The sequence below is a fragment of the Chelonus insularis genome, unplaced genomic scaffold, assembly GCF_013357705.1.
Source record: "Chelonus insularis isolate UGA/USDA-ARS -01 unplaced genomic scaffold, ASM1335770v1 contig_24_pilon, whole genome shotgun sequence".
In the NCBI taxonomy this organism is placed as follows: domain Eukaryota; kingdom Metazoa; phylum Arthropoda; class Insecta; order Hymenoptera; family Braconidae; genus Chelonus; species Chelonus insularis.
This window is the reverse complement of record NW_023276446.1, coordinates 1,038,059-1,517,916: the sequence shown is the minus strand read 5'-3', so window position 1 is coordinate 1,517,916 and position 479,858 is coordinate 1,038,059. Positions and strand designations below refer to the sequence as shown.

Sequence of the window (479,858 nt, the reverse complement as noted above, 5' to 3'; positions counted from 1 at the left end):
GTCAATGAGAAATCGATATTAGTTGAAGCTGTTAATTATGTTAGCACACAATAATAATTAAGGTCGTTCGATAGAAAGTAGTGTTTAGGTTCAATACCTATATTTTATTGACTTATTTAAAAGATTCAAACTTTTTTCATCTACAAAAAGTTTTACAAAATTTTTTCGTAGTTAATTTATTCAATATTTATAATTAAAAATTTTAAAAACCAATTAGAGTGAGAGAAAGGTCAACACACAAATACAAATATTTGGTTTTCTCTTGAAAATGAATCGTTAAACCTTTGCTAAAAAATTTTTTAGTACTTTTGTAGATACTCAATCTTTATGACTTGAAAATCGTTGAACGTTCTTGTGCTTTGTCTTCCAGAAATATGCAAATAATTTACAGCTTCTATCTTTCATCTCTGTCTTTCATGTCAAACTTAGTCGAGTCATGTTTATATCAACGAAAGTAAAGACGTTTAATAACATTAATTAACACATCATATTACTGTTTTGCTATATAATATTTAATTTCTTATTATTCAATTTTTTTGACTATTTTTAATAGTACTTCATTTGACTAACTGCTGAATGTCATTTACGTTAATTAATAATCTCTTCAAGAAAAAAATAACTATTCAACTTATGTTATGTTTATGTTTATTGAAAGATTAATAATTATTACGAAAATAATAATAATACTTGTAGATCATATTTATTGTTCAATGTTTAATATTGGAAATAAGCAATTGTATGATTATATTCAAGATGATTAGTTAAATTTAGTACTCTTTGAAGCACTAAAGGGATTTGTTTCTCTTCGGGGCATTTATCGAAGCTTTCACATTATTCTCAGCGTATGGCGCATGCAAATTTCAAGTTTCCTAAGGTAATTTATACAACCAACGATAAATATTCTGAAATGGTTTAAACGATGTATATTTTCTTATAGTAGAAGAAGAAAGGAAAGCACAATGTTGGTAAGAATTGTATACATATTTTTGATCAAAGCATTATTTCGCTTGAAAATAGAGATTATATTCTGATTAATTATCTCAAATACGTTGCATACTTTCGACTACATTATTAAATAAATATTTCTGCCACTTAAAAATTAATTAGTGCAAGGAAATATTTCAAAGTTGATCAAGTGTTTTATTTTCGTCAACAATTTTTTTTTATCGAGTCTAGTACGAAAACAAGAAAAAAAACCTGCTGGAGAAACAGATCGATCTGTGTTACTATAGTTATTATATATGAAAAAAAAAACAAGAAAGGCTGAGGCAGCTAGAGTAAATATCTGTACATGATAAAAAAAAGATGTTTCGATTAAATTCGAGTCAGAAAACCGTTGTTGTTTTTAATACTTTATAAATAATTCTGGTTTAATTTGATTTCTGATTTTTAATTGATATCAAGACTCTTTAGAGTAGGAATCGTTAATGATTCAGCTAATGTTCAAAACCTTAATCATGTTATAAAGGAATGTTCTAACTTTAATGCACAAAGAGTGGCTCTGCTTCAAGATCTCCAAGAAGCAGGAAAGAGGCTTCCATCAAACATAACCGAACTTTTAAATATAACCTTAAGATATAAAAAATACAAATAAGGTCTAAATTATTTCTGTTAATGTAATTATTAACCCATAAAGGTTGAATATTTAAAAAAAATGTTAATATCAAGAACATTATTGGAAAAAGTTGATGAAAGTTTTAGAATAGGTTCAAGGTTTTCTGAAGTGCATCGTAACGGTAATAAAATAAAATGAATCTAAATTTCCTTTAAGACTCTAATAATAATAAAAAAAGAAGTTTTCTTGGAATTTATAAGTTTCAATTGAATCCATGACCAAAATGAAATCAAATTTCGTACTACAATTCTGATTATGCCGCAGACTAAATTGGCCGATGTGTGCTGCCAACTGAAAATGGAATGCCGTGGCAATATTCGGTATATATTCCAGTAAAGTTTCAAGAACCAAATACGATAGTACCAACAAGTATAAGTGTGAGAGAAGCTCTGTAGCGTATGCTTTTCCCCTTCAGGAAGCGTTCACAGAATTCGGGATATCGTCTGACTGCTTTCCACGAACATACCAGTGAAATTCATTTGCAGCACAAATTCGCTCTCCAATTGGCTAACTCAAATGTAGAACCGCTTCCTGTGCTATTGTTAATTAGACTCAGAGAATATGGATAGTAATAAACGGTTGCTTATTCAGACTTTCATCAAAGTTACGAAAATTTTAAGGATTCTAAAGATATTCATTCCAATTTTATCTTTTTTTTTTTATCAACGTCATATTTTTTTTCAATACAATAATAATGATTTTTTTTATCTAAATTATGTAGAGTATATTTTTTAAAGAAAATTGTGTATTTAATTGGAGCTAGTTAAGTTCATTGAAGCAATTAAAAAATTTTTACATTTATTTAAATTCAACAGCTTGTAATAATTTTTTTGAAAAGTGTACTCGGTAGAGCACAACAAAAAAGTTTCAAAATGTTTTGTTAGATTCAGGAAGAATTTTATGAAATATACTTTTTTATAAATGTTGCAATTGTTGTATTGTTCTGTATGTCTTGTAATTAAAACTTTAGTATCTAATTAAATACACTTTTTAATTGGCTTTTTACAATACACAAATTATAGTATATCCAATGTGAATAATAATTTTTAACAACTTTCCTAAAAAATATTTCCAATAAAATATAGATAAATTTTAGAACTGCATCTTGATGTAAACTATAGCAGGAAATAAACTTTTACTTTAGAAAAAGAAAGTGACGTCATTATTTTTAGATATCTTCATGCAAGTATACATAATAATTGCATGTTTTTTATGAACAGACATCTAAAGACAATACAAACATGCTTGTTACTTCGAGCCACACCTGTGCTACTTTCGCTGATTATTTACAGATGTATATAAATCAAATGCTGTCTAGGCGCGGTTGAATTTCATTAATTAAAAGCTAACTAAATTTACGATATTAATATAATAAATAAGAAAAAAAAAAAATCTAAATATTTTTGAATATCTAAGTTAAAGAATTTTATTTTAATTTTTTAATTAACATACTTATAAATGCATTGGAATTTTTTCATTTATAGAAATATTCTCCATTATAATGAGTAACATTTACAAGCACTCACAGAGCAGCAATTATTTCCTACTTTCTCACGAGAGAAAACACAATTTACTACTGAGTAATGTTAATTTTCAAGCGATTTTTTCGTAACTTTATGTTTGTGTGTACAACATAATGTATATTTTTCTATCTAAATGTACATAGTGTTAATACAATATTAACTTCATTAAAACACATTTAAATGATAATTCAATTTTATTCTTTCATTTACATTTTATCATTTTATACAAATATATACATATAACTATTAAAACAATCTTAATCGAACGATTGCAATTATCAATGAGTTTAATACTCAACAGGTGACAGTACATGGTTGCAATCTGCTTACTCAATTTCCGATACATTGAATCCAATCAATGTAGAAACGAAAATAACTAGTTATTTATTCATTACTTTTTTCTTTTTTTTATTTAAACAAATTTTTATTTACATATTCACTAAAGAGTCATTCAACGAAAAAGTAATCATTATACAGGGAATTATTTAATGAATATTAAATGATTGGATTAAAAACAGTATTAATAATCAATAATAATGGAATTTTTGAACAAATTGATGATTAAAGTTGAATATATTCTGTAAGTATGAATGACAATAGGATTATAATAATAATAATAAAGAAATGTTGATGAAGTGACCTTGCTTATTGTGCCAGTGACAAGGTAATCCTCTCACTTTGCTCTTTTTAATCTCCTTGCAATCAATTGAATAAAAGAAAATGACCAAAAGTACAGGTTGGGCCACTTTCTTGCATCAAACTCTCGGCGATCTCTGTGTATATCCGTTAGCGAATGTCTTTTCACCCCAGGGCAAAAATATCTAGAACATCGAGAGCTATCGACAATTCTAGCAAGATTGAATCTTTCTAAAAGCGCTTCTACCTCCGTTTATTACATCGGAATGTTTTTTCTTTCTTTTATACTCTCTTTTTACCTTTTTTTTTTTCCTCCTAAAGTAATGACAAATATTATTTGTTCACATTAATGCATAGGAGATGCTTGTTATTTTTTTTATGACAATTAATAATAACTAATTAAAAAGTACTGGTTGAAATAGTAATTTAAAAAAAATCTAAAATAGAACAGATTTAAAAGTAACAGTTGAACCAGACAATTATCACCATTTCTTCTCTTTCCTTGAAATTCGTTTTCCTCTCACCATTTCTCCCAGATAATTTTCATCACTTTCTCGTCATGTATTCCATTACCTTCCTTTCTCTTGATTTACTTCAACAACCTTTCTCTCCACTGGTATACGTACTTGTATCTGTATTTTACAACGTTAGCGTTGGTGGTTTTCTTCTCCAACACATATGAAAGGCCTTAAATCGTCTTCAGGCGTGGGGATATCTAGAGCTTCGAGTCAAGTCAAGTGGATCATGCTGGACCAATGTTGTGTTTGGTGTCTCACTACAGTGTCAGCGACATATCGAGTTCTGTTTGAAGATTTTTAGTTTTCCTGAAACAGTGATACTCTTTACAATTTTTCAGTGAATATTTGACTTTTATTTAAAATTAATTTTATAATTATATTTGAGTATCCAACAAGTGCCATAAAACATCATCATCATCTTTATGTACCAAAATGTCATTTAATTTAGTAAGTTTACTATTCTGTATTAACTTATTTTAAATAATTGAATATTTACTCATTTGAAAAACAAAGTAGAATAAACTTGACGTCAATTCAATTTTAATTATATATTTAAATAGTTATTTTAATTGACATTTACTCAGAGTATCTTACTCTACTACATTAAAATAGATTGAGAAAATGAAACTCGTGGTTATGGTTTTATCTTTTTAATCAAACTTGGCAATAAGAATTCTCTTCAATGTCTCTTTCATGATTAATGGATTCAAAAATTCACCTCAACTATAAAAGATGCATAATAAATAAATGAATTTCATCATAACATAAATACCATAGTTTTACTTCATAAATTTATCTTAAATTAAAAATATAATTATTATTATAATGATGATGATTTAAATAAATTAGATTGAAAGGAAGATGATGATTTATTGCATCTATGATTATTTGAAACCAACACTGAGGAACACTTGAAGATTTTTCGAGCTTTTTCCACCTTTGAAATAGCTGTGAAAAAGAAAGCTACAATTTCGTAATCTCAGTAAAGTTGCCGGGTAAAACGTAAAACAGACTGCTAAGTGTAGGAGGAGTAGTGTAATGTGGCCTGTGTCTGTACGTCGACCCTGCATAAAGCCAAAGGCGACGACGGGGATTATGGCTCTAAAGGCGAAGCTATGCAAATCACGATGTGCTTCACCAAATTCACAGAGAATCTCATTTACCTTGTTGGACGCAGCAGCAACAGCAACTACGCGTGGTGCACCATTTCTTTGAGATATACGCCCGGAGAAATTCCCACTGATAGTTATTAGAGAGTTGATATCTCAACCCCTATGGAAATATACTCTTCTCTTCTCTAATTATACTATGAAATATTCAATCTACGTATTTAATAAATATCAAATTGCGTAATTAAAATGAAATAAATATCTTAGTAAATAGCTTATATTTTATTTGCTTTCTCCAAATTCTAAAATATTTTATCACCTTTCATGGATATTTTAACTGAGAAAATTTTATCTAGAGAAAGTTTCAATAAATTATGGATATATTAAACTTTAAGTATAGTAATATAATTATTTAAAATAGTTTTAAATTTTATTTATGAGGTATATCTTAATAGAGAATTTGAAGAATTTTCTGTAGAATATTATTAGGTAGTTCACATTTATTATTTATATTTAACTTTTCGTATTATTTTTGAATTAAAAAAATAATAGCGCTATTAAATTTGCTTTAATTAATCAAAAATAAAATTATTTAAGTCATTGAAATGACAAGAGTTAATCTCTTGATGGAATTTACAACAGTAAATGAATGATTAAATGATAGCTATTTGGTTTATTTCAGGTTACACTTATTTTGGGAATATTGATCACATCGATTGCCACTACTCCATTAAACCACAATGAAAATCATAATGATAAGAACGACGTAAGTTATTTTTTATGATTCCTCTTGTTTATGAATTCGCAATGACGCATGATATTGGTTAATAATCAATAATTATCGAAAAGTGAATTACATTTTTTTTTAGATTAAAAAATTCAAATTATCATGCAATCATCGGCATGCATTTTGTGCAATATATTCTAGTATAAATAATTTTAATATTGAATAATCTTTATTCAAGAAGGCACGTAACTTTCTCTCTTTCTCTTTCGAATCATTGAAACTTGTATATTTCATCAGGATTATAAAGATGTACATGTTGAACGTAATAACATTTTGAGCATAGCAAAACATTACAATCGTGTAATATAACGTTAGTGGATACGAACGAGATTGTGCAGAACTAAAGTGTTTACTGCAACACTCTTACTCGAAGCAAATATATGTGTATATATTTGTTAAGTATGTATGTAGTGAGTGAAGAACCCATAGCCGGGAAAACGTGACAAGCGACTTAACTAGTGGAGCTACGCTTACTCAAGTGACTGAGATGTGAGTGAAATGCGCCTCGGTCCCTATCTCTTCTATTCTCTTGTCTTTCTCAGCACTATAGCAACGTATCAACTGATAGAGATAGTTATACTCATGAAAGCTAAACAAAGATGGAAATACAACCTGTTCATGTCTCCGAGCATTCTCGCCGATCAAATACACATGTACGACTTGGTGCATTACATGTTAGTACCATCACGCTCCAACAGCCAGTCTATAATCTAATTCATCTTAGTTAGTGACGTGGAAAGGTGCACCTGGGTCAACTCAACTACCAACAGTGGCTGGTGCCAGTAGGCAAAGACGGCTACAAGTAGATCTAGGTTACAGATTTCTATGCCTGAAGGTCGAGGGCATTCACAAATTTTTATTCATCTCGTTACTTTATGTCATTCTAACGTATTCTCTTTATTATTGTTGGAATTTTTCCTTTTTTTTTAATTATTACTTTTTTTTCAATTTACTCATCGAGGTCTAACTATTAGAATCATGGCATGGCTAATAAAATATTGTTGAAAAATTTTATAATTTTTTTTAATTGTTTTTAAAAAAAAAAATGAACTAAACAATTTTTTTTATTTACTGTTTTTTGCGAAATCTATTTGTTCCGTCTGATTCTACGGGGAAAAATATGAAGAAATCACTAGTTACAATGTTTATTTTTAATTTTCTAATATGAAAAAAAAATTATTAAAAAAAATCGTTATCGATGAAGAAAAATTTAAATAACCTAGAATTTTACAGAAATTCCTGAAACAAATTCAACTTTATGATAAAATATAAATATATATGATTATTACCATGTAAATAAGATAGTAATGATTCAATCTTTATTTTATGTTGTAGAAAGGAAGTTAGGTAATCAATAACAACTATGAAAATTGAACACAATATTTGATGTATTGAAAACTAAAAATAAAAAATCTCTAATGATTTTAAATGGTCAAAAACCGAAATACTTGATAGTTATAATTGTATTATAATATTGTTAGAAACAGTTGTCTGAAAATACAGAACATTTTGAGTGTAATTAATATATATGTATATATATATATAGATATACCTTTGAATTAATTGGCATGAAATTTAGAAACAAGTTGAATTAAAATGTTGTTCAAATTGAAGTTGATTTTAGTACTGAATTTTGGCGAACTATTTTAGTTAATTTTGAGACTTGTGGGCTAGTAAAATCGTTCTCAGAATTGACATGGTTAACCACAAAGTTTCAATTAAAACCATTTGGTGACGCAAGAACGAGAATAGTAATTAAATTCTGAATGGTAATTTACACCGAATGGAAGAAAAATTATCTGAAAAGAATATCGATTCCTATTTATATATAGATATACATATATCTTTCATTAATTAGTACTAACAAGAGAAATATTTCAAATGAGAATTTTCAATCATTAAATTATTATAATAAATTTAATTTCACAGCCATTAATTATTAAAAAATGTTCATTTTTTATCTACTCAAATCAAATGTTAAATATAATACAATAATTTAAATAAAATGAATAATCAATGTTCTAAAATTAAGTTTAAATATTTTTAACACTATTTACATACAATTTGATTAAAAAATAATGCATAAATTATTTGTTCTTATTTACAGAGAAATTTAAATTATCAATATGAATATGCAGTTGATGATAGTAGTGGGCAAATTCACGGAAAAGTTGAAACGAGATCTGGTGAATTGGCTAGCGGTCGATACTTTATAAACGACGACCAATCATCGACGGATGTGAAATATTTTGCTGATGAATGGGGCTATCATCCCTGGGTGAAATACCGCGCCTCAAGCGAACCGGGTACAGCAAACACACACTTAACTTTTGATACCGATGGAACACAAATACCGGTAAATAATACTAACATCGTTAGTGTATAAAATTTATTTTAAATTCAATTTATTTCTTTTTTTTTTTATTCTGTAAATAAGTGACGTAAAGAATATTCCATTATTTTTATTTTTCATTTTATTTATTTACATGTAAAACAATTAGGGAAGAGAGAAAAATTTATTTAATTAATTATTCTAGGATGAGGTCAATAAATCGACTGAACCAGTGCAAAATTTTGCAACTCAAGCGATAATGCCAATTAGTCAGATTGAAAATACGAGCAAAAAGTCACCGTCAGTCACAAATTTACCAACAAAAACTGAAGCTGCTGAATTTTCAGATATTCTAGAATTTTCACAGAAGACAATTAATAACCAAAATCAATTACAATCAGAAATTAAATCACCACCTATCAATGATTCAATTCAATTTGTCGAAACATTAACCAATAAAATCAGTTCTAGTGATCAAATAAATGTAACTTCTCCTCCACCTTTAGAGGAGGAGCTTTTGAATGAAAATACTGGTAATTTTGGTCAACGACTAATTGAACGTTTCCATGACACCAATATGATACAGAAATTTAATAATAATTATGAAGATAGTGCAGAATCTTCACAATCACTTGTCTACGTTTCAGAAAAAGACGATCCAAAAGTCCATCAAAAAATCTCAACGAATATAAAAGCTTCAAATGACAATTATAAAAGTGCTCTTGCGAATTTTCAAGCCAATCTTGAATCACTTCAAAAATCTTCTGTAGATTTGAATGAATCAGATGATATTCAAGAACAGACTCGAGAGGTATTGGATTTTCCAATGATGAACAATGATAAAAATAATACTATTCAATCTGCTATTGAACTTGAGGGAGAATCTTTAGAAGCTATATCAACAGGATCAAATTTAGCTAAATTTTCGAAACCTATTGTTGTTGTTGATAATGTGAATACAGAGAAATTCGAATACAGCACAACACTACCATGTGATGATGAAGATACTGAATCAATACCATTACTTGATGTAAACAATCAAGACATATTAGGTGACATGATATATTCTATACCCACAATACCAGAATCTGAAAATCCAAATCATATAGCAATATCTTCAGTGGTATTGAAGCCTATGCAAGCAGAAGTCGCTATGATTAATTCAGAAAAAAGTCACCTTGAAGGAGACGAAATGTCGTTAACAGAAGCTATCAATGAAAGTGGATTTGACGACTCGACAGATGGAAGTCAAGCATTAAAGCAAATCGGAGTTACGAAAATGTCTGTAGAAGGAACTCACAAGGAAATAAATCCTGTAGTTGGTGGTGATAAATTGGAAAAATTGACAAGTGTCATGCCTACATCTGTCACAGATCAAGAAGTCGAAATTCAAAAGTCACTAGAAGTATATCATAGTGCACCCGTCCATGAAATACATTATCCAGCTCAAATAACGTCTCAGGTAACTTCCATCGATCAGCAAGTTGAAAAATATCTGACTACACAGAAGCACACGAATACAAAACAGGTACCATTCAACAATGAGAACGTAAAGTCACAAACACAAATCGATCTTGCTAGCAGTAACAGCAATAATTTTGAATATATATCGATTGAGAGTCAGCCTTTAATGCTTTTACAAGAGTATCAAACTGTTCCCAATAGTAACAATCCTTCTTATGTCTCAGCTGTAGAACAAAAAGTCAACGTTAACAATCTTCCACCAGAGAATTCCCAACGTCTCGTTCAAAATTACGTAGCACACGAAGATCCTCAACGTACCAAAGTACCTCAAGAGAATCTAACTAAAGACGAGAATTTCTTCTTCAAGTCACGAATAAATGGGCAGATACCGTCACCCATGTTTGAAAAGTTGTCTCACGCATTTGTAACAGATCCATGGAATAGAATAAATGACAAATCAATCAACCAAAATGTTCAAGTCTCAACAGGTCAAGTGCAATCGCAAACACAATCAAATATCTCAAGAATTCCTGGTGAGTTTACTAATGTTGTTCAACGTCTTGAAACTGATCAGTTAAACTACCATGATGAGAATCAATATCATCAACAAACGAACATCAATGAGTTTGAAATTGGATCGAAACTTAATTATCCTAAATCACATATTAATTTGACGCGCCAACAAATTCCAATTTATACTGATCAGCTATATGCGGAAAGTACGAAAATTGTTGATAATACTATTCCAGTAATAAACGCCCAATCAACATCAAAATCACTTGGAAATAAAAATCATTCTATCAATAAATATACACCGAATGCCTATGGATTAAAAGCAGGAGCCAATAATTATAATTATAATACGAATAATAAAAATAATTTTATTACTAATATAAATCATCAACAGTTACCTATTTACTTTATGGATAAATTGTCTGAAAATCTATTTAAACAACCATCAAGTTTACATTTGATGCATCCAGAAGAACAAGTGTCAGCTTTCCAAGCCTATCCAGTTACAGTGAAAAAGATAATGGAGAAGAAAATGCCTTCGTCTATTCAAAAGTTTTCATCTCAATCTTATCCTATCCACATACTTCAACAATATGTCAAAGAAAAGTTTATTGAGAAACCTCTTCAAGTTCCATCAGAAAAGAAAATCCAAATTCCAGTACCATATTCACTTGGTAATCCACTAAAAATTTCACATTCTCCTGGACAGCTAATCTACCCTGAAAAATCAGCACATCTACCATACAGTGGATCTCAAATAATGCATCCAACATATGCTGTATACAAACAACTTGAAATAAATTCTCTTGATCAAAACAATCATGACAATGATACTTTTACTATAACTAAAAGTAATAGCTTTGAACAGCATAATAAACCATATTTGTACAGTGGTGATTCAATTAGTCCATCAGTGTCTATTCGATCTGGATCAAACATTAAATATGGTTTATTAAATCAAATTCCCATTAATAAACAAGCAGTTTTTAATTATCATGTTTACCCAAAAAAATCCCACATAAACCAAATGTCTCTTTCGACACATCCTAAAATGATTGATCATCCAGCTTTATTATATCAATATCACATGATGCATCCAACCAATGAAAAACAAAACCATCAAAATGTACAAATTGTGAGATCTGTATCACTACTACCCCAAGTTTTAAAACATTATCAACAGAATCAAGCTTTACATCCGGTTCATCAAGAACTCCTTCCCAACATACCATCTATTTCTTCTTCAAGACGAGTAAGAAAGCCGGAAGCCCATTTTCCCAGTCAGACGGGAATTTTCAGGCAATCAAAAATGGAATACGGATTTAAACCACCAATTGTACCTTCTATTCAATATGATGAAGAAACAGCCACCAAAGTGGAAAATTAATATTTTATATTTTTAGTGAAATTCACTTATCATAACGAAATTAATCATAAGCTTAAAAGATCATATATTCTTCTCATTGATTCATCAAACATTGATCACTTTTAAGATAACAAACTAAAGACTAAACTAGAATTAAATTATTTTTATACTTTTATATCTTCGCCATTTCATCTTTGTTATTCATGTTATTATTTTAAGATTATTTTCTAGATAACTGAAATTAGATTGTAAATTATCATGTTATGAGATATTTATTAAATTATTCGGAATAAATAGTAAGAATGTTTGTTTTTTTTTTAGAATAAAAATATAAAGTTTTTACAAAATTTTTAAATCACTTTTATGCAGACAAATTAAAAGTAGTTAATCCCTTCCGGCAAATTTTCAAATGCATCCACTAAGAAGATTACAATTCCAGTCAGGATCAAGTTTTTTTTCTTTTTTTCTTTCTATGGAGAAAAAGAAGATGGAAAAATAGTAAAAGCCAACGAGCACTTCGATAAAGTCGAGACTGAAGAAAAGAGCCAAGTTAGAAAACAATAATACGAGGTCAACTTATAAGAGTACTAATTCAATATTATCTTTAATTGTTAACTCGATTCACGTGATATAAAGTCTAGGATTCAAGTATATCTATCTGAGTGTAGAGCACATAAAAATAAACGGACGATAAGAAATATACCATCCTCAACGCCATGATTTTTCCGTACTGAAAGAAAGTTTACTCGCCACCTCTTATGTTGAAATCAATAACTTTACTTAAAACTTTTCGTTGATATTAAACACCAAAAGATATTAAATTTTATTTATAATCTTGGGATAATAATTTTACTGTTATAAAATATTTTAATACAAATTATGAATACAATGAAAAAGTAAAATATTTAATGTTTAACTTTTTTGAAGTTATCATTTAATTTGTAATCTAAATATGCTTTTATAATAATTCTTATAAAAATAAAGAGTAAAATTTGTAAGGTAGAATTATGTAGATAAATGTAATTAAAACTTAAAGTCAAACTTTATTTTACATTTTTACAAAATTCAATTTGTAAGTAAATATTAAATATTATCTTATTCCGATTTCATTTTAAGGTACTCTTTAATAATTCACTAATAATAATGAGGAAATCGGTAAAATGTAAATGAAGGAACGTTAATGCTTTCAATAACTGCAGTCTGCTGAAAAGTCATTTTACAAACCTCGTTCAATCTTGATAATGTACTTACTAAAGTCGAGAAGAAACAACATTAAGTTTTTTTTTATTGGATGCACTTTTTCTCTTAAACAAGAATTTGTAATTCAATGTTTGATTTGTTGGAAAAAAAAATGTCATCAATAATTACATCAATATCAAGCTGATTTACTTAACCTGGCAGAATGTCTGACGTAAGGTAAAGTTTACTACTTGATAATAGGCTAGAATTTTTATTATCATTTAATTTAGAAAAATGTATATAACACTAAAGTGATATATAAATGAAATTTATTTAGATACATCAATGAGAAAATTTCGTACGAGTAAGTTGTACTAAGTAGTTTTAAAACCTCAAAGGAACAAGTAGATTGGTTAAGTGCCATTACATTTATGAATTATTCAAGCATGTAGTTTATTTGTTTCATGCACATTTTCAATTCAATTAATAACGAAAGTTCAGAACAAATTATTTGTCTAAATTTTCGTTGTTGTAATTTCAAATAGAGGGATGTTGTATCAATTATTAGCTTTTAAAGTTATGCTGTATTTCTTATTATTAAAATAATGAATATTTCATAGATTATTTATTGAAAATAATTTTAATATCATTGAGTACAATATTAATGATGAAATTCAATTGACTTGTAATTTTGTCATATTTTTACGTTTTGAAACATTTGAAAGCATATTAGAAGGTTTAAAAGTTCATGGACGTACGGACAAATGTACGTACGTATGTGAGATGTTTTTTCTTTTCTGATATCTTGAAAACCACTGAAGATATTGACTCCAAATTAATTTTATTTGGAAGATAATACAATAAAGAAAATCTAAGAGGAGTTTGAACAAGTCCGGTTCAGCTGTTTTTTTTTTATAACAAAAAAAACTGTAAAATAAATGGAGTAAAAAGCAATAGAAAATTAACTTTACTTATTTTTTATGATAAGAATTTTTGAGAAATTTGTTTAATATCGATGAAATATTTTTATTGATCACTTTATAACCTAGAACGATTGTATATTATTTATAAAAAATTTCATTTGTTATAAACAATTTAAAAAAATAATTATAAATGGTCAATGGGAATGGGAAGTTGGTCGAGTAAGCACAAAATGCATCCAGACCCATTTTTTGTATTAATTAATTTTTCAAGTCAATTAAAACAACTCATTGTACTTAAAAAAATTTTATGAGCTTTTAAATCTACACAGAATCTTCTAAAGTTATTCTGCACACCATTCTAATATAATAAGAGATGCTACAAGGAAGGATTAAAAGTACATTAAACATGATCTCAGTATAACTATAGTATTAGGTGATTCCACAAATGATCAGTAGACTACGGTTAACCCCAGCAAATAAAGATAAAACCAAGAGTCAAGCGTATAATATACTAAGTTAAAAATAAAACGAAATGAAAAGAAAGACACTGTGTCGCCCTCGGCACATTTTTTATCGGCCGCGGGTTTGCGTGTCCTACTGTTTATTACGCCTCGGTGAATTAAGTCCGGAAAGTCCAACATACGCGCTGACCTTAGGAAAACGTGCAAAATAAAAATAAAATATAAACAACTTTAATCGGATAACGAGCTTGTATAGAGAAAAATGAATTAACTACAAGCTGAAAGATCATAAAATAGAATGTTGTCTACTTTACGAAAAACTTTTAGTAGTTGTGAAATTCTGATAACATATTAATAAAGTACCAAATTGTGAAAGTAGTAAATTTTCAAGATAACACAATATTCTGATCATGAATTAGCTGCGCTGTAAAAATTATAATTTACAATAACCAGTCTAAAGACAATATGTCATTTATTGATAATTAATTTATGTTTTCGATTTTACATGGCTATCATTAAATTGAATATTATGTGCGTGTGTGTGATTATTTAAATAATGTCAAAGATAAATGTTTGGAAAAATTGATCAAAGGAATAATTTATTGTACGTTATGTTTGAAATGATTGCGAGAAATAATAGAATTACGTTAATAACCTATTAAATAAACATCCGTGTTATCTTGTGTAACATATGTAATACAGGATATACGATGGATCCATATCTACGCGCAAACTCATTGTAAATATTGTCATTTAATGGCATGATTATGATTATTGTTTATCTACCGTTGAATGATCCACAATCATTATCATTTCATAATAATAAATTACGAATTATAAATAGATAAATAATGTGTTTTTGAGGTAATTTTAGTGATTTAAAATAAACTCATGGAAATGTTGATGGAATTAAATTATTGTTCGTTTATTTTAATGAATGGATAAGTCTTTGAAAACATACATATTCTGATAACAAGAATTGGAAATATTTGCGACAGAATATTTTATTCAATTTAACGAAATTTAGGAAAACCACATGGAATATAATCTCAGGATCTGTCAAAGTATTCATAAGCATCAGAAATGATAAAATAAATTCTCCCTGAATGTTGCAAACCTCCCCCATTAATTTCATTTACCCTTTTACTAACGAAAAGCAATTGATGTAATTTTAAAGGCCCTTGACTAAACCATTCTGAATTTTTTTAAAATAATTTTTTTACAATTAATTATTTTTTTCGTTCAAAATAATCAAGCATCATGAAAAGTATTTTTTTAATAAATTATTTTAATTAACCGTCAAAACTTAATTTATAAAAATTGAAAAAAAATATTACTAGTTCACAATAAATTTTTTTTCAATATACATCAAATACATTCTATAGAATTTTTATGAAAATTATTCAATGCTATTCATGAAGCTATAACGTTTTATTAATATTGTTTATTAACAAAAAAGTGAACAAAAAAATTAAAATAAAGTGATGTAATTTAAATATTTATTTTAGTCATTTATAGCTATTACGTAATATAATGAATTAAATTCAAAATTCTAATGTTATTAATTGAAAAAAATATTATTTATTCACAATAAATAAATTTTTCAGTGTGGTAAATTAAATCAAAATTTGATATGAAATTAGTTGGTACTTGAGATCCAAAAGTGGAGCATATTTTACTTCGTTTTATATTAAGGTTTTATATAGGAGTTGATTTTATAAAACCTACAGTACTATCTTTAGCTCCTTGAAGAGATTTCAATTTGCTCCAAAGTGGTAAAGTAGCAGTTGTAGGCGCAGCAGTAATAAAGTAGGAAGTCAATTTTTTTTTTCTTACAGAATATTAATGGTTCAAAATTTACAATTTAATGAGTAATGTAAAATAATACGGCCGGTATAGTCATTTATATATAACGAAGAAGTTTCTTATTCTATATTTCTGCTGTTATTTCTTCGTCTCTCTATTCTGCTAGTGAAATATTCATGATGGCAAATGAAGCAGGGTGTGAAAAACAATGTCCGAAAACTTATCATTTACATATACAAAATGTATTTTAACGGATGCATTCGTATTCATTTCGTCCAAGTATTACCATTGCAAATAGAATAAACACAGAAATTTATAAATATTAATAAAGGTTTTTTTTTTTACTTTTTTATTAGCTATAAATTACTTCTTTTCATTCTTCTTATTTGTACTTAAACATATCATATTTACTTCATAAATTTACACAATGCGATAAAATGAAATTCCTCTTTTTATTTTCCATCTATTTTTATTCCTATAGTTAAAAGATATATTTCTTTATTTTCTTACCTGTCAATCTTCCAGTCAATTTATGTGAAAAAAAATAACGTGAAGACGGAAACGACGACCAGTAATACGACAGGCATAATATATCTAAATGGATGAATTGAACGTGCAAGTGACAGTTTACAAGACAAGTAATTAAAGAAAAAAAAATCATTGTTAAAGTCAAATAAAAAATTCATCAAAGAATATATTTTCTTTTTTTTTACAATTTCGCGTGATTAAATATCAAAAGAGTTGATTTATTTGCTTAATGATGATAAAAATTCTCTTAAAATAATGGAAAATAAATTTTCTTAATTATTCTTATTCGAGATTAAATGGGGAATTTTTTTGTGGTTCTTATCAAATAGTAGAACTCGAGAGGAATTACTCAGCAATCTATAAAATAAATTGATCGTGAATTTTTCTGATTTAGCTCATTATAAATGTTCATTTAACCATATAATAACAATTATTATTATTATGATCTTCTTAAAGTTTATCTGTTATATAAGATTATAGATTTTTATTAATGTAAAAAATGATAATCAAATAATTCCCCTTAAGGATTTGAAAAACTGAATATTTCCGGTAAATTAACGGTCACATATTTTTATTGGACTTTTACTGGATAAATACAATTTTATTGTGCAATTTTTTAATTGATATATAATTTATTTGAGTTTTCAGAAAGCTTGAAGGATCTTTGAAGATGTCAATGATGTATGTATTATTAAAAGCAACGTAGTATTGAATCTATCTGATCGAGAAATAAATTAAAATTTGATTTTAAGTGACCGTATCTGTAGACTATGTTCGCGTTTGTTGTAAAATATCCTTCTAATCAGCTCTTCTCTAACGAAGGTTTAAAACTAACTTAGCCCTGTCTGAGTACGCATCTGGAATATGCAAAGTACTGTAAAGCACGAATTAAAATAATTCAATGAATTTGATCATTGGTTATACATACCGACATTCATCTGTAATCATTAATTGAAAAGACGAGAGAGCTCTAGCTTCATTAGAACTTTGAAATGAAAAAGAGAATGGATTCTGCGCATTAACATCATTTAATGTCAAAGGCTAATTCCGAGGGGGAGAAAAAAATTTTGCACTAGACTTGTGTAAAATGCATTGAAAAATCCTGAGTGAAAAAGACATTAACGACATCTACCTCTCTCATCATCTACAATAACATGAACCACACCACCAGATCTACCTTTTATCGACTTTTTTCGTGTCACTCTTAAAGAGGATATTCCATCATGATGAAATAATATACAAAAAAACACTATGTTCAACACTACTGTGATTTTTATTGAAAAGTATACAGTCCAGTAACTTTCGAAACTACATCAGACTAATGTTGTCACAAGAGGACTTGTTGGAGTATTCTCGAAAATTTCCTTGCATCTTAGTAACTTAACAAGAGCCTTACGAATATTCAAAATAACTCAACGAGCAACATGAAAATCAATTCACCAAGCATTCAACTATTCTAGTACAAGCCAGCTTTAACAACCCCTATCAAACTTTTGATTAAGGGAAATTATGCACCTGAGTAAATGGAATATCATCATTGATTTCAATATCAACCAACACAATCAGTTGGTAATCAATATTTGCTTACTTTCAAGTAATATTTTTTTCAATTTATAAAATCAAAATTTTGAAAAGTCACAATGAAATATTTTCTCGGAATTGACATTCTTATTGATTCAATTCTGATGATTACTTTAAATAATTCATTGGACAAAATACACGTTTATTATGCACGAATATTTTGAATAAAATATCAAGTTTGAGGGAAAGTAATTAAACGATATTTAGTATGATGTAGTATTCTAAAAGTACATACAATGTGCCAAATACTAGGACCCAATTCTAAAGCTGTTTGTTATTATATTTAGAGATGATTTAACAATCATTATTTTTCATGAATATTTGTCTGTTAAAACCTTTATACGCAAATTACATAGAAATACGTACCTATGTAATATGATAAAATGTTCATGATATTCAAGTGTATGACAGTTGATAGTCATCCCAATGAGATTTGTCGACAAAGCTAAAATATTGCCAACACCTTTTGTACTTTTTGACTGGAGAATTAAGTAAATCCTTGGAGATGACTAAAATGAAAAAACATGAGAACCTTGTATTTAACGTTAGTGACATTATTGAAGTAAGTGAGACTAGTAGCATAGAGAGAAGACTTCTCTTTTATAAGGTCTATCTTTGTGAGTTTCATATCTAGTGGCTTTTGTTTTAGCTTTTGAACTTATCGTCATTCCATTAATATTTCATTCATCTTTTGTACTTATTTATATGAACATAACAGTCAGAGTTAAAATTATTTTTTAAATGAGATACTTTCGAAAACTTGATGAATTATTGGTGTAAATTATTAAAATTAACTGATATTTAATAGTACTTATTGTTTTTTTTTTTGTGTATCTACAGATGATTTGAAATTTTGATTGGTGTTGAAAGAATGTTCTTTGTGAGAATCGATCAAGCACAAAGACGCATGCTCAAGAATGGTTTAACTTACAATCCAAGAGCTTTCGTGTCTAGAAACGCAAAGCAACGGGTGACGTGAAGCAAGAGTTAGCGCATAGAATCTCCGGTGTATGGCTGGCTTGGCCACCCGTTGCAACATCGTCGACCCACTTAACGTTATCCAACTTTGCTGATCCGACAAGAACATATGCGCACCGGATTTGGCACGAAACTCGGCTAGAAATTATTCAATGAATTGCACTTTGTGCCACTCGACCCTCATCACGAGACTTGTTGTCATATGTCTTTCTAGCTTGTCCAGATACTTATTACACTAATTAAAAGTTTTTTTTATTCTTAATTATTATGCATCATTTCATCTAATACTTATTTATTATAAATCTATCAACCCAGGTGAAAATAAAAAAATAAACTAGAAATAGACTGATTTTTTAGTGTTAGAAAATAGTTGGAAATTTAACTTAAGGATGCATATATTTTAAATTGAAGCTTTAAAAGTAAAATTTATAAAAGTGCTATACATTTTCAAAGTAGATTGAGGTAGTGAATAAGAGACAGAAAGTGATGAACGAATAAAATATTTAAAATGATTGGAAAATGGATGAAAACTTAAACAAAATCTGACTGAAATATATTAAGAATAAGTATGTGAAACTTACTTTTAATAATTAAATCTAAAATAATAATTTGTATTCCAAACGGTATTCCTTTTAATTTCACAAATATTATCACAATTAATCATTTAAAATTACTTGTCACTAGCAACAATTTAATACGTCTTTATAATTCGATTGCTTCAGCTAAAGTATTATTTTAATATATTTATTTTTAATATTCTTTTTCATTTGTAATGAAATATTTTTGCGAACAATGCTTTTGACGTTTTATGTTTCTTTGCATACTAAATTTCATCTAAAGCATTATTAAACGCAATATTAATTGATTAAATATAATGAGAAATATTTTTTGAAATAAATTCAATAATTAATAATAAATTTTGAAATTTAACATTTTAAATAAAGACTGTATGAGGGCGTAGTGGTATATGATGTAACCGAATGATATGGTCAAGTACGATATGGACAGTGGAATAATTTAATGCAGACGTGTCTTATCACTTTCAATTCAACAGAGAGTCAGAGGGTAAATTTGCTGCCTCGAGAAAGATTCCAAATGACGCTGTAACTGCAAAAAGATCTGAAGACACTCTCACAAGAAATTTTATGCACATTAATGAAGTGCAAAGAAGCAAAGAGGAAGGAGAGCATAAGTGAGAGAAAGGATAAAAAGAGGTGAAGAGGTGTCTTTCGTAATTTACACAGCGTGAGAAAAGCGGACATGAATGTAGGAATTCTCTCTACTTACGCGCGGGCATTTCGCAAAACTTACCTTCCCTCTCAATTATTATATACTATTGAAATATTAGAGAAGCTGTTCATCCGCGTTCTCATGCAACCAATATGTATCAAGACGTACATTTGGTGAGGAAAAAATGACCGAGAAACTAACAGGTTGTGTGTATGTTATACACTCATCATCTGAAGACACTAGCAAGTTTAAATTTCCCTCAATATATGCATAATCCACTTTTCTTCCGAGATGAATGATTACTGCTGCAGTTCTGGTGAGGCTCACCAGTAGATTCACCAGAAATTGTTATGAAACGTCATTTTGCACACTACACGCTATCCTCCGTAACTAGAGAAATCAGTTAACAGATGCCTCGCGTGCAAAGTACCTAAGTGGTCGACTCGCGAGTCAGTCTACCTCAAACATTATACTCACGTTCCGCCCCTTCTTGTCCAATATACAATGCAAACATGCTTTATTAATCCGTAGTGAACCGAGCCAATTTACAAGAGGCTCTGCGATTACGGAAATTAATTAGGCCACACAGTCCGCCTTGAACAGTTATTATTATCAGTTAAACACATTTGTAGAATTGTCTGGGAGTGGTAACGCGCACGCCCGGAACTTGGGCAATTTGTAAAGTGCCAGACTTGCACTTGGAAAACTTTTAATGGACTGACACATCCGAGATGCAATCGTGTTTGTTCTTTGGCTTCCAACTTTATAACGTGGCTTGTCACGTGACCTCCTGTCTATGTCAAACTTCCATATGTCAATCCACCAACTAATCATTTTCACCAGCTCCACAATGGATAAAAAATAAATATCCAGTCGACTGTTTCAATCAAAACGATCATACCAATAATTCATTACAATACATTCATGCAATTGTTTCATTGTTGAACTCACAATAATACTTTGTGTAAAAAGTTGCGTGCTTCATTTCATTTACACCTATTATATTGTTTAAACGGCCTACTTTTATTATTATCATGAATAATGCAGTCGAGTGTTATAATTACTCTGTAATAATGTACAACAAATTCAAGAATTAAAGCAGTTTGGCATTGACTGGCTCACAGTTGACAATCCTTTTTTTTTTAATCGATCTGATTATATTTCTTCTAGTTAAGACAGAAAAAAAAAGATTGTTCTACGATATTATTTAAGGGAAATAATTACTTAAAGTCATACAAAAATACACGAACTCTTATGACTATCTTTATTCAATTTTACCGGAAGTTGATGATTTGTTAAAAATTGACGCAGTTAATTCTCATTAAAAACATCTTAATATCATAAATAGATAAAAATAACTTTAAAAAAGTAATAGAAATCTATAAAAACTTACCGGCATACTTAATAATTTTTTGTAAAGCATGAAACTTTTTTTAGAACTGAAAAACACTAAAGAACACAAATAATATAACCTATAAAAAAATTCCCATCATATCGCGCAAATCGTGTTTTAAAAAACTGAACTTTATAAATTAAAGTTTTTCTTTTTTATTTTTTACTTAAAAAAAAAATCATTACTATTTTGATCACGAATATGTTGATGGTAAACTAATCTTAAATAGTTGCTGATCACAGCAAGACCTCAAATAAATATAATCGCAGTTTAAGTGTCAGATAAATTCGAGCAATTTTGCAAGTCAATAGTTTTGCGAATTATTTGACCCTCGAGAAGCATTCAAAGGTCAACTCTATTGGTACGGTGGTAAAGTTAAGGGAAAGAAAATCGTTTAGGAGCAAAGTTGGGAAAAAGAGAGCGAGGAAGGAAACTATAAAGGGTGACTAACAGTACTATGATACACTGAAAGAAAAAAAAAAACGTAGAGAATTATTGCAATGGCACACTTATGTACACAACACAACTTTAAGAGTAAGATTGTATCTAAACTAGCGGAAGTAACGTGTAATGTATGTGCACAGTCACAAGACAGTAATGTTTTAACGTGACTTCCGTCTTATTGTTGACTGTTAATCTACTTAAAAATTTAGACTGAATAAATATAATCTATGATTGTTTGATAATTTACTGACATCATTAATATAAAGTTAGGTAATAGTCATTGAACTATTGCGAAAAGCTTTTCTGAGTGTCAATAGAGACAATGTGGCGCCAGGCAATAATCTTAAAGGGAATGTAATGCTCGAAAGCACTAAGTTATGGCAGTTAAAGGGACTCTTATTATTGTGTATACGGTAATGAAGGTAATTGAACAATTAAAGCTTATACTGCGTGGCTTACAATAGTAGACTATACTCTTGGACGATTCACTTTCTCTCCTCACGAGTGAACCGATTAACTCGAAATCACCCGTACCGCGTGATATTATCTCGTTTAAATTTGACGCTACTCCGCTCTCATCTATTCCCGACCTCTTAACGTTATATTGCTTAACCACTAATTTCGTAATAACGAATAACAACTATGAAGGGTCCTCTTCATCAACAACTGGCAAATATACATACTCTGAGGTAGTCAGCATAATTAAATAACGTAATACTCACGAAATGTATTAAACGAACCATGACCCTCTCTCTGTTTGTGTCTTACAGAATGAAAATTCTCAACAAAAGTAACACTCCCTAGGAATTATTATTATTGTTATTATTATTACCATGCGTTAAATTCGCACGTAATTATACAAGAGACATTACAAACGTGAGTTTGGTAGAGCGTTGCTGCGTAAAAAAAACTTGTTGTAATACTATTAATAGCCAACTTTGCAGTTTTAATTATTTAAATTAATATTTACATCAAGACTATAATGATAATGCATTGGGAAAACTTTTTGTCTCGTTTTTTTTTACGAAATACCGGTGAATAAAAATAAAATATAACAGTATTAATATATTTAAATATTTTATTTGTTTACTTTTAACATATTATTTATAATCTCTAATAGAAAAAAAATATGTGTCATTATAAGTATATAGCTATGTCCATAAAAAATTTTTATATCAATAAAAAAAAAACTAAAAAATGATACTAACGACGAATAAAAAATCCCAAATGTTTTTTTTATTACTCGAATATATTTTGGATACATTTAACTCCTCGATACATTATTGATACATCGGATTACATACCAAATGACTTTAATATAAATTTAAAAATAAAAAAAAACTAAATTATTAAATGCTAATTATTAAGCTATAATATTTTATTTATTTTATTTATTTATTAAAATGAATGTAACTGAATTGAACTTAAATATTTCTCTTAATAATTTATTACTACCCAATAATATAATAAATTAAATTTATAGAATAATTTTATTTTGCCTCTTTTTTTTTAGCAAGTTTTTAATTTATAGCAAATTTACACATACCATTTGTATTCAGGAATGTTTAATTAACGAACAAGTGGAATAAAATTAGTCTATATAACGTGAAACAAGTGATAGTAGTGGGCTTGATTTAATTAAGTTTCAATTAGCCAATTAGATAGTTTGGGTTTAAGAAAAAATATAAAGGTACGCAAGAAGGAAAACGAAGAAGCTACTATATTGCACGAGCTTCTCTCACGATATGAGGTAACTAGCTTTCTCCTATAACAGACGCAAGTTAGATTTAACCTCCTACTGCGTTGGGTCGTCTCCCGAAATTACACGGACGCATGTAAAACAATAGATTGAAATAAAGAGCAAGTTTTTTCACACTGTGTGACTATATTTGCCCCACTCTAAATATATGCTAGCCTGTGTGAAACCAGTGCACACGTATGTTTTATTCGTTTGATGCATGATCTTTCCCTCATGTCTACATCTTACCATCATAACATCACCAGCACGAATGAACAACTATGTAATCCACACAGGAAACGAGGTACAGTGGAAGTAAAGCCGCTTGTATAAAAGCCTCGTTGAGATCTCTCAAATCTTCACAATTCAACTTTGATCCAGTACTGATGTGTCTCAAAAAAATGAGAGCAGTACGACAGGTAACTGCCGAGTGTTAATCACATCTCAATAATTTTATTAACATCTCAGGTTTTAGATAGTGATTACATGTGAATTTAAAGTGAATTCGTGCAACATTTATTTGATATTAAATTTTCATATTTTGATGACTCATTTGAATTTGAACCTAGTGTATGTCTGTCCGAATAAAAGGGATTGATGTTTTATTGTGATTGTCATGTGGAATTTACATTTCTGTGAAGTAATATAGCTATTAACTATTGATATATTTCCGTGAATTATCGAGTACCATTTAAATCCAATAAAAAAGCAAAAAAAAAAAAGGATATTCAATTGAATAATTTACTTAAAACAATTTTTAAATTGATTATAATATTAAAAATCTTTTTAATGAATAAAATATGAAATAAAGGGAGGTTCAGGAGTGATTGAAATGATCAATTATTTTAAATAGCACAGCTTTATATTAAATTTAAATTTACCCACACAAACATTTGATTGAGTAATTTGATAGTTGCAGCTATATTGACAAAACTAATTGATACGATTAGTTCTAAGGGGATAATTGAATAATCTGAAACTGTAGTAAATGGAATCGATAAGAGCAAACTGAAGATCTATTGCTACCAATTTAAATCAATATAAACGTCGAGTATATCGGCCATTAATTTCTGTTGTCTGTATGGTAGATATCGCTGACATTGATGGTAAGTCTAGGAGTAGTTTACGGCGAACCACCACTGAGCAACCAGTATGGTGTTCCTGCAAATTTGCCAGTAAGCAGTAACAATCACGAATCTCATGGAGGCATAACGAATAGCTATGGTGCTCCATTGGGATCGAATGGTCACCATGATGAACATCAGGATTACATTGACAGTCAGGTAAAATTATTTGTTTCAAGGCTACAATATGGTAAGCAGTAAAGCTTTGCCATTCTACAATAATTACTTCGTGTCAATCCTAATTAATCACATAAACGATCAATGAATTATTGATGAATCTGCACAACTGTGAACAAGCTTAAATATTGAAAATTAATTAGTGGGAGAATAATCGATACATTTCCAATTCAATTACTTAGAGTCTTTATATTATAAATAATTATCATTACCTAAATTTCTAAAATTAATTATTTAAATCTATTTAAATGGTTGAAAAGAAAAAATAATAATGAATTTAAAAAAATTTCTTACAGCCAAAATCTTATGAATTTGGATATTCAGTTAAAGACTCAGCAACTGGAAATGATTTTGGTCGACAAGAGACCAGTGATGGTGAAACTGTCCGTGGAGAGTATCGAGTACAACTTCCAGATGGACGAATTCAAATAGTCACGTATATGGCTGATTGGAGAACTGGATTTCATGCTGATGTTAGATATGAAGGCGAAGCATCTTATCCAGATCAATATAATAATGGATATAACAATGAATATAATAATAATAACAATAACATCAATAATAACAATGGTTATAATTCTGGTTACAATAATTTTAATAATAATAACAATAGCCCTGGTTATAACTACAATAATCCAAATCCTACCAATGCATATAACCGAGGTAAATATTGACGTTTTTATTTACTACAGTAGAGATATTGAAAATTTATTATCTTCAAAAAAATAAAAAAAAGTTTCATTTATAAAATCGTTTTAATGTTTTGCAGGCAACTTTAATAATTACAATAACAATGGATACTTTAATAATAATAATAATAATAATAATAATAATAATAATAACAATTACCAGCAATATGGACCCCCAGGCAACCAGTATAATGGATATAGTGGAAGTAACACATTTGGATCTCAAGGGCCTCAACCAACCTATAGTACACCACAGTTCAACTAAATAGAAAATAAATTTCTCATGAAATTCACTTTACCTAATCTTCAAAATGGGGTCCAATGTGGTGAATACGAATGATCGTAGTTATTTGATTGTGGTTATTGGAGTATTCACTTGGGTTTTAAAGCCAGTGCAATAGTGATATCAAAGAATTGTATGAATGTGTATTATACATATCTTAATTCTCACAATACATTGATGTATGAGTATTATTTCTAATGTATATAGTAGAAGATCTAAATTTTCACAGGCCTAATGATTTAATATTTGATGATATTTTTTTATTACTTTTTTCTATGATATTTTTTTGTACAGGATTTTTTATAATTTTGTAATAAAATAAGATAATATTTCAAGAATAAATTTAAATAATATGAATAATTTTATTAAACATAAATAAACAATAGATTTATTTAAGTTCTTATGAATAAAATTAAATATTAAAGTATCCCATTTTAAATTGTATAAAAAAAAAATCTAATAAATGATTAAATGGACCTTTGGGAAGAGAGAAGATAATGTGGATATTCAAAGGAACATTTTCTTCTGGTATATCTGATTATTACGTAGTTGAAAAATGAATAAAAATAAATGATACCAATATATATAGTAGCAAACGAATTTTGTCTCGTCATGGGATCTCATAAATGCATCTACTTGAAACTTTCGCTTGGTAAGGATGTAATTTATTGCTCATGTGCAAAGCTGTATGGTACACCGGTAATATAACTGACCATCACGTCTGGTTTTGAGGTCGTACGAGCGTACCAAGGGTCTTGTAGTAAACTACACATATCGTTTCGTCTGAAAGCTTGCTCTGATGACCCTTCGTTGCTCTGGTCGTTTCAACCAAAAGCATCCTCTCGTCTACACGTATAGAATAAAAATTCTTGCTCTGTTTCACGCTTTCTGGATGGCCTCACTAGCGATGAAATCACAATTTTATATTCATGAGATACAACCAAAACGACTTTTTCTAACGCCACTGCAAATTCCATTGCCCCAATCCAATGTGGTCTTTTTCATGCTTGGCTTGTGGAATTGATTCTGGTGGACCAAGTCAATCGTGAACAAGGTATCTCGATTCTTCAATAATTTTATAGTTAATTAAAATTTTTTAAATTGGAAAAAAATATATCTTCAATCAATAAAATACATTATTTGTATTTCCATCATTCTTTTTCAATTCTTCAAATTCGATTGATAAAAAAAAAATCTTGAAACAATAAAATAACAATGGAATTTTTGAATGTTTAAATTAATTATAGTACGAAAAATTGGAAATTTATAAATTAAACTTATTGATATAATTCTATTATTAACATCCATTGACACTCTAGCTAATAATTCTCTCAATTTTTAATTAAAAGACACCATAAATATTGCAAAGTATTAATGCAACTTTATTTAAATAATTGTCAATATATACTCTTATTATTTATATATAAAAAATTGCTGAACGCGCCTAAAGAAGTTTTCATTAAAAACTGCTAAATAAATAAATAAAATAAACGTGATACTTTTCTTAATGAAATAATGGTAAAATAAAATATCATGAGTTGTTTGTAATCGGTCATAAACTTTGCAATCGTTCGTCACATACATTCTCATTAATTGCACAATTGAGTTAGATCACTTTTATACCAGAACGGTCTAATCTCTCATAATCCTCTTCACCACTTGCATCATTTTGGTATTCGTGCCACCCATTAGAGCAAAATCAGCTTCATTTGCGTGAACTTATTTAACTATGAGGTTGCTGTTTTCCTCACTATTTCTCATCTGTCTGACTTTAAGTATTTTCTAACAACACTAAATTGATGATCGATTGATCCATGGAGCAATGATCTCATAAATTCTATGTCCAGCATGATTCAACAAAGTTAATTTAATGATTTACGTGGCTGAAGGTATTTCAGACCAATTAGTTACATCATCAATTGTATCAAGATGCTGTAATTATTATCAAGATTTTTGTCCTTTCTCTTTTATCTATGAAATCTCTTTTAAATACTCGTTGAATGTATTCGGATTCTACAAATCATAAATAATTATGTTTAATTTTCAAAAAATAGAATTATATTAAAAGTTACTTACTACGTAGCTTTATTGTTAATTTTAAAACCACTTAGTTTTATAGAAGACAATTATTGTTCATGGCAAAATACATTCCATGTCAAGTACCAAACAATGAACATCAAATGGGCTTGTTTCTGGTACTCATCTCGTGTTGCTCGTTTACGAGCAATGAATGAGCACAAGTTTTGTGCTGGAAAATAAGAAAGTTTAAAGCACTATTTTAATTTTAACTAATAAACAAACTTGTAAAAAAATACGAGAATTAATTGTAGCTATTTTTTATATTTAAAATAAATGATATCATTTGATATATGAATGTATTTATAATTATAACATACTTGAATGAAATTTGACAGGTATTCAGCTTATTGAAGACTTCGATTGGTCCACATTATATTACAATTAATATAAATTATAATAGTAACTTCAATAAACTGATTATGTTAAAGTTATATTACCTGTCATACATGACAGTCTGTATAAGTTTGCTAGGTAGATTTAACTTTATGTATTATAGATAGATATTGACATTTATATCTAGAATAATTCATAATCAATTTCCTGATCAAATATCTTATAATAACTTTATTGAGGAATAATAATAATAATGATGATAATATTAATTGAATACTTGAAGAATAGTTGAATTTATAAATAAATTACGAATTAACTCAAATTCCACTTCACTACATAATTTATATAAAATTAAATAATGCAGAAAATAGTTTGATGAATGATTTTCATATATAAAAATGTAAAATAAATACTTTGAAAATTCTGAGATACAAAGTTCCGTATAATTCTAATTTATAAATTTGATGAAACTTTGTTTAACTAGTCATCAATCTCATGCATGCATGTCAAAGTGAAACTCTAATGCATAAATTAATATTAAAGCTCTTTAAAATTCTAATCCCAGTTTTTGACAAACAAAATAAAATCAATTCATTTTTTTTAAGTACTTCTATTATTATGTTCCAATAAATTATTTATTTTAACATTAAAATTCATGGGAAACTTTTTACTTAAAAAATTTATTCATCTCAATGCTGATTTTGAGGTTTATAATGCAGCGTTATTTATAATAAATCAACTTCTCTCATCGATATGATAATATGGAATTCTATCAGTGCAAAATCAATGTTAGGATAATAGAGGTAATTTTCGAAATATTTTATATGAAACGTATTGTATATTTAAGTCAGTTATTCGTGATGCTGTAAAGGTGCAGTTGAATTTGCGTGATAGGTGGATAATTTACTTAAAGCAGGAGCACGCACGCGCAATCAATTAAATTCTTGGGGCTATGTAGCGTCATCATCGAAAGAGGATGATCTGCTTGAAGCCGTAGTCTGACGAGTGAAGGGAAGATTATTATTTCATAGCTCCCTCAATCTTTCTCACTCTTTCTTACTCTGACACCATGTAACTATAATCTTACGACTATTAACTATACACCAACGCAACACAATACTGATAAACTGTAACAAAGATTCACCTAAGGTATAAAAGCATTACCGTGAATCATCATTTCAGTTCTTCAAGATTTCCTGATAGAGCGATATGACTCATATCCAGGTTCGTAAAATTATTTTAATTCGCGATAAAAGTTATTCCGAAAATTTATAATCAAGTGAATTGTGTAAAATAATATTGAATCGCGACATGAATAATAATATATATTTTATATAAGAGTTCACACAATTTTCCATATAATTCCGAGCGCAATTTATCGAAACTTACTAGATAGGAGCCAATCGTTTGTCATTCACTTCGTGAAACGAATACCCTTTTGCTTAAGCGTGCAAGATCGTTTAGAAGTTCGTGAATGAATGTATACCTTCCTCCTCTTTTTCCTTCTATCTCAGAGAAATTGAAAAAACGCGTGATCATTTTCTTTTTGCTCTTTTATTATTATTTTAAGTAGACAGTTATTCATTGCAAGGTTTTTGAAAGAAAAAATTTCATCTGTCTATCGAGCAACATTTGAATATCCATACAGTACAAGTTGCTGGAAATAAACCATTTCTTTCAGGATTAAATTTTAAATCATTCCAAATTTTTCTGCAACAGATTTCAATCTCACTATATTGATAAAATAAACTCTCAAAGCACTATTACTAACAAATTTAAATGTTGATAATAAAACTTTTTTGATGTACAGATTATCAATATTTTATTGGCGCTGTACTGCGTCAAGTATTCAGTCTTGGCTGGATTGTTACCAGAAGGTAACAACGGTTATCAATATAACAGACCGAGTGGGGGAGCTTTTAGTTCATCCAATGTTGATCCTAATAGACGAGGCTACCCTGTTGATACGCCTGAACGATTTGGTTTGAATCCCATCACTACTCCTGGTGCCAATGTATATGACTTTGGAGGCAGACCTACAACTTCGTATGGAGCTCCTGGCTTCGGAGGTTTTGGAAGTGATATCGGGTTCTCTAGAAGACCGGTTGGTGCGTTTAATGTTCCTGGTGGATACAATACCATTGGAAATTATCAGGGTAGAAATGGTGTACTTGATTACAACGGAATCAGTGATGCTTATCGTAATCCTTTTAATATAGAAGATAATAGAGTAAGTTTTGGAGCCCAAGTTATTTTATTTATAACATATCTTCATGAACTTTGTGTATTTAAAGAATGAAAAGCGATATCACATTATGAATAATTCAAAGATGATATTTCTATTGTTTCAAGAAAAGATGATTAATCCGGTTGGTCAATCTGATTGCCAGTTTATTTTGGGATAATTTCGAGTTTTTATGGCTCAAGAAAATATTAATGATAATGTGGTATCGATGAAGTGTATTAATAAGCTAAATTTACAATGGAAATCGAGGAATCTATTTTCAGTAAGAGTTGAAATTTATGAAAACGTCATGAACATAATCTACATCAATATTTTATTAGAATTAATTAATATTATTTGATTTTTGAAAATGTAGGTTATGATCGTTGTACGTTATGAATAATTTATCATCATTACGATACGTGTAGATTTCCGAAGTTAATTTATAATGAAAATAATGACAATTTTCACTTAAATTTAGAATAAACAGTTACTTTAAACTTTATTATCACTTTGCTTCATAAAATTCATATCAAGAGAATGATATTTTTTGGAGTATATAATAACAAAAAATATCTTTATGTCACAATAAAAATCAATAAAATATAATTCGATGTATCTGGTCATGATGAAAGAAGAAAAAAGGCAGAAAATTGTGAGGTATTAAAATATTGGAATATGTGACTTTTAATCGAGTCCCTGGAAGCAAATCGTACGTATGGGAATACAAAAAAAAATAGTTTGATAAACGAATATTAATGACATGTTTATCGAAGCGAATATCGCAAAACTCGGTGAATCGTGATAATAATTCGATCGTTCAACAAATCGTTCAATAGAAGAGGATACATTATTGTGGTATCAGTGGTGAGCCCCGCGGGATAGAACGTTGCCATCGATGTCGCACGAGAATGGAATGGACCGAGAAGAGCTTTCTATCGCGTATTGTCCATTCGACAACCGACAGCCGATAGCCACCAGAGGCACTTTTTAAACCATCCATCGTTTGAACCTTTTGTATTTTTACTAGTTTCGTTTTTCTTTAATTCTTTTTTTTTTATATTCCTTTGGTAATATAGCCACGGCCATACAGCTTCCAATACGAGGTACGGGATCCACCGAGTGGTAATGACTATGGCCAGCAGGAAACCAGTGATGGAAATGTGGTTCAAGGAGAATATCGAGTTCTTTTACCAGACTCGAGAACACAAATCGTAAAATATACTGCAGACAATGTGAACGGGTACAATGCTGATGTTCAGTACGAGGGTCAGGCACAATTTCCAAGACCTGGTGCTGCCTCAGGCTATCAATTTCCTGGTACATCCGAGACTCCTTATCAACCTAGCTTTGGTCTTATACCCTATCAAGGTCAGTATGTCATCTTAATTTCCAACTATACAAGCTACTGGTCAAAAGTAAATACTCGAAATAGTTATAACATTTGGAATTGTTCAACACAACTATTGTTACACATTTATTATTTGGTGATGGTTGCTAGACATTTTTAGTAGAATAATATATGCTAATTTTCTTGAAGAATAAATATCATAAAATTTTCACAGTATTTATTTGCTTTATAAACAAGTCATAATTTTAATTATATCTTAATAATATTTTTGTCAAGGTAAAACGAATTTTTTTTGTTCAAAAAATTTATGTTCTTCTCATGCTAATCCTGCAACTCTGCGTAAAAATGTTTACAACCAACCCACCGACATGTTGCGTCATAAGAAGCACTATACAGAACATCACGTAGCGAAAAATGCAGTATCATAAATATAAATGCGATTTTATGTTGGATGACAGGTAGAGGCAACTATAACGGACCAAGTGGAGGAGGATTCACTCCTCGAAGTAACAGCATCTTTGGTAGTGGCGGCGGCGTTGGTGTAGGTACTGGTCCTGGTAATCAATACTTACCTCCCGGCGGTGGATATGGCAAATGATCGCAAGCAATACTCTTATCACATTTTAATTTTTTTTATTCCTCTTCGACTGCCACTCATCTTCATGTTCTTGTTATTTATCGTAAAGATGAATTTGCAGAATGTTAATCATGCTGTTGGTTCTTTCTTTATCTAGTAAAATACCTATTTCTACATAAATTAAAACACTATATTATTTGATTAAATATAATTATGTTATGATTTTATCTATAAAGCTTTAAAAATTATACTAATTGTGTATGCAACATGTAGATGTGTTTTATATCATGTTGATGACTCTCAATCAAAGATTTGCATTATCTGTATATTTTATACTAATAATACTTTAAATAAAATTTCCTCAATGACTTATCATCTATGAAATAATTCTCTTGATTGTTCAATAACATATTTTCAACAAAACACCAACACTTGTGGTTTAGCTGTAAAGGCAAACAAACTTCTCATGTGTAACAGAAGGAAATATCTCTAAGTTTATGCACCATAACACCGCGGTATGTTAAGAAGCTTCTTCATAGTTTGACGATGATATACTACACTTGGAAAGGTTCCTAAGCTATTTCAAATTACTCTAATTTGTCTTAAATGTGTGATAAGTATTTCTTGCTATTCAGTCTTGGCAATATTATAAACGTACATTGTTCTTACTGTTATTCAAACAAATCTTTGTTTTTTTTCAAGTCTCTAATGACCAGCATGTATAATTACTTGTTGCCATTTTGTTGCTTGTATTTTATAATTTAGAATATTTTTTACAAATTTATTAAGCTCAGGATAAATAGAGTTAATAGCTCTGTTCATCACTGACTTAATTAACTATATGCTAAAGATAATATTTAAATTTATTTAATCCTACTTAGTGTTAAACAACTAAAATAATGATCACTTTGAATATGTTTTCGTGTATTCATGATGCTAAACATAAGTGACATAAATATATGTATATTGCATCGCTGAAGAAGCTTATCAGACATTTACAAAGCAGGTAAACCACGGCATACCAATTAATTCTGTGCCAGCGTGAGTTATCCTCTCAACGATTCTTATCAATAAACACAAAGAATATCAATGCATTTGATGTACATGAAATTAAACAAATTATACCTACACGTAAATATTTTATAATAATTATTATTTATTTGATGTACTATTTTATTTTTTATCTTTTGAATACAAATAAGAGATAGATGATGTAATCTTAGTATGCATATATAACTGAATATGTAACTTTATCATATAAATTAGTCTGCGAGTTTAATGCGAAATTGTAATAAATGCAATATAGAAGAAAAAAAACATATCTGATAGAATATCATAAATAAAAATGATCTCATTTATCTTCTGTTACGAATAAATATCATAAAATATTTATTGAATAAAAGGAATAATTGAAATCAAATTTAAATATGTAAGTGAAGTAGACTGAGAAAAAATTTTTTGTTATACAACTCTGGTAAAAAAAATGGATGTTTAGGAATGTATTACTGTAACTGGTATTCAATTGAAATTTGAGTCAAGATTATCTTCAGCAATGGAAAGTTAAACTTGGGTTCTTGACAATTGTATGTTAGATGTGAAACAGTGTAGGAAGACGTAAAATTTAGTAGAATCTTTAAAAAATTGTAAAAAGCTGTATTTATTTCTACTTTATTTACTATGATTTGTTATTGTTTCCTACAACTGTTTATTTTTTATTAGGAAAAATGAAAAGTAGTAGTTTTTTATGGAGAAAGCAGTAGAAATTTTTTCCATCAGTAAAAGCACTGTCGATTTAATCGATAGGAAGAATTTGAAATATTTGTAAATAAAATAAAGTAAAGAAAAAACATTATCGATACCATGCATAATTTTTCTGAAGTTTATATATAATAATTGAAAAATCGAAACTTCTATTCGAGCAAAATAAATATAAGTAGTATAAAGCCAATATTGTCGGACAAAATCATTTGTTGAATAAATTTACTTAAATTTAAAAACAAATGTATTTCCATTTCTAACTTCAAAAGCATTTATTTGTAAGTTTACTTCACAGTAAGTAGTCGCAAGAGTAAACTAAAGTTTTCTATAAATATTTATAACGATGGAAAAAGAAGTTTTTGGTGCCGTCAGCTATGCTATAATCTTAGATTCATAGATGGAATAGTACTGTACGAAGGCGCCTCTCTCGTTGAAAGTAGTAGACATTAACTACAATAGTTTTATGTCGGCAAAACTATAGACTTGCATTATTTTTCAGAAATAAAAGTTTATATAAAAGTGTCATTTTTTAAAATGAGAAAAATTTCAATAATAATAATAATCCTTGAATCTGATGGTGGTAATGGAAGAAATTTAAATAGAAAAAAAGATTGGATAGATGAAGAATTGAAATCCATCATACTAATGAAAATGATTTTTTTATAAGTACTTAAAATAATATCCAATTGACCTCGTAGTAACGGCAATTACACTACAATACATCTGAATCCTTTGTATATTTAACTCGTTTCGGCAACGTTCCAAGTTTCTATCTGGCTTTGAAATCATTGTTTCCTCCCTTTATTTATCCCCCGTCGTTCATCACCGATATCCGAAATCGATTCAAGATACGTTGATATGCAATGAGAACAGCTATATCGCGAGAATCGAAATTGAGGCATTGTGCGGATCGTTACAAACGTGTTCCTGCACGGGTCATTATCGCCTTTACAATTACAGGACGTGCCGTTTCGTCGGATACTATATCAGCAGCACTTCGTAACCACTGCGTATAGAAACTATGTCCTCGCTACCATGTAGTACCAACTATTGTCAAAATATTTCGAAATTTTCGCATCTATATTTTTTTGACTCATTTCTCAATGGAGACTCGTTGATCACTGTCCATTTAAATGCGCCACGCCCAATGCGTTCATGGAATTACTACTTTTATCGCTACGTATTTAAATTGCAACACAAGAACCACGCGCTATCAAATTTTACCTCATTGAGTTATATTTATATCCTTTTAATACCCCACAAACTTGCAAAAAAAAAACTTTGCTAGATAAATAAAGCCACTGTTTTAGCTTCGTTCTGGATTACAAATTATAAAATTGTTTCGTTTTACTTTATTTACTGAGGACGAGACATTGCATTCCCAATTAATGTAAATCACCTTTTATTGTTGTTATTTATCAACTCTAATGCAATCTTCAATTACGAGTAATTTTATAACTAACTCCTACACATTTCCTGTACAACCATCATGACACTTTTATGCTTAATTTTTTAATATATTATAAAATAATAATAAGAATAGTAAAATAAAAGATCTTCTCCAGAGACCATATCCTTCTTAAAACAATTCTTCAATTTTCTGTGCACTAGTCCCAGTCGTAAATTAATAAAAAAAAATCAACCGTGCGTTTCTGTAAACAAATTCTATATAAATTTTTTTCCAAATAGTAATTTATTCCAGTGAAAAATAAAATTTTCATGAGCAATGGAGTAATAATTTTGTAATATCTTATTTGTTGATGTAATAAACTTTTTAATTAATTTTTTTATTTTCTGATCAAATTTTAGTAAAGCCTTTTTTATCAACAAAAAAATGCTTTTAGCTTTTAATGACACTTTGAATATTGTTGTATGATCATTCACTTAGGAGTTATAAAAAGTTGAAGCTGAAAGTGCTTTTTTTTTTTGCTTCAAGAGCCAACCATCCAGTCAATGAATAGTCTGCTAATATGGGGAAAAAGTGGGAATTCCATATGAATGTAAATGGTCAATAATTTTTTCATATAATAAAATTTCCTATCTCATAACAATTCAATCACAAATAAAAATAGTTGCAGCATTCTTATATGGGGACATGAAAATCTGATAAATTTTTTTTTAAATAATAGTTTATTTTTATTTTATCTAAATTTATAAAAATGATTTTCTCAAGCTAATTTTGAAATCTTTATTACTTTTTTCATTTTGAAGAAATTTCAGAAAAATTTTAAAAATAACTTTTGGTAATAATCATTAACCTAAATCCTTGAATTCTATTACCATTCATTTTTAACTTTGCTTAAAATATATTTAAAGACATTAAAATACATCCAAACATTACATTATGTATAGTTTGAGATTAAAAATGAGATAGAATTCATAGTAAATAGATGAAAAGTGGTGTAGATATTTTTTCTCCAGTCTGTACCACAAAGTTACTATGAGAATTCCTAAAGTGTAGAACTAGCCTTAAGCGTACAAACGTAGCGTAAAAGCTCGTAAATATGTAATGTGTTCACTGCACAGTGCGTATTTCTAAAGAATGAGATGCTGCTTTTCAATACGTTTGATGTTTCAAAAGGTCTTCTCTTGACTCTTTTATATCGTTATCTTTATGCTATTTCATTCTATCCACGAGTTCAATCATGGAAATTGTAGCAATCGATTCATGAAACTAGCAACAATTGCCAAAATGCTTTGACCCACACGAAACTTTGTGTCAGTGTTACGTCACACTCGATTAAGCGGTATTCGTGAAAAGCAGAATATGCTACACGCGGTAACAGCTTGATGCAGAGAGGTTCAACGAGATGACGGTACCGAGTTCACCAAAGTTTAGATAACTGCTTGTTGAGAACTCAACAAGCTTACTGATCAGTAGACACCTGGCAAGTATCCAGTCTATAGTAGACACCTTGTTATCTTAAATCGTAAATCATGTTTACATAATATCTAAACAAATTGCTCAATTTTTTTTCATCTTTTTAATCATATACAAACATGTAATATTCTTTTAAACTAACAAAATAAAAATTTTGAATAATCGCAATTAATTATTTTTTTTTAGAATTGTTATTTAAGATAATAAAATAATTCATTGAAAAAATACATTTTGTTGTGTTCGATTATTTTAAATAAAGATGCATTAATTTCCTGAGGAAAATATTATTCTTAATAATGCATAATAGATGGCGAGAGTACAAAAGTTCGAATTATTTTATTTTAAAAATAAATACGTATTTAAATATTATGATTTTTAATCTTTTCTATATAAGGGTGATCAATTTTAATCGATCACCAACGAAAAAAAAAACCTTTCTCTTCATTTCAAGCGATTCGATTGGATTTTTAAATGGAATTCGTTCACATCTATTTTAAATATCAGTAGATACTTTTCAGATGGATGAATTCGTTAGAATGAAATTATTTCAATGGAATTATCTCACATTTTTCCTGAAGTATTTTCATATCGCCATTATCCTATCTCTCTAATACATATATCTGCACAAAAAAATGAGAGTTTGTATAAAATATATGTACCGAAAATGTAGTACAACAAGTAATAATAAATAAATGTGATGTATATTTGTTATGAATATATTGAAAAGAAGAAATAAGTTATATGGAATGTATATATAGTGCCGGTGCAATAGCAATATTGAATTAATCGATGACAAGAGCACTGCTACCTCTCACTTCCTCCATACACATGTATATGCAAATTAAAACTAATGAAACGTCAAATGACTTTAGCATTACTATACTTTCATTCTCTGTTCATTCTTCATTCAATATTCAATCGCCGCCAATGAGCAAACGATAAAATTCTTGTCAGTAGTTAATGATAAAAATCATCACAGCTAAATAAATTACATGATTATTATTCAATGTCATTAATGCAATCTTTATTTTTCATCTTCAACAATAAATATATAAAACTGTTCATTAAAAAAATATTAATCCCACAGTGTCATCAATCTTCATCACTCCTCTAACACATTTTATAATTTTTATTTTATGTTTCAACAAAATTTTTTTCACCTCTCCAGACCAGAAGTAAGATGTTTGAACCGAGAATGCAGTTGTTAAGTTTCTGGCATCACAAAAGGTGCTCAATCTTAAGCAGTAACCTTTTCATTTCTATATAGTAGTGATCTGATGCGTTTGCAAGTGAAATAAATTTGTATACTACTATTATATATATATACCTTTAGCTAATGCACTTAGCTGGTTAATGACAGAGAATCCTGATGGAGTTAGCCAAGTTATTTATTATTTTTTACATTTACCATGCTATTATTTAAATGCTAATGGTAATTGACTCTTTCAGCAAATATATCTTTCGAAATAATTATTATGCATTTTTTAATTACACTAAAAAGTTTATCGTGTTGTTGTATATTTATGACAATTCATTATTAAAAATATTTTCATCTTCTTGACTCTTTGTCTTCAGTGATTAATCAGCAAATTTTATAATATTCTTTCTGACTATTTAAATTGTTGAGGCTTCAAAAAACAATTCATTCATCATCGTCAACGAGAATCCATTGAATTGTTATTACAGAAATCATTCATGTGTGATTATTAATTAATCACACTTTATTGAATTAGTTGAATAAAAATATTAAGATATACAATGCATGGAAATAATAAATATGTAATTTCTGAATAAATTTATGGCATTTTCGATACGCAAATAATCGTAAATCATTTCGATGATAGTTAGTACATAAATTTTAATTTGTAACTATAAAAATAGATGTATAAATGTATGGGGAAATAAATAACTACGATGGATACAATGTAATAAATTTAGTAAGTAAATGAGTATACAGATGGCGAATGATCAAGACAATTATTTACGCGTCAACAATTAACACAATTGTAATACGAGTGAGGAAATGAGTTAGAATAGTAAACTTGTCAAGTCAAGCTGACATAGTTTTAGAGATAAGTGAATTCATCAAGAGATTCAAGACGGTATAAATGTAATAATGAAAATCCTTAGAAATTTGACTATACCTGATTGTTAGTTCATTTTCATTCCATATATGCTCGTCATTCATATTACAAAATTCTGTACCCACAAACGACCGTGGACTCATCACTCGAGTAGGTCGATCTACGCCCTCGGGAACTGATGATGACTTTGCAAATTTTTCTTAACTTTAACGCATTGTCCTGTTTAATGATAAATAATTGAATAATATATTACATTAATTGACGTTAAATATTGTTTGTTGCAAATAAAGAAAAATTAGTTATGGCAACTTTAATACCCTTAAAAAAAATTCATTTAATTAGTAGAAAGAATAAAAATACCATATGTTCTATTTATCATCCTTTTTATTATCAATATTACTATTATTATGAGTTAATAATATTGGTATACAACAATATCTCATTTTTAATAATTAATCCAGAATGCTATTATTCGAATTTCATTATTACCGGGGTAAAATTGTATTATAAAATTCCTCAGATTTAATTTCTAACGATATTAGAGTCTTCAGACGCTTGAATGGAATAAGGAATGAGAGCTAAAAATAAGGACGACGCATGTGCAGAGGCATCATAATGCAAAAAAGTTGGTTTATGCGCATGTGTAGTCCTAATTCTTGGCTCTTATTCTTCATTCTATCCAAATGAGAAGGTCTTTATTGATACAATATAACCTTATTTAAGATTAATAGGTTATTATGTTAATTTTTTTTAAATTCAGGCAAATAAAGGAAAATTAGCAAAGATAATTTTACTACAATCTAATTGTCATAGTTGCATCAATTTGTAGAGATCGTTACATACAGTTACCCAATATAGTAGTTGAGATTAAGGTAAGGAAAAAAAAAATTCGTTTCATCTCATTTATCGTACGATCTCTAATTGAAGCACGCAAGATTTCACAACGAGAGAGACGAACACACTAGAGAATTAATGACATCGCGATATAGTAAGAGAATAATTTGAGTAACTCGTCTGCAATTATTGTACTGCTCCGACTCTAATTTTATCCAGGACATCAGTAGGGATGTTGTACAGTAGTTGGTGTAGTAAAGACACACATTGCAATTTCATAGTCCTCTCACGTTGGCTACCGTGCCCAGTATACTAAGTATCCTGTCCGTATGTCACGACAAATAATTCAAATGCTACATAGACTATTATAAAGAAAAATTATTACCTAATCAATGCGGCTTTTATTATCCAATAAAATCGAAATTAAAGCATCAAATATCCTTGATATAAAATTACTCAATATATATAAATATAAATTCTAGACAAATAAAAGAATAAAATTAGATATCAAGTTCGATGCCTGCATGCGTCAGCATAAAAGATGTTTTATAAAAGACAATGAACATACACCTACAAAGGACATTCTTGTTGAGTCGACTGCTGAGGCGCGGCTGAGGTCTTGACTGCCCATCCCGCGCTTGTTTCCTCTCGATTCTATCACTCGCATTCACTATCACTAAAGGTTTTTCCAACACATCACTCGTCAATTATTTTTAATTATTTTTACCATGAGAAAGTACCCACTTTACCACCATCTTCATTTACTTTTATGAGAATAAAGCTAAATAACGACTTTATTCAAATAAATCATTGTTAATAATATAAATAATTTATGAACATTATTTTTATATCTGTAAATAAATTTATTTAGCAACATTTTAAAATTATTTATAATTAACAAATATATATATTGATGATCTAATAATATTATTAGACAATAAAAATTGATTTAAACTGTTAAATAAATGATGAAATATAGACTTTCAAAACGATTATCAGTGATCAGTAATTAACAATAGTATCATTGTTAGAATATTTGATGAAGTAAAAAAGAAAAGTTTAGTAGAATTATGATATTGTAGGGCATGATATTTAAAAGTTGGTGTGATGTAAGGTTGGATATTAGGACATGTTAAATATCGAGGCAATTGCAAGATATCGATAGAATTTATAGATCAGATTGAATTAGAACTGGAGATCATTGAAAGCATCAGAAGACTATGATGCGCCCTGCATCCATGACATTAAGAGGGCACACCTAGATCTAGGCACAACCATAACGTTGTGGTCCCTTTGCACGCAAATAAAACCAAGAGTAAATAGTCGAGAGCAGATCCCAGAGGTATCGTAATACAACACTCTCTATACATATAATAATCACGCTTCTCTGGCAACGGCTTTAACCTTCCTCCTGGTTGACCTTACAACACCGTAGCACAATTCCGCGATGCTACCCGCGTCACTCTGATGTGCAGCTCTCGTGGCCGTATGATTTGCATAAGACCCAGACTACACTCAAGCTCCTTCTCACTGGCTACACTCGAAAAAAAATCAGTTGGATCTTCAACTAAAATTTGGAGCTGAATACAGTGAATTCATATTCTTAGTTAATTTAATAAAAAATTTAATTAAAATTCAATTATTATAAATAAATATGTAAAATAATTAATATTAATAATAGGTCATTTATTTCAACTTATTTATTTAAAAAAACATTTTATGTTATCTACAATTTTTCTATTTAATTATGTTATTATTGATATTCGTAATTGGATGGTACTTTGAGTTGAATTTTATTAATTTGCTTCAATAAATTTTTTACAGTCTCGGGGTGGGTTCGAATCTACGTTCTCTCGCATGCACGCGTATATATACACTAAAATTAAGAATAATTATTTATTAATGATCCAATTTAATTAATATAATTATTACATATAAATGACATAAGATCCTTAAATAGCCAATATGGCAATTTAATTACAAACAATATTGTTTATTATAAATAAATCCTCTCTTCAGTGCACAATTTTTTGAAGAATAATCTCTCGGTCTTTTCTTTCACTTTATGTGCCTGTAACCCAAGAGGGTGAATATTTATCTCTACATTATGGGAAGAGAATGTACGACTACAGAGAACGTTAACGCGAATTACGAGAGACGACTGCTCGTCGTGAATTTGGCTACCAAACTCAGCGATTTGGTCGTTGGCACGTAATTGTCTTTCTCTTCATCTCCATTTCTTGTCGTTTAAATGTTTGGTAACATAGTTGATGATTACTGCAGGTGAGGTAGCAAACGAAGCCTTCTTTAAACTTGTCACGAGTACCAAAGTAGTTCTCATAGTGTCACAGGGGAAATCATTTCTTCAGTCGTTTTACCGCTTCGGGAATATCAACTGCGTATGGAATATTTAGTTTGTTACAAAGAGAGAATGATACAGGAAATATCAAATTGTTCTCATCGCCCGTGACGAAATCATCCTCTTAGATATCGCGATTACGAAATTCTAACAAAGGGCTTGACGAAATATCCGGTGAATTTTGCCTCGTCGATTTAGACGTCTTTCAAATATATTTGTATCTAACAGCCAATATTACACAAGCCCTCTCTTCATTAACTATCGTGCTTGTTTAATTATCTATAATATACATCACTGATTTATTTCATATTTATATTCACATCATTTTTTTTTGCTTATTCTATTTTTCATTTAAAAAATAATTTAAATAATATTTTAAATATTTTTTTTTTATATAATGAATTAAACTCTCTATATATTGAGTGTTATAAAACCGTCTGTAAAATAATCCTTTTGTGTGTTTATGCCTCCTGATAAAGGGTGCTATCCCTCTAGAACAGTTTTAAATAAAATTTTTCCATTTTTTCTATTTGTAATTTTTATTTATTTAATTTGTGCAATCGACGTTTAAAAGAAGGATGAATTTAGATTATTTTATTTTGGCTAATAGATAAATAAAAATAAAAAAGATACTTACACGATTTGGATCCACGTGCACCAGTGGAAAACAAAAACAAAGAAGCGACTAAGAGAATGGCCAAGTCGAAGGGGGCACCTAGATTCTTAAGATGCAGTAGGTCATCCGCAAGCAAGTCAGCCAAGTTTTCACTTTCATCCACGTGGTCGAGGGAATGTCTTGGTTGAAGGCGCAGGGACGACACAAAGCGAGCAAAATGAGTGAATGTACTATCGGCATATTTCATTCATATACATACATTTTAAAATATCTCAATACATATATATATATATCATATAAAACTTCTACGTAACATCCGATACTTTGCCTCTCATTGAATTCACGACTCGTGCGAATTCTGTGTTCCGCTTGGTTTCCCCATTCTCTGTGTGTGGCGCCTCAGAGAAAGAGGCACAGGAAAGTCTCTCGATTTGCGCGTCTCGTCGTCTTGCCAAACGAAATTTTCGCCTCACTCTCTTTTACCTTTTTTTTTTCTTCTTCTTTCACTTTTCTATCTCCATTTCCTACACCTTTATATTCTTTATTTTCTACCACTTTTCCAAGTAGTATCGAGTTTCGAGAAAATTCCACCATGCGGTAACAACTCTGTTCATTGAAAAACTCTGCAATGGCTTAAAACATCGTACAAACTTTTTCAGTCTTCCAATTTGTTACGAGGTGACAATCTAGGTTTAGTCACTCTTCGTTATAACATCTCTTGTTTCACAAACATGCATTATCTTATCAACATCCTTCTTTTACCCTATTTCTCTATTTACATCCAGATGTAGTTTCTTTATCAAATTTATATTTTAAATGTAAAATTTAATGGATCTTTTTATAAATAATACTTTTTTGTTATTCTTAACTGCAAGTTCAATATGTAAATCATGAATGTAAAGAGAAGAGTTTTCATGACAAGTGTGAATTAACCAAATTATATCAAACAATGTCAGTCAGAACCTTGACCTTTCACTCAACGTATTCTACCGACCAACATCTTACTCCTTGACTTGTGATTACCACAAGATTAGTTGTGGTCTACACAATGATTGCTCTTTTTTCATTCTTATTGTTATTATAATTATTATTGATTACAATAAAGTCGTTGAAACACCAAACTTACCTAATCGAGGTATGTAGTTCAATGCAATAAGCGATGTAAAGTAAATTGTTTAGATATTATTGGATATGTTTACAGTGATGACCACTTGACATTAGATGATGTTATAGCAAGAATATGTAGGAGTATCCTATACTTAATATTATTTTTATATGGGGAATTATAGCTCAGTGATATGATGAATCTCGAAATTATTTAAATGGTCACTTGGTTCTCACGAGATATTCCTTTCACGTTAAATATCTCAAGTATTTTATTATATTTAATCAAGTATATTGCACTGAAAAAAAAATTTATTGGAAATAAATATTTATTTTGAACAGTATACCTTATTAACCTTATTAACATTTTTATTTTTATTTTGTTTATTCATTTATTTCTTAAAGAGAAAAAAACAGGGAGTGACTCAATGGAGGATCATCAGAGTACAGTCTACTCATGTCACCAATAAAAAAATCACATCATAGTCACTCATAAATGAAATAATAACAGATTGTAGTTTACTTAAAATAAAATTGAAAAACAAAGAGTGAGCTATAGAATCATCTGAATAATATTTATATTAACTAATAACAACAATAATTAATTGAGTATCTATGACTCTGCACAAATTATCTAGATTAAAAGTATCTACCCCAATTCACTATCAAAGCTAAAAATTAATAAAGTTCCAGGGGAAAAAGCACACATAATATTATCCCGTTAACTAACGTGAAAAACTTTGAGCAGAATAAATTTAAATTTTCTTGTCATTATGGTTTTTTTATTTACATTTTTTTCCTTCTTCATAATTCTCGGACGAAACTATTATCATGAAAGTTAGAACGTTGGTCCCGCAGGTATTATGCAGAAAGTTACATAAATTTATAAGGAAACATTATATTTTAGTCGTTAGAAGGATAATAGCCGGCTGTTCTAGAGGGATTTTCATTCACACCAAGGTAAGCGATAATGTAAGTTGGCATGGGCACAGCGCCCAACTGTGTCCGATAATGTCAGAATTCTTGAATGAATATAAATAAAAACTAAAAGAGTATATACCAACTTCTTAATCTAATACTTTGTCATGCAACTACACTGAAGCAAGACGAAAGATGCAACTTTTTCCATGTAGAAAACTCTCTTGCTACGTAGCTTTTTCAGTTCCATCAGGAAATCATCAGCAACAATTTAATTTGATTGACAGGATTAATTGTTGCAAACATGATTCAAAGTTTCTAATAGTTATAGACAGAGACAGAGAGACTAACTGTTCATCAACATCGCGTGTCAAAGTTGCTCACTTCAAGTCATGCACCTGCAATAACAAACCAAGGATCGATAGCATGGACATTGGGAATAGCAATAGAGAAAACAAACAGCTAAATTTATAGTGTAGTGGTACATCGTCATACTCTCGCTCTTAGTTGGATCAATAGTTAATGTTACGGTGCTTGAAGCAAAGCCAACGGTTTCGCTCGAAAAGAGTCACTACTGGAGCATTTTACTTCCGGAGGTTTCTCATCCACTGGTTTCATTTGTTTACCTGGTCTGTTTGCACACGAACGTGGTCGATCGGTTTTCAGTGGTCCCAAAAGAGCTATTCTATCGAGGTGAATCGTGTTCACGCACGAAAACAAATGAGTTCTGACACCAAAGACTCCTAGGACAGTTGGTGGCTTCATAGTTGATAGTCATCACCATGGAGGATTCAAGTGAGGATATTGAGAGTCAAAGCAGTCTCTCGCTTGGTCGATACTTTAAATGAAAGAAAGACTAAGGGGAGTTGTTGCCCCTCTATTTCAGCAGCACTGATCGCTGGTCCTCTCCTCTTTTATTCGCTCCCCTGAGACTCGTCGAAGGTTTGTCTTATTAGGCCCACGCTATATAAACAGAACATGACTGGATGGCGAACAGTTACGTAGTGAATCTCGCGTCGCTGTTGCCGTTGTTGGCTCGACAGCCTATGCATATTCATTTAATAAACGGCTTCTAACATTCCAACTATACAAGTTTATCCCTTGGTTCTTTTTTTTAAACATATCGCGTTGTCTTTTGCTAAATTGAACTCTGGTCATTTTTCTACTGTCATTTGTTTCAACTCTCCAGAGAATTTTTTATTCAGTGACTGTGTCAAATAAACTATTTGTGAGCTGCTCCCGTTTGGGTGCAACTCTGTACTTCAGTTAAAATAATTAAATATATTGAAGTTGAACTATGCTTCGCATTCAGGTACGTCCTAGACAGGACAAAACGTCTTTAGATATTTGTATTGATATTTCTGACACCCAGTTCGACTCACTGAAGATCTCCAAGCTTGCAATAAACATCCATTCGTGAAATATTTCAATGCACTGTCAGCCTAACCTTGTCTCTTCATCTGTTACATGCCAGACACGAAAATATGTGCTTTCGTGGAAAGGGGTTTGAAATAGTTTTTATTGAAAAAAAAAAATTTTGCTGGAAAATTTTTAATAAAAATTTTTTTTCATCAAATTATTTGAATTTTCTAAAAAATATTCGGGTTTAAAAGTATTGTTCTGGTATTTATTTATTTACTTGTTTTTTTTTTTTTTTTTGGTCTCCATTGTTATTGCTTTTGTTAATTTAATAGTTATTGACTTGTAGAAAAAAGTAAAATATTTTTTTTTGAGATCAAAGGTTCGACAAATGATTACCAGAGAATGTTCTATTCTATGTTTAATGGTACTAGAAAATGTGAATACATGAAGAAATGTGTGTTTGTGTGCAAATTCTTCTGTATACAGAGGCTTCAATAGGTCACATCTAAGTAGGCTAGAGTACAACTTGAGTCAACTATTCGATGAAAGGTGATGCAATACTCAATACACTGCTCTCGATCGTCCGGAATCTCTTTGCCACCCTGTAACCCCCCGTTTTTCCTAATACATAAACTATCGTTGAATCGTATTTTATTTCACCTGCTGAAGTTAAATATACTGGTGTGAATAAAAGCTTTAATTGTTTGTTTACTGCAAAAGTCAATATTTATGAGCATTCTTGAAACAAAGTTTCTTTTAGGACGTTATAAAGAAAAGGTAATCCATCTTCTCGCGCAGCTCACTTTTTATTAAATAACTCGAAAAGAACGCGTTGGAGATCAAGACGTGGTTCGGATGATTTTTAGAGAATTTTACGAGGAAAAGAATAAGACTAGTCTGGATTTTTTGCAATCAATAGTTTTAAAGTTATTTAATTTTTAATCAACAAAATATCACTAATATATATTTATAAACAATTGTAAATTTATGAAAAAAAATAAGATAACATTTATACTCAAGTTATATATTCTCTTGCAAAATACCTTGATCAGAATTTATAAATGAAGTATTTGTCAAATAGCATAAAGAACTCCGTTCCTACCCGGTGTCCTACGATACCACACGGTTTGTTTATTTTAATATCTCTAAAAAAATAAATAATTTCTAAGAAGAATAGTCTAGACTAATCGATAATTGAATACATTAATACTCGTGAATAAATAATAGACAAACATTAATGGATATTAGTCGTCTAGGTTGGAGATGATGATAACTGATGAATATGAAAAAATAATTGATTGACTAGGATGAATTAGAAATAGTGAATGATGAGGAGACATTAAGTAATTAGTATGATTTATCTTATGCAATGAGAGAGCAGTTGAAATATAACATCGACTAAGTGTGAGAGTTGACATAATAGTAGCAATTATTATTCCATCAAGGCGAATGAACTCTATACTGTTTTCGTATACTTTTAGCTCATTTTCAACGTCTGGTAATAAAATGATAATATTTATGAAAGCAAAAAAGTTATTTCAACGCAAACGAATGAATTACTCCAAACTCTTGCAGAAGAATTCACGCGTGCGGTTTATGAGAGTCGTTAATAATGAGTAAGGGAAAAGATAGGAGAGTGCATTGTTGCGACAGTTTTTATGAGAAATATAATTCATAGCTCTTCGCACGATCTGTAATATTTTGGTTTAATAAAAATATGCGTGTCACGGGTGTGAAACGTGACAGCTCACCAGTGGTCACTACAAATATCGACAGTGAACTAAAAATAGGACCATACAAAAAAATAAAACCATGGCAATACAAAAATGGAAATAAACATGACCAGTGTAAAAGAAAAAACAATAAATAAATGAAATAACAAATAAAAGTATATACTGAGATAAATATATATCCGATGATGTTCCGCTCAGTTGATTGCTTGTTCAACCAACAACTATTAGCTTCACGGATATTTCACCAAATGAAATTGTGGAGAACCAAAGAACTGTTAACTACCTCTTACAGTGTTTGTTGTAACTTCCACTATCGACCCAATTACTTGGTCTAATCACTCCCACAAGAGAAAGATGAGAAGCTACAAGACAGATTCAGTGCCAAATAGCAGTCATCTAATATGATAGCTGTTAATGAGTGACTTTTTCTCACTATTTTATACAATACTGTTACCTGCTATGAGAGTTACAAAGACTCATCAACACTTATTACATCATTCATTACTATCATCAACTCATAAAATTGTTAACTATCTGCTTCAGTTGATCCTGTTTGGTTTGATGGTGCATAATGTCCTTGGAGACCTACCACCAGGAACAAGGCGCAACACTTACTTACCTCCTGAACCAACAAAAGGATATAATTATAATACACCCTCTGTTCCATTCCCACCAAGACCAACTCCATCACCTTTCCCAACACCCAGACCAACACCATCCTTTCCAACTGGACCTACTAGACCAACTCCTACCTTCCCACCATCTCGACCTCCAACATCTAGACCAGGTTATCCAGGTCCTGGACCAAGACCTACTCCTGGCTTCCCTACTCCAGCTCCACGACCCACGGGATATCCTGGACCAGGACCCAAACCTACTCCTGGCTTTCCAGATTACACTCCACAACCTACTGGCAATCATGATCATTCTACAGTAAGTCATTTCTCTTCACTTAATGTACAAATATAGTAATAATTATTTCTCCAAGTATATTTTAAATTCAACGCTGAATTAATGTCGAGATCGCAATGAAAAAAATAAACAATAGGCTCTCAAGTAATTAATTGATTTCTTACATCACAATTGTTTTGTTTTTTTGTGTACAATGAATGATTACATGTATTTATGAATTTTAAAAATACTTTATTTATCATTTTGAATAATAACTCGTTGTCTGAAGTAAAATTAATTTTATCCTTAATGATATGTCATTTGATTGCTGATGATACTGTTTGAAAAGATTGATCTAAAAAATTCAAAGATGTGTATAATTGTAAAGAGTTAAATGTTACATAGTGATTAATTGAATAAGTAAAATAGTTAAATGAAGATAATTAATAGTTAAACTTGAATGTTGACAGGGTGATCATCACCACGAGCCTGGAATGCCATTTGATTTCAATTACGCTGTAAAGGAAGATGCATTTGGAAATGACTATTCACACAATGCGATTAGCGATGGAGACATTGTGAGAGGGGAATACCGTGTTCAACTTCCGGATGGCCGCACGCAAATAGTTCGTTACACAGCAGACTGGAAGCATGGATTCAGTGCTCAGGTCACTTATGAAGGAACTCCACGTTTGGATCTTCAACGGCCTCCTGGCACTTTCAGGGGTTATTAAAACTTGCTAAGCCGGTATTGTAATTACTGTGTTGTTAATTACTTTTAGAAACATGATTTCCCTGTAGACATTAAATTAATGATCAGTATACCTCTAATTTACATTATATCCATAAAATTTTTTCAGAATATCTCCTTATATCATGCTGGTTCCTATTCATCAATTTAACTTAATATATATGGGAATGCATTTAATTGGCCAACAGAAGTTGGGAAAAATTAGCATTACCGATTAAATGCAAATAATGAAATAAAATATTATCAATAATCGATAATAATAATTGCCAATGACGTGTCATACAGACTATGTTGTACATGCGACGATCGACGATTTATTGAAATCTCAGTGAACATTACATTGAAAGATTAATCCAAGTCACGAGTTGTTGTATTATTACAACGGCATTTCTCGAGCATAGTGAAATGATCAAAAGAAATATTACAGTAATGATGGCTATGTGTGCATCATAGAAACATTATTGCATCATTGAAATTGATCGTCCTGTTTAGAATTTCTTGGGAACACATGCATATACCATTACATTTTTTGTATTATTGTTAGCTAAATCACATGATAATTTAAACTTATATTAATCATTTGTTTAAGATATAAAATTGGCATTAATCTATAGTTTATTTTATTTTTTTTTTTGATTATTAGTCACACCCGTCGGTTGGCCAATATTGATCGACCTTTGTGAACAACAAGTAGGCAATAGTTATCGCATTTCTGCGGTGCAACGATTCAATCTCATCGAAACAATGAGCTACCTTGAATAGTCTCGACCGTAACAACTACAGTACACACGAAGGATCTTGTGGAGGAGTAAAGAGAAGAAGCATAGGCCAAAGTGTTGGTCGACACGTGAACTAATCTCCAAGGAACTCACTTTCACTGCTCCGTGGGAAGATCGAATCCTCGTTCATTACAGAGGTTTTCATTCTGCGATTCGTTCTCATCAATCTAACAATTGTGTCACCATACCAACAAATTTAAACATCCGCCACTTGTTTTTTCACTGTTATTATTATTTTTATTATCATTATTTTTAGATTATTTAATATTTTTTTAATACTTAATTATAGTTTTTCTTTTCGAAAAAAAAATTTCTTTTTTCAATGACACAATATTTAACATTTGTATTTAACTATTCAACTAAAAGAGGGATCATTTTGATTTAAATTATAAAAAAAGATGTGTCACCATTTTGTTAGCTATTAACAGAAAACATTGGGGTAGAATTCCGATTAAGAGACATATTCAAAAATAAATTAATTGTGTAGGGATGCACTGAAATAGTGAATAATTCGATTTAAGCCGTATGATGAAGGGAAGAGTACTGTTTGACGAATACAAGTATGATTTCAAGTGAAATATATAGACTGATGAAATAGCTCAACTGGTCTAGCAGTTGGCGCGCAACTAGAAGGGTTCCGAGTTCGACTCCCCTCGATCTTGACAAAAATTATTATTCGCTGAGAAGCGTCTTGGGCTAGTTGTGAAGTAATCTGTGTATTAAAAAATTAGAAAAGTGAATGTGTCCCTTAATTGTAACCTTATCCAAAAAAACGTTCTTATAAAAAATTTATTTAAAATAATTTTATTAAAAAAAAATTTGTTGAATTTTGATGAAAACAGTTTAGTTAACAAGTTTCTTTTTATAGGTGAATAACTATACAGTTGATAGCTGACAAATAAACACATCGTCTTTACCTCTCTTACTATCAAGATGTCCCTTATCGTATCTTAAAAGTGAAACAATCAATCAACTTAATGCACAGACAAAGAATTGACTCAGTTAGCAAAATAATTATTTCTCAATTTCCCTTCAAAAATTAAACTAAATATTTTTCATTATACCTTATGTAATGATGAACAAATCAAAAATAAATTTTATATAAAATGATTAACTTTTAAAGGATATTTTGTTTAATATATATATGTTTAAATTTAAAAATTCAAATAATTATCAATATTTTATTCAAAAATAATTTATATTTTTTATTTTTTTAATAAATATATATTCACGACTGCAAGAATAACTTTAACTAAAATTTAAAAAGTTACCTGAATCACTTGTCTATACAGCTTTATATATATATATATATATCGATGTGCAACAAATATAGATATTGCTCATCTACCCTCAAGCTTGAACCTGTCAAATACGCATGGATATACAACTTTATTAATATTCATCCCCGAGGTAACATTTGAATGATGAAAATTTTATGAATTATTCTTGTTTTATATCAAAATAATATTTTAATCAATTTATTAGAGATTACTTTCTTAAATAGTATTATTAAAAAAAAAAAGTAGTTTATTAAGAGTGATCAATAATTTTATAGGATACTCTAGATATATTTTTTATTTATATCCTTTAAAAATTTAGATTAGATTAAAACTATTTTCAAACATTTATCTTATTAATGATTCAAAGAAATTGAATAAATAATGATAGTTACGTATTTATCAAAATAAATTTATCGAATGTGGGGTTTTTTTTTTATTTCCATCTTCATCATCTAAATAGAAGTTTATTTTTAAGAAAAATATAACATTTAGTATCAATTCATTGTTTCAGATAATTCAAACAGAATATCCAATCATATATAAAGATTTGTAGTAAAAAATATTTGACAAGAATTTACGTATAGTTATATGATATGAATTGTTATAATTCCGATCATCCAAATAACTCATAACATGATTTATCACTATTACTCATCTATCGATAAACCGTTTGAGAAACGAAAATGTATGACGTTAAAAATTCGTTGTTATTTATATGATCGCATATTTTAAATTGGAAAACATAAAACTGCTCAATATATCATTTCCACGTTTCCCAAGTATTACTGATACTTTTAAAAAAAAATTTGCTACTAAAGAAAAATTTCATTATCCACCATGAAACTTTAGTAACTATTGATAAATTACTGGTTATTTTATCTTTCTTTCAATTGTAACGGTTTATTTCTAGTTTTAAACAGTGAAAAATTCAACATGTTAAAATTCCAATTACCAGATAATTTAAACGTTATTAATTATTGTAATAGAGCAATCAGAGCAATTAATATTTACAGATAAATATTTAAATCAGTTATCGATATAAATTCGCCTTATGTATTATTGGAGAATAGACGACTAAAATCCTTCTCTAGAATTTACAAATTCCTGTGCCTTCGGCCGCACAGTTAAAGAAAAAAAAATAACCCTGCAAGTACAGTGTAACTTTGCTCTGATTTTCATTTTCTGTTTCAAATAAAAAAAATTCATCAAAACTTGGCATCGTCGTGATTTCAAGTAATATCTTGTATATAAAGTCAGTGGCCTAAATAATACGTTGAGTCCAATGTTATTTTGAGGCCTGGTCTCAAAATATACACATGTCTCCAAATGATACGTTCTATCTCGATTTTGTCCCCAAAAAATACATCCCTTAAATTTATATTACTATCTATATATAGACATATTCGGAATCATGTTAATTTTCAAAATACAAATAAAACAATTTGTAAGGTGACCCATGTACAATAAATATTACTCCAGCTAGAAAATAGAATATTTGAAGATCAATCTCGTAATTAATAATTAAAGTGATGAACAATAATTATATCTCATGTTGAAACACTTTTCTCTATTATCAAAATAAAATAAATCAATGGAGAAATGTTGGAATATTATAAATAATAAAAAGATACTTAGAAAACACTAGAGTTTTCAACTTGAATATTTTTAGTGTCATCACTCAGAATTTTTTGAACAGTATCTTCCATCAACGTTCGATCAGCATACATTATTTGTAGAAATGAAAAGAAATTGGCTGAAAAATCGCTAAAGCAGACCTTCGTTCTTGAACGTGCAGTCCCAAAGAGAGTATTGAAATTCAAGAAAACTTTAACTGAACTTGTATGTATATAAATTTGTGATGCATGACGTTCGATACAAATCAGAAGCAAAGTTGGACTTGTCTGAAAAATCTCCGTTCAATCGTTTTCCCTAAAGACTAGTTTCATTCGTTTCGATACCACCTTTTGTACTTTTTCTCCCTACTTTTTTTCAAATTCTCAATAAAACATCAATACCTACAAGACTAAATTTATATTTATTGATATTAAATTTTTGCAACAACACTAGTGAATGATGTAACATGAAAAAAAAGCAGTGTATACAACCAACTGAAATTCAAGGATTGCCTGTTTTAGCATCAAACACACTATACCTCATCAAAGAGAATTTAACTCAAGTAAAAAGGTATGAGTGAGGTGCAAGTTGTGGCAGAACTCTCGCGATCCATTTGTGAAGGCGACGAGGCAATAAAGAATTCGACATGAAAAGCTTGACCTATGCAACATGGTTCACTCGTCCTTTTCAACCTTTCTCTATTGCTGACCACAAACTACAAGTTCCAAAAGTGATGCACCTTGGCTCACTTCAAAGTATTGACCAAGTAAAAATACTCTTTGATACGAGGCTACGTGTTTCTTTCCAAAAAATTGCATTCCCCAGAAGTTAGTATTTTTCGAGAGGTATTACACCTCTTGAATGTATTTTACTCGAAAAATTTGAAATTCAATAACTTGATTATGTAAGTTGATGTAAACATAATAGTTTGTTGTTCAGTTCTTTTTTTTTCTCGAGAACTTTATGGAGATAAATTTAAAGAATATTCATTAAATTCATAAATAAAAAAAATATTTGTTTTATTTTAAATATTTTTTGTTAAGGAAATAAATTTAAAGTTAATTTATTTGATTAAATAACTAATAACTCTGTGCTTTAGTAAAGTGAGTGACTAAAAAATCAAGTTGAAAAATATATGCTAGCTGGATTGCTATCAAAATGGATGGTGGATTTCAATCAATACAATTTTTACGTTAATACGGCCTGTAATGCAATAAACTAATCACAAAAGAGCCGGCTATTTGAATAAATTGTAAACAACAAATATAACGATTGAAAAAAATTAATGTACTTATATAAATCAATGTTATAAAATTATTTTTGTAATCACATCTATTAAATGTACCTTTGATTTGAATTTTAATAATGGCCAATTTTTGTATAATTGAAAATTGAGTTTAGAATTTTCTTCGTTTGTATTCGGGATAATATTTAAATAAACTATTAATAACAATAACAATAACATAAGGTATAAAAATGAATAAATTAAATTGAATATCTTAAAAAAAAGAAATTTTCTTGTATATAGTGAAAACCATATTTCTATATATGGATTAAAATAAACATTTTATTTCACCTGAGATTGGCCTGAGAAGTAAAAGAGATGCAGCTGATATGACAGTAGAATACGCAATGTACCAACAGTCGAGTTTGCGATGAGCATTTATATACTTGAGGATATAGAATGATTTCGTAAGGAAAAGAGACAGCTGCAGATCGATGTTGCCACAGTAAATTAGATCAGGTGAAGAGTATTGCTTAACTATAGCCTGTAAGAGAGCATCTTAAAGTAGTTTCCGTCTGAATGGCAGTAACCATCCAACTCTCATGCCACTTTTCCAATGTGAAATAGCGAAATTCTCGCCTGTTCACTGAGTTTCGTGTGAATCACTCGTTGATGAATTCCAGGACTCGACAGTAATGTGTTACTAAAATCAAGGCATATTTCAATTAACTATTTGCATGAACAAAACACCTAGACACTTCTTCATTTATAATTAATAATCATTATAATTACGTATAACAAACATTATTATTATGTCACATAATAATGTGTGATCATTACATTGAAAATTTACGTGATCAATATGATATTAAATTGATCATATTACATCATAGATTATTTATATTATCTATAATATAAATTATTCATAATTAATTGAAATCGATAATAATTACACAATTCAGGATAAGTATTGAAAATCGAGGTTTCAATAAACTCATTATGCAACGATGTATACAACATCACATCTTCGAGGTGCATCTCACGTTACCAAGCTCTACATCTTGCACGAGGTGGGATGATTGCACAAAAGTCTTTCTTGAGTGTACGAGAGACAAGAAGAACATGTTTTTTATCTAACTGTCGTTAAGATGATCCCAATATCTTACTCTCTTGTCACCCTTTTCTGAATTGCTCTGACGAAAGATGTGAATTATTTTTCTTTCATGTTAGAATCTTATATAATGATCAAAGGACCTCATTTACATTTCAAACGGAAATATGATTGATGCAATAATCGTTTTGTGATCATGTAAATATGACACCAAGTATTCTCTATGTTCTAGAAGATCATTTTCTAGTTTTTTTTTTTTGAATGGATATTTAAAATAGTCTAAATAAATGATGATGATGATGTTGGAGAACTTGGAGATGGGTTTTTTACCTTAAATATTGCTATTAAATGGTGAATATATAAAGTAGAGAACTGAATAGAGAATAAAGTTTAAGGTGGTCGATAAATTGAGTGTAACAGATCCGTATTTTGCAATGATTCCCATGTACTCGAGTACATACTACCGAGTGATTCCGGAGGTAAAATCAGAGCAGACAGTACAGTAATTCGTTATCTTGAGGATGCAACCAAGGTTCGTTCACCATGTGGTAGATGTTTCTGACCCCACTCTTTTGAAAAGAGATCTGCCACCGTCACCGATAGGATTCACCGGTGGCATTACGCGACTATGTCGATCTTGGCGGTAAATCTTCCCCAGCTGTACTAAATCCATGCTTCTAAATTGTGGATCGTCTTCGGGATATATAAAGCGGATTAGAACGACGAGTTTGTCATTCCCACGACACCACTCTCAAGTGGTGGGTTACTTATTCGCTGCAAAACGCGAGCCACAAACGATCATTTAATTTGACACTAGAAAATTTCCCATTCATTTCCCCCTTGTTGGGGAACACTAAACAACTATTGTGATTTCGTTTTTCCTGTTATACTTTATTATATTTCATCATGATTAAGGTAAGTGACAAAATAACGTGCGATTTTTCTCTTCCGTTCTACTTTTTTTCGCAATTTTCTTTTATTAAACTATTTTTTAGCTAATGCTAGTAATCTCGGTGCTAGTTGCGGTATGGGCTAAACCAGAACCACCAGTGAATTCCTATTTACCACCAGGAGGATCAAGGGGTGATTTTGGTGGTAATGCTGGTGGTGCTAGTAGACCTTCTGATAGTTATGGAGCTCCACCATCGGGAAATGGATTTGGCGGACAGCCCTCGAATTCGTATGGACCTCCAGGTAAAATAAGTTGTGAACTTTTATTTTTTTGTGATATTTAAATTGATTGTTGATCCTCTCTAATAATACTCTTTCTCGTAACAAGGATTAACTTTCATTCGACACAGTGTTTGGATAATCTAGTGATATAGCCATTAATTCCGTAAATTTAGGAATATTTCATATTTTATTTAATTTAGGAAATAATAATGGACGAGGAGGTCAAAATGGTGGTGGAGGTGGTGGTGGTAGACCGCCTTCAAATAGTTATGGACCTCCTGGAGGACAAGGAGGTGGTTTCAATGGACAGGGAGGTTCGGGAGGAAGACCTTCAAGTAGCTATGGACCTCCTGGAGCACAAGGAGGACAAGGTGGTGGATTTGGTGGACAAGGAGGTCCAGGAGGTAGACCTTCAAGTAGCTATGGACCTCCTGGAGCACAAGGAGGACAAGGTGGTGGATTTGGTGGACAGGGAGGCCCAGGAGGTAGACCCTCTAGTAGTTATGGACCTCCTGGAGGACAAGGTGGACAAGGAGACGGTTTTAATGGACAGGGCGGTTCAGGAGGTAGACCTTCAAGTAGTTATGGACCACCCGGAGCTGGTGGAAATGGTGGTGGATTTGGTCAAGGAAATGGCTTTGGTGGACAAGGAGGCAACGGTGGTAGACCCTCGAGTAGTTATGGACCACCTGGAGCACAAGGAGGACAAGGTGGTGGATTTGGTGGACAAGGAGGCAACGGTGGTAGACCCTCTAGTAGTTATGGTCCTCCTGGAGCACAAGGAGGACAGGGTGGTGGATTTGGTCAAGGGAACGGTTTTGGTGGACAAGGAGGCAACGGTGGAAGACCTTCTAACAGTTATGGACCACCCGGAGCTGGTGGAAATGGTGGTGGATTTGGAGGTAAAATTATTTATTTTTTCATCAATTAATATTTTCATTGGAATTAACCATCTATAAATATATTAATTTTTTTTTCTTATTTTTGGAAATTGAAACAGAAGTGCGTGACTTATTAAAAATAAAAATAAAAACATTGACAAAATTAATTAAAATACTAAATTAATATCAGCAACAGTAGTGCGTGATAATGGTGCAATTTTAGGTAACGGAGGTCCAGGGCGTCCATCTGATTCTTATGGTCCACCTGACAGTTATGCACCTCCACCATCTGGAGTTCAAGGTCAACCTGGCGGAGGAGGGGGTGGATACGGTAGCGGTGGGTCTGGTGGAGAAGAAAATAATGTAATATTAATATATGGAAATATAAATAAATGTGTATTCTTAGACGAGTGAACAACTAATTAAATTTCAGGAACCAGCGAAATATGAATTTAATTACGAAGTAAATGATCCTCAAACTGGTACAGAATTCGGCCAAACAGAAAGCCGTGATGGTGACAGAGCGCAGGGTATGTTTAATGTGTTATTACCAGATGGAAGGAAGCAAATTGTTGAATATGAAGCCGATCAAGATGGATTTAAGCCTCAAATTAGATATGAAGGTGAAGCAAATACTGGGGCTGGGGGTAGTGGTGGAGCTGGTGGATATCCATCTGGTGGACCAAGTGGCCCATCAGGTGGTCAAGGAGGTTATCCATCTGGAGGCCCATCGGGAGGCCAAGGGGGTTATCCTTCTGGTGGTCCATCAGGAGGCCAAGGGGGTTATCCTTCCGGTGGTCCATCAGGTGGTCAAGGAGGATTCGGAGGTGGAAGTGGCGGTAATGGCGGATACCCGTCAGGTGGTCCACCAAGTAGTCAAGGAGGATATCCATCAGGTGGGCCATCAGGTAGTCAGGGAGGATTCGGAGGCGGAAATGGTAAGACATTATTCTAATAATAGAAAAGAAACAAAAAATTTTATTAATATGCTATGACATATTTATGAAATTAATTTCATGCAGCACGTGGTTTTGGAGATTCTGGTGGCAGTGGAAATGAAGGTTACCCTTCTGGAAGACCTGGTAGTGGCAATGGTTTTGGAGGCGGAGGTGGAAATGGTTATCCTTCGGGTAGTGGTGGTGATGCTGCAGCAAATGGTGGATATCAATATTGATTTTTTCCATACTTTGACATTCAAAATGTACTTTCAAAGTAGTAAAATAGAATGGAATACGTTTTTCGATCTCTAATTTTAGTTTAGACACAAATTACTGATCTTATTAAGTTACTCTCGCAGAATGACATCCACAATTCTTTAAGAAAATCGACAATGAAGTAAACAACTCTTCTTCTTATGAATTAACATTCTGATAATTCATTTAATCTACTGATCTATAATAATCAAAGTTTCAAAGTAATGAAACTACACTTTCAATTTGGCATCAAAAGTTATAATTAAAAAGAATGCTTTAATTTATATAAAATTGGTAATATAACTGAGTATTTTATATTACGACTAAATTCCATTGCGCAGTATTACCTTATTTCGAATTTCATTATTTCTTTTTCACTATGTTATCTATAAGATTCATTTATTTAATACCTACTAAGTTCGTACTACAATGTATTTATATCATCAGTTATATTACAATTCACATTGATACATATGATCCACAATAATTATTATTTATTTTTATTACGTGGATCGTAACCACATTTTTTTACATTTATAAAAATTGTAGAATATATTGCAAATATATAATAAAAAAAATAGCTTATGTGTTTTATTTGTGTCCCTCCTACATCATGCTACGAAATAATATTCATCAGTTATATTATGTACGGTAAATTATTACAAAATTAATTATAGAAATGAATAAATTTGTATGACAATTATTACAATTGATTATACAAATTTATTCTCCTTTTAATAATTTACTCATTAAAAACTTAAAACTTTGAACATATTATTAGCGTTAAAACATTAATTCATGTTGCAGTTGATTAAAATTTTTTTAATATATCTTTACAAAAATTACTTCAATCTTCTCATTTAATTTTCTATAATAATCAAGACTCAACAGTTATTAAAACACGTGATTTTTTATCTATCAATATTAGACACAATAGTAGTTGATAGCGAAATTAATTACAGTTTTTATTTATACAAAGAAGAACAATAGTGTGTTCATCATTCACGAATAAAACGCCAAAATTTCCTCTTTGTAGACATAAAACCAATTGCTGTGTTGTCACAAATTTGCGGTTTCGTTATTAGATTTTATTAATGGTTATACATTGAGATTGTGTCTACAGCCAGCTGCTAAATAACTATCTTTATATTTTCATTACATTGCACGAGCAACCAGGAACCGAGTATAAAGGTGACTTGCGCTGAGCTATTCGCTTATCTTAGTTTTGTGAGAACCAAAGGGCCGTGCCGAACCACTCATGATTTCAAAGGTGAGTACATTTAAAATATTCCACATATTCTACATCAAATAATTTTAATAGAAAACTGTGTTCTTATCAAAAGAATATTTGACTTTGATCTGTTGAAAACCACTCACTTTTCATATAATGTTTAAATGATTTCGTTTTAATGAAATTAATTTTTCAATATTACTGGAGGTATTGCTAATGATTTATATATTAAATTTAAAAATAATATTAATAATGAAAATTAAAAATAATTGTTATCAATTAAGATGGAAATTTTTTAATCAAACTTTCGTAGATTTGATTAATATTTTCATTAGTTCTCTTACTATTAATAAAGTATTGGAACTGTCAAATATTCAGTTGGAAACCAATAATGCTGGGTGATAAATCAAATTGATCGACATTTGTGGATGCTACAGGCACTGCTTTTCGTTATGATGTTGGTGCAGATTCAGGGTGAACCGCAAGGTCCTGCATATTTACCTCCGAGTGGCAGACCAGCTGGTGGTGGATCTGGTCATCCTGATGATTGGGCTGGGGTAAAAAGTTACTTCAATTAAATTTTTTTCACTTGTAATTTAGCATAAAATTATTTCAGGATCCAGTGAATTATGAATTTTCTTACGAAGTTCAAGACACAGGACTTGGAGTAGACTTTGGACACAGAGAAAATCGAAAAGACGAAGAAGCAAAAGGATCTTACCATGTTTTACTTCCGGACGGTCGGACACAAATTGTCGATTATGTTGCTGATGCTGGGGGTTATCGTCCAATGATCCGTTACGAAGGAACAGCAACATATCCAGCATCTGGCTCTGGAGCTGATGAGGGTTACAAATATTGATAACCTACATAATAATCCTTTCATTTCTGTAATGGTCGTGATGATTAATAATAATCGTATAATATTAAAAATCAAGAGGGATAGAAATAGAAAGAATTACAATAACGACTGATAATCATTTAACGTATCAATAATTTTTTTTTTCATCGGTACTCCATTTATTGTGTCAATATGTTCGAATAATAGACGTGCTAAAAAATGTTTGCTTTTTTGTAGATATTATACAATTAATGTCTCATTTTAGCTGTCGAGTTTTATATCTTATTATATACTTAGCTTGACAACCGCGAGAGATCGACACTTGCTGGGTCTTTCACTTTCAAATCACCTCGCTTCGTTTAACATTTGCAACAGTTTTTTGTAATTTAAAAAATAAAATTTCTCAAACAAATAAAATCATTGATAATAAATTTTTAAAATATACATTATTATATTTATTTTTGTTAAAACAAATTTAATTTTAATTGTTTTTGTTATAAATTGAAATAAATATATTATTGGTTGCTTTTATCAAAGGTAATTTAAAATACAAAGTAATATGATAAATGTAATGAAATAAAATTTCATTGTATGACAACATATTATCATTATTATTATTATGAATTGTACACAAATAAAATACTCATATAATGACCGAAATGGAAACTTTGCAATTAAAATTCTTTATAAACGATTATCGACCACAATTAACTTCAACATAACCCGCAAGGCTTTCGTGATCAGTGCAAGATCCATTAAAGCTACTGTTGACATTTCCCTACTGTGTATATTTGAATTATTAATTTGTATCACCAGAGAGAATCAAATGCGCGACAGACGTATTCTACATTCTAGCAAAATTAGTAACGACTGAAACATTCACCAAGTCACTTGGAACATCATAGTACCATGACTTCTCATAAACCACGACAATCAAACAAAGAAAATTTTCCAGTTACTTGTTTGTCTACAATATTCGGTAGAATAAATTTATAAATACCAATTATAAAAACTTCAAGTGTTTAATAGTAAAACACTTAAAATTTCTAATAGCCGAACACCAAAATGTTTACAATGTTAAATGCAAAATACAAACTAGCATTTTAGTAAACGAGAAGAAGCGTTTAAAATTCGTCTACAAAATTTCCATAGTTTGTTAATGGCATTTAACAATGTAAACACTTTAAGTATTTGATTATTAGACAGTTGGATTTGCAGTGGATAAATAAAAAAAAAATTTTATTAATGAATATTTATTTGTTCTCTTTTAGGAATAAGACCTGCTAGATTATGTAAAACATTATGGATTGGTTATATCTACATGTTAATTGTTATAATATTGTATTATGTACTGTTTTACTCTACAATGGATTATGCAAAGGAACTTTATAATATTATGGAATGTGTTTCATTTACCGCAATTAGAGTGCGAAAAATAAGTACTATTTTTAATATATTCTTTTTGCCTCTGATGATAATTTCAAGTGCAATAAACTTCAATAAAGTCAGAAATTCACGTTTGGATTTAAATGAACTCGATCAAAAACTTCAACTATTCAATTCAAATATATATTGTGCAAAATCCATGTGGAAAAATAGCCTTTATGTATGTGGAATTTTGTTATTCACAAATATAATGGGATTGGCAGAATATTATAATTTAAAAAATGCAAACAGTAATTATATGTATAATTTGATGTGGCTTTCGAATATATTCCCTCAAATTGTCAATAGTGTTGCAATATCAGGATTTGTGGTGATCGTTGCTGATGTTACCAGACGATATCAGCTGATGAATGAAATTATTTTAGATCTAAGAGTAATAAAAAAAGAAGTTTCTGCTCTTTCACAAGACGTCAACAATGGTATTATTAGTTGATTTAATTAAAATTTATTTTTTATTATATCTTATAATTTATTTTTTATTTTCTCTTAATACAGTATTTCAGTTCAAACTTCTCAAACAATGCTACGTAATATTTAGCAATATTATTATAAAAATAAATGAAGCTTATGGATTTATTATATTACTGACAATAATAATATGTTGCTTTGGTATGTGTGCTCATCTTCTTGTTGTTGTTCAAACTTTTGGAGATAAGTCGTATCTAGTTGACTTCACTATCGATCTACTTTGGACATTTTTTTATTTCGGAAAGTTGGCATATATAGTCAATATTTGCCATCATTTTCAACTTGAGGTGAGTTTTAAATAAATAAACATACATATAACGTGACGGCAATAAAATATATATTTGATTTGATACTGAATTAATTAATTATTCAAAATTATTGGCAAACATTAAGTAATCTAAAAGTTCAATATTTCATGTTTCACACTAACATATTTTCTATTTAATATTTCATTGTTGAAATAAAATGTAAAAAAATTGTTACAACGTAAATAATACTTTATATCAACTATCTCCGTTATTTTGTAATCGATATTTACAAACATATAAATTTGTCGTGAAAATTTAATAATATTTTATCGCGAACACACTTTATGCGTGTTATTGTAACGCGGTTGTGAAATCTTGGGATTTGTAGGTTTTTTTTTCATGTACCTAAATTTGTCTTATCATCAACATAATTTTTTTTTTTAACATCTTGAGCAACAAAGTTTTAATATGTAAAAAAAAGTCTAAGATTTTTTAATTGATTTGAAAAAAAAAAAAAAAAATTGAATCGTTTAAAAGAATAAATAAAATGATAATAACAATAATGATAATATTGAAATGACGTTAAAATAATATTATTTGTCATGCGGGAGTAATTCGTGCGATGTTGATTCAAAAATGAAATAAATGAAAATGAAATGAATTAATTGAGTTAATTGATCTGAAATATAGTTGAATGTAAAATCCATTTAATCGTGGGCGAATTCATGATGATTTAAAAGGACATAGAATACGAATGTGTGTTCTCTCTTCCTTTTTCTCTTTTATTCTCTTTCTCGAAAAATCTATTCATCCGCCTAGGCGGTATAATATATAAAAATAAAAGCAATAGAGAGCACGCGATAGTATGGTGGTTGTATTATAAGACGCGACAAAGCTTTGACTCTTTTGTCGCACTGAAACTTGGGCAATTACACGACATTCACTTTGTCAACTATAAAATGAACGTGTCTGTAACAGGGAAAGCGTGCCAGCAAAATACTACACGAATACAAAGTGGACTCCGATAATCATTTGCTTAAGCAAGAGGTTAGTGCATCGCCATATTACATATATATGTATTATTATTAAGTACCATTGTTTCCTACCATCCTCATTTATCACCAATCATCATTTTTATTCTTTTTTTATTCTTCATGACATTCCTAATATTTTTCACTCTCTATAAATCTTTCACATTCCAGTCTGAGTCATTTGCACACCAAGTCCGAAATGTTGATGTTCAAATCACCGCTTGCAATTTCTTCAATATCGACTATCCACTACTGTGTAAGGTAAGATGATGGAATAAGACTCATCCTGTAACCTTGAGATTATTTTCAATCTTTCCCATTGAATCATGTTGTGTTACATTTCAGGTTGTCCTCGGTATGACGGCCTACGTCTTCTTCCTGTCGCAATTCACTCGTAGAACTCAATAAGATAAACACCAACGCTATCTTATAGTGTAGGTGAACAAAAGTCATCAAGAGTTATAGCAATCAATCCAACTGGATCATCAAGAATGCCATTGTTCAATAAATAAATTTTCAACATTTTAATTATGTAATTTCCAGTATGACCCGAATTATTTGCACGACAGTAGGACATTTGAGAAATTCAACTGATGAGTATTGTTGCCATTAAAATTATTTTTATCCTTCCTTATGTACACATTTAAGAATAATGTGTTTATTGCACGCGAGAACCTTTTAATTTCTCACTACCCACCAAATAATTTACCAAAAAAACCGGTCCGACGTGATATGTAAGTGACTTGAGCAATTTTTTTTCATGACAATGGGGAAAGGATTTTTTAGACGAAAAATATATATCGGTGCACAAAAATTCACAGTCAACAAGCGACAGCGGCGAGCCATCAAAAGACTCTACTTCTTTAACGAGTTCTCCTCACAAGATAAGAGATCTTAAACTAATAGCTCACTCTTTGCGTAATGGATACTCTCGTTTTCAACTTTTTCCCTTTACCACAAACATTAACAAATGAATATGCACTCTAAAGTTACTACTCGTATACTTTTTTATAAATGAACATTACTGTTATGTAAAAATTAAATAATTATCTATTACTTATCAATTGTTCATTCGTTTCAATAAAAACTCGAGTTTTATTCTCTTTGAAAATTTTCAATAGATATAAATTTATTACTTTTAAATGTAAAACTTGTCATTAAAATTATGATGTTAACAAAAACTATTATAAAATATAAATTTAATTTAATATTGTAATTATGGGTATATCAAATTAGATACAGTTTGAAACTTTATCTTGATAAAATCAGAGTAAAAAAAGTTCAATTATTTATATAGTTCTAGATAATTGACAATTCTATGGTTATTTGCATGTTGGTATTCCTAGCAATGCAATCTTTACAAATTACATTTTCCTTTTTTTTATTAGATAATATTTCTACATAAATAAATTTACATCAATATATCACAATTTTTTCATCAAAAATTTACTATCCACATAAATTATATAATCACTTAATAAACAAAAAATTCTAAACACATAAAGTGTTTTGAAATGGCGTCATCCATTTAATTAGCATTGTAATCCCTTTTTAAACACCTTCAAGGGTATTAAAAATGACTTCAACGTTAATCAAATACATGAGGCCACTTTAAAACACTTTAAGTGCATCAAAATAAAACACTTTCAAATTCGAGATTCGCCGTGTAAAAATAATATAACGGGGAGGACGAAAAAAATGTAACGATAAATGGAAAAAAAAAAAAAATAAAATGAATACTCTCATTAAAGTATAGTACGACACACATTAATCGATCCCACGGTAAACCTTTCATCTCTATAATACATATCACAGTCTTTTGTGCATCTCTTCCATCAAGAAGCGCGTTGAATTATGCAATCAAGAACATAGGGGAACGGCTCCTCTGAGGCTCGAACGAGCAGCCAAGTAAGTGCGGATGCAAAAAAAGCACGATTATGTAATAAGAGCTGTTTGAGGGAGTATATGAGTGTTTTAAATCCAACATCGTAATATGCGCCCTTCTGAACACATTATTCTTTATTATCTTTGTGTGCATTCACCTTTACTTATTCAAGTTTTTACTACTCGAATATTTTACGATGCCCGACTTTCTGAACTCAATCGAATTTTTTTATCATCATTAATGGAAAATCGTTTTATTGAATAAGAACTAATCGAAGTTAGGAGTAATAGAAGTATTGAAAAGTATTAGCTCATTAAGTTGATGTCAGAGAATGAACTCTATTTAAGCTGATAGAAACGAGGTTATAAAAGGTACTTAACATGAATATTTCTTTAATCCGTAATTAAAATTAATAGTTGAATAAGATCATGTTGGATTAACTAATATTAATAACTTTCAAACACACTATAGTACCATAAACTTCAAATTGAATGCACAGTGAAAGAAAAAAAAAACTTTTAAACTTTTGTATCCAAGTCATTTATTCTGCATTATTAAGAATAATATTTTCTTAATGTTTTCCTCAGGAAATTAATACTTTTTTTCCCTTCTATTTTATTATGATGATGAAAAAAGTATTTTATTATTTTATTAACATTGTATTGATCAGACAAAACATTATAAATGTTCTGGATTAAATAATAAATTCATGCGATGAAAAAAAAATGCCCCTATACAAAACAATGTTAATTTCATCGATAAAAGGAATTGGAATTATTTGCAATAAAAGATTTTATTAAAGTTAAAGAGATATATTTTGATATTTGATTCAAGATTATGATAATACAAGTGATATTAGATTTATTCTTCCATTCTGAGACACCATGGATCTTAAAAAAAATGATCAATTAAACATTAGAATAAACCAATACTTAGTTAATTTTATTTAAAACAATCAAGCACAATGTTTAAACGTAACAATATTATTGACACAACATATTAAATTAATTTTTGATTTTTTTTTTCGAGTAAAATTTAACTATTAAAAATATTGTTTTACTTTTTTATTTTTATCATATTTTATTCGAAATAATTTAGCAGAATGGAAATGGATTTTTCCAATGGATTATTTTTTTATTATTGTAATGAACAGAATCAGAATTTGATCCATAAAAATGTTACCATGTTAATATTCAAAAACACTTCATTGCGACTATTCATGATTTTGATTTTATCAATTAAAAAGAATATTATATGCTCACGATAAATTTTTTTCTCAATATATTTGAATGTTATAAAATTAAAAAAAAAATACATAAACGCCATTGAATAAAATATCTGATTAAAAATAATGGCAAATAAAAATCGAATAATAAAGTTACTGAAAGATAAACCCGAGATCTTTTTCGCTATCTAAAATTTCTAAACATTGGTACAAATTGATTAAATTGTTGATTGGATATGTGGCCAGTAGGGTGAAAACTATAAAACATATTGCAATCGGCGAGACTCTGATTTATGAGAATCGTGCCAAATGTTATGTGTGCAACTCATCGTCACGCACTGCGCGGTTCACTTGATATGCCACAAAAACCCACGTTCCATAGACTACCACTGTTATATTCTCGCGATTCATGGGCCACAACATATTAAGCTTGTCCCTGTATTCCTATGAATTCATAACGATTTATATGCCGCTACTCAACCCCCAACTCGAATTATTCATTCCTCTTTGTAACTAGTCGACGCTACATATAACAACCTCCATCTCTCACCAATATTAACCCTTTATTCATACAACCCTAGTATTCTTATCAATTATCCTCTCTTCTATTTTTTATACTCACTCAATCGTTTTAACTCTACTTTTTCCCTTTATCTCTAACATTCGATGAAATAAAAAAAATCATAAACTATTTTATAGAGGGTTGTTTTAAAAATTTTATTTATTTAAATTCAATCAATTCAAAAAGAAAAAAAAATTATTCCTCTTTATCATAACACTAGTGTAATTGTCTTCATTAAGTTATTGGTGCAATTATAAATGTGAATGATAAAACACATTTTGATATGCTTTCGATTAAATGTAGTACAAGGTTATATCAAAATCATCTCTAGTTTTATTAAATTTTTTATTCTAATCATTGCCATCCATTTAACATTTGGTGGAACAATCGAACATTTGTTGATCTGTTATGAATGATTAGAAAGCAAAAATAATGTTGAAACTATAAACTTAGTCATTTTACCATCAAAAATGTTTAATATTTATTCATATTACTTTTATATTTTTTTCATCCTTTTCGTATCCTTTCACTACGATAATTATATTCTATAGAATCCAACAGTGCGTATGACATCTTCATACACATGTACCTACGCATATAGATTGTAAGATTTAGAGCTACATTAATGTACCTTTATTCGTATTAATTTCCGAGCCATGTGCATATTTTTAAATATATGCAACTAAAGTTATTATTTTTTTTCTCTTTCGTCCTAAATGAAATCATAAATATTTATCTTGAATTACAGGGAGCATTAAAATTATTCTATCTAAATCAGTACAGTTACTTTTGTCCAAGATATTTTTTAATGTCATTCTTATAAACACAAAGCTAATTGTAAAACTTGATATTAACTTGAAATAATAAAATAAAGTGATGTACAGTTGGATAAAAAAATAATCTACTGTAAATTAAAATTATTAATTGAAATTGTTTTTTAGTAAGTAAAAGTATAAACACGGCAAATCATAGTGTTTTATTTCACTACACTTAAAGTGTTTTAAAATGACGTCATCTATTTGATTAGCATTAAAATTAACTATAATGTTAATCAAATGGATGATGTCATTTTAAAAAACTTTAAATACAGTGAAATAAAACACTTTTGATTTGAGATTTGCAGTAAGCAAAAAATGATAAGCTCGACAAAATATAATCATAAATTTATTGTTAGAATTAATGGCTTTGAATTAAAGCTAAATTTCACTCTAATTTAAATACTAAAATTGACTAAATAATTTTCTGATTTTTGAAAATGGAGCTAAACTAAACTAAAGGATAAAAGCCAACTAATAAATAGACGTTGGAGGGAAAATTACGATACACCCTCGATAAACTGACACGCTAATTTATTACTCAGTAACTCGTAACTCGCATTTATACTTTTCGATTGGTTGTTGTTTGGGGCCACTGGGTTACTCGAGATCGATTAGCGTAAAGTCGGTGTCTCAATTTCGATGGGTAAGAATTGCGTGATTAGAAAAAGTAAAGCATCGAGATGATGATCAAAGGTAATGTAATGAAGTTGGTGGGGATGAATGCGTATGTATAACGAGAATCATCCCCAAAAGATATGCGGTCCTCTTGTGTAAGAAAATCAGTGGCGCAATGGCCTTGCTCGTGATGTTACATATTGGAGAATGGAGGATGATCCTCGGGGGATCTCGCGAAAGTATAAAACCCGTCTAAAGAAGATGCTTCCTCACACTCAACACCATAGTCATCTCGCCATAAGCCACGCAGCAATATACTGCACGTCAACGAGTTGGCTAATCGTGTGTATCATCCGTGTACGAATTATTCTATTGATTATTCAATTATCGTGCCGTCACCACATATATCTATTTACCTAAAGGTAAGTTAATTATTTTATTTATTTCTTTCCCATCATATAATCATATATTTATTTGTCTTTTTTATTATTTAACATTACATGTGCATACTTTGGCAAAGGGTAGAATGATGTTGGGTGATTAATTGGCTAAGATAAACGGCTGTTTTATAACTAAATCTGTCAGAGGGAAAACATTTTCAATAGACATTTAAATTTGTAGAATTTAATCTGATTAGAAAGATGTGATTTTCATGACACATATTACGAAACGAAAACCGCAAAGACACGTATGGATATTCATAATTCATATTCAGGAGGCAGATAGAATGTAAGGAAGAGTAAGTATAAGCCTTGCGGCCGTTCTCAAGATCGAGAAGTACCTTGAAGATGCGTGATCGCATTACGCAAAACAACTCTATTGCGTTACAACAGATCTATCTTGAGCGCATCTTTTATAGTATTACGATCCTTACACTAGTATAATGTAACATTCTTTCGTACCGCTATACATTTTCTTTTTTTTTTTTTTGGTGAAATTATTTTTGCCAAAGTCATGTAATATTATTTTACAAATATTCTCTGAATTATTTAAATTTTCATGAATTATAATATAGTGAATATTAACTTGGAAATTAAATGAAAACTAACAATAATAATTAAATAATATAATTAATATTATTATGATAAATATTAACGTAATAACGCATTTAAATTCATCATAATCTTGAACCAAATATCAACATATATTTCATTAAATTCAATTAAATATTTTATTGAAAATATTTTATAATTTTTTTTGACTAATTAAAAATTGATATTAAAACTATCTATGACAAATTATTTTTTATCGAAGCTAGTGAAGTCTCAGTTGAGATTTATTCAAGTATACATAGAATATGTTTATTCTCCAAGAATAAATTCCATTGTTTTCATTTAATTCATCTATTTACATTTTGCTCAAAAACTAGACTTTTATATGACCGTGAAGCAGTATAAATTGACTACATATCCTGAAACGTCCAATAAAAAAGCCAAATTTATTTAATATTATTTCATAAAGTATTTAATATTCCATAAATTATAATAAAGTAAAATTTAACTTGAAAAATGAGTAATAATTAAGCATAATAAATAATGAGAACATAAAGATGTAAAGTAAAAGCATATACTGAAACATTAATAACACTTATAAATATTTGAGATTATTTTTAATAATTAAAAAATGTTCATGTTTGTGTAATAAAGTTATTATTGTACGGGGAAGTAGAATAATGTGCATAAATAATGCAAAAGATTTAGTAGTTTCTTCACGCCCAGGGGCGCATTATGCACGTACGACTTAGTGAGAAAGTTAATTATTATCAGGCCTCAGTATTAGACAGTGAAGGCGGTAGACCGTATAAAATCCTTACTCTTCCGTAACCTAATTCTAAGTATCTATACAGCAGATAGAATCATCCTGCTTAGGTGGATAGATGGATGCTGCTATAAACGTTAAGCCGCTTTGTCATAAACCTCTAATAACCAATTTTCATGTTCTTTATATACGTGACTGCACAAACTACGTTGCACAAAATATACCAAGCCATTAATCAGTATTCCAATTTACTGAGTGCCAAAATGTATCAAATGTGCTAATCAATAATGTGTAAATCGTAATATAAAAATATTTAACTATTACGACAGATGTTGGGAGTAACCGCGCTAACTCTACTACTGGCAACCGCAGTCTCGGCCAGACCGGAACCTCCTGTTGGGCAGTATCTACCGCCTGATCAGCAGTACGGTCCACCACGGAGAAACGGCTTCGGTGTTGGAGGGCAATCAAGTCAAAATGGTCCGGGTGGTACATTTGGAAATAATCAATATCTCCCGCCAAATCAGCAATATGGTGCACCAGGGGGTGCTTTCGGTGGATACAATGATGGATATAATGAGGTAAATGACTATTTATTATAATTATAACCTATATCACTTCTATTACTTACTATTTTTGATGGATTTTAGACTCCTGCCAAGTACGAATTTGAGTACATGGTGAATGACATTGAAAGTGAAAATGACTTTGGACATAAAGAAAGTCGTGATGGCGATGTGGCACGTGGTGTTTACTACGTTCTTTTACCAGATGGTCGACGTCAAACAGTTGAATATGTCGCGGACCAAAATGGTTTTCGACCAATCATCACTTATATGCAAGAAGGAACTGGTATTGGGAACGGTTACCGAAACGATGGTACCGGCTACCCAAGTGGAAACAATGGTTATCGTTATTAGTTTCGTAGACAGACTCAAGATGCCAACCTATTGTTATGTCGGTCGACAAACGCGTTTCAATCCACTACTCGTATTTCTTTTCAAAATATTTGTTTAATCTTACTTGGCCAATGACTTTTTGCTAATTATAATTTATAATTTCATTGTATTACATCGTTTCTTTTCAATGCTAAACTGTTTTTACAAAAAATAGAACCGTTTAAATTAAGGTTCTACTCCGATTCTCTACATATAAAGATCTCTGATAACTTCAAACTAACTCGACATTAGCATATTCCAATCAGCTCGATTGAAACTTTGCGGAATTATCAATCCACTTTACATATTATCGTAAAAAAATATATTTATATTGAACGTAATTAATTTGTGGTTGGCTGTAGTAATTCATTATAGTGAAATACTCAAAGTATTTTACATATATGTATCCTTGTAAAATAATAGCTCAATAGTTCTTCCTGAATAACTACAGAATATTTCATAATGGATTATTATTATTTGTTACTCCAATACACTCATCTATTGTATCAATTTTATGTATCATAAATTTTTTGATTAAATAATAAATGTATATAACCTACTTTACTTAAGATTTGTTATTTTATCATTTCAAAATAAAAATAATTAAAATAATATCAATTAACATAAGTTCAAAAAAATTATTGTTTATTAGATTAAATTACACAACTTTTAACTCTTATTCATTCTTCATGCACATATTCAACGATGAAAATGTTGCTTATGCACTCATAGTCTACTCTCTTATAAGCAGATATGCTCAGTTAAGCTATTATCTAAATATACAAAGTCAGGTATTTTATTTCATCATCCGTGAAATGTAAATGCATTATTTACAAGTATCTGAAAATGATTTGTATTATGTGAATACAATGTACTCTTGCTACAAACTTGGATAAACTCAATTTTACATAATATGAATTTTATGCACAAATTTGTAAGTTGCAAAACTTGACTTGACTTTTTGTCATGATCTTGAATGATCTGCTAAGCTAAATGGAATAATAGGTCTTAGGATATTGAAAGGGGTAAGTAAAGAGAGAGAGAGAGAGAGAGGAGAAAGCTCAGCCTACATTAAATAACGTATCTATCTTCAATCCTTGTTCGTTGTCTGTCCCCGCAGTTACAAATTTTAATACTGGTGAACTAATTTCACTCAGTGTCTTCCTCTTACGGTAATACGTAATATTATGATTTATGATCATAAGTTCAGTTGAATACAATAGTATTTCTCTACTGCCAAGTTTATTAATTATTACCACTGTGACTCACTGAGTGAAAGACAAAATGCAAAAAAAAGTCTTCTATTTCATAAATATAAATATATGTTTATTAGTATTGCGGTACAAAATTAATATTACTTATTTTTAAAAAAATTATCTCTAATAAATGCCAATGTTATCACCTATTATTAATTTATTATTACTGTCAATTAAATATGGCATGAATTTAAAACTACTAATACTGGTATCCAAGTTGTCCAGAAAGTGATCCTTCATAAGTAATTGTGGGTTTATAGCCATTACGATTAGCTACATAACGAACTATTTGCTTGCGACCATCAGGTAATAGCACTGTATATATTCCTTCAGTATTATCACCGCTTCTACTTTCTTTGTGGCTGTAATCGTTTCCCAAATCATCATTGATACGATACTCAAAATCGTATTTGGCAATGTTTGACTAAAAAATAATAATTATTTATTTATTTATCAACTTTATTAGAAAAAAAAAGGTCATAAATTGATTCATTCTTAAAGTAAAAGACCAAGGTCCAAAGAAGCTCCCTTTGTCCGTAGGGGATAATGTTAATAAAACCTATCACTTACTTGTTCACTGTTGTATCCAGTAAAGCTTTCAGGATAACCGCTAGAAGGATAATAGTGTCCAGCTGGCTGATTCAAGCTTGGATGGTTAGAGTGGCCAGTGTAACGATTCTGTGACAAGGATGAAAATCCAGACAATGAGCTCGAGAACTTGTTAGGCGTCAAATAGGTATTTGAGGGTGATACAACCGGGGTAGAAGGTTGATCGATTTCTCTAGGATATTGATTCTGCTTAGACGGAAGATAGCTTGAGCTTGGAATAGCCTGAGTAAATGTGTCGGGTCGTTGACTGGGTGGCAAATATTGCGACGAAATAGCATTTCTGTCAGGACTATGATGAAGTGTATTGACTGGTAGAGGACTTGGAGATGAAGTATGATCGGGTGATGAATTTTGTCCTACTCTAGTACGATGATGATGATGAAGCATACGTGGTAGAGGACGTAAAGAGGGTGGTACTTGCTGACTCGGTAAGTATTGCATGGGCGGCATAGCCACAACAGAACTGTGCGGAGTAGATGGACGGTGGTTGCTCGGTAAGTAGAGAGAATTTGGTATTACATTTTGGGATGAGCTCTGGTAACTTGCTGGAAGATAATAGGATTCTGGTGTTAGCGTTGGAGATAAACTATTCTGACTGGGTGGTAGGTAACGATCAGATTGGCTGTCAGAACCAGGTGGAGTATAACCTACTGGTTCTAAACTTGCTAAACTCACTGAGAAGACCGAAAAAATAATGACAATCTGAAAAGCAGTAAATACAAACTGATTATTTAAAGTGATTTAAACATTTTAAAAACAAGTTTTATAAATGTATTTAAATGAAGATGGTGTATAAAGATAAAATCGTTTTACCTTCATGTTTCTTCTAGGAGGGTACAAGTTGATTTGATTTAGCGAGGGGAAACTCTGCTTTTATATTGTACCGAGTTCTTTCGGATATTCGTGGTAGTCTTTGCATATAGCGCAAAAGTGAATGTTTCGTTGTCTGGTCATCCTTCCGAGCCTGCGTACTTGAAGCGTTATTCATCTTCCGCAGATGAGAGACGATGAGTGATGACCGCGACGTTAGCATTAGCCCAGGTTTCGTAACCCTCAACTGTAACATCGAGAGCAAGGCCAAAGTGGTGCGTAATACTTCACATGAGAATATAGATTGTCTACGTAAATATTATTTCTTTGCCCTATCGATCTCATCCTTGATTTTATAATTTCATCTCAAGGTTTCTCGCTAGTCATTCAGAACAAACTCCCTTACAGTCATGTCTCTATACAACATAATATTATTTAATAACCATTATATTAGAGAATTGTAGCCAACTGACTGTGCATTCTTTTTGATAAACACGTGGCACATTTTGATGAATGCTAAAGGAAATCTCACAATACCTTGTAGGAATGCCTTTGTGGTTGGTAAACTATAACAATCAAACATCTCTATCTCTGTTTATCTCTTTCTGATTATTCTCTAAAACTCTGTACATATGGTGAATAAAGTTGAGATGACCGGATCAAACATTCGTCTGAATCTCCATCGTACACAACCATTCCTAAATGGTAAATACAACTGTTTGAAGTGTAGTTCGCTATTTGAATCTCACAAATTTGCTTTACGAGCTTCCATTTGTTAACAATTAATATATTAAGGGCTTTTAGTAGCAGAGGAGATGGTAGTGTTAGAATTTTAATTAATGTAATTGAATAATAAATAATGTTGTACCATTCAGCCGGGTCTAGATAAGAAATGGTGAGAGGTTATTTATTTAATTAGGTATCTTTAAAAAATAAATATTACACTTACAGAAGCACTTTTTCCAGGTGTGGACGATAAATATGTATGGACTGTTGTTAAGAATATTAGCATACGCCCACGTAAAGTTGATTCACCTAATATTCTCATTAGCATAGATACGTAGGTCAAGATTGCATTTACCCTTCATATCCACGCTAACTCACATCCTCTTGTGGATCGTATTTCGCTAGCGTGACCTCGTGTCTCGCGAATAGCCTCGCGTTTTCGGCCTGGCACAGATTATGAATTGATAGTGATGTCGAAATTCTAACGAGTCTTTACGTACCAGGTCAAATGTTATCGACCGATGGTCTTTTTTAATTTTAATTAAACACTCAAGTACACATAAACAAAAAAATCATATCCACATGTTATAAACACGGTGATGATGTATTTATTGGAGTCACAACCGTTGTTACATTTATATTGTTTATATATGAATTCGAAAAAGTTTAACTGTTGCGCAAGTTTCAATTAGGGATCAATTAATGTCATGAAGATCCAAAAATAGCAACTATGTTGACAGCGGATCTTTCATCTCAAGTTTTCGGTAAACGAATTCGATCGTTGCAAACTTGAAAGTTTGCTTTTCAATTTATCGACTTTATTCGTCGGAAACGAGCGATTAAAACTTTTTCCGACTTGTCTGTTGAATAGATTGTTAAATTCTGACTCTAAAAACTATGTTCATGAATACAAAAGAATGTAATTTGGCATTCAGGAAACTACGAGGAACAAAAAAAAACAAATAAAAAAAGTTGATTCTATTTCCTCACATTCACAAATTATTCAACTTAATAATAAAAGCAATAAAAAAAATATTGCCCTGTAATTTCAAAACAGATGTGGATTAGTACTTTGAGTAAAAATATCATTTCACTAAAAAGTTGCTGTTTAATTAAAACTCAGAAGGAAATAAATTTTAGTGTAATCATTTTTCATTTGCATTTACATATATCTACATATTTAAATACCTCATATCTGATAAAATTTATAATTGAAAGGTTGAATTATTTTAAGGTTAATAAACATTCTACTAAATAATTGTCATAGATTGATAATTATGTCAGGTTAATTTTATTTGCAAAAATATTCCATTGCTATTTAGCAATACATAAAGGTATGTATGATTTATGATGAAAATTTATTTTCCATTTATAAAATAAAAAACAAAAAAAATATTTAATGTATTTAAAATTCAATCATATAATACTTTTGATTTATTCTTTATTTAAACTGTAAATTATTAACATTAATAAATTTTTATATTCATGTGTTTCAGTGAATTTAAAGTTCTACTGTATTTTTTATGACCATAAGTTCATTTATCAATGATAAAATACTTTCTATGATCCTTATAATTTCACTCAAATTACTCATTCAATAATAATGGAGCATTTGACCACTCTGATGGTGTAGAGATGTTCAAAAAATTCAATGTAGTGAAAGAATGCAGTTACTAAATGAAGTAGAAGAGAAACCAAATAAATTTTTTCACAAGCAGATAAACTAATGAGAGATGCAATTATACAACTATAACAGCAATAGATGGGAAATAATTTTAATGAGGATTTAAATTTAACATTTCTGATAATTAACATATCAACTACGAATAAAAAAAATGGTTCTTATCAGCTATCAATATTGATGATAATGAAACTTAATTATAATGACAAAACATTCTGAAAATATCTCTTTTGATGATTTCTGCTGATAATTAATCATAAAAAAGTATTGAAAAGTAAATTTGATTCATTATTTTGTTCTAAATGAGAATATTTACGTACTTATTTGAGTGAATTGTTTATCCAAGGACTTGGAATGAAAATGTGATTGAACGAACAATAGAAAATACGAAAGATAGTTAAAATAAGATTGATGTGGATTCAGTTACTTCATTGAAAAACATTTTTATTTTAATTCATATTTGATTGAAAAATCTCTATACGAGTCTTCATTGTTTTCATGCTTATTATTTCTATAAAACCTTGAACTTTATTTCAAAGTAGGTTGGAATAGAAGTAATCAAGAATCATGTAGAATTTCTAACTGTAATTAATATTATTTATTTTTTATTATTATTATTAAAGACCCAACAGTATGAGCTAATTACAGAGTCACACAAGTCATTTAGCAGAGTAAATAAAAAAAATATTAAAATAAAACTACAAGTGGTGGGGTAATTAAACAACAAATAAAAATATAACAAAATAATTAATATGGGAAAAATTTAAAGTAAAATAATTATACGATATATCACAAAATGATTCTAATTGTCTATTCTAAATCATAAAAATATTTTTAATAATTTATAAACAATAAATGTCATTAGTATTCAATAATAATGATAATTATTATTATTATTTTAAAGTAGAAATGAATTGATGAAATTATTATATTATATTTTATATTAATTCAAACAATAACAGAGATAAAGCAACGTCGTCATTCAGTTACAGTATTTAATCAACAATATCCTGCCACGTATGTTCATATTGTATGTTACATTACTTGTATTGGAATAATTTTATGACGTGTACCAGAAGATTGCTGTGTAGCAGACAGTGTGCCTTCACGCAATGTGCAATACACTACTTTAAGCTTTGATAATTTATCGTTTACGCAAATCTTTGCTTTTCTCTTATTTGGATAGTATCTCACAGGCAATCGAGCCAGATAAACGTGTATTGTAGTAGTTCGTTTTGTATTCAGAATAATAAAATACATTGTACATTTCGATATCGATTGAAAATAAATAATCACCAACAAATGATAGAGAGTAAAAAACAAAGTAAAGTTCAAGTGAATTTTTTTATTTGTTAAAGTGACTTTTAAACATCAAATCATTGTTAATAATAAGGAAAATTATTATTATTATTTTAACAAAATAATAAATTGAACAGTGAATGTGTGATTATTGGCATAAATGGATAAAAAATGTCTTCTTAATTAGATTGGCATGGATTATGTAGATTTAATAAAAGATTTGAGTGGTTTCCAATTTCAATATCAGAAGTTTTAAAGAGTGATTCATTAGTTAATGGAATAAATGCAATTGGTGATATTGCATTGTATAATAAAGATTAAATGAATACATTTGATTATACGTAGTACAATATAACTACACATTGAAGGATTATAAACTTAATCAGAAATGGCATCTCAAATATTGATTCAGCGATTTAACAATTTATCAAAACATTCTAGTACCATTAAAAGGTTTGTAAATACCGTGACTTATCCAACTTCTGCCAATGATAAAACTCAAAATGAGGAACTGCAATGGGATGATGCTAAACCATTTGAAGAAATTCCAGGACCTAAATCTTTTCCTATAATTGGCAATATTTTAAGATTTTTTCCAGTTATTGGTACGAATGTGTACTTTTTTTATTATCAGTGTACTCGTTAGTGGATAAATTTAAATTCTATACAATAAAATTAGGTAAATATGGAAATATGCCTCTTATGGATCAAATGAAATCCCTCAATGATGAGTATGGAGATATTGTTAAACTAGATGGAATTATGGGCAGAAGACCATCTATTTTCATTTATGATCCAGTCAAATGTGAAAAAATGTATCGCTCAGAGGGACCTTGGCCACTGAGAATTGCTATTGAAACAATGAAAAAATATCGAGAAATAAATTCTGATACTATTTATAAAAATCAACTAGGACTCATAGCAAGGTATGATATTGTTTATTTTTCATCTCTATTATAGTGATACATGACTGATAATTATATTTGTTTATTTCTCTATTTTTAGCCAAGGTAAAGCGTGGCATGACTTTAGAAAAAATGTGAATCAGCACATGATGCAACCAAGATGTATCAAACCCCACGTGACACAAGTTGATGAAGTTACCAACGACTTTATCACAAGAATACGAAAACTTCGCGATAAAGAAACTTTAAAATTACCACCTACGTTCAACAATGAAATGAATAAGTGGGCTCTTGAGTGTAAGTATATGTAAGAATAGTCAATGATTCTATTCTTATTCATCACTTTGATTGTATCAAAATTGTCATTAATTATTATCATTACACAGTCCTGTTCTCCTATATAATTTGTATTCACAACAAAACCAGTTTTTCTGACAATCAAAATACATGCATAATCATATCCTTGATGCAATAACATTTATGGAATGTCTGGAATGATAATTTCAAATTGAATTTTCGATATTAATTTTAAAAACAATTATATCCAGACGATACTCTAGAAACCTAATTGCCATTGACAATACAATACAACCTGTTCGCTATTAAGGTAGCCGTCTAAAGATTATAAGCTAGCTTAGCGACTGTTGAAATTATAGTCAAGTCATGATATTGGAATCTACAAAGCATAATTCATTAGAAACCATGGAATTGATTTCTGCACTGTTTGCATTTAGAATTCACTGATTCAAGTTTATATCAGTTATTAAAAAATGTATTATCCATATGATTATTATTTTTCTATAACACTCCAAGAGTAACTTTTATCAATATTTTTCGTTTTTTATTAGCAATATGTATGATTGCAATGGACCATCGGCTTGGATGCCTCGACTCAGATTTACCACCTGACTCAGAGCCACAGCAAATGATTGATGCCGTACACGAAATGTTTGAATTATTTTATCAACTTGAAGTTTTGCCTTCAATGTGGAAAATTTATAATACATCCAAGCTTAAAAAATTGTTTCGCACTTTAGATCGAATAAACAGGTTTATATATATATTATGTAAATTATTCACATCAATTATTCCAATTGACAGTCCATTCATAATGAAATAAAATTAATTGTCGATGACTTTTTTATCAAGAAACAAATAAAAAAGATAGGAAATAATTTTTCCTGTGCTTTTGCAGAAAGTTTACTTCTCCGTTGGAGATGAGTAGAACTTTTTGCACAAGTATGACAAGAAATATGGCCAATTCATCGGCCTACTTTCCCTCTCAAAAAGGGAGATAAACTATTTCCTAAATAAAAGCTATCTATCTGTGAATAAATATCATTTATTATTCATGACATTATTAGTCGATTTGTTAACTAAAAAATTATTTTATGTCATTTATTTGTCTTAGCATTGCTGGTAAACATATAGATAATGCAAAGATAAAATTTGCTAAAAACCCAAAGGATAAAACTGCAGACCGTAGCGTGCTAGAGAGTCTATTAAGTATTGATGAACAAACCGCACATGTAATGGCTCTTGACATGCTAACAGCTGGAATCGATACTGTATAAATGTTTAAATATATTTAATAAATATAGTAATTGTGAAATTCACTATAATAAACTAATCAATTATTGTTCTAGACAGGAAATGCTGCTGGTATGTTATTATATCACATAGCTAGACACCCAAGAGTACAAGAAAAACTACGAGAAGAAATTGTTAGCTTATTACCTTCCAAAACATCTCCAATAACATTCGATGTTCTTAATAATATACCATACCTCAAGGCTTGTATTAAAGAATCATTACGAATAACACCAATAGCTATTGGTAATCTTCGAACAATGCAAACGGATATTGTTTTATCAGGATATAAAATTCCAAAAGGGGTAAGATATTTTATAAATTGTTAAATTAAACTCTAATTAATTTTATTTAATTTAATGACCTTATTTATTAATTATTTATTTCTAGACAGATGTAGTAGCTTGTCACAGCGTTCTCTCGATGGACCCTAATCATTTTCCAGAACCAAAAAATTATATACCTGAAAGATGGTTGAGAAATAGTACTATGATAAAATCTTATAAAGAAGCACATCCTTTCGCATACATGCCTTTTGGCTTTGGTCCTCGAACTTGCATTGGCAGAAGATTTGCAGAACTTGAGATGGAAATTCTTGTGCTCAAGGTATTAAGCTTTAATCTATTCAATCATACTTATTAGAAATTTTGCATTTACAATAGAAGTAATTTTTTTTTCTTTTTAGATGCTGCAAAATTTCTACATTGAATGGCCAAATGAATGGCCTCTTGTAGTAAAAAGTCAATTTATTAACACAATGGGCTCCCCGTTGCAATTAAAACTTACGGATATTTGATGGTAAAAATCATTATGAAAGGATAAAAAAAGGTAGAACGAAAATAATAAATTTTATATTGCTTTTATCTTGATTTGTGTTTTTATTGTGAAGATAACTTATCGAACAATAATATAGATAAACAAATATGTATAAAAATGTAATATATATTTTTATATTGACGTTTTAATAAAATGATTTATTTAATGATTGATATTATCGTTTGATTTGGTCAACTTTTGTTTTCTTAAAGTCCAGGCTTGATGAATAGCCCAAATAGCTAAGGGTCTCATATAGCCAATAGATCTGTAGGCATCATTTTCATAAAGTGCTTCGGGTGTTTCAAAGGCCATACCGATTTTCTCCCACACTGTACGATAAACACCTTCTGCAGTACGAAAACCTTCCTCAATCATGCCCTGCACGCAAATGTAAATATTGAGACTATTAAAATCTCACGATGATTAATTGGCATTAACCTCGCAAATACCTCATGTATCATCAGTGCTGCTAGTCCATAACTAACTCCAGTCCACATTTCCTCACTTTGTACAGTCATAGTATCTACTCGGCCATTAGGAAGGAAACCATTCACTGCACCCTGATTTCCATTCTTATATTTCATCACGTTATTTTCGAAAATAGTTTTTAAAGCTGATTTAACTCTATTTTCAGGGAAAACCTATTAAATAAACGATTTTAAATAAATGTTTTGAAAACAAAAAATACAAATAAAAAAATATATTGGCAATTCAATTGCTTGCTTCTATATGCAAGTATATATAGATTTTTAATCTTTCTACAAACTTCGTTCTCGAATCCACAGGCTTTAAGAAATAATTGGCCGCAAAGTTGGTCACTCATAATACATTTTCTGTGATCCGATTTGCTACTATCAAAGTTGTAATAACGTCCTGAAAGTAATAAGTAAGTTTAAAAGCACAATAATCATATTATGAAAGTTGAATATATCAATTAGCTTGCCATTCCACAACTTTTCTTGAAACGAAACCTTTCCCTTCTCCAATACTTCTGAATACTTATTTCCAATTTTAATATCTCCAATAATTTTGCTAATTTCAATAGCACAACGAAGTGCTGCTAACCATAGACTACTGCAATAAGCACTGAAAAAAAAAACTTGAACAAATTCACTTCATTTCCAATAAAGACAATATTAATTAAATTTACCTTGGACCCTCCATTATCCAAGTATCGTAAGTTTGATCAGGAAATCCAGTATTTTCTATGAGACCATCATTATCAGTATCCCATTTAAGACTGTTCGATAAAATCTAGATGTAAATAAAAAGTCTTTCAATAGTATTTTAATAAATAAAGTTAACATCATAGTTAAAGAGTACTATTTAATTTTCAGTGAAGCATAATATTAAAACCAACTGATGGATCATCAACTATATACAAATAAATGTAATTTCTACCTCTTGGATATTCGACCAAACATCTTGAAGAAATTCTTTCCTACCAGAAATACAATAATCTCTGTAACAACTTAGAATGTACTTGGAATTTAAATCTTTCCAACGCGCAACATCATGAATGGGATATGCATTTATTAATTTAAATGCTTCTTCATCTATTAATTAAATAATGAAATGACATTAAAGATCGTAAAGCAATTAGCTAAAATATATAAATAAATAATTTTATAATTAACCTGGATCTCCAATATCGTGAGGCACGAAACCTTTGGATTTTCGTTCACAATATATTCCCTCATATAAAATTAATCGTAGAGAAGAATCTTCAAATTGGATTGCATCTCTAATTTCGTATTGTACACTCGCTTGTAAATTTGGCCACAGCTGTGCCAAAGCAAATGCAGCATAAAAATGAACATCATAAGTATTATACATTCTATACTCATGACCTTCTAAATATGCAAACCGCCCATATTCATTTCTAATTTAATTAAAATAATAATTAATCATTTATTAAGGATTTTTCAATAAATGTTTTAGAAGTATTTATTATTTATATTTAATTCACCTTGGATCGGTATTTGAAAATTGGTCATTATCATCCTTTCTTAACCAAACAGTACCTCCGTCTGCTACATAATATAGTTCATTGAACAACGCGCTTTTATACCAGTCAGGTAAATCAATATCTTCCAATACAGGTCGTTGCCAATTGTATATATCAGATTCCCAGGCATTGTAATGCATTAAAGTGTAATAACAGAGATCCGGTGCTACAGATTGCTTATCATTATAAAAATATTTGGTATAATATCTAAAATATTAAATATAATAATAATAAAATAATTGTTTTATATTTTTTAAGTCCATCAAAAAATAATTAATTCTTTTAACCGTAAATATTCTTTTAGTCCATTATGAAATCGTATTTTTGGCATATCCCAAACTAAACTAAACTCTATCTCACGCGACTTGTTTGACTGGACACGTACAAATGCACAAACAGCACAAGCGACATGATTTTCTGTAAGATGAATTAACTCCTTTGATAAGTTTCTAAGCTGGTTTATAGAATGCTTAATCCTGCTATAAATACTAACTGAAGTTTCTGATTAAGGCGAATTCAAGTTTGAGAATATTCTAATTTAATCAATTATTTTGTTCAAATTCAACACGCTTTCATGATTAAAATGATTAATCAAGTTTTCAAATCTATCATTGATGGCCAAAAAGCTTAAAGACAAATTGGCAACTTATCAAGTGTAACTTGATCGAAGATAAGACCTTACAATAAATATAGAAGATGCCTAACTGTCAGCTTCGTAGAGGCCATATCTTATCGATCAAATAATCCTGACCATCCAACTTGTGTGAGGTATTCGTTACCAACTGAAACCTCTATTGTTGAAACATTTATGCACAAAAGATCTTTACTAACTTTAATAAAATAAAAAATAAATCAAACACAATCAAGATATTAAATGTTATTGCGTCCGAAGATAATAAATATGAAATCTTATTAATATTTATAGTAGGATGTCAGTAAAATTTTATGCTAAATGTACTATACTTGTTGGAGCAGATTTTTCTTGACGATCAATACCAAGTTTGCCTGAACGTTCAAGAGACTCCCACAAGTCTCGACCATCGCCAAAGGGATTGAATACCAACATTCGTGAAATGTCAACGTCTACACTAGCTTTTGACGCTATACCATACGTGCAAGGCATACCCTTCAATTCTTGATGTATCATCACCCCCATAACTTTATTCTTAGATTCAAAATACTCTGTCCATTTTTCATCTAAAATAAATATCATAATAGCAAGATTCCACACATATTTTGACTTCATTTTTCTTTCGTTATTTTACCTGAACTCGCTGAACTACCCGTTCCACTTTGAAATGTAAAAGTTATACTAACATCTAAATCCACTTTATCTTCATTTATGATTTCCCAAATAAAAGCAGCACAAGGTAACGAGCTGTCTTTGTAATTATTTGGTATTATTGGAGATATTTGTCGACAAATAAGTTTAATGCCAACTTCAATTATGTTATATTCTGTCCATGATCGTGGATACAATGCAGTATACTTAGCATTTTTTCCGTTAAATCCCCATTTCCATGACGATAAATATTTGCCTTTTCTATTTCAATTTACATATCAGAATGATATTCAGTTCTATTATTTTATTAAGCAACAATAGAATATATATTTTGTTTCAATATAAAAGTCTTACGGTGCTGGCGATAATACTTGATGATATATAGTCTTTCCATTAGTATCACGAATAGTAACAATAAATTGATTAGTAAACACTGTATCATACTGATAAATCCCCGGAATTAATGAATATCTACAAAACTCTCCTTTAAATCCACGGCCGATTGTTCCAGCTCCAAGTCCACCTATTGGTGCACCTTTAAAAGTTGATAGGTATTTTTGTTGGAAATATGAAAAAAATGTTCAATTTATTACAGTCAATTCATCTACTTTGATTCATAAAAGTTTGTTAAAATTTCTTAAATTATTTAATTGAAAAAAATAAATATATTATGACTGAAAGCCTTTAAGCGATGGCTGATTGTAACCTGAAGATACTTTTCAGGTGATACTCAATCGCATTTCAAACAATTAAAAGTAGTTGATATCATTTCTTTCTTGATTTACTATTATCCTCATGTTTGATAATTAAAGAATTTAAATTTAAATATTACCATAAATCTGTTGGCCATTTAAAGGACTCAAAAAATCCATTAACACCATGCGTCCTTGTCGAGTTATCTGCCAGTAATAATACCAATACCTATAAAGTGACCATAAAAGCAAACTCAGCGCAATCATATAGATATTTCAGTATTTACTCACCGTAATGCTAACGGTATCATTCGAAAAAATTCTCTCCATCGCACTCGTAATGTTTGCTTCCATTTTTCTGGATATTTGTGGTTTAATGGCACAATGAAACCATAATGAGAAATTTGTTTAACATTCTTATCATTATTATCAGTCATTGGATCCATTGTTAACTAATATTGTTGTTAAAAAAATTGAATTAATTTCACTACTTTATTTCAATAATCAACATGCCACTGTCACACCGAAAAATTTCTATTCCAATGTAATTCAATTACTTTTAGTCATACTTTAGTATAAATGAGTTATATCATGGTTATAAATAGTTTTCAGCTTTTTAAACTAGTCATTCCGATTGATAGTATTTTCAGGACTACAAATTATCATTATGATAATTCTAATGTTAAATTTAAAAAAATAATAAAACGCGTCAAGTATCAATAAATATATTATTTAATGTAATATCGTATTGATATTGAAATGATAACCTTTAAATTCATTAAAACTTAAAATCCCAGAATATTTTAAAACAAAACATTTGATAATTATTTCGAATTATCAATTATTTTGAATATGAATTAATTAAAATACAAAAATTATGTTTACATACACTATGTAAATAAAGAATTTTGATTGAAAGAATAGTGTGTTTTATTCGAAGATAACCATGTGATTATTCTCAAATAATTGATATTGATTTTGTTATTTACAAAAACTATCGAATACACTTATTACAAACGCTTAATCCATCTTAGTTTAGTTATTTTACATGTAATTATAAAGATATTTTTGTAATTTCAAAAAGTTCATCGTACACATAACCATCAAAATTACTGATTTCATAATTCGCCACTACGTGGCGTGGTTTACAACACAGTCGAGTACGCATGCGTCGAATGTTAAATAAAAAATAGCGTTTTATTGAAAAAAACAGTGTATACTTGATTGAATAAAAAAACAGTAAAGTAATAGCATGTATGAAATGCGAATTACTTGCGTAATTCGTCGATGAGTGAACGTTATTATGGATATTTTAATTCGATTAAATAATGAAACTGTCGGTAGAGACAAAATAATAAGGTTAGATTATTGAGAAGTAAATAAATAAAGTTGAATGACTTGTATATTTTGAATCATAATCGCGGATATCGTCTTATAAAATTTATTTTTCAGATTATTTCAGTATGGAAGTCGAGCTGGATGGTACTATACGCAAGATTCTGTTGTTCATACTACTTCAAATGATATTTTGAAGAGTTTGGAGTACACATTTAGCTCATTTCGAAAATGTAAATATCGTATTATCAATTTAATAATTAGTTACTTTTATCATATATTAATAATGAAAATTAAATGAATATATATTTTATCAATACTTTGTATTTTTCAGTGTTAAGACTTGGAAGATGTCTAGACAGCCTTTATTCCGCCCTTCATACGATGAAGTACCCCGATTTAACAATCCGTTTGACATTGACCCTATCGAAAATAACTCACGCATTATTTTTACTTGCTGATCACATCATATGGACCGGAAGAGTTGGATTATTTAAAGTAAATCTTGAGAAATGGAACACAATTGCCAATAAATATTGGCTATTGACAATAATAATGAATTTAACAAGAGATATATATGAAATAGTACAGATAATAAAAAACAAAAATTTATCAAGTTTACTAAAAACTCGTTTACAATCGAAAAATTTTCATCAAAATAAATATCGAGCATTCACTGATATGACATCTCATAAAGATGTATTTTTAGATACTCTAAAAAATACTTGTGATTTTTTTATTCCATTAACTACACTGGGATACACTAAATTAAGTCCTGGAATGGTTGGAGTACTAGGATTTATTTCATCTGCAATAGGAATTTATTGTTTAATAGATCCTCTTGCAAAATTAACTCCAGCCTGATAAAGAATTCAACATGTTGTTTATTAAATTTTTGTTTCAATTATTTTTTAACGTCAATACAAAAGATAATAAATACTAACTAATCTAGCATTTAATTGTATATAAAAGTTTGATAAATTTGTAAAAATATAAAATATATTTTCTTATAACGATAAATTGTTAAATAATTGGTTTTTATAGTTATACTTGAATAATTTGTGTCGTTATAAAATCTTGATCTCTATTCCATAACATTCTACAGATGGAATTTAGTTGATACGAACAATCAAATATTTCTGGTCTTGCAGAAGTTTTATTTACATCCATCTTTATGACTTTCATATTCCATTTTCTTTCAAATTCTTTAACCTGGGATTCGGACACTGGTAATGATGACCAAGGTTTATATTTCGTACCAATTACAATATTTGCAGGCCTTTCTTTCATGTTAATCATTGAATTTATCAGATGAGGAATATCAGAAAAACTAGAATGATCTTCAAATGAAAATACTGCACAAATTGCATCCACTTTGTCTTTGCACGCCTAAAAGGACATTAAATTCAATAAAAATTATATAAATATAATTATGTAATTAATTTTTCTTACAGGTAAGATATGACTGTATTTTTTGATACTATTTTCCGAAGTATCCCAAAAATTGAGTTTAAATAAAACTACTTTATCCCAAATTTTTACAGGCCAGTAGATCATTGTTTTTCTGATCCCATTGAGTTCAGAATTCGTATAATTTTCTCCATTGGTTCCAGAAAAACGAGCAATAACAGATGACTTTCCAACACCAGGTCTTCCAATAACAAAAATTTTATAAGTTACTTCTTCAATGAAAGATGGAACTGCTGGTCGCTCTAAAATACCTAAAACAGTCAAATTAATGAAATAAAGAAATAACGAAAAAAAGATAACATAAATTTTGTTATTTTGAACTTTATGGAGCCAATCTTGGATCTCATTACCATAGTGTCTTCGTTTTTTTAAATTATGATCATAAAAATAAGGCAGCAATGATTCTCCTTCTACTGAATTCAACCAATTCATATTTATTGGACCACTCATTTTTTATATATCAATAATAATAATTATTTAAATATTGATAGAAAAGTTTGATTTAGTAAAAGTCATAAAATTAAAAAAAACTGTTATCACTTCACTAGTATCATTATGCAAAAGTATTCATCCTAGTAGAAAATATAAAAGTGATATAAAATTGTTTAATTAAGTACTTTGATGGATATGTATTGTATAATATTTATATTAGAATTTTCTTTAGACTGATAATCAGTCCCAATGTAAACAGCTTCTTACAAAATCCATTTGGTAGACTGTAGCGCTATATAAAAAATCTCAGCTGTTTCTAGGTAAACGCTTTTCTGCGATTGGATAAACTTTTGGAGTTCAGACTTCTATGCTATGGTGGTATTTTATGCCAGAAGTGGGGTTGTGACAGTTGTAGATGTCGTGATCATCACCAGATGATAAAGACGTACATTTATACTTCTCTTATTATTTTTATTTTTTGCAATTATTCAAGGCAAAAAATCTCATGCTAATTGATAAATTTATTATTATTACTGTTTAATTAAATTTCTATAATAATTAACTTCTTTTTTCATATATTTTTATGTCTATTTCATGTAATATTCATTTCTGCACATGTGAAATTCGACTGGTGAACAAGTTTAAATCACCAACACAGATCTATCATAAAGCCCACGTTGTGATGTATTGTTATTTTTTTGTGCTTTTTTTCTACATATGTTCGAACATAGTATTGAGCATACGATTAATTGAATATATTCAATGTTAGTTTAGCATTTTCTTTTATACATCAAATCAATGGCAACTCCAAAGATCAATGAGAAACTGTGCGAAGTGTTGGAGTTATTTCTTTTACCGAATTATGTTGTTGCTTCAACTACGTATTTGGATCTTTTACTGTCACATATTTCCAATTCAATCTCACAATGTAATTAGCATGTTCTATAAATATTATTCTATTAACATAATTAATTTTACAAATGAAGTATCAACATTCAATGAACATTTTGAATATGAAACTTTCAGCTAACACTAAAAATGATGAACTATCTTGGATTGTTAAGGAATGGTTATTAAAAGCTTCAGATACATGGAATACCGAATTTAAACCTTGCCAAGCAGTGATTGTTTTTACTCTAAAACTTGCAGGAACAATAGGAAAAAATAGCGATGATTTTGTTTATTTACAAAAAGACAGGGTATTTGATAAATTACTGGAAATATTTAATCTCGAAGAAAATAATTTACCAGCATCTATTAAGATGGCATATACAAGTATGTTATTAGATATTGTTGGATATGAAGAAGGAAGAAAGTGGATAAAAACATCCGGTATGATTTATTTAAATATGGTTTTTACTTTGTGAAAACATTCATTTTTTATTTAGCCAAATCTATAATTAAAATGATTTTATTTCTAAAGCTAATTCTACATTAGCTTTTCTCCGCAAAAATCCGAGAAATCATAAAAAAATACTTACTCCTCTTTATTTATTATTCTATAATTATTTACAGGTGTTTGGAAGGATATTGTAAAATTCTCACATTTGAATCATACAATGTATGTGACTCGAGAGAGCCACAAGTTTATTACAGAATTACTTATCAATGATTCTCAAAATATTCAATTTTGTACAGAAGTACTACAAGCAGTATGTGAACCAATTATCAACAATACTTTTAATCCTCAAATTCACACAACATTAGAGGACATTTATTTAGATCAAACTAGAGTACTTTCCACTACTTTAGAAATAATAACAAGTATATTAGAGAATACTCTATTTTTCAGTACAGATAATACTATTCCTAAATTATTAGTAGAGCTGATAGATTTGGAAGCTCGAGTAAAAGCTCTTCTAGAAGCTTGTATCAGCACGAAATTTCTATCGAACATTCAAAAGTTGTGGATTCTTTTAATTTTATATAATGTTAAATGTGGTTGGGAAACCAACAATGAAGGTAAAACTATTGTCAACCAAGAGCACTGGGACAAATTTCGCTTGGGTTACTGTTACATGCAAACATTGTTTATATCTAAGAAATACATAATTGAGGTAGCACGAACCAATAAATATGCATTAATTTATTGGAAAAAGTTAACAGATCTCAAACATTTTAGTTTACCTCATAAAGATCATCAATTTGAACATCAAGTGGTAGCATTGATGGTAAGTCATCGAAATATATTGTTTATTAACTCTAATAACTATTTGAATATTACCATATTTACAGATAACACCACTACTAGTATGTTTGAGAAAAGGGTATAAACACGATTTATTTGAAATTTTTATGGATAAAATGTTCAATATAACTTGTTTACCTATTTTAAGACTTACTTATGAAGTAAGAGATGTTATGCTTAGGGAAGATTTACCAGTAGAATTAATTTCTAAATCTTGCGTCGAAATGTTATTGGAAATAATTGATATTATGGATAGAGTATGTATATAGATATTTATTAATAAATTTTAAATAATAAATATAACTAGTGATAATGATGAAATTATTGTTTTTCAGGAAACGGCAGTAATTGCTTTTCAAAGTATGTGTCACGTTTTAAAAAATTACGTTTCAACCGAAAGTTATAGTAACTCCACTACTTTACAAAATCATAATTCTAACAATTGCTACAATAATTTGTCGCCGGAATTAATGATAGATGATACAACTGCTGAAAGCCCTATTTTACTTTCAGCTTTAATTCATGGATGTAATAATCATCATGAAGAATACTGTTCTAGACCAGCAAGTTATCAAAAAAATGATCTACCCAAATCTATACTTGATGGTGATCCTATTGTAGAAAATCCAGTATTACTATCAACGTTGCTACATGGAGTTGCTATAATGACGGAAAAATTTCAATTCAAATGGCGTGATTGTGTTGAAACAATTTGTGTTTTATTTCTCGCTCAAGGGATTTTAAATCATAGTGGAACGTTACCCAATGTAAGTTTTAATTATTTCTCAAATATAAGAGTTAAAATAAAATAGATTGATTAATTTTATTATAACATTTTTAGATTTGTGTTAAAGCTTTAAAATTATGCAAACTCGCTATAGAAAACTTCATGCCACCAAATTTAGCTTTATTAGTAAATAGTGAGAGTCATATGAATAATATTGGACCGACGTTATATAAAAGATTACATGATCCAAACTGGGAAGTTCGTGATAGTGCATTAGAAGTTCTTCATGTTATTGCAGACATTTCAGAAAATAGTATAGTACAATATTGTTAATTGATTGTTATTTTTTTATCACATGCTTTACCTACTTTTAATCTTATTACAGCATACCCAGCTTTTCAGGAACTTCTCCTTACCAATCAACTCATTCCATTAATAACTGATATGGCAATGAAAGATGGAGAGAGTTACGTTCGAGCTTCAGCATTGAAATTTATTGCTATCACAACACGAATAAATAATTTATGGGATCGAGAGTTATCTAGGCTAGATTTACTTGTACGAATTTTTCATGGGATAATATTTATATGACATAAATATTTTTAAACATATTTAATTGTTATTAATTTTATCTTTTGCAGGAGAAAACATCAGAGTTATTTAAAAATGAAAGTGAAGCCATTGTTCGAAAAGAAGCAATTGCATTAATTAAAGAATTATATGTCCACAGAAAATGGCCGTAAGTTAAAATATATACATATATTGAAAATTATAAGAATATATTATTAATAAAGTATTTTTTTATTGAATAGAAAAGCAACATTGAAAGCTATTAATGATATCATGGTTGAAGCAGCAATATTGGATCTTCATTGGGAAGTTAAAATAAATGCACTTAAATATTGGCGTCATCTTATGACTGTTGATCTCAATGATCAAGGAATGCTCGATGGGGAATTTCCAAATGTAACATTTTCTAAGGAGCATCGAAAAATAGTTACACTTGATGAAAGAGAAATTAAAAATTTGATCAATAAAGCAATGGATACTATGGCAAAACAAAATTGTCTTGGGGTAATAAAATAAGATTTATACTTTTCAAAAGTTTAATTTATTATGAATTTAAAAAATTTATAAATATATATATTTATCAACATAAAGGTACTTCTTCTTACATTGGAAGATGAAAGTGATTTTGAAGTATCTAAAAATGCAGCTAATATTATCCAAGAACTCAAAGGACTACTACTTAAATATAATGTTCATAAAGTTGGCGTAGATGAAAATATATTTGAAATAAACAATTCTACGCTTGACACAGTTTATGTTAATCAACCTTCTAATTCAACAAACTATCAAGAGAGTAATTCTTCAAATGATTTATCGCGGGTCATCGATGACATTATTGATTCAAATGATGCAAGTTTGTTGGCATCAATATATAAAAATGTCATGAAAATGGATGAAGATAGTGGGAATAGAAAACAAGAGATTTTAGAACGAATATCAAAAATTACGAGAGAACAATTCTTATCGACAATACTTAATTCAGATATTAATGCTTATATTGAAGAAAGATGTAGATGGTTAAATACTTATACAGTTTCATTTGATTCTGTCTTGGAGGATATTTTAACAGTATATCAACAAAAAGATATCAACACTATGGATTGCTATTAAAAGATTTGAAATAGATGTACATATAAATATATTTTTAATATTTTATTTCAATAAATGTGTGGTTTTTTATCCAAAAAATTATATTTCAGACTTGGAATGTAAAATGTACTTTAATTTTATTATTACTCTATGTTACATTTAATTGTTGCCGGGATCAAAAGTAAACAAGTAGCGACCTCTTATTCTCAGAATTTATACTGAGGGCTAGAAAAAAGGGAATCCAGTCTATTTGAAGTTCTCAGTGACTCAGTATATTCTTCGAAAGAAGAGTGTTATCTTCTGTCGAAAAGTACTTACTATAATGACGATAAGTACTTGCGCATGCAAGTGTACTAAGTATACGCTCTTACACTTGTATGTAGACTTGAATAATAATTTCACGTAGATTGGCGCGAGGCTTCAGTTACTGTTCACGACATGATAGTGTTGGATCTTATCATTCATCTAAGTTAAATTTTAAATAATTAAAGTGTTCAATTCTTCATAACTTGTACAACATTTGTACCAAATAAATTTATATTAGATGAAAAGTCTTCAAGAATTTGTATATTAAATATAAAAAATAGTATATAATATATAATAAAGTATAAAATAGTGAATGTATTTATACGAGTGAATGTGCATAACTAAGTTTATTTGAAATGTCACATTTTTTCCGTGAAAACCCAAGTTTCCGCGACAAATTTCAAGGAAACTCAGAAGACGATTTTCTTCAAAAATTTAGACAACATTTTGATGATAAAGTTTTTGATCCAATTTCAAGAAATTCACGAGACTCAAAAGGATTTAATGATAAATTAAAAGACCATTTTGACGATAACTTTCTTTCTAAATTAAAACAACACTTCGACGACGATAAAAATTTTGAATCGATTCCAAAGAACGCGCGAGATCCATTCGAACGACATTCAACTTTTTCTAAGGTAAACAGCACACATATTATATGATTTATTATTTAATTAGCTTAATAATTAACTTCTCATATACATAGATTTCTTCTAAATCTTATTGATCACTACATTGATCAATTAATATTATAATTTTTATCTATCACTAATCAATTTCGTGAATATCTATTAGAAAATCTGAAAACATCACTATGATTAAATTGTGTTATTTGCTGGAGATAATTTTAATTATTCGAATTATATTTAATTTTTTATTTTTTCAAGAAGTTCACTGATTGCTGTTCATTTTATATTGCTTATAATTATCATTATACATCCCATTAGTGCATAATTATTTTTTTATGATGATACTAGCTATTAAATATAAATTATTAAATGTTAGTCGTGCATTTATGTGGCATTTAATTAACTATAAAAGTCATTGTACTTCTTCCCTCTACAACTTTATAGTTTTCAACAGACAATAAGTAATGGAATTTTTTCCATCCCTCGGATTAAATAGTATTTCTTATTTGATACAATTCTTCATTTAAAAGTGAATTAGAAATAAACAATTTTTAATCACACTTGGAATAACTTAGATGATCACTGAAGAAAATTAGATATTACATTTAAACAAAAAATTTCTATCAGATTATTCAATTTTAATTTATCATTTTTGTTCTTGAGTTGTTGAATATTTTTTTCTTTTAAATGTCAATAGAATAAAACTAATATAAAATACAAATGTAACATTAATATGACATGACTCGACTAAAACAATGAGCTAATTTTATTGAGATTGAATAGTATTGCTCAAGCGGGGGCTGTTTCAAGAGTCCGTTGGCCAACAGAAGAACCGCAAAGAACGTTCTCGGCAGCTCGAGAGATCTCTCAAAATAACCACCATTGATCCTCTCTTCATTCCAGTATAAAAAAGTTCGATCCAAAATAATTTCAATATTTTATTCTCCCCTCTTATATTATATTGCACATACCACTATTTACCTACGACATACAGTTATCGATAACAAAAATTCACAGTAATCATCTGCTTCTTCGTATTGTAATATTATTCTAATTTAAGACTATTTAAACTACAACTCCAATCGTTTTTTTGTCATATTTTAGAACCAACGGTGACGAAAAATCTTTATTTTTATAAAAGAATGTGCTCAGAAAAAGAAAAAGTAATTTCAGGCTTAAGCTTTCTAGTTAATATTGACTTTTCCACTCTATCATTCACATCTTCTCTTCTTCTTTTCCTTATGAGTGTTGGAATTTTTATTCACATAAAGTTCAATCTCTTCTTTGTTGCTAAAGCTTAGAGCATTTTTTATAATAAATTATTTTGGTATTATATTTCAAAAAAGATTGAACAGTCATGATTTTCTACGGGTAATTGGCGCCACTAAGATCCATGTATATGTTCTGTTTCTCGTTTTGTTTCTTTACCAGTCTCTTCCTCCGACTGTGGCATGAGTTCAAGAACCTTGCGACACAAATGTTAAAAATTCTTAAATTGAAAACTCTATCAAAGAAAAGAGAAAAAAACTTGAAGAAAAAATATTTTAAATTCCTCTTTTCTAGACATGATAAATTAGTGTTATTACACATATCATTTAAAGTATTATTTTGTTAATATGCATGAAAGTGAAAATACTGTCATACTACTGGAATAACAATAATAGAATAACTTGGCAATGACTAACAATTAATCTGATGGGTGTGGCACAGTATAAATGATCACACCACTGTTAATCGATGTTAAAGATCCTAATATCTATGTTTATATATAAAATATCTAAATATCATTAAACTAATTCATAAAGTGCTAATATTTTCCTGAATTCATTACTTAACATCCATACTACTGATGACAGTAATTGCAAAAATGTTTTTAGTTAAACTATTCAATCACCTTGAAGTCAATATGTAATTATCAGTTTTTCCAACAATTAACAACTTGTTGCTAATTATATACTCTCGGCACCAAACGTCGACGACATCAAAGATTAAGATGTAATCGTCTCTTCAAAGACATTTGATTGTTTAGTTACATTTTTTATTATTACTGCATACCATTTATTCAATTGCCATAAGTATGTTGGTTATTTTTTATCACATAGTATTCTATTAATCTATTAATACTATCTGTTATTTCATTCAGTAAAATAATTCTATACATTATATTTTATCGTTAATCTTTTATCTATCAATTAAGCAATCATTACATGCTGAAGCGATGAGTTTTTACATATTGGTCCATCTCCATTCTTCGTAGTTACAATTAACACAATTCCTGCAACATAATTTTCCTGTTTTAATTGTGAAATATATAATATGATCTTAAAATTAAAGTGATTATAGTATATACCTAATTAAAATAGTACATGCAGTAAAATAAATTTTAGAAATAGAAAGTATAGAAAGAGAATAGTATAGCAAATAATACATTACATATAACGGAATGATCGCTCAGCCATCCAAGGTAAGAAACCTGTCTCTGGTGTTAGAATGACGTCATGTAATATTTAAACCGAGTGTAATATCGATGCTGACTAAATAGTATAGGTTTAGTCAACAAATACTCCTTCAGTTTGTTGGATTCCTGATAGCTCTATCGATCACTGTAGATCATTGATCGTCATCGAAGATGATTATGATCATGATTGCCATAAAATTTTTATCTCATTTGCATATGGGTATTAAACTTTGTTTACATTATATTGTTATGACTCATAAGTATTCAAGTTCAATATTATATTGATATGATCAAAATATAACAATGAAGATTTTAATGTGATAAGACGTCATTAGTGATGATCTAATCACATTCATTTTTAAATAGTCATTTATTGAAAAATATAAAGTTATGCAGCCAATTTTCTATTCGATTTTGATAAAGCAGTTATCAACATTAGTATTAGTTATTATTGAATAATTTACTAATATATAATGAAAATAAAAGGTTAAAAATTTAAAAAATGAACAACTACCTTAATGAGTAGACCTACATCTGATTAGTCTTGCTTAAATGTGCTTTTAATATTCGTCAGGTGAAAAATTTATCTACAAAAACCCAATCAGACTTTTCAATTAAGAATTGTTACAAATCTATTACATTTGGAATGGTGCCAACCTATGTGTGCTAATTTTCGTGGTACTTATTTAAAAGAGTATGTACTCATGACATGATTTTGGAATTAAAATTTTAGTCAGCTCATAAACCTTCATGACCAGCTACTAATATGTTTTTAATTAATATTCTGAAATATTTCCAATTCCGTCCATATTGGAATCTATAAAATTATATAAAGGACTCCTATTATTACTCCAAAATTAAATAATTCTAATTTTTTCATGTACTAAAATATATTGAACATATTTTATTTTTCTGATTAAAATATTTTTTTTTTATCTTTTTCTTACTACATATATATATATATATATATATATACAACTCTAGCGATCAATCTGTTTATACATAGATTACTTACAAAAACTTCAAGAAGTTTCTAGCAAATTCGCGCTTCTTCCACGCGCTCAATCATGTTTATACGCATTCACTCTGCGCATCTATATATACACCATGTTGTCCAATTACTAGCGCCATCTGTACGGATATATCAACTCAATATGAGTACTTTCAACTGTCAGTATCGAAATCGACTTGGTGTGACTTGTAATTGTCTCAACTTCACACTATTTATATAAATTTCTACCTAACAAATAGATAAATCGTGATACATAACTTATCATTAATCCATATTTAAAAAATTAAAAAAAGATTAAAGTGTTAATTGTTTCAATCGGAGTAAAACTTCAAATTTAATTGTGTGTTCACGTGTATTACGTAACAATAGATTATAAGGGAGAGAAAGTGAGAGAGAAAGAAAGAGGTGAAGTCAACGGTAAAATTCAACAGAATCATACAGAAGGCTACACAACTTTTGCCGGTAACTCTTGAAATATTGAAATATATGAGTGTGTCGCATACATCCCAGATTTAACAAAAACTGGCATTTTATACGCTTCTTTTGACAGCAAAAAGGACCGAACGAATATTAATCGCGAGAGGGGGGTGTCGTCTTGAAACTCTTCACACGTGCAACAGAAAATTCGCGTATCCAATCCATTAAATATGGACTCTCCTGTCATCGTGGATACAGCATCCAAATTCGGCCGAGATCTGGACCCTGTAAGTGTTTTTTTTTAATCCCCTTCGACATCATCTTTCTAATTATGTATACCAGAATTCAATTTATTTTCCCGTAGGTATAAAAAATTTTTGATTATCAGCTCTCTACCTTACTGATATAAAGGATTTATTGGAAAATGATACATCCAAATTTTTCCATTTAAACAAATTTTATTGATGACTGTTTTGTTTTCTTTTTACACAAACCGGACGGCCTTGTTTTGGACAACGTTTCGTACATAACTGGCCTCGACGCAGGCGTCGTCATTGATCAATGCGACCTATCAAGGTTGAGAAAACGAGATTATTCCAGAATTTTCGCGTAAAAGGTCATTCCTTGTCTGGATAATTTCCAGAATGCATCTCCCTCTACGATTAAATTCGTTTTAATACAATTATTTTGACTCAAACCGTTTGAAATCTACTAGCATATTGGTTTACAAGAAATGTAGTTTTTTTTTTCAACTTCGTAGAAGTTAACAAGCATTTCCATTATTAGAAAACATTTCATCGCTTCTTGTTACTCTTTACCGCTAATTCGAACAGCTCAAATTTATGCAAACATTAATTTTTTAAACTCTCCATATGTACGATCATAAATAATCCTTTTAACGATAATTCTTTTTGTTCAAATTTCGGCTAAATTTGATTTTAACGAAATATTTATGAATCTTGTCTTGTCTAATAATATCCCAAACGCGCAGTAATATATAGTCGTCATCGTCGAATCTAAGCACACTATACTAACCAATTCTGAAAGAATAGACCTGATATGAACAACGATTCTAAGATATTGAAAACTAGGTTAATAATCAATGGTTTAATTCACAAAACATTAAAGTAAAAAAGTTTAATTGTTCAAACGATTTATTCTTTATTTTTATTCATTACGGATCGACTCAAATTTTCTAATACTTGAAAATATTTCAGTAATTTCGTGACGTTTTTTTCTTATCGTATACTACGTTGAATGGTATTTTTAAAGAGAATTATTTAACGGGAAAATAAGGGAATATTACAACATTAAATTGCCTAACGTGTTTATAGGTGCATATTGCAAATAATCTTGATTCAAGTTTTCTGTACACCATAATAGTTCACATCTTACTCTTACATAATGCTATACTCTCAGTGAAACAAGATTTCATGAACTTAAGAATTGATATTAGTACTTTTACTTATGAGAACAACGATTATTTTACTATTACATTACATATCTTTTCAAGATAATAAGGAACTTGGAAAAAATAAAGTTTTTTTAAAATTACATATATAAAGTTAAAGAAAAATTAAAGGTGAAGCAAATATTGAATAATAAGTTACGTGAACTATTGCAATTCTTCTTATATTCATATATCCATCCCACGCATTTCTTTTGGACTTGACGTCATCATTAAACGTTATAACAAAGTTTTTATCGTACAAGCAAGAGAAATCGAAAAGATCATAAAAGGTAGAGATTGTAAGCAATCATGTTTCAACGTGAGAAGCTTGAGCTTGTTGATGTATTTAAAAAATACATACAGACAATTCCTATTCAATAAATCTTTTATATTACATAAAACATTAGACTTTATTATCAGTTAAATACTGCTACATAATATTCATAATAAATAATTTATTTTATTCAATAAAAATAAAAAATGATGATTCAGTTAAATATAACAAAACTAGTACAAATTGTATCAACATAACATCAAGAAGGCAAAGTCATAATTGCACGTGTTTTTTAATACGTAATCCAATGATTCATTCACAGTTTACCAACACAATTAAAAAGTATTTATATCAATTCAATGAATTATTAATAATGAATTAGGAATTAATTATAATCAACTATGTAATCGAACCAATTCGATTGTTATATTAGGGTTTATTTCGATTATTTAAAGATAATTAATATTTAAATTTGTTTTTAGTATGTAGTTATTGTTTTATCTCGTCTTTTATACTCTTTTTCCTCTCTGAATTTGTCACGCTGCACAAAAGGTATTATGATTAAAGTGTACTCGTCTCATTGCAGCTGTTTTTATTTTGCTTTATTATCTTTTTTTTTTTGCAAACATACATACTATTGTCATTACATTCGTGAAACATTGCCGAGTAGAAATGAAAATAAATGCTCTGTTATACAGTTATTGAATGACAAATGCACAAATATTAGTAATTAATTAAATTTTAAAGACAAACAGACTCGATATAAGGTTATTAAAAATATGTATTAAGAAAAACAGAAACCTGTGAATCATAGCTAAACCTCCGCATTAAACGCCGGAACCTGAGGTGCAAGTTTAGAGATCTTTAAATGGACACGAATGGAAATTCATTCTTTTTGTTACCAACTTGATGGAAAAAATACTTGGACGTCCTTGGTTGACTAGAGAATCAAATTATAAGAAATATGTATTATAATATAAAGTATGTTACATAGTGAAAGCCTAGATTCTAGATGCTAATCAGGCTAATATATAAAGGTGTGTGATTTCCGTGACGTTGCTTGAATTACACGTCCGAGGTCATGACGACAGTGAAGCGTGTCACCTACGCGTATATACGAATAAACACGATGAGTGGCTCTTTAGTATTTTTTTCCAGCACATGTTAAAAGTCGAGTTTCGTCTCCAGTATTTTAATTTAAGATAAAACTCGATGAGAATAATCCATTCTTAGATAAAATATTCTAAAATTAATAGTAGGATTTAAAATTCTAATAATTCAAATTAAAATAACTAATTATAATGAATTAATTATTCTATTTTACTTATAGGGTTTTCCATTTGATGACGAAGGTTTTAGCCGGAGGAGTGACATAAGGTCTCATTTAGACGACTTGGCAGCTCGACATCCAGAATTTGCTGAACATTTATTGGGTCCACCTTGGGGTGATATTCCTTTTCACGGTACATTGAGAAATCGTAGACGTGGCTCCAGTAGCAATTCCCACCAGGGTCATACAGACGACGATACGCGTAGTCAAGCAAGTGGAAGCAGTGCAGCAAGTGTAGCAAGTGGCGCCAGTGGTGTGAGTTCCCACGGAGAGCCTGATCATACTTACCAACAAGATACATCTACTAAAATTCCTCAGTACGGTTTACGCAATACTGTAGACATTGGTCAACATCATCACAATATGGAAAACGTTGAAAAAGGAGATCGAAGTCAAAGGTCAATGTCTGCTCCACCAGAAAATCGACAACAACCACAAGAACAATCACAACAACCATCTCAAGGTCAGAATCAACGATATATTAGTAGGGTAGACATCACGCCTCAATATATCGGTCAAAAAACTGATGATAAAAATTTCAATACAGCTAAACAACAACAATCATCACAACAAGCTCAACAACAAAAAAATCAAACACAAGGTAACGTCAGGCATATTCCAATATTTGTAGAAGGACGTGATGAACCTGTTATTCCTAAGAATATTGATGATCAACCAACATATACTAGACATCAATCACCTTCACGATTTTATCAGCAATCAAACTTTGATGCTCCACAAAATTTTCGAAATAATTCACATAAATCTTCACAATTTAATGACTTTTTTAATAAAAGGCATAGAGACTGGCCTTCACAATTTCAAGATCCTTTTCAGGATACTTTCGATCATCCAGAAACACGTAGAACCCATCAACAATCACGATCACCATTTAGACAACAAACAACTGAGAAACAGCGAGTGCCTCAACGTGATGAAAGTCCTATCCCAGTACCAGTACAAAAACAACAACAACATCAAGAGACAGAGTCTAAACAAAGGCCTACTCCTAAAACATCTTTAGAAAAAGTAGCTGCAGTTCAGAAAGAGGTAGATTCATTGACAGAGCAAGTTAAACAATGGAATGGGAATTCGCGGAAAGATAAACAGTATATTTATCTTGATGAAATGTTAACTCGAGAATTGATCAAGTTAGATGATATAGAGACTGAAGGTAAAGAAAATGTTAGGCAAGCGCGAAAGAATGCCATCAAAAGTATACAAGATTCTATCAGTTTATTAGAATCTAAAGCACCTCTTCCAGCACAAAACAATGAAACAATCGTTGATCAATCAATAACTGAGAATCAAACAGAAAAGCAACAAGACTCTGTTGAAAGTCAACAAATTATGAGTAGTAACGAAGAACAGGAAAATAAAGAGGTTATTCCTTTACCTATGTTATCAACAGATTCTTCATCAGAAGCTGTCGAGGGATCTGAAACACAAAAAGGTGCAACTCCTACTGAAGAAAAATTATCAGAAGATCAAAGTCTTCCTCAAAGTGATGTAGCTAGTGCTCCAATAGAAAATGTTTCAGTAAAAGATTCTAATGAAACTGAAGTTCAACCAAATTCGGAAGCTCAAAAAGTGTCAGAAAATGAACAAGTTAATCTCAAATCATCTAAAGATTCTACAGAAAGAAAGGATCATCAGAATACTCTTCAAAAAAAGTCACCAAAGAAATTAAAAAAAGCAAATCAACCAACACCAATCTCCTTAGAGCCAATTCCTTTGCCGGCATCGGAAAAGCAAAGTTAAGATGCTAAAAGCTTAATTAAGAAAAAAATTTGATAGAATTTCATCATAACAATATGCTGATATTGTTGAGGATCAACAGACAACTTATTTATTTGTATTTTAGGAGACTGATTTTCCTCTTGATTGCAGCTTGTGATTTCTCATGTTACGTTAGTACTTTAGATAATATAATATTTATTATTTGTAATCAGGATAAAAAGTTTACAAAATTTACTTTCATTAATAATAAATTGCAGTCAAGTTTAATTTACTAAGAACTGCACATTATAAAAAATATATTCAAATATTTAATTAAAAAACATTTTTATTGTATTTATGATTCACCTATGATACAAAATAATAAAAACATAAGAAAATGCAAAGCTATAATAAAAATTTAAAATTTTATCAAAGTACACATATTATTTCAATTATTATTCAATATCTCTTAATTTATTATTATTTTTTAATATATTTGAGTGTAAAGCGTTCATAATTAATAAAATATTCTACACTTTTTACTTATTGTTATAGTGAGTATTTAATTATTAATAAATTAATAGCAGAATAGAAAATACAATTTATTTGATTGAATATTTTGTATAAAACTGTTATTTATATTAAATTCTACCATTATATGATAAATTTAGATTTAAAAAAAATTTTTAATTTAATTTACGTTGAGTGGTAGTCTCAATGACATATTGTTTTTTTGTAAATAAATCGTAAAATATGAAACCTGCCAGATTGTTACATATTACTATCTGTTTACATTAATTTATTAGATCTTTAAGTAGAAAATATTTTTATTGTTCCTACTTCATTCATCTGCTATCATTTCCTCTACTCGTGGCCGTATACTAAGATAGGTAGAACATTTTCTAATAAGTACAGAGTGAAATAGGAACAGTAGTCTTATTCACTGAAAGATGAAAGAAATATTCAGAAATAAGCAAGCTATAGAAAGTTGTCATCATTCATGTAATGGATGCTTTAACATGAAATTATTTCATTTTTATAAGAATGATAAAAAATTTCTGCATTAATAATAATTCATGTTCATTAATAATTTAACTTACAAAAAGGAAGAAGGTAAATAATTTAACAAGTTGAATAAAAAATGAAAATTGGCAGCAGACAATGTGTAAGTATTTATAAATAGGTCTATCACTACAATTGCAGAGAAAACGTTTTGCGCTGTAATATTGTACAGAATATCAAGGTCATAAATGTATCATAAACAAAATTATTTGGCAAATCATTTTTTGCCACAAAAATTCAACTATTGTATCTAGATTACAAAATAAGATAAAAAATAATTAGAATAAAATAAGATATTTATTGTTAACATTACAATATTTAAGCAATAATTTTCTTATGCGTTTGGAGCTCAAATTCATCATGATTTTCATCAAAGCATTTTGAACAATAAAAATCGTTGTAACATCCACTACATTTAACTAGATCCTTTGTTTCTTCACACATTACACAGCTATTTTCCTCATCAGATTCTCGATCAACCTATTGAAAAAAAAATAAAATCATTAATATATCTTTAAGAAAGAACTTATAAAAGAAATTTCAATACAATTCTGTATGAAATATTTATAAATACATTTGTGCCTTCAATTTCCATATTTTCTATTTCATCTTCTGTGTTGAATTTTTTCTCTAAAGCAGCCTCTGCTAAAGCTTTTTCAATTAATTTTTTTGTCACATTTTTTTCGTCATACTCAGACGAATTGAGGTTTGACGATGACTTGGACGGATCTATTTCTTTCAAAGCATTTAATCGTTGTTCAATACTTTCTGTTGAATCTTTTGTTGGTGATAGTTGAAGTGTTTCTAAATATTCTTGTATTAAATCTTCTGTTTTTTCTTGATCTGATCTTGTATCTATTTTATAAATCTTTAAAAAAAATCCACTGTTATAAATAATAATTAAAAATAAATTAAATAAATGTATTTTAAAATATTCTTACATTTGTATGAGCTTGATCAGGATCTTGATCTTTGAGTAAGGCTAATCGTCTACGAATTTCATCAGTAGTTGGAGGTGGGTATTGTTTATCTTCTTCTTTTAATTTTCTTAATCTGTCAACAAGTGCTTGATCCACAGGATCTAAGCCGGACTTAAATTTATCCCATCGTCCTTGCTTATACATGACAATTGGTGGTCTCACTGGATTATCCAATGACTCTAATCTGTAGTTGAAAAAAATATTGTGCTCATAATAATACTAATTATGATCTAATTTTGATAATTTTTCGGTGTAGTAATAAGTCACGTACTTTTTTTCGACATCTATTGGAGCAAGAATTTCATGATGTTTTTCAATACTTGAAGTACTAGGTAATAATTGATCGTTTGTTGATTTATAATTATTATCCATTTTATTTGCTGCTAATCTATTATAACAAGGCCCACAAATTTTTTGCATAGGTTCACTAGATAATTGCCATTTGTACTTTAGACATTTATTGCAGTAAGAAAATCCACAACTAGGACATCCATGCTGAAAAAAATATTGAATGGTTTATTTGAAAATGATTTGTCATAAGATAACGTGAAAATAAAATTTTAGGATAAATACTTCTCTTGTAAAAAATGAAAATTTAGATTGACATGTAGAGCAAGCCATATTTTCATATAAATAAATATATTAAATTTGTAATTTGATTATAACTTTAGCTATTAAATTCCTATTAATAAATAAATTTCAAACTTGAATCACAGAAAATTTCCATTAGTGTTTTTGCGTGACGTAAAGTACACAATAAATTGCGTTGATTTTGTTGAGGTTATGTAGATGGTGGAAGATTGAGGTTGTGTTTGAATTTTATACCTCTTTGGCCAGTGTATATATGTATAGATTTATAGACGTAAATATTTAAATGTTCATTGTTATTTACCCATTTTTTAAAAGAATTTTATAAAAATGTCAGAATATGAAAAAGTGCGAACTGGAAAGCTTAAACTTAAAGGTGAAAAAAAGAAGTGAGTTTTTAAAATTGTTTTTAGTTGACTAACTCATGTTTGTTTATTCTCTGTATAATACTTATTGTTATTATTGTTGATTAAATTAGATCCAAAAAACGGAAACATAAACAACAATCTCAAGATGATAAAAATTTGGAAATCAAAGATGATGATTCAGCTCAACATGGTATGCTACTGGTATCTGTTAAATTAAAAAATATAATAGTTTTTATTTTGTTTAAGTACCTACATTTGCCATAACCTTTCAGTTGTTTAAATAACATGGTACCATTTATTCAGGTGGATGGTGGAAAATTAATAATTTTGGTGATATAACTGGAACAGTAGCTATTCAATTTGGTAATCAAACTTACATTAAGGCATTAGACAATGGTTTATTTACTCTTGGAGCACCACACGACGAAGGAGATGGCCCATCACCTGAAGAAATTCTCACTGCATTCCGAATTAACGATACGAAAATTGCACTAAAATCTGGCTACGGAAAATATATTGGAGTTGATAAAAGAGGTATGGTTATTGGTAGAAATGATGCTGTTGGAGCTATGGAACAATGGGAACCAATTTTTCAAGTAAGATTTACTTTTTTAAATTTTATTTCCAAATGAAAACATCTCTTGTATTTGATGTATTTAAATCTATTTTAGGATGGAAAGCTTGCTATTCTAGGGAATAATAACTGTTTTATGTCAATAACTGAAGAAGACGATGTAGTATGTACAAGTAAGACTGCTGGGTCTACAGAGTTTCTGTGTATTAGAAGCATAATTCAACGAATCGATGATCCGAACAAAGGAATACCAATAGAAGAGCAAGGATCAGTTGCAGAAGTTGAAGTTAATTATGTGTAAGAATATTTAATTAATTTTAATCATAGTTTAATACTCATTTGAGTGATAAAAAAATTTGTGATGTATAAAATATATAAATTTTTTCAGACGAAAATTTCAAAAATTTCAAGATAAAAAATTACGAATAAATAATGAAGACCGAGGAAAATTAGAAACAGCAAAGGCAGAAGGAAATCTACATGAAACTTTACTTGACAGAAGAAGTAAAATGAAAGCTGATCGATATTGTAAATAATATAAAAAAATAACTACCAATTGTTCATAAATTCACCATAATATGATATAATACACAGTAAAATTGGCACTTAACATTTTATTTTACTCAACTTGGAAATGTCAATTTATGTTGATGAACAATGATATAAAAAAATGTCCATTAGGTATCAATGTGTATGATAAAGTACAGATGTTTCTCATAAGTGAAATAAAACTTTTTTGCAAAAATCAAAAACTACAATTGTAAAATTAATTGAGCAACTTACGATATTTATAAAATCAGTTCTTGACTATAGAATTATTGAATACTAAAATTAGCAATTGATTGCTTATTCTATTTTCAAAAAGGTAATTTAATATTACATTTGATTACTTGTAATTTGTTTGCTTTTTTTTTTACAATTTACGGGATAATTAAAACTAGAATAGTAAAAAATATCCACGATCAATTAGAGCGAGAGTAAATTAATTTATTTAACTATTTAGAATCCACATCAATTGGGTCTTTTGTTTTGAGCATAGGCGAAGGTAAGCCCTAAAACCTGCGCACGTTGCACAAAATTTACTGATTGCTTTATGATAATAACGTAATCAATTCCGTATACTAATACTAATGTCAAGTCGTTATCAGTTAATACGCCGTTATTTACATGATTGTGCTCAAAATAGAGCAATAAATCCAGTAATTCACATATCCATCCAACTAAATATTATTTAAATATAACAGATTTGTTGGACGGTTTACATTTTTACATTTCTATCATGATAATGGTTATAAATAAATAACTAAAAATATTGATAACATCTTATAAGGCTGTTAATGCTTGAAAAATGGAATTTATAAGCACAACCATATATAGAATACACGGCGATACTAATCTCATTAAACTATGGGCTAGTACACTATTTAAACGAAATATTGGTATAATTATTCGTTCATTTGACCAAAAATATTTTTCATCATTTGATTTAAAGAAATTTTTTATGCAAATAATATTCTACTACAAATTTTAGATATAACTGAACATTCGATGCAACTAATTAATTATTACCATGATCGCATAGATGATTTAAAAAAGAACCGTAGTTTTTGGATAGAAGAGAAGGCATAAAATTATTGATTATAAGAGAGAAATAGATGTTGAATTAGGCGGGTATTTTTCGTAAAATAAAATTAATTTTAATGTGATTTTTCAGCTGCCTCGTACTCCTATTGATGTTACTTCACCTCGTTGGGCTTTTAACCATTCAACAAATTCATCAAGCATTACTGGCCCTGTAAAATAAATTATATTATTTTTAAAATTGTTTAATAATTAAACCATTGTATGGTTAAAATGTTTATACTAACACGCTCCATCTAAATCATAATTTGTTAAATCATGATTAATCGTTCGGGAAAATTCCAAGATGTTACACCACTGATCTTTATTGATAACTTTGTACTTGGATTGATCTAAAAATTGTGCAAATTGTGAAAATAAAGGCCAGTGTTTTCCTAATAATAACTGAAGCATTACTCGGGCAGTCTCCATATCCATACTACGTTGATCTTTATCCTAAACATAAATAATTATTTTTAAATCCAAAAATTTATTAAACAATCTCAAAAAATAATAATTAAATTATATTTTTACTCTAGCAAAATCGTAGGCATATCTGTAAATTCCTTTGAATGTGTGAGGATCATTGAGTAAATTTCTTAGATATTCAAGCTTCTGTTGTAATTTATTTATGGAATCACATTGAAGTTCCGACAGACCTTTTAACCATTCGCTAAGTGTAAAAAAACCCATTTGACGAGCGTTCATTTTGTATGCAAGTACAAGCATCACAACGTTTTCTGGTTCAACAGCGATATCTTCACAGAATTTTTCCATTCCCTCAGGGCCAAGAGTATCAGGATCATCTGGGACTGTATATTCTCGAAACCAGGCAATACATCTTTTTTGAGAGAATGACGATGCACTTGGAACATCTTCTGTCTTTGCACATCGCCTAGCACTGAAAGAAATAAGAAAAAAACATTTTCACCATCCATTTAATATAAATAACTTTCCATTTATTATTTTATTATCCAACATATTCGTTAATGAATTGTTACACACCCGTTGTCATCCATACACTGTCAAATACTATATAAAACTTTAATAAATACAAGAGTTTTCAAATTGATGTGACGAAAAAAAATATTTCATATGTCATATTATGATGATTATGTAATAAAAAAGAAAAATTAGTATTTTTTTTTTGTTAAATATTGTATAAATATTTAAAGAAAGCTTGAAAATTGAACTAACTACAGTGTCAAGGAAGGGCAAACTAAAATTGTGGACAGTCTATTTTAAACTAACTTCTATATCTACTTAGAATCAGTGGGTGCATCCAAAGAATAACCAACTTAAAATGTCTACCAACATTTTATCAAGTTGTTAACTACATAAAAATAAACTTATAAACATTAATGAAGATAGTGAAGAATTTTTTGAATTCTCTTGTCATAAATTCTCTAACTTATTACACTATCATAATGATTCTTTACAATTTTTTCTAATTCAATGGTCTCGTCTTGAATTATTCCATTGAATAATATTTAATGAATTTGTTTATTTACATCTAATAAATTCATTTCAAGAATGAAAATAATACTTAGTTAAAAGAAAATTACTTGGCTGTGTGTCTAAGCCTTTTGGAAGGATGTCTAGGCAATCCATCTTCATGGGCACTTGGTGACATGTCAGTAGATGCGTGATGATGATGGTGATTCGTACTGGAGGGCGCTCGGCGCTTACTGCGAGGCATCCCTCCACTACCCAAACCCGATTTCTTGTGTTTGCTGGAGCTTCCTGAGCTTATCTGATTCTCAAGGAATTGGCGTTTAACGTCTGAATGTTCGTAATCTTGACCTTGAATCAGTTCCGCTTTTCTGTCTTTCTTCCACCCGCTCTGAAAAATGTTCAAATATTAGAATAAATATTTAATATGAAAATAAACTAACCTTGACATCATTTGCAATTTCAAAAAATACAATCAATAAACAATTAATAAGTTCATTAGCAAAATATGATATTCATGAAACATCTCATTTACCTTGTAGTATTGGCCACTATTGGAAAAATTGAATAAACTCAATTGATCAGTAATATATTGAGTTTCACAATGAATATCCCTTTTTTTTGCCGTTGTTTCCACGTTGGATGAAGTCGAGGTTAAGTTCATCAATACATTAGAAGCTTATGAATTTTTAAACAGTTTCGGTTGCTTAATAACTAATATACAGATTGTTTGCCACGTTTTTTGATGAATCTTCAATAGATACTGCGTGAAATGATTATAAAAATAATTTATTTATACAAGACAGATGATGAAAAATGATATATCAATGTCTAATAATGTGACGGTTGGCATAAAGTCTAGAGGGGAAAAGAGAGTAAAGGGAGACGGTAATAAGGTTGAATAACTTTAAGCAGGAAATTGTACGTTAAAAAAAAATGATTAACAGACAATTTGTCATCCCTACCAAGACAAAAAGAGAACACAGTTCGATGCAAAGAGTATCCTAAAATTTTGAACAATTGCGTTTAAACATCGCAACCAACCTTGTCTACTTTGCCAAAAAAACTTCTAGCATCCTTACTCACTGTATCATAAAATGATTGAATTCATTATAAACAACGTATCTATACTACCTAAATTCTTATAATTATTTAATTCCATATAAAATTATCCACTAAACGACAATTTATCCAATAGTCTTTACTCTAAAACAGAGAAAAGACTGAGAAAATTTTGATACCAAAATATTTATTAATCATTCCTTTTTACGCCACCTGTTCTATCTTTTCATTGAGTATCCATTAATTCGCGAATCTTATTAATAAACTTTAAAGGTTATACCTTTGCACTGAAGATGTCATTCCACGGTTTCGCCAAGCCGTACACAAATAAATCATAAGTATTAATATTATAACCGGCAATAAAATATTGAACATTAAGTAAAAATATATTTAAATCATTTCATATAAAAGATGGCTTTAAATTATATTAATCAAATTAGGTCTATAATATTTCAATCTATCAACAGAAATTCATTGAGGTAAGTTTTATTGCATTATTGCTTACTAAATTTCATCATTTAAATTTTCAAATTAATATATCTGTTTTTAGGAATACTAGTCGAATTAATAGATGTACATTCAAAACCAAAAGTCAAACAGATGTTGATGATGAAGAAAATGAAGATCAACCTATAAAATATTCAACATCTCCAGCTGCTCAATGGGCAGCACGTTACAGTCAGGCTGGTGCGAATACTGATGATGAACCTTGGTATCAACCGCACATAGTTATTTGGAGTACAGTTAGTGTCCTTGTTTATTTTGGTCTCTTCAGAGAACCGAATGATTTAGATGAAGCATTTGATAGGGAATTAGGAGATTATTTTCCTCAATTAACTGAAGAAGAATTAGAAAAAAAATTTGGTAAACACTTTGTGGGGAAAGAATAATCCAACAAGTAACGAGCAATAGAATTTAATTAAAATAGTTTGATAATGTTTTTCGGTCTGATTTTTCAATAAAAAAATTTATTAATAATTTAATATACTTGAATCTTTATTATAAGGGGTATAATAGTTTACCCCAGAGTATATTTTTTACAATCATTGACCATTCAATAGAAGGAATGTGGTTTATTGTATCTGGAATACAGTGAATCCAGGTATCTTTCCATGAAGAAGTTACTGTAGTCATCAACAGAGTTATAGATCCATTTTCATGTCTAGATTTGGTGACTAGTTTTACTGAACCTATTAACGTGAATACAAGAGTTGAATAAAAACAAAAAAGCTGTTATCTATTCACTTCTATAATACTTACTATGAATATTTTCCAAATTAAACAGCCAACAATAAAATGCATAAACTGGCAAAACTTGAAAATAAAATCTTAATCTGGTTAAAACTCCGCCAAAGCCGATAATTATTAAACGTAACTGAAATATTTAAATGTGTTATAAATATTTCATTTATAAAATTAAATATTTAGCTTATTAATTACAATATTAACTAATTAATTAATTATATTATTATTTACCGTTGTAAATACAATGTAATAAACCCATGTAGTTGGCATTAGAAATAATAATATTGTGAAAAGCAGAGTACCAACAAAAAGTTGGTCTGCTTGATATGAGCAGGAGTCAACTCGTTCACGTAAAGGATTTTTCTTTTTACCAAGGAATAATCTAAACAAAGCTGTTAATCCTCGAATTTGTATATAATAAAGTCTGTAAAAGTATGGTAATAATAAATTAACAGTAATATAACAATTATAATAAATATTTTTTTTAGTTACTTTACCTTGCTGCGTAAACGTAAATGCAGTACGCATGAAAACTAACGAGTGCTAAAATATCAGCAGCAATAGCTATTTGAAAAGTAATTCCTAATCTTCCGAATAATAAAAGAACTTCAAAAAAGAAATCCATCACTGGTTTTATTGATACTAAAAAAAGCCACCAAAAATGGATGTGATAAAGAAAAAATTTTCCCAGTATTTTACTGAATGAATAATTAAGTTTCAAGCCTGCTGGAGATCCCATCAACCAGTAGACTAAATTTTTCAATGAATCCACAACTATCTGTAAAAAAAAACAGAAACATAAATATTTTATATAACAATTTTGACAATTATTTTATTATTTATAATTAATTTTACCTCAGCATTATCTAATAGAATTTGAGATAGTAGAGTGTTTCCAATAACGTATAAAAAAAATTTGATAAACAATATACCTAACAATATATCGAAAATTGTTGCAAAGATATGATTGATTGTTTTCAGAGAAAATTTCTTATCTTGGATTAATGTTAATAGTATCCAATTACTATTTTCCAACCATTTATTAAGATGTAAACCAAGTGTAGAATACTTAAAAATTGGCAATAATTTGTTAGTAATTTTATATGAATATAATACTGGATACATGAATAGCCATAAAGTATGCATGAATATTATTTCCTTTAAAAATGAAAAATAATTATTTCTTTTCATTTTATCATCAATAGCTTTTCTCTCCAAAATATCCTTCAATTGTAAAAAATGATTCCCAGTAGCATTATGATGTCTAAACAATTCTGTTTTCAACAATGCTGTTGTATCGTAAATTATAATAACAGTATAATAATCACAACTGTCAACAATTTTATTGTCAATAAAAATCTTTTGTAAATAATAATCATGAACTTCTTTACTACTTTTTAAACATTGTAGCGGTCTCAAACTAATAACAATCCAATCGTTTCCTCTTTTCTTTAAATCTTGAATATCAGTACATCCTGAATAATAACCAATAGATTCAATAATACCTGTAGAAGGTCCTTTATTATTACTCACTTCATCTAAACACTGCATATTTGTTATGAAGAATTTTTTACTATTACTTTCGTAATCATTATATACTTTTCCATGAATATAACCATGTTTTTCAGATGGAAAATTGTTTGGTATAAAAATCAGTAGTGATTTCATTTTCTATTATTGTATTATCACAGTTATGTTTAAAGATACTTTAAAAAACAGAAAAAAATTGTTGATGTTTTCATTTCCAATTTACAGTAGATGAATCCATAATGTAAACATAAATACATTTGATATAATCATTACGAGCTATTATTTATAACTATTAACCTATTTGTAAACCTATTTCCATTATATCAATATTTATTAGTTTTTAAATATTGTAATTTTATTTATTTGTATAATTAATTGGATAAAATTTGGAGTATGACGAAAACGGTATTATCCATGTATTACTTGAGTGAATACCTAGCGTCATTAATACCATCCAGATTTTGAAGGTTATACATGCGATTTCCGTATACTTTCCTATACCAAATTAGACACCCTTTATGTCACGTAGTGTATACAAAAATTGAGACGGCATTAATGGCGCTGGTGTATATACAGTTAATCGATGTTTACACACGTGATCAGCTGATTGTGATAATGTGTATAGTAAAGTTTCGGAGCCACAACTCGTGTAACGTGCATAGTGACACGTATGTGAATTATTCCGGTATATTATTAAATATAAATAATCGCATTAAAACTGCCAGTCATAATGTTTCCTATTATAGTAATACTTTATTTAAATGAACAAAAATTGAATTTAAGGTATTCGTTGAAATAAAATTATTTATTTTTGTTATTTTATCGTTGTTCCAACGGATAATGTTCAACGATAAAGACAACGAGTCGGCGAAAAATGTTGATGATTCGAATACGATTATTACAACAAGCTCAGGAAGTTACAACGTGGCGAACAAATCGTCGCCAATTTCTTCATCGATAGAAGAAAAATTCATTAGCAAGATGTTTTCTTGTTCAAGAGAAACTTTATGTATTTTTTTGGCTGTTATATTAAGCATTACGATTGCCGCCTTACATAGCGCGTAAGTTTTAAGGTTACTTAACATACTTTCTGTTAATAATGTTATACATAAACTTTTTATTTTTGACTTCAGACCTCCAAAGATTTCTAAACCCCCACCAGCTAAACCATTTTTCAATAAAAGCTCAATAATAATAGATTTTTATAAGGGACAGCTTGGTGCTATGATTGATAAAGCATCCGATTCTGATGTCAGTTTGATTATGTACTATGCTCCATGGGACTCCGAATCTCAAATACTTAGAAAAGAATTTGAACAAGTTGCTCATTACTATAATTCTCAGGTTAGTAGCTATTTTATAATAAATTTACAAAAACAAAATATTACGTTAATTAAAAAATACCATCTTTAATGTCTATTTGTCTTTTAGGTGTTTTTTGCAGCTATTAATTGTTGGCATCCAGGTTCAGAATGTAGGAAACTTTATAACAAAATTCAAAGTTATCCTGTAATAATTCTCTACCCCAAAAAAGAGCCTGGAATTCAATACAATGGAATTCATGAGGCACCATACATAATGCGTTTTCTTGAAGGATTTTTAAATCCAATTAAAAAAATATCAAGTAAACAAGATTTAATAGAGCTTTTAATTGAAAACGATGTAAGTGAAATAAGATATTGAACAAATATTTTTTGATTAAAAAAGTGAATCAATTTATTTTTATTATTATTTGACAGTCAGTTGTGGTGGGATTCTTCAATTTTAAAGGAATAAACGTGAGTCCTGGATATAGAGAATTTTATAAAGCTGCTGTACAATCTTTACAAAAAGATCCTAATAGAGATGTGATATTTGCTGCTGTTACAAATGTTAAAATTGCTTCAGAACACTTTGGTATTAATCATACGCCTGCAATTAGTTTATATTTGTGGAATGAATCAATAGTAAATATTTATCATAATTATTTCTTAATAACTAAGTTATTCAATTCATTTGTTTGATAATTTTTGTTAAAATCTAAGATTTATCCTCAAGATAAATCATGGTCTGCTGATAGTATTATTCGTTGGATGGAAGAATCAACTCATAAAGTGTCTTTGTGGTTGCAACCTCCTGGAGTTAAATCATCGACAATTGCTCCTTATTTGATGAGTGGACCTGTTTTACTTCTTTTCACTCCACGAAATCCGTTTCATAGTACCAACTATTATCACGAACTGGTAATTATTTATTATTATTTTAGCTTTTTGACATCTTTCAGTATGACTGAATTGATAATTAAATAGTTTACTCTTTTTATAGGTAAGAGAGGTAGCATTACAATATTACAGTTGTGAAAATATCCCATCAACTGATAAACTGATAGAATATCTTCGTGACAAACGTCGAAAAGATGTAGATCAATACCATCAGAAAATGAAATTTTGTTCGAATATTTTATCAGAATCAAAAACACTTCCTACTGTATTTCCTGTAAGTCTTTCAGTACAACAATGGATTAATAAGAGTTGCTGTGCTAAAATTTTTATGAATAAATGTCTTCTTTGTAAAAATGAAGGCTTCTTTGGAGATAAAGTTTGTAGTATTAATAATTTACGTCCATTACCAGAAATTTGTAAAATAAAGGATGTTTTCAAGATGGTAAATAATGATAAAGATTATCTAGAAAACGAAAATTATTGCTGTGATAATTTTCTTGAAGCAGAATCACATAAAGAATCATGGAGTAAACCGATGTGAGTTAAAGTTTAATAATCAATAACTAGTGTTTAAATGTCAGAGTTAATTAATTTTTAAATAATTTTTAGAAATAAATATTCGACTTCTATGATTTCACAAGAAAATGACTTTCGTTCATCAATTAAAATACGTCAACAATTTATTGAAAATGATTGTTTGAAATTTTTAGCAGGCAATAAATATCATAATCCAATTTTTATCAATGAACCAATTGATAATCGTACTATGAATATCAAATTGAGCTCATCAGCTTGTGATGTGAATAGAACTTTAGCATTTATTACGATAGATAGTTTACACTACTTTCATTTTTCTGAGGGTCTTGGAATTGATGTTTTAAAAATGAAAGATAAAACTGCAGTAGTTATTCTAGATTCTGAGGTAAGAGATTGTTTATTCCTCTATCGAGTATATGTTATTGAAAACTAATTTTTAACTTTTTTGTTATAGCAAGAAAGTCAGTATTTGATGGAAGACTCCTTTACTTTAGATAATTTAATAAATTTTATAAATAAATTCACGAATGGATCTTTAAAACGAACATTACGAACAGATAGTTCAAGAAGATATGCACGTGATTCATATTCTAGAGTCAAGTGTCCAGAAAAAAATCCATCAGAAATTTGTGTTCCAGAATTAAATACTCAAAATTTTTTACCAACAATTTTAGATTCGACTAAAGATGTTGTTGTTATGTATCACTCACCTTATTGTGCATTTTGTAGTGCTATTTCTTATGTTTATTTGACTGTTGCACATTTACTATCTCAAGTAAATCAATTGTATTTTGTAAGAATTGATGGAGATAACAATGACTTTCTTTGGGAATATACGATGGATCGATATCCATCAATTTTATTCTTTCCGGCTAAAAAGAAAGATGATAGTACAATATATCCATCAATGTTACCAATCACCATTCCCAATTTATTGAATTTCGTGATCGCTAATTTAGAAATGGATAAACAAATCGAGGCTCTAATAAATGTATGTCATATTGGTGCTGGAGAATATCCAGGCACATGTATTTCGAGAGTTCGTGCATTATGTTTGGACACAATTCAGACTTACCTGAAGAAATATCGGAGAATAATGAGACAAAAAAATTTATTACCCAAACCAGATGTAAAAAATAAACAACGTGAAATTCTACTGAAATTGGAACATGTGTGGAACATTCACCTGCTTCTTGGATCAGTTGAAGACTTAAAAAATGACAAAAAATATATGACTATTTTTGATAAGTATAAAAATTATTACAAAAATTTAAAATTAATTGAGAAAAATTTTTAAATAATCATGAAAATATATACGAGAGAAAAAATTAAACATGATCAAGAATTTATTTGTAATATCATTAGTAATTATCAATTTTCCTAATAATTAGCATTAAGTATTTTACGAGTGTATAAAATGTATAGTACAAGTTTTTTGTATCATTCACTTTTATGTGTTAAGATTTAATATTGAATTTGTGTATTATATGTAATTCTTTGTGAATATTTGTAAATATTGTTGAAAGTACAAAGAAAAAGAAAAAAAAAACAAACATATTTAATTTTTAACATATAATAAAATGATAATAATTAAGAGATACTTTTAATTGAATGAGGTAAAAAATACATGATTAAATCAGGCCGAGATAAAAGAACGTGGGCCGAAAGTAGTCGATGGGTCGCGTAATCAAGCATTAGTCATTTCCCCCATTCACCCGATTTATTTATTTATGGGCTGGATTACTTGACGTAATCAAATTCTTAGAAATATGATGCGCGATAAGAAAGTCTTGTTGTGTTACAATCACTTCCGGTAGGAAGAGCGGAATTTCATCATATTCAATCCTGACTCAACACCTTAATCATTCAAAATTGGTCAATTTATCATTTATGATTAATAATTTACAATCTCAATAAATAAGAATGAGATAAATTATCGAAAACAAAAGCAATAACAGCAAAATATAATAAAGTCAAAAACTGTTTTCAAAAATTAAAATATAATCCTGGTATTTTAATTTTAGTAAGTTGGTAAACAAATGAACCCCCCGTCGGTGGTAAAACTGGAGAATACAGTAGCGCCACTGTGGCGGTTGGTAAAAACGTGAGAGAACAAGAGGCAGGAGTCGTGTATGTTACTCGTTGTTGCTCGTGCTCGTGGTTTTCATGGTGTCGTTGTGTCGCTGTCGTTTATGATTTGCGTGTGTATGAGTAGTTGTGCTGTGCGTACTGTTAGTGCTTCTGACAATGAGCCGCCACAGTGACTGTGATAAGTGAACCTCTCCAAAAGCCATTCGCCTGGTGAAGAAACGCGTAGTGGCAGTGGAGAAAAAAATCGGCAGGGGCGGTCCGAGTCATATTAATGACTCGTGTTTAACGGGAGGACCGCAAACCAGACGGATTTTATAATTATGTTCAATGTACCGCCCAAGTTCTACGAGCTGTGTCGCCTTTGTTTATCGTCGGACGGTGTCAAGTTGCCCATATTCGAGGATGAAGGTGCTCAGCGCAATTTCGCCGAAAAGATTTTGACGTGTTTGTCAATAGCGGTAAGACAATCGGATATGTCTTGTAATATTTCATTTATCATAATAAGACTAATCGAAAATAGACGCAACATCTGGGCCCCCGCGGGTCGGGACCTCGCGCTCGCGCGTTCTACAACCAGCCGCGTGTTGCGTGTGTGCGTGCGCGTGCCACACGGGGAGAAAGTTTGGCAAGAGATGTGTCCGCGAGATAAGACGATTTAAAATGGCAGTGATAAGCTGCTCCACTATTCTTATACTATTCAACTAATATTATTTTACGTTCAACTTATCTTACGATTACCTACAATGTCCTTCTTTATCTCTAACTCTGTAGCTCCCGCAACGACTCACACGCGTTCGAGGGATTGAGCTCCTTATTTGGATCGCCCTCTTATCAGGTTTCACACGCGGATACTCGTTAGACTCTTGTCAAACCACCAAGCATCCAGTTTCTCTTTATATCATCAATTTTCAGTACTTTATTTTTAAATTACTATCTTTAAAAATTTTCCTTTCATCTGTAAGCACCTGAAATAACTTTGTTTTCAATCTCTATCAATACTTTCATATCATTTATTCACTAATCTAACAGTCTATTACAACTCATTTTTATCATGCTACCTGTATTTTTGTCTCAGTAATAATATCTCTCTAAAGTCACGACACTAATGAATGAAATAGAAAATTTTCTTTTAAAAATATTATGCAGATATTGAATTAAGAGCTGAATATTGAAATATTTTTTAATTTCCAGGTGAAAGATGGAGATTCATTACCTCCAATTATTTGTCATCGATGTGTGTACAAATTGGATGTACTTCATAACTTTCGCGAAGTATCTCGAAAATCAGATATTATACTCAAACAGTACCTGGATTATGCCAAGCAGTTGTCATCTTCTGACAACCAGGTATGTACGTTAAAATGTGTCTTAATCGTATCAATTTTTTACTGATACAAGTTATTGCATCAGAAGATACAACCTAATATGCTGACATTGATGAACATTCTTACTGTTCAATGTATGTTGAAACGGAGAATGTGCAACATATGCAATCTGATTATAGATAAGGATACCGTCATGTGTACTGCTTTTTATTCCTTCTATATCTGTTCTTGAATATCGTAGTAGCAATTATATAAAACTCAATGTCAGTGTCTAAGGTGGAGTTTGTAGTTATATTTATAAGTTATTTCTTATCGTTGTAATATAATTTGATATGATATATAATAGTTATGGAATATTTTTATGTTTTATCTTATAGGAAAAGTCTTTCTCCACTGCCAAAATAGCTGACTTGAGTCCATTACAATCATTTTTACAACTCAACAAAACTCTTTTCAATGAAGAGTCCAATTCACCCGCAAGCATTAATCAAAATGTCATACCTCAAACAGAAACACATCACTTAGAATTGCGGACTAGTGAATTACCTGATCAAGACAATATTAAATGTGAGCCTGAAGACGATACTTATTCAAACAGTTCTGATCCTGATAGACTAGAGATTGAAGATCGTGAGGAGCATGATTCTGATGCTGACGAAAATGGTTATGATATGACTATTAGTAAGCGTTTGAGAATGGATAGTAATAATGAAAGTTCTTCGAAAAGAAGTTCTCCTAATCAAAGTCCAGTTAATAGAATGGATACACCTGAAAGTAATTGTTCCGACACACACATTGATCAAGAAACGACAAAGTTGTGGCAAGCATTAGCGAAGTAAGTGTAAAAAATTGTCAATGATAAGAATTAATTGTAAGTTAATGTCACATGATTATGTTTAAGAATTTTATACATTTAATCATTTGGTGAGGTTTATAAATAGACATGAACGTTAATCAAGATTGAATAATAATGAACACCGCAAAAGTGATATCACTCTTTGTAAAAGTGATTATAAAATTATCTTAAACAATAGTGCATGATGATTTTTTCTTATTTTTCTTAGTGTTAATTTAAATACAACAAACAAATACGAGCTCTAGAGTAACTAAAAATATTATCTTTTGTATTTTTATTAGCAATCGAAATTTGGAAATTACCCGAAGCAATGGTGACAAAGTTAACAATGGTTTTACTGGTGAGGCTACTAATCTACTACGTTCTCTTATCAACAATCGGCAGATCGGTATCACGGCTGTAGACAAAGGTAGAATATCACCTCAAGTAAGGTTCTACCGTGATACTCAAGGGACAACAATTGAACGAAATGTTTCAGATTGTTCAATACGTGGAAACCGGAGTGTCCAGTCACTAGAAAATAAAGTAAGCTTAAATTTACATCTTCTTTTCATCTTTAATCTATTAATAACATAATATTTTGAAACAAAGAATTTAGGAAGATATCTTTTTTAATTGTTTAATATAATTTGTTTTATTTTACATTTTATATTTTGGCAAAAAAATATCCAACTAAATGTTAATTGAGAAAAATTGACTTTACCATTTTTGTCATTTAAGTTAGTCTGTGCAAACGATAATATTTAAATATGAAATAAGTACAATACAGTTTGCTCGATGCAAATACGATCTCCAAGAACTCAGGTATACAGCAAAGCAGGTCAGGTGACCCTTGGGTGTCAAAGAATCCCTTTGGGTTGTATTCAAGTCCCACCTGCCCCTTCAGGTAAGGGGAGGTCTGCAACTTGGCCTCGGCAGATAATAGATAACTAGAAAGGCGCTTTGTGATAGGCAGTATGAGCTCTATACCTACCGGACCTACCGTGTCAACCCGCTGTTAACAGATGTTCAGATAAGCTTAGGTCTCAATGGATTTTAAGGAGTCTTTGTTCGATGCTCTGGAACTTGGATTCTTCTCTTGTTAAACTTAAGTCTCATAAAGATTGAGTACAGTACTGGCAGAATACTCTTTGTTCAATTTTCCATTACAGTGAATTTTTCCCCGATAATAGCCATGTCAAATAAGTTAAGGAAATGGTCGAAAACATTTCCAAATTTACCTGCAGCAATACTGGTATTAACTAGTATCTCTCTTAAACTTAAATGCTGTTCATTTATGACTGTTCCTGGTACGGATCCGTCAGTCAAATAAATCAATTTTAAGTTATATTATGGCTGTTATAACTTTAGTACCTCATTTGCATTCTAAAGATGGTTTTTTTTTAAACATTACAAATATATACTAAAATTGACTTTAATATTGTTTGTTAAAATTATTTAGACTAACTAATATATGGATGATAATTTTTTATTTATTTAGAGTGCGTCTATGGATAGTAATCCATCCAGTCCAGCTAGTATAGGCCGTAAAGAGACAAAAGGTAGACGAAAACAAAGTTACCCTAGTAAAGCACCAACTAGCCCTGATATTGTCAGCTATCATCATGAATCCAGTGAAGAACAAGCACATGATTTTACTTACTGGTCAAATCATATAAAAAATAAGGTATTTATTTATTTTATTATTATTAGGAAACATTATCTATAATGAAATAAATTTTATATAATATTAGCTTCTTTTGAAGATTTCATTAATATTTATGAATTACGATTTTTCAATACATCTATTCTTTGTCAAATTGAATATAATTCTGCTTCCGTGGAATACACTTAACAAAGGAAAATTTCGGCGTAAAAGCATTTAAAATAAGATCAATAGGAAGCTGAAAGTTTGTCCTCTAGAATCTTTTTGTTATTTTTTGCATTCAGCCATTTTTTGTATCGTTATATACCGAATAAAATAAGAATATTGATTTAGATGAATAATTTTTTTTATTATAGTTGTGAATTATTGATAGTACAATCATTCTTTCATTTATTTATTCTATTTATTGTATTCCAGGTGGATGAACAGCGACAACAGTTTGATCAACAGAGTACGAACATGACTAAAAAGGTAGATATGTCTTGTACAAATTGTGGAACCATGACAACAACTATTTGGAGACGTAATATGAAGGGTGAGATGGTTTGCAACGCTTGTGGGCTTTATTATAAACTTCATGGAGTTAATAGACCTGTAACCATGAGAAGGGATACGATACATACTCGTAGACGTAGACCTAAAGGTGAAAAACCTACAAGACATCGAAGTAAGAAATTTTAATTTTTTATCTTTCTTATTAAGATATATTATTATATTTAATAATAATAATTTATTTAATTTAATAGAAAAAGAAGCCGTTGTATCTACAAAAACTGAACAAATGGATGCTGAAAGTGCTGATATGCTGGCAGCTTTACGTCGACAAATTCAACCTCATCTAATGATGGCTGCTTTAACACCTCAGAATTTGTCAGGAACTCATTCTCCGACTGCAGCGGCACAACTCAACTATCCTCTTCCTCTTTCCTCTTACATGATGCACGTGAGTACGCCGCACATGTATTCCGTAGATCTAGTTAGTCGTGTGACCCGTGATGGAATATCTGTTGGCTCACCTAAAACAAGTGACATCATGAATTTTACACAGCATGTCAAAAACGAAGCGAGGGAATGTAGTACGTCTGAAGAGGCTGACGATGGCGATGAAGACAATGTATCTGACGTACCATTAAATCTCGTTGCAACTTCATTATCAGAAGAGGCACACTGAGAAATGCTAATAAGCTCAAAATTATTGGATTGTCAGTAATTAGTGAATATAAGGAGGAATTTTTCTCATCAGGAATATGATCTGTCCGGTAACACAAACAGGGTGCAACTGTTATGTTATCTTTTCTTATTGGTCTATTGGCCTTTTTATTTGTCCAATTTACACTCTGTTTTGATATTACTCTAACATATCGTTTTGTTATTGTTTTAAAAATTCAAAAATGCTCTCTACGCTTTGTAAATCTCATAATTGGACTGAAAAAACGAATGGTGGTATTATATTTAAAAGAAAACAAAGAGAAAGACGAAGCAAGTGAATTTAATGACATGACATCTATATCGTCTTGATCATCAGATTTAAAAGCTACGTAGCCCGTGGTCCAAAGTGTTATATTATTGATATTAAATTACAGTATTAAACACGTGTTAATAATCATTCAAGTTGCGAACTTGTAAATATTGCATGCATGTGCCTGATAATTATACATACATATATTGACAGTAAAAAAAAGTGTATTTTTATATTAAATTTTTCTATATTCGCACTTGTGCATTGATAAACAAATTGTATATACACTTGAAAATTGATTTTTTGCGCTCATTGTAATTTTATATTATTCATTTCGTCATCTAATCATTATTTTTTTTTTAAATATCGGACACTGTTTCTTAATTGTTGAATATGATACAGTCAAATCAATCTTTAAGCTTCTACTGTTTTGTTCCACGGGCTATTTAGTTCACTGAATGACAACAATGATAATACTCTTAATAAATTAATAACGTTATTTTTTAATTCTCATGATCCAGTATACATATACACTCGCATGCATATATGCAAACGTATTAACTAGTGATTTTATTATTTGTTTTATATTTTTGGCTTTAAAGTAACTCACACGAAAAGTGTACTTGCGCTCGATGCGGAAATGAAAAACAAAGTATGGTGATTTATTCCAATTGTACAATGCAGTACTTTTGCGATGATTATAATTTAAATAATTATTATTAATTATACTTATTTCATTATAAATATATCTTAATAATAATCCTCAATTCTCATACTATTTCCATACTTTGTTAACCGAATAATTGATAGTATAAAATATGGAGAATTTACTTACAAGTTAGATAAGGCATTAAGAAAACGGGAATGATTTTTATACATTAAATTTAACGAGTAATTATTTTATAATATACTTGATATTATAAATGAGATAAATATTTAGAAAAGCTTCTACATATTTTACATCTCATTTATTAAAGAATAAAAAAAAAAAAAAAACACGTATTTAGTGTACTTAAAAATTCGTATAGCGCAATTTACATGATCATAAATAGAACAAAAAATATTTTTGAGATATAAGAAAATTATTCTGCCATTAGATAAAATAGAAAATTTTATTATTTTTTTTTACAATCACAATAAAAGTTTTTTAGCCGAATGAAATTAAATTGATAAAAATTACAGTATAATTTTTTATTTTCACCGATTTTTATTTGTCTTGTCGAAATAGATTCTTATTTAAAGAAGAATTTTTTGTTCTTTTTAATGAGTGATAACATAATTTGATATTACAATGATAGTCAAAAATAACTTGATGATGACAAAGATACTCAAAAAGTATGGCCAGATACGATGCAGGAATTACAGTAATGATACAAATAATTGCTCTCTACACAAGAAGTTGAAAATAATAAATTTTATTGTTCCAGGTATTTAAATCGGGATTATTATGAAAAAGATAAATTAAAACTGATTATTCGGTAACCACCTTTTCCATTGATTTAATTAATTATTTTCCAATTGTACAGAATATAAATAATGAAATAATAATTAATAGCCTGCTATTAATAAATGATTTTCTCAAATAGCGCATAACTATGGCCAGTGCATTTACACTCATGTATTGTTATACCTAATAAATGTCATATACCTAAATAACTTTGCCAAAAATAGATTTAGTCTGTAACATAGATATAGTTAAGGGCATAAAACACAAATTTGTCATTTTTTTTACTCATTTTTCTTCTTAAAAAATTTACTATTTTTTTTTTTTTTACTTTTTCATGTAGAAAGTAACTTAATAACCGAATAATCGTTGAACGCAAAGAAAAACCGATATATAAATGCCTGGACAAATTAGTAATAGTTGTTATCCATGGAGCCTTATAAACAAACAAGTAAAATATGTTTATATATAAATATATATTCATATATTATATAAATTTACTATTCTATATGATGATACTCAAACAGAAAATGTTGATAAAGCCTCGAGGCATTAATGACCATAACGACGTTGATAGAAGTGAGACATGAATTAGCCTGACGAGTTGATGAAGAAAGTGATTGAATACTTCTTTGACTCGTTAATTGATTGTGATTCTTCCATTGTGCACTTCCTTTTTTATATAAATCAATCGGATCAACTTGTAACATTTTTATTGTATTAGCCATAAAATGATAAAATAATGATTGAGAGAAGATATTTAAAATATATGCCAATGTGTGCATTAATCTTACGATCGTTCATTTTTATAAGATAACATCAAATTTTATACCGAATAAAATAAAAATCGAAGAAAAAATTACTTTAGCAAATACACAAATCAATGATGATATTTAATTTTTTAAAATAACAACTTAAAAGTAATTAATCATTTTAATTATATTTAAATGAATATGTTGTTTGAACATAAAAAAAAATTGTTAATAGTTTATTGTTATAAAAATATATTTTAATGAAAGGTTTTCTCATTTTACAAAGTAATTTTTTCTATCAATAAAAAAAAAATGTATAGAGACCAAATGGCTTACTATTTTTGTGACTTTGCCAAGAAAAAATGGACAGTTATTCTATTTAGGCATTTCATATTAATTATTATCAATAAATTTCGCTCACATTAGCTGGTTGAAATACATTATTACGTAGTTATTATTATACATATGCGATTATTTTATTACTATGTAAGCTTTTAAGATGAATTAAGTTTGAGCTCTCTACTAATTGAAATATACTAGAACTAGAGAATATTTTTATATAATAATGTACCATGAATTTAACAAGTATTGCTATTTTATGACTAAATATTGATATTAATGAATCTGTTGACTCGAAAGAACAAAAAAAAAGATATACAATTAATTAAGAATGTGACGATTGTAAAGGAGTAGTTAGTTACTTAAACTCTATTTACATGTAAGAATTTAGATATGCAAAATCGTCATAATTTGACAAATTCGGCAATTTGTAGCGGAGGCTTCTAATAGAATTTTTTTTTACATCAGTATTCCATACCTTTGATTTTAGCGTTAAGTCTTTATTCAAAACAATACTTAAATGAATTAATTTACTTATTTAATTATTTTAATTTTTTTACATCTGTTTTTACGACTTTTGCGTTTTTATTTAAACCATTATAACTTATTGTCCATTCGCACCAACGTTTATGTAACATTTGGCAGCAGTGACTGGCTTAATTTATTTTACATTATAATTTTTTTATTATATATTTTCTCTTCATTTTTCACTGTATTATTCAATCAATTTTCTTTATGCGATTGTTAATTGTATGATTATTATTATTAATTATTATTATTTTTATTAATTATTATTATTATTATTAATTATTATTATTATTAATTATTATTATTATAATTATTATTGATTTATTGCTGAGAATAAACGCTTGTACGGTACGGAATACGATCCTTAACACTAAGAGAAAATTATTTTCAACAAAAATTGTATATCAGCTGATTAAATACTCAAATAATTTATTCAACTCTGTTATAATATTTTATTGGAAAACTATTTTTTTAATAAATAAAATTTCTTCACTAAGAATGTTTATTTTTTATAGAAATTACATTAAGTAACATAAATTTTTTTTTTATTTTGTTGAAAATAATTTCTTTTTTGGGAATTCTAATTAAAAAAAATGTTATATTCGATATAATAAATTAAAAACGAATGATGTGTGTTTGTAATTTTTTTCGTTATATGAATTCTAGCGTCATAAAATTTTGTATCATTTTTCATTTGACACTCATGTCTATTGATATATTTGTAAAAAAAAAACGAGAAAAAAAAGAAAAAAAAATGCCAAAATTGTTATATAAAAAAGCTATGTAATATTGTATATTTTAAACTAGCTCATGCCAGTGTTCCGTCCGTCTACGTGACTCTCATACATTCGATTACTTTGAATGTATCATAAATAAAAAAAAAATACACGCGTAGACCGTATTAAACAAAATACTAAAACAATACAAAAAAAATGTAATATACTATAATAATGAAATGATATTGAAAACAAAAACAGCAATATAAATACAACATGCTTTTTGTAATTGAAAATTAAATAATTTTACCCCTTTCTTATCACGCGCAAGTATTAATTTGAACTAATTGACTGAATATTATTTTTGTATTGAACATATGACATAAATTATGATGAGACATAATAATTTTTGATTCTATAGTAAATTAAATTTTTTTAACAGTATATTTTACAACTTAATTTGTGATTCTCATTAATTATGAAGAATATTGAACAAAATTTTGTTACTCATTGATTGAAAAAATGAAATAATTTTCACAAAAAATGCATTGAAAAATTTTTGTCTCGTGATTAAATAATTTTAAACAATAATTATAATACAATAATATGTAATTTTAGTAATTTTTTTTAATTATATTAAGAATAAAACTTTTAAAAAACCTTTAAATATTGACAATGTGAAAATTATTTTATTTTTTTTCATAAAAAAATTGACATAAACAAATTCTGAATGTTCTCATGTATGTTGTACATGATTAAAAAAATCATCCGTGAGATTATATGGTCATCTGACTAATATAATAGATAAATAAATCAATGATTGATAAGTGATAAAAAGAGGTTCATCTTTCATAGATAAATATAGCAATAGAAAAATAAAATTTACGTTTGTACCCAAAAACAAAATTAATTGATTCAATCTAATGCCAACAGCTGTTGAGATTATTCAAGGTTGTGTATATCGTTATAAGTATTTTCAATTTGTTGAATAGTAAATAGTGTAAGTGGTATAACAAGGTACAATATTTATCGTATGTTTTATCAATATTAATCATTAAGACCTATTTTGATATACTCCAATTTCAATATGATTAAAAATTATACAAAATTACAATATGTTCTCTTTTATTCAATTCTTTCATCGTGTATATTTTAAAAATTTATCTTATTCATATTGCAAAGAATTTATTATTTACTTATAAAACAACATAATTGATGATAGCAATTGATAAATCTATAACAATAAATAAAGAAAATTATGCTATCATAGCATTGTTGTGATATCACAGGCGCAGTTTCAACACAGTTATAATAACAAATGAAATATTAATAATATATAATAACTTAAATAATTTAATAAGTCGTGTATAAACAATTAATTATTTTGAGTTATTTATTATGATAATCTTATTTCAAAAATATAGTTGATTTTGAAACATTTTGCACGATTTATCTTTGACATTTAAATTTAAATTTTTTCCGGAAGTAAGTGGTGTAACTTGACTCACGTAGTAGCGACTCTGATTTATTTCCGTCGAGTTTAGGCGTCTTTTACTTTTCATCCGTATACTCCATTTTGTCGTTGTCGTGAATAGACGTTATACTTACACCAAACAGTTTTAGTGAAAAATTAAATAAATCAAACCGCTAAATAATTTTTTAACATTTTAAAATGAGTTACGGTCGACCACCTCCCCGCATTGACGGGATGGTGTCTTTAAAAGTTGATAATTTAACATACAGAACGACACCGGAAGATTTACGACGCGTTTTCGAGAGATGTGGCGAAGTTGGCGACATTTATATCCCTCGAGATCGCTTTACTCGTGAAAGTCGTGGATTTGCTTTTGTAAGGTGAGTAAAAAATTTACATTATTTTATTCTTTCATTAAAATATATAAATATTTATTTTGTGTTTTTATCCAAGCGTGGTTATTGGCTGTTTATTAATTCATGACGTCATCTTATACTCCTGGTGTTTCTTAACGAATTGGAACCATCTGTCTAAAATATTTGCATAAATCTAAAATTTGAATAGACAAAGATTATAAATAAATATTTTTTCACAGGTTTTACGATAAACGTGATGCCGAAGATGCATTAGATGCTATGGATGGTCGTTTGTTGGATGGAAGGGAGCTTCGTGTGCAGATGGCACGGTATGGAAGACCTACTTCTCCTCATCGAAGTCGAGGAAGCCGACGACGCGGAAGGTAAGAAAGATATGATTATTAAAAATTTTTTGCATATATATGTGATTCTATTTTTAGTTTATAATTTAGTTGTATGATGTATGCTCACAACGAACCATTTCTTTTTCTATAGATCTCGAAGTCGCAGCCGAGATCGCAGACGATCTCGTTCAAGATCTCGTTCTAGATCACGAAGCCGAGATAGAGATCGAAGGCGTTCTTATTCTCGTAGTCGCAGTCGCTCACGTTCCGACAGTAAAAGTTCTAGAGGAAAATCTCGCTCTCGCAGCAAGTCAGCAGACAGAGAAAATAGTCGCTCAAAATCCAGGTAATTTAGAGTTTATTTTGATAAATCTATAATTACTATATCATTGATATTTATAATCATAATTGATAAGTAAAAACAATTAAAAATTAATTATTATCATTGATAAGTAAATAAATAGTTTTAAATCAAGAAGATAGTTAAAAGTCATAAATAATTACAAAATAGAACATTTAATCTTTTGAGTAAACTATCGAAAGAGTTATGAGTCGATAAGTGAATGAAAAATTTAATTAAAAAAATTTTTGTGGCTAATGTTATTTAATATTAATATTTTTCTCTATTTTAGGGACTGAAGTGTTGATAAAAATGTATGAAAGTACAATGGAATGAGATGTACGTGCCGAGTTACATGCAGATAATTCTGAAATTTATAAAAGGTATAATAACAATCTAAATACCTTTTTCACTTAAGCATATTCGCATCTTTTAATTAATCATTTTCGTATTATTAACTATTATGACGCACTTTTTTGGGATTTTTATTGAAATCCAAGTTAATTCTAATATATCTCTAGAGAAATACAAATAATGAAAGAAGGAAATTAATTAAATTTAATAAATAAGTCAATGAAAAATCACGATACCGTTAGTTTCGCGATAGAATATAATATTGTTTAATCAATTTTTTACCATTATTATAATAGTTACTAATGTGTCAAGTATACTATTATCAATATATACAGATATAGAGACATCCATATATATTGTTATAAATCAATTAAATATAAATTATTATAGTGTCAGTTCATGGATTATTAATTCAAGAATAACATGGTAATATTTCATCTAATACTTATTTGTAATAAATTTCATTTGTAATTTGTTTCTCGCGAATTGTATAAACAAAATAACTCTCCACGGGTAATCTCCTAATACGTATAGGCATTTTTAGATATAAAACAAGAAAAATGGAAATATAATAGTTAATAAACTTATCAACCTTTATAAAAATTGATAAAACAAACTTATCGTTAATTGAAATATCTTGATAATTAATTGTAGACTTCGCAGTGTATAGATTTTTCTAGACGATAAGTTTTGCGTTTTCTGTAATTACTTACAGGTTTATTTATGTACTTTACCATTCATAATAAAGTATATTAAATGAAAAAAAATGACAAGCGACAAGCATATCATGTGCATGATGTTTGAGACGATCATTTGTGGATCGCCATGTGAATAAATTTCGTATAATATCGTAAGTCATGTCGCAGTAATTCACTTTTGTTTGATTGATAAATAATAAAAAGTTATATAGTAGTTTAACCGATTGATACTGTCTTGAAAATACTGAAAAACTGGATTCAGCTAAGTTATAGTCAATAACTAAGTTGTGATTTTATGGTGCCACAGGCGGTGGAAAGGAGTGGCGTTTCGAGTGATGGGGGTAAGCTGAGAGTAAGCAGAGTAAGCCGATGTAGCGGGGCTGAATGCAGTTTGCTGTAAGCGAGCGGTTGGTGGTCTGGTGAAAAGCAGGTTCGCGTGCAGGGTTGCTGTGAGTGAGGACGCGTGCTCACTCTATCACTCTGGGGGGTTGGAGCGCAGTTAGGATCATGTTCGAGAAAATAAGAAACAAGAATAATCATCAGAGCTGCCCTGGGCCTCTGAAATCATCTGGTGTAGCAGTCTAGTAGAGCTGATATGGCCGTGATCATCACCAGACCTCGGGAATGCTGACGAAAAAAAGAGTTCCGGTTCGATCTTCATAATCTTTCTCGATAACACCTTAAGAAAGAATTATGAAATGATGAAACTGATGATTCTTCCAACGTTTCCAATACAATTCAAAATATTTGCAGTTTTGAATCCATGAAGTTCTACAAATAATCGTCACTTTCAAACCGTGAGTTTCTTTAAAAACCAAAATTTTCGAATTTAATTCCAAATTTTTTTTTCCATCACGCGAAGACGATTTTATAATCGAGAAATGTTTTTTTTTTACATCAATATTCGATTTTTAAGTGATACCAAGATTACGCTTTATCTTGTTTGTCTGTTGCACTTGTTTTCAGGATAAGTAACACGTACACCGATGATGTAAGTATAAAAAAACAAATTCGATTAGTTACTATTTGATAATAATTATTTGACATATAATTTATTTATTCAGCTGGTAGGTAACAATTATTTATTTTAGAATTTTTAAAAATAAAATACGTTTTTATGACAATATAAATATATTTGATTTTTTCTTTATATTTAGTGACTATATGCAGTCAAAATTTACATTTTCCTTATCACTAACAAAATAACAATATCATACAATTAATTATTCGTTTCATCGGTAAAAGTAATTGAATTTTAAGTGTTATTTTTACAAAACTTCAGTTAATAACACGTAATATTTCAAAAATACTATTATATTTATATATATCCAATATAAAAGCAAGTATATATAAGTTTCTAAATAATAATAAATATGGCAAACACTTTTATGTATAAATCACAGCCTTTTTTTACTATCACCATTAACAAGTAGAAATGGTTTTATTCCTAATCCTACAATATAAACAATTATTGCAACAATATGGCCAATCATATAGACTGCTTTCCAATAATATCGATAATTATTTTCGAATGATAATAATTGAAAACCAAAACCTAAATAAGCCATACACGAAAATCTGCAAAACCAGAGAAAGAACCACCAAGCTTTCTTCGCCTGCAATTAACATTAATTATAAACAATAAATTTCATAATTTAATAAATAAATTAATACAAATTTTTACTTACAAAACTGCCTTCTTTACTTTGGTTATAAAACTTAACATAAAGATCGTCAATTGGAAGATAAAATGGTACTGAAAATATACAGACATAGTAACCAAAATAATGACCATGCCAAGCTGCAGATATAATGAAGGTCAAGTATACTCGAAGAACTTTGTGAGGAAAAGTTTTGTATACATAGGTCGCCATCCAATATTGTACAGTAATATTCCATTGTTTCATAGCATCTCTAACTAAATATGCCGTTTCAACTCCTCTTATATTTATATTATGTACTGTTACAAAGTCCATTTTTTCTTCTTTTATTTTTTCCGGATTTAAAACACTAGAAAATTAAATTATTTCAAATTAAAATACAAATTTTCTATTAGTTTTAAATTAATTACCATGCTTATTAGTATTTTTTATAAAGAAAATAAAAAAAAATTGCTTACATTTGGGTCGCTACTTTATAGTCTTTAGGACCAAGTCCAGATCGTGGTTGTGAGCTTATTGGATATGCTCCCAATCCAGCCATTTGACAAACACACTCGGAAAACATCATTCCGACATATAATCTCGTTCTAAAAGTGACAAATGTTGGATAGACATACCAAACTCGGTACCAATACGATCTTTCCATAAAATCGTCTGTTAAGGCATACTGGAATACATAAATCATTTTTTCATAAATTAATTATTTTTACATTTTAAAATGTGTGTCACAAGCTACATATAAATATATTTAGTGTAATTTACTTACAGTGTAAGGGAAACAGTAATTTGATACGAAAAAAATTACCGCATTTATCGATATAATTTTCAATTTACTAAAAGTTATTTCCCAACAATCAATATAATCTGCGAAATTGCGATTAATACAATCCCAATATGTTCTATATCTATAATATGGCCCTAAAATGAGAATGATGCATTTATTTAGTTGATTAAATTCATTAGACATTTTTTTAATACAAAAATTAATTCTTACCTGTCAGTATACCCATGTAACTGAATCCATAATGTACAACATCAATCATTCCAATGTTCTTCATCGCTTTATAACAATCAACATCTGGATTTTCTTTTAATTCTTCAATAGCAGTTTTTATTTCAAATCCTAAACCAGCATATTTTAAGGTCATCATCATCAGGATTAGATTTGTATGACCAGGAGAAATTGGAAGTCCAAACCAGTCTGCTGAACGGAAGATCACTAAGAGATAAAAAAATGAGAAGACAAAAGCTACTGTATGCCTTATTCTGAAAGAAAAAACATTATTAAATATTTGAAGATCATCTTTTTATACATGCTTTAAAATGATATAAAAATATTATGTTCAATTACTTGTGAGATAGTTGAGAAATAATAAGAGCATTAATAAAAGTTATACAAATTGGATGGACAATATGCCATCCTGATACAATAAATGCAATTATAAATCCTACTGTAGTGCTGACCCATTGTTTTGTATTTGGATTTTTTATTTTCCGAAATATATCTCCAAAAGCAATACTTCCCAATAAAATACCAACGTAAATTATATCATCAATAAACATTGTGAAGCGTATAAAAATTTTTTATTATCTTCTAGTATGTATTCACTCCAAAAAAGACTTTGATCGAATAAATTCAATAATTTTTCGCTATTTCATACTGTCTGTATGGTAGACTTGTTTTCATTTTAAATTATGTTATGCAATAATTGCTTTGATAATTTAAATAATTTAAAATTAACTAAAACACTATTCACCAAAATTAGTATTAAAATATGGAATTCTCACAATTGCAATAATTATTTCCACGTTTTGTTAATTGTGAATATAGTTGACCTCAAATATCACTAAAAATGTACAGATTTTTTAAATTATAAAGTTTAATAAGTCATTGATAACACAATTTCAGACTTATTGACTGATTAATATATGTATAAGTTATCTGTGTGTTGTTGTAAGAATTTTATTCTTTGATCAAATAAACACAAGTTGATATAGTTAACAATTTTTACCTATACATGTATATATAGCAGACATTATACATGCCATAAACGCAAGTGGCGCCCTCAATTACATATTTATCTGGAATAACTACAACATGAAAGTCTAGAGAGACCTTTCTATGGTAAAATGCTACCGGAAAATTTACATAAACAGATAACTATCAAAAATGAATTGATTCCGGTACGGTGAGTACTTATTGACATAAAATAATAATTAAATCTATGAAAAAAGATTTTAACCAACCATCAGTATGTCAACAAGAGAAATACTGACTCTACAATTCGGACATTATTCTAATTACATTGGAACACATTGGTGGAATTTACAGGTTACTTTTATTTTGAATATGCATTCAAAAATAATATTAATTAAAAATCTATAAATATAACTCGATTTTGATTATTAAATGTAAATATACTAATGATGGATTTTTGAATACATTAGGAGAGTAACTTTTCCTATGATCCAGCAGAACGATCTGAAATAAATCATGATGTTTTATATAGAGAAGGTGAAACTTCTTCAGTAAGTATTTTTTCATGATCACAGTGTAAATTTGAAATTAGACTGTTATCATAGAATAGTATGTTTTTAGAAAAAAGTTACTTTTACACCTCGATTATTGTTAGTGGATTTAAAGGGGTCCTTAGGATATTTAAGTAAAGAAGGATCACTTTATGATGATGATTGGGAAAAAGAACCAAATTCTTCGTTTTTATGGAATGAAGAACAGGTAGAAACTGTTGAAGAAGAGTCTGCTCCAAAAACTCCATTTATCAAAAGTTTAGACGAAAATCCCATCAATCAGTTACAAAACATAAAATCATTTAATTTGGAAACTGACATTAATAGTTGGCCGGATTATTTAGTCTCTAGATTCCATCCTAGAACTGTCAATGTCATAAAAGAATATCAACATCAGAGTTCTGACAAGGCTTTTGACATTTTTAATTATGGGAAAAATATATGGAGAACTAATTATTTTTCGACAGATTTTTGCGATTCTATAAGACAATATGTGGAAGAATGTGACTTAATTCAAGGTTTTCAGGTAAATTTAATTAAATAAATTTTTGTAAAGTAAAAATAAAAATTTCATTTCAAATGAATTATTATTATAAACTAAATGTTCAACATTTTAGGTGTTACTAGATTCAACCGATGGATTTGCAGGTCTTGGTACTTCTTGCATCGAATATTTACGCGACGAATATGGAAAGAGTATTTTAGCATTCCCGGTAATCGAAGGAACGCAAAGTAACATATCGGCATCAAGTCTCATAAAAGCAGTAAATATAGCTCTATGCTGGCAACAGCTTACAGAAAACGCTTCATTATTCAGTCCTTTATGTTGTGGCGAAGATGGTTGGCCGTCTCCAGGGAATCCTCGTTCATTTGACCATTTATCGTATAACATAGAACTGAAATATCATACCAGCGCACTTCTTGCAACTGCATTAGATACTTTAAGTCTTCGATATCGTCACAAAAATTATACTTGGTCGGCGTTGTCAGATTTATGCGCCGATTTAAATAAGTTAGGAAGGAAAACTGCAGCGACTAGTTTGAGTTTACCATTTCCAATGGTTGCAGAAAAGGATTTGATTGATGTTTTGGATGACATGGAGGGTCCTTTATGGACTAGTCTTACTCCTAGTTGTAGAATTCATGATGATAAAAGTATGCATAGCGTGGCTTTACGTGGAATTCCTGAAGATCGTTTAAAAAGACCTCCTAATGAAGCAAAGGAACAATTGAAAAAACCAGCATATAAATGCTCTAGTGTTCACGAAATGATGACAATGTACCTGGCATACTCATGTCATGCCTCAGCATCATATTTAACGAATATACAAACTCCACTAAAAATTTCATTACCTTTTCCACAAATTTTTAAACAAAATATCAATAAAAATGGAGATCTCATGACATGGGCTGTTAAAGAAGGTGATTTAAAATATTTTATTTTACCAAATGAATTTTTCTATAATTTTATCATCAATTTTTATTCATTGTAGATGTTAAGTCGGTTCCAGTCATGGCTGGACTTCATAGTGGAAGTGGAATTAAAAATATGTTTGAAACTTTACATTCTCAGTTATCAAGAATAAGAAGTATTAAAAAATTTTATACTTTTGAAGAATCTGGACTTGAACAAGATGAGTTTTTTGAATGTTTAAATTATTTGCAAGACAGCAAAGAAGCTTATGAAGATAATTACATGTAATATATTTAAAAACATTTTTTTAATAAACGTATGTTTATATTTTTGTAACATTGTTCACAAAATGATGTATTATTGATAAATTACGTGCTTCAAATCTCATCAAGATGACTACTATAATAATAATTTTGTATTAAGGCATAAAAAGGTGCGGTTCCGTTTGTCACGCGAACGGTGAAGATTGTGGTTAAATATTCACTTTGATTTTGACAGTTTAATTGAACAGATGAAATGGAATTTACAACTTTGTAGCTTTATTTTGATTGAAATTCGACCATTTATAAAATATTCCTAGATATTTTCAATCAGAATATTTGTCAACATTCTTAATATTATTTTAAAATGATTTTATATAAAAGTAATGAAAAAAAAAATATTAACGAAATGAAAAACCTTCGTGTTCCATTTATCAATTTTGTTAAATCAGACAAATATCATGCTGAGGTATGGGAGCGCCAAGGCACACCCCAGTTATTAGAAACTATTTTGTATCGAACATCCAAGTATTCTAACTAATGTTTGAAATTTAGTATTTCTCACAACTCACATCGAAACTGTTTTCTTTGCAACTTTCATTTAAACTTATATAATACAAATTAACTAACAAAAAAATGGGAAACAAAATTGCCATCTTTTCGGAAGAACAATTAGAGGATTATCAAGACTGTACATTTTTTACCCGAAAAGAAATTCTTAGGTAATGAAAAAAATTTTTTTAATTCCATATTCTACTCAACTATCATTCTTTATAAAATAATAAATTTTTGGTAGAATTTTTGAACGTTTCCGGGATATGGGTGAAACTGGAGTAGTACCAAAAGTGATGACATCGGAAGAAGCATTGAGATTGAAACTACCTTTGTCTTCTTTGGCCAAAATACCAGAATTTAAGGTATGGTTGATGGTTATTTTATTAATTAAAGAAGTTTATGATTACATAATGACGTAATTTTTAGGAAAATCCTTTTAGAGAGCGTATTGCTGATGTATTTACAAGCTCTCATGACCTAGAAAGTAGCAAAGGAATCTGTTTTAATGAGTTCTTGGAGATGATGTCAGTATTTTCGGAGCAGGCACCTCGTGATTTAAAAGTTTTTTATGCTTTTAAAATTTACGGTAAGAAATTGAGACTTTTAGCTATGAGAAACAATCGGGAAATTTTAAGTTAATTTACAGAATATTTTTTATGAGTGCATAAATATTTCATACAAAAAAATCATGTTAAAGTAATCTTCCACTTTTGAAGTGATCAATAAACACGTAAATTATATTGTCGTAAAACACCTTTTTTTAAATGTAATAGGATAATTATATTTCTCTTTATTTTCTAGATTTCGATGATGATGGAGTTATTGGTATAAATGACTTAGAAAAAACATGTCGGCATTTGGTTAAAGATGGATTAAATAGTGATGAAGTATCAACAATTTGTCGTAAAGTTCTAGAAGAAAGTGATATTGATTGTGATGATGCTTTGTCTTATCTTGAGTTCGAACACGTTGTTACTCGAGCCTCTGACTTTTTGTCTACTTTTCACATAAGAATCTGAAGCCGTTGAAGGGAATGCATGGTCTTAAGATCAGGATAAGCGATGGGGTTTCAGTGGAATTCAACGTCGACGAGGTAACGTGTCTCGTCTTGGAATATATATAACAACATCGTGGGAGAAATAAATGGGTTGCAAAGATTGAAGAGACGGAGATGATGAAAAAAAAAGGAAAGACAGTTCTCTGACCCGTGGACTGGTTTCCCTATGCTCTCATAAAAGACGCTAATTTATTGTTGGTGCTTGGATAAATTGGAATAAGAAAATAATTTCAATAAATTTTTATGTGACGTTGAAAGTGCAAAATTGTAAATCTTTGCAATATTATTTCAATAAAAACTAGAGAATTATCAGTAACTTTTAATATAATTTTCAATGATATTATCAATAATCTTGAAAAAAAAATTAATCGCAAAAAAATGTAATAATCATTATTGAATAAAACAACATCAGAATGCAGTAATTGTTTAATTAACTGAAGAAAGCAAAGACAGATGTGTACAATCGATTTTTGTGCCTTCACCACGCCTTGGATCGGTGAAGCGTCAACTTAAAAAGCGGTCGAAATTGGAGATACCACCTTGTTCCACGAAGGCGGGACAGTTATAGTCAGGCGCACGGTAACTAACCGAGTCTCAAAACCAAGGCCATCCGGTCACTTCTCTTGACGCTGTTGCCCCGCGGGTCCCTGCTACACACCATCCCCTTCATCGGGACATATATATGAACAAGAAAAAGAGCGCACACGCCCCTCTTACCTTTTCAAACCTCGTCCTAGTCTTCCTTCATCGACTTAACTTATGTCTTGTTTTTTTTTTCTTTCATCTCTTGACTATCTCCAGCAACAAAATTTAGTTTTACTCATTTTCCTTGTATTGTATTAACAACTAAAGTTATACATTTTCAACAATGTCAAGGTGATCATTTATAAAAGTTCTGAAAGAATAAGAAGTAGAAAAAACAAGTGGAAAGAAGACGGGGGTTCTTTCAAGCAGAATGAGAAGACGAAAGGAGAATGAGAAAGCAAAAGATTGTAGCTGTAGCATATGAAAACGCTGTATGTGGAGGTGGATCATGAAACAAAAAAAAAAAGAGAAAAGGAGAAGAGTTCAAACTGCCTGAAAGCAAAGCTGAAGATCTTGTAGAAGAAAGAGAACTAAAAGAAGGCGGATTTTAAAACGAACTTTTACGATCGAGCGTGGGCGACTGAACTGGCTTCTCGCTGAGACTTCTCTTGAGGAGCTTCTCTTTGGAATTACTGAGTAACAATCACGAGTACATACTTACAGATCTCAACTGTATACCTATTACATGTTAAACTCTATAGGAGACATATTACATACCGGCACGAGCCATTTTACTGGAAAAACCACTGCCAGCCATCACTTTTTTGCATTATAATTCGTATGTACATCTTCAATACCATCTATAATGCATAGGTACCAGGAGATTCGATGAGAAAAGCCTCAAGACGAGTATCTTCCCTCTACTTTATTGCTTGATAGATACTTGATGCAGGAAAAAATCTAATAACATCTCTCAGAATATTCATGAGAATCTTTTTGATTATTCAGAAAATTGAATTTAAAAAGAATGATTTAACTATTTTATTCATTGCAACTTCAAGGTCACTGACAGTCGAAATAATATTGGAGCAATAGGTATTCGCAATGGTCAGAGAATCTGAGAAGGAATAAGATAGAAAGAATAAAGAATTACAAATGAGTAAAGTTGAAGTGAGAAACGAGTACATGGAGAAAAAGTCTGCAGGGCAGAAGAGAGAGGAAAGCTCCTATGGAGTCGGTTGGCCAACGGAATGTGGCTTAACCGGCCGCATATCCCTCGCCCCCTCAGCTGGACCCATCGTCAGAGACTGGGCTCAACCGCCGTTCGGCCTAATGGGACCCCATTGGGGTGTCTCGAATATTCTTCCACTATCTCGGCCATCTCGGTAAGATCCGTGAGCTCGGGTCAGCCATTTTTAACATTCAACTACATAAAATTTTGCTCCTTGCAATTTTTCAACTGAATTACCGAATTAATAATTTATTATTACAATACCATATGCATATTTTTATGTCTTCAAAGGATTTGACTTTTTTTTTCAACTTGATAATCAAGAAAATTATTTCTCTTCAAAAACCTACTGCTTCATTGTTGCCAACGGCAAGCTCCATCCTCATCTGTATCTTAAATGAGTATCATGTCTTAATGTCTAACGTTATATAAGTATGTATTAAATTCAGGATCTTCTAAAAAAAAAAAAAATCAAGAAGATTTCATTTGTACATAGTATTTGTCTGTAATTAGTTGTATACTACCTTGGCTAACCTAAAATCTTTATAATCAATTCAATGATTTTATTTTTCCAATCTATTGCTCCTGTGGTTCTTAACCATGTCAGTCTATAAACTAGAAGTTTGCAGTCTTCTTAGTACCTTAAGATCTCGAATAAATGTACGTTATTCTCTTCACAGTTTCTCTTGTAACCTACAACATATCCTACTCAAAGGACATGCATAACGTTTGAATTTACGTAGAGGGTATGCGCGTGTATCCGCATATCGTCTTGCAAGCAACAAGAGAAGGAAGAATCTTTAATCGCATGCGCGATCGTGCGGGGCTGTATATGTAATTTATTATAATGCCAGCTGGATTTTCTTTCTTGGTAATGTACTCTCTTTCTCTATTGCTCTCTGCAAAGAGATTGTACACACGAAGAAATCCATCTTGCACGTTGAAGAGACAACGTTACAGCTACCTAACGAGCTACGTAAATATAACCATTATTTTGTTATATCATTTATATTCTAGTTATTTTTTTTCCTTCATTCTTAATTGCTCAAATGAACTGATTTTAGCTGATATTGTAACGTCAAGATTACCAAGAGAAACCGATATAACCTATTCATGCATAAAAACATGTCATAATTTCACGAGCACTTAGTACGCCACTGGCAAAATTTTCAAGGTAAATTTTCATCACTTTCAATGTCGTCCCAAAGTCTAAAAAAAAATGACTTGTAAATTTCGAAAGATTTATTTATCGAGTTATTTGACTTGCTATGTATTCAGTAGTTATAGTAATGATGATGTTTTTAATGATGGAAGAACAAATGATGTTCGTAGACAAAGGTAGGAATAATTTTTTTGGATTTTTAAAATAATTTTTCATAGATTTTGTTTAAATCTTTTTAACACTGTTAATCAGGTTTAGTCGGTAGTTTTGAGAATGAAGAAGAAAACACGATTGGAGATTGTAAAAGTAAAGCAGCAGCAATGAGTAGTTGCCGACTGTAAAACGTGCGACAGCAAAGAGGCGACGGGGAGATGATCACGAGACGCCCCTACTTTTCTCTTATACTGCATCAAGAGACTCTAGATCTGCATAACCGGTATATTCTGACACTATACTTTTGCAAAACTCGTCTGGTCATCTTGGTGAACATTATAAAACCTTGGAGAATGGTGACTGTAGCGAATGAGAACACATTTCGCTACGAGAGAAGCGCCAGAAGAACTTTTCTTTCGTAGCGGAGAAGTTGATACTGCCTCGAGGTGAATCAAGAACTGGTGGAAGAGTGTAGGCGCAGACTTGGAGACTGATGACATCATCGCCTCTACCCGGAGAATCACTTCAGACTTATATACTACTTATAAGTGTTCACGTGAAGCTGTATAAGGTCCAACATTCATGATGATTACTGATTGTGAACTCGTTTTTTTACCTTAATAGCAACACACAGACACACACGTGTGAGAGGACACTTCAAGGGCGTAGATCTTTCTTTCCTGTTAAAATGATTGACAAGATATGTCTTGTTGGAAAAAATTGTTAAGATGATGAGTCACATTTTTTATTGTTTATATATTCAACAGACAATCAAACTATCTATTATTACCTACACCAAAATAATTATTTTTATATAAAATGTTACTGATGGATTCATTTTTAGTCGCAATGAAATATTTTTTTTTGGAATTGACGTTGTAACATTTTGATAGATTCAGTCATGATGGTTACTTAAAGTAATTTATTGAAAAATACATTTATATTGTGCTCAATTATTTTGAATAGAATTATTTGACAAGGATAGGATCTGAGATTGGAGAAAAGAATTTTCACGTGTTCTACAAGTGCATACATACTACATGCCATTTACTAAGACCCAATACTTAGTTGTTGAGAAAAATGACCTAATAAAGTTTCTTTAATATTTTATCTATATGTTATATGTATGCAATAGAACATAATATAATAATGATCGATTTTTTTAATAATTATTGATTTTCTTTCAATGATTTTTATAATTTATTAATAAATAAATCAATTGGTATTAGTTCATTCTTATTTTTCATTGAATTGATTATTTTTTTTTTAAATTCATGTTGACTCAGAATATGAGAATTAATGTAATATCACGTTTATTTAAAATTATCATTTTGAACTGAATATCAAAATACATTTGGTTAAATTTAATAAAATATTTCATTGCGAATATTTTAAATTATTTTTATTGATTGAATGAACATTATTTTTTATCGCAAAAAATTTTTTATCAATCCATAATAATAGTAATTAAATAAATGAATTAAAAATCGATATTTTTTCGTCCTAGATGCTGGTAGCAGATACTTGTTATTTATCTAGTCGCGTGGAGACTTCAATACGTGGTTTCCTGCAACCGCAATGTCGGTCTGGTTATGACTAAAGATCACAGCCATCTTTGATAGACTAAATCATTATAATTGGCTGATCCACCCACGCAATTGTATCATTTTTTGTAGAGAAAAGAGTGATGAAATTGAATTAAAAATTTCTAGCAAAGAAAAAAAAAAGTTGATTAAAAAAAGGTAAATATTTTTGTCCATGAAATGTTGAATATTCAAAAAGTTTAAATTAATGTGTGGGTATCTACGACGGTTATATAAAAAATTCTTTAAACATTTTCAGACGGTTCGTTACCAAGCAGGGACTATAGAAATCGATTCGCACCTGCTCGATCCAGTAAAAAGAAAACTTTGGAACCCCCTAAGCCCTTAAAAGTATCCTGAAGAGTGCGAGGAACGCACGCAGGTTTTCGGTTAGAGAACTCCAGACGTTCTCATGTTTTCTTGTTGGGGTTTACCAACGTCCTGAGTTTCGTTTTATAGACATTGGACATTTTCGAAGCCCCTCTGTAGTTCTTTTGGTCAGGTGGGATCCGGGAAGCGTTTCATTTGATACTCGAAACGTTTATTTTTTCTAGTCTCAACGACATTCTAAGCATTCAGATTTATGTTAATTTTTTTCTATCATATTTTATTATTAGAAAATATTGAAACGTAATTATTTAATTTATTACTGAAAAATAATGAATCACAATTTATACATGAAATTTTCATAAAAGATCTCATTTTAGACTAGAAATGACATTCAAAATTTTTTCTCAACTTGTAATCGTTTAAAATCATCATAGGCATCTTAAAAATTACCCAAAGTCATTAATTTATCTAAAAAAAAAATCTTTTGTCTACTTGGAAATTTTTTTAAGAATTACTTGAACCAACCATTAGCAACCTTTTTAAGTTTTTATTATAATGGAATAGCTTTCAACTCCCCACGTGAGATGAATCCCCTTCAGGTAAAAACTAAAAACGTTTAAAAATATCCATCAAGTCTTTTATATTTTACATTGTAACAAAAATTTATTTATATTGGACAAAGCACATACATTAAATATTTAATAATATTTATTTTTTCTGATAGCTTCTCTAATTATCAAATATATTGAAAATCAATATCTAGATAATTTTTTTAGCAGATAAAGATTTAATAATTAAATTTTCAGGTGATTCTGATGAGGAACTGCTAAATTTGATGAAGGAAATTAAAATAAATCGTTTAGCAAGGACGATGCATATCCGGCGGAAGTTGAAGGGCATCGTCCAAGGCTACAATAAGCTTTTACCTCCCTCAAAGAGTGCAGGTGTGCAATGATATACCTCTAGAATTAAAATTAGCATAACAGTATTTCTTCAGAATTGATATTCTGGAAAGTTAGCATCTTTGCAGAAATAACAATGACTCTTGAAAAATTCTCTAAAATTAATCATTTGTTTAAATCTCTAGAAACTTCTCTATAATAAGATTATCCTTGTGGAAAAATTTTTAGAAAAGCCTAAGAAAATTTTTGAAAACCGTTAGAAAAATCATTTATCTTCGAGATGAAAATGAATAGAAGAATGCATCTACGTCTTTCTTATTTGTAATACGTGGAACCGGATGAACGTTCTTTTCATTATTAAAAGTATAATATCCTGAATGTTTTTTAAGAAAAAATCTCCTCTTCTTGTCTCAAATAATAATGATAATTACAAAAACATCATTATAATATTATTATTATTATTATAAAAACAAATGAACAAAGATTGTAAGATTGATTTTGGCATTTTTGTGCTAACAGGGATTGCAAGGCTCATGGAAATAAGTAACAGAGACAGACTATGTGGAGTCGGGAGAATGAAGAAAACGGTTAGAGAACATTTTGGAGGGTGTAGTGTTATAAAAGAAATCAAGAAAGACGAGATGTATAGATTTTAAGAGAATGTTAGATCATCTTGTGTCTGTATGTATATATGTTGGTATTGGGTGTATAGTATGGGAATCGTTATGGGCTACGTCTATAGTCGGTTGGAATGCGTTTTTTTTTTCTTTTTGTGTCTCCCTATATACCTGGCGGGTCCGCTCAGCCTCCACAGGTAATCCTGTTCCGCCGTCCGGTTGAACAAGCGCCGCAAGAAGGGGCGGTCGTGTCTCTCCCCTTTGCCCCCTGCCACTCTAACAGACTCCTGAATCTTCAGGATGCTTGAAGTGGGAGAGACAAGAGAAAGAACGACGAGAACTTATAGTATTATATCGCAGAAGGCACCAGACAAGAGAGGGAATCTGGAGGTCGTTCGTTTAGAATGTGTGACGTCATTCAGGGGGATTCGAATGAACCAATAGTTAACGTTCTTACTGATGGCGGTAGGGTGGGGAGCGCTTGAGGCGCGCAAAAGGTGTGTGTGACCTCAGTGTTAGGGCGCGGGGCCAGTTTCGCAGTGAGTGCGGTAGTGATCTCATCTTCGTCCTCTGGTGTTCTTTCACTGTCTGTGTTACTCTTCATCAAGCTAACGTAAAGCATGAAGAGAACCAAGTCCATCATCATCATCAACAATGTTCTTCAAAAGACTACCAACTGTCGATCGAATTATTATCCAGAAAATAACCTTACTTAAGGACGAGTGATGCAATAGGTAAGTCAATTTATACTTTAAGAGGTTACGAAATCTGCCGGAAGTTTTTGCATGATGCCTTTTCTATATGATAATATAAATATATCTGTATGTAAAATGCTTTATCCTCATTTTTTTTTCATGTCCGCGTGATTACATTATCACTCTCTCAGAAATATATATTATGCTGTTGCTTGAAGAAGATTAAGATATCACGGAGTTTAGTATTATTCGAGTGTTTTTGGCGGGATAAGAAGGTTGGTTAAACAAAGAAAAAAATAATATTAATACAATAAATATATATGCGTAAATGAAGTTATTTTCTTTTTCGCTAAATACTCAATCGCAGACGCAGTTCCCACGTAGTAAGACCGGAAAACCTTGTCGGCGTTCTTGTTACTTTCCACCGATCGTCGACACGCTCCGGCGTTCATCTTTCCTCAAGCATTTTTATTTCCTTTTTTTTCAGATTCATTGTGTGTACTAAGTTTTCATCATTCTCTTAGCAACAATATTTTTTATTGTTTATATCTCTATTAATTTATGCATCGAAAGACTTTTTTTTTCTTTATTCAAGTTGGTTGAATTTCTTCGATTATTTGGTTATTTTATTTGACGAGTAATGAGTAATAGTTATCCACAAATGTATACGCATGTGGCTAGCAATCAGAAATCAAATAGCAGCTTAAGATAATACAAATTGCTAGCCGATATCGTATTAGGGTATTATTTTAGTCAATTCTCATACTATATTCGTCTTCAACTTGTTTATTTCTTTCATTTTCTGGACATATTAGATTGATGTATTATCGTTGACCTTGATTTCTTTGTAACCTGAATAAAAATTCTGAGAAAAATATAATTAATAAATTAAGATCTTCCAAACTGCGTAAAATATCGTCTTAGTACGCATATATATCTATTGGGTACATATATTATAAAAAAATAAAAATGTCTATTTTTTTAGATCAGAGATATATAATAGAGAAACTATCTAGTATAGCTTTGAATAAGAGTTTAAAGTCAATAGACTTTCAAATAGGCATAATAAAATTAGAATGTACAAGTGTGTGACTTTCAATACATTTTCAATAGAAATAATAATAATAACAATAATAATAAATACCAATAATTCTTCCAACCGACCGGTATACTATATTAATGTTTATCATCTTTACACAAACTAGCTGACTCTTATCATTTTTTATCGCAATTTAAACTCGATGCGGATCCATATACTTATCGTAAAAAAGAATTACATTAGTTAACGATTATAAAAATACTTCAATAATTTAACCTTTTTTCAGTATCGTTTATTATTTTCCAATATAACAATAATAATAATTGACCAATAAAATATCACCTGTTTCCATGATTAAATATCATTATTTTTTTTTTTTTTGTTGAAAATGAAGTCTTTTTCTGTATTAAATAATTAATATTTATGTTTCTCTTTAACTTATCTATATACATACGTACATTCATTTTAAAAAAATAATTATCATCATTTTTTATTTATACAATAGAAGACAATTCGCCAGAGTTATTTGTGTATATCGCATTCACAGGAGAATGACCATTTTTTTACTGCGTGACGAGCAAGGCAAGTCAAATAATCTGTAGTTTAAAAATGTACAAGACGTCGTCAATTCTAATAACGGAATGCTGAGTGCAAACAACACACGTTAGCCAAGGTAACTTGGGATGAGCTTATGTAGTCAATGTATAATAATTTTAGTTAAACTTATGTTATAGCCAGTGGTCAGCTTATCATTCTTTTGATGATGATGATGGTGATGATGAAATATCAGCAATGAAAATATTAAATACTAATGATAATTGTATACGGATCATGTATGACGTCAAACTTTTAATAGATATACTTTGGAGTATCCATGAAATTTTTTTAAAATTCATATTCATTCGATAATTATTATTTTTACTGTATTGGAAAGAACTTTGATCTAATGGTTGATTTATTGAAAAAATGAATGTTTGTAAAATCAATAATTGAATCTATTTGTAATCTTAGATTATCTGATGCTTCATAAATTTTTACTGGGAAACATGATTTTACCATCTTATTCAATGGAATTATCAATGAATCATTTACCTGATTCACTCATCACATTAAAAGTCAGACGGAATTACTGTTGATTATATGTATTACATTGAATACTATTATAAAGAAATCAAAAAATAGTTCATTATTTGTAATAACATTGAATGATTCGGACATTTTTTAAAATTTTTTTATCAATTTCAATAATTGATTAAAAAAACTACACACTTAAATAGTATAATGGAATTAAATTACATAATTTTTTTTCAAGTTTTTTTTTTTATTTAAAAGAAATTTTTTTAATTTACAGAACAATCAAGAATATTTTCTGTTCGTTTACTAGATGCGAAAGTAATAAGGAAAATATATTGTCCAAGTTTCACTATTGCCAGTGAATAGGTAAGGAATAGACTTCGTCTAATCTGGACGTCAATTTGAATTGTATGTAATTCTTTTATTAGACTAGCCACTGTGTCAACATATAGAATATTAAATAAACGGCCGTATTATTCATAGGCATAGATAACGAATTTATTATAAAAAAAAAACTCGAATAGTTGAAACATTTTAACTATAATATACATTTAAAATTTATTGTAGATTATTAGTTTTTTATGTAATTAATCGTCTAAATGATTTTTCTTTCACTGCTTCAATTGATATATACATGTATACCATACAAGAAAAAATAATGTGGGTGAATAAGAAAGAGAGAGCTAAAATGAAATAAAATTCAGACACGCATAAAGCAAGATCATAACTTTCTCCCAATGAAAACCGTTACGCAAATAACTGAGGCCAGAATCACGATCTCGTGAAACGAATAAAAAAATTGCTATGAAATGGAAAATATTAATTAATAATTTTTTAGAAAAATATCAATTAATTGTTCTTCATTCATTAATGTAACACAATATTGTAAGTTTGTTCTTTGTTAATAACTAAAGCATTAATTATATATTATCACTTTTACTTATATTTTATAATTAAACAAATTTAAGCTGATAATAATAAAATATTTGTTACTTGCTAATTTTAAATTATCAGAATAATTAATCAAATTTATTTGCAGATTCATCATCTAAAACAGTTATAAGGATTGAATTGATGGATCCGGTTAATGCTTAAGGCTGTGAAGAGAATTCTGGCAACACTTATCTTGTGAACTAGTAATTACATGGCAAAGTCAAGACATCGACGTGAATTACAGTCAACTTTCACTCCCAAATGTCAACGGTTGTTTCACTTTTCAAGTCCCCTTCGTTTACGACGTCTCTCGTGCATATCAATCAATGCGAGACGACAAAGAAACCCTTGTGACCTGCTACATGAATTCTCATGTTTCAGGTGTGCCACGCGCAAAGAAAAGAAATAAGTTTCCAGAAATATTTTCAGTTACAAAGTACGAATATTTATCACTTTTTTTTCTTCCCTTAATAAAATTTCTGATAGCAATAATTTACTATACAACAGAAGATGATCGAAATAATTTGTAATACAAAATACAGTCGGCTCAAAACTACATTTCCATAATTTTATATGGTTTGATGACTTATTCAACATCTTGGTGCGGACATTTTCTTTGGTTATCTAGCTGTATGAGTATTATTTGACTTCATAAAGCTAGGTTACCGGAGTTAAGATCCTCGCCATATCAACTCCAACGAACCACTCTTTTATTCAAGATTTTAACGCATCGTTTAATTTAAAGTATCTCAACCTTGTCATATCTTTATTTTCAAGGTATTGTCTTGAATATGGTTTATATCATCGAATTTAGACTAGAATTGATTGTTTTTTTAACTACTTACAATTAATTATTAATAAAGAAATATTTATAATAATAAAAAATAAAAAAATAAGTTAAAATATATTCATTTTAATGCTATCTATGCTCTTCAAATCTTTATAATGATTATCCAATAAATACTATTATGTAAAATAAATTTACCAAAAAAAGTACGTACCTATACTTTGGAAGGTAAACTAAAATTGAAAACATGAAATTTAATAGTTATTTGTAACTTAAAATTAATATATATATTATGATTTAATTCTAAAGTAAAAATTGTTAAATTCATTAAATTTTTATCTTTCTTTCATGTAATTAAATAGTGTAAATTGAAGAAAATACTTGCGTGTTGATAAATTCTTGAATGATAATCCAATTTGTGATTGCATTTATTTCGATAATAAAAATATTTGTACTGAAGAATATCCTCATCAATTACATTATGGACTTTTTACTGAAGTTACTTCTTTGAACATCAATTAATACTTGAAGACGTTTTGTTAATATCTATAAACTATTTTAATCGTTTAATAAGTTTCAAAGTATTGATATTGAAAATTATGTTCAAAAATAGGAAAACAGGTAAAAATAATACTCAAAGATTAGATTAATAAAAAGAAAAAAAGTAATTTATATAGAATTCCAATTATGCAATAGTACTTTACACATAACATTTTTTTACTTATTGCTGATTAAGTAGGGTCCTGTCATTAATTGTAATTAGAAATAATTTTTTATGTTTTAATAAGAATCCAAATTTTTATTATTCTATTCACATACATCTGTAACTTTTACAAATTATTTCATTATAACATTTAAAAATGTATATCAATTCATTAATTGGAACAATGATTTAATTTTATAGCATGTATATGATCATATATACAATTATTATTACGTTGATTAGTTAATAAATATAAAATAATCAAAAGCTCATGAATTACTTTTCAAGTATAAAAATTAAATTATTTACTTAAAAATAATTGATAACAATTCTCAAACGTTGATAAAGCTAGTGGTATAGTCTTCAATTGATTCCAAAGTCCCATTGCATATGGTATATGTTTTTCTTCAATCAATTTATCAATCAAAATTTTAATATTCCCCTTAATTTCGTCTAAAGTATGGTTTAAAAACATTTCTTCTAATGTTTTATTGTAAATAGGATGATGAGGTGGAAAATATATAATTAAATTGCGGAAAAATAATTCTTCAAGTGTTGGTAAAGAGAGTTCAATATTCTCACGAGATTTGATTAATTTAATCGCCTCTTCATGCAACTTTGAATCATCTACACATAATCGAAGGAAAATTGAATCTTCAAATGAACATTCTGTTTCAAATTCTGTAATAAATTTACTGTAAGCTTCTGAATCAAATTTTTGATCCATTAGAAGTTCTTTATACTCTTGTAATATTGCTATTTCATTTTTCGAATTAGTGTTTCGTGGAATGAATCGATTCACCGATTTCACCATGCAAAAAATAGGATGATTGTCATTTATGAATTCAGGGTTTGTAAATTTAGGCCACGATTTTAAAATTTCCTTGATTCTGGAATAATCATCTTTAGTTACCATTTTAGAAAATGAATGGTTGAATATTGCAAATCTTTTTTCTTCTGTTGAGTCGTCAGCAGTTTCAGAACTATCAGTTTTGATTGATTCATTTGTGGAAATTATATTACTTTCTTTTGTGTTACCATCTTCAACATTTCGATCAATACTATCTACATTAATTGATGAACAACTCTCTTTTAAAGATACACATGATGGTACAGAATTTTTCTTTTCATTATTCTCAATTTTCTCGTCATTAGAATCAGAAAAATTACTCCAATTATCATCCCATCCTTCTTCTTCTTGAGAAAATTCTTCAGTTTTCATTTTAAAAGCATCATTAGCATATAAATTAGATGCTTCAGTTTCATCTAAATTACTAATAGGATTTTTATCACAATTTTCTGATATTTCTTCATGAAGAATTAACTCTTCTTTATCATTTGCATCATTCAACTCTTCGGGAATATTTTCGACTTGATTTTCTTGCATTAATTTGTTGTACCAATCTTTCAAATACTTTTGAATATTATTTAATTCTTCATTATTTACAATTTCATTATGTTCCTCAGTCATTATAACTTCATCTCCAATTTTAGAAACCATTTTTTGAATTATATCTATTGGCGTATAAAAATATAAACTACTGGCACCTGTACACACTTTCATATATAATTTTATAGAATAAAAATATAAAGCAGTTAAAATATATAATTCAGTATGAGGTAAATTTTCAAATACATCTTCAGCGTGAGAAAAATAGTTGTGTTGGAGACTCAATAAATAGCTAATACCCAAGAGCCAATCATCAGAAAATATATAAGTTGCTAATTGAACTAGAAAATGATTTATATCGCTAACGTTAAGACCATAACTAGCAGTTTCACTCAAAGCATTGATTCGTAGTAACGTTTGACATATTTTTAATTTTATATTATTAATATCAGGCATTGAATAATCATTGTATTTTGTATCAAAGCGACTTGTGTTACAATTTTTATGCAATGAAATATAGAAAAATGGAAAACTTTGAACTTCATCACGCTTCAGTACCTCACTATTATTTGTATTATCAATTGAACTTTCTTGATTATTCTTTGTATTAATATTTGTTGCAGTCTTCCAAAAGCTGTGGCTACTTACATTTTTTAAAATTTCTAAAGTTGATTGTTTTACTAATTGTGCTGAATTCTTAACTAACTCAGTTGATGTTTCCAAAATTTTCGGTACAAATTCTTTTATTTCACTCTGTGGAGTTGTCATAGCATCAGTGAATTCATCATCACTATCATCATCATTTTTCTCAGCATTTTTCGATTCATAAATGGCTAGCCAATTTTCAAGACTCTTATTTAAATCTTGAATTTCAAGTAAATGAAGTTGTTTCAAGGTACTTTCAAGTAATTCATTAGGACCATAAGTCAGTGTAAATGCAAGAGCTTTTTGTTTAAAAGTTAAATCATTGTAATCATCACAGAATCCAAGCTTTTGAATAATTTTCCATGCTTGGAAATAGCTACTATCAATGATTTTTTGACAAATAGATGCACAATATTCATAATCTTTCACTTCGAAAGCTTTTTGTCCAACTAAATCTAAAACTTTACCTTCACGATTTCGTACATTGTTTCCTTCAATATTTAAATAAGAAGCTAATGTTAATAATCTTTGTTGTCTTTTATAAGCACCTTTTTTATTTTTCAGACAGCTCTCAATTAATTTAAGTCTATCTTGGCATAATCTTACTTGAAGGGGTAATATAGAAATATTAAATTCATTTAAAATCTGTAGAGAATTAATTAAATTATTTTCTTCCTCAATTAAGGGATTATCATCTTCAATAAGATGAAGACAAGATTTTGCCAGTTCCATACTTGAATCATTGTGACTTTTCGAATTATTGAAATAGTCTCTACTAGCTGCAACAATTAATTTTACAGCTTTATCGTAAGATACTTTTACTAAAGAGTTTTCTGTTTTCTTTGTTTCTATTAGAGTTGTACAATTTTGTATGTTTATTTTTATACCTGATGCTAGCCTGGACATTACACAAATTTCGAAGCAATCTTCTACAGTTAAGCAATTCAAAATAAATTCTTGAAGTTCACACATATCATTCAATACTTCAGCCCAAGCTTCTTGATTTGGTGGTGGTGAAATATCGTTCAAACTATTCGACATTTGTTGCAAAAGTAATTTCGTTTCTTCCGAGTTTGATTTGTTGTCGTGTATGTATTTTATTGTACATGTGACATTATATTTATTGAGAATTTTCAAACATTCTAATTCTCGTTCAAGTTCTCCTACTGGATCATAAATTTCGCCAGAAGCGTTTTTCATTGGCTGAGGTTTTGGCAGAGTATCGAAAATTGCTTTAGCCTTTTCATACATATTTGGATTAGTACAAGAGTAAATACAATCAATTGCCAATAAAATGATATCTTCTATCATGTTTAGAAGTTCGATATCTTGTTTAAGATTTTTAAAAAACGTTAATGGTAATTTTAGATCATTTTCACTAAGATTTAGTAAGTAACTTTTAAGTAGCTTTTTATCCAAATCACCATTCAAATATTTTTGCTTTCTGTAAATAAAAGCCAGAACAAAACGTTTTATATTGGTCACAAAATTCTTTTCAGTTGATGTGCTCATAAGTAATTTGATTTTTTCTAATTCTGATAACTTTTCAAATTGTGCTAACGACATATTTTCAATGCCAACGTTATAAACTATATCATCCAAGGTTTCTAAGACTAATAATAAATTATCCAAGCCCATAATTTTGTGCATTCTAGCAATTTTAATTAATTCCAAAGCATTTTCAACAATCCAACTATTTCTTTCAATTTCATATGCCCTAGACTTATACCATTTTGTTAATAAATCCATCGTAATTATTGTGGTTTTATATACAGAAAGTGAAGGATCTGATTCGTAAATAAAATGAGAATCATTATCATTGTTTGTACTAATAAAACTTTCAAATTCATGCTTCTCTACCCAATCCTTTGGCCTTAATTCTTTTTCATAAAGTAAAAACAATTGTCCTTGATCATCACATTCTGGTAATAGTTTTTTATATTCACATGGATTCAATGTTTCAGGAAAGCAACTGATTATTATTAACCAGTGAGGCATCAATTTTGGTCTATGATATGTAAACAGAATATTTACTGCTCGATGATTACAATCTCGAGCAAATTGTATAGCATTTTCTAAAATAGTTAGTTGACGAAACTTTTCATAAGATTCTTTGTCATATTTTTCTGGATCATGAATAATTATTTCATACGTTTTCAATTTATCCAAATGATCTAATAAATGTTTTCTATTCGAAAGTAATTTTTTTTGTGATTTTGATAAAGAATTAAAATCAACATTTTTAATTGCCTCATTCACCTTTTGCATGTATTTCAAATTAACACTAACGTCAGTTAAATAACTTAAATCATCACTGTTTTCATTTATCACAATTTGTTCATTATCATTTTCATTCATTTCTAAAAATGTTTCTAAACTTGTTTTTTTCAAACCAAAATTCAATAATTCACGAGCTGCTTCCAATGTTTTTGGCACTCTCATAATACATTCATTCAAAACCCATGATCGATTACGAACTTTGCTCAAATGTTCTTGAATTGCTTGAAGAGAAAATTGTGATTTTCTCCATTGAGTTTGATAAACCAAGTCAGTATCTAAATTATAAGAATTTGCAAGACTCAAAGCTTCTTCATAATTTTCAATATCAATTTTTCTTGAATAAAGTTCTTCTGGAGTTGTACTTTTAAGTCCTAAAATCCTATAAGTTCTTTGCAATATTTTCGTTTTTTTTCGTTTCGGTTGAAAAGTTTCTATGTCAGTAATGGAATATAAAGCATTCCGTATTAAATTTGTAGTATAATTCATCAGTGTTGAAGGTTCCAATTCATCCTCCTCTTGTTCACTGTCAGAAACTTCTGAAGACTGTTCATCAACACTCGGTTCTCTATTTCTCTTTTTTGTGACAATAGTCATTTCACAATCAAGACACAAAAATCCTTTGTCTGAATAAAACTCAGAAATTTGTGGTTGGCCATATAGAAATTCAGGACTCGTGCCTAGAAGATTTTTCAAATCAACCATAGAACATACGGAAATTGCACCAGAGTATCTGGCGATAATTATTGCATGATCCGACCACCATCCAATATCTATTGGATGATATTCGGAAAAGCCAACAGGCAACTTTCGATATTTAGAACAATGTAATGGATTATGAGCATCGTAGTTGGGCTGTTCATTTAATTTCCATTTTTTCTTCAATTGTAAATTTGGCAAGTTCCATAAAGATATCGCTCCATCAGTGTGTAAACAAACTAAATGGTTACAACTTGGTGATACACTAATACGAAAAATTACAGCTTCTTCTGGCATACGAAATTTTGGTATCAAATTCCATAAAGATAATGTATGAGGTGTAGTATTCTCTTCAAATGTAAATGATAATTTATAGTAAGGATAGTCATTCAGAGGTCTCCAAGATGTTAAACCAGTACTTGAAGCTACCGATGAGTAGGTTTGAGTAATATTATTACCAGCAACGATATATAAGTTGTGTTTATGATCATAAGCGAATGCATTGACACCTTTTCTATAAAAATTTCCAAACGAAAATTCATGTTTTGCTTCATATCCATAAGTTCCTGATATTAAATATGATTTTAGTAATCCACTGTAGGTTGTTACTAGGATTTCATATTTCCAAATGTCTGATTTTACTTGAAGATTTTTAAATATCAAAGATGCTATCGCATCACCTGCTTCTAATATATCTGGATTTTGTGCTTCAGTTTTAGGATTTATATTGAATACATTATTACCTAATGAATTGTAGAAAGATAAATGACCACTGCTTGAAGCTAATACAAGAATTGATCCATCTGGACTCCAAGTGACTTTTCGCCATTGGGGAAAAGCATCTTTCGGTACTGAAAAATTAATAATCAATTTTGTATATTGATTATCATAAATAATAAAGTTATCTATTAATCATTCAATTATGTATTAAATTTTACCAGATGCTTTGCCAATAACTGTAGAAAATTCATCTTTTGATCTTCTTATTTCAATAATATTTTCATACAAAATTGCTAAAAGCCTTCCATTATCACCAATTGCGAATTTCCATGGAAGTGTAAGACTTACTTGTTGAGATATACTCTCAGGAAGAGAGTAACTATTATTGAGATATTTAATGGCATTCTTTATTGTCCCCGTTGTAGATAAAATAGCACTGCCATTGTTATATCTCTAAAAAATGAATTAAATTTATTAGTTATTGTTTGAAAAAATAATTAACATATACTTGTACAATTTGACAGTTAATAGATTGAAGATAAGTCATTGTTAATAAAACTTGAATAACTTTACCACTAGTTCAGGTTCTTGTTTTTTGACAAAATACTCAATAAGTTCATAAAGAATTGAATCATTATCAATATCCACTTGCTTATTATCCATATTTAGTCATTTAATTTATAACAGAGTGACAGATAATGATAGAATAACCTCTTTTCAATATCATGACAAAGTAATAATTTTTAAAATTACTATATATTAAAAAATCCAATAATCATATGGCAATGTAAGTGCCTATACGTGTACAGATGCATTAATGAACAGGTTAATAAAATATTAAAAATGTTGTTATACATTCTTTTACATAATCAGTACGAATTAGTTTGTAATTTTTTTTTTCGGAGCAACACAGATGATTAACTGGAGACATCGAAAATGGAGCCAAAGAGAAACGTCAAATGTCGACATTATACATGTGTAAAGTAGTTCGTTACCGATATGGAGGGGCGCTGCTCCAAAGTTCAATCTTATATATCCCCTGTAGTTGAAGCTCTTATTATTGCATAGTCTCAGAGTTTTATTCCCTTTTATTTTGATCTATCAAAAATAAAATTGCTAACTTGTATATAACATTCTCAGCTGACTTGGAGTTAAAGTGCGTCGTAGTAGTTTATAAGTTCTTTACGCGAGAACGAAATGAGCCTGACATCGAAATCATTCAAAGAAAAACGATCATTTGGTAAAGAAATATTTTTAAATTATTTGTCTAATAGTATATTTTCAGTTCTATATATATACGCTTTAAATTTACAAACAAAAACGATTACCAAATTTTGTAAGGTAGCTTTCTATTATTTCTAAACGCTGTCATAGAAAGTCATCATTTTTGTCAGGCAACTAGTTGATTATTTCACGATATAAATAATGCTTTTTCTTTATTGTTTACTTGTTTTCATAATAAAACATTGTTGAGAGTTTTTTTCCAGCACAACGAGTAGCTGATGTGGAACTGATTCGAGAACGTCATCCAAATAAAATTCCTATTATTGTTGAGAGATATTATGGAGAAAAACAACTACCATTATTAGATAAATCGAAATTTTTAGTGCCTGATCATCTAACAGTTGCTGAACTCATCAAAATTATCAGGTAAATGAATTTATTTTATTTATAAGTATATTACAAAAAAATATTTACAATAATATTCATATTGATAATAATAATAATAATAATAGTGATAATACTAAAATCATTGTATGTTTATTGATTCTTTTATCAGACGTAGATTGCAGCTTCATCCCACTCAGGCTTTTTTTGTGCTCGTAAATCAAAGAAGTATGGCAAGTGGAAGCATGACAATGGCTCAATTATATCAGAGAGAAAAAGATGCTGATGGATTTTTATACATGGTTTTTGCAAGTCAAGAAGTCTTTGGATGTTAGCTTGGAATAAAATTAAGTTGTTTTAGGTAATTATATATTCAGTGTTTAATATTTATTAATTCTGATTTTACCAATAATACATTATTGTTCAATAAGAGGAAATAATATTAATTTTTTTTTAAAATTATTTTAGCTAAATATGACAATTTTTCGTGATATTTTTAATAAAGCACTGCAAACGAATGAAAAAAATTTGTGAAAATGTTTAAAAAAATCACACATTTAACACTTGATCGTGTAAAAAATAATTTATTCGGGTGTTTTCAACTATTAATTATATATTTGGAGAATCGAGCAAAGTAAGGAAACAGGAAAATATACAAGGAGTGTATGACAATTAATTAAAACAGGTAGTGATCATGAGTAATATTGATGATATTGACCTTTGAAGAATCACGTTTACATTACTGTATTTTAAATGTTAAGAAAGTAGACATTAGAGTAGTGAAAAATAATTCACATAAAACAATAATAAATCATTGTCAGTAGACACAAAATATTATAATGTCAAATGCTAAAGTGTAAGGTGAGTCAATATGTTTGTTGTTAATATGATAATAATATTATTAATTAACAAGATATAGTAATTCTTCACGAATAATTAATAATTGTTTCAAGTTACATCACCTAAAGTTATAATATCTATCATAAATGTCATTTAAATTGACCAATTATGAAAAAAAATTATTACTGTATAATTTACTGATAATATAAATTTGAAATAATTATATTCATAAAAGGAATTAAGATGAAAATCGTCCAGTGTAGAAATAATTTTAATTTATTAGTTTCACATGTATTTATAAAACAAAAAACTAACTGTCTGAGCGAAATTAATAATGACATACAGTCGTAAAGCTCTGATTAATTATTTTCTGCCAAACTTTTCGATACCTGACAATTTACATATAGTTGTGTACATTTTTTACTTAATATTCGAGTAAACTATGTGGAAGCAAGATTTATATGTAGGGCATACATTTTAAATGTATAATATACATATATAAATATATATTCTTTAATCTATGTACCTTTGAGTGAATTTTCAACAGATATATCAAAGAAAATAGAAATATATTTCATTTCCTGACATAAATATTTGATAATATAATTTATTTATATTAATATATTAATTTTGTGTAGAATTTTAGTATACAAAAAATATCATAAATATGACTTGAAAAAAAAGAAGTAAAAATGTTGAGTAAACATTTGTTTATATCAAATTTAGCGCGCTTAGAGATCAATAACGATGACATCACTTCAGAAAAAAAAAGAATGACAACATTCGATCATGTAACGATATAAATCAAGAACTTATAGATACAATGATAAACTATCCCACAGTTTGATTATAAAAATGTTTAAAATATTTAATGACAATTGTATCCAAAGAAAAAAATCTCTAATAGTCATTTTATCCACTAACTATATCGATGGCATTGAAACGAGATATTACCAACGGTAATCAAATTTCACGGTAGGTAGAGTAAATTTCTTAAAGTAACTGATAAAAGATAACAGCTATAAACTGATATACATATTTTCGAACAATTGTTATAATATTAGATCATTATTACAGAAAATAAATGAGAATTATCTATAATTCCGTTAATTGTGGACACAGAGACCTATTTACATATATAATAAAAATATTAATTAATAATTTTCGATATTAATATTAAAGGTTACATTTTTATTATATAAATTATTTTTGTGTACATTTAATCAATTTCAATTATTGGTATATTTTTTTGAAATATTTATTATAATATACATATTGATAAATACAACGAATCTAATATTTATAACAGGAACAACAATGTTGGTAATTAGATTTAAAAGATATTATTATGGATGCAATATTGCAATATTGCATCCATACAATGATATGTGTATATTATGTCATTTTTTCTGCATTATTATGTTTTGATAATTATAATTAGTGAAAAAAGTTACAAGTAGTCAGACTGCTTGAAATATCACCCTACAATAGTAATCGTGAAAAATCATTTTTCTACTTGTTTTTATTATTTGAATTTATATAAAAACTGATAAATAAACTTTTAGTTTTGGTCATTAGAATGTAGCTGTCGTTAATGTCTTTCCTGAATCTGTATGGCACCTAAAAGGATGTATAGTTTAGTGTGGTAAGTTGACTACAGTGATATGATTCATGTAATATAAGTGAGTGTAGAGAAGTGTGGGTAAGAGGGCAAGCGAGTGAAGAGTGGCAAAGAAAGAAGTTCAAATGCACCTGGTCTGGTTTAAAGACAAACGGAGAGAGAGAGATAAAAAGAGCGAGAAAGCGAATAAATGACCTGCGGACTCGGAGGAAGTACAACGCTGCGGGTTACTGAGTCTTCGTATACTAGCGTTCACCTGTGTGCAAGGTTGCCTGTTACCTTCGAACTCGAAGCTTTCAAAGTAAACCAGAAATTAACGTCTACAGACAACTCTGGTCAAAGCTGTTATTGTACATTTATTTTCATTTAAATACATCAGCTCGATGTGACTGGCGGTATTTAAAAGCAAATGTATACTGTAAGATTACACCCACTAGTCTACATATTATATTTTAAGCTACAAGTAAGAGACGAGGAGAAAGAAGAGTCAGAGTTAGTGTCCAAGTGCCGCGTGTGAGCGCGAAGAAACGCAAATGCGCTGACACGGATTGTGGCACAATAACAGGTAGCGTATTGTGTCATTCAATTGTGTCCTCGGTTTATTATTCTCTTAATTATGCTTTTAATTATTTACATTTAACTATAATTGTGTGGTTAAAAAGTTTTTTATTAATTAAAAAAATTTCTTTCTTATTTTTAAGTGAATTATTGAATGAGTCAAGACGCTGATCTGGCACGCCACCGAAAGACTCACGAAATGGCTACTCAAGCTACATTTTTTTAACTTCCATGACCTTTTCACGCGATTAGGTGCGGTGTGAGAAAATCTCGTCACAGGTATACGTGTCAACCTGTGACCCGCCCACACTTTTTATCTAAAAATATTTGTTTAATTTTTTTCTTTCAACGTTCACAAATTGTTAGTGACTATACATATACAATAATTATTAAATTAATTTAGTTAATTAAAAATAGTGTATTAAAGAATTTATAAAATATTTTGGAGTCTTAAAACATCTTTCACGTTATAAAAAAAAATGTTGCCAGCGAAGCGAGAAAATGAGAGCGAAGGGAATGGTTTTTAGGAGAAGGGGAAGACTATCTACTAGCACGAAAGAATAAATGTCTAGTTTAAACACTGGACAGGGTCATTAAATTTGTTATCGACCTTGTTAGACATTAAAATGTATTTTTTAGATTTTTTCTTGAATAGGTTTATAATTACAGTGTTTGATTGTTTTGTAGAATAATATGGACAGAGAATTGGAGCAGTGTGACAGTGATAATTTGAATGACGGAGACGTTGAACGTAAAGGAGACATTGATTTTTATGATAGACATCGTCGAACTATGGACTGCTCTGGTGATCCCGATATAGAGGTAAAAATTTCATTAATTAAGTGATGTACTCATTAAATTCAACATAAATCAAAAGCTCGCACCTAAATTTACAATCATAGTAATAAAATTTTTTATTTACAGAGAGATATTGAAAGAGATCAAAGTAATCACACTGATATGCTCGATGAAAAAGTTGATTACAAAATTGGAAGAGATTTTCGAAATTTAGGACACCATCGAAGTATGGTACACATGCACAGTGGTATTGAGCATTTAAATAATGCAGATGTTGAGGTTTTAATTTTTTTTCTACATTCATTTGAAAGTTAATTAATTGATAATTTAATTAAAACCGTTGTTTTTTTCATCAAGGTAAAATTAGCAAGAGATGTCAGAGGATCACTTGGTCTAGGACTTTCTTTAGAACTTTGTGTTGTTTGTGGAGATCGAGCAAGTGGTCGTCATTATGGTGCAATAAGCTGTGAAGGTTGTAAAGGCTTTTTTAAACGTAGTATTCGTAAACAACTTGGTTATCAGTGTCGAGGAAGTAAATCATGTGAAGTTACCAAACATCATCGAAACCGTTGTCAATATTGTCGACTTCAAAAATGTCTTGCTATGGGAATGCGAAGTGATTGTAAGTTTTAATAAATCTTTTTAATTATATATTTTATTAAATTCAAAATAAATACTTATAGTTAAATTAAATAAATTATTTAAAAAAATGTATGAATATAATAAACATGAGCAAGCTTGGGGTGTTTTAGCTGTTCAACATGAGAGGAAACCAGTACTAGGTGATACAGCAGCAGCCAAACTGAGCAATCGTGGTCCAAAAGTTAAACCAGAACCTCAACAAACAGCACCAGAAACAGCACCTATATGGGAGCCACCAGAAAGCCCCAGTGTTGAAGACCAAAGTAGTGACAGTGATCTCAGTGATGCACTGACTTTAGCAAGAGAACGTTTACTCATTTCTCATGCCCTCGAAGGAATGGCAAAGCTAATTAGTGATGTAAACTACTATTTTTCATGTATTTTAAATGTATAAGGTAAAAATTCAATTTGTTATAAATGAATATTATTAATTATAGAGTGTAAACGGATCAGAAGAACCAGAAGAAGAATGGACAGGACAATTATTATTTGAGAGGCATACCGTATTTGAATTACGAGCTCCTAGTCCAGCTCCAGCTTATTTATCTATACATTATATTTGTGAAAGTGCTGCGAGATTATTATTTCTTTCTGTTCATTGGGCCAGAGGAATTCCTGCTTTTCAAGCTCTTCCGTAAATTTTAAACAACAAAATAATATTAAATTGCATGGTAATAACACAAAAATTTTTTTTCTAGCTCGGATGTACAAACTTCATTAGTGCGGAGTTCGTGGGGTCAATTGTTTACTCTTGGTCTTGCTCAGTGTGCTTATACACTGTCTCTTCCTAGTATTTTGACGTCAATTATTAATCATTTACAAGCAAATATTGCTCAGGAGAAAATAACTGCAAGTAAAGTGAAGTTAATAACTGAACACATATGTAGACTTCAAGACTGTGTTAGTTCTTTACACAAAATGCAGGTTGACTCGACAGAGTATGCCTACCTCAAGGCTCTAACGCTTTTCAGTTCAGGTGAGTCATTTAATATGACGTGATGGTTTGTTTCTCGGACTGAATTTATGTATAAAATTCTTTTACTAAAGTCATTCGTAATATTTACCTCTTTATTTAATGTTTAGACAATATCTTAACTGGTACCTGGCGTAAGAAAGTTGAAGTGTTGCAAGAAGCAGCATGGAGTGAATTACAACAACGTGTAAATCCTGATAGATTATCTCGATTACTTTTAAGACTTCCACCACTTCGCTCAATTAATCCAAGAGTTTTGGAAGATTTATTTTTTGCTGGTCTTATTGGTAGAGTAAGCGTTGCTAGTGTGGTGCCTTTCATACTCGGTATGCAAGATTGTAAAACTGAATCTGATACCCAGATGGTATGATAATTGTTATTTGTGCAATATCATTTGTTACCTAAGAGTAAGGATTAATTTTAAGTGTTGAATATTCGAAAAATTAATTTTATACAAAATATTTACATATTTTCTTGATTCCTTAATGTTATTAATGGAAACTTTTAAAACATAAAAACAAAATTACATATTTGTTCTAAATAATCAGAGACTTAACTAGATTTTAGGATTTTAAGATTTGACTTCATTGTTATGGTTATGCGTAAAACTCTTATTCAAAAAATATTGCAATTATTCAAGATGTTATTGCTCAAAGTATTAGAATTATATATTGTTAATCAAAAAAATGATAATAGAAAATATTTCAAACATATTATTTTTATATATCATCGACAAAAGAATTAGCTAGTAAAAAAGGTGATCATTGAAAATTATATAAATACTTAATAATTAATTAGAAAATGCAGTGCTTATTAAGAAAAGATTTTTAACAATCTATAAATATATTTTTGTCAAAAATAAACTAAAATAATAACATTGTTAACGTTGTACCTGTTGAATTAGTTGATTTTTTTCATGTACTTGGTTAACAGTTCTAATTCCTCAGTGGTTATTGTTGGTATTAAATTGTATCTTTTTGGAAGTATGTAATTAAGAATGTATCAAATTAATATATGTATCATTATTTAATAATCATAGTGCTTACATTCTGTTTATTACATGCTAAAAATGTTAGAAACATAATAATTTTATGTTTATTTTAATTGAGATTGTGAATAATATTAATTTTAATCATTTTTAGTTTAACTATGTAAAGATTGTACATGGATTTACTTACTAATACATGTAAATTTTTTGTATAATCAGTAAAAAATGTATATTTTAAACTATTTAATTTCTTTTCTCATTATGTCTACTATACTTGTGTAAACTATGTTCACTTATTATTATGAATTTACTTTTATTAATATTATTTTAATCATGTTAAATACAATACTTACAAGAACGTAAAAACTGTCTTCATTTTTTACTCCAAATTCTTAAGTGATTAAAGTGTTATTCATTGTCAACAAGAATACACTTTAATTTAATCTAATTAAAAAAATATAGATAATAGGTTATGATTAAAATATTGAATTAATATTTTTATATGCGTAAGTTGGATGTATAAGATTTAAAAAATTCAAATATCATTTTTAATTGTTTTGAGGAGCTAAAGAAGCATAATGCTTTTTACTTGTCACGGCCCTGATGTGGATCATGATGACTCACAATCAAGATTTTTTCCAGTGGGATTGGACGCTTGGCCCAAACTTTCGATTCTTGATGAGTAGTCGCTAGTAGTCATCATATGTGTGTTGTGACGGAAGAATAAGTGTAATCGCGATAGATTATAATACTTATTTCAATGTCTATCATTCATTTAGCAGAATAACACTCTATAAGAAATTTTATTCTGTAGTGTTTTTTGTGAATAAATTAAACATTTTTTTCAAGATAATATTTAATGACAATTATCAGATATCAAATCTTCAACACTGAGTGAAGTGATATGACGATTGACAAGCATAAAGAACGACAGAACTTGTTGTAGGTGTATGAATTGCAAATTGTTTTGCAATATAAATGAACTAAAACATATTTGCATAGTTTGAAAAAATACTTCAAAAATATATATAGATATTTGTGTATCTATATTTAAATATATATATGAATCAATTTTTTAATACTTGGTAGAGGTTATAAATAATAAATAACCTTAACTCATCAATAAGTTTAGAAACTAGAGTAAAATATTTTTTTAATTATTAAATAAATTCTATATTTGGTTATGCGGTAGTTGTATGCGTCAACTGTGAATAATTATACAATTGTTCTAAATGGAAATTACGAATTTCCAGGAAAAAAAAATTATAGCTTATTGAAAAGGTAAAAGCACATTTTTATTATTCACTTTATATTGAATTTTATATAATGCAATAAATAACTTGATAGATTTTAATTATCTGAAATGTTACAATTTTATTTGCTTTGGTTTCTTTTCAGCACTTTGTTGATATTCTACGCAAGTTAATTCCTTTTGAATAACCAAACTTAATTTTCTAAAGTCTTGGATTTATCTGAACTGGATTATTTGTGGCAGACTGTTTTCCAGATAATAATATAACTTCTAAGTTCAGTCAAGTTAAAAAAAGGAATCTAAGTACAACGATTATTGTATCATGCCTAAATCAATCAATTGTAAATGGTCCTTTTGGAGGTCATTAATTATTTAAAAAGTCTTATTAGCCATCAAAAATATTGTCCTGATAATCCAGAAATGGTGCTTTTGCTATAACATATTGCAGTAATGTTTATCTTATCAATCAATCATTTCTAAAAAATATAAGAGAGGATTTCTTCTATCTATCTTTTCAAGCGCATCATTTGTTTGTTTTACAAGGTGTGTGTGAATGTCATTCTTACTTTTAGCTTGCAGTAATACGTGGCCAATAACAAATTTCAATCATCATTTTACCTATTACCTGCAATTTTTATTAATAGTCTTTGTGAATAACGAATCTTATCTAATCCACGCTTTAAATCATTCCTAATTAAATTAGACATTTATTGCTACATTACTATATAGTATGTCTTTAAAAAGTTTTTACATTTGAAAATAAATAATTATATTCCTTTTCTCTTTTTCAATAAATTCTTCAACTATCAGCTTAAAAGTTCAGTTTTATTTTATATTTCAAATGAATAGAAATATGTTTTTTATATTTTATTGAAAATTTAAACGTTTCCGATTGTGGTTTTACTTCCTTCGTTCGAAGGGGAAATAATATGTAAATTAATACGCATTTGTGATTGTTATTTATATAAAAGTCAAGGAAAATAAATAAATATGAAAATTGTATTTTTATATTACAGATCAACAAGGAAGGTGACACGATTAGACGTGACATCAAAGTCGAAAGGTAAAAAGAAACGAACAAAAAAAGTGGATCAGTTAAAAAATAAAGAAGGCAATTGTTGTCACAAGATAGAAGAAGAAAAGAAAGAAGATAGAGAACAGACAGTAGCCAACGATACATCGAAACTCGTCGAGCACATAATGGAATTTCCAATATCAAGACTGGATAATCGAGTACCCAAAGAAACACCAATTACCGACGATTATGAAATCAGTAACCACGTTCTTGGGCTTGGAATCAATGGGAAAGTTGTGCAATGTTATGATAAACAAACCAGACAAAAGTATGCGTTAAAGGTAAAAAATTTATAATAATTAATAAAAATAATAAATGTGAATAGAAAACTTTGCAGACTTTTATATTAATTGATATTTTATTAATTATACACGTCATCGATATTATTTGTATAGTATTCTCGATCAAAACTATTTAAGCCTGGGCCACACGTCATCATCTATTTATACATTGAGTAATTTCCTACTCAATGATTTGGTTTATAGTCGGAAAAAGAACTCGCAGTTCAATGAAACGTATCAAAAAATAATTTCAGCTCAAGTTTTAATTATAAAAATGATTCAATTAATTTTTATATATTAATTTACATTTAATTTTCTACACAAATGATAATTGTCAATAATTCCCTTTTTATAGATTTTTTTAGTATAAGTATTAATTTCTTAATATCCACTTTGTAAAACCATATTTAAAATTAAGGTCAATTGCTTGATAATTATTCATTAAAAAGCAACAAAAAAAAGTTTATTAACAAGAAAAGTTCTGTAGAGGATTAACAATAAGTTCATATATATAAGTTAATGTTCGAGTAATCAATTTTTTAATAATTTTTTAAGGTGTTACATGACTGTGTAAAAGCAAGAAGAGAAGTTGAATTACATTGGAAAGCTTCGAATTGCAAACATATTGTTCAAGTCAAAGATGTGTATGAAAATACTTATGGTGGAAATAAATGTTTATTAGTTGTGATGGAATGGTAAAATACATACTTTAATTATTCTTTAATTTATTAAATAAATGATGACATTAATGAAATTAATGAATTATATTGTTGTTATCAGTATGGAGGGAGGAGAACTTTTTGAACGGATTCAAAATCGCCAAGATGGAGCATTTACAGAAAGAGGTGTGTGGTAAAGATAATTTTAAATTTTTAAAGAAATATAATAATAAATTTAACACCAGAAATATTTTTTAATGTAACAACTATAAATATTTTATTGATGGATCGAATTTAATTCAAATAAAAATCGTAATATCTATTGGTTTTTTATAGAAGCTGCACAAATAATGTACGAAATATGTCTAGCTGTTAAACACATCCATGATATGAATATCGCTCATCGAGATCTTAAACCGGAGAATCTTTTATATTCTAAACAAGGTAATGTGATTGTAATAAAAAACAACAACAATTTGGGAATTACTTTTTTATCTTATCACTTGGAATAATTATTTTTATCAACCATTATTTGTAATACTTAATTTAAACTTTCAGATAACAATGGAATTTTAAAGTTAACAGATTTTGGTTTTGCCAAAGAAACGAATTTAAAAGATACATTACAAACACCGTGTTATACTCCCTATTATGTTGGTAAGTTAAGAGAATATAGTAATTTAATAATTAAAAAAAAATGCATTACGCGTTGATATGAATAAGATATAAATGTTGATATCACTGATGTTTGTTGTAGCTCCAGAAGTTTTGGGTCCTGAAAAATATGATAAAAGCTGTGATATTTGGTCTCTCGGGGTGATAATGTATATTTTGCTATGTGGATTTCCACCGTTTTATAGTAACCAAGGACTAGCAATTTCACCGGGAATGAAAAAGAGAATTCGTCTTGGCCAGTATGATTTCCCTGCACCTGAATGGACAAACGTCAGTCCAGAAGCAAAAACTCTTATTGCAGAAATGCTTCGAACTGATCCAGCTGAAAGACTTTCAATTGATCATGTAATGAGAAACAAGTGGATTTCTGTAAGTTTTATTTTTTTCTAAATTTTAACAATTAAAAAAAATCTTGATTGGATATAAAATTATTCGAAAAATTCCAGCAATATACGGAAGTTCCGCCGACTCCTTTATATACTGGAAGAGTATTGCGTGAAGGAGAGGAACTCTGGCCTGAAGTACAAGAGGAAATGACTCGTTCTTTAGCCACAATGCGTGTAGATTACGACGCTGCTAATCTAAAACAATTAGATAATACAAATAATCCTCTATTAATGAAACGTCGACGAGCAAAGCAGTTGGAAACAACTTTGTCGCCAATGACGGCTTCTTAAAGTATTTTAAATGAAAAAAATTAATGTTAGCACCAAAATAACAAAACAAACATGAAAATAAACAGAGCTTAAATATCATCTGTAATAAAATCAATTATTTTATTCGCATACAAGTATCAATTATAATATAAAATATTATAATAATTGACGATTAAATAGATGATACAGAATAATAAATGAATGCCCATTGTGCAGCTATTTCAAAATTAAGAAGTGATATAGTTATATTTTTGGCTGTAGTTTGATAAAGCTTTTGTGGTATTGGTTATAAAAGAACTTAATTGATACTAAGTTAGTTATAAAATTAAGAAAAACTAGTGTTTCACTCAATAATTACTTACGATAAATGTGATAAGATGTTGACATAAATTAATTTCTGTTATATTTTGGTATTTAAATTGTTCACTTTCCACTTATTGCTCATGATAATAAATGAACATCACTCTTCTACCGTCCGAAATTATAATAGTAATTTTCTGGAAGTAGTTGTAAAGTATAAGCATAACTTATTTAACCATGTTATGAGATTTTAAAATTTCAAATACAAACGAATTTATTTGAAAAATGTCACCGATCAATTTTTTAAAAGAGAAAAATGATATAAGTTAAAATTTTAATCATCATAAAAAATAAAATATACTTTATTTTTATTCATAGCCTTAACTACTTAATTTAAATAGTTAATAAATAAAATAAATAAACAATTTTATGGAACAAGAAATATTTTTCGCATTAAAATAAATATTGTGACTACCACTCATCTTCGAATTTAAATTAAAATAAGGAAAGATAATTTATTTTTAAACATAAATTAAGAAATTCATTATGGCATTGTTTTAAAATTGAAATTATTAGAAAAATATTTTTAAGTTACATTCCGTAATTAGAAAGTTTCACACGTATTTATAAGAAGAGGAGCTAAAGAAAGCTGGATACCATTAATAACAAGTTACTCAGCAAGTTCAAATTTAACAGAAAACAAAATGTTTTATAATTTTTTGATTGTCAGTATTATTATTCAGAGTCTAGTGATAAATACAATCAGTGGAAAACCGTGTAAATATTGGTGTAAGACAGATGAAAATTTATTCTATTGTTGCCCAACTGGATTTCCTGATAAATGGCAACATAACTCATGGATGTCAACATCATCACTGAATTTTTGGTTTAAAATACTTGGCTCTACAGTTTGGCATTTAATTCCATATTTATCACACCTGCAAGATTTTCCTCCTATAAAGAAAATGAAAAAGTGTCCGTCCCTGAGAGCTGAATGTCCGAAAAGTTTCGACTGGAGCCATATATTAGTGCTATGTCATGACGACAATGACTGTCATGGAAATGATGAAAAATGTTGCTATGATATTTGTTTGGAATTTAAAGTTTGTAAATTGGCTGAATAATTTTACTGTAAAATTAATTTATTTAATACATTTAAAATAATACAAAGTAACATTGACTAATTATGTATGTAATAAATGACGATAATTATCTTGTTCATAAATAAGTGATTCTTATTATCACTACTGCAACTATTAATAATAATAATAACTAGTATTCTAATAAGTCGTTTTAAAAGCTCCGAAAGATTCGTTTTTTATTGCATTAAATAATTATCTACAAGTAAGCTTATAATAATTACTATTGTGAGATCCATTTAATCATTATCACTAGAATCATCTGAATCATAAGTTGATGATATTTCTGTTTCACTAAATTTTTCTTCTTGTTCTATAAAGATATCACTCGAACATCTGCAAGTTAAAACAATAATTGAACTAAGTAAATAGTAATTTGATATTATCAAGATATGCACTCATTTGTATTAATTTTAGCATAAAGTTATGAAGTAAAAATAATATATTTTTAATATGTATATGAAAAGTGTATTATTTTTTATGATTGTTGGGCATAATTGGATGATTTAATTATATGAAAAAACGATATTAATAAGTAGAAATGAAAGCATGCAAAAATACTAGATCAGATAAATATATCAGTATATTAAAGTTGTAAATCGAAGAATTGCACTTAAATTTGAGCAACTTAAACACGCAAGAAAATTCTCGCCTTAATAATTTTTAATTGTTGGCAATTACAGAATTTCTCGTTATTCCTTCAATATGTTGAACAGCATGCCTGTCCTGGATACACTTAGAACTTTTTGACATCTTCTTAATACAGTTGTATGGACAACAAGACTCTTCAGTTGATCTATGTATTGATATATACTTATCGAAAATCTAATATTACTTGAATAATGTGTAAATTTCAAGTAAATACATTAATTGTCTTTAATATGCCATAATTTCATTATCTTTAAATACCGGAATTTATTCTTAAATAACTAGGTATGCTACTTGCCATAAATTCGTTGAAATTATACTCAAATTACATACTTGTCAAAGTTCCAATTATCACCAAAGTCCTTGAGAAAAGATAAAGCCTGGCAAAAATCCCGACCTACGTTCTTAAGGTGTACAGTATCTAAGTGGAAGCCAGCTAGTGGCCCTTGATCACAACCGCAGAAGCTACTTTCCATTGTGTAACTTCTTGAATCATGAAAAAATGATCAATAATTGTAGATAATATAAATAAAATGTTTAAATCCAATGATAGTGTTTAAAATTGGCCATCTGATAGGAGATAAATAGTTGAAGCTCTCACCTGGCTACGCCGAGCTGGCGCCATATGGCGACCCTGGCCGTGGATTCCTTGTTCCTTTCGACCTTGAACGAACACAGAGGCAAAGCAAAAGCAGGCGATGTTTTCTGCATGAGTCTTGGCAATACCTGAAAGTGCAAAACCATTGGATATTTATTTTATTCATTGATTCATTTAAAAATATATATCTATACAGATATTTTAAGAAAAAAATTTTTAAAAATCACAAGAAACATGATATGATCATTAATAGTGCCATGTAATGGAAATGATGGATGGCATTTAAAATTACAATTACCAAATAGTGAGCTGGCTGATCAGGTTTCTCGCGGTCTGCTGCACTCCAAGAACCTGACCTTGAGCAACCAAAGAGAAATACGTTTTTCCGACGAGAATGACCGTGGTAGTCAACAAACACATAAGGTGGACGTTGTAATACTCTTCCACAATATTCCATGAGACCTTTTGTATGATAAACCACTGGATGGAGTACTGGATTAGGATTATTCCATCGCCGATTTAAATCTTCATTCGTCAAGCCATATCGGTTGCTATAAATATTTTTTTTATAATAATTACCACTTGATAAAAATCTTTTAAACAAAAACAATTATATGAAATAAATCTATGAAATCTAACATATAATAAATAATAAATGATATGTATAAATTATAAAATGAAGATATTAATAAAGTTGGTGCCATTGATAAAATGTTGAAAAGAGCAGTAGATGTCATTTAAGGATTCAATCGCAGTTAGAAAGACGTTTCCGGCGGCCGGAAGTCATTCTTGGAGGAAACAATCTTCCTGTGTCGTGCATAGTAATAGTATGCGAGTAATAACGTAAAGGAAAAAATATCTATAGAATTAAATATCTGATGAGAATTTACTAAATATACGATAAATATGTAAATACGAGGAAATCGAAAACAATAGTTGATAAATTGAATTTACATTTATAATAAATATAAAATGTGTCTATTTGATGTTTATTGATACAAATACTAGAAGTATAAAGATTATATTGCTGCTACGTAATAGGACTACTATGGATGTTAATCATAAATTCTCACACGCATGAGGATGACGAGATGGAGAGGAAAACGAGCCAATGGTCACTCTGCAATGCGAATGAAACGAAGAGGAGTCGAGTGGAAAATTGATTTAGCTGCTGGTGAGCTGAAATTGCAGCATGACGAGAGTCAACGCTCGTTAGTTGGTTCGTTCAATCCAAGGCTTTTTACTCTTCTGCAGCCGCTGGGTATCTTCTTGAGGAAGAATTTCTTAAACGGAAAAATCATCTCCAACAATAATACACCACTTCCCTGCTACTCTAATCATTGGTTACATCCATATTCTATCTCAATGACATACTTGAAAAAATCTGTAAAGCTATCAATGATCGTTGGAAATAATCAAGAAGTATGGCATAACAGTTCAAAGCGTCAAAAGGAAATTAACAAGTGTAGATGATGTCAATGACTTTTAAGTAAGAACCTTGACCGCTAACTTTTTTCAATGTTCAAAGTACAAAGCATTTGGCTTTTGCTTTATTCTTCCTTGCTTTTAAGATATATTAAATGAAGAAGTTTTTTTTTATTAAAATACTTTAGTATCATCACCATTCTTCGCTCTTCAATGTCTGAGCCTCATTGCTAGAACTTTTTTATTATCTGAAAAAATGATAAAAAGATAAATTGTTACTTATACTGAAATGATTTCTTCTTGCGTGCATTCATTACGATAAGAAAAAGGTATCGAGGTGGATGATGGTGATGACGATGATGAAGGTACGTATAATAATTCTTGAAATATTATTTTCTGTTTGTAAGATGGAGATGTAGCTTCATTAGAGTTGAAACATAGCCCCGGGTCATTTGGTTTCTTTTAACGTCTAAAGTTTTGCGTGAAGACCATTGGAAGTTTCATTTTATTTTTTCCTCTTCTTCTTCTTCTCACTTTGCCTGACGTATAAGATGAAAAATGGGGAAAAATAAAAAAAATATGAATTCACCCTGGGGATGTAGAAGAATTGATGTAGAAGGGCGGCAGTTGCGTGGGGATTTTAAATTATATGAGATCTTAACACACAAGCAAGATGTTCAATATGAAATTTTTCATTGAACTTTTTTATGCAAGAGTAATGCATGAATATTTATAAGAATGATAATTAAAAGGGAAAATTATTATTAGTATTCCACATAGTTTAGTGGTCTGTTGGTGAATATAATTATCATATTTGTTCGTCAACCGTTTAATTATTATCATTTCTGTTTAGATAAGGTATAATTAATTGATTAATTATATATCAATAGTTTGAATTATTTTTTCTTTCTTTCTTTTTAAAATTATAGATGCTTTGGGTGAAAAAAGGATTCAAAGCATTGAAATATTGCTTTTAGACAGTCCTTTTTATAATCAATGATACCTATAAGATTCCATAGTTTTTTATGGTGAGAACAAAAAAAGGAAAATAAAAGGTACAATAATCCTTGTCCACTACCTGGCTGACCTTCGAATTTAAAGATGCTCCTTATAAATATAAGATCGGTTTTAATAAATTTTTTAATTAAAGTAATGAATTATTGAATGCCACTAACAATAACGATGTGAACGAAGATCCCCATCATCTAGAAACAGTTTTGAAAAATAATAAAAATGTAGAATAGTCTAGAATTTATTGATGTTTAAAAATATATTGTGTTTTAATGATTGGTTTGAATTGATTGAAGAATATCTGGAGAATCAATAAATGTATAATGATGATTAGTACTGGTGATGAGGATCACTGTGCGTTAGGTGCAAGATAAATGGAAAAAAAGAGCACAAGAATGTCGAAGGTCCCAGGGTATAGTAGCGTAGGCCCTTCTTGCGGTCTTCAACTTGTCCGTGACGATTCGCGGACTAGAGAAGAATCGAGACCTCCATCAGAGTGGTGGTTCGTACATGGTAATCCCCCTGCATGGCCTGAAATAGACCTCGACTCGCAGCTTCTTCCTCTTACCCCTCAAGTTTCTTCTCGAGTCTCAAAGTGTTCTTACTTAGTTGGTTGGCATCTCCCCCGCTATATCGGGTCTTCTACAACAGTGCGAATCGTCTTTGTTTTTGCAAAGCTCTAGCAAAAAGGGAGAGAAAAAAAAATGACTAGAAATAAATGAATAAAAAATAGGAAAGGGAAAAATGGTGAAGGGAAAATGTTGCTGAGAAGTGGCTTCTAGTTGATGATCCAACAGAGCCTGTAACTACGAAGTAGAAAAGAATGAAATGCGCAAGAAGAAACGATCATGACTTAAGAAAGAGTATATTGAGAGAAGAAGGATAAATATACAAGGTGAAGGAGGATCGCTTGTTTAGTTGAGAAAACCAAAGGAGCCTCAAGCGAGAAGCTACGTTTATGCCTTTACTACATGACTTGTACCAAGTTATACTTTGATCTCTGCTTATCGAACCAATCTTTGTACTTACATTCCCATGAGATCGCGACACGAATGGGGTCGATGCGTCTTATGGGATTGTATTAATGCTCTTTTCAATGGAATTCCATTAATATTTATCATCTTATGGTCAATTTAGCATCTAAAAATATAACAAATCATAAATAAATAATCATTCCAAAAATATTATCTAATAAATAAATTTATAAAAATAAAATTCTATCATTTACTTTTTTTTAAAAAAATTATGTAATTAAATCATTGAGGGTCCTAAACGTTGAGATAATTTTTCAAATATGTAAGTATATGAACAAAAGTTTGTTTCCGTCTTTTTTGTCTTGTGAGGAAGAACGTGTTGAGAGTAGAGTGATTAGTTAGGGTTTTAGACTTTTTATTTAGACGGTTCAACTGAGTTTCGTCTGACTTCTCTATACTATAGGTGTTGGTTTGTGAATCATCTTCAACGACCCCCTCTCCATGGTCCCTCGCCAGAAGACTCTTAAGGGAGCTCTCGACGCTGCGCGAGACCAGTTCGAGAACGCGACCCTAACACTGACATCCGGTTTTTAAAATAGTTCACGGAAGCTTTACAAATCTTACTAATATTCTGATAATATGAAGATCATTCTGTTACTTCTTGTCACCACATTTATTGTTTCAGGTAAGTTTTTTCATTATCAATTCATTCATTTATTTTCTAATTAATTAAACCGATCATATCAATATTTATCAAATATTTTATCAATGAAAAAAGTTCTGTTTTTTTTTTTTAATTTGACAAAACTTTATATTCAAAAAAGATCTGTGAAATATTACTGTAATTAAATAGTAAATTAATCAACTTATCTCATAATCGAGTCACCATGTGCGTTCCGCATGTGGTAGACAATCAGTTGCATCTTACATTATATTCATACAATGCTAAATCAATGTCTCAAGGCCTTCAGGTCATTTACCACCTGTATCATTCATTATACAACATCACAATGTTTTTTATTTCATCAATGAAATTGATCTATTATCTTTTTGATCCTAATAATTATCGATGTAATTTTGATTGCAAAAAATTCATTACCATCAAGATATTTATTGAATAATTTATTTAATTTTTTATCACTTCTTTTTTAACATCTTCTTTGTGCAAGAGACAAGTCATGATTTATGAGACAATTTATATGACAATTTAATGATTGAGTTCAATGGACTGTGCTCACCATTGTTTTCTTTTTTTTTTATGAGCACCAAGATGAAACATAAAATTCTGATCTTCTATTAAGTGTATAGAGTCAGAAAAAAATTATTTCAAGAGAAGTGGTAATAACGGTAGGATAACTGAATATTCGTATATGAATTATTATTCATAGGATTATTCTTAAACATTCTTTGTCATTTACATGTATGGTCTAGTGACTCGGAAGCGACAAAAAAAACGTGCTCGGACGAAATGATACATGCTGGAATGTTTGTGCACACCTAGCCAAACATTCCACGTGCTTTTAAAATATGCATAATTCATATTTATTCTTTAAAAGATTATATTCAGTCTCCAAATTATAAGACTCGACTTATAAAATGTTTTAAAAATTTTATTCATCACTTCAATCTTCTATTAAACGCTTCAGTAAAGACTTTTTAAAAAAAATAAATAACAAAATATTTATTTTAAATTATTTTAATTTACAAGTTGTTAAATAAATTAATTGAAGATAATATTAATTATAGTTCACGAGTCTTAAAATATAAGAAACTATTTTAAAGAATTTTAGTCATATGTACATCTTCAAGGTCACCTCAATAGCAGTTGATGTGATTTTTGAATAATACAAATATTAATTAATAAAATTAAAGTTATTTCAAAATGTTGATGAAATAAATTTTAATTTCAGCTCAAAGGATAACAACAATTCAACTCGATGGAGTTCAGTACTTTGTTTCAAGAATGAATCCTTATAGTCCTGAATTGAATTATTTCTTAGCTTATCAGTATTGTCGTTCACTTGGTCTACAATTAGCATCTTTTGAAACAAAAGAAAAAGCAGATACGATGACTCAATATTTGAAAAATGCTGGATATACTAAATATGACTTCTGGACCTCAGGAAATAAATTGGGAACGGATATGTTTTTATGGATGAGTACTGGACTACCTTTTAATGCTACTTTTGATTATATGTTAAGACGTTCTGGTAACAGAGCAGTTGATGTACCTCCTGGTACTGAACCACAAAGGGTAGCACGAGAAAGGTATGATATTTTTTTTATTTATAAATAATGTTGGAAAAATATTCAATGAATTGATTGAAACAATATGTTTTAGTGGAGATAGTGGAAGTACTGATGGTTGCGTAGCAATGGTATCACCAACTTTAGCATGGGATGCACAAGATTGTACGCTCATTAAGGATTTCATTTGCGAGCAGACGCGATGTTATTATTATAACTACGGAAGCATACCGGTTTCGGCAACTCAGGGGTAAGAGGTGAGACATTTAATCACAGTACATGAAAAGTCGCGCGCCTGCTCAAGTTTATGGGGTATTTAAGTATTTGAATTAGTTATAACTACACTTTACACTTTTACTCGCAATTATTTCATACATTATTAATAATATTTTTAATAATAATCAAAAATAATAGTAATAATAATTATTATTAGTATTATTATCATTATTTATAAGTATAATTTTAGATAATATAAGTAGATGATATTAAATATTTCAGTTGGCTATAAAAAGCTTTTATGATTATTTTATTAATAGTTCATTAATCGCAGGAGTGCGCACTTTTCATTGACACTGGTAGCTTATTAACATCACTAACAATCTATTTCTGCTTTTTATTATTTAATTAAGTTATATTATTACTAACTAATCTATCCTAAATGAAACATTGTATAAATAATTTTTTGGTTGCAAAATTTGCGTGATTATTCAAATAATTTTTTTCATAACATATTGAAAAAAAAAATTTAACAGTACATATAAAATCATTTTTTTATTTACTATTGTTAATACAATGTTTTCAAAAAACAAAAGCTTTTTTAATTTTATTTGGCTTTCTAATCAATAAAAAATTTTAGAACTCGTAAACCTTATGCAACGACGACAACAGCCTTGCCGGAATTCAACAAAGATGATGAGACGGCGGATAAGTTGGAGACAGAGACAACAGGTGTAGATGAAAAAGTAGAAAATAATAATGATCAGACCGAAACTACCGATAAACAAGAAGAAAATGTAAATGAAAATGAAAAACACGATGAGGAAATTCCACCAAATACATCATTTGATTCGGCTTCTGCTCATCCTGAAGATCTTGTGATTGGTCGACTGATGAGTACATTATCCTCTGATTCTTTGACGACCGGAAAGAGTAAAGAAGAAACAATAAAAGTTAAGAGAATTAGAACTGAGGATATACCAGATATTACGAGTTTATTTACTAGTAACACTGGCATTAAACCAAGAACTGAGAGTGTCTTTGATGGACTAGAAACTCATGAAATCCGTTCAATTCCTCGAACAAATTTACCAGGTTCAATTTATGAAAAAGCTAAATTGATACCAGAAAATGGTGTTGAAGAATCAAAAACTATTGGGCCATACGAGAGTGTTCAAGATTATGTTAATGATGAACCGGAAAGTGGAATTGCTTCTGAAGCGTCAAAGGATCAAGAGGAAGATTCTAGTACTATATTACCTAATGCTGAACCAGCTTATAGGTACAACATTAAAGTCCGCTCCAACGGAAAAGTATTAGACCCTCCGTCCAAGTAGTTTTTTTCAGTAAAATAAGTAGATCTTAAGTTTATCTTTGTAGTATTCATGAAACCACAAAATTAATTAATTCCAGTCATTGATATATAAATTAGAGAATGATGAATTACCAAGGCAATATCATCGATTTGAAAAAAATTTATCAATTTATAGATAATTATTATATGATAAATATAATTAGATATGACGTCAGAGGACGTAAAAAGCTAAAGCTTTATGGTGATGGGCCAAGGGATGTCCACTGATGTCATGTTCGATGTTTTTTGCCAATTAGAATACGAGTGCAAGACGAAATGTTTTATACTAACTCTTTTGATAATTTACGACGATTTTTTATCATAACATTTACGTCATCCAGTCGTATTCAATTATATTTAAAATTAAATTGTAACATTTTTTTCATCAATAATATTTTTTTTAACATTTATGCCATTGATGTTGTATTATTACCAGTGCGAAAAAAATGAAGTGTAATGTCGTATGATTATTTGATTTACTTACCAACCATTTATTACACCTTCAATATTTAGCATTGGAATAATCTTGAATACATAATCATCACGTAAACTTTGAGCATAAATTGAATTTCCTAAGAGTGTTTCTAAAGTTCCATGCATTACCCACGATGAATTACTCTCTCCTGGATGAATTCTCGATGTTAAAAAAATTATCTTCCGTTTCTGAAAGATAAAGAGAAATATTATTCTTTAATCTTGAATAAAAAAAAGTTACTATTTGAAGAAGTAAAAAAAAAACTTACAGACATGGGATTAATTTTAGACTCTGGTGCAGTTATTGTCAATAAGGGGCATTCATTGCTATTTAAAGTATCACATAGAGTTTCAACTTCAAAATAAATTTGTTGTTTTTCTACCCTTTTTAACCACTTCCAGATGTGACTCATCAGTTGTGAGTATGTATACGGAAAGTGATAAGCTAGATAGCAAATATCGTAAGAGTGAGGAAAAGTTACAGTGAATGAAGTTGTTAAATAATTTTTATTCTTGCATGGTCTTCGATAACAATTTCTGTAATAGCAAATATCAGAACCAATTCTGACCCAACCCGGTCTTCCTAATTGAGATTCAAGAACGCTGAATAAAATTGGTTTCATACCAAAATTAAATTGCGAATTAGCTTTCTCGCAATTTATTATATTGAATGTATAAGGAATGCCTGCCTCCATATTAGATACTTGAAAATAAAACCATTGATGTCTTGAGCCACTATTAACATCTGGTGTGAGAATGAGATCATATTCTCTTGAGCCTATCTGTGATAATTAATATGAGAAATTGATTTCTTTTTTATTTATTACCCTATTTAATCCATATTTTATCATACGAATATAATACCTGAATAACTTTCCGTAAATTTCCACTCTCAAATCTTGATTCAAACTGTAAACTCTTCATTTCCATATTTCGCCGACCTGTTTGACCTTCATCAACATTGCTAAGAAGCTGATCGACTTGGGATCGTTCAATTGATCCAGTCTGACAGGTTGTCAATGAATCTAGATCGAATATTACTTCCGCATTCATAGAATTTGATCGTAATCCACGATCGACGCTATTTAATAGTTTCGTTCGACAGACTTTTCTATCTTTGTCATTAAGTGGTTCAGGTGTTTCAGAGCAATTGCCTCCGATTAGATCTGGATAACCGACCTTTACGAAGGGGATTACACTCCTTACTTTATTAGCGCAGCTACAATAGATTGACCTATCTTCTACATTTAATGGGATGTTATCTAAAATTTGCAACTTCCGTGGATAAAGTATATTTGAGTTTAAATTAGGAATATTTTCTGATGCCCAATTAGTAGAATTACCAGATTTTATATGCTTAAGCAGCTCAGATTGTTTAAATACTCTTTCTAATGAAGGATCAACCGTCCGATCTGGATTTATATTATTTTGGTTTACAAGCTGATTCTTTAAACCCCCAAATTCTCTAAACAAAATATGGTATCTGAAACAGAAACAGAAACATTTAACTAATATTTGACTACATCATATTTAAATTTTATTTCATCTTACCCAAGAAGACTATCGATAGATCGTTGAGACGTAATAACACTAGTAAAAAACTGATCCTCATCAACATTATTGATTATATTATAGTGATTTAATTTATTTTTGAAAATGGGATGTTTTCTATCATCATTACCATCACCATTTTGATTATCATCGCCATCATTATCATCATCATCTGCTGACTCCGTATCACTAGAAATCTTTTCGGATGAATTGATGCTGGTAGCCTATACAGAATCGCAGTATTTTTTATTTTATATTTTTGAATTGATTACAAAATACAAACCTGACTTTCAACATCACTACAACTGTCAACACTATTGGCTCGTTTCCCATTGATGTTTGGAAGATTAAATCTGTAAGATGAATATTATTAATAATAAAATAAAAAAATATTTAACATGTTACTAATAGATGTTATTAATTTAAATATAAATCAGCTATTGCTGTTTATTGAGTTATTTTGTATAACTTAACGTAAAACATTAATTGATATTATTATATTAAAACAATTCACAAAAAAAGGTAAAACTCTTTATCTTTATGAGAAGAAAATAAATAGAATGGGCAAAGTTGAAAAGTAAATAGCCGATAATGAATACAAACCGAACAGGTGACATTTCAGGTACTGGTAGTTCTTTCTTTTCGAGACATTGATTTATTATTCCACAAACTCGTGAAAGAAGAAAGTCGTATGCTTTAGATTCCGGACAATTAATGCAAAATCGATAGAGAACTTGTAGACCATTATTTGCTTTAATAGCTTTCCGACCGGATTCTGTTATAAATGAAAGTAATGACAATAACAACGCTCTCAATTTTACTTACAAATAGATGAAAAAAATATCCTAGCTTAGTCATCAAAAATAATTTAGTCAAGGGCATAGAATTTAGAGAGACAAGATACAAATATTTCATTGTTAGAATAACTACGTGTAGCTTTGCAGTTACTTTTTTATGATATATTTTTACATATGAAGACTTTTTGATGTATCTAACAAAGGCAAGTATGAATTATTCATAACGTTATGTAGTCTCAGGTCTATACACAACGGCTACTCCGATGATGCTGTATCTAAGACTACCGACCAAAGATAATATTAAAAATAATAAAAGAAAAAAATATTTCAAGTCGACATATCTTTCTAAATGACGGTTTTATTTGAATAATAGTGCGTCATACTTATTGAACACAGGTGATGGAGAGTACAGAGGGCATTGCTGGCTATTTTTTGTCTTATTGGACCATCCCATTTGTCCCATCTATCAAAAATACGCGTCATCATGAAAACCATTCCAACTTTGACGAACTTAGCACAAAAAAGTTCTATAAAAAAATAATCCTCTATTTATTTGACTATTTTTATCATCGATTTTTGATCGTATTGAATATTTTAAGCTTGCTTACTGCTCATTGTAAAATATTTAAAACATTCCAGCAGAATTTTTAGTTTCAAGCGAGGTGAGTAACCGATGCACACAAAAGTTTTCTCCAAGGTCGCTGCTATTCCATCTTTAACGAGAATTTGCACAGCAAATGCTGTACCCAAAGTATGTATAAATATTTTTTATGTAATACCTGTTTTAATATAATAATCATTTTAAAAACTTACTGTTTTTAGAAAGATTTTTTAAGATAATAAGAAGTGGTAATAGCAATCGAGCATCGTTATAATGTTGTTTGAGTAAAGAATGAAATATCTTTGTAGCACTTGAAATCCGTATTTTCATTGAAAATTTTGGATCTTTTTGAGCAATCTACAATAAATAAATATTTATATCATTAATTATAGGTAAGTGTTTTTCAAAATTCTATTTTTAATTCTTTTCGACTAAATATTTCATTTGAACTCATTATTAACACTGTTGTCATTGTTATTGCAGTAAATTTTTTCATCAATCAACACGATAATTAATAAAAAACAAAGTTTTCGTAAGCATACTCAAAATTAATTATTTTAATAAATATTTACCTGACTTAAAATCCACAGAATTTCATGAACAAATATTTCTGTCATTGTACTGTCACTCCGTTGTGAATTAATTAAAAGTTTTAAAAATACTTGAGTACCACCAAATTCTATCAATTGTGCTATTATTATGCGACCAGCATTTTCTGAAAAGTAACAAAAACAAGATTAATTTGAATAAATATTTTTTATACTACGTTATTATGGTAAAACAAGCACACTAAAGTCAACCTACTTGTTGAATATTTTCCTTTCGTTGCTTTTGATTTAATTTTTGATTGTCGTGGAGAAATACATTCATGCAATATTTCAGTGATACTTCCACCAATTGTATTATCTTTACATGTCTGAAATTTAAAAAATATCAATTTTGTTTTGATAAATTTTCAAGTAACACACATTTACCTCCAATAATTGAATAAAGATCTCCAGTGTATTGAACTCTTTATTCCAAAGTAATTCCAGTGTTTGTTCACGAACATTTCGATCTATAAAGACAACAAAGATTTTTTTTTAATAATACTTTTAGAACATCACGGATCATTTTCATAGTTTTGGGATTGTAATATATTTATATTTTTTTCTGTATTATTTATAATACGATTTCTTGATATTATTCATGTAAAAAAATAACTATATTTATTGGAATTAGTCCAAAATTATAACTATTGCTGTCGTAAATTTGATGTAAACCATTTACGTAAATTTTACAAGTAAATAAATCATGTTTTTTCAAAAATAGTACTATCTCACTGTCAACGATTACACCTGTCTTACGTCTCTCAAATTAATAATATATTTACTAAATCATAAATACGCCCTGTCATCTAATAATTTTCTTACCTGATGATGTGACGCGTGTGTGAAGTTTCGCCAACAAATTTCGTATTGTTTCTCCATTGTCTTGAATTTTTGACGTACAGGATTTCAATTTTTCTAATACATCGTTTATTGAATCATGACTTTCTGTTCTAGGTGCTGACATTCTAGTAAATTTATTCAAAACAATTATTAAATGGCCTAAAAAAAATTCAAGTCTAAGACGAATAAGAAGGATGCTGTATTCATGCAATAAATAATCAAGGGTGTTATGGTATTTAAAACATTTTTAATTCAAAAGAACTTAAAAGGAGAAGCTTTATTTTTAAATATACGTTAATTAATTGTTTAAATTTGGAAAATATCCAAAAGTTCTTTAGAAGCCAAGCTTTTGTTTGTTCAGAAAATGATAATAGTGTCAATGTCTAGGATGTTTTTATGAAAATTATTGTTTTTAAATATGAAGATGATAAACAATAAAATGATAAAATTTTTTTAAACAAAAATATTGAACTTAGTTATAATAAAAATGATATTTAAAACATTGAGACTCTCAGAAACCCATAAATTTACAATCATAAAAGCCTGAAAATTGCAAACCAATTACATTTGATTATTGGAGATAAAAACACTTTCCAATTGATTACTGTACGCTTCAGACCACCAGTTCTCCTTGTCACTATCTTTCGATTTTTTCATGGTCAATGAAAGCACTTTAAATCTTTATACTTTAATAACAATAAAAAAGGCACTTGTGAAAATAATTAAATTTTAACTGTACAATGAATGAATCATTTTTTACAATAACTTTGAATTTTTTAATATTGAAAAACAGCCACTGGATCTAATGATGAATGTACTACATTCATAAATTGAGGATACAAATACACTTCTCCGTATACAAGTTTTCACTCATGTTTTAAAAATAAATTGACGGAACTACTTTGCGAATTATGTGGGTTAAAAGAACGCATGGAAATAAATCATTAAAAAATTTTTCAATCTCACTACTATTTAACTCAAATGAATAATTTATTAATTTCGATAGTTAATCATTTAAATGGTTCATTAATATCAGGAAAAGATGATTGATAGTTATGCTATCATGTTAATTATTCAAATTTCACTTAAACACTTTTTTTATACAACTTTTGATAAATATGAAATAACGAAACACTTCTAACGACTTGTCGAGTCGCTTTGACGTTTTCTTCAGCCAAAACTATGTTTAAATCCCAAGTGCACACGCGGACTTGCTATTAATATACATGCTTTCTGTCTTTCCGTAAATCCTCACACAATCTTCCACTATTATTCTCTCATTACTTTGTTTTTGTTGTTATTGTTATTGTTGATGATTTATCAGCTCATTTAGAGCTACTTCTATCATGGCTTTGTGATAAAAATATTGAAAATAACTCATCTCTCAATGATTCTTGTTAAATAGTGATTTTTACTGATAATTTTTGATAAATAATAATAATAGTAATTTTTGTTAATTAATATTAATTGATGTTGAACGTAGTCATGACATTATAGATCATCAATTTAAAATTTCCTAATCATTAGTTCTGCCAAAATGTGGGCGTTTTTATATCATGATAAACAGGTGAATTACGTGATCTTGGTAATTATAAGCCAACAAAACCATCAATTAAATGACAAAATTTAAATAAATTATTTAATGAAAATAATTTATAATTATTAACTATTGATAAAATTTAACTAATGTGAAAAATAATAAATAAATAGGCGTATTTTTCATATAATTATCAGTTAAAAAATTTTTTAATGATTTTTTAAAAATAGAAAAAATGATGATTAGCATACTTACATTAAATTTAAAATATAATATTAATGTTGTTCACAAATTTTATGTTATTATTCACTCTTTTTTGTTTCCAGGTTGCGGAATTCTTGCATGTCTACAATCGTGTCAATTTATTGGAGATGTGCTCAAATTTATTCACTCAATATTATTTGAATTTTGATGAGATATATTTCATCTAACATTCATAGTCATTGACTTTAGATAGGACACTTGTTGATAAACACCAAAGTATTGATTATGAATAATCATAAATAGATAGTTAATTTAAAAATTTAACAAGCTAGTGTGAATGAATGATAAAAAGTGTAGAGTACAATGTGTGAAGTTTTACGCAAAACACACGCATCAGTATTTCGTTAGCTCATGTAGGCGAGAGTCAAGTATTGATTGAACCCTACAGGCGGTATATTTTTGAAAGTTTAAAATCTTTTTTGCTCGAAGGATGAAAAAAACTTTAATAAAAAAAACTTGTTTATAATACATGTATTCAAATACATAAGAGATTCATTATAGCTTAATAAATAATTCAAATTCTTTTCTATTATGCTGATTAATCAATTATTTTTTATTGGTAAAGACTCACCTCATTATTTGCTATTTTATTGGTTTAGAATCACAAAATAGTATCAAATTTTACGTATTATAGCTAATCATTATAATAACAATTATTATTAGAATTAATATTTAGGTATAAATATGAATAAATAGATAATATTTTTCGACTGATTACTAAGCATACTAAAAATGGGGAATTATGATCAGATTCAATAGACACCTTTTTGAAATTAAATCTTGACTGCAGTGTTAGGTAGAATGTAACATTCAGAAAACGAATAAACTTGACTTGTCACGGCATTGTACGTTTAGCACCCTTTTGTAACAATCAAACTATCCTGATACGTGCCTGGAGTTCTTTCTGACATGCTAAAGCTTTTAGTTTTCTCAGGCACGAAGCTTTTTCGTACTGTTACGGCGTTATCGCGATTGAAATTCCGAGTGCATTGTCCTTAATTTCAAATAGCTGCATTGAACACTGCAACATTACTGATGTTTTATTATCTTTAGCTTTTCTATAATTTTTGATTGTTTCTTAATTCACTAAAAAACCCAACAAAAATGAGGATTATTAGGAAAAACAAACATCTTATATGTCATTGCAAATAAATACTTTTTTCTGAGTAGAATTATATGCAAATAAGTCATTTATTAATTAAAATATATATGCATAAAAATTTTTTATTTTTCAATTAATCACTCAGTAATAATAATAATGGTCATAATATTGAGAAAAGCTGAAACAGAGATAGTGATATGGCCCCTAAATTACATTGATCGTTAATTACATCTGATACTTAACTTTATGTGAAAAGCCTTGACCCAGCCAACTTTGTAGTGCTCTTATATCAATGTTTTTTCAATAACCTTTAATATTTTATTGAGGTATGACTGTCAATCATAAAAAATTTATTAACGACTACATGCATGTGTTATTGAAGTGTTATTAAGTATTGTTGATCTATATCAAGGGAGGTAAAGTTTTATAACGAATTAATTCAATTGGCGGTTGAACACCAGATTTGTAAGAGCAAGTTTTCATAAGTTTATTTTTTTTTTTTTTTCATCTTTTGGCTATAATAATAAATTGAATCTGGTATCACACCCGTTCTCTTGGAGAACCGAGGTAGTTAGAGGACCAAAAAAAAAAAGATATAAAAAAATGTTCATATGGGTGGGGATAGATTTGGGCCCAAGAAGAATATATAAATCGTGGAACAAGATTAAATTCTGGTTAGTCAGGATAGGAGATCCAATTGTAGCAGGAAATTGGTGTTTTCATTATCCATTCAAGTTGTTTTGAATATAAGATAAAAGATAACAATAGGTTGTTGTTATTGTTGGTGCTATCATTGCTATCAATTTTTCAATTTATAATTTGAGACATGCTTATTCTGTTATTTTTGTTGGGGGTCGGTGAAGCTGCAAGTATTCCAGCTGAATCATCACATAGAGAAATACAATCAAAAAAATTCAAAGATTTGCAAGTTGAATCTTCTAACTATGTTCAGACAATAGTTCCACATTCCAAGTATCTTGTTTATAATCTTTTACAGGTAAAATAATCATAACTCTATTTATCAATTGCATATTTATTATACTTATTTTTTTTCGTATTATTCTAACTATTTATATTTTCATATCAACTAGGTGGACTCTGATAAACAATTACCAGTACTAACTTTTCCTTATGGAAGTCCAGGTAGCTCATATGTTACGTCTTCATTCAATTATTATGGTGCTCCACTTTTCGATTACGAGATTCAATTAAGACCGGTAATAAATTTATTTTTCAGTGGATATATTTATGTTCAATATTTCTAATGCATTTATTTCAATTACATGTCTTTAATGCGTTATTATTAGTGTTATTACAATTATTAATATATACTGTAAATAATCCTATTTCAACATTGCTTGGAAATTGTTGATATTTTTCAAATTGCTAATAGTTATTTGATTTCTTTATAGGTCTATCCAAGCGTGAATGTGCAACCATTTATTCCAAATTATATTCCACAACAGCCAGCCTCGACAACTACTCAAAAACCATTGCCATTCGATGAGGATAAAATCGAAAAACTAGATGAAAAACTTGATCCTAGTTTGGAGATGAATTTAAAACACGATGAACCATTGCAGGAAGATGATACTGTTGTGGTAGAATCTATTTAAAGCCATCCATAAGAAAATTGATGTTTTTTTTTCAAATATCAAATTTATAATACTTCTACGCAGTTAGTGTCATTCTTTCTTATTAGATAAAATTAATGGATTAATGTATGTAAATAAGTACACTGGTTAACAATTGTATTGATAATTGATTAGTGAGGTCAATAAGTCAACCCCCAGTTTGTGATTGAAAATCAATATTAATAAATATCAAGACTGTTTGTCATTAATTTTTTACTATATAACAGAACAGAGTCTTTTGTGTCAGTACTTTTTTTTCTATCATCTAGAGAGTTCGTTACTCGGAGTATATTTCAGATAATCAGTAGTTGGAGTAACTTGTCTATACTATTTTATAATTAAGTTTTCACGAAGTAAATATATAAAGTGAATCACAGAGATCAGCAGAGCATAATATTTTAATGAATATTGAAATAATATTCAAACATTAATTGACATTAACAAATTACAGTGACATTCAAGTGACAAATAAACGTCATGTTAATTTTTATCTTAATACTTTTATTCATTATTGACGTGAAAGGGTACCCTCAAAGTACGGAATTAATTAATAATCAACATCAGCAAGTTATTTTTAATAGAATAAGTCCTTGGATATTATTGAGAGCAAAGAGAAATTTTAATGACACACGTGCAGCTCATGAACAAAATATTGATGATTATTATTTTAAAAAAAAAGCTGTAATCGATAGATTTTATACTCGACAACGTGAAATAAATGATGCTTTCCAAAATAATTCTTCAGTTTCAAGACAAACAATAACAACTGAACAAACACCAACTGTAATTCTTAATTTTTAACTTATATAATAATCAAAAAATTACGCATTTTATATTACAGAACTAAATTATTATAGACACCACCAGGATATCGAAATTTGGGCAATTGTTCACATTCACAAAAAACCAGGCTATTGTATCAACACAATTTGGGAATAGGATTAAAAGGATCATCACAGTTGAATGCCAATTTTCAAGTAAATTTAGACAGTCCAATAGTAATAACCTGTGTTGAAGCATTCCTTTACAATAATACTCAAGGTACAATAACGTGGTTGAGTGGAGGACCTGGTAGAAATTATTTAAGGCTTAATATAAAATCTTCAACAAATAAAGGAGTTTCTTATGTAATTAAAATATATGGTGCATAAAAATGATATAAAGGATTAATAACAGAATAAAAAATAAAAGCTTCTTATTAAAGAATTAAAAAATTTTTTTTATCATCACGGTGGGTAGTGCTAAAAACAACTAGAAAAACTAAATAATACTAAACACTTTTATAAATGGCTTAGTAATATCAGCTATAAAACTATGAAGAGTATTGTTTCCTTGGCACTGAAGATAATGGAACTTCTGGTACTTTTTCTGTTGTTGTCGTTGTAGTTGTTTCTGATTTAATGATTTGTTTTTCGTTGGTTTTATTTTTTTCTTGATCATTTGGAGTAGGTTGATCGCTAGGATAAGATTGTGGAAAAGTATAAGGAGGTGGTGGTGGAAGAAATGGTCCAGGAGGTTGATAGTTGACATAATAAGTTCCAGGTGTAACATGTGGATATACATTATATCCATATAAGTATGGATTAAAATAAACTGACTGATAATTTGGATAAAAACTTAACGGAACACGATCTTTATTTCCATCTTTTTCATCCCCTTCAGCGATTTCTTTGTCCTTTGTTTTATCATCAGTATTTTTTGGGCTATCAGATGTATCAACTGGCTGTGGATTCACTGGTATCGGATAAATATCTGGACCAATAAATTCAGGTCCTACAGGAGTATAGTAGTATGGATTAAGATAGCCAACTGCAGTCCTGTGAATTATAGGCTGGATGACCGGATATGCTTTTGAAGGTGCCAAGTTTTGGTCACTTGTTATCAGAGCATTGTAGACTTTAGGAACTCTTCGTAAACCTGATGATGGAGTAGCTACGATATTTATTATAATCAAACATCCAAGTAACAGCCTCGTCTGTAAAATAATAATAAAAAATATTAGATAATTTATTTCACGGTACTGTATTATTTTCTTGCTATTAATGATACCTTTTGACTTATTATTAGTGTCAATTTATTACAAAACAGGGCATCTCGTGTGCCCTCGACATTGTTCAGTATCCGGTCTTTCGAAATGATTTGCAAAGGAATTTGTATGCTTCTATAAGAAATGTTATACCAAGTAGAAAATTTTTTAATTATATTTGATAATTTATTTTCAGATATTTAATGATTTTGATAATAATCAAAATATCTTGAAATACCAATGTTTATTTGACAATGAAGTTAAATGAAGAAAATATTTGCTATAAGCTTTATCAACCACATTAATTAATGAACAGGTTGGAAAGTATTCAATAAACATATGAAAAGACGAAAAAAATATAAATATACTCACAATCCACAATAACTCCATGTCTTTTTAAGTAGAAGTCGATGAGGAGTGAATAACAAGTAGCAGAATTCTTGATCAGGTCCCTTGTATATACGTGGTGGAAGCTAAGGTCTCCAGACCACTCCAGACATCAACTCCCACTTATATTCTCACTTGGCGAAAGTATTCACTATGACATTATGTTACTTATGCTGTACTATCATGAATGCACAGACGCCTGTTTCAGTATTCTTTTAACTATGATGAATAGCATCAGACTCTCCATTTACGTACGTCTTATTATTTTTTAAATATTTGGTCATCTAGTTTATGTTTGATTTATTTCTCACTATTTTACCTATTAACTCAGTTAAAAGGATTAGCATTAATTGTTATTTTTTTACAAAGGATTTTAATAATGATTGAAAATTAAATATAAATTATTAATATTTAGTTTTTTTTATATTCTACTTGACTAACATTTCATGGCATTTGCTAGAAGACATTGATTGTTTTTAAGTTAATAGTTAAATAAATTGAATAATTTATCATTTATATTGATTCAACTGGAATATAACAAACTCGACGTAATAAAAGTAATGGAAAATTTGGTAAGAAAATTACAATTACTAATACTAGAGGAGATAATAATAGTAAAAATCCTGCATAAATAATTAACCACCAGACTGGTGTCAATTCGAAAAGCGGATGTAGCATAATTAATTTTTTTAGCTGGTCAGTTAATGCTAATTTATGATTTTATTAACATGATAATATGTTGATCATCTGTACAATCGAACAACATTTACAAACGTCCCAAGTTCTTTCAACTTTTTCTGCATTTCTCAATGATCTCCAATCCTAAAAAATAAAAAAAAATCACTTTATTATGATTCGTATTTTAAAAAACGTACTTAATAATTTTTATCTTTGACAAAAATTTATTTATTTACTGAAGCGTAAAATTGTTCTTATTCAGGGAACAGTTGTAGCAGTTTGAAAGTATGTGAGATGCGGTCGTCCTTGTACTTACCGTAGCAAAGCTGATGAAAGAGAGAATGAAGCAATAGTATAGCGATAGAAATTACTTGAATGTATGACTGAGGCTACAGATTGAATTTTTTTTTTTTATTTTTTAAACATGATAATTATATACGTAAATTGTACTTGCATGTATATATACGTACTTGTGTGCATAATATACATATGTATTATGTGATAAAAATTGATAATGTTATAACATATTATTATAGAATTGTAGAAGAGAAATTTTCACGATTACACAACTGACATACACATAATAAAATTATTTAATGCAATGTAAGTGATGTGAAGACATGTTATGATATTTTAGAATTGAGGAAAAAATTGTCCAGCTATATCATTTGATATGAATTTTACCATTTACAAACAACTGTACTAATTAATAAAATAATTTTTCATCATCATATTCATTTATGAAATAATAGTTAAATTATTTATTTATTAAATGAAATTTAATTATGATACTTTTCAATGATATTTGGAGATTATAGTCATTTTGATATTAAAATTATTTTCAATTTTATGTAAAAAAAATCCTAAAAATTTCTTACAATAGATAAAAAAAATTAATGTGACAATATGAAAATTAAGCATCATTTAACAATTAAAAGGGTATACATACTTGGATGCACCATAGATGTGATGGTCAAAGTATTACTGTTTCACAGAACGCGGTTGCTAGACTGACTTAAACTTCTGGAAGTTCGTATATGCTTTCCCTTTCTTTTTGTTATTGGCCAGTAAGTTGTGTTGGACCAACCTGAGTCACCTGCTTAGGCACAATTACTCACACACGTTTCAATCGTTTATACACAATACTTATTTAAACTTGTTGGCATTGACGGCTTTTTTCACAGTCTCTGAAGGACGAACTAACAAAGATAATGACATTTGATAGTATTTAAAAATATCACATTAATTCTCAAAATAATATCTAATTATCTTTATCAATATTAACATTATTTGTAATTTTATTAAGTCTATAAAATGTTTTGATCATTATTGTTGTTATTATTTGTTATACAAAAAATATAAAAATATAATAAATTGTATTACTGCTTTCCAGTGAGTTCATATAATATCATTATAACTTCTCTGTAAGTTCAGGCACAACTTTAAACAAGTCTGCAACTAGTCCATAGTCAGCAACTTGGAAAATCGGTGCTTCTGGGTCCTTGTTGATTGCTACAATTGTCTTGGAATCTTTCATTCCAGCCAGATGCTGAATAGCACCAGAAATACCCACAGCAATATAAAGATCCTAAAAATATGAATATGTAATTTAATTTTATTTCAGAAATATAAGTACTTTTATTTAAATAATTTTAGTTTTCTAAATGCCATCATTGTAACAAAATGTATCAGTATAGTCTTGAAAGATTTGACTTTTAAATGCTAACATTGATGAATATATCAAGTCTTTTCTACCATACAATAGTTAACTATTATTCATTTTATTTTAATATCAAATTTCTTGTCTATGCTTAAAAATGATAACTCACTGGAGCGACGATCTTTCCAGTTTGTCCAACTTGTAGATCATTAGGAACAAATCCAGCATCAACAGCAGCACGTGATGCACCTACTGCAGCATTTAATTTATCAGCCAAAGCATATAATAGTTTGAAATTTTCGCCAGATTTCAAGCCACGTCCTCCAGAAACAACTACTTTGGCAGATGTTAATTCTGGTCTATCAGATTTACTAAGTTCTTGCTTTACGAATTCGACTAAATTTGATTTATAGTCTCCAGCTGGTGCTAATTCTGTTGAAATATTACCACCATCTAATGGTAATTGTTCAAATGCAGTACCCCTAACCGTGATTACTTTGATACCATCTTTAACCTTTATAGTTTGCAGTGCATTACCAGCATAAATTGTGCGCACGAAAGTATCGGAAGACTTTATATTGATAATGTCACTCACTGGAGAAACATCTAATTTTGCAGCGACCTAAATTTGATTGAAATCATTTAATGATAAAAAAAAATATTTTATGCATTATATTTACCCTAGGTAATAAAGCTTTGCCAAAAGCACTAGCTCCAGCTATGATATGACTGAAATTAAATTGTTTGTGGGTTTCTATAATTAATGGAGTTAGAGATTCTGGTGTAAAACCCTTAAAAGCATCATTTTCAGCTATTAAAACTTTGTTGATTCCATTGGCTTTGCATAATGCTTCAGCAGCTGGTTTACATTTTGTTCCAGCTACAAGTACAGTAATGTCACCACCTATTTTTTTGGCTGCACTTAATGTTACTTGTGTTATTGGTGCTAAAATTTCATTATTATGTTCAGCAATAACTAATGTTGATTCTAGACGGATGAATGCACTAAACTGTAAATTAAAAAAATATATTATTAACATAAATTGTCTTCAAACATGGAAAATCAAATAATTAATTAAACATATGCCAATTCGTGTATTCTGAACCAAAAAATAACAATAAAAGAAACACTTATAAATTTTGTTTGTTTCCTTTATTATGTATAAAATAATGAGAAAATTTTTAGTTCATATTATTTTAGAACAATAAGAAAATAAAAATAATAAATTTACATAGAGAAAATAATTGAAAAAAACTTACTTTTGTTGAATGAGTTCTTAAAGTTTTTGCACAAGCTACAAACATTTTAATTAATATTTTTTGGTTAAAAATGCTTCTACCAAAATAAACTTTTTTATAGAAAAGTAATTAAATAAATTTTTTGGTAAATGAAAATTAGATTGAACGAGAAAGTTACATCACAAAAATTCGCAAAAGTAAAATTAAAGTAGATCAGGGCAAAGTCCTTACAACTAACACATCTATAGATGATAAACAAGTGATCACTAGACGGCAGCACCTTCTGAAAAGATGTTTCTCATTCATTGATTGTAAAATTATAGAGGGAGTTGTTTACAAACCAAGTATTGGTTTCTAACCTCAAATTTATAAACAGTAACTGAATAAAAACATCCTGTTGACGTTAATGTTTATTATTTAAATTGTGTTAGAATTAATATTTGGTATTAAGAATGGCTGATGTACGTGATATTTTAGACATTGAAAGTCCAGCTGCTGCGGAATTAACTAAAGAATCAATTTTTGGCAATGATAAAAAAACTAAACGAAAATATGAATACAAAGTTCCAAAACGGCCTGAAGGAATGCATAGAGAAGTTTTTGCACTTTTATGTAAAGATAATACTGATGTACCTCCTATATATCCTACTGATACTGGAAAAGGATATAAGCAAGCAAGAGCCAAGTTGGGTATGAAAAAAGTTAGACCTTGGAAATGGACTCCATTTACTAATCCAGCACGTACTGATGGTGCTATATTTCATCATTGGCGACGAGTTGCTGATGCAGGAAAAGAATATCCATTTGCTAAATTTAATAAAAAAGTTCCAATACCATCTTACACTAATGTAGAATATAATCAACACTTAGTTATTGGTGGATGGACTCGAGCAGAAACTGATCATCTATTTGATCTTTGTCGAAGGTTTGACTTGAGGTTTATTATTATTCAAGATCGTTGGGATACTTCTAAATTTCCTGCAAGAACAGTGGAAGAATTAAAGGAAAGATATTATCAAGTTTGTGGAGCTTTAACTAAAGCTAAGTCTCATACAGATAAAATATTTGTCTTTGATGCGGAACATGAAAAACGAAGAAAAGAACAGTTGAAAAAACTATTTGAAAGAACACCAGAATTAGTTGAGGAAGAGCAAACACTTTTAACTGAACTGAGAAAAATAGAACAACGAAAAAAAGAAAGAGATCGTAAGACACAAGATTTACAAAAATTAATTACTGCTGCTGATCATCAAGCAGATCCACGTAAAAATGAACGGAAACCATTAAAGAAAACAACTACATCATCTCGAAATAGACCAAATAAATCAGACTCTGCTTACACTCAAAAGCTACAAGTCGTAGAATCAGCGGGAATTAAATTTCCAGATTTTAAAAATAGTGGAGTCAGTCTTCGTTCACAGAGAATCAAATTGCCAAGTAGTTTAGGACAGAAAAAAACAAAAGGAATCGAGCAGATGCTCAATGATTTAAAAATTGAATTAAATCCACCTCCAACAGAACAAATATGCCAGCAATTTAATGATCTTCGCAGTGACATTGTTCTACATTATGAATTAAAAGGAGCTTTAGCCACGTATGATTATGAATTACAATCACTACGTCATCAGTATGAAGCACTTGTACCTGGCAAAGTAAGTCATTGATTTTCATAAATGTTATTTATTCGGTCTTTTATTATATATTTCTAACTACATTTAATAATAAATTAAACATTTTTTTTCTAGACTCTGACGATTCCACCAGCTTTATTACCAAAAACAGAGCCAGATGTGAAATCAGAAATAATCGACGTAATTATGTAGTTGATTAATTAAATAACCCGTGCATTACTTATTCAATAATGTAAGGTAATTTTTTTAAAATTAAGATTATGTATAACTAATGGTTAGTAAATGTAAATAATAATAAAATTTGAATAGTTACTTGTATCTCTGTGTATTTTATATTGTCGACAAAAAGTAACAATGTACGGTTAAACCGTATAATTTATCTACAACAATCTACAATAGATTACAATATAGTTTTTAGTTTTCTTTTTTTCAAGTATTAATCTTAGGCTGATAAAGATAAAATAATGTATAGATGGAGGAAGGAGAAAAACATTTGGATGGTCCGACGTGGCCTCCTTTTTTTCTACTCCACTCTGTTTTTAATGTTTTTATTTTTTGATCGATTAATTCAATTTCTACGATGATAAATCACTCGATATTTTCAGCTGTATTTGGTACGAAATAATGAATATTTATTTATATATATATATTCGGCAACAATAATTGATAAAATCCATTGCCAGTTTTTAAGAGGCATTAGGAATTGTTTCAGTTATGAAAAGTTTTAAAAGTTTAGTAGGATGCAATAATATAATTAATCATCGTTAGTGTTGATCAAAATGTTTTGAAATACGTAATCAATCATCGACTTGATAAAAGTTTCATATTTTCTAACAGAAAAAAATAGATATATTTATTTATTTATTATTTTTTTTCAAATCAATTCTTTTGTTTACCAACTAATTTAGTAGCTTATCTTGCATACTGTTCGTTTATATCATAATCGTAGAACACACGTATTCATTCATTGACGATAATTAATGTTAACTAATTTGATCAAGCGAAGACTGTATACAATAAGTAAGTATAAATAGCACTGAGTTAGTAAATATTTAATAATATGAAAGGAGTAAATGGAAGCGAAAGTATTCTACAATTAATAATAGTGTCATTTTATTTTTTTCAGTGAAATATTTTTCTCTATTAAATCTCTTAAATTGATAACGTTAGTAACTTCTAGTTACACGTTAACAATTAATTCCGCGCTGCGGAATTCCAACTATCATCTTATATATTTAAAACAATCGTTCATCTATTATAGCACTCCGTTTCTTATATGTAAATATACTCATTCGTTAATCTATATTTAGCATAGTTCATGATAAGTGATTGTGATTGATTGAATAGTGTCAAGAATTAGTAAAAAGCAACAATAGGAAAGATTGAAATTGCTTTGAGTATAACTATAAGCAGAATAAATTAGTTTTTAATGTGTACTGCATAAAAATCTTTGAAATTTAAGATGTTTATGAAAAAAATAATAAATTAATTCTTCTTTTAATTAACTTGCAATTAAATTTTATCTTTTTGTTTTGAGCACTTAAATAATTGGTTAATACATATATATATTTTTCATTTGAATACTCAACAGTTAATTGAATGTTATATGTATTAAACCTTCTTCTTCATTAGAACAATTATTAAGACGATACTTAAAATTTATTATATTCAACATTTGATGATTTATTTGAATTTTTACTGTGTCAAATATGATAAAATATTTTTTGAAGTCATTAAAGTGTAAAATATTTTATAATTAAAAAAGGAAAAAATTTCCTAATTCCAATATTGATCTATAAAGTTTTTCATATATTTTTTTTCTTAAACTTCAAAGAACGATTGATTTACAGAAAAAATATCTCAAGTACGGTGAAATACTGTAATTATCGCATCTGAATTATTTTTCTTTTTGTTTTTATCCTTTTAAATTGTGTTTTTATGAGTGAGAACTGCGCAGCTGCATTTAACAATTGATTTAGTGAATACATTGATGATTTCGTTATATTTTTTTTCTCCATATAATCACACATAGATTACTGGCCGTAATAACCACAAGTGTAATGCTACTTTTTTGTAGTGTTTTATTGAGAGCAAAAACTTGTATTCAGCCGATTAGTTTATTTTTTTTTGATAAGCAAAAGTAAGCCAAATGCAAAAGAATTAACGACTGATGGCCGTCATACATAACATTCAAGTTTTTCGTTAATATTATAATAATTTAGTCTCATTAGTTTTTGTCTCATTATTTATATTTTGATATTTTATAATAATCAATAATGAACAGTTAAATGATAGATAGAATTATTGTTGCATAGTTAATAGTTATTATTATCATTATTATTATTTTAAATTTATGTTTTTTTTTTTAAAATGCATTGTGAGAAAAAATAAAGTTATTTTCATAATTAACAAATTTTTTTTAATAATTATCAGTAATCATTGATTATAACAAAGAAAATAATTTTTTCTCACACTGATATTATTCAATTATAATATTGAACATGATAAATCGTGTGTATCATCGAGAAATTTCCTACAAAATATGATTTGATAAGTTAATAATTATTCTCTACATCTTTTTTCATATCTTTCAACAATTCTTAATATACAATACGTGTATTTAAATCATTCTTTTATAACATGAACAATATCAATCAGTTTTCAGTTTATGGTTTATTACTATATACATATATACACATACAGATATGTACAGAACAACATATGGTATATGTATATGTGAATATAAGAAGTACATATACTCATTTAACATGTATGGTAAATAGATTACCAATTCGTAATGATAATAATGGGAATAAGAATAATTATTTTCTTTTATCATATGTGTCTTTTCCTTTTAATATATGAGAATATTTCTAGTCTTTTATGAGCATTACATTCGTTCATCAACATTCTTCTTTCACTCTTTCATCTTAAAAATTAAACAATATATTTATTCTATATAGTAATAATAATAATAATATGTTAATAACACAATAATAATAATAATAATAATGATAATACAGATATTATTTATTGAATTATTTTCTATGGTAGACAACAACGATTAACCTACGCATGTATTTAAAATTTTTTCCTGTTCTATCTCGTATTTTTTTATTCGTATATACCGTAAAAATTTTGTATATAAGGATATAATAAATTTTTAATGTTATTTATTATTATTATTATTTTTTCTTACTGCAATTGTACACAGTATTTATCGCAGTGGGGCCAGTATCATAAATAATATATGTGAAAACTATTCACTGAAGTAATTAAACATTAACACAGATTTGTAAATTCACATTTGTCGATTTATTCATTTCTACAATATTTATTTTTCCTTCTATATATTGTTGATTATTTTTTATTTTATTATTTTTATTTTTTAATAAAACATTCAACAGCGCTCAATAGTTTATCATTTCGATGAATTTACGGCTGTGAATAAAATGCGTTAAAAAAAGTATTTAAAATTATCTAATATTGAAATGCATGACTATAATTTTGTATTTTGTGTACAGTAAGGTATTTTCATTTTTTCTCTGATTTTTGTACAAATATATTCATTTATTGGAAACGATATCAGTCACTTTTATTTTTCTAATTACTCTCATTTACTAATAATTACGTGTCTCAATTAACAATATCAATTTTCATTTGGCCTAGAACTTCACTTTAAAGGAATAATTATTTAACTAACTAATCAGTTGACTAATTAATTTCATTAAAAGTTTATATACAGTATTGCAAAATAAATTTTCTAATGTTATTTTTTTTTATGAAAAATATCAAAAAATAGAATTTTTACATTAAAACATGATAGAGGTAAGAAACACGGCTTATAAAATAGTTAAATAATTAGTAAGTCAGTGAGAAATGATTTGTGAAGCTCTTGGCTTTAATAATTCATAAATAAATACCAAACAACTAACTGATTAATATAATAATAATAATAATAACAACAATAATAACAATTTCCATTATCATTATTATCGAAATTGATCCATTTAAATGATGTGATATTAAATTAAAAATAATTAAAATTTGAATATCAACTTCTTTTGCTATCTCATATTACGCCTGTTTTCATTGGTGATAATTTTGCCGAATGACTAGACCAGTCTTGATTAATTTTGTCGAAATTATTGTGATTAATCACAATAATAATATCACTTATCGGCACAAAAGGCGAATATTGCTCTCCTCACTAATCTGATACTGACTCCGAAAGCGATCACCATTATTATTTTAATTATTTTTGTTTTTTTTTTATATATATGTTTAATAAATTAATAATGACTGATATTATGTCGTAAACTATTTAAATCATCTACTGTTTTAAAATGAATTTTAGATGAATTATAATTTAGTAACATGTGCTATCATCGTCGTATAAATAATAAGATTGCAAAGACAATCTTCAACTTTATAATATCCACAAGGTATGGAGTGGTCGTTGATAAGGAAATATTACTTTAAATATTTCTTATGTGTAAAATAGTTGAGAAATATCATTTATAAACATTAGAATCATTATTATTGTTATTCTTATTATTATTACTATTATTTTTATCATTATTATTATTATTATTATTAAAATTTAGTTTAAACTTGAGTTTGTAGAAAAAGAAATATGTTGTGGAATAATTGATTAATAAATGGTCCAAATATTTTTTATAAATAATAAACAATCTTATGTACTTTTTGACTACATCATTTTTTTGGGTTTTTGTTTTTTAAATCTCTTTAATAAATCGTTCGTTGGTTCTGCACTCGTGATGAGATTGCAATTAATCTCAAACTGCATATGAAAATGTTTGGAAATGTAGTGTATGTTTAAGATTGTATTACTGAATAATGCATTTAACTTTATGACTAGTTATAATTAATAAGATGTTGACAATGCGGCATTTTCTTTCTTTAACAACGTCAATGGACGGGGGAACTCTATGCGATTTCAATGTATTAACATAATATAAATAAGTAAGATAATAAATTTTTTTTTAATAATACGATATACGGAAAAATCGTATAATTAATTAATTTATAATTATATTGATCCTACCTATTGATTAATAACTTGCCTTACTATATTTATTTTATTTATAATAGGCAATATCATTTAAGATATTACCTCATTATTATTATTTTTTATTCATTTTTTTAGTAATCTTAAAAACTTTAACGTTTATCTAAATTGCCTTACGAATGAATGTTCCTATTCTAATATCGTTTCTAATGATATATCTAAATTTAAACGTCTCTTTCTCTGATATGTGCGTTCATGCCTCATTTTATTGTTATTATTATTATTTTTATTATAATCTGACAAGTATAACTGTTTTTCCAAGTTATAATGTTTTTTCAATTTTTATTATTTTTTTCATTGTCAACTTGGTGTAGCCATCAGCTTTAATACGACTCTTGTGTATGCATGAAATCACGTATAATGTTTTTTATTTTTGTTATTACTTTTTATAATTTGTTCCATATGAGATTTTTTACAGTTGCATTTCTTTACCAAGAGTCAAATTTCATGAATTAACAGGCCAACATTTAAAATAATTTTTTGGTTTTCGTTTACACAAAGTTTAAAAATTTTTCTGTTGCGTTGAAATTACCTGATGTTCTTGTTTTTAAGTTTTAATTATCGATTATTATTGTTTATCGGCCACTCCTGCCCTCAAATTTATATAATTTAATCATATAATACTTAGTACAAATTACAACGGTTTGTGAAATTTACATTTAGTATCTTCGTTTAGCTATTTAATTGAGTAGATTTAACTTAATGTTGTATTATTGTATAAAGAAGAAAGAAAATAATTAATACAAGTGTGAATATTTCTGAGAATATAAAAAAGATATTTTAATACAAAATATTTCTAATTGACCTAAAAAATTTGACATAATTATTAGGGTTAATTATTTCTTGTGTCAATTGTTTATTTTAAACTTGAATTATGTTTTATTAATATTTCGTATGTTAAATAATAATAATATTAAAATAGAATTATAAGTAAATTTAAATTAAACTTGAAAGTCTTTATTACAGCATGGTATTTTATCAAGTTCATGCATTAATACTGTTATTATTAAAAATAAATAAATTCATTTGATTCAATCAGGACATGAAATTTGTTTAGGAAAATTAACACTAATGAAGCTGATATTATTCATCAATCTTGAATGTTCTCAATTTTTATTTCGAGTTCTTTATCCATAAATCTACATCAATATAAAAGATACGATTGACCCTTACTATTTATGAGCTTTCGTGATTACGAAATTATACTTTTTTTTATATCAAAGAAGTAAATGGACATTTTTTCAAATATTTCTGTCAAATTTTAAAATCTATCGTAAATAACTTTTATAAGAATGATTAATAATTGACACAAAAAATAATTTTAGAATTATTTAACATAATTTTAATTTGGATGTAAAAGAAATCTTTTTATAGAAATTATTATTATTATTGTTATTAAAAGTAAGTGGGAGTAAAATCAAAAAATGGCGTTATTCATTAATGTGATAGTATAGGAAACAACCAAAAGGTCACGCAACGATAGACACGAAGAGTAAACTGTAATCAGACCGCCGTATATATATATATATGTATATATATATATATATAAATTAATAATATATATATATATATACATATATAGATTTATCGAGTATAAATGATCAACCAGAATATTTTTTACGGTTCATTTTGTTTAAAATTTTATCTAAATACTAAATTCTAATTTCGCAATGTAATAGGGCGTTGTCATTTATTATTCGCGGATTGATATACTTCGGGAAGATCGTATTGTGCATAATTCGCTAATTTTATTATGTTTAATAATAATTTATATGTATATTTATATATTTATATATTTAGGTATTAATCACCTATTTAATTTTTGTATATTTATATATACACATTTATTTTCTTTTTATTTTACACCTATTTAACTATTGTACCGAGTAACGCTACTTCCACTATGTATAATCGTACATATCAGCAACAATCGATTTTACGTTAAATGTGTTATTCAAAAAAAAAAATTTTTAAATAAAAGAAAAAAAATTCAATAACGCGAGATTGATTGTTACTGATTATAGTACAAAATCTATTTCAACGACTCACCGACGGCTATTTTTTATACCGATGCCGTAATACATTAGACGCTTTATTACAATTTTTTTGTTCAATAATAATATGTAGTCAATACAGTAGTTTATGAATTTTGCATACGAATGTTATGATGTTGTAAAAAAAACCTAACTACATAATTGGGTTAGCTACAATGGTTTTTATAAAAACGTCTGTGTGGCATTTAATAATTTTTTACTTATCTATTCTTCTTTTGTTTATACTTATTACATTAATTATTGTATCAAAAACAAAATATATATATATATATATATATATATATATATATATATATTAAATCAATTTATGATTTTACTTATTTCATTAGATGGAGATTAATATGCACGTATATATAAGTATCGAACTAAATTTTATGTGTAAGAATCAACTTTTTAATATGAATATTTCTACGCTTTGAACCACTGTTTTCAATAATACCATTATATAATGAATGTGTTAACATTTATACAGTTCATTTTTTTGAAATGCAATATTTTACATAAACTATATTCATTATTGTATGAATTATGTATTTTACTTTTTTTTTGTTAATCATTCAAGTCTTTTTGTTTTATTATAAATTTCATTAATGACTTTATGGTGTTACAATGTACAACAAATTTTTTAATCACGGTTAAATGGCGATTTTAATTAAGCTATAAGGCTGCAATGAAGCAGTCAAAAAACTCTTTTTATTTTTTTATATTTCATGATTTAATAGATTATGCAAAAATTCTTTCATTTATGTATATCAAGCTTTATTTTTACTTTTTATTTCTTAGCTACTGTACTTGTTCAATTTATTCATAAGCATTCTCTACACATATTCGATCATTCAATAATACTCCATCATTATTTTTATTATTTACATGAAATGTAATGTTTCAATAAAATATTTAAAGTCTCAAATTTTTTTTTTTTTTAGAATATCGTGACACTCAATTGTAAGAACGTAAAAACCTCATTTACTGAATCATAATCTATACTAATATCCTCCAAATATCTAATTCACTCGCAGTCGATTTATATTAGTATATTTATTTATTAAATACAAAATTGCGAAAATTTATTCTTATCAACTACTCTAACTTCTTGATAAGTGTTTTGTATTGTTCAAACAATTGAGAGTTTATTGTGTCAAAATTAAACTAATATCATTTCTTTTAAGTAAATAAATAAATAAATGCAGACGTCTTTATAAAACCGTTTACAAATTCATACAATAAAAAAATTGCATGATAATAACTTCAAGGTTTATACATATTTACAGAGCTTACTAAATAACAGACCGACTTGAGAACTATTTATTTGTAATAATATTTGCAAATAGTATCGATAATTGCAATAAATATTATAATAATAATAATAACAATAATAAAGATAAATAATAATAATAAGAATAATAACATAGTAATATGTGAAATAAAATCGGTGAGTCAGCGAACACTTGAGTGGTTGTACGTTGCTCGGTTTAAATATTTCCTAAACGGGACACACGAGTATTTGGTACTCAAACATGAGTGACACGGCAACAAAAACAAAATATAGAAGGAACATAGTAAATCCGAGGCCTCTGTTCATTCGCCACTTAAAGCAAGCAATGCTTAGGATAACAAAGAGCAGCATGCAGAAGAGTATAGCGATGCTGCAGACCATCCCGACTGAGTTAACTTCTACTGGTTTGCCGTAAATCAAACCATATAGAAGCCATGGCACCGGAAGCCTGTATAGGATACCAATCAATCAATTATTTCCTTTATTTTCACCATCATCAGACAGAAAAAACATCATTTATTTTTAAACAATTAAAAGATTTAAGATAATATTAATATAATTTTTAGTGTTGAACTTTTGGTCTGATAAGAAATTTTTATTAAAAGAAAATACAGATTTAATACGCTGAAATGAAATTTCTAGAAGGTTAAAAACTGTTTTCCTTTTGGAAAGGATTTTTCCTCTGTACGTAACAGTTGACAATTTCTTTTGATTAAAAAAAGTAAATTGAAAACAACGTTAATAAAGAAATGAATAAAAATGAATGAAATGAAAAGAAATAATTTAAGAAAAAAAAGTAATAAATGAGTATTTACCCAACAGTCACGTCGAATATATTGCTACCGACGGAACTAGAGACTGCCATATCACCAAAACCCTTTCGTGCCACAATCACGCTCGTTATAAGATCAGGAATACTGGTTCCAGCAGCCAAAAATGTAAGACCCATTACCTCCGGTGGTATTTGTATTGTATCACCGGTAACATTTGCCCACCAGACCATCAGGTACGAATACGCTGCTATCCAAAATATCGATCCAATGAATGTCACAGCGAAGAATTTTTTACCTAAAAATAATTCATTCATTATTTTTTATTCTTATTACTGATCAATAATTTGTAGATTTATTAGATTGTATCTTACCTTTTGGGGTTCGCGTGTCAGGTAGAGTTAGCCAAAGAGGAAATATAATAGGCGCAACCAGAATGTAAGTTAGTCTCTTTTTAGGACTATTGGGCCATGCCATATCCAGTGCTTCTGGTGGCTCATCTTCTTCACCCTGAATGACATATAAAAATAAACTCTTTTTACTTTAAATACAGACAAACAAGCTCAAAATTATAAAAAACTTTTCAATACTTGTGAACATCCATTGTACATATTTATACATATCTGTACGTTTACGTACTTGAAAGAAAAAAAGAAGAGATACAATGAAAATCCTGAGAATCATAACAATAAATCTAGAACTATCGTATTCCCATGGGAATGGATTTTATTTCACTTGTTATATTGAGAATTCATAGCAAACAAAAAATAAAACAATGCTCTGACCTTTTGCTCTGTTGGAGATAGGTATGATACTTGATGATTTGGTGATTATATTATTAAATGACTTTTATGAACTTTCTAGTAACAAGTTATTGTAATAGATCTGCACATCAACATTTATCTAAACATCAAGGCCATTACATTACGTGTTTATACTATTTTTGAAACAATAGTCTTACGTATAAGATGACAATTAAATTACATCTATCAAGTGATTTGTCGGGTTTGCAATTCAAAGACTTATTTATTTGGGTTAAGTATTTCAATTTATCTTATATAATAAAAATGACTTGATTCACTTGATTAACTTGTCATTTCTTCGTAATTAATAATTAATATTTATCAAGTTATGTTGAATCTTACACTAGACAATTTTTGTGTAGTGTAGGTATTTTTTATCAACATTTTTACATTTTTATACACATGGCATAAGATTGATGTTGCAAATCATCTATTATTGACCTTTATTCCAATCCTATAATCAATAATTGGAACAGGGTGACTAATAGGAACATTTCCATTAAGCTTTTCAATAGCCACTAATCGGAACAGGATTACTAATTAGTATGATTGCCCAATAAGAACTAAATAATGGAACACAGAATTGGCCTTACAAAAATGTGTCATTTTATTTGAAAATACTTGCAATAATATTTATAGATTTTCTATTTTATTGAATATTTTATTCATATAGTATAAAAAATCAATAACGTTCATTGTAAAGTAAAAGAAAAAAATATCTGTGCAGTATAAATGTGAGATAAATTGAAGATTAAAGCTGCTAATTTTTTTCTAGTGCATTTATTTTTTAAACTTTTTATTTTAATCTCTGATATAGAAGTGTAATCATTAAAATTACTTGGTTATATGTTAATCATTTTAATGGTGATTATCTAAATCAGTAGATGTAAATATAAATATCAAGTTAAATAGAAAAAAAAATTTTAGTGCTACGTAAAAAGATAGAAAAAGAGTGAATAATAGATTAAATGCACCAACCGATTCAAGCCCGGCATCAAAACCAGTAGCAATGCCACCATTAGGAAGTTCCTGAATACCAGCAGTGGTTCCAGCTGTGGTAGTGGTTGTGGTGGTTGTTGTAGTGCCTTGAGAGCCTTGCTGAAGCTGAAGAGCAGTTTCTTTGGAAGTAGCACCTGAGTATTGTGCTGACGTTGACGCAGCAGCACCATTTTGAGGCCTCGTAGCATCCAGTAACACTTTTAATGATGCTATAGCGTGCAGCTGCGTAGCTTTATCGTCCACTTTGCCTGTGTGTATACAAAAAAAATAAAGTGTCAGTAAAGATAACTATGATTGACATATTTCGTGACAATCAAACATTTTGTTAATAATTCTATTTGCTATCACATGCATTTACTAACTAATCCTATATAAAAACGTGTCATTCAGTTGAAGACACTGATTGTAACATTGTAAGTACATCAGAATACTTGAACACTCACTCACACACACACCCCCATGTATAGATATATATGTATATCAACTATGCTTGAAGGCAACATTTGAAACAAGCTCTTGAAATTAAAGAAAGTACTCACTCGTGTAATAGACCGTGAGAGTCTTAAATGAACGACTTTAACTGACTTAAACTATGCTAAATTTTACTAGTCTCCAGCTTGCCTATTAATTTCTGGTAATTAATGGATGATTAAACATTATTTTTGTCATTACTCCTTAATTAAATCTGCTCAAATTAAGCTTTATATTTTTTTTTACTAATTTAAATGACTTATTTCAATGTTTTTAACAGTCAAGTCACGTTCTTGTTCTAATTTACGCATTTTATGATATGAACAAGAATTTGTTTTTCATGAAAAATAAATTTAATTGTTGGCATCAATGAATTAGTTTATTTATCAGTCATCAAATAAAAAATTGTAAATAAAATGATAAAAATATTTTACAGATTCATGCATATAATTATCTTCATGAAGAAGTTTGGGTTTGTTACTGAAATTATGTTTTAAGTGGTAATAAACAGACCGTGATTGCTTTTTAACCCGTAACCGCTAATGCTCGTTCCAGAGACGACAGTATGATTTTGTTAAAGAGAAAAATTATCATACTTTTCCCAACTAAAAAAATGCACCCTCTCTCTCTCTCTCTCTCTCGTTTTCTCTAGCTTTTTTTTAAATAAAAAAATATTATCTAACATTCTATCCCAAGTTTATAATATATTTTATATAATTAAAAAGTATGCACACTATTTTTTGATAGTTTTTGTCATGTTGTAAATTAATAAAGACAACATTGATAATAAAAATTCTATGTAGCACAGGCTTGATTGTATTTTACTAGACATTAAAAAAGCAACTATTGACAAAGTATGTATTTGAAAATGTTCTTCTAAAAAAGCATCGAATAAGTTTATTCTCTTCCATAAAACCCAAATTTATGCTCAGCAATTTAAAATTTCTGATCTCATGATTGAAAGCTTTTTATCAGAGAGGTACCAAATATCAAATTTACTGGACAGTCGACATTTGGGCTTTTATATAGAGCTTACCGCGACTATCGAAAAACGATCTATCTTTTGGTTTGAATGTGAAGGAGGGGTGAGTAGGAGCAAGAGAGAAAGATATAGAAAGGATCCCAAAGGATCTACTGGGAAAATGGTAAAATGAGCAAAGGAGGCTAAGGTCACTGAGCGAATGAGCGTAGCGCGATCTAAGTATCGATTTCTAGAGTTTAGCACGGTTTATAGTGTTGTATACAATATGGCATGAAACTTGCTTTCTTATACTTAGCCCCAACGTTTTATTCTAAATAGCTTGATCAACAACGTTAATGGTTGTCTAACACTTAGTTTATGCTCTACTTTCTTATCTTTTATATAACTATTTCAAAGTCTTATTTATAATTATTAAAATTGGAACTGCTTTTGATGAGAAAGATATCAGGAACTTGATCACTTCAATTAGAGCTGTGGTAGATAATTAATTATCAACTTTAATGCGATATATAGAAAGATTAACATTACATTCTAAACAGCTTATTGTTATCAATTAACAATTTAAAAAAAATTCTAAAGTTTTTTCTTTTATCCAGATTGTATCATCAATATATGTAAATGACTGACCATCGTGTTATTTGATATTTGGTTAAACTGACATACTTTAATCCAGTTTATGCAAATGTTCATGAGATTGGATTGAAAATGAACATATACTGGTTGAATAATTATTATGATAACATGTTTATAATGTTATCTTTTTCAAAATTAGCTTCAACATCTGTTGGTTGATATTATTCAAGTCAATCTGGTGATTTAAAAAAAGGAAACATTGACACTGGAGCTTTATTTTTAAAAAATAAAACTCTAAAATACTTTTATGAGATCAAATGAAAATTTATCATCGAGTTAAATCAAACTATGACAATCACAGAAACGAATAGACTTTTTTTTTATTATTTTTCAAATGAATTTTTTTCATTTTCTTATTCTTCTTTCAACAGCAGGTCAATTGATTGAAATTATCAATAGGACTGCAAAGTGGAATGTCTATCTGTATGGCAGGATATATCCAGAGGGTTCTGAGTCAGCCAAAACGGCGAGAACAAACGGCGGCGGCAAGCCAGAGGCGACACATGGCTAGAGGTGAAACGTGGCATGAGGAGGTGACCCGATATTCCGCGCATTCCTTCTGCATCGCCTAGTTGGAATGAAGCCCGACATCCTTACTGTTCTTGCGCTCATTTTGGTCCAAATCGTGAGAGCTTTCCAAATCATATAAGTGTCTGTAGCATCCGTTTGCAAAATTGTGACATTTGAAATGTATATATGTATATATATATATATTTTTTTTTCTATATGAATCATCTCCAGTATCATATTATCTGTCACTGTTATATAGACACCTTGAATGAGTGTATAGAGAAATATAGAGAACTGATGGAATAATAGTTAAGAGGGTGGAAATGATAACGATGATGCGGATAATGAAATATAATAAAAGAATAAAAAAAAAAGGAAAAAAAGATAATTGGGAAAAAATTTGAGGAAAAAGATAAGAAGGTATAACCTCGAGCTTGCGAAATGTACAGTCACTAACGATCGATAGAGCGGTTTGTAGGTCAGGGTCTCGATACACTCGCTCTACTCACGACTAGGTACGTACTTGGGTATACACTCGAAACACTACACAGGAGAAGAGGGACGGGCAATTCGTGGCTGTTACAAAAGCAAAAGCTTCGGCCTACATTATCGAAAGCAGCAGAATTAACCTTCAATACTAGCAAGATATAAGGTGCAGGTGCAGTGGGGAAAGAGGATGAAGAAATGACTGTAGATGGGATATACCATCTCTTACTTATATTTTTACTAGGTTTTTTTTTCTCTTTAACAAAGACATTCTCACCTTCACTCAAGGGCTCACACAAGTTGCCAAGTTGATGTGTACTGCACCAGTAAGTAGTGAGCTTTTGTGTCTCTCTGACAGTATATACTACTACGTCAGAGAACACACTATTATGGTTTTCTACATTGTCTCAAGTTCTGGGGGACTATCTACCACTTGAAACATCATCACCTGATCATTCTCTCGTGCATCGGCAAAAATACTTTGCTTTTATGGTTAATCATAATCATTATTTTACACTCCTACACTTTGAGTGTGCAGGATCTAGTTGGCAGCGTGCTAGCAAGCAGACAGGCGAGAGTGAGAGAGTGTTGTGAAGTTATACCGGGGCGGGACTGACCGTCGTGGAGCGGATCAATTGTGTGGATCATCAATTGTAGTAGGCCGTGCCTAAACTTGGCGTGACTCTCTCTTGAAGAGTGATGACCGCCACTACCACCACCTGGGTGAGATGATTGTTCACAGACACCTTGCCCACTGCTACTTCCACCTCGACTACTGCATCCGGCATCTGCATTTATTGCTGCTCCACTGCTTCCACAAGCACCTGAAGTCCCTCCTACACTTGTCTCACTGCTATTTGTTGCATTTGGATGCTGCTGAAACATATATTCATCATAAATAATACTATTTATTTATCATTCTTATCATCAAACTTATTTTATATCTCAATATACATTATCAATATCTTTTTCAAATATTCTACATACTTTTTAAAGCTATTTTTACTAATATAAATATCGATAACTATTTTCTATTTGGATGATAAATGTTATCAATATTTATCAAAAAACTCTAGGGAATGATGTGAAATGGAAAAGCATGTTTTTTTAGTTCACAGTACAAAAAAAGAATAACCCTTTTAAGATTATTGATCATACAAAAATATTCGTTATAAATCTCTTACAAGATGACAGAATTATCATGCTTTAATGATAAAAACAAAAGCCTATAAATACACTATTATAATTAAATTTCTATTTTAAGCAAAAAAAATTTTTTTTTTCAATTTCCCTCTCATATTTATGCAACAATACATTGTCGTTATTTAAACAAAAAAATTCTCATTTCAAACCATGCCAAAAATTACACTTGACTAAAAGTAATAGACTTATTTGCTTTTCTATAAGATAATAATAACCTGGAATAAAAGAATGATTGTAGAGTTGATGAAAGTGATGAGAGTATAAAAATATTAGTGTGACAACAAAAAAGGAAATATATGTTTATAATTTGAATATACTAAGAAGACGATGAGGAGAGTCTAAGTGTGGTCATACACAATAGAAACTTGTCGAGGTGGTTATTTTGCGAGGGTTAATTGCAGTGAGTGCCTAGAAGTCGGTCAGCTGCCTTCAAGACTCCACCGTCTACTCTATATATGTTACTCTCGTCGTTTCGTATACTCTATTGATTCTCTTGGTTAAAGTATAGAGTGATCCTACACTTGCATTTCAACTATTGTTTAAGAAGATTCATTTAGTAAATGTGTTTTTTGAGTGTCGTAAAGATAGAATGAAAGGAAGTGATTAAGCTTAATTAGAAAAAATGTCTTCATTATAAGAATCCACTGTTTTTATTACTAATAACAATCATCAAGTAGTACAAGCATGAATTTAGCCATTTATATGTTAATATTAAAACTGTCTATAATTTATGAGCATAATTTCATACAAATGTGGACTTAAATATTACGAATCTTTACAATTAAATTATCAAGGAAAAAAAATTCATTCAAAAACATTCAATATCATTAATTAAGTTCAATTAAAGTCAACAAAATTTATTACATTCTATTTCTATTGATAAATACATATTTAAAAGTGCTTATAAATAAATACTAAATACCTTGAACACGTTGTGTATGAGAAAAATTATTCATTTCATTACTTATCATACAAAATAGATGACATGATTGACTAGTAATTAGTTGACTGTTTGATTTATTATTATTGTTTATTTCTTTGGTCGAAGGTAATTAATATAAATATAGTTATATTCTGAAAAAGCATTTAGTGTAAAGCAATGAAAGAATAAAAATAAAAATGATTTGTTATTTTTATTATTAAGTGTCTAAATACTTATACATTACTCGTACTACTGAAAATAAATATAAGTAGTAATAGTATAGGTTTGATCAGACTACATGTTTCTATAAATAAAAAATAATTTCCAATTATTTATAACATTTTTTATGGTCCTGATCGGGCACTGTGATACTGAGATTTCTGATAGGATGAAAAATAGTAAGAATAAAAGTTTACTGATAAGAGAAAATGGAAGATACACATGCGACTCACCAATGCCTGGGCAGCGCTCTGGTGCTGCAAGCAAGAAACACCCAGTTACTGTATAAAGTCTCAATATTTGTCAAGTAACTTGTGAAAAATAAAGATAAGAATAAAATAGACATAATAAAATGTTATTGACGCGTGAATTTTTTTTTTCAACAAAACTTTATAAGCAAATGAAACATATATAAAATAGCTCTACTAATTTATTTACTGTCATGTTGAGGTTAAAAAGTAAAGAGAGGGGAAAAAAATTTTCGCAAGCTTGACAGTTGATTGTTACTGCAATCAACGAAAGTACGTGTATAACTACGTACGTCAGCATGTATGGTGCTTTTAACTGAAAGTTGAAGGTATTGATCAGCAAAAGCTCAAGTATTGTACTAACAGTGCGCAAATAATAAATTTAATATTGAAAATAATGTTTAATAAAATTCTAGTGTATTTAATTTTCAAGTCTAGATTCAATTATCTGATTTATTTGCATCAACTTTTCACATTGTGTCAATGTATTTTTCTGATTATTATTTGAAAATATATCCATGTGTATCTATATATATTTTATTTGTGAATTTAATGATAACGTATAGAAATTTAAATTATGTCATCTCTTCTGGGTTGAAATTTCTCGTGGAATAAAAAACGCATTCATTTTTTTTATTCTTTACTAAAGCCAGATACCTTGTGTGTTGTCATGTATTTTTTTTAACGCTTGAAAGCTCACCAATAGTATCAGGCAATGCTTGTTTTGTCATTTTGCTTGTGAACGGAATGCAAATTTTCCATATTTACACTAATTTTAAGCCATTCATAATCATCACTGTTACAATAATAACCACAGTCACAAAATAATCAACATTTATTATGGAACAATATTTATGTTAGACATGATGAAGAGAATAAAATAGAAATAAAAAATAAACAACATAACAATACCAATCACAACAGAATTCTGTAATTAAACAATGAATTATGTCGGTTGTCGATTTTAGAAAACAAACTGGACGTGACATTGTCAGATGTATAGAATTAGTAGGAAAGAAGTGGGTAGAACAAATGCTGATATCAGCTACACTGTCCGCCTTTTGGTTCAGTCAACAGTCACAATATTCAGCCACTGTTATCAACATTTTTCTCTTTTAGTCCTAAATTAATTTTTAATAATAATTGGAAACTATTTTTTTGCCCCAGAAAAGTTGACGATATTAATAGATAGGATCTCTTTTTGATCATGATGATGATCATAATGATGATGATTGATTAAAGTGCAGAATTGAAATAAGGAAGCAGTAGAGCAGTAATCAATTTGATTAGGGTGTTAAGATATACAATTAGAAAGTATTGCCGAGATGGACTCACCGATGGCATGAGCTGGTCAGTCGACCGGACTCTGGTAACTTTATTTCTGTAGAGTATCCTCTTGACCAGCTTCTCCATTGGTTGATTCCATTTCATAAAGCTGACATAGGCCAGGTAGAAGCTAAAGAGAATAAGTGCTTCATACCAGTGTATAAAGTTGTCACGAAAGAAGTAGATAAGAGTTAGCAAGCTGACGCTGTAGAAAGTGCAATCGCGAAATAGCGGCCACCACGTTAAAGATAGAACCGTCTTAGAAAATATGGCACACATGCCAATGACAAATAGAATATTAAATACAGCAGACCCGACGATAGTACCAATACCCACATCATCAAATGACACGAAGACACCGATGATTGAAGTAAATAGTTCAGGAGCTGAACCTCCTGCTGCCATGAATGTTGCTCCCGCCACGTCATCAGCTATTTCAAGTTTCTCAATAATTACATCCAGTGACGGTACAAAAAATTCATCACATACTATTGCTAGTGCGACAAACATGTAGACAACACCAAGCACATGAAGAATCACAGCACCACGTCGTCGTTCTTCAAATGTAAATAAATCTTTAGGAAAAAGTGGTGCTTTGTCTGTTATATTTTCAATCTCATCACCATACTCTGTCTTGGCAAAGTGGTGATGATGATGAAGTGTTGCATTGTAGCCATCGTATTCATCATGATTGTCTGTGTTTACATGAGTTGAGTTATTGGAACCTGCAAGCGTAGACACAGGCGAGGCAGAACTGGGAAGTGGTAATACAGGATTACTAGGTACAGGACGGTGAGCCCTTGTGGACGACGTTGATGCTGCAATCAGCACCAGGAGCGTTGCCATCATCTTCCACACAAATATAACGCAATTTCCCTTCATACTTGAATGTCATACATACATACACTCTCTTTCTCTTCCTCTATTCTCTCGTACTTTTTTATTCTCACTTGCTTTTAATCACACCAGATCTAAATGTGTATCACTGCACCATCACCATCTTCTACATCACCAATTCTCCACTAACCACATTGATCACACAGTTGATGAAATGATGCTAAACGTTATCAAGGAGGCCCTTGGGTTATTCTATTAAATTTTGATCGCATCATTATTATCTTCTCACTTTTTAGAGAGACTAGGTGCGGCACTTGATTTATTATATCCTTTTCAATCCTATCCAATCTTCTACACAGATTCACAATCTAACCTATATATTATTACCTTGAAACCGCCAATTATTAACCATCAGTATTATATAAACTGACCCACAACATATCATAGTGATATGATATTGATGTTAATAATTAAGACAATATTAATAATAATAATCATCATTTAGGGTGTAAGCTTTTATTAACCTGAACGTCACGTTCGACACACCGACTGGTGCACAAACGACACCATCTACAGGAGCAGCAAAACGGCGTCGCCGCCGCGATGCCCGCCCGCTGCACACTGGAACAAACCCATTCCCGTTCTCTTTCCCGTTACGGTTACCATTCTTGCTCCCGTTCCTGTCTTTACCTCTTACACCCCCTGCTGAGTGTTAGCCCTCCCGTACGTCCTCCGCACGTCCTCTACAGTCTTCTCTGTCTTACTAGGCCAGTGGAGTCGCAATTATTGAAGTGAGACCATCCACCTGTACGCAAGCGCGGCTGTGTATAAATCCGCCACGAGCGGGACAGAAAAACGGCCTGGCAAACTGAAAAAGAGACAGTCGGTGTGGCACGCATGCGGTCTAAAGCACAAGACAAACCCTGTGCCGGGGCCCGCTCGATATTTGAGAGTCGACTCCACTATACGCTCTCTTCTATTCCACTACTATTATACACATTTTTGAGTCTTATCACCTCCCTGCCCATCTTATCTTTTGTCTTATAATAATGCTTACCAAAGAATCTCAACATCAATTTTCCTTTATCTTCCCCCTTTCATGTGTGCTCAACAGTGCCAAATATTAAGCAATATCACCACTATCATACTTTTATTTTTGTATCGTAATAATCGATTTTATCAGCAAGAGCATCACAAATTACTCTTTATTATTTTCCATCAGTTTCGATACATGAAAACGATCAACCCTTTTAACTATAGCATTGTGTAGATGTTGTATACACTTGCCGATTGTTGATCTAATATCTGACATCATCGATATTAAATTATTTCATCACAAATGGCTTGCTTAGAATTGTTTGAATGGCATACTGGTAGTATGTTTCCCTGCCATTACCTCCCTATACAATTGCATTCTACGGAAGAGTCATATCGCGATCGGTATATTGATAGAGTAAGTAATCGATACTCGTCATTGTCAACAATTATGCACAGGTGTTGGTCTTACTAGTGAATTGTGTGACATAGAAATAGATAAGAGATGATATCATCTTGATTTATGAACGTGAGTATATAATTGCTTAAGCAATCATTTAGCATTTTCTTTCTTTTTGTATTTGACAGGAGAGATAAGGTAGAAAAAAAATTATTCTCACGAATATATTATTTTATTAAAAAAATAATTGATATTTTAGTAAAACTGTAATTATTTCGTATTTAACGAATGTTTGTTGAGTTGTAAAATGAAATAGTTGTTTTTTGTAGCTATGTTTGTGCTTTTTGAATTTTTTCTCACTTAAAATATCCAATGGTGATAATTTATCGGCTAAGAATTCTCTTTACCTTTTCTCTCATCCACGAAATAGCTTTCTACAAAAGATAAGAGTGCTGAACATTTTCATCATCTGCGGCTGACTAAAATCCGCATTAACTACTTTTTCTACTTTTTTTTTATTATTATTCGCTTTTTAATTTCTTTATTCACTCTCTTCCCTATATATTTGCTTCTTGAACTTTTTCCCCTTTTTAAATAAAAATCGACTACAATTTAGATATTAAAAATTTTTTTCATCAAATAAATACGGTCGTTACAATTTTCATAAACCTCATGATTAATTGCCATTAAGAAGTTGACTTAAATACAAAGTTTATTTGTTTTAATTACAATAAAATTATTATTAATCGCTTCATGGGATAGTTATGTAATTTTTTTTTATAATAGTATCATTAATTTTTCATGAAAAAGGACTGTAGGATAAAAAAGCAGAAAGAGAAGGATGTAATTTTTTTTAGAAAGAATTAAAAAGTAGAAATAGTCTATCGACTGTGATGAACCTTAAGCTGAATGTCGGGAATTTTTTTATCCACATTACATCAGCAGCTTATGAGAAAATTTGGGCAGTATATATGACATATTCGCGGGTCGTTATAACGCGAGAAAGGTCGCTGGGGCGCCACGATGGGCACGTAATGGTGGAAAGTGGAGCGATTTTAATTTGCATATATTCCGGATTCCCGGACAATTCGGTCAGGAAGCACGTTAAAATATTATTGTAAAAAGAGAGCTCATAGAATAGAGAAATGTAAAAATCTCGACATTCGTTCTTTATCCGTATAATGCGAGTAGGAAGTTGGACTCTCGGAAATTCCATTAATGACTTCAACTTTCTTTTCCTCTTTTCTCATCTTTTTGCTTCATTTTTCGCTAACACTGGCTTTGCTCCTCTCTCTTTTATTTTGCTGGTAAATCAATTAAAAATATGTATAAAATAACATGAACGCAAGTAAAGGAGAAGCTTTTTACTTCGATTTCCGTCATGAAGTGAATACACTGAGAGCCAAAGAATTAGAGGGAAAGAGAAAAGTACCGGTAGTCGACATTTCGCGATACGAAATAAAATGGAGTAGATGAGAAGAACGAAGTGGAAAGCGGTGTGTTCCAATTCAATCGCTTCTTCCAATCGCCGTGAACCAATATTCGTTGTCGTCTTCTTCAAGAGAAAACGAAGAATTCTATTGAAACCTCGAGAATACTCTTCCTTGTCCAACTTAAAGGTTTTCATCGAGCCATCGAATTCAATACAATTACGATTGGAGAATATCAATTTCGTATTATTAATACGTATTCAAACAAATAGAACTGAAAAAATTCATTTATACTACACACAAAATATTTTACGTTCAACTTTTAATATCGCTAATTCATCATCCTCTCAAAATAACATAACTGAATATCAATTTCTGTAATAACTCCAAAATCAAATTAGTTTTCACAAAGTATTAATATATGTATATTGAATCATTTGTAATTATTTGGTAAGTATTTATAGATTAATATTTAAAAATTATTTTACATTAATTTTATTGAAAACAATATGTTATCACTAGTATTCCTGAAAAATATTCCAAAACTAATATCTGTTAATTATTAATTAATGAAATGTACAACTTAATTAGAAAGTCCGCTTATTAAATTGTTCATATTGTCGATTAAACATATTCGAAAGATAAAATAATTCAATATCAATCTAGGTAATAAATGAAAATTAAATCAAGCAATGGAAAATAATTTATCGAGAGGAAAACGGTGTATCGCATTTTCCGGATATTCGTGATGTACATGGAAAAAACTTTTGCGCAAAAACTATTCGAAAAAATGGTATAAAATTTACCCTTCTGTAATAATCTTACACCCACAAGTGTAAAATTACTATATAATGGTGGCAATATTTTTACACTTGGGTAGGGTAAAAAAATTTCCTTTCCTATGATAACTCTACTGTAGAGTAAATTTGACATCATATTTTGGAATAATTTTCACACAAATATGTTCTCCGCGTACACGGTAAATTTCTAATCGTAAAGTGTTTAATTTCCATGTACTTAATGTGTTTTAATATGACGTTATCCATCTAATTAACATTGTAGCCACTTCAAATGTACTTGAGTGTGTTCAAAAAGTGACTACAATGTTAATTAGATGGGTAACGTTATATTAAAACACATTAAGTGCATTGAAATAAAACACTACGACTTGCAGAGCAGATATTCATCTAAGTTCAATGCTAGAAAAGAATTGGTTATATCTTAATAAAATATTTAGCTAAAATTTGGAAATATTTACACTTAAAATAGTGTTTTAATAATATAATTTTTGAATGAATAAAATTGATAATCAATCTCCTCTATATGTATTCATATAATGTATATATATAATGACAATCTTTACGAATAAAGAGTGTATTTTTATATATATTTTTCACAGATGAGTATTCTTCCATATTTATGAAGTTTTTTTAGCAACAGCATCGATTTTTATAACAGTAACCCTTCGACGTAAATTCCACATCATCATAAATAACGATCGTGTATCATATAATGTCTGAGCTCAGACATTTTCAAGTGATATGGATATAAGACAAGCAGCAGCACTTTAGCATAATGTTGCGGTTATTTAAAAATTCTCTTCACCATGATGGGCTTGACCGAAAGCGAAGTTAAATGATGATAGACCCGAGTCACATGTTTTAACTTGGGCCAAAGTGTCGAAGAGAAGGCGAAAGAGTCTAAAAGAAGAGAAAATAAGTACGACAGCTGGCTGCTATGTTGCAGCAGCCGAGACAGAAGCTAGGGTGAAAAAGAATGAGAGTAGCTGATGAAGGAGAATCTTTTCTCAATGTCTATTGGTGTATAGAGTGGATGTTCTATAGAGTAGGCTGCTATAGCATAGTCGGAGGGCTCACCAGTTGTAGAAAATATTTATAAACGTTTTTCTTCCGCCACGGCATTTAATCGCGCTCTTGGGGGTATAGAATAGGCATGCGGGGGCAAAAACGGCTTTAGCTTAAGGCAATCTTACAGATTCTAGCCGAGGGTGGGGGATCGATTCTCCACCACGAAAGCCTTCTATTCGTCGTTTATCGTCTCGCGTTTACATACATTTACTTTACATTTATATATTCACCTCTTAAGTGATCCCTCATATCCATAATTCAAACTCTAAAGAAGATCAATTACAAACTCTCTACTTTTTCTTTTTAATTAAAAATTCATTCTCCATCATTCCACAATCTTCTAATAATTCATCTCCATTTCATCTGAAACATTGAAAATAAAAAAAATAGAAAAAAAAATTATATAATATATACCATTTAAGGTATATACATTTTTTTTTATTTTACCTAAAAGTATTTTTTTTTTTTAATTTTTTCAAAGTCTTGATATTTTTATTCTGGGAATTTTTCAGTGTCCGATGCATTTTTAGCCATGGCTGAGACCTCGGGATGTATAACCATCGCACACTACGGAGGTAAAAAAACCTCTCACCGCCACAGTGGAGCCGCGCGACGGCGCGAGATGTGTAGCGGGGGCGGCATCACACTCTCATCTCGACTCCGGGTCGGTCGGCCATGCTCTTGCGCGCATCAGCCTCCTTCTCATACTCCCAACACGACATATACACACAACGAGACCAGCCGGAGGACTGGAACGACCAAGAGTAAGAAGACTAGAACTCACTAGAGTGATAGAGACAGAGTGTTTGTGGCTTAAGCGCCAGCGCAAAGCTCTAGCCGTTGGCTGAAAGCGCTTGTTCGAACGCGACAATCGCAGAGTTCAGGTCGACGGCGGTTCGTGCGTGTCAAACTGTTGAGTGCACCAGTGTTGTTCGTGGTGATGTGTGTATTTCAGTATCATGTCAGGCGTTTGTCTCATCTAATGAACAACTCAATTGTTCTTTATTATTTTATGTAGTTTCCTACTTTGTTCTCCATTTCCATCACCTCTCTGATGCTCTTTGGAAAAAATAATATAATTTTTAGGCTGATGAGCTTTAAATAAACTTGACAGTTGCTTTATTGAAGCTTATTTTATTCAATCTGGTGACATGTGCGTGGGTTTACGGATGTACATATGAGAAAATAAGGACTCGATCGAGGAAAAGGATAAAATCCCAAGAGAACAAAAGGTTATATACTGTGGTTTAAAGTGAAAACAAGTTTACATGTCAAAGTGAGATCAAGAGAGAGAGAGAGAGAGAGAGAGAGCTTTACATTCAGAATCTCTTTTCCCGTCGCTATCCTTTCGTATTTTGCATTTTCCTCGCGTGCATCGTCTCTTCTTGGTACGTGACCTCCTAATGCTAATTTTCATCTCGTGCGGTCGTTTCACAGCTGGATGCTGATTTTAGCAAGACGAAATGACAACTGACAAATCACCATCTACACGCTCCGATGACATTGAATCGTGCGAAATTTTTTTGTTTTCTATCTTCAATCTTATTTTTTAATTTTATTTTTGAAAATAAAATTTTTATCTTGCAGTTTATTGAGAGCTGGAAATTTCATTTCATATGAAAATTTTATATGATAAAGAGAAAATGTAAAATGTTTTTTAACAGAATCCACTTGAGGAGATTTAAGATGAAAACTTTATTAGAGTAAATGAATAAAACCGATAAATGATTGTAATAAAGGAAACAAATAGTTTTAAATGTAAATGTATAATAGCATAAAAAAAATCTTTAACTTTTTTTTTCATTTTTTCTTCCAGTAAAATGTTGAATTGGATCCACTATAGTCGTTGCTGGAATGCTTTTTGATGCTTTAAAAGAATAGAAAGAGAGTCGGGTGAAATAGTTTTTGCGAGCTTCTCTATTCGTGAACCACTCAAAGGTCGCATACTGCTCATAGAATAAAATAAAAAAAAAGGTTTAATTAATCATGCTTGAATGATTTTATTTGAATCTATTGAAAATTTTTTCTACAATTTAATAGAGAAGAAATATTCACACACAGACAAAATGGAAAAATTTTTTCACAACCTCAGGATGGAAAATTATTTTATAAAATTCACACTGTGATAAAAATCCTGGCTCTCAGTAATTATTTAGAAAATAATGAGAAGGGTGTAGTTGTATTGTAGGAGTTGTAGTAGAGTGAAAAAAAAAGTTAACAATATAACTAAATAAAGTTGAGCGTTTATTCGATTTTTTTTTTTTTGCAGAAATTCTGGTGGGGTTTAGAGAAGGGTGAATATGCATTCAGTGATAAATGAAGATTTAATTAAATCAAGTTGCATTGAAACACTGATAATAACATCGTAGAGCAGTTAATTAATTTAAAGAAATAAACATAAAGAAAATTTGATGAATGATAAGAAAAACGATATAATCTTATTACATACACTGCAAACTTTGAATGAGTGTAAATGTCGCGAGTGTCAGTGATAAAATAAATAAACAAAAAAAAATGACGGATGTAAGAGTTTCACTGTGATTTTTCTAAGAAATCAACGAAGCGTTCACGCGTTTCAGGCGTCTAACTCGAAACGCGTTATTGGTATTCGCTGGAGAGTGCAGTAAAGAAGAAGAAGAAGAAGAAGAAGAAGAAGAAGAAGGAGGAGGAGGAGGAGAAAAAAAGGGGTATAATATAGGGGTAAAAAAATTAAGAAGAAACACAAGAAAAGCATAAGAAGCCAAAGGGGAGAGAAAAAGGTACTAAAAGCGGCTAAAGAAAGAAGGAAAAGCCGCGAAAAACATGACGCCACGAAAGTACGTAACTTATGGGTTCGCATAAATAACGGCGTTGAGCTCGTATAACGCCGAGGATCGATGTTGGTTTAGGTTCGTTCACTTTGGTGAGTCCGTTTATCCTGAACAACAGCGGAAAGAATACACCAGAACACCCCCAGTGATATAAAGTAGAAAAAGAAAAGGCTCAAGACAGAGAAATAATAACAAAAGGCATACCAAACTCCACAGAAACGAATAAACGAGAGGAGACGACCGGAAAATAATAAAAATAAAGAGCAAGAGTTATAAGAATAAAGAAGGAAAAGCCTAAACTTTGCCGACATGGGACTGTTGATGTTGCTGGCTGCTGCAGCCATCTTCTTGGGCTTTTGCCAGACGGATGAAAAAGGTAACGTATGGATAGATGAATGGATGCCATGTTAGATATGCCCTGTCTTATTCGGTCGCCAGTTTAGTTCTCTCGACCAGTGAAACGTGACGGGTTGTAAATAATAAAATATCGTGAATACATATATCAGCCTTTTTATTCTACTTTTTACTCTTTTTCTTCACATTCTTATTTCCTTTCGCTTTTTCCTTTCAAGATTTAACTCGTGATATATTTGTGTTATTAATTTTGCCGGTAATGCTTTCAGTATTGAATCTTTCATTAAATATTTATGGCCGTGGCAAAGTCTTTATTAAGCACATAAACATCGTTCCAAGTTTTTAAATCCAAAGTCACCAAAATGAATAAAATAATATTTATAATGAAATGGTGAACTTTAATGAAAATTTTTTATGCAATAAAAATATTTGGTAAATTATGCTCGATGCGATTACGGCTGTTTTTACTATCTTTAATTATTGGATTTATTTCTCCGTTGGACTAAAAATGGCTCTCCATCCTCAAGTAGTACTGAAAAGAAATATTATCTTCTTCTCTCAGCAAAATTATGTAGAAATTACTTATCATTACCGTAAATCATTTTTCCAAGATTTTCAATGCATTTTACTGCAGAATAAAAAATATGAAAAAAAATATATTCAGAGGAATTAACCGCATTTATAATTTCTTTAATTTTAAATGATCATTTTATATCTTGATATCGCCTTTCTTATGTTCTTCGTCCAATCAAGAATCTTATAATTTTTTACCTTCTTTATATTTAATGCTATAAGATCATTTCTTTATTCAATTGGTTATCATCTTATCTACAATTCAGATGTATTACTTCTTTAGCTTTTTTTTTTTTCAATGATTGAATAATTATTGAAAAAGTTTCTCTACTGATCAGAAAAATTGCAGATAAATGATAGAAATGAGAATTTAAATTATATCTTCGAAGGAAGATATTCAATACGCCATTTTATTATTAATACCTAGTCATGCAAAAATTTTATTTAATGTAATATTAATGAAATGTGATTATTACTTTTCACTTCGATATTGAATTCGTATGAATTAAAATTTATTGGAATGAAGCACTTGACATAATCATTTAGAAAATGTCTTTCAATAGCATAATAAACTTATATGTTAATATAAATTACAGTAATAACTATAATTTATTTTTTATAAAAAGATAAAACGATAAAAATTCAAGTATATTCAATCAAATAATTACAACAGTGACAACTCAGACCACACTAAAGTTTCCTTTTTATTAATATTTTTTACACACACGTCGGCTCTTTATCTTTATTACATACGTGTTTATAGAGGGTAGTTAGAGAGGGTAGTTTCCGGCAATAGTATTGGTTTTTTTTCTCTTTGTTACCTAAATCATAAATAAGCATTTTTTGAACTGAAAAATTTCCATTTCCACATTGAAAAAATAATATTTCTACGTGAAGAATAATTTTACTCTCCATCGTACGCTGAGAAAAAAATTTTTTTTTCATCAACCAAAATTTGATTATAGTTACAAAAATCTCATGCTTGAATGTGGCGAATAAATATTTAGTTGCATATAAATAATTTCCTGTTGCAAATAAGTGTAGTTATATTTTTTTAATAAATAACCAGCCTCCTAATTGAATGAATTATCAGCTGGCTCAAGATATCTTTATTAATTATTGCTAAACCCAAAGTATCAAATAATGTCAAAGCAATATTTATGTCAACCAAATGGATTCAAATAAATACTGATCCATATTTGTTAATATTTACAGAAATTTGTTAATAGTTAATAAATATTATTATACAAACGACAATTTATAATGAAAAATAAATTGATTCGGTTTAGTTGTTTAGTGACTTTTTGCTCAAGTATTTACTTTTCAAGATGGATTAGAAATCTTTTTATTAAAAACTATAGTTAAATTTTCGCGATAACAGTTGCTTATTGGTAAACCACAACAACCTTATGGTAACGATAATAGAAGCAAGCTGGCAGAGTACCATCACTAAGCTTAGAAGCTTAAGCCTCAAACGGGGTAGTTTGCTGTGTGAACAAACAAACGGATATTTGTGGAATGCACTTTTGCTAACAGAAAATTTCAATTTAACACTTGGTATTGGATGAAAGCATAAAAGTTTCATTGATGTACCTCTCTTCGTTTTACCACACAACGTTGGTATTTCAACTGTTAGATTGTCTCATTCGAGTTTCTATTGAGTTTATTTATTGATAGATATATAGCAGATGAGTTTGTTTTTGTTGTTGGCGTATTGCTATATATCTACAACACTACTGGCTCAAGTTTTTTGTCTAGAACATTTATCAAAGTTGATCAAGTTTTAATTAATTACTTGGACGTTTTTGTTTTATATTTTAAATAATCTAAATTGTAGATTTTTTTTTGTCGATGTTGAATATTGAAGATGTGTCATTTCGTGTTTGTCGAATATAAAATTTTTTTCTCTGTGAAAAACTGCTATTAGATTTGCTCAAATAAAAGTGATATTGAACTGTGTAAAGCTATTGTCAGTGATGGAAGCTCGTAAAATAAACATTTCTGTTTCCTCTTGAGTAATTGAATCCGTGAGTTCTGCACGTCAGCTCCATTATTTTACGATAGTATTACTGCCAATCTCATGATAATGCCAAATGATAATCATAATTTTGTACTAAAAAAACAGTATCATCAGCATCATTGATTCATTCTTAAGTATATTTAAGTAATTATTTTCTTTTATTTTTATTTTAATCAGCACACAAATATCTAAACTATCTATTTTAGATATAATAACTTTTGTTTGCATAATAGTACGACATAAATACAAAAATCATGCATATTCAGTAGCGATATCTACTTTCAATAGCTATTACTATACAAGACAAATTTGTTTTATTTTTTTTAGATTACAAAATCATAAACCATTTAATTCTGTGGACAGAAATTTGTACAACTTTTATGTTGACTAAAAAAAAATTTTAACACAACGAAAACTCAATATTTGGAAATTTATTTATTTTTCGCTTCAAATGAGCAGTGAAATAAAATTTTCAATGCTCTTTGAAGAGAAATAGCAATTTTTAACTGAAAGACTGAAAAAAGTACAGTAATAAAGATCTCTTTACAACATTTATTGGTATTATCCAGCCTTTTTACTTTTATGAATAAAATGTATAAATTGAGGAAATTTGGATTCTTTCATCATGTATTATTCAACTAAATGCTTCCAATAGATAAGACTCAATATAATTGTATTTGAATAAGTATTCAACATTTTTGTAATAAAAACATATTTTAGTAATTAATTATATTTTGTTTATGAGAAACATATTGTAATTATTTTACACGTGATTGAAGTATTAAAATAGCATAAATTATTTTTTATTTCAATAAAATTTGCCAGACTTTAAGCTGGTTTTTTTTTTAGAAATTCCTGTTAAATAAAACTTTCTTGGAGAATGTTTTAAGAGCGATTTAAATAATTTTCAATACTAGACAATCAATCGATAAGTCTTCAAGTAACTTGGTCCAGATGAGATTTATTTTCAAGTTATTTTTAGTGACTGAATTGAATATTAATTGATAATAATTACACATTACCTATGATAACAAATAAAAATATTGATGAATTAATTTTTCTTTGATTACAGTATCATTTTATGGCTCGAGTTACATTCATTTTCCGGTGCAAGAAGCAAAAGGAAGCACTGACATAAGTTTTCGTTTTCGAACACATCTCTCTGATGCAATCCTATTATTGGCAGCTGGAAAAACTGACTACTGTTTGATCAAGCTTGAAGCTGGAAGACTAAAGGTTTGTGTGGTCTTTTTCATTCTTTCATGTTCTATTGTCTACTCATTCGAGTGCCTGAGGGATTCTAGTTTCCATTTTAGGCTTACCACTCGTTACTTTTCTTCCCTTTTTTATCTTTTAAAGATCTTTAAATGAGGTGACGTTACCATACAGCCTTTTAATCGTAGCTTTTTAATCAAAGGCTGTATAAAAGTATATAAAAAAGCTTCTACTAAAACGATTATGAAACATTTACGCCATTTAGCATGATAATAATAATAATTATTATTATCGTTATTAAATTATCATTCATCGATCGATGATTCTAAATGCCGAACAAATATTTATTAATCTCAGTTATAACTATTTTGGTATATGGCTTGGGAGAAAGTCTAATGATAAGCGAGTTAGCTAAAACATAAATTCAAGAGGTCGAGAATTAGCCGTTCGTTGGTGGTAATCGATATTTGGTGGACGTGAAACTTGCCTGCACAGCACATATAGCTTGGTCCATCGAACTAGAATGAAGCGAAAAGAATTAAAACCAAGTAGAAGAGGAAATGGGAAGAATGAACGAAAACAAAGGCGCTAAATAAATGGCCAAACTCACTCTGATAGTAATTGATGGGACGCAATTGGATCAACGATTGCTAAAAATGTTTGCTACGCTTCAAACATATCCTTGTTGTTTTTTTAAATTTGTTTTTCACTTTAACCAGCACAAAATGTTTATTCTTACTGAAAAATATCTTTTATTGACAAGCATTACTAAAATTCTTCAAAGTGTTTAATTAATTCTATTCATTAAAAGATTGGATATTTTATTGAAGTTAAATTATCATCGTTAATAGATTGATGAATTTTGAAAGAGATAAAACTAATCAAGATCGTCAAAGCGAATAAAAGAATTCTGGGAAGAAAGAAAAGGACGTGGGTTCCTTAACGTGTGTCGAACAAGTATGTTACATGAGAAGGAAAATTGAAGGCTCATTGATCTTCTATACATAAACTGGAGGAAAGTTGATATCAAAGGATATTCACGAATGAGGGTGAAGCTGGCAAATTTCTCGGTACGTGATAATTAACTCTTAACGATCTGACTTGGCACGAGGTCAAGCCGGCGCGGTTCTAAAACGAATATCACGTTGCAAATTGACGTAATCCCTCGGCGGAGATGTTCCCCGCTCGGATAATTAATCAAGCGAGCTTCTCGAACCCGAGATCCAGGCGTAATGACACGGCTGCTGAGTCTTTGCCAACTCCAAGGAACATTTACCCCTCGTATAACGTCGACCCTTCTGGATTTTCTTATGCTCGACAATGTATAGTTAACATCCTTACAATAAATCTTAACAATTGTAACTTCTATTTACTACGTTTCATGTATTTCTATTTCTTAAATAGAAAATAGTTCGACAAGGATAATTGAATAATCAGAATAACATCAATTTCATTAATTAATTACTAAGTCATTCAAAACATTCAACCGATATTGATTTTCTTTTTATCTGAAATAGTTTCGTTTAAAAATATTTTCAATGTATAAAGTTTTTTCCATAAACAAAAAATTTGAATAAAGCCAAGAAAATGCCATAATTTCCACTCGAGGAGACAGGCCATTGGATTCCGATGAAATGCCAGATCAAATCGATTCCAAACGATTTCCCTTGCTGTGATAAAATGTATTTTCACTTAAAAATATGTTCAATGAAGCAGCACATCTGTCCATCTATGATAACTAGTAGTCCACATAGTCCAAGAAAATTGATCAAACCCTCAATATTTCCGAGTTTGAGTTTAAGTCGGTGAATTATTTATATGAGCAAATATTAGCTTGAGGAATTTGGTTACTGAGTAACAATAAATGAATTAGTGAAACCACAATTAATTAGTCAATGAATGTATCCACATGAATTGTACACAATAGTTATACAGATATGGCATAAAAGAGGTTACAACTATGATAATTTAGTGTAACATGAAGAAGGAAGGTTTTGCGGAAATTGCTTTCGTTATGTGTTGTACTATACACTACTATTCTAGCACACACCGAGGTAACGTCATATTAATCTTTAGTCCTGAGGGAAAAGGATTTGGCAGCCGTAACTTGGCGCTTGTGTAAAGTGTAGAGGCCTGGTAGGTCTCTCCGTTTATGTTGAATCTGCATAACTATTCGTGCTTGCTTCCGAGGTTGAGATTTAAGCTTGGAAAATAAGGTTTTTCAAGACACTGCACTTTTCAGCTTTACAGACGTTTCTACAACGCATTTTGATATTGTAGCAACCCAGAGTTTTCTATTATATATGCAGATTTATGCTAGAAAATAACTGAGACAATTTTCTTAAATTTATCTTCTACATCACCATTATTTTATTTCTATTATTCTAAACTTTTTCAACTCTCTGACAGTTGTTGAGTATACAGTCTGAGTTCTTGCAATGGATACGAAAATTAAAAATTAAACATTTATTAGATAGATCGTTTCACTATGATTTTAGATTGAGAAAATAATTTACTGTAAATAAGTCATATTTATTTCAACTAAGAGAATCAAAATTTTGAATGGTTATAATGAAATATTCTGTTGGAATGGTTTTTTAAAATAATAACAAAATAATCCAGAATGGTTTAAGCAAGGCCCTTAAAGTTAAATAAATTGATTTTTGCGAGTAAAAGGGTAAATAAAATTAATAAGTGAGGTTCTCGACATTCAGGGAGAGTTTATTTTATCATTTCTGATGCTTATGAATACTTTGATAGATCCTAAGATTTTATTCCACGTGGTTTTCATTTTTTTTAAATTTTCGTTCATATAACTTTTAAAACCCCAGTTCCATGAATAGAGTATCTGAGTGTTGGTTTATTAAAATGTTTTATTGAATTGATCATTTTTTTTAAGATCTATGGTGTCTTAGAAAGAAATAATCTCATGTCACTTGTATTTAAACTTATCATCATCTTGAACCAAATATCAAAATATATGTCGTTAAATTCGATAAAATATTTAACTGCGAATATTACAAATTTTTTTTATTGATTAAATGGAAAAAATTTTTCTAAGTGTACTTTCGTAGTTTCTCATATTCAAAAATGTTTCTTATTTAGAATAAATAAAAATTTATGGATGTGAAGTGGATACAAAATGATTACGTTATCAGTTCATTAAAGACACTTCATTTATCTTTTTGATACATTCAATCTATTCTGAAACTTTGCTCAAAGATATTTCAAGAATGGAGTGAATGGTTTTAATCAGTAAACGATCAATGAAATATTTCAATGAACCTTCGAGTTATTAATACGTTCTAGAAAAAAAAACTTTTTTTATAATATATATATATTATATATAAAAATATAAGAAGATACCGAGAACATGGTTATATTGAATTCACAATTCATTCGTTATTTCATTTTCTGTCAATTTTAGGTCCACATAAACTTGGGTGCTGGTGAAAGTGAGATTGCAAGTCCGAAAGGACTGACGTTAAATGATCTCAGTTGGCATGAAATCCATTTGATACGTCGTGAGGCAAATATGACTTTACAAATCGATGTTATTCACACCACACGAACTTTGCTGCCTGGAAGATTTTTCGTCTTGAATGTACTTTACGGTGTCTACATAGGAGGACAAGGCGATTTCAACAAGCTATTTCTAGGTAACAAACTCACTACTTGACTCTCTTGACTCATCCAGATTATATTCGTGTACCAACTTTTGCTACATATCTACCCAAGTCTCGTGTTATAATCTTCTCTTAAATACTACACACTCAAGGAAGATTATTTATTGTCTGTGTAAATTCTACAATTAATTGTTGAAATTACATGAAAATTTATTCACCGTAACTATTATTTATTTTTTTTTCCAACATTAACAATACTTGTTTTAAAACTAACAATTTCACTCACGTCTAATATTTTATCTTAAGGTAATATAGGTCGTCAACAGATCAATTTTTTTTCTAAATTTTAAATTAATTACTTACAAAAGTTAAATAAATTTTATAATACTTAGTAATACACAAAATCAAATAAAAAAAAAAATTACTTTGAAACTGCTGTTACATATTATAAATTGGAAAACTATGAATATCATAATTAATCATTAATATCTTGTAATAATGTTCGTTGACATATATTTTTTTGTAATTAATAAATTTCTCAAACTTTAATCTTGATTTTTGATTATAAAAGTCGTTAAAGTATTCTCAAACTTGCCAAAAATTAATATGGATTTAAAGTTGGTTCATTTGAATTTTTTCTTCTGTTTAAACCATTTAATAGTCAAACTATAGACGTAAATGCTTGTCACCAATGCTGAAAAAATATATCACGCGAAATAATTGGGAAATAAATAATTTTTCATGCAGCAATTCAATAATTGAGTGCCGCCATCTGGTAAATTGTAATATTTCCATCAGGTCGCACAATATCTATACTATTCAAAGGGTGAATTTTTCCATTACTTCATTTCATATAGCATTTTAAATCAAAATCCTACAAAAACCTATGATAAATTGAAAAATAATTTATGCATTTGTTTATTTATTAAATTAGACAAAATAAAAATTCCAATATTTTAATAATGCAACTATTAAATTATTGAAATATCAGCAATATTTATTAATAGAATAATGAAATTATTTAGTCATTGCAGAACAATTGAATAATTCCAATTTATAACTATTTAACTATTAATTAGACGTGAATAGGTCGACTGGAGGGAAAGGGCGTGCTCTACTTAGAGATTCATTAGTCGAGCTGATGAGGGATCAGGGTTGATGCTAGGTGATGGATAAAATGTTTACGACAGGGTTTAAGTCATGGTCAACATTGGATAAGCCTGTGATAAATTTATTGATACAAAAAGCACTAACTAGTTTACTTTTAGACACTTATTAATTGACTTATTATGGAAAACTATTTATTTGAATATATTTCACAACATTTGTCAATATAAAATATATTTTGTTTAATCTTCTTATTAAATAAACTTTTATGCCTCTTACAAAAGTAAACTAATTTGAACTTTCATAATATTTTTACGTTATCATACTGTTGTTTTTTTTTACGATATGATGCAGTATTATCATCTATTTACTGGATAATATTTCCTGATCTCACATTTATTTATGATACTCGCTCAATAAAGCTAAATTGCAGACCTCTTTTATATATTATTTAACAGATAACAAATTGCTAAAATTACTATAATACTTTTTTTTTTATCTAAATGAATGAAGATGAAATCTTAACCGCGTTAAATTAATAACAACATTTATTTGTTTGAAAAAGTTATCAAAATACTTAATTGCATTCAACTTGGAATGGAGGATAAAAAGTAAAAATATTCTAGAGCATGGATTTAAAGTGGTTATCGTTATTGAATAGTCGACTTGAACAGATGATGTATATGTTGGCTTTACTATGAACAGTAGTAAAAGTAATCTCCCTAAGAAACACAAAGGAGATCTTTCTTCGTTTTCTTCATTTAATTTTCTTTCTCCTACCCAGGTCACCAAATTGAATACGATCAGCGCAAACAGCGACTTTCCTGGCACAATATTCCCGAGGCTAACCGGCAAAATTCAATTTACATATTCATGACAATTCATTTGTTCGCTGTTGTATAGCCGAAATTTCTGAAGAAAAGTCCGATAATTCTCCAGTTTTACTTCCAAGACAAAAATATATATAACAAACGGACAAGACTGTCTCTGGTAGTTGATACCAAATGTTATGCTGATTAAAAGTTGCCATTTTTATTTTCTTTTTCATTTTTTGCTCCCGGATTATAGAGATTAATGACCAGGATGATAAAAAAGTCATTAATAAAAGTGCATACAGTGATTTACTTTTTTTTTTTCATTTTTGTATTTTTTTTTGTTCAAATTAATGAAACACCAGTGTTGGATGTTTTATCTGAACTACTTTTATGGTTTAACTCTCTTCTCTACTTGCATGCTCTTTCTAATTTACATAAATAAATATTTAAGAAAGCTAGGATGAAACATGTTATCTTTCTCGAGATGTATACTCTCCTAGAGTCAAGAGATACTGCGCGATGTGTAATTCACCCTTTGATAGATAGAACGTAAACTGCTTGGATCCATATTCAGTATGTTTTTCTTTTCAATTTACCAATTAAACCTGACACTACTTGCCAATTAAAAACAACTACTTCTTGTTAATTTATATTTATTCTATTTCAAACCTTCACATACATACTTAAAATTATTTTCAAAATCCTAATGAACTGATGAATAACGAAATTGTGAAATAACCATTCTGCATAATGAATGTACTAAGTTTTTGTAAAATACACCTCAACTTTAATTAATTTTTCTTTTAATATGTTAAATCATTTATATGTAAAAAAATTTATCATCATAATAGTGAGTTATTATAAATTCATATTTATTTTAAATGAAAAGCATACTGTGGAGAGAGGCGGTATAAATTTGACCTGATTAGTAAATGAATGAAGAATTTAAATTTCTATAGAATAATGTCTTGTCTCATCGTTTCGATAAATATTACTAATTTTATAGTATAAGAAGCAAAAAAATTCCAATTTTAATCCATTTTTATGGTTATATAAATAAATTTAACCATGCATACTATAATGTAATATTTAAAACGATAAAGCTTTTTTATGCTTTCACTAAAAATTCGTATTATCTCTTCACAGGTCACACTGAATATATGAGAGGCTGTATGGCAGACATTATTTATAACGGAGCAAATGTAATAGAATATACAAAGTCACGGCGAAACAACTCAGAAGCTATTGCAGTTACGTGGGGATGTTCATCAGTATTTGATGCAACGAGAAGAGATGAAATAAGTTTCCTCGAAGAAGGTGCTTTTTTATCGATTCCAAAGGCAATATCACGCTCAGGATCAAGGTAAATATTTCATTAAAAACCTTTATTTATATTTGAAATAAGAAAGTACGAGAAATAAAACTGTAACAAAATAGAAATAAATGAGTTTCTTCCAATGGTGAAAATTAAAGGTGACATTAGTGAGAATTGATTGTCGATGAAAAAAATTTTCAATCATAATAATAATAAAAATGCCAGACACCGGTACTTTTTCTTCAGTAAAAAATAAATATATCTAAGGATTTTCAGACAGTAAATTCAATTTTAAAGTGAAATTGCCATTTGAGTATTGTTTCAAGTTATACCGATTTTATTCATAGAAAAAGAATAAAAAATATTAACTTTATCAACATTTACTTTGTTGTTACTATTATTTATTTGATTATGTTCTGTTTCGAGATAAGAATAGAAATTTAAATGATATCGTTAAAAAAACTAATATAATAATATTAAAAATTTCAAAGTTGAGCTTTATCATTAGTATGCATTTGGGATGAGAAGAAAATATATAAATAAATTATTTGCTCAATAAATGCACATTCAGAATAATATAATTTTTTTCGTGATTTGCATATCAAAAAGGTGCTTTTGAAATTTAATCAAAATTGACTTCTCGCGGTAAATCAGCTTGATTAAATTCGTATTATTGTGTATATTACTTTCAACTTGAGTATGTGTATAGATACATTTAACGATAAAATTAAAATTTTTTCTTCACTTTATAATTCAATAATGAAATAAGAAGATTAGTTTGAAAGTATAATTAAAATCCTGTTTTATTTGACCATATCTCAATTTAATGATTGTTTGCCACTTTTCAGAGTGTATGCACTCCTTTTCAAGCTGTCTATAACAACTTTTTTCACTTATCAATCCTAATCTATTATAAGCGACTTTTTTTATAAATTCATCAACAATTAAATATTATATTTATTTAGTATAAGTTATTTTGACACACTTTTATTTTGCAGTATAACTAAGGGAGGTCTTGATGTTGATTTTCTATTCATTAGGTAGTAATAAAATAGTTGAGGAGTTTATAAGAAATGATATATAAAATAGGAAATAGGTTTAGTAGATTTAGTATTGTTGTTCAAAGTTAACATTACAAGTTATAATATAGCAAGTAATGGTGATATGGTAGAGATTGCTATTGTGAATACCGTGTCACCGCATTGCAGATGGGAATTGGAGTTGAAAACGACCTCAGGGATGGGACTGCTGCTGTACAACGCAGGACAGGCGTCTCATGCTGATTATTTGGGCATTGAGTTGCAAGAGGGCAAAGTAAGACTACTAATGAACAAAGGAAATGGCGCGACAGAGTTGATTCACTCGACGAGTGTGAATGATGGGAAATGGCATAAAGTCGTAATTGACTTCAGGCCGAGTATGATTGGTATCAGTATCGATAAGCAGGTTGAGCATCAGAATTTAACAGCGGGCGGAAATCGATACTTGGACTTGGCTGAAACTCTGTATATCGGAGGTACTGAACTCAATAAACGTGCACGAGCAATCGGCAAAGGCATTAAATCCGGCGATAGGAGCTACAAGGGATGTCTGAGAAACATGATGCTAGATTCAACAGAGATCGGCTTGCCTGACGTCAAAATCAGCCAAGGAATCGTCGTTGGATGTATATGGTTTTATCCATGCCTTGAAAAGCAACCATGTATTGAATCTGCAACGTGTTCTCAGCTTGGTGTCGACGCGTTTGAGTGCACCTGTGAGCAACCCCATTGCGTCACGACCAATTACGTCGAGAACTCTAGCGTGAGTGAATTGTCATTTATTCAATTAATATTATCTGTAACTTTGAAACTCTGATGCATAGAGTTCGATCATAAACCATCATATTGGGTGAAACTAATTGATGGAAATAGGTAATAATGAATGAGTACAAAGAGACTGATGGTAATTCTATAACAATACTAATAGACTTGTTATTCACTTCTCTTCTTCATCCAGAATTTATGCTCAATTGTTTGTTTCTCTGTATGTATGTCACTTTAATATCGAGAGAAGGTCCACCTGCCGATCAGCTATTCTAATTAGCTGTAGTGCGATGATGCTTAGGGATAATTCCAATGTGATGGTGTTTGAGTGAAGCTGCTTCACAATGGGCATCCTGTTTACTTGCGCGGTTTGTGGTTGTCGTTGAACGAGAGTGCTGATTTGCGGAAGCCTCCATTCAAGAGTTAACGAGTTTGTAACTCTATCGGTTGTCTGATTTATGTAATTCTATACTTTAATCATCACCATTTACACTCTTATATTATTACAGAAAAATTACCACAGTACCAATTATCATTATATTTCTTCAAGTCTCCAGTTTTTATTTCATTTAACATTTAATAAAACTTGTGGAATATTCTTTTAATCTCGATGATAATTTATATATTATCTTTTTAATTAATTACCTATAATAATTAATTTATTTTCATCAGTTTAATATGTAATCATTTAATATTAATTGAATGAATAATATTTAAAAATCAATAAATTGCTTTAATCGGACAAATTAGTTCCTCAAATATAAAAACACAAATAAACTCAAATAATTCAGTACTTCATTAACAATTAGTTGTCCCAGGGCAAGTATCCAGCTCTCAAACAATATTTGGCAAAATTTTATAGTTTGAGACTTGTTTAAATATTTTTATTATCTCCCTAAATAAACTGCTGGCAACAATTTTCAATAGTCATACTAACACTTATTTAAATTGCATCAGACACAATTAAAAACCTTTTTTTGTAAATTCGTGTTATTTAAAATTTCTCCATTGCCATTCCATTTATATTCTGTGTCATTTTACATTTTACCAAATTCATATATTTTCAGAATATAGATCAAAGAATAAATTTATTAATTCAACTAAAAGGTTTTTTTTACTTTCAATTTAAATTATAATGAAATAAAAATAAGTAGATGCAATCAATTGAATATATTTGTTATGAAAAAGATAAAAAAAATGATTTTATATAAAACAGTTTACTTGATTGAAAACATCAACTTATATCGATTAGTAAATGCTATCAAGCATTGAGACGTCTATCCGTTTGATTGGAATAACTCCCTTTGGAGATGGAATCATTTCCTTGTGGGTTCGATATACGATGCTCGTCTCGTAGGAAATCAAGCTATTTTATAAGGTTCCCTTGAGTACCTACAATACGCATTGAGTTCTTTTCCTACAAGTGACTCTAACAGTCTTGATCTCTTTCAAATTATTTTCTCTTTCTTTTTTATCAACTGAAAATTCACAACAACATATTGCTTCCTTATTCTTTTCTTCAGCTACCATTACTCCAATTGTAATACTATTTGGATAACATCATTGTACAACTGCTTGTGTACCTTTTATTTATCATAGAAATGTGAAATTGAATTCAATTCTAATTAATGTATTTAAAAATTGTATGACTATTAATTTATTGTTGTTATAACAATACTTTTTGTTTATCATGATCATAATAATACAGTAATATTATTGTGTAACACAGGAAAATGGAAGTTTAGCTCTGGATTTGGAAATCGTAACAGTGAAGTCTATTGTGGTAGCAGAAGGTGAACATGCACCCATTACCACCAACAATATAGCAATGGTCCTGGACATTGCCAAGTACGGTGTAAATAAGGACGGAACAATTTTCAGCCTTGCCATTCCACCAGAACATGGTAGACTTGCTCTGGATTCAATCTCAACCTCTACTCAGTCATTTACGCTACACGACATTTACAAAAAAAAGGTTGGTATCTGAAAACAAGTTGGAGAGATTAACACATATTGACCATTAATGTATTGTAACTTTAAACATTTATTAAAACTTTTTTCAAGTCACATTACTTATTGAGATTAAAACTTAATATCATTGAATTAGTTATCAAGTACGTGCACTTAAAATTATTATTTTATTGAATAGTAGATGAATGACAGCTACTATCATTTATTATGATATGTGAATTATTAATATCAATATATTTGTTACCATTCCACGATAAATTTAAATATTAATGAAATTTTTTTATTGCTTTCTAAATAATGTACATTATTTATGACTCGAATATTTTTCATAATATTAATATTTTATATTAAATATTTTTTGCCAGCTTACTACTCATCACTAACTTGAATATGCAATTTTATTCGAATGGAATTGTTTCTAGTTTATGTTTTATTTAACTATATTATGTATTAAAAAACATATTGTTTAATAGATTATAGAATAATTTATTGATACATTGATGACAAAATAAAATCCATTTTTGTCATCAGAGAACAATAAATATCTGTTGACTATCGATCAATATATTTTAATTTGATCAAGTACATTAATTTATCTTTACTTTAAAGTTTATCAGTCGAAGATAATCAAATTTAAATCATACTCCAACTGAAATACTAAATTTTTTTTAATTGATTTTCCAGAACAACTTGATACTTATCCACTTTGCATATTATAGATTACTATAAGCTATTTTCAATTTCAATTCTGATGTACTTTATTATCTAAATCTAGCCTTTTATCCTCCAAAAATTACAGAATCATAATTCTCGAGTTATAACTGTCCGTTTTATAGGCATAAATCTATGTTTGCTTATGCCTCTACAAATATAAAGGTTTTATATTACATAAGTTAATATCAAATACTAAAATATAATATGAAAACTAATGTATAAACATTCATGATATTCAATAGAAAATAAAAATTAAATAACATTTTCAATATATTAAAAGAAGATAAATATTCAATATTTCAATAAATGTTCAAACAGTTTTCAAGTTTTTAGTTTCAAGAAAAATAAATATTTGGAATTCAATTTTATAAACGTGGCAGTTATTTATTTTGAAATGCTCAAAGAAGAAATATCTTATAAAAATTTCAAATGGTTATCCAACTGGTATTATTTATTGTTGAATGATACATTTAATAATCGACTGCAATAAAAATAAAAATAATTAATCATAATTATATCAGTATGAAGAAGAAGCTTAATGATGTAATTTTATCTAATAAAAAATGTGATAAAATACATGAGACTCTGGTAACAGTTTAAATATTACTATTAAACACAGTCAGTTATGCACAAGAATTTTTTTTAACGTTTCTCATTAAAACTAACTAAAATAAAAATAATATTCATAAATAATAACGTTATGAAGTGTATCATTATTAAATTTAAAATCTTCCATTTCAGTGAAAAGTTTACTGCTGAAAATAATATTATTATTATTGTTTAAGTCAATTTTGGTATTCTCATATTTTCTAATAGAAACTTTTTTTAATGATTATAATTTAGACAGAACATAATAAAAGAATCTTCAAAAGCAAGTAGAATAGGTGTTATAAATAACCAGACCACATTTAACAAGTACAACTACAAACAGTTATTAATAAACATCTCTGATTTTTTTTTTATTTCCATGTACTTTTTTGTTCTATTTAAGGCTCTTCGCTATCTAGCTTAAGTACACATCCATATTTCTACTTTAGATATGCAGTTTCGAGTTTTCCTCGGTCAGTGGTTTCGTGGTTGGGTCTTTAAACTTTCTATGAAACTTAAATTCGGAAAGTGTTCTATAATGCATATGAGTATTGTTAGAAATCCTGGAGTAAAGTTAAATAACACAAGCGATACCCTTGGATTGTCCTGCAGACTAAGTTTTGAATTCATATAATCGATTGGCTTTTGCGATAGTCGATAGACAGTTGAAGTAATTTATAACACTATTGTATATATGCATGTATAAATGAAAATGTATTAAATTGTATAAAAGAAAAGTAAAAGTGTCATACATATTGTAAGGAAAAAGTATAAAAAGTTAGTAAAAACTTATGGAAGAAGTGGAATACGTTGAGAGTTTGACTGAGTCTTGGGCTAATCTTGTGGATCAGTGAAAAAAGTGAAGAAATGAGTTTGTAAGCGTCGACTGAGCAATCACGTATTCGTCTTCTAATAGTCTTGGAGAATAGTCTATAGATAGTACGTGCGAGAAAGGACCTAACTTTAGAAGCATTAGGGAGAGAGTGGAGTGATAAAAGTACACCCGTTTGTCGCTTTTAAACTTGTGATTTGTCCAGCCAACTAACATTTATACATATATCTATACTCGTTATATGACATTAAAATAACAAAAAATCATCCACATTTAATCTCCTCTGTCTTTAAATTTTTTTCTCTTTTTCTTATAGTCTCTTTTCAGTTATATGAAACGTAATGAAAAAAAGTTTTGAGTGTTGAGGAAATATTGAAAACTTCTATTAAAATATTTTTACAGCTTGAAATATTTTCTACTAATCTCATCATTGATAATAAAAAGTAAAAAAAAAAATTATTTTTTCATTTAAAATAAAAGATTCTTTTGTTATAAATAATAATATTAAACATTAATTCGATTTTACTGATTTTAATGTTTTTTTTTTTTTTAACTTTTCAAGAAAGCCATTTTCTCATCAGAATTGATATCCTTTTATAAGAATAACTTAATAAAGCGTTTAAAAATTTTCATCTAAAAATGTTCTTTGTACCTTAATTTAACTATATATTTTCTGGTGTTATAAAGATATTTTTTTTCTTTAAAATTAATTCTGGTGAGCGCCGTATGTTCTACACTTGGGACTTATCTTTGCTGGCAACTTTGTAGCGTCGACTTTTGAATTAATTTCCCACAGCTTTATTTTCCCTTGCGAACTACTTTTTAGAATAATTGAGTCAGACAACCCTCGCGGTATGCTAATTGTCGTATTTTTAATGAGCCATGACTTTGTTTAAGTGGCACATGATTGTAAAACTGAATGAAACTTAAATATTGTTTTTTTTTCTTATCATTTAAATATCTTTTGTTTATTTATTATACTATAAATACCTACAAATGAGTAATAACATGCTGAAAAGGATCATGAATAAAATTACAGGTACACTATGTTCATGATGGCAGTGAAAACCCAGAGGATTCCATGATATTGGAGTTAAAACTGACGGCTGGAATTGGCTTCACGCTTCCTGGTTATCTACAGAGCCGTCTGAGATTTCCCCTCCATGTCAATATTACACCAGTGAATGACCCACCACATCTAGAAATACCTACCACCAAGGTCCTAAGGCTAGCCCAAGTAAGTTTTCCCTAAATAACTTGCATTATGATAGTTAAAAGTAGTAGGATAGGGTAGTCTTGAATCGTTATTAAATATTTTGAATTTATTAACACAACGGTATACTGTAGGAAAATATGATCAGGCTGCTCATATGGCTGGCTATATTTTATAGCTACTGGAGATTATTATCTTCCTGCCATCATCTTTATATCTTAATAATTTTGAAATTGATTATCAACAAATCATAATCCGTAAATATTGTGGTATAATTGGAGTAGGTAAACAAAGAAGATTTAACCGCTTAAACCAAGCTCGCACATTTGGTTCTAACCATTAGTGTTTGACAGATTAACTAAATTATTTAGACCACAGGACAGGCATGTAGACATACCTGAGATTAATCAATATGACAATGTGGATTAATATTGTTAACAGGGAACACGGAAAACTTTAAACAAAGAGCTGGTGTGGGCAGTGGATCCTGATACACCCGCAGATATGCTTGTATATACTATTTTACGCACTGACATTGATGCTGGTCACGTTGAAAAAGTTAATCAATCATCTAGTCCCGTAGAGACTTTCACCCAAGCTGAATTGGCACAGGGTCTCATTTCCTACGTTCATCATGGAAATAGTGAGTATTTCATGCATGTAAGCTTGTTATATCGTATGTGACTTGTGATTGATGGAAAAAAAATGATGATTTTTTTTATAGCTAAATCGAATGCAATGTTGGGAATTCAAGTGAGTGACGGGATAGCAACGAGTAAGCCATCCTCACTGAGAATATCAGCTTACCCGTTACAGATAAAGTTGAAGCATAACACTGGTTTAGTAGTAGTACATCAATCGTTTTCGTATTTAACTTCGGCAAATTTATCTTTTGCTACTAACTCTGATGATACGAGTATTGAAATACTATACAGCATCATAGTACCGCCTCAGTATGGTGTTATCCAAAGGCTTAAAGAGCCAACTAGTTACTGGAGTAATGCGAATAATTTCACAAACAAGGAAATTGAATTGGGTTTTATCAGATATCTCCACACTACAGGAAGTCCAAGCCAAGATGTCTTTAAATTTCAAGCAAGCGTGAAAGAACTCAAGACACAGCAAACTTTTGATTTCAAAATTTCTTTTATTGACATGGAGTTAAAGGAAGTTATGAAAACTCCTATACATTTTACTAATACTAATGAAATCAATTTAACGAATGTCAATTTAAAGTATCAAACGAATCCATTAATTACGCCATCATCAAAAATTGAATTCACAATTTTAACATCTACTAAGTATGGTAATGTAATTCTAGGAGTACGTGAATTACTAAAAGGTGATAAATTTACCCAAGAAGACATTGATATGGGTAAATTGAAATATCGATTATTCAAGAAAGCATATTCGTCGATTCAAGATGAAATTTTATTCCAAGTGAGCGCACCACAATGTCAACCCTTGAGTTCAAGCCTCTCAATTAAGTATTCCATTGACGCAAGTTTAAAGGTACTAGAAACGTTGGAGACTTTAAATTTAATGGAAGGATCACAAGTAGCTTTAAGTATTACTCGAATGAATCCAAAGGAGTACAAAGTGAGCGGACTCGAATATAATATTACTGAAGCACCACGTCACGGATGGTTGTCTGTTCAGTGTCTTTCAAACCAGACAGCAAGATCCAACGTAACTTCATTTACTTCAGAAGAACTTCTAAGTCAATCGGTTTACTATGTTCACGATGACTCTGAAACGACTCATGACTCGTTTCGATACGTTGCTGTATCAACTGACAATACAGACTTCATGTATGCTGGTGAATTTCGATTTCAAATAAGCTTAATTAATGATAATCCTCCTGAACGATCTACCAGTGGAATTTTCAACGTGGTTATTAATGGAAAACGTTTGATAATGAGCCGAGATCTTAATTACATCGATAAAGATACCGGAACTCGTGCTAGTGATCTTAGGTACACTGTAAGAAATATCTCAAATGGAGAAATATACTCAGTAGAAGAGCCAGCTGTTCGTCTTGAAGAATTTACCCAGCAGAGCATTAATGATCGTCGTATTTTATTCAAACATCACGGATCGGAACTTGGAAGTTTTGATTTCGACATCAGTGACGGTAATTCACGAATTCCTGGAAGTCTAAAGATTCGAGCAAGTCATCCTTATGTACGTTTTTTAGAGACTAATGCAACGATCGTTCAATTCAATGGCACAGTTACTTTTAGTACAAAAGACTTAGATATAACTACTAATGTTGACATCAACGACAAAGAGATAAAGTTTTTTATTATCAATAGATCAAAACATGGAGTTATATTGAAAAATTCTCGAGAAATAAATACCTTTGATCGAGATGAACTTTTACATAATTTAGTGTCTTATCGGCATCTAGGTGGATCAATGACTAAAGATGAATTCCGAGTAAGAGTAACAGTGGGTGAAGTATCAGCTGAAACTCGGGTAATTATAAAAGTATACGCAAAGAGCTACTGGGAACCATTGATTGTAGAAAATAATCGAGTTATCTTGGTAGAAGAGGGTACTAGTGTGCCAGTAAGTAAAAGGAACTTGGAGATTGGTCATCCAAAAATACCTCCCGCAGAGATAACTTACTTGATACGTGAGTGGCCACGAAATGGTTACCTTGAGATACAAACAACTAGTGATGGGCACAGCGAAGAAGCGAAGGAGGACTATGAGGCGAATCTTGTCAGGCACTTTGATCAGAGTGTAATTAACGAGGGTCGTGTTTACTACGTGCAGTCAGTTGCTAATCAAACAGAAGACAGTTTCGTTGTTGATGTCACAAATGGAATAACGTGGATGCGAGGACTTGTAATTGATTTCCTAATAGTCCCTGACAAGCTTTACGTAAAAGTTGATAATATAACCGTTGTAGAGGGTAAAAGTGTACCCCTTGAGTCATCCAACTTCCATGTTATTACAACTTATTTTATTGGTAAATTAACCAACTATCAGATTACAAATAAACCCAAACATGGTATGATAATGGATTCAATTAAGAATAATCAAACGAAAAAGTTTTCACAAAAACAGTTAGATGCTGGAATTATTTTTTATAAACACAACGGAGATGAATTCACTTCTGATTACTTTCGAATAGTTATTATTGCCGGAGATAAATCTAGTCAGCCAGTGGATGTATGGATAAACGTTCAACCGGTCAATGATCAAATTCCTATACTTGTAAATCAATCAACAATAAAATTATGGCAAGGTGGAAGTGTAATTTTAACTTCTACCAATCTTTTAGCTGTAGACAATGATACTATATCATCAGAAATTATTTACAACATTACCAGCATAAAAAATGTATACTTTTCTCTCCGAACATTTCCTACTATTGATATTTACAATTTTACACAAGAACAAATAAATCAATCAATGGTTTTACTAACACACACCAATGATTCGCAAGCTGGCTTTACGTTTGTATTATTTGACGGTGTTCATATAACTCATCCATACAATGTTACAATAGAAACTGTTCCAGTTGAACTATTGATTAAAAGAAATGATGGTTTGAATATTTTTCCATTGACGAGGAAACCTATTACTGAAAATCTGCTACTGACATTGTGCTCTGATCCTGAACGGGAAATTAAGTATATCGTACGTCAATCTTCCAAGCTCGGAAAGATAATTATGGAAACGAGCGAGGGAACTTGGTTAGAAGTTGACAGATTTACGCAAAAAGACCTCAATGAAAGTAAAGTGACGTATGAACATACAAAGCAATTCATGGATTTATCAACTAATGATTCCTTTGTATTTGATGTGGAAACATCTTTTGCAAAAGTGATCAAAAATCAGGTAATATTACTTAATTCAAAAATTAATTAATAAATATAAAATTTCAAACCTTAGAATAATATTCAGTCCATTGTGAAGCTTCTATTCCTTAAATAATTATAGTAAAGCATATATATTACACTATAATGATGAACAATAGACAAGTGTCCAGATTCAGTAGACTGCACACAAATTGTATTTGGGTATTACACGGAGATTCTCGATGTTACTAGAATACTCTTCGTATGTTTCACATTAAAATTTAATATTAAAAGAAAATTATCTATACATGAATGATGAAAATCTTTTCTAAATTAATTAAATTTTATATTTAAAAATAAATAGTTGAATATCACCGAGTAATTCATAAAGAATAATTTATATTCACTATTTGCTATCATCCATTAATTATTGACAAACTTTGTTAGATGCCATAAAATCCTTTTCTCAATCTACATTTATTACCTGTCACCAAACTTTATTCTCACTGTATTCTTCAATAAAGTTATCCTCCGAACTTTCATAGTTTATAAATAAATTTACTCAGGTTATGAATAAATGAATAAATATTTTCATTGCAGATCTTCCAAATAGATGTTTCTGTATCAAGTGGTGGCCTAGGCAGATATATTACTGTAAAGCCTGTCCAAGTGAAAGAGGGAGAGTCAGCTCGAATATCCATGAATATCAGTGAAATAATCGAATATCTACGAACAAAAACAGGAATAGAAAATCCTCAAGTTATATCAAAACTAACAAATCAACCAACTCACGGGCACGTTATGCTCCTTCCTGATTTGAACATTACAACTTTTACTCAATCCCAAATCGAAGGATCAAAAGTCGCATACTACCACGATCACTCCGATAGCTTGGAAGATCAAATTCAGTTTTCTCTTTACCTCACGCCCGGTTACGTGATGCTGTGCAATGCTACAATTCCAGTTATTATTTTACCAGTGAATGATCAACCATTCAAACTGGAAACAGAAAGTCCGCTTATTACAGTAGTTCAGAATCAAACTCAAACAATAACGCGAGAGAATTTATTGACAACAGATCCGGACACTAAACCAGAAGAGCTTGTGTACGGTGTGATAAGTGGACCATCAGCTGGCAGATTACTACTTTTTTCTTTTGAACAAAATTCTTCTGAAGTAAAACAAGTAAATGAATTTACTCAACAAGACGTGAATTCAAATCGATTAGTCTACGAACACAGTGGATCATCGCCATCTGCTTCATTCTACTTTCGAGTTTCCGACGGTGGGTTCAGTCCAGTATACAAAGTATTTAATATTCACGTACAACCAATTAAATTAAATGTGACAACAAGCCCAATCACTCTCCAACAGGGTTCAAATATGGGTATAGTAACAGAGAAGAATGTCAAATTGGACACTAATGCTAGACAAGAACGTGTCACTTATAATATTATAGTATCACCAAAGTATGGGATGCTTTATGTAAAAGATGAAGTAGCTGTGACGTTTAAACATCCAGACCTCTTGTCTAAAAGTGTCGTCTATATTCAGACGGACATGAGTGCTTCTAATGACAGTTTTATTATTTCAGCACGACTAAGTGATTACGAAGTGCGTGGGATTAAAATAGATATCAAAGTCATTCCTCTGGTGATAATTAAACAAATGCCAGCACATGCTGGTGATAAAAATCAAATAACATTAGACTTTTTGGATGCAACGCCTTTAGCTGAAGCTTCTAATGATAATCCAATTTATCGTGTAACAGGTAAATCTCGGTATTGCAAATTGAAACGGATTATAAGAAATTCTGGAGACAAAAAAAGCAGTCGAGAACGAGAAATATCAAGATTTAGCCATCGAGATATTATTCTTGGAGTAATTTATGTCGTTTGTCGTAGACTGCCTGCGACAAATGCTGAAGGTCTTCCAGACAGTTTTCAATTCACACTTACAGTGCCAGCATATCAACCTGCTGATGGAGTATTTGAAATAAGAATAAAATCCGATCCAGAAGTAAATAATAGCACACTAGGTGGACCTATGGATCCAGTAGGACATGAAGGAGAAATGGCAATTGCTCCTAGCGTTAATTATGATTATATTCTTATTTTAGGAATGTTACTAGGTGTCTTTGTACTAGGAGTACTTGTAATTATTACGATTCGTTGTAGACATAAACGATATAAAAGCACTCAAGAGACAAAAACAACAGATACAACACCAACTATTGGTGTTATTCCTCTTCCAAGACCTCCAGATCATTTGATGCCAAGCACGCCTCACCTTAAACGTTTTGGCAATGATCACCTTGACATAACTTCTTCCACACCTCTTCCAACAATCACTACACTCCCTCAATGTAAAGTCACACCTTTAAATCCATTAGACAGTGCTGCCAGTTCAGACGCAGACGTTTCTGCGAGATATCCTTATGGAGTTCCTGATGCTGATGATTGGAGTAGTTTTGATACGTCAGAAATACCTTGTCAACCTGCTACCACAGTTCGAAGAACTAATCCTTTGCTCAGAAGAAATCAATATTGGGTCTAGCATTCAATGTATGGCTTGCATACTGATTACTCAGTACAGCAGCCAGGATAATAATTTATTTTCATTACACAAACATAAAAGACTGTACTGATTAGAACGGCTTCACAGCGTTCGCATCCGTTAATTGTTTTTTAGACTATACGTTTGATACCGCACACCATCTCAATTAATTCCGTTCAAGGGAGAAACCTAATCAATCAATCAATTGCCTACAGAGTTCCTCGATAATTAGCAAGAAGAAAGAAATGATACTTCTACAATTTATTCTCGGCCTAAAAATCATTTGTTTATATATTAATATATAAAAATATATATACATACTTATATATCTAAGTATTAATTTTTTTATATTTATTTTTTACTCATTTTCGAGAGCAGATTGTCAAATGTTGATTGTAATAAATGGATTGTTTTATCATGTGATTGATACACACCATAAAAAAGTGCTAGTATGTGTACAGCGATAATTTTATTATTCGACATCGAAATCTTTTAATTTTATATTTACTGTATACAATAACGATTAGATAATTAAGTAATTGTCTATGTTTGCACATTAATAAGTCTTTAAAAATTTTTATTATTAAGAGAATATAAAAATTTTATGTATAAATAATAATACTTATATTCGTGATGACAACGAATCGAAATATGAAAGATTCAAAAATCGTTACGAAAAAATTAAGTTTGTTCTTAAGTGATAAATAAATTAAAAATAAACTGCGCCTAAGTGTATGTTGTGTGCAGAGAATGTCTGCCTATGTTAAGTGGCGTATTAATGTAGAAATAAATCTAATATACGCGTGTTTCAGTATTAAAATATTTGAAATAAATTTATGGATGTTGAATGGTGAATGCCGCGCTCGTTGGTTTTTACAAAAAAAAAAAAAAAAAATTAAATGAGTAAAAAATAATGTTATAATATTTAGAAGCGTAAATATATCGCGTGTGATTAATCAAATAATTAATGACAATGACTGTTGAAATTTAGGATTAAATTATGTAAACAGTAATAATTTAAGCTCTGGTATGAAACATTCAAAATAAATGTCAATATAGTGATATTAATTTTACTTATAAAAGTCAAGCCTAGACGCATTTCAACAATAAAAATGCACTCATATGTTTTATGAAAATATTGTTTAATAATTAGGAAAATGATGTAGGTCTTTTTTATATTCTTCAAAATAAATCCAATAAGAGTGCCATATGTCTACATAGAATCTATAATGAATTTATTATTATAGTAATGTATTTTCCCTATTCCAATCGAATGATCGTACTCTGTAGTCTTAAAAATCTAATAAATTGGATGTACAACGTTTACCCAATTATTAACGATTGCTTTATCTTTTCAATTATGTTACTAATGATTTATATTTATTAAATGTACATAAAATAGTCATACTATTTTTAGCATGTGTTTGATGTAAGAATTAACAGTAACTACAATTGTTTTTATAATTTTTTTACATATCCTACTTGTATGCTAAAAAATTGAATGAATATGATAAATTATCAACCAAAATGTATTTAAGTTAATTGATTATAGTTTACATGAAATTTATGCTTATTTTCAATAAAAATAAATTTATCAAAATATACTTACAGTGAGTTTGAATGGTTGTTTTTATTTTAATTTTAAGCACCACATTATTGTTATTTTAATATTATAAACATTTAACTTTTGATATTGATAAAACTCTTTAGTCAAAAATTATCACATTACTCATTTTACTCGCGAATAAGACGCAGTAACTCATACTGAAAATGACACCATCTTTATTTTGATCTTTCTAATCTTTTCCGCGCCAAATTAGCGCCACTGCGGTCTGTCGTGAAAGCTTTTTCCTCACCATATTGGTAAAATTACATCAGAAGTTTTCAAATTTACCGACATATTGAACAAAACTATAACAAAGAATTTATTGATGTATCTATATTGTCTGTTAATAAAAAAAAACCTTGGTAAAATTCCGAATTAGTGAAAATTATTTATCATGTGGCATATACCGGCTCCAAAAATTTCTATTGTTATACATATGAATTGTTTTTTCACTTGGACAATTTTTTTTTAAATATACTAGAGTTTAAAAAATTTTAATAATAAATGCATATATTCTTTTTTATATAATCTTTTTTGATGTTTTTATACTCAAAACTTATCATATTTAAAGGTTATGAGGTTAGAAAACAAATATAAATGCAATAGGTACTCTAAAAAATTTTTCAATTAAACCAATCATGGAAAATACTCGTGACTTTTTTCTACAAATCACACAACGTATTTTTAGTAATTGGACTGCATTGAGGGTAAATAATACATATTTTTAAATTTTATACTCATATATAAAGGTTTCTTTTTCTTAAATGATTTAAAAACTGTAAACACGTTGTAGATGGCTGTTGAACATGGTATGGGATCTAAAGATAAAGCGATTGAATTCTGCCCATACATTACTGAAGTTATTTATATGAATGGTAAAAAATAATTAAACTCTTAATGAACCAGTGAATATAATATTTTAATGTTGACAATATTGTTCTTGTATTGTAGAAAACCTTTCGAGTGATGAAGTTGCAGGAGAGTTAGAAGAATACATGGATACTGAATTCAATACAGAGCTACAAGATAACAGTGCAATTGAAGTTGCTCAACAATTATTGAGATTTTATCAATATTGTCTAAATAGTGATGAGAAAACAGCAATGGCAGAAATGGAAAAATTACCGGCATTAAAATCGTGGATTTTATCAAGAGATATGATAAGAAAACAAATTAGTGATGGACCATCGACTAGTGAAGTTAGTAATGGTGGAGAAGAAGACGAAATGTCAGAACATGTAAAAGAAACTGCTGTTGAAGATGAATGGCTTGAAGTAAAGCCAAGAAAAAAAAAATAAAAAATAAGTAGAAAAAATTTTATTTTGAATGTAAATAATATTTACTAATATTTTTATACCTTAAAAATATGTTTTCAAAATAACATAGTGAAAAGTTCAGAGCAGTAATTATAATTATAATTAATTTAGCTTATTTGGCGTCCGATTTTTATTTTTTTTTTTTCATTTAGAGTGGAATTGTAGAAAGTTTGTTTGAGTCTTTAGGATCCCAAGACATACTATCAATTTTAACTTCAAGTTCATTTTTATTGTTTGGTCCAAATATGCTCAACACGACTGGCAAAAATAATAAACCATGGAATAGACCATACATCACAACTAATGTAAAAAGCTGTAAATAAAGTGTCAAAAAAATTTCATTGATGTTTTTTAGTTGAAACAGATAACATATATCTACGTAATAATAATTCAAAAATAAACTTACTTTAAAAAAAGTACTAAATAAGTATGCTTTACTTGTAGCAAGTAGAACAAATGCTAAAAAAGTACTGAAACCACCATTAAACACAGCAGGACCTATGATTCCTAGCGTAGTGATGGATCTTTCTATTATTAAAAAAATGAGATAAATAAAATGTACATGGATACGAATGATATTTATATAAAAATATTTCTAAATTATTATTTAATCCTCTAAAAAAATCAATAAGTAAATACATTCAATTACCATTTTTCGTTCCTTTGAGCAGAGTAAATTCAAGTCCTACATGAGCTGCATAATCAACAGATAATCCAGCGCACAAAAGAATAATAATACTGGTAGAAATTTCAATAGTCAATCCTAAATAATGCATAGACCCTAATAAATCCACTAATGTAAGTAGAACACAGCATATCACCCATATAGATACTTTCAAATCACGTAGTACCAAAATAGACACCAAACCAATAGCAAAAATTTCTAGGCATAAATTTCGTATCAACTCTCCTCCAATAATCTAAAAAAATTCATTATACAACTGTAATACTTTTAAAATAAGATTTTGAATTATATTAATAAAAAATTTACCTGATTTGCTGTCCATGATATATAATCTTGTGAAAAAATAGCAAAATGTTCAATGCCTTGGGTAAAATTAATTGATTTCATAATCTCTCGAATCATTCTCATTGCTTTAACTTGATCAGTCGTTGTGTTCATATGGACATGCTGTATTTGAATTTTTGAAGTCTAAAATTAATGAAAACAATTAATTATAAATTTTATTTTCATTTTTTTTTTTTTTTTGTAAAAATCTTACCGTAATATTGTAATCAACTATTGGTAATCGATTAAATTTTATATCTTTAACATAAGATTGTCCTTTTCTAGTTAATAAAAATTCTGATAGAGATCCAAAGTATTCATCTCTATCAATATCTAAAAAAATATTAATTATTTTGCGTTTAATTGTTTAAAATAGTTTCAATTAGTATTTACCTTTTGTAGTGTTAATTAGCCATTTGTCATAAGCAATAAACCAAGGATTCAAAGTTTTGTTATTAATATAAGGATTTTGACTGAGTTCTTGAAATAATTGTGAAAGTGCTTCTCTATCTTCGTAGTAATCTACACCAGCTAAATAAATATTAGCTAATTTTCCGTATCTTGGAAAATATTCAATTAGTTTCTCACTAAATTGCAGAGGATAAGACTCTTTATTTAAGTACATTAATGGATCATAATTGCTTTCCAAATTATATACTCCCCAAATATTAATACCAAACAGAAAGATCGTCAACAATATGATGAAAATTTTTATCTTTGGTTTCATAGCGATTGGACCAATAATTTTTATAAAAACATCATGTTGTAAATTACGTTGGCTACATGTATTAGGCTTCCAATTAGGTTTTGATTGACAACAACATCCATCTTTTGCTAATTCCAATCTTCTTTCATCTAATACCAGACAACTTATGAAGAACATTATCTCAAAAATAAATAAAAAAAATATTCCCATGGTTGCAAATGCGCAAAATGATTCTAGAAAAGGCATAACAGTGGTGATTCCAATAGCAAATGCTACTATATTTGTCAAAGATGTAATTGCTATCGACATTCCTGACTGTTGAAGTGTTTGTGCAATACGTTCAGGAACTTTTAATTTTTTTTTAGTTTGTGTAAGACTCTCTAAGCTTTGGATGATTACAAACATGTCATCAACTCCAATGCCAAGAAGTAAAAATGGAAGAACAGGATGAATGGGACCATAAGAATAACCCATGTAAAAACAAACACCGTAAGACGATAAAATTGCTTGACCAACAACAGATACTCCCATCAAAGAGAGGTAAATTCTTTGTTGAACTTGATTGCATTTTCCTATCATTATCATAACGTAAACAATGATCAGTGCCAAACCACAAAATAAAATAGCAAAATTATTGTGTAAAACTTGAAATAAGACGTCTTTGAAACTTCGTGAGGTGATGGCATAAATTTTTACGCCTTCTGGTAAGGAATAATTCGAAAATAGTGCTCTTTTGATAAATTCTAGTTCCCAATCTGGAGAATGCTGATTCGATTTTTTCAACATCCAGTTTAATAATATTGCTTTAGCACCAATTACTTTTCCGGTATTTTTATCGCTCTCTATCCGTGAGAGTAACGGTGCAATGTCTGTTAATAAATTTCCTTTATCTCTGAAATAATCATTTTTAGTTGATTTTCTATTTTTTTTATTCTTTTTCATTTATAAAAATAATTGTATTTAGTCAGTTGAATTTTTATAATCTTTAATAAAATACCTGGCTTTCAGTGCTGTCGTTATATCATCCAGTATTCTTTCTTTTGTCAAACTACTAATGTCAACTCCATTTACCTTCCAAAGTTTTAATATTGATTGATAAATACAACTTTTTTCAGGCATTATACTTTTTAAAGCTACAAGTCCTTCATTAGGAAAATCTTCTTTATCAATAGAATTATCATTTTGAAACCATGTAAGATATCTATATATTGAATAATTGAACTTATTAATGTTTGTTTTTTTTTAATATTTTATATTAATTATGTATTTTGATCAGTTTCTCACCCAGCACAAACATCATGCCATGTTTGATTATTTACAATGATATTTTCAATACTATTTTCAATTTCATCTATCTGTTAATTAAAAGTTAGAAACAAATTTTAGTTTGTACAAATTATAATTAAATTTGAACAATAATTTTCATTTTTTATCAAATATAGCTAATATTACCGCATAAAGTACTTCAGGCTCTAGAACATTTGGTGCAGTTATAATAATACTCTCATATTTTAGGTCATTTTTAAAATTTTCTTTAACCCACATTGCATCAGAGCGCACTACAGAATTTTCCGGAATGTACAGCTCAACATCATCAACTCCTTCTTTCCAAAAAAATAGTCCAGGACCACAGGCACCACTTATGCATAAAGAAGCTATTAACCATAGCCAAGGTTTGTTTCCTATACTTAATCCTATACTGTAAAATATATGTTATTTATTCATTTTTTTTTCAGACAATTAAAAGGAATGTGGGCAATACTCACCGGTAAAATATTTGTTCAAAGTGAAAACTGTTACAGAAACTTGAGTCTTTACATTTCTTCCACGTGTTTCTTATCGAGCCTTTTGTCTCCATGATTCTGAAGACTTGCTATCTGAATGTAGACTGAGTAGTAGACGTTTCGAAACCCTTATGCTCATATAATTCATTAAAAGTAATCTGCTATAATTATATAATATAATTGACGGTTTGATCATCATTGCGAACTTGTGTGAAGATATTGACCGTGAAAAATATGTAGGCGTCAATTAATTTTCATAACTTAACATCTTTTTTTTGTTCTTAATTTATTGATAATATTGCATCCTAATACAAATAATGAAATTTTAAAAATAAACGACATTTAAACTTTTTCTTTTTATTTTCATTTTTATGGCAATTTAACCATAATCATAGCCATGCAATAATTATCTCAAAACAACTGAATAATCTTTTGTTGCACTAGAATCAAACAGGATAACCTAAGTATAATAGCTGTGAATTAACGGTACAAATAACGACTGGCACGCGTCGAGTGTATAAAAAAAATTAAAACTTTTTCTCTTATAAAACTACACATTCAGACAATTGATCTATCATTCGTAATTGCGCATTTAATAGTGATTATTTAGTAAATAATAATAGCTTAATGCTCTGAATATGTTATTAATAACAGTTAATAACTCAGCATAATCGGGGACACTGAGATTAAAAAAAAAAAGATTTAAGACAAAAATAAACCTAATTCATGAACTTTAAACGAAAGACTTTCTTTTTTATATTTTCGTAGGTTGAAAGTGGCCAGACAGGTTGGAGATGTAGGTAAGCTGAAGGCATGCACGCGATGTTTACCGGTAGTAAAAGAAGACGGTGAGGTGATCAAGGAGAACAAGGCATTTTACCGCGTGGTAATCATATCAAAAGTAGGGATTTACAACAGAGAGCGGACGCCTTTCTCATTCTGAAACATCTCTTAGTGTTTCTGACTCTAGTCTCTCCGATGGACGTGCTCGCCAAAGTTTATAGCAATATCAACTGGTGTCAGGTGGATTTTTGGAGTGTAATTAATTGCTTTATCAACGTTCCAAGTTCAACAGATTCAGTGTTGTTGAATATTTGTGATTAATATTAGAAGACTTCCAGTTAACGTTTACATAAATTCGTACTAAGTGTGTGATTGGTAAGTGTTGCAATCGTCGAGCCGTGATGAACCGATATAACGAATTATGATCCAACATTTCATCTACGCTTGCTAAATTTCTGATTTACGAGCTTCCATTAATTTTATCTTCGCACATGCTTTGATATTGACATTCAGTGTTGGCCCTGCAAAGCTATACCCATAAATCTTTTGTCATTAATCACAAATCACCTAAAGAAGCTTATCTAAATATCTAAAGTTATCAATGAATTAATGAATACGTACCAAGCTTATCCATGTGCTGAATTCATCAATTTAATTATGAAATGCATAACGGTTTTAGAAAGTCTTGGGGCGATGTCTCGAATGGGTCGTTCAAGTTCGCTCTCTGGGTCATTGATTTAATACTCCTAGACCTAAAAAATAGTTGGTCACTTGGATTCACGCCAAATAAACAGCATTATTGTATGTCTGATGTACCATTTTAACGGGATCTTATCTTCATTTATGGCTCTTCTTTATTCATTATTTACTTTATAAAATATGCCAGTTAAAAAAAAATTCAGTTGAATTTTAAAGAACTTTAATGATTTACCGTAATGTACTCTCAATGCCTATAAAACTAGTAAGGTAGGAATAGGAAGTTGTTTCTAGTCAAGTGCTAATGCCGTTCCGCTGAAAAAAAAATTTTCACGCAACAAAATCACGTATAAATCCGTTTTGGTGTAGAAAAATGGGTTGAATATTGCTAAATAAATAGACTTGATGACCGCGAAATATTGTAATTTGAACTATATTTTATTTTCCATTAATTTCTGTTATAGCAAATAATTAGTTCATTTACATTAACAAATCTATTCATATCTCTTAATTTATAATTAATTTTGATTTCAGAAAATGCCAAAAATTTATTTGCTGATCTTTTGTATTGTCGTAGCTGATGCTCAGCTGAATTTTAATGGGAATTCATTAACAGACAATACAGATTACACAGCAGAAGAGTCACAGAATTATGAGAGAACAAATGGACAAAGAGCATCAGAATCAAATGGCTTAAATAAAAACTCTCCTGACTCATTAACTGCAGAATCAAGAAGTCTTTTAGATAATCAGATTAGAGAAAAATTACTAAAGACATCAATCGATGTTAAACCAATAAATGTCCAATTAAAAGATGTGAGTTATAATAATGAAAATAAAAATAATAATAATGTGAAACTCATGCCAAGTGCTACGGTACATCAAGCATCTCCAGCAAATCCGTCAATCAAAGTACTTGATTCAACATCCCATATGCAAATGCAATCAAGAGAAGAATACTCAACGAATCAACGCGATAGTTCAGAGAAAATTCGTGCCTCACCGAGACAAATTGCTTCATCAGTGTCAAACGAAGCGCTCAATAGTTTTTTAAATTCACAAACGCCCGAAGAATCGCAGTATGCCCTGGAAAAATATCTTCAAACTCAAGAACAAGTTAATCAGTCTCCAGTCCAGTACGATCCATCGTTGAATGTCGAAAATTATAATACGGCTAATGTAAAAACACTACAGTTTTTACCAAACCAACGAGTAAATACTAATCAAGCAATTCCTGATCAGATTGATGATTTACCTAATTTTCAATCAATTCCAGAATTACCGGAGACTCAAAAACTTTACCAAGCTCAATCATTGAGATCTATTCAATCTCCATGGTATCAAGGCATTAAAAATAAACCATATTATTATCGACCTGGAATGAGAAATTCTTATATTTATAATCAAGGCCGACCTGCTAATAAGAAATACTTGCAATCGCGACTGATGAGTGACTATGGACCACAAGAATCTCTTCATGTTGGTTATAATTCTTATAACAAACGGGCTAATCGACGCTATGGTCCATATTCTGCTAATAGTCCTGTTGTTTATTCAGCGCATCCACCACCAATAACAAGTCCTCCGGTAGACGGTAATCTTCTGTATTCCCAATTATATGCTCAATCTTACGATCCTTATTATTATAACTATATTGCAAAAACAGGAAAAATTAAACCTTGGCTTTATGGAAAACTTGGTTCTCGTGAAGAGCCTAGTATGTGGAATGAACTCTATCGTAGCTTTAAAAAACACGGAATGAAGAATATAATGAATCCAATGTTTCTTCTTGGTCTTTCAATACCTGCTTTAACTCTCATGCTCTCTGCAATTATCTCTAAAAGATCTTTTGGTAGATCAGCTGATGGCAATGGTTATATAAGTGAAGAAACGTTGAATGAACTTGAAGAGAAAGTTCGTGCAGCTATTGAGTATTATGAAAATAATGTGAATGGTGATAAAAAAGATTGTAAATGACAACGTAGTATCAGATTTATAACTGTTGAAGATAATGAAGAAATAAAGAATTCATTACATTTAGAATGAATTCAAACTAAGGTTCAGGGTCATAAACCTCACGTGGTCTCTTTGACACCATTGAAATTGCAGACTGTTTTACGAATCGATTATTACACAATTATTTTAAATGAGTAATTGAAAGCACGACCCACAGGTCATGAGATCTAGACTATATAACACTCAGCATAATTATCAATTACACATTTACTACAATTGATTTTTTTTTTCTTTAAATAATTTAGTCTAGACGAGAGAAGAAAGTTATTTTTACAAAGCAGTAAAGTAATAAAAAATTATTAATAATGAACCTCATGAAAAGACATTTATTTTTATTATTTATTCATACATCCTTTTTTTTTATTAAAGTCTCATTTTTTTCATCATAATGAGATATTCTAATTCAAACGACATTTTAAGGGGAAGTTGTATTCCAACTCTATCTCATGTACAGTCTAAAATATTATTCAAATATACTTTATAACTTTGATAATATTGTTTTATAAAAAAATATATTTTGTATATATGTATAGTTGTACGTTAGAAAAAAATAAACTAATTCGCTGGCACTTGCGAATATGAAACAAAAAAAAACAATACTATGAAAGCTTAAGCAAAAAATTTTGTTAGAAAATTGTAATAATTCAATTATTTCTAATAAAATATTTGTATCGTCAAAAGATTAATAAAATTATTTATACATTAGCATTATTGACATAACTATTTATCATTAAGTGTTATTACATCAATTCTTGCTAAAAAATTTTAAAAATAACTCGTCTATGTATACAAAAAATTTTTTACAATCGTAATTGATCAAAATGAAATTCATAAATTGTCTGAAATATAATACACTGTTCTATTCAAAAATTTCAAAAATTTGTACTTTCTACTCTACATTTTCTTCTTCCAAGATAAGATTTATTGCTTCTCCAACATCTTTAACTACAAAAGCCGGCCTAGACAAACCTTCTTCAAGTGGAAGAAAATCTCTGGGACAATGATCTGATTTAAATTCTGAGTCTCGTTTATGTACACCAGTTTCTACTAAAATACTGATACAAGCTTTTATGTTTGGAGGAATTAAATTATCACCTAATAATGATTCTAGTCCACGAGATTTCGTCATTTTTCCTTTTGAGTATCTTGCTAAATATTTATCATATAAATTTGCACCAAAGATATCGGTATTAATATTGTCACTGAAAAAAACAAGAAGAAAGATATCAGTTTTTGTATAATGACAAATTATTCTATATAAAAAATAAAGATAGAATAAAAATAAATTTTTTTTTTTTCAAATTCATTCCTTTTGATGAAAGAAAATAAAAAAATTTAATAATTAACATGAAGCTCAACAATTCAACTTACCCAACAGCATAAATAGTATCAATATTATGATCAATTCCAATCTTCTTGGCATAGTTCATAATCATTTGATTAGCATGATAATATGTAACTTCACTCGGTTTACCAACAAGTGCTGAATAAATTAAATCTTTGCCAGTGGCTTTTTTATACAATGATTCTAAGCAGACTAGAAAAGCTCCATGACCATATCTAGGAATTGGAGCTTCAGAAACCCAAAATAAATCCATATTACATGCTATGACTGGTATATGAGGATAAGGAAGTGCTGATGGCAAGCCAGACGGCATTCCGTTCGAAATTAATAAATCTACCATCAACTGTAAAGGTGTTTCCCATATAATAGGTTCACTTAACAGAACAATGCCTTCAATCGGCTTAAAATTAGGATCTATGGGTCCACAACGTGGATTTCTCTTATCTTTGTTTACATAATCTAAACTAGGAAAATTTTCAACTAATTCGTTAATTGTTATTGTGCTTTTAAATCCTAATTCTGAAGCTATTTGTTTAATTCGACCTTGTCCTGATATAAGAACATGCTTATTGTGGAATTGTTTGAACATTTGTAGTGGTGAATGTGCTAGTACAACTTGATCTTCTGTTATTTCACAACCAATCCATTTTGATAAATCTTCAGCCTTTTCAGCAGGTAAAGAACTGCCACTATTTGTTACAAATAATGTAGGAATACGAAACTTTCCATTGCTTTCTCTCAAACGTTTGAAAGCTTCTGGTACTGGTGACAATACGGTATTGCCTCTCACTATGACTCCATCAATGTCAAAAATTATTCCAAACTTTGGCTTTGGTTTTGAGCTAAAATTCTGAAAAAATTATAAATTTTTTTTATTATAACATTCGACTGGAAAATATATTATAATATTTTATCAGACAATTCATTGTTATTTAAAGAGTGTATTTTTTACATCTAAATTTAAATATTATGACTTTAAACAAGGTAATAGTATTTTTAAATTCGCCTTGACCTACTTTTTATTTAAGCATAGATATATCTTAATCAACGCATTTGACATCAAACTAAATGATTAGACAATGCCATTGAATGATTCAAAATAAATAATATTGTTACAAGTTAAAGCAATCAATTCTCAAAACATAGTCAGCTAATAGAATACCAATGCGTTCATAGATTTGTTACAAATATTAAAACAAAGAAAACCATAAAATTAGTATATTAGAGTTAAAATTAATAACAAAATAAATAAGTCACTGAGAATTTAGACTTTTGGATGTAAAATTTATTATTTATTGACAAACTTACTCTTATGCCACAAAATTTGCTAATTTCTGGACGTAGTAATATTTTCATTATGGCCATTTTGGCAATAAAAAAGTATTATTTTATCAATTAAAATTGATTGTTAATATTTTTCAGTCATTATTTTATTTAGCTACACATTTTAAGCCATAAAAATATTATACTTATTCATTAAGTAACAATCTCATAAAGTATTTCTACAAAACCTAAAAAGAAACTGAACTTTAATCTTCAACACTGATTAATTACACTGAGGGTAGCATATGAAATGTGATGGGTTAACAGCGCTTGATGTGTTTTATTTGACTACGAGTTGTCTCTGATGGTAATGTGAATATTTATTATCATTCGTTGGCAACAAATCAGTTATCAGAGGAGAACTGTTCTTATCGCAAAATAATTCATTTATGACAAGATAGAGGTACAAAAAAGCCGGTATGGAGATTGTTTTCTCTTTCTATTTTTGATATCAATTTTATACGATAAAGAAAGTATAGTTTAATTACTAACATTATATACTCTGATGCTGATTAGAGTAATAGACGTAACAATGTCAGGGTTACTTTGATTTGTTTAATGCATTTATTATTATATTTTAATTAATTTTTCTACCTTTATGAATTATATCACAACAGTATTATGGGTGATTTTATTTTGGAACGTGTTAATTCAAATGAAAAAATTCTCCTCAAACGGGATGAAACGGTGAGATTATTTATTTGTAATGAATGCATTCTTTTGCATTCATAGAACATTGAAGTTTCTTTAGTCATCTTTATTATTCGCCCAAGCCGAAGCACAAATGGATCATAGGTTTTATTTATTTCAGTATACTTATGGAAGAGAAAAAAATAACGAAATCGTTAGAGTTAGTCCATTGATTTCACGCAAACATTGTGTGTTTATCGTGACAGCATCAAGTGTTAAAATAATTGATTCAGGAGTAAGTTTATTTGTTAATAAAGATAAATCAATTTTGCTGCATCTGTATCATATAATGGGTTAATTATTTATTTCCGAGTCCTTTTAATTTCAGAGTTCCAATGGGGTATTTTTGAATGGTAATCAAATTCATCCTCATACTCCAACTCACGTAAAAGTGAATGATACGATTGGAATTGCCTGTGGAGAGCTTCAGAACATACTACCAGATACGTTTGTTTACAAATTGAAACGTCTGGTATGTTATTTTGGTTATGATTTTTTACAATAATCAATATGAAATAAGATTTTGACTTCGATTAAAATAAGTTTTTTTTTAGGAAAATGAAGCTCCGCATAAACGAAAATTGAAGACTGAATGTTCAGAGATTCCTTCCAAAATTCCGAAAGTCGAGCCAATAGATTCTCCGGAAATTGTTATCATAGATGATGGTAAAGAATACTTTATCTTATCTTCTTGAGTTAGGAATAATTTTTTATTAAACAATTAATCTAGATTAAAATTTTATATTTATATTAATTTTTATTTTGACTATCTAACTTTTTTAAATTCAATCATAATCGATATGAAATTACTACAAATGATTAAATTTCCATTATTATTTGTTTATTTCTTATTAGATGATACTCCTGTCATGAAAAATGCACCTAGTAAGATACCACCAAACGAGAGTAATGTCATTCATCCATCTGTTATAAAAGAAGACAAAAATGTTGTCAACAATAATTCTGATATGGAAATTGAATTAATTAATTTGGATGACTTAGAACCTATTGAAAATGATGTTTCAACTACGAATGAGCAAAATAACCAGACAATATCAATAAATAAAATACCACAAAAAATAGTCAGTTCTTCGTTTCCAAAACCAGAATTTATTCCAACAAATGTCGCTACTTATCAAAACATGGCAGAAAATGAATTTGATCCATTGGAAGCAACTGTTAATTTTCATTTTATAAAATGTGAATCCACTTTACCAGAAAGTCCAGATATGTTTGACGAATTATCTTCTCAACCAAGCACGTCAAATATTAAGCAAGAAGTTACATCGTCAGATTTAGACTGTTATAATGACAATTATTCTCAAGGAGAGCTTATTTGTCTTTCTGACGATGAAGAAGAAAAAGAAATTAATTTTCCACGATCTCAATTGTTTGATGAAATTATAATAAGTGATGAAGTTCATAATGATAATATAACTAGTATTAAACAAGAGTCTGCAACCGATTTTGAAGAACTTGTTGATCCTTATGGTGAGCTTGATGATATTCCTCTGATAGAACTTACAGATGATGAAAATGAAGATGATCATGATGAAAACACGAAAGCATGGCTACATAAATTATTGGGTAGCCAATTGGAAAACCAAGTTCAAATAACAGTTCAACCACCGAAAGAAGAAGAAGAACAACAACAAAGGGAATTTATTGTTGAGGAATTAGAGGATAGTGAAGAAGAACAAGAAAGAAGGCAAGAAGTTAAATATGGTCAGCTGAATGATGTGACAGGAAATGAAATTCACAAACAAAATGTTGTTGATGTTAGTTATTTTATGCAAGCTATAGGGAAACTAGTAGATGAAATTAAAGAGATCGAACAAAAGTCGGAAGATGAGGATAACCAAATAAGTAGCGACATTCTAGAAATATCTGGCAATGAAAATAACGTTACAGAAATACCGAAAAAAATAATAGACTCACACGTATCCAATAAGAGTGATACTATTCAAGATAAATTTATGAAAAGTTATAGTACACTTAATGATGAAAAATTCAAAAATAAAGAATTGACAAAGAAAAAGAAAGAAAAGAGTTTAAAGAAACGAAATAAACAAAAAAGTATTAAACAATCTAAATCTACCTCAAATAAAGCATCAAATGAACAAATGACAGAAAATTTAGATGATGTATCGAATAAAATTTCTGAAAAAGATACTAAGTGCCATGATACAAATATTGATAACAGTTTTCATAAAACTGTTGAACCTGATCAACATACCAGTATGAATATATGTGATAGTCATAGTGAAGCTAAGTCATATTCTGTACTTACAGATCATAAATACACTAAATTACATAAAGAAGCAGAAGATAAATGTATGAAAGTTAATGAAACTAATATAGATAGGATTCAACAAGTCAATCTTCATGACAAAAAAATTTCAAAGGAAGAAAAAAAAATAAATAAAAAAAGTAAAGATAGTAGAAAAAATAGTAGTGAAGAAATAGATGTTAACTTAAATCAATCACTTTTATCTCATGAAGAGAGGGGTGATTCAGAAGCTATGGAAGCTTTAAAAGTCACGAGTACTTCTGAAAAAACTGATAATACTATAGATAAAAAAGGAATTCCGAAGATAGGAAATTGTCCTATTATATTTAATAAACGAGGAAAAAAAATTGAGCAAGTTGATCCACCGTTTTTGCCCAAAGGAGAGCGATGTGGTGTCAGTATAAATATTACTGCTAGTACTTCTGGAAATATAAAAGATCATAGTGAAAACAGTGATGATGATATTTTTACATCTAATAAAACAGCAATTGCGTCTCGAAAAAAGGAAAATAAGCAAACTGAAAGTAATAATTTAAACAAAAAAGAAAAACGATTGGAACGTTTGCGGCGTAAATTTGGTGATTATACTTCATTAAATAAAAACCAGAAATTTTCAAATGAACAGAAAAGAAAAATTAAAGAAGAACGCAATGAGAGATTAAAGCAGCTTCAGCACAAATCTGATGAAATGAAAAAGTCTGAACAGAAAACAGATATTAACAAGCGGATCAACAAGCCTAAAGTTAAGATTTCAAATAAAAATAGAGGTGCTTTTCTTACTCCTGATGAAATTAGTAATGATAATATAGGAAAAGAATCAAGTAATAATAGTTCTGTTGAAAGATTGATTGTACCTAAAATTCAAGAACTACAACAAAATACAGCTGCTCAAGATCTTTATGATGTCATTTCCAGCACTTCTGTAAGCTATTCCGATGATAAATCACCAAAATCAGAAAATAAATTTAAACAGAGAATTGATGCAAAAGAAAATAATAATGAGATTGAAAAAATGGATATAGATAAAGAAGCAGCTATGGAAGAAAGAAAAAATAAACAAATAAGTAGTGAAAATGATAATGTAGATAAAACTAAGCCTATTATTACGAGTAATGTGAGTGTTAATCTACCAAATATCAAATGTTATAAGGAACAATGTGATACAAATAAAATTATTCAGCCACTTCGAGGTATTTTACGAGATTTGCAGAACAAAAAAACTGTGAAGAAAAAAGTTCGGTTTAATGATAAAACAAAAATTCAAGTTTATCTTATTGATGAAGGTAATAAAATTGAAATGAAATGCACTCAAAAAGATATGAAAATTGGAAAAAAATTTCTGGAGTACGATTTAAGTAAAGCTAAAGTTGATTGTCCAAAAGTAGAATTATTTCTGTTTAAAGTTTTTCAATGGAGACCGGTTTGGTTAAATGAACAACGAGATCGTCAAATTCCACCACCAATTGTTGATGGAGCGGACATATCTTCAGTATCATTAACTTACTCATCATACATGCATTATTACAAAACTATGTCAACATTAATGCTATTAGAAACGTGGTACATAATGTCAAAAGATTATGAAACACTTAAAAAGCGTCCAGTACTTTATTCTTCTGTCGTAGAGCAATCAGTGAGCCAAATAGTAGTAGATTCTTCGTCAGACATGAAAATAACAACGTTCATGATTGAAGCATTAATAACTGAAAAAGATTTACGACAAAAACATTACCCAGTTTATGGAGATTTGGTCATGTTAGAATTAGCTGGAATTCAGGATGGAAAAACGATCTATACTCACGTATTCGCGTATATTACTACATTGAATTACACTACTATTATTCCTAGTACGAGGTATAATACAGCATTAAATAAACTTATAAAAAATCCCCATACATTGATCACATATACAATGATGACAAAAGCATTACCTTTTGTTCCTCAAACTCTAAAACCTGGAAGATTAAAGACTGTAATATACTTCCGATCATATATGCGAATGGTACAAGCTCTTCATTATCTACCTCAATCTCCATTGCTCAATGCAATCTTACATCCAACTCCAGAAGCTTATAAACTGCCATTTGTATCTCATTACGAATCATTAACATTAGTAACAAAAGATATGTTGAATAGAAAACAACGAGAAAGTGTTTTTAGAATCGCTGAAGCAGTACATAACCAAAAACCAGGAATATTTTTAATTCAAGGACCTCCAGGCACTGGAAAATCTAAAGTTATTATAAATTTAATTACGGAAATATTATATGGGAGAAAAAAAAATGAAAATCAAAAATTTATGAAAATTTTAGTATGTGCTCCATCAAATGCGGCAATTGATGAAATAGTTTCAAGATTGAAAGTCATTCGAAGTAATGTTGAAGATCCAGCATATAAATTTAAAATGGTTCGTATTGGTCGATTAGAAGCTGTTTCTCCTGCAGTCAGATCATTTCATGTATCAGAACTTGCTAAACGTGATGTTGAGAAAACATTAACGGATTATCATGCAGCTAAAAATAGTTCTGAAAGCATTGAAAAACAAAAAGAATATTTATTAGCTCATATAAATGCATTAAAAGAAGAATGTAATGCAGAAGATATGACTGAAATGCAAAGACAACATCTATCAAGAAAGTTAGCTTCTTTTCGGGCTAAGTACGAACTTTTTTCAAATTACAATCCGTCAGCCCCTATAAATTCGAAATTGCGTGCAAAAATACACCAAGCAGCAGAAAATACTATTCTAGCTGGTGCAAATATCATTGCGTGTACACTATCTTCGTGCTATACTAATCAAATGGAATCAATTTTTGGCAAAAGTAACGGAAAAATATCAGTTTGTATTGTTGATGAAGCTACGCAAAGCTCAGAACCAGAAACTTTAATTCCTTTGATGTTGGGAGTAACGTCTTTAGTCCTTGTTGGCGATCCAAATCAATTACCGGCAACAATTATCTCACAACAAGCTAAACATCTCGGATTTGATAAATCACTTTTTGCTAGAATTCATTCAGTGTTTGATGGAAATCCACATAATCCTATAATAATGCTAGACACACAATATCGTATGTCAGATCGCATTATGCTTTTTCCTAATCGGTATTTTTATAATAATGCTATACAAAATGTATCACCTAGAGAACGTCTTCCGTTTCATTTTTATAAAGTTTTCAATCTTTCATCCCATCAAGATGATAGCAATAAATTTTCTAATACTGATGAAGCAACGTTTGTAGCCAATCTTATTTACACCATGGCAATAAATTCTCATAGAATAAAAAATCTTGGAATTGGTATCATAACGCCGTATAATGATCAACGAATATTAATTAATCAAAAGATTATCGACAGGTAAGATTCAACAAAAACTACTATTAGTTGTTTATATTTATTTTTGTGGTTTTAATTTACTTTAATTTTTTTCATTAGAATGGAAAATGTACCTGAGGAAATTAAAAAAAAAATAATAACTGAAGTTAATACTGTGGACAGCTTTCAAGGACAAGAACGTGATGTTGTAATAATGTCATGTGTTCGAAGTAATGGTATTGGATTTTTATCAGATCGTCAACGACTTTGCGTAGCTTTGACAAGGGCTAAGTTTTCTCTTGTTCTTTGTGGAAATTTTAAAACATTTGAGGTAAAAATTTTTGTCTTCTAGTGGATATCATTAAGATCTTTAGAATGTTAAAAAAGAAATTCTTTTACAGAAAGATCCGATGTGGTTTGAATTGTTGAAAGATGCTCGAGATAGAAATATTTATATCAATTTAGATTACAAGGCTGAGCCTGAAAAAATCAAAGAGTTTATTATAAGATAAATAAATTGGAGTTGAATGTAGGATTATAATATCAAGAGTGTAAATAATGTAAATTTGAGAGAAAAAATTTTTGTTACATTTATATACTTTTATATTACTTTATTATGAAATAAATATTTTTTTTATATGTTTACACGATTGTTTTTACTTATACTTTAATTGATGCAACTTATTTGCATCTCATTAACTGAGTGTAAACTAAATGCACCTAATGACAAGCCTCCTTTCACACACTCATTGAGGCAATCACAATATAGTTTTTACCTACTAAAATAATATTTTAACAAGTTTACATATATTTACATTCACATACGTACTTACATGGTAACAAGGCAGTTAATATTAAACATATCTATTAAAAGTTTGTTTTATCATTTCGTTTATAACTTTTTATTACATTAACTGTCCTTATTATCAATTCTATACTAATTTAAATAAAATCAAGCTTATATATAATACGTTAACTGTAAAATTTCACAAATTTCATCAAATGTTGTAAATATAATTATTTTTACAATGAAAAAATGTTGAATTTATTGTTGTTTTACCCTATACAATTATTGAATTTGAATACGATATTTGATGCTGATATGTATTCATTTTGTTATTTTATAGAAAGCATGATTTACCTAAAAATTTTCTATTTTTCACATACACAGTTCATGATGAACAGTCTAAATTTTTTATAAAATATTTTTTATATAAATATTAATTTTATATATATATATATATATAATTTTTTTTCGTATTTAGTAAATATGTAAAAAAGTTTTACGAAAATTTATTACTAAATTGTCTGTAATTGACAGAATAAATATTGATGACTCACGGATTTCTTAAAACCCTTCTTTTTACATTTCCGGAGTCATAAATTCGACTCTTATTAACATATCTGATATATAAATTAAATAAAACTGTCAGTGTTTCTCAATATAAAATACAACAGTTTTTTACAAGTGCTACTCTATAATAAATTTCACAGAAAATATCAAAATAGATGTTTTTTTTTATTTGATTTATAGTGTGAGCTTGACACTATTAGGCAGTTTTATGGACAATTATGCAAAGTTAATTAAGCTTATTTTTGTATAAATCATATAGATTACTGACATGTATGCAAAAATATGTACATGAGCAAATTTTTGCGATGCTGAAGAAGATATTGTTCTCGGTGGTTTCTTTGTCGTAGCTAATGAATTACTAGGTTGTCGTGAATGCGGTGTTGTTATTCTCATTATTGGATCATGGGGAATGGGTTTTATCGGCGTAGGTGCAGGACTAGGAGAATTTCCATAACATTGACCTAAATAAAATTATTTAATTACATTTTATTATTTTAATTTTCTATTAAACTAATGTGAATATTCAATAAATAATTACCTTTTTTATGGAGACGCATTCCTTCTCTACGAGGATCTATATTACGAAGACAATGATCTCCTGCTTCTTTTATGTAAATTTCATCATCATTAACTATTAATCCAACAAAGCACTCATTAGTTTCTGTATCGTTTCTCTTTGTATATGTGTACATGACTCCTTTTTCTTCCCACTGTCCAAGACACAAGTATGTTCGCTCTGTTAATATTAAGAAGAATTTTTATGAAAATTCACATTTTTAATACTATTATTTATAATGACAAATAATTTTTTACCTTCATATAATTCACCAGATTCACAATCGGTGACTTTGTAATACATTATTTCACGAGTGTTGCAGTTGCTGCTCAATTCGGCGCACGTGCCTGGAAGATCAGGTATCCTACCGACGTAATGACCAGTGATGGGACAAGGAGATTCTACAAGTCTTTCTAAACCTGCGTGGTATGAATACATATATACAATTAATTATTTATAAATAACCTTTACTACTAAAATTGAGAGATTGTAGTTTGAAACTTACGTGCTTGAGTCATCCAGTCAGCCCGATCCAAATTTAAATCATCACATAAATATCTTGCATATACAGGGGATGAAACAGTTCCTGAAAAATTTATTGTTAGTTAATTTTGAAGTCATATTAATTGATTAAATTATTAAGAAAAAATATTTGAATAATAAAATAGATTTACCAATTTTGAACTCCAAAACATTTTCACTGCGTTGCCTCATCATTAAACATAAATATGCTTCTTGTTCACTAGAAAAGTAAAAAAAAAAATTTCAGCAACTTCTTTCTAAATTAGAAATACATTTTTTTAGGTTCCAATTTACCAGTGATCTTTAGAGTAAACTATATATCTGCCAGTTTCATCATTGGAATCAACTGTGATGAAAGTATAGCTACGATATCCATTAAGATCGTTGAAAGACATGGTACCGTTGACAATGAGAGATTCTTCCCATTCTCCTTGTGCCCACTTGGGATATCTAAAAAGATAAAAACCCATGTTACTTCGGAACCTACCCAATTATTATCCTAGATACCTAACAAACTACTATACTAGAAAAAAAATATTTACGATGCCAAATGAGTCGTGACATAGTCAGGCATTCTTCTTTGATTAATAGCTCGAGTGAGGATCAAAGTTTCATAACCACTCGTTGAATTCTCTAAATTTTGTGTGCAACTTGAATCACTGCTAAATGCCATGTAAATTCTGCCCTTGTTATCCACGTGATATAACTGGAAATATAAATTTAAATTATATTATTTTTCCCAGTGAAATGTAGTAACATTTGTTACTCGAAAATATACTGATAAATTATTGATAAAGTTTGTAAGAAATTTACTTGAATAAATTTTTATTTATTTCATTTCGTTTTATTATTGATCTTGATGATCTTAATAGTAACGAATGGATTAGGTTATCTAAAATTGAATAAAGTTTATAGTTGCGATAAACTGACTACAACATAAAACTTACCCCACAGCGGTATTGAGGTCTACGCTCTCCATCAACTCTGGTATCAAGAAGAGCAATATACCGCGCTCCATCGGGTCTACCTGGCCAGCTTCCCAAGCAATTGAATGTTATATCTAAAGACATACATATATTTATTAAAAAGTTTGATACAATATATTCAGCGATTGAATCTGATTTACTAAACATCGATGTGTGTAATTGTAATGAGTTTCACGAGTCAGGAATGTTGCAAGCATGTAATTAATATGATAAATAAAAATCAACACTGCAATATTCGTGATGATAAACCTCTAATGGTGATTAACATCAAAAAAAATGATGAATAATAATTTAAAAATAAATTAATGAAAAATTTATTTGATATGTAATTGAACTGCATTTATATTTTTCGTGTAATTTTTTTAAAAATACTAATTAAATTGTCAACTTGTTATAAATATGTTAGTTAAAGTGTCTAACAAATCACTTACTTCTATCTACTAGAGCTGTTGTTCGATTTTCCATTACTGAATTGGTTGTTCCGTGAATTTGGAAAGAACATTTTTTAAATTGCAATCGGAAAATTGAACCATCAGGACAGTTGTCGAGACTGGATGAAAAAGTGTTGCATTCCATATCGTCTTCAGTGCCATCATTGATGTTGTATTTGAAATGATATCTCCCAGCTATTGGGCAGAACTCGTTCCTAATCGGTATCCCACCAAGTTCTTTTGTGCCTGAGAAGAAAAGTGAATTGAAATATAGTTGCTTCAGTATAATAGTCATCATAAAACCAATAAGAGTTATTATAGTACAGTTATTGTGTATGTCGCATGTGAATCATTCATGAATAAAACAGGTAAAAAAGGAAAGAGTAGTTTAGAAAAATGTTTGGATGTTTAGAAAGTCCTATACAAGGTTGTTCGAGGAATAGGAATGAACGTGACCAACAATTGTTATAGACGTGAATTGTCAAATGAAGGAAGTCTTCTGGTGGTTGAATTTTCTTGTATATTTTTAGTGACAAGAAGATACAAGAATAGACACGCCGAATAATAAATCAAGTAGTTTTACTGGAGATGATCAAGTGAGCTCTTTTAAAAATTAGAGGATTCGTATTTTAGGGGGGATAAGGAAGAGGTAAACCTTTTCTAGACAGGAAGTTGCTGAAACTACACACCGTTTATTTAATCATAAAAAGGGTCTCGTGTTTTTTTTTTCAATTCTCTTGTCATACACGTCTATACGGCCTATATCGTCCCCATCATCTTTACTCAGTTTTCTTTAACCCATGCCAATCCACGAGCGTAGATATGTGTTTAGGGTACATTTTTGTGGGATTTCCTGTTTTTACGTAGGCTTCTTGCTTGCCCACAATGAAACTCGAGATACTTTTATTGGTTTTATCGAGCACGAGCGAAATTGATGCCTTGTATCATATTTTAAAACTCCAATAGAAAATCGAAGAATCTGAATTTCGAAACATCATTTAGAGAGAATACTTTGGATTATATAACAAATAAAGGAGCTGATAATTAGATTATTTGATTTTTTAGCAAAAATTATAGATTATTTATAATTGAAATAATTTTGTTGTTTTTTAAATAATTTATCTGATGAAGAAATCTGGATCGCAAGGCTAAACTTGTGGCGACAGGAATGCGATTTGTGTCTATTTTTTTTTTGCTTTTTTACCTTCTCACTCTTGCATGGTTGAGACAGAGTTAGAGGGAACCGGACGTCACCAAGCTATTTCATTTGGTCACGGACAAGGTCGTAACTCGACAGGTAGCAGCACAAATGTAAGCATTGAACCAGACAGTTCTCATTCATCTTTTTCTTCAAACTACCTGTTCTTTTTCAATTTTTTCTCCTACGCTTCATTGATCTCCAGTGTACATACCGACTCCTTCATGCTTAAATCAGGATGTTTTGAAAATGAAAGAATTCCAAAGTTGATAATTAAAAATTGGATTGTAACTAATTAAAAATAAATCCATTGTGTAAAGTGAATTAATTATAAATTTCTATTCATAAACAATTTGATAAATTTTGATAATGTAACTGGTTATCTTGTACACTTGGTCCTGAGTAGATCTTTTTGATGAAGAATCTCCAACGTTGCTAGCACTCCCACGCTTTGAATGAGAATGCAGAGGCAACTTAGGGTGCGGCTGGATAAAAAACATGAACGCGAAACTGATGGTATAGAAGAATAAGAAATGTAGGTAGGACGATGAGAAGGAAAAGAAGAAACAGTCATAGCGTTGGTGGTCCTTCAGGGTATTTTGTTGACGCGTCCGATACCTCAACTGCTCAAGGTTCTCTCAAATTAACCATCGAACCACCAGCTTCGAATTTTATTTTTTTATCCTTTTTTTTTTTTTTTTGCTTTGAAGAAATAGGATCGTTCATGAGGAACAAGCTTGTTACGCTTAAAAATCAAATAATAAAAATTTTAATCTTTTAAACGGTCAGATTTAATTCATGAATTTTAAAAACTATACATCTTTAAAAAAAACCATTCCATATTTTTTGTTATAATTATCTAATTATAATCTTAATGATTTTCGTAATAGAATAGAACTGTTCATGAGGAACAAACTCGTTACGGTTTAAAAATTGAAAAACAAAAGAAAACAGTAATTTAGTAGTTACGTACATAGAAGCTTATCGATTGTATTATCAATAGACTGAAGCCCGATTCACTTGTAGTACTCTAGAGAAATCTTGAAGTAATTCCAACTTCCGCTTGACTGATTATTTCTTAGACTCTTGGGTCTTTATCTCATTAAGTAAAAGAGGAATGACCGGAAATGAAGCTGAAGAAAAATTTTTGATAGAAGGTGAAGATGTAAAATTGTGGAGTAAGAGTAGGTACATATATGTAAGTGCAACCTTGAAACAAGTGAACCCCAAGTCGAACTGGATGCATCACATCAAGTATAATCGGCCAGTGATTATGCAAATATTTGTTACGATCGCGCACGCAGGTATTTTAATTGATGCACTCGTGAGAAAAACCAAGTTACACGCGCGTGCGTGAGGTCATACGTGAGCTGGATACACTCAACTTCCTTAGATATTGTATTTATGTTTAATTCATACATTTTTAAAATAATGAATTTATTAAAAAATGTCCCCTATTTTGGTTTTACATTTTTTTTAGTCTGATTATAATTTTAATTGCTTTTTTAATGCAATAATGCTCGTTAACTTCCTCCTAATGAATGATAACTTATCAGTGTGAGTCAATTTACTTTATTTTTATTTAATTATATAAGTAAATTATTTCAGCCACTTACGATAAAGAATTGCTGTGGAGTTTAGTGTTTCACATGACTCAAGAGCACCTTTCTCGTATGTATAACACCTGTTGAGATTCTCGTAGAAGACTTCAATGATGTTGCGGGATCTTCTTTTAAGCCGGAAACATCTGATACATTGACCGTCTCCAATTCTGGTGACAAAATAATCTAATTAATGCTACATCAGTTTAAACTTAATGATTTGTTTTTAAAATAAATTACCATTTGAGAAGGTTCTTTTTATTAGTTAGAAAGGAATAAAAGTTTGATCATGATAAAGTAAATGCTATAGGGAGGAGTCTGTGATTTATTGGCTTATATTTGACAGGACATTGCGAATTTGTTGTGAAAACACGGGATGGAGTCTCGTTAATGATTCTACGTTGAACACAGGGTATATATAAGCACGCGCCAGGGGCGTGTGTGGATGGCAATTTATGCATTCTTGCCCAGACGACACCTACACTCGATTCCTTGCTGAGTCTTTCAAGTTGTAGAGAGGATTTGAACAAGCCAACTCCACGTTCTAATGTCTCTAAATATACTCAATTCATTGTCTCATTGGGTTTTATTTTCTATTTTATATTAAAAGCCATTTTTGTCAATAAATCTCTTAAATTTATTTCTATCATTTTACGATTTAAACTATCAATAATTAAGTTTCTACCCTAAAAGAAAAAAATATATAATGACAGAGAATTAAATTGGGATGAAGAAGACATTGGATACAATGAAAATAAAATATAAAACCAAAAATTTAACAGAAGAGGATTAAGTTATAAATTTGCCTGTGAATTATTTTTGGCAGATGATAAATTGCCTAAGAAATAAGAACATGAGTTATTTATTGAATTGATAAATTATTAAGCTTTTAGTGAGTCAGATAAAATACTAGCATGCTACATATTTTCAATCTTTTTAAATTTCTCATTCTTTTAATACCAATCAATTTTATTTTCCCTTTTTAAGTACAATATAATATATAAAATCTATTATTTTTATTAACATTATGGGATGATTAACACGTTTTAATATCTGTTTGATTTAAAAATGAATCAACATATTTTGAAAATTTTTCAATACCACTATTATGTAACAGAGAATATATTAATGAATAAAGAATAAAAATAAATAAATCAATGACAAATATCGAATTAAAATCTATCAAGAATATGGTAATTAATTAAGATGAAAATGTGCAGAGCTATAAGTATATAGTTTAGATAAGATAAAAAAAGCTCATTATACCTGTCGACGAGAAGAACATTATCGCCAACTCTCTTATGACAGTATCCCCAAACAGGTATCGCGTCGTAGGTGATGTTGAGTGGTGAGTATTGAATGGGCTCGATGGTATTTGAAGAGCCTCTGGCGCCGCTTCCGCTCACCTGCATCACGAACTCGCCCTGGAATTCGGCTGGGAAGTAACATCGAGCCATAAACTGTGGATCGTAGCTCGGTAGAATATCCGCAGGGCTCATTGAAACGTCTGAAACAATAATTGCATCTATAAATATTACGATTATTAATTGTCTTGCATTAAAAAAAAAATGTAACTAATGTTATAATTAAATCAAAAATTCTTACTTAATTAATAATCAGTTATTTTCTGTTTAATTATATACGCAGAGAGAAGCGTTTCATTTTTATATAATTATAGTTCAACTAACAAATTGTTCTGGAATGTAAATTAAAAATTGCCATTCCACCAAGTTCCTGCTACTAACCACTCTAATAATCATATTTTTAAAGAAAAAAAAAATGTTTCTATAATTAATTTAAGTAATGTAGTTGTGCTATATTTTATGAAAAAATTTTTTGTCTTTTTCGTTTTAAAATTAATTGGCATTAAAATATTTTTTAATAGTATAGCAAGAATTTTCAAAATGATTAATGACGGTAATTAATCAAAAATAAAGTATTAAAAAAAAGTTAATACAATAATTGTAATAAAATGAATATTCTTGAAAAAATAACATAATTAATGAAATAAAATATAAATGAAGTGCGTGGGAATGTAGTAAAAAGATTGTAAAATGATTACTGAAAGAAGAGCACATAACTGGATGATTCATAAATGCTGATAAATAATCTGGAGATTATCAAAAGGCAGGTGTATGTATGCACTTATCTGACGGTATCGTGAAAAGTTACAACTAATGAGCATGGATACGAATTAATTAAACTGTCGAATGAACTGAGTCTTTTAACATTATACATAGTAGTGCACTGGACTTGATATAAACAGGGTCATGCGAAAGAATAACATATTGAGGTTATATGTAGCTAATTAAAATAAATCAAAACCAAAATCATCACATTATACACTAGGTGTATACCTAATTGAGACACTATTGATGTCACGTAGTGTAGGCATCATACATCAAGTGCATCAAACGTGTGTATGGTGGGTGACTTGTTTGAGGTGTCTTCATACTCAGATGAAAAGATAAAAATATTTAAGGTGGAAAAAAGTAAGGGTCTGATGATGATGATATTGGTAGTTGATTCTCTTTTCTTTTGAATTGGACGGTCAATCATGAAATGACTGAGAGTTTCGTGTGATCATTTGGGCGGAACGCGATAATAACGTCAAAATTTTTTCTTCCACCTTTTTGTCTTCATTTTGTGGTAGGTTTTTTTTTATCCTCATTTCATTTAAGAATAAGTTGAAGCTTTAATAGAAGAGTATGAGAGAACATGATGGTGAGTAAGGATTGAGGTTTATTCTGCGAGAATTCCGATTATTGTTTGTCAGAATAGCAGACGAAATAATTGTTAGGTCCAATTTATTCTTCCTGGATTCTATTTCTCATTTTTTTTTCTATTTCCTCTTTAATTATTTTTTGACGATTGTCCGTGGGAATGACAATTTTCGGTTACGCTTCTTGAATTATACGTTACCAAGTTTCAATCATTTGTAGGTTGTCATTATTATTTTATTATTATTATCGTTATTTTAAGAAAATAAAAACAGAAATAAAATTCAATTGTCCGCCAACAGGAAGTAATAAATAAATACAAGACACTTCACGTGTAGAGTTAAACGAATGAACGCACAGGTAGAAAATCTTAAGAGTCTTGTAAAAAGCTGCAGCACCAGTTCTGTCGATGTTGATTTCATTAAAGATCACGTCAAGAATCACTCTGTGGCGGAAGTTGAATCGACTTTTTTCTATACTCTCCAAAAATCCAAATAAATTTCTTTTTCATGCTTCTCCTCATAATTTTCGGATTTTTATTTTTATTTGTTTTTCAACCACTTTGTATTCATTAATTTAACATTTAATTCAATGGAATATTTTTTATTTACTTTATTAATGACTCTAATTTATGATTTTAATTGGCAAAAAATAATATAAATTTCAATTGTTGGCTCCAATCTTTGCTTCTGTTATAGTAGTGGTAACAAATAAAAGTACAAAAGTACTAACAATATTATTATTTTATTTCTTTTGTGAAAAATCTTCAAATAGTGTTAGTATGAATGTCTTGGATTATTTTGCAATTCCACCTTCGTTACTCTTAACAGACTCATAGTGTACGTCAGCAACTCGTGCGGTGTCGCTCGGCGAGATTGAGCAACCGCAGAGTAAAATAGCCACGGTAACCAGAGTGTTGGTTGCTTTGCACACTTGTCCCTCGTATTTCCTCGTTTATCTCGCGTTTCTCGTTAGCCCTCAGTAACCTCACTAAATCGTCTTTCATCTCTTTAAAATCACTCATTCATCAATAAAAACAAACCACATTGACAATCATATCTAAAATAATATAAAAATATTTTATATCTTAATTAATTTCTGACGACAATAGAATTTTAATAACCATTTGTTCTTTTACACTTGCCTACACGTCTTTTTCTCTATCAATATTTTCTCTTTCCCTCCGCAACACCGGAAGTGTATGATTACGTTCACTTGTCTTCTAGTACAATCTCAATGCATTTAATTACTTTCCTTTCTCGTATAGACTCCTTCTTCCTTTTTTCATAAATCCCCTCGTTCATTACTTGATTCATAAAAGAGACAACACGTGCTACTCAACCATTTTTTTTTATTCACTAATCAATCTTAAGACAGTAAAAAAATACAATTCAACATATTCCATAGATTTTTTGATGGCCGGAAAATAGTTAATGTAACTTGATTTCAAGTTGTAGTTCGTTGGCCTCTTCAAAATGATGCATCGTCCGTTGGAATACATTACAGCTAGTCGTAATTGGTATGATCAAACATAAAGTAGACTATTTTGTGTCGTCTAGTTGACGGGAAGTTGTGGGAACAATTCGTCATAATATTAAGTCTAGAGAAAAAAAAATTATCATGAATAATAATGACAATCTGGACTATTTAAAAAAAAAAATTTGTTTAATAAAATTGTTAAAATGAAGAAATTATGTCATCACGGTATAATGACAATAAAGGAATTATTTTTGTCGTGAGTAGTAGTTAGTAGGCTAACAATAAAAAAGAAGGTGGAAATGAACACAGCACGAAAGCTTAGTAATTTTCAAATCCCATCGCCATATCATTATTTAATCTACTGTGAATCTTGAAATGCTTTTTAGATGAGTAGCTCAGTCCTAAATGATATCTCCAGTCTTCAAATTTATCATTTTGGTCATTAATGAAGGATAGAAGACATCCAATCATCTTTTCATGTCATAATAAGCAGTCTCTTGGCTTTTTTGTGAACTTACGCGATCAGTGATGAGTATGAGTTTGCAAAAAGTGACCTCGTCCTGATTCCTCATGGTGGCCGGCTTCTCTTGATTTTTTTATACTTTTTATACACACTGCTTTGTAGACAGATCTTGGTATGTATAGAGAGACGGTGGCTTGCCATACGAATAAGCGTCATATGGTCACCTCATCATCACTAATGATCAAGGACCACTAACGGCAGATGCCAGATTTGCTTCACTCTTGCACTTGCACTCTCATCATCATTATCATCATCACCACCACCACCACCACCACCTTTAATATTATATCGCAAATGGATCATTGTGATAAGTCAACTTATTGTACAACAGAGCATAAAAATAAAATACTCATTACGTCAATATAAGTTTTATACAAAATTAAATGAAACAATTAAAAATTTTGAAATCTCATTGAAAAACAGTTAAGGATAATTATACTTAATTAGCATGTCTAATTTGATATTTATATAATGAAAATAATTCTTTGATAATTGAATGCATAATTGATCATTACCTAGATTACACTAGTTAGTTTTCATTCTTAGTTCCGACCTAGCTACCACAAGAATACATTCACACTCTTAGCATGTAAGACACATTAAATGTCATTATATTCGATTAACTAAAAATATTGAAGCAAATTTAAACATCTTAAATCCTTTAATCTTCTTATAGTGGGTCTATCTTTCATCTATCCATTGTAATGAATTTTTGCAACGGATATTACAGGTTAAGTGAGGTTCTGATGGTTGCTTTTTACGAGAAAGGTGGGCGCCAGCTATACCACCGGAAGTTGCTCCAAGAGAGGATCAGACTTTGTGAGAAGGTTTATATATAAGCGAAACTTTGTCGGGTACTTTAAGACTACTCTGTGGCGGCCACTTAAATTTTGAGCCAAAAAAAACGTATAATGATGATAATATAGTAATACGAAGACGAAGAAGAGATGAAATGGGAGATAAAGAAGAAAAAGGTTGTTGGATTTATATACAATGAACTAAAGCAAAAGGACCGGACGATGCTGAAGTTGGTACGGTTATACTTATATATACCACCAACACATTTTATATTATTAAATATACATATACTTGTATTGAGAATACTTTTTTCTCTTTTTTTCAAAATTGTCGATTCAATAGAAATAATTGAAGGAGGTACTTGCACAACTAATAGTATAGTACTACTCAACTTTAGACATTTATTATTGCTAAACTAAACGGTGAAATTAATTGATAAAGTGAATTTGATTGCTTTGAATTATTAGTTATAACTTTTGAACAGTTGATCGATTAATTTGGAATTTTGATTAAATGCAACATCCTCCTAAAGGTTTTCCGGCATGTGTGCTTTGATCCTGATCATCAGAGATCGATTTTGGGAATACATGGAGGAAGGTATTTTTTAGTTTTACTTTAATCCGTTGGCGAATTGGTTGAAATTGGAGTGTTGTTGTTTAAAGAGAGCTTTGTACGCTATTAGAATGTGTTTAGAAGACAAGAATGTCGATGCATTATGGATGGGAAGCATCCGCAGAGTCAATTAGGCTGTGCGGCTGCACCTGTTACCGCCACTTTTCGCTCCCACCGTCTTTCGTCCGCCTCTTCTTCCTTTTCTTCATGTTCTCTTCTCGACTTACCCACCACGATGCTTTTTCTTTCTCACTCTTATTTATCAACTTCTCTTTTTCTTGCATTCACGTCTCGTCTTACTGAGATTTCTCGTGTTATACGACGACCAACTCCTCGTCGGTGGCCTCAGTCGTTGACTATGTGTTATTCTCATAAATCATAATGCTTCTTGTGTTACTACTGTCAAAGACCTCGAGGATTATTTAAGTGTCCTTGTATACCTATTAGCTAAATCTCCTCTCTTCTTTTATTAACTCTTTAACTTTTTCCATTATTTCTCTGTACTCAATGGGATTTACTTTTTTCGCTAAAAATAATTTACTGCTTCCGGTAATCATGGAAGTAAGAGAATAACTTACTGAGGAGGTTCACACATCAAAATAAAATTAAAAAATGCAGTTCGCAAAAGTATTTCAAAACATCAAGATAAAATAATTATTCGATTTCTGAAAACATTTTTCCACATAACTTGATTCAATGCAAAAGGATTAAAGGATTAAAGGATCTTAAATGTCAAGAAAATGGGAAATAGTAATAAAAAATATATTTAACTAGTTCGTTATATTTTTTCCAAGAAATATGAGGGCTTTTTTTTTTCTCATTAACGTGTGAACGATGCGCTCCTATGCTTAGGCCCCGGGCTAACGAGCTGCACGCGAAACAGAACTGGAACGCGCACACGACCATCAGCATTATATATTTGATGTTATCTTTAATGTGTATTGCAGGATATCCTGTTTAAGATCGAACGCCTTTTAATCGACTGTACGTCCTACTCAATTTATAAATCAATTCCTGTAAGTATTGAATTATTCATTGACATTTCTTATAAATGAATAGAAAATGAAAAAATATTCAAGCCAAGTATTAATGTGTGTGTTTGTGATACCAAGTGATAAAGGACTTTTTTACATTGATTATTTAAAAAAAAGTATTGGTTGAAAATTGTACAACAACATATTTGTGCATTATTGAAGTAAATATTGTTATTGAAGGTAAAGATAATGAGAGTTTTGAAATGGCAATATTGCGAAAGTGAAAACAGGGTAAAGACGACTTATAGCATCAGACGCCACCGGCAACATAAGTATAAGTGGGAGTGGCATGGGAAAATGAACTACCTAGTTATAGACAAGTTTATTTGTCGGTCATGTTACTTGGTAAAAACGATTTCTCTTTCGCATAAAATGTGTGTGACGTCTCGGAGAATTGCTAATCTCCAGCAACACACTAAGAAGAGAGAAAAACTCTCGGAGGAGGTTAAAGTACTTCAGCTTATATTCAAGATACACTTCAAGATAAGCTGGTTCAGTGTATAACTGAATAAAAAACTCTAGATACAGAAGTAAAATATGCTATTGTTCTTTGAATGCACAACAGTTAAATGAGTGTTGTAATGTCTTCACTTTATTCTTCGTTTTTTTTTTTTTTTGCTTTTTACTTGAGTAATTTGTCGTACGTTTGCATCCATATCTAGTACAGTAGGTCTTTCTGATGCTATTTTAAGCTATGATAATGATGGTGGTAATAAAAAAAAATCTGCCAAGTTTGTCATGAGCGTTAATGAGTAAAGTTGATTAAATTGTGTAGGATTATATGTAAGAGTGGAGAATAATTAAAGAAGAAATAAGAAAAAGAAAAGATATAAAACGTCGTTAGGTGGTCAGATTTAAACGAGAAGCTTATTACTGTGCGATCCACATTGGAATGTTAATTTTTCCCGAGGGATATGAACTCTCTGGACGCGGGCGGTGCCGTAGCTTTATACATACTTGCTTGCAGTCACGATCGTATAACCACTCAGTGGCACGTATAAGCGCATACGTCGTTCGACTCGTGTGTATGATACATGCCGTCCGTTCATCTTGCGAAACGAATGTGCAAAAGGTACCGAGAGACACCACGAGAATATCCCGATTCATTTTTACACGCAATGTCTATCAATTTTATATACCAAGTCGGTTTCTACCACACTCTTATTTTATCTGGAATTTATTAAGATTGGAACGAGCATTTTTGTTTTTCAGATAATCAGGTTGAAAGATCTCCAATGCTTTTTTTTTTGTATCATAAACATTTATTAACCCTAATGATTTGTTTCAAAATTCAAATCTTGTATGTAATTATTTTGCTATTTTTTTTTCTTTTTGTTTTAAGGAAATTCAATGGAGGAAAAAAATGACGGAGACTACACTCGTCTGTCGTCTCGCCAAGTGCGCAGTAGAGAAAATGAAAGACTGAGATATAAGAGTGGTTCCTCCTGGTTGTTTCACAAGCGAGGATAAGTATGGTTCGTCTGTGCATGAATTATACCGAACTTCTGGACGTCGCGAGTCGAGCGTTGCATCGTTCGCGTGTTCTGCAATATGCGTGCCACGCGAGAAAAGAAAAAAATATTTCTAAACGAGTCGCGACGAGCAAGCTACTCCTCCAGGTTGTTTTATTGCTCATATCAACGAGAAATAAAAAAAAGCAGTCAGAATAAATACATTGACTTGGGAATGATTTTTCAATAAATGAATATTGTAAAATAATTGTATTCCTTTATCTAGTCAATTACACCATCGTATATTTTTTAATATTACATTATACAAACCTTGGCCAAATATTTATATTTTTAAAATAAAATCTATATTTTTCTGTATGTCACAAAGTTTCAATGTCAATTAATGTCGATGTAATTAATTATATAAATAGAAAATAATTGATTTTCGAGAGTTTGGTAATAATTGTCAAATTTTTCACAAAAAGTTCAATCAAATAACTAACGAATTACAATAAGGATCCTTGTGTTGGTGTGGATACCTTCGGAGCATGATGTGGAACGCTCATCCCACGTATGCCTAGATAAAGATAGTACTGCGAAAGAAGAGGAGGTTATAGGTACGAGAAAACAGAGAAAGTTCTTTTAGAAACACTGACTCATGATTACTATATAATTTTGCAAATTTATGCCTTGAAAATTCTTCTATATATTCATCGCGACTTCAGCTGCATCTCGAAGAATTAAAAAAGCTTTTCCAAGGTGAACAGCAAAAAATGTATCATGAAGGATTAATAATCCTACGCATTGTAGCCGATGAAAAATATAATAATTCTTCGAAAAGTATTTCAACGTTTATTGAATTCAATTATGGATGATTTAGTGAATTTTTTTATTGACATTGATTTCAATGGGAAATGTTTTGTTGAATTGAAGAATAGCATCGTGCTATGAATCGAAGGATTAAAAATCCATGCATGTCACTGATTAATTATAATATATGTAATTTATTGATCTGAATTGTTGTATATGTTTTAATCCCTTTCGCTTCTGTATTTAGAGAATGAAAAAGGATCTACTACAGCTGTCTATTGAATGTTGAAGGAAGTTGTCCTGTGTATTTACAATAAAAAATAATAACAATTAAAGCTACAATTAAATGATTATAATTGATGAAATCTGTTGCGCCTATTGTATTTTTTCTGTGCATTGAATTTCTTTAGCGTGTTTTCCTTCTTGTCAGATAGCATTGCCGAGCCTCTGCATTCGTGGCAGCGCACGAACTCGGGGAGAAAGAGAGTAGTAGAGAACCCGTCCAAGCAGCCTAGGCAGGCATTCGCGGATTATAACAAACTTCCGGTCGAACCCTCAGCTAGTTCTTCGCCTCACTCATTCCGTTGGTCATTGTTATGTTGCTATGGAGTGTGACGACCTGGCAACCTCGATGCATGTATACGCCTCATTTCTCATCACTTACAATTCAATAAACAATTAACTTATTTCAAGAGATACTTCTTTTAACATCCAACACATTCGCAATCTCTATTTCAATCAAGAGATACTTTTTTCCCCATTTATCAACTGGTCTTTTAGTTTTCTTGTTGATGAATAAATTTCATTATTCTATCAATAAATTTATTTATTATTAGCTTATAAGTGAGGTACTTTTAAAATGGTTGTTCAATCAAGATAAATAAAAAATTAGATGTCAGCATTTACAAAGATCACTTTGTAATATGACCGGCTTCTCCAGATTCCCCGAAAAAGATCTTTTTTTTCGTTTTCATTACGTCTCGTGCTTGGTACCATTTGCTTTTAGTCACGAAAGCAAATGGTCCTTTCTATACGTAACACCTGGGAGCCACAGATGTAGACGATTTTTGATGGTATATAACTAAGCATTCCTACTGGTCTCACTAATCACCAGCCTACTGCTGAGTTATTCTTATTCTTTTGTTCATTATTCTTCATGGTTTTGGCTCAAGTCTAGACATTTTGTACGCAGCATCTAGACACCTCTATTTTGGGATAATTAGGGTGAAAATGTGAACTTTGTGCTCATTTACGAAATTCTATTGCTCCAAATTGGTAAATATTTTTGATGAAAATCATGTATTTGATACTCAATTATATTGTGAGTTAAATCAATGAATGGATTTTTTTATGCCTGTCTTGATACTATATTTTCTAAGTACTTATATCCAACATGTTATGAATGAAGACAGGATTCTGCCAACATTTTGCATAATCCTGTCTTCATTCATGTCATGTTGTATATGTATTATTTTTATCTGGTGAAAAATGCTTTATATTTTTCAATGAAGAATATTATTGGTCATTATTTTAAGTCCTATCTTCAGATAAATTAATTATAGAATGAAAATAAAACACTTTGGATTCTTGTGGAGGTCAATGACAAGAGCATTTGTTAAGAATGGAATGATTCTTTTTAGTTTAGTTAAATTTCATTGCTACCGGGGTATTTGAGTTTTATGCAACACTCGCATCGTGATATGTGCGTAAATATTAACTGGCTGATTCAGCCGCCACTTGAGACGATAATGTTGTATAGCTTCAGTTAAATTCAAATCAGCTGAGTCAAGGATAAATCTGGGTATACAGTGATCCAGACCGGAAATTCATTCGTGTCCAAGCTATTCAATCTAAAAATGTTGAGCCGGGTTCGATAATTCTTAGAAAAATATATGTGCTGAGCACAAAACTTTTCAAATGAAAGGGTGACGAGAAATAAAATTATTTCAATTGTCCTCATCTAAATTCTGTTTTCTTTATATTTACGATTTGTATGCACATTGATAATTCAAAAGACTCCTGCAGGAGTTTTGTCATATTATTTTTAGCGGAAGGATTTACTTAAAAACTTTTGTCCAAGACTGAGAAGCATGAAAACTCTTGGGATATGCGATGGAGTAGCTCGTGCCATACACTCGATTCGATGTTGAGTAACGTAACTTTTTTCAACAGAGAAGTGCGTGGCACGCGATCGATCCGCTTCACGAGTTTCCATTCTTCTTCAACATTTTCTTAATTATTCATCATTTCAAGTAACTATGAACCATGCACTATTTTTTGTCATTCTATTTTGACAAGAAGATTGGTAAAGACTACAATGTTTTACATCCGTTAGCATTCTTTTCTGGCAATAAAAATTATGTCTACTATTATATATAAATAAATAATAAAAAAATTTAATTTCTTAAAATACAATGAAAAATGTTACAGAAACCATATTATATAAGCGAGTAAATTCACTAGTATGGCAAACATTCCAAAGAAAGGGAGCTCTGTCCTGAGGTACGAAAAGTGAGAAGATTTTTCCACTAGTCGCATACCAAGTAATTACAAGAGTGATATAGTCTTATGGCAATAAATAGAGGCTTAAATTATGATGTCATCATATAATACACTTGACTCGCTATTTATTTCCAAAGCTTCCAAACAAAACAAAAAAGAGGAAACTGCTTGGATCAGTAGGCAGACATTACTTTCGCCACGCTCGCGTGTTAAATTTCAATGGATTCATGTAGACCTCAAGAATAACCAAATTATTATTATTTCGTTTTTATTTTCATTATATATATTTCAGAGCTCAATTAAGTGAGTAACATGTGTGTCCATTCAGCTTTAAAAATATTTTATTTGCATTAATCACAAATATTTTTCAAACTTATTTTTATAACTTTAATTTTGTTTTGTTTTCAGAATTAATCGGCTCCAGCACTTGTTCAAGTATTTGCAGACTCCAAAACTATTGATTATATGACGAGAAAAGCACCAGGGGTGTGATTCATGGAGCGAGATCAGAGGCATTAAAGTTTTATGCAGAGGGTTCAGTTCTCTCGAAGCTTTTTCGAGGGTCGCAATATTCAAGGGAACACTAGGAAGTTGAGAAAAAAAACTACTCCAAGTTAATCCTACCATGAACATCTATTTCTTAATGACACAGATACATGCCTTTGTTTGACGACGACTTTAAGTAAAAATACACTAAGCCAAAATGATAAAATTCATGGGAAAGTTCGAGACTTGACTGGCTGTTTCGTCGATTTGATCACTTCCTTTAATATAACTTGTGAATATACCACATGTAATGATGGAACGTGAGAATGTGGCATGTAACCCGGATGGCTTCCGAGGAAATAAGGTGGACTGTGAAGCCTTTGAATTTCGGAGTAACAAAATCAGGAAAATGATTATGATTATTATTGTTAGGATGTTATTCGTAACAATAATATAATAAAATTTCTTGTAAAATATTGTTAAGGATAATCAAGCAGGTGGCAGTTGAAATAATTTAGAAATAGAAAATGATATAGAATTATTAGATGAGATATATTAAGCTATACACAAAAAAAAAAGAAGTGAAAGGTACTACATGTACCAAAATAGATACAATGTTTTTGGTAGGAAGATTTGAATCTACCAAATATTATAATCATTATTTAATAATATTAAAGCTTATCAGAGAGTCATCTACTTATCAAGAAGGAATTTAAATAAGCTCATTGATAGGATATCTCATAAAAAAATGATAGCTTGGATTTCCTGATAATTGTTATAAATATTATGGCTTTTATCTAAACATGAGAGTGCCAAGTTATTAAAGAAGATAATTTATTAAGCAAATCTGGCGTTGATAGAAATATCATACCAAGTCCTTCAAGTGTCGCTTACATTATTATAAGTTAGTGTTTATGTTTCTTATAGGAGAGCTATTTAAAATTATCATGTGCAAATAATCGCAAACGTGTTTGAACACGCATGCTGAGGACTGAAATTCACGTCATTGACTCAAGCAATGTATGACTCATAAAATATAGTTTGAGTGTTGCTCCAAAACGTGTAAAAGAACAAACCTAATGAAGTATTTTTTAAGGATTTAATATATTAAATGAGCCATTTTAGAATTTTTTATTTATTTTTATGCATTTAAAGAAAAATTAGCATAAATAACGAGTAGTTGTAAGACTTGTCTGAGCTTGTTTGTATTTTTATTATTGCTTTAATTCTCACAAGAGGGAATATATGTGGATAGTCCTATTCTATATAGTGTGCGCGTTTAGGTGAAACATCGATTTGATTCTATGTTAGTGGTCCTGAGAGTATGGACAAGATCCTTGGGAACAACAAAACAAGTAAAGTTGATACACACGACTACTATACGTACATATATGCTTGCTGAACATTTGCATAGAAATTCCTTACAACCCACACGCGACAAGTTACTATATATACATGTAAATCGTTACAATAAACTAGAAAAAAAAATTATTTAAAGTTACATTTATTTTCAATAGTAAAATTTTTTCAATTAAATTAAAATATTTTTATAATAAAATGTTAACAGCCAAACTATTTCATAAAAAGATATTGAGAAAAATAATTTATAAATGGAAATAATCAAGAATTTATGTTTAAAAGATTTGTGTATTGTAATGTAATTTATAATTAAAAAGATGAAAAGATGAAAGATCAACAAGGTATAAATCAAGAAAGGCATTCAAGTTACTTTAATCCGTTGATATAAACGAGACAAGAATGACATATAACTCGGGCAATTACTAGAAGCTACAAAAGCTGATTCAAGTTCAAGACCATTTGACCTAGGATAACACTATGTCATGTGTCGTATCATGTATTTCTTCATCGTTAGTATTCATTCAGCATTAATTTAAGATCTCGTATAAATCGTGTTTCACCGGAAATTTTATTTCTACTATTTCGGTTCAATCTTTTTTTTTTAAGTTGTTTTCTATTTTATCCAATGATTTTTTTTTTTATGTACTCGAGTTTGTTTCTTTTTTTTTTTCATCTTGGCATTGCAGAAACCGATCTCTTGAAATTTAGCATGTTGCTATTTCTGCCTCAAAACTTTCCTTTCAACACACATCCCATTTCAACAGCTGGGACTCGTCGCCAACAATTTAACTATCGAAGAAATATTACTCTCATACATGTACATATAATACTTGAATTTTTGTATACAGACATCATCATAAGGCTGTTACTTCCTTAGTACTATTGGAAACTTTGGTGAGAAAAATTCAAGTACTCCTAGTGATCAATAATTATTTATTTACCAGATTTTGTTGATTAATCATTTTAAATGATTAAAGTTACAGCAAATTTATTTTAAATAATCATTATATAGTTTAATAAAAAATGAAACGATACTGAACCGGCTGTACATCAGATGGGAATAAAAATTTTTCAATTGATTATATTAGATGAAAGGTAAAGCTTCCTGTAATATGAATCATGATCCATCTGTCATGCTCTTCACCATATTTTAAACATAAAATTTGAAGTTTCATTTCCAAAATGTGTGTAGTATGAAATCACCTAAATAAACATTCGTCACTTGTTGCCTAAAAATTACTTTAAAAATACCTAAGAGTCTTTCTTTCCCAAGATTTAGTTATCTTGATCAAAATATAGCGTACAACTTTTGAATATTCGTGGAAAATAGTTAAAGATCGACACGCGCCAATGAGTTTAAAAGTGTTGAGAGGTGGGCAGAAGGTTCGTTAGGTCAGGTAGCGTTGAAACGAAAGGTTGCTTTATTAGGATCACGTTCGATGATGATGGTGGGTAAGTGGAAAAAGAGAAGCCTTTTTATTTCATATTAGCCACGTGCTCGTGACACATCTGTCTCTTTCATTTGATCAAGCATCCATCTAATCGATTCAATAAGCATCTCGAAATTCCTATAATACCACCCACCTTGAAAAATATTCTATGTTTATTAATCTATTCATCTCACTTCGGTTATACATAATCATATAACAACAGATACTTTACATTTTTCGTTTAGTCACGCTCAATCTGTTCTCCACCATATATTTATTTATCATCCTTTCCAGATTATACAAATTTTAGTAAAAATATTTATTCTATTGTAGTTTAAATAGTCACTTTAAATCATGATGAATTATAGAGTCGAGTGGAAATTAAAAGTAGTTAAAAAATTTCAGTTTATTTTTATTAAAAATGCATTGGATAAAAATCAAATGTTGTTTTTAACAACAGTATTGACTGAGTCTGAAATTTAAATATGTACAACGAAAGAATGTTGTGTTAGATTAAAATACATAAGAGGATTGTTCAAATAAAATAACTTGAGTGATGTCTGACCCTCAAATACCAGACGTGCAGAGTATTGTAGGACCGCTTGAATGTTTTTCATACTTTTTGGAAAGACCTATTAAAAACTACGTGATGAAAATTTAATTCAGCTATTTTTTTACGAAACATCTAGATATAAATTTAGCCTGCTAAACATTTCAAAATTTATTTTGACTTGACTTTCAATTATGTACTTTTACTTTTTACTTAAGTTTATTCTTTAAAAGTAAGTTATATTAAAGGAATAAAAAGAAAATATAGCATAACATGGGATTGATGAAGAAGAGAGAGTTGATAGAACTAGTGTAGAAAAGACTGAGAGTGAAGAAAATACCTCGAAGCGTCGGGAGAATTGCTTTGATCTCCCACGTGTGTGAAGTTTTGAGCGGAAGTTAACACGTCTCGTGATAATCACGCGTCAAAGATTTAAAAACACCGCAATTATTTTTTTTCTTCTCTTAAAAAAATACTCATAAAACTTTGTAATAGATCAGAAGAAGTAAGAACATTACTTATACATTATTTATGTACGTACATATATACTAAGTATTAGTGATGAGAGTTAAGGAATATTTTTATGAGAAATAAACGAGATTTCATCATCAACATTGATGACTAAAAAAATACGAATAAAAAATAACCTTTAAGTAGTGGATCTTTGTTAAAGAGAAAATAGCATCCGAGTACTTTGTTCCAAGGTTTATCGTGCAAAAAGCTTATGACTTAGTCTTTGGCTGTTGTTATTGTTGTTGGACACTGGGAAGAGGCTTCAGGAACTGATTATTGTGAGAGAGTCAGAGATGTGAGCAAGTTGTTTTGCGGTTACCAAGACATTTTACGTTCTGACCACCGAGGCCACTGGAGTAAAAATTATCATTCTTTGCAAAAGAATAGGACAGGAAGAAGATGAAAAAAATGCAATAAATAAACACGAAAGTTCTGACTTTATTATACACCGTGAGAAACAGGTGAAGAAGATCATCAATATAACCTGCCAACGATCATGCTTGTGTACATATTACTAAAGATATTGAAAGAAATATGTGCCATGGAGAATCATTTTTTTTATAACATTTTAAAAATACTAGTCTAGGAGTCAATGAATCGATATCGATAGCAGAAAAAAGGTATAAGTATCGTTATTATTATTATCAATGATGTAAGAAACTATAAAACAAAATTGTCTTTGTATAACTCTCAACTGGGATAACATAGCATTGTGCATTATCTCTTCTTCATTTCCGTTTGACTGTTATCAGAATACACTAAGGGATACATGTGTATATTATACTCAAACGGAAGAAACCGCACACATTACAGGTGTATGTACGAGTGTTTATTATCCTGATAGTGTTAGTAAATTCTTGCCTGCATAATGTTGAAGGTTAACGAACTTTTATATATGCATACTATTTTAAATGATTGTACATTTGTCGAAAAGAGAATACATTATGTTCATTGAGGATTTTAACATTTAATTTATTCACAGATGATTAGTTGCTAAATATTTATTTTCAACTCATCAATAATTCTGTGATTTGTATCTTCATTTTTTTTTTTAAATTGCTAATTTATTTTTAAAATTTATTTATAAGTGAATTTATGAAGGAATGAGTCGGAAGTAGTTTTTTTAGACTGAATGAAATTCTTTGGCCATAGGATTACGTACATTGTATGAATATTTGTATACCACATTGTATTTCATTGTCGCGAATGACAATAACTATAAGGTTTCAATGATTTTCATAATAGCCCACCGGGGTTCTAAGATTTTCCGCTCGATCTGGTCGTAAGTGTCTTTTTTTATGCGACTGCACGTTTAAGTATCTCAAAAATGAAAAATCCGGACATTTTGCAATTGTTTTGCTTTTTGAAACGTGCAAAGCATTTTCTAGCATAAGATTTCTAATTTATCTCGTTTCGGTGACCTACAGAATGCATACTAACCAGTCGGCACTTTTTCTTTTGAGATGCCTGACAGGTAGGATACATTGTCACGATGGTACACATAGACAAGTGGACACTCCATTTCTATACATTTTTCATCGAGTCTATTTTGCAAGAAAATAAGAAAATCTGATTTTGGGACATGGCTGTGAGCTCGTTATGCTACTAAGACGGTTTACGATTTTTTCTGTTATGTTGTGAATAAAAGATCGAAAGTTTCATTCAACATTTTTTTTTCCTTCGTTGAGAAAAAGTTATTCATAAAACTTTCCTATTTGCATAATTTAAAAGAGGGAAGGATTCAACTGTATTTTTTAACTCTATATATTTTTATATAACAAAGTGTAAAAAATAGAGATAGTGATAAGGAACGGAAGAGAAAGAGAGAGTTGATTTAATTATTTTTGTAAATATTCATAGAGGGTTTTTAATTCTTATAAGTTGATTATCTAAAAGTATTTAAAAACATTTCAAGTAATTTTTTTCAAATGACCTAATTATAGTGAAAAAGAATCTGATAAAATCTACATTGAAAAACCGAAATGGAAAAATGCAGGACAATTAAAAATTCAGAGTAAATGATAGTCTTTAAAAGAGCTGTTGATGATTCTACAATTTGATAAGAAAAAGTCTTTCTCCCTATAGTTATACTACAGACTGACGGATTAAAATTAAGATCAACCATTACAGTAATTAAACCTTTTCACGTCTTAGTTCTGTGAGAAAATAAAAATTATGCCCGATTTTGTTTTAAATGTCTTGTAATTTTACAAGTTTGAAAATAGGAATATAGAAAAAGTATAAATAAATACATGAATAAAGAAGCGAGGACTGAAGCATGAAAAGAATTTTTGAAGGAAATGCTGTGTGTTCTATAAATATATAAATAAAATGTTTGATCAATGCCACAAAAAATAAAATACGAATAAATACTTGAACTTTTTTGGGCATATTTTATTTTCCATCAGAGTCATAAATATACAATTATGCATGAATATTGACTCTATGGATTGAATTATTAAATATTAATAAGTTTTTGAAGCTCTTTACATATAAAATAATATTCTATTAAGGTTTAATATGATTGACTTTAACGAATAATAATAAATAACAGCATGATTGAATCAGCTGACATGCGAATACTTACTTTGTGTGCAAGTAGCAGAACCAAGGAAGATCAAAATTAGTATAATCTTGGCTCCAATCATGATGATTTTGTTTTAATCTTCACAATCACTTATCACTTATTTAAAATCAAAGTGTCATTTAATAAAAAAAGTATGAAAATATAATAACACTAAAGAATTATTAAAGTCTACATGATATTTATTTAAACACTATAATTAAATGTAATTCTTGGAGATATGCACCGTTTTGATTTTTTATTCTAATTCCTGGTCTCACTGACAATGTCTAGACGTATGTCTCGAGTAACTTGCGCGGTTCAAAGTCTTTCGCGTAAAGAAATAAAAGCCGGGCACAGTTGGAGAAGAAGACACGGGTGTAACTTAACGTCTGCGACGTGAAACGGAGCGTGCAGCTACTTTCCACGAGTTCTAAGGTGCTAGCTGAGTAACCTGGATGACTACTATTCTGTGCTGTAAATACCGTTGCCAAACGTCCCACTAAGATTAATTTGAGATTTTTATTGAATCAATTTTTCTTCCACGAAAAATATTGACGTAGCATTGAATTATTTGTTGACAACTTATATAAATGTCAAGTGAAACTTGAAATTTAATTTTTCCCAGTCTTCAATGTATACCTATTGATAAAAAAATGTTTGTATCACTAGAAAATCAATCTCCAGAGTGATTATTATCAATTGTAATGTAAGGGTGGTAAAATGATCACTGAACGATTCACCTGTCCCTTACCTTGTTAGATCCCGCGTGCTGCAACAGCTCGCGAGTGAATGCCGATTACTAAAACGTGAATGAAGTTGCCAGTAAGAAGTTTTCACCGTTTTGTGGTGGTCGGATGATCCCCACCACGTGTGTGCTATGCTGTTCAACTATAATGCAAGGCGTACTGCCTTCTCTCCCTCTTCTCTGCATCCATTTCTCCATAACCAATCGTGTTGCTGTGCAAGCACGTTGTTGCCTCCGATTCATGGTATGCCACGCGGTTTTATTATGTCTGTATATATTTTTGATTATCATATCAGCTATATCACTTTCAAATTCAATGCTAATCTATTGATCTTTTAATTGATTGAAATTATTGCCATTCAATTGATTGTGGGTTGATTTATTTTTTCACCCGGTTAACCTTTCATTCTTTCACTTTTCATTAAAATTTCATTAAGCATTCTTATTATCACTTTTTATTTTTTTATTTGTAAATTAATTTACTGCTCACTCATTGCCAAGTATTAATTAAAATTAATACACTAAATTAAAATGACTTTTCTGTCCCACAAAAATTCTTTCAACAAAATTATTGGGTTCAATGTTTAACGTTCTCTCGTTTAACAAATTGTCATCAGATGTCGTTTGCGTCCAACGTAACTTTCGACCTCTACAGTCGGTTATATACAAATTTATTCTATCGACAAATGATAATTCTTTCTTATCGACTGGTCAACCGTTTTCACGATTCGAAGAAAAAATTTCCCTCCAATTTTGATAGTGCTTCTACTGCGTCATTAGTGGTTGGCAGTGTTCTTGACATGGTCAGGTATTGTTTAAGTTTAGTTCCAATATTAACATGTCTATAAATGATTAAAAATATTAATTAATGGGTACATTAATATATTAAGATTAGGAAAATAAAAAAAGGTTAAAATGACAATTGAAGATGCGATACTAAAACGCAGGACACGTCTTTCGGGTTACCTCAGGTGTCTTGAGTCAGGAAACTCCAATACGTGCTTAAATTTTCAACTTTCTGACCTCGATCATTTTCACGAGATCGTCTTATATTGTATATGATCGACAACTACTTTATATTGCGGAAATATCCAACATGAAGTACTCGGTGGAAATATTGATGTTGATATTTTGGATAATGTATTTACGATTTATGTCTACAACGTTTGATTAAAATATTCAAACTATTCTTACTCATTCATATGAATAAAAAAAAATACAAAACTACTTAGCTACGATATTTTTGTGATATATGAAGATAGTGGTAAGAACAAAGAAAAATAAATAGATAATAAAGTCAGTTTGTAGACATCTATTTGAAATACTTCCCAACTTTAGATAGATAGCTCGAATATTATTGAATTATTTAACTTACCTCGCGGACTTTTGTAAACTGTATTTCTGCCAGTAAAACAAAACTTTTCTAAAAATTGATAATAATTGATTTCAATATAGAACATAATAATCGTGCTTGCAAGGAGAAAATCTTTTTTTTCTTTTAAACTCAAGTTTGGATGGTCAGAAAGTTTACGAGTTAGTACGAATGACCATTTTTGTAGAAACTTTTCATCTTTTTCATTTCTTCGTACTTTTGTTTTCGAAAACAATGATCATAAAGTCTATTCATCTTATTTATTGGAAATTTATAAAATTATTTGGCAAATTTTTCTCATTTTCTCAATAGTCTAAAATTATTATTATAATGGTGAAATTTCTTTAATGACTTTCTTATCTTATTGTCAGATAAAAATTCTAAATTATTTTATTGAATTTTATAGATTGATAAGTCATAAGTTTTGCTATTTTTCAGGACATATACTTTGGCTAGTGGACTTTTACTACAAGAGAAATAAATCAGAAGAATTATTGTGGCATGCATCTGCAGAAATGCCTAAGAGTCTCGAAATTTCCCCTTGTAAGCATTTATTCTTTGATTTCTTTCTATTTTTATAACTCCATCTACTACTCTGAAACCCCGGAATATTTTGCACGTTTTACTATCAAGATCTTGTTCTCCTCAACTAACGAAGCAGTTAATGTATGTTTTTTATTGTATTTCAGAGCCCTTCTACTTATTAGATAGTAAAAGAAATAAGACAAAAGGGACATGCTCATATATAGTAACGAATTTGTAAAAACAAGACGTGTAAGAATGCTATTACGTGTAAAAATGAAGAAAAAGGGTATGCTTCAACATGACTACTTTTTCAAATTATGATTGGAAATAGTTGTAATAGATCTTTTACTATTCTCTAATGTTATTTAAAAGTATTCGAGTTCAATTAACACCGGAACTTTGTTTGATTGACAGATGGTTAAAACAGTAATGTTTAAACAGCGAAACAAGTACGAGAAAATAAAGTTATATCCAACTAAACCAAACAAACATACTGGTTTGAGTTACGCCTGCTTTTGTCAACCGCAACGAACCGCAGGGAGGCTTATGACGTGCTACGGGATAGCGGAAGTAGAGAAGGAGAAACGGAGAAGTGCGACTGGAAAATGCCTGGATCGTTATATATCTCCGTGTCGCTAAGTAAGCGTCTAGATTTGCCACCCACCAGCATGCTGCTTTTCTCTTTCACTCTCTATCTCTATCCTTCTCGCATCGTTTCCGCTCATCATCCCCCTCGTGGCATCCATGAGATGTGTCAGATTCAGCCGCGAGTGTTTTGCTTGTACTGAGAATCCTACGTACTGCCATTCTCCTCACCGTTTCTATTGTTTTTGTCGTCGGACGCTTGCAACAAAATCTCCCCTACTGCTACTGCTTCTGCTACACATCCTCCAACATGTCTAGATAATGTTTCGTACTATTTTCTCTGAATCTCCAAGAGAACCAATCTAGCCATTTAAACTGAAAGATAAATATTTTTCTTTGCTATCTATCATTTTTTCGTCAAATTGCATACATTTTTTTTTTCATTATTAAAGAATCTATTAAAAAAACTTTCCCATCTAGAATAAATAATTAAAAAATTAAAAAAATTTTTTACATTTATATGTTACAATAATTTTTCTGGCAATTTTGAAAAGCCTGTTTTTTCATGATAAAATTTAAATTTTGATGTCAATTATTTGAATTGGTAGATTGGATTTTCATGATAAGATTTTATTGTAGTATTTTTATATTTCAAGAAGAATTACCTGTCTTTATTAATATTGGAAAAGTACATAAGTCACGACAAGAAAAGTCCAAGTATCGTTTTTTTCATAGGGAATGTTATTAAAGTAAGTTTAATGGATTTGTTCGTCATTTCGAGACGAAAGTATAAGTTTTGAAGATTTACTTGATTAACCACGTAGAATAATCGCGTGATGAACAATGAATGATGGATTTTATAATTAATTAATTTTTTGGCTCAAAGCTAATTTTAATTTTAATGTATAATATATTTTTTCCTTACTGATGAATATATTTTTTTTTGTTGGATTTTCAATCTTTTTTGACTGTACATTTTTGTGACTCGTAGAAGGATGAAGACGCGCACATTAGCAAGTCGACGTATATTGTTGTTTGCACCATTACAATATCCTGGGGTGTAAAAATGACCAGAGACGTTGGCATAGAAAAGAAGAAAAGCAGTAAAAACAGAAAAAGATTGGATATAGTAAGCATCTAACTGCGACACAAGTGAGATGAGTAATGAAACAGTTGCTAGCAGAGGTTCACTAATCCTAGAGGGATGGAAAAATAGGGGAGAAATACGATCAAGATTACTAAAGGTAATTCGAAGAATATCAAATGCCATAAATAGCAATAAAATAATTATAACATTTAAGATTATTTATTAATTTATTATCTAACTCTGAGGTAGACTCATTTAAGGATACATTTAAAACTTAGTAGGAGTCAATTAATTAAACACAAAAGAACATCTTGCAGATCGAATACTATTCTGAAGCTTGTATTAAAGATTTAATGCAGACACAGAAGGAATTTTAATTCAGATTTATAAAGAATCAAAGAGAATTATCGAGAAAAGTTGAGAAAGACATGAAGAGATAGAAAAAAAATGATCCAGCTGCTAAAACTGTGAATTCCAATTATTTGATCGTGGCTTCCACGAATTGGTTGGTATTCATGTATTGGAGTATTAGATCTGTACACATAAGATACATACGACGTTCAATTGCATTCAATGTAGCTCGTTGTTGATATAAATCCCGTGAACGTGTATCGATTTTGAACTAGAATTTTGCGAAAGTCATGAACGTTTCTCGCTCGATTTCTCACTGACTCCTCGTTACTGCACATTGGGTATCGCATTTATAGCAAGATAAATCTTTTACTGGACACTCGATAGTTATTTTATCTTAAATCTTCACTGTGTTATACGATTTTTCTCTATATTATTGTTATGTCTATTTACTGATTTGGCACTTGAAGAGAATTAAAGATAATTAATGTTACATTTTTATGTTTTTCTCAGCTAAAATCCAAGCAGACGGAGTTCTTGCGTGAATTTGTAAATATCGATGTCAGCTATCCTATCTACGTCAACTGGGCAAGTTGTACAGGTGCTTAAATCAACAAGATGTAAATTCTACCCAATGGGAGAGGAAGGAAGTAATTAGATGCGTTGTTGCGGGCTTTCACCTTTGAACTCTCGGGACTTTGTATGAGGTTACCTCTACGTACTCTCATATAGTTGTTCGGCAGAACAGGTAAAACATATACATACATATGTGTATTTACTGGTATTCTATAGTATCGACACACGCATGTGACTTGCAATAAACTATATGAGTTGTCTGATATACAAACATGTAGCCATACAAAGGCTTTCAAGTGTACCTCAGGACAAGTTAAGTCAAAAACAAACAAAATTACGTAAACTTTATGGTGTCGATCACATTACTCAACATAATATAATTTACTTGTTCAGCTCCTCTTATTGCTGTTTTTCAGAATAATTCTAGCTTCATCTGAAACCTTTACTTTTATACATGTCGTTTACATATTATTAAACTTTCAAAAGCTGTTGCTTCAGGTCTAATTAAGTTCTTTGATGAAAATTTTGTTTAAATTATACCACGAATGTTTTAATTCCCAAAATTACTCATTAAATATTCATTACGATATAAATATTGACGAGTATTTTTACAAACGTAATCGTATAAAGTTGATACTTATAACAGCCGAAAATTTTTGTTGAAAAATGTTATTTATAAATATCATGATATTCATTGATGAAATGTATTTATCAAAATATTTCTACAGCATATTGGTAATCGTCATTATAAAATTGAATGTTTGGACCAATATGGTTTTATTGAAATTAAATGAAATATTGAATAATTTATTTGGGAAGGAATATTCAGTAATTAACAGATACCTGAAGGTTTTAAATATATATGTGAAATAATATAAAGAGAATATTTATTATTCGGATGATAAAACTTGCAAAATGTAAAATGTACAGTCGACCGCCTTGGAACGTGCAACAAAAGCCGATGAAGCACGAAAGGGATGGTTAGTAAGCGTGTAAAATCACCGGGTACGAAAATTATCGTCGACAGTACGTGGTAGATTGGTGCATCTGATAATCATGTGCATGAGGTGCGAGAGAATGTTGCGGATTGGGATAAAAAAAACCGAATAACGTGAGGAAAATAATGTTAATAATGTGCATATATACATACAATTTTTAGGAATAGGTGTATATCTGAAGGTGACTGTTAATATTGTGTTCTATAGAATTTAACGTGTATCATGGCAAGAGATAACATCAAGAGTGTGAGGATTGAACGTGTTTCTTGTTAAGTGAAGCAATTATCCGAGCTATCTATTACTTACACCTCCGTCAGCAACTACCGTAGCCTTTTAGTTTTGAAGAGTCCATTAACGCCGTGGCATCTCGTGTCTCTTGTTCCTATTATATCGCTTCCCATCTACAGATTAAGTGCGTTTGCGGTCTTGTTTGTTCTAAAATTGACTTAACATTAAAAATGATAATTTACATAATCAACAAAATTAGCTAATTATGCGACAAAAGTATCATGGTTATTGGGTATTATTATTTATTAATTAATTAATTATCCAAGAATAGAATAAATAGACATAATTATTTTTATTTTCACTAGCACTTATATCAGATCGATGATGAAAGGATTTTTCTAGAAAAATGTATGATAATAAGAGATAGCGGATAATGTTACTCGCGTGTTTTCGTAAAATGTTATCGCTTTAATTTCACACATACAGGCGTGAAGGATAGCGTTGCGCATGCAATCCTATAGGCATCGATATACGCGTGAATAATTTGCGATCGCCAGGGTCATTATTGGTTGGATGTGCGGCACTAGTGGTTATCGACGCCACTGGACTGATGAGCTAAAATATCTCGGCATTCTCACGCAAATACATGAATTAATTAGTGAACTGTACGATCACAAAAGCCTTCATAAATTTTTAAAATCATTATGGTAATTCTTCATACATTAACTATTGTTCGTGAATGAATGATTTTTTAATTATCTTTATATCTTCATTTCAGTTATCGCTCATTTTCATTTTATAAGTCAAACGAATCTCTTAGATTACTTTTAAAATATAATTAATGTTCTAGTGCCGTGTGGCGTTGACATAATTTTCTTGTTCAATCTATGAAAACGATGTAATAAGCAGGGTGTTCAAAGAATGATAATCTGCTTGCTTCTGATTATTTCATTGGATATTTAAAAGAGACAGTAAAACTAGGGTCATTTAGTAATTATATATGTAATGGGTAGTTTGATGGTAGTAATGAGGTAGTAGTAGGGTAGCTATGGATTGTTATTGAATATTTTTATTCAATAACATTATGGTATACTGTAGAAAAGCATGATTAGGCCTACATGTGGTCCTATTTTATTGCTACTAAGGGAATAGCTTTTTAAAGACAATATTTAAATAGTCAATAAAATAATATCAATTTCAAATAAGTGATCAAAAATACCGGAAATCTTTTTGCAAGTAAATACTATTTTAATGTGATTACACTGTCAAATAAAATGTTATACTTTAGTCCTGAATTGTAGCCATGATTATCATAGTTCTTGCTTTAGCGATGTTGGCATAATTATTCTAGGCCGAAAATGTTTCGTAGACGTAGAGGTTAAATTAAAAGGAATGACCGAGAGATCTGTTAGATAAGAATTTAAGGCCTTTAAGTATAATCCACAAGGAAGGAAGATATCAGAAATGTTGGCGCAAGTCCACCACATAAGACATAAGTTATAAGTTGTGACTTTACTAGGCATGTCAGGTCTTTTCTAGACAGGGGTTGTACCTACCTCTGTATTATATCACCCGGGAAAGCAGCAGGCAAAAGTATATATAACTTATAGGGTTGGCTTTTGGAAGCACTCACGTTGAATCCTAATTCACATTATTGGCTTTGTTAACTATCGCAGCCTAGGTCAACGTGACGAATAAACTCATGAGATGTTGCGTAAACTCAACTTCCGTTACTTTGAACCTTTATTTTTTTTTCTATTACCAAACAATAAAATTAAATTGTCAATTAGTTTATTTGAATTTATTAAAGTGTTAGATAATTTACAGAAAGATGTCTCAAGAGGAAAAAAGTGATTGTAGTTTTTACATAAATTTTTATCATTTTCTTCTTTTAAAATATGTTTTCTACAATTTTGATCAACAATGTGGTTATTCAAATATTAAACTATCATCTCAATGAAGTTGAAAACACCAGAAAATAGCACGTAGCATCTAACAATAGTTTAATAAATAATTTAAATACGTTGAAAAGTTTACTTTGAATTGTTGAAAGAATTTTGAGAATTTGTCGGAGATGAGTAAATATATGGAATGAGTGATGGTGGGTGTCGTATGACAGGAAAAGGAGGATCACTGAAAATCAAGGATATTCGAGTATTCAGTGCAATGCCAGTGGAACAGTTTTCCGGAGGAGGTTGGTTGATATCAACCTTTCAGTCCCTTCCGTATCTCGTGTGAATGTTCGTTCTTACTCTTACTATTCGTTGGGCTTTCGCTCTATCTCTTTTATCCTCCCACTCATCCCCTGCTTCGTTGCGCCTTTCCCTACTCCAATACTCGACACCGGCACTTTATTGCGCGAGCGCCGGCATCCGCGCGCGTGTCCAGATTCGCACGATAGCGTACGCCGTTTGCATCGGTCTGTAGACCGAGTATCGTTGAAACTTACGAAATACCGGATCGCTTACTAGTCTGCCGCGGCAAGTCACTCAGTTAACTGTTGTTATTGCTCGTCATAATTATCACTTGCTTTATTATTCGCATCATTTCATTTTATGTTATGCGTCAGTGGACTTATTTGTGATTTCATTTCTATATTATCTATGACAGATCATTTATTAAAACATTATTCAATTATTGTTTTGAATATTTCTAATTAATTAAAAATTTTTTTTTTATTTTAGTGATTACATCCAATTTTTTATGTCGATTTTCTCATAACGTTTACTCCAAAAATTATGTAATTAAATGGATTTTAGAATCATCCAACTAAAAATTTAAACATTTGCGTGTTCTAGTTTTATTTATTCATTACTGTGCATTTATTTATATACGATATACATACATATATGGGATTGATGAATATTGGATATAATTGCAATTAGAACGTATCGCTAAACGGATTGATCTAATAATATTTTATTGATAAAAGTATGGATAAATAATTTTATTTTATGTCAGATTTGTCAATCATTTAATATAATAATTGACATTTATAGAAGTTTACATTGATTTTGTTTTAATTGTAGAGCGAGATATTAGTTAATTTATAATGAAAAAATAATAAGACTATAATTAGTGATAGATGGATTTAAAGGATCAGTATAATGTGGAGTGTTAGTAAGTAATTACTAAAATGTCATTGGCTTGAAAAAAAAGTTAACTGGAACCACGTGGAAGTTGCAGTGTTTAACAGCAATAAAAGTGTCATACTTGAACTTGGAGTTGGAATTTAAAAAAAAACTTGTAAGAAAATTCGATGTTCTCTCATTTTTCAATTCATCTAAAACTGGTGAGTTAAATTAATTAGAATTTTTTTATAAGAATCACTTTAAAAGAACTATGAATTTTTTAATCTGCTCTCAAGATCGATCGTAGAGAGTTGAAATAATTTATACTCTTTTTCCAATCCTTTAATCCAATTATTCAAGTAACCAATCGAGTATTAATTCTAAATTTATATTCAAATATTTCTTTTCAATTGTATTTTTCCGAAAACTTGTTTATAAGATTTTTTTTTTTTTTCATATATGATTCTGTAGTAAAATGTCTTAGTATATTGAAATTCTAGAAGGATTTTCTTCTCTTTTCATTTGCTATAGTCGATGAGATATTTCTTTCTCATCATTCTTTATTTTTTTGTATAAAAGAGAAAACTGGGCTGATCGTACAAGTAACTTCTTTAGGGGTGAGAAAAAGTTAAGCTTTTTGGCTTATCTGTCTTTGGGGACATTGAGGAGGTGTTGAGGATAGTGGTGACCATGCCGCAAAAATAACATTGTTGATGTTTCCAAGTTGTGTCTGATCTCTTGTTTATAGCTGTTAGAGGCGATAATTTAATGGTTTCTCATTGTCTTCTATAGATTACCCGCATCATGATAAACTTTTCCTATTACTTTGATACTAATCCAATTTTTACCAGTCTTATTATTGTTCGTATTTTAATACATATCTATATATGTGACAAAGTGTGAACAAAAAAGATTCGATACAGGTGAAACTTTTATGGGGAATCATGTAATAGCTTGAACCTACTGTCATTCGAACTTTATTGCAACATTAAGACTATGGTTTCAGTAACGAAATGAGCAATGAAAAGAAGCAGATGGAGCAGAAATAGTAGGATCATTGTCTGTTTCCAATTTTACGTATTACTTTTTTATTACAACATTATTTTAAATTTTTTTTAATAAAAAAAGGCAAAAGCTACCTTAATGACTACTTTTGCTATCAGTTAATAGAGGGCTTTTCAGAGGTTAATTTGATCTTCCAAGTTGCTAACTTCTGAACGATATGTACTTAAAACACCATTCAGCATATAATCTTATTTTTTTTGTAGAAGAAGAAAACATTTAGATTATTTATCTACTTTGATCTATAGTTAAAAAAATACTACTCATGAAAAAAAATTATTATTTTTATTCTGACAAAATATAAATTTGTTAGACGGATTGTTTAATTTCTATTAAATACCAATGTTGAAAAATATTGAAAAAGAAAACTCATATTGGAATCTCCAACGACAAAATATAAAAAAAAAAAAAAACACATTTAACGTGAAAAATCGAGAAATAAATATCTATAAAAATATGGTTTACATTTTATCTTTGCTTTTTGAGTATTTTAACAAAAATATTAATATAAATAGACAACAATTCGAATAAATTTTTTAATTTTATAATAATTTAAAAGAACATATCAATTGCGTATGATCATCAAGTACATTTAATAATGATATTTGATTGAGCAAATTTGATTAAAGAAATAAAACGTATTATTTGTTCGTCAATAATCAGACTTTCAGTATGGATTTTTTTATGCTTGTCGTAAAAAGTAATTGAATAACATGAGCTGAGTAATATTCTCATTGAACCACATAAAAGTAACACATAGATATAGGGTAATGTTAAACAGTTTTATATTTTTTTTTTTTTTTGATAGGTTAATGCTATTTTTTTTTCATTGGACATTTTTTGTGACAGCTTCATCAATATTTTTCACTTATGTTTTTGCATTCTCATAACATTTTTCTTTCTCAAACAATATTGGTGCTTTTGCACTGTATACAGTACGTTTTTATGGCTTTCAAAATGAATATCGTTGGAAATAGAATATGTAGGTCGTATGATACATTGAATACCATCGTGTCAGCATGTTCTCTGGAGACTCATCATGTTGTATTGATGACAGGAGAAAGCATGAGTCGAGTATGTAATAATTTTCTGTGGATTATCCCCTTTGAATAATTATAGCAGGACAATATCTCATACATTAGCTCTCAGGATTTTCATAATATTTCTTCTTTTAATTAATCTCTTATGCCTCCTTTATCATTCACACTTTCTAGATCTTTTAATATTTTTTTATCCCAAATGGCAGAGGGAGGAGAAAAGTAAAAGCACTAAAATGTAACTTCAGTCGTTAAGATGCTTGTTGAATAGACCAAGAGGATAGTTTCTATATCCATCGCCTCTCGCCATTATCACAATAATTTTTTTTCTCATTTCTTATGTCAGAAAGTCACTACCTTCCACCTTCATTCATCATATTTCCCGTATTTCAGTTATAATTTCGTATCTTCTTCTGAATTTCTGGTTAATTAAAAGTTTTAAAATTTTATTATATTCATTATTCTAATTTTGATGAAAAAATTTGCAATCTCTTCTTGATTTTTTTTCTTTATAAAATTACTCTTACTTTCTTTGGCAATATCGTATGTTTATTTATGTATAAGTTGTTCCTGTCTACTGAAAGCTCTTTCAACGTCATAAAAATCTAGTGTAAAAGTTTCATTTTTTCCCTTTTTTTTGTTATTTTTCTTACCGATTTCTTTTTGTTTATTTTAAACGGATAAAAAAATCGTGTTTTTGTAAACAATTTATGGGGAAAAATTTCTAAACTTTTGAAAGATAAAAAATGAACTATTATTTATTTAAAATATGAACTTTATAAAATTTTTTCGATAAGCGAATAGAAAGCTTATCGTGAAATAGTATTTTTAGTTATTTTTCCAAAGTGGTTAGAACATAATATATTTTTATATTTTATTAGTACCGACGTTACATTTCCATACGGGATTCTCATCCTCATTTCCACTTGATCTTATCTATTTCCTTACAGTTCAAAAGGTACTTTTAGAATGTTTTATGATTGACAGCCGACGATCGGAAGGTAGAAAACTATGTGCAATCATAAAATTATGAGCCACTGCTGGACCGTAACCGTATATTCACCTTCAATGCATTATTCAAATCTCATTTCGAAAAGCTACTTTTACAAAATTGAATAGTGAACTTATTACATAAAACTTTTTTATTGTACTTTATACTACCACTGGCTTTGTGAGGTTGTCGATAAATGGTGAATAATTTTTTTTTTTTTAATTAATAGGACAGTTTGAACTAGTTGTAAGTAATAACTCGGACCAATTCGTTCAATTTAACAGATTAAAATGATTTTTCAGATTCAACTGTCAATAGGAAGCATATAAATAAAAAAAACTGTGAAGAGAACAGGCACGGATGATGGATGATGAGTGACTTTAGACGTTGATATTCCTAATTGAGTTAGTGAAGTGCATCGATGTGAGAATCGATGATAGAATTACGATGGCGTCGAGTTGCCCGTTGGCGTCTGTACACACGAGTATGCAGAGTGACTGTTTGGCATGGATGACGTACGACATTGAAGCTGATACCTAGGTTATGCTTGACGTTTAATGAACGCCGCCGGACGTTTTGATTTAGAGGACAGTTTGATTTCCGAGTACTACAATAACCGCCAATTTGTAAATCGCCTCGTAAATCTGACCCCCCATGATGCAGTAAAAGTCACTCTCGCTCTTTTACTATTCTGAATGTGAGTTTTCTGGCCAATGTGTCGTCCCACCAAACTGTTGTCCGTGTGGCGGGCAATTTGTCCAATTGGATTAAACAATCCGAGGCTATTAACGAGCGTACACCAAAAAACAAAGTGGTTGCAATGCGAACGTGCACGACACTCGCGAGATTGGTCAACGGGAGAGAGGCAAAGAGTTCAAGTACTCGTATCATTGGTGATATCCATGGCAATGGTGCTACAATATCCATATAGTATCCTCCTAGTCCACCAACTACGAGGTAACCAGTTGAGTGGTATAACTGTACAATTTGTGCGACAGCAGACCTGTTAGGGTGAAAGAGATGGTCGCGACGTAATTGTTATTAAGCACGTAACGAGTCGTGAAACGGGAGTTACGCCGATCCAAGCTCGTTTTGAAAGTTCTGGGTATTACTAGCTGATCTGAAAGTTTGCACCGGTGGCTGCTTATTAATTGGTTTCCGTCGGTGGCGAGTGAGCACTTGGGAAAGCTGTATGTAGAGAGGAGAGAAAACGTTGATGGGATTTGGCGCACATCCGAATTGTGTGCTACAATGAAAAATATGAAAATCCAATGAAAGAAAATACTCTCTCTCATCATTATGACTATTTTATTTCTATTTTTGAATAATATTATACATCAATTAATATAAAATAATGACAATTCATTCGTAAATTTGTGAAGCTCCATTATTTCAATTGAGATTGTGTCTTTTTTGATTATTCATTAATTATATACTGTGTTTCATTGATAACTATAGTGTATTTATCAATTATCTATTAAATATGTTGCATGTAACATTTGGATGTTGAACGTGGAAAGAAATTAGAATGATTAATCATTATTAACTTTATATCTTTTGGAAGATTAAGTTCTTGTTACACTTTATAAACAAGTTTGATTATTTGAATTTATTTCGTTGAAGGTATTTGATGACAATGGAGATTATTTTTACCAAAAAAAAGTTATCAGGAAATTTTGGATAACAACTTTTATTAAATATATTATTATTTGAGTTGATTAATTTTCAATTCTCTAAAATTCCTCTACATTTTATTGTATAGTTCCAATAAAATGGTAAAATATCGAACGAAAAAAGAGTCTAGAAGGGGGGAAAAAAAATATTTATCTATAGTTAGTTAAAAAATTTGCTAATTACGTTCTAAAGTGTATAAAAAATAATTGAATTTCATCATTGGAACTACCGAGGATTACAGTATCCGGTATGATGAGATATTGAATATTCACGGTCTCTTTATTCATGGGAATTACGAATACGTGAACTTTGTGTATGTTCCTACGTATTCATATTGCTATTTACCAATAACATGTACTCATGCGCAAAGTAATGTGAATGCTCCCGAATTACAGTTCAGTAAACATGCTTTATGTATCAGTCTAAGCCTGAATGTTATTATTGCATATGATAACAGCAATGCTATAGATTCAAATGATCAAATGAATAGAACCATCTAAAAGTCTATCATTAGACTTTATTATCCATATGAAGAGTGATTATAATTATTTGTTTTTTTTCTAGGAAACCTAGAGTCTTTATCAAGACTCGGATCGATCAAAAAATGGCAGATCGGCCGAGAAGGAATCGTTATCTTAGCATCAGTATCTTGCATGTCATCACCGTCATGTGTCAAGGTAAGTTTTTTCTTCTTTTATTATTCAGAAATAACTTATATTAAGATGATTAATGGAAAAATAATTGGTTGAATAGAATATAAAATTTTTATTACAAATAATTCTTTTAATAATGTGTGGCTAATTTTTTTTTGTTGAATTTTTACAATCGGTTTTGTATATTAATGTTTATCATATTCATAGAGAAGTATTTCATTCAATTTTGAAACTTGAAATACAATTTTAAAATTAGCGTGTTTAGCCACTTTTCTTTTATATAAAATGTGTTATTAACTTTTAATGTTAAATAATAATTGGGTCGTTTTTAACGTATGAATGAAGTTGTTTATATATGAAATTTTATTTAGTAAAATAAGTAAATATGTCGACTTTATGTGAAGCAAAGTTTAATATTTTAATATTTTTGCTGAAAGCTTTTAAAAGCTTCTCATATATTTTTAAAACATGTCTTAGTATTAGTATATCATAAACTGTCATCATATATACACTGGAAGCATTCGAAAATGTAAAGAGTATACGACTGTGTGGATTATAGCACGAAAATCATAGCATTCCTTTTTTGACGCAATATTACGAATGTCAGTTGCAGTCATGGCTTCTCGCTTGGTGGTAAAAAGAATCATTCTATCAAGGCAAAAGAAGTTTGTCAAATGGTTTCAAGATTTTAGCAGGAAAGTGACGTAGGCATTTATCAATCCATTTAACCGTCAAAAGTTTAGGATTCACTCATGCAATATGCTTATCATCTTGTAGGAGAAGACATCACTTGATGCATATACTTGTTGTAAACAATATAGATATAAGTGTAAAGTGTGCAACTAAATTTCGTGAATGGCAGATGTTCAATTTCACGTACTCTCAGAGCTTTAAAGCTCTCATTTAAATACATATTAATCGGTCGTGTGCAATATTGAGTTTGTCTCGTCGTCACCCAAAAACCATCCAATCAACGCACGTCGTTTCACCCGTATAAAATGTTCATTTATAGATATCAAAATTTTAAGTAAATTCAATTTTCAATTTACAGTTTTATGTCAATAGACTTAATTGATTTTTCAAGTAGAATAACTCTTTCTATTTTTATGACGTATCTTTTATTTAACAGATATGATTAAAATATGTTTTTCTTCATTAATGAATAATCATTTATTAACCAGCTTTGTAGAAATTGACATCACTAAATTCCATTCATTTTTCATTTCCTCGTTGGTGTGTGATAAAACAGCGACATAAATATTTATCGTCTAAGCAGTAATAAATTATCAAACTGCTACATAAATCAACTCAATTATTATAAAAGTAAATGAATAATGGTACAACAACAAATCTGCTTGATGAAAAGTCCACATTAAAGGTTTAATGGATAAATTATTTAAAATAAAAGTTTCTTTATTATCATGGACTCATTTTATGAAGATATTTATTTCATAAAAAGGCTTTTTGTTGAAAGAATAGCAGACAGTCTGTCTTCCACAACAAATGATTTAGCATTAAAATTTCTAAAAAGACATGACTGATTTGGTTTTGACCGTCGAGAATTTTCCTACCTGAGCTTTACAATATTTTTGCTTGACAGGCCAGCATTCAGCTACGTAAATGCAAAAACATATTTAAGATGTTATCTTGAGCAGGTTGGGTTGTATTCAAAGTTAAGACATTAAATGTACATTAGTGCCTGTTACTACACCAACTCGCCTTCTCATTTACTCTCTTCTATTCTATCCTCCACTCCTTCTGGTGCTTTACATGTACAAGTATATACACTAAGAGACCGGCCAATACATAACTTGGCCTCTGTACCTTCTCATTTCACATAATAATGAGAAAGTTCCCCCGCGAAAAAGATATATGTATCTTGATTACAATAAATAATATGTTTTAGTAAAGTAGAAAAGGCACGCTATTTTTTTTCATTTTTATCACTTAATTTGTATTCGCATCTATTTACTATTTGCTTAACACGATAATAAGCTCTGATATTATTTTTTCCCTTCTCAACTATTTATTTGATTATTCCATGAAAAATTATTCAATTCAATTTATCCTTACAGTTTAAATATATTTCATTTCTTTTTTTATTTAATTATTTACTTGATTTTTTTTATTCATGTTCTTTTGAAATTTATCTCATTTAAATAATTCTCATCTGTTCTACTTTCAACAGTTTACTTATTCCATATTTTTATTTAGTTATCAAAGTTTTTTTATGGTAAATTCATGGTCAAAAGAATTCACAATGTAATTTAAATTATTTTATTCAAGATTTGTCTTGGGTCTCTTTGATTTTTTTTTTATTTCCCGTAAATAAATTTCTTTATTCGCTCTACTTTTGGTAGTGGCACTTTATGGCAAACACGTAGAAAGCTCAGGTTTTCGAGTAAATCCTCATTTTTTTCTACTATCAATCCCTAGAGTCGTTAACGAGCGGAAAGTTTTTTATAGAATGAGAGAAAGAGAGGGAGAAAAGAGTGTACACTAATTATAAGAATGTAAAGAAGAAAGTTGGTTAAAGAATAGAGCAAAATTCAAGTAGTAAAAAAACTTAAATTATCATCATTTATGGTTATCTTACTTGAAATCTATTTGTTTAGTTTGTCCTAATATTTAATGTTTAATTTCGTATGTTTTTCTTGGAAATTACCCTTGAAAATGTTGTATGTTAAATAATGATAACTATAATTCAACAGTGACACGTTGATAAGTTGAAGAAGTATCATAGAATACGAATAAGCGTTTTTGTTTCTCATTAATCCCTTTCTTTCTCTCGGTATTCCACGTAATTACATTTTATTCCTACACCCTAGACTGTATGAAGTACAATGCAGAAGGGATTGATTTATAACGTGCCGTTTTGTTGCACGCGCGAACTGAGACTTCTCCCTGGGGTTGCAGGTTATTGCGTTAACGCCAAATGGTCCACTCTTCTCTATTGCCCACGATCGGCTTTCCTACAAAATAATGAAATATTGTTTAGCTTGTCGGCCTTTTTCTCTCTGCTAAATAACGTTCATTTCACATGAAAACATCGAAATTTTTCAAAGATTATTTTCCACTCAATATCTCGCTTCAATTTCAATTAAAAATTTTTAATTTACTGTAAACAATTATTCTATAATCATTTTCTAAAAAAAAATGTGTGTTTATTAATTAAAAAGTAATTAATCCTGATCATCAAGAGCGAGTAGTAAAGTTTTAAAATAGTTTGACTTTTAAATTTAAGAAGTGATTATAATTTTCTTAGTTTGGTTAATACTTTGAATCACGTTAATTAAATGTAACCCACAATAAGGAACATGATAAGACGAAAATTTCGTGACGTAATTAAAGGATCTTTTGGAGGATCTAAAGCCCTTTATATACGCACGAGTCATGCCGTTGACTTTTACTGCTTTGATCGTCTTTTTAATTCTGTCATGTTCTATATTACTAATCTTACATGCATCATACCCATACATCCATATAATTCTATACGCAAATATCACTAAAAATCTTTCAATTTAGATGAGAAAACTCCAAGTAGTATGCAAGGTAATATCACCGCCTTAACTTGTGCTAAAGTATTCTTGGAGATGCTTTTCTTTGCTTACACCTTGAGGGTTGGCCTACGCAGTCTTGTGTGCGTAAATATTCTTGGCATTGCCTTGTTGTATATCGTATTCTTCCATTCTCTTTCATGGGTAAATACCTCGAGGTTATATAGTCAAAGTATGGATATTATATTACTCCAGTCGACTTATCTACATCAAGTTTTTTTTTTTTTTAATGTTTGAGTTAGAGTGTATGACTAGCTATTGAAAAGTTTCATAACGTCGTCGTTGGTTTTTCTCCCATATATCTAAGATGATTTTCTGAATTTAGTGAGTGTGACATACGTCATATGCAAATGTAGCTTTTTCACCTCAAACTCCACTTGATATTCTATAGATTAAATTTTTTATATTTCCAATATTTTGATATCCAAAAAGCTTTTCCTTTTATTTCCACAAAAAAATCGTACATTTGATATTTTGTCAGGTAAAAGTTGTTTTCTAATATTTGAAACTTTGATACAAATAATCGGTATAGTCAATGAAAGGTAATAATTTTTGATGGATGGCACATTGTAGTGTAGATCGAAGATAGGAAAGGTCGAGTGGATTTAGGAGAAGAGCCAGGATGAGAAGTGAGTGTCCTCTAATTTGAATAACTGCGCAACAAATATTAATTTGGCTCGCCTCGACTCTCTAGTTGGTGGGTCTGCTGGTGGCACTCAAGCACGAGCACCAAGAAAGAGAGAGAGGAAGTTGGACAGTCAACGCGTTAGATACCTTAGATTAATCTGGACGCCAGGGATTGCAAAGTTTTCCTCTCAAAGGTGAGATAGAGAGCTACTTTCTCTCTTGCTTGTGTCTCTTGTTCATCCCCTTCTCACGTTTCCACCCTGATATTCCACGTACTCCCCTGCTCTTTGAGTGCGGTTAGAGAGCTATATCGACTAAATGAATATAAATGAACGTCTGCACAAAGTGACCAGTACAAGTATTCAAAGTTTCCAATTTTGGCTTTGTTACATTAATTTATTCCATGAAAACCCTATTTAATATTCTTTATGCAACTTTGTATATTATCTGAAAAGTATTTTGCTCATAACAATCTTCATAATTGCAAACTTGATGTTTATTAAATAAAAAAAGTAATCGACTATAACCATTACAATAGAACACATTATGTCTTGAGTTATTTAAATGAAGAAAAAAATTTGAGAAACTAATTAAATTAGTTTATTGACAAAATAAATAGCACAATGTGCAATATATAATTACAGTAATTAAGGTTCAAGTAAGAATAGTTAAATTACATACTAAATAAAATTGACACGACAAAAATGTCTCTCGACATCGTTCTTGAGATAATTATCAAAGTTTTCGCAAAATTGTAACTTTTAATTGTTCGCTCTTTTACAAAATAGCTTGAGAAACTTTTTTTTTTATAATAAAAATTATTAAATGAATACTATGAGTGTCATTAGTTCTATTATATTTCTTAATAAAATATTTTAGATTTTTTATCGTGAATAACTTTACCAGATTTTTGAATTTTTTTAGAAATGAAAAATAAATTACAAGTGTCATTGTTGTTAAAAAATGCTTTTATTTGTTATAAAAAAGAAAAACTTGAATAGGGAACAATATGAACGATGTCAATAATAATTGAATTGATAGTAAAAATAATAGCATTAAATTCACATGGCAAATTAAAGTGATAAAAGTTATGAGAAATTGTGAAAATTCAGATATAAAAAGAACAGTCGTAATCGGAACATCTTTCATACAATTATAGTTTTTGCAGAATAAGAGAAGAAAGCGTACGAGTGAAAAGTATATAGAAAAGAAGAGGAACGAGTTTGAAGACAGGAGGAGGAGGAGAAAGAGAAAGAGGAGGAGGGTGGGTTACAGCTAGCATTGCGGGTGTAGTCATGCCTGAGGGTTTGAAAAAGAAAGTGGGGATAATAGCCCCGGATAAAATTGTCCCCAGAAACAAAAAACCAATCCTTCCCTCCTGATTGTTAGATAGAGACATTCGCAAAGCGAATTTTTCTAAAAATATCTGAATCGTTTTCCTACAATTTCTACGATCTCTCTTCTATCATTTCTATTTTTTTATTGGCATTGCATACCTATCTCGCAAATAGTCGCCATAAAATAGTTATGTATGCGTAAAAAAATTGAAAACTATATCTAGTCCATTTTCTTGATGGTAAAATGAAAAGTCATTTTATTCTCGTTTAATTTTAATGGAAAAAAATATGAGTGTAAAATGATATTTTATTGATTAAAAATGTTTTTTAAAACCTCTAAATTGACTGATATACGGGCTAAAAAATAGATAGTCAATCTCTCAACTAGTATGATCAAGTCACGTTGGATTACACCAATAGAATAGAATCAAGACTATAGACTGATTTAATTTCCATCAGACTGAATTCTTCCAAACAAATGAAAAAGATAACAGGCTAGAAAACAAAAAGTGGTCTACCAATTAAATGAATATGTTATACAGTAGCTACTCGTTGCTGCATCAAGTTACAAAACTCGACCTACTTTTCGAATAATACCCCCTTTCTATCCGAGACCCTGAATGCTCACTACTCGTAATTATCCCAAGCAATTTGTCTTTACTATTGCACTTCCATAACGTACTAAGGAATGCTCTTCTATGACGGACGCTAGAAAATCTCTCCCTCAATCTCCAACAACGACACATAATCCATTTAATGTTCGTTGTCGTCGTTGCCACTTTAATACTTTTTATTATTTCTCTTGTTGTCAAAATTACTCAATTCATATATATCACAATAAAATTGCCAACTTGAATCCAATTAAATTTTTCCAAATTTATCACATGAAAATTTTATTACAAATGATTATTACTGAACAACAACATGAATTAATATATTCTCCACATATTTCAATATTTACTTCGATATGCAAGTTATTGAGACGAAATTTATTAATTGAATAATCAAATTATGAAAATAAAATATTAGTAATATTTATGATATAGTCAAAAATGCAATAAATATGACAAAATTAAAATAAATTTTATAAAAGCTCTATATTTACTGGAATTCTCGACCTAGTATATAACGTTGGGATGTTTTCCGTCCAATAAGCGTTCCTGTTTCACTATTTGATTGCAATTTAAACGATGCACCTATGCCGAGCATTCAGCAACTTTTATTTTACTACTGCTCAATCCTCTTTCCCGAAGCCTCTTCCGATAAATTCGAGGCTCGTTAGCCAAAACCGATTTTCCCCGCTGGAAAAATCAACTGATGAAAATATCACACATTCTCTATATTGTTTTGCAATCTATTGTTGATTTATAAATTTCATTCATTCTTTCTAATTCATTTGACGTATACATTTTTTATCGATATTTTTTCAAATAAAAATAATAATAAATCGATTTATCTAAAAGTTCAACATTGATTTGACAGTGTTGTAAATGTTATAAAAAATAGGGAACAATGGATATGATGGTGAAAATGGCCAAAAAGGTATAAAAAGAATAGAATTCGTGATACTGTTAATAGGAGTATAACCAGAGCTTATGGTAACTGCCACGTTGGCTACGTTGGCTACGTTAGCTACGTTGGTGAAAAAGAACGGAAGAAGAGACGATGAAACTCGAAAAATCTTTTATCGAACATTGTAAATCCGAGAACAATAAAAATTCTTATCGATTATAGTCAAGTCTCACATTACTGCATTCACTAAAAAATGACGAAAAAAAAAATCAGAAAAATAAAACAGCAGAGTGAGAAAGAGAAATGAGGGTAAAAGAAGTATAAGAACACCCTCAATTGAGAGAATAAAAGGTTATAGTATTCGAAGACTTTGCTTCAAGGTTTACGAAGCGGAAATTTCATTGTGGATTTCCGGCACTCGTTTCATCGGAGGAAAAGAAGGGCTAAGAACAACCATCTAAAATTAAAACAAAAAATAAAATAAAATGGTAAAATTTCGTCAATTAAGAATGAGTGTGGTGGTGGCGGTAATGGTGTGGTTGGTTAATAGTGGAAAAAAAAAAATAATAAAATGAAAATTGGCGTTGGTAGACGTTGGCATACGTGAAAATGTAGTAATGTTAAATTTTATCCGAATTAAGAACAAGAGGAAAAATAGTGGGAGAAAGAGAAAGATAGAGATTTAACGAGACTCAATGAACGTAACAGATTCAAATGGTTATGATAATAGTTAAAAGACTAAAAAAAAGTTAAATTAGATGAAATGACAGTATAAGAATATTTATTAGAATGGATAATACATTTTATACGTATCAAGAGTATATTCATGAATTTTTTCCGACTATTTTACAACGAAGAATATCAGATATTAAAGTTTTAAACATAGTTAGAAGTTTAATGAGGTGATTGAAGGTTATAGCAAGTAAAAACAAACTCATCTGAATTCACGGGGTGAGTTATTTATCATTAAAGGATGAGCAAGCACCTGCAGCTCTGAATAGCGTGGAAAAAAAGCTTTAGAGTAAAGTTATACCAAGCACTAGCTGGCTGTTAGCTCAGGGTAAAGAGCGGCAGATGAGATAGCAGAGAAAGAAGAGAGTATAGATAAAGGTGGTTGAGAGTAGAGAGTAGTAGCAGGTGGGCGCTGATGCAATGCCAAAAGAGGACAAAGTAATAAAGTTGATGGCGTAAGAAGAAAAAAGGGAGACAGCTTAATGAAATGGAAAAGTTTCGGACTACGCTCGTACTTTCGCCTCCACTCACTCTCTAGTAATAGCCGGTAAACGAATTAAAGAACCAAGAACCCCTACCACCCAGAGAAATGAAGGTAACTTCTAACGAAGCTATCGTCCAGCGTATCTATTTCTCTTTTTATCCCTTCCTCCTTCCATCTGGTGCTACCACTGATGCTTGAGCTGCTGCACACCCTTCCGAAAAAACTCCCAAGTACCACATTGTAAAATAAAACTAGTAGATACTCTAATGGGGATCCGTCGTTATTTTTCCAAATGAAATTAAATAAAAAATGTGATTTAAAAAAAAATATAATTGGTGGAGAACATGAAATGCACCTTTTTCCAACCAATACTAAGCATTCCTCAAAAATTTAGCATTTTCAACTACACCTATTTTAGATTTTATTATTTACTTCAGAATAAAATTAATCCATTGCAACATGTCCATTTTAAACATCATTTCAACTTCATAAAATTAAATTTCAAACTCATTTTTAACTTATGCAATATCATTTAAAATAAAATTGTTCAAAGTTTTCCCTCAATTTATTATTGAGTTGACAAAACAAGAAGACAAAAACGATATTTTTCACTTTTTGCTATTAATTCGATGATAAAATCAATGATTTTTCTGTGTCTCTACAAGATTAATGGTAGAGTGACACATCATGTATGTTAGTTGCTTTTTCTTGCTTGCTTTCTCACATTTCTCTTCGTACCCAAAAGCTCAGCTCGTTACTCACTCCTACAAAATTTATTCCTACACCTAGAGTCTTGTTTAACGACTGCGCGTTGTCTTTACCCAACTGTCTTGACTTTTACTGCAATAATTTCAAACCTTTCTCCAACTTTATCTCATTTTCGCACAAACACCTTTCTTTTGGAAGTACTGTTCATTAAAAACAAATTCATCATGTTAGCTCAACTCAGGGTTTTTTTTTTTATTCATTAAAAAATGATTGTATTCTGTAGTGTTTGTATGTACATGTGTTGTAGTTAAATTGCAATAATAATTGTCAATGTAACAAGAATGTTGATTATTGAGAAGCAAGATGCTTGAGTAAATTCCTGGATGATTTCCATGCTCACAAGTGAGTTTAAACGGACGTGGATTAGTACGATTTAATGCAAGTTCCTCGCATCCCGCGCATTGACAATATTAATTAACTAACCGATTATCCCGAGTGGATGGTGCCATAGATTTGCCGACAAAGATTCAATTTGCTGGCGATAAATTGGACGGATTCATGTGTGCCTGTGCGCGTACCAACCAATCGTGACGTGCGGCGTTCCACGGGGGATTACCTATTTTCAGACACCCGGGAATTTCGTATCTCAATGTATATTACACTCGTCATTCGAATAACTTTGTTTAAGCACCAGACAACCTTATCCGATGGATTTTCAATAAAATATATCAGCTATTATAAATACATGAAATTGAATTTATAATTGAGTATTCTTGCAAAAAAAAAATACAGGAATTTATACTTTTTTTCATTTATCAGAGATTTCATTCCATTTAATACGTATAAAGCTTTAGAATTTTTTTTATTCATTAGGAATTTTTATATTTTTATATCTAAAGATGGAATAGAGGCAGTGAATGTTCAATAGCTGATTTATTTGGAGGTAAGAGTGAAGTATATTCAGCTAGGTAGAAATTTAATTAATGGAATATCTTAAAATTTAATAGAGCATTATCATGTATGTGTCTTTTGATTCTGTACAGTACTAAAATACCAAAGAAAGGTTTTGCCAAGTTTTGCTTGCATCCGCGCTAATTTAATAAGTTAATTTGGAGTAGCTCCAATATTCTGAGGTTTCCAGCTGTGCAGTTGCCATCCCAGCCAAATTGTTCTACTCATTTTACGTCATTTTATTGAATGATTAATAAATTATTACTAATTATTATTGAACATTAACGTTATTCTCATGTAATCATTATTATTATATACGCTGAGTCAACCTAATGTCATGATTTTTATTTTTATTGCTTTCTAGTTGATCGATAATCGATACTAGACCTTAAAATAACTCCAACCAATTTGAAAATTTCGCCAAGATAAATATTTTCACTCATTTATTCTCCGTTCAACTTGACTGTATTTATGTGTTTAAAGTGGAAAAAAATTTGAGTTGATTATCTTGAGTAATTTTGACAAAGAAAACACGAGTGTTCAATAATTTCAAACACGCGATAATCTTTATGAGTGAAAAGAAAAGAAGAGGCAGTACATGAAAGTAACAAAAGTGAGAAAACCTCAAGGTGATTTGTAAAGAAATTGAACAGCAAAAGTCACAATGAGCCAAAGATGATTCTTTAAGGGAGATAATACGATGGTATATAAGATCGATTGAACTCAAAAACTACTGCTATTGGTGTGCTTTTCTATATATAAAAGCAAGTGTTTTCTCTCATTTAGTCGATTAAGTTTATAACTAAAATGATTGTGATGATGATTTTCTTATCAAAAGTTACTCCAAGTGGACAAATAGGAACGACGAAATTAAAAGTAAGTGACGTTTGTAAGAACCAGATGGGCTTAATGAAGTCGAGACTTAGGTTTAGTCAAGTGAAAGAGGAGAGGACGAAAAAGAGCACTTAACTGCAAGTCTGTCTGTAACTTTGGAGAGGGATGTTTTCACTCAAAACCTTCCCTTCATTTTTTTCTTTCTCCATTCGAGTGCTGATTGTTCTCTACAGTGACTAATCACCCTCTCGCGACGTTAACAATTAATTGAGCCTATCAAATGAATTTATCGGATGTTAAATAGAAGGAAAGTAAAAAAATTTTAACAGTTGTATGTTAAAAAAAAAACATCAAGTGTGGATAGAAAAATTTTATTGCCTTTTCCCGATGACACTGGCTATTTTTGTATTATTCATTGAACTATTGGTTTTTTTCTTTTTTTTCAAATGGACGATTGATCTATTTCAGCCATTTTCCAGACTGCTAGTTAATTATTAATTCACAAGATCGTATATTATTGGCGATTGGCCGGGATCTTGTATTTCAACAGTGTCAAGGTAAACCACCATTTCGGTTTGTTACGCTCTGATAACACTAATCTGTAGTTATTGGCGTCGTCCGATATCCTGTCGCCCCTTTACGCTCGTATATTCGAGGATATATAGGTAACGCGAGCAACATTATCGGTAAATCCGCGAAGGCGTCGAACAGATCGCCAACGAGGGGTGAACCATGAGAATCCACGAGAATAGCCCAGTGTGGTGGTTGTTTCAGCTACACTGACCACCGTTCTAACTACTGCAAAATACGTGTGCGGTCGAGATTCAAACCTCTATACTACCGATTCTATTTTAAGCCAACACCCGTGACATATTTCGATCGGTTTTATTTTTTCCTCTACGTTCCATTCATCACCCAATGTTTTACTGAGTTTATATAATTTGTTATCAAATAAATGCTCTTTATCAGACCTGTTTGAGTGATAAAGATTGCTGGCTTTTTTGTTATCGTTGTGTTTGTTGAGTTAAAATAGTCTCGAGCATTTGATATTTTTTTTTTAAAAGTAAATTCGCAAAGTGTTAATAACATCGATAATTGAGATTTATATAAAGGAACAGTTTTATTACTTCTGTCCGAGTATTTTATTTTATTTCGATTGGCCAGCATGCGGTTTCATTTATCATTTTGGTGAAGTAGAAAACGAGGAAAGAACGGAAGAGGTTGCAGCAGGATAAGGAAAGTGAAAGGAATAGGACGGGAATTGGAAGCACACGTCCGGCAAATATGTTTCGTGGCAAATTAGAAGATCCTTCTCCAATTACAGTATTTCCGAATATCGATAAGATTAAATATACGTATCTTCAAATCTCTTATAATAAAATAATATTTTTTGCCTTGTATACATGACATCTTGGGGGAAAGATCGGCCAGCAAAAAGTTGTGTTTGGACGAGAAATCAAAGAAAGAAGATAAATTGATGAAAAATGAAACAAGAATAACACAAAGACTTGTATATAAAAAAAAGTAACCATCTTTGGAGCAATTTTCTACATCTCTTGATTCTCATATCTTGGAAGCAAAAAATAAGTGACACTTCTACAAAAGTGTCGACGGTCTCGAGGGAAAATCTGGCTATTTCTGATAAGACGATAGATAGAGAGACATAAGTACGTGAAATGATTTCGTTTCCCATAGCGGTTTCTAGTGAAAAAGAAGTTTTCTCACAATTCTCTTTCCACTTAGCCGATTGTCGCGAACTCGAGTCGCAAAATGGAGTCACGGAGCGATCAGGTCGTTTGAGCAAACCGGCATGTCTCGATCATAAATCTGTGGTGTTCAGTGGCACGAGTACAGAAGGAGGCATAAGTTTATAACGTGACGCACGTAAGGATAGTAGGTAAAGGAATGAGCTGAGGGAGTGTCAGTTAGATAGAGATGAGACGCAGGAGAGGTTCAGAGATGAAATGCAGCCAGCACAAAAGTTATTAAATTTGATTAGACTACCGCGTAACAGCTGGAAAGAGATAGAGAGACAAAGAGAATGATGAGAACAGTCAGAGAAGTGTTATATACTATACTCGGGATACCATATACTAGGTATATCAATGGTTTATAGTCTAGAGTATATAGCCAATCGTATTAAATGTAATTGTTAAAGTTGTTCTGCATATATGGGTGTGGAAGGTTACGACAGTTTGCGAGAATTACCTTATCATTGGTTGCTCCGGGCGAATGAGATTCTCCACAAAGTTTCACCGTCTAAATGAGAGCATGCTATGCCAATTTCATTCCAAAAAAGTCAAAGTTGAAAAATGAATTACTTGGTCTTTTTTCTTTTTTTATTATTATAAAGCTTTTACCTATTGTAAATGGATCGTTTGTCTTCATAACAGCAAAAAAAATAAAATATTGAAATTATATTTATTTTTCCATAAATAAAAAATGTATATTCGAATTGATAACTTTTGATCTTTTTATAAAATATCTAGAATTATTTTTTACCTCGATAAAATTTGTCGTCCTTTTCCGTTTATATTTTGACCGAAGATCATGTTAATCCAAAAATAAATTGCATAAATAAATATGGATTGTGAGGAGAGATTGAAATGGTTAACCATTACGTACTTAAAATATGCTTTTTCTATATTTTACTTGTATTTTATATATTTTTATTTGTATAGTGAATGTATATTTTTTTCTCTGAAAATAACTTTCATGTTTCAATTTGATGAAAACAAATATTTTCGAACGTCAGCTATTATTTTATTATTATATCCTGTTTAAACTAACTGAAATATCTAGGGAAAAAATTAATAAAAAAATTTGAGTTTTTTTTGTTGAATATATCCAGCAGCCAATCATACTTTTCCAGACAGGAAATGAGCAACTGATGATATTTTTTCATTTTTTTCTAATGAAAAAAATCAGACTTTTTTTCAATCTTCTATTTTAAAAAATACTTCACTTATTAATTTTTTTTGGTACTTAAAAATTAAAAGAAAAAAAACAAGTTCATTTAAAATTTATTTATTCATTTAAAATTAGCTAAATAATTTTTAAAGACCCGGAGTAATTGATATGTAATATCACTTACAGATGATATCGTAGTAGAGACATAATGATTTGTGAGTTGATGTAATTTTGGAAAGTAAACTTGACATTAAGGCATCATTCATTGCTAAAATATTCACATAAAATATACTCACAATAGAGTTCCGCTTGAAAAAATCTATGTGAGGGTAACTGGTTGCGAATATTCATGGTCTCTCGTGGCTTAACTCGTGCGAATGCGAGAGTTCTCATCGCGCACGTGCAGATGTTGAAATATACAGGTATAGACATCACGAGTGTGTTTAAGTCAAGAGTCTTAACAAGTAGAAAAATTCAGCAATTTATAAGTATAGAAGAAAAATAATTTTATAAAAAGATGGAAAATCAGGTAAGCACGAAGACAAAGAGTGGAAATAAGAAGAAAAAAATGAGAGGTGAATTGTGGGGTAGTGATACATTACCAGAATCTGCGAAACTTTTTCCATCATCGATTCACCCCTTCCTCTCTCCAGTCCTTTGGGAGCACTCGAGCTTCTAACAGCGCACTCGATTTTCAACCGTCCGAAACTTGGAGCAAGAGAGACATCATTGAGAACTGGTTCAAAATGTGTACGAATTGGACACTAGTTATTTCTTTTAAATTCTTTCTGTCAACCAGAATAAATAACTCTCATCTTTTCCGCCAGGAGAATTGTTAGTAATAAATACTATACATACTTGATTGTAACTTATGGATCCCTAAGAATCCACTTCAATTTTTTGGAAACGAAAATAATAGGATACGTTAGACAACCTTGTGGTGATAGTGAGGATGAGATAAGTAACTGGAGGTTGGAAAATGATTTATAAGCTTATGAGAGTAAGCGAGAAGTTTGAAATATAGATAAGAATCTGCTGAATGTAAATGTGAAATAGTGTTGACTGTGTAAGAATATAAAGAGGAGGAGCAGAAAGATTTTAAATATATGAAGCATAGGTCAATGATCCAACAGGTCGGACATGTATTAGAAATGCTTCTTAATATTCTTGAAATGTTGACCTTTTCTTTTCTTCTCTTTAATCTTTTGCTTTTTTTTTGGACAGTAGTCCAAGTCATCAAATGCAGCATGGAGTTCAAACTGCAATATGAGGAGTTTGAAAAATTAAAATAAAAGTGTATTATTCCAAACTCTCACTCTTACTGATTGTATGACATATTCATATACAAGTACAGCAGATTATATAATGTGTTTAATTTCAATGATTTGTTATATATGCACTCGTGTGTAAGTAGGTTAATGAAAGAACGGTTGTTGCATTTCGGATGAAACATTTTGTGTTTGATTAAAATTAATAGAATAAAAAACAATTATACTGATCCCTTTTAATTCGATAATATAATATTCAGTTATTTTTAAAAAATTATTGATAAATGAATATCATTCAACTGTATTCCAATAATTTCATAAGAATTAATTAGTTTAATATTTTTTCAATAATTCAGATTATAAAGCAATCAAGTATTCAATTTTCATCAAATTTGTTCTTACATAAATTTGATGATATCATTCATTCGATCCATCTCAAATCAATTATATTGGTCAGTTAAATCATGAATAGTTCATGATAATTAATAAAATGAATATTATATGATAAATTTCATTATAGAGTTCATTGAAGTTAATTATGTAAATTTTGAAAATTTAATTTTTACTTTACATGATTATTAACGAATAGAAACTATACCAATAAGTTATAAAAAATAAAAAAAATTTGAGACTTAATAAATGAAACGATAAATTAGAGTATTCATGAAGACTTTAATTCAGTTAAAATGATGCTTGAATAATAGAATATAAAAGTGGTTATACAAAATTCAACAGTCTTTTCGATGAAGTTGTTCATGATTTATTTTTGGACGCTTGATTTGATATTTAATGTTCTACAGCATACATATTATCCTCCTGTGGGAGTAAAGTAACGACGGTGCAAGGTTCTCAAGTGCTCGCTGAGAAGGATCGAATTAGGGCCAAAGAAGAAGGAGTGAGTTTGTTGGATATCTCGTTCGTGTAGAAGCTCCCTCGTTATTGGATACGAACTTTGTCCCTTTGAAGCACAGTGATGTGACCTCCTTTTCATGCCGCCTTGGAACTGTGACGATGGAACTGGACTATTGAATTTTCTCTTTGAGAAAGAACAAAATCGACACGAAGAATATACGGAATCTAGATTTTCAAGCAAAAGAAAATGATCCAGCATAATTCTATCTCTTCTACAAATAATATTTTTTTATCAAGTATAATTTAATCATGAAGATTCTGTCATTAATAAAATGTGGTTATGTTCTAGTTAATACGTTAGAAAATTTTACAGTTGGAATCAATTTTAATGATTCTATACGAATAACCTTTGAAGCATCAACAGCGAAAGAGCTCTGACGGGTTGAATAGAAGTCCATGACGATGAGAATGAGTTTGAAACTACTAACACTCAACGTTCTCATTTGTCGATCGTTATTGTTTTTGTTGTTTAACGATGAAACAATGCACGAGGAGATTTTCTTGAGTATCTCCAACGATGCTTTCTATTGACTGCACAACTCCATTCACCCTAACCCTCAACTCCAAATACTCTTCGTCAAGATCGTCACGTTTTATCATTTCCTAGTAAACTTTTAACGAATTCCCATAAAACATGACAACTGCAGTAACCGAGCGAAAAATAATATTAAATAGAGGAGAAGAAGAATGAAATTGATGATGAATGATTGGGTAAATGAGTTGATGGCAGTGTTGAAACTCTTGTGTAAGTTGAGGTCCTTTTGTGTGTAAGGTTGGGCCGTCACGTATCGATGATTCTGAATGACCAGAAGCGCATCCACACGCGCGGCCAACTGAAATTGTGCGTGGCGAGATACTACGCTGGGCATGTTTAATACAGGGTAGGATTGGTATTCCGCCATGGCTGTCCGGCAATTTGGTTAAATTATGTCACGGTTGGGTAGAGAGGTTCCAATGTAGCTTCCAACGTAACGTATGCCTTCTCTGTTGCTCTCTGTACAGTGATGACGATCAGGAATCTCTCAGTGTACTAATACCTTGGATCAAATTACGGTAAGGGGTGTGCAGTTAGCAGTGGCCAATATTGCTATTAACTTGGTACCGGACGTGCATCTCATCGATCAAATGCACATGCCGTGCACGCCTCACAATCTCACTTGCACTTATCTTGGTTCGCAGCCATGAGAATGTCATTATTAGCCTTTACTGATAAAACTATGCAATGGCTTTGACTTGTTAGCTTTGACTATTCTCTAGTCATATTTGTTGTTAGCTTATTCGTAGGTAATTAGGCATTCTTGTGGCTAAGCTATCCACTTGCCTGCTGGTATCTGTTTGATGTACCTGTAGGATATAGTGGACATGGAAAGAAGATACATGAAGATGCTCGTGAAAGGACTGAGATATTTTCAAGTGTACGAAAGCACTTAGGATGAAATGCCAGAATAGTTTCCTATGGTGAGAGTAAAGACACCACAAAGTTTCCAAGAGGTATCCAAGGTGGGAGCTAACAGTTCTCTGTGGGGTCGTCGTCGATCGTCTGGTCGATGACCTTAAAATGAACTCAGCTGTAAAACAAGTACCTGGAACTTTGAAAAATAATTTATAAATTGTTTACAAACTTATTCATCACTGTACCAGTATGTATATATCTCTACTTTCATCATGAAAAATTACTAAGTAAGTTACATTGTCCTCTCATTTATTTTATGAATTTCATTTTTAACTTTGAAAACTGTCGCCAACTATGATTAAAAGTCCAATAATTAAATTTTTCATTTCTGATTTTTAAATGATTTTTTTTTTTCGTTTTATTCAATTAATATTTATAATTAAAGTTAAATTTAATCCTAAAATAATGAAGAAATATATATTATTATCTAGAGAAATAATCAATTCAGAATAAATTATTTATTTCCAACCAAGTCTACTCTTTACGATGGTAATTATAATTTTAAAATAAAATTACAACTATCATAAATTTTTACAAACAACTACGCTCATGATAAAGATTTCTTTTGTTAATTTAAAAAAATGTAAATTTACAAACAAATTCATCTCTGAAAGCAAAATTTATTGTATTATGCGACACTTGTATGATATATCGATACACCTGTGCAAAAGTAGTATTTCGCTCCTTTCATATAACATTTTTTTTATCTTTTATTTTTTGCACAAGATGCCTTATTCCATTTCTAAAGTTGCCTTTGCTTCTTCCTCGTTTCAACTCCTTTTTTTATTCAATCCTCTCACTTTTCATTCTCTTTTCTATCATCTATCCTTTCCCTTACAAGCTTCGTTCTTCAGCCTCTTATATATATCTTCAGCGTTCTTTTATCTTTCTTTTAAAGCACCAACAAGCACTTGGTCTCCCTCGTGAGAGTTTTTCCTCGTCCCATGTTTCTACTATACCTACCCTTGCCTCCTTAACTTTCCTGCCTTCTTCATATTCTCTCATCTTTTCTTCACCCAGCCTTCTTCACTCTTACTGTACTCTTTTGGTGGATATACCGCCCTTGTAATCTGTTTACGACTCTTCAGAGAAAGGTACTAACCACAGCTGTTGACAAAGCTGTACAATGGCTTACTCATCGAGGCAATCGTTTATGAATACCCAAAGAAATATTTTTTTATAACTATTCACTTTTTTATCTCTTCGTTTTAATTTTCGATTTTTTTTCATTACCTTACAATCTTTCATTTTATTAATAATCAAATTATATGCTAATCGAATACAAGCTTGAAATTGCAGTTTAAATTGAGTCTTTGAATTTACAAATAAAATAAATTAATTTAATGTTTAAAAGGTAGATGTCATACTTGATAAATTTACATTTCTTTCTTTTTCTATGTACTATAAAAAGCAAAATCCTATTATCTATTGATTGATTATTAAAAAACTTGAATTGAAAGCTGCAATTTATAGTCTCTTTCTTTTCCTTAAATTTCTGAATGCCTTTTGAGACGATCCGACCCTTAAATATTTGCATCAAGTGGTTCTCGATTCACGTCTGGGTGTCAAGTCAAAGTGCCCTCGATTCTTTTCACCCTTCAAAGTTGAGAAAAAACTCAGTCAATGTCTGATCGTCAACAGCTGCAACAGCATCAATGTGGGGGTGAAATAGTTAACGACAGAATATCCAAAGAAATGCGGAAGTGAGGGTATCAAGGATGCCAGAGGGTGCAAAGAGACCGTTAGTACTTGTAGACTGCAATCTCGATAAAGGTAAAGTGCCAACCTCGTATGATGGTCTCTCCAAGGAAGTTTGTTCTATACAGAATAGATTCAAAGAAAATTTCGTAGCTTCACATTTGAGGTAACGAGTGAGCATATATAGCTGAAACAGCATATACACCCTCCTCGTGAAAACAATATCATGTGATTTAGTGTACTATTACTGCCAGTGTACTTTCCAAGTAGTAACGTCTAGGTGTGGTAAGATTAGTTTGTCCTTGTCTTGCTATGTTTCTCTTCCATAATACTCTCAAGTATAACCACTGCTATCCATTTTTTTACTCTTTATTTTCCACCATTTTTTCCCCTCACTTGCACAATACCAGTTCTGACTCGATCATTTCACCTTTAGTCGTTATTTCAACGTTACCGAAGCGAGTGTCCTCGTAATAAACTCGGTAAAGCGTGCTTATGATTTTGATGTCGCACGTCATAATCCTGGTTATATATAATTTATAACCGCGGAACAATAAATTCATGTCATTTCCATATAGTTATAGATTTTTTTGCGGTAGATTTAATGTCTATTTAAACCGTTTTACACTGACATTTTGCTGTTTTATGTATCTATTTTATTCAGACATATGGTGAAGAGGTGCAATCGCAAAAATATTGTTCTTTGTCATCAACTTTTTGAAAACATTTTTGAATATTTTATTTAAAAAAATTAAAAATTTATTCAATATAATAGCTGTAACATTATTAGCACTAGTTACTATTTGAATAGAGAGGTAAAGTTTCTTTTCATTATGAATGGTTATTATTGACTTTTATTGAACATGAACGTCAATAGTACGAAAAGATATGCGTTAGAGCCGATTAAATATGAATATTATAATACCTCTGAATGGTTTTAATTCAATAATTTTCCTCTCTGGTCATAATTCTTGAGGTAATACATAATTCATAGTCATTTATAACGATTGATAACAAGTGTCAATAATTTAATTAGAAGATTTTAAAAATATGTAAAAAAAAGAAAATTTTTTCTCTCAAAGCTTTTTATCTTACTGTTAGATTAATCCTCCAATTTATGAAGCTCTACAGAATGTATAAATGTTCAAGGACTTAGTGAGAACATTTTAATGAAGGAATTTATCGATTTCTATTCTTTTGTTTAATTTACATTAAAAAAATTCTATTGGAATCTAAATTATATAATTTAAGTGCAAAACGACTAGATAGATGAGATTTTAATTTCAAATTATTTACTGTATTATTATTATTATTATTATTATTATTATTATTATTATTATGTTGAGAGGTATGAATTTATTTGTTAAAAAAATTCATTTATTTTCCACCTTATCGTTTTTCTTTATTTCATTAAATTTTTTACACACGTGCTCGTGAATTCTCATCTATCCGTGTGAACAGATCATTGGCACAAAGAGAAAGCAATGCGTTGGTTTTCTGGCAGATTGAACGCTTGAGTTCGATCCCTCGACTGTTTATCCGAGTAGAGCCGTAGAGAATGATATCCTGGGAAAAGCGGTTTGGCCATATCGGTCTCTCTTTGTCGCTTATATATATCGCAGTTAGCTCACTATTTTAGCCATAAACACTCTCCGTACGAAACGAGAGATAAAGAGAAACTCACTCGGCATCACAATAAAATATTGAACTTGCAGAATGCTTGACACTTTTAGGATTCGTACCAAGTTGGAATTTTATCGGCGATAAAAAGGTCTAACGGTGGCGCAGGAGAAGAGACTTTATCATTTTTATACTTTAATCTTGCAGTGAAGAGCTACGAGATAGTCTGGGCAGAAGGGATTGAAAGAGCAAGTTCGATAACGCTGACCAGTGCGGATATACGACCACTGGGAATCTTCTATAAATTCCACGTTGAAATGTATATTCTAGCTTTTTTCGGTTTACTTTTAAACTCAATATTGTAGATTCATCATATACGAGAGAATTTTCAAAGCTATGGAGATTCAGAAAAAAGTCAATTTTATTTTCATTAATAACCCACCCCTTCGTCATATAGGAACATTTTCTAGCGTATTGATGAGAATGAAAAAATTCTTCATTGAATCTCTTAAAAGCCATTAAAAATTTGTATTCACATTCTAAAAAAAGATTCATAGAATTATTTAATCAAATATATACATTAAGTAAAAAATTTATTATCCATTAATAATATTTTATCCAACTAATAAAATTAAAATTTGAAATAGTCGCGATAAAATATTTCTTTGGAATTAACATTATTATATATTCAGTTATAATGATTATTGAGAAATAATAAAAAAATCGTTTATTGAAAGAATACTTTTCTATTGTGCTCAGTTATTTTGAATAAAATTATCTGAGTATTGATTTCATTGAATTGATAATTTTTTTTAACATCCATGTTGACTCAGAAAATAATAATTAATCTAATGTCACTTGTATTTAAACTCATCATAATTTTGAACCGAATATTAAGCAAAATTTCATTACATTCAATAAATATATTTACTTGTGAATATTCAATAATAGCTGAATTTTACAACTCAATTCTTGATTTGTTGATTAACGTTATTTATAAAATAAAAAATTTACTTTTGTATTGTATGGTATTATTTATGAAAAAAATCATAGAACACTCAATATGTCGAGACGTAACAAACGATCTATTATAATCCAATATTTTTCGATTTGCTTTCAAAATGTGCATCCATCACAAGTTGGCATTTACAAATGGCAAAAGCGAAACTAGGTGCGATAACTTTTCGATGGAAGCGATATAAAATAAAAAACATATTGGAGCTGATAGAAATAGAACGTTGAATATTGTCAACAATTAATGAATTTAATATCTAGTTGATAACAAATTATTATATAAAACATTTTAGTCACAATAATAAACAAGATATTATCATTCATATCTTTCACAATACTGATTAAAATATTTATATAATGCCGAGTAAGCCATGTAAATTATTATTTAAACAGTCTCGGTAAATTAATCGACAAAGCTGTATTGTTTTCATTCAAATAATATGTAATTTTGTAAACGTTTAAGATGATAAATAGATGGTATAATGGACAGGAGATACAACGTTAAGTTTATTATCTTGTTAAAGAGAACTGATGTTGACTCTTTTTTAATATGGCGTAAAGAAACATTGTTTTATTATTTTTTGTTTTGTTTTAATGTTGGCTAAAATATTTTTTTGTGCATCACTTATGTCTTGTCATTAGTGTAACTAATTCTGAAACGTGGCATTAAATTGCTTGGGGTTCATTAGAGTATTCTGAGCAGTGTTGTCAGCAGCTGAGTTACCAAGTCACGTTCGACGTATCATCCTGGTTATATTTATGCAAATCCTAGTGATAAAGTCTTACCTGAGGTCATATTTAAATACGTCGTTTTATACAAGATTTACGGTAGTTTACTAGCACGCACACTAAATGGACAGTCATTCTGATGAACTCACTACCAACATGAAAACAGCTCGTGAATTAAACGTGTCACAAACTTTTGTAATCAACTTTTATTTACATATTTTATTTATTCTTCTGAATTTCAACACATTGTTCTTTGTTATCATCATCAACATCTACTTTATTTATTATTCTTTCACTCATATTTTTTTTTTGTTTTTTTTTACTTCTACTTATATCTTTTGAATACATATCAAATATTATTTTTTAATACTGATCAAATAATTATTCAACTTTATTTTCTTTGCAATAATAATTCGTCAAGTCGCATGTTTACTTTATATAGTTCTCTAATAACCACAAAATAGTGGAAGAAACAAGCTTTCATGAAAAATTCTTTAATGATGACTTATTGAATACAACATGTTGGCTTTTACTCAAGCAATTACCTAAGGATATTCTACATACAGAGAATAATAAAATGAGATTCTCCTAACATCTTTATATTTTTTGCAATGTCTCTCTATTATTGAATATGAAATGTTTGAAGATTCTTAAAATGATTTTATTACGATAATGATATATCATAAATACTTGAATGAAATTGTTTATCTTAAAACTACTTGATGTCAATTAAATTTCATTCCAAGTTACTTTGAATGAGTTATATTTCTACGTAATTTAAATTATTCGAATAAGTTGACAATTTAATTGATTGAGTTAGGTAAAATCATTTGATGGGTGTTCATTCTTATTGAGAAAACCAATAAGAAAACCATAAATAAATGGCATGGAATTAATACTACAAAACTGTCACAAACTCATATCTCTGTCAGCGTATTCACAATACTAGATGTAAATGTTCACCGTCCACATACAATTTCACAAGCAATATTGTTACACTATCTATTGCAATGCATATATGTATAATGTAATTATTAATACACAAGGGTATATGTGTGACTGATATAACAATCTATGCTCATGTTTACTCGTGGGAGAAGTGAGTTTATCCATTAATAATATATTTGCCAATATAATTCTTTTTTTTTATTTTATTTATTAATATTTCATATAATACTGTTTTTTAGCATCAACACACTTGTGTTGTTCTCAGAAAAAATATAAAATGGTTAATTAAAAATAATATTTAAAAAATTAAAATGTATGAGATTGTAGATTTGAATCTTATCGTATGTTTTCAATACAAGCAATAAGATAGTGATTTACGATAACATAGGATCCAAGAGAGCAGTGGATAATAGCAATACGGGATTGTACGTCGGTATATTTCGTAGTGGGGAATGCAAACGAGGTGAGCCATGGTTCACAGGGGAAATGAATGTTCCGTCGCGGTTAGAACATACCCGAAACATAGAACGCGGTTCAACTAAACTGTCGAGCAAGATACGTGGCCAATTCGGACATATCCTATGTACTTTGAATTATCCTCTATTTTGCATTAATCATTTCCATCTTCTCTCTAAATTATACATCATAGTTATTACTCTATCAAACTTTCACTCTATCCCTATATATTCAAGTGTTTATAGTTGAGTTCATAACTCCTATATTCGAGATCAAGTGATGGAACTTAATGTAAAACCATTTTCTATGCTGATATTTTTTATCAAATTTCATGACAGCAAATTTATTTCAAGTTTCTCCAGTATGATTATTATCACGAATAATTGCCAATTCTCTGTCGAGTAGAAAATATAATTGAAATATTTCAAGGATCTGAAGATCGTGGCTTTTTGCCAGAGATTCATCGAAAGTAAAATATTCGTCTTTAAGTAATTAATCGTTTGTGAAATACTTATTCAGTCGAGTGAATTTTTATTACAATTCAATTAGCCAATAATTATTTATTCAAAAATCAATATTTACTATCGTTTTCTATTTTTCGCTAAAACAAAATGTTAATATATTATAAACTATTTTTGCATAAAAATCACATTCCTATGAAAAAAGAGTTTATTTTGATGAAGTGTTGATCCAGCATAAGTAGTAAAACGGTAAATAAAATAAAAATTTCTTCAAGCACAAAACAAATAAAAAAATAGACGAAAAAATATGAAAACTCCAAAACATCTGGGGATTAGGGACTAGATCTCCGAGGGATTATAAACTCTAGCTACTAAGCGTGTAGTGGGTTCACTCATCCCTTCATGATGGTTTACTGAGTTGGTAGAAAGAAGAAAACAAAGAAGTCTGACTATAGCTTTACCACCACTACTGTTATCGTTACCACTACTAGTACATTGACTAGTATTGCTGATGTTTTTTTCTTTTACCACCACTGCGATCACCGATGTTACTATTCTAGTATCATCCTCCCTTCCGAAAGTACTGGAACACTATTCCCAGGACAAACAACGAGTGCATTGGATAGCCGCTAAAAAAAATAAACTATCAGATACTAGAGAGTCCGCGCTCTCACCAGACAACTTTTATTCTTCTAGTATTATCCGGAGTGTGCTAACAACGTTGCAAATGGAAAGAGATCAAAAAACACGCGTTAGTTGATTTCTATTGACTCTTTTCTACATTTTAATCTCTTCTTTTACTCGCTTATAATCAATGATTTTCTCAAGTAAGATCAGAAGATAATTATCTACATTCTATTGGTATTTCAATTATTTAACAGTGTCAAGTAGAGAATTCATTTTTACATTTTTAATCATCACTATTATTTTTGTAATGAGAAATATCTCATTTCATGAAAATAATTTATTTTATTTTGAACAAAAAAATTCGTTTTTTTATTTTGAACAAAGACCTAATCAGCTTACCTAAATATGAATATGTGGATAAAATTGAAAAATGTTCAATGAGTTTATCTTTGAATTTTTTATCTGTAAATAATTATTCCGTAAAGTGATCAAGAATAATCTCCTGTTGATCTAGATAATTTATGGAATGTTCAAAAGCACTAAACTATCACTAATTGAGATACTCGAGTTAATCTTTCTTTTGTTGTTTGAAATACGTGATTAGAACATTACTTTCATCAATATTTGATCATCTGAATTGAGAGTCATTTACGAAGCTATTGATACCTATATCCGCGTAGGAAACATATGAGACACACTAGTCAATGAGTTAGTCAACTAGCAATGGATATTCGATTGGAACTAGATGTCTAGAATGGCTTTAATCCAATAGCCTTCACAGTTCTCTCCAACTCCCACTGGGCCTCTTAAATCTTCCTAGACATATTGGTCATAAATTTTCAATACTCAGTAACTCGTCATCTACTCAATTAGCTCACTTATTGGACACATTATTCAATATCAATTTCACTTTTGTACTGAGATGAAACATTATTAGTCATATATGTATATATAAAATTAAAAGTTAAAAAATGAATATTAATTTAAACTAATGGAAGTCATTTTGTTTAACTTTTGTAAAATGTTCAAATGAATTGACAGTAATTGGGCGCAAAATTGAAGGGGGGTGAGGTAGAGAACCAAGATAGTCGGGCGATTTCTTCGTGTGGCCTTTACCTACCTGGTAACACTCCTCGACCGTTAAGAAGTAGTAAAAGTACGTCGTTGGAAACTTTACAAGTATCGAAGTACATAAGAGTTTCGCCTCCAACTGTTTTAGTTCAAGCCCCTTCTTGACTGTATACAACAGTGAAAAGATTGTACAATTTTCTTTTTTTATTTTTTTAATTCTATTCTTTGTAGTTTATTGTTATTTTTTTTTTTATATCAACTTGCTCTATTTAGGAGTTTTATTCTGGCTTTAGTCATTTGAAAATGTTTCAATAAGATTGTTGAGATCATTAGTGTATTCATTGCTACTCTATAAATACTATTATTGAAACATTATAAGTAAGGGAAAAGCTTTGAAGAATATTTGTCTTGTTATTTGTTTTTCAGAAAAGTTTTTAGAAAATTTCAAGGTAGAAAAGGTAATTTGTCTTGATAGTAATGTACAGTCAATGTACAATCGATAGTTGTCAATAGAAAGCACATTTTCTTGGACAAACGAGCAGCAAGTTTTGTTGAACTTTGGTGGACGATCACGATAAGCAATCACCTCGAGTTAGAATTGCTAGAAGTTATCGTTTCCCTGTACATACTAGAGTCTTTTGCTCACATTTTGAGGATTGGATATTGGTAGAAAAGTAAGAAATTCTTTCATGGCTCCTCTTCGATCCTTATTTATGCTTGTCTGTAAAATGCTAGGAATGAATATTGGCTCCGGGTTTGGCGTATTGGAGAGGGTTTAGCGATAAATCTATCGCACCTTTCTCTCCTTTACCTCTTCCGCGGCTTTTGCTCAGCATCGAATCTTGTGATTTATTGCTGACATGTTTATAATACTACTCGCCGAGTATGCCAGAGAAATAAAGTGTTTCCGCAAGAATTGAACAAATCGATTGAGAAAATAAAGCTCTACAAGTATCTTATCATCTTTCATTTCGACCTTTGACATAAATAGCTAGATAAACTAATGAAAGAAAAATTCAATCCACATAATTCTACCAATAGCTTCAAGAATTCACATTAGGTAAAGTATTCAAACTATTACTATAATTAAAAAAAAAAAAATCTTTAATTGAATAAGATTACAACTTTCTGTGGTAAAATTTATTTAGTTATCATTCATTGCCTCTTTTGTATACAGTCTAACTGAAACATTTTCCCCGTTTTATTTTTGGGCTTTTGAAACATTTCAAAGTACGTCTGGGTGCCTTGATTACAAAGATCCGGGTTTAAATTGATCTTAGTGTTTGCGGTGCTCAGCAAGCTAGTTTCCGGCAACTCGTGCTTTGTTGCACACGTTTGTACCTCATCCTGAATGAACTCTCAGTCTTCATCCTCTGGTTTTATCCCACCTAATACGTGCTCAGGACATCAGAAAACCAGCGAGCTCTAACTTTGACCTATCAATCGATTCTCGATACAAAATAATTGATACCTTGCTTCGTGGATAGAATGCCTAAGTAGTCAAGGTGTACCTCAGCGAATAAAACAAAAAACTGACTCAATAAAAGAAATAAATTGCGCTCACACTTTTATTATAGCTTGATGAAACTACGAATAAAACATTATACAATTCTGCATCATGTTTCCATCTCTTTGAAAGTAATGATGACAATCAAATAAAAAATATCATTGATCCACTTGATTAGTGGGAAATAAATCAGTTTGATAATCTCGTATGATCTAGTTGAAATGTGATGATGATTATAAATGGAGATATGAAGCATTTAAGAGGACAGTAATAATGCTTGGAAGCTTTGCAAATATTATAATTTATGGTAAACACAACTATTGAATAAATTAATTATTCAAGATGAGATATCTTTATGCAATTCAAGAGCTTTATTCAGTACTGAGTTAATAATACATAATTATGATAATAAACAAAGCTATGAAATAGTAATAAAATACATTATCGAATTAATGAAAGGATAAGTTCTCAATAGAGAATAAATGAATTTTTGTGAAAATGATTTTTTTAGAAAAGGATTGTAAAATTCATGAAAAATAGATTGAAATTTATAAGGAAGGTGTAAGTAGTCTGTTCGCATGAGTGAAGAGAAGAAAAGAAGGCAATGTCAGTATTTTCCGTTTACGGTCCAGCGTCATATACTTTGGTCTCTCACGTATGAGACGGTTTCGTAATATCGGGTCGCACGTGAGGTTGGAAACGACCTCGTTGTTATCCGTCGTTTCCGGGAAAGGCGCGAGATACGTGCGAAAACGGCCGAGCACTCACACATACACCTATTTTTCTATGAGAATCGGCTTTTCTATGCATGGCATTTTAAAGTAACTTTTTAATGCCACAAGCAGCAGGCACGTATCCACTGGGAAAACAGGTGCTTTTTTCCTTTCTTATACAAAGTGCCAACTGTTTGTACTTTTTTTTGTTTATTTCATTTTTTCCACCTTTTTTTTCGAAAAACTTTTAGTAGTTAAGCGTATAAATTTTATCGGCTATTCTCTTTTGGTAGCATATGTAATAATTTACCATGTGAAAACTTGCTTTTCGTAGCAGTAGACTGTTAAATAAACTTCAAACTTTTATTTTCAATCTTATAAGACTTTTTAATCTGATCGATTATTTAGTAAACATCTTTTCCTATTTGTCACTCAAATTTTCAAAAAATAATCTTTCATTTTACATTATATATATCTTTAAAATACTAGTCAGGATGTAATTTTGTGTGATGGTAGAATTTTTGTAAGACAAACTTTCGGCCCGGGACTGTCTACTTCTGAACTTCTTAACTTGAAGTGTCTGCCTACAATGATGGCCAGTCTCTTTTACTATTCGTGAGAACACGAATGAAAGAAAGAAAAAGAGAGATGGCTTTTAGCCAACTTACTCTCTTGAAAGTTTGCAAGTCTGAAAATGCGGTTAAATGTGCAGACTCGACCGGAAGAATCGAACTCTTGGACCGGCGTTAACAAGAACATTTTCAACATAATGTCCCATCACAAAAAATCAACTTGAAAAATAAATTAATGTGACTTCAATTGAGAAGATCATTTATATTTGTTCCGTACCAGCTTTCTCAGTCTCACAACAAAAACTTCCTGATTTTTTCCTTCCTTTATTATTTTTTCTTACATCATTATTTGAATTTATCATTTCCTAGTACTCTCAATTTTTTTAAATTCCGATGACATCACATCTAACATAGAAAACTTTTTTAAATAATGTGAATTAATTTGAACACAGCTTACATCACTGAAAAAATATTATCTCTTTAACGAAGTATTTGGAAATAGCAAAATACTACAATGTTTTATGATCTAATTTTACTCTGTAATTCTATCGTCAATATATTTGATATGATCCAACAGATTATTGATAGAATGATATATGTGAAAGTAACCTCGGCACTATCTATAATATTTATGTAATATGATTACATTCTAACAATAAATTTATTATTAATTAAACACACACACAAAAAGATTTATCAATGTTGATATTGTATTGAATAATTACTTGAATAATAAAATAGTTTGAAACAATTGTGAATGAAGAACAAAAATATATAAAAAAAAATGATTGAAAGAATATGCAAAAATTCTTCAAGAATGAGAAATAATATTTTTTCTAAAGTTTTTTGTAGCTGAGTACTTAAGAGAAGTTACGATGGGTGGATGAACGTTATGTGAGGAGCTTTAGTGAGACTATCGTTGCGGTTGGTCGAACCTAGCGTTGACCTCCTTCACTGTTACTGCGGTAGAGTAGTGTTCGCTAATCCGCGAAACGTTTCACGAAGTTAAAGCTCCTCTCTCTTCCTCTCGCTTTACTCATTGGACTGTTGTACTGACCAAAAGTTTGTTTTACTATAGTCCAAAGTACGAAGCACCCACAAAACGACGGTATTAACTCTTACAGAGATTAATTCGTGAGCTTCAACACCAAGAAAGCCACCACCCCTATATGCTACACATGCACTAGTCTTTACGCCTTTCGTATTATTTTCTTGGAAATCCACAATAAGGCTACTTAAACCAAAAGTTTAGTTATATAGTTCAAGAGGCTTTCGCTCGCTTTTCTCATTCATTTCGTATTCAAGATTGTTTCCAACCAACAACTTCTTCTTCCTGAAATATATTGTATTCTATACGTGGTTGTGTGGATACGACACGCGACAATCCCCAAGAATACAATCCAATCGGCCTTAAGAATTATCGAGCACATTCGCAAAGCAATTGCATAGCAAGCTGTGCCGAACTTTCATTGGTAATTCTATTGGAGTTTAACCTGTTGCCTTGCTAAATTTATTTTATTCTTTCTACACATAACAAAGACCAATATTTAACCATTATCATTTATTACCGGTTCATATTTATTATCGTCAAAGTATCCAACTATACAAATTACTGGATACTCTCTCAAGATAAACTTTTAAAATTCAATTTATCTGTTAAACATAGTTTAGAGAAATATTATTATCGATTAACTATTCATATTAATGATTAATAAATTATTAGCTTCATTAATATGTATGTTAGATATTGTAAAATTATTATCTATAATTGAATAATGATATAAGTAGTAAGTAACAGCATAATAAAATTGAGTTATAAAAGATTTAAATGATTTGATTAGTAAATGAAATCGTGAACTTACTGAAACAGAAATACCATAGAGTTTGAATCTACAGTTTATTTTATCCATCCAACGCACTAACTTGACTAGGATCCAAATTGAATTTGGTTGCATTCAATGTTAATTCAATCGAATACGCTCTTGTTAGACTCCACTCGTATTTCGTATATTGAGTGATTGGAAGCTTCTCCATTTACTTCTACTTTACATAAGAGTCAATATACAATCCTTCAAACTTTTCAAGACAATTTGCTTAAAATTCCCGTAGCTATTGAATTGTATTTATTATTTTTATTATTTTATTACAAACAATTTGTTTATTTTATTTATAAATTATTTGATAAATTGAATTTTTCACAGCAAATACTTTTTATTTTCATAATCATCACGACTGGACTCTGCTTTTATCCCTGAACAATCGAGTGAGTTTACACGGGAATAAATAATTTCACTTGACGAAATTTTTTTTTTTTCTATTTATACAAGTGATTCGTTAGGTTACATACTAACAATTTAACTGAAATTGACTTGGCAATTGAGCAGAGAGTGTGAGATCTCGCACCAGGATAAGAGTTGGAAGAGAAAGAGTGAGTCGTGAACGCAATCAGCAAGTCTCTATCCTCATTTCAGCAGTGACACTTTCATTCCGTGACGATTTAATTTTCTCTCTCAATTATTCTCTAGCCATCTCAATATCTATTTCTTCTATTAAAATAGAGAGGAAAGTGACTAAAGTAGTAAAAGGTAATGTAAAATGAATGAAAATAACATTTAATTTCATTTAAGTGATTCGTTTAACCTAATTTATCAAATTCAATTTATATCGTTAAAACAATGAGTGATAGTTAACTATTCTAAACTCCGTTCAACCTCAATCAATATTGTATTATCAAGCCTCTGGACCGCGGATTTTGTTCTTTGACCAGACCAATCCTATCCATTATCGATAAAAGCTTCTTAGACGATGAAGCAATCCTTACAAAGTGAATTGCCCACAAACAGTAGAAAATCATTCAACTTTTTTTAGCTTCTTCTCATCCCTATTCTTTTCATTATTTACTGAAACATTATTAGCCAAATTATGCTAGAGTATTGAAGAAAATTAAATACACATTCTGTGTGAATTTTCTTTTTTTTTTGTAAAAATCTTTTAAGGTATATACTTTCAATAAAAAATTTTCCAACTTGTACATGATAAGCTGTACCACAGTATATATATTTTTCTCAGTTTATTTCTCAGCTGTAGATTCAACTCACGTAAAGTCACTTGTTTTTCATTTTATTTCTAGAGTTGAGCTCGTCTGCATGAAAGTGCACAAATTCTTTTGAAAAGTTTTCCTTTTTTTTTAACCAAACACAATGCATATTTTGAGTAAGAAAAATAACTAAAAGGAATATCGAGTATTTGCATTATTATAATTTGATAACATGGTCTGATAACTAGATTGTAAATAGAAAATAGTTAAGGAAGGATGAGGAAAATACAAATGAAAAAAAAACTTGATGAATTTCAATACTTCTCAGTTCAAGTTAAATTTCCATTTATCTCAACGTTTTATTCTCACATCAACTTTTTAAAAGTTTCTTCAACAATAATTATTAGTGATTTTCGATACTGAATTTTTGTTGAGCAAATGGAATAATTTAAATAGTAGTTGAATAATTTATCACTGGTCAATCGTTTAAAAATAGACGTGAAACAAAAACGGTAATGTAGAGAATAACAGGAATATTTTTATTGGAATATTTAGTCACGCCTGGGGCATGAAATGATATTTTTAACGTAACAAACTGTGTCTGCAGGCGTAAGCATTCATTTATAACTAGTATATGTGGACAAAACAACAGGTGTATGGACCGCAGAATCGTTAAGTGAAATATTTCTATCTTTCATTTTTGTCTGTGTGCATTAAGTCATTTATAATAAATTTTTTCGTTTTCACATTGGTACCCATTTGAATAATTCTCGAGTACAAGTCATTGAACACCTGAAAAGGCCATTATTTATAAATAAATGCAGTTTTTAATTATGAAATACATAGCCTAGTTAGCTTGGGGAAAATTGAAATAGAATAGATTATATCAGATTATCCATTGCAGTGGAATTTTAACAGTGGACATAGTCGTTATCAATTTTTCATTGAAAGTCACACACATTTTAATGCACATGTATTGTTCGAATATTTTGTAGATTACTTATCGAGCTTATCTCCTCTCTGCAGATTTTATAAGCCCTAGATACATTGACAAATAGAAAATAATTAATTTTTGTACTCACATTATATTATGATGGCAATTCTTAATGCAAAAAAAACTCTTGAAAACTTCAAAGGAATTTTTCTGAAGTTAAGAATCATTGAAGTGTATGATTTTTTCTTTAAATCGTTTCTCTATGCATTGTTGAATAGATTTTTCCAACTTATCAACTATCAAAGCAAAAATGTCACTCCTAACTTTGAACGTACACGACTCAAATGAAGTAAAAGTTGAAGCTTTGAAATTTTCTTTTCATCTGATTGAAAAATTTTAAACTCTAAATACACTTACAGTAGTCATAAAAATTTAAAAATTTTTTAAGGTTAAATATTCATGATAAAAAGAATTATAAGTCGTTAAAACTTTTTCTAAAGTTTGTGTGAAAATAATTAAAATAAACTCATTATTTACGTCAATATACTTTGCTGTTTAATGTATCATATTTTTAACTAATAAAAAAAGGTCATTACATGGACGACCTACTTTATTAATTACCATTTTAAATTAAAGTATATATTTAATTTGTATTAATTTTTGATAAGATTTAGATTCATATTCATTTCAATTTATTTCAGATTACAAAAAATGAAATTCAATTATCGTAACATTAATAATTTACTTTAAATATTGATATCTAACTTCAAATATATCTATGTATATATATTATTCGAAATCATTCAAAATGTAGTCTCAAAAGAGTCTTAAAAAAATTAAAATCAACAAATATCATAATTTTTTATTTCCAATAATCCTCAAATATACTTTCACTGAAAAGGTTCCATCATTTATTGAAGATACATTGTCTGAGAGAAAAAATATATGTTGAAGACAGTTTAATAATTGAAAACTTGCCTGGAACGATAATTTTTTTTTTCTTTCGATTGTTTCTGTATTAGATTCTATACATTTCCTATTCATTTTCATTGATTGAAATGTAATATTTACTTCATTGTTTTTTACAATTGAGTACACAAAGTCAGCAAGTATGCAATAGTAAATACAAAACGTGCCAAAAGCTCGACTGTTGAGCATTTTCTCTCGCATCCACAAACAGTTGGTCACAACACTAAAGTAGCGTAGTTTCAATTTCAAATGCATTCATTTGTTTTATTCAATATTCGAACATTTGATATTTTTAATTCCACGTGTATCACTTGTTTTACATTTTGCTTGAGGTACTTTATTCCCGGACAACATGGTGAGAGTCAAACTAAATTATTAAAAAAAATTAAATTCTGATTGCAGTTTTATATTTTAGAATACGGAGATATTTTTGAGTATCAATTAAGTTGAAACATAATATTTAATCGAGGATTACGCCTTGCCAAGGAATATTTTGTTCTATAGAAATATCATCAATGGATGGATGTAAAAGTTTCAAGAAATTCTAAAGTTTTTAAAGTGTGTAAAAAAGTTACTCATAAAAGTAGTGTCGTATTTGAATAGTTATAGACTTGAATAACAATAACAGTAAAAATACAACAATAAAGAACGAATATTTTATTTGAAGTAAAATGGAGGTTAAAGCGGAGTAATGGGATCGAGTTATTTGGCATTATATTAAATGGAATCATAAAAAATAGATAAAAATAGAATTCGTTTAGTTAATTTCGTGATAAATAAAGATAATTAGCGACAAATTTAAATCTCAAGAGAAATAGTACAAATGCAAACTCTCGTGGCTCGTTGATTCGCAGCAACTTACGCGAGAAATGTTTCCGTCTGCCACAGTTGTCGGGAAATTGGCTCCAGTGGCCGTTTGTTTCTCCGCTACAGTTTTTTTCTATTCCAGCACTTCCTCGCCAACCCTAGGGAATATTTCAAGCGTGACTTTTACGCTCAGTGTTGTTGCTTCATGTCATGGACGATACCGTCCTGTTATAAACTACCACTCAACCAACAAATAACCAAGAAAAATGTCAAACACTTCAAGTAACGTAAGCCCCAACATTTTACACCGTTTTTCTCGATATATCTACTTTTTATCGGTTATTCTTTTCAATTTATTTCATTGCTCAGTCTTTTTAATCATTTTTAAATATATGTGAAATTCACTTATATAAAATTCTCTTCTTTCGCTCATCTGTTTTAGCAACAAAATGTTTTGCTCTGTATTAACTTGCAAATTTATGTATCAGCATTTAATCTCATTGATGACATAAAAATATGCGAAATGATAAAAAAAATGGAAAAATGCCCATTAAGCTCAGAAATAAAAAATTTATTAGTATGTGTAGTAAATAGTTAAAAGCTTGAAAGGAAATTTATTTTTATTTAGACTGTTAATTTTGTTATTATTTGAGATTAAGTATCTTTAATTATTCCAGTACAAGGATCTCTATAGGAATTAAAGGTTTAAGGGATTATATATAGACTTGATTACATGTATCTTGTAGTAGTCAGGCTCACCAAAATGAATCTCTGTATTCAGTGGCTGAAACGTCTCGCGCGGAGAATCCTGAAGCTCCATAAATTCACTGAAGTATCAAGCCATAAATTGAAAATGCCGAGCGACGCTCGGTTGCTCTGGGCAACTACCGATTTTACTCCGTGGCCACAACGTTGATGCGTTTTAACCATAAAACAAAAATAAATAAATGAAAAAGAAAATAAAGAAACAAAGGCAATGTGTTATCAGCTGGAAAACGAATGCAATTCAGATTCAGCTGGAAAATTTTTTTTCTACACCATATTCCTTGTTTTGATTCATTTTTCATTCGTCACCAGAAACTGTCAATACTTTTATACCAAATTGACAATAGTGAAATGTTTAGGTGAAACTACTCTGAGAATTCAACATTTAATTCAAGTAATACTCACTTGAAAATAATTCAATCAATTCTGATTATCGCTATTAAATTGATTGAAAAGTGAAATTAAAAGTAACTGATATGGATGCTTAGTTTAACGAGTCGACGCTTTGTTTCTCGCTATTCCTTTTGATGGTTAGATGAGAAACGAGCTATCGGACAAAGACCATTTTGTCTATGTAAAGATATAGAAAGAAGAAAAGAACATTGTAAAGGCACCTTTGAGGCCTTGGATTCTATTCTCTGGAGATGAGAAAAGAAAGTTGAAATTCACTTCTGTTTTGCTGTTTTCATCATGTCTATCTCAAGTATTTGTTGTTTTTTTTTTTCGCCACTCTTTCTAAATTCTCTATTAAACAAATTTTTTTACTCATCAACTGGAGAGGAACTGTATAAATAAGCAAAAATCATTTCTGATTATTCGGTGGAATTTAATATTTCATATTGGTCAAAAGTGTATAAAAGAATAGCTAATTAATTTTAATCACATTTTTGCTTTTGATTACGAATTATGTCATTAAAAAGTAGTACATTTTATTACAATCAGTTTTCAGAGTTTATCTCCGTTCAAAAATCCCTTGGCACAACTTTAATTAATTTTATCACATTTAAATTTATAAAGATATTTGTGTAATCTCTTTCCCGTTTTAATAAGATTTAAATTTCATTATAACATCAGCAATAATAGCATAGACGGAATTTTTTATTGCGAGTCTATGCTTAATTTGATTAAAATCTGAATCCAAGAGGGAGATGAGTAAAAGCAAAGGGTAAAACTGAGGTACACGACAAAAACATCAAGACAAGAGACTCTCCTTGATAGACGTCATTTACATTAAAAATATCATATTAATTGTATCCTTAATTTACATTCTCACAGTAAATAAAGAAAGCATTTGTCTCGTGTTTATCAAGCTCATCAATATGTATTCAACTTATTAATAATTACTTAATAGAAATTTTAACATATCATTTTTAACAATAATTAAATACCTAAATTTAATGGGTAGTTGAGTTAAATCAAGACATCCATTTACAAGAAAGTAAATTTAATTGAAACATAAAAAAGATATTGATCAACATAGAAGAACATACTACAAGACCTCTAAATGAGGATAACTGCAATAAAAAAATTGATTGCAAAATTTAGACAATTTGTTCAGCTTTTGTCTAATAAAATCTGAAACGGTGAATTTTATTTCTTACCTTGATGAAAACTTGACTTTTATAGTCGAAAAAAAAAATTCTTCGAACCACATATATGTACATTAAATTGATTACTCCTATCTGTAGAATTTTTAAATCATTAGAATAAGTTTGAAAAATTCCTCTTAAATGCAATAAATGGAAATAAATAAGAAATTAGATATGTATCGTCGTGAATTAATTACCTTAATGAAATTTTTATCATCAGCTGTGTGAATTGGTTAAACAATTATTCCATCGCTAGATTGCAAAGCTTTTTAGCAAATTAGTTGAAGTCATTAATTATTGAACACGTCCGATAACTTCTAAAATGGTCTTCTCCCACTTTGGGAGCCATGACACTTTGATATACTTCTCCAAGACTGCGAGATTCAGAGTAAAGCTTCAGAACGAACCGCGGTATATGTATACTTTTGTACTTTCCCCTCGGCTCTCCATCAACTTCTCTGGGGAGTACGATTCTGAACTTACGCTAATTCCCCACAGAAGTTTCTCATTTCGTTTCGGCTTGCATGCGAGCCTGTGAGACTACATCTAATCCCCTCGCAATGCCATAGGATTTCAAGCTGATGCTAGAAGGGACGAACAACGAATATGCTGCGACACTTGGTATGCTTAAATACTTGGCTTGGCCCAGAAATTCCTACAGAAATATTTTATTTCTTCCTTAATTAATTTTCTTCGTTTTTTTTTCCACTCAAAATAATTTTTCCTTCTAATGTAACATAACTCTAGATTATCCCACCATCTAATTTTACAATGCAGTCAAAATTAGATGTCCAATAATCCTCAATAAAATGCATCATCTTCATGAAAAATTCAACGACACGTGCGGATATAGCAAAGTGGGAAAAACGGTAGTGATTGAGCGGCCACTGACTCCACGCGATTTCGTGCAGTAATATAGAAGGTTTGAGTGAAGTAAAGTTGTTGTGCCAACCCCAACTGTTTGCCGTTCAAGTGGCCTGTGCCAGGCAGCGCTTCATGTTGTCCCTCTGTTGTAATAAACTACCGTAAAGGATCAATGGTTCTCAACTTTTGGTATTTACTTTTTTATTTGATACCACATCTCATAAGATCTGATACCTTACACTCTGTCAAGAATCATCTGTAGAGTCATTCGAGTATTTTGTGAACTCAAATAAAGAAAATTCATTATAAGGTAGTGCAATTTCTTTCTTTATTCTTCAAAATAAAAAATCATGAAAAATTTAGTGCCTCAACTTCGAAGCCAAAATAAGCACTTAACTTGACTTAGAGATGTATATTATTATGGAAGCTAATAAATATTCTTCAAAAATCCTTTCTCATCGTCAGCAGTGTTCTATAAAAACGCATATGTGCATTAAACTTCTAGATGTTATTCAAGACAGAGGAGCAAGTTTGAAAGAGAAACAGCTGAGAAATAGCAGATTCCGACGACAAAACTTTGTATAACTCATCGCTTTGCATACAGAGAGATATGAATCTTGTCATTTCAATATTTATTTTCATTACCCTCATTCTGTATAAAGAGTGAATATTTCATTTTTCATCCGAGTCCGATTTTATGTAAACCAAAAAATAACTTTGTCAGAGATTGTAGTAATAATCGTACCAGTCACGACTTGGAACCTTGTTAAATAAATTCCTCATTATCTCTTGATCTCAAAGCTAAGATTACGAGAAATGGAATTTATTAATCGCTTCAATCTTTCTTTAATATTCCAACATAATATATATTTATAGTTTTTTTACTTTCTCGAAAATTAATGCTTTAAATGTTAATTTATCATTTTTATGTGTTATATTATTTGACAAAATACACGACAGTTTTCTTATCTGACTTGTGTCTCTCGAGAAATACTTTGACAGATGCGTGATGTAAATAACATGAATTCATACCTTATTCAGCATATTTTTCATCAAAAAAGAATGAAAAATATTGAGAAACAGGTTGGCAAATGTATATAGATGAAAATTTTGTTCATCAAAGAGATGATTTTTTAAACAAATTATTTGAATAAAATAAGAAATAAATTAAATTTTTTTTATCAAATCACACAGTTCTCTTCTTCATGTACTCGTATATAAAACGAATGCAGACGTGACTCAATTTTCTTCCACCGAAGAAAATTCGTTCATATCTCTCCTCCTCTCCGGTAACGTCCATCCATTTCTGGTAATATCCGGGCCGTGAAATTTGATCGAGTCCTTGATGTCAGCCAAGAGAATTCGGTAGGGCACTTTATGCAGACTCAAGTCTGAATGAAAAAATATATTACTCTGTATTTCATCTCAATAACGCAGCCCTTTGTTTACGCATCGAAAAATTTTATGAATCTTAATTCAAGAGATGGATCATGAGACAAAGCTTAATTAAAAATTCATCATCATCTCAGCAATTCTTGGAATACTCTTGTATTATTTTCTTTAACGAGTTTCTACCGTAAAAAGTCGCCAAGTAATGAAAAAGTATTTATTCTTTACTCCAAATCAATAATACATATTTATTGAACTGCTATTTTTTCGTTACAAGAATTTTTACCGAGTTTCATATTAGCCTTGACAACACACCATGATTGAAGTAATATTACAAAGGAAGTTCAACCAGTATAAAGTTGGATATAAATTTAATAAAAATTCTCGTTGTTTTGCATTTCATTACAGTAATATACCGCTCTCTTATGCATGAAAGAATTTTATAAATTATTTTTGAAAATGTGAGTTATTATATTGAAATTCAAAGTAACCAAAATATTTAATTTTTTTTTTTATTCAAACTTATCATTAAAACTACTCACTATCCTATTGATAGTCTCAGCATTCTATATTTATTAAGTTTCATAAAATATCCCCGACGGAGAACAGATGTATTTTCCATTTTCTCCATTGCAAGTTGGTTGGCACAGAAGAGCATCGTGGGAAATGGAGAGCATGGAAAATAAATAACTATGGTGGTGGGTAAAGAGTAAAAGGAATGATGAAATGAACGTGGATCGGTTAGAGTGGCTGAGTAACAGAAGAAGGGTGATGGAAAGGTTATGAGAGAAAAAAGATGTTGGAAGACACGAAAAAACTTCAATGTCACCAATAGGTTTTACTTCCTTTGGCATGTAAGTCTCTTTTTTTTTTTTTTTATAAAGAAAATCAAAGTAAATAAAGGCAGAAAAGCTTATGGGAAATGTTATTTTAGAAAGCACACATGCATATGGGAAGAAAGTTTGTATTATCTGGATAACACATCATAAAAGAGGGAGAAAACTAACAACAAGTCGAACAATATAGGCAGCCTTGGGAGTAAAGTTTCACAGCTTGGACGAACCATCTAGCTCTAAACTCTATTTCCTCTTCTCTTCCTGCCCTTTGGTAGTCGTGCACTCACGTTCTAACAAGGATTTGTACGCTTTTAGCAGTAATCCTGTCATCTTGCCTCTTTGTCTAATGTTCTCTCTTTAGCCCCAACTATTCTATCTCATCCGAAATCCGTTGGCTGACCAAGTGAGTCTCCCAAGTGAATGAGAGATGGACGCACGAGTGCTCACGTAGAACTCGCGGATTAGCAAAACCTCCCTCGAATTAAATTTTAATTAAATTTAACCTTCCCCATGGATTTCAACAAGGTTGGATTTTCAGAAGAGCTTTTCTTTTTTATTACTTCGTCACTCATATTTTTTCTCTCTCGCTGATGTGCTTTTACCCCTCATTTCAACCCCTTCTGCGTGATAATGTCTTCTTTTGTAGGCTTTCGTCACTTTTGCTCTCGTTCAACAAAAATCTGTTCTCTATCTAGAACCCCTCCGGTCTTTACTCCCTTTTTTCTCTCCGCTTTTTCATGTTCCCTCGTTCAGTAAATTTTAACAGAAAAGGCCAATTTCATATCCCTACAATGATATTTTACACAGAGGTGTAAGAAAATAATTTTTGCGTATCAATTTATGGAAAGTAAAACAAAGAAAATTGAAAATTAATTTCAGCTATCGTTAATTATTAAATTTAATTGAAAGATTAAAATAAAATATTTTAATGCTATCATGTAGCATTTGGAAAACCTAATATTTCACTTGGAATTTTATAAAAATTTTTTCATTACTCACAATGACTTGTACTCTCATTAAAGACATATTTAACGAGCACAATGTCAGATGCCTTATCGCTATCAATTTTTTTTATCGTTTGAGAAAAATATTATAGGCGAGGAGAAAGCGAAGAAAGGCTGAGTATTGTGTTAGCCAGGATGATGATTCTTGATGAGCGGTATCCGTTTCCGGCACGTCGAACAAAGCCTCGTTCCAACCGGAAGCACCACAACATCGTTACCCCGACGTAAAACTTCCGAGTATACGAGACGACCCTTAAGCTTCAAGACAAGTGCCAGAGGACGCTTGGAACTTCACCAAATCAATGCTTTTATTGCATTCAATCGATTGTCATGACACATTTTCACATTCACCATACGTTTCAACTATTCCATTCATTTTTGTCTATTTTGTTTTCATCACCAAAGTGCTGTATAATTTCCGATAAAATGTGATTACTCATCTATTGCTACATTATTGCCGTTGATTTCATTTCATTCTCAATATTACTTCTCCCTTTTTTTTTTGTTAATAAATTCAATGTATTTACCAACAGATAGTAGTTCTCGCGTACTCCACTGTCTGTCATTCAAATGAGAATTTATGTTGTAGAAACAACATCACGAAATCCTCTGCTTGAAATGTTAGATAACGTCTTCAGGGATTTGAGATAAATTGTAGACTGTGGTTATTCTTCCAGGTCGGGAAATATTTTGTTAAAATAAACATCTTTAGAGTTTCTCTACGACAGTTAATTTTACGTAAATTTTGTCTTCAGTAAAGTCGAAACGTTCTTTTAGAATTACTTAACTAAACTATGCAGTATTAAAAAATTTTATTCTCATTTCAAAGGCTATCACGATCTATCAATTATTCCAGCACTGTCTGAATATTATGAATAATATTCTAATGACATTTAAATTTATTTAGATATGAACTGGGTTGTTAAACAGAAAAATAATTTACTACTAAAGAACCGATCAAAGTCGAGCTGAATACAAGAAAAAAGGAAGGAAAAGGACAATTTAAACTTTTAACCAGTTTTAGTTGAAAAAAAAAAATGTTATTATCCCATTAGTTTCACCAAAAAATAGCTCCAAGTTTTTCTCATGATTTTATTAGGAGTACAATGAAGTTATTTCATAATTAAAGAGTACTTGAACGTAACTTTGATAAGATTCGATATTAAAGAAAATCGAAAATGACAAGAGGTTTCTTGAGCTACATAATAAAGCATAATAATCATAGCGAATGTAAATTAATCCTGACTTTAATCATCTTAAACTCATTCAATCTACTTATCGATATTCTGTCAGATTTATAATCGTCATCTATTCACGCTAGTTATGCTGCTCTGTGTTACTTGTCTGATAGTAGTCTAGATGGCAATAAATATCTTGATTCTTTCGAAAGATGCATTAAAATGATTTAACATGTGATACATTGATAAAACTATGCTCTTGGATCAAAAATAATTTTAATAATAATACTTGTACAACACATAACATAAACGAAGACAAGATAAGAATAGAATAGATCCAGAATGATGACAGAAATGCCATGATTCTATATTCATCTGTCATCATTCTGTTCTTATCCTGTCTTCATTTGTGCTATGTTGTACTAGTATGATTGCTTTGTTTAGGAATATTATGATCATAAATGGAATTATTCTTCATCCAAGAATATGATTTTGTTAATTTTTTTTTTTGATATTATAAATAGCTCTTATACAAAATTCAATGATATTATGATCAATCAATTGATTGAATTGATAATAATTGTGGTGTCGATATCTATTGATATTATAATTGGGATATATAAATGATGACAAATCCTAATAACATGACATCAAATTGATGACTTAAAGTGAGTGAATGAGAAGTATCTGTAAAATTTTGGTGATTCGTCTAGATAATTACTAATGCGCAGATAATGATATTGTATTATGAATGGAATATTAGATTCGGCATTGATACGAATTAGCTATGCCTTTGGTCGTTTTCACTAAATTCCAATGAAACCTAGTATGTGCTTCTCATATTACCGTGCAAGTAATTAACTGCAAACTATTATTACTGACTCTCAACGGACATTCTCTCTAATGATCTTTGTGAAATTCTCTCCATAACCGTGTTATTAATTGCTGTAGAATTACATCAATATGAATAACTTCAACATTGATGGAATAACTATCATAATTAATCAAAAATATCATCCAAGATGACTGTTTAACTTGAGAGAGATATTTATATGTGAAAAACAGAAAATCACTCGAAAATAAAATGGTCACTATACAGAAACATAGACCTTTACTGTTGAAATACGATATGGAGGCACACAGGTTGTGATCGTTCAGGAAAGTGTTTCTTCTTTTCTCCTAGTTGGAATAGTAGTAAAAGAAACAGCTCGATGTAGGAACTAAATTGAAAGTATAAATTACAGATAAGAGATGCCCCATGACCCTTTCCAACTTAAAGGGAATGACACTAAAACTCAAATTCTAAGAAAAAAGCTTTCGTACGATTATGTTTGGCGCGTGACCTTCTTACCGATCGCATTTGACCATTTCTCTCATTTTTTTTCCTCTTTATGTTCGATTCATATCGGGTATTCTTTAATAAAAAGCTTCTCTAAACGCTCCGGATATCAAAGAGGGTACTTGATCTTGTATGATATTCTGACCACGACTTCATGTCGAAATAAGTGGAAATTTTATCGAAAACTGCGAAGATTGACACCGTTCCAGTCTCAATTATTTTATGAATTATTATTCATTTATCTTAATCATTTTTTTACTGACTTTTATTTGATAAATTAGTGAGAACATTTATTAAATTACACGAATAAGAGAAAAATGAATTTATTAAAAACTGTAAAGAAGAATTTAGCCTTTGCAGTAATTAACATTACTCTGTTTATTTATTTTATTTTGTTGGTCAAACTTGGTACTTGATAACCCTGCTCGTAGAGTTGCAAAGTCTGCTGCCTCAAAAAGACTCCCAGAGGTCTTCTTGTTGCGAGACTGAAACTTTTCGCAACGGCACGCGTTTTGAACACCATGAGAATATTAAATTTTAGCTTGGTGCATAAATTAAAGAGATAGGACCCTACAACTACTCTGAGAAAGTCTACATGCTCCGTCCCAAAAGAACTTTATCAAATTATTCAACGAATTATAATGAAAAATATCCTTTTAAAAATAAATGTTACCGTTAATTTCAATTATTATCACTAAAAACAATCAACATTTTCTTGAAATACAGCAGATTATCTGAAATGAGTGAATTCATTTTTCTCCAACCATTTACATTGCTCTTATTTTTAATTTTAATTTTTTTTTCCATCACTGTACTTTAGTTTAATACAAAAATCGTCTTTGGAGCTTTTCAGCTTGACAATTCACGAGCAAATTGTTATAGGATATTTGAAAAAAAGGAATTAATGGAACGATTATTCGACAAAAAAATTTATAAATTGAAAAAATTTAAAAAAAATATTTGATCTTTTTGTCATCATAAGTTGGAAAGTTATCATCTTAAAATTATTGCATCGCTTGATAATTAACTCTAAAATGATAGTCTGAAAGAAAAAAATAAATTTGATAACCGATGGAAAGCATTATAGAGAATAATTTTCATCTTGGATACTAAATCTCAACGGAACATAAAAGTATTCTCAATTTGCATTTTAGAATATTTTTAATCCACCTATATAACTAGTCTTCCTTCTTCTTAATACCTTTCTTTATTCGTTTCATTATTTAGTCACTTTTTATTTTTATTCTCAGCAAGTCTACTTGGCTTCGTACAACCAATTCATCATCTCAAACTCATTCACACTTTCTCAGTTGCCTTATCCACGGTGTGGTGGTTAGAGACTTGGTATCTGGAAACTGCAACTTGAGACGACCAAAATTACGGTGCTTAATCAAATTCATAGAAAATTTATATGCATAGATACGTGTTAATTAAAACATAATTAGGCATCTTAAAGTAATTAATAATAAGTTTAAGAAAAATTCATAACTATATTTAAGGAGAAAATATTTACGATAATAACCAAGACTATACATCTTATCTTCTATACGGTCTAATGAAGAAATTGCCAGCCTAAAAGTTGTGGCTTTTTCTTTTTTTCTCTCCTGTCTCTAAGTTACTTTCTCAAATATTCATGTTTTTATTACAACCACCACGGGACTGAGCAATATAAACCGTCTCATGCAGCAGATCTCAGCGGAATAAAATGTCTTAATTTGCATTTTTAAACAGACCCCCATTTTTAATCTAGCTCTGAGCTTTTCACCACACTTTCTTCTTTTTTTTCTTCTTCTTCAAGCGTTTTTTCGCACCATGTCGACACTATGGTCCTACTTAGTCGGCACAGACATGTAACTATATACATATTCTTACTTTTACTTACTTCAACTACCAATTTATTACCACCTATTTATTTTCCCTTTTCTTTTACCTACTCACAACTTTAAGATATTATTCTTCACCTTAAACACTCATTATTTTAATGTCAGAATTTTCCATGGAACACACAATTTAAAAAGATAAAAAATGATATCTGCTTGAAATGTAAGCTGTTGGATTTTATTTGATATCTTTTTCCGCTTTTGTAAAAAGAATTAAACAAAAAAGGAAATAATAAAAGTTGGTGGAAAAAAAAATTTTGTAATTTCAAGAACAATGGTCAACAATATCCGTTATCATAACTCTTTTAATGATCCATATTCTGAGTTCTCCTCTTCATTCTCCATGTCCTCTACAAAGTCTCTTTAATAATCAAAATGGTTCATTTATTTTCCATATAATTTTATATTCTTCATTCGAGAGTTGAATGAAATTACAAACCTCATATTTTTTACCTTCAACATTCTTGTATAGAAAGAAAAACTTTTAATAATGTCCGTTTTTACGCTTTTCCACATATCATCAAAAAATTATTTCCTTACAGACTGGCATTCATTTCTTTTTGGAGATTATTTCAGTCTGTCATAGAAAGTGTTATAATAATGATGATAATTATAAATGTATTATACGTTATATGTAATGATAATATCGTTGGAATTTACATCTATTTAATGTTCAATTAATTAAATTACACAGTGGTGAATTACATAAAATCCTAAGGGGAAAATAAAAGTTTGTATTACGAGTGATCTAGTGCACTATTGAAACAAGAGCTTTTTGCCTGGAAAACGTGCTTTTCGCGTCAACGAATTTCACTCTCATGTTTGAAATACTGGACGAAAAGTTTAAATAACTCAGTCTCGAAAAGTCATTACAACTAATTCAAATGTCGTTTACCAAATGTTTTGTCATGAAAATAATCAAAGATAAATTTAACCATCAGAATGGAGTTTCAAAAGCTACATATTGAGGACAAATTTTATTTATTTTTAAAAACTTTTCAATTCTGTTGAATTTGATTATAGGTTCACACTAACACTGACTTGATGAAAATATCACAATTTATTTCATCCGTGAGTGACATAAAGTAAGACAAACTCAATGAATTTTTTTATGTAATGTTTGTCATTAAACACTATAAATAGTGAACCTATAAATGAACATTAAAAAAGAGGGTTATAAAAGTGTTGATATGTCTAAATAATAAATAAACAATGGTATTACATAATTCATATAGGCAGAAAAATGTTAATTCAAATTTATAAATGAAACGAAAACTGAGTGGAGAAGAATGCGAGGAAAAGCATGAATATTATTCATCTCTGGGAAACTCACTTTTCATCTTTTATGATTTCATAACTGACACGTTACGTCAATTTGCATTTTTTCAAGAGAACGACAATGATGATTGTGTTGGTGCGCTTATCCCAGTAAAAACCGCAGATAGCACCTGAGCTGCAGGATGATGTTTGAACGCATTTGAATATCAGGAAATGAAGCCTCTTGTCCCTAGAGGAGAAGCAAGAATGGTATTGCGAGACGAGAGGGAAGAGTGAAGAAAGAGAGCATCGAAGTGCTATTTGAATAATACTTTGCATTTAAATGCCCAGCCCGATAAAAGAAACCATCGGGCCACTTGAAATATCCTATTACGCGCTATTATCTTTGAGCAGACAGATTCAAGTCTTTTGCATCTTCGACACTGCGCGCTACGATTTTTCCTTTTTCAACAGATTACTCCCCGTGTCTCCGTACTCTCCTGAGTAAACCTATCCAACCGTATAAATCTTCAATAACCATCACATTTTTTCCGCCATTTGCGGTCTCTATTTTTCCTTCAGTATTTTTTTCTATCATAAAGCAGAGATTTTTCTCTTTTATAATACCCAACACTGAATTTTCTTCTTTATTGCTAACATTTTCTTTTAATAACAATCCTTTTTACATTGTTTTATTGAAACTGATTTAGTTTAGTTTCAAGCATCAACTGAAATCTATCTACATCATAACAATTATAAATTTTATTCAATAAAATTTTTTAATTATTTTCGATGCATGAACAGAAAAAAAAATTCCAACTATTTTATGTTTCATCGAATTTAGAAATTTTCCATTTAATAACAAATGAAAAATAAAATAAATGATTTTTTAAACAAAAATAATAAAATAACATTCAATGTTTTGTACTTCTATGAAATTCGAATTTTCTTTAAAATTAAATATCTATCTATTGTTTATTAAAAACATCACTTTTATAAATAAAAATTATTACTCTTTTGTATTATTTTACAAGAAATTATGTATTAATAAGTTCCTTTTCAAAACAATAAATTAAAACAATTTACTCATTTAAATAATTAAAAAATTTTATTGTTAAAAACTATGAATAATAATGTATTTTAAAAATGTCTGTTTAAACTTTAAATCACAATTTTATTTTTATAAAATGAAAAATGCTTAATAAAATATCTATAAAATTTTACTACTTTATAAAACGACTTGGAGAGCTGGCTCTTCTATTAGAAAATGACAGATAACGATAAAAATTTGAATGATATTGTTGCAGAAGCTGACACAATAAATCGAAGAATTTCGAATATTTTTCCATCATTTTTATTAAAATACAAAAAAACAATTGCTAATAAAGACTATATCAAATAAAATAATATAACATGGATGCAGTTATTTTATATAAAAAAAATATAGTTGTTGTGGCATATAACTCAAACGTGAGTAGAAAACCTTAGAAATCACAATACAAAACTTCGATCCCGTCAACATTAGTTTTCGAGACGTAGACTAGAGTGAAATTCAATTTGGCATTCTGCGGCGTTGAATTTTTGCTGTTAGCTATACCTACTGAGTAAGATAACCTATGGATGTCATACAAGTAGTATATCTTTTTCACATAAAAATTTTATTCAATACTTAAACGTCAATAATTTTGTCAAAACTTCCTCGCACATCACTTTAATATTTTTTTTAAATTTCGATTCACTTAAATAATATATTCAGCTTTGATTTTATAAAAATATTTTCAAAAGCTCCATTGCTGCGTAAAATAATATCGATAAATATTATCTCTCTAGTTGGGTATTTGTTAAAAAAATTCCTGAAATAAGGAATAAAGAAGATATATCATGAATAGCAGACTGAAGTGTCTCTTTGAGTTTGTCTAGATATCGAGTATGCCCTTTTTTGTATTCCTGTACTCGTCAGAAAGTTGTAAAAGCAATAGCGAGCGTATATATGCACTGAAAAGAATTCTCTCATGTCTTCTGATATGTCGATTTGTGCAAATGTGTATTGAAAGAGTGACGACCAGATGCACACGACATATCCGCCTGAATGTGGGTGGTTAAATAAAATGTAATATGTATGCATACTACTTTCAGTCGTATCAGATACTATTTATACAAGTTATGATTTTTTTTTTAACGGCCCACTTATTCAAATCAAAAAGTCTTGAGTCGATAATAGGTGTTTGAGTTATTTACAATCTCCTATACATTTTGTTTTATAATAAAGTTTTGCTTTTACTAAGTATCCAACATTTTTCTTTTATATACCATGAAAAAAAAAAAAACAAAATCAAATTTGGTGTATTTACAATAACATAAAGACTGTGCTTTGATGTGATTTATTTTGACAATTCAAACTTGTCGTTTATTCCCAGATGAATTGAGTAAATTTACGTGCAGTATCAGATAAGTTTTAATCAAAGTTGATTCCCCAATGAACAAACTTGATTTGATATTTATTGTCATCAGTTTCATTCAAAACTTGACTGTCTCTCATATATATTGACTTTTTATGAGTTAAATTATTAAAGTAAACTCATGTTATTCTAATAGACAGATGAAAAAAAGCACAAGTTTCTATCCAAAGTGTTCTAGAGAAAAATTCAGGATTGAACAGCTGGAAAAGAGACACTAGAACATGGAACTAAAAATAAACTAAAAGCTTGAGTGGGGGATGATCCAACACTCGATCGAGACCTGAATCTGAAAGTCCGAGTAGATCGATCGGATAAAGCTAAGCAGGCTGCATTGAAGGGAATATAGTGCTTGGTTTGTTTCCGCAAAATCACTCAAGGACAGTGTCCAGTCGTATCCACACTTGGCTATTGGATGCAGCTGTCGGAAGTTGCCGTGAATAGACTGGAAGTCCGCAAGGATGACGCTTACTTGCTGGAGCATCGAGTGGGCAAAAGCTACACTAGAACTTGATCGGTGGCAGATGCTTCCTTTATCGATTTTCCACCTGCTCGAGCAATGAAAAAGAAGAAAGAACTTATTAGATTCCATAACTCTGTGGATTACAACTTTCTTCTCTTTATTACACTCCATTTACACCTTAAATGCTCTAAATAAAAGACATTATTTTATGCATTTTAATCTACATTTCTATAATTCAATATCCAACTTTAAACGATACTTGATGACATATATTTTGACACGTCTGATGCCATTAATCTTCATTGACATATGCTAGTGAAAAAAATAAAATCTTGAAAACTTGAATCAATCGTTAAATATTGAGCAAACAGTATAAGCCAAGTTTAATACAGAAAATTGAAAAACATGGATTTAATAAAATGTATGAACAGGGTACATAAATTTATCTTAAGTAAAGATTGACTTTGGTAAAAATGGAACTTAATATACAAGGTAATATTTAAGTTTACCGACTCACGGATCCATAGTTCTGGATCAGGATAAGTCCAAAGTGTTTGTCCAAAATACGAGAGTAAAGATGCTTAGGGAGTAACTTATTCCCAATCCAATTCAAGTAATGGAGTCTGAAACATTCCTCTCACACTCATCTCTTGGGTCTATGTCTCCCTACAAGAACGTGTATCACCCTGACCACACGACCAGCCCTGTAACTTGTCCAGCTACAACATTAGAGACATAAATAGTCGGTAGTTTAGTCAGTGGGGTATAGTTTTGGCAATTGATGCCATTACTATTCGCTTTTCACGCCGTACCAACTACCAATAAATTAGCACAATGAAAATATGCCATTTACTGGCAAAAGTACTTGGAGTGTATATTGATATGGGTTGTATACTGAAGCATTAATGCCAGAGGAAATAGAAAGGGAATGAAATTGCATTGGATCGTTGATTCACATTGAACTGTAGGCTGACCACAGTGGTTGGCAGTGCGGAACGACCGATAGCTGAAGAGGTTGTTCAGTCTTGCGTTAGTTTAACGCCCTATAAATCGCAGGTCAAAGTGCTAGCAAAGCTACACCAGCTTCCTAGTTGGGCACGTGCCTTCAGGGACTATCAGGTTCCTTCGCAGGTGCTACCTTCTAACCATCTCATTCATTATTTGCTTATCAGTCTGAAATAACTATGTTGCAAGCATAGTTATTAATGTGAACACAGCATGAACAGTGTCCAGAGTAAATTAGAACAAGCCAGAGAATATTGGTTTTCGAGACACTCGACAAGCTTTGGTGTACGTAAATTTATAGATGAGGTTGTTAGACTCTCGAGTGAAGGTTATTAATTGTTGATGCTGTTGAGTTGAGTTCTATATAAATTATGTTAGCCTATTTCATTTCAATCGATCGTTGTTGCTTTAGTTTATGAATTGTTTAATCTTTTCACTTCATTATAAACTATAACATTCACTAACTTTCCATATTTTGGAAACATTTCATTAATTAAGCTTCAGATCAGTCGAGTTATTATCGATGTTGAATACCAACAGGTCATTCTCAATAATAACTACTCTTTTCTAAATGACTAAATCAACAAAAAAATTTCTTTTATTTTTATTATTCCAATAAATCTACAAAACATTGTGTATTGGATTAATAATCATTTGGTATGAATTCATGACACATCAAAGAACCGATTAAGATAATGATACTATTTTATTGTTTCATTAAATGGAATATAAAAATTTAGTTACAGCTATAAAGATTGTCGTAAAAAGTTTGGAAATGAAAAAGTTAACGTGTAAAATGATGATAGAGCAAAGGTTGATAGAATATTGAAAGAAATGAGCACTGAACAGTAAATAATAGTGCTATAAAATCTTGTACAAAAATGGAATTATTACTTTTACAAGATTGTACACAGTAGAAAACACAAAATGATGATCATAGAGGCGTCACGCATACCAGAAAAGAAAAGCTTTTCCCATGACTTTGAGATTCGCTGACCCGTTTAATGCTTTGGCTTCGTCGTTTTATCCATTTTCCAGAATCGCGTCGAGGCACGGAGAGCAGGAGAGAATGAACAGAAGAAAATTTGAAAAAAGAGTGGAGGAAAAAAAAGGTTGGTTTTATTGAAATCTCTTCCTGCTTCCGCACTGTATAAACTCTCTAAGAGACATTTTTATCTGTCAGATAAATTTCTCAGGGGCTCTACGACTCGCTTCTTTTATCCTACTTTCGTTCAAACCCTTATACAGACCATACGGCAATACGAATACTCAGCCAACTATTCTTACACTCAGCGAAAAATTATTGGCAAGATATGAAAAACTTTCAAGTTATTGCTGATAAACTGAACGAATTTTATCCTCTACTCAATTCACGGTATCGCGATGCAATATCTTATCAACGAGCTACGTGAAATTGAGCTAAAAGATCTACTTGTCAAAATAGTTGCACTCTCATTCCTTTTCTTGATGCTGTGAAGGAATATTTAAAATATTCAACACGATTCAGTAGCATTATAAATAACTTTCAGAAATTGTTGAGAAAATTTACTAAAAGCAACATTGACAATTATCCAGTAAATATAGTAAATAAAGCAGTGATTGAATGTGCAAATTTAACCGAAAGATAATATTTGTTTTGTATCGTAGCTAACTTAGTTCACTAATAGAAGAAAAATATTAGATAAGAGAAAAAGATTAAATTTGAAGTTTTCTAATATTACGTAAGAAACAAAAAACTGCAAAGTATTGTAATATTTTTTAATAAATTTTAAAATATCGTAATCTTTATTTGCTTGATTATTGTTATAATGGATATATTATGAAAAAAGGAAACGAGTGTTGAATTATTTTGGGAAGCGTATCATTATAAAACAAAGATGAAGCTGTTTAAGCATCGGCAATATTACATTACTCATTTTAAAAATAGAAATATTTTATTAGAAAATTAAGACTCCATTAATGATTCAACTTTTAATGGCAACAAAAAGTAAAATTTACAAATTGATAAGAGATGAAGATTATTCATGGATTTGTGATGATTAATTTTTTATTTTTGATGTTCTGATGTCCATCGGTTTTATTATTTACAGTACATGGAAGGACTGATTGACTTGTATAAAAATAAATGTTTTGTATATTTTTGGAGCCAAATAGAAATATTTCATATAATGAATCAAACATTCTTGTAATACTGCTGTAACTAACATGAGCATCAGTAATTTTAGCTGAAAGATTTTTATAAAATTATGAAAATAATGAAAAAAATTACTTTGATTACATTATAAGTTAGTTTAAGGCTGATTTGGTCAAATATGGCAGGAAATTTAACTTTTCTTGTAAAGGGCATTTATTATATTTGTACCAACTGGATAATGGATCATATGTTTTTGGTTTATGGTCTTCTAAAAGATAGCGACACAATTGGCAAATGGTGAATTTGAGAGGAGAAGATGGAGCTTCATATTGGTGCTTCCACTCAAAATATTTGGCATACTCTTTTGGTTCTTTGGTCAACTTCTTCAAGTACTTAGCCAAGAGTAGTGGACTTTCAAAATCCATTGTATTTATATAAGAGTCTGGAGGCGCAAATAGACTATAATTAGCACCTCCATATACTACTGGAACAACGTAATGCCTGTACAAAAAGTATCATTTATTTATTTCACAGAAAATAATTAATTTTTTATAAAAGGTGAAAGTGGAGGAAGGAAGTTATTGTACTACGAAAGGTTCAAGATCTAACTGAAGTAATACAAGTGTTGTGTTGTGACCTGGAACTAAACAATAAGTGAGGTCAACAGCTACACGTAATAGTTGCGTGTTTTCTAGACCGGATCTCTGGGAATAGACTATCATGTGCGGTTTAAATTGTGTACGTGACTCACCCATTTGTTCATTAACAATTTAAATCGTATAGTGTAATATTAATAAAAAATTATTTTTATAATTACTATAGCATCAAAAAAATATTAAATATAAGATAATTACTTGAGTGCATTATAAAGTTTTTCCGTAACATAATCTTGACAGAGGCTATTTTCGAAAGACAAGTAGAAGAAGTAGTTGGGCTCAATAACAGTCTTGAAGCAATCTTGATCCCTTTTACAAGATTTTTGTCCACAAAAACCATATATATCAACATCTATATATTTTTCTAATTCATCAACATACTTTTCACGACCACTCATTGAATTACAGTTGCTCACAAACCATACAGCGGTTTTTTTTTTCTTCCTTATTAATTGCGTAACATTCGATGACGGTATTGCCTTCATTGTATTTCCTATAGACAAATTTATTATTCATTAGTAAAAATGCTTCATCCATGTAGTGGTATATCTTTAATTGCCAACTTCCTTCTTTAGGTTAAAGAAAAATGATTAAAAGTAGTGACTTGGAAAATTTAATTTTCTACAAAAGGAAAATGAGGTTATATGTATATTATAAAAAGAATTTTTATTACACATAGTAACTAAACGATTATGCAATCATACGAATTACTAAAGATATTTATCTACAACTGATCAATATTTTCTCAGAATAGAAAGGTGATATACATCTCTAATATCAATATAATGATTTTTAAATTCTTGTTTATGTCTTTTAGATTGATGAGATTCAAGTAAGATAAAAGTTTTTAATTTTATAAATGAATTCGACATAGTTAGATAGTATTTAGTATTTGCATAAAAAATGAACGGACGTCATTAGAACTGCGTAGTGAATTTAGTTGGCATAATTCTATATTTTGATTGTACACAAGAAGCCTCTGAAAGACCGCCAGACGACGTGTAAACGTAATGTACACATGTTGTCTGGCAGAGGCGTATCTACAAGCCATTTATTATATCTTTCGGGCATTGTTCCAATAAATGTACTTGAAATATCAATAAGTAGAAGGCTTGTAGTGATGATCTAATGATTTTTGAATCAATTAAAACTTGAATTAATCAACAGCATCTTACGAGAATTAATAAGCATTTAATCGGCATGTATGTTGCATATAAGTAAGCTCGAGGCTTATGTTAAAGTCTTATTCACCTGTTGCACTGCTCGTCTTCCCAACAGTAGTCTGATGCAGTGGCCAGAGAATTTCGCCCGTTGCTTTCTCTCGAATTAGAGAATAAGGCCAAACAATATCGCTATCAAGTCTATAAGTCATTGTAAGGTTAAAATAATTCTCAAAAAAAGGATAAGGTAATGGACGATTGACGGGACTTTCCAAGTTTGTAAAAATATATCGTTGGTGAGGCCGTCGTTTTTTTGGTAAATCTCCTATATCCAATTCATTACCATGAAATAAAATTGCATCAAAATTTTCAACATTCGCTGCATATCGATTGTGAGTTGCATAACAACTGCCTTTAGGTATATTTGGACAGTTTTCAAAAACATCACCACGTCCGAAATAGAATGTTTCATCTCCAAACATTGTATTCCAAAATAATACTAATTTTGTTGAGTCGTTGAGACCTTGAGGTAGAGGTGTTTTGTTGTCTATTCCGAAGAACAATCTTCCTGATCTCCATGATTCTGAATTTAAATCAAAGTAAATTGATAATAAATAGAGACTACCAATTGCAAAAAGGCTCATTAGCAGCCAAAATCTTTTTATTCGATTGCATAGTTGCATTTTGTGAAATCATTTGTTTAATATTCTTTAATTTCACTTAACACTTCAATCAAAACAATTCCATTTAAAAATAAGTCAACTATTTTTTAGAAATAATATAAGTACTGTTGGATATATCTTTTACACATATAAAATTTGTTTGTTTACAAAATAATTGCGCTGTTCCCAAGTGAAAGTAACAATTGCGAGGACGCTAGATGAATGAGGTGTATCTTTAGCTCGACTACTAGCACTAGAAGCTTTAGGTTTTGGTATAGTATGAATATAGTATAGTATGGCGGTATTGGCATGACGATTTGTTATTCTTCTCCCCACTTTTCTAATTACTTTATCCACATTTTCTTTTCTATTAACATTCTTTTTTTTTTTTTTAATATAAATATAATCTTTTATTTTATTTTATAAAACTTAAATAATATATTCATGTAATGGAAAACAATTTTATTTTTTTCAATCACTTGTTTATGATTTGCATGAGAAAAATATCATGTGAAACGACTACACATGAGCAACAGCCAACAACAAACTGACTAGGTGAACGCTACAATATTGATCCATTATTCGCGAAGTGGCGCCCTCGATTTGAATCACAAACGAATTCTAAAATGACGCGCGCAGATTTCTACTTTAATTTGCACTTTTGTTTTTGCAAATTTATCATATATGTATATCTACTCGATTTTATATTTTAATACTTAACACTTGATTAAACGCAATTGAAATTGATTGGATCCAATGACCTGAAGTTTCAAGTTTCATCGAATCAGTAGAAATATTTCTTATTTTAATATTTATATATTTCAATTTAAAATAATAAAAATGTGAGGTGCGGTTGAAAAAAAAGCAACGTTTAAAAAAGAGACCTTGAGAAATTTCTATTATTATTTTCCAATTATCGTACATTAAAACTAAGAATTGTTAACTGGGTCTCAACTAAGGACAGACACATTCATCTGTATTTTATGAATGTTTCTTCATTCTCAACAATTTGTTAGTTGCACAGATTAATAACTCTAATCTAGTCCAGTTGGGAGTTAACACAAGACCCAGTAGTATAGTGAGAGAGAGAGAGAGATCTCCATGCCATGTGTCAGAAACTATGCGCATCTGTGTTGTTATTCCATGTGGAATTGTTGTGTAATATATACATGTACACATACATATATAAATTGCCTCATAGCACTCGTTATATTAAGATAATTACCGTGAGATAATCATCGCAGGTGATTCATAGAAAAATTATTATTCAAAAACTGTCAGTATGAAAATATTATAAAATTATTTAATCTTGGATCACTGTATTGATTCAGATCCATAATTGAATTCGTTTCGAATTATAAACTTCAAGGCTAATTTCAATATATTGATATTTATTGATAAGAAGTAATAAAAATTTGAAAAAATATTAGAAAAAAATATGATATCAGTTAAAATGTCTTCTATTTTCGAATTTGATACATATAAGAAAATAAATATTAGTTAGTTTTAAACAGTTTAAATAAAAGTACAAGGCAGATATGAGTCAGGTTAAGTTAATAATGACGATAAAGTGTGAACCTCAAGTATATTTCATTTATCATAACGTTTGGCTTATCTTTTTAAACTTATGTTATTTTCAAATTTTTTTGACGTAAGATGTACTGTACAGAAATTATTTTGTCTTTAAAAATACGAACAAAAATATTGCTACAATTTAATCCAAGATACTAAAACATAAATAGAAGGAGAACGATGAGGAAGAAAAAATAGAAAAAGTATCTTAAAGCATTGAACTTAAGAATCCTTACTTTGTTTTTTACAAATTATTTCCGCTATCCAATAAATTTCGATTGAAGCAGAATCTAGAATACTCTAATCTCTTTTTACGATTGAGTTGATTCTTAAACTGTATTTTTTTGCTTCTTGTATGAATCCATAAAAAATATAAAACAGATAAAATGTTACTCAGTAAGGCAGTTAGAACTTCTAATAGTCGATGTCTCTAAAAATAAACTCATCATCTGGTGACATAAAATATTGTACACACATTATAATTATTATCTTATCTCCAAAAATTCACTTACCTATTTTATAATCTTCTCACATATTTAATTTAACCATCAAATATTTTTTCAAAACCGATCTTCCATTTTCAAACTTGATAAATATATTATTAACATTACATTGAAAATTAGACAAGTTAAAGTTATTGTGTTAATTGGCTTTAATTCCGAACTTCTGTTTAAGTGAGCATCTCAACAGAGCTCTTCGTTTACTCTCGAACAATCGCGAGAACAGAGTCTTGTTGAGATAATATGATGTCCAATGCAAAGCTCAGTCGCAGTCGTCAGCATATCGAAGTACCATGCTTGATTGCTCTTTGGTTACGATTAACTCTAAGTTGTGATTAAATAGTCCCTTCAATTATTCCTACTCCAGTGGTGTGAATATGCAGGTAGAATTGATTGGCAACTGAAACAGAACATGACTGAACAGTTTAACAAAACCTTAGTTCCTCCAACAATGAATTAAAGCTAAATTATGATTGGGTGTCATTAAAAAGAAAGATGAAGGAATAATTTTATGAAGCATTCAGAAGGGTTCCTTTGAGATTCCTTCCTCGAATGAGAGTGACAGTATCATATATACGAACCGCTCCACTGTTGTATAGAGTCAATTTTGGTTGGAGAAACTATGCAGCTATATAGTGGGTATGGCTTAGATAAGTTTTAGGGATGAGAAGCTCTTTATTCTCTCATGAAATTGACAGGGAAATGGATGTACCACGATATCCACCTTCGGCTTAGCTATATCCTATGGTGTTTGTGCTAACGTTGCATCTAAGGCTTTATTTACTCCTTAACTCACCATCTTCTATGTAAATTTATGTAAATATGTATTTATCTTTTATAACGATTGATATTGTTCACGGAGCTTGAGGAAGTAAACTTTTTTGTAATATTTTTAAAATGCAAAAATGATTAACTTATTTTCTGTTTTGTCTTTTTTAGCATTGACGGAGGGACCAATGTTTGCTGAGCCTATTCCTAATGTGACAGTTGCAATTGGAAGGGATGCTAATCTACCTTGTGTTATCAACAATCTTGGATCTTATAAGGTGAGTTTGATGATGAATTACAATTTCTATGATAAATGTATAAAATAAAGTCTGATTAGCTTTATCAATATTTATTTGATATACCTGTTAAGAAATTTTTAATTAAGAAACTCAAGGAAACCGGAAGTAATTCAATCTCAAATAATCTGAAGGTAGAGAAAACGATGAAAAATTCCACCGGAAAATATGGATGTCATTCATTTATTATGACGACGTCTTCAAGGTAGTACTACTATTAAAATACCTGAAGTAACTTCTTCTCATCATAGAAAGTCTCAGCATCTCGTCGACTTGCTCATTCCACCTGCTATAGTCTATACTTTTATATCTTACAAAAGAAGAATGAAGAATAATATAATCCGTTATTCCACTTCGTTGAGTCGTGTCGATCGACGAGGTCGTTACTTGAACGAGAGCATCTCTTGCTCAGTGGAATGCATCGGACTATTGGAAACGCATCAGCCATCACTGGTGTGTTGTTCGTTGCTATCATAAAATGTACCTATCGATACTGGAATAACGGCGACACAGACGTATCGAATGGTTAATGCGTGCCAGTTTTATTTAACAGAGCAAGCCAACAACAAGAGGACAATCGACTGAAATTTCAGTCATAAAAAATTATAACATCAATCTCCATTTTCTCTTCATTTAATCCGTAATATTTATATTAATTTAACCATTCCAACAACTGGTTTACAAATCTTTTACATAGAAAATTTTTACTTTTATAACTAAAATATGACTTTCTTAATATTAAATCATACCTACAATGAACAGTTCTTGAATATTTTAATTTATTATTATAATTAATTGCGCTAGAAATTTAATTCAAGTCATCAATTGTATGCTTCATTATATAAATATTCTCTCAATTTATTAATTATTGTTAAAAAAATTCATTATCATGTTAAAAAATAACCTTTAGACGAGAAATTTTTTTTATCTAATATTGAAACACAAAATCGTTGACAAACATCTACAAAGAATTTTTTATATCATAAAAAATTGATGACAATACAGCTGAACTGTTAATAAAATCATTGAATTTATTATTCAGAATCTTAGCAGGAATTATTCTAGTGTAACCTATTTTTCTTTTCGCCCTTTAATAACTGTTATAAATTCAGAAAATATAATCTTAATCATTAATTATACATTCCGTCAATAAATGTCAGAGATTTTATTTATTAAAGTTATAAAATTAATTTTCGTTATAAAAAATGGTTTCTTATCACGTATAAAATTTTATTGCTGAATATTACAGCAGAGAAAAATTCATAAGGTAACAAAAGTGGATGGAAATAGTAAAACTGTGATATGTAATGAACAGCTACATACCATTTTTCATTGTATATAGGTTTGATAAAAATCAGCATTCGAACTCATCGTTATATTGCATAGTTCTAAGTTTTAGAAAATGGTGCAGTCCAAAGTTTACTATCAGGATATAATGCAAGAGTCACAACTATCCATTATTCATGCAAAAGTTTACTTAACTCAGATATACTGAACAATGTATTCGTGCTCAGCTTATCATTGAATATTTCTTTTTCAAATTAATTAGTCTATTATTTCATTATTAATAGATATTAATTGATAAACAAATCCAATTAAATAAAGAAAAAATTAAAATTTAATAATAAAAATGAAATGAATCATCTTGGATGATTAAGAATACATTAATTAATTCCGAAATTGTCCAGAATAAATCGGAAAATAGTAACTTCCTCAATTAATTCTTAAAATTACTTGGCTGTTGAAGTAACGAAAAATAAACCTTAATTACAATTACCTAAAGAAAACGTATTTCATGTTGCATTGGTAATTGATATTCTTTTAAGCATGTAAAAAAAAAGTATCAAGATTGGTGACCTGGCAAAGTATTGTGAGGTTTTTCCTTCACTAAGCTAAATCAGTGCCAAGCAATGTAAAAGAACCATATACATTACTACATTTTTAACGAGTTCCAATTACTTTACGGGTCTAAAATTAAAAATAAGTGTTGTTTTTATTGGAAGTCCGAACATTGTAATCTTAGTTGATTTATTTTTATCTTATTTTACACAACAGCATTATTGAACGAAATCGTCATTTAATCATCTATTATTTTTAGCGATACATTCATTTCATTAAGATTTGTAATAAAAATAACATTTTGTATAGAAGTATTTTATACAGTACAAGACCTTGCCAGTTAGCACAATTAATATGGAAAAACTTGCATAATTCAGTTGACGCTGTGGTAATTACTTAATTAATAAATGAAACTGAGTAATTGATTTGTCTATATAATACCTATTTTCCACGTAGGCGAACATTTTAAGTAGAATAATTTAACCATTGTATAATATAACGTGACATGACCTATTTTTTCTCTTTACATCTAGTTCTCAATTATTTGCCTTTTATTCATATAACATCATTAATATTACCTTGTGAACTTATTTATTTTTTATCACGGTAATTTTCCGCATTTCCTTAAAGACTATCATTGGAAACTGCAGCAAAAGAATAAAAAACAAAAGTGGAAATTGAATGAAATTGGCTTAAAAAAAAAACAAATAGCTTAGAAGTAAAACAAGAAAGAATTAGTTTTTGAATAGCAGCCAAGTATTTCAATTGAATGAGAAATATTCTCATAGCAACTTCCGAAATAAAAAAAAACGTATGAGTCAATCATTGAATTGTCCATTGTATGTCTTTTAATATTTTTTTTTCGACTGTGGCAATTTTTAGCAATCAGTTTTTACTCGCTTTTAAATCAATATGTCTAGCAAATTTGAGTAATTTTATTTTTTTATTTTACACACATCCTGACGAGAACAAAATTCTAGCAATAACCATGAATCACCAGACGAAACAACAAGCGAGTTGTTGCAGTTGTAAAGTCGAATTTACCGAGCTCTTAATTTACTAGGGCTAACAATATAGATTTTTTTTTTATTTAAAACTAAAAAAACAGTTGAAAATATTAGTAAAAAATTTATTGAAAGAAATAAAATTGATTACTTGAAAAAATATGGTTGATAATAAATCTTAACTTGTCGATTATTACTGTGGTTATTCTATTAAAATTTATTTATAATTATTTATGATTATTAAATTAGGTGTGAAATGAGTTGATTTTATTCAGTCTTAAAAGAGACAAAAACATCATATGAAAGATGTCTCAAGTGAATTAACCGCATATATTCTCACAACTCAACGACGAGCTTTGTCGTCGAATAAGCTTGACTATAACTAGCAAAACAAAGTTTAACTAGTAGCGAGTAAAATGCCAGTATATAATAGCATTCGACTCGAAGCTAAATTATGCGACACCTCAGCTAGAAGTTAAGAAACTTTCAAGCATTAATTAATCACTGAGAAAGACTTAAGTTGAGATTTAACAAAAAATATTGATTTAATATTACCAACCATTAATTTTACAAACTTTGCCAAATAATAATAATAATAATAATCATCATCATCATAATATCTAAGTAATTATAGCTCATTCGTTTATGTCAGTGTTAACTTATGGGAATGGATTAAGATGTTTAAATGTATTGTTTCAGGTGGCATGGCTGCATGTTGGTCGCCAAATGCTTCTCACCATCCATACACATATTGTAACGAAAATACCAAGGTTCACAGTATCCTTCGATAAGCAGAAAACGTGGTTACTGCGTATTCAAAATGTTCAACAACAAGATCGAGGATATTACATGTGTCAAGTAAACACTGTTCCTATGATAAGCCAAGTTGGTTATCTTCAAGTTGTAGGTAAATAAGAATTTTTTTTGCTCACCAATTTAATACATTATATCAAAAGTTTTATAAACTAATACATATATAGCTTATGAATAAAAGATTGAAAATATTATTATTCGCATTTGATAATAATTTTTAAATACTGTATTAAAAATTTTTCTAGTGCCACCAAACATCAACGACTCGTTATCTTCTGAGAGTACAGTTGCAGTAAAAGAGCATCAGAATCTTACATTAACATGTAAAGCAGAAGGATATCCAGAGCCTTCTCTAATGTGGAGACGAGAGGATGGTCAATCAATCCAAATTGATAGACGGAACAAAGGTAATTATGTAACTCTAGTCATAATAAATTTATTAATTATTCAAATACACATTATGATGTAACGTTTTTCAGTTACCAGTAGAAATTAATGTGTTTAATAAGTTATTGTCATGAATCAAACAAATCATCACAGAGCAATGGTCGGAAAAGCTGATTAGTGTCAATTATGTAGTGGATGAAAGCAGTGAATAAAGAGACTAGTGGTGCAATTAGCGTTCTATATTCACATTGTGGCGATAGTGAAGTGTAAAGAAAGGATTATGCTAGGATTTTCGGGGGAATCATATTCATTATAGAATACGCACTCACGTAAATTCAAGTAGCAATGAAACATCGCCAAATATGGTCCTTATCATGTTTCCCTGCCTCAGAATTATTCGATTACTATCTAATTACTAAGTGATCGTGGTCATATTAGATGAAGAGTATCAAAAATTAAGTGGGTGTTTTTTAGGACTCTGGCATAAAACATATTGATAAAAATATTTAATCAGTTTATTAATATTGATATTGAAATGAATCATTATAAAAATAAGTCAATGAAATCATGAAAAATATTTAAATCTCAAAGTAAAGGGAAGTTTATTTGTAGATGGTTTTAAATATGTAATTAGTCCTAGAAGCAAGTTCGTTTACATTATAAAGCAAAAAAGTCGAGTTCTTTTCTCTAGTATATACGTGTCATGACTGCTTAAATACCCAGCTTCTGCATTTAAAATGAAAGCGTATATTAAACGCTCTTGTGACATTCCTCACATAGTACATGGAAAAGACGTTGTGGCTGGATGAGGGTAACACGACAGGCACGTACATGATGTCACTGGAAACGACGGATTAAAACTTAACTACTCTCGTGGCACGTCGACCTGTGAATTATATTCTTGGTCGCACGTGCGTCCAACTGGTATGAAGCCAGTAGGCCTCGTCATTCTGAACCGCGCACGACGAATGGGATAAGTAGAATATCACACTCTGATAGTAACACATCATTTCCCTTAGTTCAGGTGCTCTTGACATTGCTATCAACCTTGTTGAAATACCACAATCGTACATTATCTCTCTCAAACATTTCAACATCACACTTATGATGCTAAATATGAAAAATAATTACAATTCTTTTTTCTAATAAATCAACTAAGTATCTTTTTAACTATTCTAACTAAATAAAATGCACAATGTTTATTTTTTATTTGCAGAAAGTTGAATCTTATTTTTGAGAGAACATCATTAATATCAAAAGACATTTGTAACCCATGCAGAAAGTCGCAAAATTTGTGCAAACACTACGGATGAGTGCTTGTCAGTTTATGCATCCTCATTTTATCCTTTTCATCCTCTTCTTTGAATTCGAAGGCGTAAGGAAACATCAGTGTTGAATATTACCTTTGAAAAATGCACAAGAGTCAAAGAAGTGGTTTCTCGTCTGGCAATTCTTGGTCTGAGAATTCGAGGCTAATTTTTTTAAATCTTGTATTTTTTTTAATGTAAATTAACTCGTCTAATTAAAAATAGATAACACAAATATAATTACAAAGAATGAATCTTCAGAAACTCGTACTTCTTTTTATTATAAAAAGACTCTCTACCATAAAAGACTATTTGAATGTTGCCTATAAATTTATTGGAAAATATAAGATAATTCAATAGCAGTATAAAGTTAATTCCAAGTGCTTTCATTTAACCCACTTAGATATTCAATTGAATCAAAATAACAATCAGAAAATAAAAATTCAAATTTTCTCCATTTAATTGAAGCTGCATACAACTACACTATAAAATTACAAAGGTGATAAAAATTTGATGATTTAATGATATTGTTTGATATAATATATGTCTTTTTGGAGAATTATTCAATATTACAACAAAATAAGTGAATAATTATGCAAAATAATAATATAATAAAATAAAATAGAGTTGATGCGTTCGTGCGAAGAGACTTCTGTATCATGATATCGTCTAACAAGCTTGAAAACTCTTAGACGCAAGTGGATGATGTGTACGACGACGGGATTCGACGTTACCATCAGCTCGACAAACTTGGTGCTCGTTAAAAGTTAAGCACTACAATACTGGCACACGTTGAGATGCCGGAAATGGGATGTAGAAAGAGGGAGAGAGGGGTCGTCGATCCCTGATAGCTTTACTCGATACTTCGAAGTCGAACCCTTCAACGCACTGAAATTTCCGTGAAGCACTAAACTTGATGTACTTTACTTAAAATTTACTCTTCAGCTCACTTATTTCCTAATTGGCAATTCGATCGTCAGTAAATTGTTGTGAAAAGCAACAATAAGTAAACTAAATAAATGAACAAAGGAAATCCTGTTAACAGTTTATTAATTAAATTTGTAATTATTTCAATTTCATTTGAAAATATTTTTTTCAAGTACTCTAGTGATTTTATTTTATTTCAATTATTTATTGATTATGGAAAAAATGTATTTTTCTCTTGGTACATGTTGAAAGTATGGCTGTTGATTTTATATGGCTTGGTTGAAAAAATTAGTCGTTAATTAACCTGTACGGTTGAGTGATGGGGAGAGTAAATGGCAAAGGGAAAACATCAGAGCAATCGCCAAATTAGAGACGAGAGTGGCACCCGTCAACATATCGTACAACTATCGCAAGCTACGCAAGAGAGACTCTACCAATTAGCAATGGCGTGAAACTCTAATGGACGATAATTCGATAACGGAAGTGGAATGAAGTTGCCGATCATAGTTGGCAATTACTTGTTATCCGCTTATAGTCAACGTGATCCTTACGTTATTGAAATTATTATTAAACTATCTATTCTATACTTGTCTACTCTTTACTCAATATGTGCATAGGAACCGTGATACTTAATATTCGTTATTCAATATTTTATCAACCATATCTTCTCACATATCCTGTTCTTCCAGACACTTTATATTCATTATTTACAGCCATTTAATTATTTCATGTTCATAACTGGTTTTATATCAGTTCAAATTAACCAAAATAGTAACAAATTTTATCAACTTAAAAGCTCCAACTTATCTTCATGAAAGAAAGATTACTTTTCATTATACAAAAAGTAAGACAAATCTTAAGTTAACCAATTAAATTACTTTACTAATAATTATTTGAATGTTTATATAAATGTATTTGAGAAGACATAAATTTTGCTGGCAAAAAAATAAAGGCAATCGAGATCGATTATAGGTAGAATTGTGAAGTTTAACTTGGAGTAAAGTAAGTCGTTCATTCTAATTATAGACGCGTAAATAATTCATCATAGCATTTGGCAAAGATCCATGATAAATTTTCCGTGGGTAAATCCATTTCCATTAAGCACGACGTAGGTCATGCATAATCGTATCGATTGATTCATTAAAAGAGAGAAATAAATTTACAAAAAGTTTAAAAATTTATTTTTTCTAATACCACTAGTTATTTATTGTAATTAGTACTTTATTAAATAAATTAAAAAATTAGTTTCATAATAAAATTATCTTTCAAATAGGAAATATTTATGATTATTTATACTGTTAGAAAAAAGGTAGAGATACATTAATTAATAAAATGACGAATATAAAATGATTTATTTAAGAACAGCAATAAGTTGAAAATGTCAAAGTTTTCAATTAGAACATCTCTCAAGGGTTTTTGACTTGTAAGACTTCATTCTTCACTAGATTTCATTCTCTCTCCTCTTCTGACTCGTGTGAATCACTTCATACAGTCGCCAGTCCTAGTGGCATCAAAAGTTGAGTCGTAAATTACTAGTTGAAGTTGATGAAACGAGGCACGAGTGCGATTTATTCGTTGAAACTTTGGCTCTTAATGTTCTCTGCCGAAGGGGCGATCGTACTGCGATCAAGAGATAGAAAGTAGAGAGAGAGAGAAAAATATCTCCAGAATTTCAACAAACTTATTTCTAATGTACATAATATTACTTTACATTTAAAACAAACAAATCTATATAAATGAAGTACATTGTTGTATTGCTGAAAAATGTCTACTAAATTTATATTCATCTTCATTTTTTTATTTTCAGTGGAAAAATACAGCGGAGAGCAGCTTAATCTAACTAAAATTACACGGACAGAAATGGGAGCTTATCTCTGTATTGCAACCAATGGAATACCTCCAACAGTTAGCAAGAGAATAATCGTTGACGTGGAATGTAAGTTATAAAAATATACAGTAAAATTATGGCCGTAATTTGTTGTAATATTTAACTAGATTATGCTTTTTACTATGTGAAAATTAAACTCCTGAAAATTATTAATTGGTTAAATCTAGTTTTCTCACAATAATATTTTAAATTATCTTATTAATTTTTTTTATCATTTCATTGATCAAGGGAATTATGTCTAGGTAATTAATATAATTTTTTTTTTCGTAATTATATTGTGTTATAAATTATCATTAAAAGATATCTCTTTCAGCTTGTTCTTCTTCTAAATGCTACTCCTTGAATGATTTTTGAAATAAAAAGAGAGAACTAATTTTTTTCATCATGCTCTATGACGAGTATTCAAAAGATAAATAATATAAAAATATATATGTATTTGTGTGAAATGTAAATGAGATGAAATATATAAGCAAGAAATAATTCCAAAATTGAACCTGAGGGATGTTGTCGCGCATTGTTGAAATTTAATTCTCTCCTCGGTTGACTCCCTAGAATCAGCTTGCACAGTCTCAAGGGAAATACACAAGCAGTAGAATAGAAGGTGTGTCCCCAATGGTCTTGGTCATTTTTCCCTTTTATGCGTTTCATTCGTTCATGTCAGTCTAGCTTGCATACTCAGTCGTACGTGTCTGTTCTTGTTTTCTCTTATCCCTTCTTTGCCAGTACACTTTTATTTCTTTCTCTTTCTGGTCTTTTTTATTCTTCACCTTTACCTCCACGAGCATATATAGGCGCGCCAGTGTTCTCTGAATATTTACAAGTCCTGGCGACATATTTTATTCAGACGAGTGAGAAAACACTGCGGCTCTCACGACTCGGTCGAAAAAGGTAGGGTGACATCCCTCTACAAATTTACATCTACATATATGTGTGTTTGCTACTTTTGGATGTCTCTATTTGTCCGCACTGTGGTACACACATCCGACCGCTCATGTATCCGATAAACACAGTGTTAACCTGGTAATCCTGTCTTCTACGACCTGGAAAACACATTTTACGCTCAAAATTATTTTTCTTTCCATTTCATCCAACCACATAGTACGCCATAAAAACTTGTACATGACCCGAATCAAAGTATTACCAGGTAGCAAAAAAGATGAATTGCAAACCACAATCAGGTGCTGATTGTTAAGAGTCCAAAACGATTGGTGAGATTAACACTGCGGTGTTCGAGGATTATGTTTGGCATGTTCAACGTGGCTATTTCACTTGGCCTCTGTGTGTACCATCGAATATAGAACCAATGGCATGTCCTACCCCAGGCGCTTTCCACAAATCCACAGATTCCCGCACTGACCTTAATTAGTGCATACTTTCATGCCTCTACTCGAGTTACTATGTTTTAGCACCAGGTTGTGTGCACAAATTCCCCTTTGCTATTTCAGATGTCTAGAGTTCCTGAATTATTCCATTTACATTTCACGTTTTTAATATTTACGTATCTGAAAAAATCTCTCAATGAATCATTGAAATGAAACATATCGATAAGTCGATATAATGAAAAAAATTTCATTACGTGTATGTCTGATTAATTTTTGGAGAAATATTTTCGAGGATATTCATGAAAATAACTACATAATAAAGTATACATCTCCATGAGTCTTCCATTTCTGTTAAGTAATAAAGTTAGTAGTATATATGGTGCATTTAAAATCATTCATATTCATTGAAACACATATGTACCAAGTAATCCTTGAAAAGCCAGGCTTATCCATTTGCCGAAATTACTCAGGATTCGGTAATCGTTTTTGCTCTCTTCTTTGCTCCATTTGTTAATAAAATTTAACTTCACTCTTCCTTATTTTTGCAGAGACTTTTTTAGTTACGTTTTAAAAGATTGGATCTAGTAAAATATACATTGTGAGGAGAATGAACGAAATAAAAAATATATTTCTTGAGTAGAGCCGAGGAAATCGAGCAAGTTTAGGAACTTTAAAAGTACTTTTAGAAATAGCCTGTGGTAACATTTGAATGTAACTAAAGTTTATCTGCATGTTGCTCTCCAGTTCCTCCAACGATATTCGTGCCAAATCAGCTGATGGGTGCACCAGCTGGAAAGAACGTAACCCTGGTGTGCAACGTAGAAGCACATCCACGAGCGATAAGCTACTGGAACTTCAACAATTCTATGGTACTGAGCAACGAAAAGTATACTAGTATAATAAGGGAAAGTAGCTACAGAACTGACATGGAGCTGACCATACGAAATCTAACATTCAGTGATTTTGGAAGCTATAGATGCATCAGCAAAAACTCCTTGGGAGAAACTGAAGGATCCATTCGAATTTATGGTAAGAATTTTATTAAAACCTAATTAACTTACAATATAATCATCATTATTCATTACAAAAACTTTAATAATTATTAAAAAATATTACATATATTAATGATGATAAAGTAAACGATTAATTTTAATCCTATTACAGAAATGGCGCAACCTTCATCGCCACCAACAGCAACGGAAATCAAAAGCAGTGCAAACAAAGAGGGTGAGTTGCTAAAATTGATCAGGTAGATCAAGATGAATATTTAAAAATAGAAAAAAAATTTAGGAGCATAGTGAATGCAAGTTCTATCAACAGGGGAGTAATCCATATACATTTGTGGAGTCCAGTATAAACACAATTTCATTATTGAAGAGGTAGAATAAGTTGTGAGAGGATAGCTAGGTCAGGTCCCCGTAGTTTCCATTCCCTTCTTCTTCTTCTTCTTCTTCCTCTTTTTACTCGTTTTACTTTTATATAAGGTCCTCTTCTTCTCTTACTCCACCATTTTCTCGTCTTTGTTCTTATTCTCTACCTTTCGATTTTCATTTTCCTTGCCTTAGTTGGCAAGCGAATAGCAACGGAACCAATCTTAATATGCTGCATTATTAACGCCCATGCAAAGTCAACCACTACGAATATTATCCAACGTAGTGCTTTTATGAAATTTTTCTTATCCTTATTTGTTCTTGGTTTTATTATTATTATTATTATTATTGTTGTTGTTGAGAAAGAAATTAAATTAGAATGAGGAAAATGGAGCCTAGATTTTTATTACTCGGTAGATTTTTCAAAATGTGTATATTTCACTTTTCAATTAATCATCACTAATTTCTATGATGTCTTTGGATTTCTGATTTAATGCAGCAGTAGTATATTTTTTCAGCACTGTAATATCAAAAGTTTTAAAAAATATAGTAAAGGAAATGAATACTTGAATTCAACAGTTTGATCTTTGTGAAGATGAGAATTCATTAAGTTAATAGCTATTTCTATGGATGTCTGTATAATCGAATTTTCCTTTTATACATTTAAACATTGATTATTAATAATATGGAATTAAATACAAAAGGAATAGTTTTGAATGAAAATTTTCAATTAATAAATCAATAAATCGATTCTTCCTTGTTTTCTCACGGTTCAATAGTCGAACAAGATTCACCTACTTCAGAAATTCATTATTCCAATTTTATTCCATGCAAAAATAAACCATCACAAAAAATCATCGTAAAGAAGGATATATTGAAAAATCAAGCCTATTGTTAATTTAATATTTTTTCTTTGATAAAGTTTCTGTTTCTTCACTTTTATTTAGTATAAAGTATCTCTGTGGATTTCAATAAAATATTTCAAATGTATTCCTCGAATATCACCAAGTGAAACCCTCTTGCAAATACTTCTATTGATGTTTACGTGCACAGAAAAATCAATTTAGTAACACGATTTTCTATATTCTGCTCGACTTCTTTTACACTCAACATTTTATATTAAAGCATGTTATAAAAGCTAAAGTAGCTTACTTTTTTAACAAACATTTTATATTGATAAAAAAATTTTTCTTTATAAGATATACTCAGAGAAAGGAGTGTTAAGTACTATTTCAAACACATTATTAAGAATTTTATCTATCATATTTTTTAGGATGATGAAAAACATAAATTTAATTGATAAAAATAATATTAATATAAAAGAAGATTCATAAGAAGCAATGAATTATTTGTGAATATTTATTCAGAGATTTAATTGAATTAATTACAAATTCTTCGAGCTTTTATTGGTAAAATTTATAATTAAATCCTCGAAGAAATTGTTGGAATTTTATTCTTCGAAGAAAATTTAATATAGTTGTAAAAACAATACTTAATTCAATTATAAATTTATTTGCATTATTTTTAAATAAATTTTCTCAATTTCTTAAACGTCGACATACAGTAAATTATTAATTTTAAAAAATGGTAAAAATTTAACTATTAATGAATAAAAGAAATTTATATAATTAAAAGTACATACATTTATTTTCATGTAAATTAATTGAGAGTGTTTAAAATTCTCAAGTCTTAAAAATAATTTTATTAGCATTGAAATTTTATATTAATTTTTATTTTATTCACGTTACATAGTTAGTTGTCTGATGACCTAATTAAATGCATTTTAAATTGAATCACCATGAAAAAATACGAGGAGGATAAAAGTAGAAAAAAGAGATGGAAGGGATAAAGACAAGACGAGTGCCACAAGATGGGTTTTCTACAAAGTGCGAAAGGAAAGAGAGAACAAGAAAAAAAGATGAAATGGGTTGGTGGTGCTCTATTATTGTTATCTTACAAACGAATCGTAGAAAGTCCAATTTAGATGGGGCCTCACCGACCTCTTCTCATTCACCTTCCTACTAGAAGGAGAACGTCCAAAGGAAAAAACTAGTAAGACGCGAGTTGAATACGCGAACGAGGAAAAGAAACGAGCGATAACGTTGCTGCCTAGAGAGACTATAATAAATGCTCTTACTCATTCTTTATTTTTGCTTTCTTTCTTGCTCTTTACCTTTTGTTTCCTCACGTTCTCTATTCCTTTCCTGACATTTTGTATACTTCGGTGTTGAAAATTTACTGCTGGCTACTACGTTTTTACTGATAAAAATTCCAAATATAATTTCAAAGTAGAAAAATAAAAAAAAAGATGTCACTCCTGAATCTTCTAGCCAATTTCAACTGCATCACTGGAGAATAGAGATGGTTGGTTCTTTTCGCGATTATTGAATACCATATAAAGAGTAAAAAAGCTAAACGAAAAAATTGGAGAAATGAAAATGATGTTGGTAAAAATATAATAAACATATAGATGAAATTTTTTTTTTTTTTTTTTTTTTTTTAAATAAAGAATTGTTATTGTCAATATTTTAATTATCTCAAATATTTAAAAAAAAAAATTTATAAATATTATAATGATTTTCAACTAATTTTAACCTCGAAATTAATCGAAAATTAAATAATCTTCTATGAACTCACCATTTTCTTGTTCTATTATCAAAATAAATATTCAATTTATCCACAACGTCGCCTATCAAGCACTTTGTAATTGTCAAATCAATTATTATATATTGAAATTGGAATATTACAGCATAAAACAGAGTTCCAATTGAAATGAGATGAAGCAATAGTTGAAAAAAAAAAAGAATATAAAATGAGCTGAAGGAGAAGAATGATGGAGTGATTTCACGAATGAATTCTAGTGGAGCAGTGACCGTTACATTAGAGCTAGTTATCCAATGCAGGATTTGAGAATAGAAAATTCCCTTACGGCCACTGCATCGAGAAGTGGAGAGAGTAACATAGAGAGTGCATCATACAGCGTATAGTCAAATGAATCGGATAGGTAGGCGTTGGCATCTGTATTCTACATCAGTCGAGTGTTGGAATTACCCCAATGGGAGTACAGTGTTTCATAATGAGTCAGTACCTCCCTGCGGATTGTTCATCGATCCTCGGTCCTAATTAATTATTGGCAAAATGATGGTAGGTGTCCCGAGGAGTGTAGTTCGTCTACACAATGACTTGTCGACTGTCTTCAAAGTTTTCAATTAATTAAAAACCATTATGTACATGAAATATATTTAAGGAAGACTGAAACTCTCACAATACCTTATAAATCAAAAGGAAATATTCAAGTTAGCAAGAGCAGTTACCTTTTGACTCATCTACGTCGTATGTACCCATGAAAATGTGAAAAAAGAAAAACCTATAAACAAATTCCACCGAGACAAAAGAGACAACGGACACAAAGAGGTGGCTTGTGAAATACGGGCTAAGTGTGATTGCGCATAAGGTAGCGAGCCAAGTAATATATTCACATACTCTTAGCATAGAGACAGGTCTCCCGACGGCCATATTGTTTGGAGTAGCATCAGTGGTGGTAACTGTGTACCTATCAGCCCAGCCCTTCGAGATATCCAGCCTTGCAACCCAGTGTGCCGCGTTGAAACAAACTTTGTAGGTGTATTTAAACTTTTATTCGAAAACTTTTTAGTCACTTGGTGCTAGCAACTAGCTTGAAAGGTGTGCGCCTGTTTGTGTCGACCAGCCCATGAGTACAGAATCGAGACTGTATTCTCTTGGTCTTCTTCTTCCTCTCTATCGCTCCTAACTCGAGAGAATTTCATCTAGACCAAGAGTCTATGTCTATGGGAATTGAGTAGTCGGGGCTGATACTTGGTACAGAGACAACGACTTCAATGCCTTGATCATGATGGCCTCTTCTAAAACGTAATTGTTGGTGGTCACCAACCATCACTCTTACCTCAGATAACTCTCGTTATTTTCCCGTCGTCGATTATCGACCCCACTTTCACGTCCTGTTTTATTGAATCGACCATTTCAACTTGGAAAACATCAATCACGAGAACAGACCAATCTACGGTCAGTTTGAAAGATTTTTATTGCTAGCCATTTCTTTTTGTTTAACAATTAGAATAGAATTTATTTTATAAATATTTTTTATATTTTCTTGGAAATAATATTGTGTCATATTTGAAACGGTTGCTTCTACTAATTAATAAAGAAATAAATTATTCTCAACAATATACATATTAAAATGCATCTTATTGTTTGAGAAATTTTTCTTTATTCAATTAAAATATTTAATGAGGTACTTACTCACAATAGAGAAAAAAGTTATTTATGTTTTAAATTTTGTTTTCCATGAAAAAAAGTTGTTCAAAGTGTCCTCATATTTTCTTCTCAATAAAAAACGTATTCTTAATTATTGCTGCTAATATTATTTATTATTGCTAATAAATGAATAAATTTTGCATATTTTTAACTATTTTATTAAATGTTTTTTTTTTTTTTGTAAGATCAAACGAATGTCAAACTAGATAAAAATTTAAAACTTTAATATTTTATAGTTTGAGAATTGCTTAACGTTCATGAGGGAATTAAAAAAGAAAAAAGAAACTGTAAAGTGTTAAGCGGAGTTTTCTTTCTCCGCCTACTGTACATAGTTAACTTCAACATAGAAAAATAAGAACGACGAGAGATAGGCCCCACGCTGAACATGACGCCAAACTATACGGCCCTAGCTGTGAATACAAAATTATCGCCTTTGAAACTTTCAATCTACCATGTAAACAGGCCACGCGCCTCTCGAGACTTGGCACTCATTTTATCTGTCTTCTTTCATGTCTTTTTCCGTGTTTCTCGTATACATTATGCACCAAGTGTGCATTCAGAACTTTTTAGTGTGTCATACGTCGATTGAGCATCAACTATAAAAATGAATCATCAACGTCAATACTTGACTTTTGTATAAAATTATCATTATATAAATAATGCTCACAGGTGTTCACTTCATTTAATCCAGTGTCATGAAAGCTCTTAAGCCATCATATACTGCTAACTATTTAATAAAAAATTATTTTATAAAAGTTTCTCAATAAACATACATTTCATAGAAATATTTTTTCTTCAATTTTTCCAATCAAAAGCAGCATAAATAAAAAGATTTATCAGAATTGAATAATAACAAAAATAATAATAATAAAAACAGTTCATTCAAAGTAGAAAAAATGAGCATAAAAACACCATTTTAAGCCATATATATGTACTAAAATTAAATGAACACATTATTGTTATTATTACACGAAAAAAAGCTCCGTTAATATAACGAATTTGAATATAGATACAGTAATGTAAGTAAGCTTTGAGAGGAAGACTATTGCAGAAATAGATCTTGAATGAATTGTGAAAGCAGAGTATTTTTTTCGTGTGTACTCATCATGTCACATTATTCACTAAAACAAGTTTTATGCATGATTAATGTTCACTCTAATCACAAAACATAACATACAAACGTAATAATATAACAACTAAATCATAAACATCGATGTTACAAAAAATGTCCGACTCTGTATGGTGTGGAATAGCAACAGTGCATGACAATAAGAAATAAAAGTAAGTTATCAACGATACAAAATAGTTGAAAAGTTGATAGAAGCGAGAGAATGCACGCAAGGACTTTGGTGCTGGAACGTGGTAGATGAGGTGTCCTGATCTTAATTTTCAGGCAAGCAACCGAGTACACCAACACCACCTAGAAGACCAACGACGATATGGCCAGCAGCATACAACCCTTATCATCCAAAAAGGACGGAACGGCCACCGCCTAGCCAAAAGGAGGTCGAGAGACCGGAGAGAAAGCTGCATGGCACGAGCACAGGTGAGGAACCACCACCATCATCACGACCCATGCGCCTTTTCATCCTAGCTCGTCTGCTTCACCACCAAAAAGAAGAAGTCCAATAAGACATCCTCAGCACTATAGTCTTTGTTCCATCCTTTCAACATCCAAAACCTTTGCTTTCAGTTCATGCTACCTCCAGAGGCTTTTTCCAGAAAACGGAAAGATTATTGCAATACACTATTCTGCACCATGCACTGTCGCATTCCCGTTCTACTTCGCTAAGCACGCGCTCACTGACGACAATTCCATTGGATATAGACATTCTCACCTCTCACACGACTTTTTCTTTCTTTCATTCTTTCATTGTCTCCTTCTTCTTCTCTCTCTATTTTCATGTTTACATTTATATGTATCTACATTTTATCCGCAACCAGGCTATAATATTGCATCACTATAACCTCTACACTGTAACAGAGAACACCAACCAAATCAAATGTTAAAGCCAACGCGTTCCATTCTGACTTGGCTATTCGTTTGAATGTCTTGAATTTTTTAAATATAATCCAACTATTTATTTTTCCATCTACCTTAGAGTCTTTCTTTTCGCGTCTAATAATGCATATAAGCTCATTTTCTACGGCTATAACATCGTCTGATCGAACTCTGTTTTTCCACTTGAAACTCTACCGAGGATGAACTTACCTCCAGGCCTGTTATTCTATAGAATTTCAGGTGATGTTTGTTGTAAATAATACGTTAATGAATTTTCCTTCCCTATTATTATTATTTTTAGCTATTATCTCAGTAGTATTTATTTGTATTTTATCTTAGGTATAAAAATTTAAGAAATATTATACTTGAGCATGAACACAAAGAAATATTTAATACAACAGTGATTACATTCAAGCTGCTTTATTTCAACAATGAATTGAAAAAAATTCATTCAATTCAACTTCATTTGGATGAAATTCTTTTATCAATTTTCTTATAATCTCTCTTAATGTCTGTGTCGTTCTTAACAATAAAGAAGAGTATGAGTTTTAATGAAAAAACTTTAAGCCAGACTAAAATCGGCTCATTCCGCTTGAGATAACACAAAGCATGTTTCAACGCATGATACTTCAAATTTTGATAATATTTATAAAAATTTATTCAGAGAGATCAGTCGCGAAAGAAATTATGTAAACCAAAAGCAGTCTGGTGGATATCGTGACGAAATCTCACCAAGCCAGTCAATTTTTTTGAAGACATTAAAAATGTCTGAAGGCATTAAAAATATGTGTAACTTCTAAACATCAACAGAGGTAAACAATACTTTCTCTGAATTTCCTTATTTTATTTGGCTATCTTTTAGTCTCTCCACTGCTTTCCAGTAGAATATATTATCCAATAAAATAGTGACAAGACGACTTGAAAAAGTCGTATAGTTCTGGACCTTCCGGAAAGAAAAAGGAAAAAAGTACCAGTCGACAAGGTAGTGTTTCTTCTACGAGTATCTGTCTGGAAGGAAAAGCGATACGTGCTCTAACGTACTTTAGTCATACTTTATTCATGTTTGTTAGAAGGAAAGTAAAAAAAATTACATACAAAACATCTACTTTTCACTAGCGTTATAACTTGTATACCATCATCAAGACTTTGAGTAAATTTTTTTTTGCAAGAAAATTTAAAAAAAAAAATGTAATAATATTCGTAAAGAAATTCTTCCATATTTTTATCTTGAAAATATCTATTAATATAAGACGAAATCACGAGGGAAATTTCTGGAGAATGCAGTCAGGATTCATGATCGAGGAAAACTTGTATTATAAAAGTTTTATCAAACATCCATTCCTTTTACCTAAGATACATTGTATTTTTTTTATCCAATCTACAACTATAATAATATGTGTAAAATTTGAGAGTCTAAATATTTTCTCATTTATCATTTTACTTTTTTTTCTCTTTTTTTTTGTGAAGAAATAATTGAATTGAGTAAATCAGTTTTAGATGTGAATGATTGTACAAAGTAGAAAGTAGAATTAATGATAATATTAAATTTACATCATCACGTGTTCAAATCAAAATGGCAAATCTCCATATTGCTAAATTTCGAAGAGCTTCATAAAGTTGTTTAGTTATGTTTCGATAACTATAATGCTTGGGGGCTTTCGTCCGTATACAAAATTATATGTACCACCATCTCTTTTCTCATCCTACGTTGGTTCAAACGACCTAAAATATGTATGCTCATCCCATCGTACGTTTAGTAGGAAATTACGTAGGAACAACACGCTCGCGCATTCACTCTACTATCCTACCTCCACTAGATACTCTTGTTAATATTAACTCGCAACCTTGTGCCCTCTTACAAGCCTTTCCCTTGCTATTCCAGCTGTATCTCGTACTTGAACCTTCTATATATCAACTGTTTCCTCCTCTCAATATTATCCAAAGCGTGACTCTGTTCTAGAATCCAAGTTGCACCAAACCACGTCTTTCTAACGACGCATCTATATCAACTCCAACACCTGTGCATTCATCAATCGAGTTAACTGTAACCATTACCTCTCTACTCCCTCACTCTTCAGGCCATCCGAAAGAGAAACATGTCGAGCTCTATCGCAAGAAATAGCATCAGATCAATTTGCCAAATAGTCGATTTTATCGTCGAAAATACCCTGGGACAAAAGTGCTTGCTACTGGTATCCTAGTATACCCTAGCATACCCTAGCCTCCAAACGTGTTTGCTCAACGACCATACTACAATTCTGTGAAATATTTCAACATTACCACAGCCCCGACCTCGCAATATTGATCCACTTGATCTGTTGGAAATAAAAACTATTCTCAAATGATTAAATTTTATCAAACAATCCTTCTAGACTATTTGTACCACTTTTTTAAAAATTATTTTCTCATTTTCGAACTTTTATTATCGTAAGACTACTATTGATACATACTTAAATCATTCTTTAGAAAACATTTAAAGAGTAGATTCAATTCTATTTTTCTCTGTAATCATTGAAGAGATTGATATGCTAATAAAAAATGAAATATGTTGTCTCTGTACCAATTACTAATTTTAGTCTAAATGGGATATTTTTTGTAGAACATCGTAATCAATTAGACTCATCTACATTCACTGATAATTCTGAATTGAAATCAATGGAAATACTCGTTAGAAGCCATTGACAATTTGCAGATATTGAGGAAAAAATTTTTTTTTTTTATTAAAAGAAGAAAAAAAAATCAATGTCCCTAGTGAAAATGTGTCAATCATCTTTTATATTGATACATAAAAGTGTAGAAAAGCGAGTGGATGCACGCACTGCCTCTGGGAATTGCAATCGTACGCGTCAAACTACCACATCATTTCTCTGCGGGTTTTCTTTTTCTTTCCCCACCTCTCTCACTTTTTCTCTCACAAGTGACGAAGAAACTATGGAAACCAAGTTACAGCAATGCAAAGCACGTAACTCAGTCCCTTCTTAACCACACTATACTGTACGGTCTCTAGAGTTTGGGTGTAGGATTCGTGAACTCAGCTCTCTATGGCAAAATAAAAACGTGAATAAATAAAAGATCGACAATGCCTGCATTCAAGTAAAGAACCACCGAGAACACACTCGAAAGATTATCCGGTTTAGCTCTTTCCGATCTCTACGTCATTCAAAGTTTGCTCAAGATATATACCTTTGACAAACGTCAGCGAGATCTGGCGTGACTTGTAGTCTTTTTAGGTTTTTTACATCTAAATTTATATCAAGTTAATATCAAAATATATTTTAAATTATTATTTTTCATAATACACTTATTGGTATCCAGATGAACAAGTATTTTCATGTATTTCCATGAATAATCATTTGATGAAGCAGCTAACAGTACTCTACTAAAAATATCATTTTGGAATCATTAAAATATAAATTTGAGTAAATAATATAAATTCAATCACTCTTAAAAACAATGTAATATATTCAGTAATATTTTAATGAACGCACATATTAAAACTCCAAGTACTTGGATACAATTTCTCAACCAGTTGGCATATTAGCTTCGTTATTTATTAACACGCAATAGCATTTTAACTTGATCAAATCACTGTCTGCAATTTATTATGTCGGCTATTAACTTATTATAAAGTATCCAACAGAGTCTGACCCACATTAGAAACTCTGCTACTAACGACTGACCAGTTCTCCATACCTCAGTCGTCTACCTGGCTGTTTCTACTTTACAAACCATTGTAACATGCTCGAAACTACTTGGAAGCTTTCCACCAGCCGCGTCTGAGTCATACAGACCGTATCCACTAATTGTACGGGTTGTGTTCATATTTCCTACTTGCCGTTGCTAACAATAAAATTTACTTTTGTTTTAATCTCTCGTTAATTTAATTATTTCATTAAAATTCTTATAAAACTCTTTTTACTTTTTTTTTAATTATTTCAAAAAATTTGTTTTACTTCTTTGCCTTTTTTTTTTACTGAATCAAATTGTTTTTGATATGTCGACTATTTCCATTTCATTCCTTTGACACATAAAAATTTTAATACAATTATTTTTCTATATTTTTATTACAAAAACTAGGATTAAATTTTAAAAAAAGAGATTGATGTTTCGATGAAATATTAAATAAACTTGGTGAATAACCAAGAACTTTTTGGATTCTCTTCTAATACGTAATTAATTTTTTTTCTTCCACAAAGTCCTTGAAGAAGCTCTGAACGCGATATTACTTTTCACGTAAATTAGAGTACTTTAAGTAAAGTGTTTTTTTTAGAATGATTATATTGAAGTTTCTAAAATCCTGTATTAATATGCTAAGATTAAAGTTAGTATTTTTGGTGCTTGTCGGTTGATATAATGCGCATTTATGATATTTACCCGATCGTCCTTCTCCGTTAGTGTCTCTTGAAAGATAAGCCGAAGGTCTGCCCGCACGTAAGGTTGGGATAAGATAAACCTCATAGTTGCACTAGAAACGAGGGTGGTAGCGAAGGGATACTATAGAAGGAGAAAGCCATGTTACATAGAAGGTAACGATATAGCTATATCGTTCACTACTCTGTATACCCTTTCCTTTAGTAACTTTTCCCCATCTCCAATCTTCTTTGCAGCATCCTCTTCCTCTACCAGCTACCTGTATCACAACTTCTCTATTTTTTACTTCTTTTTTTGTCTCCCTTCTACACTAAGACTACCTTCACCTTCTCGAACTGTCCTTTTATTCCAACCTTTTTCTTTTCATTTAAACTTAGTCCTCGACTTGTCTGTATAAAAAATAAATAAAAAGTCAGGATAACCAGAAGATAGTCATTCTTATTTTTTCCCTTTTCTTTTTCATTTTTAATGGACGAATTAATACTGATAAGCTCGCGGTTGATAAAATTTCTATTAAAGATTAAAGTTAATTTTAATGAATTTTTCATCTTACAATTACTTTTAAATAAAAATATTGATTTTTTTTAAGTATTAAATAATAGTTTGAATATAAAGTATATTTTTGATTTGAAACATCACTGTGACTGATGGTAAAATATTCATATTAATTTAAACATTTATTTGTATTTCACTGCTGGCGGAAAAAGATGTTTTTCACTAATGAAAATGGCAAGAAGAATTTTAATAAACTCGAAGAGCAGAACAAAAAATTAGTAATGAAGGAAATATTTTATGAGCAATAAAGAAATAATGTTGTTGAATTAAGGAAATTTACAGTGTCCTCCTCATTGTGAATACAACAATGGTATGAGTATTATATGTATACAAGTACTTTGGCGAAATGGCTGGCGCTTCGTTGCGTATGCAATTACCAAGAGTTTCGAATGAAAATATTCTACCTCTAGCGTCGTAGCAGGTAGCAGGCAAATGGCCAACAGTTGACCAAATTGCGTCCTATATACAATACTCTAAATAGAAAACAAAAAGAAAGAAAGAATTAATCGTAATCAAGTTCTCCTATAAAACTTAATATATTTTTCTCGGGAACCTCGGTGGAAATAAGTTGCAAGATAAATTTCCTAAATGATCAAGTTCCGTTGAATAACTGTTGAAAACTCTCAAAGATCAATGTTCCTTTATAAACTGCAGCCATCCAGTTTTACTCTCATGAGTAAACTCTCGTGAAATCAAGATGAGGTACTTTCATTGTTCAGAACATTCCACATCACTTCATGACCCGTCGAGCTGGCAAACGTTGTCCAAACTCGAGGGTAAAGCAATTCATCGCGGTTGTCCGGTGATCACGCGGTGTCCCAACTTCCAACAAACTGTCTTGGATCAAACACGAGACCTAAGAAATACTTGTACGCCCTTCTTTGACATATATTATGGTTCCTCTCAGTTTCTAGATTCTTCTTTGGACGATAAATTGTCCATGTGGCTTCCCATAATAAACTCCACTTTCTTAAGAACTTTGTCCATTATCGCTCTTCATTGCTAATGCAGTAAAAAAGTATTGAAATTAAGACGATTATGTTCCAATGCATGCTAAATTTTATGCTAATTAAGATGAACGTTCTTCATTTTGGTCTAGATCGAAACTTTCTATAGAAAATTTACATCTACTATCAAAAAGTTGAATCAAGAATTTCAACTTTTCATTCTTTTTTTTTCAATAACAAATTATATTGTAGTATAGTAAAAAATTCGATTGTATTAAATAACGTTATTATAATAAATAATAATCTTCTATAAATGCTTTGATTAGTTGAAATAATTAGTGATAATTTCTTAATAATATATTTTATAATGAAAAGTACATTGTTGTATGACGTCTTTATTAAAAATATATATTATAATACATAAATTTACTATGAATACATGAATAATGAATTTTCTTCTTCCTCCATCATTAATTATAAAGAAAAGAAAATTCATAATGAAGAGAGATTTTTTTCATCTATTATTTAAAAATCATAATAAAAAATGATTAAATGAAAATGTACTTGAACTTTGTTTTAAGATGAAAATAATTTAATAAAGTCTAAAGAATATATAGAGAGTTATTTTGTCGATCGATTGGATATTTATTCTTGGCAAATTTCTGGGTTAACTCCAATTAAAAGCAAATATTTATCTGGATAGAAATAAGAATGTGAGAAAAATAAAACAGTAAAGTGGAGAATGTATAGAACAATTCTCCTGCCCAATTTCCGTTCTCGTACTAATGGCCCGGTGGTGGTTGAACAAATTGCGCGACAATATTATTCGGCCGAGTTAACCTGCGACGCCTTGCAAAAGACTTTCTGCTCTCTAGTACTACTTGCTTCCTCTTTCGCTGTAAGCTATTTCAGTAACTAACATGGTCTCTACGCCAGTTGCACTTTAATGCAGTAAATTGCAATATACCAAGTAGTACATGTTAATGTTTAGTGCTTATGTAGTGGAGATGCTTTTTTCTCAATGATCCACACACAGAGTAACTCAATTTATTAATTATAATTAACCTTAATTAATGATTATCTCAAAACAATACAGAAACATTTACTTTAGACATGTCACAAAATAAAGTTACTAAGATCTGTCTTGCGAAATTGATTTGTTTTTACGAGCAGGTAAATTGGTTGAAGTACAGAGCGAGTGAAACTCATTCGTCAGAGTTGTACTTGCTCGCGACGAAGATTCAAGTGTCAGACGAAAGCGAGGACTCTTATGGAATTCTAGCATGAAGCTTGAAAAAACGATGAAAAGAGACATAAAAAATACTGAAAGCTACTCTGTAGATTGCATTGAATATAAAGGAAAGATTTGACAAGAAACAGTACACTTGTATGTACTCATCACAATTACATTCTACTCTACATCATATAAATTACCATGTAAATTAATTACACCAAGTAATTTACGTTGTACCCCAACCTAATTCCATGGATATTAATCTTGTACTCATATGGTAGCTTTGTCAAGTAGTATCACTACCCCACCACCACTTGTCTTATATCCTTAGCTTAGATACTCTCGAGAGAAATATCAACGCTTTTATCCTTCTTTGCTCTCCAAGACACACTGAATCTTTACTGCGATGATTAACGTCACGTTTCTTGTCAAGAGTCGCACGAAGAATTTTTATTCTTGCGATTTCCACCCAAGAGATACACGTGAATATAAATTTTCACCTCGTGTCATCCGCATGTTCTGTAGATTAAATGAAAACCATCATAGTATATGAGCCGTCACGATAGGATTTCCCATTTATATTTACATGGATGTCTAATAATATTATCTTTGAATTATTTACATTATTATTATTATCTTCTGCTATTAAAATGAGAAATTATTGAGCATCTTAAGCACTATTATTATGAGTTATTGAAACTTTTAATGTCTTCATACTAATAAATATCCATTTGTTGAATAAAAATATTTTTATTTCAACAAATGAAGGGATTTAATACTAAATTATTTTATTTCTTTCTGAGGATAATGTTATTAGAGGAAAATAAGATATTACGATAAATAAATCAATGTAATATTTTTATGTTTATTGAATGTAGTAAATTAAAAAGAGGAAATTAAATAATTTGTGATTCACGTCATGATGGAGTTTTATCTTAAACTGAATTTTCTTATCATGAAAAATTAAAAAGTGTACTTAAATATAAAAAATCAACACTAGAGATCGGATACGCCCTTCGACTATGCCATTAAGACTGGATAGATACGGTAGAAAAGCGATAGCCACGATCATCGACTCTTGGGGTTCGAACTACTCTCGTTTCCAAGATGCTTTAGATACCCAGCCAGCACTCATGGGACTCAGTACACCTAACTTTCCAAGAAAAATCCTCTCTCTTTTTCTCCTTCCTGATACCCTCGAGTTTTCCTCTTTCATTTTGTTTTGGCTCCCATTTCTGCTCATTTTTTGCATCTTTTAAGAGAAAACTAACGAGTCAATAATGTAAAAAAGTGAATTATTTATTTATGTTCTAGGAAGCATATACAGCATCAGGTGGAGTGCACCCCAGTTGATGGTTGTTGCAGTACAGTATATTCTCACTGGACCTTACATGCCTCCTTACATGCCTCAGCACGTTAATTAAGGCCAAAATTATCTTCACATTATCTCCATCATTTCTGCATAATTATCCATGGCTTTATTCTATAGCCCCAACTTCATAACAACATACCAAAGACTTGAATGAAGAAAGTGAAAAATATAAAAAATTTATTAAATAAAAAAAAAAAAGTACTTCCGACGAGTTTTAGTCGCAAGACATTTTCTCTTGTGATGAATTTTTTAATCCATTTAAGAGGATACTTTATTATAATATCATCTTTTACTTCCTTTTTACTATTTTAACAACTTTTTTTACGACTTTCTCGAAACTTCCAGTCAACGCAAGCTCTACAATCAACAGAGAATTGTATCCGCGTGCAAGGTGGCTTACCATGAGTCGGAAATATTCATTATCTAACATAAATTCAGGAAATTTAGTCTGTGCACCGGTGTGACACACCCACAACACACAAGGGACAAAGAGTAAGAGACCAGAAGACAACAACTGTGCTAAAGATTAATGATTCTATTGTGAAAAATGGTATCTTGTCTTCACTTCACTCTACACTTCTATCCTGATTCTTGAGGCTTTTCATGAGCTTGTAAGACTGTGAGTAAAAGTAATACCATTGCCACATGTCATTGAATATCTTTTTTTTCATCAACTCAAAACTCTCGTGTCGTGTCTATTCCTCAATATTCATTTTTAATTTAAAATAAATTATCCAATTGGAAATGACAAAGTCAACAACGAATTATCATCATTAATAATAATAATTAATAATTTGGCAAATTATTAACTTGTTAAATCCAGCGAATATTAAATTCAAATTCGGAAAAAAATGATTCAGAATAATAATAATAATAATATAAAATGTGTGGGATTTTGGATGTGTGTAAAAAAGGGTTGTAATTATGAGTCGGGACAAAAAAAGAGAAAAGTGCGTGTATTATACGCATTATATTGTGCCAGACTAAATCACCTTGTGCTAATAATTTTACATTTTGGAGGTATCATTGCGTAATCTATGTAGTACCAGTTGGATGGGGGATTATGTTAAGCGATGCGTGAGCGACCACAGTCCATGTTAAGCCAAGCGTAACAGAGATACTACTCGGTGACGCTGTTATATATCGCGGTGATGCCACCGACGACGATGAAACGCGCGTTTAAAGCGTATCGAGCTATACTCATGACACGCATTACGATTAATAAGCATAAAATCGAGCAGCGGCTGGATTGCATGGTGGAACAACCACGCTACGTGAATTCTAGCAATTTACCTAACACGTCTATGGCATCAACTGCAATCACTGAATTTTCGTATTACTCATTTTCATTCCACTATTTATTTATTTATTTATTTATTTATGCACACTGATTATTATTAAGCTTCCCATCTAAATATACATATATAAATATTGTACATAAATAGAAACTAATTTTTAATGGTTGTGCTAATTAATTTTTATAGCATAAATTTTAATTGGATTTTTGGAGATTTTTTTCCATGAATTTTCCAATTTAAATAATGCCTAAATTGAAGACCTAATTAAATATCTATATCTTACGCCAATTAAATATATTCTGTATTGTCAATACGCTTTAGTATCATTCCAACTTTTCAAAATAAAAAATATCATACTGTTTATATTGAAATAAATGATAACATAAAGAATGAAATTTTTTTAAATTCTAATTATTTTTCAAGAAAAGAATGATTCATTATTTAGTCCATGACAATCAAAACTTTAAATGTAGAATTGTAATTAATTTTTCACCGCAACTTTCCACTTAACGATCCATTTTTTAATAGCAATCCCGTCAATTTTTGAGTAACATCTTTATTAATAAATTTTTCGATTATAAGATATTTTATGTTGAATAAAAATAAAACAATCAATTTACGGATAAAGCAAAAAAATATCGAATTATTTATAGCTGATGGATTAACATTACTTTTTACTTGATTACTCCTATTTTAGGTTTACAAGTAGACCAAAAAATTCAACAAATACACATTTAGATACGTTTGTAAATATATCAGGCAAACTCAATGAATTGCGAACAACCAATGGAATATTCCGCGGCCTACAGTTCCGCATAGGAAGTAAAAATAAATTAATAATAAAATAAATAAAAATGAAAAAAACAAAAGTAAACATATATAAATATAAAAAATACTACTTTTAATGCTGTGCAAATAAAGAAACAAAAAAACATGTTCATCTTTTCGCATATCTATCTGACTAAAAACTTAAAAAGATAAACTTAAAATATATCTAACAGAAAAAGTAATGAATTTAATTAAGTGAGAATAAATGACTGTCCTAAAACTGTTTAGAGTAATTTTTTTTAATAAAAAAATTGTAAGGCAAACATAATAATGATCATAAAATTTTATGATACATTTAAGGAAAATAAAAATGTTGAAAGTATTATTGCTTATTTTTATTGTGATTAATCATTATATCAGATGTTAAAAATAATCATCTTTAACAGAGAGAAAAATTTTTTTTTCTGTTACAAGATAAAAACATATTCAAGTGAACACAAGTGAGTAAAAGATAAAAATTCACATTGAAAATATTTTATTTTGAGTGAAAAAAATTTTTCTCTCAGTAGGAAAGAAGTAATAACGTGAAAAATATGTCTTTGGTGCTCAAAATAAGAATAAAAAATCTCAAATACCTTGATATCCTGGGAAAACATGCCCGCAGGTGAGCATGACATAAAAATTGATAAGAGTGATTATAGTAATAAAAAATGTGGTCTAATAACGAGATTGTACACATGTTAAATGTTGTAGCGTGCATGCAATTGATATCCCAGATTTATAAATAAAGAGAAAAATTTGTAAATAGTTGAATGTAAAAACTTTGTTTGATTTAAGTGTATAAATATTATTAATATGTTATTAAAACTGTTATAATATAGCTTGCTATTAAAAACATAAAGAGCAGTCGTTAGTACGGTTTCAATCGTTGTAAGAGAAATGAAATAAATAAATATTTAAGTAACGTTAGAAATAAATAATGTACATAATGAGAAAAATTGATGTGAGAAGTGCCAAAAATAAAAAACAAAAATTGCATTTTCCCGCAAATAATATTACTGCGCTAACTCCAATTATGAAAATTGCAAATGTGCAATCAATTGTTAATATTACATTGAAAATCCAATAAATAGATACTCATTATATTAGTCTCATTATCGTATGTATCCTCTTATAACGTATATAAAATAGTGTTGAATATTCATTTGTTTCTTTCTCATCGGCTCTACCGTCATACTGTGCATTGTGAATGATAATGAGAAAGCTTTTAAATATATATTAATTAATTAATTGTAAAGGCTTGATAACAAAAACAAAGCTTTTAATGTGTCATAATCAAATAATTAAGCTTTATCCAACTTATTTTAACCTGTAAGCTTCTTTATTCATTGAGTTTGTAAAAAAATTAATTAATTAGTTAAATTATCATTTGTTCGTTGAATATTATTTATTAAGTAATCAATATAAGATTAAGAAATAAACACAACATTTTATTGATCACTTTAAAAAGACTTTTTAATTTAATATTAAATCCAATAATCATCAAATCCATTTTTTATCAGCTATTATATTTTATTCATTAATCGGAATAACTGGGTTTGAATGTATTTTTATTCCCGGTTCGTTTTATTAAAAAGTTTCACAAGTTATTGAAACTTTGCTTATAATTTAAAAATTTTTCTTCACTTACAAATAAATTGTATTGAATATAGTATCATAGAAATTACAACTTTCCATTTGATTTTTAATCAATTTCCTTTTGAATCAAATGAACCATCTGCAAATGTCACTAGATTACATGTTTCCATTTACTTCTTGGAAGGAGTATGTATTTTAGGGTATTGGAAACACTTTAATGTTGAGTTTTCCAGTTATTAGTTATGCAGCTGGTAACCTTTGATACTTTCTCAACGTGCAATTACGTAATTGAGAAATTAATTACTATACTTGAACTTCAAATGGTTTCTCTGTTTATATATCGACAAATTGCATCCCTATAAGTGTCACAACTACTCCAAGTCGTTGAATTATGAGTCTAATTAATTATATATAAGTATTAAGAAGTATACAAGTTTCTATATCAAAAAAAAAAAGGAAAAAAAACAATTATTCAATCCAATAAAATCTTTAAAAATTATTTTATTTATTATTCTTCATCGAAACACATAAAATAGGTAGAATTCAATCTTTTATATCATGATCATAACATCTAATTGTAAGTGATATTCATGATTGTCTAAAGATATTGATGTCGCTGAATTAACTTGAAACCATTTTACCAAAGTAATTAATGGATTGATTTAATTAAAAAGTTTTCAATAACTTTGGTAAAAAAAGGTTGAAATTACATTTATCTATTAATACTAATAAAATAAAAATTAAATATCAACTAACTTTCAATAATATAAGCTCTTAAAGAATCTATCTAAACTTCTTTTTGAACAAAATAAAATAATAAACCTTCAAAATTTTTCCGATATTCTGATCAGAGAAAATTTTTTATCAATTTATTCTCATCTTTTAGTATTTGACTTTCAAAATAGAGAACCTACATCCAATAGAAAGAATCAATTTTCAAAGCTTTCTTAAAGGCACTTTTTCAACCTGAAATTGAATGATTTTTCCTCTTATCTTTTGCAGCCCACACTAATGTCATAAATTTGTTAAACATTAGTATACATTTAACGATCGTATAAGTAGTATTCTTTTGGATGCTAAAAGCTCTAGCTTTGTTCTCAATATGGATCACGCAATGGCTACGTAAAAAAGGTGCTTCACGATAGTCAGCTATCTATTTTTTAATCACAAAGTTTTATACTTCCGTTCGTAAAACGCCAATGACTAGATTTCAATCGTTAAAGATAATGACTCGTGAACAATCTCTGACGTTGTTTTATTTTTATATTCGCTAGTAATACAAGCTTTCAGATTATTAAAAGTATTGTAATGAGTTTTTTTTATATTTTCAAATAATCTGGACATTGAAAAAATATTATTTCTCCTTTTTTTAATCATCTAAACAGCATATTAATCTAAGAAATGTATTTACATAAAGTCAAATAATGATAAATAATTTTTCATTTGACATCAATTATAGATTGACGTCGATTTAGAAATTCACTCACATCATTCTGTTTACGATCGTTGATCTCGATTACATTCAAGTGGATGTTTAATAGTATAGATACGTTGAATATTCTAGCAACCAACTGGCATCGGAAATTCACGATTAATGACGTCCGATAGAGCCAGGACAGTATATAGGGTACACCCTTCTACACTATAATATCATTCAATCTACAAAAATATTTGTAAATGTTATAAAATAAGAATCTGTTACTTCTTTTCATGAATGTTGTAGCGAAAACGAGAGGAAATTTTCATTTTCAAAAGTAAAAATAGGGGAAAAATTCGAAAAAGTTAGATAATGACTATGCATAAGGTACCCAAAGGATTTCATATAAATGATAATTTACAGACACCTTTCCTCTTTATCCACTTTTCACAATATAGTTCAAAGGAATTGGTTATTCTAACAAGTCGAGATTGCCGATGAAAATAAGTGATGAAAGTAACAAAAATAATATCTTGGGTGTTTCAATGGAATATACTTTTTGTTCCGTGTGACCTAATTATGCCAAAAATATTGACGAAAAATCTATCGGAAGTTTACTATGAAACGAGCCGGATTTCGTACGTAACAAAAAACAAAGTAGGACACTGTAACTGAAACAAAAAGAGAATTTTGAAACGAATCTGTAAGGGAATTTTTGTTTTTATGAGGCCAAAAGCTAGATCCATGTATCACCAGTCGATGAGATATTCATAAGGTTGCGTGTAAGACTCTCCCATGAGCTTTCACCCTGCTCCCCTCTTTCCAGACATTTTTGGTAACCCTTGGGAAAGCCTTCGTATGTATCTCTGGGAAAGACTGCGGTTATTTATATCTATTTGTCTCGTCTACTTACCAGTTGCGCACGAATGCTTGCAAAAGAACCTTTGCGGATCAAATGATACGTTATTAATATCCCAAGGTGCTGTATAAAACTTGCCACAAGCAGCAAAAAATTCTTTGGACATCAGAAAGACTCTTAAATAAATATCAAATATAATAATGACAATTTAAAACTTCACTGTTGTAAACATATCAGCTTAAATTTTTTCAAATTTCTATTAAAACATAGTAAAGTCATTTTCAAAAGGCTGTCATCCGCAACACAATTTATTCATTCCTCAAAAATATGTGAATTCTATATCCTACAATACATATTTAATAGTAAGCTTCATTCTTAAGGCTACAAATAAATTGTTTTCTACTAAATAAATAATCTCTAAATTCCATTTGATCCTCAAATAATATTTTATAGATCATCTCTAAAATAAATTTTTCTAGCTTTTCAGTTTTATCGTATAAAAAATATATCAAAGAAAGCAAAAATTTCATATTTAATATACACATCAAATATATTTATTTCTATGATCACTACTCATGTAAATTATTATAGCAATTAATTGGAGATACTAAAGAATACAAAAATCAATATAAGGCTCATATAAGATAATTACGTTGAAAAAGAAATTTTTTCACTGAATAAATAAAAAAAAATGTAAATTCTATTAACTCCCAAGACGCCGAGAATAAATTTAGTCAACATCCTCGGAACAGAATTGCCATGTGTAAGTCTGGATATATTAAGGCTCAGGGAAAAAAATGAAAATCGTAAAAATGCGAATTAAGTGATAAAAATTCATAAGGTACAAGATAGATAGAACTCGGGCGTATGTTAAAGTTAGTTTAGGATAGAAAATATATCTATATGGATAAGTATATATTGGGATAGATGAATGTATTTTCAAGAATTTCTATACGATTTCATGATCACCAGGATTACCAATAAGATAGATGATGATAAGCAAACAGAATGCTGTCGTTAATTTTACTAATCAAATAGATACAAATAGATTCACAATATGCAGAATGTAGACACTGGCAATGGAATTTGCAGACTCAGAATGTATGACAAATAATATCCAATTGAATATGAGAACGTGAGATTAAAAAAAATATGACGAATTATAACTCCAGGTTGATTGAGTTTTCAAAGCTAGATGATATAGAAATATTTATTTAATTCAATCAGGCATTATACCACAAGAGGTCAATATTGTCAAAAGATTTATTATTCACGTAACAAAGATAAATATTAGTTATATTGGACATGATACGCACAGGATACACATTGGGTTTGAATGTTTTTTAAAATCAAATAATGAAAAATTGAAATATCACCCACAAGAGATAATTAATTAGCAATCAATATACAAAAATGTGATAAAATAATACTGAATAAATTTCCATTGAGTCACATGTGTGTTGACTTTCAGAACTTTTATAAAATCAATTCACAATAGCTTCAATGATACTCATTACATTGATTTATTAACCAATAAATGACTACATTATTCAGATGCTACTCATCAATGGAAAGAAATTAACTACTCTTAACATGTTGTAACATCAATCATTTTTTATAGTTAAATCATCAATCAGATTGTCACGTCTCATACGATCATCAAGTATCTGCAATCAAGTATTTAACTAGTTCACAATCTAGGAATCTCAATAAATGGAGATTAGAGACAATTGACGAGAAATTGTGAAATAGTTACTATACACTCTAGTCACTTTGACAATTATTGACATTTTGCCAGTATAGTTATTCCACAATAAAATGACTATAGATATTCATTGAGAACATTTGATGAACACTCGTGTCAATATAGTTTTAATTACATTCAACAAAGATCTAGAATTGAAGAATTTATAACAAATATTAAAAAAAAATTTATTTGTTTGAAAAAGTTTGTATAAAGTAGTTGTACTGTTTTTATTTGTGAATTCGATTAAAAACAGATGGTGTATATTGAAAATATAATAGATAAAAAAAATGATAAACAAAGTATCTATTGATGTAGAAGCTAAATGAAAAGTGTATTGAGGTCAGCAGTATCTAAACTAAAAACTCGAAAGAGCAAAAAAAAGAGAGTGAAAAATAAAAAAAAGTGTACAATACTACTCTACCATTTGAACTGTGGCTCTTGTGATGTCATCAAACTTGTTGAACGACAACCAGAAAAGACAAACAAGATAAGATCCATCATTTAATGAAGCACAGTAAAAAATATTCCCAGCGACTCAATTACTTTATAAGTACCCCTTTGAAACCACTGTCACCAACCCAACTATGTTTGTATACGCCAGAACTACACAATTAATTGGCCGTGTGCAAACATTCGCCTACGACAATTAATACGGAAAACTCAATGATCACGCGGAGGCTGATGTCAAATTGATATCGTTTGAAATTTAATCATATTCTGTAGAACGTAACCCATGAATATTTAGTTTCATATAACACAATTGGATGTACATAAACTAACAAAGATACCAGCTATTATTCCCAACATTTCCCAATGTGCTCACATGTTCATGAATGCTTTATTGCTAAATAATTCGCTTGTGAATCCCATTTTAACGTGAAATATTTGCACTCATATCATTGTCAATATAAATTCTATAGATACAATTTATATTAAATTGATGAATAATCCAAATGTGATTCTATACTTGTTTTTTACAGCTACTTGACTGTTTTCATCTTTTCAATAGAGTTGTGTCTATACTAAATTAATCTTCAGTCATTATGAATATTCAATCTAATTGTCGTTTTAATGAATTCATAGAAACACACGTTTCCGCTGAAAGTTCAACTACACTGAAAAACAATATTCCTGGATCAAGGATAATTTTATTTTTAATCATAATTTCACTGATATTATACAGAATCCTGTATCAGTATGATCATAATCAAGAATAAAATTTTTTCAACCAAACAATATCCTTTTCTTTGTCTTATTATCATTGTGTTATTTGTTTAAAAGTTTTTAAATATTCAAAAATATTTCAGTCTGTTAATGATGATAAAGGATTTTGAAAGCATCAAAAACAACAAAGCTTTCACGCTAAGCATGCTTATAAATAAATTCCTTTGAAAATGAGAAAATTTTTTGTACAAAGCCGTAAAGCATGACACACCTGTGAAACATTTGATGCGTAATTAGTGATTATTCAACATTGTAGCACCATTGAGTGAGAGGGATGGGATCATGGAGTAGATAATCAAAAGCCACGTTTGCAATAGCTGAGTTGTGTTGGACGATGCAATGATACTTTAATTGCGCCAACAGTTGACTATCAGCCATTCTACTGTACTATCAATCGTAATACAAGATGGAGAATTCTCTTTGATGTAATGTAACTATAAACTCTATTACTATACATACTACTTGCTGGTAGCATTGCACCTCCTTGCCACACCATTAGCTTTCTCGGTGTTTCCCAATTCATCCTGACTAAATGTCCATGCGTGGGCAAAGCCTCAAACCTTTATGAACATCGTATAAACTGATTTGGGAACTACTTCCATGTAGTTTGGCCACTCACTTGCTCGTTTGCATCGTCAAGACAAGGTTCCAGACACCCTCATTTACATACATCTAAGCTGTTTAAAATAACGAGACATTTTAGTGATGAAAATGAAATTTTATTCGTCATTTCCGGACATCGAATAACAATGTTTATCTACTAAAATAATCATTTCTTTGAATTCAACGAAAATTACAATCATTCAAAGGTAATTATTTTTCTCCAAACGATGTAATTGTCTTTGGGAGAAGATTAGAGCAACAAAGTTGCTATGATGACTATCAGTTGTTTCCTATTGTATTACTAATTACATTTGGGAACCGGGGATACAACCAGACCAATATCAAAATGAACTAATTTACTGATGAAAGGAAATAATATCGTCGTTGCATAAATCACGTTGAGTATTGCGGTATTTTGAACAACTAGATAGACTGATTTTGGAGCAAATGAACATTGCAAATTTAATTATTCATATAATTGAAAATTTTCTAAAACACAATATCATATTAATTGATTGCATAATAATTCAAGTTTATTGAAATTTTAAAAAATAAAATAATTCCTATTATTGTTATCAAAGCAGCAAGTAAAGTGCCAAAGAATAATGCATAAGCTTAATTATCAGCTTATTGTCGGTCTAGTTGACACTATTATTGTGAATGTGAGAGCCAACAGATGTAGATACAAATTGTGCTTACTGTGTTAAAAACAATAAATATCTTTTTCTCAAAACAAAATCAAGAAATCCTTCAACTCAATTCTATTTTTTATTGATTTTAATCGAGTTCAATAACTTTGATAATACTATGAATTTTAAATAGAACTTTAAAATCAATAAAATCTAGGAGAGGAATAATGTAATTATTATTAATGTTAAATTTAGCGTACGGAAATAATTCTATAAAGAATGATTAACTATCTCATCAAGTTTTCATTTTAAAGTTATAGTAAGCCTCATATACATATATAATACAATATTATTAATACTACTACATTAATCGATTTTTCATCAAAATATTTTTTATTCAATCATTTTCAAACTACCAAGTTAATAAAGAAAAATGCATGAGATAAAACATATTAACTCCATATGATAAGCATGATGTGATTTAGAAGGATTAAATTTAATTTAATCAAGAAAATCACGAGAATATAACATGCAAGGTTTAATAATGTCAACAATGAAAACTATGCTAGAGGAATGTATTGTCTTTCCTTTTCATCATTTCTTATTTTCCAGATTTTTTAAAACTTTTTTCTCCTGTAATGCATTTAACCTATTCTTATATCGATCAATTGATTTTCTCATTTTATTTCATGATACTGACCTACTTTTCTTAACGTCTTTGATTAAATAAAATCTCTAGCTAATGAGCCAGAGCCTTAATTAACCTAATCTTACCGAAAGAGAATTCAATTTAACCAGAATTTGATTCATCGATGTTGTATTATTTTTTAGATTAGTTAGAAAGAAGTAATTGTGGAACTTTGATGGTACCAATCAGACAAAGTTAATTATTATTGAGTATCCTTTCTGATACTAATTATGGAAGATTAAAAATTTCTTTTGAGCCAATTATTTGTTTTGAAATGAAAAAAATGAGTCATCTGTCCACTTTTTATGAAATCCATTTTATAGTGTAATCTTCAATTTAATTAACCTCGACTACAAATGTCTCCATCAATTATCGTTTTTCAGGATTTCCGCAAATTAGATTAACGTGCCAAACGTGTCAGAAGATGCATTAAAAAATTAAAAATGTTGTTCACTTAAGATAATTAACCATAAAAATTTTTTTCAAAACTTTATTCCATAAAAAGAAGGTAATAAAAATGATGAAAGAATAATCGTCACTTGTTGGCTTATAGTTTTACGGTAGATCGCGTATATAATAGTCACTTGAGGAGTTGGTTAAGTTATGGATAAGATATCGTGAAAGAATAACATGTCCCTAAAGAGCAGTAACAACTAACGTTTGAGGAATATCGAACATTTACTAGTGTTTTACTTGCTCCACTCAGATAGCTTTGAATGAGTTGGTGTAGTACATAGTTTCATGTCAAATGCGTGAAAACGTGGCTACACACCATATCGGTCAATAAGTGTCTGCTAGTGAACGAAAAGAAGATTATAGACACGTATTGGCGCATTGGTCCCTCGGGTTTCGGCTGGTGCACGCGGTATGGGGGTATAAATGTAATCCAGAACCCAGACGTGACATACATAGTAGTTGGAGTATCAGTCCTTTCAACGTTTCCTACCTTTTTCTTATCTCTAAAAAATAAAAATTCAGCGATACTCATCAATTTATTCAATTACTATTAATATTAATTATACAATAAATAAATTAATCATTATCTGTTTTGGAAATAAATCATCATTCCATTTATTAACAATCAAATTCAAGCAACTATTTATACGTATTATTTTTTTCTATTCATTTTCGTAGAATTTTAAATTATTGGATTCAATTTCAGAGTACTTTCGATAGGTTACGCTTTTTTTCTCCCCCGAATCACGAGTATTTTTTATTTTCCAACGATATTAAATATATTATATACAGTTTTCTACTCAAGATTAATCGACAGAATTTTTTTGCAAGTTCCAGTGTATATAGAAACGGCAACATATACCTATAGAAAAACGATGAGAATATATCGGAATTTAACTATCACTTGATCACCAAGAATCATTTCAAATGGACGTTTAGGGTTTCCAATTTCTCTAGAGTGGTCTCGGGATACTTTACTCTCTATTTCTCTTCGTTGAGGTTCTAGTTCTCTTCCTTATATCGCTGAGGTATCGATTTTCAAAGCGGTTACCATCACCACGAGTTTGCCCAGCAAGTGGAAAAAGTAAACGCGTGGTCGGCCGTCACTGATTAATTGAAGCTACGTTGCAACTAGTTCCTCTGTGGTTTTACGTCGATCAAACAAACCTTTCCAACATTCCCAACAATCTTTAGCAATTTATTTAATTTAATATACCATTAATATTTTTAATGAACCAATTGAGTCTTTTGGAGATCACGAAAAATATTAAAAGATTTATTTTTCTCAAGAACTTTCTGTGTCATTTTTTCATCCCCTAATGGCCATCACAAAATAAAGCTTTACCAGTCAGTGTTCGATAAACACACATAAGCGAGTGCCGAATATGTTTATTATGTCACTTTAGGTGCCAACACCATCATGATTAATTGATAATTCATAGCTTGAAAGCATTGGCAACTCAGCTATAATACACAAGATCTAAACCCATTGGTTCCATCCCTCGTGTGCTCATGTGCTTTTACCGCATTGGCGTTCGTCTGACCTCATCGAGAAGCACGTAGATGCACCTCCGACCCCCCGACTACCGTTCACACATTGTGAATGGAAAGCCTCACAGACCTCACTACCAGAAGCAAACGCACGCCCTACCTCTACTACAAGCTTATCGGCAATCGCTATCGTCCCATTTACTACTAGCATGTGAGACCTCGTGTGATTTAACCAATATCCCGTCCGCTAGTACCATGTTCTCTTCGCCCTTACACTTAACTACACACCCTCGTTCTCACACCGTGATTGACATCAGTAGTTAAAGAATTTAATCATCAGGAGAAAAATAAAAAAGATCTCGAGTGATGTAGAATGAAATTAGAGATAAAAGTTGTAGAGGAAATTGAATCAGAGTGTTGATGATATGGCGAATAACAGAGTCACGAATATTAAAGGAATGAAATCTAGAAGTAGTAACCCTTGGTGAAGGAAATACCTTGAACTGGTTATCACCCTTGTAGACTTTCCTTTGTCATTCAAGAATTATACTTCTGCCTCTGTTGGCACCCGTTAGAAAGACCAAAGAGGTACTCTAACCGCTGTAGCACGACACCCCTCTACTTCATTTGTACCCGAGGGTGTGCTGTACCCCGTTTAATATTCAATAAGTATAACTCCAAAGTCTTGCAGTCGAGGCCTCTTATTCTTATCTCTGTTGCTCTTACATACCTAACTACTTTCTTCCTGTGCTTCTCTCCTACAGTAGGCATGCTACTGCCACTGCCTTCCTACTTACACGTCATATATTTTCTCCCATAAAATTGTACAGCTTCCAACTTAATTTCAAGTCAGACTCTTTTCTTCAAATAATCATTGATCTTAGTTTTGAATAAAACAAATTGTGGTTCATTATTAAATCATTGAATCCCTCTCTAGTTTCAAATGCTCATTTACTTTTCATTACTATCACATCAATTATTCAATCAAATTCTTATGTTTGATATTTTTTTTCAATATAATATGATATGATAAACTCTGATAATTGAATAACTGAAAAATCTAACGAGCTATCATGTCGCTTGAAAGCAATGGAAAATATCAAAATGGAAAACTCACGAATGAAAGTGTGTACAAAGAATTTATGAGTAAAGTAAAGAGGAAACGCGAGTAGACCTGGATGAAATTGGCCGCTGGGTGCATGATTTCAGGTGCGCATCCACCGTGCAAGTGTGCATCTAGTGTGCAACCTTCTATCCGAGTAATGTGATGCAATATTAAATAGCTCCAGAGTTGGCGTTCACGCGCGCATGACTCAGTAGTAAAGTAGACCCAGAAAAAGGAAAGTACAACAACTCAACGTATGCCAAACATGTACACTTCTCACGACTTGTATCTCCAGACTTGATATATCAAATGATTATATCTCTGCTTTAAATATTACTATTTACTGAATAAAACTTCAAAAAATGAACATATTGTCTTCACTGGATAATGCAATCAATCATTTTGATTAAAGTAAAAAAAAGAAAACAATATATTATATATTAAACTTGCCAATTTATATTGAGATTGGAGTATTTTTTTTATTGTGGACTGATTGTTATATTGCCAACATCTATTTCTCTATCAAGAAGGTTTGTAATCCTCAACCTTGGTTCGGTTCTCACACAAATATTCCAAGCGAGCAGTTGTCTTGACAGTTGTGTATTATCCCTGTTGATAAAGTATATGTCGTCAAGGAAAGAAATGTTTGAAGATTGTAATAACACTATTTCTTACTTTATTTATCAGGTTTTTATTTACAGAGCATCATATCCAAAGACTTGAAAGATAAAATAACTATTTTAATATTCAGAATTTATATTGAGGTACCGATCATCGATGGAAGCTTCAATTTTAAAGAAAATACAACGACCATAGCGATATGAGAATATGTAAAATACAATGCATAAATTGACAATAACATTTTTGTCCTTTGTCCAAATGGTTTGAGTATATAGTGGTGGATTTATGAAACAGCTCAACTGTTATTTGCCATTGAGTTAGTTGTGGATAGAATTTCTGCGTCAATATATACATCCGCACGTCGCTTTAACGTTATAATCCATGAGTGATTAACATCAACGCGTACTCACAGAGCATCAGGAGATACTAAATTGGGATGCAACGGTGCGTATCAGCTGATGAGTAATTTATCTCAATCATTTTGTAATCTACCTTTTATTAAATCAATTGAAATGCACTTTGTTAAGTCGATATAAAATAATAATTGCCATCAAAATTAATCAGAAATTTCCAATGTATAAATGAGAGAGATGTGAAATGAACAATAACAGCAGCAGCAAGAGAAAGAGAGAGAATGTGATATGTCGAATCAGTGGGGTATAAGACTCAATTACAGCGGCAGCATCAGCTTCCGAGTAAATAACCGTCTATCCCTGGACGCACCAGTTCCAGGATTTCAATCGACCCAGCCAGATGTTTGATATCTGGATTGCTACTGTAGGCATAGTGGAAATGGATCCTAAACTAGAGAGAAAAGGAGATGGTAGAGGAAGATACACCACTCTCTTAGTAGTCTCTTAGCTAAGATACATACTAAAATCTCATAGATTTTACTCATCTGGATGTAATTCCGTATACTCAATTCAATGTAAAATGTAAACTAATGGTTTATTACCAAATCACATGGTAAATCATTGCAGGATTGCTGCAAGATTAGAAATGAAATCGAATTGCTACTTAAATTATTCAATTTAATTAACCATTTTTCAATGATCATTCATCTTTGACTGTAATTAAATTTAAATTCTGATTTTGCAATATAACAAGAGTTAAAAGTCAATTGAATGAAAGATAAGTCACATTACTATACTCTGATATATCATCCTGCATGTCCAGTGTTAAAGTTTGTAAGATAGATGGTCTAACTGACGTTACTCCAACATTTTCCTCTCGCTTATGATGTATGATATCACTTTTAAAAAGTGACAGTGCGCTCTTGCCTCAAAATATGAATGGATCTTATGAATATAGACATAAGTACATTTGTAGGGATAAAGTGATGAAAAGACAAAACAATACATGAGAAATTGTTCAAATATTTAGTGAAAAATATACATTTTTATATTTTTTGACAGTTATCTATCGATTTATTACGAATAAAAGATTTTATTAGAATGTAATTATTATTAAGTTGAAAAAGTAAAATAAAGTTCTTGAAAAAAGCTAATATAAATAAAATTATAATAAAATATTATTAAATTACCAACTCAGTATTATTTATTCAGCTAAAGTATCTTTATTTTGAGATAAAATTTGGATGTCATCTCTTCCTTGCAAACTTTCATTTAGTATTTCCTCGTAGACAAAGCAAGAGGATTGCCACAAATAGAAAGTCAGAGCTGTATCACACCCTTAAGGTGGAAATGTCTATTGCTTCGTATATTGCAATTAGGCTGATAGCCCATTTCAGTGTTGGAGACCATGAATGAGTGGAGTGTGAGTTCAACTCGAGACAAACGCTTAGAACAATTGTTCTCCATTTGCAAATGAAAGTAAGCTGGATATAAACTCTAGTGTTGCTGACAGTCGTACATACACAGACAAATTCCAAGTACGAGTGGATGTTTTTTTATCTTAAGATGACAACGCGAGTGCTGAGCAATCTGATTATTCGTAAAAGGGTCTCTTTTTTATTTTTCACGGGAGAAAATTGCAAAATATACTTTGATGCGTTATAACTATAAACGTAATCGTAAAAAATTGAAACTTTTTCATGAAAATATTGAAATATTATTATTTAATGTATAGTAATCGGATAAATATTCTCATGAATTGCTTAAGTCAAAAACGATGAAATATTAGGGAGAAATAATTTTTAGGTATACAATACAGATCAAAATTACATGCAATAATTTATTGATAAGCTTATTAAAATGTTTCAGATTTCTATAATTTAAAAAAACTGCGAATAATTCGTATAAGAATGAATGTTGTAAAGTAGTTTTTTAACTTTGTTTTAAACAAAACATGGGTAATGTACAGGTTGAGGCCTTTTACGTATAAAATATCACACTCGTTTTTATTTTTTTTTTGTTTCACATTAGTCCTTAAGAGATAATCGAGTTTCCATACTATTCACAGTAATTATAATAATAAGGTTTGTATTCAAGTTAACTGATGTTATTTATGACATTTTGTTAACTACTGCTAAATGCAATGAATGCAATTGACTCGTCCATTTGTCTAAAGCATTATAACGAGCGGCACAAAGAGATGTTTTATCTAATTCGAGAACTTGATTTACCTGCATAGAAAAATTAATTTACAACTTATTCCATAAAAATCATAAATTTTCTAATGAACTATTTTACCTGATCAATTCGGCCTCGGATACTGCTATCTAAAATACAAGAAACGAGTAAACTTTCAACTTCAGCCGCATCAATATTCAATTCTTTGCTGATAAAAGGGATATGAATTCTTGTATATGGTTTTATCAATTTAATGAGCACCTATAAAATAGTTTATATTAATTATGTAGTCTCATAGATGAATTTAGCAATAAGTCTAATTTTTTGTAAAAAAAAATTCTCACTTGAGTTCGTATGTTACGAAGTAAATCTTCAATATGTTCTCGAATAAAAGGATCATCCATAATATTATTTCTATTTTGTTTCAAGATTAACTCAAACTGATTAATGTCATTGTTCTGGTAGCTCACCACAAGATTCGTCATAGCTAATATTTCAGGATCATTTTTATACGGTTTAGCTTCTTGAGAATCGAATGGATTAATGCCTGATTTCATTAACCTTAAAAACCAATTTACTAACCATTATTAAAATAAAGATTATTTTAATGGTTTTTACTTACATATTAGCTAAAACTAAATATTTCAAGCATGTAGTTCGTCTTGGTGAGCCAGATTCATCGTAATTTTTAAAAGCTTCAAAAAAATCTGTATGCGCTTTTTCAAATTCTCCTTCTCTTAAATGCATTTTACCTCCACACTCTAAATTAAATTAAAATACAATTTGATTATTTTTCTTTTTTACAAAAAAATCACTCCATTATTAAATATATTTTTAATTAATCAATTACCTCTAATTACTCCCATTATAAGAGGATGAGGTATTGCACTCTTAATGTGCAAACTTTGTTCATATAGTGTCTTTAGCTTTTTATTATTTTTCTGGGCAGTGTACATCTGGATTTCCAAAGCATATATTTCTAAAAGCTGGGTTCCTTTTTTCAAATCATCTTCTCCATCGTCAGTTTGACAACTTTGATGAAGTTGTTTCAATATTTTAGCTAGTTTATTGAAATCTGATCTATCAAAATATAATTTCCCCAGTTTGGTATTAGTTTTAAACCATAATCGATCATTTTTTGCATCTTTTAAAGCATCTAGAGTAGTTTCATAAAAATCTTGTAATAATTCCATCTAAAAAATATTTTTTGACATGAATATAACTGTTAAGATTATTTCAGAAAGTTCATTAAATAATATTATACTATGTCTTACATTTTTTGATGTACTAATATAGTCTAAGATAGAATTAATGGATTTTTCTGAATGATTTCGTGTAACTGCACTTTTGATGTATGTTAATAACTGTTTATATCTTGCCATCATCTCTTTATAATTATTCTATAAAAATCATCATAAATTAGCAAGTAAAAAATTTTTTTTAATTTAATTGTTATCAGTGATTTAAATAGTATTACCAATTTAAAATTAATTTTTATCATTTGTTTAAGAGCCTTGAAACCCCATTCTCCTTTATCTCCGGCTTCCAAATCCAAAACTTTTTGGAAGCTCTGTAAAGCAGCTTTCGGATCATCTTCTTTTAACGCTTTGCTATTATAATATTGATTTTCTAAATCTACATCAGGCTCTGAGTTTGAGTCTTCTGAATATTCCTAAAAATAAAATATTTTAATTATAATATGAACGATATAATTATTTCTTCGTAATGTATGAATAAATTAATTAGATTAGTTAGTATTTAGATTTCAAATAAAATAATAATAATAATTATAAAATTTTTAATACTTGATTAGGTATGAATATTGTTGTTAATAAATATTGTTTATTGCTATCCTATTTTAAATTCTACAAATACTGTATACATCAACTCATGAACATAACCTCATTTGAAGTTAATGTAAATAATTACAGTAAAAAAACAACTATCTAATGATAATAGTACTCACTAAACCATAATCTTCTTCTTCTTCGCACATGAAATCATCTTCACCGTCCGACATATTAATTAATCCTAAGTTGAGGACTAATTATATTGAAAACTTAACATGCACTATTTGACAACCAAAAATGTTCATTCGTTTTGGTAGATTCAATTCCATATCCCATCGCTACATGTATATGAAAACCTACACACGAATATCTCAAGTCGATGCTAGCACTCCACGTAGCCAACATAGAAAAGACTTCTCTCTGATATTGGTACCAAAATTGACTAATGGTAAAGTCAAATTCGTAAAGCATCTAAGAAAATATGACAATAAATAAATTTAAATAAATTTGAATAATAATTTTTTTATAAAATTGTTGCTATAAACTATACTATTAATATGTAATGATTTTATTTATTAGGAAGTCATCTCTGATTTTAGTTTTTCAGTGATTTACGGAAGACAGTTCAAGAAAACTATAAAAATTAATTGATTAAAGACAATTTAATTCTTTAATAAAATATTCTTGATCTTTACGTATACAATTATTATTTACAAATTCTGTTTAATTCTAATTTACAGCTATTTCGTTTTTATTATTATAAAAATTGAGCCATAAAAAATTTTTTTCCATTTTTCTTTACGCTTTCGCGCTAATTTTTAAACCAGTACACTCCTTTCCAATTTGGGAAACTTCACAAATTTTACATAATAAATCCTTAAACTGCGGATGATAACTTGCTCCGCATAGAGGACACTTGACTTCTGGCTTCCCTTTGTAAATTGGAGTGTAAGTTGCAGCACACAAAGAGAAGGGATTATACTGATCGTACTTCATTTCATGTTCATCGACTGCATTCTTGTCACATGCCTTAACAAAGAAAAAATACAAAAATTAATCATTTTTCAATATATTACATAATTGTTAAGAAACACCTGTTGAAAAGTTTTTCAATAAATCTCTAATATTTCCAAAAATCATCAATTACTAACCTGAAGAATCTTTCTGACTTGTTGAGCAACTTCGGGTTTTGGTCCTAACTCTAATAATCTTCTTGCAAAAGATGCTGTTGTTTTATAATTTTTAAGTTTGAAAAATAAATTGACAGCTGTCCTTAGAGTTAAAATTTGATGGACAGGTTGGAGATTACAGTGAGTAAAGTATGCTGCCATTTCACAAACTCTCTTTTGTTCTTCTAAAGTACTTTTAGGTGCATTTTTTCTCTCTGTTTCCATTTTCAAGCCCAAAATATACTCTCGACAAATCTGAATCAATTGTTGAGCGCCTGCTATATCCTGTCGCGTATCTACAATTAGTAGAGGAACACTTAATAAAATTGCTTGAAGTTTTTCTATTGCCTCCATAAACTTTCCGCCTGTTGTCAGTTGATAGCACACTTGTAATCGTTGCACAAGTTCCGTTAAATGTAATCCAACAGCAGGAAGACCAGTTTTAAGTGTTGCAGTTTTCCAATTCCGTTGTGGATAAGCATAAAGAGAAGGAATGCTTGGAAGGCATGCAAAACTGGTCCTAGATCTAGCAAAAATATTGAGAAAATGCGTTTCATAAGCATCAAACTTGGTTACTCCAACTTGATCATGTAAAAGTCTAAATGCAGTATCAAACGATCCAGCTACAATATGATCTGCCGGAAGCTGAGAATTGTTGATCCAATAATGGGTTACTGATAGCCCTTTAGTTGGAGCGACAAAATAGCCCTCTTTAGCACCCGAACCTGGTGTATCTAACTCTGGAGGAAGATCGACGTCTTCAACATCCCATCCAGCACCACTGTCTTCTGCATCTGCAAAACCTTCTCCACCTTCCACACCTTCTTCGTCATCTATTCCAAGCACGTCATCAGTAGCCCAACCATCAGCTCCAGTTTCATCTTCAGATTGGACTGCAGTTAAAGCCGCCGTGACTTGGTTGTGCCTTCTAGAGTTCATTACTCCTTCAAAAAATCCTTTAGAAACCGTTAATAAAGGCCAATTATTTTCGGCTTTTTGTACAGGTACCGGTGGTCTAAAATAGACTGCATCACGCTGTAAATCTTTTAGTTCTTCTTCAACTGAATTGGCTTGTTCTTCATCATCTTCGGTTGCAATTCCGTGAATTTTCAATGTAACTGCGGCCAAAGAAATTTGTCCAGCTTCTTTTAAAATTTTGGCGCGTTCATAAATATCGCCAAGAAGAAGGCTTCCTTGATATTGACCAGAAACATCTTTTCTTATTTCTGCTATTTTAGTCATTTTTTTTAATTTATCTAAATTTCCTGTAATTAAATACAGGAATGCAAGTTTTTCGAAATTTTTTGTGCGCTGATAGCACATTTCTACCACTTGGTGATTTCCCTGCAACAGAGCTGCGTGAGCCAATCTTTCCCAACAAGTTTTTTTATCTAATATTCTTGCAGCCTCTAAAGCTACTTCAATATTGGCACACTCTAGAGCTAAATTAAATCTAGTTTCTTCGTCTTTAACGAAGTGTAATGCAACTTCTGGATATCCTTTCTGTTGAAGATAAGCAATAATGGATTGACCAACTAAATTAGCATTCACAACCATGTGAAGAACTTCTTCATATTTTCTGTTAATTAAAGCAAGTTTGAATTTATATTCTGTTGGATCGATCCGTAAAATTCTTGGTCGGCATTCACGATCCAGACAATAAACTTGATTTCCTTTAACTCTCGTCACGTAAATAGGTAGATCAAGAGTCCGAATAATTCCATGATCTCCTGTGTTAATGGCATACTTGATATGATTACTTGTAGTATAAATAAATACTCCAGAATCGTCCCATGCTCCAGATTTCACTCGAGTATTTTCAGAAATTGAACAAAGAGATTCAAGTTTTCGATTACAAATGTTGACGGTATGCTTTGATAATAATGCTACATGGGACATATCATTGGACCACACAACATAACGGCATTTTGAAATTTTAACTTCTGCTAACTGACGTTTCTGTTGAACATCAAAAAGAATTACTTGATCTGAGTCTCTAAGGAGAAGCATTCCCGTTCCTGCATAAAAAATTTCATCGCAATTTGGAATTTGGACTTTTTTCGTTACTTCGTTCTTCAAATTTTTGATAACCAGCTAAAAAATAAAAGTAAATATTATTGTCATGTTAAACATATTTAAAAATTTAGTAATAATGACTATTACTCACTGAATATCCTCGATCCAAAACAGCAAATCGATTTCTTGCTACCCAAATAGCCGTAACACCAGAAGCTCTTTTAGTTTCTGGTGTTGTATTTGAATCACCATCCTTTGGAATCATGTACAAATCATAGGTACTGTTTTCAATATTAGATGGAACTCTCATACAAATGAGAACTGCATTCTCTGCTTGATTATATGACATACTGTAAGCAGGAATTTTTCCTCCCCCTCTAAGTTGCATTACCGAAACATCTTTTGACGTAGTGAAATCCAACTTTCGTAAAAATCTATCCTTCACATAATAAAGTAAATTACCATGAACAGCAAAAGCTGGTCGTTCTCGTTCTAATTTAAATATTATCATTCCTCCATCATGCCCAGCAGCAAATAAATTCAATGTTGGATGAGCTGCAAGAACCCAAAATCTTTCATGTTCTCTTCGGAATGTTTGAAGACATCCTCTTTTAGCCATGTCCCAAACTCTAATACTTTTATCCTCAGAATTAGATAAGATTAAATCTTGTCGTGGATGAAATAAGACACAAGAGACATTATTGTAATGACCTCTACATGTATCCACTTCCCAGGCTTTCATATCATTCATTCTCCACATTTTTATTTGACGATCATCAGCACCTGAAACTATCAAGGGTAAACTTGGATGAAAAGATGCCCAGTTTACTCCACGATCATGCCCTTCAAGTACATGTTTGACAACAGCATCAGCTTGCCCAAATAAATCTGTCGTTCCAGGATTTTTTAAATGCTCTTCAAGACCACCTGGACCTGGAGATACGTTTTTCTTTCTCAATCCAGAAATATCCCAAACTCGCACAGTTTGATCCAAAGATGCTGACAAAATCATATCTTCAGAAGGATGGAATTGTGCACACATGACATAGTGATTATGGCCAGTTAAAACGCAGATACAAGCTCGACTCTGCCAGTTCCAAATCCTAATAGTTTGATCATCTGAGGCACTCAAAATCCAAGGATACTCATGGTGAAATACTGTTGTTCTAATGTAATCTAAATGACCCAATAAGGTGAATATACACCTCCTTTGTTTGTAATTCCATACTTTAATTTTGTAATCATCTCCTCCGGAAACAAAAAGAGGTTGTTGATTGTGGAAGCAGATTCCCCGGACTGGACCATCATGTTCGTCGAATTTATCCAAAAGGGTACACATTCGATAATCCCATAATTGAATAAATCCATTGTGTAAACTTGAAAATTTTAAATAATCAATATCATTAGTTTCAATCTGCTCTAATAGAAATTGAATTATTTATCAATAATTGGATTGTTACTACGACAAATGTCTGAACAACAACAAACTCTAATATTGATTGCAATGATTATTACATTTCGAGTAACAATGAAAATTATAGTATGGCTATTTAAAAGGCATGTTTTATAAAATTACCCAAAAATAACAGAGAAGATAAATTTAATATGTGCAGAAAAACATTTAAAAAAAAGTAATAATAATTCGCAAATTATGTTTGTTACAATCTAATTCTAAATACTCAAATTTGAAAATGCCGAAATAAGTAAATATTTAATAATCCCATATACATAATAATCTAATAATTATTTAATTAAAAATTTATGATAGATTAGACAGTAAATACCTTGCTAAGATCCACGGACGTTTGGGATGAAATGAAAGCCCTTTGACTCGAGCTGACTTTGTTTCGAAATTTGTTAACATTTTCTTCGTGTTGACTGATTACAATTGATATTTAATACTTTTAAACAATCATATACATCATAAAACTGTGTTTATTAGAAGCAATAAATTGTTAGCCGAAGACACGTCACTCGAAATTGCGTTAACAGTAGTTTATTTTTAGGTTAAGTAAATTTTGATAATGTTTACTACTGTAGAATACTCTACTAACTCTATCTACTTACAAAATGGTATCAATTTGTTTAGGATCGATTTATCGACTAATGATATTGTTAGGTGGTTCCCAAAAATGCTCGTTTTTATTGTTTATTTAAGGCTGGGCTGAAGTCAGAAAGGCGACTGATTCCCCCTATCCAAATACATGGGATCGGGAAATTTCTAATTTCTTCGCCAATTTACAATTATTTCTATAAAATTAGGTACCAAATTACAGAGGAATTAATGCCGGACTGACGTAAACAACATTTTTTTGTATATAGTGAATATTTTTATTAAAAAAATTAGAAAGAATAATGAAAAAATTATGAATTGACTTACCGCGCTTAAATTTCAAGATGGCGGCCACATCATTCAGATGAAAAATCACTAATTATTTCATTTTTATACGTTTTTCGCCCAAAATTCGTGTTTGCGTCAGTCCTTGCCACCTGTCTGAATGTTAAAAAAATCAATTCATAGTATAAAATTGAATAATTTAGAAATAATTAGAAATCTTGTATTCCAGATGACATTCTCCGGAAAATTAGTTTGAAAAAATTCTGATAGGTGACAGCATTATGCTCGCAGATGACCTCAGTCATCCATATTGAAAAAATGCTCAATCCGTATCCAGAACTGATGGTGCCCTGCATTTTGGCGAGTAAATTCTGTATGTGTGTGTACGGGTAATATATGTATGTGATGTAAACATATTGTATCACTTTACAATGCCCTACACTTTGATGACTATTGCAGTTAGGATAAAAAAAATGATGATACTCATTTAAACATTAATTAATATAATACCTGCAAATAACTTCAAATACATATATTCATCCATATTATCATTTTTATTAGGTATAAATGTTAATAAGGAAGCTCAATTCCAAGTCGGCGTATCCAAGCATGTAGTGTAAAAACAAATATACATTAACTCGATATCGAGATTATGCTGGCCATGTGGTTAGGGCGTCAGAGTTCTATTTTGCCGGGCAGGGTTCGATCCCAGTCATAACCAATTTTTTTTTTTCTACTTTATTCGTTAGATTAGCATGTAATTATAATATGACATGCTATAATTAATCTTTTATAACAATTTGATTTTTTTTTCTCTTTATTCATTGAATTTATTGACGCTAAGTCGAAAAATATTTGAACAGAGCCATAAACTTTCTTTTTGTATAAATACATTGATAATAGCCTGTGTTTAACAACTTATACATCTTTACATGTATTAACAATGTTATGTTATTAACAAGTTAATCATATTATTATTAACATTGAAAAGTAGTTTAAACAATCTGTGGCGAGTTTCGGCACTTTCCCGGCAAGTTCTACCCCCACTCTCTGTGCCCAAGCCTGCAGCTTATAATTTTTAAGCGTATTGAAACCATAACAGCTCAGTGGTTACAGCATCGGTCTTTTATTTTGCTAGGCAGGGTTCGATTCCAGTCATGATAAAGTTTTTTTTTTCTCTTTTATTTGTTAGATTTGCATGTAATTATAATATTAACATGCCAAAGTAATTGTTTACAACGATTTGATTTTTTTTTCTCAATTATTTATGTAATTTATCGACGCCGAGTCGGAAAACATATGAACAGGGTTATAAACACTTTTTTTACTATAGCTATATGAACGTAGCTTTTTTTTAAGCAATTTAGAAATATTTAGAAGTAGTTGAAATAATCCACGGGGATTTCCGGCACTTTGCCGGCAAACTCTATCCCTACCCTTCGTACTCAAGCCTGCATTATACAATTTATAAACATAAACATAATGTCAGAGATGATGTGTTAGCTCTGTGAGTAGAACACCAAGCTTTCATTTTACCGATTAGGGTTCGATCCCAGTCAGCCAATTTTTTTTTCCTTTTTTTTCATTAAAATTTTATATAAATACAATAATTGGTTGTTTATATAAGTTCAAAATCAATTCCTATTGTCTTTTAAAGACAACACTTTCGAAAAAAGAGAATTCATAGTAACTCGTTCCTCACCCTCAGCGTATTTTCAGAAAAACAAGTTGTTTTCCGTAATTAATTGGAAGAATAATTTAATCAAATATATGAATTAATTTATGAGTATTTAAAGTCACTTAAGCAAAAAAAAGAAAAAACAATTGCCTATGACTGGGATCGAACCCTGCCCAGCAAAATAAAAGATTGGTGCTCTAACCACTGAGCTATTATGGTTTCAATAATAGTGAAGATGCTTGAAAATTATAAGCTGCAGGCTTGGGCACAGAGAGTAGGGGGTAGAGCTTGCCGGTGAAGTGTCGGAACTTGCCGCGGATTGTTTAAACTATTTTTTATTGTTAATAAGTTGTTAAAAAAGGCTATTATCAATGTATTTGTACAAAAAAAGGTTAATGACCCTGTTCAAATATTGTCTCATTTGTCATCGATTGATTGAAAAATAATTTTACATAAAAATTGAAATTTAAAACTCATTTTCGGCATGATAAAATTGCAATTACATGCAATTTGAATTAAAAAAAAAAAATTTTCCGCAATTGGAATCGAACACCGTTCGGTAAAATAAATGTCGAATCTTCTGACTACAGAGCCAACATATTTTCATTTGCTTTGTTTACGTTTAGATATCATAAGCTTCAGGCTTGGTAACAGAGGGTGGGGGATGTGCTTGCTCGTCAACTGTTCGAACTCGCAGTCTTCTCTGAAAAATAAGACGGAGATAGATAGATATATTCTGTGCTCTGTCTTGCTCGAAACAGATTATTCAAAAATTTGTAAATTTCTTGGTGCCCTAAGGCTCCCTTTTTGTAGTGCATCCCTGAAAATTATCATTTTTCGAACGATTTCCCTGTTACCTACTCAATTTCAGTTGATGTCAAGCTTCAGCCTTTTGCCGCACAACGCGAGGGCGTAAAGTCAACTCCGGGAAACTTTCTGACTTCAGCCCAGCCTTAAGTTGACTGTTCAACGAAATGATAAACATTAAAAAAGAAAAATTTTTATAATTTGATTGAATATTAAATGATTGAAATAAAAAAAAACCAATTTTAAAAGATTAAAAGAATAAAGCTTATTTTTAAAATGATCATTAGATAAAAAATCTGGGCATCACAGAATTTGATTAACAATCAGTAAGATTATACATTTAAAGATTTAAATTTAAAAGATTGTAAAAATGCCTTTGACTGACATCTTATTGGGGACGGATGTCACGCTCCCGTTTCGGTCAACATGTCGGTAATCTCAGGTCACAACATAAAAGTTTCTATGAACTCATCGAGCGATGGCGCTGCAACGGTTTATTTCAGCCACGCCCCTTAATCTAAGAGAGAAAAGAGATAAGATTTGTGTTCTTTTTTACTCTCATTACAAGAATCCTAAGCCAGTTTATTTTCAAGAACAAATTTTTAAATAGAAAAGGTCCAGCACTGTTCGCAACATACATAGAAGCTATAAAAATCAATGTGATATTCTTGTAACAGCTTAGAGGTAACACGCTCGACGACAAAAACGTAGGTTTTATGGTCAAGCCTATCAATGTTGTTGTCTTTTTTTTTTTTATTTAATTAATTGTAATAATGAATTTTTTGAGGACAAATTTTATACGCGATCACATTAAAGGAGAGTAAAAAATGATGTACCAAATAACGATGTTCATTAATTTTGAAAATTTGGGATTTTTATCCATTACTCAGAGAAGAAAAAGGGTACTAGTATTGGTACAAAAAAAAATGGAATAGATTTTATATAATTAATGAATAAGAAAAAAAGCAACTGGCGAGATTTGAACCAATCACCGAAAGATTCGTAGACAAAGAATTTACCCCTGAACTATCATTCTATTTACTGGAACAGAAGGTAAAGTAATACAGTACAATCTCTCTAAAGTTGACAAGTCGGTACAGGATCTCTCTCTAATGTTAACTTGCCCATTTTTTAAGAGACCCATCTCCCCTCTACGCAGGAAAATGCGTAGATTAGAAATTTATATGTCACTCTAGAAATGTGCCCATCTCTCCGCTGCGCAGTAGAATGCGCAGAATTAAAAATTTGAGAAAGAGAAGTAGTCCCAGCTATTATATTACATATTGAATAGATTTTGAATACGCGCCACCACGATACCATTCTATTGGTCCGTTAAAATTTAAGGTGGGGAGAAATATTGGTAACATTAGAGAGATTATCCTGTCAACAATAGGGAGAGAGTAGAGATGTGAATCGGTAATTGACGGGTAAATTTACCGTAAATTACCGGTAAAAAACGCGTCAATGACCAAGCCTGTTTTACCATACCGGTCAGAAAAATGCTGATCTCTGATTGGTTAATACATGTCCAATCACAGTTTAGAATTCCCAACGGCATACAAATGTTTATTTGTTCTATCAGGTATATATTTTCATTTTTATTTGTTTATTAAAAATACTGATAATATTAATATAAGAAAATTCAATTTGTAGATAAGGATTTTCATTGAGAACTTGGTGCAATGGGGGAGAACAAATCAATATATAAACATTTCTCTGCAACCTAACCTAACCTAAATAAAGTACCTGAATGTTTTTATGATTTATATAATCATTTTAATAATGCATTTAATAATATTGGAAATATTTTTTCGGAAGAAGAAAAGCTGAGCATATATACTTGTTTAGAAAATCGTAAAACTATGGCTCTACGGCCCATACATTATGCAGCTAACTTACTTGATCCTCAATTAAAGGAAAAAATTTAAATAGGTCAGAATGGTTGAAGCTCATCAATTAATTATAAATCTTGGTGATAAATTAAATCTAAATAGTGATAAGGTATTAAAAGATTTAACAGATTATGTGTCAGAATCATGTATGTGGAGTTACGACTACGTTAAGCGAGCAAGTATAATCACTTCAGCATGTCAATGGTGGCAAAGTATTTGCCAAAAATCTTCGTTGAGCAAAATAGCTGTGGCTATATTGACTTTACCTGCAACATCAGCTGCAACTGAGCATGAATAAGTTGAATTTTAGAAGAAGAATTTACTCAAGACTAATTAGTGATGTTGATGGAATTGAATCAGTATTAGACTTGTTATTTCCTAATGAAATATGTCAATTATTATGTGATATTACTAGTTGATAGAAACTATAGATTATATGGTTTTATTTTTTCATAAATAATTTACATAAAAGTTAAAAAAGTCAAATTCTTTATAATATGTAATAACGAAGGATTATCTATTTTATAAAAAAAAATGTACCAAAAACTTAACTAAATAAACGTTTATAATAATTTTCAATATATTTATTATTTCTGTCCTAACAGTCGAAAATGTAAAATATTTTTTTTATTACAAAATAACAAAATTTTTTTTTCATCTTATAATAATTAATTAGTTTTAAATTAACAAGTGCAAAAAGCAAAATTAACTTAAGCAAATTGGCAAGCAAGTTCGAAAGCAAGCCATTTCCTCGGTAAAAAGCTCATCATATTCATCTATATAGATGCGAATGACCGGTAATTTACGGTAATTACGCTGACCGACGGCTCGACGGTAAATTTTACATTCAGAATTTTTTGACGTCAGAATACCGTCAGATACCGGTAATTTTACGTGGTAATTACCGAATTTTCTATTACCGGTAAATTCACATCTCTAAGCAAGACAGAGCACAGAATATATCTATCTATCTCCGTCTTATTTTTCAGAGAAGACTGCGAGTTCGAACAGTTGACGAGCAAGCACATTCCCCACCCTCTGTTACTAAGCCTGAAGCTTACGATATCTAAACGTAAACAAAGCAAATGAAAATATGCTAGCTCTATAGTCAGAAGGTTCGCCAGTTATTTTACCGAACGGTGTTCGATTCCAATTGCGGCAAAATTTTTTTTTATTTAAATTGCATGTAATTGCAATTTTATCATGCCAAAAATGAGTTTTAAATTTCAATTTTTATGTAAAATTTTTTTTCAATTAATCAATGACAAATGAGAAAATATTTGAACAGGGCCATTAACCTTTTTTTGTACAAATACATTGATAATAGCCTTTTTTAACAACTTATTAACAATAAAAAATAGTTTAAACAATCCGCGGCGAGTTCCGACACTTCCCCGGCAAGCTCTACCCACACTCTCTGTGCCCAAGCGTGCAGCTTATAATTTTGAAGCATATGTAAACATATTGGAACCATAATAGCTCAGTGGTTAGAGCACTAACCTTTCTTTTTGCTGGGCAGGGTTCGATCCCAGTCATAGGCAATTTTCTTTTCTTTTTTTTGCTTAAGTGACTTATATATTTATAAATTAATTCATATATTTTATTTCATTATTCTTCCAATTGATTACGGAAAACAACTTGTTTCTCTGAAAATAAGCTGAGGGTGAAGAACAAGTTACTATGAATTCTCTTTCTTCGAAAATGTTGTCTTTAAAAGACAATAGGAATTGATTTTGAACTTATATAAGCTACCAATTATTGTATTTATATAAAATTTGATTGAAAAAAAAAGGAAAAAAAAGTTGGCTATGACTGGGATCGAACCCTGCCCAGCAAAAAGAAAGGTTAGTGCTCTAACCACTGAGCTATTATGATTCCAACAATGTTGAACCCTAATTGGTAAGATGAAAGCTTGGTGTTCTTCTCACAGAGCTAACACATCATCTCCAACATTACGTTTATGTTTATAAATTGTGTAATGCAGGCTTGAGTACGAAAGGTGGGGATAGAGTTTGCCGGCGAAGTGCCGGAAATCCCCGTGGATTATTTCAACTACTTCTAAATATTTCTAAATTGCTTAAAAAAAACTATGTTCATATAGCTATAGTAAAAAAAGTGTTTATAACCCTGTTCATATGTTTTCCAACTCGACGTCGATAAATTACATAAATAATTAAGGCTGGGCTTTACTAACCTCAAATCACCTCAAATTTTTCTCGTCAAACTGTGCATTTTTTATTTGTTTTTTTCATGTAAAAAATATTCAGGAATATGTAGAAAAGTGGTATACACATCGGAAAACAAAGATTTATAGTTCAAGTGTAATAATAATCGTAGAATAAATAACTGTTCAGTGAATTTTGAGGTGTCATGGCGGATGCACTTGTCATGAGCCCTTCACTGAAAAGTTATTTATTCTACGATTATTATTACACTCGTATTATAAATCTTTGTTTTCCGATGTGTATGCCACTTTTCTAAATATTCCTAAATATTTTTTACATGAAAAAAACAAATAAAAAATGCACAGTTTGACGAGAAAAATTCGAGGTGATTTGAGGGTAGTAAAGCCCAGCCTTAAGAAGAAAAAATCAAATCTTTAGTAAGAATTCATTTTAGCATGTTAATATTATAATTACATGCAAATCTAACAAATAAAAGAGAAAAAAAAACTTTATCATGACTGGAATCGAACCCTGCCTAGCAAAATAAAAGAACGATGCTGTAACCACTGAGCTGTTATGGTTCCAATACGCTTATATATGCTTAAAAATTATAAGCTGCAGGCTTGGGCACAGAGAATGAGGGTAGAGCTTACCGGGAAAGTGCCGAAACTCGCCACAGATTGTTTTAAACTACTTTTTAATGTTATTAATAATATGATTAACTTGTTAATAACTTTTTTATAACATAAAATTGTTATACATGTAAAGATGTATAAGTTGTTAAACACAGGCTAGTATCAATGTATTTATACAAAAAAAAGTTTATGGCTCTGTTCAAATATTTTCCGACTTAGCCTCAATAAATTCAATGAGTAAAGAGGAAAAAAAATCAAATCGTTATAATGGATTAATTATGGCATGTCAATATTATAATTACATGCTAATCTAACGAATAAAGTAGAAAAAATAGTGATTATGACTGGGATCGAACCCTGCCCGGCAAAATAGACCTCTGACGCTCTAACCACATGGCAGATATTATATTAATTAATGTTAAATGAGTATCATCATTTTTATTTATTCTAACTGCAATAGTCATCAAAGTATAAGGCATTGTAAAGCGATACACTATGTTTACATCACATACATATATTACCCGTACACACACATACACAAATTACTCACCAAAATGCAGGGCACCATCAGTTCTGGATACGGATTGCGCATCTTTTCAATATGGATGACTGACGTCATCTGCGAGCATAATGCTGTCACCTATCAGAATTCTTTCAAACTAATTTTCCGGAGAATATCATCTGGAATACAACATTTCTAATTATTTCTGAATTATTCAATTTTATACTATGAATTGATTTTTTTGACATTCAGACAGATGGCAAAGACTGACGCAAACACGAATTTTGGGCGAAAAACGTATAAAAATAGAATAATTAGTGATTTTTCATCTGAATGATGTGGCCGCCATCTTGAAATTTAAGCGCGGCAAGTCAATTCATAATTTTTTCATTATTCTTTCTAATTTTTTTTAATAAAAATATTCACTATATACAAAAAATTGTTGTTTACGTCAGTCCGGCATTAATTCCTCTGTAATTTGGTACCTAATTTTATAGAAATAATAGTAAATTGGCGAAGAAATTAGAAATATCCCGATCCCATTTATTCGGATAGGGGCAATCAGTCGCCTCTCTGACTTCAGCCCAGCCTTAAGTTGATAGGTAATACATAGAATGTATTACCGATGGTTTGACGTTTAAAAAAAATCGTTTTACGTTTTTTGAAAACTAATTCATGTCCTTTAATCAGTAATTTTGTTTATATCTCAAGATCGGTAGGAGATAACAATTTTTTTTTATTGAGTTGATAATTAAATACTACCAGACTAAAGACTATTATACAGTACCGGACATTAATGCTGTGTGATTTTCTATCGGACGGTATAGGGAAATCGCTTGTATAACTCTTAAAAAATTGAACAGCATCTATGTCCGGTACTGTACTATCTATATACAGATAGTGATGTCTGTTCTAAAATTCCATGTCGTAGTAATGGAGTCGAATGATGCACATTCCGTTTGTTGTACAAAAAATCGTGAAATCACACCAAAAATAGCCCTAACGGAATTCACAAAAATACGCGCCAAATATGAATAACGAAGACGATGATCATCGTTCATCAAGTGCGATCTCTATAAAACTTCTTTATGTGAACAACTACAAAAATGCGTGAAATCATTGCAGCCAAGTATTTGAACATAAAGATTAATTATATTTAATAAAATAAAATAGAAATGTTTTTTAATTTTCGTTAAATTATTATGTAATTTTCTACATAAATCAAAGACAAACTCTTTATAATGAGATGAAAAAAAATTCAATACATGAAGAAAGTTGACAGCCTTATTACGTTTTAAAATTTTAAAACTAGAAAAAAAATTGAATTAAAAACAAAATTTCTCTTTTTTTATAAAAATTTATTTAAACACAATTAACTTGGCGTGGCTCTTACAGCTGTAGATAAAACTATAATTGATTAGATGGTTCATATAATCGATAGCCACGCCAAGTGAATTGTGTTTAAATAAATCTTTGCTCTGACGATGAACGGTGCTAGAAATCCAAGTGGATCATAGAGTTGAGCTGTTTTTGATAAAATAATTCTCTTCGTGCCAGAGAAAATAGACCTGCATAGAAGTTCAATGCTGTATTATGTTTAGGAATTACCACTAAAGAAAACGAACCTTCAGATGTTTTCCAGTAATAAATTGACAATGGGTAAGAATAGAATGTTTTTATATAATTTAGCCATATGTGCACTCGTAACAATGATCAATAGATTATTCCTATGATAGCATTTGAAATTCAAAAATTTATACAACATAATTCCGCTATTATAAAGTATGTTAATGAATGGTATTATTTTTATTATTTTATATAATATATAAAAATATAATACCATCCGACATGTATATATATATATATATGATAATTATTATTACATTAGTAAACAAACTTCTATTCTAGATTTTAAAAAAGCAGTAACATTAGTCATATTGTAGATGTTTTTGCAGTTCTTTAATTGTTATTAATATAACTTTAATATTTTATTCTCGTAACCGTGCTAAACGCTGTGTTAATTCATCTTGTTCTTGACTTGCAGTTGTTGATGAACCGATCCCAATGCTGCCTAATTGTCCTGATGGCAATTCCATGTTTAATTCTAATCTAAAATATGAATAAAAAATTGTTTATATTTTGATGATATGTTTGATAGTTTGCGTCAAGTTTTAATTACCCAGCTTCATCAGCGACTTGTTGAAGTAGTGAATCAACATCGTTTTGAGGTACGTTAGTCGTCGTGGTTTGCGACATTGCATTTTCCATGTATGAACTTTGAACATCTAAGTCCTCGAACTGACTTTCAAATTTATCCATTAAACCCGAAATTTTTTCTAAATTCATAGATTTCATGGCTGCATCCATAGCTTTTACTACACCTGCCATCGATTGAGTCACTTTTCTGGTTGTTAAAGCTGTTTGAACTCGACTAGCAACAGCATCTACTCTAGCACTCATCCTTAAATAATTCAGAGCTTGATTCTTTTGTCTTATAGCATTCTCAGCATGTATTCGCGCTCCTTCCATATTTCCTTTTTGTATCGCTTTTTTAATTTTTGTTTTTTCTATTTTCTCTTCTTTTTCGCATTTCTTCGAATTACGTTCTAATTCTTTTACCGCAAATTTTTAAATTAAATAAATTTTCTATATACATTTTAAGGAATACATATAATTCCAACCTCTAAGAGAAAATGAGTGATTCATCAATTTTTTGTTTTTATTTGTTTTCAGTTCTAATAATTTAACTATTATTTGATTCGTGATCTTTTGAATTTCAAAGTACTTAAAATAGCAAAATTATTCAATGGCGACAAGCAAAAAACATCAGTAATCTGACATTTAAACTAAGAGAAATGTGAACAATTAATAAAATATGTATAATAATACGCATAATTTTGTGAAACATTGATATTGTTAATAACTCACTAATGTCTTAATTTCCAATTGTACTATCGATGAGTAATGTTTATCGAATGATTTAATAAGATTTGTTTGTCAAAGGATACTTTCCATTTGCGAGACTGACATGAGTGATTGCTCGGCCCCCGTTTTGAATACCAAATAAATTAATTTAAAAATAAAATACTGAAGTACAAAATTAAATAATTAGCAAAAAACAAATTCTTAAAGATTTTATTGTAAACTCTAACACTCACAATATAGTCGAACCAAAAAAAGAGTATGTAGACTGGACATACATGCAATAGATACTATATATTATCATATATGTAGTCGAAATATTGGAGAGTATAGACTTGGAGGTTATACATGGAAATTATTTTGGTGCATGCGCACAAATTATTTCTGAGCTTGTTCACAACTTACTGCGTTTGGGTGTACTTCATTTCTAACCTTTATGGTTAGAATTATTTTCAAGTCGTTTAAAGCAATGCAAAAAGATGACTGTATTATTTTTAATTACTACTAGTGCGTACTGTTTTTTGAACTTTGTTCCAATTATTATCAAGCATGTAAGTATAAATTAACGAAACTAAGAAAAAATTTCTAACTCAATCACATTAACAATATACTTTGTTTGAGTTGATTTTAGTTCATAAGCTGGATTTTTGCAGAAAATAAAGCTGAATATAAATTAAAAAATGAAATTCTTGTATTAAAAAATGAAATGAGCAAAATATCTCATGTTGATGAATTTTCTAAGTATTCAAAATTACAAAGAAAACACACGACGTTAATTGAAATTTACCGAAAAGAAGGTGTGTAAAAAATAGAGTTTTTACTCATATAATGACTGAATTGTTAATATTTTCGTATTGTGTTTAATTGTCTTAGTTTCAGCAAGACTATCTTATAGAATGAAAGTGCAACTTGTCTTCACTTACCTTATTAAAATTCTAAACGTAACTATTGTTTGTATAAATTTTACAATTATAAGTTAAAAGAATCATTCTTCTATTCACTATAATTTCCAGTGGGTCATATTGATAATGCTAATGAAGATTTATCAAAAAGAGCCGATTGTTATTTTACCGAAAGGATCACTACATCCATTTGAAAATTTTTTGAGCTGGCCAAGAATGGACAATACTTCGATATCTTTAACAATGTGGTTAGCAATAAATTGTATAGTATTTACTAAATAAGATTTTTTATGTGTGCTCATTGCAAGTAATCATTCAAGGTAAAAGTAATTTTACAACTAATAATTTTATACATTTGTGATTACAGATATTAAATACTAATTTTTAATATGAATCTAGCTCGTTTTTTTAATGAAGATTTATTATCAAGTTTGTTAATAAAACTTTTAGTAAATTACCAAATCCATGCATGTTTGTAAAAATAAGAAATAAAATAAATTTTACTCTTTGAACTCAGGATTACTAGGCTTGAATTTATTGCAAATATTACTCGAAATTATATTTACTTGGGATCATTCATTCTGACGTAAATCTAATTCAGATTATAATAACAAAAATAAAACTTATCATTTCATATTTTTTGATATAAATTTAAAATAATAAAATGATTTATTATCATAGGCGTTTGTGTAACAAAAATTTAAATTCATTATTTTTGAAATCTTAATAATTATTTATGCATATTTTATCAACAAAACGATATAAGTATATTGTATTCTTTGTAATTTGAAGTTTTATAATCATTACAGCTTACATACTTAAAGAAAAGGATATTCAAAATTTTTACTGAAATATTTGAATTATGTTTTAGAAATATCCATTGGTGAGCTATTAGACGTATTTATTGTAGGTGCAGTTATCGGTGGTCCACTAGGACTAACAATAGTTGGCGGAATAGCGGGTTTGATAAATCTATCTGAAGTTCGCCTTGATGAAGGAGGAACTATATGACCACTTGTTGATGGTGGTGAACTAGAAAATGGAAGCATTATAGTTTGACCACAAGCAAAGCAACGATTAGATGTATAGCTGTCACGGGATGTCGAACCAACAATATTCACTCCAGGACTAAGTGGTCTAGATGAATTTGGAGAAGGATTATATGGTATTGGACTTGATACTGTGCGGTTTCGTATATTGCTTCCTGACATAACTATTTCATTGTAATGACGTTCTTCTTCCATTTCCAAACTAGACTCAGATTCAGATAAATGTCTACAAAGAGCTTCACGTCTTTCCACTTCAAGCTGTAATTTTCGTTGAAGCCTCAAATTTTCTTCTCTTATGTGTTTTTCTTCATTTACATATCGTTGCATTTTTTCTGTATGTTCTTGTTGTGATATTAAAAGTGTATGTCGTAATCTCGCGACTTCACTTCTTAAAGTTTGAATATGAGTACTAAGATTAGTTGCAGTATCACCATTATTAATATCTCGCGGTGATGTTGGATCAGATACAGGCTGATCTAGTTTTATTGAAGCATTCGCTTTTCTGCTTCTAATTTATCCATACGCTTCCACAATTTATTAACAAGAGCTTCCTGCTCTTGTTCTAAAGTATTTTCCAATTCTACTTTTTCTCTTCGAAGTTGTTCCAAATTACTTTGTTTGGCTAAAGTTTCAGCCTCCAATTTCTCAATTTTTCGCATCAACTTATTAACTAAACATTCTTGTTCCTGTTCTAAAGTTTGTTCCAATTTGCATTTTTCTTGCCTCAGTTGATTTAATTTTCTAGACAAGTCATTGGTTAAACATTCTTCTTCTTGTTCATAGTGATGAGCTAATGTCTCTTTTTCTTTCTTTAGAGCTTGAATTTTCTTTAAAAGAGTGTTACTGATAAATTCTTCTTCTTGTTCAGCTTTCGCTTGCTAAAATGAAACAAAAATTTGCATAATAAAGTCGATTTTTTACTTTGTTTTTGATATTATAAAAAAAATAGCATTTACATAGTAAAAATAGAAAAAATGTTAATACTTTTTAACAGTATATAATATCATCAAAATTGCAAACATTTAATAAATACATAGAAATGAAAAAGTCAATAGAATAATATTTTCAAATATTTTTAAATGAATACAAAGAAATAACTTACAATAATAACTGAAGCTTGACGTAAACTACGATTTTCTTCCTGAAGTGCTTTTACGCGTAATTTGTATGTCTCGAGCTCAACTTTTAAAACGCGATTATGTTGTTGTAATGATTCAATCCTTTTTTTGAAGTTGTTCTCGAGTAATTGGTGATGGTGGCATCATAATTGGACCACCATCAATTGAACTTGAATCACTTTCAGAAGCGCTATCACGGTCAGCCATTTTAACTTTCTACTTGAAAAACTCTAGGAATTCAAATATTTTACAATTGCTCTATAATAAAATACATCATTTCCACATTCACGAGTTCTATAACGATGAATAAAGGACTTATTTACACATCTGTAGAAAAGATTTAGGCTGAAAATTACAACCACTATGGTATAAGACTGAGCATGTGGTGACATATGTACGGTCGTACTCTATTGGCGAACTATGCAGGGTTGCCAAATAGTAAAAGTAAAAGTAGAGTGCTGTTCACATAAAAACGACGGCAATGTTACAGCACTACCCAGTGTAACGTCCAGGTTTAGCAAATGACAGTAGTGTCACCTTCTGGACTCGGTGTGAGTTCATTGGTCGAAGCCCATGAAGACTATAGAACAGGAGTCCAAACTCTGTGTATAAAAGTTGAGCCGGAATTTTGAAAAAATAACGTTCGCGGGCAGAGTGCGCTGTGGTCGCTAAGTTACCGAGGTAGAGGGGGAAATTCCCGGTATATTTAAATACATGATTAAAAATATAAAAAAAATTGAATTTACTTTTTGTATAGAAAAAAATTGATAGTAAACACAAAATTAAACATTATTATAGCAAGAGTATTAATTATATTATTAATAATCCTATTTTTGGAGGAATTGAACAATGTTTGAATGAAATTAAAAATAATTAAGGTATACTTAAATTTTATATTAATGTTAAATTATTAGGTATTTTAATAACTTATATATCTAGCTTATAAGTACTACTTTCCATGACTGTTATATTATTTTTAGGAATAACATAACATTGAAAATATCAAAATATAATTTTTATCCAATGTATTTTATATAATTATAGAGAAAATACATTTCTTATAACATGTATACAATAATTTTTTTTTACAATATTAAATAATATGTTATTAATTTAGAGATTTTAATAGTCAATTTCCCATATTTTTTAAAGTATACATAATAACAAATTGTAAAAATTTAATTACCTATCTTTTATATGAACTGTGAACATTCAGTAAAATCGTGCATAAATTGTATTAATTTTCTATGATAATTATGTAATATTTAAATAATTTGTTTAAATTTATCATACATAGTTAGTTATCGGAGAAAAGTCTTTTCTCTGTCTAAATTGAAATTGAGAGAACTAAAACGAATGCAAATCCTACATAAACAGATGGTATTGGCAATTTATTATCATCAATATATTTTGATGACGATTAACGGATCGAAAGTAAAGTTTTCAGTCTTATTTGCGGGAATATTTCTATGGAATCTTTTCTTCAAAACTCTATCCATACAGTTATATGTTGAAGTGGCATCAAGTAAAAATTTCTAAGATCTCTTCGCAAGCAGAAACTGAAGATGGTTTAACTAGATTAGTTTTTGTTCGAATTGGACCACATTTACTTCATCATTTGCTATCCATCTCATCTACCGAATCCACAGCAAAAAGTGTGATTCAAACTAATTTCATCGGATTTGATTATTTGTACGTAGATTTCTATTTCTGTCTTAAATAAGTCGACATAATGAATTCAACTCAAAAAAGTTAATTTTTTTTTTAATAATTTGAGATGTTGATTCACTACAAACAATTTTATTTTATTTCTAGAAGCAACGTTGATGTGCAATGAAAAACTATCATCGCATTCAGTCCGCAACAAAACCATTGTCAGACCACGTTTACTTATTTCAGACATATGATTTGTAGACAATTAATAATCCAATAATGTCACATTCTTTTGCATCAATATTTTAACAATATTTTTTATAAAACTTTTAAAGACAGCGAACTATCATACCATCTGTGAGCGTAGGATTCATCAGAGAGAAATTCACCTCTCTGGGGTGTTAACAAATATTGAAATTTCTAGCAGGAAAAATGATAGACATTGAAAGTATTAAAAATCCAAACTTACAAACTTAATATTTTATTGATTTTTCTTTAAAAAAAGTTTTTTTGAAAAAACCAATCATTGAAAATATTTTTTTATAATATTTCTGACGAAATCGACAAATGAATTAATTTTTGGTATATTTTGAAAAAAATTAGATTACAATAAATCATTGAAAACTGCATTTTTATTTTCGTTATAATTTATACCATAAAAACATTACAAGAGTATAAAAATCTGACATATGTACTGATGTCATTTCAAATACAAATCTCTTAATGTCTTTTCAAATTGGAAAACACAAAAACATCGTATAAATTATTTTTCTGAATCACTAGGATGAATATTAGCATTATTATTTATTGGATATTTGACTGCTTCAAGATTGCCAGAATCACAAGCTGAAAGAAATGGAGTTCGACCTGCTGCATCTATAGCATCAATTTTTGCATTATTTTGACGCAACAATTCTATTTTTTTAGTTACCTCACGAAGCCGAATATAATTACTGTCCAGTGTTATAATATTTAGCATTCTTTCGATAAATTTTGCACTGCTTCGCGCGATCTTCAAATTTGCGATTTGCATATTTTGCAAGAAAGAAACCTCGCATTACTAAATACTTGTCGATCACCCTTGAAGTTACTTCATGTTCATGAGATTCACAGCCAACATGTGGTAAATTTTGTTTTCCTGCTTCTTTGAGTATGTCGTGAAGAGTGTCTATTTGAACTTCCGATGTTCCAACTATCTTAAGAACAGATTTTTCTAATGTTCTTGTTAGTTCAAATAATTGTTTAGATTGATAAGAAAGGCCATCATAAAAATCTCTGAGCCGAATCAATTCATTACATCATCGTTCCGTTCATCTTCCGTTGCTTGTAAAGTAATTTTACAATCTTCGTACCTTAATAAAATTTGCATTTTTTTAGTAATGTAACCAGCAATGAATGCTTGAACTTCATCGCTTGTATTAAAAATACAGTAATCATGCTCCGTAATATCATCTTCAACACAATCTCGCTCTTCGTTTTCAAAATTATCTTCTAATAATTCATCAATTTTATTTAACCACTCTTTCCTAGGTCTTTGTGTTAGGTACAACGAATCTTGAGTTTGCATTAATGTTGACAAAAGCTGAGGGCCAGAAACGTTACAGTCTTTTGGTGGACGAACTAAGGAGAAACACGATACGAGTCTGAATACTTGACCAAATAATTTTGGATCGGGGTGATCATTGGATCCACAAGAATTCCGCATGATAGAAAAAAATCTCTGTAATGAATCAAATAAAGATATGTTATAATATTCTTTGTATAATAATATGCAACACGTTATTATAATTATAAATTTTATATTTATAATCATGATATTTTAATTTTACAATTACGAACATCATACAAATAATAATATTATCCAAACTTATATTTACCTCCAAGGGATCTTGACTGAGACGAGATGTCATGAGATAATCGTACTCAAAATTATCACGTTCAAAATGAAACGAAATTATTATGTTCATCTGCATTTTAATGAAGTTAATAAATTAGGAATTTAATACATTATATTAAAATGAAATATGTAACAAATATGAAGTAATTTTAATATTACGTCAAATGTTACGACTACAGGTTGCCGACACAACAATTTAAAAATAAATACATCATACCTTCTTAATAAGTCGATGACATCGTTGTCGGTAAATTTCCTTTTTTCGTTTAATACGAAAAGCAAGTGTCGAATCGCGTTTATATCTCCTGTTGCTTGTATTCTTTGGCGAAGTATGCGGCACGCTCGACAGCGAGGATTTAATTGCTGACGCTGATAATTTTCATTTGGTGTGATGATTCCACTACACTGGGTGGCATATCTGGAAAAACGATGAGAAATCCACCACACTTATCATTATTTGTACTTGTGAATGTAGATGAAATCTATTATGATACATTTTTTCAGTTGTAATTAATATCACAAAAATTGTGACAGAATAAAACAACGTATTTAAAAATATTTGACCTATTTTCATCAAATAATGTTCCGCAACAACTTGTGAGGGCTCTGCTTTACGCATAGATGCGTACAATTCTTCCATAGATGATACACGATCAGTGCGAATTCTTTCTGATCGATGTGGCATTACAAGCTAGAATAATGGACATACAATATTTAAAGTCAATTGTTTCAATTATGTTCTATATAAATTTGATTGTAATTATTTATTATTGTAATTACTTAAAATTCTCTAATTTTAGTCTATTTACTTATTTCTTAGTTTATATGATTTATTTTTCTTTGCTATTTATTTAAATTATTTATTGTAATTTTATTTTATGAAACATACAAATTGCGTTTATCTTCTTACCGTAACAGAAGATCAGCTGTTACTCGTAATCTTAATTTTTCCAACAAGCTACCTACATCGCGATGAATCAAAATCATATCCGATGATTGTACATAGTAACACTAACGTTCTGGTAAAACTGCCGAAAACGATGATACTACTTGCTCTAGTGACACATTCATTTGGTAAACGCTAATGAAACTGCAGATAACGATGATGCAGTTTGCTCTAGCAACCACTTCATTGGTATAATCTGCAAAATAAACAATTATTTTTATTTTCCAATATTTTCAGTTTCATAATTTTCAATGTTATCTTAAACTTTTTACCTCATCGCATTCCATTTGGGAAACTGATGGCTCAACGACTGCTCCAATAGTAGTCCTGTTGGCTGTAAATTTTCAGTGTCACTAGAAGAATTTGCTCTTCTTGAATAAATTGTTGATCACAAAATTTGTTGTTCTGATAGCGAACACGATTGTTCTTCTTCCGTAGACTTAGAATAACAATATTTATTAATTAATTTTTTTTCTTCTTATATATAAAAAATTACGTTAAGGGATTGGTTAAATACCTGATTGCAATTCATCCGATGCTGATTTTGACATTTTTCTTCTCTAAGACGGGATCGCGTTATCAGTTAAATGCCACCTTTCTTATTTTCTATGAAAATAGACTCCCCATTGATCAGAAACTGATTTGCCCTTTACGATATATTCATCCAAAAAATGAAGTTCACAGACACGATCACTGTCTTTAAGTTCTTGTTGAAGAGCATTTACCACAGTGACGTCGAATATGACACTGTAAATTAATTTTAAGTAGCATTGTAAATAAATTTCATCTAAAAAACTCACTCCAAATGCAATGAGTGATACTCACTTTTGGAACTTGAAAGAGTGTTCTTTTCCGTAAACCTTTAGCTTTGCGTTTCCGCTCATCATCTGAATGACCGCTTTTGCATCCTTGCACAACACAACATTTTGTCATTTTTACACAATTTAAAAAATTTACAATTTATCACAACATTTTCCACTTAGCAAAAGGTTAGCTAAATTCAATGACGTCTTCTTACTAACTTCGCGCGTCTTACATGCTGCTAAATTCACTCGGTACACGACGTAATTCAGCACCACTGGTGGCTGGTTTTAGAACCTTTGCTCTAAAAAATTTCCTGTACGAATTTTCCGTATGAGAGGCCCCAGAGTTTGGACTCCTGTTCTATAGTCTTTATGGTGTATCGCTTTACAATGCCTTATACTTTGATGACTATTGCAGTTAGAATAAATAAAAATGATGATACTCATTTAACATTAATTAATATAATATCTGCAAATGACTTCAAATACATATATTTATCCATTATTATCATTATTATTAGGTATAAATGTTAATAAAGAAGCTCAATTCCAAGTCGGCGTATCCAAGCATGTAGTGTAAAAACAAATGCACATAAACTCAATACCGAGATTATGCTGGCCATGTGGTTAGAGCGTCAGAGGTCTATTTTGCCGGGCAGGGTTCGATCCCAGTCATAATCACTATTTTTTCTACTTTATTCGTTAGATTAGCATGTAATTATAATATTGACATGCCATAATTAATCCATTATAACGATTTGATTTTTTTTCCTCTTTACTCATTGAATTTATTGACGCTAAGTCGGAAAATATTTGAACAGAGCCATAAACTTTTTTTTTGTATAAATACATTGATACTAGCCTGTGTTTAACAACTTATACATCTTTACATGTATTAACAATTTTATGTTATAAAAAAGTTATTAACAAGTTAATCATATTATTAATAACATTAAAAAGTAGTTTAAACAATCTGTGGCGAGTTTCGGCACTTTCCCGGCAAGCTCTACCCCCATTCTCTGTGCCCAAGCCTGCAGCTTATAATTTTTAAGCATATATAAGCGTATTGGAACCATAACAGCTCAGTGGTTACAGCATCGGTCTTTTATTTTGCTAGGCAGGGTTCGATTCCAGTCATGATAAAGTTTTTTTTTTCTCTTTTATTTGTTAGATTTGCATGTAATTATAATATTAACATGCTAAAATGAATTCTTACCAACAATTTGATTTTTTTTTCTCAATTATTTATGTAATTTATCGACGCCGAGTCGGAAAACATGAACAGGGTTATAAACACTTTTCTTACTATAGCTATATGAACGTAGCTTTTTTTTAAGCAATTTAGAAATATTTAGAAGTAGTTGAAATAATCCACGGGGATTTCCGGCACTTCGCCGGCAAGCTCTATCCCCACCTTTCGTACTCAAGCCTGCATTATACAATTTATAAACATAAACATGATGTCAGAGATAATATGTTAGCTCTGTAGGTAGAACACCAAGCTTTCATTTTACCGATTAGGGTTCGATCCCAGTTATAGCCAATTTTTTTTTTTCATTAAAATTTTATATAAATACAATAATTGGTTGTTTGTATAAGTTCAAAATCAATTCCTAGTGTCTTTTAAAGTCAACATTTTCTAAAAAAGAGAATTCATAGTAACTCGTTCCTCACCCTCAGCTTATTTTCAGAAAAACAAGTTTTTTTTCGTAATTAATTGGAAGAATAATGTAATAAAATATATGAATTGATTTATAAGTATATAAAGTCACTTGAACAAGAAACAGAAGAAAAAATTGCCTATGACTGGGATCGAACCCTGCCCAGCAAAATAAAAGGTCGGGGCTCTAACCACTGAGCTATTATAGTTCCAATTATAGAAAACGATGCTTGAAAATTATAAGCTACAGGCTTGGGCACAGAAAGTGGGGGTCGAGCTTGCCGGCGAAGTATCGGAACTCGCCGCGGATTGTTTAAACTATTTTTTATTGTTAATAAGTTGTTAAAAAAGGCTATTATCAATGTATTTGTACAAAAAAAGGTTAATGGCCCTGTTCAAATATTCTCTCATTTGTCATTGATTAATTGAAAAAAAAATTTTACATAAAAATTGAAATTTAAAACTCATTTTTGGCATGATAAAATTGCAATTACATGCAATTTAAATAAAAAAAAATTTTGCCGCAATTGGAATCGAACATCGTTCGGTAAAATAACTGGCGAACCTTCTGACTATAGAGCTAGCATATTTTCATTTGCTTTGTTTACGTTTAGATATCGTAAGCTTCAGGCTTAGTAACAGAGGGTAGGGAATGTGCTTGCTCGTCAACTGTTCGAACTCGCAGTCTTCTCTGAAAAATAAGACGGAGATAGATAGATATATTTTGTGCTCTGTCTTGCTCGGAACAGATTATTCTGAAATTTGTAAATTTCTTGGTACCCTAAGGCTCCCTTTTTGTAGTGCATCCCTGAAAATTATCATTTTTCGACCGATTTCATGGTTACCTACTCAATTTCAGTTGATGTCAAGCTTCGGCCTTTTGCCGCACAACGCGAGGGCGTAAAGTCAACTCCGGGAAACTTTCTGACTTCAGCCCAGCCTTAAACAGCATTTATGTATACAGTAACGGACATAAATACAAGAACACACGAAGAGCATCTGAGGGATTCTATTCTCAGTTCGACTACACTGCGCGACATAAATGGTATCCAATTTTTTGAAGGTTATACATAAGATTTCTCTATACTCTTCTGTACAAATTCCGACGGCATCAATGACGCTGAGTGTACAATATCCTCTCTGGTATCAAGCATGGTAACAATGTGTAAAAGAAAATTGTATTTTCTGTGATACTAAGTTAGTAAATGATTGTTCGTATTTGAAGTTAATTTTATGTGTGTCATGTATCAGTTAAGAAAGACATAGTGTCTCTTTCCTCAAATTTGAAAGAAGTAAAAACAGCATATCATTCTGTTTTAATTACACTATGTAAAATAACATTGGTTTTGTGAATGCATGACCAATTGTTTACAATATTTTGTGGCATAAAAATCAAATTTTTAAGTATCAAAACTTTTTACAATGGCTTTTATTTTAGACAATGGTGCTTATACTGCTAAAGCCGGTTTCGCTACTGACAACCCAATGTAATTAAAATTGTTTAAAAATTTTCTTCTGATTATTTTGAAATGATTACTTATAGCTATTTATTCATTTTTTTCAGGATAATTCCAAATTGTATTATGAAAGCTAAAAGTGAACGTAGAAGACCCTTTGTTGGTAATCAAATCGATGATTGTCGTGATGCTTCAGGGCTTTTTTATATGCTTCCCTTTCAGAAAGGATATCTTGTAAATTGGGATATTCAAAAAACAGTTTGGGATTTCTTATTTTCAAAAGATTGCTGTAATGTGAATCTCAGTGAAATGCCATTAATTGTGACAGAACCACTATTTAACTTTGGTCCAATTCAAGAAACTATGACTGAAATTTTTTTTGAAGAATATGAGTGTCAGAGTCTTCTTTTAATAAATTCACCGACATTATCTTATATGAATTATAAAAACACACACTCTGAATGTAAAACTTGCATTATCGTTGATTCAGGTTACAGTTTCACTTACATAGTTCCTTATGTGAATGGGGTAAAATTCAAAGATGGAATTCGACGAATTGATGTTGGCGGTAAATTATTGACAAATCATTTGAAAGAAATAATTTCTTATCGTCAGCTACATGTAATGGATGAAACCTACGTAATTAATCAAGTAAAAGAAGATTCATGTTTTGTATCACAAGATTTTTACAAGGATATGAAAATTGCACAAATAAGCCTAGAATATAATTCAATTATTAAAGATTATGTTCTTCCTGATTATACTTCTCTTAGACGAGGTTTTCTTCGTAACCCTCAATCACAGGGAGAGCAACAAACTTTACGATTGAATAATGAGAGATTTGTTGTACCAGAAATTTTATTTAATCCGTCTGATGTTGGCATTCGACAAATGGGAATTCCCGAAGCAATCATGAATTCCGTAAAATCTTGTGAAGAAGAACATTGGCCTCATTTATTAGCGAACATTGTTCTTACTGGTGGTAATACGAAATTTCCTGGATTCAAAGAAAGACTTTATAATAATCTTCGAAGTCTCGCACCCGACGAATTGCTCATTAATGTCACGTTACCAAACAAGTAATTTTTATTAGCTATAAATTAGTTTATATATATAATATAATGCGTAATACACTGCACTTTATTTGTAGGCCCGAGACTTATGCATGGGAAGGTGGAAAAATACTTACAAATGATTCAGCATTGAATTTTATGTTGTTAACCCGAGAAGAGTATGAGGAGAACGGACCAAATATGTTAATTGAGAGATTTAGTGTTTAAATTGTAATAACTTTTTCGAATATGAATGTGTTTGGTTGACTGTAAAATAGCGTAAATTTCATGTAAACTAGTAATTATAATCAAAATGTCGATGCTGTGAAAATTAAATTTTTTTAGATAATAATAATTTTGTTAAAACAATTATACATATACTTGAAATTACTCCGTGTAGGAATAGTGAAAAGAATTTTTATTACACCAGATTTATACTGTATATTCATCCAAATAATTCAATATTGCAATAATAATTTATTAGTTACTATTAGTTTTCAATTTTTAACTAAGTCTTAACTCGCAAATTAATTGTAAATACTTATTTATTTATGTTGTTTATGTTTATGTATCGTAAGCTTCGACTTGGAAACAGAAGTTAAGGTGGGGGCTGAGCTTGCTCGCCAACTGCTCGAACTCGCAGTCTTCTTTCTGACAAATAAGACGGAGATGGATAGATATATTCTTGCTCTATATTGCTCGGAACAGATGATTCTGGAATTTCTTGGTGCCCTAAGGCGCCCTTTTTTTAGTGCATTCCTGAAAATTATCATTTTTTGAGAAATTTCCGTTACCTACTCAATTGAAATCGAGCTTCGGCCTTCCGCCGCCCAACGCAACGGCGCAAAGTCAACTTCGAAACTTTTCTTCGGTATAGCCCAGCCTTAAGGCTGGGCTGAAGTCAAAAAGTTTCCCGGGGTGCCATAGAAGGTCCCGAATGCAACAAATGCCTACGACTTGATTTTGTACTACGGTAAAATTTCCGAGATCTTAATATGTATATTTCAGGTTGTATATCAACAATTATTAACAGCATTCATTAATGATGAATGACAATAGAGTCAATTATTTTATTGAATAATATTATTATTTTATATTATATTAAATAAATAAATTGATGAATAAATAATGGTAATTTTTTGTAAATGTCACAATGTACTGACGCCAACGCCCTCTGTATTTCTGCAGTTGATAAAGAAGATTTTCTCTTGGCTCATATCATAAGTAAATATGTGTTCGAACATAAAATTCAAACAATAGAAAATAACTGAATTAAATTAAATAAAAAATTAGACTGAATTGTTTATATGCAGAAAAAATAGATTGTTAAATAAATAAATTAATCTGATTTAATTTCTAACTATGTAAAAAATGTTTTGGTTTTAATTGAGTAACTAAGTTATAATTTTCACAGGTATTAAGGACTCGCTCAATTTTTGAATCAATTTTCTAAATATACAAAGTCAATTAAAATGAAGTGAAGAAGTTTATTTATAGATTAATCTAACAGACTTACTGACACATCAATGCTAAGATCTATTGTTTTCAATTTATCAGCTTTATCTCGTATGTTATATCGATGATTAATACCAACTGGTGCATCTTTATTCTTTTTTTCTAACTCTGTTAAAACTAGAGCGAAATAATTGTTTTTTATAATTATCATTATTATGCATAGCAAAATTTAAATACTAATTAAAGAAGTATACGATGAGAAAATGTGAGCTTTTTTTGCAACCATGTTAGAATAGCTTCATTACTATTTCTACCTGAAGATCATCGTACGATAATTTATTTCCTTTTCAATTCAAGTGTGGAATGAACGATAATAATTTTTATCATAAATTTTTCTTTGAAGCATTATTTTTTATTATACCAAAGGGTATATCGATACACAATAATAAAAAAAAAATATTCATTCACTCACACGTTGATATTTATTTTATTAGAATTATTACCATGACGATAACTCGTAATCAACAAATTTGATTACTTTCAAGCATTCTCATGAGATCACTCCATTATGTAAAAAAATTTTTTTTTCCATTTATGTCTGTGCATATCATTAAAAATATAAAATAACTATAAATCAGTTATTTGTACATTTAGAATTAAGAATGTAGTCTCCTCATACATAATATCATCATTCCACATTCATCGTCTTATTCTGTTACATAATTTTCAATTTTAATTAAAATATAACGCGTGTACAATGCTATATGATTTCTAGAACAATTATTACTTAATAATATTCAAAGTCAAACATGAACTTCCTCTTTCTCTTAGAAAATGAAATCTTAATCAAATTAAATTTAGTTGTTTTTTTTTTTTAATTTTACGTAGAAAAAACTTAACTTTTCAAGTGGAACAATCTTACATACTATATCTTGTTTTTTAAATATGTCACACAGTTTAAAATCAAATTTTGTAGAGTTAACTATTCAGCATTGTTAATATTATTCACTCAATTAACTATAGCATTTCCAAATATTTGTTTTAAAACAATCATTGATAATATTTAAAGTTAAACTGAACTTTTTCTTTCGTTTTGTTTAAAAAAAATATGAAATTTTAATGAAATTAAATTTGGTTGTTTTTTTTTTTTTGATTTTTAGTAGAAAAAACTTAATTTTTTAGACGAAACAAACTTACATACTATGCCTTGTTCTTTAAATATTTAATTCAGTTCAAAATTAAATTATGTAACTTTAATTCTTTAAATTATAGTCTAAAAAAAGATAAAGATAACTTATATTATTTATAATCTTTATAATATTATAGTTATAGTATTCATAACAATAACTTTATAGTCATCTTTACATTAAAAAAAAATTTTACGAAGATACTTAAACGATAGGAATTATATCTTCAATGATTCCTCGGCACAAAGGACATCTTACTTGTTCACGATCTGCTTCTGCCAGTACATCGATTATATCATAGCAGTCTTCACATAGAGCTGCATGTCCACATGGTTGAAGCTCGATCAAAACATTGTTTCTCTCGCATGCTTGACATATGTTTGCTTCCTCCATTGGTTGATCTGTAATATAATTTTAACATATATGTCTTAATTTAACTATATAGTTTAACAACATCTATACATACATAATTTTATAAGTATTTTGAATCAAGAAGTAAAGAGAATAGATAGAATAGATAAAATCTGACCGAGTGCTAAGTAAGAAATGAAGAGAACATAGCACGCATAAGTTTTTGTAGATCGAGAAAAAGAAGATAGATCCAGAGTCATTAAAATCTGTAATAAAGATAGAATTTTCTATAATTACGAGTCAATCAATTTTTTTTTCAACAATAAATGCACTTTTTACCATTATTATCCTGGTCCTCTCCAATGTGATTGTTTCGGCGACGTGCTGGTAGATTGTCTAAGACTCTGTCTTCAAAAAGATCGTTGTTTGGCTCATACTCATAAGCTGGTAGCTCGCCAACTATAATTATGCAATTGTCGTCATTATTTATATGTATATAAATTTGTATTAGTATACTCACCATTTTCATCATTGACCAATTTGACAAGTGTGAAATTCGGATCAATTTCAACGTCATTATAAAGATAATTGTTTACCGAAGGACTGACAACATTTGATGCGAATTTCAAAAATTCATGAACATTTATTCTGTTATTGTCAAAATACCACCAAATTTCTCTTAATCTTGATTTGTTCACCGATGACCTTATTCGTGGAGTCCAACTTAAGGGCTTATTTTGGTCAATATTTGCTATTTCTCGATGAGATTTGGCATACCACTTTAATAACTTTTTAGTAAAGTTCCATATATCCATACGATTCTTCAGCATAGCAGTTATTTTCCTCCAGTTTGTGCAACATGTGTCAGCAAGTGACGCAATGTTATTGCAAGCATAATTTTGAACTCCTACTCCATAGATCCACTTCTCATAATAGTAGCGAATAAAGGGTTCAAAACCACCTCTTATAATCTCATTTGGAATCGCGTGATATAAATCAAGAAATGCTCTGTAAATATTATCTGCTGGTAATAAACTCAAACAGATAAATTTTGTTACTAGTAGACGATGATTTCTATCTCTCAAGTTGATTCCTTGGGTGTTTTTTGCTTGAGCTAATAAAATTTCGCAATGAGAAGTAAAAAGTCCGTGAATAGAACTCATAGGAAATTCTCTAGATAACGAGCGATGGAGTTTTTCATCGAAGTTGTAGTAAATTACATGAGGAATGACATCGTTTTCTATCAAATTTGACTCTATTTCACTGACGAGATTGTTATAGGTACGATCATTATTGTCAGCTATGAAATTCCAAGAGATTGGGAAGCTCTAAAAAAATTTGAAATTTTAATTTATAATTAGAACGATATTACAAAGCTATAAATTTATAAAGAAAATTTTTATTGATCAGATACTTACATAATTATTCAATTTAATATTCCACGAAATAGTCCTTTGTATGCCCATTTCTCCAGGTATGATTCTGTGACTACAGTCAACATATAAAGATATTGCATCGGCATTTACTTTGGTAAGAATTTTTCTGGTTAATTCATTGTCGAAAAAGCTGCACGATACTACATCTTCATGAATCCTTTCGAAATTGACGCTCATTAGCCCTTGATCGTGTATTGTGAGTTGTTGATATCTTCGCACTCTCAGAACCGCATCAAATACTCGTAATGACGGTGCCCTTGGAATCCTCGCGTTACGTTGCCAACAATACATGTTTTTCTTTACGACTCTATATGGTAGTAATAGAGCAGCTTCTCTATGCCTACATTAATGAATAGATATATAAAAGAAAAGATTTTTATAAATAAATAAAAAAAAAAAAAATACACTGACAAAAATGAATTGTAAAATGGCATAACACGTGCACACAGGTCATGGGCAAAACCATGAACATTTATAAAATTTTTAATAAATTTTTACAATTCATTTTCTTCAGGGCGTATTGACTTCATTAATGCCTATTAGAAAAGAAAAAAAAATATATCAAATTATCTGTATATAGAGTACACATATACACAAAAAAAACTAAACTAATTTTAAGGAACATGAGAACAAACTTCAATAAATGTTTACCAATTTTATATAGTCAACACAAAAAAAAAAAAACTTACAAAATCGAAAGTCGATTATAGATACTCCTAGTATCTGCTAGTTGTGTGAAACATGCAGTACGTAACAAATCTATAAACGCGTTCATTAGAAGAAGATTTTCATCTGCAGGATGGTTGTGACGAGTAGTTTCTACGAAACGAAGATTTAACACATATCCTTTTCCTTCACAATAATGACTTCTAAATAATTTGCAGCGAAGTAATCTACGAGAATAAACAATATCGTATTACTAGTCAATGTAAACAACTGTTGGACTTGCACACATGTACGTGTTTTACGTATCATTCAAAATACATCAAACGCACACTTGTGTAGGGAATATGCTTATTGAACAAAAATACTGAAAAAGGTTAAAACGATTAACGAAAAAACTACAATTTTACGATAGTTACGAAATAATCTTCGAGAATAAAAAACATTTTATTAGTCAATATAAACAATTGTTGGACTCGCACACATATACGTCTTTTACGAAGCGTTCAACATGCGTAAAATTCGCGGGTATGGAATGTAGCGTTCTATGCACGTAAAATGCGCACATGTGTAATAATATGATTATTGAACAAAGACATTGAAAAAGTTTGAAATAATTAACAAAAAAAACTTTCTAATTTTACGATAATTTACTTTAGACCGATTGAAAAAGAAATATTTGTCTTAAAAATCACTGAATAATGGCTGCTGATGTTCCGACTTTGCATTTATTTCTCTCATAAAACTATTGCTAATGATAAATAATTATAAATCTTACCTTTTATTTCTTTGATCTCGATATTTTATGAAAGAATAACCATTGAACGTCCGGTCGAGAAGTCGTTGTATGTTTATTCGACGTGATGGCATTCTTATAATAGTTATAACAAAAAAAATATTACACCGATATGAACTTAATGAAAGCACTCTCTGTACTGATTCAAACTGATGTTTGGCGCTTAAACCAAATCCTAGACAAAGGGTGACGTTACACATACCAATGGGGGCCTTATACGTACATTATCACACTCTTATTAAATAAGTGTGTTAGTCGCGTGTACGCATAATTTTGCCATTAAGTTTTCATTTTTTAATTGAGATGTCACCACGAGTGGGTACATTTGATTATTGGCGCTCTCCTGGTGAAGGAGAAAGTTCCAGAAAAAAAATTTGATTATTGGCAGAACGTTTATTGGGAGTACGTGCGTTTTGAAATCTATAGACAGAGCTTTGTTTAATTTAGTGAATAAAATTGTAATTTTTATTTGATAATTTTTTGTAATAGTAATATTTAATATTGATAATAAAAAATAGCAGACATATCAGATGTGTTGAAGAAGATTATAAGACAAAGTGTGGCGTAGTATTTCTAAAGTAAAAAAAAGAGTAGAGTAAAGTAGTATCCCATTTTCTTCAAGATAATTGATTCATTGAATAGGAAAAAAACAACAACTTGCTTTACAGGTGCATACAAATATAGTGTCGATTGAGAATGAAAATCAAGTGACTTAAGGGGGAAAAAAAACGTGGCTATACAACAAACAATACTTTTTGTGTGATCAACAATTGTGTGAAAGCAGTGATTCGATTATTGGACTAGTTTATCGCGCGTGCGAAAAAATGCGTAATGCTACAAAAGCAGGGCAGTGAAGTACGAAGTTATTCGATTATTGGATCGCCTTAGTAGTCATAACATCAGCGTACTAGATTGACATCTGGTGGGTCGTGGATTAGAATCTCGAACTAAAAAAATATCTAAAGTGAGATGAGTGAATGATTTCATTAAAAGAAAAAAACATTCAGTTATTGGACAATTAAAATTGCAAGTGGTACCACAAGACTCAAACTCTAACTATTTTTTCCTGATTAACAAATGATTTTGAGTGCCAAGAGAACCCCGTGACTGTGGACAATTTTGGAATAGAAATTAGTTTTTTTATTTATATTCGACATGTTCAATAGTGTATCGTATAATCATGGATCTAAAGTATCAGCTCGTAAACAATTACGCAAAAAAATATTTGGTGGATATTCATACGTATTTTCACGTAGACATCAATCAACAATGTAAGTGATAAATTATTCCTTTGCTTGATCTATTTTCATTTATAGTCTTATTTCATGTTCATTTGTCGATATCAATATTGAAGTCTATGCCATTTTATTTCTTTTTTACAGATATGTCGTCTGTGTAAAAAAACGAACTTTAAATTGCAAGGGTACTGGTAAAATAAAAAATAACAAGTTTTACAGTCTCAACCAACATAACCATAAAGCGAATCCGATGTCAAAAATAATTTTTGATTTTGAAAGAGCCTTACGACAGAAAATTTTGAAAGATAAATTCAAATCGCTAAAATCGATTTATGAGGAAATTAGTTTATTGTAAGTTTCTTCTATTCATTTTCAAGTTACTTGTTGATCAGTATTTAATATATTGCAAATAACAATAAAATATTCATTAAAAATTATATTTTCTTTTTAGATACCCGCAAGCAGCTATTATCAAAACATGGGTTCAAATGCAACCAAGAATGCAATACTGGAAAAAGCAAGTACAACCATCTAAACCGGATTCTTTTCAAGATTACATCGACATTTTAAATGATCCCCAGTGGAAATTTTTTACTAATAATCAAGATGATAATAAAATGTATGTGTCAACTCTACAATGTGGAGATATGTCGCATGTAACCTTGTACGGAAACCCTCAACTTCTTCGACAGATTGAAACTTCCCACTTATTGATAGATGCGACTTTCACGGTTGTACCAGAAAAACCTAAATCTCACCAATTATTCACAATTTTAGCTCTGGTGAATGATTCTGTAAGTATACTAATAGTTATAATCGTTTTTTTATTTACTTAAGTTATCGTAAGAATAATCATTAACAGACAATAATCGTTAGTTAATTATTGTTGTATACTTACATACATAAATTACACTTTTTTGATTTAGATGACTATAAAAAAGTTTTTAATATATTTCATATGTTGTTTTAGAATTATTTAGTTTCATTTAATATTTTGATTAATATTGTTTTCTACCATATTTCTGTTTTGCAGACAATTCCCATATTGTGGGTCTTAATGGAAAGAAAGACCATCCTGGCTTACACTAAAATCTTACAACATTTGCAAACTGTTCTTGCACCTCAATTAAAACCTAAAATTATAATATCAGATTTTGAGGTGGCCCTTGCTGTTTCTATTAAGAAAATTTATCCTGAAGCTGATCACACTGGATGTTTCTTTCATTACAGTCAAGTGAGTAAATATACATACAAGATTAATAATTTTATGAATTACTATTAATTATATTACATACAATACAATTTTAATTTTTTAACTGTATTATTTGTTTCATCAGGCCCTGATACATAAATTGAAGGAAATGAAATTACTAACATTTATTTTACAATGGAAGAATGGACTTATTATTATAAAAAAATTTTTAGCTCTCGCTTTACTCCCTCCTGAGAAAATCCAAGATGCTTTTGAGTGGCTAACTATTAATATGCCTGACGTCATACAAAATCACCAAGAGTTCCAAAGTTTTATTAAGTACTACCAAAACCAATGGATACGACGTACAAACCCACAGGTCTTTAGTGTATTTAAGAAGAATATTAGAACGAATAACTACTCAGAAGCTTACAATCGGGTAATAACTCAAGAATTAGGAATTCATCCATCTATCTGGGAATTCACATGTAAATGACGTTCTTTTGATTATTTTTTACCTCATGTACTTATAGATAATAATGAAATGTTTATTTATTGTAGATCGTATTAATCAACTTCAACAAAATGCACTTTTAGAATACCAAAGTTTAAAACTTGGTCACAGCATAAGACGATCAATGCGTAATAATAATATGATGTATGAGGAGAGAGTAAAGGAATTGTGGAATTTATATGAGCTGGACATGCTTACAATACCGCAATTTCTAGCGTGTGCAAGCTATGATCTAAGGGCGTTTTCAAGAAATAAACAAGATGATAAATTGGAGTTTTTAAATCCACCCAACTCCAAGATTGTCCAAGAATTCGATTTAAAAAATACAATTTTTATTTAGTTTATTTCTTATCTTTGATAAAGCAAACATTTTTTATCTTTAATTTTGATTTTTGGGTGGTTTTGGAAAAAACTAATGTTTAAGAATAATTTGATTCAGTAATAATTATTTTAAGAAGTATATTCGAAAAATACTATGTTCAAGTAAGTCAAACCCATTAAACGCTGTTACTGCTAGCATTGGACTAGTAATTCTACATAATTTGATTTTAAACTAAGTTGAATATTTAAAAAACATGACATAGTATGGAGGTTTGTTCCAAGTTTGACTAAATTTAAGATTTTATTAAAAAAAAAAGAAAAAGGAAGCTCAGTTTGACTTTAAATATTATTAATAATTGTTCTAGAAAAAATATTTGATAAATACTATGTTTAATTAAGTGTAAAAAAAAAATATAAAAAAATATGTAGAAAAAAATAGAGATATAGAGAAATATAGAAATATAGATAAGTAAAAAAAATTCAAAAAAAACATCATGGTAATAATTCTAATAAAATAAATATCAACGTGTGAGTGAATGAATATTTTTTTTTTATTATTGTGTATCGATATACCCTTTGGTATAATAAAAAATAATGCTTCAAAGAAAAATTTATGATAAAAATTATTATCGTTCATTCCACACTTGAATTGAAAAGGAAATAAATTATCGTACGATGATCTTCAGGTAGAAATAGTAATGAAGCTATTCTAACATGGTTGCAAAAAAAGCTCACATTTTCTCATCGTATACTTCTTTAATTAGTATTTAAATTTTGCTATGCATAATAATGATAATTATAAAAAACAATTATTTCGCTCTAGTTTTAACAGAGTTAGAAAAAAAGAATAAAGATGCACCAGTTGGTATTAATCATCGATATAACATACGAGATAAAGCTGATAAATTGAAAACAATAGATCTTAGCATTGATGTGTCAGTAAGTCTGTTAGATTAATCTATAAATAAACTTCTTCACTTCATTTTAATTGACTTTGTATATTTAGAAAATTGATTCAAAAATTGAGCGAGTCCTTAATACCTGTGAAAATTATAACTTAGTTACTCAATTAAAACCAAAACATTTTTTACATAGTTAGAAATTAAATCAGATTAATTTATTTATTTAACAATCTATTTTTTCTGCATATAAACAATTCAGTCTAATTTTTTATTTAATTTAATTCAGTTATTTTCTATTGTTTGAATTTTATGTTCGAACACATATTTACTTATGATATGAGCCAAGAGAAAATCTTCTTTATCAACTGCAGAAATACAGAGGGCGTTGGCGTCAGTACATTGTGACATTTACAAAAAATTACCATTATTTATTCATCAATTTATTTATTTAATATAATATAAAATAATAATATTATTCAATAAAATAATTGACTCTATTGTCATTCATCATTAATGAATGCTGTTAATAATTGTTGATATACAACCTGAAATATACATATTAAGATCTCGGAAATTTTACCGTAGTACAAAATCAAGTCGTAGGCATTTGTTGCATTCGGGACCTTCTATGGCACCCGTTTCCCGGAGTTGACTTTACGCCTTCACGTTGTGCGGCGAAAAGCCGAAGCTCGATATCAATTGAAATTGAGTAGGTAACCATAAAATCGGTCGAAAAATGATAATTTTCAGGGATGCACTACAAAAGGGGAGCCTTAGGGCACCAAGAAATTTACAAATTTCAGAATAATCTGTTCCGAGCAAGACAAAGCACAGTATATATCTATCTATCTCCGTCTTATTTTTCAGAGAAGACTGCGAGTTCGAACAGTTGACGAGCAAGCACATCCCCACCCTCTGTTACTAAGCCTGAAGCTTACGATATCTAAACGTAAACAAAGCAAATGAAAATATGCTAGCTCTATAGTCAGAAGGTTCGACAGTTATTTTACCGAACGGTGTTTGATTCCAATTGCGGCAAAATTTTTTTTTTCTTTTAAATTGCATGTAATTGCAATTTTATCATTCCAAAAATGAGTTTTAAATTTCAATTTTTATGTAAAATTATTTTTCAATTAATCGATGACAAATGAGAAAATATTTGAACAGAGCCATAAACTCTTTTTTTGTACAAATACATTGATAATAGCCTTTTTTTAAAACTTATTAACAATAAAAAATTGTTTAAACAATCCGCGGCGAGTTCCGATACTTCGCCGGCAAACTCGACCCCCTCTTTCTGTGCCCAAGCCTGTAGCTTATAATTTTCAAGCATCGTTTACATAATTAGAACTATAATAGCTCAGTGGTTAGAGCACCAATCATTTTTTTTGCTGGGCAGGGTTCGATCCCAGTCATAAGCAATTTTTTTTTCTTTTTTTTGCTCAAGTGACTTTATATACTTATAAATTAATTCATATATTTTATTACATTATTCTTCCAATTAATTACGGAAAACAACTTGTTTTTCTGAAAATAAGCTGAGGGTGAAGAACAAGTTACTATGAATTCTCTTTTTTCGAAAATGTTGTCTTTAAAAGGCAATAGGAATTGATTTTGAACTTATATAAGCAACCAATTATTGTATTTATATAAAATTTTAATGAAAAAAAAAAATTGGCTATGACTGGGATCGAACCCTAATCGGTAAGATGAAAGCTTGGTGTTCTTCTCACAGAGCTTACACATCATCTCCAACATTACGGTTATGTTTATAAATTGTATAATGCAGGCTCGAGTACGAAGGGTAGGGATAGAGTTTGCCGGCAAAGTGCCGGAAATCCCTGTGGATTATTTCAACTACTTCTAAATATTTCTAAATTGCTTAAAAAAAACTGCATTCATATAGCTATAGTAAAAAAAGTGTTTATAACCCTGTTCATATATTTTCCGACTCGGCGTCGATCAATTACATAAATAATCGAGAAAAAAAATCCAATCGTTGGTAAGAATTACTTTTGGCTTGTTAATATTATAATTACATGCAAATCTAACAAATAAAAGAGAAAAAAAAAACTTTATCATGACTGGAATCGAACCCTGCCTAGCAAAATAAAAGACCGATGCTGTAACCACTGAGCTGTTATGGTTCCAATACGCTTATATATGCTTAAAAATTATAAGCTGCAGGCTTGGGCACAGAGAATGGGGGTAGAGCTTGCCGGGAAAGTGCCGAAACTCGCCACAGATTGTTTAAACTACTTTTTAATGTTAATAATAATATGATTAACTTGTTAATAACTTTTTTATAACATAACATTGTTAATACATGTAAAGATGTATAAGTTGTTGAACACAGGCTAGTATCAATGTATTTATACAAAAAAAAAGTTTATGGCTCTGTTCAAATATTTTCCGACTTAGCGTCAATAAATTCAATGAGTAAAGAGGAAAAAAAATCAAATCGTTATAATGGATTAATTATGGCATGTCAATATTATAAATACATGCTAATCTAACGAATAAAGTAGAAAAAATAGTGATTATGACTGGGATCGAATCCTGCCCGGCAAAATAGACCTCTGACGCTCTAACCACATGGCCAGCATAATCTCGGTATTGTGTTTATGTGCATTTGTTTTTACACTACATGCTTGGATACGCCGACTCGGAATTGAGCTTCTTTATTAACATTTATACCTAATAAAAATGATAATAATGGATGAATATATGTATTTAAAGTCATTTGCAGATATTATATTAATTAATGTTAAATGAGTATCATCATTTTTATTTATTCTAACTGCAATAGTCATCAAAGTATAAGGCATTGTAAAGCGATACACTATGTTTACATCACATACATATATTACCCGTACACACTCATACACAAATTACTCACCAAAATGCAGGGCACCATCAGTTCTGGATAGAGATGTGAATCGGTAATTGACGGGTAAATTTACCGTAAATTACCGGTAAAAAACGCGTCAATGACCAAGCCTGTTTTACCATACCGGTCAGAAAAATGCTGATCTCTGATTGGTTAATACATGTCCAATCACAGTTTAGAATTCCCAACGGCATACAACTGTTTATTTGTCTATCAGGTATATATTTTCATTTTTATTTGTTTATTAAAAATACTGATAATATTTAATATAAGAATATTCAATTTGTAGATAAGGATTTTCATTGAGAACTTGGTGCAATGGGGGAGAACAAATCAATATATAAACATTTCTCTGCATTACCTCTGCAACCTAACCAAAAATTAAAATCGTATTCATGTAACTATTGCAAGAAAAAGTATGCAGAAAACATTACTCGCATGCGAAAACATCTTTATAAAGAGTGTAGAAGTTGTCCTCAAGACTTACGGAAACTTTTAAAACCATGTAAACCTCGTAAACGAAATAATTCTCATCTAAACAGCACAGACGACTCATTTACTATTGAAGATTTGAATGAAGCAGACAATAGAGCAAGTACTTCAATGATTTCAAATGAAAATTTACCAAATAATATAAGTGTTTGTAGCAATAACTATAAAAAAAATACAATCGATAGTTTTTGTGATAAAATGTCAAAAAAAGATGAAGATTCTCTACAAGAACTACTTGCAGAAGCGATTTATGCATCTGGTACACCATTATGTATAACAGAAAATCCATATTGGCTAAAATTTTTTAACGCATTACGGCCTTCATTTAATTTGCCATCAAGAAATCAAATATCAAATAATCTTTTAGATTCAGTATTCGTTAGAACACAAAATATGGTTAATGAAAAAATTGAATCTGCTACTACTGTTGGAGTGCAATGTGACGCATGGTCTAATATTCGCAAAGAAGGAATCATCAATTTTATTGTAACAACCCCAGCGCCAGTTTTTTTCAAAACATTTCCAACTGGAACCGAATCACAAACTGCCTTATATATTTCTGAAAAAATAGGAAGTGTTATTGATGCTTTGGGAATTAAAAAAGTTATCGGAATTTGTACAGATAATTGTGCTGCAATGAAAAGTGCTTGGACTTTGATAGATCAAAAGTATAATGTCGACAAATTGTATTGTTATGGTTGTGCTGCTCACATTCTTAACCTACTCATGAAAGATATTGGTAGTCAAGCAACTGTTGAAACTTTGGTGACAAGTGCAACAGCTATTGTAAAAGGAATAAAAGAAGTACAAATAATGTCAGCGATTTTCAAAGAAATTCAATCTCAAGATGAACGTAGAGTATTTATTACCTTAAAATTACCAGCTAAGACAAGATTTGGATCTACTATAATTATGATTGACAGTCTTTGTGTTAATAAGCATAATCTTCAGGCTTTAGCAATTTCTTCAAAGGCTATTACATTATGGAAACCTGCTTCTCGTGCTCTTGTACTAAATGAAGAATTTTGGAATAATCTTCAACAAATTCTTCAATTGATGAAACCGATTGTAAAGTGGATAAATATTTTAGAGGGTGATAACCCTTTAATAAATAAAGTACCTGAATGTTTTTATGATTTATATAATCATTTTAATAATGCATTTAATAATATTGGAAATATTTTTTCGGAAGAAGAAAAGCTGAGCATATATACTTGTTTAGAAAATCGTAAAACTATGGCTCTACGGCCCATACATTATGCAGCTAACTTACTTGATCCTCAATTAAAAGGAAAAAATTTAAATAGGTCAGAAATGGTTGAAGCTCATCAATTAATTATAAATCTTGGTGATAAATTAAATCTAAATAGTGATAAGGTATTAAAAGATTTAACAGATTATGTGTCAGAATCAAGTATGTGGAGTTACGACTACGTTAAGCGAGCAAGTATAATCACTTCAGCATGTCAATGGTGGCAAAGTATTTGCCAAAAATCTTCGTTGAGCAAAATAGCTGTGGCTATATTGACTTTACCTGCAACATCAGCTGCAACTGAGCATGAAGAAGTTGAATTTTTAGAAGAAGAATTTACTCAAGACTAATTAGTGATGTTGATGGAATTGAATCAGTATTAGACTTGTTATTTCTTAATGAAATATGTCAATTATTATGTGATATTACTAGTTGATAGAAACTATAGATTATATGGTTTTACTTTTTCATAAATAATTTACATAAAAGTTAAAAAAGTCAAATTCTTTATAATATGTAATAACGAAGGATTATCTATTTTATAAAAAAAAATGTACCAAAAACTTAACTAAATAAACGTTTATAATAATTTTCAATATATTTATTATTTCTGTCCTAACAGTCAAAAATGTAAAATATTTTTTTTATTACAAATTACAAAATTTTTTTTTCATCTTATAATAATTAATTAGTTTTAAATTAACAAGTGCAAAAAGCAAAATTAACTTAAGCAAATTGGCAAGCAAGTTCGAAAGCAAGCCATTTCCTCGGTAAAAAGCTCATCATATTCATCTATATAGATGCGAATGACCGGTAATTTACGGTAATTACGCTGACCGACGGCTTGACGGTAAATTTTACATTCAGAATTTTTTGACGTCAGAATACCGTCAGATACCGGTAATTTTACGTGGTAATTACCGAATTTTCTATTACCGGTAAATTCACATCTCTAGTTCTGGATACGGATTGAGCATTTTTTCAATATGAATGACTGAGGTCATCTGCGAGCATAATGCTGTCACCTATCAGAATTTTTTCAAACTAATTTTCCGGAGAATATCATCTGGAATACAATATTTCTAATTATTTCTGAATTATTCAATTTTATACTATAAATTGATTTTTTTGACATTCAGACAGATGGCAAAGACTGACGCAAACACGAATTTTGGGCGAAAAACGTATAAAAATAGAATAATTAGTGATTTTTCATCTGAATAATGTGGCCGCCATCTTGAAATTTAAGCGCGGCAAGTCAATTCATAATTTTTTCATTATTCTTTCTAATTTTTTTAATAAAAATATTCACTATATACAAAAAATTGTTGTTTACGTCAGTCCGGCATTAATTCCTCTGTAATTTGGTACCTAATTTTATAGAAATAATCCCATGTATTTGGATAGGGGGAATCAGTCGCCTCTCTGACTTCACCCCAGCCTTAACTAATGTAGCTATACATAAGTATAAAGATAAGATTTTTTACACTGTTTAATTTTTTTATTTTTTTTCTGTCATTGATTAGAAAAGTAATTATAACAAAAAATTGAAATTGATGTTTAAAATTAATTTTGGTATCCTAAAATTGCAATTATATGCAATTTTAACAAAAGAAAAAGAGAAAAAAAGTTAGCTGTGACTGGGTTTGAACCAGGCTCGACAAATTATAAATCTAGTGCTTTGGCTGCAGAGCTAGTACATAAACTTTTCTCTAGTGTTTAGATTTATATGTTATAAGCTACTTGCTTGAGTACAAAGGGAGGGGATAGAGCTCGCCGGTGAAGCGCCGGAACTCACAGTCTTCTCTCTGATGAATAAGACGGAGATGGATGTATATACTTTATGCTTTGTCTTGCTTGGAACAGATTCTTAAAGAATTTGTAAATTTTTTGGTGCCCTAAGGCGCCTTTTTTTTAGTGCATTCCTGAAAATTATCATTTTTTTGAGAAATCTCCCTGTTACCTACTTTATTTCAATTGAAATCGAGCTTCGGCCTTCCGCCGCCCAACGCAAGGGCGCAAAGTCAACTTCGGAACTTTTCTTAGGTACACTGACAGAAAAAATGTGATAGCTAGAAAGTATACTAGCGGCAAACACAAAATATACTCAATTTGAGTATAATTATTTTTTGATGCAAGTACATTTTATATCAAAATGAAGTTTAAAGTGTACTGTACAATCATAATAACATTAACTTGATTTTAAATTTTCCATCACTCAATCCTAATATAATATTAATTTATACCAAGAATAGCGATTACTGCATTTTTGTAAATATTTTGCTTATCTCAAGTAGGTAGATAATAAAAGAAGATTACAAAGTTTACTTCAGTTGATAATATAGTTTTCTTACACTGAGGATCTTCCTTACTTACCACAAGTGTATTTTATACGGAGATCCCGTATAAAGCGTACTTATGCTAAGTATAATGCTGTTTTACACTTCAAAAACCATGTTCTCACATTATGAATCCTTTTTTATTAATAAGAAAATACTTGTTACTTGATTCAAGTATATCAATTCTTCACTGCAAGTATATTATATACTTAAATTAAGTATACGAAGTACTCATGCTAAAATTTTTTTCTTATTAAATTTAAAAATTTCAAAATATAAATAATCATATTAATAATAAAAAAGTTACTGTTATACCCATTGGTATTGGTCAATTTAAATTAGTGACCATTACTGATGAAGTAATTTAATGATTAAATATTCAGTAATTAATAAATAGATGAAAAGTAATCTTATAATAATTACAACAATTACTGTTGTACTTTTAAATACGTGGAGCTGCTACACTTACACTGGGCCTGTTAAAAGTCTAACTCGTAATATAGCGCTCAGAGATAAATTATTGATTATAGAATCTTTAATAATAATTAATAATTAATTGCATGTCTATTAATTAATTCTAAAAATGAATCGAAATTTTACAATGATTGGAACGATTATTGTGGTACATTTCAATACCTCAAGCTGCTGCAGTAAGACTTGTTAGGAGCTTTAGGAGTTTATCTTTCAATCCAGCGTTCAGCTATAAATGGCTTAATGTTAAATCTTTAATAATCATAATAAAATTATTTAATGTTCATTGATTAATTTCGAGAAAGAATCATAATTGAATGATAATAACAACAAATTGGTGTTGTGCTTTTAAAAACTCCAAGTTGCTCCAGTTAGACTATGCCTGTAGAGTGTTTATTTTCCAACTTAGCGCTCAGAAATAAATTATTCGATATAATACCTTTGATGATGATAAATAAATGATTGATTGTATAATCATTAATTCATAGAGATAATCATAATTTTTTCATAAGTGCAACAAATATTGTTGCATATTTCAATATCTCGAGCTGCTGCCCAGTGTAAGTGTAGCAGCTCCACGTATTTAAAAGTACAACAGTAATTGTTGTAATTATTATAAGATTACTTTTCATCTATTTATTAATTACTGAATATTTAATCATTAAATTACTTCATCAGTAATGGTCACTAATTTAAATTGACCAATACCAATGGGTATAACAGTAACTTTTTTATTATTAATATGATTATTTATATTTTGAAATTTTTAAATTTAATAAGAAAAAAATTTTAGCATGAGTACTTCGTATACTTAATTTAAGTATATAATATACTTGCAGTGAAGAATTGATATACTTGAATCAAGTAACAAGTATTTTCTTATTAATAAAAAAGGATTCATAATGTGAGAACATGGTTTTTGAAGTGTAAAACAGCATTATACTTAGCATAAGTACGCTTTATACGGGATCTCCGTATAAAATACACTTGTGGTAAGTAAGGAAGATCCTCAGTGTAAAAAAACTATATTATCAACTGAAGTAAACTTTGTAATCTTCTTTTATTATCTATCTACTTAAGATAAACAAAATACATTGGCTCACATTATACTGATTCCAAGTAGAAAGACTACTTAAGGCTGGGCTGAAGTCAGAAAGGCGACTGATTCCCCCTATCCAAATACATGGGATCGGGAAATTTCTAATTTCGTCGCCAATTTACAATTATTTCTATAAAATTAGGTACCAAATTACAGAGGAATTAATGCCGGACTGACGTAAACAACAATTTTTTGTATATAGTGAATATTTTTATTAAAAAAATTAGAAAGAATAATGAAAAAATTATGAATTGACTTGCCGCGCTTAAATTTCAAGATGGCGGCCACATCATTCAGATGAAAAATCACTAATTATTCTATTTTTATACGTTTTTCGCCCAAAATTCGTGTTTGCGTCAGTCCTTGCCACCTGTCTGAATGTTAAAAAAATCAATTCATAGTGTAAAATTGAATAATTTAGAAATAATTAGAAATCTTGTATTCCACATGATATTCTCCGGAAAATTAGTTCGAAAAAATTCTGATAGGTGACAGCATTATGCTCGCAGATGACCTCAGTCATCCATATTGAAAAAATGCTCAATCCGTATCCAGAACTGATGGTGCCCTGCATTTTGGCGAGTAAATTCTGTATGTGTGTGTACGGGTAATATATGTATGTGATGTAAACATAGTGTATCACTTTACAATGCCCTACACTTTGATGACTATTGCAGTTAGGATAAAAAAAAATGATGATACTCATTTAACATTAATTAATATAATACCTGCAAATAACTTCAAATACATATATTCATCCATTATTATCATTTTTATTAGGTATAAATGTTAATAAGGAAGCTCAATTCCAAGTCGGCGTATCCAAGCATGTAGTATAAAAACAAATATACATTAACTCAATATCGAGATTATGCTGACCATGTGGTTAGGGCGTCAGAGTTCTATTTTGCCGGGCAGGGTTCGATCCCAGTCATAACCAATTTTTTTTTTTCTACTTTATTCGTTAGATTAGCATGTAATTATAATATTGACATGCTATAATTAATCTTTTATAACAATTTGATTTTTTTTTCTCTTTATTCATTGAATTTATTGACGCTAAGTCGAAAAATATTTGAACAGAGCCATAAACTTTCTTTTTGTATAAATACATTGATAATAGCCTGTGTTTAACAACTTATACATCTTTACATGTATTAACAATCTTATGTTATTAACAAGTTAATCATATTATTATCAACATTGAAAAGTAGTTTAAACAATCCGTGGCGAGTTCCGGCACTTCGCTGGCAAGCTCTACCCCCACTCTCTATGCCCAAGCCTGCAGCTTATAATTTTTGAGCATATATAAATGTTTTGTAATCATAATAGCTCGGTGGTTAACGCATCGGTCATTTATTTTTATGGGCAGGGTTCGATTCCAGTCATGGTAAAGTTTTTTTTTTTTCTTTTTCATTTGTTAGATTTGCATGTAATTATAATATTAACATGCTAAAATGAATTCTTACCAACGATTTGATTTATTTTTCTCAATTATTTATGTAATTTATCAACGTCGAGTCGGAAAACATATGAACAGGGTTATAAACACTTTTTTTACTATAGCTATATGAACGTAGCTTTTTTTTAAGCAATTTAGAAATATTTAGAAGTAGTTGAAATAATCCACGGGGATTTCCGGCACTTCGCCGGCAAACTCTATCCCTATCCTTCGTACTCAAGCCTGCATTATACAATTTATAAACATAAACATGATGTCAGAGATAATATGTTAGCTCTGTAGGTAGAACACCAAGCTTTCATTTTACCGATTAGGGTTCGATCCCAGTTATAGCCAATTTTTTTTTTTCATTAAAATTTTATATAAATACAATAATTGGTTGTTTGTAGAAGTTCAAAATCAATTCATAGTGTCTTTTAAAGACAACATTTTCTAAAAAAGAGAATTCATAGTAACTCGTTCCTCACCCTCAGCTTATTTTCAGAAAAACAAGTTTTTTTTCGTAATTAATTGGAAGAATAATGTAATAAAATATATGAATTGATTTATAAGTATATAAAGTCACTTGAACAAGAAACAGAAAAAAAAATTGCCTATGACTGGGATCGAACCCTGCCCAGCAAAATAAAAGGTCGGGGCTCTAACCACTGAGCTATTATAGTTCCAATTATATAAACGATGCTTGAAAATTATAAGCTACAGGCTTGGGCACAGAAAGTGGGGGTCGAGCTTGCCGGCGAAGTATCGGAACTCGCCGCGGATTGTTTAAACAATTTTTTATTATTAATAAGTTGTTAAAAAAGGCTATTATCAATGTATTTGTACAAAAAAAGGTTAATGGCCCTGTTCAAATATTTTCTCATTTGTCATTGATTAATTGAAAAAAAAATTTTACATAAAAATTGAAATTTAAAACTCATTTTTGGCATGATAAAATTGCAATTACATGCAATTTAAATAAAAAAAAATTTTGCCGCAATTGGAATCGAACATCGTTCGGTAAAATAACTGGCGAACCTTCTGACTATAGAGCTAGCATATTTTCATTTGCTTTGTTTACGTTTAGATATCGTAAGCTTCAGGCTTAGTAACAGAGGGTAGGGAATGTGCTTGCTCGTCAACTGTTCGAACTCGCAGTCTTCTCTGAAAAATAAGACGGAGATAGATAGATATATTTTGTGCTCTGTCTTGCTCGGAACAGATTATTCTGAAATTTGTAAATTTCTTGGTACCCTAAGGCTCCCTTTTTGTAGTGCATCCCTGAAAATTATCATTTTTCGAACGATTTCTCTGTTACCTACTCAATTTCAATTGATATCGAGCTTCGGCTTTTCGCCGCACAACGTGAGGGCGTAAAGTCAACTCCGGGAAACTTTCTGACTTCAGCCCAGCCTTAAATACAAGTCCTTTATTTTCATAAAATTTGTATACTTATTACTTCTTCAACCGCTTGTAGTCTACTCGGGAGCGTGACATCCGTCCCCAATAAGATGTCAGTCAAAGGCATTTTTACAATCTTTTAAATTTGAATCTTTAAATGTATAATCTTACTGATTGTTAATCAAATTCTATGATGCCCAGATTTTTTATCTAATGATCATTTTAAAAATAAGCTTTATTCTTTTAATCTTTTAAAATTGGTTTTTTTTATTTTCAATCATTTAATATTCAATCAAATTATAAAAATTTTTCTTTTTTTAATGTTTATCATTTCGTTGAACAGTCAACTTAAGAAATTAGGACTGGTAAGTTATCTTGCGTCGGTATAGTAGAAAAAAAAATTCAACTAGTGTCACTGTTTTCTGATAGATGACAGTAATTACACTGTTTTCAATCAAAAATTCAAAATGCTTATACAAAAAAAAGTCTTCTTTCTGGCTCATGTAATGTCATGTAATTCCCACTACATAAATAAGTATATTTAGGCTTATAATCTAATGATAATAACATTTTTATCTTAATGTTAGCGTAATAACGTAATCCAAGTGAAAAAAATTTGAAAACTGAATTATTAAAAAGTTGAAAAACTTCAAAAATAATGTCTGTCAGTATTATTCTCTTCTTTAATAAACATAAACGATTTTCGTGCAACGAAAAAAAAAAGTTTTATTACTTAAGTTTTTATAAAAATAAATCAGTATTTTTAATGAATACCTTAATTTAACTGAATTTAAATATAAATATAATATGAATATAAATTTATTAATAAATTTTAATATAAATCACTACTCAATTCAATTATTTTAAAATAAAATAATCAGGGTCAATTAAAGAATTCAAAAATCATTCCTGAAGTTATAAGTATAACTTTTATTTATATTTAAGAAAATTTACATTTGCTGGTATCTCTTTAACTTTGGTTTTCTACACTTCCAAATTATGAGCCACGTTGTCTCAGCTCCCGTCGAATATTTGTGCGTTCAACTACTGCCTACAAATATTCTGACAATGTCATCCTATATATAAATTGATATTATAACAAATTATTTAAATTTAATATAAAATGATTGAATAAATTAACAAATTATATAAGTACCTTCCATTTCTCAAGGACTCTTGTAAATTATTAATGTACAAGTCAATTGTATGTTGAATTGCTCGAGAATGATTCTGTCGTGTAGTTTCATTCATTATTCTACAATATTCAATGTCACTGTCACAAATTATGTTTATTAATCGATCTGAAAAATGAAATTTAATTCAATACAGAATTATGAATATGTATAAATATATATATTAAATGTATTTTAATATTTACCCAAAAAATTACTTTTTTGTGTTAAAACTAATTGTCGTGTGAACTTAATTGAGTAATAATAAAAATTTAATAGGATCTTTATTTTATTTCTCTTCAATATATAATTTATTTGTGTGAAAATTTATTTTGATTTTTAAAAAATATGTCATTAATGAAAAAAGAGTTTGAAATAAAAATTATATTGAAAAAAAACCTGTTTAAAAAATTTCATTACACAATGGAAGAAACTAACTTTATTAGAAAAGTTAAACTAAGCGTAAATTAATGATACAAATAATATATTTTATTTTATTTATAATTACGATAATACTAGAAGACTGTCTTACTGATAGTCAATTAAAACACAAACTAACTGAAGAAATAGCAAGTAATTCAGTAACTTAAATGATTGATGAAACAAAAAAAGGAAATATATTGAAGAAAAATTCAATTTAAAAGTAAAGTATTTTTTTATTATTTTGAATTGTGTAATTGATATTGTAAAGAAATTAACTCAATATAACTTGATGTGGTATATCTCTAACGATGAAAAATATCGATATAAGTAATTGGTTTTGAAGAAAATTATGCTCCATTTCAAGAAGATCAATCTAATATTTATTTTTGGTAAGTAAAGTTGCTATTAAACAATTCAAAATTTAAAATCATATAAGTATTTTGAATTTTTGATTGAAAACAGTGTAATTACTGTCATCTATTAGAAAACAGTGACACTAGTTGAATTTTTTTTTCTACTATACCGACGCAAGATAACTTACCAGTCCTAATTTCTTAAGTTGACTGTTCAACGAAATGATAAACATTAAAAAAAGAAAAATTTTTATAATTTGATTGAATATTAAATGATTGAAAATAAAAAAAACCAATTTTAAAAGATTAAAAGAATAAAGCTTATTTTTAAAATGATCATTAGATAAAAAATCTGGGCATCATAGAATTTGATTAACAATCAGTAAGATTATACATTTAAAGATTCAAATTTAAAAGATTGTAAAAATGCCTTTGACTGACATCTTATTGGGGACGGATGTCACGCTCCCATTCCAGGTACTTTCTTTACCTGCCTTCCGAAACTTTTTTACCTATCACTTTTATACTGGGGACAAGTAAATTCTATAATTCGCCACCGGAAAAAATTTCTGTCAGTGTATAGCCCAGCCTTAATAATAATAATAACTTACAAAACTGATATCTAAACAACCGAAACACGCATTGTACAACACTGAGAGATTCTCAAATTAACTCAATAAAATAACAATCATTACTGCTAAATTACTTATTGTTTATTGTGTCCAAGGAAGTGTTTTTAATTTAATATAAAAAAATTTTTTCCTTGCGTCACTTGAAAAATTTTGATTTTTGTTATTTTCACGTATTCACTGGAAGTACAATTGTGATCAGGAATTCTACTCTTGCTGTCTTTTTTGATATAAACATTTAAGGAATACAATAATCAAATTCTTAATAGCGTAAAACTAAAATGAAATTAACCTGCGGAACATATATTGTACATAGTTTCTGTTTATCATTTATTATTGCGGTATGTATTAATTATCAATAGCATTCAATGAGCCATTTTTTTATTTACGTCAACATCAATAATGATTTGAATCTTTTTTAGAATGAATTAGACTATAATCACTGGATTCATTTACGTTTATATCATGCATTGAATAATCATGCTACACCCTATTTCATTGAAAGAGGAAACATTACGATCACTCATGTTCGTAGTGGACAGTCAGTAATTAATCAAAGAGGATTACAATTATCACAACTATCTGATTTAAAAACAATTGCTGATAATAATGAAAAATATCGACTAAAAATAACTGCTCATTCTTCGTTAGGCACTGAAACTACATTTCTAACATCCGTTCCAGCAGTAAGCATATGAATATGGATTTATTTATTGTGATTCTCCATAGATATGGATTCAAATAAATGATCAAGACCACTTTTATGCAAGACAGTTTTTTATGCTACACAGTCCATTTCTTATCTCAGTGGCCTAAATTTTTTCTTTATTGTCAGTCAGTTCTAATCTATTTTTAATGTTATATCAAGATATAATCATTAAAAAATTATATTTAATATTAAAATTATTGAAATGATAATTATGAAGCCGAAAAAAGGTATAGCAAAAAGATTATAAGTAAATTTTTTTTTATCTAACAGTGCCATTTATTTGGAACTTCACTTGAAGATATTTTGATACTTTGGCTCGATATGGCGGGAGAAATAATTTCTATTACCCAAGTTTCACCAGGACCTTGCATAAAAAGTTCACCTTCTTCTACTATGTGGACGACTAGCGTACAAGTAAGATTTCCGGATAGTGGACTTATGCCCGATACTACCTCATACATGTACAAGCTGGAAAAAGAAAAAGAAGCAAGAGAACGTGGTGAAACAAAGGATAGTCGTTCATTCCTTGCTAAATATGTAAGTAATCTTTCGTTCTTGAAAGTTATTGCATTGTTGCAAAGAAACTACGGTAATTTACACAGCAAAAAACGTAGTACGTACTGTATACTTCTATATCCTCCGATATAAAAACACAGCATTTATATTCAATATTATCCGTTCTTCAATTGTACGTTTACGGCTTATGTTTTTTATTGTGTGAACTATCTAAATTATTGCGGTAGTTAATAATGAAGTATAATTTTTTTGATTATCTGGAAATATAGAAAAAGAAAGAAATAAATTTAATCACTGAGGGTGAGTTTCACCACTCTAAATCTCAATAATTTTCTCTGACAATTTTGATAATATTTTTAAAAAATTTCTTAAATACTTCTTAACTAGTCAATATTTATTAGTACAAATTATATTAAAAGAAAACCAATACCTCTTGATAATAATAATAATAATTTGTTAATAAATACATTTTCGTACAATAATAGAATAAATTGAACATTTAATATATATTTTAGCAACAATCAATTCTAAGTTTTCACTATATGTTATCAGTGTACTCATTGTTAATTTTTTAATGTATTTCAAGTTTGTTTATTTTGTTTACCCTCTATAATTTATAATGACGTTTATTCACCTGTTTATGTTATTTTTAGTGGATGTACATTGTACCAGCATTAATTTTTGTTGTACTCACATCAGCTGCTAATCCTGATGGGGCAACAGGCAATAGTGGAGTTAATAATCAACGATGACCATTAAATTTGAACTGACTGCAATATTAGGACATATAATAGAGTTAATTTCATAATAACGATTATATTCATATTCGTAAATAAATCCAAAGAACCAAAAGATAATATAAAATAAAGTTATTTCCGGCACCAAATATAAGAACAACATTTCAAGCGTATATGACACTAGTACAAAATTTTATCTAGCTGTGCACGATTATATACAGCTTTACATTATGGTATACAATGATATATATTTTTCATTGAGTTTGATACAATTATATATGTTTATATAAAATTGTATCTAATTAAGTAAAGTTACATACAAACTCCAACGAGTAGTTAGATTCTACTCTATACAATTCTATACAGTTCCATTAGATATTCCTTCATCAATATTGAGACTTCTAATTAACATGACAACAGTGCTTAATCGTAATCGAAGTTGAATGAGAAGGATAATTTAGTAGATCGAGAGTATTTAAAAATTCTGGTATTATAACATCGTTAAGGCTGGGCTGAAGTCAGAAAGGCGACTGATTCCCCCTATCCAAATACATGGGATCGGGATATTTCTAATTTCTTCGCCAATTTACTATTATTTCTATAAAATTAGGTACCAAATTACAGAGGAATTAATGCCGGACTGACGTAAACAACAATTTTTTGTATATAGTGAATATTTTTATTAAAAAAATTAGAAAGAATAATGAAAAAATTATGAATTGACTTGCCGCGCTTAAATTTCAAGATGGCGGCCACATTATTCAGATGAAAAATCACTAATTATTCTATTTTTATACGTTTTTCGCCCAAAATTCGTGTTTGCGTCAGTCTTTGCCATCTGTCTGAATGTCAAAAAAATCAATTTATAGTATAAAATTGAATAATTCAGAAATAATTAGAAATATTGTATTCCAGATGATATTCTCCGGAAAATTAGTTTGAAAAAATTCTGATAGGTGACAGCATTATGCTCGCAGATGACCTCAGTCATTCATATTGAAAAAATGCTCAATCCGTATCCAGAACTAGAGATGTGAATTTACCGGTAATAGAAAATTCGGTAATTACCACGTAAAATTACCGGTATCTGACGGTATTCTGACGTCAAAAAATTCTGAATGTAAAATTTACCGTCAAGCCGTCGGTCAGCGTAATTACCGTAAATTACCGGTCATTCGCATCTATATAGATGAATATGATGAGCTTTTTACCGAGGAAATGGCTTGCTTTCGAACTTGCTTGCCAATTTGCTTAAGTTAATTTTGCTTTTTGCACTTGTTAATTTAAAACTAATTAATTATTATAAGATGAAAAAAAAATTTTGTAATTTGTAATAAAAAAAATATTTTACATTTTTGACTGTTAGGACAGAAATAATAAATATATTGAAAATTATTATAAACGTTTATTTAGTTAAGTTTTTGGTACATTTTTTTTTATAAAATAGATAATCCTTCGTTATTACATATTATAAAGAATTTGACTTTTTTAACTTTTATGTAAATTATTTATGAAAAAGTAAAACCATATAATCTATAGTTTCTATCAACTAGTAATATCACATAATAATTGACATATTTCATTAAGAAATAACAAGTCTAATACTGATTCAATTCCATCAACATCACTAATTAGTCTTGAGTAAATTCTTCTTCTAAAAATTCAACTTCTTCATGCTCAGTTGCAGCTGATGTTGCAGGTAAAGTCAATATAGCCACAGCTATTTTGCTCAACGAAGATTTTTGGCAAATACTTTGCCACCATTGACATGCTGAAGTGATTATACTTGCTCGCTTAACGTAGTCGTAACTCCACATACTTGATTCTGACACATAATCTGTTAAATCTTTTAATACCTTATCACTATTTAGATTTAATTTATCACCAAGATTTATAATTAATTGATGAGCTTCAACCATTTCTGACCTATTTAAATTTTTTCCTTTTAATTGAGGATCAAGTAAGTTAGCTGCATAATGTATGGGCCGTAGAGCCATAGTTTTACGATTTTCTAAACAAGTATATATGCTCAGCTTTTCTTCTTCCGAAAAAATATTTCCAATATTATTAAATGCATTATTAAAATGATTATATAAATCATAAAAACATTCAGGTACTTTATTTATTAAAGGGTTATCACCCTCTAAAATATTTATCCACTTTACAATCGGTTTCATCAATTGAAGAATTTGTTGAAGATTATTCCAAAATTCTTCATTTAGTACAAGAGCACGAGAAGCAGGTTTCCATAATGTAATAGCCTTTGAAGAAATTGCTAAAGCCTGAAGATTATGCTTATTAACACAAAGACTGTCAATCATAATTATAGTAGATCCAAATCTTGTCTTAGCTGGTAATTTTAAGGTAATAAATACTCTACGTTCATCTTGAGATTGAATTTCTTTGAAAATCGCTGACATTATTTGTACTTCTTTTATTCCTTTTACAATAGCTGTTGCACTTGTCACCAAAGTTTCAACAGTTGCTTGACTACCAATATCTTTCATGAGTAGGTTAAGAATGTGAGCAGCACAACCATAACAATACAATTTGTCGACATTATACTTTTGATCTATCAAAGTCCAAGCACTTTTCATTGCAGCACAATTATCTGTACAAATTCCGATAACTTTTTTAATTCCCAAAGCATCAATAACACTTCCTATTTTTTCAGAAATATATAAGGCAGTTTGTGATTCGGTTCCAGTTGGAAATGTTTTGAAAAAAACTGGCGCTGGGGTTGTTACAATAAAATTGATGATTCCTTCTTTGCGAATATTAGACCATGCGTCACATTGCACTCCAACAGTAGTAGCAGATTCAATTTTTTCATTAACCATATTTTGTGTTCTAACGAATACTGAATCTAAAAGATTATTTGATATTTGATTTCTTGATGGCAAATTAAATGAAGGCCGTAATGCGTTAAAAAATTTTAGCCAATATGGATTTTCTGTTATACATAATGGTGTACCAGATGCATAAATCGCTTCTGCAAGTAGTTCTTGTAGAGAATCTTCATCTTTTTTTGACATTTTATCACAAAAACTATCGATTGTATTTTTTTTATAGTTATTGCTACAAACACTTATATTATTTGGTAAATTTTCATTTGAAATCATTGAAGTACTTGCTCTATTGTCTGCTTCATTCAAATCTTCAATAGTAAATGAGTCGTCTGTGCTGTTTAGATGAGAATTATTTCGTTTACGAGGTTTACATGGTTTTAAAAGTTTCCGTAAGTCTTGAGGACAACTTCTACACTCTTTATAAAGATGTTTTCGCATGCGAGTAATGTTTTCTGCATACTTTTTCTTGCAATAGTTACATGAATACGATTTTAATTTTTGGTTAGGTTGCAGAGGTAATGCAGAGAAATGTTTATATATTGATTTGTTCTCCCCCATTGCACCAAGTTCTCAATGAAAATCCTTATCTACAAATTGAATATTCTTATATTAAATATTATCAGTATTTTTAATAAACAAATAAAAATGAAAATATATACCTGATAGACAAATAAACAGTTGTATGCCGTTGGGAATTCTAAACTGTGATTGGACATGTATTAACCAATCAGAGATCAGCATTTTTCTGACCGGTATGGTAAAACAGGCTTGGTCATTGACGCGTTTTTTACCGGTAATTTACGGTAAATTTACCCGTCAATTACCGATTCACATCTCTAGTCGAACCTTCTGACTATAGAGCTAGCATATTTTTATTTGCTTTGTTTACGTTTAGATATCGTAAGCTTCAGGCTTAGTAACAGAGGGTGGGGATGTGCTTGCTCGTCAACTGTTCGAACTCGCAGTCTTCTCTGAAAAATAAGACGGAGATAGATATATTCTGTGCTCTGTCTTGCTCGAAACAGATTATTCAAAAATTTGTAAATTTCTTGGTGCCCTAAGGCTCCCTTTTTGTAGTGCATCCCTGAAAATTATCATTTTTCGAACGATTTCCCTGTTACCTACTCAATTTCAGTTGATGTCAAGCTTCGGCCTTTTGCCGCACAACACGAGGGCGTAATGTCAACTCTGGGAAACTTTCTGACTTCAGCCCAGCCTCAAAAGATCATTCTTTAAACAATTCGTAATGATAAACTTAAAAAAACAATCAAAACGATCCACGGTGAGTTCCGGCGCTTCGACGGCAAGCTCTATTCCCACTTTCTGTACCCAAGCCGACAGCTTATAATTAATAAATATAAAATTTCAAATGAATGTATGCTATCTCTGTGGTCAGAGCACCAGACTTTTATTCCGCCGATAAGGGTTCGATCTCAGCCACGGCCAATTTTTTTTTTTTACATTCGTTAAGATTGCATATAATTATCATAATTACCTATTCATATTCAGGTAAGTATATGCTCTCGCAGACTTTTTTGTAGAGAATTCGATTTTCTACAAAAAAAGGTGTCCACATTTTTTTCGAAAAAACGAACGGTTCTCGGTGCGTAAGCAGTGAAAGGTAAAAAAATGGGTGCCTCAGAATGCCCCGAATGCAATAAGTGCTGATGATGATAAAATGTACTAAAATCAAATTCCCTAGAGTTCAAATAATGAAATATAAATTAGAAAATGGCCCGTTTGCTATAATATTTTTTGTTAATCACTAAGAAAAGTAATAAGTTTTGATTCGTACAAATTTCATGGTATTTACATAATTGTATCGAAGAAAATTTTGAAGAACAAACTATTTGAGATAATTTCTCATAAATAAAATATTTTTGTGAAAATGGTTTATTTGATCCACACTGTAGACACTAGCGTCCTCTGAGAATCTACTGTCGATAAAATAGTTCACGTAAGATACATGATACAAAGAATAGTTCAAAACTAAAAGTGCATTCAAACGACAAGGAAAATTATGTCAGTGCAGTGGATGCAGTCTCATATTAGTTAATGTTGTGCTAAAATTCGACCAAGACCGAGTTAAATGGATTATATATTTATATATTTATTTTTACAAAATTTTTTCAATCAGTAGGAATTTCTTTATTAATATTTTTTTTACAAAAAACTTAAAAATTAAATGATATGAAAAACATGAGTAATAAAAAAAGAGCATTTTTTCAACTTTTGCTTTAAATTTGAAATTAATAAACAAAATAAAAATTAAATAAATCATTATTCTTTGAACTTTCAATCCAAACTTCCATGAATGAAAAAAAGGAGTTGATAAACTTTCATTTAGAATTATCAATTTCTTGCTTCAAACTACTAGCATCTTCATCGTCTTCTGTACCATTAACATCACCTTCTTTTTTATTAGCTTTTTAAAATTACTAATTACTTAAAATAAAGTATAGTACATGTCGAACTCTTGAAATACCTCTAAATGACTGAAATCTTCTAAATTTTGTACTGAAAAAATTATTTAAAGTTAAAATATGTACACTTTTTTTAATACTTGTATGTTAATCAGGACTTTAATGATCTTGCAAAAGATCTGTAAAAATTTTCAGACTAGAATGAATCATGAATTATTATAACTAAAATAGAAATAATTTTCTACAACTGTAGGTTTACGTCTTAATTTATACATAAGCATTTTTATTATAATAAATGTTAAAAACAATGAATAAGGTGAATAAACAACTCTCCAAATGGAAAGTTAATACATACGTAAAAATTAAATAGTAAATCAATAAAAAAATTTGATACATGTTTTTACCAGATCCAACAAAAAAACATTACAAGTCCAAAAATATCTACATACATATACATAAATTTTTAAAAACTTACAAGTGTTATTTTGTTTATTATAAACAAACAGTGATACGGGTGGTTGCAGTACCTCAATTTTTTCATAATGAGAAAAAGCTTTTAAATCGTAACTCGCACAAGATAGGAATTGAGGTATAGTTAGCATTCGGATTTGATACATGTCCCACAATGAAACTAGCTTCTCATTGCGAATAATATTTGTAGCTTTCATAAACTTTCGAGTAAAATGTCCCGTTACAATACTTTTGTACTCCAATAACGCATTCTGTTGCAAATTATTTATATGTGCTGAAATAAAATCATCAGTTAAAAAATACTTGTAAAAATAATTGTCCGTGTGTGTATTAGCTTAATTATTTTATACACACCTGTAAATTTCCATATTGAAGGATGTTCACCAAATAGAAGTGTAAGAAGTCGATTGTATGCTTCGGAAAAGTTGTTTGTTCGATGTACCATTTTAAATACGCTCAAACACTCTGCCCGTGTTAATTGAACCCATTGGCGGTCATAATATGTAAGGAATTTATGAAAAATACTCTTCATACACTCAGGAATATTCTGTAATAGCCAGTCGTAAGCTTCTCTCATATCTTCAGGTGGCAATAGAGGTAATGCTATTGATTTCTTCATGATGACTCTCGCCATCCGACACTGTTGAAGGAAAGGAAGCAATCTTAATTTCTTTAACCGTTTTGTAATGGCCTGTTGAATCACAATAAACAATTAGTATATCAACAAATTAATTTATCTTTATTCTCATGTATACTATACCTGAGTATAGTGGAAAAAGCATCTTGAATGTGTAGCTTCAGGAAAATTTGAATGTATTGCAAGTGCTAAAGCGACCTCAAAATCTGATGTAATAAATGTAGGCTGTATTTGAGGTGAAAGGATAGTTGAAAAGTAATTCAATAACTTTGTGTACGCCGAGGCAGTTTTTTTTTCCATTAGGCTCCACAAAATTGGTATCGCCTGCAATTTGAAACATGAATTATTTCAATTTTCATAACACGATTACTTGAACAAAATAATTAAGAAATTAATTTTACGTACGGTATTATTTACTATAGCTAAAATAGTAAAAAGTTGATGAGCTTTTGGCTTTCTCGGTACTACTGAAAATGTTGCATCCATCATAAGATGCAGAGGATTGATTAATTTTAATAATTCAACATTGCCGTATATAGTGATACATGAGCCATCGGTGCTTTTAATCGTTGAGACGTGCATTTTATTTATGTCACCATTGTTAGAGAATAAAAATGCCCATTGAGGATCATCTAAAATCATTTGATATTCTTCTAACATGAGAGGTATTGGTGGTTGAACCTCTTCACGCCATTTACGCATTCGCGGCTCCATTTCCAGCCAAGTTTTTATCATGACTACTTCAGGATACCTAAAGATCATGGCATATTACGTGAAAATGAAATGTATATAACAAAATGTTAAAAAAATTACTCAACAATATTTAGGAAGAAGAATATACTCACTTTAAACTTAATTCATTGTAAATCATTTTAATTGATTTAAATCTATCCGTAATAACCTCATTCCGTAAATCCTTTTCAAAATTGTACATTCTTTCTGATAAATGATTTTTTGGATGATTGTGCTTGTGGAGAGAATTAAAACGACCATCAATAATTTTTCCGGAACCTTTACAATAATTTGAATCTTTTTGGATACAAACCAGATATCTATAAGAAGTATATTATTGCATAAGAATAAGGATCTACCTGTATATTCATATGTATACGAATGTGATTGCATAAACATTGTAAAAAATTTGATTTATTAATAATGAAGTTGGTTCTTACGATGTATTCTTTACTTTTTTAGAGAAATGATAACAATAACCATCAAAAATTTGGCTTTCTAATTTTCTTCGATCCGAGACTCCTGGTCCATGATGAAAGGATAAACACTGCATATTAATCACTTTGAAATACCGTGAAAATGATTGTCTAATTATTTTAGAACTCACACATGTATTATTAATCTTCATTAATCGAATATAACCGAGCAATATCGAAGATTCGCGAATTTGTTATAGAATTTGAACTTCGGTAAAAATCGGTAATATTCGGGCAACACATTGCCGGTCCTTTTATACCTCGAGAACATTCGTAGTGCTCCGGCAGTATAAACGCATGCGTATGTTCTCAACGTGACTAGTGCCGATAGTATCTTTCTTCATTTTCAAACTGAATCAATCTCTACATTTCTTGAAAATAATTTTATATTTTGAACTTTTCTATTAATTATTTACGTGAACATTTATGTAAACATGGCCTTACCAATCATTCACCACCGTGAGCACAGAATATTTGACGGACATTCTTATCATCGATATCGAGAAGTGGGCAATGCAACGTAAGTATATTTATGTAAAACTAATTATTATCTATTAATGAGTATTGTCAATTAAAACAAAAAATTATTTAAATTTGAAACGCGATATATTATTGCATGTTATACTTGAATTCAGTTTCTACTGGATATTACATCAGAGTGAGAGAGAAACAGATTCTCAACTTATTGTTGTTTACATGTTGTTCTTCATTTGTATGTACATTTTATCTTTACATTTTGGTAGCACTCTTTTCAAAACAATTCTTAGAAAACCGAACGAAAATTTATTTCTTTTCAAACGATAGTTGAGAATGCAAATTAATATAAGTTTGTTTACTTTTTATTGTATATTCTTGGAAATGTGTGCTTATAATTTTATTATCATTGATTATAATTACTCTCTTTTCAGATTGCTGCGATGTCAATTATATCGAGAATTTTTTTGCAGGGGACAAGGTAAAATTGTCAATAATGTCTTTCAACTTTTAAAAGAACATAATCATCCTAGGCGCAATAATTTGGTGTTAACACAAAACTTTCGTGATGAATTACAAGAAGAATGCAGGAGACGACTCACAAATACTCGGACGATTTATCGTGCAGTTTCAATTAGGTAAGTAAATTTTGACACACTTTTTTATGATATTAATATAATTATGATAGCTCGAACATTGTACATAGAGCTCTACAACAATAAAAAACATTAATTTAAATTTCTTTTTACATTATTGAAATAGTATAGAAATGAAAATTTTGGATAATTTAGTTTTATTGAGTCATGATAACTAATTGAAGAATATCTGCAAATTAAAGAAATAAATAATCACCATAATAACGATCAATAGATCATACAAGTCAATAATTCATCTACTTTATTTTACATTGAAATTTTAAGTTAAATAATATGTAACTTTTACAGACATCCAGATGCATCTGGATTAGTGCCATTCCACACTGTTAAGAATAATATGAATCGGTGGCAACGAGACCATCATTTGCCTGAACCTCAATCGCTGTCAATATTCAGAGCTCTTTTACAATTACAAACATATGAAAATTTATTGATGTATGAGAGAGGATCCTTGACAATTAATTTTTGTAATACTGCTGTAAATCATCGTGATAAAAAGGCAGCTGTCATTACTGATAATAGTTTAATACGAAAAATAGGAGCAAGAAATAATGAGCTGCTCGATTTATATGTTGATACTAACCAAGTTCTGGTTACACCTGATATGGGTATTTCTACAATCATGACCTGGATTTTACCTCATCGAAACTATGTATGTTTTTTGTAACATTTAATTCAATAACATAGTTTTATAATGTCTCATAAATTAATATACATTTTCTTCAATTTTTATATTTACAGAGTTTTCCAATAATATGGAATTTGATTAACAATAACAATACTTCAATATATGAAGTTATTGCTGAAAACATTCATGATAAACTAATAGAATCAAATATCAATATCGATACAGTTTATTATAATTTCAATCAAAATCTGTACCACTCAATTTCAACAACTTTTGATAATGTCAACATCCACGGTTTGTTTACATCACATTGTCTGGTAAGTTTATATAACTTATTAGGTTTTTGAATTATTATAAAAAAAAAAAGGAACAACGTGAATTTATATTACAGATACTTTTGACCCGTGCAAAAAACATTGAAGGTTTTGAAATTAATAATAGAGATCATCAAATATTGCTGAAAAAATTTATTTGTTTGAGCTGGTTACCAAGCGATCAAATTTATCCTGCTTTTGTTGAATTATCATATAATCTTCCGATTAAAATGAAAGACTCTAATTTTGAAGAATTCATTAAATATTATGGCCAAATGTGGATCAATACTGTTGGAACAAATAATTACTCATTTTATCAAAACTTTGATTTATTTTGTCAAGTTTCTCATAAAAATTGGAAAAAAACACAATCACACCTGAATAATAATTTTAATATTTGGAACCTTTGCAAAGTATTATTAAAATGGTTCAACTCTATGCACAAGGATTTAAATCGTTTGGAAGAAGATAATAATTATGTTGCTGCTGCTCGTGTAAAGATATATCCTTCAAGAAGTAAATTAAGAAGATTGTGGACGTTATTTAATGGCCATTTTATAGACAGGAACGCATTTTTAGCAGTCTCTTCAAACTTAATTGATGAATATTTTCAAGATTTAATATTTAATCAAGTGACAGTTGATTCAGATTTTGAGTTAGTGACACTAGTTCACTTAAATCATAATTTACCAGAGGTACGATTCATTGAAAATGATAGAAATTTCAACGAAATAATTTTACACGATGTGCCAAATCATCGTCCCGAAAATGGTAAGAGTTTCAAACAAAATGATTGAAAATCTTCATTTTCATGTGAATAATAATTTCTAAGAAACTTTCCTAAATTTACTTTCAGTAATGGAACCTTTTCTTTTGAAATTTTCATTCTTTATGCTGTTCATCTTCTCTACTTCTCAATTACTGGTACTGTTTCTTATCTATTGCAAGTATATTGTATCAAATTCATCGGTAATAAACTTTTTTCATATTTCAGCACCCAGGTTCGGAGCTGATGATATCTGTTTAGCGTGTGCTGAAAGGGACCCATTTTATAGATTCCGGCCATGTGGACATGCAGTTTTATGTAGAAACTGTTATGAAATTATTGTAGCCTTAGCAGAAGCAGAAGAAGAAAGGATAACATGCCCAGTTTGTCGGGGTCACCCTAGGGAAGCTGAGGAAATTTAAACTTGACCGATTATTCCATGATAATTTTTATTTTATCTTCAGTTGAAATGATTCAGTTAATATTTAATTCCTGTTTTGTTTTTCTAAACTCGATTCAAATTTTAAATTCGAGAAACAATATTCAGTACAAAATTTAGAAGATTTCAGTCATTTAGAGGTATTTCAAGAGTTCGACATGTACTATACTTTATTTTAAGTAATTAGTAATTTTAAAAAGCTAATAAAAAAGAAGGTGATGTTAATGGTACAGAAGACGATGAAGATGCTAGTAGTTTGAAGCAAGAAATTGATAATTCTAAATGAAAGTTTATCAACTCCTTTTTTTCATTCATGGAAGTTTGGATTGAAAGTTCAAAGAATAATGATTTATTTAATTTTTATTTTGTTTATTAATTTCAAATTTAAAGCAAAAGTTGAAAAAATGCTCTTTTTTTATTACTCATGTTTTTCATATCATTTAATTTTTAAGTTTTTTGTAAAAAAAATATTAATAAAGAAATTCCTACTGATTGAAAAAATTTTGTAAAAATAAATATATAAATATATAATCCATTTAACTCGGTCTTGGTCGAATTTTAGCACAACATTAACTAATATGAGACTGCATCCACTGCACTGACATAATTTTCCTTGTCGTTTGAATGCACTTTTAGTTTTGAACTATTCTTTGTATCATGTATCTTACGTGAACTATTTTATCGACAGTAGATTCTCAGAGGACGCTAGTGTCTACAGTGTGGATCAAATAAACCATTTTCACAAAAATATTTTATTTATGAGAAATTATCTCAAATAGTTTGTTCTTCAAAATTTTCTTCGATACAATTATGTAAATACCATGAAATTTGTACGAATCAAAACTTATTACTTTTCTTAGTGATTAACAAAAAATATTATAGCAAACGGGCCATTTTCTAATTTATATTTCATTATTTGAACTCTAGGGAATTTGATTTTAGTACATTTTATCATCATCAGCACTTATTGCATTCGGGGCATTCTGAGGCACCCAAAAAAATGGGGTCGGCGACATTATGCAAAAAACTAGATAGTATTTTTTTTGTCAGGTTGGTTGCCTGAAATCATAGGTACAAAAATAGCATTGTAGAAGGACGTATCAATGGAAAATTCAAATTGGATTTTCAATCTTTGAATAAAAGATGGAGTAAGTTGCATGCGGCAATTATTTTGAAAATTTAAAATCTGCTGAAATTAAAAAGGACATAAACTTATTCATTATATTTAAATATTCTTGAATGTCTGCTTACAAAGTTTTCTGAATCATACAGAAAAGATAATAAATTTCAAAATAAACAATATTAATATATTTTTAAATGTCTGATTATATTGTTTTTCATTCATTTATATTTCTGAAATGTGATGTTTATTATTCATATTTTATTTATAAAACATAGTTCTTAATTTGAGATAAAACGTAATAATCTTCAAACTAAATAATGTGAAAATTATCATTATCATAAAATTTAACGCCGTAAAATCGTCTCAGTTATTACTCTTCGACAGAGTGGACACCTGATGAAGTCATCATTCTCATCTGCGCTGGATGCTTCTGCTAACGCACAGCAACTTCGACAGTAAACAATGTGGTAGTAAACAATGTTTTACTCCAATTGATATAAAAAAGAGATTTTGTTATTCAGAATAATTATTAAACTAATAAATTTTTGTTGCTTATTTATTTTAAAACATTTTATTATTTTTTTAAATTTCATTTACAATTGTTCCACTTCAATTAAAGTTTTTATCTACCACGAGCGTTTTATGCAGTACATCTTCAGATGATACAGAGAGAATGATATATCACTCTACTCGTAAATGAGTACCTGCAATTGAATTTTACAACAAGCATACACAAAATTATATTTCAACATAAATTAAAAAAACTCAATTAAACTGATTACATTTACTCAACTAAATAAAAAATAATAATAATAATAGAAATCATATTTTCTTTCTCATTATCGTTATACAATAAAATTTAATATTTTTACTGATCAAATGGAATTAATTAGTTAATTAATTAATTTTTTAACACAAAATTACTTTTTCTGAATAAAAATGAACTATTGTGCCATCTTTCTACCTTCATAAAGAATGATAGTTCACGTTCTCTACATTACTATATCAAAGGTTTCAGGCAACCAACCTGACAAAAAAAATACTATCTAGTTTTTTGCATAATGTCGCCGACCCAAAAAATGCACATTGCCAAAATTCAATTGTTAATAAACAATAGTAAAAATCATTTCCAAACAATGTCATTCAACACAAATGCTTTTTTCATCAATCTCTATGAGAAACCATTTTCAAAAAATTTTTTTAACTCGTTTAAATTTAATGAATACCAGCATGGGGGCTTTTTATACTGCTCTTGGACTATGTCGGCTTGAAGCAAAAAGTAGCAAATATACGGACATTATCATTTTTTTCGTTTTCGATATCTTAGGAACGAATCAAGATATCAACTTCAACCAAAATTAATTTGAAAGATATTATTATAAAGAAGATCTGAAAAAAATTTGAACGAATTCGATCGAGCCGTTTTTTTTTTTATAACAAAATAACTTATACAAAAATGAAAAGATTAGCTATTTAAAATACTTGTAAGCCAAACAATAACAATTTATTTGAAAATTAAGTCGATATTGACTAGACATTATTGTTCACAACCAAATATGACTCTTAACAATTACGCATTGTTTATAACAATATGAATTTGTTATAAACAATTAAAAATTGTATTTATCGATTAACTAATGCGTATATCACGTGGATTTGGATGCTTTCAACAAACATTGATTATAACTATTTAAATTTGTTATAAACAATTACTAATGGGAAGTTCGTCGTGTTAGCACAGACAAAGTGTGCTTAGACCTATTTTTTATTATTTAAAATCATTCATTTCGACAGACAATTGCCTAATTGATTACGGCAGTAAATTAATGAGGTTTTCTGAACTTTTTATGATATATTCATATATTATTTATACTTGATATTATTCAATTACTCTCAAACTTTATTTAATCATTTTAGTCCAGTCAAGTTAGACCTGAAATGGCAATTTTTCAACTTCGATCAAGCTTGATTTAAGTAGGGATAGTTCTTAGAGGGTTGCGAACCCTGCGTCAGGGTAAAAAACGGGTAAAATTGCTCCAAAAGCCCTCTTTTAGCGAAAACTATAATAGATATCAAAAAATGTTTTAGACAAAAGTTGTAAATAATATAAAAATCTACAACTTCTGTATAAAACACTTTTTCGCATCTATTATAGTTTTCGCGAAAAACGACTTCAAAGTTGAAGACGTTTAAAATTAAAAATTTTTTTTCATAATATTATTAATGAGAAGTTTTGCGAACGAAGAGTTTTCTACCATTTTTTCGTATTTCGCAAACTTTAAAACTTGGGATAAATTGGTGTGTTGAGGGCCCGGCACTGAGCGCGAGAGAGACAGCGTATCGGACGCACTCTTTTTACTCATTGCCAGTTTTTAAGCAAAATAAACGTGCTTAGAGACATTGGAATATAAACAAACTCATAGAAAAGAAAGACCGGGTTTTGTTTATATATTGAAAAGAAAAGAAAAAGAAGCTGACGTGACAAGGTCAGCATTTTCAAAGTATAACATAAAAATAAAGTTAACACTCGAACCAGAGGTTCGAAAGGAACACCCAAAAAATACCCTATGTCACTTTTTTAAGAGATGCAAAAGTAATTTATTTTTGCATTTTTTTAAGAAGTCACATCGGGTATTTTTTAGAGGGGATTAAAATGGATATACTGTTTTAAACAAAAAACAGAAATAAATTATTTTGAATTGACTCAGTTTTTCATTTTGAGTCGATTAAAAATATTTCATTTTTGCATTTTTCTAAAGAGAGACATAGCGTATTTTCTTTTCTAACATATATTATATTTCACGTCTCAGTGCTTCACGAATTTTTAAAGGTACAGGATACAATTTCTTCACCACCGTTTTCGAATGAACAAGCTTTAACCTATGTAGATAAATACCAGTACAACCTGGTTTGTTAGAGAACAAAAATTTATACTTGAACACTAATTCTACTAGGACTTGCCGTTGAGAGTCATTAAGTCTCGTACGCTGACCAGTAGTCCAGTAACGGTGCAATTTTATTAGCGAATTTAATCTCCCTTTTTAAACCGAAGTTATTTTTATGTAAAATTGCACGAGGATTCTGAAAAAACTATTTGCAGGCAAAAAACATGTAGGCGTCATTAAGTTTTTTTGTTATAAACAATTTTTGCCTGCTCGAGCCCTCACATTCTTTCATATGTCTTAAATTATTTACTGTCAATTAAAGACTTTCATTACAATTTTTTTTCAGATTTCCTTTTCTGAAAAAAAGGAAAACGATTAAATTTATCGATATTATGCTAAGAAATCGTTTTGAGATCGATTGGAAAGAATTCTGTAATACCGACAAGTTAGCATGATAACTGTAGAATAGTTAGCACGATCTTTTTTATTTTTTGAAATCGAATATCTCTAAAAATAGGCAGAAAAGGGTAAAGTAAGGTAACAGAAATCTTTGTTAGACGGTAAAGAACAAAAAATGTCCCATTAAGTATCGTTGATTTCTGCATAACTGCAAAGTTATTAATGAAAATGTGAGGGCTCGAGCAGGCAAAAATTGTTTATAACAAAAAAACTCAATGACGCGTACATTTTTTTGCCTGCAAATAGTTTTTTCAGAATCCTCGTGCAATTTTACATAAAAATAAGAGACACTGTAAGAACAAATAGGAAAATAATATATTTCAATTTTACGATTCAGTCCTACCAGAATGAACAAGAAGCGGCCGCACCGGTGTCCAAGTCTTTATAAGAATGCATGGGACGATGTGATCCTTCATTCCATTCTCAAATCTTATGAGAACGTTTATCAATTCATCAAGCATGAAAATGTGACTTAGAGAATATTTTTTCATCACAATATTCTCTATTAGGATTTTGCTTTTCAGTAGGTATTTACTATTGGATGTTGAAAGAGTTCAACCTATTAAATAATGCTAAATTCTTATGCGGTATTTAGAAATAAAGATGAATGTTTTAAGTCAGATTATCTTAGTGAATCGATCAATTTCTTATTCAAATCTCTACTTTCATTTCCTATAGAAACTCTTTATTCTCTTTAAAATCGTTAACTTTTTTTTTAGAATCATTATAATCCTATTCAGTTGTGTCAATAGGAAACTTTTGAATTCTGTAGGTTCATGATTTCACTGGTTGAAGCAGGATCTTGTGAGTAATGGTCCCATAGTTTGTTATAAAAAAAGTTGATATGTTAATAAAAATTTTTTACCAATAAGTTCTTATT

The 479,858-nt window shown here is 29.9% G+C and overlaps 56 protein-coding genes, 4 long non-coding RNA genes and 1 pseudogene across 114 annotated transcripts; 37 read left to right on the top strand and 24 right to left on the bottom strand.

Annotated features, from left to right (window-relative positions):
• The first annotated feature begins 6,006 nt into the window (after nt 1-6,006).
• Nucleotides 6,007-11,892, top strand: LOC118064789 (uncharacterized). The gene is made up of 5 exons (XM_035079658.1): nt 6,007-6,042; nt 6,084-6,167; nt 8,296-8,544; nt 8,726-10,732; nt 10,892-11,892. Exons 1-5 carry the CDS (start codon nt 6,007-6,009, stop codon nt 11,882-11,884), a joined length of 3,369 nt encoding a protein of 1,122 aa, XP_034935549.1. The 3' UTR covers nt 11,885-11,892.
• A 12,545-nt stretch (nt 11,893-24,437) lies between these two features.
• On the top strand, nt 24,438-26,623 carry LOC118064693 (probable serine/threonine-protein kinase clkA). 2 transcript variants are annotated; one of them, XM_035079474.1, is made up of 4 exons: nt 24,438-24,543; nt 25,213-25,407; nt 25,722-26,088; nt 26,195-26,623. In XM_035079474.1, the coding sequence occupies exons 1-4, from the start codon at nt 24,511-24,513 to the stop codon at nt 26,377-26,379; spliced, it is 780 nt and encodes a 259-aa protein (XP_034935365.1). In that variant the 5' UTR covers nt 24,438-24,510; the 3' UTR covers nt 26,380-26,623. The 2 variants fall into 2 exon arrangements, with proteins under 2 accessions (XP_034935365.1, XP_034935367.1); XM_035079476.1 differs by lacking the exon at nt 24,438-24,543 and adding an exon at nt 24,681-24,764.
• A 3,368-nt stretch (nt 26,624-29,991) lies between these two features.
• Nucleotides 29,992-33,340, top strand: LOC118064678 (pro-resilin-like). The gene is made up of 4 exons (XM_035079445.1): nt 29,992-30,033; nt 30,620-31,039; nt 32,113-32,404; nt 32,843-33,340. Exons 1-4 carry the CDS (start codon nt 30,019-30,021, stop codon nt 32,980-32,982), a joined length of 867 nt encoding a protein of 288 aa, XP_034935336.1. The 5' UTR covers nt 29,992-30,018; the 3' UTR covers nt 32,983-33,340.
• A 13,171-nt stretch (nt 33,341-46,511) lies between these two features.
• LOC118064720 (ribonuclease 3-like) lies at nt 46,512-51,758 on the top strand. Of its 2 annotated transcripts, none has more exons than XM_035079529.1 (4): nt 46,512-46,827; nt 49,154-49,543; nt 49,972-50,249; nt 50,896-51,758. In XM_035079529.1, exons 1-3 carry the CDS (start codon nt 46,813-46,815, stop codon nt 50,233-50,235), a joined length of 669 nt encoding a protein of 222 aa, XP_034935420.1. In that variant the 5' UTR covers nt 46,512-46,812; the 3' UTR covers nt 50,236-50,249; nt 50,896-51,758. The 2 variants fall into 2 exon arrangements, with proteins under 2 accessions (XP_034935420.1, XP_034935421.1); XM_035079530.1 differs by lacking the exon at nt 50,896-51,758 and adding an exon at nt 50,362-50,872.
• Nucleotides 51,759-57,005: 5,247 nt separating this feature from the next.
• resilin lies at nt 57,006-60,002 on the top strand. Its single transcript, XM_035079528.1, has 6 exons — nt 57,006-57,176; nt 57,257-57,455; nt 57,635-58,336; nt 58,539-58,678; nt 58,749-59,253; nt 59,338-60,002. Exons 1-6 carry the CDS (start codon nt 57,168-57,170, stop codon nt 59,487-59,489), a joined length of 1,707 nt encoding a protein of 568 aa, XP_034935419.1. The 5' UTR covers nt 57,006-57,167; the 3' UTR covers nt 59,490-60,002.
• Nucleotides 60,003-60,705: 703 nt separating this feature from the next.
• On the top strand, nt 60,706-62,013 carry LOC118064761 (pro-resilin-like). The gene is made up of 3 exons (XM_035079611.1): nt 60,706-60,778; nt 61,177-61,296; nt 61,356-62,013. The coding sequence occupies exons 1-3, from the start codon at nt 60,767-60,769 to the stop codon at nt 61,599-61,601; spliced, it is 378 nt and encodes a 125-aa protein (XP_034935502.1). The 5' UTR covers nt 60,706-60,766; the 3' UTR covers nt 61,602-62,013.
• Nucleotides 61,022-72,479, bottom strand: LOC118064762 (uncharacterized). Its single transcript, XR_004690085.1, has 3 exons — nt 72,268-72,479; nt 61,461-61,578; nt 61,022-61,291 (listed from the first exon to the last, which is right to left on the bottom strand). It is a non-coding gene; the product is annotated as an uncharacterized lncRNA (long non-coding RNA).
• Nucleotides 62,466-65,748, top strand: LOC118064758 (uncharacterized). Its single transcript, XM_035079609.1, has 6 exons — nt 62,466-62,559; nt 62,852-63,445; nt 63,522-63,781; nt 64,721-64,789; nt 64,945-65,034; nt 65,119-65,748. The coding sequence occupies exons 1-6, from the start codon at nt 62,490-62,492 to the stop codon at nt 65,179-65,181; spliced, it is 1,146 nt and encodes a 381-aa protein (XP_034935500.1). The 5' UTR covers nt 62,466-62,489; the 3' UTR covers nt 65,182-65,748.
• Nucleotides 70,165-73,111, top strand: LOC118064759 (pro-resilin-like). Its single transcript, XM_035079610.1, has 3 exons — nt 70,165-70,300; nt 71,966-72,217; nt 72,287-73,111. Exons 2-3 carry the CDS (start codon nt 71,966-71,968, stop codon nt 72,554-72,556), a joined length of 522 nt encoding a protein of 173 aa, XP_034935501.1. The 5' UTR covers nt 70,165-70,300; the 3' UTR covers nt 72,557-73,111.
• An 805-nt stretch (nt 73,112-73,916) lies between these two features.
• Nucleotides 73,917-76,830, bottom strand: LOC118064714 (proline-rich extensin-like protein EPR1). 3 transcript variants are annotated; one of them, XM_035079520.1, is made up of 5 exons: nt 76,199-76,830; nt 76,118-76,130; nt 75,253-75,496; nt 74,401-75,141; nt 73,917-74,254 (listed from the first exon to the last, which is right to left on the bottom strand). In XM_035079520.1, the coding sequence occupies exons 3-5, from the start codon at nt 75,256-75,258 to the stop codon at nt 74,030-74,032; spliced, it is 972 nt and encodes a 323-aa protein (XP_034935411.1). In that variant the 5' UTR covers nt 75,259-75,496; nt 76,118-76,130; nt 76,199-76,830; the 3' UTR covers nt 73,917-74,029. The 3 variants fall into 3 exon arrangements, with proteins under 3 accessions (XP_034935411.1, XP_034935409.1, XP_034935412.1); XM_035079518.1 differs by lacking the exon at nt 76,118-76,130; XM_035079521.1 differs by lacking the exons at nt 76,118-76,130; nt 76,199-76,830 and adding an exon at nt 75,787-76,048.
• A 1,714-nt stretch (nt 76,831-78,544) lies between these two features.
• LOC118064713 (cytochrome P450 CYP12A2-like) lies at nt 78,545-82,439 on the top strand. The gene is made up of 8 exons (XM_035079517.1): nt 78,545-79,560; nt 79,635-79,881; nt 79,961-80,157; nt 80,709-80,910; nt 81,272-81,428; nt 81,507-81,755; nt 81,841-82,056; nt 82,136-82,439. The coding sequence occupies exons 1-8, from the start codon at nt 79,344-79,346 to the stop codon at nt 82,244-82,246; spliced, it is 1,596 nt and encodes a 531-aa protein (XP_034935408.1). The 5' UTR covers nt 78,545-79,343; the 3' UTR covers nt 82,247-82,439.
• Nucleotides 82,313-87,359, bottom strand: LOC118064711 (non-lysosomal glucosylceramidase). 5 transcript variants are annotated; one of them, XM_035079510.1, is made up of 15 exons: nt 87,138-87,359; nt 86,540-86,900; nt 86,389-86,477; nt 85,911-86,091; nt 85,540-85,817; nt 85,238-85,471; nt 84,562-84,691; nt 84,236-84,481; nt 83,904-84,148; nt 83,668-83,822; nt 83,417-83,520; nt 83,210-83,352; nt 83,033-83,139; nt 82,716-82,907; nt 82,313-82,644 (listed from the first exon to the last, which is right to left on the bottom strand). In XM_035079510.1, the coding sequence occupies exons 2-15, from the start codon at nt 86,692-86,694 to the stop codon at nt 82,429-82,431; spliced, it is 2,475 nt and encodes an 824-aa protein (XP_034935401.1). In that variant the 5' UTR covers nt 86,695-86,900; nt 87,138-87,359; the 3' UTR covers nt 82,313-82,428. The 5 variants fall into 5 exon arrangements, with proteins under 5 accessions (XP_034935401.1, XP_034935399.1, XP_034935403.1 ...); XM_035079508.1 differs by having other exon boundaries at nt 86,540-86,700; XM_035079512.1 differs by having other exon boundaries at nt 86,540-86,700; nt 87,263-87,322.
• Nucleotides 87,360-87,383: 24 nt separating this feature from the next.
• Pex11 (peroxin 11) lies at nt 87,384-88,587 on the top strand. The gene is made up of 3 exons (XM_035079523.1): nt 87,384-87,607; nt 87,701-87,816; nt 87,918-88,587. The coding sequence occupies exons 1-3, from the start codon at nt 87,552-87,554 to the stop codon at nt 88,445-88,447; spliced, it is 702 nt and encodes a 233-aa protein (XP_034935414.1). The 5' UTR covers nt 87,384-87,551; the 3' UTR covers nt 88,448-88,587.
• Nucleotides 88,542-89,835, bottom strand: LOC118064715 (ciliogenesis and planar polarity effector 2-like). Its single transcript, XM_035079522.1, has 3 exons — nt 89,404-89,835; nt 89,036-89,304; nt 88,542-88,972 (listed from the first exon to the last, which is right to left on the bottom strand). Exons 1-3 carry the CDS (start codon nt 89,501-89,503, stop codon nt 88,628-88,630), a joined length of 714 nt encoding a protein of 237 aa, XP_034935413.1. The 5' UTR covers nt 89,504-89,835; the 3' UTR covers nt 88,542-88,627.
• A 76-nt stretch (nt 89,836-89,911) lies between these two features.
• LOC118064710 (uncharacterized) lies at nt 89,912-94,252 on the top strand. Of its 2 annotated transcripts, XM_035079507.1 has the most exons (12): nt 89,912-90,169; nt 90,255-90,413; nt 90,512-90,817; nt 91,001-91,656; nt 91,721-91,930; nt 92,009-92,440; nt 92,515-92,713; nt 92,786-92,958; nt 93,042-93,139; nt 93,213-93,474; nt 93,562-94,096; nt 94,170-94,252. In XM_035079507.1, the coding sequence occupies exons 2-11, from the start codon at nt 90,284-90,286 to the stop codon at nt 94,078-94,080; spliced, it is 2,985 nt and encodes a 994-aa protein (XP_034935398.1). In that variant the 5' UTR covers nt 89,912-90,169; nt 90,255-90,283; the 3' UTR covers nt 94,081-94,096; nt 94,170-94,252. The 2 variants fall into 2 exon arrangements, with proteins under 2 accessions (XP_034935398.1, XP_034935397.1); XM_035079506.1 differs by having other exon boundaries at nt 93,562-94,208.
• Nucleotides 94,253-94,596: 344 nt separating this feature from the next.
• LOC118064712 (BAG domain-containing protein Samui) lies at nt 94,597-103,716 on the top strand. Of its 3 annotated transcripts, none has more exons than XM_035079515.1 (3): nt 94,597-95,003; nt 101,936-102,398; nt 102,483-103,716. In XM_035079515.1, exons 1-3 carry the CDS (start codon nt 94,722-94,724, stop codon nt 103,694-103,696), a joined length of 1,959 nt encoding a protein of 652 aa, XP_034935406.1. In that variant the 5' UTR covers nt 94,597-94,721; the 3' UTR covers nt 103,697-103,716. The 3 variants fall into 3 exon arrangements, with proteins under 3 accessions (XP_034935406.1, XP_034935405.1, XP_034935407.1); XM_035079516.1 differs by lacking the exon at nt 94,597-95,003 and adding exons at nt 98,605-98,926; nt 99,015-99,168 and having other exon boundaries at nt 101,936-103,716; XM_035079514.1 differs by having other exon boundaries at nt 101,936-103,716.
• Nucleotides 103,717-104,789: 1,073 nt separating this feature from the next.
• LOC118064623 (abscission/NoCut checkpoint regulator) lies at nt 104,790-106,487 on the bottom strand. Of its 2 annotated transcripts, none has more exons than XM_035079337.1 (5): nt 106,270-106,487; nt 105,968-106,191; nt 105,658-105,880; nt 105,291-105,584; nt 104,790-105,196 (listed from the first exon to the last, which is right to left on the bottom strand). In XM_035079337.1, the coding sequence occupies exons 1-5, from the start codon at nt 106,315-106,317 to the stop codon at nt 105,035-105,037; spliced, it is 951 nt and encodes a 316-aa protein (XP_034935228.1). In that variant the 5' UTR covers nt 106,318-106,487; the 3' UTR covers nt 104,790-105,034. The 2 variants fall into 2 exon arrangements, with proteins under 2 accessions (XP_034935228.1, XP_034935229.1); XM_035079338.1 differs by having other exon boundaries at nt 105,121-105,196; nt 105,299-105,584.
• FRG1 (FSHD region gene 1) lies at nt 106,356-107,978 on the top strand. The gene is made up of 5 exons (XM_035079339.1): nt 106,356-106,673; nt 106,763-106,842; nt 106,956-107,248; nt 107,324-107,523; nt 107,615-107,978. Exons 1-5 carry the CDS (start codon nt 106,615-106,617, stop codon nt 107,760-107,762), a joined length of 780 nt encoding a protein of 259 aa, XP_034935230.1. The 5' UTR covers nt 106,356-106,614; the 3' UTR covers nt 107,763-107,978.
• Nucleotides 107,979-108,192: 214 nt separating this feature from the next.
• Nucleotides 108,193-111,521, bottom strand: SCCRO4 (DCN1-like protein SCCRO4). 3 transcript variants are annotated; one of them, XM_035079333.1, is made up of 6 exons: nt 111,264-111,521; nt 110,834-111,061; nt 110,412-110,689; nt 109,381-109,747; nt 109,095-109,302; nt 108,193-109,019 (listed from the first exon to the last, which is right to left on the bottom strand). In XM_035079333.1, exons 2-6 carry the CDS (start codon nt 110,960-110,962, stop codon nt 108,937-108,939), a joined length of 1,065 nt encoding a protein of 354 aa, XP_034935224.1. In that variant the 5' UTR covers nt 110,963-111,061; nt 111,264-111,521; the 3' UTR covers nt 108,193-108,936. The 3 variants fall into 3 exon arrangements, with proteins under 3 accessions (XP_034935224.1, XP_034935225.1, XP_034935226.1); XM_035079334.1 differs by having other exon boundaries at nt 111,343-111,521; XM_035079335.1 differs by lacking the exons at nt 110,412-110,689; nt 110,834-111,061; nt 111,264-111,521 and adding an exon at nt 109,852-110,005.
• Nucleotides 111,522-111,622: 101 nt separating this feature from the next.
• Nucleotides 111,623-112,343, top strand: LOC118064625 (uncharacterized). Its single transcript, XM_035079340.1, has 2 exons — nt 111,623-111,839; nt 111,911-112,343. Exons 1-2 carry the CDS (start codon nt 111,772-111,774, stop codon nt 112,248-112,250), a joined length of 408 nt encoding a protein of 135 aa, XP_034935231.1. The 5' UTR covers nt 111,623-111,771; the 3' UTR covers nt 112,251-112,343.
• Nucleotides 112,336-114,579, bottom strand: PIG-Q (phosphatidylinositol glycan anchor biosynthesis class Q). The gene is made up of 5 exons (XM_035079332.1): nt 113,461-114,579; nt 113,103-113,383; nt 112,837-113,029; nt 112,621-112,735; nt 112,336-112,550 (listed from the first exon to the last, which is right to left on the bottom strand). The coding sequence occupies exons 1-5, from the start codon at nt 114,271-114,273 to the stop codon at nt 112,360-112,362; spliced, it is 1,593 nt and encodes a 530-aa protein (XP_034935223.1). The 5' UTR covers nt 114,274-114,579; the 3' UTR covers nt 112,336-112,359.
• A 199-nt stretch (nt 114,580-114,778) lies between these two features.
• Nucleotides 114,779-118,274, top strand: LOC118064666 (thioredoxin domain-containing protein 11). Its single transcript, XM_035079427.1, has 8 exons — nt 114,779-115,196; nt 115,269-115,479; nt 115,567-115,797; nt 115,875-116,081; nt 116,160-116,357; nt 116,440-116,873; nt 116,946-117,258; nt 117,328-118,274. The coding sequence occupies exons 1-8, from the start codon at nt 114,976-114,978 to the stop codon at nt 118,168-118,170; spliced, it is 2,658 nt and encodes an 885-aa protein (XP_034935318.1). The 5' UTR covers nt 114,779-114,975; the 3' UTR covers nt 118,171-118,274.
• A 741-nt stretch (nt 118,275-119,015) lies between these two features.
• LOC118064667 (GATA-type transcription factor sreA-like) lies at nt 119,016-126,572 on the top strand. Of its 3 annotated transcripts, none has more exons than XM_035079429.1 (8): nt 119,016-119,422; nt 120,156-120,311; nt 120,667-121,124; nt 121,427-121,554; nt 121,624-121,670; nt 122,626-122,811; nt 123,208-123,457; nt 123,537-126,572. In XM_035079429.1, the coding sequence occupies exons 1-8, from the start codon at nt 119,285-119,287 to the stop codon at nt 123,959-123,961; spliced, it is 1,788 nt and encodes a 595-aa protein (XP_034935320.1). In that variant the 5' UTR covers nt 119,016-119,284; the 3' UTR covers nt 123,962-126,572. The 3 variants fall into 3 exon arrangements, with proteins under 3 accessions (XP_034935320.1, XP_034935321.1, XP_034935319.1); XM_035079430.1 differs by having other exon boundaries at nt 121,427-121,670; nt 123,537-123,733; nt 123,839-123,976; XM_035079428.1 differs by having other exon boundaries at nt 121,427-121,670.
• A 3,005-nt stretch (nt 126,573-129,577) lies between these two features.
• On the top strand, nt 129,578-132,698 carry SC35 (SR family splicing factor SC35). 3 transcript variants are annotated; one of them, XR_004690077.1, is made up of 6 exons: nt 129,578-129,882; nt 130,098-130,241; nt 130,354-130,548; nt 130,835-130,925; nt 131,902-132,391; nt 132,561-132,698. XR_004690077.1 is itself a non-coding variant. In XM_035079473.1 (4 exons), exons 1-4 carry the CDS (start codon nt 129,701-129,703, stop codon nt 130,839-130,841), a joined length of 528 nt encoding a protein of 175 aa, XP_034935364.1. In that variant the 5' UTR covers nt 129,578-129,700; the 3' UTR covers nt 130,842-131,814. The 3 variants fall into 3 exon arrangements, 1 of the variants encoding a protein (XP_034935364.1); XR_004690076.1 differs by having other exon boundaries at nt 131,902-132,687; XM_035079473.1 differs by lacking the exons at nt 131,902-132,391; nt 132,561-132,698 and having other exon boundaries at nt 130,835-131,814.
• A 126-nt stretch (nt 132,699-132,824) lies between these two features.
• On the bottom strand, nt 132,825-135,185 carry frj (farjavit). Its single transcript, XM_035079472.1, has 6 exons — nt 134,607-135,185; nt 134,250-134,521; nt 134,022-134,173; nt 133,714-133,922; nt 133,283-133,604; nt 132,825-133,210 (listed from the first exon to the last, which is right to left on the bottom strand). Exons 1-6 carry the CDS (start codon nt 134,816-134,818, stop codon nt 132,992-132,994), a joined length of 1,386 nt encoding a protein of 461 aa, XP_034935363.1. The 5' UTR covers nt 134,819-135,185; the 3' UTR covers nt 132,825-132,991.
• Nucleotides 135,186-135,386: 201 nt separating this feature from the next.
• On the top strand, nt 135,387-137,534 carry mst (misato mitochondrial distribution and morphology regulator). Its single transcript, XM_035079606.1, has 5 exons — nt 135,387-135,587; nt 135,704-135,784; nt 135,855-136,310; nt 136,402-137,206; nt 137,278-137,534. The coding sequence occupies exons 1-5, from the start codon at nt 135,510-135,512 to the stop codon at nt 137,484-137,486; spliced, it is 1,629 nt and encodes a 542-aa protein (XP_034935497.1). The 5' UTR covers nt 135,387-135,509; the 3' UTR covers nt 137,487-137,534.
• A 560-nt stretch (nt 137,535-138,094) lies between these two features.
• On the top strand, nt 138,095-139,112 carry Cib2 (Calcium and integrin binding family member 2). Its single transcript, XM_035079607.1, has 4 exons — nt 138,095-138,180; nt 138,255-138,375; nt 138,440-138,599; nt 138,815-139,112. The coding sequence occupies exons 1-4, from the start codon at nt 138,095-138,097 to the stop codon at nt 139,030-139,032; spliced, it is 585 nt and encodes a 194-aa protein (XP_034935498.1). The 3' UTR covers nt 139,033-139,112.
• A 6,988-nt stretch (nt 139,113-146,100) lies between these two features.
• On the top strand, nt 146,101-148,516 carry LOC118064677 (uncharacterized). Its single transcript, XR_004690073.1, has 3 exons — nt 146,101-146,307; nt 147,855-147,980; nt 148,042-148,516. It is a non-coding gene; the product is annotated as an uncharacterized lncRNA (long non-coding RNA).
• A 2,507-nt stretch (nt 148,517-151,023) lies between these two features.
• On the bottom strand, nt 151,024-157,465 carry LOC118064676 (neuroblastoma-amplified sequence-like). Its single transcript, XM_035079444.1, has 3 exons — nt 157,109-157,465; nt 156,754-156,988; nt 151,024-156,666 (listed from the first exon to the last, which is right to left on the bottom strand). The coding sequence occupies exons 1-3, from the start codon at nt 157,196-157,198 to the stop codon at nt 151,106-151,108; spliced, it is 5,886 nt and encodes a 1,961-aa protein (XP_034935335.1). The 5' UTR covers nt 157,199-157,465; the 3' UTR covers nt 151,024-151,105.
• Nucleotides 157,466-157,616: 151 nt separating this feature from the next.
• Nucleotides 157,617-159,504, top strand: LOC118064664 (microtubule-associated proteins 1A/1B light chain 3A-like). Its single transcript, XM_035079426.1, has 4 exons — nt 157,617-157,775; nt 158,023-158,185; nt 158,316-158,504; nt 158,612-159,504. The coding sequence occupies exons 1-3, from the start codon at nt 157,733-157,735 to the stop codon at nt 158,476-158,478; spliced, it is 369 nt and encodes a 122-aa protein (XP_034935317.1). The 5' UTR covers nt 157,617-157,732; the 3' UTR covers nt 158,479-158,504; nt 158,612-159,504.
• A 1,149-nt stretch (nt 159,505-160,653) lies between these two features.
• On the top strand, nt 160,654-169,564 carry LOC118064647 (uncharacterized; annotated as a pseudogene).
• A 1,024-nt stretch (nt 169,565-170,588) lies between these two features.
• LOC118064656 (cytosolic carboxypeptidase 1-like) lies at nt 170,589-185,851 on the bottom strand. 6 transcript variants are annotated; one of them, XM_035079416.1, is made up of 20 exons: nt 184,492-185,107; nt 183,909-184,051; nt 183,471-183,553; nt 183,301-183,412; nt 183,069-183,211; nt 182,709-182,853; nt 182,504-182,635; nt 182,279-182,422; nt 181,702-181,873; nt 181,382-181,451; nt 181,099-181,322; nt 180,891-181,030; nt 180,412-180,809; nt 179,817-180,329; nt 179,558-179,736; nt 172,145-172,397; nt 171,850-171,974; nt 171,582-171,734; nt 171,253-171,396; nt 170,834-170,936 (listed from the first exon to the last, which is right to left on the bottom strand). In XM_035079416.1, exons 1-19 carry the CDS (start codon nt 184,581-184,583, stop codon nt 171,264-171,266), a joined length of 3,354 nt encoding a protein of 1,117 aa, XP_034935307.1. In that variant the 5' UTR covers nt 184,584-185,107; the 3' UTR covers nt 170,834-170,936; nt 171,253-171,263. The 6 variants fall into 6 exon arrangements, with proteins under 6 accessions (XP_034935305.1, XP_034935306.1, XP_034935307.1 ...); XM_035079414.1 differs by having other exon boundaries at nt 170,589-170,936; nt 171,282-171,396; nt 180,412-181,030; XM_035079417.1 differs by lacking the exon at nt 184,492-185,107 and adding an exon at nt 185,719-185,851 and having other exon boundaries at nt 180,412-181,030.
• On the top strand, nt 175,789-179,483 carry LOC118064657 (uncharacterized). Of its 3 annotated transcripts, none has more exons than XM_035079421.1 (4): nt 175,789-175,941; nt 177,167-177,524; nt 177,598-177,760; nt 178,360-178,497. In XM_035079421.1, the coding sequence occupies exons 1-3, from the start codon at nt 175,896-175,898 to the stop codon at nt 177,755-177,757; spliced, it is 564 nt and encodes a 187-aa protein (XP_034935312.1). In that variant the 5' UTR covers nt 175,789-175,895; the 3' UTR covers nt 177,758-177,760; nt 178,360-178,497. The 3 variants fall into 3 exon arrangements, with proteins under 3 accessions (XP_034935312.1, XP_034935309.1, XP_034935310.1); XM_035079418.1 differs by having other exon boundaries at nt 175,801-175,941; nt 177,598-177,753; nt 178,360-179,483; XM_035079419.1 differs by lacking the exon at nt 175,789-175,941 and having other exon boundaries at nt 177,383-177,524; nt 178,360-179,483.
• On the top strand, nt 182,300-185,923 carry LOC118064658 (uncharacterized). The gene is made up of 4 exons (XR_004690071.1): nt 182,300-182,646; nt 182,718-182,888; nt 184,041-184,158; nt 185,790-185,923. It is a non-coding gene; the product is annotated as an uncharacterized lncRNA (long non-coding RNA).
• A 1,427-nt stretch (nt 185,924-187,350) lies between these two features.
• On the top strand, nt 187,351-189,414 carry LOC118064770 (uncharacterized). Of its 2 annotated transcripts, XR_004690086.1 has the most exons (4): nt 187,351-187,826; nt 187,921-188,046; nt 188,242-188,507; nt 189,305-189,414. XR_004690086.1 is itself a non-coding variant. In XM_035079621.1 (3 exons), the coding sequence occupies exons 1-3, from the start codon at nt 187,656-187,658 to the stop codon at nt 188,443-188,445; spliced, it is 501 nt and encodes a 166-aa protein (XP_034935512.1). In that variant the 5' UTR covers nt 187,352-187,655; the 3' UTR covers nt 188,446-188,687. The 2 variants fall into 2 exon arrangements, 1 of the variants encoding a protein (XP_034935512.1); XM_035079621.1 differs by lacking the exon at nt 189,305-189,414 and having other exon boundaries at nt 187,352-187,826; nt 188,242-188,687.
• LOC118064769 (uncharacterized) lies at nt 188,904-189,666 on the top strand. Its single transcript, XM_035079620.1, has 2 exons — nt 188,904-189,246; nt 189,321-189,666. Exons 1-2 carry the CDS (start codon nt 188,941-188,943, stop codon nt 189,612-189,614), a joined length of 600 nt encoding a protein of 199 aa, XP_034935511.1. The 5' UTR covers nt 188,904-188,940; the 3' UTR covers nt 189,615-189,666.
• Nucleotides 189,662-192,816, bottom strand: LOC118064768 (uncharacterized). Of its 2 annotated transcripts, XM_035079618.1 has the most exons (3): nt 192,504-192,816; nt 190,862-191,698; nt 189,662-190,438 (listed from the first exon to the last, which is right to left on the bottom strand). In XM_035079618.1, exons 2-3 carry the CDS (start codon nt 190,877-190,879, stop codon nt 189,776-189,778), a joined length of 681 nt encoding a protein of 226 aa, XP_034935509.1. In that variant the 5' UTR covers nt 190,880-191,698; nt 192,504-192,816; the 3' UTR covers nt 189,662-189,775. The 2 variants fall into 2 exon arrangements, with proteins under 2 accessions (XP_034935509.1, XP_034935510.1); XM_035079619.1 differs by lacking the exon at nt 192,504-192,816 and having other exon boundaries at nt 190,862-192,145.
• Nucleotides 192,817-192,834: 18 nt separating this feature from the next.
• On the bottom strand, nt 192,835-194,701 carry wal (electron transfer flavoprotein subunit alpha wal). Its single transcript, XM_035079617.1, has 4 exons — nt 194,475-194,701; nt 193,895-194,224; nt 193,384-193,836; nt 192,835-193,142 (listed from the first exon to the last, which is right to left on the bottom strand). The coding sequence occupies exons 1-4, from the start codon at nt 194,517-194,519 to the stop codon at nt 192,966-192,968; spliced, it is 1,005 nt and encodes a 334-aa protein (XP_034935508.1). The 5' UTR covers nt 194,520-194,701; the 3' UTR covers nt 192,835-192,965.
• Nucleotides 194,702-194,781: 80 nt separating this feature from the next.
• On the top strand, nt 194,782-196,402 carry DMAP1 (DNA methyltransferase 1 associated protein 1). Its single transcript, XM_035079616.1, has 2 exons — nt 194,782-196,105; nt 196,199-196,402. The coding sequence occupies exons 1-2, from the start codon at nt 194,906-194,908 to the stop codon at nt 196,274-196,276; spliced, it is 1,278 nt and encodes a 425-aa protein (XP_034935507.1). The 5' UTR covers nt 194,782-194,905; the 3' UTR covers nt 196,277-196,402.
• Nucleotides 196,403-203,566: 7,164 nt separating this feature from the next.
• On the bottom strand, nt 203,567-215,686 carry Nckx30C (solute carrier family 24 member Nckx30C). 6 transcript variants are annotated; one of them, XM_035079400.1, is made up of 7 exons: nt 214,088-215,686; nt 212,738-212,761; nt 210,778-211,036; nt 207,058-207,326; nt 205,651-205,786; nt 205,322-205,574; nt 203,567-204,954 (listed from the first exon to the last, which is right to left on the bottom strand). In XM_035079400.1, exons 1-7 carry the CDS (start codon nt 214,958-214,960, stop codon nt 204,714-204,716), a joined length of 2,055 nt encoding a protein of 684 aa, XP_034935291.1. In that variant the 5' UTR covers nt 214,961-215,686; the 3' UTR covers nt 203,567-204,713. The 6 variants fall into 6 exon arrangements, with proteins under 6 accessions (XP_034935291.1, XP_034935289.1, XP_034935292.1 ...); XM_035079398.1 differs by having other exon boundaries at nt 210,763-211,036; nt 214,088-215,685; XM_035079399.1 differs by having other exon boundaries at nt 204,714-204,954; nt 210,763-211,033.
• A 4,741-nt stretch (nt 215,687-220,427) lies between these two features.
• Nucleotides 220,428-247,869, top strand: kon (chondroitin sulfate proteoglycan 4-like protein). Of its 3 annotated transcripts, none has more exons than XM_035079396.1 (11): nt 220,428-220,880; nt 221,918-222,834; nt 226,478-226,641; nt 230,048-230,279; nt 233,315-233,531; nt 234,692-235,286; nt 237,018-237,263; nt 240,433-240,630; nt 241,048-241,249; nt 241,331-244,458; nt 245,019-247,869. In XM_035079396.1, the coding sequence occupies exons 2-11, from the start codon at nt 222,768-222,770 to the stop codon at nt 246,972-246,974; spliced, it is 7,005 nt and encodes a 2,334-aa protein (XP_034935287.1). In that variant the 5' UTR covers nt 220,428-220,880; nt 221,918-222,767; the 3' UTR covers nt 246,975-247,869. The 3 variants fall into 3 exon arrangements, with proteins under 3 accessions (XP_034935287.1, XP_034935286.1, XP_034935285.1); XM_035079395.1 differs by having other exon boundaries at nt 220,428-221,036; XM_035079394.1 differs by having other exon boundaries at nt 220,428-221,158.
• A 1,132-nt stretch (nt 247,870-249,001) lies between these two features.
• LOC118064724 (uncharacterized) lies at nt 249,002-250,237 on the top strand. Of its 2 annotated transcripts, XM_035079536.1 has the most exons (4): nt 249,002-249,287; nt 249,374-249,455; nt 249,532-249,908; nt 250,049-250,237. In XM_035079536.1, exons 1-3 carry the CDS (start codon nt 249,219-249,221, stop codon nt 249,876-249,878), a joined length of 498 nt encoding a protein of 165 aa, XP_034935427.1. In that variant the 5' UTR covers nt 249,002-249,218; the 3' UTR covers nt 249,879-249,908; nt 250,049-250,237. The 2 variants fall into 2 exon arrangements, with proteins under 2 accessions (XP_034935427.1, XP_034935426.1); XM_035079535.1 differs by having other exon boundaries at nt 249,532-250,237.
• On the bottom strand, nt 250,024-254,211 carry LOC118064722 (NPC intracellular cholesterol transporter 1-like). The gene is made up of 10 exons (XM_035079532.1): nt 253,378-254,211; nt 253,064-253,310; nt 252,896-252,966; nt 252,609-252,812; nt 251,299-252,503; nt 251,120-251,238; nt 250,888-251,049; nt 250,546-250,816; nt 250,303-250,424; nt 250,024-250,209 (listed from the first exon to the last, which is right to left on the bottom strand). The coding sequence occupies exons 1-10, from the start codon at nt 253,467-253,469 to the stop codon at nt 250,045-250,047; spliced, it is 2,658 nt and encodes an 885-aa protein (XP_034935423.1). The 5' UTR covers nt 253,470-254,211; the 3' UTR covers nt 250,024-250,044.
• Nucleotides 253,895-257,438, top strand: LOC118064723 (uncharacterized). Of its 2 annotated transcripts, none has more exons than XM_035079534.1 (2): nt 253,895-254,195; nt 255,409-257,438. In XM_035079534.1, the coding sequence occupies exon 2, from the start codon at nt 255,412-255,414 to the stop codon at nt 256,849-256,851; it is 1,440 nt and encodes a 479-aa protein (XP_034935425.1). In that variant the 5' UTR covers nt 253,895-254,195; nt 255,409-255,411; the 3' UTR covers nt 256,852-257,438. The 2 variants fall into 2 exon arrangements, with proteins under 2 accessions (XP_034935425.1, XP_034935424.1); XM_035079533.1 differs by lacking the exon at nt 253,895-254,195 and adding an exon at nt 254,277-254,553.
• Nucleotides 257,439-257,570: 132 nt separating this feature from the next.
• LOC118064763 (haloacid dehalogenase-like hydrolase domain-containing 5) lies at nt 257,571-259,781 on the bottom strand. Its single transcript, XM_035079612.1, has 3 exons — nt 259,544-259,781; nt 258,262-259,085; nt 257,571-258,092 (listed from the first exon to the last, which is right to left on the bottom strand). The coding sequence occupies exons 1-3, from the start codon at nt 259,598-259,600 to the stop codon at nt 257,780-257,782; spliced, it is 1,194 nt and encodes a 397-aa protein (XP_034935503.1). The 5' UTR covers nt 259,601-259,781; the 3' UTR covers nt 257,571-257,779.
• A 267-nt stretch (nt 259,782-260,048) lies between these two features.
• LOC118064640 (uncharacterized) lies at nt 260,049-266,495 on the top strand. Its single transcript, XM_035079379.1, has 7 exons — nt 260,049-260,245; nt 260,370-260,483; nt 260,577-260,720; nt 260,803-260,914; nt 261,104-265,892; nt 265,971-266,181; nt 266,252-266,495. The coding sequence occupies exons 1-7, from the start codon at nt 260,180-260,182 to the stop codon at nt 266,360-266,362; spliced, it is 5,547 nt and encodes a 1,848-aa protein (XP_034935270.1). The 5' UTR covers nt 260,049-260,179; the 3' UTR covers nt 266,363-266,495.
• Nucleotides 266,447-292,513, bottom strand: LOC118064641 (uncharacterized). Of its 2 annotated transcripts, XM_035079382.1 has the most exons (13): nt 292,083-292,513; nt 291,353-291,970; nt 273,765-274,005; nt 272,514-272,668; nt 269,700-269,945; nt 269,230-269,342; nt 268,825-268,988; nt 268,577-268,732; nt 268,435-268,502; nt 268,266-268,346; nt 268,018-268,179; nt 267,743-267,940; nt 266,447-267,665 (listed from the first exon to the last, which is right to left on the bottom strand). In XM_035079382.1, the coding sequence occupies exons 2-13, from the start codon at nt 291,411-291,413 to the stop codon at nt 267,421-267,423; spliced, it is 1,890 nt and encodes a 629-aa protein (XP_034935273.1). In that variant the 5' UTR covers nt 291,414-291,970; nt 292,083-292,513; the 3' UTR covers nt 266,447-267,420. The 2 variants fall into 2 exon arrangements, with proteins under 2 accessions (XP_034935273.1, XP_034935271.1); XM_035079380.1 differs by having other exon boundaries at nt 291,353-292,513.
• Nucleotides 292,514-292,844: 331 nt separating this feature from the next.
• LOC118064703 (lachesin-like) lies at nt 292,845-391,551 on the top strand. 8 transcript variants are annotated; one of them, XM_035079492.1, is made up of 15 exons: nt 292,845-292,884; nt 293,887-293,991; nt 294,138-294,259; nt 294,388-294,612; nt 295,550-295,802; nt 296,510-296,744; nt 306,198-306,310; nt 364,383-364,489; nt 368,050-368,257; nt 368,409-368,570; nt 372,592-372,720; nt 374,739-375,023; nt 375,159-375,221; nt 381,054-381,206; nt 390,084-391,551. In XM_035079492.1, the coding sequence occupies exons 7-15, from the start codon at nt 306,238-306,240 to the stop codon at nt 390,191-390,193; spliced, it is 1,290 nt and encodes a 429-aa protein (XP_034935383.1). In that variant the 5' UTR covers nt 292,845-292,884; nt 293,887-293,991; nt 294,138-294,259; nt 294,388-294,612; nt 295,550-295,802; nt 296,510-296,744; nt 306,198-306,237; the 3' UTR covers nt 390,194-391,551. The 8 variants fall into 8 exon arrangements, with proteins under 8 accessions (XP_034935383.1, XP_034935382.1, XP_034935384.1 ...); XM_035079491.1 differs by having other exon boundaries at nt 292,852-293,340; XM_035079493.1 differs by having other exon boundaries at nt 292,852-293,340; nt 294,138-294,306.
• On the bottom strand, nt 358,558-361,901 carry LOC118064704 (alpha-(1,3)-fucosyltransferase C-like). 3 transcript variants are annotated; one of them, XM_035079501.1, is made up of 4 exons: nt 360,801-361,901; nt 359,748-360,042; nt 359,029-359,394; nt 358,558-358,959 (listed from the first exon to the last, which is right to left on the bottom strand). In XM_035079501.1, exons 1-3 carry the CDS (start codon nt 361,390-361,392, stop codon nt 359,046-359,048), a joined length of 1,236 nt encoding a protein of 411 aa, XP_034935392.1. In that variant the 5' UTR covers nt 361,393-361,901; the 3' UTR covers nt 358,558-358,959; nt 359,029-359,045. The 3 variants fall into 3 exon arrangements, with proteins under 3 accessions (XP_034935392.1, XP_034935391.1, XP_034935390.1); XM_035079500.1 differs by having other exon boundaries at nt 359,038-359,394; XM_035079499.1 differs by having other exon boundaries at nt 358,558-359,394.
• Nucleotides 391,552-407,016: 15,465 nt separating the features above from the next.
• alien (COP9 signalosome complex subunit 2 alien) lies at nt 407,017-409,354 on the bottom strand. The gene is made up of 8 exons (XM_035079404.1): nt 409,183-409,354; nt 408,694-408,888; nt 408,491-408,616; nt 408,067-408,409; nt 407,839-407,977; nt 407,561-407,777; nt 407,337-407,477; nt 407,017-407,269 (listed from the first exon to the last, which is right to left on the bottom strand). Exons 1-8 carry the CDS (start codon nt 409,234-409,236, stop codon nt 407,150-407,152), a joined length of 1,335 nt encoding a protein of 444 aa, XP_034935295.1. The 5' UTR covers nt 409,237-409,354; the 3' UTR covers nt 407,017-407,149.
• A 347-nt stretch (nt 409,355-409,701) lies between these two features.
• On the bottom strand, nt 409,702-414,214 carry LOC118064674 (coatomer subunit alpha-like). The gene is made up of 4 exons (XM_035079443.1): nt 413,976-414,214; nt 412,343-413,567; nt 410,158-412,269; nt 409,702-410,035 (listed from the first exon to the last, which is right to left on the bottom strand). The coding sequence occupies exons 1-4, from the start codon at nt 414,053-414,055 to the stop codon at nt 409,805-409,807; spliced, it is 3,648 nt and encodes a 1,215-aa protein (XP_034935334.1). The 5' UTR covers nt 414,056-414,214; the 3' UTR covers nt 409,702-409,804.
• Nucleotides 414,215-423,868: 9,654 nt separating this feature from the next.
• Nucleotides 423,869-425,478, bottom strand: LOC118064687 (charged multivesicular body protein 1b-like). The gene is given in 5 exon segments (XM_035079461.1): nt 423,869-424,317; nt 424,388-424,836; nt 424,838-424,854; nt 425,217-425,295; nt 425,367-425,478. Coding segments are annotated over 4 exon segments (609 nt in total). The 5' UTR covers nt 425,239-425,295; nt 425,367-425,478; the 3' UTR covers nt 423,869-424,196.
• A 10-nt stretch (nt 425,479-425,488) lies between these two features.
• LOC118064689 (guided entry of tail-anchored proteins factor 1-like) lies at nt 425,489-426,521 on the top strand. Of its 3 annotated transcripts, XM_035079465.1 has the most exons (5): nt 425,489-425,681; nt 425,762-425,927; nt 426,004-426,071; nt 426,144-426,280; nt 426,400-426,521. In XM_035079465.1, coding segments are annotated over exons 1-5 (444 nt in total). In that variant the 5' UTR covers nt 425,489-425,609; the 3' UTR covers nt 426,401-426,521. The 3 variants fall into 3 exon arrangements, with proteins under 3 accessions (XP_034935356.1, XP_034935355.1, XP_034935354.1); XM_035079464.1 differs by lacking the exon at nt 426,400-426,521 and having other exon boundaries at nt 426,010-426,071; nt 426,144-426,391; XM_035079463.1 differs by lacking the exon at nt 426,400-426,521 and having other exon boundaries at nt 426,144-426,388.
• Nucleotides 426,522-426,832: 311 nt separating this feature from the next.
• Nucleotides 426,833-428,622, bottom strand: LOC118064686 (coiled-coil domain-containing protein 6-like). The gene is given in 4 exon segments (XM_035079460.1): nt 426,833-427,566; nt 427,569-427,959; nt 428,184-428,306; nt 428,308-428,622. Coding segments are annotated over 4 exon segments (1,287 nt in total). The 5' UTR covers nt 428,407-428,622; the 3' UTR covers nt 426,833-426,892.
• Nucleotides 428,623-436,093: 7,471 nt separating this feature from the next.
• Nucleotides 436,094-438,041, top strand: Arp6 (Actin-related protein 6). 7 transcript variants are annotated; one of them, XM_035079560.1, is made up of 4 exons: nt 436,094-436,203; nt 436,597-436,645; nt 436,723-437,694; nt 437,766-438,041. In XM_035079560.1, exons 1-4 carry the CDS (start codon nt 436,113-436,115, stop codon nt 437,893-437,895), a joined length of 1,242 nt encoding a protein of 413 aa, XP_034935451.1. In that variant the 5' UTR covers nt 436,094-436,112; the 3' UTR covers nt 437,896-438,041. The 7 variants fall into 7 exon arrangements, with proteins under 7 accessions (XP_034935451.1, XP_034935453.1, XP_034935457.1 ...); XM_035079562.1 differs by having other exon boundaries at nt 436,110-436,323; XM_035079566.1 differs by having other exon boundaries at nt 436,111-436,301.
• Nucleotides 438,042-444,442: 6,401 nt separating this feature from the next.
• Nucleotides 444,443-447,080, top strand: LOC118064700 (uncharacterized). The gene is made up of 6 exons (XM_035079485.1): nt 444,443-444,826; nt 444,938-445,144; nt 445,245-445,587; nt 445,827-446,027; nt 446,131-446,473; nt 446,547-447,080. Exons 1-6 carry the CDS (start codon nt 444,711-444,713, stop codon nt 446,837-446,839), a joined length of 1,503 nt encoding a protein of 500 aa, XP_034935376.1. The 5' UTR covers nt 444,443-444,710; the 3' UTR covers nt 446,840-447,080.
• A 3,619-nt stretch (nt 447,081-450,699) lies between these two features.
• On the top strand, nt 450,700-452,890 carry LOC118064706 (uncharacterized). Its single transcript, XM_035079503.1, has 2 exons — nt 450,700-450,829; nt 450,902-452,890. Exon 2 carries the CDS (start codon nt 450,931-450,933, stop codon nt 452,704-452,706), a length of 1,776 nt encoding a protein of 591 aa, XP_034935394.1. The 5' UTR covers nt 450,700-450,829; nt 450,902-450,930; the 3' UTR covers nt 452,707-452,890.
• Nucleotides 452,891-460,022: 7,132 nt separating this feature from the next.
• Nucleotides 460,023-460,392, bottom strand: LOC118064753 (uncharacterized). The gene is made up of 2 exons (XR_004690084.1): nt 460,264-460,392; nt 460,023-460,183 (listed from the first exon to the last, which is right to left on the bottom strand). It is a non-coding gene; the product is annotated as an uncharacterized lncRNA (long non-coding RNA).
• Nucleotides 460,393-461,531: 1,139 nt separating this feature from the next.
• Nucleotides 461,532-463,766, top strand: EMC10 (ER membrane protein complex subunit 10). The gene is made up of 4 exons (XM_035079425.1): nt 461,532-462,025; nt 462,107-462,370; nt 462,664-462,930; nt 463,563-463,766. The coding sequence occupies exons 1-4, from the start codon at nt 461,966-461,968 to the stop codon at nt 463,659-463,661; spliced, it is 690 nt and encodes a 229-aa protein (XP_034935316.1). The 5' UTR covers nt 461,532-461,965; the 3' UTR covers nt 463,662-463,766.
• A 1,327-nt stretch (nt 463,767-465,093) lies between these two features.
• On the bottom strand, nt 465,094-467,283 carry LOC118064708 (uncharacterized). Its single transcript, XM_035079505.1, has 2 exons — nt 467,155-467,283; nt 465,094-467,082 (listed from the first exon to the last, which is right to left on the bottom strand). The coding sequence occupies exon 2, from the start codon at nt 467,051-467,053 to the stop codon at nt 465,278-465,280; it is 1,776 nt and encodes a 591-aa protein (XP_034935396.1). The 5' UTR covers nt 467,054-467,082; nt 467,155-467,283; the 3' UTR covers nt 465,094-465,277.
• Nucleotides 467,284-468,834: 1,551 nt separating this feature from the next.
• Nucleotides 468,835-470,960, bottom strand: LOC118064787 (uncharacterized). The gene is made up of 5 exons (XM_035079657.1): nt 470,872-470,960; nt 470,444-470,777; nt 470,150-470,350; nt 469,744-470,080; nt 468,835-468,920 (listed from the first exon to the last, which is right to left on the bottom strand). The coding sequence occupies exons 1-5, from the start codon at nt 470,958-470,960 to the stop codon at nt 468,835-468,837; spliced, it is 1,047 nt and encodes a 348-aa protein (XP_034935548.1).
• Nucleotides 470,961-479,858: the final 8,898 nt, after the last annotated feature.

Bases quoted from the DNA above. Each gene is read 5' to 3' on its own strand.
- LOC118064693 (XM_035079474.1), top strand. From the start codon at position 24,511: ATGTGTCTCAAAAAAATGAGAGCAGTACGACAG. The intron at 24,544-25,212 runs GTAACTGCCGAG...TCTGTATGGTAG, and splicing joins AAATGAGAGCAGTACGACAG to ATATCGCTGACATTGATGGT. The intron at 26,089-26,194 runs GTAAATATTGAC...AATGTTTTGCAG, and splicing joins TACCAATGCATATAACCGAG to GCAACTTTAATAATTACAAT.
- LOC118064676 (XM_035079444.1), bottom strand. From the start codon at position 157,198: ATGGATAATAAGCAAGTGGATATTGATAATGATTCAATTCTTTATGAA. The intron at 156,989-157,108 runs GTAAAGTTATTC...TTCATTTTTTAG, and splicing joins AACAAGAACCTGAACTAGTG to AGATATAACAATGGCAGTGC. The intron at 156,667-156,753 runs GTAAAATTTAAT...TTAATTTTTCAG, and splicing joins AGTTATTGGCAAAGCATCTG to TACCGAAAGATGCTTTTCCC.
- EMC10 (XM_035079425.1), top strand. From the start codon at position 461,966: ATGAAATTAACCTGCGGAACATATATTGTACATAGTTTCTGTTTATCA. The intron at 462,371-462,663 runs GTAAGCATATGA...TTTATCTAACAG, and splicing joins TTCTAACATCCGTTCCAGCA to TGCCATTTATTTGGAACTTC. The intron at 462,931-463,562 runs GTAAGTAATCTT...TGTTATTTTTAG, and splicing joins GTTCATTCCTTGCTAAATAT to TGGATGTACATTGTACCAGC.
- LOC118064689 (XM_035079463.1), top strand. From the start codon at position 425,610: ATGACTGTATTATTTTTAATTACTACTAGTGCGTACTGTTTTTTGAAC. The intron at 425,682-425,761 runs GTAAGTATAAAT...AGTTGATTTTAG, and splicing joins TTCCAATTATTATCAAGCAT to TTCATAAGCTGGATTTTTGC. The intron at 426,072-426,143 runs GTAACTATTGTT...TATAATTTCCAG, and splicing joins ACCTTATTAAAATTCTAAAC to TGGGTCATATTGATAATGCT.
- SCCRO4 (XM_035079333.1), bottom strand. From the start codon at position 110,962: ATGAACTTAACCTCGACTTCATCCAACGTGGAAACAACGGCAAAAAAA. The intron at 109,748-110,411 runs GTAATTTTCTTT...TATTTCTTTCAG, and splicing joins AGGCTTAGACACACAGCCAA to TGCTAGGCGATGTGCAAAGA. The intron at 109,020-109,094 runs GTTAGTATAAAC...TTTATTTTACAG, and splicing joins TTATGATTTAGATGGAGCGT to GGCCAGTAATGCTTGATGAA.
- LOC118064708 (XM_035079505.1), bottom strand. From the start codon at position 467,053: ATGGGGGAGAACAAATCAATATATAAACATTTCTCTGCATTACCTCTG.
- LOC118064623 (XM_035079337.1), bottom strand. From the start codon at position 106,317: ATGGCTTGCTCTACATGTCAATCTAAATTTTCATTTTTTACAAGAGAA. The intron at 105,881-105,967 runs GTACGTGACTTA...TTTCAACTACAG, and splicing joins CCAATAGATGTCGAAAAAAA to ATTAGAGTCATTGGATAATC. The intron at 105,197-105,290 runs GTATTTATAAAT...TTTTTTCAATAG, and splicing joins TGGAAATTGAAGGCACAAAT to GTTGATCGAGAATCTGATGA.
- LOC118064641 (XM_035079380.1), bottom strand. From the start codon at position 291,413: ATGATTGGAGCCAAGATTATACTAATTTTGATCTTCCTTGGTTCTGCT. The intron at 269,343-269,699 runs GTAAGTGATTTG...GTATGTCTTTAG, and splicing joins AACAGCTCTAGTAGATAGAA to ATATAACATTCAATTGCTTG. The intron at 268,347-268,434 runs GTAAATCTATTT...TAAATTTTTCAG, and splicing joins TGTTTTGGAGTTCAAAATTG to GAACTGTTTCATCCCCTGTA.
- LOC118064723 (XM_035079534.1), top strand. From the start codon at position 255,412: ATGCCAAAAATTTATTTGCTGATCTTTTGTATTGTCGTAGCTGATGCT.
- LOC118064769 (XM_035079620.1), top strand. From the start codon at position 188,941: ATGTTAATTTTTATCTTAATACTTTTATTCATTATTGACGTGAAAGGG. The intron at 189,247-189,320 runs GTAATTCTTAAT...AAATTATTATAG, and splicing joins CAACTGAACAAACACCAACT to ACACCACCAGGATATCGAAA.
- Nckx30C (XM_035079398.1), bottom strand. From the start codon at position 214,960: ATGAAGGGAAATTGCGTTATATTTGTGTGGAAGATGATGGCAACGCTC. The intron at 211,037-212,737 runs GTGAGTCGCATG...TATATGTTTCAG, and splicing joins AGAGCGCTGCCCAGGCATTG to CAGCATCCAAATGCAACAAA. The intron at 205,575-205,650 runs GTAAGATACAAT...AATTATTTTTAG, and splicing joins TGACACGCGAACCCCAAAAG to GTAAAAAATTCTTCGCTGTG.
- LOC118064758 (XM_035079609.1), top strand. From the start codon at position 62,490: ATGACTTCTCATAAACCACGACAATCAAACAAAGAAAATTTTCCAGTT. The intron at 63,446-63,521 runs GTATTATTAGTT...CTCTTAATACAG, and splicing joins TTCACAAGACGTCAACAATG to TATTTCAGTTCAAACTTCTC. The intron at 65,035-65,118 runs GTAAGATGATGG...GTTACATTTCAG, and splicing joins ACTATCCACTACTGTGTAAG to GTTGTCCTCGGTATGACGGC.
- LOC118064674 (XM_035079443.1), bottom strand. From the start codon at position 414,055: ATGTTAACAAATTTCGAAACAAAGTCAGCTCGAGTCAAAGGGCTTTCA. The intron at 412,270-412,342 runs GTGAGTAATAGT...TTTATTTTTTAG, and splicing joins TTTTGGATCGAGGATATTCA to CTGGTTATCAAAAATTTGAA. The intron at 410,036-410,157 runs GTTAGTAATTGA...TTCTTTGTTAAG, and splicing joins AAGTCAGAAAGATTCTTCAG to GCATGTGACAAGAATGCAGT.
- LOC118064700 (XM_035079485.1), top strand. From the start codon at position 444,711: ATGTTCAATAGTGTATCGTATAATCATGGATCTAAAGTATCAGCTCGT. The intron at 445,145-445,244 runs GTAAGTTTCTTC...TTTTCTTTTTAG, and splicing joins TATGAGGAAATTAGTTTATT to ATACCCGCAAGCAGCTATTA. The intron at 445,588-445,826 runs GTAAGTATACTA...TCTGTTTTGCAG, and splicing joins TAGCTCTGGTGAATGATTCT to ACAATTCCCATATTGTGGGT.
- Cib2 (XM_035079607.1), top strand. From the start codon at position 138,095: ATGGGAAACAAAATTGCCATCTTTTCGGAAGAACAATTAGAGGATTAT. The intron at 138,376-138,439 runs GTATGGTTGATG...CGTAATTTTTAG, and splicing joins CCAAAATACCAGAATTTAAG to GAAAATCCTTTTAGAGAGCG. The intron at 138,600-138,814 runs GTAAGAAATTGA...TTTATTTTCTAG, and splicing joins TTATGCTTTTAAAATTTACG to ATTTCGATGATGATGGAGTT.
- LOC118064706 (XM_035079503.1), top strand. From the start codon at position 450,931: ATGGGGGAGAACAAATCAATATATAAACATTTCTCTGCATTACCTCTG.
- LOC118064759 (XM_035079610.1), top strand. From the start codon at position 71,966: ATGTTGGGAGTAACCGCGCTAACTCTACTACTGGCAACCGCAGTCTCG. The intron at 72,218-72,286 runs GTAAATGACTAT...GATGGATTTTAG, and splicing joins ACAATGATGGATATAATGAG to ACTCCTGCCAAGTACGAATT.
- LOC118064763 (XM_035079612.1), bottom strand. From the start codon at position 259,600: ATGGCCATAATGAAAATATTACTACGTCCAGAAATTAGCAAATTTTGT. The intron at 259,086-259,543 runs GTAAGTTTGTCA...TAATTTTTTCAG, and splicing joins GCAAATTTTGTGGCATAAGA to AATTTTAGCTCAAAACCAAA. The intron at 258,093-258,261 runs GTAAGTTGAATT...TGTTTTTTTCAG, and splicing joins GATACTATTTATGCTGTTGG to TGACAATATTAATACCGATA.
- LOC118064656 (XM_035079412.1), bottom strand. From the start codon at position 184,583: ATGAAAAAATCGAAAGATAGTGACAAGGAGAACTGGTGGTCTGAAGCG. The intron at 183,212-183,300 runs GTAGGTTGACTT...GTTACTTTTCAG, and splicing joins GAAAGGAAAATATTCAACAA to AAAATGCTGGTCGCATAATA. The intron at 179,737-179,816 runs GTAAGTTTTTTT...TTTATCTTTCAG, and splicing joins CTAAAATTAATCCCATGTCT to AAACGGAAGATAATTTTTTT.
- LOC118064787 (XM_035079657.1), bottom strand. From the start codon at position 470,960: ATGTACAATTTTGAAAAGGATTTACGGAATGAGGTTATTACGGATAGA. The intron at 470,351-470,443 runs GTAAATAATACC...TTCAAATTGCAG, and splicing joins TTTTTACTATTTTAGCTATA to GCGATACCAATTTTGTGGAG. The intron at 470,081-470,149 runs GTATAGTATACA...GTGATTCAACAG, and splicing joins GCTTTTTCCACTATACTCAG to GCCATTACAAAACGGTTAAA.
- LOC118064712 (XM_035079514.1), top strand. From the start codon at position 94,722: ATGTCACATTTTTTCCGTGAAAACCCAAGTTTCCGCGACAAATTTCAA. The intron at 95,004-101,935 runs GTAAACAGCACA...TTTTACTTATAG, and splicing joins GACATTCAACTTTTTCTAAG to GGTTTTCCATTTGATGACGA.
- LOC118064713 (XM_035079517.1), top strand. From the start codon at position 79,344: ATGGCATCTCAAATATTGATTCAGCGATTTAACAATTTATCAAAACAT. The intron at 81,429-81,506 runs GTATAAATGTTT...TTATTGTTCTAG, and splicing joins TAACAGCTGGAATCGATACT to ACAGGAAATGCTGCTGGTAT. The intron at 81,756-81,840 runs GTAAGATATTTT...ATTTATTTCTAG, and splicing joins GATATAAAATTCCAAAAGGG to ACAGATGTAGTAGCTTGTCA.
- PIG-Q (XM_035079332.1), bottom strand. From the start codon at position 114,273: ATGAAATCACTACTGATTTTTATACCAAACAATTTTCCATCTGAAAAA. The intron at 113,384-113,460 runs GTAAAATTAATT...TTTTTTTTACAG, and splicing joins TTCTATTAGATAATGCTGAG to ATAGTTGTGGATTCATTGAA. The intron at 112,736-112,836 runs GTAAATAATAAT...TAAATATTTCAG, and splicing joins ATTACATTGTATTTACAACG to TTACGTTTAATAATTATCGG.
- LOC118064789 (XM_035079658.1), top strand. From the start codon at position 6,007: ATGACAAGAGTTAATCTCTTGATGGAATTTACAACA. The intron at 6,168-8,295 runs GTAAGTTATTTT...TCTTATTTACAG, and splicing joins ATCATAATGATAAGAACGAC to AGAAATTTAAATTATCAATA. The intron at 10,733-10,891 runs GTAATAAACGCC...AATCATCAACAG, and splicing joins TTGTTGATAATACTATTCCA to TTACCTATTTACTTTATGGA.
- LOC118064714 (XM_035079520.1), bottom strand. The intron at 74,255-74,400 runs GTAAGTGATAGG...ATTATTTTTTAG, and splicing joins CTGGATACAACAGTGAACAA to TCAAACATTGCCAAATACGA.
- LOC118064625 (XM_035079340.1), top strand. From the start codon at position 111,772: ATGGCTTTAAATTATATTAATCAAATTAGGTCTATAATATTTCAATCT. The intron at 111,840-111,910 runs GTAAGTTTTATT...ATCTGTTTTTAG, and splicing joins ATCAACAGAAATTCATTGAG to GAATACTAGTCGAATTAATA.
- LOC118064722 (XM_035079532.1), bottom strand. From the start codon at position 253,469: ATGGAGACAAAAGGCTCGATAAGAAACACGTGGAAGAAATGTAAAGAC. The intron at 252,813-252,895 runs GTGAGAAACTGA...TTCAATATATAG, and splicing joins TGGCATGATGTTTGTGCTGG to ATATCTTACATGGTTTCAAA. The intron at 250,817-250,887 runs GTAAATTTTTTA...GAATTTTTTTAG, and splicing joins TATCATGGACAGCAAATCAG to ATTATTGGAGGAGAGTTGAT.
- LOC118064710 (XM_035079507.1), top strand. From the start codon at position 90,284: ATGGCAACTCCAAAGATCAATGAGAAACTGTGCGAAGTGTTGGAGTTA. The intron at 93,140-93,212 runs GTAAGTTAAAAT...TTTATTGAATAG, and splicing joins TATGTCCACAGAAAATGGCC to AAAAGCAACATTGAAAGCTA. The intron at 93,475-93,561 runs GTAATAAAATAA...ATCAACATAAAG, and splicing joins CAAAACAAAATTGTCTTGGG to GTACTTCTTCTTACATTGGA.
- LOC118064724 (XM_035079536.1), top strand. From the start codon at position 249,219: ATGGAAAATACTCGTGACTTTTTTCTACAAATCACACAACGTATTTTT. The intron at 249,288-249,373 runs GTAAATAATACA...AACACGTTGTAG, and splicing joins GTAATTGGACTGCATTGAGG to ATGGCTGTTGAACATGGTAT. The intron at 249,456-249,531 runs GTAAAAAATAAT...CTTGTATTGTAG, and splicing joins TGAAGTTATTTATATGAATG to AAAACCTTTCGAGTGATGAA.
- LOC118064666 (XM_035079427.1), top strand. From the start codon at position 114,976: ATGTTCAACGATAAAGACAACGAGTCGGCGAAAAATGTTGATGATTCG. The intron at 116,358-116,439 runs GTAATTATTTAT...CTCTTTTTATAG, and splicing joins CCAACTATTATCACGAACTG to GTAAGAGAGGTAGCATTACA. The intron at 117,259-117,327 runs GTAAGAGATTGT...TTTTTGTTATAG, and splicing joins TAGTTATTCTAGATTCTGAG to CAAGAAAGTCAGTATTTGAT.
- LOC118064664 (XM_035079426.1), top strand. From the start codon at position 157,733: ATGAGCCTGACATCGAAATCATTCAAAGAAAAACGATCATTTG. The intron at 157,776-158,022 runs GTAAAGAAATAT...GTTTTTTTCCAG, and splicing joins CAAAGAAAAACGATCATTTG to CACAACGAGTAGCTGATGTG. The intron at 158,186-158,315 runs GTAAATGAATTT...TTCTTTTATCAG, and splicing joins GAACTCATCAAAATTATCAG to ACGTAGATTGCAGCTTCATC.
- wal (XM_035079617.1), bottom strand. From the start codon at position 194,519: ATGTTTGTAGCTTGTGCAAAAACTTTAAGAACTCATTCAACAAAA. The intron at 194,225-194,474 runs GTAAGTTTTTTT...TTTAATTTACAG, and splicing joins TAAGAACTCATTCAACAAAA to TTTAGTGCATTCATCCGTCT. The intron at 193,837-193,894 runs GTAAATATAATG...AATCAAATTTAG, and splicing joins GCAAAGCTTTATTACCTAGG to GTCGCTGCAAAATTAGATGT.
- LOC118064640 (XM_035079379.1), top strand. From the start codon at position 260,180: ATGGGTGATTTTATTTTGGAACGTGTTAATTCAAATGAAAAAATTCTC. The intron at 260,721-260,802 runs GTATGTTATTTT...GTTTTTTTTTAG, and splicing joins TTTACAAATTGAAACGTCTG to GAAAATGAAGCTCCGCATAA. The intron at 266,182-266,251 runs GTAAAAATTTTT...ATTCTTTTACAG, and splicing joins GAAATTTTAAAACATTTGAG to AAAGATCCGATGTGGTTTGA.
- Arp6 (XM_035079560.1), top strand. From the start codon at position 436,113: ATGTATACAGTAACGGACATAAATACAAGAACACACGAAGAGCATCTG. The intron at 436,204-436,596 runs GTATCCAATTTT...CTTTTATTTTAG, and splicing joins TACACTGCGCGACATAAATG to ACAATGGTGCTTATACTGCT. The intron at 437,695-437,765 runs GTAATTTTTATT...CTTTATTTGTAG, and splicing joins AATGTCACGTTACCAAACAA to GCCCGAGACTTATGCATGGG.
- frj (XM_035079472.1), bottom strand. From the start codon at position 134,818: ATGTTTATTGATGATATAATTTACGTTGGTATTTTATTGGGAAGTATT. The intron at 134,174-134,249 runs GTAAGAATTAAT...TTCTCATTTTAG, and splicing joins TTACATGGGTATACTGACAG to GGCCATATTATAGATATAGA. The intron at 133,923-134,021 runs GTAAGTAAATTA...TATGTATTCCAG, and splicing joins ATTACTGTTTCCCTTACACT to TATGCCTTAACAGACGATTT.
- LOC118064667 (XM_035079428.1), top strand. From the start codon at position 119,285: ATGTTCAATGTACCGCCCAAGTTCTACGAGCTGTGTCGCCTTTGTTTA. The intron at 120,312-120,666 runs GTATGTACGTTA...TTTATCTTATAG, and splicing joins TGTCATCTTCTGACAACCAG to GAAAAGTCTTTCTCCACTGC. The intron at 121,125-121,426 runs GTAAGTGTAAAA...TATTTTTATTAG, and splicing joins TTGTGGCAAGCATTAGCGAA to CAATCGAAATTTGGAAATTA.
- LOC118064770 (XM_035079621.1), top strand. From the start codon at position 187,656: ATGCTTATTCTGTTATTTTTGTTGGGGGTCGGTGAAGCTGCAAGTATT. The intron at 187,827-187,920 runs GTAAAATAATCA...CATATCAACTAG, and splicing joins TTGTTTATAATCTTTTACAG to GTGGACTCTGATAAACAATT. The intron at 188,047-188,241 runs GTAATAAATTTA...ATTTCTTTATAG, and splicing joins ACGAGATTCAATTAAGACCG to GTCTATCCAAGCGTGAATGT.
- alien (XM_035079404.1), bottom strand. From the start codon at position 409,236: ATGTCGGACGGTGAAGATGATTTCATGTGCGAAGAAGAAGAAGATTAT. The intron at 408,617-408,693 runs GTAATACTATTT...TGATTTTTATAG, and splicing joins TAAAAATTAATTTTAAATTG to AATAATTATAAAGAGATGAT. The intron at 407,478-407,560 runs GTGAGAATTTTT...ACTATTTTATAG, and splicing joins TTCGTAACATACGAACTCAA to GTGCTCATTAAATTGATAAA.
- LOC118064711 (XM_035079510.1), bottom strand. From the start codon at position 86,694: ATGGATCCAATGACTGATAATAATGATAAGAATGTTAAACAAATTTCT. The intron at 85,818-85,910 runs GTAAGACTTTTA...AAATTGAAATAG, and splicing joins CAAGTATTATCGCCAGCACC to AAAAGGCAAATATTTATCGT. The intron at 83,353-83,416 runs GTAAATTTAATT...TTTTTTTTTCAG, and splicing joins TGGATAATGGAGGGTCCAAG to TGCTTATTGCAGTAGTCTAT.
- FRG1 (XM_035079339.1), top strand. From the start codon at position 106,615: ATGTCAGAATATGAAAAAGTGCGAACTGGAAAGCTTAAACTTAAAGGT. The intron at 106,843-106,955 runs GTATGCTACTGG...CCATTTATTCAG, and splicing joins TGATGATTCAGCTCAACATG to GTGGATGGTGGAAAATTAAT. The intron at 107,249-107,323 runs GTAAGATTTACT...AATCTATTTTAG, and splicing joins AATGGGAACCAATTTTTCAA to GATGGAAAGCTTGCTATTCT.
- Pex11 (XM_035079523.1), top strand. From the start codon at position 87,552: ATGGATATTTTAATTCGATTAAATAATGAAACTGTCGGTAGAGACAAA. The intron at 87,608-87,700 runs GTTAGATTATTG...TTTATTTTTCAG, and splicing joins GGTAGAGACAAAATAATAAG to ATTATTTCAGTATGGAAGTC. The intron at 87,817-87,917 runs GTAAATATCGTA...TGTATTTTTCAG, and splicing joins ATTTAGCTCATTTCGAAAAT to TGTTAAGACTTGGAAGATGT.
- LOC118064715 (XM_035079522.1), bottom strand. From the start codon at position 89,503: ATGAGTGGTCCAATAAATATGAATTGGTTGAATTCAGTAGAAGGAGAA. The intron at 89,305-89,403 runs GTAATGAGATCC...TGACTGTTTTAG, and splicing joins AAAAAAACGAAGACACTATG to GTATTTTAGAGCGACCAGCA. The intron at 88,973-89,035 runs GTAAGAAAAATT...ATGTCCTTTTAG, and splicing joins AATACAGTCATATCTTACCT to GCGTGCAAAGACAAAGTGGA.
- LOC118064703 (XM_035079490.1), top strand. From the start codon at position 304,862: ATGGCAATGGTGCTACAATATCCATATAGTATCCTCCTAGTCCACCAA. The intron at 304,924-306,197 runs GTTGAGTGGTAT...TTTTTTTTCTAG, and splicing joins CACCAACTACGAGGTAACCA to GAAACCTAGAGTCTTTATCA. The intron at 372,721-374,738 runs GTAAGTTATAAA...GTTGCTCTCCAG, and splicing joins AATAATCGTTGACGTGGAAT to TTCCTCCAACGATATTCGTG.
- resilin (XM_035079528.1), top strand. The intron at 57,456-57,634 runs GTAAAATAAGTT...TATTTAATTTAG, and splicing joins GAATTCGTATGGACCTCCAG to GAAATAATAATGGACGAGGA. The intron at 58,679-58,748 runs GTAATATTAATA...ATTAAATTTCAG, and splicing joins CTGGTGGAGAAGAAAATAAT to GAACCAGCGAAATATGAATT.
- LOC118064657 (XM_035079418.1), top strand. From the start codon at position 175,896: ATGAAGATCATTCTGTTACTTCTTGTCACCACATTTATTGTTTCAG. The intron at 175,942-177,166 runs GTAAGTTTTTTC...TTTTAATTTCAG, and splicing joins CACCACATTTATTGTTTCAG to CTCAAAGGATAACAACAATT. The intron at 177,525-177,597 runs GTATGATATTTT...AATATGTTTTAG, and splicing joins CAAAGGGTAGCACGAGAAAG to TGGAGATAGTGGAAGTACTG.
- mst (XM_035079606.1), top strand. From the start codon at position 135,510: ATGTCAACAAGAGAAATACTGACTCTACAATTCGGACATTATTCTAAT. The intron at 136,311-136,401 runs GTAAATTTAATT...TCAACATTTTAG, and splicing joins ACTTAATTCAAGGTTTTCAG to GTGTTACTAGATTCAACCGA. The intron at 137,207-137,277 runs GTGATTTAAAAT...TATTCATTGTAG, and splicing joins GACATGGGCTGTTAAAGAAG to ATGTTAAGTCGGTTCCAGTC.
- DMAP1 (XM_035079616.1), top strand. From the start codon at position 194,906: ATGGCTGATGTACGTGATATTTTAGACATTGAAAGTCCAGCTGCTGCG. The intron at 196,106-196,198 runs GTAAGTCATTGA...TTTTTTTTCTAG, and splicing joins AAGCACTTGTACCTGGCAAA to ACTCTGACGATTCCACCAGC.
- LOC118064678 (XM_035079445.1), top strand. The intron at 31,040-32,112 runs GTAAGTTTTGGA...TTGGTAATATAG, and splicing joins TTAATATAGAAGATAATAGA to CCACGGCCATACAGCTTCCA. The intron at 32,405-32,842 runs GTCAGTATGTCA...GTTGGATGACAG, and splicing joins TGGTCTTATACCCTATCAAG to GTAGAGGCAACTATAACGGA.
- kon (XM_035079396.1), top strand. From the start codon at position 222,768: ATGGGACTGTTGATGTTGCTGGCTGCTGCAGCCATCTTCTTGGGCTTT. The intron at 230,280-233,314 runs GTAACAAACTCA...ATCTCTTCACAG, and splicing joins TTTCAACAAGCTATTTCTAG to GTCACACTGAATATATGAGA. The intron at 240,631-241,047 runs GTAAGTTTTCCC...TATTGTTAACAG, and splicing joins AGGTCCTAAGGCTAGCCCAA to GGAACACGGAAAACTTTAAA.
- SC35 (XM_035079473.1), top strand. From the start codon at position 129,701: ATGAGTTACGGTCGACCACCTCCCCGCATTGACGGGATGGTGTCTTTA. The intron at 129,883-130,097 runs GTGAGTAAAAAA...ATTTTTTCACAG, and splicing joins CGTGGATTTGCTTTTGTAAG to GTTTTACGATAAACGTGATG. The intron at 130,242-130,353 runs GTAAGAAAGATA...CTTTTTCTATAG, and splicing joins GGAAGCCGACGACGCGGAAG to ATCTCGAAGTCGCAGCCGAG.
- LOC118064704 (XM_035079499.1), bottom strand. From the start codon at position 361,392: ATGCAACTATGCAATCGAATAAAAAGATTTTGGCTGCTAATGAGCCTT. The intron at 360,043-360,800 runs GTGAATAAGACT...ATTTGTCTATAG, and splicing joins GAAGACGAGCAGTGCAACAG to GAAATACAATGAAGGCAATA. The intron at 359,395-359,747 runs GTAATTATCTTA...CTTTTTGTACAG, and splicing joins AAACTTTATAATGCACTCAA to GCATTACGTTGTTCCAGTAG.
- LOC118064761 (XM_035079611.1), top strand. The intron at 61,297-61,355 runs GTAAAAAGTTAC...AAATTATTTCAG, and splicing joins ATCCTGATGATTGGGCTGGG to GATCCAGTGAATTATGAATT.
- LOC118064720 (XM_035079529.1), top strand. The intron at 49,544-49,971 runs GTAAGTCATTTC...GAATGTTGACAG, and splicing joins GCAATCATGATCATTCTACA to GGTGATCATCACCACGAGCC.